General features: G+C 41.5%; 1 protein-coding gene across 21 annotated transcripts; it reads left to right on the top strand.

Annotated features, from left to right (window-relative positions):
* The first annotated feature begins 139,706 nt into the window (after positions 1 to 139,706).
* LOC125451860 (cAMP-regulated phosphoprotein 21-like) lies at positions 139,707 to 545,061 on the top strand. Of its 21 annotated transcripts, XM_059645782.1 has the most exons (25): positions 139,744 to 139,805; positions 176,711 to 176,789; positions 215,184 to 215,414; positions 255,135 to 255,256; positions 350,154 to 350,324; positions 388,592 to 388,714; positions 404,281 to 404,497; positions 406,656 to 406,697; positions 419,048 to 419,137; positions 452,622 to 452,772; positions 461,792 to 461,870; positions 471,635 to 471,694; positions 476,244 to 476,384; positions 476,688 to 476,796; positions 477,017 to 477,136; positions 480,834 to 480,871; positions 482,016 to 482,075; positions 482,168 to 482,397; positions 488,794 to 489,021; positions 493,136 to 493,287; positions 494,558 to 494,662; positions 496,314 to 496,562; positions 506,143 to 506,269; positions 538,233 to 538,384; positions 544,294 to 545,061. In XM_059645782.1, exons 7-25 carry the CDS (start codon positions 404,321 to 404,323, stop codon positions 544,549 to 544,551), a joined length of 2,568 nt encoding a protein of 855 aa, XP_059501765.1. In that variant the 5' UTR covers positions 139,744 to 139,805; positions 176,711 to 176,789; positions 215,184 to 215,414; positions 255,135 to 255,256; positions 350,154 to 350,324; positions 388,592 to 388,714; positions 404,281 to 404,320; the 3' UTR covers positions 544,552 to 545,061. The 21 variants fall into 21 exon arrangements, with proteins under 21 accessions (XP_048385483.1, XP_059501765.1, XP_059501767.1 ...); XM_048529526.1 differs by lacking the exon at positions 176,711 to 176,789 and having other exon boundaries at positions 139,707 to 139,805; XM_059645784.1 differs by lacking the exons at positions 176,711 to 176,789; positions 215,184 to 215,414 and having other exon boundaries at positions 139,788 to 139,805.
* Positions 545,062 to 576,716: the final 31,655 nt, after the last annotated feature.

The following is a 576,716-nucleotide window of genomic DNA, read 5'->3' as shown; positions in this document are numbered from 1 at the left end:
CGAGTGAAGAAATTTCTCCCCTTCTCAGTCCTGTATGGCCCACTCTGTGTCCTTAGTCTGTGGCCCCTGCGTTTAGACTTCCTGGTCATTGGGAACTTCTTTCTGCATTTACCTTGTTTAATCTTGTTCAAATTTTAAAATTTTCAATGAGATCACCTCTCATTCTTCTGAACTCTAGTGAATGTAGTCCCAACTATCCATTCTTTCCTCCTACACCAGCTTTTCCATCCTAAGTATTAGGCTGGTAAACTTTTATTGCATTCTCTCCATAGCCAGAACATCTTTCCTCAGGCAAGGAGACCAAAACAGCATTCAATACTCCAGGTATGTTCTCAGCAAGGCCCTAAAAAATTGCAGAAAGACAACTCTGATTCTGTACTCAAATCCTCTGGCAATGAAGGCCAACATGCCATATGTCCTCTTTACTACCTGTTGTATTTGCACCCTTACGTTCAGCGACTGCTGTACAAGCACATCCAGGTCTCAGTGCAGCTCCCTCTTTTTCAATCTATTGCCATTAAAAGAATAATCCACCTCCGTTTTTGCTAACTTCTCATTTATCATGTATATGCATTATTCTTCATTTGCCATGCATTTGCCCATTTGCTCAATTCGTTCAAATCACACGGAAGCATCATGAATAACTGGCACAAAGGACAATGAGTCTCATTGCCATCACTGGATTCTCACAAGCGCATGGCATTATTGACCTCACCCATGCTGGTGATCAAACAATCCAGTCAGATCCATCCACAGAAAGTGTTTCCACTCCTGCAATGTTCAACCGGTCTGCTACCACAAAAAAAACTTCCTCCATATTTACATTCACTATCAGGGCAGCTGCCATGACTTGCTCTCCCCAGCTGCTGGACTCCTTCATTTCATCAACTTAAAATCAGCAGATAGGTCCTAAGGGATAAGTCATATCTCTTCAATAGGTGGATACTAATCTTTCTATGGAAACAGCACAGAGGCACTATAATAAGACATCAGCTCACTGTGACCATCATTGAACTGACCTTTGGGGTTTTGAAGAGCATTTGGATGGCTCCCTGCAATCCTTCCTGAAAAGATCTCACTCATTGTAATGGTTCGCTACCTTCTCAATTACAAGGCTGTCCAGACAAGTGGATAGTAAGTCCATGGAAACAGACCATTCGCTAGGGACAAACAGGAGCCGGAAGTGAGAGTGGAGGAGAAAGTGAGGTAGAGAGAAATTATGGTGAACCAAGCAGTTCTCCATCTACACAAACAGACTATCAGGCATAGTTCAGGGGCATGAAGGCCTCATGAGAATGCCAAGACTTTCAGGGGTCTCCTGATTCTGCTGAGCTCTTCTGACCCAGGTTGAGGGTCCTAGCATGTAGTGTGTCTGAGAGTCCTGTGCTAACATGTACATGTCAGATACAACCTGGAACATCTAATTCCTTACTGCAATGAAGGAAGGACATCTGCCCCAGCAAGGGGTCATCATGCAAGACCCCATTCTGTCTTTCACCAACGTTCACGTCACAGCAGCAACAAAATTTCTCCCTGATATTTGTATGTTGTTACACTTCTTCTCTGTAAACTTTAAAAATAATGAGAACAGTTGACAGAGACAGTAGAAAGAGATAATAATGATCTGAATTTGTGTTCTCCAGGATGTGGTGACCTTCCAGTCTGGGTACTTCTATGTGAAGCTCAACTTGCAGGCTTGGAGGTAGTGGAGACAGCCTGATCACTCACCTCTGTTTGTGGCTGAGATGCACATTCATGGTCTTTCCCACTGGGGCAACCTCCAGAAATATTGTAGTCACATCCTCCAACACAACACCAACGCGCAGGCGGTCTGTCAGTCAGAATGACCAAAGAGGCCGAGGATGATGAGGGTGCCCTGTGAGGGTTGCCACTATCGCCCTGTGATCTTCCACTCGTTTGGTGCGTTCTGCAATTGGTAGCACACCTGGTGCTGCTGGTCTAGGCACAACCTGTTGTCCTGTGCCCCCCAACACAGCCGTCACTGTTCCCCATTCTCAAACTCTCGTGTGATGACCGCTCTGTGTCACCATATCTACGTGTGTGATGGCCCGCTGAAGTGAGGGCATTTACAATGTAAGGTGTGACAGTACTTCCTCCTTCTCCCTCTCCTTCTTGTAGCTCAGGGACCTGTGGATGCAGGAAAAAATGTGCGCACCGAGTTAGATGCCTGCATCAGTGGGAGACAGAAGAATTGATGGGAGCCAATGTGGAAAAGTGGAAGCCTCTGCTGTACTAAGGTTACCCAATGTTACTCAATGTATGACACATTGTCAGACTGGATTTAATAGTCCTACCCCTTTTAATGATCACTTTGCCCTCTGAAATCTGCAAGCATACCCAGAGCTGTGGTTTACTCAAACCCAACAATCCTGGTTATATCCAAAGCCGCTTCCACCTTCATTCCATGGGGTTTATTCATATAAAATGTACTGTCCTGAATGCCCTCTCTCACAGCATATGTGAGCTAGTCCTGTGAGGGCAAAGCAGGCCAAGATAAGGCACTGTGTCCTTCTCGTCCAATGAAAAATGCTGCTCTCTATTAGGATCTGCATGGCACAGGGCCTCAGCAGAGCTCTGCCTCTGAGCTGTTCTGAGGGGCACATACCCCTCACATCTTCATGAATGTGCATTCTGTGGGTTCTCAGTTGTTGTAGCTGCTGGATTGTTGTTAGGACTATCTGAAGGATTGAGAGGGTGGTCACTTTTCTGAAATGGGCGAGGCTGTTGAGTCCTTTGTGGATCCCAGATCTCCATGGCCCTCACTTCTGCCTCTCGATTTGGTACATTCTCCAGTTAAGCTTCCCCTTCTGGCTGTCCTCTGAGAAAGGGACCTCTCCCTCATGAGGCATAGCATGATAGTGAAGAGACATTCAAACCCTTGCTGTTAATCCCCTGGTTTTCTGGTGTCATATCACCTCCCCTTAGGTCAGTGGAAGGTTTCTCTTGTTCAGGGCAACCAACAGCTTCAGTGATGAGACTCTCAATGAGCTTCATACTTGATCTGACGCATCTCCGTTTCCAACCCACCAGCCTGTAATCAAACAGGAAACCTCTCTCCATACCTGCATATAGAAAAGGACTGAAACAGTCGGACACCCACTCCCCTGAAGGGTTTCTGACCCTGAAACAGACCCAACCTCTTTTTCCTGTGTCTATGGCAAAAACGTATGCCAATCCAGCTGTAGACATCACTGCTGACTTCTTGTGAAATCTTGTTCCTATTGAATTGTGCACAGAATGTAAAGGTTTACACAGCGAATGACACACATTTTCTTTCCTGCAGAGACCAGAATTTTCACACAAGGCCATAGACGCCCATTGCAGAGTCTGAACCTGAACCAGCAGCTTCATGCTCTGTTTATATTTAGCCCAGTCAAATTCATTGAACAGCTGTGAATTCTTCTGGTGTGGAGGTTAACAAGATCCTATGGAGAGACCCTGAGTTGTTCAGCAATTCACTAGAAATGCTTTTTAGAGAGCATCCGGGGTCATTCGCAGCCTGAAATGGGGCTAATAAAGCCAGACGCAATGATGTCTACAGCACCTGCTACTGTAGCCTTGTCCAAGGGGAACTTGAGCCAGGATGCCAGGCATGGTTGACTGAGACATGATCCTGCATAACTGTCAGTGCTCTGTACTTCCTGTCTGCGCAGCTCATCCAGACAGCGTTCAGATTTTAGATTGAGCCAAAGTGCCAGACATTGTCACTGACTTGATGGCTGGTCGGTAACTGATTTGATTTGATTTATTGTTGTCACATGTACCGAGATACAGTGAAATTTATTGTTTTGTGCACTGTCCAGGCAAATCACACCTTTCATAAGTACATGAGGGTAATAGAACAGAATGCAGAATTATAGAGTTACAGCCACAGAAACGGTGCAGAGAAAGATTAACTTTAATACATGAGAGGTCCATTCCAAAGCCTGATTACATCAGGGAAGAAGCTGTATTTGAAGCTGTTGATATATGTCTTCAAACGTTTGTATCTTCTACCTGATGGAAAAGGTAGGAGAGAGTATAACTGAGGTAGGAGGGGTCTTTGATGATGTTGGCTGCTATACCAAGGCAGTGGGAAGTATAGACAGAGTCAATGGAAGCAAGGCTGGTTTTCATGATGGACTGGGCTACGTACATGGCTCTCTGTAATTTCTCACAGTCCTGCGCAGAGCAGTTGCCATACCAAGCTGTGATGCAAGTATAAAAATTCAGTGTGGACATGCAGGATTTCCTTAGCCTCCTGAGGAATTAGAGGTGTTGGTGTGCTTTCTTGACCATAACGTCGATGTAGATGGACACGGATGGATTGTTGGTGATATTTACTTCCAGAAACTTGAAGCTCTCAACCATCTCCACCCCTGCACCACTGATACAAACAGGAGCACCCCCTTGACTGGGTACACGTAGAGGTCGGCATTCATTTGGAACGGAGGTTAGGACTCATATGCCACCAGCTTGATTACCTTTGCAATGCTGAGCTCCTCCTTCCTTTCTGGCAGGTCACTACTTGGAAGAGCTTAAAAATTGGCATGAAGCTCAGCTGAATGCAGGCAGTATAGTGCACAGTTGTGGAGGAGGGAGTAAATGTTTAAGTTGGTAGATGGGATATCAGTCCAGTATGCTGATTGGTGTTGAGCTTTTTGAATGTTGTTGAAGTTGCACTCATCCAGGCAGGTGAGGAATATTCCATCTCACTCTTGACTTGAGTCTTGCAGACATAGCTTGAGGGATCAGCAAGGTGTGATATTTGCAGTAATATTTCCAGCTTGTCAGCTACTCCTGTAGCCACAATATTTATAAGATTTGTCAAGTCCAGATTCAGCTCAATGAAAAGCCTCAAAGTGGTGGTTCAGTAATGGTAATGCCATTGGCTCCCACTGGAAAGTGCTTTGATTTTCTTTAGAAGCAGATGATCAAGAAGAAGCTAGTTGCGTTACTTGGGCATAAGATCTTACTCCATTTTACAGTTTTCATGAGACAATCTACATAGAATTTTTGAATACTTTAGCGCAAAAGCAATCCAATCACCCCCTGAAGTCAGGGCTACTTCCCTTCTAATTTTTTTATTTACTCTGTTGTCTATTTTTCAAGCAACTAACTAATTTCATAAAAGGAAAATAGACTTTGTTTCTTCAGATGGATAGAATTTGGAGTTCTTTGCTCTGCAAGAGACAATTCCAAACTTTAATCACTGTCTGTGCAAAGAATGCTTCACCTAAGGATATGATTAGAGGAACAGAGGCACGAAAATAACACCTCAGAGAAGGGTGAACAAAAGTAAGGTAATGAAGGGAGGGAAATATATGAGAAAATGGGAGAGTGAAATATGAGATAGAAGAGAAGGAGAAAGTTGGCACTTACATATTTTTAAAGCCTTCAATAAAGAAAAGAAAGTAGAATTTGCATTTATTTGACATCTTTCACATTCGTCAACATATTTGAAAATGCTACAAATGAATAAAGTACAAAATGTAGATAAACATGGCAGCCATGTTGCACAAATATCATAAAAGCAATTAGGCAAATACCTTAACTTTGTTCAGGAATCATCCACAAGTGCCTAAGAGTTTGTGTGGAATCTTAGAATCCGTACAGTACAGGAAGAGGATATTTGGCCCATCAAGTCTGCACTGACATTCTGAAGAGCATCCCGCCAAGACCCAACCCTTCTCCCATCCCCATAACCCGCAATTACCCTGGCTAATGCATCTAGCTTGCACAACTCTAGACGCTATGGACAATTTAGCCTGGCCAATCCACCAAATTTGCACATCTTTGGACTGTGGGAGGAAAATTGAGTGCTCAGAGCATAGCCACAGACATGGGGAGAACATGCAAACCATACACAGACTCAAGGCTGGAATCAAACCTGGACCCCTGGTGCTGTGCAGCACCCGTGCTAACCACTGAGCCAGAACTGGCTTAGTATTGACCAAAAGCTTAACTGAACTCATCATATCAATACATTTATGGAGGGAGTGGATGCTTGTAATTGTGGTGCCAATCAAGTGGGCTGCTTTGCCCTGGATGGTGTCAAGCCTCTTGAGTGTTTTTCAAGTTGTATTCATCCAGGCAATTGGGGAATATTCCATCACACTCCTAAGAAATCTTGAAAATGGTGGACAGGCTTTGGGAGGCAGGGGGTCAGTGGCTGCAGTATCCCTAACCTCTGATCTGCTGTTGTAGCCACTGTATGATGAGTTCAGTTGAGGTTTTGGTCAACACCCAGCTACCAGGAGGGTGGTAGTGGGGGGATTCAGCGATGGTAATGTCACTGAATGTCAAGGGCGGTGGCCAGATTGCCTCTTATTGGAGGTGAGATTGCCTGGTATTTGGAACTTTGAACTGCCTTTCCTTCACTGCCCCGGATTGAAATCCTGGAACTCACTTCTAACAGAAATCTCGATATCTCTAACAACAAAGAACAGAGTTTCAAGGAGGAAGTTCACCATCACGTTCTCCAGGGCAATTAGGAATGCACAGGAAATGTTGGCCCTGCCAGTGACGCCCACATCCCATGAGTGAATGAGAAAAAGTCCAAACCCTGTTGCGAATTACTGATTCACAAAACTGTATCATTTACTGAGTGAAATAATTTGTTTCTTTGGGCAAGATTTTAACTGAAAGGATGGAGTTCCAGTCATTGGGCTCTGAGTGGGCTTTCACAGTGATATCGCTGGCAGAAGCAATTCAAAAGCTGGCAGGTGATTAAGGACAGCACAGTTAATGTTGTAATTGGCATGATCAGAGGGTCAGTCTTGCCAGCGCTAGTGAAAGAAGTGACCAGTGCCGAGGCAGTGAAGGAACGTGAAGATTTCTCCATCTGAGGCACCCTCACATGGGTGCAGACTAAGTTTGGCATTAAGTTAGGGTGGTTGGGGACAGCTGCTACTAGCAGACATGTCCCTGTGCCCCATGCCACCCTCTCCCCCACTCAAAAGTGAAAGCTGCCTCTGCACAGCTGGCAATCTCAACATTACTATGGCATGGTGGTGGGAGAGTTAGCCAACTCTCTACTGAAATGCTGGCAACTATGGAAAACTGCTCTGAATTGAACTACCAATTGTTCGAATTGGCTGCCCTTCTTCCATCATTGGCACAGCTACCTCCTCCCCCACCTGGTTTCACCATTTGCTAAAACTTTGTTGTTTCTTTCTCAGTTGATAAGTTCTGTTTACACCCATCAGTATCCAACAATGGATGCACACTTGGAACTGAAAGGAGGCCACAACATAGAACAGAACAGGGTCATATGAGGTGAAAGGACCTTGGTTAGTTGACTAAAACAAAAACAATGGTTGTATGATAATGAAAAGAGAACATAAACAATTTATATAAGTGAACAAAGAATCCACAGGAAACTAGAAGAAAGTAAACCAACCTAATATTAGACATTTGAGCATACTATGACAAAATTGCAAAAATGAGAATGAAGTCTGACTGTAGTACAAGCCTGTGCCCTATTCTATAATGTACACTCAAATTGAATATGAACTTTAATTTGAGTTGTTTATTAAAACTTGAGTTTGGAAAGGGTACTTTATCTCCTTAATGAAGCTGTCATTCAATAATATTAAGATAACCAGCTTTGGTTGAATTTGTGCTCCTTCCAATATCATGTCATGACTTGGTTCCAAAGGCATTTCACTAAATTGGTTGGGCATTTAGTTGGTTAACACTGGAAATATTTTCCCTGTGGATGGAATTAAGGAAAATGTGTGTGTTGGGATCGACCATGGAAGGAAAGAGAGTGCGAGAAGCAGGGCAGGAGAAATAGAAGGAAAAGAAAGAGTGGCGGAAGAGGAACAGACAAGGAATGGAGAAAATCGACAAGTAAAGAAATGGGCAGAAGAAAAAGAGGAGGGCCTCTCACAAATTGCAGATATGCAATCTTTCTCCTGGATACATTTAAGTTTTGAAAGCTTTTTCTTCATCAGTTTTTCTCTTTTTGGCACATTTATTTCTTTAACCAAAACAGAAGTTTTCGGAAAGGCTCAACAGGTTGGGCAGCATCTGTGGAGCGACATCAGAGTTAATTTTTAAAGGCCCTTCCTCACTTCTGTGTTTATTTGTTGTTTACTTCTTTCTTTATTTCTCTTTCTGCATCTAATTTCACTTTAATTCAACACATTTCCTTTGCCACCATTTGATGTTTCTTTCACCGTGTTTGCATATTGTGGTCAAGGGAATGGAATTGTTCACCGGGGTCCCAAATGGCTCGCGCTATTATCAATTCACACTTTGTGATACACAGTTAATTGAGCTGAGGGTCAAAGAATAAAATCTAACTTCAGGTATTCACTGTAGGATGCCTGCTCCAGCAAATTCTGGGTCATTGGATTTGGCAACGTGCATGTTTTGTCCTTCCTGATGGACTGTAGCTCATACCAGTTATATTACATTAACTTCAAACCACCTGTTGTGCACTGGTGCATGTGCCAACAGTGGGGCACAGCATGAGGCTGTTCAGAGGGGTCACAATAAGGACAAATCTCCAAAATCCCTGACTGTAGTCAGTCAAACTCAATCCAGATCAGGACATCGCACATATAAAGCATCAAACCAGAATCCCTAAAGGAAGCAGACACAAGACATAACACTGTCATTTAATGCAAAATAGAATCTACAAACAATAAAACAACCCATCTATCATCACCTTGGTAAACCAGGCTGTGATGAATGTTTTGTAAAATTCTCTTCCAGACACGATGACATTGTGGTCCTCTCTTAGTGCCAGCTCTACCAGGGACAGGCTGCCCTCCTTCTGACCCTTTACCTAAGATGACTTCTGAGTGATTGAGTCTCTGAGAACACAGCATAGTAGGAGTGTGATGCACAGCAGCAGGAGTTTTATTATTACCACATAATTTTGAGGCATTATTGGCAATGCAGAATGGCAGGGGAGAGGCTTTCCCAACAGGAAAACCCTGAGGTGCCTCCTGAATGTGAAAACAGCTATTCACTCATCATCCTTAGATCCATTTGGCACTCCCTACTTTCTTGAGAGGTACTAGGAGCTGGTACCTTGAACCCACCTAACTTGCCCCCCAGGACCTTAGCTCAGACATAATACAATGGAATGCAACTCTGAATGCGTACCCAGATCCTATCAGGAGCTGCTGGGTTTGACCCTCTGTGATGATTGCTAGTCTCTCAAAGGATGACACTATGCATTCTGTAGAGTGGACCATGGTGCTCATGGTCTGGATGAACTCCACCATTGCTCATGTCAGATCGTGAAAAATCATCTGAAAGCTTTGCCACATCTCCATATACATTACACTTTCGACCAGCATTTGCCGGCTAATAGACAACTAAGAAGCCTGGGGCCATCTTCTCGGTTTCCTTTAAACAAGTTTATTGACGACTTGTGAATCTCTCCTTGAGTTTCCCTCAACCTGATGCCTGTATTCCTTTAGACTGATACAATAACTAACTCCCAGTTCATAGTGTGTTTGTCTCCCACCCTAAGGACTTGATTGGGTTCAGGGAACCCCTTCACAAAGCTGGTTGACCACCAGCTTGGCAGCTACTAATTGGCTGGGCAGTTCCTCATTGAATCAGTCGGGGCACCAGTGAGTGGACTGTGAAATTTCCGTTCTGCCATTCTTGACCTGCCAGAAATCACAAAATCCACATCACGAGGACCAGAAGGGTATTTTCACACCCAGGAATCCCATGAATGAACTGTTAACTGTCAACAGTTGCAACAACAGACTGAGCTGGAGCTGAGGTCAGAAGACCATCAGTTTAAGTGGCATCAAGAAACCTCCCTCTGAGAAATGTGGACATTCTGTGAGTACAGGACTGTTTTTATGTATGATTTACATGTGTGGCAAACAGTTTTCTGATATTCATTAATTCAAAAAGCTGAGCAAGTTCATAGATGAGCAAAATGCAGTTGACATACTTGGACTTCAGCACATGACCCCATGACTAATGGTATTCAGAATTGGCTGAGTGGTAGGAAGTCGAGGGAGATGGTCAAGGGGTGGTTTTATGATTGGAAGCCTACGTCCATTGGGGTTCTGCGGGGGTTAGTGTTTGGGTCTTTGCTGTTGGTGGTATATGTATTATTCAGACTTGAATGTGGGAATCTGGATCTCACTGTTTATAAAGATAGTAGAAGCAGAAACCCTCAAGGATTGAAGAAGTATTTAGATGTGCACTTGCCCTGCAAAAGCATGCGAGGCATGGGCAAAGTGCTGAAAAATAAGATTAGAATATTTAGGTGGTTGCTTTTGACAGTGCAGAACCAATGGGCTGAAGAATTCTTTTTCAGTGCCATAGACCTTAATAACTCCATGGCTCTGAGGCATCAATGTATTCTGGAAAAGCGAAAGTTGCGAAGAGAAATAGATTTGCAAATTTATCACTTTCATAATGTTGAAAATTCTCTGAAGAAGAACCTCTAGCCAGACTAATATAATAATAGCACACTAAAAGCAAAGTAATTATTATACAAAATTCGATCAAAAGACATGAGATGCACACATAGACTATAAAAGCATTTATAGATCTATAGCCTAGTGAGAATATGAGAATGCCACAGAAAGTATCAAGCAACAACCATTCTACAGCTGACCTGATATCTGAAACTACAATTTTTTATAGCTCCCAAAGCTCCAGCAGAAACCGACAATTTGGGATAGTAATCAGGACAGTTTAAATGAAGGACATTTACAGAAATTTGAAAGAAGGAGAACAATCTCCAATTTCAGAAAAACAGGTTAATGTTGTGTTGGCATGCTGATAGAGGTGCTGGCATCAGCAGTTGTCTGCCTTGATCTAACATCCCTGTATATGCATAATTGGCAGAAGTACAGAGAAACCATGCTAGTTCATCTTGCTGGCAGGAAACAATTCTCATTACTGACTGTTAACTGCAAAACATGTAGTACACTTACCTTCAAAAGAATATGAATTCATGCACTGTGTTATCTGGACAACCCAAAATACTGACCAATCAGGGTTTATTTTTTGAGCGCAGCCACTGTAGTCCTGTACTACTTATACTGAGGTCCCATGAATCAGAAAAATGGCTGGTCTGTATAAACCAGGTGTCAGGAAAACTTGCATCTCTTTAATTTGTGTTGCGGCTTCTTTCAGATTTATTTGAGGCAGCCTGGGCACTTCACCTGAAAATTAGCAATCCTCTCAGTGACACACCAAGGGGTCGGTTTAACATTTGTAATTTTCATAATGTCTTCATTTTCACACATGTAGGAAAGGAATTTCTTTGTTTGCACCCATAACAAATTTTACTCAGCAGGGTAAGATTTGAGGTAATCAGATGGCGCTGTGCCATATCCTTGAGCATCATCAGTAACAATAATTCAAGACTATAGCTATATTTATGATTAGAGAGCAAGTGTTTCACTGTTCCTCAGAGGTGGATTCATTACTTGCTCATTCACTTTCCAATTTTTCTGTGTAAAGCCTGTGCTTTTCATAGTTGCAGAACTTGGTGCTATATATGTGCATACCATAAATAGACAGATTGGGAGTTTATTTCTAATGAGAGACTGAGAGAATATAAACAAATGTTGCGTGAGGTAGAGAAAAAATTGCCCACATTATATGTTCTTGCTTGACAGCGTCATCAATAGTTGACGCTTTAACTGGATTTGTATTCATTTAAGCATGACCTAACTGAGGTGTTTAAAGTGAATAAATGAGTCGAAAGAGTAGATGTTTTGTCTGGTGGAGAGCCCAGAACAAAAGGAGCATAGCCTTAAATTTGGAACTAATTCATTTAATGATGATGTCAGAAAGTTGTTCTCTAAAAGAATTTTGAAAGTTTGCAACTATCTTTCTCAAAAAAGCTCTACGTGCTTGGTCAATTGCAAAATTTAAAAAATAGAGACTATTAGGTTCTTGTTAGGTAGAAGATGCTAAAAGGCATGGGAACAAACTGGAATTGAGGTACAGGTCTGCCATGATTTGACTGATTGTTTAACTAGGCTCAAGGGGCCATACAGCTGGAAATAGTAATAAATCTGTAGATTGGAGAGTTTTTGGATTATGACAAAGGAGGACTAAGAAACTGACAAGAAAAGGAAGAACGGAATACAATTAAACTTAAGCAAAAGAAAAATTGTTATGTGAAAGCTTATCCAGGTACATAAAAAGGAAACATTGAGCTCGCTTGAATGTGAGTCGGTTAAAAGCAAAATTAGGAGCATTTATTGTAGGTCCCCCACAGAAGATTGGTTAACAAAATTAGAGTGTAGAGAATTGGAGGTAATTTGAGAGATCAAACATAATATTTCCAAATTTATGGCTGATACAAAACTAAGCAGGGACATGTGTTATGAAAAAGATGTAAAACTGTCTCAGGAAGATATGAACAGATTCAGTGATTGGGCAAAAACGTCGGAGATGGGATATAATAAAGAATAATATGAAGATACCCAACTTGGTACAAAGAGCAGATGTGCAGAGCAATTCTTAATATTAAAAGGTTGGATAGTGTAAAAGTACAAAGGGATTGTCGCCCTTGACATGAAGTTACTGAAAGCTAACAAACAGGTGCAGCAAACTATTAGCAAGGTCAATGGAATGTTACTCTTCATCACAAGTGGGTTGGAGTACAGGACTAGTGAAGTTTTGCTTCAATTGTAAGAAGTTTAGTTAGACTGCACCAGCAGTACTGTGTGCAGTTTTGTTCTCCTTATCTCAGGAACAAAATAGAGGGAGTGCAATGGAGGCCCAACAACTTTGTTAACAATGTCACAGTTAATCTCACATTTCTTCACCTACCAGAAGTTACACAGTAAACACACTGCAACTGCAGTAAGAAAGCAGCCATGTCTCAAAATCTTAGGGGAGTAGTGCTTACTGAAGTCCATGGAAACATTCTTTCGTCAGGGGGCCCTAGCACAGTAAGTCAAGGGAATGCTCCAAAACCAGTCCAGGGATTGGCTGTGGTCAGGTGTCTGGTTAGTTTTTATAGCTCAGAGTGCCTGTTACACTGCAATCCAGGGAGCAGTCATGGTCCGAGATAATGGGAACTGCAGATGCTGGAGAATCCAAGATAACAAAGTGTGGAGCTGGATGAACACAGCAGGCCAAGCAGCATCTTAGGAGCACAAAAGCTGACGTCTCGGGCCTAGACCCTTCTTCAGAAAAGGGGGATGGGGAGAGGATTCTGAAATAAATAGGGAGAGAGGGGGAGGTGGATTGAAGGTGGATAGAGGAGAAGATAGGTGGAGAGGAGACAGACAAGTTAAAGTGGCAGGGATGGAACCTGTAGAGGTGAGTGTAGGTGGGGAGGTAGGGAGGGGATAGGTCAGTTCGGGGAGGGCAGACAGGTCAAGGGGACGGGATGATGTTAGGAGGTAGGAAATGGACGTGCGGCTTGAGGTGGGTGGAGGGGATAGGTGAGAGGAAGAACAGGTTAGGGAGGCGGGGACGAGCTGGGCTGGTTTTGGGATGCAGTGGGGGGAGGGGAGATTTTGAAGCTTGTGAAACCCACATTGACACCATTGGGCTGCAGGGTTCCCAAGCGGAATATGATTTGCCGTTCCTGCAACCTTCGGGTGGCATCGTTGTGGCACAGCAGGTGGCCCAGGGTAGACATGCTATCTGAGGAACGCGAGGGGGAGTTGAAATGGTTCGCGACTGGGGGGTGCAGTTGTTTACTGCGAACTGAGGGTAGATGTTCTGCAAAGCGGTCCCCAAGCCTCCGCTTAGTTTCCCCAATGTAGAGGAAGCCACACCGGGTACAGTGGATGCAGTATACCACATTGGCAGATGTGCAGGCAGTCATGGTCAGTTGTTTAGTTCTGGAGCAAGTCTCAGGACCTAGGACTAACACAATCAGGAGATATATGTGCACCAGTCGGGGAGCTGGGCATGTCTGAGCTATACCTTTCCATACAGAGGTAGCTAAACATTTGTGATGTTGAATGAGGATGGTGCAGTAGCACTCAGTTTGCTTCTCGAACACAGGCATCACAGTATCCACTGGGACCTTCCCAGAATCAGTGAATTCTGGAATATTTTGATAAATGCCTCCACTCTCTCTGTAGCCATGTTGTTCAGAAACCTGGACGCAGGTTATCATCCTTGCAACTTGTCTACCTTTAGACCAATTAGTGTGTCAAACACTGTGTACCCAGCACTGGAGACTGTTAGAAGACACTCCACCTGTCGAACTTCGCTTATCTGCTATCTTTGGAATTTTTATAGTGTTCCTCATCATGAAAGCAATGAGAAACATTTGTTCAGGTGATCGGCCATTCCCATTTTCCTGTTATCAGTTCCTTAGTAACATCCTCTAAGTGTCCCACACTCTCAGAGTGGCTGTGCTAACATTTGAGTTGCAAATATTAAAGAGTGTCAGGAAGTTAGCTGGAGGCTTTTTCCAGGAGGCAGTCCTACCCTTTAGGCGAGGTAGAAATGTAGAGCTGGGCCAATGTTCAGGGACAGATTGTTGTGATGCTGAGTCAGGCATGTATGGCAATCCAGCAGGTGGGAATAAGAGAGCCTCAGCCTTTTGACTTCTTCCAAAGGCTATGAGATGCTTGCTACCTGTGTGGTTGCAGGGCCATGATCAAACTGACCATGGGATTGTGCTGCATGATGCAGTTCTAGCGGGTTGGCATTGGAAGCAAGGACAAAGGAATGTAGTTACAGTATGATACAATATATTCAGTGGAATTTATACTGCTCTTTGTAGTCTCAACAAATAATGTGTTATTTGTCTCGTGCCGCAGTTAAATACAAATCCTTATGTCTGGTCGGAACCTGGAGTGGCAAGGGGAGAATTCAGTTGTTCCACTGCATGGGAAGAACTAATGAAGAAATACGTGGACAGGGAGCGTGAGGATTTAGGGACCAAACTAAAAAATGCAACTTTAAATTTAATCTTCTCTGGATTGTTACCTGCATCATGTGCCGATTGGCATTGGGTCAAGGTGGATGAATGGTGTGGGAAGAAGAGGCTTTGATTCATGGGCGTCTGGCATCAGTAATTGAGAAAGCGAGGGATGGTGTGCCAGGACAGGGTGTGCCTGAAGCTGGCTGGGACCGGTGTCCTGGGACATCATATAACAAGGTCTGTGATTAGAGTTTTAAATGACTTGGCAGAGTGAGGGCATGGGTGGGAAAACAGGGTAGTGAGCCTTTAGGTAAAGGGAGATTCGGAAATTCTAAGAGAAAATTTGAGACAATAACTTGTAGCAATGTGGTAAAAAAACAAATAGAGCAGGAGAGGAATTGTGCATCAGAGTAAAGCCCAAGCAAGGAATAGTAGTAACTAAATTAGATTAAAGGGTCTTTACCTGAAAGCTTGAAGCAATTATCTGCAACAGATAACTATTGTGACCAATAGAGTTCAATTGAATAGATTAAATCATCATGATCTCATCGCCAGACACTGGGCAGAAAACTAAGCAGAGTGGGTGAACTGCTCACAAGGTCAATTCATACTTAATTATTTGTTTGTTTATGTTGGACAGACGGCTGATTTCAGTGCTCATTCATTCTCCTTATAATGGGGTGACTGTGAATGTGGTGGGCTATTCACCTTTTCGCAGTATATAATATCCAGGCCATAGTTACACAATGGCAGAAGTTGGGAAATAAATATTCCAGGGCACATATGTCAAAAGGAGAGAAGGATGGCAAAAGAGGAAGATTAACCCTGGCAGCAAAAGTTGACAGGAGGAATTTAGCGAAGAAGGATCTCAGTTTAGCAAATAATGAAGTTGAGTCAGTAAAGGTGGAGATTAGCAATAGCAAGAGTCGGAAAACACTTCTGGCCCCAAACATTTGTCATGGAGTCAGAGATGCACAGCACGGAAACAGACCCTTTGGTCCAACTCATCCATGCCAAGCAGGAATCCTAAATAAATCTAATCCCATTTGGTCCATATCCCTTTAAATTCTTCCAATTCTTGTACTCATCCAGATGCCTTTAAAATGTTGTAATTGTGCCAGCCTCTACCACTTCCTCTGGCAGCTCATTCACACCCTAAACAGATTGAGTGAACTATTCATAAGCTCAATAGTTCCTTAATTATTTGTTTGCTTATGTTGGGCAGTCTGCTAATTTCAGTGCTCATTCATTTTCCTTATTGTGGAAGAGAGCTTGGGGTTGATTGTAATGGGGGGGGGGGCTATGTGCGAAAAAGTTCCCCCTTAGGTCTCTTTTAGATCTTTCCCCTCTCACCTTAAACCTGTGTCATCTAGTTTTGGGCTCCTTCATGTATTTATCCGATATGTGCCCCTCATGATTTTATAAACGTCTATAAGGTCACCTCTCAGCTTCTGACACTGAAGGGAAAATAACGTCAGCTACTCAGCTTCTCCCTGTAGCTCAAACCCTCTAGCCCTGGCAACATCATTGTAAATCTTCTGAACCCTTTCATGTTTTACAACATCCTTCCAATAGCAGAGAGACCCAGAATTATGCACAGTATTCCGTAATTGGCCTAACTAATGTCCTGTACAGCCACAACATGACTTCCCAACTGCTACACTCAATGTACTGACCAATACAGTCAAGCCTACCATATGCCTTCCTGACAATGCTATTTACCTGTAACTCCATTCTCAAGGAACTATGAACCTGTACTCCATGGTCTGTTTATTCAGCAAACCTCCCCAAGACCTGACCATTAAGTGTATAAGTCCTGCTCTGATTTGCTTTTCCAAAAGGCAGCACCTCACATTTATGTAAATTAAACTCCATCTGCCACTCCTCGGCCCATTGGCCCATCTAATCAGATCCCACTGCACTCTGAGGTAACTTTTCCAGCTGCTCACTACACCTCCAATTTTGTTGTCATCTGCAAACTTAATAACCATACCTCCTACGTTCACATCCAAATCACTTAGATAAAAGACGAAAAGCAGTGTACCCTGCACAGATCCTTGTGGCATACCTCTGGTTATAGGCCTCCAGATCAAAAAGCAACCCTCCATCACCATTCTCTGTCTTCTACCTTCAAGCAGTTATGCATTCAAATAGTTAAATAACTGGACAGAGAATCAAATGAGAAATTATTGGAGCATGTGATAATGGCAATGCAATAATTGTAGAGGATAATTGTGGGCGTCTTTTATTGTTATACAGACTGGATAATCAAATTTACAGGAATGCCCTAAAAATAAGCCTCACAATGTTTTTTATGACAGTTTCCTGGAGGAATACATTGTGAAACCAAATACAGATCAAACTAGTTCAGGTCTATTATAGTATAATAAGGTGAGGTTAATTAGTCATCTCATAGTAAAAGATCTGCTGGTCAGTGAGCATAATAAAATTATATTGTATGTTAAGGTTGAAAGTGACATATTCCAATCATGAACCAACATCTCAAACTTAAATAAACCCAGGTACATGGATAAGAAGGCAAATGCTGATTACATAAGTTGAATAAAATGTGTGATGGTAAAAATGAATAAGAAACACATAAATAGTTCAAAATGCTCAACACAAAATAACATTTATGTACAAATTTTGAAAATACATTGAAAAGTGAAAACTCAACGAGAAGGACCCATCCGTGGCTCACTGAGGAATTTAAATGTAGTATGATTTAAGATGAAGAGGCAAAATGAAAAGATTTATAATTTTGCAAAAAAAAACAAATCTAAGAAATCAGAATGTTTTAAAGATTATCAAAGGGTCATCAATAGGTTTATTAAGGAGGAAATAATAGAAAAAATAGGCAAACTATTTGCAGGACCATAAAAGCAGATGACTGTGAGTGATAAGTCTACCTGCAGGTCATTGGTCTGTGCTAATTGAGATGCCAATGCCTGAAGCAACCTTCTAAAAAGGAAGAAGATTCTAAAAACTTAGTTTCTTAGAACAACCCTGCAGATACAGATATCAAAATGATGGGGTAGACGCCTTGCTGCCTTAAGTCCACAGCGTCCTCAGGAGAAACGTTTCAGTATGAGAAACACCTGAGTTTCCCTATGTTGTCCCCGAGGGGCAGCAGCTGGCTGGCCTAACTCCTCTTGTTTGTTTTTGTAATCATCTTTACGCTCATCATATGAAAGTATGGGCTGGTGAACTGCACCTTCCACCGTCAGGACCCTCCCTCTGTGCAGTACCAGGTTGTAAAGGATGCAGCAATACACAACAATCAGAAAGCTCACTGCACTTCAGTCCAGGCATTGGGATCTCACTTTCAGCAGATTATGGTCTGTGGATAACACTATAACAAAATATCCATCCTTCAGACTGATGTGCTGGGGAGAAAAGCTATAGTGCCTGAGGATGTAGACATCACAATAATTCCAAGGAAAACCAGCACTGATCTGGTCACTCACAAATTTCATAATCAGGGAGTGGAACCCTGTATTCTGCTTGTAAAATTTATCCAGTAACAGAACATATTAGCCAATGGCTTGCTTAACTATTTCAGTTGGAGATTACTTGACCTCATTTTGTGAAGGCAAATTGGCTTTTGATATCAGACCTTGCTGACTTTCTGTAATATTGGAGCCTAGCGTGATGATCTTAGATTCCCAACCTGATGTCATGATGCCTGCCTTGTTTTATAATTGATCTTTGGGAGGGATATCCGTCCCAATCATTCCTGTCAAATTCAGCATTGTGAGTCTAAACAACTCAGGTGCTGAATGTCCTCAGACATTCTACACCTCTGTAACTTCACCACAAGAGCATTGGAAAGTTGATTATACAAATACATGGATCTCTGCCACACTCCCTGCAAACTCACATTAGTGCAGCAGCAGCAGTCAAATTAAAAATATTTAAACAGTAAATTTCCACGAACAGGCAATATTACAATTGCTACTTATATTTATGTAGCACCTTTAAAGAAATGAAATATATCAAGACAATTCACGAGAACATTAAAACCAAGTTAGATAGCAGATTACTTAACAGAATTTAGATCAAAATCTCGGACAACGAGGTAGGTGTCAACAAGTGTCTTAAAGGAGGAAAGCAAAATGGAAATGAGGCAGAGGAATGGCAGGGTATAAGACAACTGAGAGTACAGTTGTCAACGTTGAATTCATTAAAATTAGGAATACTCAAGGGGTCAGAATGAGAAGAGAACAGGTATTTCAGATTGTTGTGGGGCTAGAGGAGAATGCAGAGGCTGGGAGATGGAGTGGGGAGTGGTGGTGTCAAAGCAGTGGAAGGATTTGGAAACAAAGGATAGAAGTTTTAAAATCATGATGTTGCTTGGTCGAGAGCCAATGTTGGTCAGCGAGTACTGAGGTGGGAAGAGGTGTGAGCTGAGACATGGACAGCAGAGTTTTGGATAACGTCAAATTTACAGAGAGTAGAAGAAGGGAGACCAGCCAGGAGTATACTATATTCAAGAGGTAAGGAACACACAAATAGGAGTTTTGAGGGAACAGAGTTAGGGGCAGCATGGTGGCATAGTAGCTAACATTGCTGCCTCATAGCATCACGGATACATGCTTGATTCCAGCCTCAGGTGACCATCTGTGTGGAGTTTGCCTATTCTCCCCATCTTCCTGGGCTTCCATCGGGTTCTCTGGTTTCCTCCGATTGTCGAAAGATGAGCAGGTTATGCTATACTAAATTGTCCATAGTGTTCAGTGACGTAGAGCCTAGCTGGCTTAGCCATTGAAAATTCATGGTTATAGGGATGGGGTGGGTCTGGGTTGGATGCTGTTTGGAGGGTCAGAATGGACTTGGTGGGCTGAATGCTTGCTTCCACACAGTAGAGAATCTATGATTCAAAGAGGTTGGAGTGGGGGCAGTAGCTATAGTTTCTTGACAATCTTTAATTGGAAGAAATTTCTCCTCATCTAGTATTGGATGTTGGATAAACAGTTTGATAATTTAACAACAGTAGAGGTGTCAAAAGAGGTAGTTGTGAGGGAGAGCTGGGCGCAATCTTGTACATGTGCTAGATCTTTTAACTAAATTTTCAGCCAGTGAAGAATCTTTGCTTTTAAGCAGTAATACTGAAAGCATCAATACCAATACCTTGGTAACTTCAAGCTCCTTTTCTCAGTTGATGCTCTTAATAAATAAAAATAAATAGCAGACTTTCCTGATTAAGGAAAATATTCTGCCTGGAAGTCAGTGGTGAGTGGTGTTCCACAGGGCTCTGTCCTTGGGCCTCTACTGTTTGTAATTTTTATTAATGACTTGGATGAGGGGATTGAAGGATGGGTCAGCAAGTTTGCAGACGACACGAAGGTTGGAGGTGTCGTTGACAGTATAGAGGGCTGTTGTAGGCTGCAGCGGGACATTGACAGGATGCAGAGATGGGCTGAGAGGTGGCAGATGGAGTTCAACCTGGATAAATGCGAGGTGATGCATTTTGGAAGGTCGAATTTGAAAGCTGAGTACAGGATTAAGGATAGGATTCTTGACAGTGTGGAGGAACAGAGGGATCTTGGTGTGCAGATACATAGATCCCTTAAAATGGCCATCCAAGTGGACAGGGTTGTTAAGAAAGCAGATGATGTTTTGGCTTTCATTAACAGGGGGATTGAGTTTAAGAGTCGTGAGATCTTGTTGCAGCTCTATAAAGCTTTGGTTAGACCGCACTTGGAATACTGCGTCCAGTTCTGGTCACCGTATTATAGGAAAGATGTGGATGCTTTGGAGAGGGTTCAGAGGAGGTTTACCAGGATGCTGCCTGGACTGGAGGGCTTATCTTATGAAGAGAGGTTGACTGAGCTCAGACTCTTTTCATTGGAGGAAAGGAGGAGGAGAGGGGACCTAATTGAGGTATACAAGATAATGAGAGGCATAGATAGAGTTGATAGCCAGAGACTATTTCCCAGGGCAGAAAAGGCTAACACGAGGGGTCATAGTTTTAAGCTGGTTGGAGGAAAGTATAGAGGGGATGTCAGAGGCAGGTTCTTTACAGAGAGAGTTGTGAGAGCATGGAACGCGTTGCCAGCAGCAGTTGTGGAAGCAAGGTCATTGGGGTCATTTAAGAGACTGCTGGACATGCATATGGTCACAGAAATTTGAGGGTGCGTACATGAGGATCAATGGTCGGCACAACATCGTGGGCTGTAGGGCCTGTTCTGTGCTGTACTGTTCTATGTTCTATGTTCTAAAATTGAAAAGTCAGTTCGCTTGTCGAAAGACCAAAACCTTACATGTTCCCTGGCTGAGGATGTGGAGCATGAGTTTGATCACCTTTGTGATAAGTGACTTGTGATGATGGCCAGAAAGACTGGTGGAAATGTCAGAATATTCAAGAAAGCTCAGTTGCACTGTCAACTTTGTTGCTAACTAACACCATATATGCACAGGGATGGAGTGTTATAATTGTGTGGCTGGGGCTTCGGATAAATATCTTCCCTGAATGAGATATGCTTGAGAGTTGCAAAGACAACAGCCTTGATGAGACATAATATTTATATCCTCTGCAACTTTAGAAAGATATAGCTACTTTCAAGTATACTGTGACTAAAATAGCATCATAAGATACTACTGTTCTGGGGACACAAGAGTTGTTGCAGTTGTAACCCACAAATCTGCACCAAAAAGCCAGCTCAGTATGCAGTATTCCCCTATCTGGTGATCCCTGTACCACACAGAAGCTTCCGATGGAATTCTTGTAAATTCAAATACAGATTTAATCGACATTATTGCAGATACGTTGTACATGAAAGGTATGTGCTACCTCTGAAATATTTACCTTCTGTCTTTCAGACCAGTGAGACATTGACTTTTGTCACAGTTGTATCTGACCATATCCAGTGGATATGTCATCAACTGCATAAATAAATGAAGCACAGGGCAGTCTAATTTTAACCATGTCCTTCTATTAGACTAATAACTGTCACCAAAAGATGAGGTACCGATATAAATTGAGACTTTAAACAAAATGTTTTTGATAATATCAAAAGGGACAACCTCTCAGTTTGCAGCTGCAAGTGACAATGATTCTTGCATAGTCTAGCTGACACACTGCCTTTCTGGTATACTTCGCTCAAAATCGATATGGTGCATTGTAACACTGAAGTTAGTTGAAGCCACAGCGGGATTATGCAAGCTGTTCAAAATTTTATGATATACTTACTCGGAAAACCTCCCTTATTTTTTTTCACTGGAATTCTCACAATGAAAGCATAACTTTTGTACATGATGTGATCAGTTAGTTTCTGGAGATTGAAAATACGCCCCTGTAACCTGCTGCGATGTTTACTGTATCTATTTTTCATCTGTGTAGGAGACAGCAATTTGTGAATTGTAATGTTCAGGAACAGACAGTTCCAAGGAATTGTTGGGTGGCTACACTCAAATGGTTTGTGAGAAGATTTTTATTGGGCCACCCAAAACAATGTTACTGAACGGGTCACTCACAGCAGTTCACGATCTGGAGTGAGTTAGCCAGGAGCAATATGAAGAAGGTGGCCAGTCGTAAGGCACTATCATCTTATTGGTGGCAATTGGGCAAAAATAAAAGCCTAAAATTAGTGGTGACCTGTCAGTAACGTTGGGCAAAGGGATTTCTAACTTTAGGGTTGTTAAAAGGCTGGAATTGTTTCATTGACTCAGTGCTGGGGATTGACATTATGTGTCCCATAAGATATAGTTTCAGAATTCAGGCTAGGGGAACTAGGAGGCAATCATTCATTGAGATAGTCAATAATCAAGTGGTTTTTGATGGAGTTCTGGAATTAGGTTTTTGAAAAAGAAGAGAATTGGCATTCTGTGTACAGTTTGGTAAAGGAGATAGCAAGAACTGCAGATGCTGGAGTCAGAGTCAATACAGTATGGAGCTGGGGGAACACAACGGGTCAGTCAGCATCAAAGGAGCAGGAAAGTCAATGCTTTGGGTCAGGACCCTTCATCAGACCTGATGAAGGGTCCCGTTCTGAAACCTCAACTTTCTAGCTCTTCTGAGGTTGCCTGACCTGCTGTGTTCCTTCAGCTCCACTCTGTATCAACTATTGTTCAATGAAACTTGCTGACTCACAGTTTGAAAACTGTGAAATCTCGCAGCTTAATAAAATGTGAGGCTGGATGAACACAGCAGGCCAAGCAGCATCTCAGGAGCACAAAAGCTGACGTTTCGGGCCTAGACCCTTCATCAGAGAGGGGGATGGGGGGAGGGAACTGGAATAAATAGGGAGAGAGGCTCGCAGCTTTATTCGTTTTGCAAATATGTGGTGTCTCACTTTGTCGACTTTAAAAAAAAGGCCACTGGTCTAGACTCACATCATAGTGCAACTTCGGTGGTCTTATCTTGGATCGAAACAGTGTAGAAACTCTCATGATGCAGGTCCAGAAACTATCCGTAAGTAAAATCCTTCGGTAGAGTTCTTTCAGTGTTTTACACTTATTGACTTTGTCAAGCTCCAAACTCTTCAGCTTTAATGGCTTTGAATTGCTGATGCATTCAAATTATATTGTAACCCTGTTGGCATGTGAACAATAACCGTGCAATATTTAATGCAGATCTTTACTTTCTTGGAGAGTTGATTATGCAGTATGAGTCTGGAATTGAATTCAGCAGAATTGGGAGAGGTGGCTGGTTTCCCTCCCTGATGGATATTAAGGTCGCAGTTGAGTGTTTTTCGAACAATGTGGTACCTTTCATTGTCAGCTTTTGTTCCTATTCACAAATCACCAGATTTTTTAAGTTTAGATTCAGTAGCAGCGGCATGTACTATCTACAAGATGCACTGCAGAAATTCACCACAGATCCTCAGACAGCACCTTCCAAACCCACGACCACTTCCATCTAGAAGGACAAGAGCAGCAGATATATGGGAACACCAGCATCTCCAAGTTCCCCTCCAAGTCACTCACCATCCTGACTTGGAAATATATCACTGTTCCTTCACTGTCACTGGGTCAAAATCCTCGAAATTGCTACGGTTCAAGAAGGCAGCACGCCACCACCTTGTCAAGGGCAACTAGGGATGGGCAAGAAATAATGGCCAGTCAGCAATGCCCATATCCCACAAATGAATAGAAGAAAAAAAGATTCGCAGCAGCATTTGAACTTATGGGATGAATTCTTTCTAGAAGAGTTGGGGACATAGGGACTGGGAAATTGGATTAAATCCTGTCAGGACGGCTTCCCAATGTGAAACCATTGCCAGTGACAATGGGAACTGCAGATGCTGGAGAATCCAAGATAATAAAGTGTGAAGCTGGATGAACACAGCAGGCCAAGCAGCATCTCAGGAGCACAAAAGCTGATGTTTCCGGCCTAGACCCTTCATCAGAGAGGGGGATGGGGTGAGCGTTCTGGAATAAATAGGGAGAGAGGGGGAGGCGGACTGAAGATGGAGAGAAAAGAAGATAGGTGGGGAGGAGAGTATAGGTGGGGAGGTAGGGAGGGGATAGGTCAGTCCAGGGAAGATGGGCAGGTCAAGGAGGTGGGATGAGGTTAGTAGGTAGGAAATGGAGGTACGGCTTGGGGTGGGAGGAAGGGATGGGTGAGAGGAAGAACAGGTTAGGGAGGCAGAGACAGACTGGGCTGGTTTTGGGATGCAGTGGGGGGAGGGGACGAACTGGGCTGGTTTTGGGATGCGGTGAGGGAAGGGGAGATTTTGAAGCTGGTGAAGTCCACATTGATACCGTTGGGCTGCAGGGTTCCCAAGCGGAATATTAGTTTTCCCTGGACTGACCTATCCCCTCCCTACCTCCCCACCTATACTCTCCTCTCCACCTACCTTCTTTTCTCTCCATCTTCGGTCCGCCTCCCCCTCTCTCCCTATTTATTCCAGAACCCTCTCCCCATCCCCCTCTCTGATGAAGGGTCTAGGCCCGAAACGTCAGCTTTTGTGCTCCTGAGATGCTGCTTGGCCTGCTGTGTTCATCCAGCCCCACACTTTGTTAACTTGAAACCATTGCCAAGTGTGTTTGCCAAGAATTTGACAATTCAGTCAATGGAAGCACACAGGTTTGTCAATCAATAAAATTAAAACCTCAATCAGGGCCATATTTCAGGCATTTTTCCAGCATTGCATAGGATTACTCTATGCTGGAAGGTTGGTGAGGCTTCGGCAGCAGGCTCTAGGTGGGAATTCAGTGGAACACTGAAGGCTGATGGAAATAATGTTACCAAGACACTCAAAGCTCAAAGAGGATCAATCATAACTGCAAACACTCTTTACTAGGGGCTTCACCTCCATTCTGAGGCCCCCAGCAGTTCTAATCCATTTTAATGTAAATTAAGTTTGCAAGCCTTCGGAAATATCTCTATTTTGCTGTTACCTTTAGATCTCTATCTTTTTCAACAGTGCTCATCTCTCCTGGCCTAATATTCAGTAAGGTCTATGATTGGTTCTCCTATTCCTCTGTTCCTCCTGCTTTCCTAAAGTGTTTGGGGAATGGTGAGGTCACTGTGTTCTGGAATAACTACTTGGGCTAGTATGCTGCAGACTCATGTAGGGCTGAGGCCCAGAAATGGTCCCAATCCTTTACTTTCTAAAGCGCTGCAGAATCTAAGGGCAGAATCTTTCTGGTCCTGCAGATGTGGATGGGAAATAATGAAGGCTGAAGATAAGGACATTGAGTCAATGCTACAGTGTGTTTGTGTGTGTAAGCAGCTTATTTATTTCCTTTAGCTCAATATACTTCTATACTCCTACATAACAAAAATTATCAATTGTTCTATCATCCATTATACCTGGGGAGAGAAATTCCGTTTTTTCTAAACTTAATGCGAGACAGTGCTTCTTGATTTTCCTCCTAAGTAGCCAAAGGTATACGTTCAAGAATATACTCTCCCTGGATCTGGTTCTGGATTCTTCCAGCAAAGGAAATATATCCACTTTGTCAAACATACTACAATGTTTACACATTTCAATTCAATCAACTTTGTATCTTTTACTATCAAGCCTCAGCATCATTCTTGCAAATCTGATCTGCAACTTGCAATTAAATCCCCACATCTGGCATTACATTGACTTCTCGGTAAGCTACGCCTGCAAGAAGCAGTTGTTACACTTGTTATGTACAGGAGAAGCATAAATAATATCAAATGTCTTCTCTCAAGAAAGCATAAGAAAGATTTACATCCCAGCCAGCTCAAGTTTTTCTCTAAAACACTCTAATATCTAATCTAATATCTCTAATATCGACTAGTTCCAGGAGAGGGATTAGGAAAGGCTTCGGGGGAGCTAGGCCACCAGTATTTGCACTGGGAGAGATGAACATCATAAAGGGCACATTGAGGAAGGAAATAGTAAGAAAAACCTTAGGGAGGAAAACATACTTTCAGTGTTACTCTGCCAAACAATTGTTAAATTTACCAGAGATTGCAGGTTTAAACCATCCTGTTGCAGCATGTACAAAACTATAAAGAAAGAAACATCATTTGTGCAATCTGACAGATTTCTTCCTCCTCTTTCAATGAGTTGATCTTTATGTGTCCTATTGAAACATCCTACCTCCAATTAAAGACTGCAACAATACACCTCTGATACTGTACATGGAAAGCTTACCATTTGCATTTCTGTTCCAGTAATCCCTTTCTCTGTTACTCATGTCTGTAGCATGTTTAGGGATCTTTCTATTTTAGTATGAGTAAAACCCTTTCCAGCAGTCAGCTATGTAAGTATTCAGAACAATAAATAATGATTCAAAGTGCAGTCTTTCACCGAGGCATTAACATGTGAATATGTAATTAGAGATTACATCAAAAAGCCCAATTAGATCTGTACTTAGCTGTCTGATCTGCATTTCACTATTTATTGGAATACTCCTCATTTGCTTGGATGGCTTTGACTGCAACTACACACAAGATCAACACCATCCTGAGCAATGTATCTGCATGATTGTCATCACAAACACTTACCTAAACATACACCAGTGATGAATGGGACTGAATATTGTGCGATCATTTGCAACCAGTTAAATTTCTGACCTAATGATCATAGAATCACAGATCTTCGATTGATAGAATCCTTATAGTGCAGAAAGAGGCCATTCAGCCCTTCAAGAATGCACTGACCCTACAAAGAACACCCCATCCAGACCCATCCTGTAACTCTGCATTTATCATAGCTAATCCACTAACCTGTATATTCCCTGACATTAGGGGGCAAAAATGATGTTGGGGGTTAATTAATTACAGGAGTGACCACTATTGGAAAGTCCATCATTGGCTGTAAAGTGTCTTAGCACAGCTAGTGGCCACAGAAACCATTGCATTAATGCAACATTTTTAAGCATTTAGGATACTTCGCTTGTTACACACAGCTATTCCTTTCAGAATCATTAGCTGTGTTTTTTGCTACAGCAAATTGCTAATGCTCTTCAATAGCTGTCCAACATCCCAATATTTCTCCTTGTAGACCAATTCCCAATGCCCTACCAGATCAAAAATTTTGTCAGTGTATGATAGTTACTATTCTAATGATTCCCTAAATCTCCTCAACAAAATATGATCATTTTTGTTGTGACCATTTTGTCAAGTGTTTTATGAACGTAAGAACTTGCTTTCTCACTGCCTTTAAATGACTATTGTCCTAAAAATCTTTCTCATTTCCTAGGTCATCAATTTACATTTTGGGAGAGACTCAGAAACTCAAATCAAAATTTTTGACAGTGTGAAATCAAATATACTGTGTAGATTTATGCCTTCTCATTGATGTCTTCAAAGGTCTTACTACATTCTTTACTGTTCACTCCAGATGCACTAAAAGAAGCTTTTTAAATTGTTTTCCTATACTGCATACATTTTACAACCTGAGTCATGAAAAAAGGGAAAAAAAAACTCCTCATTACTCTTTTTTGACCATTTATCCAGAATTTAGTGGGCTTTATTCCATCTTCTTGCTTCTGTCCAGTAACCGGGTGAAACTGACATCCTGTTTTTGCTCTGCTTCTTGTGTTCCTTTCCCTAAGGATGGTTTTGTCTTCTGCCCTTCATCCGCTTACCCAGTGTCATGTCTTGACCTTGTAATTCTTGTATTATGCTTTCAGGAGTACATGTAGTCTTTAGAGCTGTCCTCTGTGATCAATCCATTCCAGTACAGCAATCCAACTGCTTCTATAATTCCTCCAGAACCTGTAATGCTAAGTTGAGTGTGTCAATGACTGATCTAGTCTACTGTAGGTTAGCTGTCAAGTTCAGTTATGTTTTGGTAATTGTAACCAACATGTTTCCTAACCTTACCTTGTACAATGATTTCAGGTGTTTTATCCAAACTGGAGTTGCATCTCCTTTTGTATGTTTCTTAAATAACCTTCTCGTTGGACCAGACAATTGGCCTTGACCATTTTCAAGAAGTGCAGTATTTTGTTACAGTGCTCACTATAGACGTTCCTGCTCTTTAGAAAGCACACTACAGTACTTTGAATTGACTTATATTTCAGCTCTATCATTGAACTTGTAGACCTCAAAAACCATGCACTCATTTTCCACAACTCCAAGAATATCATATTTCTTGCCAATAGTTTGGAGTTCTGGACGAGTTAATATATTCATAATGGTATTTATTTTGTGCAAACACTTAACATTTAGCTGACTTCTTGATGTAACCCTACTCAATGTCTCCAAACCTCCATATCTATCCTTTCTCATTCAACTCATTCTTAACCCACTGCAAAGAACATCCTTTTAACAGGTTCACTATGCATTGCAGTTCTAAGCTGTTTGTTTTCTGATCCTCAAGTGTTTATTTTCTTCCTATAGTGTATCACCATTTCCCCTCTCCAAAATAATGAGAATGATGGTGAGTAAGATAAGTTAATCAGACAAGAATCTAAAAATCAGATGCTCTTGTTGAAAAGCATTCTCCTGTTTAAGTACTTTTGCCTTGGGTGGTGAGATTGGAATCTTTCTATCAAGAGGCAAGAAGATTATTTCCATGTAATCATTAACCAAACTCTCTGAATTAGTATCACACATCCAATTTTCCTCCCTGCAACTGAGAAACTTGATGGTGTTTTTTATTCATTCATGGGATGAGGGTGTTGCTGGCCAGGCAGCATTTATTGCCCATCCCTAATCGCCCAGAGGGCAGTTAAGAGTCAACCACATTGTTGTGGGTCTGGAGTCGCATGTAGGCCAGACCAGGTAAGGCCAGCAGTTTCCTTCCCTAAAGGGCATTCGTGAACCAGATGGGTTTTTTCCTGACGATCAACAATGGATTCATAGTCATCATTAGATTCTTAATTCCAGATATTTTACAGAACTCAAATTCCATCAGCTGCCATGGTAGGTTTCAAACCTGGGTCCCCAGAACATTATCTGGGTCTCAGGATTAACAGTGCAGCAATAATACCACTAAGCCTTTGCCTCCCTTCACCCAAAACCTGTGCAGAAACTTGTCTGGTAAAACTGAGTGAGTAGTGGCTAACTTGTGTCTTATGTGTCCATTGTAACTTGTGCCAACCATCTGGCATCCCAAGCTTCTCCAGTGTGGTATGGTATAGTTCCACCTCAAAATCTGAGCTGCGGCATGTGCTAACATATTACATGGCAAACACACTCATGCACCTGAAGAAAGTAGAAAGGTGTGAAAGTCAAAGGGGATAGGTGCTTAATGGGATGAGAGTGGGCTCGCATCAGTCTGAGATGCTGCAACAGCCAGTCAAAGGGCTGATCAAAGTCCAGAGGTTGGACCATGATCAGGTTGATTATCTCAAAGCAAGTGAGCCCCTAGGTAACAGTGATCACAATATTGCTGAAATTTACATTCAGTTTGGGTGAGAGAGGTTTGGGCCTGAGACTATTTTTAAAAATCCAGATAAGGACAATGATGGATGCAGAGCTGATTCCAGCGAATTGGCAAATTAGGTTAGAGTGTAGCTCAATAGAGACGCAGTGATGATTGTTAGGAGCTGTTCAGTATATAGACCCTAAATACTATGCAATGAAAAAGGAAAATTCCAAGGAATCAACCTTTAACTAGCTAAAGAGAAGATTAAATTTTAACAAATAGCATGCGATCATGCAAAGACAGATGGCAGGCCACAAGATTGGAGAGAATGGAAAAAGAGAGCAGAATGATCCAGAAAACAATAAGGAAGGCAAATTTAGAAAATGGGAGGAAAGTATCCAGAAATTAGATAGTCAGAGTTTCAGTGGATATTTAATGAAGAAGAGCAAACAAAATGAGTGCTTGTTTGGCAGAAAGTGGACTGGAGAATTAACAAAGTGAAGAACTGGTAGATGACTTCAACAAACATTTTACATCAGACTTCACTATAGAGAATGCAAGTAGCATCCCAGAAGAAGTGAGAAATCAGGAAATGAAACAGATAGAGGAACTCAATAAAATCTCAATCACCAGACAGTGCGACTGAATAAATTGTTTGAGCTGTGCCCTAATAAGCGCCTGTGTCCTGATGGGCTTCATTCTTAACAGATGTGACCAGTGAGATAGTTGATTTTATTTTTCCAAAATGTCATTGTTCCAGGGACAGTCCCATTAGATTGAAATATAGAAAATGTAATCCTTTTATTCAGAAAATCCTCCTCCAGAGGTCCCCAGCATTCAATATGCTAGTCTTTAGCCAATACGATTCACTCAATGTGATATCGAGAAATTGTTGGAGGCACTGCATACTGCAAAGGCTATGGACCCTTACTGCACACTGGCAATAATACCAACAATTTGTGCTCCAGAATGTGCCACATCTCCACCCAAGCTGTGCTAGTACAGCAACAACACTTGGCATCTATCTGACAATGTGAAAAATGTTTCAGGCATGCCCTGTACTCAAAAAAGTACTCACACTTGACCACACACTCCCTCATTAATCTACTCTTGATCATCAGTGAGGTGATGGAAGGTGTCATTATCAAGCAAAACCAGCTCAGCAATAACTGCTAGTTACTGCCAAGTTTGGGTTCTGCCAGGGCCTCTCAGCTTCTGATCTCACTTGCAGCCTTGTGTTCAAACATAGACAAAAAAGCTGAATCCCAGAGGGGGAATGAGAGTGACAGCTTTGACGTTAAGTCTGTTTTTGACCAAATGTGGCATCAAAGAGTTTGAGTGAAACTGGAATCAATGTGCGTCAGTGGATAAACTCTCTGCTGGTTGGAGGCATACCTGGCATATAGGAAGATAGTCTTGGTTGTTGGAAGTCACACATTTCAGCTCCAGGACATCTTTGCAGGAGTTCTTCAGGGTAGTGCCCTAGGCTCGACCATCTACAGCTGCTTCATCAATGACGTTCCCTCCATCATAAGGTCAGAAGTGGGGATGTTTGCTGAGGATTGCACAATGTTCAGCACCATTTGCAGCACCTCAAATACTAAAATAGTCCATGTTGAAATGCTGCAAGACCTGGACAATATCCAGGTTTGGGTTGACAAGTATCAAATAACATTCACATCACATAAATGCTGGATAATTACCATCTCCAGTGAAAGACAATCTAACCACTGCCTCTTGGCATTCAATTGCATTACTATTACAGATTCCTCACTAGCAACATCCTGCGCGCTACCATTAACCAGAAACTCAACCAGATTCACCGTATAAATACAGTGACAAGAGCAGGTCAGAGGCTATGCATACTGCAGCGTATGGCTCACCTCCTGACTAACAAATCCTGTCCACTATCTATTATGAACAAGTCTGGAGTGGAATGGACTTGCCTAGATGAGTGCGGCTCCAACAACCTTCAAGAAGTTTGACATCATCCAGGACAAAATAGCCTGCTGGATTGGAACTACCTCCATAAGCATTCATTCTCTCCACCACCAATTCTCAAGAGCAGCAGTGTGAACTATCTACAAGATGCACTGCAGGAATTCACCAAAGATCTTGAAGCAGTACTTTCTAAACACACAGCCATTACCATCTAGAAGGACAAGGGCAGCAGATAAGTGGGAATACCACCCCCTACAAGTTCCGCTCCAAGCTGCTCACCATTTCCACTTGGAAATATATTGTCATTTTTTCAGTGCCATTTGTGCCAAATCCTGGAATTTCCCTCACTATCAGCATTGCAGTCTACCTAGAGCACATGGACTGCAACGGTTCAAGAAAGCACCTGATCAGTATTTTCTCAATGGCAATGGGACATAGATAATAAATGCTGGTCTGCCGGTGATGCTTATGTCCTATGGGTGACACTGAAAGCCGTAAGGAATAGCCAGCTTAACACCTATCATAGGGAAAACGTTCAAAGCTGTTGTTAAAGAAGTTATTGCAGGATACTGGGATAAGTTCAAATTAATCACACAGGATCAATTTGGTTTAGTGAAATTAAAATCATTTTTGGCAAATCTACTGAAGGTAGCACATGCCGTAGATGAAGTGGAACTGGTGGAGGAAATGGAAATAGATAGAATATAGAACATAGAACACTACAGCACTGGCCCTATAGCCCATGATGTTGTGCCAAAATTTTACCTTAATCCTAAGGTCTATATAACCGCCACCCCTACCTTGTACTTTCATCCACATGCATATCTAAGAACCACTTAAATGCCCCTAATGAGGCTGACTCCACTACCTTCTCTGGCAATGCATTCCACGCCCCTACCACTCTCTGAGTAAAGAGTCTACCTCTGACGTCACCCCTATATCTACCTCCACTCACTTTAAAACTATGTCCTCTCATAATAGTTACCTCCACCCGAGGAAAAAGTCTCTTTTTCACTCTATCTCTACCTCAGATCATTTTGTACACATCTGTCAAGTCACCTCTCATCCTTCGTCATTCTAAAGAGAAAAGCCCTAGCTCTCTCAACCTTTCCTCGTAAGACCTTCCCTCCATTCCAGGCAACATCCTGGTAAATCTCCTCTGCACCTTTTCCAACGCTTCCACATCTTTCCTGTGACGAGGTGACCAGAGCTGGATACAATACTCCAGATGTGGCTGAATCAGGCCTTTGTATAGCTGGAGCATAACTTCACAGCTCTTGAACTCAATCCCTCTATTAATGAAAGCGAACATATCATACTCCTTCTTAACAACTCTATCCACCTGGGTGGCAGCTTTCAGGGAACTGTGAACATGAATCCCAAGATCCCTCTGATCCTCCACACTGCCAAGAATCTTTCCGTTGACCTTGTATTCTGCTTTCAAGTTTGTCCTTCCAAAGTGAATCACCTCACACTTTTCAGGGTTAAACTCCATCTGCCACTTCTCCGCCCAGCTCTGCATCCTATCAATGTCCTTTGTAACCTAGAACAGCTCTCCGCACTGTCCACAATACGACCCACCTTTGTATCGTCCGTGAACTTGCTAATCCACCCTTCCACTCCTTCATCCAAATCATTTACAAAAATCATAATCAGAAGAGGACCCAGGATAGGTCCTTGTGGTACACCACTCTTAACTAAGCACCATGTTGAATATTTTCCGTCCCCTACCACTCTTTGTCTTCTAAGGGTCAGCCAATTCTGAATCCAATGGGCCACATTTCCCCCTATCTCATGCATCCTTACTTTCTGCATGAGCCTACCATGGGGAACCTTATCACATGCCTTACTTAAATCCATGTACACCACATCCACTGCTCTACCTTCATCCACCTGTTTGGTCACCTTCTCAAAGAATTCAATGCAGTTTGTGAGGCATGATCTACCCCTCAGAAATCCATGCTGACTATCACGAATCAAACCATGCCTTTCCAAGTGATCATAATTCCTATCTCTCAGAGCCCTTTCCAATAATTTGCCCACCACTGACGTAAAACTAACTGGCCTGTAATTTCTGTGGTTATCCCTATTACCTTCTTTAAACAAGGAATGATGTTTGCCTCTCTCCAATCTTCCAGCGCTATACCCGTGGACAGTGCGATTTCCAGAAAACATTTGATAAGGTGCTACATCAAAAGCAATTGTGGAAAATAAAGGCTCATTGTGAAGAGGTAGAATATAACCATCGATAGAAGGTTAGTTGTCTAAGACACCACAATTTATGCAGGTCTTTTTCAGGTTGGCAAGATGCGACAAGTGGTGTGCTATAGTATCGTTGTTGGGAGCTCAACTGTTTATATTTATATAAATAGTTACAATAAAAGGTGGCACATTTGCTGACAATACAAAGATAGTAGTAAGTTGAGAAGAGGAGACAAGATATTCATTGGGTAAGTGAATATGTCACAAATATGTGATAAACGTTGTACAATGTGTAAAAATGTAAAATTATCAACTTTGACAGGAAGGATAAAGAAGCTTACTATTAAAGTAGTGAGAGATTGCAGAGCTCCGCAATGCAATGGGACCTGGTGTTGTTACGTATTTATTGCAAACAGTTAGGGTGCAGATGCAGCAAGTAATTAGGTATCAGTTATTGAGAAGGAAATTGAATACAAAAAAAATTGGAAATTATGCTTTAATTACATAGGCCGCTGTTAAGACCATATCTGGAGTACTGTGCACAGTATTGATATCCTTATTTAAGGAAAGATATAAATGTGTTGGAGGAAATTCAGAGAACGTTTACTGGACTAATACACGGAATGAGCAGGTTGCTCATTAGGAAAAGTTGGACAGGCTTGACTTGAATGCACTGGAGTTTAGAAGAATAAGAGGCAATTGTTTGAATCACACAAATTCCCGAATCGTACTGACAGTGAAGATGTGAAGAGAATGTTTTTTATGAGACCGTTTAGAAAAATGGATCACTGTTTAGTAATCAGGTGTCAACCATTTGAAATGGAGATGCCCAGGTCCCATGAAAGAATAAATGAGGAATAAATGAGATTATGCTGTACCGGCACAGAGAAAGGGAGGTCTGCAAGGCAATGGCCAGCATGAGGACGAGAGGTTTGAAGGCGGGGGTGTATTTCATAGTGACTCATTGGCAAAAGCTGACTCCCAGTGGAGTATAGGCATTTCGGATGTCCACTGTGCACCCGGTAAAGTCGCAGGCCTCAGAGCTCCTTATCCAGATCTGAAACTGATCTACTTGGGAAACCTCTGTGCCACACGGTGTGAGGGCATAACATTCAGCTGAATTAAGAATGGATGATCAGTTACTGAAAGAAGTTGCCTTTTATAAGCAAACATCTTGTTCTCTCATGGGACTAATTGTGAAAATACAAATTGTAAATAACAAGCTGGTAGACAATAATTAGGTTTCCAGAAATGTACTTTGAATTCCACCCTGCTCCAACCTTATATCACATTCTGTGCTTCTTTTCCTTGTTCTGTAAATGTGTATAGAAATAAATTGTAGAACTATTTTGTTGTATCAGTCTGGTCCGTGGCTGCTTCTGCTTTAATCAATAGTGCCTCACAGCATCGCTTAACATGTAACTTGGAACTCAAGGACTACACAAAAGCAGCATCCACATGAATAATGAAAAAAAACAATCTTTACTATCAGTAAAGGTCAATTCAAGAACACAACTACAACACATTATTATCTTCCAATTTATTGCTGGGGAAACTGTGACTGACAGTATCTCTTAGCAGCAGTTAGCAGATTTGTGTTGCAAGTAAAGAAATACAGGTAGTGTACAAAGGATTTAGGTTGTTGCTTGATGAGAAGTCTAAAGATTTCTAGATGTGTGACTTTAACAAAATGCTTCAATCTGACAAAGGCAATCATTCCTCCACTACTCACTACTTGCATTCAGCAGACAATTAACCCAGCAACTCTACATAATGTAGAAATCTACTCAATCATGCTCATTTCAGAAGGACCAGAGATGGAAATGTGCCAAATATCCACTTGCTGGATTAACACATCAATTATCATATACTCTTCTTCCAGGAAGCAGAGACACCTTTGATGTTCGAATGGTTGGTATAATGTCATAGTCTCATTTATTATATTTAACAGCATTGAAAGCTTATGCAAATATATTATGTTGACCTTCCCTTGTGGAATTTCACTACACGTCAGGTCAATATAAAATGAAGTCTATAATAGATGCAAACACTCCAGAACTTTAGAGAAGCAGTAAATCTGTAACCTATGCATTGGCTCTATCCTCAGATTTAAAGCCAATAAAAATATAACTGAGCACAAATTCTTCAGAGCTGTTGGGCAGAACTCTATATTCCTGTCAAAGGATATATTGAATAAAATCAAGTGATTTATTTTTGGCAGAAAAAAAACACGCTGTAATGCAGACACACTGGAAAGAACTTGACTTTTAGAGTCAACAAAATAAGTAGAGCTTTCAGAGAGCAAAAACATTTGTTTGAAAAGAAATGAACATTAAATCTCATGCTGGAGTAAATGTAAATATATAATTAACAGAATTAAAAATATAAAATGGTCACATTGTCATTTGTTTTGTAGTCAAAAGAAATTGAAGCGATCAGTGGTTAACCAACCTATAAGGCAATAGAGTGATGCTTCTGAAATGTGAGACTGGATGAACACAGCAGGCCCAGCAGCATCTCAGGAGCACAAAAGCTGACGTTTCCGGCCTAGACCCGTCATCAGAGCCTCTGATGACGGGTCTAGGCCCGAAACGTCAGCTTTTGTGCTCTTGAGATGCTGCTGGGCCTGCTGTGTTCATCCAGCCTCACATTTCATTATCTTGGATTCTCCAGCATCTGCAGTTCCCATTATCACAGAGTGATGCTTCTTCTGGCTCTTGAGGATGTGATAATAAACATACACTATCTTTAGCCAGCTCCAACAATTTAACATTTCTAGAACCTAAACAAGGTTGAAAATGTTAGTTTCCCTTTATTCAAATTTGTTCATTTGGAATTGGTGGATAATTCAAGATTTTCACATGTATAAAATAATTTGAAATAGGCTACTTAAACACAGATTTGACTATTTATGCACAACCACAATTTTGTCGTGTGGATGAAATCTTGAAGTAAAGGCTGCCTGCCAATTCTGGTTGATGTAAATAATTCTTGGCACTACTTCATACCTTACAGTGAGCTGTCTTAATCTTCTGAACAGCACTCCCATCAGCCAATACATTAATCAGCCATTAATCTAATTTCTTTTGGTAGGGCTTTCTTTCACTCATACTGGCTGCCTTGTTCCTATCATATAGCAATAATAACTTCACTTCAACTTAACATCTCAAGGTGGCCTTCAATTTGTCCTCTGGCAAGCTCTTGCAGTGCCCACGCTAATATCTCTGCTCGCTCCTTTTCACATGAGTGCTACAGGTTTTACAGTGCTCCTTGATCTAATTCTGAGGCATCAGCTGATTCTTTGAGAGCAGATTCTCCTGCTCCAGTGCTCAATTTGTTTGATATAAGTGATGTGTGACTTTCAAGTGGATAACCCATAGCTACAGGCTTTGCAAGTTACTCATCGTCAGCCATCCCTATGGATGTGTTACTGGAAGTATTATCAGGCAGTCACTTTTTATAATGTGTTTCACATCGTAACAGGACCCAATCTGTGCTAGAAACATTTATTAATTATTTAAAATGAAAAAAGAAAAATCAGGAAAAAAAATACCCTAGAGGAATCCTAGTCACAGACTTGCAGGATAATGTGTAACAGTGAATTTGCATTTTTATAGCTTATTTCATTTTCTCCTAAAGTGTTCATAGTTAACGAAATACGTTTGAAGTGTAATCACTATCCACAGCTAAGGAAGTGCTGTGCAGCACGATCCCACAGATAACAATTAGATAGATGATGACAGCGACAATGCAAATACACAGTGTTTTTCTACAAGTGATGTGATGGCATCATTTAACTAATCGGGTAGACAAAAATTCCTTTCAGTCTCTGGTCTGAAAGAATGTATTTTCAACAATGTACCTTTAGCAATGCACTGTAAACTGAGATTATCTGCTCAATCTTGAAATAATGGCTGTCTAACTGAAAGTCAGGTGTGATCCCATTGAGTCCAGGCTGATTTATAAAAGTATTCTACCCCACAACTTGTTACCCCTCCTAAGAAATGAGTTGGTTCAAAGATCCTTTTTCTACCATTAAGTTGATAACTAATGCTGAACGTGAATTTAAGAGCAGGAGTGCACCATATGGCCCATTGAGCTTGCAATGTCAGTGCTGGTGCTTTTGGGACTCACCTCCACTTTTCTGCCAACTCTCCATATCCTCGGATTCCTTGAAAGCTCAAAAATGTGTCTGCCCAGCCTTAAATGTATTCAATGATGAAGCATCTACAACTCTTCTGGGCATAGGAAACTCCAAAGATTCACAATGCTTTGAATGTAGCAATTTTTCCTCATTTCAGTCCTAAATGATCAGTCCCTCACATTGAGACTGGCCTGTGTTTTAAATGCACTGGCCAGCAGAAACAATGCCTCACGTCTTTCTGTGTCTGTATTGTTGGGAAGAATCACTACTTTAACTTACATGGGATTTATCCAGGAAGTTTGATTGTCAATGAAGCAATTCCCCTGCTCTCCATGATCCTTCATGGAAGATAATCATTTTGCATTCAATTCAAAGACTGTGAATGGCTCTGATACACTTACCTGGATCATTACTCAGGAAACATTAGATAGAAAAGGCCTCGTCTAAAACCTGGGGTAATTACAGAACTGACTCCAACCCCTGAAATCCACCCCCGCCCCCCCGACAGCAATCCCTGACTACTTCCAGTTGGATGTAACTGCTTTCTGGAGAAGCTCTCTGACCCCTGAGTCATGACAATCTCTCCACAGCACCAACCATCCTCCAAACTTCATGGCTACTCTCTGACTCAACCATAGCTTGACCAAACGCTATCCCTGCCCCCAGCCCCCCACGAACCTAATATGACCCAACTATTCCTGATTTTGACAACCCCTCAGATCCAGCCCAAAACCACCACTCCATCCACCCATCTCATTGACCTGCCACCCTACCAATTCACTCAGCCATCTACTCACCTCATCATTAATGGATATTTCGAATGGTTAATGCTGTAAAGAGGGAGTGTGACATACCATTCCCCCAGTGCTCCAGAGTCACAACAGAAGGCTATTAGTTAATCTGTACGCTCTGTTTTTCCAAAGAAGCTAGACTCGAATGACTCAACTGAAGGAGCAGAGCAGAGTCAGGGCATGGAATGGCAATCTGATAATGATTGCTGCTTTGCAGAAGATCACAGCTCACCTCTCAGCATTTACCCTCTTAAGTCCCTCCAAAATCTTCACAAACATCAGTTTGGCAAGTAGACCTGGAAAGCCAGTCAAACATTTATTCCCTTAGCTTTTAAATATTTCCTGAGCCTAGAGTCAGTACTTTCAGTGTTGAATTATGCAGAAGTACTTCAATCTCCTTCCAATCTGCAGTATTTTTGCCCATTTCACTTCCTATTTGATTTAGTAAAGAAAGCTAAAGCTCATTATTGGGTGTGTGGATTGTGATCAGTACATACAGATTGTCCCTTGCAATTCCTAATGGTCTGCCGTGTCCTCCACAAACTGGCAATCATGAAAGTGCAATCTTTGTCACAAATGTTTGCCAACACTGTAGGAGGTGATGAAGGAAGAAGTGAGGAGGCATGCATAGTAACAGTGGTGCTGACAGGCTGTCTCTGAGCATCTCAGCAAACTCTGATGCCCTTGTCGAATCCCTGGATATCTGTTACTCCACACTGACTCACCTCCCCACTTCTCTGTTTCAGGCTAGCACCAAGTCCTCTTGGTCAAAATGCTGAAATAAGAAAAGCAACAATTTGATAATGACATCCCTCTTACTTTCTTTCTTCAGAGTTTGGATTGTGATCCACAATTACCCCACTCAAACACACTGTCTTTTCTTGGGATGATAATGTTTACACTCTGATCCCAACCACTCCTCTTCTGCTGTTTTTTTTATATCAGCTAGACAACTATCACTCATATCAACATGGTACACTTCAAAGCCTGGTGTTGAAGGCTCAGATTTTCTCAAGGGAATCTTGCAAGGCTAACTACAGTCTTCCACCCTGAGAGTCAGAAACCACCTTGTAGCTACCAGGACTGGCATTGTGCAGCAGCTTCAGGCCACAGAGTGACACCAATCCTTCTTACAGTGCAATAAATTACTAAACGATGGAGTTTCAACTATATTACTGAATGGATGATTATCAATCTCCCCAGGCATCCTGGTACACCAGTATTCTGGCCAACACCTTCACCATTCCCCCACCCGCAAAAAAATCCCCCTTACTTTCTTTCTTCAGAGTTTGGTCATCGTGTAAGGCCATGAACAGTGGAGTATTGCATGTATATTTGGAGATGTTATCAGATAATGTCATTATCAACTTATTGCTTTTCTAATTTCAGCATTTCACTACTTCCTTCATCACCTCCTACAGTGTTGGCAAACATTTGTGAAAAAGATTGCACTTTCACGATTGCCAGTTTGTGGAGGACACGGCAGACCATTAGGAATTACAAAGGGACAGTCTGTAAGTACTGAACTGATGCAGCGGAGCTATTGTTTCTGGACGTTGATGGTTTTGTCCATACTTTTCCCGTTCACAGCATGGCTGTCAGAGTAGGAATACTGTATGTGAGTGAGAGAGGTGAGTCAGTAACCAGAAGCACGACTCCTATCATCCCCCAGCTGAGGAAAAACCCATTGGCTCAACCTGGTAGTTTACAGATAGTAAAGTGTGGAGCTGGATGAACACAGCAGGCCAAGCAACATCTCAGGAGCACAAAAGCTGATGTTTCGGGCCTAGACCCTCCACCAGAGAGGTGATGAAGGGACTAGGCTGAAACGTCAGCTTTTGTGCTCCTGAGATGCTGCTTGGCCTGCTGTGTTCATCCAGCTCCACACTTTATTATCTTGGATCCTCCAGCATCTGCAGTTCCCATTATCACTGATTCAGTTTACAGATAGGATAAGAACATTAGAATATAAGAACTAGGAACAAATGTAGGCAATTCATCTCTATGAGTCTATTTATCCATTTAATACAATCATGGCTGGTCTCATCTTAGCATCAACCCTACCTTTCCATCCACTCCCCATAACCCCTTAATCCATTACTGATTAAAAACCTGTTTATTCCTTCTCTAAATTTATTCAGTGTCCTGCGTCCAACAGACTCTAGGACAGTGATTTCCAAATTCACGATCTTTTGAGAGAACTAATCCCTCCTCATCTCTGTTAGCCCTTGTCCAAAACTATGATCTTGCCCTTGATTGTTCCACAAGGAGGAACATCTGCTCTCCATTTACTTTGTCAGTACCTTTTAGCATTTTACATATCTCAATTACCTCTCATTCTTCTACACACTAGCAAGAACAGGCCTAAACTGCTCAATCTCTCCTCATGAGATGATCCTTTCAAATTTGGAATCTATCTTCCTCAAGTGAATGGGCCAAACTGTATGCAGTACTCCAGATGTGGTCTTACCAATGCCACGTACAATTGCAACAACACTTTTATACTCTACTTCTTGAGCAATAAATGCCAAAATTCCATTTGCCTTCCTTATTACCTGCTGTATTTGCATACTAGTTTTCTATGCTTCATGCATGAGGACACCTATATCCCTCTGCACTAAAGCATTTTGAAGTTTCTCTCTATTTAGATAACAAGTAGCTACCTGATACATGTTGAAACTATCGTGACAGCTGCCAGAGAGCAGAACCTCACCAACATTACAGTGCTGGCATTGTGACACACATAATGGAAAAGGAGTGGGAACTTCATTATCATGGTTGAAACACATACGTGTGCAATTGATGATTTTCTGCCCCATTATGGAGCCCACTACCTCAACAAAGTCATGTGCCCACTTTTCCTGTTTCTCTTTGCGTTTGGAGAAGACAAAGAAGTTTGCTTTCCTTGCGTGTTGAGCTTTAATAAACTTCCAGAGGCAGTGATGAATGGCATTGAAGATATCATCAACTCCAGCCTGGAAGGATCTGGGGTGATAGAAATTAAGAACCACAGAGACCTTGACCGAAATTGACAGAACCACCCTTGCCCTGTACTCCAACTGCAGGTCTAGTTTAAGGGGGTGTCACGGTCTGTGGCTATGCTCTGGCACAGCAGAGCCACCATAAACACTATTCCTAACTGAATTAAGAGAAGCAGTCTCTGCGAGCATTGGTGGATACAGCCTCCCGCTCAGGGCCTTCTTCCTTCATCCGACAGCTTCTCGTCTGATACCTTTGTTCTATTTGACTGTCATGCTGCAGCCCAATTATACAATAGCCTGTAACTGGGAACTTGTATTCTACTCAGAGGGATTTGAAACCAAAAATTGTACATTCCAACAATTCAGTACCTCCCCTTCCTAACTGAAAGAACCTCTGTCAACTGTTCCAAAAATATAGGACATAGTACTTACCCTGAATCTGCTAAACCAAAGAAGTGTCTCATGTGCATTTGAACATATTGTTACACCAAGATCCTGTACAAAGTTACCCAATTTATAGTGGTTCTAAATGCAAAACAACCAATAAGACCCATGTGAGGAGGGCTTAGCAGGCACCCTTTCTTTATGTACTCACCCCGTCAATCAATCGCAGTGAGTTTAATTTGAAATGGATCTCTTGGCTTGGAGACACTTTTCTCCCAGACTCAAATGAATTCATGTGTTAAAAGAAATCATTTTAACTAGGCTTTCTTGAATTAACAAAATGAGTGAGTTCATTAATTACTACACATCAGAAATACTTATGAAACACACAAGTTAAAAATAAAAGGTGAGTCCAGAAAGATAAAGTAAAAAAAACACACAAATTAGTACCTGAATTGTACTGAAGAATGGATGGTTGAGCAGTATGGCTGTTGCAGCAGAGGTTACCATTAGCAATAACATTGGTAGTTGAACAATTTGTTTCATAATTCTTATTTCTGAAATGTGACTGAGATTCTGCAGTGCTAATTCCCTTCAACTTGCGGTACAAACAGAGGGTCACTAGACTTGGAATATTAACTCTGTTTTCTCTTCACAGATGCTGCCCGACATATTGAGTTTCTTCAGCAATTTCTGTATTTGCTTGTTCCTCAGAGTACAACCCAGCTTCAAATCGGCAAATGTCAAAGAAACCATTCTGTACTTCTGTAATCCAATTCAGTGATGGTGGGTTCACATCAGCCTGTCACCATTTATATTCAATATTATTTCATTGTCATTAACCGATAACTGTGAAACGTTATTTTACAAATGCCTGCACTTGAATCAAACACCATTAGGTGTAAATTGCCTTGCTACATTTTCAGGTCATAATTTGTGTTACATCATTGTCTAGAGCTACTCTTGAAAACCTGGTTCTTACGCTTAATGGGTTAAAATTTGTGTAAACCTTCTATTAGTCCACATTCCCGATATGCATTCTCAACACGCAAAGCTTTACATCAGCAGTGTTAAAGAACAATATGTGCTTCATAGTACACACTATAAAATTAACAGCCAGATAGTAATAAAGCAGCAGCTTAATCAAGTTCCATCTTTGTAATTTATGATACCACCTGTACACCGCACAAATTAGGCTGTGACTCACTCTCAGATATCTGTAATTATTTATATAAGCGACCACAAAGCATAAATTGAATGATGGAGCGGAAGAGTATTTCAGAGTTTGATTAATGTAAGTTACATGTTGGTGGCTAACATGCATTTCAGAACTGATTGTTAAGTTGGTGTGTCCTACTTCTCTCTCCCTGAGCCTTCTACTTTCCACCATTTCTTTCATTATTAATGGCACAACAAGACATGACGAGAGGCCCAGTTCAAAAGTGATTAAAATCTGCACCAAGAACATATTTGGAGGCTTTAACTTGGTAAATTTTCTATTAGATATTCAGGAGCAGCGTACTGTTGCATTCCAGAAAGCCAGTGCCTAACGGTAGAACAAATGTTAAAAGCTTTTATTTACACTTGTTAACCTAACTCCAGTTTCAATCAGTTCCCGTGTTTCTCTTTTGAAAAGCTTATATACAACTGAGTGCCCATTTAAAAAGGAAATGCTAATCGCTATGAAAAAACAACTTTAAAAGAAACTTTACAATTCAAATTAAATTTCCACTCCTGGGATTGAAAATGCTCTCCAGCCCCCTAGTGCCCACCGGTCATGGAAGGTCTTAAACATACTGGTAAGTACCATGTTCCTTCCATCCAGGGGCGCCTGGACATTGACAGAGGAGAAACAGTCAAGTCGAGTGAGCCCTCAACCACACAATGCCGAGATGCGTTTAGGTCCGGTTCCTAATTATACAGGGGACAAGAATTCCCAGTTAATGTCCACCCTTAATACAATTAAAAGTCATTTAAGTACCATTAATACTGTTGAACAATTAGGTTGGATAGGGCTAGAATTGGACAGAGGGGAGCTGTGGGAATGGGCAGGTAACTAATGAGGTGCGATTTGTAAGTAGCATGAGGAAACTTGCCTAGCATTGAAGAAAGAAACTCTGATTGAAACTCAACAAAACTGATACTTAGCCAAATTTGTTCCATTCATGAATATTATGAAACCAACTGCAGTAGAATACGCATCAGGAAAGCTAGTATGTGAAGCATTGCTATAATTATTAGTTGCTGTTCTTTGAGGTACTTAAGTACGGAAACTTGAGTAGACATTAATCCAGCTAGAGTTTTTTAACTATTTCATTTGTCCCTAAAAATTCTCCATTTTAAAGGACTTCATCATTTTGTTTAACTCTTCCACATCAAAGTTAGCAAAGTCTATATATTTTAATATTTTAAAGCCAGGGATAATGGGAACTGCAGATGCTGGAGAATCCAAGATAACAAAGTGTGGAGCTGGATGAACACAGCAGGCCAAGCAGCATCTTAGTTGCTCCCAGGATGAGGCATTCCACTCCCGCATATCCCAAATGTCATCATGCTTCAAGGGCTGCAACAATCCCCCCCTGCAGTGGTCGAGAACGTCCTTGACCGCGTCTCCCACATTTCCCGCAACACATCCCTCACACCCCGCCCCTGCCACAACCGCCCCCAGAGGATCCCCCTTGTTCTCTCATACCACCCCACCAACCTCCGGATACAACGCATCATCCTCCGACACTTCCGCCATTTACAATCTGACCCCACCACCCAAGCCATTTTTCCATCCCCACCCTTGTCTGCCTTCCGGAGAGACCACTCTCTCTGCGACTCCCTTGTCCGCTCCACACTGGCCTCCAACCCCACCACACCCGGCACTTTCCCCTGCAACCGCAGGAAATGCTACACTTGCCCCCACACCTCCTCCCTCACCCCCAACCCAGGGCCCAAAATGACTTCCCACATCAAGCAGATTTTCACCTGCACATCTGCCAATGTGGTATACTGCATCCGCTGTACACTGTCTGGCTTCCTCTACATTGGGGAAACCAGGCAGAGGCTTGGGGACCGCTTTGCAGAACACCTACGCTTGGTTTACAGTAAACAACTGCACCTCCCAGTCGCAAACCATTTCCACTCCCCCTCCCATTCCTTAGATGACATGTCCATCCTGGGCCTCCTGCAGTGCCACAATGATGCCACCTGTAGGTTGCAGAAACAGCAACTCATATTCCGCTTGGGAACCCTGCAGCCCAATGGTATCAACGTGGACTTCACCAGCTTCAAAATCTCCCCTTCCCCCACTGCATCCCAAAACCAGCCCTGCTTGTCCCCACCTGCCTAACCTGTTTTTCCTCTCACCTATCCCCTCCTCTCATCTCAAGTCGCACCTCCATTTCCTACCTACTAACCTCATCCCGCCCCCTTGACCTGTCTATCCTCCCCGGACTGACCTATCCCATCCCTACCTCCCCACCTATACTCACCTCTTCACCTATCTTCTCCTCTATCCATCATCAGTCCGCTTCCCGCTCTCTCCCTAATTATTTCAGAATCCTCTCCCCATCCCCCTTTTTCTAATAGAAGGGTTGAGGCCCGAAACATCAGCTTTTGTGCTCCTAAGATGATGCTTGGCCTGCTGTGTTCATCCAGCCCCACACTTTGTTATTATATTTTAAACTCCACAAGCCTCTCTCCCAATTGTAAATTTTACTTTAATCCTATTATTAATAATAAATGCATCAATATGCATAAAGTAAATGCCTGAAAGTTCATTTAATGATACCGTAAGAACACATGAAATAGGAGCAGTAGATGACCATTCGGCCCATCAAAGTTGTCCTGTTATTCTATGAGATCTCAGCTTATCTGATTAACTCCACTTTCAAACCCATAACCCATTACTCCTTTGCTGATCAAAAATCTGTTTAACTCAATCTCCTCCACTGCCCGCTGTGGAGGAAAATTCCAAAGGCTCTCAACCCTCTCAAAGAAGCAATTCCTCCGCATCTCTACTTTAAATAGGCCTTTTATTTTCAAACAGTGTTATCTATTCCACACTTTCAGCATCTACCCTGTTTGAGTCTCATATATCTCGTTAGGTTCCCTCTTAATTTGTAAACTCCAATGAATACAAAGCTCAACTAGCTCAACATTGAGCAGGCAAAGATCTGGCAGATGGGATACAATGTTGATAAATGGGAAGTCATCCATTTTGGCAGGAATAAGAGTAAAAAGGACTATTATTTGTACAATAAAGAAATTGCAGCATCTTCGGGCCTTTCGTGCATGTCTCTGTTTGGCTTGTCCTAGGATGGATGTGTTTACCCAATCAAAGTGGTGTCCTTCCTCATCTGTATGTAAGGATACTAGTGATAGTGGGTCATGTCGTTTTGTGGCTAGTTGATGTTCATGTATCCTGGTGTCTAGCTTTCTGCCAGTTTGTCCAATGTAGTGTTTGTCACAGTTCTTGCAAGGTATTTTGTAGATGACGTTTGTTTTATTTGTTGTCTGTATAGGGTCTTTTAAGTTCATTAGCTGCTGTTTTAGTGTGTTGGTGGGTTTGTGGGCTACCCTGATGCCAAGAGGTCCGAAGATGGGAAACCAATGCCAAATTGCAGCATGCTGATGTGAATAGGGACCTGTCACTCCTTGTGCATGGATCACAGACGGTTGGTTTGCAGGTACAACAGGTAATTAAGAAGGTAAATGGAATTTTATCCTTCATTGCTAGAGGGATTGAGTTAAAAAACAGGGAGGTAATGTTACAGCTGTATAGGAGGCCACATCTGGAGTGCTGTGTTTAGTTTTGATCTCCTTACATGAGAAGGGATGTACCGGTACTGGAGAGGGCGCAGAGTTAATTTAGTAGGTTGATTCTGAAGTTGAGAGGGTTGGCTTATGAGGAGAGTCTGAGTAGACTGGGATTATAAGGATTGGAATTGAAAAGAATGAGGGGTTAACTTATACTAACATATAAAACTATAAAGGAAATATATAAGATAGAAACAGGGTGGTTGATTTCACAGGTGGGTGAAACTAGAACAAGGGGGCAGAGCCTCAAAATTAGGGGGAGCAGATTTAGGACTGAATTAAGGAGCAACTTCTTCACCCAAAGGGTTGTGAATCTGTGGAACTCCCGCATCAAGAAAGTCATTGAGGCTTCCTTCTTGAGTGTTTTTAAAGCTAAGATCAATAATCTTTTGACCAGTAAAGGAATTAAGGGTTGTGGTGAGAGGGTGGGTAAGTGGAGCTGAGGCCATGAAGAGATCAGGCATAGTCTTATTGAATGGTGGAGCAGGCTCAAAGGGCCGATGGCCTACTCCTGCTTCTGGCTCTTATGTTCTTATGCTCTTTCTTCACAAGATAACCCCTTCATGCCAGAAGTCAGTGAAGTAAATCTTCTGTGAATTACTTCCAGTTTAATTTGTGTGAGATTTTCCTAGATGACTACTCCAGTACCTTGTGGTTTAACCACTTCTGCCAGGATGTGGTTCTGGGTAAGGATACTGTGACTTAGTTCACTCCAATTAGCCTTCCTTTGGCCTTGGCCTACCTAGTGATTAGTAATAAAAGATACACCACCATAGAGTATCTACAGTTCTCAGATAACAAGAAGGTGTATAGCATGTTGACAATAAATACAAGTACACTTGGTAAGGTATAATTACCAGGACCTTCAGGTAAATATATATCTGTTTCCTCCAAAATATCAAGTAAAATTAGTTGTTTCCAGCCACAGGTTGTGCGTGACATCAGTACTGGGGTGGAGCCAATGTAAAATGAACCTTAACACCTTCACAACCATTTATTTATACCACCATACATGCTGCTCCAATAAAGAGGCCAAAACTGTACACTGTAGTCCAGGTGCATTCTCACCAATGCCCCCTACAGCAAAAGCAGACCTTCCCTCTTTTTAAACTGTATCCCCTTTGCAATGAAGACCAACATTTTGGGCATGCTAACTTTTATGTGATTCTTATATAAGGAAACCATTTGTCTTGTTTACTGTTATCAGCTGTTTAGAACTAAAACTTTTGTAACTAGCTCAATTAGCCTCGAAGAGCAAACCTTAACGTTTGATTTACGTGATAGATAAATGCTATCATGAGAAAGGATATTAGCACTGACAATGAGGAGTTTGTTTGGGTAGAGCTAAGAAATGCCGAGGGGCAAAAAACATTTGTGAGTATCGTATATAGACCCCCAAACTGCAGTGGTGATATTGGGAATGGCATTAAACAGGAAATTAGAGGTGCATGCAATAAGGGAATGTCAGCGATCATGGGTGATTTTAATCTGCACATAGATTGGACAAACCAAATTAGCCACAATGCCATAAAGGAGGAATTCCTGGAATGTGTATGGGATAGTTTTCTTGATCAATATGTGGAGGAACCAACTAGAGAGCAGGCCACCTTAGACTGGGAGCTATGTAATGAAAAGGGAATCATTACCAATCTCGTGTGAGATCCCTTGGTGATGAACAGCCACAACATGATAGAATTTTTTTTATCAAGATGGAGAGTGAGGTAGTTGATTCAGAGACCACTTGATAGATTAGGGAGAGCTACTTAAAGGATAACAGGTGGACAGGCAGTTACAATCATTCAAGGAACATATGGGGGATCTGCAACAACTGTTTATTCCTGTCTGGCACAGAAGCAAAATGGGTAAGAGGGCCAATCCATGGCTTGCAAAGGAAATAAGAGATAGTATCCAATCCAAGGAAGAAGCATACAGATTGGTCAAGAAAAAATAATATGTCTGAGGATTGGGAGCAATTTAAAATTCAGCTAAGTAGAACAAAAGGATTGATTAAGAAGGAGGAAATAGAGTATGGAAGTAAGCTTGCAGGGACCATAAAGACTGACACTGACAGTTTCTATAGGTATACGAAGCGAAAGGGATTGGTGAAGACAAATGTAGTTCCCTACAGACAGAAACAGGGAAATATATCATCGGGGGAAAAGAAATGGCTGAACAACTGAATACACACTTTGGTTCTGTCTTCACAAAAGAGGACACATATCAGATACCAGAAATGTTGGAGAATGCAAGATTTAGTGAGATGGAAGAAATGACAGACATCAATGTTAGTAGAGAAACAGTGTTGGGAAATTTGATGGGATTTAAGACAGATAAGTTCCCAGGTCCTGATAATCTACATCCCAGAGCTCTTAAGGATGTGGTTCGAGAAATAATGGATACACTGATGGTCACCCTCCAGGATTCTATAGACTCTGGAACAGTCCCTGCAAATTGGAAAGTGGCTAATGTCACTCCAATATTCAAAAAGGAAGGTGGAGGGAAAATAGGGAATTATAGACCAGTAAGCCTAACATTGGTAGAGAGAAAAACTCTTGAATTAAGGATTATCAAGGATTTTATAGCAGAACATTTAGAAAACAGGGGCAGAATCAGAGTCAGCATAGATTTATGAAGGGGAAATCATGCTTGACAAAACTGTTGGCGTTTTATAAAGAAGTAGTTCATAGATTTGATGGGGTGGCGGGGGATCCAGTCAATGTGGTACATTTGAACTTTCAGAAAGTGTTTGACAAAGGCCTGCAAAGGAATAAAAACAAAGTTGTTGGAAAAGCTCAGCAGGTCTGGCAGCATCTGTGGAGGAGTAAACAGAGTTAACATTTCTGGTCCAGTGACCCTACACAGGAAATTATTTTGTAAGATTAAAGGGTGTGGGATTGGGGGAAGTGGGTTGAGATGAACAGAAAATTGGTTGGCAGAGAGGAAATAAACAATAGGAATTAACGGGTCCTTTTCAAATTGGCAGGCAGTCACTTGTGGGATGCCACAGGGATCGGTGCTGGGACCCAGCTATTTACAATATATGTGAGTGATATGAGGGAACAAAAAATAACATCTGAAAGCTTGCAGACGATACTAAGTTTGGTGGGAGGGTAAACTGTGATAAGGATTCAGAGATCCTTCAGCATGATCTGGAGAGTTGGGTGAGTGGACAAATGAATGGCAAATGCAGTCAAGTCATGCACATTGGAGGCAAAAGCAAGTAGGCAGGTTACTAACTGGAGGGCTGTAACTTGGGAGAGGGGAGTGTGCAGTGGGACCTGGGTGTCCTTGTGCACCAGTTGCTGAAGGTAAGCATGCAGGTGCAGCAGGTGGTAAAGAAGGCAAATGGTATGGTGGGCTTCATAGAACATAGAACACAGAACATAGAACAATACAGCGCAGAACAGGCCCTTCGGCCCTCGATGTTGCGCTGACCTGTGAACTAATCTAAGCCGATCCCCCTACACTATCCCATCATTATCCATATGCTTATCCAAGGACTGTTTAAATGCCCCTAATGTGGCTGAGTTAACTACATTGGCAGGCAGGGCGTTCCACACCCTTACCACTCTCTGAGTAAAGAACCTGCCTCTGACATCTGTCTTAAATCTATCACCCCTCAATTTGTAGCTATGCCCCCTTGTTCAAGCTGAAGTCATCATCCTCGGAAAAAGACTCTCACTGTCCACTCTCACTATCTAATCCTCTTATCATCTTGTATGTCTCTATTAAATCCCCTCTTAGCCTCCTTCTCTCCAATGAGAACAGACCCAAGTCCCTGAGCCTTTCATCATAGGGCCTGAGCTCCAGACCAGGCAACACCCTGGTAAATCTCGTCCACATCTTTTCCAATGCTTCCACATCCTTCCTGTAATGGGACGACCAGGACTACATGCAATATTCCAAATGAGGCCGCAGTAGCGTTTTGTACAGTTGCAGCAAGACATCACGGCTCCGGAATTCAATCCCTCCACCAATAAAACCTAACACACCATAAGCCTTCTTAACAGCACCATCAACCTGAGTGGCAACTTTCAGGGATCTATGTACATGGACACCAAGATCCCTCTGCACATCCACACTACCAAGAATCTTTCCATTGACCCTGTATTCTGCCTTCCTATTATTCCTCCCAAAGTGAATCACCACACATTTATCTGTATTAAACTCCATTTTCCACCTTTCGGCCCAGTTCTGCAGTGTATCCAAGTCTCCCTGCAACCTGCAACATTCTTCCACACTGCCCACCACTCCACCGAGTTTAGTGTCATCTGCAAACTTACTAACCCATCCACCAATGCCTGCGTCCAAGTCATTTATAAAAATTACAAACAGCAGTGGTCCCAAAACAGATCCTTGAGGCACACCACTAGTGACCTGACTCCAGGCTGAATATTTTCCATCAACCACCACTCGTTGCCTTCTTACAGAAAGCCAGTTTCTAATCCAAACTGCTAAATCTCCCTCAAGCCCGTGCCTCTGTATTTTCTCCAATAGCCTACCACATGGAACCTTACCAAAGACTTTACTGAAGTCCATGTACACCACATCAACTGCCCTACCCTCATCCACATGCTTGACCACCTTCTCAAAAAACTCAATGACGTTTGTGAGACATGACCTGCCCTTGATGAATCCATGCTGACTATCTCCAATCAAATTGTTGCTTGCTAGATGATTATAACTCTTATCTCTCATAATCCTTTCCAAAACTTTTCCTACAACAGACGTAAGGCTCACAGGTCTATAATTACCTGGGTCATCCCTACTGCCCTTCTTGAACAAGGGCACAACATTTGCAATCCTCCAGTCCTGTGGTACTAAACCTGTAGACAATGAGGACTCAAAGATCAAGGCCAAAGGCTCCACCACCTCCTCCCTAGCTTCCCAGACAATCCTCGGAAAAATCCCATCTGGCCCAGGGGATTTATCTATGTTCACACCTTCTAGAATTGATAACACCTCCTCCTGACTACCCTTAATCCTTTCAATTCTAGTAGCCCGTAACTCAGTCATCTCCTCTACAATATTCTCCTGTTCCTCATAGCGAGACGTTTCCGGTACAGGAGCAGGGATGTGTTGTTGCAGTTGTACAAGGCCTTGGTGAGGCCACGCCTAAAGTACTGTGTTTAGTTTTGTTCTCCTTTCCTGAGAAAGGATGCTCTTGAGGGAGTGCAGCAAAGGTTTCCCAGGTTGATTCTGGGGATGACAGGACTGATGTGTGAGGAGAGACGGATAAGTTTAGGATTGTTTTCGCTGGAGTTCAGACAAATGAGGGGGAATCCCATAGAGACTTTTAAAATTCGAACAGGACAAGACAGGGTAGATGCAGAGAGGATTTTCCCGATGGTGGGTGTGTCTCAAACCAGGATCACAGTATGAGGTTTCAGGGTAGACTATTTAGGACAGAGATGAGGAGACATTTCTTCTTGAAAAGAGTGGTGAGCCTGTGGATTACCACAGGAACATTGAACATAAGAGGTGGCTAGATATAGCACTGGGGTGAATGAGATCAAAGGTTATGGAGAGAAAGCAGGATTAGGCTATTGAGTTGGACAATCAGCCATGATTGTGATGAATGGCAGAGCAGGATCGACGGGCTGAATGGCCTCCTTTTGCTCTTATCTTCTATGTATCTAAATGGCGGGTGTCAAAACTGAGACAGATTCTTCGTCAGCCAATTGATAGAATGGGGTTTGTCAGTATTCATCGCTCCAGGCTATAGCATGCAGATGAGAATGCATCTTGCTATGGCTGCTCAGATTCCTTTGGGAGGATGGGGGAGAGCAGGGGAATGGTTGTCTCCATTGGCTAGTGTGGAGAAGACTGGCGCCAATAGACTGAACCATTCTGCCTGGGGTAGATTCAGGGCGTCCCACTTTGCCTCACCTGCCCTGTCCATAGTGAAGGCACAGCGCAGTCTGGCAGAGAAGAAATGTTACTTTAACATACTGTAGTGAACTCTGTCTCTCTCTCAGAACTATACAATGATCCAGTGTTTGCCAAATTTTGGCCTTCAGACTTGAGTGTCTCCCTGCATACAATACATGGAAAATACAGAAAAAACTGAACTAATTGCAGATTAGGAGGGCTAAAACACAGAACCAAAGCCAATTTGGCATTTTGTCCATAATTGATAGGGTCTATAACCATTAATTATCTGAAATGAATTCTTTGCAAAAACTACCAATGTTAAGGTGGATGTCTCCTTGCAGCCTAGTTACTTAACTAAAATTTTACTCACTATTTCATCAATATACATTGTTCCTGTCACACAATCCATTGCTTAAAAGACTCTCTGCAATGGTATTCGTGACCATGAGACAACAAGTTGTAGAGCTGGCTGAACACAGCAGGCCAAGCAGCATCAGAGGGGCAGGAAGGCTGACATTTCGCGCCTAGATCCTTCCTCAGAAGAACAGACGATGCTGTTTATGTTTTCACATATCTTTGAATTAATCAGTTATCAGTCAGAAAGTTCACAGGTACCAATCTCTACTCATTTCTCAATCTAATCTAGAGAAACCCTTTTGTATTTCCGAGGTATTAGTGTGGAAAGATTTAATGGTCACCATGTCTTGAACATGTCTTTGCTCCGTACATTTAGTTTCATGGCAGCTACTTAGTTAAAGTCACATGCTCATGGCTCGGTATAGTATGTGACACCATCCTTCAATACTTTATTGTTGTAGATTTTACACTTTTCCCTCATCTTTTCTGTTAGCCCCATAGTCTCTTTTAATAGATACATCTGCATCTTTCAATAAGATTTTTAAACTTTTTGTCGGCAGAGTGAGTAAATTACTTGTATACCTTTCAAACTTCCAGATGATTTGTTTTCTATTCCTCTGATTTATCACCTGGTGCCATTAAGACATGTTTACCGCTTAGATGCACATTATCAGGTTTTGTGAGAGCAAGCAATAATGTTTTGACCAGGTGGACTGCAGATCAACTGACTTCATAAAGTATTCCATGTCAGTTTTCACTTGTATCTTGTTCATAGGTCATAGATACAGAAATATCTCACCAGACAGTGCACCTGCACTTTGACATTGGCATATTGCATCTACTTTAAATGGAAGTACAAATCAGTTTGGTGATAACAAAGTGTTGCTTTCAACAAACCAAAAAACAAGCACCTTTTTATATTTCTTAATCTTATGTTGCTCTTCACTACTTAGTGAATTCAAGATAAGGTTTTAATCTATATAAAAATCAAAAGAACTGCAATTGCTGTAAATCAGAAACAGAAACAGAAATTCCTGAGAAAACTCAGCAGGTCTGCCAGAATGTGCGGAGAGAAATGTAAGTTAATGTTTCGGGTCTGAGGAAGGGTCACTCCACCCGAGATACTAACTCTGATTTCTCCCTACAGATGCTACCAGTCCTGCTGAGCGTTTCCAGCAATTTCTGTTTTGTTTTAAATTCATTAACAGGATAAGGGCATTGCTGGCCAGGCAGCATTTATTGCCCATCTCTAATTGCCCAGAGGGCAGTTCAGCATCAACCACATTGCTGTGGGTCTGAAGTCACATGTAGGCCAGACCAGGTGAGCATGGCAGTTTCCTTCCCTAAAGGACATTTTTGTTAAAGTTTTAATTTGCTTTACCAAATGTTTATGCATATGAACCGTCTGGTATTGCAGGTTTAAAAGAATCTACAATATGACAGGACTAAAAATTCTTGTGGCCAATGAAATTTCTTCAGATTTATATTGTCTTTATCCTGTTCCTCAGAATTTTCTTTGCAATTTGTTAATCTGAAGAACTTGTCTTTTCCCTTTGCATAGCTCTCTGCATAATAATATTTTGGATAATATTGAAATCTCTATTAAATATTCTTTGCGCATTCATTCAATGAGTAGTTTAGTTCCAATTCTGTATTCTGCTGTAATATTCAGAAATGCTAAGAGATTTTACATCCTCATTTTGTCCGTTTTCAGTCCTTCTTTTCTATTGGTGCTGGCACCTGGTATCAGAATTATTTAAAAATATTTTATGCAGTCTGTGAAAATCATCGATGCATTCTTCCATGGAATATACATTTCTCAAATTTACCAAATTTTGACCCACCTCATAGTTACTTAACATATTATCTTTCTTGTCAATTTCATCCAAAAACTCTAACAAAAGCTTCAATTTCCCAACTAATAGGGATAAGTCTCCCAAATATTTTATTTCTGTCCTACTTCTTGTATGTAATGGGACCATACACGAGTGGTTCCAGTGAGGGAGGACACTTAGCAGGGCCCTCAAGCAGACTTTCACTGGAAGAAGATAATAAAGTGTGAAGCTGGATGAACACAGCAGGCCAAGCAGCATTTCAGGAGCACGAAAGCTGACGTTTCGGGCCTAGACCCTTCATCAGAGAGGGCGATGGGGTGACGGTTCTGGAATAAATAGGGAGAGAGGGGGAGGCGGACCGAAGATGGAGAGATTACAAGAGAGTTGCAGTGGGAGAGAGATTCCCTGAGGTTGGTCCGGAGGGAGGAGGGTAACTTCTTCAGGTTAGGCATCCCTGGAAGAGGCTTCGCAGTGAGGTTAAAATTGTATCAGTGATAATGGGAACTGCACTTTCACTGGAAGAAAACTTGTCTTTGGCAGAATGTAATCTCATGGAAAAAGTGAGTAACAGGCAAAGGATTTCCTCAACCGATGTGAACCATAGGATTACTTCCACATCAATACTATGTTTTACCCTAATTTCCCTTCATACATGTGAAGACCAGACACCAATAGAATAAGGAATCTTGATTCATGATCTTCAGCCAATGTGTTTAGATCTCATGTTTCACATAGGAAGCAACAACCTCAAGGCCATTCGTTGTTTCATCTTTGGATGCAATCCACGTTTAATATATTCTTCTACTTGTCATATGTTACAGAATCCAGAAGTATCAGAGGATAGCCAAACCCCAATAAACGCTTGTGTTCTGTCATTTTCCACAGTGACTATTACACTTCTAGCTTTCTGTCTGTTTCTTTTTTAACTTGTTTTCCAATCCTTACTTTAACCAAATATTTATGGTGGAAGATAGAACTGCAGCCTCTAAATACGAAGTTTTGTAGGTTTTTTATATTTATAATAACATACATTATCAGCTTACAAGTTACAAGTTGCAGAAAGATTAAAATAAAATGGGCCTGTATTCTCTGGAGTTTCAAAGAATTTAAATGTACAAAATACTTTCAAGGATCAATTGAATAGATACAGGAAGGATATTTCCCCTAAGAGGGAGGATACAGATCCAGGACACACAGTCTCCAAGAAAGAGGCAGATCATGTATGATTGAGGTGAGTGGAAATTCTTCACACAGATGATGCTTAATTTTTGAATTTTCAGCCGAGAGAGTAAGGAGTCTGAGTATGATGAAGACTGAAGTTGACAGCTTTCTATGTATTCGAAGCATCAAGCAATGCTGGGATAGTGTAGGAAATGGTTTGAATTAGTTAATCGACAGTGATCCTATTGAGTTGTGCAATGGATTTGATGAGATGAAAGACCTCTGTTGAGTCCTATTTCTTCTGAACTTACACCTCCTGACCAAGACCCCAAAGTTTCAGTCTGGCACTATTTATAGAATTACATGTAAATTCCCAGCTGATGGCCACTAATTACATAGAATTAAAGAGAGTAAGTATACAATTAACACAGAGGCTGCTAAGCAGCATGCAAAGAACAAAGCATTTTGTTAAAAAGACATTGCTCTTAAAATAAATAAAACTAGTGCCTTCTGTAGCTTGCAGTTTAAAAATGTTGAGAGATTAAAAATGCCTATTTTGTGTCCACCTGGTTTTCTAATTCAAGTGCACCAAAAATTCCTCTCAGGCACAGTTAAAGATCAAATTGCCATCCAGTTGTATCTTAAAAAGTTAACAAGGCTGCTTGAGTTTTCAAATTTAGTTGTCTTCATATTGCAAATACCATTCAAACAAAGCATAAATTCACGCTTCCACGGAAAAGGGCAAACGTCAAAGACAATTCAGTAAGTACTGCAGAAGGTATAAAATAAATATTACCTTAAGTATATAACTGAGTGCATGACTATGAACTTGCAGTGCTGTTGAAAATCACAATCACAGAAGGACCTGTAGTGTCGCAGTTATTAAACAAAGCAAAATTCAAATAGGGTGAATAATTAGTACAGATATGAGGGGATTTTATTCCTTTTTCGAACTATAAATTGGTCAGAATGTAAAATGTAGTTTAATCTTAAACCAAACACAATTGATCTAAAATTTTTTCAGAGAGAGTAGGAGCTGCAGATGCTGGAGAATCTGGGATAACAAGGTGTAGAGCTGGATGAACACAGCAGGCCAAGCAGCATCAGAGGAGCAGGAAAGCTGATGTTTTGGGCCTACACCCTTCTTCAGAAATGGGGGAGGGCAAGGGGATTCTGAAATAAATGGGGAGAGAGGGGGAGGCGGATGGAAGATGGATCGAGGAGAAGATAGGTGGAGAGAAGACATACAGGTTAAAGAGGTAGGGATGGAGCCAGTGAAGGTGAGTGTAGATGAGGAGTGAGAGAGGAGATAGATCAGTCCAGGGAGGATAGACAGGTCAAGGGGGCAGGATGAGTTTAGGAGATGGGGGTGGGGCTTGAGGTGGGAGGAGGGGATAGGTGAGAGGAAGAACAGGTTAGGGAGGCAGGGACGAATTGGGCTGCTTTTGGAATGTGATGGGGGGAGGGGAGATTTTGGAGCTTGTGAAGTCCACATTGATACCATATGGCTGCAGGGTTCCCAGGCGGAATATGAGTTGCTGTTCCTGCAATCTTCAGGAGGTATCGTTGTGGCACTGCAGGAGGCCCATGATGGACATGTCATCTGAGGAATGGGAGGGGGAGTTAAAATGGTTCGCAACTGGGAGGTGCAGTTGTTTATTGCGAACCGGGCGGAGGTGTTCTGCAAAGTGGTCCCCAAGCCTCTGCTTGGTTTCCCCAACGTAAAGGAGGCCACACCGGGTACAGCGGATGCAGTATACCACATTGGCGGATGCGTAGGTGGACATCTGCTTGATGCGGAAATTCATCTTGGGACCTGGGATGGGGGTGAGGGAGGTGGTGTGGGGACAAGTGTAGCACTTCCTGGGGTTGCAGGGGAAAGTGCTGGGTGTCGTGGGGCTGGAGGGGAGTGTGGATCGGATAAGGGATTCCTGGAGAGAGTGGTCCCTCTGGAAAGCAGATAAGAATGGGGAGGGAAATATGTCTTTGGTAGTGGGGTTGGAGATATCAGAGGATGATGTGTTGGATCCGTAGGTTAGTGCACGGGAACGTGAGGATGACGGGGATTCTGTTTTGGTTGTTATTGCGGGGACGGGGAGTGAGGGATGTGTTGCGGGAAATGCAGGAGACATGGTCGAGGGTGTTCTCAACCACTGAGAGGGGGGAAGTTGCGGTCCTTGAAGAACGAGGACATTTGAGATGTACGGGAACGGAATGCCACATCCTGGGAGCAGATCTGGTGGTGGCAAAGGAATTGGGAATAGGGGGTGGTATTTTTTCAGGAAGGTGGACAGGAGGAGGTGTATTCTAGGTAGCTGTGGGAGTCGGTGGGCTTGAAATGGATATCGGTTTCTAGGCGGTTGTAGGAGAGAGAAACAGAGAGGCCCAGGAAGGAGAGAGAGGTATTAGAGGTGGTCCTGGTGAACTAAAGGTTGGGGTGGGACGTGTTGGTGAAGTGGATGAACTGTTCGAGCTCCTCGTGGGAGCATGAGGCAGCACCAATACAGTTATCAATGTAACGGAGGAAGAGGTGGGGGTTGGGGCCAGTGTAGGTACGGAAGAGGGACTGTTCCACGTACCTACAAAGAGGCAGGCATAGCTTGGGCCCATGCGGGTACCCATGGCCACCCCCTTTGTCTGTAGGAAGTGGGAGGAATTGAAAGAGAAGTTGTTGAGGGTGAGGACGAGTTTGGCTAGGTGGATGAAGGTGTTGGTGGAGGGGACAGGTCGGGTCTGCGGGACAGGGAGAAGTGGGGGGTCTTTAGGGCATCTGCGTGGGGAATGCAGAACACTTTGCAGAACATGTACCCTCAGTTCGCACTAAACAACTGCACCTGCCAGTAGCGAGCCATTTCAACTCCCCTTCCCATTCCTCAGACAACATGTCCATCCTGGGCCTCCTGCAGTGCCACAACAATGCCGAATGTTGCAGGAACAGCACCTCATAATCCACTTGCGGAACCTACAGCCCAATGGTATCAATGTGGATTTCACAAGCATCAAAATCTCCCCTTCCCCCACAGCATCCCAAAACCAGCCCAGATCTTCCCCGCCTCCCTAACCTGTTCTTCCTCCTACCTATCCCTTCCTCCAACCTCAAGCCCCACCCCTATCTCCTACCAACTAGCCTCATCCTGCCCCCTTGACCTGTTTGTCCTCCCTGGGCTAACCTATCTCCTCCCTACCTCCCCACCTACACTCACCTTCACTGGCTCCATCCCCACCTCTTTAACCTGTATGTCTCCTCTCCACCTATCTTCTCCTCTATCCATCTTCTATCCGCCTCCGCCTCTCTCCCTATTTATTTCAGAACCCCCTTCCCCTCCTCCATTCCTGAAGAAGGGTGTAGGCCCGAAACATCAGCTTTCCTGCTCCTCTGATGGTGCTTGGCCCACTGTGTTCATCCAGCTCTGCACCTTGTGATCTATACCTTACCCAGTTTTGGTCTTACAAACAGTGGAGTGGTGGGTCTGGTCAATTAACAGCTCCCAGAAGACATGTCCATCAGCTAAAAATTACTGCTACCTCACATTTCAACTCCATTATAAATGTAATCCTAAGTGGCAAGTCTCCTGGGCCTTAGGAAAGCTGGCGGATAAAGTCAGGCAAAGGCAACTTCTTTTCTCCCATGAGGAGCAGCAATATTTCCTCCCAGCTACCTACATTTTTCCCCATTATTAGACATTCTCATGATTGAACTCTTCCCTGTCCCATCACCTCAACTCCTTCCAAGATCAGTCTACCATGGGATAACTGGTACATTTTCTCCAATCACTAAGCCACTCCGAATGATCACCAGTCCCTCTTGAAACCCCATAAACACTCCCAGAACACTCTGCACTTAACTTCACCAGCCCATGACTCTATGTAGCAGAAAACCTACCTTTTGTGGCCGTTGCCTTCTCTCTAACATTCCCTGCTGAAGAGGATTGCAGCATATCAACAATGCGTGGGATTTGAGCTAGGATGCCGTAGACAGTAAAACACACTTGCTATCGAGTTCAGACTCCATGGCTGTGATTTTCTAATTGCCAATCAGGGCTGCTGCCACCTTGCTCAGATATAAAATCCAATGTGATGACATTGGGCCCTGAACCGGATATGACAGGCCAATTTTCTATAATATTGTAAGTGGATGGATGCCAAAATTCACAAAAAATTTGCACAAGTAGTTCAGCTTAATAACAAGTCAATTGACCTTGGTACTGCCCTGCCCAGTCTATAATGTGGGCTGGGTGGGCAGTCAGGAGAGAATGGGGAGTCTATTTTACCATCTTCTGAGGAAAAAAGAAAGGGAGGAAGGGAGAATACATCCTTTTTGGAGGTGATATCTCTTGTACATGGGGTCTTCTGTCCAAAAATAATATCTCCAACTTTGTGCCTCTTTACATTGCCTCCAAATATCTGATTTCCCAACTACCTTCTACACTTTGCCTGTAGAATTCCTCAAAATTCTCACCTCTGTCTGTAATCCATGCTCCCTTCATCATCGGGTAGCTCATAGTTTCAACAGTACCCATTACTACAACATTCTGTTGTTGAGGGGACAGAGAGATAGCACCCAATCTGATTGGGCAGCGGGTTACCATGGCAGGATCTCCTCCCACTGAGAAACAAGGGTCCCACACTTGCCGTTCTTTGGCCACCCATAGTCACATATTGCTGGGGGGGTTGTCACCTTTTTTAAATCAATCAGTTCTAATGGTTGTGGTTGGGTGGATGTGACAAATGTTAGCTTAGCCCATCTGCTCTGTAATATTCAGCCCTGTCAATCATAGTATTCCTCCAACCTGCTTAGAAATTCCACTCAGTAACATTCGGGGCAATGTTTGATTCAAGTCATAACACCTCGTAGTTTGACAAATAGTCAGAAATCACACAGTCACAACAGAAATACTTGTAGAGGAAGACACACTGTGTAAAGTCATGTAATTGCCAATAGGCTGGTTGATATTTTGAATGGAGAATAATATTACATTGCATCCAATTAATAAAACTGAAATAGCTAATTCAGCATTTTAGTAATTAAAGAGCTAATTTTGTATTAATTATAAATGGATTCCTTTAATAATTCACAATCTTAATTTCTAATATTACTCATGAGAGCACCAGGAGAATCTTGAACTCAGTGGGAAGGTGAAAGATTAATTTCCACATGGCTCCTCCATTTTTTTTATCTCAGAAAGTTATGAAACTTTGGAATTCTCTACCACAGAAGGCTGTGGAAGTCCAGTGTTTCAGGTAACAATTTATAGATTTATATTACCAATGCCAAGCAGTGTTATGGGATGGGGTTGATAAAAGGCATTGAAGTGTTTGAACATCCATGATTGCACTGAATTGCAGGAGAAAATGGATGTGCTGAATGGTCTACTCCTGGTGCTATGTTTGGTATCCCCGTGTGGCTTCAGCAAAAGAATCCTCGAATTCAAGGAAAACAATGCAAGAAGTACTATTGGGAAACAATGTGTGTGAAGATTGACACAATATACAAATTTGTTAACTATTCATTTTAAGAGAGCAATGTTGGTATTACAATATTTCTTGTTTTCTCAGTAGCATTGCTACAAGTGGAGTAATAAAGGATTTTGCAGAATCTCAAGCACAAAATGAAACTTTAAAACACCATCAGCATGGAAGTTCTTACATGTACGATAGTTTAAAATTTCAATTATTTAACAAAGCCCTATCCTGTCTTTGAAAGGCTCTGGTTTTATCACTAAATTTTGCATTATAAAATAACTAGTTCAAAAAATTTCCCTGTGGTATAAAGTTAAAACATTGGCCATGTTTTATATGGTATTCGTGAGTAGAGAGCATTCATTTCTTTTTGACTGTATCTAAGGGGCTGTTTGATTAGATTAGATTCCCTACAGTGTGGAAACAGGCCCTTTGGCCCAACAAGTCCACACAACTCCTTGCAGCATCCCACCTAGACCCATCCCCCTATAACCCACACACCCCTGAACACTACGGGCAATTTAACATTGACAATCCACCTAGCCTGCACATCTTTGGACCATGGGAGGAAACCCACGCAGACACTGGGAGCATGCGCAAACGCCACACAGACTGTCGCCCAAGGTTGGAATTGAACCCGGGTACCTGGCACTGTGAGGCTGCAGTGCTAACCATTGACCCACTGTGCCGCTTGGTTTACAGTGGCTGAGGAACAGCCACTAATGAGTCTAAGCACACAGAGGCTTATGTCTTAACAAGATGTAGTTTATTGCATAATAGCATTTAGCTCATTAGATATTGTTATCAAGACTGTTAGAAGACAAAGATAACCTGTCTCTCCCCTTCAAGATCCAGAGCTATTTACATAATTTTCCCACCCAGTGCATTATGACAATATCTGTTTCCATGGAGATTAATGCCGTCTCCAAGAATCGGTGATTCTTCCTGAATTCTGTTTCCAGCGTAATCTGTTTGTCTTCTCGAAAGTCAAATCTTCTTTGTACTGTCATAAATAAAGCAAAGGCACTTCGATAAGAGATAGTAGGAACTGCTGATGCTGGAGTCAGAGATAACACAGTGTGGAGGTGGATGAACACAGCAGGCATGGCAGCATCAGAGGAGGAAGAAAGGTGACGTTTTGGGTCGGGACCATTCTTCAGAAATAGGGAAGGGGAAAGGAGCTCTGAAATAAATAGAGAGGAGGGGTGGGGCTGGGGAAGGTAGGTGGAATGGCGGTAGCTGAGTGCTGGTAGGGAGTGGTGGGGATTGGTTAGTGAGGTGGGAGGGACAGATAGGTAGGAGAGAAGATGGGCAGGTTGTGTCAGGTCAAGGAGGCAGGGATGAGAGTGAGGTTTAGTCATGTAATAAGGCTGGGGGTGGGGATATTTTGGTAAAGTCCACATTTAGGCCATTGGGCTGTAGGCTCCTGAGGCAGAATATGAAGTGCTGCTCCTCCAGTTTCTGGGTGGCATCATTGTGATACTGAAGGAGACCCAGGATGGCCATGTCACCCAGTGAGTGGGAGAGGAGCTAAAATGGTTCGCAACTGGAAGGTGTTGCTGTTTGTCGCAAACAGAGCACAGGTGATCGACAAAGTGGTCTCCAGGCCTCTGCTGGTGTAGAAGAGGCCACGTCGGGAGCAGCAGGTACAATAGACCACACTGACGGATGTGCAGGTGAACCTCTGTCTGATGTGAAAGGTTTATTTGGTGCCTTGAATGGCGGTGAGGAGGGAGGTGTGGGGGCAGGTGTAGCACTTCCTCCATTGCAGGGACAGGTGTCGGGAGTGGTGGAACTTCGATAGTGTGGTTACCATCACTGGGGTAGCACACTGGAAATCAAGCCCTGCTATTCTCAATGTCATCACAAGGTACTTTCTGAAAAACAAAAAGCAAGATCCTCCGTTTGCCTGTCTGATAAACTCAAATTAACAGAAAATATGGACAATGTTTCTTCACATTGACTTAACTAAAACTGCTATTTATTATAAATGAATAGATTCCAACCATATGTAAACAATGCTGAGCTGTCAATATATAAATGTATTATTTAAAACTTGGACCCCATTCTGAAACTCCCCTACACATATATGCAGACACAGACAAGAAAAAAGGTGTTACATGCAGAACGAAGAAATACTGAGGAAACAGTTTAAAAGCACCAGTTCTCAGGATTTCATTGGATTTTCCATTTATTTATCACAGCCTTCAAATCTCTAATTTATCCTTCAGATGTATTCATTTCTTTAAAGAAACACAGAGTGACAGGTTTATAAATCATAAAGTCTCTCATGTATTGATTGAAAGCAACAACACACAATAACTGGACGAAGAAAACAATGTATTTCTTAAGCACCAGCTATTTTCACTGCAAAGAGAAAGGGATACCACCTTCTCTTTCAAAAGTCTGCAAGCTTCTCACTTTACCATCCACAGGCTGTTCAGCTGTGAAGGCTCCAATTGTCATGAGGCTGATGGCCTTTGGGATCTATGATTGGCCACAACTGCACAAACCAGTCACCTACTTGTTGTCAGCCAAACTTTACTCTTCCCATCTACAAACAGCTTCTCCCTCCTCTTGAACAGATCAACAGTGTAAAGGCCACATATAATGAGTTTCAATAACTTGATTTTAAAAGTGCAACAATTCCTTCCAAAGTCTGTTGTTTGAAAACAGTCAGTTTTCCATTTCACTCCACAATCAAAAATATAGAGTATAAGATGATATAGTCTTTACAAGTCAAACAACAATTTTGCCTCGTATGAATTTTGATTTTAAAGCTGAGCTGTCACGGATTGTGATTAATCTATAAACATCCTTACTGATAATATCAGTAGACTCCCATGGATACTAAACTCTTGTGATAAATCTTGCTCTTTTAAGAATCTCATTTGTTTTAAGAGCAAAATAATTTCCAAGAGTTCATGGAACTTCTTGTGCTTTATTGATGATTTATTATCTCATCAGTCGTAGGTCTGATTGAACACAATATATACATTTATTTGTTCAGCTTGTAATTTAGCTGAAGCAATTCTGTAATTTAAGAACTATTTTCTCCAAATTATTTATTCTGTGTTCTATTTAGTCCATCTCCCATATTAAATGTTGCAGGTAGTATATTTTCATCTGCCATTTTTCCTGAGATGATTTTACATTCTAACTACTTTACAATTTTAAATTTTGAAATAATCCCTTACTGTTGAAGATCTTTACTTTTGTAAATAGCAATTTTAGTTCTCTTTTCATAAAACTTTTACTTTGTCCAAGATAACTCTGCTGTGTTTTTTTCTTTAATGTTTTTAATTCTTCTAACCACAGAACTGTATAACTATGCTTCTTTCAGAAGATTTTCTCATATTTTTGATGCCAAATTAGAGCAAAATATAGTTTTAATTGTTGACTTCCCACCTTTCCTACCTAAATACACAAAGTATGCCTTTTCTCACGTGTTCTCGAAATAAAGCCTTTTTCTGGTATGCTTAGTACATTCTTCCCATGTAAACCGATGCTTAAATAATAGATCTCACTCTCCTATTGTGGTCTCAAAAGTCTTCTGATGATCTTCTTCCGTTATACTCTGTCTCCTATAGCTTTTAAATTTTCTTTATTTTCACCTTAATTCTGCTTCTCAATTCTTCCGATGCTATGGCCTCAGTAAAATTTATTCCTGTGGCTGTTGATTACTTTCACATACTGTGTCTCATGGTGTAGTACGCTTGTTATGTTGGTGGCTGTCTTTGTGAATTGCAAGTAGTCCTTTTGTTTCAGTTCTAACCTTCTCAGCCTAATTTTGAGCCAATTATTTATGGTTTTGTTTTATCCCCTTGCACAACTGGAATTTTCAACTCCGCACATAACGCTTGCAAACCTTGACCTGGGATGCTCCTACACATTCTTGTTTCCTAATAACCACCAGGTATGACTAGTGCTTAACCGCTTGCCAGCCCACACCACTTTCTCTGTCCTCTTTACCATGTCTAAAGTAAAGCTTTAGCCTGCACTGGTGCTCCTTGCTTGTTGGCCTTTCCATGATTTCTCTCTGACTGTATGTTCAAGCAGTTGTGTGGGTGACTGTATGTGTGAGTAACTCTTAAAGTGGTAAAGACTTTAAAGCTGTGAACTGAATTTCTCGGATTTTTTTTCCTGTTTCGGATGTCGTTTTTTTTACATTTGGGTATTAAGCAAGGATGCCTAGCACTGATCACCATGTGGTATTTGAGGGTGGAAGCCTGTTTTCTTTGTTTGGCTGGGTCTGAGGGCTTGATTATCTTTAGTGCAAGATCACGAATGAGCCTTAGCAAGAAGAGGCTCTTAAATTAGCAACATAGAGCTAATTGCATGATGGCAACCAGATACAAAAAGCATCAACCAGTTAGGATCCTGTGATGCAGTGTCCCTGCCTCTGGGCCAGAGGTTTAAATTCAGGTCCCACCTGCCTGGACATATGCCATAGAATGTCTGAACAGTCGGTTTAAATGAGTACATTAGCTCGCCATATTGTTACGAAGACAATTGGGAGGCACAGATGACATAGTTGTCCACTTCAGGATCCAGAGCTATTTCCAGATTTCCCTCACCAAGGCTGAATGACATCATCTGGCTGGAGGGGCGGGGGGGGGCTTAATGTAGTCTTCAACACTAACTCTTTCAGATCCATTACCTTATACAACGTTTGTCATCAAAGCAAATTGTTCTATGATTACCAAACTGCTGTTTGCAGGAGCCCGCTGTGCGCAAATCACTAGCTACATTTCCTACATGCCAACAGTAACTATAATTGAGAAGTACACAATTAATTTATATTGCTTGAGGTGACTTGAAGGGAATCATATAAATGCAAATTATTATTTTTCCTTTCATTTCAATGGACCAATGGAACAGATGGAAGTCATCAATAGTGATAAGAAAAACAAACTCCACAAGTTGACTCACCTGCAGATTTTGGAAAAGTGCGGACATAGTAGGGTTGTTGTAATGGGTGACTTTAACTTTCCCAATATTGATTGGAACCTCCTTCGAGCAGAAGATTTGAATGGAGCTGTTTTTGTAAGGTGTGTTCAGGAGGGTTTCCTAACTCAGTACGTTGACAGGCCAACGAGGGGTGAGGCCATTCTAGACTTGGTGCTCGGAAATGAGCCGGGGCAGGTATCAGATCTTGTGGTGGGGGAGCATTTTGGTGATAGTGACCATAACTGCCTCACATTCTACATAGCTATGGAGAAGGAGAGGATTAGGCAAAAGGGGAGGATATTTAATTGGGGAAGAGGAAACTATGATGCGATTAGACATGAGTTAGGAAGCATGGACTGGGAGCAATTGTTCCATGGTAAAGGCACTATAGACATGTGGAGACTGTTTAAGGAACAGTTGTTGCGAGTGATGAATAAATATGTGATCTTATGCCAAAGCTCCAATAGTAGTCTCTGAGGCAGGCAAGAAGGGGTAAGATAAAGGAACCTTGGATGACGAGAGCGGTGGAGCTTCTCGTCAAAAAGAAGAAGGTAGCTTACATAAGCTCTAGAGGATTACAGGCAGGCGAGGAAAGAGCTCAAAAATGGTCTGAGGAGAGCCAGGAGGGGGCACGAGAAAGGCTTGGCAGAACGGATTATGGAGAACACAAAGGCATTTTACACTTATGTGAGGAATAAGAGAATGGTCAAAGAAAGAGTAGGGCCGATCAGGGATAGCATAGGGAACTTGTGTGTGGAGTCTGAGGAGGTAGGGGAAGCCCTAAATGAGTTTTTTCCTTCTGTCTTTAGGAAAGAAATGAACTTGGTAGTGAATGAAACCTTAGAAGAACAGGTGTGCATGCTGGAATGGATAGAGATAGAGGAAGCTGATGTGCTGAAAATTTTGTCAAACATTAAGATTGACAAGTCGCCAGGCCCGGACCACATTTGTCCTCGGCTGCTTTGGGAAACGAGAAATGCAATTGGTTCGCCACTCGCGAAGATCTTTGCATCCTCACTCTCCACTGGAGTCATACCTGAGGACTGGAGAGAGGCAAATGTAATTCCTCTCTTCAAGAAAGGAAATAGGGAAATCCCCGGCAATTACAGACCAATATGTCTCACGTCTGTCATCTGCAAGGTGTTAGAAAGGATTCTGAGGGTTAGGATTTATGACCATCTGGAAGAGCATGGCTTGATCAAATGCAGTCAACACGGCTTTGTGAGGGGCAGGTCATGCCTCACAAACCTTATTGAGTTCATTGAGGATGTGACTAGAAACGTTGATGAGGGTCGAGCTGTGGATGTGGTGCATATGGACTTCAGCAAGGCATTTGATAAGGTTCCCCATGGTAGGCTCATTCGGAAGGTCAGGAGGAACGGGATACAGGGGAACTTAGCTGTCTGGATACAGAATTGGCTGGCTAACAGAAGACAGCGAGTGGTAGTAGAAGGAAAATATTCTGCCTGGAAGTCAGTGGTGAGTGGTGTTCCACAGGGCTCTGTCCTTGGGCTCTACTGTTTGTAATTTTTATTAATGACTTGGATGAGGGGATTGAAGGATGGGTCAGCAAGCTTGCAGACGACACGAAGGTTGGAGGTGTCGTTGACAGTATAGAGGGCTGTTGTAGGCTGCAGCGGGACATTGACAGGATGCAGAGATGGGCTGAGACGTGGCAGATGGAGTTCAACCTGGATAAATGTGAGGTGATGCATTTTGGAAGGTCGAATTTGAAAGCTGAGTACAGGATTAAGGATAGGATTCTTGGCAGTGTGGAGGAACAGAGGGAACTTGGTGTGCAGATACATAGATCCCTTAAAATGGCCACCCAAGTGGACAAGGTTGTTAAGAAAGCATATGGTGTTTTGGCTTTCATTAACAGGGGGATTGAGTTTAAGAGTCGTGAGATCTTGTTACAGCTCTATAAAACTTTGGTTAGACCGCACTTGGAATACTGCGTCCAGTTCTGGTCACCGTATTATAGGAAAGATGTGGATGCTTTGGAGAGGGTTCAGAGGAGGTTTACCAGGATGCTGCCTGGACTGGAGGGCTTATCTTATGAAGAGAGGTTGACTGAGCTCAGACTCTTTTCATTGGAGAAAAGGAGGAGGGGAGGGGACCTAATTGAGGTATACAAGATAATGAGAGGCAAAGATAGAGTTGATAGCCAGAGATTATTTCCCAGGGCAGAAAAGGCTAACACGAGGGGTCATAGTTTTAAGCTGGTTGGAGGAAAGTAGAGAGGGGATGTCAGAGGCGGGTTCTTTACACAGAGAGTTGTGAGAGCATGGAATGCGTTGCCAGCAGCAGTTGTGGAAGCAAGGTCATTGGGGTCATTTAAGAGACTGCTGGACATGCATATGGTCGCAGAAATTTGAGGGTGCATACATGAGGGTCAATGGTCGGCACAACATCGTGGGCTGAAGGGCCTGTTTTGTGCTGTACTGTTCTATGTTCTATGTTCTAAATTACAGCTTCACAGAAAATCCGAGCAGAATTCGGAGGATAAGTAGATGCATATAAACTCCATGCAGTTCTCCTGGGTCAATAACTGACCTATGTGGATGTAAACAATTTTATATGTTTTAAAATTTGTATACTTTCCAGGCCTGATGTGTTTATTATATAAGGGCAAGTAATAAATTTCTAGAAAATTAACATTGATTATTGATAGATTCACGAATGCTAAGCTATGAGGTTTTGGCCTCAAGTACATTTTCTTCGACTGGATATCAGCTGTGACAGGACAGCCTGATTATCCATGCTTTATGTGATATAATTGAAACTTCATGCATTACTAAGGACTCTACAGGTAAAAGCTAATCCATTACAATTGCAGTCCTCATCTGTCAGCTGACTGCTGCCATTCTTTGTTAGACCATACAGTGACATGGCTGTCACCGACAATTGTTGCTAAGATTTGTGCACAACAGCTAAGAGGCCTAAAACTGGAAACCCCTAATTTTTGTATGAGTCAGCTCAGGGAGCAATTCTATCTGAATCATATGAATAAAATTATTTGTTTTTATTAAAAACTGTAAGAAAGCTGCCTTGATGATAAGTTCTCTGTAAAATTCATTAGATCTGTATACAATGCCTTGGGCAAAAAAATGCACCAATAATATAAGAAGGTTTTGCATCAAATGTCCACTATCAGACCTCAAAGTATCATTCTTGGGGGTGTACAACACACACACAACTGATTGGCTGAAATATTATTACACCAATAATATGGTTTTTCTGTTGGTCTAATTTTTGCGTGGTAGCCCTTTCTTAATTTCAATAGAAAAAGTTCCTGTATTTCCTGCAAGGTTGTCCCAATCTACTATTGGAGCTTTGCATAAGATCACCTAAATCCCTGGAAAGAATCTCATTCTTTACTCTTAAATTAAAGCGAGGTTATTGGCCCATTGCTAGAACAGCCATGAGTATCTTACTCACATGTCACTCTTTGTGTCTGAGTATAGAGCTTTCCTTGAATGTAACACTCTGCATGAAACCTCCAGTTTCAAGAATTTGATTTACTGCCTTCCCTAAATTTGCCTTCCTTAATTTACAGCTTGTCCGAAACTCTACCACATTCATCTTTGTGTGAAATCTTTTTCACTCATTATTCTTCTTTGACCTACATATGATCTACACTGGAAGTCACACAGGCCCAAAATCTTACGGTGAAAATCTTCATCTCTGGAAAAAAATTCCCCCTTAACTCATACTCCTGCCACAATTTCCTTTGGCTCTAAAAATATTCTCACTGACTTCCATCTTTTGTGAATCTTGTTCTCTTTTGGATTTACTGTGCATTATTGGCAGAAATTCAATCAGTCTCAGCTCTATTTCTAGGAGCTGGTTTTTCTAAACTGATCTGTCTCTCTTTGCCCTTTCTCGACTTTCAGAACCCAAATCTCTAACAATCGACACGTAGTCATCTCTCTTCACTTCTTGATTTTTGTTTTAGTTTTTATTTCCTGATATACTGATACCTGGAAGAATTCCATCTTTCCATCTCCTGCTCTAGACCTCAGAGTCTCCCTAAAAGTTGCTGCTTTGATCAATCTTTATTCACCCTTTCAAATATGTCCATCTTTAAGTCTGTATCAGTTGTGATTGGATTAGACTTTTATGAGGCACCCTGCGATGTCTTTCTGTGTTAAAGGCTCTATGCAAGTGCCTATCTTCATTCTACTGGACATTACAGCCTCACATTGTCTAACAGGGGAGATGATGGTCAATTTGTAATGTTGCTGGATCAGTCATCAGAGCCAAGCTAATGTTCTGGTGCTAGCGTTCAAATCCCTTCATAGCAGATGGTGGAATTTAATTTCAATTAACAAATCTATAATGCTAAGCTATTTTCAGCCACAGCATGAACTTAGAATTGTTTCTCTTGTCAAAACCAGGTTGTTGCCTGGTCTGGCTTTCAAGTGGCTCCAGTTGCAATGTTGTTGACTCTTAAGTGTCCTCTGAAAAGGCCTAGCAAGCCATTCAGTTCAAAAGGCAATAACAGTGGAGAAACAGATTCTGGCTTTGTCTGTGATACCTCGATTCCACAAAGGAAAAAAAAGCTTATCGGTGCTATTTCTTGCTCTCCATCTGCACTGGAACATTTCATCAACACTGTTTGCATTTTCCATCCTCATTCACCCTTGTTTGGTCTAACTCTAACTCTTGCTTTTCCATCTTTATCTGTTCTATCCCTGTTTGTGGAGATAGGTTATCACTAATGTTCATTATAACCCCATTGATTCCCATATCTACCTATGTAGAGTAAAGGGAATTATATCTTTACTCTAAGTATAAATTCCCTTTCCTATAAGTAAGCCTGTCTGAATAAACTATGTCATCAGATCACTTGAAACTAGAGACTGGGTCTGGAGAGCTCCAAGAAAGATGTCCACTCTTACCATCCTTTGTATGTAGTCCAGTTCAATAAACTCTGTTACTGTTCATTTGTAAGTGTGTAGATATCACTACTACATGATGACAAAGGTGGCCAGATCCTTGGGCTGGAAAAAAGTGGTAAGAGCTTAAAGTGAACTTTCCGTATAATCACCAAAAGAACTGCGGATGCTGTAAATCAGGAAGAAAAACAAAGTTGCTGGAAAAGCTCAGCAGGCCTGGCAGCATCTGTGAAGGGAAAAACAGAGTTAATGTTTCGGGTCTGATGATCCTTCCTCAGAACTAAACTCAGTTCTGAGGAAGGGTCACGGGACCCAAGACAGTAACTGTGTTTTCTCCTCCACAGATGCTGCCAGACCTGCTGAGCTTTTCCAGCAACTTTGTTTTTGTTCCTATATAGTCACGTTCAGGATCTCTTCATTTTCCTCAACTGAGAATTCTCTACTACCCCACAAAACCATGATTAACAAGGCAGGTAATGATGTATATTCCATGTCTTGTACTTCTGCTATCACCTTTTCCACCTCCCAGACCATGATAGAGTTTCCCTTGTCCTCATCTTCCATCCCACCTACCACGTTATTAAATAGATAAACTACTGCCATTTCCGTCACTTCCAGAGAAATGCTACCGGCTTCCCCTCTATTCCCCTTTAACCATCCCAAAGTAACCATTTCCCTTACAATAGCTTGTGATCCACTCCACAATCGCTCTCAACATTTATTTCCTTTCCGAAAGCATCTTTCTTTGGATGTACAAGATATTTATAACTTGCCTTTTTAAAATCTCCTCTCTTCTCATCATTTAATATCCCAAATACTTTTTACAAGTGAATCAACGATTTGCTTGCGCTTATTTCAATTTGGTATACTATATTTGCTGTTCACAATGTATTTTGCTTTATATTAGGAAACCAAATGCAGCCTGGGTGACCCTTGTGGAACAGCTCTGACCAGCCCACAAGTTTCCTTACTCTCTAGATAAACTTCATTGCAAATACTCATTCTCTCTGGCAATGACCTTAATTTGTGCTTATCTTTGATGGGGCACTTGACACAAAGCTATTTCTTAAGCGACTTCGTATTGGAATTCATAAACATGCTACCCATGATTTTCTGTCCATTGCAGGGGAGGAGTCTACCTCTGATTACCCGAAATGCACTTCCACTGGACAGCTGTTGCTTTGGGGTGCATGCTGATTGCAACAAGGAGATACTTAACTCATTGCACACTTTAAAGTGTCTCCTTAGCAAAATGGGCTGTGTCTTATTTCCAGTGGGGAAAGCCAATGATTGTCCAGTCGCCCTAAAGGCATCTTTTCTGTTTGGATAGCAAATTGCAATGAGCCAAACACTTGTCCCGGTTCAGCTTGATGCCTAGGGATTGGATTAGTGTCACTAACAGCTATATAAATTGCAAGGTTTGGATCCAAACTAACGGTTCCAAATTGCACTGGACAAAATGATTTCAAAATATTTAGCTAATCTGATCGGTCCTAATGGCCATGGAGCTAGGCAGCCTTTTATTATACTGGCCTGAAAAACAAGCATGACCCTATTTACACACTAAGCCTCAATTTCTACATTAACAGGGGCCTACTGGCCATTACAGTCTGACACTTTGGACAATTGACAGTAGATTCTTTTCAAAAAGCAGTCAGGCACATCACTAATGTTAACAGGGTGCTGATTTGTGATCATTACTTTTCCACTGACGTTAGGTAAGGACACTTTCTATTGACCACATTGAATATTATACACATAGTTTTAATGCATCGCATTAGGATCATATTAAACATTCAGAGAGAGTCAAATAGAAATAAGAGCCAAAATGCATTTGCAAGGTACAGCATAGATTGTACATCTTAATAAAAGGGTTATACCATCAAACTTAGTTTCCATGGAGATGGAGCTCAAAACACACAACCATAGTAACACAATTAAATTAAGTCAGTTGGTTATGCTAATAAATGCTGAGATTTACCCTCAAGAGCAAGATAGTTTTTGTTGTTTACAGCTCAAAGGAAAATTGATTTCTACATATGGTTGGGTTGATCATTTTATGATGAATTACATCCATTCAGCCATTAATACAAATACATTAGACACACTTACTCTGATATATAAATCTTCCAGTGATCATTAAAGATATCAGCTATATAGTTATAGTGTTGCTTTATTTTTCTCATTTGCAGAAGCTGAATTCTGATAAGCAGATGACTGATTTACTAATTAATTTGGAAATAGAATTTGACTACCTCCTCCAATTTCAGTATTGCAACCTTAAGAAACAGTGCAGCAACAAATAGGATCGGCATGATGAGCTGTTCCATTTTAAATGTAAAGCTCTCACAGACCTGCCTCGCCACAATGTTGGCTTCTTAAAATAATGATGTACTTTGGCACAGTTTGTGGCTGAACACTCGTAGCCTGAGCAAATTCCAATGGATTTGTCTTGAAATTTGTCAGCAAGAAATTGAGAAATACTTTCATAAATTTTAATGTCTTTTGATCGATGTAAGTTCAGAGTCAGTTTTGGACTGGAATTTCGTTAGAACTGCATCGCAATAACTTTGGTGGAAAATATGCAAAGAAACTGAGTTTCTGTCTCACCTCTGGTAAAGTTAGAGCAACAGGACTGCTGGAAAATTTCTAACAAGCTGTTCAGATTTGTTAAAGACAGAAGTCATTCAACATCAGGTGATAGTCCAACAGCTCACTTCACCTGACAAAGGGGCTTTGCTCCGAAAGCTTGTGATTTCAAATAAACCTGTTGTCACGTGACTTTAAACTTTTGACCACCCCAGTCCAACACTTACACCACCATGTCACAGATAATGCACATCTGGACCTAGACTTGAACTCAGACTTTCTGGATGAGAGGTAGGGACCTAACACAACACCAGAATACTAACCAGGCCTGAGCCCGCTTTAGCTTCTGAGATTGAGTGCTTTCAGCCTAGAGTGGTTTGGGCCAGGACAGTTTCATTTTGCCCTGAAAGACTCTGAAACTGTGGATACCGAGGAGTGCCATAAGCAACACCACTATGATGATGTCATTGTGACTGGTGGGCAGCACAGCATAAGATCTTGGAGAAGGCAGACCTCTTAACAATGCCGATCATATTAGTGTCATCTACAAATAGTTGCTAACATGCAATGAACTGCTTCTTGTTCAATATGACAGACTGTTCTAGTTAGGCCAATAGGTTTTCCTCCACCATATTGGGCCAAGTGCCGAAAGGCGACATTGATAACAACCTACTTCATAGCTAGGTGCATAAGTTCATAAGGTATAAGGGCACAATTAGGCCATTTGGCCCATCAAAGTCTGCTCTGCCATTCAATCATAGCTGATAGGCTCTTCATCCCTATTTTCTTGCTTTCTCCCCATAACCTTCCAAACCATTACCAATTAAAAAGCTGTCTAAATCCTCCTTAAATTGAGTCACTGTGCCAGCATCCATCATGCTTTGGGGTAGCGAATTCCATAGATTCACAACACTTTTGGAGAAGTGTTTCCTCTCAACTCTGTTTTAAATTTGCTATCCCGTATCCTAAGAATATGATCCCTTGTCCTGGAATGCCGCACAAGAGGTTGCATCCACTTCATGTCTATTTTATCAATACTTTTTTTATCATCTTGAATATTTCAATTTGCTCTCCCTTCATTCTTCTAAATTCTAGTGAGTTTAGGCCTATACTTTCCAATCTCTCTTCATACGACAAACCGCTTATCTCTGGGATCAATCCAGTGAACTCCCTCTGAACTGCCTCCAATGCCATGACATCTTTCTTCAAATAAGGGGACCAAAACTGTGCACAACATTCCAGGTGCAGTCACACCAATGCCTTGTATAGTTGCAACAATACTTCTTTAACTTTATATTCAGTCCTTTAGCTATAAACACCAACATTTCATTCAGAGATAATGGGAACTGCAGATGCTGGAGATTCCAAGATAATAAAATGTGAGGCTGGATGAACACAGCAGGCCAAGCAGCATCTCAGGAGCACAAAAGCTGACGTTTCAGGCCTAGACCCTTCATCAGAGAGGGGGATGGGGGGAGGGAACTGGAATAAATAGGGAGAGAGGGGGAGGCGGACCGAAGATGGAGAGTAAAGAAGATAGGTGGAGAGGGTGTAGGTGGGGAGGTAGGGAGGGGATAGGTCAGAGCATTTCATTCACTTTCTTTGTTGTCTGCTGAACCTGCATGCTAGTTTTCTGTGACGCATGACAAGGACACCCAGATTCCTCTGCACCGGAGCACCCTGAAGTCTCTCCTCATTTCGATAATAAGTTGTCTTCCCATTTTTCCAACCAAAATGTATGATCATGCACTTATCCATGTTAAATTCCATCTGCTACATTTTGGCCCGCTCTCCTAAATTATGTATGTCCATTTGTAGGTTCTTATTTCCTCATTGCAATTTACCTTTGCCACTATTTTTGCGATGTGCACAAATTTGGCTACAGAGTCTTCTATCCCCGCATCTAAGTCATTAATTTAGATTATAAATAGGGCTGAAGCCAATGGCACCACACTAGTTACTACTTGCTATCTAGAAAAGAGAATTATCCTGACTCTCTGTCTTCTGTCACCCATCCAAGACAATAAATTACCCCATATCCCATATGATCCAACCTTGCAAATTAACCTTTTGTGCGGCACTTTATCAAACACCTTCCAGAAGTCCAGGTATATTATATCTACAGGATTCCCATTATCTACTTTGCTTGTTACACTTTGGTTTAACTGTACACACAACAATAACTGCAAATTGATTCAAGACCTGCAATGTAGTAATGCGATGTGATGTGATTTATTGTTGTCACATGTACCTAAGAACAGTGAAAATCTTCATTTTGCGAGCGGTACAGACACACCATAACATATAAGGACATACGGGTCATAGGGTGTTTCGACAGAATGAGGCATACAGGGCTATAGCTGCACAGGAGGTGCACAAAAGCAAAGTAAACATCAAATTTGAAATTGGAGAGGTCCATTCAGCAGTTTAAATACAGGGGGGTAAAAGCTGTTCTTCAACCTGTTGGTATGTGTGTTTATGATTCTGTATGTCCTGCCTGATGCAAGAGGTTGGAATAGAGTATTACCAGGGTGGGAGAGATCTTTAATGATGTTGGCAGCCTTTCCATGGCAGCAAGAAGGGTAGATGGAGTTTGTGGATGGGAGGTTGGCTTTTGGGATGGTCTGGGCTGTGTACACAACTTTCCCTGGTTTCATACAGTCTTGGACAAAGCAGTTGTTGCATCAAGATATTATATACCCGATGCAATCACATCCCTCCTATAATGTGTTTCCAGAACTGCACAAAATCCTCTAGTTGTGGCCGAACCAACATTTTATGCCGTTCCAGCATAACCTCCTTGCTCTTTAATTCTTGGCTGCAGCTAATAAGGGCAAGTATCTCATATGCCTTCTTAATGCCTTTAACTACTTATCACGCTATCTTAAGGGAATGGTGGACATGTACACACAGGTCTTTCAGATCCTTGGTGTTCCCCAGAGCCCTACCGTTCATCATGTATTCTGTTGCCTTGTTTGTCCTGCTCGCATGTCTCTGGATTGAATTCCATTTGCCACTAACCAGCCCATCTGACCAGCCTCCTCCTGTAACCAAAGGCTATCCTCCTCACTATTTAGCACACTACCAATTTTTGTATCATCCCCAAATTTATTAATCAACCCACCTACGTTCTGGTCTAGTCATTTATATATGTCACAATCAGCACAAGCCCCAACGATGGTCCTTCGGGGACCCCAATGGACACAGTCTCCTCATTACATAAACACCCAGTGACCATCACCTCCTGCTTTCTGCCACTTTTAGATCCATGGATAGCTGCATGCTCACCAAAACCATGCCATGCCTTACAATGTCAATTAGTACTGTCACACGGCCATGCGGTTTGCCTTGTTGGTCAGCAGTCGTTGACTGAGGGAGCCGCACATCGTACTGTGAGGTACCACACTATGTCAATCTCACCTGTATCATGCACCAGCAGCTTACTCAGCAATAACACTGTATGTGCAGCGAGCAAGCAGCCATGCCTTGAAGTTGGAGGGGAGTGGCCGTCAGCAGTACATAGAGGCACCCATCCTGGCACAGAAAGTCAGTGGCAGCCTGCCATACCAGCCCAGGTGATTGGTTACGGTCAGGCACCTGCCCCCGGTGTTCCCAGTCAGTAGGCCCGTCCTTCTGCAATGGGGAGTGGGTCATGGGCTTCCAAGTGGAAAGTTCATGGAATAGAGTTAACAGAGTCAGGGAGATTTACAGCCACCACTCAGGCATCTGGGAAATTATTGTCTGGGTTTGTCAGTGAGCATACTCAAGCTGGCCGTCCACTAGATCAGTCACAGGGGATAGGAGATAGGCAGGGGCTCGGGTGCAACCACTGTCACAGGGATGAGACTCAGCAACTTAGTCTTCAGGAAAGAGGGCTGTGGGCTGGAGGGACAGGGGTGACAACAGTTGTGGAGAGGGGATTAACAGTATTTGGGACAGAGGTGTACAGTAAAGTGTGGATGGGAAGGGAGTAATGTGGGAGAGGGTTTGTCATGGGAGGGGCAGTGAAAGTTACCTCATATTCCAGGAGCTTGTGGTGAAAGGTAGGCAGGTGTGGGCACCCATCAAGAGGTTGGGTGGGGATCTGAGGAGGTGTGAACATCCACTTTTTGGAAGTGCTACAAGAAAGGGGAATTGATGTGATTGCTTGGGGTCTCACCAACATGTCTAGCTTCATTGCTCAGACTTTGTGCATAGGATTTGGGATGTTATGTTGCTGTTGTACAGGACGTTGGTGATGCCTCTTCTGGAGTGCTATGTCTAGTTCTAGTCACTCTGTTACAGGCAGGAGAGGGTTCAGATGAAATTTACCAGGATGCTGTTGGAAATAGAGAACTTGAGTTATAAGGAAAGGCTGGATAGCCTGTGACTTTCATCTCTGGAGTGTAGGAAGTTGAGTGGTGAACTTATCAACGTTTATAAAATCATGAGGAGCATAGATAAGGTGAATGGCAGTCGCCTTTTCCCTGGGGTCGAGGATTTCAAGACTAAGGATCATATTTTTAAGGTGAGAGGAGAAAGGTTAAAAAAAAACATGAAGAGCAATTTTTTTTACACGGAGTGGTTCCTATGTGGAATGAACTTCCAGAGGAAGTGGTGGATGCAAATACAGCAACAATTTTTAAAAAAACATTTAGGTAAGTATATGAATAAGAATGTTTGGAGAGATATTGGGGGAACGGAGCAAACACTGGCAGGATGAGATTATATATGGCTTAGATTAGTTGGACCAAAGGACACGTTTCTGTGCTGGATGGCTTTATAACTCTTAGTCAGTTACACACTTTTATATAGATTTGCAGCATGGTTAAAAATGGTAGAATCCTAGTCTTACCTTGTTAACATTCCAATTCATTGACTCCTTGTCATTGTTGCTTTGGCAACATATCTGCAGCAAAATATCCTTCAGAAATGTTAACTCAGGCTACATTCTCTTTTCCATGATGCCTCTTAAAACAACGATTTTCTTCTATTGTATATTAGTCATTTTAAATCTTTTAGGCTTAACCTTTAGTGAAAATGTTGGGCTTGGTGGCTTCCCTCTTTTTCGATATTACAAATGCCATGTGATTTCCAAAGCGTTGTCAGGTCCACAGGGTAGAATGTCGGTAAAATGTTTCCTCTGGCTGGCGAGTCTGGAGCCATTGAAAACAGTTTAATAGTCAGGAAATGCCACTTAGAATTGAGTTGAAGGGAAATGATTTTACTTTGAGAGTGGTGAGTCTTTGGAATCCTCTATCTCAGAGAGGGCTGTGGAAGCTGAGACTTTACATATATTTAAAATAGAAGTTGGTAATTTCTTGACTGCCAATGGCATAAAGGGTTGTGGAAATAGTGTGAGTAAAAGGCATTGAAATGTTCGATCAGCCATGATTGTCTTAAATGGCAGAACAGACTCGATGGGTTGAACGGCCAACTCTTGCTCCTAACCAGAGTAAACACAGGAAGTACTGTACGACTCACAGACACTGTCTGGGTTAAGGAACATTATCATGTACCAAGGATATGCAAGGCAATAAGTCCATGCGCAGAAACAAAAATAAAAATTGCTGGAAAATGTCAGCAGGCCTGGCAGCATCTTCGAAGAGAAAGCAAGGTGAACATTGCAGGCCAAGTGACCCTTCTTCAGAACACAGGGGTTGCTCACTGGGAGCTGAAATGCACAAACACAGAATTTGCTGGCGAAACTCAACAGATCTAGCAGCATCTGTGGAGAGAGAGACAAAGTTGACTTTCCATGTCCAGTGACCCTCTTTGTTTTATTCCAGTCCATGAGATCACTTTACTTGCAAAGCTGATCGACGGTAGATTTCTAGGACTGCATTTGCTCAGACTTCAAACCGATTTCAATGAACTGTCCCCTGGGCAGACTGACCAGATGCCTCAGCAGGCCAGGCAGCATTAGAGGAGCAGGAAGGTTGACGTAGTGTGTCGGGACCCTTCTTCAGAAATGGGGGAGGAGGAAGGGAGCTCCGAAATAGATAGAGAGAGGAGGGGTGGGAGGAGTGGATATGTGGGAGAGAAGACGGACTGTTTGTCTCAGGTCAAGGAGGCGGGGATGAGAGGGAAGGTTGGACATGGGGTGAAGCTGAGTAGTGTGGGAAATGCAAGAGATATGTTTAGTGGTATTTTTGAACACCGGAGGGCAGAGGTTACGGTCCTTGAAATAAGAGGACATTTGGGATGTGCGGGAATGGACCCCCCCCATCTTGGTGCCAGATGCAGTGAAGGTGGAGGAATTGAGAGTAGGAGATCACATTCTTGCAGGGAAGCAGGTGACAGGAAGTGTAGCACCTGGACTACATCCCCTCACCCCAACAAAAATAAAGACAGAATCCCCCTTGTCCTCACATATCACTCCACCAACCTTCACTTCCAATGTATCATTCTCCGCTACCCACAAACGGACCCCATAATCAAAGAGATATTTCCCTCCCCATCCCTATCTGCCTCTTGTAAGGACCACTCTTTCTGTGAATCATTCGTCCGGCCCACACTCCCTACTAGCTCCACCATCCATGACACCCTTCCCTACACCCACAGGAAGTGCTACACCTGCCCCTATAACTCCCCCCTTACCGCCATTCAAGGGCCAAAACAAAACGTCCATATCTGACAGGGATCTTCCACACCTGCACATCCATGAACATGGCCTACTGCTTCCGTTGTTCCCGATGTGGCCTCCTCTATGTTGGTGAGACCAAGTGTAGACTTGGAGGCCATTTTGTAGAGTATCTGTGCTCTGTACGCAACAAAGCTTCAGGTCCCCAACCATTTTAATTCCTCCTTCCACTCTCTGGGTGACATGTCCAATGTGGGCCTCCTCCAGTGCCACAATGAGAACACCTGCAAACTGAAGGAGCAGCACCTCATATTCCGTCTTGGGACTACAGTCCGATGGTCTAAACATGGATTTCACCAGTTTTAAAATCTCCTCACTCCTGACTTCATCACATGGCCAACCTTCCCTCTCATCCCCACCTCCTTGACCTGACACAACCTGTCCATCTTCTCTCCCACCTACCGGCCCCGCCGCCTCACTGACCAATCCCCACCACTCCCTTCCTGCACTCACCTATTACCATCCCATCTACCTTCCCCAGCCTCATCCCTATTCATTTCGGCACTCCCTACCCCCTCCCTATTTCTGAAGAAGGGTCCCGACCCATTACGTCAGCTTTCCTGCTCCTCTGATGCTGCTTGGGCTGCTGTGTTCATCCAGCTCAACATCTTGTTATCTCAGATTCTCCAGCATCTGCAGTTCCTGTTATCTCTGACCAGAAACCTAATTGCTATGTTTGCAGCTCCCCACCTGCCTCACTGTGTATCATGCAAACTCATGAAAGGGTCTGTGTTTGATGCTGAATAATGTCCAGTCTATCTCAGATTACCCTGAAAAGGGAAGGTATCTAAAAGATTTGAGCAACAGGATGAGCTAGCTGTCTTGCTCGCTTATTTTGCAGTAAACTTGCAAGTGGATTTTTCTATTAACAGGATGCTGCTGGCGAGGAAGAATATTTTACCTTCCATATAGATGAGCAATATGCTAATGCGTTTCATTGCTGGTGTCATGCCTGTTATGTAGGCCATACATCTCAATGACTGGCAGACCATATCACACAACACATCCCTTTGAACATTCACAATGAGCCAGATATGCTTAACCAGCCCATCTAAAACAGCAATTTATATGCCTCCAGCTTGTGTAATATGCCTAAAAAGGAATACAAACAAATTTGCAGAGTCTCCTAGTTTTTGCTTTATGCTTCCTCAGATCCTGACTACAAGCACTAGATCTGCTTGATGTTGGCAACAATATGGGAAAATGAGTCATGAGGTGTGCTGATGGCATTCATGCCGAATCCCATATTGTGGGGAAAAATACTCTGCCTTTAGTTGGAGAAGTGTTCATGAAGCATGAATCCCGAGGTCAAAAGTTTATTTTCCTGGGTTTTGAACTTGCAAAATGACCATGCCTGCATGGCACCTTACTGTATAAAAATTGATTGCTGCATTTTCTTCTTACCAGCAGTAACTTCGCTTCACAAAGTAATTCATTGTTTATGAAGCACTTTGGGATTTCCTGTGGTTGAGAAAAGTACTAAATGAATGACTTCCTTTTTCTTCATTTCCAACTACCTCAGGCTCTCAACAAAGGAACACCAACTCCGCAAAACATTTCAGCCAAAAAAAATCGTGTGTTTTTATGTCACATTAAATCAGTATCTAAAATTTATGTAACAGCGTGAAACAGCTCAGTCAACACCTGTGAGGTGCAGGATATTAATGTCACTTAAAAATTACAATAAATAACATATGTTTGTCCCTTCCTCTCCTGTTAAATGTACTCATACAAATGATATGCAATTTATAAATTCCATTGAGATGATTTTTATGTTTAACTCATAGAAAATTTATAAGTAATATTTGCTTACAATTTTCTGCATGGCCTCAGAGTCCAATAATGTAAGCAACTGAAATGTATTCAAAATATAATGAACAATTCAACTGGAGACTTGTCAACAATGCTTATTTCTTTAGATTCTGCTTCCTCATTGAGGGAAAATTCTGAATGTATTCCTTTTTCTGTAATGCACAGGAGAAATCTATTTTCCTTCCATCTCTGTTCTTCCATTACAACCGACAATGTATGATAACTACTATCATCTTTTAGAGATGGCTTAGAAAAGTTAATAATAATTATACAATTGATGAATTTTACTGCTCTGAATCACACTATGGAATCATCGAGCTATACAAATGCACAGAAAGATGCCAGTTAGCCTATCAGGTTTGCACTGGTTAAATAAACTAATCGCCCATTCTAATCTCACTAGTACGTGACCTGTAGCATTGCAGGTTACGATACTTCATGTGCAGATACAGGCTTCTTTTAAATGAATTGGGGATTTTTGCCTCAACCATCAAAAGCGGCAGTGAAATGGACAGACCCCCAACATCTACTTTGTCTTGATCTCTTCAATGGAATAAACATGTCTTTCTAGTCCGCTCTATCCAATTATCATTAATTTGTACATCTCAATCATAACTCCCTTCAGTCTCCTCTCTACTAAAGAATGTAATCCCAGCCTATTCAATCTTTCCTTGTACCTGGAATTCTTGTAAATCTCCTCTGTATACTGATTGAATCAAGTTATGCCCTTCCTGTCCATTTGTGCCCTAACCAGTCCTTTACACAGTCCCAGCATTACATCCTTATTCAATGTTCAATTCCTTGCTCAATGAAGGTAAACACCTCACATGCCTTCCACACCACCTTATCCACAGTCGCACACCTTCAAGGACCTGTGGACGTGCATTCCAAAGTTTCCAATTTCCTCTACCTGTTCACTACCCTTCTGTTTATAGTGCATTTTTCTGCATTTTTGCCCTCCCCCAGTGTGTATGTTCACATCCTCCAGAATGAATTCTATTTGCCACTCTTCCAGTCACTCAGCCAAAACATTGGTATCTTCCTGCAGCATGTGGCCACCCTCTTCTTCGTTAACCGGCCAACTTTTGTGTCTTCTGAAAATTTTTAAATTATGCCACCCAACTTTTTAAGTCTGAATCACTAATTTGTAATACAATAGCCAGGGACCTAAAACGAAGCCCTGTATGTCACTGCTGTAAACCACATCTCATTCACAAAATGTGCTGCACCCATTGCTCTATGTTTCCTGTTGCTGAGCCGGATTTCGATTTGACTTGTTACATTCACCTACATACCACGAACTTTGACTTTTATGAACTGTCTGCCACGTGGGATCTTGTCAAATGCCTTACCAAAAATCATGCAAGCAGAATCCACTGCACTGCCTTCAATAATTCTCCTAGTTATGTCCTCAAAAGTTTCAATTATGTTAGTAAGAATTAACAGGGTGTATATTACTGTCCAAAGTGGGAAACCCATTAATTTTGGTAGTGATTATTACTGCAAAGCCAAGTGAGTTTTTACATTGCATCTCACCAAATTTATCATATTAATTAGTGCTTAAGACCTCAAGTTGAGTATTATGTCCAATTTTTAACCCATCTTACTCTGCCCCATTCCTGGAGCAACTCACTACCCACAAATCCTGGAACTGACTGGCATCTCTGGTGCCAGCACCATATAGAACATAGAACAGCACAGTAGAGGCCCTCTGGCCTATGATGTTGTGCTGACGTATTATCCCACTAAGATCAATCTACCCTGCATACCCTCCATTTTACCAAGCTCCATGAGCCTATCCAAGAGTCCCTTAAAAGTCTCGAAAGCATCTGACTCCACAACCACCGATGGCAGCACATTCCGCACACCCACCACTCTCTGTGTAGCCACTGGGCACTTGGGCAAACCCTGTTCTTCTGGAGATGTCCTGCATGATTCCTGAAATTTGCCTTGGAGTTGGCGGATGAGAGAAATTGGGGTGGCCGTGCTACATGCTCCTGCTGGATGGGAGAAATTGGGATGTTCGTACTTCATGCTCCTACTGGATGGGAGAAATTGAGCTGGTAGTGCTACATGCTCCTACTGGATGGGAGAAATTGAGATGGTAGTGCTACATGCTCCTGCTGGATGGGAGAAATTGAGATGGTAGTGCTACATGCTCCTACTGGATGGGAGAAATTGAGATGGTAGTGCTACATGCTCCTGCTGGATGGGAGAAATTGAGATGGTAGTGCTACATGCTCCTGCTGGATGGGAGAAATTGAGATGGCCGTGCTACATGCTCCTGCTGGGTGGGAGAAATTGGGATGGTCGTGCTACATGCTCCTGCTGGGTGGGAGAAATTGGGATGGCCCTGCTACATGCTCCTACTGGATGGGGTGATGCATAGGTAGGACTCCCTCTTCCCCTAGTATCAGCAATGGAGACTACAACACCAGACCAGACTGGCATGGTCTGTCATTGCCACCAGTTTAAAGTTATCTCAGTCAACTGGAAGACTGCCCAATACTGTGGGAAGTATTTCAATGTGCTTCCACATTCTGCCAGTGTAAGTGCCACTATTTCTTCTGATACTTTATACTCACTCTATCTCTGCTACTTTATGAACTTCCCACGAAGGCTCATGCTCTACCGCATCTTCTCCATGTCCCCTCACTCACCTCAAACTGTGGCACTGCCACTAGTGTGTTTGTCCTTTGTGCTGCCCTCTCACTCCTCAGCAAACCTCCTCACCTGCAATAACAGTAACATCTGTGGCCCCCTCTTTCATCTTTAATACGTGACCTTTCTCATTCCAGAAGCAAAACAGGCCGTTTTTAGGCAGAAAGAATCAAGGTTGTGAGACACTGCCTGCCATTCAGTTCCTCACCCCTTTGAGCAGAGGACCTCGACTCACAAGCGTGAATGGCATCAGAGGTTGCCCTAGAGTTACTGTGCCGGAGTGACGGCTATCCCTCTTGACCATACTGAGGCCTGCTGACAACCACTGTAAGCTTTGTGTCTTTGCTAAATGTATGAGCCTGGTAACTCCGACTGAGGCAGCAATGTGCAAAAGGCTAGGTAAAGCAATGCAGGGCAGGTATGCTGCTACATCCTGGCAAACTCGGTGTGAGTGTTGATCTATGACAGGGAGCTTAGCCCAATCTGTGTGCTAGGTGCATGTTCCTGAGCACAGTGTCCTTACCGCGGCAGTGCAGTACTAGTCATCAGAGTTGCAGCATTGAAGTTCAGAAGTGTGGCTTGTAGATATTCCATGAGGATTCTTTAATGCTGATATATCCTAATATCAGATGGCAATACCTGTGGATGTGGAGTGGTTGTGCCGTGGGCCATGAAGCATTCCAAGAGAGTCTTGTCTGCTATTCAACGTTGAAATCTTTACCAGCAAATGATGGGTTGAATTAATCAAGAACCTGCTCTGGTTTCCATGTCGAGTTTTCTTTGTAGCTTGTTTGTACGACGAGCTTGGTAAGATCACAACAGTTTGCTGTTAGCAAGGAATTTAATGAGCAATGAGGAGTGCCAATTGGAAACTCGCTGTTGCTGAGAGAGAATCGCCACAGCGGTTGGGAAACACAAACGGGGTGTAGCATGATGATCTTGACATCAAGATGAACCTTGCAGAGCATTTCAACTGATACTTCCACCCATTTCATCATACGCCACATGGCTCAGAGCCTGGTAAAATCTGGCACATGACCTTTCCTTCACAAAATTTTAGCAAGGCATTTCATAAGGTTCCCCATTGTAGGCTCATTCAGAAAGTAAGGAAGCACAGGATTTGGGGTAATTTGGCTGACTGGATACAGAATTGGCTGTCCAAAAGAAGACAGAGGGTGGTAGTAGATGGAAAGTATTCAGCCTGGAGCTTGGTGATCAGTGGTGTTCTGTAGGAATCTGTTGTGGGACTTCTGCTCTTTGTGATCTTTAGAAATGACATGGATGAGGAAGTGGAAGGGTGGGTTAGTAAGTTTGCCGATTTAACGAAGGTTGGTGGATTTGTGGACAGCGTGGAAGGCTGTTGCAGGTTTCAGCAGTACATCGACATGGTGCAGAGCTGGACAAAGAAGTGGCAGATGGAATTCAACCCAGAAAAGTGTGAAGTATTTCATTTTGGAAGGTCGAATTTGAATGCAGAATACAGGGTTAATGGCAGGATTTTCGGCAGTATAGAGGAACAGAGGGATCTTGGGTCGATGTCCATAGATCCCATAAAGTTGTTACCAAATTGATAGGATAATAAAGTGTGGAGCTGGATGAACACAGCAGGCCAAGCAGCATCTCAGGAGCACAGAAGCTGACGTTTCAGGCCCAGACTCTATCCCATTATCTCTCACCAAATTGATAGGGTTTTACAGAAGGTTTATGGTGTGTTGGCTTCATTGGCAGGGGAATTGAGTTTAAGAGCCATGAGGTTATGCTGCAGCTCTATAAAACTCTGGTTAGACCACACTTGGAATATTGTGTTCAGCTCTGGTTACCTTATTATAGGAAAGATATGGAAGCTTTAGAGGGGGTGCAAAGGAGATTTGCCAGGATGTTGCTTGGACTGGAGGGCAGTTCTTATGAAGAAAGCTTGAGGGAGCTAGGGCTTTTCTCTTTGGAGTGAAGAAGGATGAGATGTGACTTGATAGAGGTGTACAAGATGATGAGAGGCTTAGATAGAGTGGATAGTCAGAGACTTTTTCCCAGGGCGGAAATGACTATTATAAGGAGGCATAATTTTAAGGTGATTGGAGAAAGGTATAGGGGAGATGACAGAGGTAGGTTCTTCACACAGAGTAGTGGGAGTGTTGAATGCGCTGCTGGCAGTGGTAGTGGAGTCAGATACTTTAGAGATTTTGAAGCGACTTTTGGAAAGGCACATAGAGGATAGTAAAATGTAGGTATGCAGGGTAGATTGATCTTAGTGGGTCGACACAACATTGTGGACTGAAGGGCCTGTACTTGGCTGTACTATTCTATGTTCTACGTTCTAAAACCATGCTGATTCTCCATGATTAATCTGTACTTCTCCAAATAACAGTTAACCCTTTTTCTCAATATTGATTCCAGCAATTTGCCTATTACTGAGGTCAGACTTGCCAATCTTTTTGAAAAATGGTACAATGTTTGTAGACCTCCAATCGTCTGGGGTCTTTCACTTGTACCTATTAAGGATTATAAAATAACCCTTAGAGCATTCTGGAGAAGAGTAATCAGGCCAGAAATGTTAACTCTGATTTTTCTTTACAGATGCTGCTAAACTTGCTGAGCTTTTCCAACAATTTCTATTTTTGTTCCTTGGAGCATTCGTTATTTTCTCCCTGGCCTGATTTAAAAGACGAGGATGCAATTCCTCCAGTCCTAATGAATTACCCACCTTAAAGGAGGTCAATCACTCCAGTACCACCCTTTTCAGTTTGCTTATTTCGTTCAATTATTTCACTCTTCTCTTCAACTAGAATGCCTGCATCAATCCTCTCCTTTGAGAAGGCAGAGACAAAATGCTCATTTAAGAACTTCGCCCATATCTTCTGTGTTCATGCACAAGTGACCAAGCACATCTCTGACAGGCCCAACCCATTCAGTAGTCATCCTTTTGCTCTTAATGCATTGACAAAATGCCTTTTGACTTCCATTGTTTATATCAGCCTAACCCTTTTCTCATGCCACCCCATATATTTTCCATAGTTCCTTAACTTTCACAAAGTATTAATTTTTGTATGATTGTCATAAACCCTATGTTTCTATTTGAAATGACTCTGTATGATGATAGATAACCAGGGGACCCTACATTTGGCAGTACTTCCTTTATTCTTTCTGCGAACATGTTCACAAATTATACGTTGTGCTTTTAGAACTTTGTTTTTGAATGCCTCCCACTGATTTGTCACTAGCTGTAAACACTTCAGTTTTGCAAGATCATCTCTTAGCTACTTGAAGTTAGCCATACCCAAACTTAAGACATTAACTCCAGAGATAATGGGAACTGCAGATGCTGGAGGATCCGAGATAACAAAGTGTGGAGCTGAACAAACACAGCAGGTCAAGGAGCATCTTAGGAGCACAAAAGCTGACGTTTCGGGCTTAGACCCTTCATCAGAAAAGGGAGATGGGGAGAGGATTCCGAAATAAATAGGGAGAGAGGGGGAGGCGGACTGAAGATGAATAGAGGGGAAGATAGGTGGAGAGGAGAGTATAGGTGGGGAGGTGGGGAGGGGATAGATCAGTCCAGGGAGGACAGACATGTCAAGGGGGTGGGATGAGGTTAGTAGGTAGAAAATGGGGGTGCGGCTTGAGGTGGGAGGAGGGGATAGGTGAGAGGAAGAACAGGTTAGGGAGATGGGGACAAGCTGGGCTGGTTTTGGGTTGCAGTGCGGGGGCGGGGGGGGGGGGGGCGGGGTGGAGGTGGGCGGTGTATTTTGAAGCTTGTGAAATCCACATTGATACCATTGGGCTGCAGGGTTCCCAAGTGGAATATGAGTTGCTGTTCCTGCAATCTTCGGGTGGCATCATTATGGCACTGCAGAAGGCCAGGACGGACATATTGTCTAAGGAACGGGAGGGGGAGTTGAAATGGTTCGTGACTGGGAGGTGCAGCTGTTTGTTGCAAACTGAGCGTAGGTGTTCTGCAAAGTGGTCCCCAAGCCTCCGCTTGGTTTCCCCAATGTAGAGGAAGCCACAATGGGTACAACGGATGCTGTATGCCACATTGGCAGATGTGCAGGTGAACATCTGCTTGATGTGGAAAGTCATCTTGGGGCCTGGGATGTGGGTGAGGGAGGAGGTGTGGGGGCAAGTGTAGCACTTCCTGCAGTTGCAGGGGAAAGTGCCGGATGTGGTGGGGTTGGAGGGGAGTGTGGAGCGGACAAGATAGAATTGGTTCTCAATTAACAACTGCACCTCCCAGTCGCGAACCATTTCAACTCCCCCTCCCATTCCTTAGACGACATGTCCATCCTGGGCCTCCTGCAGTTCCACAATGATGCCACCCGAAGGTTGCAGGAACAGCAACTCATATTCTGCTTGGGAACCCTGCAGCCCAATGGTATCAATGTGGATTTCACCAGCTTCAAAATCTCCCCTTCCCCCACTGCATCCCAAAACCAGCCCAGCTCGTCCCCGCCTCCCTAACCTGTTCTTCCTCTCACCTATCCCCTCCTCCCACCTCAAGCCGCACCTCCATTTCCGACCTACTAACCTCATCCCGCCCCCTTGACCTGTCCATCCTCCCAGACTGACCTATCCCCTCCCCACCTCCCCACCCATACTCTCCTCTCCACCGATCTTCCCCTCTATCCGTCTTCAGTCCACCTCTCCCTCTCTCCCTATTTATTTCAAAATCCTCTACCCACCCCCCTTTTCTGATGAAGAGTCTAGGCCCAAAACGTCAACTGTGTGCTCCTAAGATACTGCTTGGCCTGCTGTGCTCATCCAGCTCCACACTTTGTTATCTTAAGACATTAACTCCAGTTCTATTTTGTCCTTTTCCACAATTATGCTAAATGGAGCTGTATAATTATCACTACCTCCAAAGTGGTCACCACAGCTACTTCATCCACCTACCCAGTCTCGTTTCTAAGACAAAATCTAGATTGTGACCTTTCTCATTGGACTTTTCCCCTGCTAGCTGAAATAGACTATTCAGCCTATCATATGAGTGCTAACCCTTTGAAAGTTCTATGTCCTTCCAAGCCATTTGCAAAAGATTCCACAGGTACACAAAGAGAAAATGATTTCTGAAGACAAACACAGGTTTACTCCTAATCAGAAACAGGAAAAGGTATAATGGGGATTAAAGAGATGGCAGAACAAATAAATATATAATTTGTTCTGTCTTCACAATGAAGGACACAAACAATGTTCCAAAAACGTTTGGAAATGCAAGATCTAGTGACATGGTGGAACTGAAGGAAATCAGTATTACAAGGGAAATAGTGAAGGGGCAATTAATGGGACTATAGGTCAATATATCTCTTGGGCCTGTTAATTTACCTCCCAGGGTACTTAAGGAAGAAGCTCTAGAAATAGTAAATGCATTTGGTGGTCATGATTCTGTCGACTCTGGGACAGTTCCTATGTTTTGGAGGGTGACTAATGTAACCCCATTATTTAAAAAAAAGAGGTCAAGAGAAAACAGGGAATTGCGGATTGGTTAGCTTGACATCAACCTTAGAGAAATTGCTCAAGTCCATTGTGAAAGATTTAACAGCACAGCACTTGGAATACAGTGACATGGCTGGCAGAGCGAGCATAAAGTTAGAAAACGGATATCATGCGTGACAAATCTACTATAATTTTTTGAGGACATAACGAGTGAGTTGATAAGAGAGAGACAGGGATGACGTTTACTTGAACATTCAGAAAGCTTTTGATAAGGTTCTTTATAAAAAAATACAATTAGCATGTAAAATTAAAGTACATTTCGGTGGTGTATGGACATGGGCAGAAAACCAAATGCAGGCAGGAAACAAAAAGCACGAATAAACAGAGGTAACGTGGTGTGGAGCTGGATGTACACAGCAGGCCAAGCAGCATCAGAGGAGCAGGAACGTTTGATGTTTCGGGCCTAGACCCTTCTTGAGAAATTTCTTCACACCATGTTATCTCAGATTCTCAGCATCGGCAGTTCCTACCATCTCAGTAGGAATAAGCAAGTCTTTTTCAAAGTGGTGGTCAGTGACTACTGGGATACTGCAGGGATCAGTGATTGGATTTCAGTTATTCTCAATTAACACAAATGATTTAGATAAGGAACTAAATGCAATATATTTAAGTTTATAGACAGGATGGTTAAAAAGATATTTGGCCTGCTTGCCTTCATTACTCAGTCCTTTGAGCACATAAGTTGGGAAACCATGTTGGAGTTGTGCAGAACATTTGTGAGGCCTCTTCTGGAATATGTGACCAGTTGTAGGAAGGATATTATCAAACTGGAGAAGGTTCAGAAGAGATTTACCAGGACGTTGCTGAGTGTTGAAGGTTTCAGCCATAAAGAAAGGCTGGATAGGCTGGGACTGTTTTCACTATGTAGGAGATGAGAGATGACCTGATAGAAGTTTGCAAAATAATGAGAGGTACAGATAGGGTTACTGGTAATTTATCTTTTCCCTAAGATCGGGCATTTCGCGACAAGGGGACACATTCTTAAAGTGAAAGGAGATACATTTAAAAAAGATATGAGAGGCAATTCTTTTACATGGAGGATGTTCCTGTGTGGAATGAGCTTCCCGAGGAAGTGGTGGGTGTGGGTACAATTGGGTAGATACATGATTAGGAAAGATTTGGAGGGATATGGGCCAGGAGCAGGCAGGTGGGACTAGTTTAGTCTGGGACAATGTTTGGCAATAGACTGGTTGGACCAAAAGGTCTGTTTCCATGCTGTATGACTCGATGACCCCATAACAAAATGCTGGGTGCGTGGACACAGAGATGTTTCAGTGTTATTTGGACCACTTGAATCATATTGAATGGTGGAGTAGTCTCAAAGGGCCGAATGGTTTACTCCTGTTTTATTTGTTTTGAAATCTTACTAAATTCAGAGCCAATACCCCTGCATTTGGTTGTTACCCATAGCTCACCTTAACCTCTCAGCCCCAGTTCCCCTCACATTAAGCTGAGAACTTACAATCCTGTGTACAGTTTCTAGTGAGAATGTAGCTCCAGGAGCTAGCCCAACTGTTTCTCTACATAATAGTGTTTATCTTGTTGTGAAAACTTCCCAATTCCAGTCCTGTTAATTGTGTCAGTTCTAATGTAATGGTGGAATGTCTGAGATGAACAACACCCCTTCCACTCATTCTGCACACTTACAATATAAACTGTCTCCATATGTTCTGGCTCAAAGGGGTTCCCACCTTCCTGGGGAGCGTGGTGGGGGAGGGGGGACACATGGTGTCTCAGTGGTTAGCACTGCTGCCTCACAGCACCAGGGTACTTGGGTTCAATTCCACCCTTGGGTGACTGCCTGGGGAGTTTGCATGTTCTCCCTGTGTCTGCATGGGTTTCCTCCCACATTGCAAAGGTATGCAGATTAGATGGATTGGCCATGCTAAATTGCCCACAGTGCCCAGTGATGTTTAGGTTAATGGGTTAAATAGGGGAGTGGGTCTTGGTGAGATGCTCTTCAAATGGTCTGTTTCCACACTAGAGATTCTATGATGTTTGCATTGAGGCCTAGTTTTCACTTACAGCATTTGTGTCCAGGGTGTGGTGCTCTACCATCATAAAATGCAGATAAAGTCTAGTTGGAAGGGATTTTGATCACATAGAAGTCGCATTGTATAGTTACATTTCTCTCATTTGCTTGTGTGTCTCCAAAATTGCATAAAGGGGCTTGTGCTGAGGACCTAGTTGTGAAGATTGGCTGTGCAGAACATTCAAAACTGCTCAGCAAACTCACTGTGATTGCTCAAAGCCTGCCATTCAAAGGATAGGTTGTGTCACAAGAAACATGTTACCTTCCCGTGTCGTCCATTCATTGATCCAAAGGACATATGCTTAGGAAGGTTGCTCAATGTGCATGCCAAGGTATGGATGCAGTATGAGGTTTGAACGGGTTGTTGAGAGATGAGGCATTGATGGTTTGAAGCGGCTCTAGCACTTATGCCAATCAGCTGAAGTATGAGAGAGTGGTGCTTATGAGGAGCTGAAGCCTTGAAACGGGTGATCAGTGAAGGTTTCCAATTATGACTGTCACTGTCACATTCAGTTGAATATCAACATGATGTGTATGTGGTGACTTTCCCAGTCAGGTTCGTGGCACTCTGCTGCAGAGTATAAGGGGAAAACACTGAGCTGTGCAGCAGAGCCTCGTGGAGATGCAACAAATTTGGTTAATAGATTGCTCCTGGTTTTGGCCTTTGCTGCTCTTTTCTTTATGATATTGATCCCTCGAGCCTACTTCACCATTCAACTAGATTTTGGCTCACCTTGTACTTCAGCACCATTCCCCTGAACTATTCTCATATCCCTTTATATCTTTAATATCTAGAAATCTATTTGCCTTGAATGTACTCAATGATTGAACTGCCACAGCCCTCTGGAATTGAAAAATTCAAACAGTCACCATTCTCTGAATGAAGAAATCCCTCATTGTTTTAGTCCTAAATGGTTTGCATGTTAGAGGCGGCCTCTGTAGTTGTAGACCACTGCAGCCAGGAAACATTCTTCCTGTAGTCTGTCAGAGAGATTTTCACCATTGAGAATATTTAGCTCCTGCTTATAGACTCTGAAAAGTAGAAGCGTTCACTGAAGAAAGGATTTGAGAGTTATACAAATCCATTGTCAACCATGGAACATCATGTTTATCCCAAAAACAAAGTTAATATTTTTAAGGAAAAATTAATTTGAGTTTCAGATAAGTCCCAGCTGTAGTGCTTGAGCCTTTCCCTGGATCGCCGGAGGCTGAGGGGTGACCATTACAGAATCATGAGGGACATGGAAAGGGTAAATAGTCAAAGTCTTTCCCCCAGAATGGGGGAGTGCAAAACTAGAGGAGCACGATCTAAAAGAAACCTAAGGGGCAATTTGTTCACGTAGAGGGTGGTGCATGTATGGAATGAGCTGCCAGAGGAAGTGGTGCTGCCAGGTACAATTTCAACATTTGAAATGCACCTGGATGGATGAGAGGGATATGGGCCAAATGCTGGCAAATGGGATTGGTTTAATTTCAGATAGCTAGTTGGCATAGATGAGTTAGGCTGAAGGGCCTGTTTCTATGTTGTATATCTCTTTGACTCTATGACTCTATAACCCAAGAGAATATGTACCATGTTTCTCTTAAGATGTGAAGAGGATTAAACTTGATGGAAATTAGTACATGACTGCTTAAGAAACATGGCAAGATGAACAGCACAGTAGCACTCAAAATTCACCTCAAAAATGTTAAACAGAGAAGATAAAATACCTGTGTGATCCATGGTCTCCCTGGTAGGTGACAATAGAGTACAGTGTGGAAAGGGCTGGCATGAGGTACTTACCTACAATGTGCTAATCAATTAAGAAGGCAAATAGCAAGGAGACTGGTATAAAAGGATAAGGAATTTTTGCTACAATTGTGTAGGGTTTTGGTGCAACCACAGCTGGGGTACTGTCCACAGAATGCACCCTTTTATCTAAGGAAGGATATGTTTGCATTCAGACGATACTGTGAAAGTTCACTAGATCTTTCTCTCATTATGAGATGCTGGCAAGTTGGACCTATTCTCTGTTAAGTTTAGAAATAATGGGATGTGAAACTTCTAAGATTCAGAAAGGATTAATAGAATGAAAACTGGGAAAATGTTTTCCCCGGGTGGGGAATCAGAAACATGGGTGACCAGCCCAAGGATATGGGAGAGGTCACGTGGGACAAAGATGTGGAGAAATGTCTTCAGTTAGAGGATTATGAATTTTTGGAACCCTCTAATCAGGACTATCGTGGGTAGTTCATCATTGAAAATATTTAAGACTGAGACGGGCAGTCTTTGGTTCCCAGGGAATTCAGGGATATTGGGAGCAAACGGGAAAATGGTTATAAGGGTAAAGATCAGCAATGATTGCATTGAGTTTGGGAGCAGGCTCAGTGGACCATGTGGTCTGCTCCCTTTCCTAATATCTATCTTTGTTCATATAAAAGTATGTTCTGTTCCTGTGTTTAAATCAATTTGTGATTACAATCAGCAATTTAATAAGTTTGCTGGTTGAGTATGAAACTAACATTTAATACTTTGAGTAAGTTGTAACTATAATATTATAATAATGCGTTTGAATACAATCAGCAATACTTTTGATCTCACTCAATGAATGTTAAGAATCAGTATGTATAATAAATTGGCTGTTGTCATGAGTTTTATTTTGTGAAGCAATTTCTATGAAGGAGAAGAAACCCTTTTTTACAGTTCCATCTGATTAATACATAGTAGTTGTGAATAACCTTGTTCTTGACACTGTAATATAAAAGTGGATCAATTATTGTGAAGCACCATTGTTGCACTGGTGTGCACTTAGAAATGAGATTTTCTGATTACATTTTGCCCATTTGTGCAGGGATATGTGATAACAGGTAACCAACATTAGATGTTAGGGTATAGTTTTAAACTTTACAAAGAAAGCATTTCTCAGGTTGCTTTCACTACTGCTAGAATAAATGGTGACATAATGTTTTAGTGACATTTAGGACATTTTGCTAGTAAGATTATGACAGTTACATTCATTATTTTTATGTTATCCGGATAGATAATTGTTTTGAGTGTACATGATGTTTTCCAACCAGGCTTATAAAATCTGGTGAATATTGCACAGAAAACAATTTATTGTGCTGACAAAACGATGTTCGAAAAATGACATTGGATGTGAATGTTTATCTAGAATGCCTATTCTTTTATTAATGGAGACATTGAGGTTTTCAGAAAAGCAAGATTTTTGTCTGTATCTCTTTTCTAAAAGTAGTGCTTTAACAATTATAATTATGATTGTTTATATATTTCATATAAACCAAGTAGTATCTTAACCCACTTCAATAATTGATTCACAGTGTGGTCCAGGAGAGGTGTATCTCAAATTGTCCATTGCAAACCGTGGCTGCAGTTCTCCTATTGTACTCCAAGTGTAGGAGTGGGTATTCAGTGGCATCTGACTCAGCATCACCCACCAATGAGGAGCTCTGTGAATCAAGCTCCAATCAGTTGAAGACCTTCTTGGCCAATTACAGGCCTCAACAGTAGAACCCTCGTTCATCAAAGCTACTGACCAATTAAAGGCTGCCAGCTTCTAGATCCTAAAGACAGGCAATTGTTGAACTGGGGCAAATTGAGCACCGTAACCCCCTTCTAACCTCTCGTCGCCTCCCCGACGGACAAGTTATCTTGGATTCCTAGTCAGGAAACTTTTCTAGCCTGCTACAAGGGCAGGTAACCAGATTAATGATGACTTGAGGCTCTTTGGTGCCTGAAAATTAACCACTAGCAAATTGAGAAAGATCCCAATAGTCTAGCACTTAATAGTGAGGAAGGGTCAAGTATAATCCAGGGCCCGTTCGTCTAATTATTGGCCCATCTTTCCAATTTACTTTCTATCTCCAGGGAGGGGAAAATTATACCTGTCAAAAAAACTGGTTAGATTCTCCTTCTAGGTTAAAGCCCATTTGAAGGCAAAATAGTGGTTTTGCTACAGTGGCAATGCAAAATTGCAAGAGGTAGGGCTTTAAGCAAAAATGATAAACATGAGTCTACAGCCTCTATCTTACTCCATCATAATGTTGCATACTCATCTTATAGCCAGAACAAATTGGTCAACAGTGTTAGATGTCTCTCTTGGTCCCATGACGGTAAATTTGAAAAGTATGGATTGATATGGGTTTGGCAAGCAAAAATGTTGACACTGCATTGTTAAGGTGAAAAATACATATTGAATGAGATTTTATTAGTTTTTCCCTCCATTGAAGCGCACAGCTGGATTACACAACATGGTGGTAACAGTGAGACAGTGCTAAACCATAGAAAGCAGCAGGTACCAGCACTATTTCTGAATGATGCCAACCAAGAGAAAATAGTACGTACGACAAAAAAGAGAAAAATTCATTTTAATAGCCCAGAAGACTTCAAGGCAAACAGACCCTGCTGAATGCTGATAGCAGCCACCTCCACAAACTGTAGACTTGAAGGAACCTACATACAAGTAGTAGAGCTGGATGAACATACAAGTAAACCAAGTGTGAAGCTGGATGAACACAGAAGGCCAAGCAGCATCTCAGGAGCACAAAAGCTGACGTTTCAGGCCTAGACCCTTCATTAAAAAAGGGGGATGGGGAGAGGATTCTGCAATAAATAGGGAGAGAGGGGGAGGCAGACTGAAGATGGATAGAGGAGAAGATAGGTGGAGAGGAGAGTATGGGTGGGGAGGTAGGCAGGGGATAGGTCAGTTTGGGGAGGATGGACAGGTCAAGGGGGTGGGATGAGGTTAGTAGGTAGGAAATGGAGGTGGGAGGAGGGGATAGGTGAGAGGAAGAACAGGTTAGGGAGACGGGGACGAGCTGGGCTGGTTTTGGGATGCAGTGGGGGAAGGGAGATTTTGAAGCTGGTGAAATCCACATTGATGCATTGGGCTGCAGAATTCCCAAGCGGAATATGAGTTGCTGTTCCTGCAACCTTCGGGTGGCATCATTATGGCACTAGAGAAGGCCCAGGATGGACATATCATCAAAGGAATGGGAAGGGGAGTTGAAATGGTTCGCGACTGGGAGGTGCAGCTGTTTACTGCAAACCGAGCATAGGTATTCTGTATCTTGTTTGTACCTGAATAGAAGTGAGTTCATTTGGCATAGATTTGAGTATTGTTAGCATTTTGACATGAATGAATTTTATTGTAAAACTGCCTTTACATTGAACAAATCATCTTCTGTTTTGATGTGCTCTGAAAAATCAATTCTTCACTGACTGACGTTACCACTTAAAGACCTGTCTTCTTACCACTCCTCTTGGCTGAGGTGTGGCGACCCTCATAGAGTCATAGAGTTGTCAAGCATAGAAGCAAACCTTTTGGTCCAACTCATCCATGCCAACCAGATATCCTAATTTAATCTAAACCCATTTGTCAGTATTTGACCTATATCTCTCTAAACCCTTCCTATTCATTTACTCATCCAGATGCCTTTTAACTGTTGTAATTGTCCCAGGCACCACTGTTTCCTCTAGCAGTTCATTCCATACCCATACCACCCTCTGCCTGAAAAAGTTGCCCCTTAGATCCCTTTTAAATATTTTTCCTGCCACCTTAAACCTATGCTGGCTAGTTTTGAACTCCCCTATCCTGGGGCAAAAAACCTTATCCATCCACCCTATGCCCTTCATGATTTTACAAACCTCTATAAGTTCACCTCTCAGCCTCTGATATTCCAGGGGAAAAATCCCAAGCCTATTCAGCCTCTTTCTATAGCTCACCCTCTCTGACCCTGGCAACATCCTTGTAAAGAGATAATGGGAACTGCAGATGCTGGAGAATCCAAGATAACAAAATGTGAGGCTGGATGAACACAGCAGGCCAAGCAGCATCTCTTTTTTTTGAACCCTTTCAAGTTTATTAACATCTATCCTAAACCAGGGAGACCTGAACTGAATGCAATATTCCAAAAGTTGCCAAACCAATGTTCTGTACAGCTGCAACATGACCTCCCAACTCCTATACTCAATGCACTGACCAATAAAGGCGAGCATACCAAATGTTTAGACAGTAGGAACTGCCAATGCTGGAGAATCTGAGATAACAAGGTGTAGACCTGGATGAACACATTTTCTGAAGAAGGGTCTCGACCCAAAATGTCAGATTTCCTGCTCCTCTGATGCTGCTTGGCCTGCTGTATTCATTTAGCTCTACACTTTGATATCTCATACCAAATGCGTATCTACCTGCGACTCTACTTTCAAGGAATAATGAAGCTGCAATCCAAGATCTTTCTTTCTCTCTCTCTCTCTCTCTAATGAGAGTGGCCTTATGGTAAAATGAAGCAAAGAACTGCAGGAGATCTAAAACAGAGATAACTCCAGGAGCTCAGCAGGTCTGGAAGTATCTACTGAGAGAAAGCAAGGTTAATGTTTCAAGTGCAGTGACCCTTCTTCAGAACAGATAACTCTGCTTTCTCTCCACAGATGCTGCCAGAAGTGCTGAGCTTCTCCAGTAATTTCTGATATGTTGCAACGCTATGGTAATTGTTTCCTTATGCTATCTATTGACTATTTTTGCATGACGGGAGGCATGAATGTCAAAAAAGGGTGATTGAAATTTACATTTGAACAAAAAGGATTTTCAGGTTGTCTTATTAAAGATTCTCGAACAGCCACAGAAAATGTCTCTACCATTTGCTATTGCATAATTCAAACAAAAACCCTGTGACTTCAGCTAGCAATACAGTATTAGAGTTCAACTAGGGGTTTCATTTGTTACTTTATTAGTGATGCAGCTCCATAACAATGTATACATTCCAATTAATTACAAGTAAATCAGAACTTTTTTTTTGCAATGATTGTATTTTAAATGTTAATGACAGAGAAAGCGTATTAGGAATAATTCCACAGTTTAGAACCCTTGATAATTAACTGCAGTGGAAATAAAGGTCACAAACTGCAGTTAATTATCACTTAACTCATGCACTAATTGATGTGTTAAAGTAATCCTGTTGGCGAGAAAAAAACTACAAGATTCTAACATTGACAGTATTTATTTGACATGTTTTCACTCATCTGAAAAGTTAGTTCTTTTAAAGCATCTTTTCTAAAACTGTGAAAGAACATACCTAAGATAACAAAGTGTGAAACTGGATGAACACAGCAGGCCAAGCAGCATCTTAGGAGCACAAACAAAAGGAGTACAAAAGGAGCACTGGCCTAAGGCCTGAAACGTCAGCTTTTGTGCTCCTGAGATGCTGCTTGGCCTGCTGTGTTCATCCAGCCCCACACTTTGTTATCTTGGATTCTCCAGCATCTGCAGTTCCCGTTATCAAAGAGCATACCGAACCCTGTCACCAGTGCAGAGTCCCGTTTTGGTTATGTTCAATTACCGCGATCTGGAGGATGACACTTTTCCTTCAATGGGAACATAGTTATGCAATTTTGTATGAAGAATAGAAATTTAGGCTGAGAATTTCTGCTGAGGTAAGACTTCTCATTAATGCTTAATTTTCCTTTCTATTCATTCAAGGGCCTTCTTTGCATTGGCAGAACGTATTGTTCTTACCTAGTAAAGCAGCATTGTGCTATCTTCTTGAACGACCGCAGTCCTTTAGGTTGTTATGGTGTCCGCTAGGATAATCCTTGGAATGGAGGGATTGAGCAAAGGTTAAACAGGTTGGGATTATTCTCACTGGAGTTTGGAAGAATGAGAGGTGATATCATTGAAATGTACAGGATAATAATGGGACTTGACAGGGTAAGTGCTGAGAGGATGTTTCCCCTGATGGGAGATTCTGGGACCAGAGGCTACAGTTTCAGAATAAAGGTGTGCGAATGTAAGACTGAGATAAGGAGGAATTTCTTTTCTCAGTGAGTTGTGAGTCTTTGGAACTCCTTGTGGGGGCGTGGGCCTTGTGTATGTTTAAGGCTGAGATGGATAGATTCTTGTTCTGTGGGGAGAATCAAGGGTTACTGGGAAAAGGCAGGAATGTGGATGTGAAGAATGTTGGTTGGCCATGATCCTATTGAATGGCGAAGCAGGCTTGAGGGGCTGAATGGCCTACTCCTGTTCCTATTTCTTGTGGTCTTATAGGGAAGGGGCAGGGTGCTATGATTTCAACCCAGCGATACTGATATATGTCAAATATGTATTCTTTTCTTTCTTCATTAACGGGATGAGGGTGTCACTGGCCAGGCAGCATTTATTGCCCATCCTTAATTGCCCAGAGGGCAGTTCAGAATCAACCACATTGTTGTGGGTCTGGAGTCACATGTAGGCCAGACTGAAGGGCATTAGTGAACCAGATGAGTTTTTCCAACAATCCACAATGGATTCATGGTCATCATTAGATCTTAATTCCAGATATTTATTGAATTCAAATTCCACCATGTGCACTAATGGGATTCAAACCCAGGTCCCCAGAATATTATCTGGGCCTCTGGATTAACAGTCCAGTGGTAATATCACAAGGCCTTCACCTCCCCTTATGTCACTATTTGTCCAAGGCAAATATGGCAGGGGAATTTAAGAGAGTTGAATCAAGGGCAGGCAGAAGGGATTAGTTTAATTTGGTATAACAAAGTGTGGAGCTGGATGAACACAGCAGGCCAAGCAGCACCCTAGGAGCACAAAAGCTGACGTTTCGGGCCTAGACCCTTCATCAGATGGGCCTAGGCCCGAAACGTCAGCTTTTGTGCTCCTGAGATGCTGCATGGCCTGCTGTGTTCATCCAGCTCCACACTTTGTTATCTCGGATTCTCCAGCATCTGCAATTCCCATTATCTCTGAGTTTAATTTGGTGTCATGTTCGGCACAACATCGTGGGCTGAAGGGCTCATTCCTGTGCTGTACAGTTCTGTGTTCTACGTTCTCGTAGTGAGTGGCCTGGAAGGGAACTTGCAGATGATGGTGTTCACATGTATCAGCTGCCCTCATCCGTCTAGATGGTAATGGTTGTGGGTTTAGAAGGTGCAATCCGTGGAATTGGTGGATTTATTAGTAAAATTATGCTGACCACAGAACTTTTATTTATATGACGTCTAATCATGTCTCCATGTGATAAATTGCTTCAAAATATTGAATTACGTTTAAAGAAAGCAGCAAGACCCTATAAGAAGAAAATTGAATAAATTATTAAGTGCTAAGCTTTGGTTGTGTTGTTCGGTAATTGAAAGTTAGCCAGTTGCCAGGCAACTTCCAACATTTCTTTGGATAATGTGGCTGGCAGACAGGAAGCAAAGAGCAGTAATAAATGGGAATTTTTCCAAGTAGAAGTCGGTGACTATTGGGGTACCACAGGAATCAGTGCTTGGCTATTCACAATAAATATGGATACGGGAACTAAGTGTAATATCTCCAAGTTTGCAGATGACAAAACGGTGGGTGGGAGGATGACCTGTTAGGAGAACGCAATCATGTTTTAGAGTGATTTGGACAGCTTGAGTGAGTTGGAAAATACACAGCAGAGGAAGTATAAATGTGAGATTATAAACTTTGGCAGCAAAAATAGGAAGGTAGACATCTGGAGTATTATGTGAAGCTTTGGCCTCCTTATCTGCGGAAGGATGTTCTGGCTGTGGAGGGAATGCAACAAAGGTTTATGAGGCCGATTTATGGTAAAGAATGGCTGAAGGCTGGGCTGCTGTATGAAGAAGAACTAGATTGGTTCGGGCTACATTTTAAGTGTTTAGGTGAATAAGAGGGGAATTCCATAGAAACTTATAATATTCTAACGGGACCAGACAGAGTAAATGAAGAATAGATGCTACTGATGATTAGGGGGCCTAGAATCAGAGGTCATGGCCAAAACTTATGGGAAAGGCCATTTAGGACTGAGATGAGGAGAATTTCTTCACGCAGAAAATGGTGAGACTGTTGAAATCTCTATCACAGAAAGCAGTTAAGGCCATCAAGTCTCTAATTCTTTCTGTCTCTTTGCAGCTATTTTATCTGTCTGTACTTTTTTCAGACATTATTACAGTTAAAACTGTCCAGTGAAATAGAATGGGATTGCTAGCTAATAAAATGTGAGGCTGGATGAACACAGCAGGCCAAGCAGCATCTCAGGAGCACAAAAGCTGACGTTTCGGGCCTAGACCCTTCATCAGAGAGGGGGATGGGGGGAGGGAACTGGAATAAATAGGGAGAGAGGGGGAGGCGGACTGAAGATGGAGAGTAAAGAAGATAGGTGGAGAGAGTATAGGTGGGGAGGTAGGGAGGGGATAGGTCAGTCCAGGGAAGACGGACAGGTCAAGGAGGTGGGATGAGGTTAGTAGGTAGCTGGGGGTGCGGCTTGGGGTGGGAGGAAGGGATGGGTGAGAGGAAGAACCGGTTAGGGAGGCAGAGACAGGTTGGACTGGTTTTGGGATGCAGTGGGTGGGGGGGAAGAGCTGGGCTGGTTGTGTGGTGCAGTGGGGGGAGGGGATGCACTGGGCTGGTTTGGGGATGCAGTAGGGGAAGGGGAGATTTTGAAACTGGTGAAGTCCACATTGATACCATATGGCTGCAGGGTTCCCAGGCGGAATATGAGTTGCTGTTCCTGCAACCTTCGGGTGGCATCATTGTGGCAGTGCAGGAGGCCCATGATGGACATGTCATCAAGAGAATGGGAGGGGGAGTGGAAATGGTTTGCGACTGGGAGGTGCAGTTGTTTGTTGCGAACTGAGCGGAGGTGTTCTGCAAAGCGGTCCCCAAGCCTCCGCTTGGTTTCCCCAATGTAGAGGAAGCCGCACCGGGTATACTGCATCCACTGTACCCGGTGCGGCTTCCTCTACATTGGGGAAACCAAGCGGAGGCTTGGGGACCGCTTTGCAGAACACCTCCGCTCAGTTCGCAACAAACAACTGCACCTCCCAGTCGCAAACCATTTCCACTCCCCCTCCCATTCTCTTGATGACATGTCCATCATGGGCCTCCTGCACTGCCACAATGATGCCACCCGAAGGTTGCAGGAACAGCAACTCATATTCCGCTTGGGAACCCTGCAGCCATATGGTATCAATGTGGACTTCACCAGTTTCAAAATCTCCCCTTCCCCTACTGCATCCCCAAACCAGCCCAGTGCATCCCCTCCCCCCACTGCACCACACAACCAGCCCAGCTCTTCCCCCCCACCCACTGCATCCCAAAACCAGTCCAACCTGTCTCTGCCTCCCTAACCGGTTCTTCCTCTCACCCATCCCTTCCTCCCACCCCAAGCCGCACCCCCAGCTACCTACTAACCTCATCCCACCTCCTTGATCTGTCCGTCTTCCCTGGACTGACCTATCCCCTCCCTACCTCCCCACCTACACCCTCTCCACCTATCTTCTTTACTCTCCATCTTCGGTCCCCCTCCCCCTCTCTCCCTATTTATTCCAGTTCCCTCCCCCCATCCCCCTCTCTGATGAAGGGTCTAGGCCCGAAACGTCAGCTTTTGTGCTCCTGAGATGCTGCTTGGCCTGCTGTGTTCATCCAGCCTCACATTTTATTATCTTGGAATCTCCAGCATCTGCAGTTCCCATTATCTCTGGGATTGCTAGCTGCTGGTTCTCCAATATTTTGGAATTATGAAAGGACTAGCCCCAGGAAAGATTGCATGATAGCAAGGTCAGCTGATGGAGTGGTAGGTTAGTATGTGATTGCAGGCCTTTTTTTAGCAGAACTAGTTGAACTGAGCTTCGCCTGGTTGGAATGGTACTGAGAAACTGAACAGGCAGTGCTGTACAAGCATGGGTGGGTTTTAGTTTTCCTTTCTAACCGATAAATGTGCTCAGGTTTCATCTGGAGACAGAATTTGCTTTTACATTTCCCTGCAATATTCCTTTGCTGGGATTAAGAAAAATGTGTTTCAAGGAGGATTTCCAACTCGTAAAAAAATGATTTATTAGGCTGAACACGTGGCTCATAGTTTAAGAAATGTATTTCACACAATGGACCATCATCCACTCCTGACTACCTAGGAGCAATTTTTTTGTTGTGTACTTCAGTTGAATGTTGAAATCTTGAAGCGGCATTGGGAACAAAAAGTATGTTTTCCATTCTCATAGAAGTCTCATAACTGCTTATGGGTGAATATATTTCATTTAGGCACTCCTTTTGGCTGGTATTTTCCATTTTGTAGTGCATGAAATAGCACTGGTGAATGCTGTACCTTTGCCTGGCCGAGTTATGTCATTATCATTGCTTTTCACAAGTGAGATGTGCTTCACCTCATAGTGAGGTATATGTGAGAATCAAATGGGGCCACTGGACAGAAAGCTCTTGACCTTCATGGGACCTCCTGGGGTTGAGAGTTCTGGCACCATATTGAAAGGCCAGTTAGAGGGACTCCTCACTCGGATGGGTCATCGCATGTTAAGTCAAGGGCCGGCTGAACTGTCATTCCTGGAGCTCAGACATGGTTATTTTACCACTAGTGGTGATCAGGGTCAGGGTCATATCTACATTGGGGGTGAGGCGCTGAATGTCAGGCAACCCACTACCTACCTTGGGTCTTTCAATCATTAAGTGGGCTGATTTCTCCTGCAGTTGGACAAAGGGAGGGTACTGAGTGAGATGAAAGAGGGTGGCACAGGTATGAACACTGGCAGGAGTGGGGGAAAGATGGTAGCGAGTGGGCAGCACAGTGAGCATGCAGGGTTAGTGGTGTGAAGGAATTGGATCAGTAAGAGCAAGTGAGGGAAGATGGTGCATGCACGGGTGAGAGCGTTAGAGCAGGCGTTTTGGTGGGAGGTGGGTGCAGAGACAGAGAAAGAGTGAATGTGAGAAAGCAGAGAGAAGATGGCACTCATACTGGTGGAGTGGAGAAGGTCATTGACTTTCCTTCTGCACTGCTGGGTGCTCTCCCAGACAGTTGAGGCTGCACTGACCTCTCAAACTCGGATCAGCTTGGCAGGGTCTGATTTTCTCTGCCTGTCAAATGGCAAGATTCTAACTCTTGTCTGAAACCGCACTATCCAGCATGTCTTCCAGGTAACTGCCCACAAGGTGGAGTGTTAATTTCCTCTCACCTGGGGCAGATGCCACAAAATATGCAGGGCAGCACCAGGCTGACAATTTTGACTGGAAGCACAATGGCTATTTAAACATGGTTGTGGGAAAAGGAATGCAACGACATCCTGGCAGAGGTGAGTACTTCCAGCTATGGCGAATAGGAAAACTGGGCTAGTGTCAATCGAGATGGGTGTGGCAGGTAGTTATTTAAGGCAAGTATATAATATTGTCTGGACAAGCTCATAGACAGAAACCTGCCATGAAAATTTACAAGAATACAGTGAGTTTCGATCCAATGTGTTTGCCACATACTTTGCAACTACATGCAGAAATGGTCAAGGTGACACGGCACTATACGTCTCAGCCACAAGTAACTCCCTTTATTCATCAATCTTTATAACTGTTCTCCACAGGCACAAGCTGCTGTGTAACCTTCTGGGCTAAAATGGCCCCTCCGAACAGCTACAAGCTGCTGCATGTGGGTTCAGTGTGGCCCCCGGAAAACATCTTAGCTTGACTGCAATTGTAGAGTTGACAGCAAAAAAAATGAAAGCAAGCACCATGTGCAGCATTTTAAAACAAAGGGTTCACTAGGAAGACAAATAGCAAGAACTGGAGTGTGAAGACCAAATCAATATGTTCCCATCTGTTACAGCCAAGGACCAGAAGGATTGATTTAGTTGAGCAGAAGCTAGTTGCAAAGGTTGAGTTATTTCTAGCGAGTTATGCAATGAGATGAAATGCACAAAAATAAGGCTTTTGATACCTAATGGTAGGAAGGTGAACTTTTCTCTGGGCAAAGAAGAACTTAATCCCTCAAATATATCTCAATGGCAAGAATCTGATTCTTGGACTTTTTCCTAATCAGGTTTTCTGATTCATCTTCTTCTCACTTCCTCTGGGAATGGAAAAGCATGACCAATGGAGTGGAATTCAGAACTCCTCATGAGAAATGGGTTTGGGGGCTATATACTGGAAAGTGGAGACTGGGAGATACACAGCCCATCATCTATCCAACATTCCCATTAAATCCAGGGCAGAAAAGATCAAGAACAGCCTTCCTGCCAAAAGGATAATTGAGGCTTGAATGTGACATCTTTATGGCAAATTAAGAGATTATTCATGATTTCACTGGCATTGGACTGGTGGCAATGCAGACAAACTGATGGGTAAATTCTCATGGAGGGATCTCTCTTTCTTGGCCAGCCTGTATGTAACAGATGAAGGAGATAAGGGAGGGACCCGCAAGAAGACACCCCCAGGTTCTTCATACTGACCCTCTGTCCTCTGCCACTAATGTCTTGCTGACTGGCTCTACCATTGCTCCTAGAAAATAATTGGTTTCTGACTGGCATTTGCACCCAAAGATGGGACATCTGGACCACAGGAGAAATCCATGTGGAAAAGCTCCCTGTACAAGATCTGGGACTCCATCAACAGTCAGCAGACTGCCAGATTGAGATTTAATTTCAATGGACCACCCAGAAATGGCCACAATGAGATTGCATGGGTTCTTTACCGGTGGACACCCACACCTGCGACCACTGAATTCCACGTTCTAAATGTCAAATCAACCACCTGGATTGGTCCAGACAATTGTTTTACGTTTTTAGACTCATGCTGCTTTTAATTCTATGAAAAGTTGCACAATTTATATATATTTTTCCCTTTTTTATCCTGCCTACCAATGTAGGCTCAGCACCTAGTCTTTTAATTAAGCTGAAGCACTGGGGACAGATTTTATGAAATTGGTATAAGATACAATCTGTTCTCACTATATAAATGTACTAACTACAAGAGCAGGCCAGAAGTTAGGAATACTGCGGCAACAATCTCATCGCCTGACTCCCAAAGCTTGTCCATTATTTACAAGGGTCAAATCAGGATTGTGATGGAATACTCCCTACCTGTTGAGGTTGGTTGGCTCACTGAGCTGGTTTGTTGTTCTGCAGACATTTCATTACCGTGCTTGGTAACATCCTTAGCATAGCCTCTGATGAAGGGTCGGTGTGTTTTCCCACCTGGTTTTTAAGCTCTGGGGTCCGTTGCAATGGATTTGCTTGAATGAGTGCAAATCCAAAAACACTCAAAAAGCTTGACACTGTCTGGAACAAAGCAGCCAATCCAATTTACACCACGTCCACAAGCATCCAATCCCTCAACCAGAAACTCTTAGTAGTAGCAATGTTTACCATCTACAAATGCACTGCAGAAATTCAACAAGGCCCCTTAGACAACACGACAACATCTCTACTTCCTCAGGATGCTAAGGAAATTTGGCATCGTAGTGTGGTATGACAATTGCTCTTCTCAAGTCTTTAAGAAACTACAGTTGGTCATGAAAACAGACCAGTCCATCACGCAAACCATCCCTCCAGTCCAATGACTCCATCTACACTTCTCACTGCCTTGAGAAAGCAACCACCGTAATTCAATACCCCTCTCACACTGGCTATACTCTCTTCCACCTTCTTCCATTGGATGGAAGATATAAAAGTTTGAATACGCGTACTAATAGATTCAAGAACAATTTCTTCCCTGCTGTTATCAGGCTTTTGAACAGACATCTCAAAAGGTAATTTTGATCTTTCTCTCTCTGCACCTTCCCTGCAGCTGTACCACTGGTATTCCGCACACTGTTTTGCTACTGTAAAGCACTCTGTATAGCAGAATCTGACTGTATAGCACACAAAACAACACTTTCATTGTATCTCGTTACATATGACAGCAATAAATCAAACTCAAACTTTCAAGCCCCTGACTGCTCCCAGCAAACAAGGCCAGTCGGTACATGGGAACACTATCCCCTGCAAGCTCGCCTCCAAACCACTCACCATCCTGAGTTGGAAATATATTGCTGCTCCTTCACCGTTGTTGGGACAAAATCCTGGAATTCTATCCCTAAGGTCATCGTGGGTTTACCTACAACACATGGACTGTTGTAGTTCCAGAGGGCAGGTCACCTCCACTTTCTAAGGATGGGCAATAATTGCTGGCCAACCAGCAAAGCCTACATCCCAGCAGTAGGGGAGGCGATGGCCTAGTGGTATTGTCACCAGACTATTAATCCAGAGACCCAGATAATGTTCTAGCGATCCAGGCTTGAATCCTGCCATGGCAGACGGTGGAATTTGAATTCAATAAAATATCAGAATTAAGAATCTAATGGTGACCATGAATCCATTGTCAATCGTCGGGAAAAACCCATCTGGTTCACTAATGCCCTTTAGGGAAGGAAACTGCCGTCCTTACCTGGTCTGGCCTACAGACCCATAGCAATGTGGTTGACTCCTAACTGCCATCCAGGCAATGCATGCTGGCTCAGCCAGCGATGCCCTATCCCGTGAATAAAGAATAAAAGGTAAAGTCTATTGTGTTTTACACAAGTATTATCCTCCATTTCCTAAAAGTGGCTGTGCTTTCTATTCCCTTCTTCAATAATCTTTTGGAATTCTTCCAGTCACTTCCCTATAGCTTGATGGTGTCACTTACCAATTACAAAATAGGAAGATGATATTTTTTAGCTTATATTTTCCACGTCAACGCTCCAGATATGCAAACAGATAGGAAAACCAAATCAGACTTTCCACGTCTGTATTCACAACACTGTAAAATTAAATCAGCCCAAAAGTCACTCCAATGATTCTGAACTGTACTCTTGATTAACCATTCCCAAACTTTGCAAATAATTCGTTTCCAGATAAAATCCAAAGAACTGCAGATGCTGTAAGTTCAAAACAAAAAATGAAATTGCTGGAAAAGCTCATCAGGTCTGGCAGCACCCGTGGATGGAAATCAGAATTAACATTTTGGGTCTGCGGGAGGGTCACTCAATCCAAAACATTAATTCTGATTTCTCTTCACAAATGCTGCCAGATCTGCTGATTTTTTCCCATCAATTTCTATTTTTGTTTGTAATTAATTCCCAGACACAAGTTTTGCATCTTAAACAAAAGACTTAACTCTTTATTAAATACACAATAACATCAGCAGAAAGAAAATTAAACAACATGATAAGCTGATTAATGTCAAGGCTTTAAACCTCAAACATTTGTTTTAAGACCTTATTCACATAAAAGATAGGCAAACAAACAGAATTAGGGGATGGATAAAAGAAAAGAAAGAAAACTGGGCAGATTGTCTAAATGGCTTTCACTTTGTTTCATGGGCAGTAATGTGGGCTCCCCATTTCTGAGGAAGGGTCCCAACCTGAAATGTCATTTTCCTGCTCCTCTTATGCTGCCCGGCCTGCTGTGTTCCTTCAGCTCCACACAGTGTTATCTCTGACTCCAGCATTGGCAGTTCTTACTATCTCCATATGGGCTCCTTCATGCTTTATTGAAATGTTATTATGGGCCACCTCCTCAGTTCACCCAGGCAAAGGTAGCAGTAAATTTTACCTTTGCTTTCTACTCGTTGGGTTTCCAGAAACTGGTGTATCAGGTCAGGCAGGGAGCTTTTAAATCTTCATGCTGTGTTAGCAGCAGCCCAGAACCATCTCTCAGAAAACATAGATAACAAAGTGTAGAGCTGGATGAACACAGCAGGCCAAGCAGCACCTTAGGAGCACAAAAGCTGATGTTTCGGGCTCCTAAGATGCTGCTTGGCCTGCTGTGTTCATCCAGCTCTACACTTTGTTATCTCGTACTCTCTAGCATCTGCAGTTCCCATCATCTTTGATCTCAGAAAACATAGTTCAAAAAACAACTTCAATTCTGGTTCCGCTCTGATACACAGATCAAATTTTCTTGAGGCTGCCATCTGCTTGAACATAGTTTCTCTTCTAGCCTTGTTGGGCTAAATTCTGACCTTGTTAATAGCCAATGCCTGCTGTCTGTTTACTCATTATGTTCTTCCCTAAGTTGCTGCATCAATTAGAACTTTTGTCATCAAGAATCAGCTTGCTAATAGCCTCGTAACTTGGCCTCACAAACTAACAAAGCTTGTTTGGTCTGTTCTTTTCCTTTGACCACGGGATGTTCCAAAGGTGACATGTCATTTCCAGCCCACAATTCAAAATTGATAAAGAAGTAAAAATAACAAAAAACTAGCAAGAGTTGTAACAAAATGCCGTCCCTCAGACTTGCCACATTCAGCATAGCAGAAATATTACTTTTTCTCTTCCTTCATCAAGAGACGTTATCACCATTTCCCGTAATCTTTTATTTTATTCAAATTTGTTGTTTATTGAAGTACAAAATGCAATAAAATTAAAGATCCCACTAAAATAACGGTGCTGTGATTAAAACATTTGCGTGAAAATTTTGAGCTTGTTCTTTCTTAGACAAAAGTAAATTTGCAGGTTTTACAAGACTGATTTCCAGCTTTCAATTTATTTGTTTATATTTAGAAGAAAATCAGGCAATTAGCTCACTTAGGTGCAATAGCTGGTGAGTGATGCCAATGGTTTGAATTCAATTCCTTTATTGGTTGAGGTTATCTTGAAAGACTCTCCTTTTCAACATTATCTCTCCAATTAGGTGTAGTGATCATCAAGGTAAATCACCATCAGGTTTATGACAAATTAACACTTGTATTTAAAGACAGAAAAACTCTGTTTGTAATGGTCATTTAAAAAAAAAGTTCTTTCAGGGGTTTTGGGAATCACTGACAATCAGCATTTGTTGCCCATCCCTAACCGCTCTTGAACTGATGGATTTGCTGGACCAATTAAGAATTAACTACATTGCTGTGGATCTGGAGCCACATAAAGTTCAGGGCAGATATGGGTGGCAGTGATAATGGGAACTGCAGATGCTGGAGAATCCAAGACAACAAAATGTGAGGCTGGATGAACACAGCAGGCCAAGCAGTATCTCAGGAGCTTTGTTATCTTGGATATGGGTGGCAGATTCATTTCCCTAAAGGACTCTAATGTACTTAATGGGCTGTACAACAATCAGTGAAAGTTTGATGGTCACTTAGTCTGATATCAGCATTCAAAATCTATTGCAGCATCCTCCACCCAATACACCAGGCCTCTGGCTTACGTCCACAGTGCCATGACCACTACTCTACTGACATATCGAATATGTGTGTATGTATAAATCACCTTATTACTTTTTAAAAGGCCTACAAGATGTTGCAGCAACTAATCTAAATTTATTTTACATTTTAATAGATCATGAAATGTTTAATTCTTTTACAACCACTGTTTAAAGCTTAAGGTTAGAGTTTGGTATAAAAGTTATAAACTTATACTGAGTTCACTTAAAGCGTTTTCACAAGATTATCATCTTTCATTGAATTCCAAAGTATCAGACAAATATATTTGCGAAGAGAGATAAAATACCAGCAAATATAGCTCAGAATATTCTGAGCATGATATGCGAACAATTTAATGATGCAGCAACTATGTAAACTAAAATTATCCTTCGACCTGTCATGAGCTTTTGGCTTCAGCAGCTTTCTCTTCACAGACTTTTTCTTTTGCAGAAACCTAAGGCTTGCATCACGTTTTGTTCTGAGAAACACACATGATGTGATTTGCTCCCTGTAACCACATTCTCCCTCAGTCTCCTTCTGTATACTGCATGTGAATGCCTTCCAACCGTCCATAAACATGCAAGGAAATCAGAGCAGATGATGCTTCGGAGGTATACAGTTTATATTATTTTGTAAGCAACAGAAGAAGAGGTGTTTAGGTATATTTCAAGAAAGATCACTACTGCCATTTTTCAACTCCTGGGACGTTTAGTCAAGGATTTTTATGTCACTCATAGCCGAGCCTATGAATTTGAAAAATGTTGCAGTATGCCACAACTTTTCTGTTTGGTAATCAAGAGTTGCAACTGGAGCGACATCAAAAGGGTGAAAAAAATTACAGATTTTTTTCACAAAGGATAAGTTACATTTGGACGTTCATGATACATATTTACATTTTGTTTCTTTCAGTTATAGTTAGGCACAATAGGATTGTACAAATCAAAACTGTTCAGTACTTTTTAAGAGTTGATGTGACTGACATGGAAATTAAGAATGGTAGAGAGCTAGGATAAGTTATGAGATGAAAGTGGTTATACTTTTGAGAATAGATCAGAATAGTGTTTGGAACTGCTGACTCCAGAGTCACAGCAATGCGGTTGACTCTCGAATGCCCTCTGAAATGGCCTGGCAAGCCATTCAGTTGCACCAAATGCTACAAAGTCTCAAAGAAACGAAACCGGACAGATCACCTAGCATCAAACTAGGCACTGGAAAAGACAATGGCAGAAACAGCCCTGTTGATCCTGCAAAGTCCTCCTCACTAACATTTGAGGATTAGTGCCAACATTGGGAGGAGCTGCCTCACAGGCTAGTCAAGCTACAGCCTGACATAGCCGTACTCACAGAATCATACTTAACAGACAATGTCCCAGACACTACCATCGCCATCCCTGGATAGGTCCTGTCTCACCAGGAGGACAGACACGGCGGAGGAGGCGGCACAGTGGTACACAGTCTGGAGGGTGTTGCTCTCGGCATCCTCAACATTGACTCAGGCCCCATGAAGTCTCATGGGTTCAAGTTAAACATGGGCAAGGAAACCTCCTGCTGATTACCACATATCTTCCTCCCTCAGCTGATGATTCTTCAATGTTGAATGACACTTAGAGGAAGCACTGAGGATGGTAAGGGCACAAACTGTACTCTGGGTTGCGGATTTCAATGTCCACCACCAAGAGTGGCTCAGCAGCAGTACTACTGATCAAGCTGGTCAGGTCCTAAAGGACATAGCAGCTAGACTGGGTCTGTGGCAGGGTGTGAGGGAACCAGCAAGAGGGAGAAACATACCTGACCTCATTCTCACTAATCTGCCAGCTGCAGTTCCACCTGTCCATGACAGTATCAGTAAGAGTGACCATTGCACAGTCCTTGTGGAGACAAAGTCCTGCCTTCACATTGAGAACAACCTCCATCGTGTTGTGTGGCACTATCACCGTGCTAAATGGGACAGACTTCGCACACATCCAGCAACTCAAGACTGGGCATCCATGAGGCACTGTGGGCCATCAACAGGAGCAGAACTGTACTCCGGCACATGAAACAGCGAAAGCAGCAAGTGATAGATCTAAGCGATCCCATAACCAACAGATCAGATCAAACCTCCGTAGTCCTGCCACATCCAGTCATGAATGGTGGTGGGCAATTAAATGACTCACTAGAGGAGGGGGCTGCACAATTATCCCCATCCTCAATGGTGGAAGAGCCCAGAACATCAGTGCAAAATATAAGGCTGAAGTATTTGCAGCAGTCTTCAGCCAGAAGTGCCGAGTGGATGATCCATCTTGGCCTCCTCCAGTGGTCCCCAACATTACAGATACCTATCTGCAGCCAATTCAATTCAATCCATGTGATATCAAGAAACAGTTGGAGACACTGGATACTGCAAAGGCTACAGGCCCTAACATCATTCTGGCAACAGTACAGAAGACTTGTGCTGCAGAACTTGCCGCTCCTCTAGCCAAGCTGTTCCAGTGCAGTTACAACACTGGTGTCTACCTGACAATGTGGAAAGTTGCCCAAGTATGTCCTGTACACAAAAAGCAGGACAAATCCAACCTGACCAATCACCACTCTGTTCGGCTCCTCTCAAACATCAGTAAAGTGAGGGAAGGTGTCAGTAGCAGTGCTATCGAGCAACACCTGCTCAGTGATGTCCAGTTTGGGTTCCGCCAGGGCCACTCAGCTCCTGATATCATTACAGCTTTGGTTCAAACATGGACAAAAGAGCTGAATTCCAGAGGGGAGGTGAGAGTGACAGCCCTTGATATCAAGGATGCATTCGATTGAGTGTGGCTCAAGGAGCCGCGGCCAAGCTGGAATCAATGGGTATCAGGGGGAAAACGCTCCAGTGGTTGGAGTCATACTTGACTCACAGGACGATGGTTGTGATTGTGGGAGATCAATCATGTCAGCTCGAGGATATCTCTGCAGAAGTTCCTCAGGGTAGTGTCCTCAGCCCAGTGATCGTCAACTGCTTCATCAATGACCCTCCCTCATCATAAAGGTCAGAAGTGGGGATATTCACCGATGATTACACAATGTTCAGCACCATTCGTTACTCCTCAGATACTGAAGCAGTCCATGTTCACATGCAATAAGATCTGGACAATATCCAGGCTTGGGCTGACAAGTGAAATTCGTGCTACACAAATGCCAGGCTATGACCATCACCAATAAGAGATAATCTATCCAGCGGCCCTTGACATTCAATGGTGTTACCATCACTGAATCCCCCACTATCAACATCCTGGGACTTACCATTGATCAAAAACTCAACTGGACTTACCACATTAACACAGTGGCTACAAGAGCAGGCCAGAAGCTGGGAATACTGCAGCTAATAACTCACCTCCTGACTCCTCAAAGCCTGTACGCCATCTACAAGGCATAAGTCAGGAGTGTGATGGAATACTCCCCACTTGCCTGGATGAGTGCAGCCCCAACAACACATAAGAAGCTTGACACCATCCAGGGCAAAACAGCCAGCTTGATTGGCACTACATCTACAAGCATTCCCTCCCTCCACCACGGATTCTCAGTAGCAGCAGTGTGTACTACCTACAAGATTCACTGCAGAAATTCACCACAGATCCTCAGATAGCACCTTCCAAACCCATGACCAATGCCATCTAGAAGGACAAGGGCAGCAGATACACGGGAACACCACCCCCTGCAAGTCCCCCACCAAGCCACTCACATCCTAACTTGAAAATATATCGCCGTTCCTTCACTGTCGCTGGGTCAAAATCCTGGAATTCCCTCCCTAATAGCATTGTGGGTCAACCCCCAGCAGGAGGAGTGCAGCGGTTCAAAAAGGCAGCTCACCACCACCTTGTCAAGGGCAACTAGGGGATAGGCCAGAAATGCCGGACAGCCAGCGACACCCATGTCCCACATCCCACAAATGAATGAATTTAAAAAAATTCAAGAATGGTACTGAAAGACATAATGTTAACTCCATCCAATCTGATGATGTCACACCATAACCTATAGATGGGGTCAGCGGAGCGATGTTGCTCTCCCTGGAAATGATGAGAGAAATGGTGAGAGGGGAAAATAATTAAGAAAATTTGTCCTGGAGAAAAATTTACACTCTCCTCGCTACCTCTGCAATGAAATTCTGGACAAGAAAGCCGTTGAGTAACTTTCATGCCTGTTACATTACCCACACCTAATAACCTTCTTTTCATGTCAAATATGCAAATATAATCAGACAAAGGCACTTAAAAACAGCACTAGAGCTTTCTGCTTCACAAACATATTCCCTAATCAGCATTAAAAGACAATATATTTCACTTACTGCTTTTGCCCATTGAACTGTAAGTATGCAAGGACCTGGTCCACGATGTGGAAGGTTGCCTTTTATTGTTGGGCAAGCTATCACCTTGGTTTACCAGCAAAATTCTACACACTGCATGCCCCCCACCCCTGGATCCAGCTAAGTGCAACAAGAAAACCTCGGCTTCCTTTGGATGAGGTGACACACTTCTGAGCTGTTTACATACACATGACATTTACTTCCTTGGGAAGCTGCCATGCCACGCTTTGTGAGGGCATAATATGAAGCCTCATTGCAATTGAAGTGGGGGTTCAGGAGTTTCATCAGTGAAATAGTGTTATTTTCTGATATTTCCCCATAGATTATCTGCTCATTCATGTGATAGTGGAGATCGCACGGCTGGAGTCCTTGTGGACTTGCTTCCAATCTGAAGACAACATTGAACGAAACAACAGTTACAACATTGTTGGCAAGTCCATCAGGGCAGAGGCCTCCAGTGGCTGCCCCACAGCCTTCATAGGAAAAGTTGCAGGTGAAGATCCCTGATTCACAGGTCTCCCTGCCATTTTCTTCCACTCCCTGAAACACAGGTACAGGAACTAACTTAAGATAATAAAGTGTAGAGCTGGATGAACACCACAGGCCCAGCAACATCAGAAATTTCTGAAGAAGGGTCCAGATCCAAAATGTCAGAATTCCAGAATCCTCTGATGCTGCTTGGCCTCCTGTGTTCATCCAGCTCTACACCTTGTTATCTCCGACTCCAGCATCGGTAGTTCCTACTGACTCACAGGAACTAATTTAGATGTCCTGCTCTGTCATGTTGATCAGTTATCTGTGGATTGTAAGTGCCTGGAGTGTGCTGCCCGGAGAAGATGTTGGAGCCGGATAGAATAACAAAAAGCATCTTAAATGGATATATCAATAGGCAGGGAATAGAGGGACTGTGTAGAGGCAAAATGTTTTTAGTTTAGAAAGGCTTCATATCTCAACACAGCCTTGGGTGGCTGAAGGGTCCATTCCTGTGCTGTACTGTTCTTTCTTCTCTGTTCTTAGTTTTCTATTCTTTGTTCTTTGTGGACCAATGGAAGTGGACATAAGACCAGTTAGTGGTGATGCAAGAGAAGGAGAGATGGTGAGGCATTCACAGTGAGTGAGTTGCAAGTGCAGAGGGTAGGCAGGGTTAGTAGGTATTAGTGGATGAACTCTATAGTGCTGACATGTTGTATAGAATACTGAGAGTTGGAGTACGTGAGCCTTGGTGCATGTGTGTGCATCTTGTACAGTTCAAGTGTTGGTGGCTCTGGGATGTATCAGAGAGAAGATGGTGGCACTCGCAAGTGAAAAAGCCCAGGCGGTCAGAAAGCATCTGAGGAGCAGGAAAGTCAATGTTTCAGGCCAAAACCCTTCTTCAGGTCTGGAGAGAGGGAGGGGAGCCCAGAAAAAAATAGGAGGGGAAGAGGCTTTGGGGAGGGTAGATGAGATGGAGATCCATCTCACCTACCCTCCCCCAGCCCCACCATCTTCCCTCTATTTATTTCTGGGCTCTCCCTGTGCACCAGCCCTGACAAAGGATTTTGGCCCAAAACATTGACTTTCCTGCTCCTTGGATGCTTTCTGTCTCGCTGCGTTTTTCCAGTTCCATGTTTATTAATTCTAGCTCCCATCATCTGCTGTCCTTCCTGTCTCTGTGGTGGTAATTACACCCTTGTGTAAATACACCCTTCGTTTTGAACTGCTGATATCTCAATTCATCCGTGACACCGCGCTGACCCAGGCTGAATTTTGGATCTTGACTTGACCTGGTGTCATAGCATCCTTTGTTAATCTAATCAAACAAAACATAAACGTTCTGTCTATCATCCAGTACAGCTCCCAATCCCTGCTTACAATAGGATGAGTGAACTTTCCTTTTCCTCTATACCATGACAAGTGAGCACCACAGTGTGAGGGTTAATGGCTGAATTGGTGTGTAGGTGGGGTTTAAATACAATGCAAGTAGGGTGAAACTAGAAAAGCCCAGTACTGGCAAACACGTCCACCTCTCCTGCTATGTGATTCTCCAGTAAGAACATCCAAGAGCCTTTTTCCATAATTAATGAGGTGAAGTGTAGGAGATTGAATGAGAACAATCACTTTGAGCTATGGTGCACCAGACACCATAAATCTCACTTGAAATATTATTTTACCTGACAATTGGAAAATTCTGGGCTATATATTGAAAAAAAGTTTGCATTTCTTTGGGAGGAACTTGTTATTGAACTTTCTGCAATAGTCAGTTCAGGAGTTTGCTGAATCACCAAGCTGGTTAATTCAATGATGAGCCAGTGAAATTGAGTGAAGTAATATTTCCTCAACGTAGAATTTGCTGCAGTGATCACTTTACCTGATCCAGTGTTAGCTTTCTGAAAGACCTGTGGTGAGGAGTTATGCTGTTATGACAGTGTTTTCATTATTCATATTTTTTGAGGACTTACGTACAAAAGATTATGAAAAATCGCTCATTTGAAACACTGTGGCATTGCCTATGTTTTTATTTAAAGTAAATTTTGATGGAAGATCACTTTGGACATTTTTTCATCAACATTTACTGGAAGAGACAATTAAGTAAAGAGCCTTACAGATTGTGAAACTGACTTATTTACAGAGAAGTCACATGCCTGGGTCTATGCTGTCAGGAGTTTTGTGATGTATGGATAATGCTGGGAAAAGCCATTTGCAGCATAAGTCACCAAGAAACAAACCTCATAGCCCTTTCTTGAGAATTTTTTTTTCAGGGCCCAGCGTGAGAGCTGAATTAATTGATGCAGCCATTCTCCTGAGAAGCATCTGGAAGACTTCTTCTCAAAATCTGCCAAAAGAACTGCTCCCAGGAAGATCTCCGTAACATCCTCATGTAATTAGTGGCTTGTCAATGTGTGCTTGGATACCAGACCAGATGCCACCTGGAACAATTTATATTTAATCATTTTCTTTGGAGAATTAGCAATTATTTGGCTTTTTTTAATCAACGTTGATCTCTCCAGATCCATTCTTTATTCTTTCTTTAAACCATGTGCATATGCATGTATGATACTTTATTGAGAAGGTTAATATTTATACATTCACATTACAAACTGTGTTAACCAGCTTTCCATCTTTGTTGAATGAATCTTATGCTTAAAACGAATCAATAATTTTATTAAATAAAAATGAAAAGAACTGCAGATGCTGTGAATCAGGAACAAAAACAAAGTTTCTGGGAAAGCTCAGCAGGTCTGGCAGCATCTGTGAAGGAGAAAACAGAATTAACATTTCGAATCTGGTGACCCTTCCTCAATATGATATAAACTTATATGATATAAACTGATGTTTCCCCAGCCACCATCAGTTCTGAGGAAGGCTCACCGGACCCGAAATGTTAACTCTGTTTTCTCCTTCACAGATGCTGCCAGACCTGCTGGGCTTGTCAATAATTTTATTGTTTATGAAATATATCTGGTTGACAGGTATTTCAGGTTCTCTGAAGCTAACATAGATAAAGTGGATAATTGGCAAGATTGTTAATTTATCAAACATTTAGATTTAATGTTCTGACTATTATATTAATGGAAGTAAAAAAAGACAATGCATTTCCTTGTTTGCAGTTGTAATAATGGTACCAGAGACAAAAATCTTACCCTACCAAGTTCTATTAGGAAACTCAAGCAATTTGCTTCACTAAAAGTTACGAAAATTTATTGGTGGAGTTTTTGCAGCCTTTAAACAACAAGTGCATTGAGGAGGCAGTTAGAAAAATATAGTGAGAATAAAAAGAATGAAGTTCTCAATATCGATGAAACAAATTCCAATTTTCAGTTTAATGTTCCAACAGCTAGATGACGATGTTGCTAGTCAGTGGTGAGGAGCCAATTTGCATAAACAAACATCATGTAGCTCCTTAATCTCACCATATTAACACACAGGTTGCTATTTTCCAAGGCAGTGGAAAAGAGATTTGATGGCATCAGTTCTGATATGAAAGTCAGAGCGGTAACCTAGTGACTACAACTCACCAATATCACCACAGAGAGAAACCCTCTATATAAACCCTCTACAGACTCCTATGGAACTCCAATAGCCACTAGATGCCATCCTGAAAAAGGACTTTTTGTTCCCATTCTCTGCCTTCTGCCAGTTAGCCAATCCTCCACCCATGCCAGTACCTTGGCCCTAAAAGCATAGGCTCTTTTCTTATTTAGCAATCTCCTGTGCAACATTTTGTCAAAGACCTGCTCAGAATCTAAATTGAGCACGTCCACTAGCTCATTACCTCCTCAATGAATTCTAACAGATTTGTCAAGCAAGTCCTCCCCTTGACGAAGATGTGCTGGCTCAGCCCTATTTCACCATACCTCAGTACTCTGCAATCTTGTCTTTAATGATGAATTCTAAAATCTTATCAATGGCCAAAGTCAGGGTAACCAGCCTATAGTTTCCCATCTTCTTTCTCCTGCCCCTCTTAAACAATGGTGTTACGTTTGCCATTTTTTCCCATCTTCTGGGACTGATTCTGACTCCAGTGATTCCTGAAAGATCACGACCAATGCCACTACAACCTCCTCAGCTTTCTCCTTCAGAACGCTGGGGTCCATCTGGTTTTGGTGATTTATCCACCTTCAGACCTTTCAGCTTTTCCACTACCTTCTCCTTAGTGATCGCCATTCACCTCTGGTCCCTGACTCTCTTGAAGTTCTGGTGCGTGAATGGTGTCTCCCACTGATGCAATGTAGGTATTTATATCCTCTGCCATTTCTTTGTTCCCCATTACTACTTCTCCAGTCTCATTTTCCAGCTGTCCAATGTCCCCTCTTACCACTCTGTTATTACTTTTTGTGCATCTAAAAAAAAGTCTTGCATTCTTCTTTTATATTACTAGTTAGAACTTCTTGCAGTCCTCTTTAATATTGATATCATTTACAAATATGGAATTTGTATTTTTGATTCCTATATGAAAAACAATTGATGTACATTATGAGCAATAGTTCCCTTTTAAATATAGGTAAATTCTTCTGGCACAAACCTTTTTCTCACAAATTCTGCAAAATGTACGGTAAATGCCCTTGCTATGTTTTCCCCAGATTCTTTTGGAATGCATGGCTGTAATCACACGGGCCAGGGGATTTATCTTCTTTCAAGTCTGATTTTTTTAAAATTTCATATACGATCTCTTTATCTTAAATGTATTAATCTCATTTCTAATTTTATTATCCGATGTCAACTGATGTGAAACCATTCCATTTCTCCAGTAAATACTGAAGCTAGATAATTAATTAATACTTCTCTCATGTCTTCATTATTGCCTCTGATGGTGTCATTTAAAATCAAATTCCCAGTGCAGCTTACTTTTTTCATTAAAATAACAAGGTGAGGAGCTGGATGAACCCAGCAGACCAGGCAGCATCACAGGAGCAGGAAAGCTGACGATTTGGGTCGGGACACTTCTTCAAAACATTTTTTATTCTTATAGCTTAAAATATTTTCATATTTTGTTTTATGTTTCTTGATAATTTAGTTTCATATTTGACTGTTTGTAATTTCTTTTTTAATTTTTATTTAGTTTTATTTATCTACTCACTTGTCATTATTTCCTTTGCTGTTATAATATGTTTCCTTCCCTGTTTAAAAATTCATCCTTGGCCACTCATTAGTACTTCGCTTGTCATCATCTTTTAACAGAACATATTTTTCCAAAATAGAATATGTGGTCTTCTGTATCAACAGATATATGGAAGATACCATGATGTACCATTTGATCGTCATGTCATAGCTTCCGTCAAAGGTCACAGAGTTTCTTGGAAGTTCAGACTGCTGCTAATATAGTGTTTGATGGTTTTGGTAGAAAGAGGTTTCCAGGGGTCACAGCATTTGTCCATCTATCTGTTCCACCACAAACAAGTGGGATTGCTGAGTCTTCACCCCCAAGAGAATGGCTCTAGTTCTAAGGAACACTGAGCTGCTCTCCTCAATCAGGATGACAGCATTACTAATCCCATCCCTGCCACCTTGCCAATGCTCTTGTTGTTGCTTGCCAACCAACCACCAGAAAGTGCTGCATTGCAGGACCAAATGTGTGCCAGGATTTTTAGGTCAAGAGTTCCTCAAGGTCAACCTTCTATTTTTGCAGCTTCTTGTAGGACTGCAACTCTTCCCCATCCATCTCCTGTCAACACTTACTGTATAATTTTCTGTTCAGCCCCCAACCCCTTTCATCTCATCAATGGCGAACATATCTTCAGTTATTAAGCTCATCTCTAGAGTTCTCTCCCAAAACATGCCTCCTATCCATCTCCCTTTCCTCTTTTAATATGCGTATTAAAACTTACTTCCTTAATAAAGGTTTGATCACTTCTCTATATTTTCTATAATCATTTCACCTTTAGGTGTTTGGAGAAACATTTTCTTTATTAAAAATGCTGCATGAATGCAAATGAAGCTCAAATGATTGTATTTTTCTGTGAGTTCTCCTTTCGTTGTAAGCATCTAGCTCAGAATTCATCATGTTTTGTTTAGATTTTATTTGCTCTTGAGGAGGTGGGCATGTTACTATTATTATCTTTTATATTTGAGTAAGATTAAACATTATAAATGGTTTCCATAGAAACTGTAGCACATGCTTGAGGGCTTTTAAAATTCTTTGCATGAGAACCATTCTTTAAAGGTGTGCATCTAGCAATGAAAAAGATCATTAAAGTACTAACTGTACTCCTTTCAATTTAACCCGCCATTTAAAACTCAGATTTTAGCCCTGTCACAGTTTGTGACTATAGTCGTTATTTGCTGACTCATGACACTGCTTATATATGTCAATTTCTGCTGTGATAATAAGGTTGGTCCCAAAAAGCAACTTGAGTATTGCTTTTAGAAACTGCAACTGTTTCTAGGCATAAAACTTGATGCCTGAGATTGGAAACATGGTAAGACTGCAGAATCCTTGCCTGAATCCTCACGTCATCCATGTAGACTACAAAATAAGAGCCTGTTGGCGAAAACGTATAGTTCAAGGTGAAGGAAATCAGCTCCATGGCTTTGTATAGCCTTTGAGACCTTGCCTTGTCTTTGTGAATTGCAGTCCCCAGGTAACACATTTAATATTACCTGTGATTATATTGCTTCACAGGGATGACTTTGAGAATTTGTAATGAAGTTGCCCGTGACCAGTTGTTGTACCCATAGAGCTGGCCAATGCGTGTGTTTCACATGCGGAGGCCTATGACTACAGATGTCTCCAACCCGCATTGTGTAAGTGCTGATGAATGCAATTGCCCCTTGAAAGGCCTTACATTGATCACAAGTAGAGCTATGATCTCAGGCAAAAAAAATCAAAATATTTACTCTGTCCACTCTGGGTTTGGTTATGTCTATTTTATCTTTTGATTCCACATTTATGATTTGGCTGAGAATGGAAAGCAACGTTGATCCTGCTTAGCAGATAGAGTTATAGGCTCAGCCGAGTCTCTGCCAAACTTCCATGTTTCCTCCTTGCACTCTCAGATCTGACTCCACACATTCCCATCCAATTTTTAAATTTACATCCTTATTTCTCAGCCCTGTTTTACTCTCTAACTTTACCAGTCATTGTGTTACATTGTCCCATCATTGAAGCCAGGATGGTGGTGACTGTTGATGACTCCCTCCCGAGGTAACCTTAAATGTCGATTGTTTCCCTTTTCAATTCTTGTTCCCTCTGCATCCCAGGTGCTCCCTCCAATCCCTGTGAACAATGTCCCCTCCATGACAAGGGTGGCATATGATAATCCCTTTTCACTTGCAGTGAGCAGATCTCCATGCTGATTGGAGTGCGCCCTGAGACACTGCTGGTCAAGATGTGAGCAGTGGAGCAGTGTGGTTGACTCATAATTGCCCTCTGGGCAATTAGGGATGGCCAACAAATGCTGCCTAGCCAGCGACGCCCTCACCCTGTGAATGAATAAAGGAAAATAAAATATCAATATGTGCAAGGATGAGATTTAATTTTTTTCTGCTGTTGGATTCTTGACTCGCTGGTCAAACCTTGGGTGGAAATTTGGTCTTCTTTACCTCAACGTCAAGAATCTCATCTTTCTGATCTTGCCATACTTTCCCAACTGACTCTCTATTGCTCACATCATTCTTTGGCTGAAAATTTCAACCCTTAACACCAGATAAGGTGGTCACAAATATTGTGGAACAGTCCTATATGCACATTGGTTGTCACATCTTCTGACATTACAGCAGGCACTGCACTGGAGAAGTACTCCAGAGTGAGCCAACTGTCTTCAGGTCATTGAAATGCTTTGAAAATGCAAGTTGTTCCTTCCTAAAAGAAGCATTGATCCATGTGGTGGCATTGTAGTGGAACCCAACCCTCTTCTCATGCTTTCAGCAAGTTCAGCAAGTTCACATCAGTCCAGAATTTGTTGCTGGGATTTCTTATTGAAGCATGCATGATCCTGAGAGATCATGATAGCGTGGATACTGGGAGGACGTTCCCCTTGTGGGAAAGACCAGAAGCAGAGGACGGTTCAAGAATAAGAGGGTCTTCCTTCTAAGATAAAAACGAGGAGTTTCTATTCATCAGCTCGTCATTATTCTGTGGAATTAAGCTCCCTCAGAAAACAGTGGAGGCTAGACCATTGAACTTGCTCTAGGCCAGCAGCACGGTGGCTCAGTGGTTAGCACTGCAGCCTCACAGCACCAGGGACCCGGGTTCGATTTCACCCTTGGGCGACTGTCGGTGTGGAGTTTGCATGTTCTCCTCGTATCTGCATGGGTTTCCTCTGGGTACTTTGGTTTCCTGCCACAGTCCAAAGATATGCAGGTTAGGTGGATTGGCCGTGCTAAATTGCCCAAGGTGTTCATGGATGTGTAATTTAGGTGATTAGCTGTGGGAAATATAGGGATAGAGTCTGGGTGTGGTGCTCTTTGCACAGTTGGTGTGGGCTTGTTCGAATGGCCTGTTTCCACACTGTAGGGATTCTATGAAATGAGATAATATGTAATAGGAAAGGGTAGATAGAAAAGAGGGGTTGAGACTGTAACCAAATTAGCCATGATCATATTGAACAATAGAGCAGCTTGAAAGGACTAAATTCGCCACTTCCTGCTCTACAAACCTGTGTTGCTAATGTCATATGCTTCATTCCAACAATATATTTTACTAACTGTGCTGTCCTTCCACTTGTCTACTTTTGAATGGTTTAGGTGACTTACTGTAATTTGTTATTTTTCTGTATTTCAGTGAAAGCTTCAGTCATCATAACCATTGTTTAAAAAAATTGCAAGGTTACTGTGGTTACATCAAAATATTTACCACAGGCTTTGAGCGAGAGTAAAGGTTCCAATCCAAGATGTAACACTGGAATATTCCCCTTCTTGAGGAATTGTTGTAAAAGATTAACAATTCTCTGGATTAAAATTTCTGAGTTATAAGTTTGAAGGACTGTTGATGCTGTGACATTTACCAGGCATCTGGTTGAAATGTACCAGCTTGGTATAATAAGCTCTTGTCTAGTTGTCTGTTGTTCTGTTAAAATGTATTTTTATCTGTTTTATTTAAATAGCAATATTAGGCCATTGTTCTTTAGTAGTGACTGAAACAATCTTAGTGCTGTTTCAGCAGGTAAAATAAAATGAAAATAACTTTGGGACAAATAGCTTTCTTTCAATTTTTGTGATGATAAAGCAGTCAGCTGATGTTTTAAATTATTTCAAATATTTGTATCATGATTTTCTGGAGAAAAATAGGAAAATTTCACAAATGAAGTGACATACAATTAATAGCAATTACATGCATCAATAGTGTATGATTATAGGGATGTACTTGAAATCCAGAGTTCTAATTCCACTGTGACAAATTATAATATTCAATAAATCCAGTTACCCATGATGTGGTAAGTTATAATTAAAACCCAAATAGTTGTCTTGGTCCTTCAGGGAACCTATCAGCTCTGCTTTGGTCTTCAAGTGTCTCTCATGGACTTTATTTGTTCTGAGACAGTAACCCAGTTGTACACCCAATCACTTACAGAAAATTATTGGCTACTCAGGACCTCTAGAGATAGGCATTAAGTTCAGTTTTATAAGAGATAGTAAGGGCTGCCGATGCTGGAGTCAGAGATAACAAAGTGTAGAGCTGGAGGAACACAATGGGCCAGGCAGCGTCAGAGGAGCAGGAAAACTGACATTTCGTGTCGGGACCCTTTTTCAGAAAAAATGACATAGGCCATTTTTTTCTGAGTTTCAGTGAAAGCATCAGCTACTGTAACCACATTAAAAAAAGATTGCAAAGTTACTGTGGTTATTTTAGAATATTTAACAAGTGGCTTTGAATGGGCCCCATCCCAAAATTTTGGAAAATGGAATGAGATGGCCAGTCAGGAGCTTTTCAATGTTGAGATCAAAAACAACTATTTTCCAGATAAGTGTTAAACATCTTGAAGTCATCCTCTCTACTGAATGGTGAAAGGCCTATTAGCATGTGTTAGCATCTCATTATTACTGCAACTCACCTCACTAATGTGCAGTTTCCTATTTTCCCACCGAACTGATCAAATCTGGACTGTGACAATTCCCAAGATGAGAAAGCCAGAGGAGGTATTGTCCACTCCACCATCTGCTTCTCCAGACCATCATCGTGGACATCAGGAGCAAGCATCTAAGGGCAACTACTCCATGGGCAGTGACTGCAAACACCCCTCTTCATGAACCTTTGGCATTGGTCCTGTACCAGCCTCATCACACCCTCATGGCACATTTCTGACCCACTTTCAATGCTGCGCTTTGGAACACATTGGCACATCTCATTGAATCGCTGCTGCAAGGGCACTTTGCGTATGGGGGCGGACACCCTGACTTCAGCCAGGGTGCATCTAAACATTGAATCCCTTAATGCTCACTCACCTTGTGCAAACTCAAACACTTACTGGACAAGAGTTTACAAGAGTAAAATGCAAGGGCGGAGGTATATGGCCGATGCTGTATAAAGCTCTGGTCAGACAGTATTTAGTATATTGTGAGCAATTTTGGGCCCATATCAAAGGAAAGATGTGTTCGCTTTGGAGGGTGTCCAGAGGGTCCAGGGCATTGCTGCCTTGCTATTTTGAGCTTTGCCCCCCTCAGCCAGGCCTTAAGGTTTACAATAGTTGTATTTTGCCTCACTCTTCTGTACAGACACAAAGCCAGGCAGCTTGTCTTTGCTGCCAGCAGGGATCAGTTGAAGGGGTGGGTATGTTACAACACTGTGCTACATCAGTATCAGTCCTGCACCATGTACCAGCCTGTGCTTTGAGCAACCGTCCATGTCCTCAAGTTTATAGGGAGTCAAGTCACAGAAGACACATTATAACCGAGGAGCCCTGGCACAATAGGTAAATGGCAACCTCCAATCAGTTCAGCGCCTTGGGCTCAGTTCATAACATCTCAGGTGGTCAGTGTCAGGTGCTGGTAGTTCTACAGTCCAGTGAAAGTAGCCCAGGCTTTCCCCTGGCGTTGGTTGTCTGGTGTCAAATTGTACAAGTGACATACCCTAGAACAAAACAAAGTTGCTGGAAAAGCTCAGCAGGTCTTGCAGCATTTGTAAAGGGTAAAACAGAATTAATGTTTTGGTTCTGATGACCCTTCCTTAGAACTGATGGTGTCTGGGAAAATGTCAGTTTATATGCAGCAAATAGGGAAGTGGGTGGGGTGGGGTGTAAATAATATGATAGAGTTCAAAGAGAGAGCAAGACAGTTGGGCAGACAAAGGAATTGCTAATGATCAGGCTGGGAGGGAGAATAGTTGTTAATGGGGACTGTTAGTGACTAACAACAGGGAGTGTGGAATTGCAGGCTATGTGGTAACAAAGCCTGATGTGTGGGGTAGGGAGCTGGGACATGGGGGAGTTTAGGCCCTAAAATTATTGAACGCAAATTGAACCCAGAGGGCTTTAGCGTCCCCAAGTGGAAAATGATGTGTTGTTCCTTCAGTTTGCATTGGGCTTCGCTGGAACACTGAGGAAACGGAGGGGGGGTGCTGTAGGATATGCTAGGAGAGTTGGCAAAGAAGTGGCAGATGGAATGCAATGTGGAAAAGTGTGAAATTATATACTTTGATGAGAGGAATAGATGTATAGACTATTTTCTAAATGGGAAAGACTTCAGAAATCTGAAGCACAAAGGGACTGAGGAGTCCTCGTACACGACTTTCTTAAGATAAACATGTAGGTTCAATGGCAGTTAGAAGCTAAATGTAATGTTGGTATTCATTTAACATTATAAAGCATAGCAACAGAAATTAGGCCATTCCATACATCGAGTCTGTTCTGCCATTCAATCGTGACCGATGACATCCTCAACCCCATTCTCCAACTTTCTCCACATAACCCTTGATTCCCTTGATAATCAAGAGCCTATCTACCTCGGTCTTAAATGTACTCAATGTCCTGGCCTTCACAGCCTTCTGATTTCAAGAGTAAAATGCAAGGGCAGAGGTATATGGCTGATGCTGTATAAAGCTCTGGTCAGACAGTATTTAGTATATTGTGAGCAATTTTGGGCCCATATCAAAGGAAAGATGTGTTCGCTTTGGAGGGGGCCCAGAGGTTACAGGAATGATCCCAGGGATGAAGGGCTTTTCATTATAAAAAGTAGTTGAGGACACTAGGCCTATACTCAGTGGAGCTTAGCAGGATGGTGGGGAATTTCATTGAAATTTACAGAATACTGAGAAGCCTGGACAGAATGGACTTGAACAAGATGTTTCCACAAGCAGGAAAACTCAGAGTGAAGGGACAATCCTTTCGAACTGAAATGGGAGGAATTTCTTCAGCCAGAGGGTGGGGCATTTGTGAAACTTACTGCCACAAAACCCCTTTTGCTTTCTCTAGGATAAGGAAGACAACTCCAGTCTATGTAGTTGCTCCTCACAGCTGAGTCATTGCATCCCAGGCAACATTCTGGTGAATCTCTTCTGCAACGTCTCGAATGCAATCACATCCTTTCTATAGAGTGGAAACCAGAACTGCACAAAGTATTCTATCTGTGGCCTCAGTAACATTATAGCAGCTCCATCACAACCTCCTTGCTCTTATATTCTGTCAATAAAAAAATAAAGAGCTGCAGATGCTGTAAATCAGAAACAAAAATAGAAATTGTTGATAAAGCTCAGCAGATCTAGCAACATCTGTGGAGAGGAATCAGAATTAACATTTCGGGTCGAGTGACCTTTCCTCAGAACCAGTTCGTACGAACCTGCTGAGCTTTTCAAGCAATTTCTATTTTTGTTCTTGTATTCAGTCCTTTGATTCATGAAGGTAAATATCCCATTTGACTTCTTAACCAATTAATCTACCTGTCTTTCAGTTCGCAACAAACAACTGCACCTCCCAGTCGCAAACCATTTCCACTCCCCCTCCCATTCTCTTGATGACATGTCCATCATGGGCCTCCTGCACTGCCACAATGATGCCACCCGAAGGTTGCAGGAACAGCAACTCATATTCCGCCTGGGAACCCTGCAGCCATATGGTATCAATGTGGACTTCACCAGTTTCAAAATCTCCCCTTCCCCCACTGCATCCCTAAACCAGCCCAGTTCATCCCCTCCCCCCACTGCACCACACAACCAGCCCAGCTCTTCCCCCCCACCCACTGCATCCCAAAACCAGTCCAACCTGTCTCTGCCTCCCTAACCGGTTCTTCCTCTCACCCATCCCTTCCTCCCACCCCCAGCCGCACCCCCAGCTACCTACTAACCTCATCCCACCTCCTTGACCTGTCCGTCTTCCCTGGACTGACCTATCCCCTCCCTACCTCCCCACCTACACCCTCTCCACCTATCTTCTTTGCTCTCCATCTTCGGTCCGCCTCCCCCTCTCTCCCTATTTATTCCAGTTCCCTCCCCCCATCCCCCTCTCTGATGAAGGGTCTAGGCCCGAAACGTCAGCTTTTGTGCTCCTGAGATGCTGCTTGGCCTGCTGTGTTCATCCAGCCTCACATTTTATTATCTTGGAATCTCCAGCATCTGCAGTTCCCATTATCTCCAATCTACCTGTCCTGTTGCCTTCGAACATCTATAGACATTTTTACTAAAATCTCTTGAATCCTCTGTACATGTAATGTCCAACCATTCAACGTGGGGCCCTTTTCTGGTTAGCCCTCCTAATTTTCTGAGGATCAAGCTGAGGATGAGGACTGGGACATTGACCAGGGGACCAGGAGGACTGTCCAAGAGAACATGACTGAGCAATGCATCATCAAGGCTGAGGAGTCAGAGATAATCTTATAAAAAACTTGGTTTCAGGATGAATGCGCTGGACATTGTTGAATTTTTTTAATATTCTTTTGTTAATCTGGCAAGCAGCCTTTGTTTGTTGCAAAGGAACTGTGGACGAGGTTATTTTTCTCAAACGATCTTTTTGTTGTTGAATAAATATCTTATTTTGCACATGATTTTACACTTGATATCTTCAGCTGATCTGACTGTCAAGTGTGTACACATTATTACATGCCCTGCTGACCAATGGGGGAAAGTCGTAGTCAATAGGACTGTGCACTGACATTACATGCTACTGAGGTTGGGTAACTCTTCAGGTTTCTGTCTGTGCATCATACCTGATTATTGTGCACTGAAGTTTCTCACGACAGCCAACTGGCCAGGGTTTATTTATTCCCTTTATGCATTCCATTCGGAAGTCATAACTTTCTGTTCTACAGTATAATATCAGCCTAGTAATTTATCTATGAGGCTATTTTGTTCAAGTAAGCGATGCTTGATAAGTCTGTTTGAATTTAAGGGTGGAGGTAGTTGGTATGGTCGATAGTACAGACTGTCATGGTAGAGCTCAGTCTATTCGTTTCCAGATACTTCAATATTTTATCATGCTTCCCTTCTTTTAACCTTGCAATGCTGTGCTCAATCAAAATTCTCCACAGCATAGCCGAAGAAATCAAACTCAAGGATTTTAAATTATTAATTCTCATTTCTAATAGTTATGGAACTTTGGCTTTATCAATAAAATAAATTAGAAATTTGAAAAATTGTATTAATATTTTCCCAAATTGGAAGCAGTTTTACTACTTACTTTAAAACGTTTGCCTGATGTTAAGTGTATGATTATTGTAGTAGTTTGATCACATCCTTCACACTAGTGTAACAAAGTGGATGAAGTTCATGTATAGTTTTGAAAACCCGTTGCAAGCCTGGTTCTGTGGCTATTTAAGTAAATTATGGCAAAATGGAATTTCATGGAAACACTATTGCTTAATTTCTTCTTTCTCATCTTTCTCAATTTATTCTATGATTTGAATTTTTATTTCTTTTAGTGGAGTTAAGCTCCAAACACAGGAACTGAAAATAAAAAAAACAGAGTTGAAATCTCCCTCTAAAGCAAAGTTGGAGAAGAAGTACTGAACTATAAGCCGAGAAGGTCCAAGACCAATCCTTATTCTGTGCTTTTTTGGCTAATTTCACTCGTGGCTTGGGTCACATACACTACTGTCCATTGTATGGAAGTTTAGACAATGATTGTTGTAAAGCTTTTTGATTGGCATCAGAACCAAGCCTGGTCCTCTTGATCACAATATCATTAGGCTTATGGGAAAATCATGAGACATTTCTTTAGAGATTGGCTCATTGGTTATGAGCCAATTTCCTGTTTTGCAGTCATTTTGAGACTCTATTCCATTTTGTTTTGACAATATGAATGTTACCATAAAATAGTTTTTAACTTACATTGGCTTTAATTGAATATAGATTTATTAATGTTCACCACATTTCCCATCCACAAGATGAAATGTTGTATTGCTGAATAATAGCCTTTTATTTTGTCCTTTTCATGGGTAAATTTTTATCATAAAAATAATTTGAAAGTGCCATTGTAAAGTTTTCAGAACGCTTCATAATTTACTTCCTTTCAAATGGCTTTTTGTAGAAACATTACATGAACATATTTATCATCTGAATTTTCAACTTCATTGTTCAGTCTGTTCCCCATATCCCTCCATTTCCAGACAGGCTGAACACTTTGCCTTCGCCTTACAACAACTTGTATTTTAAAACGAATGTATAATGTAGAAAAGACATCATATCAGTGAGGTCATACAAAATTTAGCACCAAGGCAAGTGAGATTTAAGGAACATCCTTAAGAAGGATTGAGAGGTAACAAGACAGAAAAGATCAGGGAGAGAAATGCCTGACTTGGGGCTACAAATTGGAACACACATCCCTCAGTGGAATGTTAATATCATTTTTTTCTCCTTTGAAATCCGCCTTAAAAATCATCCCTTTCACCTGTGCTAATATCTCTTTACTTGACTCTGCTAAATAGTGTTTTATTGACTTCAATGCTGTGACTTGTTTTGATTTGTTGCACTAAAATAGGGGTACTACGTAAATGTAAGCTGTTGTTGGGGGTACAAGCAAATAGGCAACAAAGTTTATTGAAGGATTTGAAGACAAACTTGATCATTTTAAATCTGAACCATTACTGACAAACTATGTAGGTCAATGAGTGCACTAGTGATGGGTGAACAGGACAATATTAATCAGAATACAGGCAGCTGGATATAGAAGTAGTGAAGGAGAAGGAAGCAGCTGAGGAATTTTTAAATAGTCGAGTGCGAAGGTAAAACAAATGATGGGTGTGGGTTTCAATATGTGATGAGCTGATACAAGGGTGACGATAAGCAATGTTATGGAGTTGGAAATAACAGAGCCTGGTCATCGATCAGAAACTCAGTTTAGGGTTCATTTAGGGCATCAAAGGATTTCATTTAGTCCCAAATCATGACCACGGTGTGGTATTATAGTATGGATTGGGAATTATCTAATTTCCCAATTTATTTATCTCCTCTCTGCTGAAGGATTCTATGATCAATTTCATTTAAAGACATACACAAAGCTCTTTCTTCCACTCCATAGCCAAAGTAACTATTTTAAAAGCATCTATTTCCGACAAAGTTTGACTGCCACAGGTTTTCCCCCTTGTTACTTATGTATTCTTTGTGCTGGAAGCCAAACTCTTGCTTCAAAAATACTATTTATGATTATATCCACTTAAACAAAGAACAAAGAAAATTACAGCACAGGAACAGGACCTTTGGCCCTCCAAGCCTGCACCAATCAGGGGTCCTCTATCTAAACCCGTCACGCCTATTTTCCAAGAATCTGTATCCCTCTGCTCCCTGCCCATCCATGTACCTGTCTAAATACATCTTACATGACGCTATTGTGCCTGCCTCTACCACCTCCACTGGCAACACGTTCCAGGCACCCTCCACCCTCTGCGTAAAGAACTTTCCACACATATTTCACTTAAACCTTTCGCCTCTCACCTTGAAATCGTGACCCCTAGTAATTGAATCCCCCACTCTGGGAAAAAGCTTCTTGCTATCCACCCTGCCTAGACCTCTCATGATTTTGTAGACCTCAATCAGGTTCCCCCCTCAACCTCCGTCTTTCTAATGAAAGTAATCCAAATCTGTTCAACCTCTCTTCATAGCTAGCACCCTCCATACTAGGCAACTTCCTGGTGAACCTCCTCTGCACCCTCTCCAAAGCATCCACATCCTTTTGGTAATGTGGCAACCAGAACTGTATGCAGCATTCCAAATGTGGTTGAACCAATGTCCTATACAACTGCAACATGACCTGCCAACTCTTGCACTCAACACCCCGTCCGATCAATGAAAGCATGCTGTATAACTTCTTGACCACTCTATTGACCTGCGTTGCCACCTTCAGGGTATAATGGACCTGAACACCCAGATCTCTCGGCGCATCAATTTTCCCCAGGGCTTTTCCACTTACCACTTAAAAAAGATTTTTTTAAAATGGACATGTTAATACTTACATATTTGAAAAGCAATTTTCTCATAATGAGAATACAAAAATATTACTAGTTTTTCAAAGATAGTAGGAACTGCTGATGCTGGAAAATCTGAGATAACAAGATGTGGAGCTGGGTGAACATGAAGCTTCAAATATATTGTGTGTTTAGAATTAAACTTGGTGGGCATGTATGGGCAAGAGTATAGAACAGTGGAGACAGTTGTCAATTTGCTGCAGAGATGTTGCATGTAAACATCTTGAAAAACTAGTTGTAGAGGTGGATGAACACAGCAGGTCAAGCAGCATCAGAGGAGCAGGAAAACTGATGTTTTGGGTCTCGACCCTTCTTCAGAAATTCTTCAGCCATTTCTGAAGAAGGATCCAGACTCGAAATGTCAGCTTTCCTGCTCCTCTGATGCTGCTTGGCCTGCTGTGTTTATGCAGCTCTACACCTTGTTATCTCAGATTCTCTAGCATTAGCAGTTCTTACTATCTTTGAAAAGCTGTAATATTTTTGTATTCTCATTATAAGGAAATTGCTTTTCAAATATTTGAGTATTAATATGTCCTTCCTGAAAGTACTCTTTTATATGTATTACAACTCGATAAAACCTTTTGCTGGATAAATAACATGTATGTTATGCATTGGGAATATATCTTTCTAAACTGTGTACTGACTATTAGAAAACATTTCTATCATTTAAACCTGTCTAGTATTTCAATTTCTATTTTGTTTTTAAAGTCTCTGAGATGTGACCACGTTTGACTAAGCCCCCAGAAGTGAAAAGAAAGATTAACATTTATTTAGCATTTTTCAAGACTGCTGGGCATCTCAAAGCATTTTACATATAACTAAGTACTTTTAAGGTTTAATTGTTGCTTTAATGTAGGAAAAGTGGCAAACAATATTTGTAAGGCAAACCCCATAAAGGGCAACATGATAATGATCAGATAATCGAATTTTGTGATGTTGGCTAACAAATTAACATTGGCCAGAACATCTCCCACTTTTCTTTGAAAGAGTGTCATGGGACATCCTGGCCTGATGTCTAGGCCCAAGCTTAAATTAACCCAGAGCCTAAGAAGTCAAGCATGACAGACAATTGGCCAAACTAAATTAGACAATAGCCAGCAGCTATCAATCACAAAGAACAGTGGAAACCAAGATCAAAGATTAGGGGAAACAAGTTATTAACCAGCCTGAGGGTTTGGACACCTTATCTTCCTGCCAGTGCCCAAGGACATGCACATTACATGCTCCTGGCAACAGTGACCGGTGTTGGCATGACTCCATTGGATGTGTTGAACCCCTCTTATGAACCCATAGGCCAAAAGCCACATCATATTAGGGAAAGTCTGGGGCAAGGTGTTGGGGGGATAAAAAGCATACACCGAGAAGCCACTCCCTCAGCAAAGACTCACAGCAAGACGTGTGGCAGAAAACCATGCAGTGACCCAAGAAGACCCAGGAGAAGGTCTGCCTTGACGCACGAGATCCACCTTTGTGGAAGAGAGCCAGCCCTACTTCAGAGAGGACAGAAGTTTCAATGGTTCAGCTCAGACAAATGAATAGCTGTGTGTTGAGCTAAACAGAGAGTGAATATTATGGGAACTTTGGTGGTTTTATTGAGGAATATTTTGTTAATAAAATTGAGTTGAACTACAAATTGAAGTCAGTGTCCCTTTCTCGTACTCACCGACAACAGCACTTGGGTAAAATGGTTTTTATCCATAAACTGGCAGAGTTGTCCAGAGCACGGACAACATGCAAATGTGACCTGAATCTAGACTTGAGCCTCAATCTGACAGTGGAACAATGGGGAACCCACTCTGGAGCAAGGCTGGGCCTTTAATCTACTTTTACACCAAGATATATTTTGTGAAAGTTTGCAGTGAATATCATATTGCACCACGCAGACATTAAACTTGTATCATAAATGCACTTGTTTAAATCATTATCATAGATATTTCCTAACATTTTAAGCTGTCCAAATTCTTTGTTTATGTTATACTTTGCAAAAGAAAGTTGAGTGTCCTTGGATTGAGGATTTCACTTCGCATCTATCAGTGTGGGAAGGAAGCGTGAAAGCATCTGGTTAAGGGTCTAATAGGGTTAGTATCTTAGTAAGCTAGGAATCAGAATAAGAGTATACTTCCACATTCCAATCAGAACCTTAGTACTTACCTGCCATGGTGCATAGACCCATAGCTTCTCTCACTCATCCCCAGATCTCCCTCATCTGAAGACGTTTCCACATTGACAATGTTAGTTTCTATTTGGCCGCTGGACAGTTGGTGGAAGTTACAACATGGCAAGTACATTGCTTAAGAGGTTTAGTTCTGAAGAAAAATGATAAGGCTGAAATGGTTAACTTCTTTCCCAGCACAGATGCTGTCAGACCTGTTGATTCTCTCCAGCAATTTCTGTTTGTGTCTGTTTCAGCTTTTCAGCATCTGCAGCTCTTTGATTTATATTTATTTAAGAGGTAGTTATACCTCCCAATCACAGCACTGTCATGACATATTTTAATGAACACAAATTTACCTCATGCTGCATGACTTAATGATGTGCAGCTAAGGGAACAAAACTATTTCACTTACCTTTCAAACTCTTTCTAGACACCCCCTTCAAAATGAAAAACTGACCTGGCATGAGCTCTCAAGCTGTCAACTGCCTCATTAACGGAAGGGGAAGACACAAGATGCTTGTACCAGTGTCCATACCCTCCCTGCCCATAGGAGAATGGCCAGAGGCAGATCTCTGGCTGTCCTTCTTGACAGCCAACTTTATCTGTTTGCATTTGGGACCATGAAAATAAATGCTTTGTCACATTCCTATGTTGTGAATGATATGGGCATAACATTGGCAGTGGTATTTTAGATATCACAGTGTGTGATAAAGCTTTTCACTGCATCGGTAAGAGTTTAATTCAGAGCACAGGAAGCTAGAATAATGTGGCACCCTCCGTCTCGGGGCACACTCCAGCAGTTGGCATAGTGTCCTGGGACATCCTCAGCCAACGCTGCACCTTTCTTTTCTGGAAGAAATGGCGTAGATGGCAGTAGGTAGTGGTCCTCTTATACCTGCTGGATGTCCTGAAGGCCCCTTCAGTTGATGGGCTTCTTTTGTGCTTTGCTGGAGGTTGCTGTTGACTCTGGGCTTGCTGGCGCATCTGCTCCTTCCCATTACTCTGCACCTATATTGCACTGCACCAACAGTGCCTTTAACCCCTGTCATGGCTGGATCCAACAGTCATGCTTGCAATGAAATGAAAACAGAAAGTGCTGGAGAAACTCAGCAGGTTTGGCAGCATCTGTGGAGTGGGAAAAACAAGAATTAATGTTTCCAGATCAAAATCACTCTTCTTTAGAACTGTGTTCTCTCTCCACGTTCAGGCTTAGTTTGAGAATGTGACTTTTTAATCTTAGCATCAAAAGGGCCCTGCTGGACATCTCATTTGACTTAACAACATTTATCACCGTAACCCACATCCTTCTGAGTCTGGGTATATTCTGCCCAATGAATTTGGGCTGGCTGATTTGCTTATGATTGGTGTATAGAGCAGAGGAGCATTACTTGGGAAATTCATAAGCTTTTAGCATTCAAATGTACCTGTAATTAAAATCCTTGCAAATAACATAGCCCCCCAACCCCCCCCCCCCCCCCAAAAGGTGCTATTTGCCTGTATTTTGCTTTTGATGCTATCAACAAATCTTTCATCAGTCAAGGCTGGAACGACTTCCACCATAATTTCACCAGAAAATCAATGTTTATTTTGCAAAATTCAATGATGTTGTTTAATGACGTACAACAATTTTATTAACTTCTGTAACACATGTAACTGAGGTCAAAGTAATTACGTTATCAAAATGCATGAATAAATAAAGAACGTGCATTTATGTAGCACCTCTGAACTGCCTGAAATGCTTTACAGCAAATGTATTGAATTGCTGCCACTGTGGGAGAGGGATTATGTGGCCAATTTGTCGAGATCAATGTCTTAAACAGAAGATGCTAGTTTTATTTTTCTATCCAATTATGCTTTCGGGGAAACAGTAAGAGGAAGTAATAGCAAAGTGGTAATTAGTAGTTTAAGAAGACCGTGCTCCAGGCTAGTGTTCTGTAGACATGGTTCAAATTCCACCACAGTAGGCAGAGAAATGTAAGGTTAGTGTCTAATTGAATTTTTCTTCAGAAAAAGGAGAAACCACTTAACCATTCATTAAAAAAAACATGGTTTCCATTAAGAGAAAGAAGTCTGCTGTCCCGATTTTGTACATCTTCTGCCTCTACACACTCTAAAGCAAGAACTAGATGGAGCACCCATCATCGGCTTAGACAATGGAAATGGTAACAACAGGTCCATTCCTGTCAAAAGTCCTCACAAAGTTATACTCACAGAAACATATAGAATAATAGAATCCCTAAGTGTGGAAGCAGGCCCTTCAGCCCAACAAGTCCATACTGGCACTTGGAGCATCCTACCCAGACCCATCCCTCAATAACCTACCTCATCTATACATGCCTAAACACTACGGGCAATTTCCCATGGCCGATCCACCTAGCCTGCACATTTTTGGACTGCAGGAGGAAACTGGAGCACCCAGAGGAAACACACGCAGACACAGGGAGAATGTGCAAACTCCACCTGGACAGTTGCCTGAGGGTGGAATTGAACCCGGGTCCTTGGTGTTGTGAGGCAACAGTGCTAACCGCTGAGAACTGACAGTCTGACAGATAATGTGCCACACACCACCAGCAACATCCATGAGTGTGTCCTTTCCCATCGACAAGGACAGATCCATCAAAAGCACAATGGTATAAAATGGAGTGGGGATTGCCTTGGGAATTGTTAACTGAGACTTCATGAGGTCCCATGGCACCAGGTCAAACTTGGGCAAGGAAAGCTCTTGCTGATTATCACTTATCACTTACCCCTCAGCTTTTGAATCAGTCCTCCTTCTTATTTAACAACACTTGCAAGAAGTACTGAGTGTGGCAAGGCAGTAGGGGATTTCAATGTTCATCACCAAATATGGCTCAGTAGCCCTGACTGTCTGGTCCTAAAGAACATAATTGCTAGACAAAATCTGAAGCCTGTGATAACAGAACCAAAAAGAGGGAAGAACATTTTTGATCATATTATCACTAATCTACTAGTTATAGTCCACATTGATGTACAGCAGTCCACAGCTGTGTTGCTCACAGAGATCAACACAAACACATTGCAGATACCAAATCCTGTCTTCACAAGGGCAATACATTATACTGTGTTGTGTGGATCTACCACTGGCATAAATGGGACAGATTTTGATTTGATCAAGCAATTCTAAACTAGGCATCCATGCGGCACTGTGGGCTATCAACAGTAGACAAATTGCATTCAATAGCAATCTGCAAACTTATGCCCTTACGTATCTCGCACTCTACCATCACCATTAAGCCTGGTTTAATGAAGAATCCAGGAAGCCATGGCAGGGAAACAGGTATTAACCTGATGAAGCCATAATGCAACATAATAAATAATAGGGCTATCTGCTTCCAAAAGGTGGAAGGGGCATGCAATACAAAAGACTACGCCATCCCACAAGCAATTGATCAAATCTAAGCTCTTGGCACATGCCCAGTGTTTGGAAACACACCCAAACCTGGATCACACACCCAAGCCTGATTTCATACCCCAAACTGAGTTACACACCCAAGCTCCTGTCAGGAGCCGTAACCCACAACTTTCTGATTCTGAGGTAAGAACACTAGAGTATCCTGTTTTATCTTTTCACTATTCTAAATTTACCAGTTGAATTAGGCAAATAAGGATGTGTAAACAATACTCTAAATGTTTAGACAAGCTTGCTATTCCATTCAAGATTAAAAGTAAAATCTGAATCTGAAACATTTCTATGTAGCATTTCTGTAAATTCGTCAAAAATTACATATTCTACCTGAAATGTAACCTTTCCCGGTTATCTATTTCTTTTGTTTTCTGTGCCACTATTATTCTGATGTTTTTACTTTGTTCTTCAAGCATATACTGTAATGATATGCCAGCTCCATATGGCATGGATAGGACTTTGTTACCTGTGTGAATCGATTCGCCTAAGCAAATAAAAGAGTATTTTTAGACAAGGCACTCTAGCTGTTGCCTTGAAGCATCTGTGCAGCACCTTAAAGAGCACAAGGTCGGGTGGTCTGTGACAGAACAGAAATGATCATATCATAAAAAAAGCACGTAGTAAGGTATGTTTATGTTTGTTCCATTCAAACAGTGTTTTTAAGATAAATTTTTGTCATTAAACTAAAGCTATGCTGTCTGATTGATTTGAATTTTTCTTATACAATTCGCTTCTGTGAATATACCATTCAATTGTGATACGTTGATCTAGAATTGTCACAGCTTAATCATAATCAACACTGGTGAGCCTGGCCAGATTATTTTGCCATCCCAACGATAAAATTGGCACGTCATTTCTTTTTCAGGTTGTTATGTACTCCAGTCAATAATTTCCTTGCAAATTCTCTTCCTATTCTTTGAATCCGAGAAAATATGAGCTGGAGTCACATTGAAATTTTACTTTAATGAAGACCTGTCACATTTCACTGAAAAAAGCAGGTTTCCTCTCACAAGGACTTCCTCATACACAAATTAACAACACATTTACTACAGTTGGAATGCAATTTCTGGGCATAACCAGATTCTAGGTAACCTTGTCAGTATTTTCAGGGGAGCACCTTGCCCTCATCCTTGTTCCTTCATAATTCAATTACTTACTGAATAATGCCATTATTTCTCTGATACTGTTTCAAGTCTGGAACACAATTCAATCAAAATGTAATTCTGTTCTAACTTTACCTGAAATGTTGGCTCAAGGTAGATATACCTTCAGTATTTCCATTCAGTACTTCCTTAATGCAGAGAGATGTTTGCGGGTGTTGGCTTTGGGATAGAAAACTTTATTGTCTAACAGAAAAGACTATTTGCTTATCAAACGTCTGGATTGAAAAGCTGATCTGTGTTTTGGTATTACTGTTGTTCTACCTCTTTGGCTCTTCAAGACAGTTATGTAAGCTGAATAGAAATATGGTTTTATTGTCAGCTTAAAATAACTTGAAGTCCAACAGAAGATTTTAAAATTGCATTGAATTGACTCATTGTTACTTAGCCTCAGATCCATTTACTGATATGTACAGACCGCCTGATGACTACTGAGTGAGTATATGATTATTTGTGCATCTCAGTGATATGATTCTAGAACCTTTCAAATTACTTAATATTATTCTGTCAGGACATTCCCTGGAACATCTAAATTGAAAGTTAATTTTTAAAAAAAACATTTATTAATGGGATGTGAGTCTTGAAGTAAGCAAGACCAGCATTTACTGCCAATTTGTAACTGCCCATGAGAAAATGGTGGTGAACCATGTTGTTGGAAAGTTTCAAATGGCTCAGGGACAGCTGTAGTGCTGCTAGGAAGGGAGTTCCAGTATTTTGACACAGTGCCATAGATGGGACAGCAACAAAATTCCAAATGTGGATGGCAAATGTCTTGGAGGAGAACTGGCAGATAGTGGTACTCCGAAGCACCTACTGCCCGAGTTCTTCAAACTGGTAGAGGTTACAGGTTTGGAAGGCACCTTAGTGAGTTGCTGCAGAGCACCTTATAAATGGTACACACTGATGCCACTGTGAGTGATGGATGGAGTGAATATTTAAGGTTTGCAGATGGAGTTCAGGTTCTTGAGTTTTGTTGGAGTTGCACTGATCCAGAGTGAGTAGGACATCACAGTTATGAGTTAGTAGGAACTGCCAATGCTGGAGAATCTGAAATAACACGGTGGTTGAACCATATATAGGCCAAGCAGCAGCAGTGGAGCAGGAAAGCTGACGTTCCAGGTCAGGACCCATTTCTGAAGAAGGGTCCAGACCCGAAATGTCAGCTTTCCCGCTCCCCTGATGCTGCTTGGCCTGCTGTGTTCATCCAGCCCTGCACCTTGATACATCACAATTATGACATGTGCCTTGAGCATCGTTGACAGAGGAGTTGAGAGGTTAAGTTATTTGCCACAGAATTGGCTGTCTTTGTCCTGCTCTTGCTGCCACAGAACATGGGTTGCCTCTGTTACTTTATTATCCTATCAATTGTAAATCCCAGGATGGTAATGTTATGGGTTTCAGTGATGGTAATATTATTGAAAGTAAAATGGACATTTGTTCCAAATGTTGGTTGCCTGCCAACTGTGTGACACAAACGTCGTTAATATTAGTTTGGACCTGTTCAGGTCCTGCTGGGCATAGCACAGGCTACTCCAGTAAATGAGGGTTTGTGAATGATATACTGAATAATCAGCAGTAAAACAGAATCCCTTCTGATTTAATGATGGAGGATGGTAATTGGTGAAGTAGCTGAAGGTAGTTTGGATTAAAAACCCTGAAGACCATTCTGAGACTGAGATAATCGATATCGAATAAACAATGTCCTCTGTACACTCCAGCAGTGTACAGTTTCGAGTTCTGAGGATGGGTCACTGAATCTGAAACGTTAACTCAGATTTTTTTCTTTATAGATGCTGCCATACCTGCTGAGCTTTTCCAGCAACTTCTGTTTTTGTTACAGTTTCCTTTGATTCCAATTGAATTTTGTTTGAAATCTGATTCCACACTTTGTCAAATATTGCCTTGAGACCAATCTCACTCTACTCGTGGAATTCGAAACTTTTGTCCATGTTTGGATCAAATTTGTGATAAAGTTCTGGGAGATCGAGCAAAAATCCCCAATATTAAAACATATGGACAAAACCCTGGATTTTGGGCAGTGCCTTGGACTTTCAAAACTTTTAAAAATAAAAGGGCAGCTGGACTGAGCCTGTGGCAAGTACACAACACAACAAGCAGGCATGGGAGATTGTTGTCTGGGAAAATTATTCAGCCTGGAATTTCAATTTACACCCCGTCTCCAAAGAACAATAAACTGAAACAAAAAAGACGATAGCCCAAGACAACTTTTACACCTCAGCTGCACAGTATGGGGCCTACACAGTTACGTGACATTCAACCTCGATCACAACCCATTCACATATACTCTAATCATTGGAAAGCCAATTAAAGTCAGAAGAGAGCATCAAGATCACAATGAAACTACAGATCTGCAGTGGAGATAACAGAGCCCACAGTCAGAGCCCTCTCTGATGAAGGGTCTAGGCCCGAAACGTCAGCTTTTGTGCTCCTGAGATGCTGCTTGGCCTGCTGTGTTCATCCAGCCTCACATTTTATTACCACAGTCAATATAACAGCCAGCCCCAATTTCACCTCTGGAGGAATCTGAACAAGGAGATTCTGAACATGAGAGATGGTAAGAACTGCTGATACTAGAATCAGAGGCAACACAGCATGGGTCTTGAGGAGCAAAGTTGACGTTTTGGGACGGGACTCTTCTTCAGAAATCATTTCTATAGAAGGGTCCCAACCCAAAAAGTCAGCTCCTCTGATGCTGCCTGGCCTACTATGCTCCTCAAGGCCGACGCTGTGTTATCTCTAAACATGAGAGCCTTTTCGACAGCAAACTTCTGCATGAGCAGCTTTCCCAAAGGCTTCCCCTACAAGCCGCTTCAGAACCAAGCAGGAAAAAGGCCAAATTGAGATGTGAGAACATAAATCTGAACTAGGAGACTCTGAGCACAGGCATTTCTGAACTGGGAACCCTGACGGCAAGAACCTCAATGACTGAGCATGACTGTCTGAACAAGACACCCACAAACCCAATCAATCACCAAAGCCTGCAAAGCTGCAAGACCTCAGATACAATCTGAGGTGAAAACCTGCTTGCAAAACGCATCAAAAGTCAAAATAATCAGGTACTCAATAGATAAATCCAAAATGCACTTTACTGCATCAACTGCCTCAACCCAAACTGAAGAAGCTACGTGCTCTGAAGTCTTCATCCAAGCTCTGGATACGGCAAGTCAGAATGACCATTGGGACTTCAAAACCATATTCTGGTTGGTGAGCAGCACTCATGAGAGCCCAAAGTTCCAACCTAGCTAGCAGGGAGAGGAAGGCAGCTGGTCCAGTGCTTTGGGATCCTACTGGTAGGAATTCTGGTTAAGATTGAAAGTTTAAATACTGCTTGTTTTCTGTACATCAGTAAATATTGTTCAATAATGGTAATCTCCTTTCACTGTGTCATTTAAAGTGCTCGTGTGTTCCTGTGGATTCATTGTATTAACTTTTTAGAATTTACTGAGTAAATTTCTTTTATTATAATTACCCATTGTACCTAATAAGTAGAGATCCTTTTGCCCTTAATCACCTGTCTACTGTCTCTTCATTCACATCCCCATAAATAAGCCCAGAACCAGGGGGCCGAGGAGTAATTCAAACCATTTTAAGATCAGGAAAGTAACAGATTGCCAACTAGAACTGTACAGTTCAGTGGCAAAACCCAACGCGAACACTGGTGAGCTATTATTGCTCAGTGCTACTCCATACTAATACCACTGACACTCCTTTCATGGTAAACTAGTGAGAGCAGTCTAATGGTATAGTGGTTAGATACAAAAAAAACTGCAGATGCTGGAATCCAAGATAGACAAACAGGAGGCTGGAAGAACACAGCAAACCAGGCAGAGTCTGGAGGAAAGGAGCATTCACCGTTTTGGGTATTACCCTTCCAGAGGATTGCTCCTTTCCTCCAGATGCCACCTGGCTTTCTGTGTTCTTCCAGCCTCCTGTTTGTCTAATGGAACAGTGATTGGCTAGATTTTATTTGTCCAGCTTTTTGGGGACAGGACACACCTGGGCAACTTTCCACATTATTGGGCAGATGCCAGAGTTGGCACAGCTTCGCTGTATGTAGCTGGTTTACAATCTCAAGCCTTCATGATTATGGCTGCGGTGTTGCCAGGATCTATAGCCTTTTTTGGATCCATTGAATTTAGCCAGTTCCTGATATTACATGGAGAAAATGAGATTGAATGAGATTGACATGGTGGTGGAGGCCTCAGGACGAGGCTGAAATGGACATTCCAGGTGACCATTCTATGAACGTGATTGTTCAGCCTTGATTTTTGCATTGACATTGCTGAGGATGGGAATAGTTATGGAATTTCCTCCTGTGGTTCGTTCACCACCATTCATGACTAGATGTGGCAATGCTTTGCGTGTTTTGATTTGATCCATTGCTTGTGACTTTCTGTAGCTCTGTCTATTACATGATGCATCTACTGTTCAGCTGTCTGTGTTTTAATTTCACCAGGTAGGAATCTGACTTATATGTGCCTTTCATTGCTCCCAAAATGTTCTCCCTCACTCTTTACTGAACCATGAATGGTTAGACTGGGTTAGTATAGTCAATCAATTTTACAAAGTGCTAATAGTGAGACAGAGTTTCTTTCATCAACCCAATGGTTTCATGGTCTGAGAGTGGCCTTTTATTCTGGAGTTATTAACTAATTGAATTTAAATTCTGTCAGGTACCATGTGGGATATCTACTCAATCTCCATAGCATTAATCTAGGTTTCTGAATCACTAGTCCAATATCATTCCCAATAAACTTTGTCCCTTTAACCACAAAGATGGGGATCTAGGAATGATAAAGTAGTGATATTGAAGAAAATATTATCCTATTTCTAATTTCAAATTTAACCTGCCCTTTTTAAAGAAGTAAGGATGCTGCAGGTGTAAACATTTCCCTCACAGTTTACCTTCTTCAGTGAATAATGAGTTTGAGAGATTATAGTTCCTCTTCGAAGTTTTTTCAGTGCTGGAGAGTCTGAGTTTTAACCTTTCCTCATTTCTTTAATATGTAAATTAACTCTCACTACCTCCTGTGCTCAAATCCCTCCACTGCCCATTAACAAACATAAATATATAAAATGTAGCATGAGCAGAGCAGTATGCAGCTGTAGACCAAGTAATGCAGTTAGTATTATTTGTTTTGTCTATTGTTAATCCACATTGACTGGACAAAATTAATCTTTCCATCACTTATAGAATCTCAACATCATGGATTAATATTCCTTTCCAACATTTTTTCCCAATGTGTTCGGCCACAGTCTTCTTAATTCAAGGGTTCCAAGTTGTCCTTTTAATATTCTTTCCCAGGTCCTCCAATGGAGATGTGACCCCTTTCCCACTCCCTGGGCTTGAGTATCAATTACCAAATGACATGCCTGTCCTCCAACGTTCTTCAGAGTGCAGTGCTACCTTCAAAACAAGGGATGAGCTGCCCAGCTCCAACACAGGGAGTCACTAATCTGATGTGTCTGCCATAGTAAAATTGTTCAGAGAAAAAGGGTTATTCATCAGACTAGCTCTTATGTTGGCCTTATGATCGCCTATCTGCTCTGGTGTGAAAAGCTACAGCAGCTTCAGTGAAAGTAGCTGCTGCCCTGTTAGCATTTGCACTCTGGAGTTGGCTCCCGTCGCATAGAGGATGCCCAGTTCCGTGACTTGGAGGTGATTTTAATCAACTTGTTCAGACAGTCTATGAAGCATGTATGGAGCAAGTGGGACTCAAACCCAGGCTTTCTGACTCAGAGTTAAACATATCACCACCCACATTGCTCTACACCATGAATTGGATGCCAAGCTAGTTCCCATCCATTTAGGGTATCTGCATTTTAAAATAACATTGTGTCAATAATAGTCTTGAGAGCTGGAAGATTCCCAGCCTTAGTCCTTAATTGCAGCATGTAAATACTTTATTGGTGTGTCGAAATAAAGTCGTTTTTAAAGGTAGATGGGAATTATGAAATCACAAAGGGGTTGTCTTTGTTCCAAGTGAACAGATGGTAATAAAATATCAGAGGCTATAATTCATTCCAGACATTTACTGTAAATACTTAACAGCATTCATTTTTAGGAATGTGGTTTGTATCACCTAAAAACACCTGTATAATAAAAATGATCTTCGTATATGCCAGTCTTTATGAATTAACACTAATTGATCTAGCACTTGAGTGAACCACTTTATTATGAGATTCAAGTTGGAAGCCAGGCTGAACTACAGCACAACAAGTCTAAAATCATGTTGAGGTCCCACCCAGGATAGTGAAATGGAAAGTGGCAGCCACAAAGGGGTTTGACCCATTTCACGCTGGGATTGGCAAATCAAACATAGTTTCTCTTTTCTTGAAGGTATATCATAGGTTTGCTCAGCAGAAAGATTCACTATAAACCTGTGATCAGCAACTACAGCTCCACAGTTGCTCACAGCTCGCGCTACAAACTATTGTACGTTGGCTGGTGGTCACATGTTCTACATCCTGGTCACTTGCCTATTAGCATATTCCCTCAATTAAAATCAATGCAGAAAGCCAGGGAATGACATTTCCTTGGATAAAGTGGTGGTCAGGGCCACTGCCTATATGGACAAATATCTGCAGCAGCTATTATATGGGAGCTTGTGCTTGCTGTGAGCAAGAAAAAAGGAACATGAAGCCTAGATATTGATGTAGTGATGGAAAGATCATTAGATCTGCAGCTTTTTTAATGCCCACAAGGGAGCCTTCTGTAAAGAGGAAGAAATCAGGCAGCTCAGGCCTTTCCATGCAAGCATAGAGGCACAGATACAGAAGACAAAAAACATGCAAAGCTCTTACCTGGATGACAGAAAGCATTCAATTTACTGAAGCTTTCAGAGATCTACCTGCAAACATATTTTTCCAGGTTATATGCCTGGTTTTCCAAGAATTATTGTATCTGCATCATTTTTACATCAGCTATGCATTCAATACTATTTTGCTGAATGTATAGCAGGGAGATTTGTTTAAAATTTAACAAGGAAAACATTTATAGATTCCAAGTTATAAGATGTAATTATATATTTCTGTGTGTGCAGTATTTGGTAACCATCTTGTACATCTAAAGGAGAAAACCCTATAAAGGTTAAATACACAAAAATAGTGATGATATCATAACCTAATAACGGGGTTAAGTGAGAATATATAAGGAAGCCCTGAAAACCAAAGAAAATTGAAAAATTGAGAGGTTACCCCTGAATATGTTTCACAAATAGCAAACAAAAATAAAAGCTGTTTGGCTCCTGATGGGCAGGACTGCAAGCCATGGACCACAGAGCATTGAAGAAAGCTATCATTAAAGCAAGCGGTGCATTGGCAGCTCCTGCAGTCCTGCTCCCTGGGAATTGCCAGTATTTGTGTAGCACCAGAAATAAAACAGAATAAGTTAGAAAGAATAATGCAGAGGACATTGCATTTTCATGGCTCAGGTACAGGTAAGTTTTAGGACCATAGTTTTACCATTAATTCCGGATCAATTTGTTTGTGATAGCACCAGATCAAGTGCTATAGTTTGAAGAAAGGTTCTGGCCTGAAACGTCAGCTTTCCTGCTCCTCTGGTGCTGCCTGGCCTGCTGTGTTGCTCCAGCTCCACACTGTTATCTCTGACTCCAGCATCTGCAGTTCTTACTGACACTATTTTAAATGCTCTGATTAACATTGAAACCTCTTGATACAATTCATTTATGCCATGATTATGAAAACTCTGCCTTAACTTTACAATGTTCTAAAACTTATTTTATAGAACATAGAACATTACAGCACAGTAGTTGTGGCGACCTGTCATTCTGAAGCCCATCTAACCTACACTATTCCATGTATGTCCATATGCTTGTCCAATGATGACTTAAATGTACCTAAAGTTGGCGAATCTACTACTGTTGCAGGCAAAGCATTCCATTCCCTTACTACGCTCTGAGTAAAGAAACTACCTCTGACATCTGTCCTATATCTTTCACCCCTCAATTTAAAGCTATGCCCCCTCGTGCTCGCCGTCACCATCCTAGGAAAAAGGCTCTCCCTATCCACCCTATCTAACCTTCTGATTCTTTTATTTGTTTCAATTAAGTCACCTCTCAACCTTTTTCTCTCTAATGAAAACAGCCTCAAGTCCCTCAGCCTTTCCTCATAAGACCTTCCCTCCATACCAGGCAACATCCTGGTAAATCTCCTCTGCACCCTTTCCAAAGCTTCCACAACCTTCTTATAATGCGGTGACCAGAACTGTACGCAATACTCCAAGTGCGGCCGCACCAGAGTTTTGTACAGCTGCAGCATAACCTCTTGCTTCTGGAACTCGATCCTTCTATTAATAAAAGCTAAAACACTGTATGCCTTCTTAACAGCCCTGTCAACCTGGATGGCAACTTTCAAGGATCTGTGTACATGGACACCGAGATCTCTCTGCTCAACTACGCTACCAAGAATCTTACCATTAGCCCAGTACTTTGCATTCCGGTTACTCCTACCAAAGTGCATCACCTCACACTTGTCCGCATTAAACTCCATTTGTCACCTCTCAGCCCAGCTCTGCAGCTTATCTATGTCTCTCTGCAACCTACAGCATCCTTCATCACTATCCACAACTCCACCGACCTTAGTGTCATCTGCAAATTTACTAACCCATCCTTCTACGCCCTCATCCAGGTCATTGATAAAAATGACAAACAGCAGTGGACCCAACACCGACCCTTGCGGTACACCACTAGTAACTAGTCTCCAGGATGAACATTTCCCATCAATTACCACCCTCTGTCTCCTTTCAGCAAGCCAATTTCCGATCCAAACTGCTATATCTCCCACAATTCCATTCCTCCGCATTTTGTACAATAGCCTACTGTGGGGAACCTTGTCGAATGCCTTGCTGAAATCCATATACACCACATCAACCAGTTTACTCTCATCTACCTGTTTGGTCACCTTCTCAAAGAACTCAATAAGGTTTGTGAGGCACAACCTACCCTTCACAAAACCATGCTGACTATCCCTAATCAATTTATTCTTTTCTAGATGATTATAAATCCTATCCCTTATAACCTTTTCCAACACTTTACCAACAACTGAGGTAAGGCTCACTGGTCTATAATTACCAGGGTTGTCTCTACTCCCCTTCTTGAACAGGGGAACCACATTTGCTATCCTCCAGTCGTCTGGCACTATTCCTGTAGACAGCGACGAGTTAAAGATCAATGCCAAAGGCTCGGCAATCTCCTCCCTGGCTTCCCAGAGGATCCTAGGATAAATCCCATCCGGCCCAGGGGATTTATCTATTTTCACACTCTATAGGATTTCTAATACCTCTTCCGTGTGTACCTCAATCTCACCTAGTCTAGTAGCCTGTATCTCAGTATTCCCCTCGACAACATTGTTGTTTTCTAGAGTGAATACTGTTGAAAAGTATTCATTTAGTGCTTCCCCCTATCTCATCTGACTCCACACACAAGTTACCACTACTATCCTTGATTGGCCCGAATCTTACTTTCGTCATTCTTTTTTTCCTTAAATACTTATTTTAGTTTGGATTTTACTTTGTTGCTACTTCTGCTTTTGCCAACATTGCTTTTTTTGTGGCTGCAATAACGAACTGCAAATTCTGCTTGTATTCTTCTTCTTCTGATTTAATTTACTGATTTATAAATCATTGGCAAGCCTTCATTGCAGAATTGTGGATTATTCTGGGTATTACGCTTCAGGAAAGATGTAATGGATTTGGAAAGGATGCAGAAAGTGGTTACCAGGATGTTACCGGGGCATAAGGATTTCAGTTGTAAGTAAAAGTTGGAATTGCCTTCAACAATGAAAACAGAAATTGCTGTTCCTTCCACTTTTAACACACCGCTGTGTTCCCTGGCCAACATCTATATTTCAGATTTGCTGCAATGCTCCAGCAAAATTTAGTGCAAGTTGGGAGTACAGTATTTCATTTTCCGTTCGGGAACCCTGCAGTCTCCAGGTCTTCAACCGCGCTCAATAATTTTAGGGTCTAAGCACCTTCTACCATGTCCTTACCCTAATACCCATGCACCAGGCCTTTTCATCATATAAGCTACTCCTACAAACAACCCATTGTCAGCTACTAATAGTCCCCATTCGCAGCAGTTCTGAGGAGCGGTTACCAGACCTAAAACGTTAACTCTGTTTTTCCATTCACAGATGCTGCCAGACCTGCTGAGCTTCTCCAGCAACTTTGTTTTTGTTCCTGATTTATAACATCCGCAGCTCTTCTGGTTCCCATTAGCAGCTATTCATTCTCCCAGGGTGGCCTTTACCCATTTCTTTGTCTGCCTAAAGGCTGCTTTCTCTCTCTCTATCAATTACTCCTTCCCCTGTTCCACTCTAGCTTCAGCATATTTACCAACCTTATCCTTGGTGTAATCAGTTCTAAAGAAGGGTCACTGGATCTGAAATGTTAACTCTCCTTTGTGTCCACAGATGCAGCCAGAACTGCTGAGTTTTTCTGTCAATTTCTGTTTTGTTTCTGAGTTCCAACATCTGTAGTCCTCTTTTTTTTGTTTATTGTTATCTTTATCGTTCTTCCATTTTACTTGGGACCACCACGAATTTCGTTATTCACCTTTCCTGTCAGACTGGCTATTTGACCTTGGTTATCTTTGGCCACTTCCTCTTTTGGACATCCTTCTTTAGCCATGCTTGTCCACTGGGTGGTAACATTTGCCAGTCCTCACAGGGCTTAGGTGGAACCCTGCATGCGAGCTGCAGAGTTCTCCCTCACAACAGCACCAATTCCATTCATGTCAACTAACATTTGGATTTGGTGGGTTATTTTTACGGCCAATATCCTGCCTGCTATATAGGCAGAATATAGGATGTAGAACATAGAATTGTAGAGCACAGGAATGGGCCCTTCGGCCCAAAATGTTGTTCCGAACATGACACCAAATGAAACTAATCCCTCTTACCTGCCCTTTGTCCATATCCCTCCATTGCTTCACTTATCTAAAAGTCCCTTAAATGTCCCTATCATATCTTTCACCACGTCAACCCTGGCAGTATGTTCCTAATTCCTACCACTCTGCCTAAAATACTTGTCCCTTGCATCACCTTTGAACTTTCCCCCATTCACCTTCAATGCATGCTCCCCAATTTTAAACGTTTCAACTCTGGGAAAAATAATCTGACCATCAACTCTATCCATGCTTCCCATAATTTTGCAGGTTTTCAAGATGATTAAAAACTTTGATGGAGTTGATTATTCTGTCTGGTGTGTGGGTCAATGATTAGAGATTGCAAATTTAAAATAATTGACAAAGAGTCCAGACAGAGAACTTCTTTTCACTCAGGCATTTGTTTGCATTGATAACACTCTACCTGAAAAAGTGATTGAAATTATTTCATAACTAAATTTAAGGGAATTTGAATGGTACTTGAGGATGCAGAATCTTCAGTTTTAAATACTGGAGGCGAACATATGGGACTAATCTGTACTATCAAAGAACCAAAACAGGTGCAATGGAATGAATGGTTTTCTTCTGCACTGTCAGCTTCTATGATAACATCTAACAGGGAACATTTGCCTATTGCTTTTGTACATAAATGCATTGAGTGCTTCTACAGAAAACAAAACAAGAGCTCCTAAAATAATCACTTATTACAGAAATGGTTGAAATTGAGGTAATTTCCAGGCTGAGCATTATTTAAAATTTGTAGTTCTATGAAATGAATCATCATTCTCTTACTGTACCTGCAATTAAGTAGGGATTGGTATGATAGCAATCAGGTTTAGACTGTTAAACTGCTTTATGAGAGGAGAGCATTCACAGTTCAGTGATTTAATCCTTAAAATACTGATAAATCTTGCCAAGTGGAACCTTGGAATGACAGTGTCAAAGGAACTTGTAGCAAGGCAAGTGCATCGAAGCTAATCACCATTTCAGGTTATATATGAATGCCCCCAGTGTGAATGCTATTATCTGGATTGTAAGGTGTTTAAGTCCTGGTGTGATATTTCTTGTGGCTCCAGTGTTCCTGTTCTGCCTGTCATTCTTTTCACTTACTTACAGTTACTCAGTTGAAAGGCTACAACTGACCCCCTAATATTTAGTCCAATGTCAATAGGAGCGAAAATTTTGTCCAGAAAATGTTACGTTTGGGAAAAGCATCCATTATCCTATGGATGTACAGAAGTGAATACAATGTAAGACAAAGTGTACGAAAGGGATAGTCAGGGACATCTGATGCAGTTATATATGTGTCCCCACTCTGATCAGGAGATCTGAGTATAGCTTGTGAGCCAAGCGTCAGCGCAGAGCGGGAAACTGAACTCCTGGTGAGGCGATGAGGTACAACCAGATCTGTACCTATTAGTGGAGGGGGGAGCTGACTTCCTGTTCCAGGTGCACATCAGTAACATCAGTATCACCAACTTCCTGTGACGGTAAAAGATAATCTGGTTCCAATAATAGTTTCTTTTGAATATCTGTAGGTACTCGCACAAAACAATTAAGTTGCATGTTTTATCATTTCCATAGACCTTAATAGATATAATCCTTATACCACATAGTTGCTGATCACCCTCTTTATCCTAAAGTGATTGAAAAAGTATTTTTTTTTTATGTTGACAACATCGGGCCATCCCATATTGGCCTTAGCGATGGATAATGAGCTAGACTTAATAAAAAATCAGCACAGTGGCTCAGTGGTTAGCACTGCTGCCTGCCTGTGTGGAATTTGCACATTCTCCCCGTGTCTGTGTGGGTTTCCTTCGGGTGCTCCGGTTTCCTCCCACAGTCCAAAGATGTGCAGGTTAGGTGGTTTTGGCCATGGGAGATTGCCCAGTAGTGTTCAGGGATGTAGAGATTAGGTGAATAAGTCTGGGTGGGATTCTCTGAGAGTTGGTGTGAACTTGTTCCATGGCATAGGGATTCTATGAAAAGTCTAAGAGTGGGTGAACATCTATCAAATAGTGATTGTCATCTGAAGAAGCTCAATATAATATTTGAAAAGAAGAAACATGAAACAGCTTCTGTGATTCCAGGTTTTGGTTGATTTCAATGTAATGATACAGGGATGCAGGCAAGTAAGCTCATAGATAAGATGATAGAAGGTCAGCAGAAGATGGCTTCCTGAGACTATATCAAACAGATATACTGTTTTGGGTATTGTTGAGGTGGAAAGTCTCCCAGAGGAAAGTAGAACTGGCAGCGAGATCAGGGACACAGACAGAAGATTCTGTAGCTATGAGTGAGAATTCAGGGTGGTGTGTTTCCTTGGTGCAAGGGTCAAATAGATTTCAAATTGGCTGCAGCATATTGTTAAAGGGCAGAGTGAGAAACTGGAAGTTGTTGTACACATTGGTAAGAAGGACAAGATTAAGGGAAAGGTTAAGGCTTTGCAGAGTGAATATAGGAAGGTAGGTAGAAGGTTAAAAAGCAGAGCCTTAAGGATAGTAATCTCTGGATTGCTCCCAGGGCCACATGGAACAAGAAGATAGTGCCCATAAATCAATGGCTGATGAGATGGTGCAAGGAGTTCTGATTTTTGAATCATTGGGATCTCCCCTGGGCCAGAAAAGACATGTTCAAAATGGAAGGATTTCACCTAAACTGGAACAGGACCAATATCCTAGCAAGGAGATTTATTAGTTCCATATGGGAGACTTTAAACAAGTGGGGGGACATCTGGGATGTAGTCTGGATAATAGATAGACAGATAAGGATGATTCTGAACCAAAAAAAATCAAGTAAATTCGAAAAGGCAGGCAAGAGCAAGTCGGAGAATGAGGTAACTGCTGAATTAAACTGCATTTATTTCAATGCAATGAGGCTTACAAGTGAGGTAGATGAACCAAGGTCATGTATGAGAATATGGGACTGGGACATCATAGCAATTACAGAAACTTGCCTGAGGGAGGGACAGGACTGGTAGCACAATGTTCCAGAGTTTAAATGCTGCAGGAAGTTCAGAAAGGGAGGAAAGAGAGGGGGGGAGTGGTGTTTTTGATTGAGGAAAACACTACTGCTGTGCTTAAGAGAAGAAATTTCTGAGGGATTGTCCAGTGAGGCTATATGGTTGGAACGTGCAGTAAGAAGGGAATGATCACCTTGATGGGATTGTACTATAGACCCCCCACTAACAGTTTGAAATTGAGGAACAACTGTGTTGAAAGATGTGAAACAGTGTGTGTGAGAGAGTGTGTGTGTGAGTGTAATAAGTAATTCAAAACTGTACCAATTAATTAAAGTAGAGAGATCATGACAATTTATCAAGGTGAGCTGTCAAAACAGGAAAGTAAGGAAGATTTTACAGATACAGAACAATGTGGTGGGGTCACCTGGAATGCAACATGAACACAAAATCATGTAGTCTATATATAGGTATGGACCTTGGCTATCAGCCTCTGATCAGCAATTCTGCACTGTTGTGTATATTGGAGTCCACCTTGTAGGACACTTATCCAAAGATCCAAGGCTTACTGCCTTTGACCACTGAAGTGTCCCTGCACTGGGAGGGAACATTCCCGTCTGGCAATTGCTGTGCTGTGCCCATTCATCTATTGTCGTAGCATTTGCATGGTTTCACCAATATCCCATGCCTTGGAGCCTCCCTGCCTGCAGTGCAAAAGATGGACAACATTGGCCGAGTCACATGAGCATCTGTTGTGTGTAGGCAGTGAGAGGTGTTCCCCCCTGCGATGGTAGTGTCCATGTCGATGATCTGATGTTTCTTGCAGAGGTTGCCATGAGAGGGTTGTGTGGTGTTGTGGTCGATGTTGTCCTGAAGGCTGCGTAGTTTGCTGTAAACAATAGCCTGTTTAAGGTTTGGTAGTTGTTTGAAGGCGAGAAGTGGAAGTGTAGGGATGATCTTGGTGAGGTGCTCCTTGTCATCAATGACATATTGAAGGCTGCAAAGAACATGGCATAGTTTCTCCACTCCAGGGAAGTACCAGATGACTTATCCTATGTCTGGCTTCTGAGGACATTGTTATGGTTTTTTGCTGTGGCATGTTGGAACTGGTGACACACACACACATACACACACAGTCTCTGAAAGCTTGTGTGATTTCAAATAAGCCTGTTGGACTATAACCTAATGTCGTGTGACTTCTGACTTTGCCCATCCCAGTCCAGTACCAGCACCTCTACATCCTAACTGCATTGAGTGTGCGTTCTACACCAAATCCTAAAACACCCTCCTAACTGCATTGAGTGTGCGTTCTACACCAAATCCTGGAACTCCCTCCTAACTGCACTGAGTGTGCGTTCTACACCAAATCCTGGAACTCCCTCCTAACTGCATTGAGTGTGCGTTCTACACCAAATCCTGGAACTCCCTCCTAACTGCATTGAGTGTGCGTTCTACACCAAATCCTGGAACTCCCTCCTAGCTGCAGTGAGTGTGCGTTCTACACCAAATCCTGGAACTCCCTCCTAGCTGCAGTGAGTGTGCATACCTACTACAGCAAGATAGCAACTCAGCACAGCTTTCTCAAGGGAAGCTAAGGGTGGGCCCAAACAGTGATGTCCAGATCTTGTGAATGGAAGTTTAAAAAAAAGACAGCTTCCCTCAGGTTATGGCATTTATTCTCTCTTAATGTTTACTTTGTAGGTTTAACACTGCTGCTCGACTGTCAAGCATCAATTGCCTAGTGAGCCTCTCATTGCTGTCAGAATTTCAATGAATTCAATATTGGTTTTATCTGTGAAAATGTGACAGTTGCTTCGACTAGATTAGGCTACAATCATTTGTGCAATGGAATGGATGATTCTGCATAGTAATGCTATTGTGCTTTACATAATGCTTCTCTGAAAGATTGCATTTATTGAGTTTACTTTTGACAGATGCATGGAATTAATTTCATCGAGTAAAGGTTGTACACTGATGATAAGACCTAAAATATACACAAGCGCAGTACCATGAATGCCCTTAACTGTGATTGGATAACAAATTACTTCAGTTGCATGTAGACCTTTTCACGCAAATGATACAACTTGAATTTATGCAGAAAAGGGACTGAAAACACATTCGTTTATATTCGACACTTTAGATTGACATTAACTTCTTTGCTTCCATTAAAGGAAAGGATATAAATATTTGATTGCAGTTAAAAAATAATAAGGCAAAAATTTGCAGTGAACTGAGCAATATTGGTAAAAAGGGTTGAATAATTTGTTGAGTTCCACAAAATGCTTTTTAAGAAAAATGATCTTAGTATTTCAGTAAGTGACTCATGCTATGCAAAGGATAATGTGATTAAAATATATATAAAATGGAACAATTATTACATTCAAATGCATGCTTGATATCATTTTGAAATAAAAATGAAGTAAATTCTTAAGAGGAAATAGTTATTTAAATGGCACCATTTCATGCTTATGTTGACACCCCAAGTAGTTAAACTTGAGAGAGTGCAGTAAAGATTTACAAGGATATTGCCAGCGCTGGAGGGTTTGAGTTGGTGGAATAGGCTGGGGCTTCTCTTCTCTAGAGTGTTGGAGGCTGAAGTATGAACATTTGTGGTTATAAAATCATGAGGGGCATGGATAGAGAGAACAGGCAAGGTCTTTTTCCTAGGGTGGGGAGTTCAAAACTAGACAGCATAGTTTTAAGGCGAGAAGGGTAGGATTTAAAAGGAACCCGAAGGGTAACTTTGATAACAAAGTGTGAAGTTGGATGAACACAGCAGGCCCAACAGCATCTCAGGAGCACAAAAGCTGATGTTTCGGGCCTACACCCTTCATCAGAGAGGGGGATGGGGTGAGGGTTCTGGAATAAATAGGGAGAGAGGGGGAGGCGGACCGAAGATGGAGAGAAAAGAAGATAGGTGGAGAGGAGAGTATAGGTGGGGAGGTAGGGAGGGGATAGGTCAGTCCAGGGAAGACGGACGGGTCAAGGAGGTGGGATGAGGTTAGTAGGTCGGAGATGGAGGTGCGGCTTGGGGTGGGAGGAAGGGATGGGTGAGAGGAAGAACAGGTTAGGGAGGCAGAGACAGGTTGAACTGGTTTTGGGATGCAGTGGGTGGAGGGGAAGCGCTGGGCTGGATGTGTGGTGCAGTGGGGGGAGGGGATGAACTGGGCTGGTTTTGGGATGCAGTGGGGGAAGGGGAAATTTTGAAGCTGGCGAAGTCCACATTGATACCATTGGGCTGCAGGGTTCCCAAGCGGAATATGAGTTGCTGTTCCTGCAACCTTCAGGTGGCATCATTGTGGCACTGCAGGAGGCCCATGATGGACATGTCATCTAAAGAATGGAAGGGGGAGTGGAAATGGTTTGCGACTCGGAGGTGCAGTTGTTTATTGCGAACCGAGCGGAGGTGTTCTGCAAAGCGGTCCCCAAGTCCTCTACATTGGGGAAACCAAGCAGAGGCTTGGTGACCGCTTTGCAGAACACCTCCGCTCGGTTCGCAATAAACAACTGCACCTCCCAGTCGCAAACCATTTCCACTCCCCCTCCCATTCTTTAGATGACATGTCCATCATGGGCCTCCTGCAGTGCCACAATGATGCCACCCGAAGGTTGCAGGAACAGCAACTCATATTCCGCTTGGGAACCCTGCAGCCCAATGGTATCAATGTGGACTTCACCATCTTCAAAATCTCCCCTTCCCCCACGGCATCTCAAAACCAGCCCAGCTCGTCCCCTCCCCCCACTGCACCACACAACCAGCCCAGCTCTTCCCCTCCACCCACTGCATCCGAAAACCAGTCCAACCTGTCTCTGCCTCCCTAACCGGTTCTTCCTCTCACCCATCCCTTCCTCCCACCCCAAGCTGCACCTCCATCTCCGACCTACTAACCTCATCCCACCTCCTTGACCCGTCCGTCTTCCCTGGACTGACCTATCCCCTCCCTACCTCCCCACCTATACTCTCCTCTCCACCTATCTTCTTTTCTCTCCATCTTTGGTCCGCCTCCCCCTCTCTCCCTATTTATTCCAGAACCCTCACCCCATCCCCCTCTCTGATGAAGGGTGTAGGCCCGAAACATCAGCTTTTGTGCTCCTGAGATGCTGCTGGGCCTGCTGTGTTCATCTAGCTCCACACTTTGTTATCTTGGATTCTCCAGCATCTGCAGTTCCCATTATGTCTGAAGGGTAGCTTTTTCATGCAGAGAATGGGCATGTATGGAACGAGCTGCCAGAGGAAGTGGTGAAAGCTGATACAAGTACAACATTTAAAAGTGATCTTAATGGGTGTACGTATGAGTGACGATTTGAATGATGATTTATTGTTACTTGAACTCGACAATGAATAATGCAGTAGCATACAATGAAAATTTTCAACTGTTACCACAACCTGGTGCTGTTTTGAATAGTTTAACAATAAAATGAATAAGTATACAGCTGAAAGAGAATCCATCTTCCTTGTGTCACCTCTGCCATGAGTCCTGAGCCCTACAATGCCACCCATTCACTGCCTGGACTGGACCCAATAACATTGGGGCCAACATTCTTCAGATGCCATATCTATGTTGCTGGGCCCAACTTGCCATTGGGTCTTGTGCTGGGCCCAAACCTGCCTTGCAACCAGGAGCCCCTGGCTCCACGGCTGCTGCCCCGCCACCCCAATGATGCCTGAGGTCCCTGCTCTGGGTGCACCACAATTAGTCACCCTTGGCTCGGCTACAGCCAAATAGGAAGTGTTCACAAGGATATGGGCCAAATGCTAGCAAACGGGACTAGGTTCAGGTTGGGATGTCTGCTCAGTGTGGGCATTTTGGGACAAAGGGTCTGTTTTCATACTGCATGACTGACTCCAGGACCAACAGCAATATAGGTTACACGCCATTTGTACTTAAGACTTCATGCAATATGTGTACAGCACCTTGAGATGAGGAGATTTTCCTCTGAAATTTTGTTTCAGCAGGTTTTGTATTTTGAGGGATATGTTGTTTTCCTTTATTGAGGCTGGTTGTATGACATTTGTTTTCCTTTACTCTGTAATTTGTAAAGTACAGTAATGTTGCAGTAGCATTATTTTCTCCATGGTCAAGTTCTTTTAGTCTAATTGCCAACTGTGAAGATTGCTGTGCCACCATGCTCGTGTTTTCTTCTCATCAGCTAATGCAGTGATTCATTTGTTAAAATTTGAAGACTCAGATTGTGTTATTGAGAGACAAGCGCCAGATATTTACACTTCTGGTCAATGACTGCAGCTGTTTCTAGGTCCACAATGAGAAGGCCGACAAAGGCATAATTCGTTTCAAATTGCAAACAGTTGCTCTGGAGCATGTCCCTTTGTTTCTAAAATGAAAGACCATTGTGATCATAGACAGCTGATTAGCATTGTGTCCAAGTGTAAATGCTAATGTGTTTCCCATTGAGATGGAGGAGGAATTTTGAGATTACATCACAAGAGTCTCTATAAACCTGAGCCCGAAACATCAGCCTTCCTGCTCCTCTGATGCTGCCAGGCCTGCTGTGTTCATCCAGCTCTACACCTGGTTATCTCATGTAACAGACAGCAGTTTTTAAGACTGGGGGATAGCAGGAACTGCCGATGCTGGAGTCTGAGATACAAGGTGTGGAGCTGGATGAACACAGCAGGCCAAGCAGCATCAGAGGAGCAGGAAGGCTGACATTTCGGGCCTGGACTCTTCTTCAGAAATGGGGGAGGCGAAGGAGGCGCTGAAATAAATAGAGAGATGGAGAGGCGATGATAGAAGGTGGATGAGGAGCAGATAGATGGAGAGAAGATGGACAGGTCAAGGAGGCAGGAATGAAGCCAGTAAGGGTGAGTGTATGTAGGGAATTGAGATGGGGGTGGTCAATGGGGAGTGAGGAGCGGGTAGTTGGGAGGGAAGACGAACAGGTCAAGGGGGTGGGGATGAGGCTAGTAGGTAGGAAGTGTGGGTGATCAGTGAGATGGGAGGAGCGGATAGGTAGGAGAAAAGATGGACAGGTCTTGGGTGAGGTTGGGGGTGGGGAGATTTTGAAGCTCGTAAAGACCACATTAATACCATTGGGCTGCAGGGTTCCCAAGCGGGATATGAGGTACTGTTTCTCCAGTCTTCAGGAGGCATCATTGTGGCACTGCAGGAGGCCCAGGATGGACATGTCGTCTGAGGAGTAGGAGGGGGAGTTGAAATGGTTCATGACTGGGAGGTGCAGTCGTTTGTTGCGAACCGAGCGGAGGTGTTCCACAAAATGATCTCTGTTTGGTTTCACCGATGTAGTGGAGGCCACATCGGGAACAGCGGATACAATAGACCGCATTAGCTGATGTGCAGGTGAACATCTCTTTAATGTGGAAGGTTTTCTTGGGGCCTGGGATGGGGGTGAGTTTGGTGGTATCGGGACAGGTGTAGCACTTCCTGCGGTTGCAGGGAAAAGTGCCAGTGATGGTGGGGCAGGTGGGGAGTGTGCATCAGGCGGGAAAGTCACAGAGAGAGCAGTCCCTCTGGAAGGCAGATAAGGGTGGGAAGGGAAATATATTTAAGATTGACAGTTTTGCCCTGGTGTGGCCTGTGTCCAACTGGGCAGACTACAGCACCAGAAACAATCAGGACAGATAGGAACAAATTACTGCAGATCCTGGAATCTGTACTGAAGACAAAAATTGCTGGAAATTACTGGTTCAGGCAGCATGCATGGAGAGAGAGAAAGTTAACATTTTTTGTCTAAATGACTTTTCATCAGAGGTGATGTGAAGTGTGGAGGAGGTGGAATTTATGCAATGGTAGGGTGGTGGAGTGCAGGGGGAGAAAGGATGTTGATAGTGTAGGTTAAGTGAGCAGAATGTGAGAATGGCAGAACAATGGTGTTTCGAACTGCAGAAATGGAAATATCAGATGGTCCCACTGGAGTCGGGGCAGGGGAGAGAGGACATGGTGATAACAAGTAAAGCTAAAAGAAAGGCAAGGAATGGGAGTCAGTTCACAATCTGAAGGTGTTAAACTCAGTATTAAATCCTGAAGGTAGTAAAGTGCCTAGTCTGAAGATGAGATCTTGTTCCTCCAGTTGGCACTGTGATTCACTGGAGCACTGCAGCATGCTGAGGACAGGCAAGTGGGCATGCGAGCAGAATGCTGTGTTAACTTGGCCAGCTATGGGAGTGTCAGGGTCATGCTTGGGTGTGGGATGTGATGCGGCTAGCCATTCTGGAGTTCATAAGTTCTGTCCTGGATGGCCTGGACTTCAAGGATTCTCTGAAAGCACAAGATTGAGGTCTATATTTACAGACCAGCGTTGCAATTGTAGTGTGACTCAGTGACTTATATGTGATACGCATGACTTTTGTGTTTTGTGATGCTGGGAAGCAATGTCCTTCATGTGAACTGATGTCTAAGAACTGATCCTGACTGTAAAGCCTGCTGGGTTCCTACTTCTCTCAAGACTTCTTTTTTCAGTTGAGGGTTCGAAGGCTTTGAGAAATTTATCAGTTAACCAAAGGGGTCCCAGGGTTTCAACTGAATCCTGACTGAGTTCAACTGAGGTTCCACCTTTCAGAATTCATATTAGACTGAGGCCCAGTGCTTTCAAATGGTCAAATGAAGATCCCATCCAAAGAAGACTTAAGGAAATTCACTCTGCATCCTGGCGCATTTATCATTTGAAAAAAAATGAGAATGCTGAACATTTGATATTATCTCATAGATGTTTGAGAGACATTTGCTAGTCTTCAAAAATACTTGATTAAAAACTTACATATTAAAATCATGATAAATGCTAAATTTAAAACAAAAGCATTGTTTTGAAGGGTATATGTCATGGAGAAATTTAGAAAATTCTGTTTGTTCATAAATTGTTAAGTCATTCCTTGAAAATAGAGTCCTAGGTGGACAGGATAGTGAAGAAGGTGTTTGGTATGCTTACCTTTACTGATCAGTGTTTTGAGTATGGAGCTAGGAGGTCATGTTGTGGCTGTACAGGACATTGGTTAAGCCACTTTTGGAATATTACATGCAATTCTGTTCTCCCTGTTATAGGAAGAATGTTGTGAAAATTGAACAGGTTCAGAAAAGATTTATAAGGATGTTTCCAGGGTTGGAGGGTTTGAGCTACAGGAAGGGACTGAATGGGCTGGAACTATTTTCCCTGGAGCATCAGAGGATGAGAGGTGACTTTATAGAGGTTTATAAAATTATGAGAGGCACGGCTAGGGTGAATAGGTCTTTTCCTGGCGTTGGAGAGCTCAAAGCTAGAGAGCCTTGGTTTAAAGTGAGAGGGAAAAGGTATAAAAGGGACCTAAGGGCAATGTTTTCACACAGTGAGTGGTGCATGTTTAGAACGAGCTGCCAGAGGAAGTGATGGAAGCTGGTACAATCACAACATTTAAAAGGCATCTGGATGGCTGTATTAGTAGAAAGGGTTTAGAGGAATATGGGCCAAAAGGTGGCAAATGGGACTAGATTAATTTAGTATCTAGTTGGCATGGACAAGTTGGACTGAAGGGAATGTTTCCATCCTGTATAGCTCTATGACTCCATGAGAAAGATATTCATTTTCTTGATGAATTCTTCAATTCAGTGGACTACAATGCTACTTGATTCAAAGATTTGTTTGTGGGAGTTTGACAACCCACACTTGGGATATTTAGCAAATTGATGCTGATTCAGTATATGCCAAATTAAAATGCTAGACTTGAGCATGATTCAGAAATGATGAGATTGCTTGAAAGCCAGTAAACTCGTGTAATTATAATTCAGAACAAGATTTAGTTGTTCAAAGTTATATGACTTCAAATTTTTATGTAATAATAGTTCAATGGGTTTTAAACTAGATCCCACCATGAGTGCTGGTAAAATTTGGATTCAGTAAAAAAAATCTCAGATTAAAAGATGGGATGATGGTGACTGTTGAATGTCAATTGTTGTCAAAACCCATCTGGTTCACTCATATTCTTCAGGGAATGAAATCTGCTGTCCTTATCTGGTTTGACCTATATATGACTCTAGGCCCACAGCTAGATGATTGATTCTCAACTGCTTTCTGAAATGGCCTAGAAAGCCTGTCAGTTCAAGGGTAACTAGGGATAGGCAACAAAAGCCAGCCTTTTCAATGATGGCAATATTCGACACTGGAATTAAAAAGACCAGGATTGACATATTATACTCTCACGATGCTTTTGTCATGCCCAGGATATGCTATGTTTATACCTTTGTAAAATACAAGCAGGGCTCTGATGGCTGCACAAGATGGCCATGAAGAATCCTTCATCTTGGCTTGTGAATTCAAAAACTGTCTAGAAGGGACAAAAAGACACATTCCACTGTAGAGTTGCTGTCACATATTCTCCAAATTCTCATAAAAGGTACTTTCTGACTTAAATGGGCCAAAGTGAAACCAAAGTGACAATTGTCTCCGATCTGCAAGCTATATGTCTATCTCCTGACCGCACTTCAGGATGGAAGTTGTTTGGGCCCACAATGTTTACTTGCACAATGAACAGATCACATGAATTTCTAACTGTTGCTTTGGTTTTATTTGTAGAGGAGCACTTTTTAAAACTGCATTTTGTGTGGGTCTATGTCTGAGTGTGTGATGTAGCTTAAGGCTTTCACAATGAATGCATGAATAGATAACCCTCTTCATCTGAGCCACCAAGGCACTTGCTGCTGGCTTTTCACATTGTCCACACAATCATGGAATTGGAGGATGGCGCTAATCAACATACACTTCTTTGTCAAAGAGATTCCCTTTAACTGATAGTGTGAAAGGGATCAAAGGCTTCAGTTAAAACACAGTGTGGAGCTGAAGGAATGCAGCAGGCCAGGCAGCATCAGTGGAGCAGGAAAGCTGACGTTTCGGGTTTGGACCCTTCTTTAGAAATGGGTTGGGCTTGGTGGTGGTGGGGAAGGGAGCTCTGAAGTAAATAGAGAGCCGAGAGGTGGGGCTAGGGATGGTGGGTGGGATGGTGATGGGTGAGAGCAGGTAAGGGAGCGGTGGGCATTGATCAGGGAGGTGGGAGAAGCAGATAGGTGGGTGAGAAGTCGCACAGGTCAAGGAGGTAGGGTTGAGAGGGAGGGTTGGTCATGGGATGAGGCCGGGGGTGGGGAGATTTTGAAGCAAGTAAAGTCCACATTGAGACCATCAGGTTATAGGGTCCCAAGGCAGAATATGAGGCGCTGCTCCTCCAGCTTCTGGGTGGCATCATTGTGACACTGGAGGAGGCCCATGATGGGCATGTCTCTCAGGGAGTGGGAGGGGGAGTTGAAGTGGTTCGCAACTGGAAGGTGTTGTCGTTTGTCAGGAACCGAGCGTTGATGCTCCACAAAGGGTTTCAGTAGTGTGCTCTCAGCCAATCCATAATCACTTTGATATAATTTCCTATCTTTTATCACAGCATAAAATCTACATTATTATTTATATTCGCTTAAAATGTCATGGAATTCTTCATTTATAATTCACTGTGCATTGACACTTCAATCTCTCAAAATCAGAGATATTTCTGGGACAAGAGGAGGCCATGCTTCAAGTCATGTCTGCACTTGTTCTTGGAATGAACTGTCATTCTTAATCTCTTATCTATGCTTTTCATTGGTAACCCTGTCAGTTCCTTATCCTCAAGACCAGCACTTTTACTCATAGATAACAAAGTGTGGAGCTGGATAAACACGGCAGGCCAAGCAGCATAGAATCGGCTTTCATCATCTTTTCAGGCTGATACTGTAAATCTTCCCTGACACTGACAACTTAACTACTTACCTAATGTTTTGGTCATTGCCTACATTGTATACTGAATTATAATAATTCATATCCTTGGAATGAATGAATGAAGTCAATAATATAAAGTCTATTACTATTATTGGCCTCAAATCAAGAACTATTTTGAAGCAGCAGTGAGGGTTGAATATTTTAACCGTTAATACTTTAATCTGTTTAAAACCTATTGAGCTACTATCAGATACTTCTGGATGAAATATTATTTGTGGCATTTTGCTCATTTACTCCTCTCCCAATGGTGGTTCAGAATTCAGAATAACCCATTAGTCCAAAGCAATTAATGACTACTGCTTTCCTAATTGAAGTATTTCAGTTACCACATAACTTGATTCAAGAATTTATTAAAAATGTACATCAAGCATTACTGTATTCCTTTTTATAGTGTACCCCTGGTATCATTTCCCTTATAAGCACAACAGTTAACTCATGAATATTCTTTCGAAGTAATGATAATATAAATGGCTTGAAACCTGTTATATCTTAATTACAATATCATTCTAGACTATTAACAGGAAGAGCTGTACTTTAGTCTTCACTCATTTTGTACATGAATTAATTTCACTCATTATATGGAAAAGGAGTTGCAATTGGTTGTTTAGAAATTCTAAACATCAGCTTAGTTCAATTGGTAATCCTACATCTTAGAGTCAGTGGATTGTGGACCAAAACTGACTTGAGCATCTAACCCAGGCAATCACTCTGGTGGAGTGCAGAGATAATGTTGCACTGACGGAAGTATTGTCCTTCAAATGAGATGGTAAAACCGAGGTCAAGCCTATCTGATTGTCTAAGTAAAAACACCAACACCATGATAATAATCGGCCATTTGATTAATTGGTTATTCACCTTGTTTGGATGATCTTCCTGTTAGAAATATTCAATTGGCCTTTGAATCCTTCCACTCATTCATGGTATTTTCAATTGATAGAGACCAAAGACATAAAGCCTTTTAAATCCACCAATGAAGATAGATAGAGATTCAGTTCAACCTCTTGGTAGAAATCTGGATACTCTGATACCCTGAAGTATCTAGGCCCGAAACATCAGCTTTTATGTTCACAAGATGCTGCTTGGCCTGATGTGTTCATCCAGCTCCACACTTTGTTGTCTTGGGTTCTCCAGCAGTTCCCATTATCTCTTACCTTAGAATATGTGCTTAGGTTGGTGAAGTGGGAACCTGTGAACATTCTGATTTCAGACAGGAATTAAACCACTGAGCTAGCACGTGAGCTAGGCAGTAAAATACTTACTTAATCATTACATTATTGAGCTAATGTAAAATATGGTACATTTTCAGTTGATGTTAATGTATAAGAGAAAGTAAGCCTAACTGGAATCAATGGTAGATGGATATTATTTATGCCTGTCTTTCATACGATAAGCATTTTTAAAAAAAAGTTGTTCTAACTTGCTAGCTGGACTCAGCTTCACATTCTGCATTGGTGACAGTTATCAAATCAAGATTAATTATATCATGATGTTCAAATTCAAATTCATTTTCAAATTAACAGTTGCTTGACTTGGCAAGCTATCTTAATTATCTCCAATACCTCACTTTAAAAAAAATGGAGGGGACAATGGAGTGGTAATAATTAGAATAAAAATTATAAGATGTTGTGTTGTAAATCTCAGAAAATTAGCCTCATGTGCTTTTCTGTGGAACAAACATGCATGTATTCTTGTTTTCAACTGCAACTGCAACAAATTGTATATCCCCATTGTGCTCAATAACAAAGATTTTCATGTTTGCCGATTTAAATCCAATCTCAGATCTTTAGTGGTCTTGACTTGGTTTTCTTAAAAATGTGCTGGTTTTTAGTTTACAATGATCCCTAATTTGGCTTAGAAGGCAGTAAGATTTTAAAAATGTGGACTGACAAGCATAAACCTTAAACCCTTATAAATAATGGAAATATTAACTATAGCAAATACCTTGGGTACAGCTGTTTAAGTAAGCACATTACAAGCCCGATGTTGAGAATGAAGGCTTATTTTAACAAATGTAATATTTTTACATAGTAAGCATTTTATCTCTCACAGTCATGTTCTTCCTTGGCATATTCACTGTGGCAGTATTTCAGCTGCTGTGAATAATTGTACTTTAGATGCACTTGCTCTGGAAAATAGCACATTACTTCAGTGTGGATTTTCATCTAGGCTGTAACTTGTGAAAGTGGATCAGGTAAAAATGGTTCATTCTTGCAAGTAGGATGACAATGAATATAACTCTGGATTCTCCAGAGGAAACATATAGAGTTTACATTAACTTGAGGAAGTATTTTCAGTGTAATGATTGATACTTAAATCTTGAGCTATAAATTGTGGCTGGCATATCTACTCATAATGAAATATGTGCACTCTCTAAGTGACAGTGGAAAGTTCCATGTAATAACTATTTTAGGATGAAAAAACATATTAGTTAACCACGGAAGATCAAATTGAGATCTGTGTAATTGCAACATTTGCTGCTGTATTTGTTCTTTATGATTTTCCTCCCCTTCAGCAGGATTCATTATTGGTAAATATGCATTTTTTAAAAAATCCTAGTTATTTGCATTTGCTTTTTAACTGCTTTATTTAAAGGAACACATGAGATTTATATAATATATTTCATGACCTCAAGTTGTGCACATCATTATTCTACAATTAACAGCATGATAACAACTAGATAACCAATTTATTTTTATTTTGTTTGAGAGATGAATTTTGGCCAGGACATTAGGGAGAATACCTTCTTTAAAGTAGTAATGGGAAGCTTTAACACCATCTCAGTGTGAAAGTGAGACCTTACTCATAACATGGTACTCTGACAGTGCAGCACTTCCTTAGTAGTGTGCTGAAGTATCAAACGAGATTACGTGCTCCTACTTGCAGAATGGGACTTGAAGCCACAACTTTCTGATCTAGAGACTGTCACTGAGATTTTGCTGATACTAGAAAATACTGGGCACACTCAACTAGTCGAGCAGCAGTCTAAAGTTTCCCCCAACAATTTCGTTTTGCTATTTGTTTCTGCTCTGCAGGATTTCCGCTGACTTGGCATAGATTGGGAATCTAACCCTAAACTCATTGTATCAGCTTCAATTATGTGTTACTTTGAGGTTGACTTTAAGCTTGAGGTTAAATCTGCTGGGTTAGGTATAGAGGAGTAGCTTAATATAAAACCTAGCTGACCTGCTGATGCATGGCATTCATAAAAACATAAATAGAGCAGGAGTATAGCTCTTTGACTTTGCGCCACTTTTCAATAAAATCATTGCCGATCTGACCATTGTGTTGACTACGTTTTATGCCTACCTCTACCACCGCACCCCCCCCCCCCCGCACCCCAAACAACCCTTAACTCTCTTGTAGAACCAAACTTTGACCAATTCAGCATTCAAAATATCCTATGACATAGCCTCTGGTTGCCTCTGTGGTAGGGAATATCAAAGACTATTTTTTCTTTGGACCAGCATTGTTCAGGTAAAGATTGCCTCAATAGTGCAGCTCTCTCTTTTCTCAGTATTGGTGCCAGTGTCCGATGGCCCGAAGCTGAGTTCTCCCACACCTGCTCTCAAACCACACATTCAACTTGCTGATATTTTTCGACTTCCACTAATCAGTTAGTAATCCTGAGATTTTACTTTTCTGTTCTGCCTTTTAATTTAGCCCCGACCTGCTCTTATTCCTCAGCAGAGCATCTTCCTTAGTCCTACATATGGTGCTGGTACTCATGTGGTTCAAAGCAAATGGAGTTTTCCCTTCCTCCTTCAAGCTCCTTTCCAGCTTTGGAGTGATGTCCATTTCACTGGCAGGAATAGTTACAAAATACTGCTGTGTTCTTATGATGACTGTAATATGCACTGTTGCTTGCTGTCACATTTTATGGAGTTTGTTAACTCACTTGTTAACTTGTTAACTCGATTATAATGAAACTCACCTGGAGGGTGCTAATAATTACAAGTGTTGTATGTAAATTTGAGCTTGAAAATAACCTATTTGCAATTTGTGCTCCTACTGAAGCCATGCCTCTTTTTAAGGTTACAAGATAATTATAGGTAAAAAAAAGCCATTCAATCCAAATTAGTTTAACCATGCTGAAACACCCCACACTCTGTCTCTCCCTCACTGCTATAGCAAATTGCTTTTTCTGCCCTATCAGAAATCGAATTTAAGTTGATCACTTTTCATGAATGAGATGCTGTTCATATAAATCCTAAAGCTACCTTGTCATAGCTTAAAGTTATTTCTGCCCCTCCTTCTCCATTTTCTCTTGTCAAAGGGTCAGTTGAGAAGGAATGTCTTGAAGAAGGAAGCAGATCCAGCTCGAAGTATTAGAAGGTTTAAGGGGAGAGCTGTAATTTGAGCAGAATTCTCCTGATTTCCTCCCACAGGTTTGGTGAAAATCCTGGGGTTCCATTGATATCCGATAGGAGGGGATTAGGAGAATCCTTGGAGCAATTCCAGGTGAATGTTTATGTCCCAAAATGCCTCCACAGTAGGTTTGACTTGAATTTGGGCCTTTTGGCCCAAAAGAAGGGGCATCATCACTGCATCTGGTATTCACAACTAGTCTCCTAACCAAGTCCAAACCATGCCTGAGATAACAAAGTGTGGAGCTGGATGAACATAGCAAGCCAAGCAGCATCTTAGGGGCACAAAAGCCTTTGTGCTCCTGAGATGCTGCTTGGCCTGTTGTGTTCATCCAGCTCCACACTTTGTTATCTCCGACTCTCCAGCATCTGCAGTTCCCATTATCACTGATACAATCCAAACCAGGCCTGAGTCTGCTTAGCTTCAGCAAACAAACTAGCATGGTTGTATTCATATGGTTCTCATAGGTATTACAAGAAGAATGCAGAAGTTCACCGCTGAAATTCAAACCCAGCATTGTTTATTGGGCAGGTGCTTTACTCCCTTAGCTACATTCAGCCTAAGGTCTCACCTAATAATCAGTATTAGAAGATAAAACGTTGTAAGTTTTAGCAAGTAGAGACATTCAACTTGACCCATTCTCTCCATTACAGTTTGTTAAATCATCACACAAATACAGTAAAATTTATAGAGCTTAAGTCCTCAATAGTCTCAGTGATTATCTTTTCTCAACGTGGCTGGGATGATAACGCTGGGTGATTGAATAGCTTGGAGCAACTTCAAAGCCTCGATAGAAAGCCAGAGTGACTGAATTGAAAGGAACATGCAGACAATGTCCACTTAGGCCTTGCTTACAACATTTAAATTGGCAGGAAATGCACTCAGCTGACATTTGGGAAAGATACAAAGAGGAATTTTAGAACCATGGAAGAGGCAGCACCCTAAAATGTCACCTTAATTCCCAGCATGCAATCCCACCTACTCTGTCAAGGTAAATGTTTTAGTTGACACGCAGCACCTCCACTTCCACTCCTATTGGAAGAAATTCACAGTATAAGCAAATTTAATAAGGCATTAAAACAGCTTATGGACCTAACATAAGGTCCCATTGTGCAGGTGAGTGCCTCATTGGGCCAAATCAGATGGATGAAATCGGCAGAGTCATAAGTAACTTTTTTCACTTTCCCTCATGTCCAACACCCAACAGGAAACAGGAGTTAGGATCCAATGAAGGGTCTAGACCCAAAACATCAACAGCTTTTGTGCTCCCAAGATGCTGCTTGGCCTGCTGTGTTCATCCAGCTCCACACTTTGTTATCTAGGAGTTAGCATCTTCTCCCCACTCGATTATGTCCGTGGAAAGAATGCACTTGGTCAGCCAAATTCATCTTTTCTTGCTTTGTACTTTTTTTAAACTTCCTGTAAGAGAAAATTCCACTCTATGAAAAAAAATTTGCATCAAATATTCAGCTGCTAATTGATGTTATTGCTCAAGTAGTCAGGGGAAAGTATGAGAGCTTTGATAAATCATTTGAACAACTTCAGTGTAAGGCATCTGTATATAGTTGTTGTTTTGCAATAATATGTTAGGCCCAAATGAATTGCTGAGTACCATTAGAACTTAATTAATTTTGTACAAAAAACCTTTAATTGGGCTAGTCTGATTGCTAAAATATAATGTCAGCTTTTTGATAAAAGAATAGATTAAATATTCATCTAAGGATGTATTTTAATTGTGATTTGCCCAGGCTACATTGCAAACTGTTCAAAGAAATTTGGTACTTTTGGAGTTGATCCAATTTAGGTCACAATTATATAGGGCAGCTTTGAAACGCACTTTAAATACCATACTTCTGTTGCACACTAATACATCATAAACTGCTAATTACAATGCAGATCAATGTAACATTAATGATTTAATAGTCTTTAGTGAGACAGTTTGTTCTAGCCAACTATCCTAAGGCTTTGCGTGATTTCTAAACAGTGTTGATACTTTTAAAATGGAGGTTACTGCAAGTAGTTAGTTTTAAATTTCCTAAGTGTGCAAATTTTGATTCTTGCTTTGTTATCATTTTTTGGTATATTTTGTTGCTGGTAAGGCCAATATTTATCGAGTGACATAGACTGCTTTGGGTAGAACGGAAAGCAAACATTGTTGGAAGTCACAGTGGGCCAGGCAGCGTGCATGGAGAGAGAGAAAGCTAACATTTTGAATCTAGATGACTCTTCATCAGAACTGACGTGAAATGTGGAGTGGGCAGCATTGAAACAGTAATTGGGGGGTTGTGGTAGTGCTGGGAGAAGAAAAGGTTTTGATGGAGCAGATTAAGTGATTGGAATGTGAGAATGGCCGAACCATAGTGCGTGAACAATGCGGGTGAGAAAGGACGTGGTGACAGAGAATGGAATAAGTAAAACTAAAAATGCTCTAAGTTGCGAACCATTTTAACTCCCCCTCCCATTCCTCAGATGACATTTCCATCCTGGGCCTACTGCAGGGCCACAATGCTGCCACCTGAAGGTGGCAGGAGCAGCAACTCATATTCCACTTGGGAACCCTGCAGCCCAATGGTATCAACGTGGATTTCACAAGCTTCAAAATCTCCCCTCCCCCAACTGCATCCCAAAACCGACCCAGCTTGTCCCCCCCCAACCTGTTTTCCTCCACCTATCCCCTCCTCCCACTTCAAGCCCCACCTCCATCTCCTACCTACTAGCCTTATCCCACCCCCTTGACCTGTCCGTCCTCCCTGGACCAAACTATCCCATTCTCTAACTCCCCACCTACGCTCACCTTCACTGGCTCCATCTCCGCCTCTGTGATCTGTCCATCTTCTCTCCACCTATCTTCTCCTTTACCCATCTTCTATCCGCCTCCCCGTCTCTCCCTATTTATTTCAGATCCCCATTCCCTTCCCCCTCTCTGATGACGGGTGTAGGCCCGAAACATCAGCTTTCCTGCTCCTCTGATGCTGCTTGGCCTGCTGTGTTCATCCAGCTCTACACCTTGTTATCTCAGTAAAGGAATAGGAATAGGTTCACAATCTGAAGGTGGTGAACTCAATATTAAGTCCAGAAGGTTGTAAACTGTCTAGATTGAAGATGAGATAACATGGACACAGCATCAGAGGAGCAGGAAGGCTGATATTTTGGGCCTAGACTCTTCTTCAGGAAGAAGATGAAATGTCATTCCCTCAATTTTTGTGGTGATACACTGGAGCAGTGCAGCATGCCAAGGACAGACATATGGGAATGTGAGCAGGGTGCTGTGTTACAATGACCAGCTTTAGGTCAGGGTCATGCTTGCACACAGACTGGAGGTGTCTACAAACAGTCTCCCAGTCTGCCTTTGGTTTCTCCAGTGTAGAGTAGGCCACATTGGGTGCAGTGAATATAATACACAAGATTGAAGGAGATAGGCCCTTGGATAGTGAGCAGGGAGGAGGTGATGGGGTGGGTGTTGTGCCTTCTGCAGGTTCATGGGAAAGTGCCTTGGGAAGGGGACGTGGTGTCCGTGAGCAGAGCATTCCCACTGCTGCTAGTTGTTTGTGAGGGAGTTGAATATGTGTGTAGCAGCTAAGGATATAGGATCAAGGAGGCAAGATTGATGGTTAGAGGTAGATGCCAACTGGAACAGCAGCATTTGAATGCTGGAAAGCTAAGAGGTACTCGAGCTGGAAGGAGAAGCTGGCTATATTGACAAGTAAATGAATTCTTTGGAGGCCAATTTTGGGACAGGTCTTTCCAAATTGCAAAGGATACCTGCAGGTTCAGGGGATTCAGATCTGAGCACAGGAATTAGCAGTGGTCTTGTGGATTTAATCCCGATTCTTCCAGGGAGAGGGAGACTGGTGAGAGACAAGAGGGAGTGCATCTACAATACCCAGAGGAGCACAGTATCATGAGGCTAGTAGGAAAAGCAGATAGAGAAGACAGAAGGTACCACAGTTGGAGATTTGTGGTTACAGAAGCACTACCCTACTGAAGGGGTTTACTGGCAAAGATACTGGTACATGGAGGTGCCCTCAATTTTCACAAAAATCTATGGCTACCTTGGTAGCTGGGATTAGAGCAGGTCATCATGCTGGATGAGGTGTTCAGACCCCTGGCCTTTACATAGCTACGTCTCTATTCAAAATATCTTGTTTGTCATTGAGGGCTGAAGAACAGAGAAGTAGCTATGTAAAGTGATCAAAAAACCTGATAAGGCAGATTCATTCTATCCCATAGTTGTCCAATTGTTATGCCTTGAGCAGGAGGTTGACCTACTTGGACAACAACAGAAATTGCTTGAGAAACTCAGCAGGTCTGGCAGCGTCCATTGAGAGAAAGCAAAGTTAATGTTTCAATTCCAGTTCATGTCAGAAGAAAGATCACTTAATTCAAAACAATAATTGTGCTGGTTCTCAACGGACGCTGCCAGACCTTCTGAGTTTCTCCAGCAATTTCTGTATCTGTTTCAGAGCTTCAGCACCCACAGTTCTGTTGTTTTATTGACCTACCTGTCACCGAATGTGTGGTAGCAAGCTCTAGGCTAGGTATAAGAATCTGCTGCCCAACAGATGACCCAGCTATCTCAGGAAAATGACTTGGTCAGAACTAATCGCTCCCTCCATTCCAACTCCTGGAGAAGCTCAGGCAGCCTTGCACTTTGATGCGTGGGTTTCTGTGGTAATGGGTAAATGTTTCTGTTTGAATGCCGAATAAATGGTTAGTGTGCAAACAATAACTTAGGAGTCTTGGGCTTATTGACTCTCAGGGTAAACCTCAAAACAAAAAAAAATGGGACAGTAACTTACAAAAGGAGTTACATTTGTAGGTTACATAACTTTATGAAAACTGTGCAAAGACCAGAAAAAGAAAATAAGGTCATGTAAAACAAAATGTTTTAGCTCTCACAATAAACATTACCGCTGACATTTGGCTCTATCATGCTCAGCTGTGAGGAACAGTGAGAAGGACCAGAAAAGTAGTTTAGGCTGGATCTACAGAATGGGGAAGGTTTCATAATTTACTGAACATGAAAATGAGCAAATTTAAAAACATCTAGAATCTATCAGAAGAAAAATCAAGGCAAGTTAAAAACTTAAATGAACTGGAACTTTGTAATTAAACCACAATATTGGCAGGAAGATTTATAAAGGTCACAGTCAGGGACTTTTATTTAAAGATTTAGTCCTCCTCGGACTGACCTATCCCCTCCCTACCTCCCCACCTACACTCACCTCTACTGGCTCCATTCCCGCCCCTTTGACTTGTCTGTCTCCTCTCCACCTTTCTTCTCTGCTATCCACCTTCGATGCGCCTCCCCCTCTCTCCCTATTTATTTCAGAACCATCTCCCCATCCCGCTTTTCTGATGAAGGGTCAAGGCCCGAAACGTCAGCTTTTGTGCTCCTCTGATGCTGCTTGGCCTGCTGTGTTCATCCAGCTCCACACTTTGTTATCTCGGATTCTCCAGCATCTGCAGTTCCCATTATCACTGTTACATTAATCTTAACTACTTGGCTTCAAAGCAACCAGTCCATACGGTATGTTCATAACAAATGTGATAACTTCAAATTTATCAGTGTAATGTTTAATATTACTTAGAGAAACATCTTGCAGGAACAAAAACAAAATTGCTGGAACAACTCAGCAGGCCTGGCAGCATCTGTGAAGGAAAAAAAAAGAGTTATCGTTTCGTGTCCGGTGACCCTTCCTCAGAACTGACAACTTGCAGGGTTTTATTTGTTTGTTTCCTTTTAGACCAGCATAGTTACACCATATTGATCATGTTGCAGGCTTGGAATCAAGATAGCCAGACCTTAGGAATTACAAAGCACTTTAATTACTGCAAACAAACCTCATGCCCATCTTTAAATGGTAAAAGGATCAGTTGAACACCAAATTACAGATTCAGCACTTTCCATCCTCCACCCCCATCTTCAGATGCATGTTTATTTGTTTCAGTTACTAGTTATTTAAATACATCAGTTCCTACCTCACCAGATGTTTTCTCTTTTTCAACAGTAATGGGAAAAATGGAGTGGGGGCTCATTTACACAAATCCACCCTTTAATCTCTTTTAATAAGAACTTAAGATCTAGGAGCACAATTAGGTCATTCAGTCCATTGGCCCTGCTCTGTCATTCGGTCATGGCTGATATGTTTCTCAATCCTATTTTCTAGCCTTCTCTTGATCTTTTACTAATCAAGGGCCTATCTACCTCTATCTTAAATATACTCAATAACTTGGCCTCCACAGCATTCTGCAGCAATGAGTTCAACAAGTTAACTATCATCCACCTGAAGAAATTCCTCCTCATCTTGGTTCTAAAGGGCTGTGCCTTCACTCTGAGGCTCTGCCCTTGGGACATTATCTTGCCTACATATTGTCCACATCCACTATATCCAGGCCTTTCAGTATTCTCCAAGTTTCAGTCAGATCTCTCTCATCCTTTGAAAATCTATCACGTACAGACCCAGTGTCCTCAACCAATCCTCATATGACAAGCCCTACATCCTCAAGATCATTCTTGTAAACCTTCTCCGGACTCCATGAATGCCAGCACATCTTTCTTAGATATGGGGCCCAAAACCGCACGAAATATTCCAGATGTAGTCTGACTAGACCCATATCCAGCTCCTGCTGAATATTTCTGCTCTTCTATTCTAACCCTTTTGAAATAAATGCCAGCATTGCATTTCCCTTCCTAACTGATAACTGGACTTGCATGTTAACCTTCAGAAAATCCTGAACTAGCATTTCCAAGTCCCTTTGTTCTGCCACTTCTTTGCCCATTCTCTTAGCCTGTCTAAATCCTTGTGCAGCCTCCCCAAATCCTAGCACTACCTGTTCCTCCATCTATCCTTGTGACATCTGCAAACTTAGAAAGAATGCACTTAATTCCCCAGTCTAGATCATTCCTATATAATGTGCATTATTGTGGCCAGAGCACTGGCCCCAGGGGAACTGGACTAGTGACAGGCTGCCGTCCTGAATAACAGCCTTTTATCCTTATTCTTTGCCTTCTACCAGTCAGCGAATCTTCTGTCCATGACCTTTGACCCTTTTTGCTTTGGGATATCCAATTTTATCTCCTGCTGCCTTCCATTAGACCTCAAAGAGCTTCTATCACTAAGGTCTCTCTATTTTCGAGGTCCAGCTGACTCTGTTTTCCAAGCCTACACTCATGTCCAATACTTCTTGCCATCTTCTGAATGAATGATGTTTTGCCTTTGGAATGCTGAGCTTGCCTTTTACTGATTCCACGTTTGCTACTCCCCTGTTTGCTGGTAATTGCCTTTCAGCTGTTGACTGAATGTCTTTGTCCTTTTCAAGGGTTAATGCTCTTAAAGTGGTAAACATGCTTCCTTGATTTTTATTTCAGTTGACTCGGGGCCTTTTGGATTTCATCTCCCTGTGATATGTGTCAAATCTACTGTTGCACACATTTGGGATTCTTGAAGGTAACCACTACTGAGCTTGATATTCGTTCACTTTACCAGTATGTCGTGCTGGGTAAGTGTGGCTATGATTAATTTGCTGCCATTATCCTCCCTTGTCCGTCTAGGGAATAGTCGTAGAGAATACACCACTGTTGTTACTTGAGTATGTTGATCTCATTAAAGTTGTGAAGGCAGCATGCCACTCTCAATCTGAAGTGTTAAGGAAATAATCCCTGGTTTCAATTTCTTCTGATACCATTTTTCTTCGGGCTGCTCCCTATAAGGACTGCCTGACCTTGAGTACCCTGTTGATATCCCCCACTCCCAGGAGCTGGTAAGCTACACAGTGTCAATCACACAGCTAAATCCTTCTCACCAATGGATATGACACAACTGCTCACAACCACAGATTCACCACTTGTTGTCTTCAGAAGGGTAATTTCTATTTTTTGACTAAACACAGCTTGAATCACAGCATATATAGTGATCAGGGATAATGGGAATTGCAGATGCTGGAGAATCCAAGATAACAAAGTGTGGAGCTGGATGAACACAGCAGGCCAAGCAGCATCTCAGGAGCACAAAAGCTGACGTTTCAGGCCTAGGGTCTAGGCTCGAAACATCAGCTTTTGTGCTCCTCAGGTGCTGCTTGGCCTGCTGTGTTCATCCAGCTTCACACTTTGTTATCATGAATCACAGCATGATGTGACATCAGTATCATAGATGACGTCAACGTACGATGTTCATTAACTGTTTCACAGCCATTCCCTGGTATAAGAAAGCGTTTCACTAGTCCTCTGATGGGTGGTACAGTTGTCACTGTTGTTGGGGTGTATTTTTCCACTTTGATGCTATTCTGATCAGCTGATATCGTCCTTTCTAAGCACTTGCAAACTGCTGCCAAAGTTTGGGTATATTGCGCTGGGGTGGATATGCTAGAGTGATGACGGCATTTCTTCAGACTGAGACTTTCCTGAGCTTTCAAATGGATTCTGTGATATTGTTGTTGTCTCCTCTGTTGCCTGATATTTGGGAGGGATATTATAGTCCCAAGTATATTGCAATTTGTTCTGCCAGCCCTATATCTGGAACTCACTGTATTCAGCACAAGCCACAGTTGGTATGCCACAATGTTCAATGGGTGGCTTCATGAAGCAACTCCCTCTCGATACCTGCCTCTCCCTCACTAACAGGACGTCTTGTTAATAATTCTCCTGGTTCCATCCTCTTCCTCCATCACCCATACAGCAGCTGTTGACAATCTTCCTATTGTTCATCTTTGCCTGGAATTGTGAGATTGCTTCTCCCGCAAACACGGTCACGCATTGTCACTGGTCTCTCAGCCCAGCAATAATTTGTCTTTCTGTGCCAGCTTTGTGCCACTGGAAGGCCTGTTGCTTAGAATCAGTTGGTATTGACAAAGCAGAGATCAATGCAGCTGGAGTGATGCTACTATGTGTCTCAGTGTGAATGCTGAAGCCTGGTCCTGCCCAGTGATTGGGTGGTTGACCCGTCTGGTTTCACCTGATGGTTTTTAGGACACCCTAGACTGTGAGCTTTGGTATCATGAGGTCCATTCAAATAATTGCTTGCTCATATGAAACTTAAAACATTGCTGTAAAGAAACATAAAGCTGATGTGTTTTAAACTCATCAGGACTAGGATGGAAGGTATCAAACTTAGAAGGAGAACAAAAGCAAAAGTTGCTGGGGAATCTCAGCAGGTCTGGCAGCATCTGAGAAGAAAAGATCAGAGTTGACGTTTGGGGTCTGGTTACCCTTCCGCAGAACCTTCTGGACCCGAAGCATGAACTCTGACTTATTTTCTTTGCAGATGCTGCCAGACCAGCTGAGCTTTTCCAGCAACTTCTGTTTTTGTTCCTGATTTATGGCATCCGCAGTTCTTTCAGTTTTTATTTAGAAGGGGAACATGAATTGATGCAGCATGGGGAAGAAGAAAGGTGCTGACTGTCCACTCTAGCTTTCAACAGGTTATTGAGTTGCTGGTGACACTTTAATCATGTTTACAGCCTCTAGCTGTGGCTTTTTCATAAGGCTTACAGGCCTTTTTCTCCCACCAGCATTGGGAAAGGCAATCCCTGCTGTTCTCTTACTGACTGGCACCCCTCCAGGGTGCCATTAATTGGTGTTTTATTACCTCTTTTGACAAAAAAGACATTTTAGCTGTTGGGACTTACTTCTGTTTACCATTCACAATTGGCTGCCTCTTTCTGTGCAGCAACAGCAAAGTTTATTTCCCACCTCCCACTCAAGTTGCCACGTCACCAGGTCTAAAGCCTTCTGTTGGGATTTTCCATTCTCTGGATTATTGTTGCCAATCTCTTGAATTACCAGTTCAGTAGCATCAACATTATTGCTGTTTCCTGCCAGGGCAATTCGCTCCAGTTCACACTAAACTATTATTCTAAACGTGAACAACAGAGCCGAAATCTAGAGCTGATATACAAAGAACAAAGAAAATATCAGCATAGGAACAGGCCCTTCGGCCCTCCAAGCCTGCACTGATTGAAATCCTCTGTCTAAACCTGTCATCTATTTTCTAAGGGTCTGTATCCATTTGCTCCCTGCCCATCCATGTACCTGTCCAAATATATCTTAAAAGACGCTAACGTGTCTGCATCTACCACCTCCGCTGGCAACGTGTTCCAGGCACCCACCACCCTCTGCGTAAAGAACTTTCCACGCATATCGCCCTTAAACTTTCCTCCTCTCACTTTGAACTCATGACCCCTAGTAATTGAGTCCCCCACTCTGGGAAAAAACTTCTTGCTATCCACCCTGTCTATACCCCTCATGATTTTGTAGACATCAATCAGGTCCCCCCTCAATCTCCGTCTTTCTAATGAAAAGAATTCTAATCTACTCAACCTCTCTTCATAGCTAGCACCCTCCGTACCAGGCAACATCCTGGTGAACCTCCTCTGCATCGTCTCCAAAGCATCCACATCCTTTTGGTAATGTGGCGACCAGAACTGTACACAGTACTCCAAATGTGGCCGAACCAAAGTAATATACAACTGCAACATGACCTGCCTACTCTTGTACTCAATACCCCGTCCGATGAAGGAAAGCATGCCATATGCCTTCTTGACACTCTGTTGACCTGCATTGTCACCTTCAGGCAACAATGGACCTGAACACCTAGATCTCTCTGTTCATCAATTTTCCCGAGGACTTTTCCATTTACTGTATAGTTCGCCCTTGACTTTGATCGTCCAAAATGCATCACCTCGCATTTGCCCGGATTGAACTCCATCTGCCATTTATCTGCCCAACTCACCTGCGATAGGATTAGGGTTCGGGTTAAGGTTAGGGTTAGGGTTAGGGTGAGGGTTAACCCTAATCTATCTGTATTCTGCTGTAATGTCTGACAGTCCCCTTCACGATCTGCTATTCCACCAATCTTTGTGTCATCAGCAAACTTGTTAATCAGACCACCTACACCTTCCTCCAAATCATTTATGTACATCACAAACAACAGTGGTCCCAGCACAGATCCCTGTGGAACACCACTGGTCACAGGTCTCCAATTTGAGAAACTCCCTTCTACTACTACCCTCTGTCTCCTGTTGCCGAGCCAGCTTTTTATCCATCTAGCTAGCACACCCTGGACCCCATGCAACTTCACTTTCTCCATCAGCCTGCCATGGGGAACCTTATCAAATGCCTTACTGAAGTCCATGTATGTGACATCTACAGCCTTTCCCTCATCAACTTTGTCACATCCTCAAAGAATTCTATTAAATTGGTAAGACATGACCTTCCCTGCACAAAACCATGTTGCCTATCACTAATAAGTCCATTTTCTTCCAAGTGGGAATAGATCCTATCCCTCAGTATCTTCTCCAGCAGCTTCCCTACCACTGACATCAGGCTCACCGGTCGATAATTACCTGGATTATCCTTGCTACCCTTCTTAATCAAGGGGACAACATTAGCAAGTCTCCAATCCTCCGGGACCTCACTTGTGTTGAAGGATGCTGCAAAGATATCTGTTAAGGCCCTGGCTATTTCCTCTCTCGCTTCTCTCAGGAACCTGGGATAGATCCCATCCGGACCTGGGGACTTGTCCACCTTAATGCCTTTTAGGATACCCAACACTTCCTCCCTCCCTATGCTGACTTGACCTAGAGTAAGCAAACATCTATCCCTAACTTCAACATCTGTCATGTCCCTCTCCTTGGTGAATACCGATGCAAAGTACTCGTTAAGAATGTCACCCATTTTCTCTGACTCAGCGCATAACTTTCCTTCTTTGTCCTTAAGTGGGCCAATCCTTTCTCTTGTTACTCTCTTGCTCTTTATATACGAATAAAAGGCTTTGGGATTTTCCTTAACCATGTTTGCTAACAATACCTCTTAGCCCTCTTAATTCCTTGTTTCAGATTCACCCGACATTCCCGATATTCTTCCAACGCTTTGTCTGTCTTCAGTCGCCTAGATATAATAGAACATAGATCATAGAACAGTACAGTACAGAACAGGCCCTTCAGCCCACGATGTTGAGCTGAGCATTGATCCTCATGTATGCACCCTCAAATTTCTGTGACCATATGCATGTCCAGCAGTCTCTTAAATGACCCCAATGACCTTGCTACCACAACTGCTGCTGGCAACGCATTCCATGCTCTCACAACTCTCTGTGTAAAGAACCCGCCTCTGACATCCCCTCTATACTTTCCTCCAACCAGCTTAAAACTATGACCCCTCGTGTTAGCCTTTTCTGCCCTGGGAAATAGTCTCTGGCTATCAACTCTATCTATGCCTCTCATTATCTTGTATACCTCAATTAGGTCCCCTCTCCTCCTCCTTTTCTCCAATGAAAAGAGACCGAGCTCAGTCAACCTCTCTTCATAAGATAAGCCCTCCAGTCCAGGCAGCATCCTGGTAAACCTCTTCTGAACTCTCTCCAAAACATCCACATCTTTCCTATAATAGGGCGCCCAGAACTGGACGCAGTATTCCAAGTGCGGTCTAACCAAAGTTTTATAGAGCTGCAACAAGATCTCACGACTCTTAAACTCAATCCCCCTGTTAATGAAAGCCAAAACACCATATGCTTTCTTAACAACCCTGTCCACTTGGGTGGCCATTTTAAGAGATCTATGTATCTGCACACCAAGATCCCTCTGTTCCTCCACGCTGCCAAGAATCCTATCCTTAATCCTGTACTCAGCTTTCAAATTCGACCTTCCAAAATGCATCACCTCGCATTTATCCAGGTTGAACTCCACCTGCCACCTCTCAGCCCATCTCTGCATCCTGTCAATGTCCCGCTGCAGCCTACAACAGCCCTCTATACTGTCAACAACACCTCCAACCTTTGTGTCGTCTGCAAACTTGCTGACCCATCCTTCAATCCCCTCATCCAAGTCATTGAAAAAAATTACAAACAGTAGAGGCCCAAGGACAGAGCCCTGTGGAACCCCACTCACCACTGACTCCCAGGCAGAATATTTTCCTTCTACTACCACTCGCTGTCTTCTGTTGGCCAGCCAATTCTGTATCCAGACAGCTAAGTTCCCCTGTATCCCATTCCTCCTGACCTTCTGAATGAGCCTACCATGGGGAACATTATCAAATGCCTTCCTGAAGTCCATATACACCACATCCACAGCTCGACCCTCATCAACTTTTCTAGTCACATCCTCAAAGAACTCGATAAGGTTTGTGAGGCATGACCTGCCCCTCACAAAGCCGTGTTGACTGCATTTAATCAAGCCATGCTCTTCCAGACGGTCATAAATCCTATCCCTCAGAATCCTTTCTAACACCTTGCAGATGACAGACGTGAGACTTACTGGTCTGTAATTGCCGGGGATTTCCCTCTTTCCTTTCTTGAAGAGAGGAATTACTTTTGCCTCTCTCCAGTCCTCAGGTACGACTCCAGTGGAGAGCGAGGATGCAAAGATCTTTGCGAGTGGCGAAGCAATTGCATTTCTCATTTCCCAAAGCAGCCGAGGCCAAATCTGGTCCGGGCCTAGCGACTTGTCAATCTCAATGTTTGACAAAATTTTCAGCACATCCGCTTCCTCTATCTCTATCCATTCCAGCATGCACACCTGGTCTTCTAAGGTTTCATTCACTACAAAGTTTGTTTCTTTCCTAAAGACAGAAGGAAAAAACTCATTTAGGGCTTCCCCTACCTCCTCAGACTCCACACACAAGTTCCCTATGCTATCCCTGGTCGGGCCTACTTTTTCTTTGACCATTCTCTTATTCCTCACATAAGTGTAAAATGCCTTTGTGTTCTCCCTAATCCGTTCTGCCAAGCCTTTCTCGTGCCCCCTCCTGGCTCTCCTCAGACCATTTTTGAGTTCTTTCCTCGCCTGTCTGTAATCCTCTAGAGCTGAGCTTGACCCTAGCTTCCTCCACCTTATGTAAGCTACCTTCTTCCTTTTGACGAGAAGCTCCACCGCTCTCGTCATCCAAGGTTCCTTTATCTAACCCTACTTGCCTGTCTCAGAGGGACATATTTATTCATCACTCGCAACAACTGTTCCTTAAACAGCCTCCACTCAAGATTATGGCAATGTTTAACTGTATGTAATATCAAAGAGGTCTGCGCAAAAGTCACAGGGAAACTGGGAGGGGAAACTATTGGTTTGAATACAAAAAGGGCTTTAGCTGGTGGCTGTTGAATTGCAATCATCTCTCCTGCAGGCAGGAGATCCCCAGGATCGCACCCTGGGCCCAGCCATTTTTAGTTGCACCAACAATGACCTTCGCTCCTCCAAAAGGTTGAACTTAAGCATGTTTGGTGATGATTGCAAAGTGTTAATTTCTAGTTGCAATCCTCAGATTATGAAGCTGTTTGTGACCTCATACAACAATACTTGGACGATACGAAGACTTTGGTTGATGCTTTTGCCTTCTTGGCTCTGTCACCTGAAGGCAGTTTCTATCTGTGGTGCTGCAATTTCCACTACAGATACAGCATGAAGGCAGGCCGTGTATTCACCCAAACAGAGCCGGCAAGTCATACCCCCTGCAGTTGGTATTGATCTGATCCAGACTGGCCCTCTGGCCATTTGAGGCATCTGTCTCCCACACGGAGTTCAAGTTGCTGTGCCATCATGCAATTTTATATACATGTCATAGTCCAGGCCAATTGCTGCTTGTCATTGGTCTAGGGTAGGAGGATTTGCTGCTTGATACTCAGTCTGTTTGACAGCATTATGACTGCACCTTCTTTTGCCATCCAATCCTAGAATGGGATTGAATACAGAGTTTCCTGCTCAGAAGCAGGGATGGTATCTACTGTTTCACTAGGCCTGCTCCCGAGCTGATACGTTGGCTGAATTCTTTATGGCACTTAAATACCAGGTAAGTATTATTCCCAACAAGAGAATCCCACCTCCTCCCCTGAACATTCAAGAGTGTTGTTGTTGCTAAAAAAGAAAGACCGCATGCATCCTGGCATCAGCATTGACCAGAAATGTAACTGAATCAATCAAATGAGTCCCGGGGCTAAAAGAGTTGGTTAGAAGCCAGGAACTCTGCAAACAGTAATTTATCAATTGTCTTCCTGAATTCTGTCCTTCATATACAATACCCAAGTTGGAGCGTGGTGGAATATTCTCTGTGGAATGGATGAATGCAGCTCCAAAACACGCAGGACATTTGACAGGATTTAAGACAAAGAAGCCCACTGAGTGTGTTAGAATACTGAAAATAAGCATCTTGTATTCACTTGAACATTTGATCTTAAATGAATCTTAATTCCATGCAGTTTTAGATATTAGATATTAGTTATTTTATGTTCTTGAAAAGCTTTTGCTTTAATGGCAGGTTTTCACTAAGTCCTTATCAGTGGCAGCTACACATCGTGTGTACTGACAATTGAGGAAATCTTCCCCAGGGCAGGTCTAACGCACGGTCCTTCTGTTGACTCATTGGAGACATCTGGTAAGCCTTGGTGAGACCATCTGTAACTAAAACATAGGAGCCAATCTGGCGATTGCTCAGGGAATGTGTTATACTGAGGGACTTTCTTGAATATTTAAAATCAGTTGGACTACTTTCTCTGTTGGCAATAAAATCATAAATCCTTCCTCATTGTGGCCGAAGCTGCTTCTTCCAGTTTGCCAGGCTCTCCATGAATCTGTTTTGTTGCTCAAAGATTGTTTCAAGTCCTTCCCAGAAACAAGGTCATGGTAAATATCACAGAAACTATGATATTCATTCATTGTAAGATATATGGTTTATTTTAAAATGAGTAATTGAAATATTGGCATCTGTATGCACATGATTAATTGCCCAACACTCTTAGATGACACACTTTATTTACACAATGGAAAATACAAATCACAAAGTGCCATATCTTTAAAAGGTACAAAATATATGAGTTGCACTATTTATGTTAGTTGTGGCTTTCCAGGAAACCAAATTCTCCAATCACCATGCTTCTGGTCTGTTCCGAATTGGTTTTAATTGTCAACTGAACCAAATAGGTCTAAAATTTTGTTTTGGTATTGAGCTCATTTTCTTCTTCCTCGCCTGATCTGTATAGTTTCAAACCTTCTGAGGACGGTCACAGAGAATCTATTTCCACTTTGTAAAATACGCTTTGAAAACTGGTTAAATTGATCCATTGAATTTTCTCTTATGCCTTTTCATACCTTCAGGTTTTTGTCTGAAGGTCACTGAATCATCCATCGAACCTGAGTTTGAGTATGAGATAGTTGCCCATTGCAGTTTTCCCAGGGAGGGAGAATATATTTCTAGTTAGTTTTCAAAACCATCGGTTAAAGACTACTGAATTATATAATTCGTTTTGACAGTTGGGAAAGACAGTCACTAAACTCTCGTGAGAAAATGGGTTTGATTTGCTTATAAATCCAAAAGTCTGTGGAAATTGTAAGGGTTGGCGAGGAGTGTGGAAATTGTTTGAGAATGAGGAGGAATGAGGAGGTGTGTGAAAGAGAGTGAATAACAGATTGAGTTTGAGGTGAGTGACAGTGGAGTAATAAATGGAAAAAATGAAAGGATTAAGTGAGCAGTTTAGAGGAAAACAAGGTGAGGATGGGAGTTCAGCAGGTGATAGGAAGGAGGAAGGCAGTAGGGAATTGAAAGGTAGGACATGCCATAGGTGTGAGAAAATGAAGAGAGGCATCAATGATAGTAGAGGAGATGGGAATGGGGCCACAAGAGGGTCACAATTTCCTTAAGGCACAATCCGAAAGGCATCCTCAAGCTGTGGATTGATCCTTTCTGCTCCAGTTTGCACATTCACAATTCTCACCATGCCAGCCATCAGCTTCATCAAAAGGCAACAATAAAATAATGCAAGATAAAGAGAAAGGCAGGGTTTAAGGAGAGTGAAAGTGAGAATAAGGCGAGAGAAGAAGCAAGGCTGAGAGAAACAGACAAAGGCAACAAAGGCCAACAAAATTGACGGATTTGCATGAATTCTATCAGACCCCACCCTCAGGGAACAGGCTGACAGGTGGGTCTGCTCAAATAATAGACAGGGGAAGGTCGGGTATAGAGTGCTATCCACATGTTGCCAGCATTAGGGACAGCCCTCCTGCCCGAGGTCCTGTGGAACGATTCGTGGCCAACTAAGGGACTATTTCCACTGTCAGTTCCATTGAATCAGCGGCAGGTGGGCCCACCCTGCCATGTGAGGAGAGTGCCAGTTAACCCTGGTGGCTGGGGAAAAAGGCTGGAGGAGGCATGTCCTTATAAATTGGTGGTTGTCTTTACAGAGGAACAGTGGTGACCCACAGTGGCGACACAATGGCATTGACATCTCCTGCCCTGATCAAAGTCATTCTCTCCCGCACCACCGCCCACCCTATCAGAGCATGCCTGACTGGCCCTGGCACCCTAGGCCCGGTGAGGAGAATGGCGTCCATCTATAGCCTGCTTGTCTTCCAGATATAGTGGCCATCACTTGGTAGAGGTGCTGAGCTGTTACTGTTCATTGGGATAGCAACCACCTTGTTTGCCTGGCCGTTGTAAAGTATCAGCTCTGCAGAAGATGAAGAGGGTTTACTCTTGCCTTTCCGCCCTGTAATCATCAGAAATCCCACTGCAAGAACAACTTTCTGATCATTATGTACCTCTTCCTTCCAGATAGCCTGACCCTGGTCTGCTCTGATTCCTTGCCTTTGTTTTACATCTTTGTCTTGGTGCTTCTCATTTCACAATCCATTTGGTCTTGGATGCTAAACTTGCCAAGTTGGTACGCACGTCCGAGTCATTGTCAATCTTTTATTGCTTTTCTGCTGTATTTTTGGATGTAGCAGCTCTCAAATAAGGACTTAAGTCTCAGTGCCACGCTTGACCATCTATCTGCTGAGAAAGAAGCACTTCTCTTCTTGCCCCTCACTTAGTTGTGCTGTCTTCTGTGCTCATGCAACCCAAGTACTTTTATAGCCATCTGTTTAACAAACTGCCAAGATTGCTTTCTGTCTCAGCTGCTGTGAATTTATCAGAGTTTACCTGCCCCCTAATTATAAAAGTTTTAGCTGTCCCTTCTCTGTGGTTCATTTTTGTCCCAACTGGATCTGACCTGCTCATCCTGTTTGCTTATTTCCTTCCTTATTCCAAATGAAATTCAAAAAAATGACCTCCACCTACAAGGAGCAATACAAGTAATTACAAACCTCTTGTCTTTTACTTTTAATTAAATTGTGTGATGTGAGTGTCCGACCTGTACTGTCCCTGTTCATGCAGACAGTTTATCACTATCTTTCTCAAGGCCAATTTGGGGTGGACAATGGTCTGGCCTATAATCTTGTCCAACAGATGAAAAACATTGTAAACTCTTCAAAGAATTACTGCAATGATTCATGAAAAAAAACTATCATATCTAGAACATAAATGGCCAGGAAAATGCAGTTCATTTTCATATATGTTTGCAAAAAATGTCACAAAATGTGTAATGACAGCAAATAGTAATCCACAGAGAATTGAAGTTCTTCGGCAGATACCGAGACATATTCCGGTGACACCCGGAGATTTGTACACTGAGTACGATGCAAAGTTTAGAAGATTTCTTGAAAACCAGGAGAAAAACATGAATGACTTATTTATAGGATCCTAAATAGATCCCAGATTTAATGACTAGAAGAATTCTGATGGAAGAACACAGCTGGCATTATGGGGGCAGGGAGCATGAAACAAGAGTGAGAAATTAGAAACCATGTCAGACAGCAGGCTCCAACTAGAAGGTACTGTGAGATGCCAGTGCAAGGCAAGTCTTCATGATAAGGATTCCATCATTTGCTGTGTGTTGAAGGGACTGAAGTAAGAGTAATTGTGTATTCTCTGTTGGTTTAGGAGACTAATAATATTGAGTGATGTGGCCTGCACAAAAGCAGCTGAAAACATTGCTCCTTATCTGTTTTATACTGAAGGGCAATGACCCAGGCAATTGGCTGTCCTCAAAAATTACGGCTATATGGTGCTGAGGTGAAAAGAACAATGTATTTAATGATAACTAGGCTATTGCTTGGGACATGTTGGATTAGTGACCTGCTGAGTGGAATGGCAGAGTTCAGGCGGTTTGTGACTTGTGCAAATAGAGTAGAAATTCCGGATATAAAATTGGGATTTCTGTTTATACAGGTGCAATAACCCCCTCAGCTGAATCTGGCTAGGCTGAGTTAGGGCATTTGCGTGTTTTAACTTGTGGCTCATGTGAACTGGAAGTCAACAAGATAAAGACATGAATACAAAAGGTGAAATACTCTGCTTTCAATTTAAAGTGCAAGGGGAAAATGTTGGAAACACGCTGTAGATGGAAGCATCATGTGGTAAGAAACAGAATGAATGTTTTGGGGCTGTGATGTTTGGACAGAAAGAAATTGACCTGTCTGCATAGACTTTACTATCGAGCTCCTGCTTGTAGCAATTTAACGAATCACTGAAGTCTGCAAAACCAATCAGAGGGGAATGATAAACATATTAACAATGTAGCTATTAATGACACCAAGGGTCCTTTAAAAAGGAATTGTTCCTAAAATTAATTCACACACATTTGTTGGTCAGAAGCAATACAATGCTGATGTACGTTATTTCCTCACTGTCGTCAAAAGCATCAGATTATGTACACCGTGCATGGAATGAGATGGTGGATTTAATTGATTTGAGGGAACGACTGCGATTGGAAGATTGGCAAGAGCTACAGAGAGTGATGTTGAGCATTAAAACAAATAACCAGCACAGACAGGGGAAAGGCATGATATTGCTCAAAAGATAGGATCTAAGCAGCGGTGAAATTTAAAGTTGGAGTGCGAGGAGGGCTGAGTCAGTTTAGTAAGGGAGAGGTGAATGAGCTTTATTGTCACATGTACTCAACGAGTACAGTGAAAAGTTTATATGTTGCTACTGTCAGTGCCATTTTAGGTACAAAGATGTCGAGGAGCAGCATCTTTAGTTGAAAGTTCTCAGCAAATAGGAAAGTAAAACGTCCAGCGTTGCGGAAATAAAAGTTCAGAACAGTGGTCTGCCAACCCATAACAGGCTGGTATCTCGCTTCCAGTGCTCCCTGGGCGCTGGTGACAGACTGTGTTGGGTTTCACCTCGAGGAAAATTAAGATAGGACATTGCTCCAGACTGCCATGCCAGGCCGAGACAATGCCAGGCCAGGGGGCTGCCCTGGGAGGCCTCTACACCACACCGGGAGTCCACCTATATCACACCAGGAGGCACCTACACCACACCGGGAGGCCCCTTCACCACACTGGGAGGCCCCCTACACCACACCGGGAGGCCCCGTACACCACACTGGGAGGCCCCGTACACCACACCGGGAGGCTCACCCTACACCTCACCGGGAGGCACCTACACCACACCGGGAGGCCCCTTCACCACACCGGGAGGCACCTACTACACACCAGGAGGCCCCTTCACCACACCGGGAGGCTCTCCCTACACCTCACCAGGAGGCAGCGACACCACATCGGGAGTCTTCCCCCTACACCACATCGGGAGGCCCAGAACCACACCGGGAGGCCCCCCACTACGCCACACCGGGAGGCCCCTACACCACACCGGGAGGCCCCGAACCACACCAGGAGACTCCCCACTACACCACACCGGGAGGCCCAGAACCACACCGGGAGGCCCCCTACACCACACCGGGAGGCCCTTACACCACACTGGGAGGGCACCTACACCACACCGGCAGGAACCCCCACACCACACCAGGAGGCTCCTACACCACACCTGGAGGCTCCCCCCTACACCACACTGGGAGGCCCTTACACCACACCGCGAGGCCCCACTACACCACACCGTGAGGCCCCCTACACCACACCGGGAGGCCCTTACACCACACTGGGAGGGCACCTACACCAGACCGGCAGGACCCCCCCACACCACACCAGGAGGCTCCTACACCACACCGGGAGGCCCAGAACCACACCGGGAGGTCCCCTACACCACACTGGGAGGCCCTTACACCACACCGCGAGGCCCCACTACACCACACCGCGAGGCCCCCTACACCACACCGGGAGGCTCGCCCCTACACCACACCGGGAGGCCCAGAACCACACCGGGAGGTCCCCTACACCACACCGGGAGGCCCCCTACACCACACCAGGAGGCCCTTACACCACACTGGGAGGGCACCTACACCACACCGGGAGGACACCCCCTACACCACACCAGGAGGTACCCCCCACCAACACCACACCGGGAGGCTCCCCCCTACACCACACCGGGAGGACCCTACACCACACCGTGAGGCTGCTACACCAGACCGGGAGGCCACTACACCACAGCGGGATGCTCCTATACCACACCGGAAGGCTGCTACAACACACCGAGAGACACCTAAACCACACTGGGAGGCCCTTACACCACACCGCGAGGCCCCACTACACCACACCGCGAGGCCCCCTACACCACACCGGGAGGCTCGCCCCTACACCACACCGGGAGGCCCAGAACCACACCGGGAGGTCCCCTACACCACACCGGGAGGCCCCCTACACCACACCGCGAGGCCCCCTACACCACACCGGGAGGCTCGCCCCTACACCACACCGGGAGGCCCAGAACCACACCGGGAGGTCCCCTACACCACACCGGGAGGCCCCCTACACCACACCAGGAGGCCCTTACACCACACTGGGAGGGCACCTACACCACACCGGGAGGACACCCCCTACACCACACCAGGAGGTACCCCCCACCAACACCACACCGGGAGGCTCCCCCCTACACCACACCGGGAGGACCCTACACCACACCGTGAGGCTGCTACACCAGACCGGGAGGCCACTACACCACAGCGGGATGCTCCTATACCACACCGGAAGGCTGCTACAACACACCGAGAGACACCTAAACCACACCGGGAGGCCCCTACACCACACCGGGAGGCCACTACACCACACCATGAGGCCCCTACTCCACACCGGGAGGCTCCCCCCTACACCACACCGGGAGGCCCACTACACCACACCGGGAGGCACCTACACCACACCGGGAGGCACCTACACCACACCAGGAGGACCCTACACCACACCGCGAGGCTCCCCCCTACACCACACCAGGAGGCCCCCCTCACACCACACCGGGAGGCTGCTACACCACACCGGGAGGACCCTACACCACACTGGGAGGCCCCTACATCACACTGGGAGGCCCCTACACCACACCGGGAGGCCCCTACACCACCCCGGGAGGCTCCCCCCTACACCACACCAGGAGGCTCCCCCCTACACCACACTGGGAGGCTCCCCCCTACACCTCACCGGGAGGCTCCCACCTACACCACACCGGGATGCTCCCCCCTACACCACACCAGGAGGTTCCACCCTACACCACACCAGGAGGCTCCCACCTACACCACACCAGGAGGCTCCCCCCATACCACTTCGGGAGGCTCCCCCCTACACCACACCAGGAGGCCCCCTACACCACACTGGGAGGCTCCCCCCTACACCACACCGGGAGGCTCCCCCCTGCACTACACCAGGAGCCCAATATCATTGAGAATTCAATGTTTATCCTGAAGGTTGGGTTTGATGTTTGTGTTGTGCATCTCCAAGGTAAATAACTGAACACAGAAGATGCATGGAAGCAGTGAATCCAGAAAACTGCAACAATTAATTTATGGAAGATGTAAAGAAAGTTCCTTTAGTTCCATCAGGAACATGAAGAATGAGTGAAATCATGAAAGCTCACAAATTGGAGGAGCAATGTAAGCAGGTCAAATAAATTTGTATGAGATGACAGCCACCAAATGTATCACTATTTTGAGACCATGTTTCAAGTGAAATGTAGTGAGAATTCACTGGTAATCCAACAGAAAATAGAAATTTCAAGGATAACATGACTTGAAGTGTTACAATGCCTGCATGAAGGTCATTTTGGTGTTACTAAATGATATTGGGTCTCACAGACAGGTCTTTCAAAGTCATTCGAAGAAGTGATAATTCAGAAACATCACCTTTGCAATTCAAAGACAGGAATCAGAAGAACCACTGATGTCATTGTCTTTTCCGACAAAGCCATGTGAGTGTGTAAGAAATGGATTCATTTGAGCACAAAGCGAAGTTGTTTTATAATGACACTAATTTACTGTTCAGGTGAAATGAAACCGCTGTATGGTTTGATATCAGAAGGAGTGATCTCAGAAGTAATGTCATTGAACAAAGTGCTTGTAGTCATTGCAATTTCAAATATTATGACATCAGATAATGGTCCCCAATTCATGAACACGGCGTTTCAAGGGCTTACAAAGCCTTGCGATTGCCTCTATGACAACTTCATTGAGAAGATTAGTTCAGTAAGGGGGTTACTGAAAAAGAATGATTATTTTCAACTAGCATTCTTGAGTTGTGAGTGCAATAATTGATGCTTGAATAATTCATGGGTTGCAAGTTGTGAATACATTCTTCCCTTCCACATACATTGATGTCCCAGGTCAAAGATACACACTTGGAAAAATGACATATAAGACAGTGAACTCACCAAAGCAAACAGATGAAACAGCGGATAGTCGCCACAGAGCAAGAGTATTCTAATTCATTCATCAGGGAGAACAGGTTGTGATCAGAGATCAGTTGAGAATTGTAGAAGTAGTGAAGAAATCACTCGACCCATGATCTCATACTACTTCGATTGAACAAAGCACAGTCAGAAGGAACAAAAGGAAAAGAAGAATTGCCAGTAAGCAAAAGAGCAAAAATCCAAGACCTGAGAATTCACCATCAACATTAACGGGAGAAAGGACTGACATAGGTCATAGAATCATGGAGTTATACAACATGGAAAAAGACCCTTCCATTCAACTTGTCCATGCTGACCAGATGTCCGAGATAAATCTAGCCCCATTTGCCAGCATTTGGCCCATATCCCTCTAAACACTTCCAATTCAAGTACCCATCCAGATGCTTTTTAAATGCTATCATTGTACCAACCTCCACCACTTTCTCTGGCAGTTCAATTCATTCACACAAAACCCTCTGCATGAAAAAGATTTCCCCTTGGGTCCCTTTTATATCTTTACCCTCTCACCCTAAACCTATGCCCTGTAGTTTTGGACTCCCCTACCCTGGGAAAAAAGACCTTGGCTATTCACCCTATCCACCATGCCCCTCATGATTCTATAAAGTTCTATAAGGCTACCTCTCAAAATCCAACGCCCCAGGGAAAATATACTGGTTTGAATTCCTTCGTTCAAACTGGAAAAAATCACTGGACCTTACACAGCGAAGGTTCTGGTAATTTTTTTTAAAAACAAAATTTAAAAAATTCCCATTAGGCATTCATCTCCTACTAACATGTTCATGGGCACTAATTGCTATTTTAGGCTGACGCCTGATCAAAATGTCATTAGTCATGTTTGAATGTCGTTTGATTATGACCGGTCACTGTAATTTCAAGTTAACTGATGCTCCTTATTACCAAGCTGCGCCTCCTCAAGAGGGAATGCATTTTGCGTGGAAGCGATGAAGGATGCCTGTTTGTTGTGGTGAAAATACAGGAATGGAATAAATGAAAAAGATTGGGTTAGGTTTGTGAATGCAGGGACTGGGGTTGTTGGTGGAGCATATAATGTGAGTGTTGAGCTTCTTTAGCCGTGGGGTACAAAGAGGCCGTACAGACAAACTCTGGGATATCAGTGGGAATGAATAGTACTTTCTTCCACCAGGCACGCCATTTTAGTGATGCAGCCAGGAAGCACAAGGTCAGATAAAGGCACAGGGAAGATGAGTATAGAGAGAATTCATAAGCATGGCTATTGACTATTGTATAGAGTATTGGATGGATTGTTTGATGATGTGGTTGGAAAGTTTTGTTCAATGGAGACTTTAATTTCAGAACTGGGGCGTAACAAAGGGAAGCAAAGAAGTTATACCATTGAAGGAAGGGAAATTGGACTAGTGTTCAGTCATAGTGAGGTGAGGTGACCACGGACAGACTGGCTGGAACTGTGATTTGTAGGCTGTCTCCTCCTTTCCTCCTTGAGCAAGAACTATGCCCTCATGAGAGCATGATTGTGGCAGAATGCAGCAGACCACAAGACATTGTGACATGGGAACTGAAAACAATTGCAGACATCGTCCAGATGAGAAGGAGCCTGATATTAAGAAGATGATGGCCATGGTTGTGTTCATGGACCTGAAGGAGATGTGCAGGTGCTGAAGGCCTGCATGCAATTGGTAGCAAATTTCTGTGAACACTCGAGTGAAATGGAAGTATCTAAGACAATGTCCTTTGCTGAGTCTTGCGTAGCAGAATTGCTCCCAGAAGGCCTGGGATGTTATGGTTTTCTGCAGAGAGCCCTACTTCTCTTTGCCTCCTTCAAACAACTTGCCTTCCTCTTTGTCATCTCTACTGATCGCCCCTGTCAAACTGCAGGTAACATAGGATGGAAACTAACGCACTCAGAATGGGAGCAAATGATCTGAGCAATAGTTATCACCCTGTGCCATGCAAAGCCTTTTGGGGTTCACTCACTTTAATTGAGAGCACAAACCACCAAACACTTGTTTGTACACATCAGCAAACAGTTACTCTAAACACATGACTAAAATGTAAGGCCAAAATGAGTGCTGCTGGATGATCCTTCACTGCTGCATGTATGCTCAGCTGTGTGTGTTGAAGAGAAGGATTTAACTGGAGCATTGAGATCCAAGTAGCAGAGTTAGTATCATCTCTGTGTTGCGTGCTCACCAAGGAGCTCCCGCCTATCTGCTCCTCCCACCTCACTGTACATTTAGAACTGAGATGAAAAGAAATTTCTCCACGTAGAGAGTGATAAGTTAGTGGAATTCACTACCACAGAAAACAGTTGAGGCCAAAATATTGCATGATATCAAAAATGAGTTAGAAATGTCACTTGGGGTTACAGGGATTGAAGGATATGGGGGAAGAGTAGTAAGAGGCTATTGAGGTAGATGATCAACTGTGATCATAGCAAACGACAGAGCAGACTTGAAGGGGTAATTGATGAACTCCTACTCCCGCTTCCTATGTTTCTAAACATTTGAGGTACATACGCAATCCTAGTTCTTCATTTAGTTTGGGAATTATTACCAACTGTCAGTACCAAAGTGCCATTAAGTTACTGTGATTTGACCCTACTCTTTATCATTCCAGGACAATAATATTTCAGCTTTTCCTAATTGTGAATGACACATTTTCCATAGACTCCAGGCAAATGGGCTTTGTCACTTCTTGTAGAATAATATAGCACTCTTTGTCTAATCCACTTAATAACTTTGGAACTTCTAGACCGAATTCTCATCCATTCTCTTGTTGGGGAATTGTAATGCCTGTATCTTACAGACCTAGCCAACTGCATATATTTCTGCTTAAAAATAATGTTTTGATTCCTCAGGACAGAGCGTACCACTAACATCATGTCACGTGACTGAGTATTATGATGTATTAACGAGACAAATGAAGATCTATGCCCCTTTAGTCTTTGCAGTTTTTGCTCAGCAAATTAAACTCAAGGAATGCATCCTAGAAGTTTGATTGTTGTGATTAAATTACTTATTCACATCACCACCTGTAACCTTAGCAAGGTCTTTCCACTCAGTCTGCTTTTTTATGTGATTAAACACATCCCTGTTGAAAATAGACTGTGTCATTTGTACCAAAGCTCTTCTCCATCTTCTTTGACGCGGCACTCCAACCCACCTTCATGAAACTTTTCACTGGAGTGGGGCTAATCTACAGAACAAGTGCAAAAAATATTCAATGTGCATCGCCACCAGCCCAGAACTAACACCACCTCAACTTCTGTCAGTGAGCTATAACATTCAGATAATCTTTGGATGTACACACAGTTGAAGGCCAATCTCCAAATTATTGTCAATGTATTCACGGACGCATATGGCAGAATGAGTCTTGAACGAAAGAAGATAAAAGTTCTCCGGCAGCCTGCTCCCATCACGCTATAATGCGTCTTCCTACCCCCAAGCTATTAAGGATTGGCAAGCTACTGGATAATGTGGATAATGCCTTGGGAACACACACACACAGGCAAGCCAGGAGAACTTTTAAATCCCTTAAACTCATTTCCATTCCTTATTGTTCAATGAATCTCAATAATGTTTTAACCAATCCATTCCACACTTTGGGCATACATCCACTGTTCAACACGTGGCGACTACCTGAAATTGTGAATAAAACATTAATTACTGGATTGAAATTTCTTGTAACTAGTATGGTTCTCTGCTTAATATCACTATCTTCTTCTTCTAAACTTTCCACATTGTGCATTATTTTGAAAACCTTGTAATTCCATTGAGGCCAATTCATTGCCCAATGGTATTTTGTGTTAGAACCAAATCAACCACATTCTGAGCATTCTTGAGGTTCATTCTTCAAGTTATTGTGCCCCAATTCCTGCTATTTGATATGATTGATGGAAGTATTTTTATCCTCCATCCTATTATACTGACATTTTAGACCTATATCTGGGTTGTCATGTATTGTCACTATCATGGAATTCTCCCTCTTTTGTGAGACTGCCGAGTGCCCCATCGAGCCAGGAAAGCACTGGGAATTATTTTTTTTCCATTGAAATGGTTTTTAAGACTTCTGGCCTCTTTCTCAGAAGTGTGTCCCTTTCTGAAAATCTAACTCCAGTTAATATTTCGTTTCTGCCCATGTTTGATGCCTCAGTGCAATTCAACAATGTAAAGGCAACCTCTGAGCTTAGAATCTCTGGTAGAATTCTTTTCAACCTTGTATATAGTCTGTTAAAATGTGCTATATATTCTTCTTTGATTCTCTAAACTTACTAAATCGTCACAATGCCTTGTATGTATTTGCAATCATTCCTTCTCTCTTATGCACGTTCTTTCCCTGATCTGTAGTTCTGGTAACTTTGTTTCTTCAAAGTTTATAACGTGGTTATCTCTTTGCTGCTCTTGTGCCTTTGTGGAAATGTGAGATTTTGACATCATCTCCAATAGAGTTGCTTTCTCATACCTCCTGCCCAATCAGTAACTCTACAGTGATAATTCATTCTGTTGTGATGAGGAGCTGCACAATTTAACAGTGCTAGATTCAAATGCTCTTTGCTTGGATTCTCCATTTGCTTGGTCATAGTTTGGTTAACTGCATACACAAGTGAAATTTAATTCATGCATGAATCTTTTAAACTTAGAACCTGTGGAGTATTGTTTGCTTCTACAGTGTCTGTGATCCCGTGAATTGAATAAATTCTCCTGAGTGACTGCATTACTGTATCTGCTGTGATATTTTGCAGAATATTGCCTTGAGCACTAGCCTATGGCTACGTAAACACAAGTAGGGGAAGATTTAAAATAAATAACTGAGCAACATGATGACAGATGATTAATGTGAGAATTTTTTGGGAGTCAGAACATTCCCACCTGAATATCAGTGCATGGAGAGTCACTGAGACTGGATATTAATATGCATAGACTTCCAATGACACAATGCATTGTGTTCTCCCACCTCTTGGGAATTCCTCAAGATTGAGGATGAATTTTTTTGCACATCAGTTTGATGAATTCTGAGACGTCAAAGTCCAACATGTTATTTGCAGAATTTGCCATCTGCATGAAGTGATGGTGCCTTAAGGATTAGATATATGGTTTGTTTGAAGATTTGCATGTTCCTTCTCATTCCTCAATTTTGCCTCTGCATATTCCCAACAAAACCTATTGATGTGCCCAGTGCCTTCCCAGGTGGACCTTCTCCATCTCTTTTGGTCAGTTACAAGCCAAAAGTCCCATGAAAAGCGAGGGTTCTTTGACCTTTCTAGAGGTGCTTTGAGGACATCCCCAAAACCTTTTGACTGTCCCCTTTGGGAGTCTTCTGCTGGCCTGAGTCCCAATGTACCTATACTTCTATTCTATAATAGCCAGCTGTATGCTCACTGCGTATGTTAAAATCTGTGGCAGAAATCCACCCTTCAAACCTGATGGCCACAGGTCAACATGTCAAGTCCTGTTAGGGACTGTTTGTTGTATTGTATCCAGATCCTCAGGCAGATCTGTGACTGTGATAATCCAGAATTAATCACCTGTACCTACGGTTAATTAATGTCGGATCCTGCTGTGTTTTTCCTGCTGCTGCTGTAATTAATTTGAATTCAGTTTAATTTGGACTGATTTCAGCCAATTGCAGCATAACCAGATGTACCTGTAAGGCTTCAATTGGTTGCTGGTCACAGCCTTTAGTACTGAGGGCCGATCAAAGCTTTCATTGGAAGCTAATTAAGGAACCACATTCATGGGATCACCGAAGCTCACAGCACAGAGGAAGACCATTCATGCCATCATTGCAGTGTTGGCTGTTTGAGAGAATGGATGTGCTTAGTTACACAATCTATTTCTTCCTTAACCTGTTAATTCCACATTCATGAGCATTAGTTCAAGTGGCGGCTCAAATAATTTCTGGATGCCACCTTTCAATTTAACGAGTTGAAGAATTGATTATCTCCTTTTTTGTCTTTTGCATGTGATGTCAGAGGGGCTGTGGCTTAATGTAAATTTCTCTGCGTCACTACGGCTTCCCTACCTTTGTCAGTGAATCCACACTGCAGCAGGGTCAGCAAATGCCTGGAGATGCTAGCGCGTTTTGAGAAGATTTGTAGCTCAGGTTGATGTTCTGGATGTGAGTTTGCTCGCTGAGCTGAAAGGTTCGTTTTCAGAAATTTCGTCACCATACTAGGTAACATCATCAGTGAGCCTCCGACGAAGCTTCAACGAGGCTCTCTGATGATGTTACCTAGTATGGTGATGAAATGTCTGAAAACGAACCTTCCAGCTCACCGAGCAAACTCACATCCAGAATGCCTGAAGGCTTCAGAAGGGCATTTCTAGGAGTTGCACCAGGAAGACCTAGCAATGAAATGTCAAACTGGTGAACCTACAACACTAGGCTACTTGTGTGTCAAACAACAGAAGCAGCATGTGATAAGCAGGACTAAGTGATGCCACACCCAACGAATCAAATGAAAGCCACAAAGAACAGCCAGGCCCAGTCTTGAATAATAGTGAATAATTAAACAAGTAACTGGAGGTTGATCTTTCATTAATATCCTGTCCTTTACATCAGGGGAGGCCAGGGGATAAGTGCAAGATACAAGGCTGTATCACTTACATCAAACTTTAGCCTGAAGAGGCAAGTGGGTGGTCCATGTAGGGCTCCTTCTGAGGTCTCCATAGATCGTCGCCTTTGGCCAATTTGATTCAATTCACATGGTGGTAAGAAACAGCTGAAAACATTGGATACTGCAAAAGCTATGGGCCCTGATAATACTCCAGCAGAACTAGCTGTTCGCTAGATTTCCCCTTCCCCCCTGCATCTCAAAACCAGCCCAGTTCTTCACCTCCCCCCACTGCATCGCAAAACCAGCCCAGCCTGTCTCTGCCTCCCTAAGCTGTTCTTCCTCTCACCCATCCCTTCCTCCCACCTCAAGCCGCACCTCCATTTCCTACCTACCACCTCATCCCGCCTCCTTGACCTGTTCGTCTTCCCTGGACTGACCTATCCCCTCCCTACCTCCTCACCTATACTCTCCTCTCCACCTATCTTTTTTTCTCTCCATCTTCAGTCCACCTTCCCCTCTCTCCCTATTTATTCCAGTTCCCTCTCCCCATCCCCCTCTCTGATGAAGGGTCTAGGCCCGAAATATCAGCTCTTTGCTCCTGAGATGCTGCTTGGCCTGCTGTGTTCATCCAGCTCCACACCTTGTTATCTTGGATTCTCCAGCATCTGCAGTTCCCATTATCACCAGTACATCCTGTAACACTGACATCTACCCAAAAATGTGAAAAATTGCCCATGTATGTCCTGTCCACAAAGATCAGGACAGATCCAACCTGGCAATTACAGATCAACCAATTTATGCTCAATCATCAACAGTCAGGGAAGGTGGTGTTGATTGTCATCAACTTTTACAACCTTTGTCCAAGCATGAATGATAAAGCTGAACTCCAGAGGTGAGATGAAGCTGATTGTGCTTAAAGGCTGTAATGACTAAGTATGGCATCATGGAAAAATACAAATTGAGACGAAAACCAGGCCATCCTGCCTTTCAATAAAATCATGGCATGATTCCTGCACATCCTTAGTAACATCTCCACTCCTTTGCTCATCAAGCATGTAGCTGCTTCTGTCTTGAAAGTATTCAAAAAATATATTTCAACCATCTTTTGAGGATGAAGGGTCCCACGATTTGGAATGTTCTGAGAGAAATAAGATTGACTTATCTCTGTCTTAAGTGGATGGCTCCCCATATTGAAACAGCGACCTTTAGTTCTATAATTCTTCCAAAAGTGGAAGCATCATTTCCACGTTGACCCTCAGGATCTTAGGTTTCAATCAAGTGCACCTTTCTCTTCTAAACTCCATCAGATATAAGCCCAACCTAACTGAACTGTCCACAAAAGATAACCTGCCCATTTCAGGTATTAATCAATTAAAACTCCTCTGAACTGCTTCCAACATATTTACATCCTTAGGTAAGGAGACTAATATTGTACAGACAACTCCAAATGTGGTCTCATCAACTCCCTGCATAACGAAAAGATAAACTCCACATTTCGGAAAATAAGAGCATGAAGCATTGGCAAAACTCAGCAAGTCTGGCAGCAGCTGTGGAAAGAGAAACAAACTTTTGAGTCCAATAACTCTTCTTTGGAACTTTTCCCTACTTTACAGTTCAATTCCACTTGTAATAACTAATATTATTCTATTCATGTAAGCCCATCAAAATTGGTCTCAAACAATATTAGGGGGAAGCTCGTCAATGGTTGGAGTTATACCTAACACAAAGGAAGATGGTTGTGGGTATTGGAGGCTGGAATTCATTGGCAAGTAACTCACTCTCTGTTCTACAAAGCCTGCCCATTGTCTACAAGGCACAAATTAGGGGCGTGAAAGAATTAGGAGCGTGAAGCAACTTATCACCACAATCTTGACTGTTAAGAGATGGACATTAAATTTTGGCCTAGCCAGCAATGCTCACATACCACAAATTAGTTGAAACAAAAATTCTGTTGCTTTCTGTTTGGCTTCCAAACCTGCTGAAATTGCTTCTATTTTTCATCAGCATCTACTTTTTGTTCGTGCATTGTGCAGTAGCAGCTGTTTTTGCTTCCAAACCTCATCTCCAGTTTGTGGACTTAGGTTGGGACGCCCTTCTTATCAGTAGCTTATATATTATGCCGACTCACTCAGTATCTGGTACAGTACTTTAGGGTTTTATTTTTATTGTTGCATGAATTAGGCCAATGTAAATATTCACAGCAATTCTGTAACAGATCTTGTATTCTTTATTGGTAACCTGGTCTAAGCATGATCGAGAGGTTGGGTAAGCTCAGTACTTTCCAGTAATCTGCACACAAGAATAATCAAGTCTCATAATGTATTACCATATCATTACAGAAGTGTAATCTACCCAAGGCATACTGGCACAGTATCAAATCTTTTAAAATTCTCACTGAAATATTTATTATTTCAATTACTCGGAAAGAGTGAAACATTAAAGGAATTTTCTAGATGTAACGGGTACAAATTAAATAGGTTACAAATTAAATTTAACAAATTATAGGTATATAATTTCTAATTAAAAGAATAATTACTTTCAATGACTGAAGAAATACTATGTAAGCCTTAAAACAATAATGCATCTCGATGGACATAATCTACCTGACTGGGCACTGTTCACTGGATGCCCATTCTATAAAACAAAGCCTGTATTGAGGACGATCTCTCAGGAGTCTCAGAATCGAGAGATGAACAGCATCTACAACACTGCTTTCTTTTTTGGGGATTCAAAAATTAGAGCTTTGACTGCAGCAAACAGTTCATGGAAGTTGGTAGTTTACTGGATGGGTTTGCCAAAGGGGTGTTTGATTACAGTCTGTGGATAGGTTTCCAAAGGAAGTTACTTACTGATGGCCTGAACAATAAAATGTATCATAACAACAAAATTCAACACAGGAGAATTTGCACATGTACTTTCTCTTTCAGTGTGCCTTGGGTGAATTACATTTCCTTAATGATATGGAAGCAGATTTTTCTCTTATGTCGAGTAGGTCAGTTCTAGTGAGTACGAGTGAGATTAGAATTGATGCAGCATCATTGCTATTTTATCCGTCAATGTGAAGGCAGTAAGAAGCAAATTCTACTTCACTTGCTTTAAGATAAATCTATTGTTTAAATGATTCTCTAATTAGATAATTTACAAAAACTTTAGAAAATAAAACAAGAGTACACAATGGATAAACCTACAGTTGTAATCAAGAGTGATATTGAATTGATATATCAAGATTGTTGTGTGCTACATTAGAGGATTTCAGCACCAAGGTACCAAGGCACAATTCAATGAGACAAACAATTCCACGGCACACCCACTAATTCAGCTGAATTGGTTGCTCATAAATGTCACAATTACTTGCATTGACTATAGTTATGGCTTTACTCGAGGGGTTTGCAACATAGAACGTACAACAAGCAGAGGAAGGGTCAAGAGCATTAAAGCTTTATATCCACCAGCAAAAATACACCACCTTCGGCTGCAAGCACAGACACATTTTCAAACTCTGCTCAACTCAACAATTTCAAAATATGCATGGATAATGGATCACTGCAAAATGCAAGACCTAGTAAATTACAATTTACTGGGTTAGTGGGAAACCTGGTCCTGCTGGTGCGTACAGAACCTTTTGATCTGAATACTTGATCCTGCACATTCACAAGCAGGTTGCAGAACTGAGCAGATTTCCCATCTCTAGGGTATGCGTGCTGATGAATGTCAGCAGATCCTGCCATCAATAATAGACACCCAGGCTCCAGAGGAGATCAAAAACATGGACATGGCCTTGATACTTGGGAAAATCATCACTGCTCCCTGAAAATTTTCTGATATACTTCTCAACTTGTCACAGTAAACTTGTTGAAAACCACTGGCTTTGTGGCCAGCTTTGTTTGTTTACGTAAAAACAACCCCACTAAATTTTGCAATAGAGTTCTGCTAATACCCTGGCTAACATTAAATCTCGAATGAGAGTCACCATAAAGGATTAATTGGATTGGAATCTCTTAACTCTTTCTCTGCAAGAGGTAAATTGGCTGTTTTATCTACCTCCATAAGAGAATCGAAAGCACTTTTAAAGAGGACTGTTAGTTGTTAAGAATTTGGAATGTCTTGGAAGACACCATGTCAATATGGGATTAGTAGCTAGACTGCATTTTCGATGATGCCAGATTATACAGAACAGGAATTTTAGTGTGGAAGATTCCAGAGATGTCTTGCTTAGTTCTCTTTGTAAATAGTTAATAATTGTGACTGCCTGGTGTGTATTGAAAGGCTAGATTTGAAAGAGATCATTTAGTGATCAACTTATCAGTAAATACCTATGTTCATGTTTTTAAACATTAGTGTTAGAGCATACCCTAATGTTGCTGTAGGCATAATAAATCTTACAAAATGACTTAACATTGAAGGACATTATTGGGTCCATTATTCTCACAATTTTATATCTCTTATTTTAATTCATTCGTGAGCTCATTCTTTAAAATGTTTGCATAATTCATTTTTCCTGATAGTCAATCAATGGCAAAACAATGCCTCAAAATACTTCACGGAGGTTCAATCAAAACAAAGTAACTCAAATCAGGCACTCACAGAAACTCAACAGGAAAACTGGGCATTTGCCTGTGAATTAGATATCGTGTCTGTTTATACACATTCACGACAAATGAATCACTGTCTCATCCAGGAAACAGGAACCTGCAGTATCACCAAATAAGCCATTAGCAATTTGGAGCTTGGAGAGGGTAGGGATGGATGACTCTGAGAACAAAGCAACCATTTGTCACTATATGTCATGTCATTTTCTGTGCTCTGCCTTGTGTGTATTTTAATTTGGTCTCAGAATGATCAGCGGCTGTATGTGTATTTGTATGTTGCCAGCACTAATGGTGTGATTATCTCTGTGTTAGCCTGCAGTCCAGGGAAGACTTTGCTTGATATTAATTTAGGGAATTTCATACCAAAGTTGAGGCCATTCGATCCTATCCATAATGCTATTGCTGTTCTTTTGCACTTTGCCCATAACATTGTACATTGTTTACTGTTAACAATTAGCACTTCTTAATTACAAGCTATGACGAAGGCTGTCCTTTTCAACCTTTCCATTCACAGGAGGTGTGCTGATCCTCAGGTTAGGCTCAGTTGTTCTCTCTCTTTTTCTCTCCCGAATGAGAGGGAGCCTCAATGGTCTTCCGAGACTATGGCAACTTTACCATTACCTTTATTATAGATTCTGTTTCCAGGTATTCTCTGTCCTAATAGACACCCGACTTAAAGTTTAGGTTTGAACGTCCCCCTTGGTTCTGCTAATTCTTTAGACAGGATTTTCATTTTATTTGCTTGCTTTGCCTTCATTATTTTTAGTTTCACTTCTATACTTCATCAGGTAGTGGTCAGGTTTAGTTGGAACAGCACAAACCAGGGGGTTAGCTGTCCCCTGAAAGCAGCCTGAACCTGCATTTGGAAAGAGAAAGAAATGGTGTGACATTTCAGGGAAGTGAGCAATTGTTTGGTGAATGAGCATTACAGCTTGGGGAAAGTGACCCAACAGCTGGCAAGTTAACCAGGAAAGTGAAATATTAGGAGTATGGAACAAATGAAGAGCTGGGTGCTGAATGGGCTCTGCTTTTGACTCCATTTCGTCAATCAATTTAAATGCTAGTCTGAACACAATGCAGAAAAATAGAAAATGGCAAGTACAGGAAACAGTCACATGCTGTATCTTTAAAATTATGAATGCACACATGTATGGATTACATTCATAAGTATGAGTCTTTGTAAATCTGACATCCACAAATCTGGGACCTCTGCGATGTAGGGTTTCAGTAAGTTAAGAATACACAGGAAGAGAGGGAATGACTGACTGCCTGGCCGGCAACAGGAATAAGTAGGAATCCACAAAGTGCATCTCACTCTCCAATGATTATTCAGTTCTGAATATTGATTAGGCTGATGATTCATCTCGGCACTGCAGACACAACCAAATCCATGCCACCACATCTCAGATGAATATTGTCTTTCTTGTACCCAATGCTGATAGGTGATTCGATGGCGAAGATGGACATTTCTGTGACATGGACATAAATCTAAGGTAACACAGTGTGGAGCTGGAGGAACATAACAGGCCAGTCCGCAACAGAGGAGCAGGAAAGATGATGTTTCGGGTCGGGACCCTTCTTCAGAAAAATCTAGGATGATGTGTTTCCTCCCTAATTCCAGGCTCAAGAATACCACTAAGCCTTACAGAGCACACTGAGGCAGGGTACCAAGGGGGAGTGGGGTGTTGGGGTAATTATGGCTATCAGCCAGAGGTTGTGATCCACATTGCAATTAACAGCATGGGTAGAAAATGGGATGAGGCCACTTTTTTAGGAGGGTTGCAAATTGTTGGGACATTTTGATCAGCTCTTGGTGATCTGGGTTTAGGCCTGAGCAGAATGAGACTGTGTTCCTGGTGCGGTGTTTTGCTAGGGCTATTGGGAAGGGTCTAATCCAAGACTGCTGGGGGCCAGGAGGGGGAATGGAGGGACAGGAGACAATATCAGAGAGGAATAACAAGATGTACAGAACCAGGGGAGAGAGAGAAAGCAGTGCGTTTGTGGATAGTGCGTTAATAAGTTGGGTCAGAGCACCAGAGAAAAGTGCAATGAAATCTAAATCTGGGTTAATGTGCATGTTTGTGGGTAACTAGAGTTATCGGTCCAAGATGAAATGTGATACTGTTACTGCCACTGATTTCTAGTTCAAGGAAGTCCAGGACTGGATGTCAAACATTCTTGGTTACAATGTGTTAAGGGAAGATTGGTAAAACAGAAAGGGGCAAGTATTGTGGTATGGAGTGGGAGAGCGTTGCCGTCCTGGAGAAAGTAAATGCCCCAGAGGGGTCAGTGTTTGAGTTAGTTTGGTCAGGAAGGAGTGTATTGCTTAGTGTAGTCAATTGGCCACTAATGAGTGGGAAGAATATATAGGAAAATCTTTGCATGGACATTACAGAGAAGCACAAAACTCACAGTCTAGGGAAAAAGGGACATGGTTTGGGGCTCACTGGATTCAGGCTGGTGGGGGGGGGGTGTTTTCTGTGATGACAAAGTGTGGAGCTGGATAAACACAGCAGGCTAAGCAGCATCTTAGGAGCACAAAAGCTGATGTTTCAGGCCTAGGTGCTTCACCAGAAAAACGGTGTTTTCTGTACTTGGCTTGTGAGTGGGGCAGTTCAGGGACTGGGGTAACGCTCACTGTAGTCAGCCTGGTAGTGGGGTCACTGAGCTAAGGCTGGGTACAGTGTTTCTGTGCTTGGAGCAGGAGCTCTGGCCCTGAGCCAGTAACAACACTTTGACTCGTGATTCCTGTCTGTCCTGCTCATAATGATCAATGGATCATCAGGCTTAGAGCGAGTATGGGCGGAAAAACATCAACAACCCAGAATATGTATAATTAATTCGGGTAAAGCAACTTCAATGGGGTAAGAATGGGATTTGGATGGACTAAATTAGACTCCAATGCTAGGATAATCAATTGCTAAACAATGGGCTTTCTTCGAAGGAGAGATGGTCCATGTTCTCAGTAGGTTAGCTAAGTTGGCTGGACTACTGGTTTGCAGTGCAAAGGGCTGCCAGGAGTATGAGTTTGATTCCTACACTGCCTGAAGTTATCATAATGTTACCTCTCCCCTTGTCTGCCATTGATGACCCTCAGGTTAAACCACCACCAATTGTCTCGCTCAAATGAGAAGGCAGTCCTATGGTCTGGTAAGACTATGGAAACATTACCTTTACATCTATTCTCTTAAAAGACAAAAATAACAAAAACATATTCAGTGCTCCCTGGCTGACAAGAGAGGTAGAAATTGTGATTAAAAAGAAAAAGTGTCCTTGTGAGAGGTGTCAGGTAGAAAATACAATTAAGAACAAGCAGAATACAGAGGTTGTAAGGAAAGGTGAAAATTAAAAGAAGAGAGGTTGGGAGTGGGTATTAAAAAGGATTTACTATGAACATTAGTAGGAGTCCTAAAATACTTCACAGGTGTATTAAAAGTTGTGCAGGGAATACAGGGCCAATTAGGGATTAAAAGAGGGATTTATGCATGAGGGCGAAGGGCACAGGTGAAGTATTAAACAAGTACTTTGCATCGGTCATTGTCAAGGAAGATGATGCGGTCACTGGGAAAATGTTAGGAACAGTTATTAATGATCTTATAATAGGACACTTGGATAAATTCCAGGAAATCAGGTAGAACCAAAATGGTTTTGTCAAAGGGAAATCATGTTTACTAATTTACTGAAGTTCCTTGAGACAGTAAAGAGTGCTGTGGTGAAAGGGGAGCCAGCAAATGTATTGTACTTGGATTTCCAAAAGGCATTAAACAAGGTGCCCAAATACTAATATATCTACTGGCTCCCCCCCATCTATTATTGCGGAGTCTTCTTCATACAATCTCTGACAAATCAGGCAGACATGATTTCCCTGAGGAAGAGTCACTGGGCCTGAAAAGTTAACTCTGATTCCTCTCCGCAGATGCTGCCAGACCTGCTGATCTTTTCCAGCAATTTCATGTTTATCTTGCTACAGGTATTGTCAATTTGAATAAAAATGTGTTCCAGCAGCTCCCACATCATGCAGTTACAACACATCATCTCGCCCTGCTTCTCTAATTCAGTTAGTTAGCTCTTATCTTGTTGTTTTTATTTTTTAATATCTTCTGGTTTTTAAGTTTGTAATCTGTAAATATTTCTCCTATTTGCCTTCATTCTGACATTACCCTATTATAAATAGTCAAATTAGCAGCTGATGCCAGTGAATGAATCTACGGTTTTCCTATGATGCTGCTTTGTGCTCAGCCCCAGGTCATGGATTTCAAATTATTCTGTTTAAAAAGACCTTATGGACAATGAAACGAAAAAGCAAGCAAAAAGCACCTCTTCCCCTCTGTATCGAATTCCTATGTTGCCTCTGAAATCCAATGTGATCTCTCCTTCCTGACCTTACTGAGGTTTACAAGAATGATTCTAGGGATGAAGAAATAAATAATGAAGAAAGATTGGGGAAATTTGAACTATTTTTCTTGTAGGAGGAAAGTCAGAGAGAAGATCAGATTCAAATACATGTAATCACGAAAGGTTTAGACAGAGGCTATAGGGTGAAAACATTCCCACTCATGAAAGGATGAAGAACAAGGAGGCATTGAATACAAGTAAATAGCATAAGAAGGAACAGTGACATTAAGAAAAGCTGATTCCCACAGTGAGTGGTGGGTTGTAGAATGCATTGCCACTAAGTGTGGTGGAGGCAAGTTCAGTTGAGGCATTCAAAAGGGAGTCTGATGGCTAATGAAAAGGAATAATGTGCAAGGTTGCAGGAAGAAGGTAGGAGCATAGCATTTGGTGAGGTGCTCCTTTCGATAACTGGTACAGGCATGATGGGCCGAATGGCATCTTCTGATTGATAACAATACTTTGAATCTGTAAAGTTCACTTTTGATTCGATACTATCAGCTCAACATTGAGTTCAGCACTTCTCTTTTGGAGACCGGTGTTGGGTTTTGTCTTTTTTACACGAATTCAGATGAAGCTGAAGGCAGGTGCGGAGATTGAACATTGATCCATAGTGGAGGCTTCTTACTGTGACAACTACTTACTGTACCATGTGACTTTGTATCATTGTATGTGCTAATGTAGCTATTTTCTCATCTAAATATACAGTTATGTATACTTAATGTATTAGCAAGCGTTCTATATCAATAACTCTCATGTGCTATTTCTACTTTCTCAAGAGCCATTTAATCTCTGCTTCCATTTCCCTGACTCAATTTTTGCTTAAAATCAGTTAAATCTTGAACAGTTTGCTATTCTGGTGAAAAACTATCAAATTGAAATGTCCTGCAGGACTTCAGTGTTTCGGTTCTGAAGCTGAATGTCAGGTACAAATGGGAGTTAGAACCTTGCACCGGGGAAGGTGGAGGGAGGGGGGTGGGGATAGGCACTCGGAAGTGGATTTTGTCCAAAAAAGGCTAGATCATGGCCAGACAGTACCGGGGCAATCTCTTGGTGCCAACAACAACAAAGTTGCTGGAAAAGCTCAGCTGGTCTGGCAGCATCTGTGAAGGAAAGAACAAAGTTAATGTTTCGGGACCAGTGGCCCTGTTCTGAGGAAGGTTCTGCAGTTCTTTCGGTTTTTAATCTCTTGAAGCCATTGGGCCAAGAGAAGAATTTCCAGCTTGGAAGGAGTAACAATGTTGAGTAAAGTTAAGTGAGAGCACTTTATGATTTCTTAAACTTTAACACAGAAAGAGAAAGCCGTCAGCAACTGAGGAGGATAACTCCTTTTGTAAAGCCAGAGTTGTCGCCAGGAACAAAGGGAGAGCTTCAAAGCCTTCGTCGACAATTGCCCCTACACCCTCACTCTGAATTTGAGGATCTGTTGTCAATTGGCACCTCCAGGCAGCTAGCCGAGACCTTATTTTGTCTGTTGGAGGTAAGCAGGCCAACTGGATGCTTCCAGTCTCCCTGTGTGAGTCAAAGCTGCTCATGTCTTTTGAAGTGGTTGAATGGTGATGGGGAAATGGCATACTCATTGGTGGAATTAAATTTCACAACTGCCTGCTTCAAGACATGCTTTTTCACATGTCGAGCCCTCTACTGACTGAGCTATCTGGGGTCCCCAGCCTGGCGCAATACCTTCTGCCATAGCCTATTGACCATGTTTATTACTGCACAGATGCTGCGTGATCTGGATGTTCTCAGCATGTTCAGTTTTTTTGTCAGATCTCCAGCATCTACAATATTTTGTTTTAGACATCTGCTCTCTAGAAGGAACACAAAAATAACAAATTAATATTTATTCCCCTTGTTTATTCTTCCTTTCACTGAAATGGTTGATCTGTAAACTAATTTGATATACCTGCCTTAAGGCTATTAAGTGAATAGAGCTATCAAAATCTAACAATCTCAGCACTAAAATTAACAGCTGGTTTAGCTTTAACTGGACTTGTGGAAAAAAAATTCCAACTTCTACTACACTTTGCATGTAGTAATATTCCTGCATTTCACTCCTGAAAAGTTTAGCTCTAATTTTTCAACTATGTCCCTTAATCCTAGGCTTCCCAATCAGTGCAAACAAATTCTCTCTTTTTTTTGCCTTACTTCTTCTTTAATATTTTAAAAACTTCAATAAAATTACCCTCTAACCTCCTTACTTCCAGGAAATGCTCTAACTTTTGGCATAGCTCCTCAGAATTTAGCCCTTGAATTCATTCTGGGACATCTGTGCTGTGCTCCGTCCACGGCTAACATATCTTTGCTAAGATTTGATGCCCAAAAATGCTCGGTTATGAATCATAGTTTCGTGTGGCTAGAGCATGACCTCAGCTGTTGTTTAATCTAGTTCCAAAAGGGGGGAGTTCCATTATTCAGTTTGATTATTTTCTGATCTATTCATGACCTTTTCTTGTTAGCTCATTGGGATGGGTGGCTCGTTTTGTGATACACAGTGGCATCAACAGCAATAGTTCAATTCTCATACTGGCTGAGGTCACCATGAAAGCCCATCTTCTTAACCTCACCTTGCCTTGCTCTCTCTCCCTAACCCCATCAGCTGAGGTGTTGTGACCCTGAGGTTAAATTTACCCTCAGTCAACTCTCTGTAATGAGAGTTTCTCTTTCACTTAATGATCTATCGCTTGAGTCTCTGCAGATGTTCGCTGTTTCTAGCTTTATACTATTTATTTGTTCTACAATTCAAAGATCTACAATGTAAAAAATTACTTTTGTGTGCATTGAAGTCACTTTGCAACATTTGTTTCATTTTCTGAATCTTAATGTCATTTTTGTTTTAATGATTACTATTCCACCCTATCTTTGTGCCATCAGTAAATTAGATTGCTGACCTTCCATCAGATCATCTGAGGCATATGCTTGTTTCCACCTCAGTTTCTTTGTTCGCTTGGGAATAATCAGTGCTGTAAATGAGTACAATGATGCATTCTTCTTCTGTGCTGATATTTACAGTTTGGCTGTTCTTTGGAGGGTTAAGAAAAAGATTTTGGCCAATCTTTTTCTGGTGGTTTAGGGTCTGCTGATACCTCTTTCAATATGGTGAATGATTGGGGGCACAGCCTGGATTGTTGTGGGGCAGCTGGACACCAGTGGTTGCATCCCACTAATAAGAATGCCCAACCATTATCACTACTCTTGGTTTTATGTAGCAAGACAATTTTCCTAAGCTGGAGAATCATTCACCTGCAATTAGTTGCTGATCAGCATTTTTCTACAGGGTCTCGTGAGAGTTTTCATCAACACCTTCCAGATGTTGATGTAAATAATTTCTGTAGACATTCCCCTCTCTAGTACTTTGCCACCTCTTCAAAAATCAGATTCATCAGACATCTGATCATGTGAACATTTTAAAGTCACTTTGCCCTGAGGTATAAACTCTTACTTGTTTCCTGACAATAGAAGTCAGGCTAACTCTCTACAATTCCCAGGGCTCCCTTTCTCACCTTTTGTAAATAATGAAATGTTGTACTCTGGGCTATAATTTGAAGAATAGTCCCCAAGCCAAGATTTCTTTGAAAGATTCTAGCCAGGGTACAGTTCGCCTCAAGATCCATGCTGAACATGGCTCTAAACAATAATTCCCAAGGCTTTCATGGCTCTTATATCTGCATGAGTTGCACTGTGTGCAACTGTGTAATAAATATTCACTACCTTTACTCTTGCTTAAGTATTAGGTCTCCTTTTCTGACAGCCACAATAGTTTCCAAACTTTCATCTTTTGTTAGATCTTGTTTGCTTAGACTTCTAAAGAGCCCCTTTATTCTGGCTTTGTGACATTCCTGCGTCTGCAACCTCATCTTAAATTGCTTCCACGGATCTTGATTTCATTTATTTTAGCGCTGTTGCATGATGCGTGCTCGCTATGGTGGTGATGTCTGATCTGAGCTGTAAGCTCCACAAGCCTGTAAACTGTATTCTTGATAAAACAATTCGCCTTGCTCACGATCAATTTTATATTTATTCACAGAGTCCCAGAGTCTATTCATTCTCTCAGCTGAATCTTCACTTGGGAATGCTGCTACAGTTCGCCAGTACTGCATGCAATCGGTATCTTTCTTGGTTGTGAGTAGTCATTCACTTCCAGGAGCTGCTTATCTCACTCCTTCCACTGAGTAAGACTTGTTTCTAAGTCTGAAATGTTGTTTTTCATCATTATCTATAGATTCTGCCTTGTTCAATCTTGCCACAATGTTCTTCGGTGTGTACTGTTCATCAATGTTTAACTCTTCCACCTGTTGAATGAGTGCATGAACAACCTTCCTAAATGGAATCCACACTGCTTGCCCAATGCTGTATGATTAACCCTCACCACTGATCACCATGTTTTAGGATCTTTCGGGTCAATTTGCTGCTTTTTCCTGGTGGGGATGTACAGGCCTTTCTTGGTTTTAGTGTGGCCGAGGAAACTCACTTGGTAGTCTAATAAGAAGAGGCTTCTTTCTTAAATAAGATGTAGTTTATTGCATGGTAGCAATCAGGTACAAGTTAATATGACAGACACTGTTGCAGGTGCTATATGAGAGAGACCCCAAAGGGAAATTTTATTCTTTCAAGATCTTAAGCTGTTCAGTCTTAAGTCTATGTAACATAATCATAGTAAATGAAGCCACTTTTTGATTTTGGCTATTTCAGACCCATCTAACAAAAAGGCCTCCCATTGATCATGGGTGTTTGTAGCCATTCAAAGGTTTGTCCAGTTTGGTGCAATCTGTTTCACTTCTCTCAATTTATTATCCTAGTAGCCATTCTAACTGCCTCCATTTCAAACATTATGTGGAACTTGATCCATTTTATGTTCACTATTCATTCATTGACCATTCAACATTGTTTACTTTCATTGATTTGATCATGACTATTCATAATATCGAACATCTCTATTAGATATCCTCTCGAACTCCTTTCCTCTTAGAAAAAGAGCCCTAATTTACATAGAGTTTCCTCACTAATTAAAACCCTGGTATTACCTGAGTGAATGGTTTGCAAACAATCTTCATCAGCATTTTCATATTTTAGGATTACCGTCTGTTCTTATCCGTAGATTGTAGTGGAGGCCTTCAAGGCAGAGATCGACAAATTCTTGATCTCAACAGGAATCAAGTGCTACGGGGAGAGTGCAGGGAAGTGGTGTTGAAATGCCCATCAGCCATGATTTAAATGGCGGAGTGGACTTGATGGGCCGAATGGCCTTACTTCCACTACTATGTGTTATGGTCTTATGGTCTTAACAGTTATGCCAGTTTCCATGGGGTAGGTAGAAAGGTCTAGACTCAATACAGCTGTCACTTTTAAAAGGCCTGCCATATAGAAATTCCATGTTTTGCCCATCACTTCAGGATGCAGTTCAGCCACACCCATAGAAAAGGGTGAATGCTGAGGCATGTTGTTTACAAGGCCTGTCTAAGTTATCTGATCTGGTTGTACTAAAGGCTGTTAGACACCAGCTGTCCTGACACCTTGCTGCACTATGCATTCCCCCAGACTTCACATGGACCTGTCATTCTCCATAATGTCTTCCATCTCCCTATGTCCCCTCCATCCACATCCCCACGTTTCCCCTGTTTATTCTTCATGGCCCTGAGAGCCACTCATCCAGTATTCACAATGAACAGACCTCCTGAGTCATGTGGAGATGAAAGAAGATTAAACATCTCATAATTTCATGGCATTTTCATCCAAACAGACTTAATACTTGGGTGGGGTGGGGGAGGGGAAGGGCAAATGTGTTATAATTCATGAAAGGCATTTCAAAAATGTAAATTTCCTTCAATGCTCAATTTAATGTAAAAGCAAAGACATATTTCATGAACCACATCAAAGCCAACTAATTCTTTGGTAACTTCTTAAAACTACCCATCAAAACAATCGTGCACTTCCCTGCTTTGATAAGTGTTTATGAACCTTACGAAACTTAACCAAATATTTACATAGGTTCAGCTATAATGACAAACCTTTGGAAATCGAGGCAATACAGTCTGTTGGAATTGCCCAACATTTTAAAAGTCTCGGTGCATCATCAGTAAATTTAGGCGATGGTAAGAACTGCCAATGCTGGAGTCAGAGATAACAGCTTGGAGCTGGAGGAACACAGCAGGTCAGGCAGCATCAGAGGAGCAGGAAAGCTGACGTTTGGATTGGGGCACTTCTTCAGAAATGGCCAGGGGGAAATGGGAGGGTCCCGACCTGAAACGTCAACTTTCCTGCATCAGAGGAGCAGGAAAGCTGACGTTTGGATTGGGGCACTTCTTCAGAAATGGCCAGGGGGAAATGGGAGGGTCCCGACCTGAAACGTCAACTTTCCTGCTCCTCTGATGCTGCCTGACCTGTTGTGTTCCTCCAGCTCCACACTGTGTTATATCAGCAAATTTAGGAGCCTGATTGTAAGATTGGTTAAAGCTGAAAATTTAGAATTTGTATATTGACATTCCATAATAATACTAACAGTGCTGTGATTTGGCTTTAGAAGGGAAATAGGATGCTTCAAGATTATCTAATGTCATTCTAAGATGTACCCTGTGATCTGTTAGTCATCATGTCAATAAGAAATGTTAAAATTTCCAAATGGTGCTCCTTCTGTTTCAAACATGGCATATAACGGACAATTTATTATCCCCTTGTGATAACAGGCTTTGAAGGTACACCATTAAGCCCAAAATGTGAAGTTTATGAAACAGCTATGTTCGTAATGCATAATAAATGATATTTTTAAGAACTATTTTGCTTGAGCACTTCTCATTGCCCTTTCAAATCATACATTTAACAAGTTATGACAGGAGAAAAGTGTAGCAGAATTGCTACATTGACATTTTGATAAACTTTAACTGAGATGTAATTTTACTTTCAGTTGCATTGCGTAATGAAGTGAAGGGAAAATCACCAGAGAATCAGGGGCCGGCAAAACCCAGCGATCAACATGCCTTAAGAGGTGAGGTGGCGATGACAGACTGATGTCAGTTAGCACAGGAATTGAAACAATGTTGGTGGCATCACTCTGCATCACTAACCAGCCGTATGGTCAACCACACTGAGTAGTTAGTGTGATTTTACTGATGGAAGACATTATTTTCTACTGCAAGTGAGTTTGTTTTTTTCTGTGAGATTGGGAATTTAGTGGGATTAATTCAAATGAGTTATTCCTCTTAATTTGCAATTAAGTCTAACAGAATGTATCAAGCGCTATTGTAATCACTAAGCATTTGAAAGTTAATGGCAAATAGGTTTAAATCATTTCCATAGGATGCAAAGATCTGTTAAAACTTATGGGGGTCCAATAAAGCTGTAAAAACAGCAGTCTCGGGGGTAGGAGAAATGCCCGGAGTTGATATGTTGATTGCGCAGAATCAAGTAGACCAAGATACAAAAATAATCAACTTGATTTCTGGATCTGTCCTAGCTCTGGATCCATTTGCTGAGGGGTTTTATTGGCAAATTGAGCATTGTTGAAATGTGCAACAATTCTTTATTAAAATTTTGGGGCCATAAATAGATTGTTGGATTCCAATAGTATAAATAATGCCTGTTAGTAATCTCAGCCATTTCTGAAAGGAATGAAACTAACATGGCAGCAAGTGGCATGATTAACAGGAATACATATTTTACCACTGCTATGTCTATCCATCAACTTGGACTCGACCTGGGGGATATTTAACCAGGACCCAGAATGAGTATTTATGATAACCAATGTTGTGTTCATCCTACAAGGGAGAGGATATAATTGTTCCTTTAATTTTACCTAATACGTTTTAAACAAATGTTATATTTTGAGAAATGCAATCTTTTATCCTCCGTCTGAACATTTCATAGTCCAAGATGCTCAAATGCTTCTGCCCTGTTTCTTATTATCAGATAGCAGATATTTGTTAATTCATTAAAAATTAGTTAAAAAGATTTGAGTCTTTATTTGGAAAATTTGCAGATTATTGGGAAATAAAAATGCAAAATTTAACACAATTTGAGATCAACCCATTTGCAATGAACTATGGTATAATGCAACTATGGGAGCACTTAATTTGGACCAATATTTCTTAAACAACATTAAATGAGATTGTTACCTTAGTGTGTTACACTTCGTTCTGTAAATTGCAGAATCTGCTGCTAATCCATAGGGTGCAAACTTTTCTAGAACACAAAATCAACCCATTAGAGTTTTGTTGAAATACACAGCAAGACAGCTTAGAGATAGCCAGGACTGTTCCACTTCAGTTCTTCAACGTGATTGGTTAACAGTAGTCAAATGGTTGATTGTCAGAGTATGTTTTAGAACAGGTGCTGGTGCTGCATTGCACTTGGTATCTGGCATAACCTCGCGTCGCCAGTTTGGCATGATCCACACTATTATATCAGGAAGGATCTGTATCTCTGTTAGTTTCTGAACTTCTATGTATTTGTCTATGAGGTGAGTGGTGTTTGCTATTATCTGAGTTTATATTTAATTAGGAGCAGAGTAACCGGACAGGGAGTCATATTTATTGAGATTAAAGCAAATGGTTTTAAAGAAGCTTAATCCTTAATAGAGCCCCATGTTGTCATCTTGGAAGTCTGATCTCTAGAAATGTTCAGTAACAGTATCCAAGATCAGTGGCTTGGAAAGAGCAGATGTGGACATCTACGTGCTAGCAAGATCACTGCCAGTAACGTGTAGACTGTTTCATATCTTTGTACCGCAGTTGGTCTGTCAAACAAGTTGAAAGATTCAATGATAAATATAGTCCAAAAATGAAACACAATGTCTAAGTTCACTAAGTGTGTTTTGATTAGTTCTTGTCAAATAATTAGAGGGATCTGTTACTCAGTTTTGTTGAACGTTGTAATTTATTCAAACTTGGTTCTCAGAAATGGTGTGTCAGGGTTATGTAAATTACGTCAACCCTTTCCCCAACTTCTTTTAAATGAGTGATACATATAAACACTGATATCTGCAAACAGATGTCAGTGAAATCAGTGGGCGATTTTGCTTGGAAGTACTGTGGATTACCATTATTCCCCGAGACGTCTTCATCTTAGTGGTGTAGTACTTCATGTGTATTTTGTTCAGAAAGTTATTGGCTTGGTAGCACTGACCTTGTTATATAAGTATACTCCTGAATTTTAGCGTCATACTGCATGTCAGCATTCAGTTCATTCCTGTGCTGCATACCATTCTTTCAGTGCTTGGATTCTAGTGTATACATACTGTGATTTTGAAGTGTTGCCCTGCTTTGATTTAGATTTAGAATTCTTTTGGTGATCGGTTGTTTGATGTATTCTAGTTGCATTTGCAGTCCAAAAATATAAGATGTACTAACTGTACTAATTTATTTCCACTTCAGTTTCTTTGTTCAGTTGAGTGTGTTCAGTGCTCAAAATAAATGCAGTGAGGCATTCTTACTTTGTACTTGTATATACGGGTTGGTTCTTCTCTGAAGGGTTAAGAAAAAGTTTTTTTCTGAGCAATTTTCCATGGTTTGGGGTCTGCTGACACCTCAATATTAATATATACAAATTGTATGTGTGAAGTTTCACAGATAAACTTGAAACAAATGTATTTTTGCTGATTGCAGTGCAGAAACAAGTTTTCAGACCAATACATTTACATTTAAAAGCGATCCTGTGAAAATCTAATTAGCACAGACATTGTTGATTCTGACACTTAACACAAACAAAAATACCCTTTTTTTAAAATGACTTTAGTTTCTTGAGCAGAAACACTGAATGCAATGAGCTGATGTCCTCTTTCTGTGCTGTAATAAGTCTATGGCCCTGTAAGAAAACATTTTTCCACTTTGAAAACAAAGTCATTATTTAGGGTAGCAGAATGGCTCAGTGATCAGCACTGCTGCCTCACAGTGGCAGGGATTTGGGTTCAATCCCAACCTGAGGTGACTGTCTGTGCGGAGTTTGCATGTTCTCCCAGTGTCTGTATGGGTTCTCTCTGGGTGCTCTGATTTCCTCTCACAGTCTAAAGATGAGCAGGTTAGGTGGATTGGCCATGCTAAATTGCCCACAGTGCTCAGGGATGTATAGGTTAGGTGCATTAACCATGGGAAATGCAGGGTTACAGGGATAGTGTAGGGGGAAGATTCTGAGTGGGATGGTCTTCAAAGGGCCAGTGTGGACTTGCTGGGCCAAATGACTTGTTTTCACAATGTGGGGATTCTGTGATTTGCACACAATATCGAATCATGCTGGTTATGCAATGAAAGCTTATATTGAAATACCGCATTTATCATAAGAAGAAGTCCGAAGATGTTTCACATAAGCATTGTGAAGCAATTGGAGATAATAAGGCAAATATCCAGATTCTTGGTCAAAGACGTAGGTACTAAGCAGCATCTTAAAGGAGGAAAGAGAAGGAAATGATTGGATGGGATTTGGGATGGAATTCCCAAGTTTGGTGGAGAGATTAAAATCCAGTCATGTAGGGATGAATTACAGCAGCTCAGATATCTGGAAGAGATTGTAGAGGTAGGAAGGGGAAAAATGATCTCACTTGTCAACTCTTCTCACTTCCAATTCTTCTCTCCTCCACTGGGGAAACTAGATGCTGGCAAATTCTAGAACTGTAAACCAGGGTGGGTGCCTGGTAGCTGCAGTTTGCTGAGTGCTTGTTTGTCCTGGCCACCATGCAACTGCTGCTTCATAGAGACACCCTGCAGACTCCTTGACGTCTCTGCTCTGCAAGCCCTTTGTTAGTGCAAGTCAGCACCAGCAAACCACAGACCCACCACATCATCTTGCCTGCTCTCAGACCAACCTTTGTGCACTGGGTCAGGTGTGCTTCTGGTGCATCTACTTAGGATGGTTTTGTGCTCACAGGGACATATTGTGGCGGTTAGTTTGCTCACTCACTTCAGCGCTTAGCTGGACACTTCCAGCTTTTGAGTATTTCACATTGCATTTTTAATGCACTCTCAAGGAGTCTGTGTTGACTTGTGGGCAGATAGCCTCTGGTTGGCTTGCATTGATTTCTCAGCACATCAGGGTTTTCAGGCTACCAGCTTCTATCATTTTTTAGTGGAAAGGGCAAAAGGCAAACACCCTGTAACTGTGGGCCCCACTCAACTTTCAGCCTACCAGTCAGGTAGGCATGGTGCTGTATAGCATCCTGTTATGTTACTATTACACCAATAGTCAGTGCCAACACTGTCCCCAGTAAACACATCACATGTGCTTCGAGCAAACACCCATGTGTGAAAGGCAAATATAGCAGTCCTGCGTGGTCTAAAGAGGTATAACAGTCAATTAAACATTACAGCTGCAGCCATTCATGCTGCCCATCCCATTCTATTTCAAGGGGTTGGCCGTGGTCATTCAGGCAGCCAGTCCTACCAAACTCTAGGGATCCATATCCTCGCAGAATGGAGCCTGGCCCAGGCTGCCATGGGAAACGAGGGAGAAAATTGCAGGAGCTCTGACACAGATTTTTAGTTCCTCCCTGGCGATGGGGCAAGTTCCAGAGTACTGGACGATGGTGAATGTTGTACCACTTTTCAAGAACGGTGGTGGAGATGAACCAGGAAATTATAGACCGGTGAGAGTCATACTAATGGTAGGGAAACAGTTGGCAAAGGAAGAATTAATATCTACTTTGAAAAGCATGTGTTAATTAGGGACGATCAGCACGGCTTTGTTGGAGAGAGGTCATGCCTCATAAATTTGTTAGAATGTTTTGAAAATGTGATCAAGTACATAGATGATGGAAATTCAGTTGTTATGTGGACTTCAACAAAGCTTTTGACAAGGTGGCACATGGAAGACTGATTGACAAGGTTCAACGACATGGATTTCAGGGAAACTTGGAGATATCAGAAACTAGCTTAAGTAATCGGACATAAAGGGTTGTGGTAGAAGATTATTTCTGTGACTGGAGTCTAGTGTCCAGCAGTGTAACACAACGACCCTTATTGTTTGTTATATGCATAAATGATACAGATGAAAATGTGGGGGAAATGTTAAGCAAGCTTGTGAATAACACCAAGATTAGTAGGGTAGTTAATTGTGAAGAAGATTGTGTGTTGAAAGATTTAAGGTATTGACAGGTTGGTGAGATGGGCTGAAAAGTGACAGATGATATTTAACTCAGATAAGTAAGAGGTTTTGGAAGAAGAAGAAACAAAATGAGGGAGTAATTAATGAATGGCAGGACCCTGGGTAGCTCAGTGGGCCTGTGGGATCTTGGGGTAATTATTCACAGATGCCTAAATTCAGTAAATACAATAGTTAATAAGGCACATGAGACACTTGCTTTCATCAGTTGTGATGTGGATTATAAAAGCAAGGATGTAATGTTGGAGTTGTACGAAGTGTTGGTTAGGCCACAGTTGGAGTACCATGTACAGTTCTGGTCACCTTGCTATAGGAAGGATGTGATATCACTAGAGCGGTGTACAGAGGAGGTTCATCAAGGTGTTGCCTGCGATGGAGTAGTTGAGCTAGAAGGAAAGACGAGATAGGCTTGGATTGTTTTCTTTAGAGGAGAGAAGACTGAGGGGAAACATGATTGAGGTGTATAAGATTATGAGGGGAATGGATAGGGTCAGTAGGGAGCAGCTGTGCCCCTTTTTTGGTGAACCAAGGCATAAAGATAGCCAGCTTTATCATCTAAGTCTCACATTGCTAAGAACAAACTTTTGTCAAGATTAGCTTTTCCATTAAAGCCATTAAAACCAAGCTGCTATACTTTCAGTATTTTATGTTTTTATTTAAGATATGTGCGGTAGTTTGATTTTGTCTTGAAGAAAACCATTATCTTGCTTTCTCCATTAGCCAATCCAAATGTTGCTGTACAACTTTATTACATTTCAAAATCAGAATTCATTTTCCTGTAAATATATTCAAATGATGTTTTGATGCTAAAATTTTTAATTGTCAACTTATTATGCAACAGGGAATGTCAAAGAAAACAAATTACCAGGGTGATATTGTTTTTTCATTATTATTCATTGTTGTATGTGAAGTTAGGTTGTCAGTATTATCAATAACTAGACATTTGTTGCATTGGCGACGTGCTTCTTCCTTCCATCTACAGTGAGCCCTATGTGCATCTGCATATTTTCCACAAAAATGAATCAGGCATATTCTGGCTGCGGACATCTGAAATATAGCTCTACAATTACCAAAAGAACTTATGAGAATTGGATTGGGGAGAATGTAATCCAGGGCATTACCACTGTAACTGGGAGATATGGAAAAAGGAGAGTGGAGCTACCTGAAGCATTGATCAGCTGCAAGTAATGCCAATAATACGCATACAAATGGTCCAAACTAAAATTAAGACATAAGAACAGAATTAGGCCATTTGGCCCATTATGTCTGCTGTGCCATTCAATTATCTGATATGTTTCTCAACCCCATTCTCCTGCATTCCCCCATAACCCTTCATCCCCTTACTAATCAAGAGGCTATCTATCTCTGTCATAAACACACTCAATGGCTTGACCTCCACAGCCTTCTGTGGCAGTGAGTTCCACAGATTATCCACCCTCTTGCTGTACAAATTCCACCTCATTTCAGTTGTAAAGAATTGTCCTTTCCTTCTGAGGCTGTGCCCTCAGGTCCTAGTCTCTCCTCCTAATGGAATAACCTTCTCCATGTCCACTCCATTCAATCCTCAGTATTCTGTGAGTTTCAATCAGATCCATCTAAACTCCATCAAGTACAGGCCCAGAGTTGTCAACTGCTCCTCAAAAAGCAAGCCTTTCATCCCTGGGATCATTCTTGTAAACCTCCTCTGGACCCCTCCAATGCCAGCAGATCCTCTGTTAGATATTGGGCGCAAAACTGCTCATCAGTATCTCCCACTATTCCCTATGTTTGGCAGCAGCAGCAGCACATGGGGAGATAAAAGGACAATTCTGAGAAACTCCCAGGCACTTGGAGGGTTGCTTTCACTCATAGGAAACCTAAATTTGAAACCGATGAGGTGGCAGGTCATTGGATTAATTGATCATAGGGATCCTATGTTTGATATTAACTCCATGGCCGATGGGTGGGTTAAGTGACTGCAAAAGCTGTAAAATGTGACTCCACCTGGTGCTTTTGCATCTAGCACTCGTTTTATGGTATCAGGTAATGTGCCACGCAAGTGTTCCTAATTTGCAGAGATGGGCTACTTTATTTACATAATTGCCTGTGGGCACCTGGTTTAAGTTGAATTGCTACCTTACATCCGTCCCAGACCCATCAACAAGCATATATCATATGTGGGTTTGAATGTTTGTGAGGCTTTCTGACTCATCCCCAAACCCAACACTTACCATTTTCACTGAGTGGGTGTGAGGTTGGTTCTACTTTGCATTTTTGTGTTTCATGGAGGTAACTGCAACTGTTAAAGTGCAGCAATACTCAACCAGGTTCAATTATCACTTGTAGGATGTCCAAATCATAACTTGTTCACGTTACACTTTTTTTCAAAGAATACTTGACACTGAGTTATTTAGAGAGGTAGAGTGTCCCTTTTACAGAAGTGGTGTACTCTTTTGAGTAGGTCCAAGGACACCTTTGGGAGAGGTCAGTGCCTTTTGGCATTGTTAGGAGAAACACAAATATGCATTAGAAAGTGACTAACGTCTTTGGAATTGTCCAGCTTTTCATAGAACAGTCAGGCAGTTAAGGGATCCCTCTGCAATATAAAAAGAAAATCCATGCTTGTAATTTTAGTGAAATAAAGCAAAGAGCTGCAGATACAGGAAATACGAAACAAAAACAGGAATTGCTGAATAAATTAAACAGGTCTACCAGCCTCTATGAAAAGAAAGCAGTTACCCTTTCAAGTCAGGGGTCTTTCTTCAGAATCCTTCTAAAGAAGAGTCACTGGATTCAAAATGTTATCTCTGTTTTCTCTTCACGAATGCTGCTAGACAAGTTGAGATTTTTCAGCAATTATTGTTTTTGCTTACGATTTTACTATCTGTTGACTTAAGACTCAAGACTGTCTTTCAAGACTGCATATAATATTTGTGCTGCATGACTACTTTCACAACCCATCGTTATCTCAGTGGGGTGCCTGTCAATTTATAGCAATTGTCTGTTCCAGCTGCTTGTAAAATTTTCAAAGTGGGACTATGAATATAAATACTTGCTTTTGTATGAAATTAAGTATTTGCGGGAAGTTAAATGTAGTGAATGAATTTTGCAGAATTTTTAAATTAATTAACTTGTTATTAGTCACTTAATTAATTTTATTTAATCTCAGCACAGGTTCTGAGGTGTGCCCATTGGTGGATGCCTGCTGGGTGAGCTGACATGGAGGGTGTGATGGATGGAATGCATGGATGGCATGAGTTAGTATTAGGTTGGCACATGGGCTAGAAAGGGTATGAGGGAGGGCTAGAAGGGTAAAGGTTGACATAGAAAACTTGCAATGTCATGGAAGACCATAGGTTGGTTTGCAGTTCAATATGGTGGTAACAACATGCAGTGGGGGGTGGGTAAGGATATGAAGGGCCATAGGTTAGCATAGATAGGTGTTGGTATGTTGGGGATGAAGATGCGTGAGAAGTATGGGTTACAGGAATGTTTTCTGCTTTATTGTTTATTTTTTAATTAGCTGTAACGAAAACCCACACCATTGAGTTTGGTATTTCCCACAGTTAATTTCCACAATGGCAGTCCTGCGGATGCTTTTGAGCACTTTCCAGGGTTGCTTATTCTCACTCCAGTTCATACTCACTCAAACAAGATCAGACCTTCCACCACCATTTCCTACCTACTAACCTCATCCTGCCCCCTTGACCTGTCCATCCTGCCCGGACTGACTTATCCCCTCCCCACCTCCCTACCTATACTCTCCTCTCCACCTATCTTCTCCTCTATCCATCTTTGGTCTGCCTCCCCCTCTCTCCCTGTTTATTTCAGAATCATCTCCCCATCCCCCTTTTCTGATGAAAGGTTTAGGCCCGAAACGTCAGCTTTTGTGCTCCTAAGATGTTGCTTGGCCTGCTGTGCTCATCCAGCTCCATACTTTGTTATCTTGAACATTCCAAGATACTCACTTCTGAGTTTGCATTGCAAAGGTAGGAATTTTCCCAACCCTGCACTTTCAACTCAGGATCGAAAATGCAGTGATACGAGGAACTGCCAATGCTGGAGTCAGAGATAACAATGTGGAGCTGGAGCCCTTTTTAACAGTTTTTTTCATCCAGGACATCTCAGCCTTGTTTTAAAGATAACACATTTTCCTTTGACTCAACAGGTTGTGTCTTCAAATCGTACTCCAGAGACTTGATTTAACTTATTATTGTTACATGTACTGAGATACAGTGAAAATTATTGTTTGTGTTGCTATTCAGGCAAAGCATACCATACATAAGTACATCAGGGTAGCAGAACAGAATGCAGAATATAGTGTTACAGCTGCAGAGAAGGTGCAGAGAAAGATCAACTCTAATACATGAGAGGTCTGATTAAAAGTTGTGTACTGGAAGGTTGCTGTACTGTTGCAGATTCTATGAATTTTGGAGAATGTTAAATTGAATGTCTGGTCCCTCAGATGACTGTAACAGATTACTTCATCGAGAGGAAGGGAGATCTCCCTATTTCCCCGGATGAAATGTACCCCTCAATTAAAAGCGTTAGAAAGAGCACATTATCTGATCACTTTGAAAAGACTTTTTCTTTTAATTTTTCTGTATTGTGGACTGAAATGGAAAAAGGACTTTTTCAAAACCAAGGATTATGGACGGGATTGTTGCATGTTATAAAGGAAGTTACCCCACTCGTTGTAAGAGTTTGTTTACTCTGTTACTTGTTCAACCAGTGCGGCATAAATTGCATAAGGTGTGTGTTCAAAATGAGATTTGTCTAATAACAAGTAGTTGATTAATCTGTGGATAATGAAATGTGAGGCTGGATGAACACAGCAGGTCCAGCAGCATCTCAGGAGCACAAAAGCTGACGTTTCGGGCCTAGACCCTTCATCAGAGAGGGGGATGGAGAGAGGATTCTGAAATAAATAGGGAGAGAGGGGGAGGCGGACTGAAGATTGGTAAAGGAGAAGATAGATGGAGAGGAGAGTATAGGTAGGGAGGTGGGGAGGGTATAGGTCAGTCCGGGGACGACAGACAGGTCAAGGAGGTGGGATGAGGTTAGTAGGTGGGAAATGGAGGTGCGGCTTGAGGTGGGAGGAGGGGATAAGTGAGAGGAAGAACAGGTTAGGGAGGCGGGGACGAGCTGGGCTGGTTTTGGGATGCAGTGGGGGGAGGGGACAAGCTGGGCTGGTTTAGGGATACAGTGGCAGGAGGGGACGAGCTGGGCTGGTTTTGGAATACAGTGGGGTGAGGGGAGATTTTGAAGCTTGTGAAGTCCACATTGATACCATTGGGCTGCAGGGTTCCCAAGCGGAATATGAGTTGCTGTTCCTGCAACCTTCGGGTGCCATCATTGTGGCACAGCAGGAGGCCCATGATGGACATGTCGTCTAAGGAATGGGAGGGAGAGTTAAAATGGTTCGCGACCGGGAGGTGCAGTTGTTTATTGCGAACCGAGCGGAGGTGTTCTGCAAAGCAGTCCCCAAGCCTCCGCTTGGTTTCCCCAATGTAGAGGGAGCCACACCGGGTACAGTGGATACAGTATACTACATTGGCAGATGTGCAGGTGAACATCTGCTTAATATGGAAAGTCATCTTGGGGCCTGGGATGGGGGTGAGGGAGGAGGTGTGGGGGCAAGTGTAGCACTTCCTGCAGTTGCAGGGGAAGGTTCCGGGTGTAGTGGGGTTAAAGGGGAGTGTGGAGCGGACAAGGGAGCCACGGAGAGCATCACAGAACCAGCCCAGCTCATCCCCACCTCCCTAACCTGTTCTTTCTCTCACCTATCCCCTCCTCCCACCTCAAGCTGCGCCTCCATTTCCTACCTACTAACCTCATCCCACCTCCTTGACCTGTCCGTCTTCCCTGGACTGACCTATCCCCTCCCTACCTCTCCACCTGTACTCTCCTCTCCACCTATCTTCTTTTCTCTCCATCTTCGGCCTGCCTCCCCCTCTCTCCTTATTTATTTCAGAACCCTCTCCCCATCCCCCTCTCTGATGAAGGGTCTAGGCCTGAAACATCAGCTTTTGCGCTCCTGAGATGCTGCTTGGCCTGCTGTGTTCATCCAGCTTCACACTTTGTTATCTTGGATTCTCCAGCATCTGCAGTTCCCATTATCTCTGTTTTTTTTCTAAAATGGGTTGCAATTTTAGCTAACAATAGAACCTGGTCTGTGCTTTCTGTTAATCCACATCTAAACAGACAGCTTAACTGGGGAATTTTGCATTCTTTTATGTAAAGTTTTATGACAGCGTCACAAATTGACGACTGTGATTTAACAAAGTGTGGAGCTGGATGAACACAGCAGGCCAAGCAGCATCTTAGGAGCATATCCAGCTCCACACTTTGTTAGCTTTTGTGGTCCTAAGATGCTGCTTGGGCTGCTGTGTTCATCCAGCCCCACACTTTGTTATCTCGGATTCTCCAGCATCTGCAGTTCCCATTATCTCTGGCTACTGTGATTTCCTTACTTTATAGCTAACTACACTTTTTAAAGTATTTAACTGAGTTTAGAATGCCTTGCATCACTAATTGCATAGAGTAGACGCAAGTTCTTTCTGTTGCATTAGTTTTCCCATTGGAATGATCAATGTTTTATGTACCTTCCCTTCAGTTTGTGAACTGTGGTGGATTTTGGTTTAACCGGCTAAATGTGATCTGAAACATTTGCTTCCTTTGAAGAAATTCAACCACCTGATGACAAGATGCTTTCATTCAGCATCCCTGCTTTCATAATATTATTTTGTTTAGAGTCATTTCCTTTTCTATTTGTCTGTTCCACCTTTAGTTAACATAATTATTACCTACAATATTGGTTTTTGGATTAATTAAAATTCTTGGGTGATCTATACACCCACACTTGGCTATCGTAGAATGTCTAATCTTACACATAGCCATGTAATTTTCTGATTTATTTTTACACTTACCATTTTGGTTTTATTAATGCATGATACATATGAAGTAAATTGTCCAAGAATTGATGATAAACAACCCTACAAAATACATGTTTTTAATAATAAAAAATGGCAAACATGTTCATAAAACTAATCAAGTCATACCAATTCATGAATCACAATAAGTTAGGCATTGCAGGGAATTAAGCAGACATATGATATGACATATGATACTCCTGAGATTCTGCTTGGCCTGCTGTGTTCATCCAGCTTCACACTTTGCTATCTTGGATTCTCCAGCATCTACAGTTCCCATTATCATATGATACATTAGTTTTCGTTGCAAAAGGATTGGAATATAGCACTAAAACATTCTGAGACAGACTGGGCCAAGTTAATCCTCTGGGGACATGGGTCTAATTCCTACACGTAATTTAATGACAATTTTGGGATTGAAAGCTAATCTCAGACCATACCTTAAAAAAAACTTTAAAAACCCATCTGGCTCACTAAGGTCTTTTATTGAAGGAAATCTTCTGTCCTTTTGGGTCTGACCTCTATGTAACTCCAATTCCATAGCAACAGAATCATCAATCCCCTACAGTGCAGAAACAGGCCAATTGGCCCAACAAGCCCACACTGCCCCTCCAAATAGCATCCCACACAGACGCATCCCCCTACCCCTTCCCTGCAATCCCCGTGACTAATCCATCTAGCTCACATACCCCTGGTTATTACGGACAATTTAGCATGGGCAATCCATCGAGCCTGCACATCTTTGGACTGTGGGAGGACACTGGAGAACCAGAAGGATGAAGGATCTAGGCCCGAAATGTCAGCTTTTGTGCTCCTGAGATGCTCCTTGGCCTGTTGTGTTCATCCAGCTCCACACTTTGTTCCCTTGGATTCTTCAGCATCTGCAGTTCCCATTATCACGGAAACCCACACAGACGGTTGCCCGAGGGTGGAATTGAACCGGGGTCCCTGCCGGGCAGCAGTGCTAACCACTGAACCACTGTGCTGCCCCACGTTGTTGGCTTTTAACTGCCCAGAAATCCATTCAGTTCAAGGATGATTGAAGAATGGGAAATTGCCCATTATAAAAGAATGCAAAGTGCTCACAAGGTGTCAGTGAAGTCACCCCTGAAGTATTATGCATAGTTGTCGCTTCCTTAGCTAAATATTGACATACTTTCCCTGATATGAGTGTAGTGAAGGTTCATTAGTCTCACTTTGTGGGTGAGGAAATTGACCTGTGAGCAGATATTGAATAATCTGGGCCATGTTCCTTGTCATTTTTAAGAATGAGTGCTGATATACCACAATTAACGCACATAGCAGAGTTTGTGAGTAAGTGTTTCCTTTGGCTGGAGGATGAAGAACACTGGATCACAGTCTCAGAATAAGGAGTCAACCATATGATGAGGAATTTCTTCAATGAAGAGGTTGCAAGTAATTCTCTACCTGAAGAGCAGTGGATGCTCAGTCATCGAGTATATTCAAGGCAGAGGTCAATAGCTTTTGGATAATGACGGAATTATGAGGATGTAGACAGAATGCAGGAAAGTAGATTTATGTGGGTCACCCAGAGTTCTGTAAAATGACAGAAAAGGTCCAAAAGACCGCATGGGGTTCTCCTGTTCATATTTCTTGTGTTCTGTTGATTGGCTATAGAAAGCTCTGCCTTGTGTAATCAGATTTGTGTTTGCTTAGATATTAATGCAGTTTGCACAGAATACAGTTGTTGAGGAAAGATAAATTTCTAATGTATTCATATCTTGTGCAGAAAGCAAAAGCTAGAAATAATCAAAAGGATTATTTCAAGTTTGAAAGCAAATTAGTTTCCGCTTCAAGATTGCTTTAATCTCTAATAAGAGCCACTTGAAACAGATTTTTTTGCTTGTCTGGTTTAGACCTCAGGAACTAGCTATTACTGCTATGCTTAATTGTTTTCTCTCTGCAATCTGCAAACAGGTTTCTAGAGATAATGGGAACTGCAGATGCTGGAGATTCCAAGATAATAAAATGTGAGGCTGGATGAACACAGCAGGCCAAGCAGCATCTCAGGAGCACAAAAGCTGACGTTTCGGGCCTAGACCCTTCATCAGAGAGGGGGATGGGGGGAGGGAACTGGAATAAATAGGGAGAGAGGGGGAGGCGGACCGAAGATGGAGAGTAAAGAAGATAGGTGGAGAGGGTGTAGGTGGGGAGGTAGGGAGGGGATAGGTCAGTCCAGGGAAGACGGACAGGTCAAGGAGGTGGGATGAGGTTAGTAGGTAGCTGGGGGTGCGGCTTGGGGTGGGAGGAAGGGATGGGTGAGAGGAAGAACCGGTTAGGGAGGCAGAGACAGGTTGGACTGGTTTTGGGATGCAGTGGGTGGGGGGGAAGAGCTGGGCTGGTGAATCTGGTTTTACCTCAGGATATGGAAAAAGAACATGCCTGGATCTATTCATCTGTTGTTGGGATACAGAAATTGATTTTTTCCAGTCCAATTACAGAAATATTGGTCAAAGATACTGGAATCACTTGATGCAAATAAAAAACCCAACATTAAAGTCAGTTTGAAATGGTTATCTTGAATATTTTATGAATATTTTCATCAGAAATTCTTGAGTTCTACCATTCTACACTTCTTTTTAACTGTCCCCATGCATAGGAAGATAAGCAGAAGAAGCAGGAAGAATTATTTTGGAAAAGGGTCAAATTGTGCCAAATGGGTTTTGGCACCAAATTTCTCTCTTAAATTATTGATTGCCATAATTTGAACTTGACTGGAGCTGCTAAAACAAACACATGTAGGTTTATCTCTCCAGCACAGATTGAGGCAATTTTCTGTTGCTGCTTATGTAGGCTTTTTTGCACTAAATTTAACTGAAGGTATGCAGAATGCTGACCGACACACAATGGCAAGTCAGAGGATAGATCAGGAACACATGGTTGGGCTGCACAAGTTGTCTGATGTTCTACCAGAGCAGATGGCAGAGAAGGTGTAGTACAGGAGTGATGTCCTGTAGCAGCAGTCTGGAAGAGGTCCCTGTCACTGTCTGCTATAGCAGCTACTTCCTGGCTTTTTGTTTTCTGGAGACCAAACATTCCCTGAGCAAGACGCCCATAAACAACATTGCCTTGCTTTTCCATTAAAATAGCACAGCATTAATCTTTTTCTCCTTTTTTTCTGGCCACAACATCGGAATATTTTGGATAGATGTTGAATTATAGTTGAGCCTTAAAAAATGTCCCCAAAAGTGTCTCAAAAAAATAGTAGAACATAGTAGAGTCAGGGAATTATCTCTAGTAGAATGGCCAACATTTACCTCTCACTGACCGTAACAAAAAACTCAGATTATCCCATCAGCTTCACATTGTTCTTGATGAATGTTTGTAATGCTATTACTTCCTTGTATTGCAACAGTGACAACTCTATATAAGTATTTCATTGGCTGGAAAATAGATGTCGGGGGGGCCGGGGAGGCAATAGGGTTATGAAAAACATGAAGCAAATAAGTTAACTTTTCTTGCAATTGGATTACAGTGATATTTCAGGTCAATACACCATTTGGGTCACGGGCTCGAAAGTTTTTCAAGCCGCCCGATTGACTCATGTATATGAGTGCATCATATATTGAGAGGACTTTAACATACTCCCAGATGCAGATACTTTTTCTTGTGCCAACTTTTTTTTAAACCTAACCCCAACTCCTGGATTCTTTCAAAGATGTATTCTTCATAACCTTCTATTTCACACTGAAATGGTGCAGCTGGATGGCTTTATCAAAATGACGTATAGTTTCACACGTTCAAAGATGACACAAAGCACTTGTGATATTTCTACTGCCTCTGATTTGTCAAGCCGCAGTGGCAACGATTTCATTCAAATAAATACTACAATGACAAAAGTTTGCTCCCAGCACAAATTCTGTTTCCTGGTCACCGGATCCACCCTTCTCCCTGCAACCAATCCACTGGCCTTGCCATCTGTTTGGCATTGAAATGAGCTTTTGACCACGTAACCACTCTGTCATCTGGACTGCACGTTTGTACATTACATTTTCTGGCTCCAACCTTGCAGCTATGCTTTCAAGTTGTCTTAGTTTTAACCTCTGAAATTCTGCCGGGAAACATCACCATCTTTCCTAACACATCTTTATCTCAAACGTTCCTCTAAGCCTAACACTTTTAGTCATCTCACCTGTCTCACTCATGGAATTTGAACATTTTTTATTGACCTTCTCTCACCTTCCTTGGGAAAATGCTCGTGAATCACCTGATGTTGAGTGGGCAGTTCCAAGATAGTGGCCAAGCAATGATAAGCAAAGGTAGTGGACGAACCTCGGAATGATTTGCGTTGTAAAAGGCATTATATCAATGCAGTTGGTTGCTAATGTGTCCTGAGAATGTGAATGAATTGCTTGAATCAGAATTATACAGTTCACTGCAGAACTGTAGCTGTGCTATTACCAGTAAATTTGCAAACTGACCTTCTCTTGTAATTTATGTGGGAACCCTGGAAAAACAAGGCTCAATAGCTGCTCATGCCATTTCTCCAGATTTTGTGGGGGAATTATTTTCTTTTAAGAACATTTGTGCAAGCCTAATTATGTTTGCACACTTAGATAATTAGTTTCACTTTTCCAAGATGAGTAAACTTTCCTAGCATCAATGTTTTAAAGCTGACAATGAATATGTGTATTCATGTATTGCTGGAATAGCAGTATAGCTTAATGTTTATTTCAGTTGTCTAATGACTATTCCATTTTCACTAGCTTTCAGCAGGGATTTGTACAAGTCAATGAATTCTGATTCTGTTGATTTTCTTAAAATATTATGTGATAAAAATATTATGTTGTTTGTAAACAAGATGTCTGATTGTGTTTGTTGTGGAACTTAATGTTTTGGGAATTCTAAATGCTGTGGCTGTAATGCACCATTGTAATAAAAGTTTACCATTTCATTCAACACTGTGTAGTACAATGACTTACATTCAAGCCACTTATGTATTGTAGCTATTGTAGCCCTGGTTCATTGATTCTTCACGTTTGGTATTGGTTCAAGGAGAATTATGGATGGGAGCAGAATTTGTAGTTTCAAGTGATTCAAAATAGTCACTCCAATGAGTAAATGAGACATTTGGACAATGAAAACAGTGGACAAGAAACTTCAGATGTGTGTAGGTGCTGCTTCCTCACAGGAAGATTCACTAGTGCTGTTGAGGGTAGAGATGGAAAACTGATAGAACTTAGATTTGAGGGAAGCAAAATTGGCAAAAGGAAGTTGGAAGCAAAAGTAGAACACGAGCAAGTATTAAATCGGACCAGAATAGGGAATAGTATTTAAGAATTAGGCATTATATACACTCTATCTGAATGCATATATCATGTGCAAAACTTGAGGTAAATGGATATTTCATTGTCATTACAGAGATGCAGCCACAGGATGACCAAGACTCAAAACTGAATATTTAAGTATTTTTCAATATTTAGGAGGGATAAGCCCAAAGGAATTGGTGGTGCTATAGGACTCTTAACAAGGAAATAGATTTGTACATGAGTAAGAGAGGATCTCAGATGGAAGAATTAAGATTTGGAGTCTGTTTGGTTGGAGCAAAGAAAAAGGAGAAGAAAGCATCAGTGGGACATAACACAATGTAGAGCTGGAGAAACACAGCAGGCCAGGCAGCATCAGAAGAACAGGAAAGATGATGTTTTGGGTTTGGAGCCTTCTTCAGAAAATCTGAACCATCAGCTTCCCTGCTCCTCTGATGCTGCCTGGCCTGCTGTGTTCCTCCAGCTCCATGCTGTGTTATCTCTGACTCCAGCATCGGCAGTACCTACCAGCATAGGGCATCAGCGGGAATATTTTTTAATGTAAGTTACCAAACCGTAGTGGCACTGTTAGGCACAGTCTAAGTCAAGGAGTCAAAAATACATATAATGGTTGTCACAATAAGAGTGGGTGACCTCAACTTACACACGGACCTATACCGTCAAAGTAACATTAATACTGTAGAGGAGGAATTTCTGGAATGTGTACTAAATGGATTACTAGAACAGTACATTGATGAACTAACTAGGGATTGGGCCAACTTGAATTTAGAGCTATGTAATGAGGAGAAGCTAGTTAACAATCTTGACGTAAAGGACCCTTGTGGAAAAACAAAAAGTGACCAATAAAGATAGACTCTTACATTATGTTTGAATGCAATGTAATTCATTCTGAAAGTGTACCCTTAAATCTGCAGAAAGAAAGGTATAATGGGCAAGTTAGCTATAGTGGTCTGGGAAACTACACAAAAAGAATTGACAGAATACAGGCAACAGTTAATATTTAAATAAGTATTGCATGGCCTATGGCAGATATACATTCCTCTGAGGCAAAAATATTCTAAAGGAAAGGTACATCAATCATAGTAGATGGAAGAAATTAAGGATAGCTTTAGATCAAAGGAAGTGCTTATAGAGACTCCAAAAGAATTGGGACTAATTTTGAACAACGGAGGACCAAGAAACTCACTGACTGAGAAGGGGAAAACAGAAAATGATTTCAGACTGATGAGGATCGTAAAGGCAGACTATTAAGCTTCTTTATCTATTGTAAAAAAGGAAACAATTAGCTCACAATAACGTGGCCCATTTAAGTGGACACAAGTGAATTTATAAAATAAAACAGGAAAACAGTGGAGAAATTAAAATTTGTGCTTGTCTGAGTGGAAGAAATTACAGAAAATCGCCCAGTAATAGGTGAACAACAGTCTCACAAAACTGAGGAGTTAAAAGAAATTAGTATTCATAAGGAGATAGTACTTGAAAAGTTAACTAGATTAAAGGCTGATAAATCTCCTTGACCAAATGAATTTCAGCTCAGCGTTAAAAGAGGTGGCTAGAGAGATAATAAATGCATTGGTGCTTGTCTTTCAACACTCTTTGATTCTGGAAAAGTTCCTGTGAGCTGGACAACAAATGTATCCTCACTATTTAAGAAGATAAGAAGCGGGAGAATTGTAGGTCTGTTAATCTGATGTTAGTAGGAGAGAAAATGTTAGAATCTATGATAAAAGGGTGCGATAATGGGACCTTCAGAGAAGAATGGTAAAATTGGGAACAGCCAAGATGGATTTATGAAAGGGAAATTGTGTTTGAGAAGCTTTAGATAATACTTGTTGCATTGTCAAAGGAGAATTAGTGGATATGGTGTGTTGAATTTTCAGAAGCTTTTTGGTAGAATCCCACACAGGAGGTTTGTAAGTAAAATTAGAACACATGGAAATGGCAGAAATATATTAGTACAGAAATGAAAATTGGTTAAAGCAGAGCGTAAGAATAAACAGATCATTCTTTGGCTCACAGGCGGTTACTGGTGGGATATTGAAATGGCCTGTACTAGGTCTATAACTGTTCACAATCTATGGCTGAAGATTGGTGTCGATGATGCTGGGAATCTCTGGATGAAGCAGAGATAGGTGATCCACTTGACAATTCTGGCTGAAGATTGTTAAGCAAACTTTAGCCTTGTCTTTTACACTGTTATGCTGGCCACCCCCAAAATTGACAATGGGGATACTTAGAGCCTGCTCCTTTAGTGGGCTGTTTAATTGTCCACCACCATTCACAATGGAATGTAGCAGAACTGCAGACCTTAGGTTTGATCCATTGGTTGTGAAATCACTCAGTTCTGTCTATCATTTGCTGCTTATGCTGTTTGGCACAGAAATGGTGTTGTAGCTTCACCAGGTTGATACCTCATTTTACATATATCTGATGCTGCTCATGACATGTCCTCCTTCAATCTTCAGTGAACTAGAGGTGATCTCCTGACTCGATGGCAATGTTAGATGGAGGATATGCAGTGTCATGAGGTTGCAGATCATGTTGGAGTATGATTCTGCACTTACTGATGGCCAGCAGTGTTTCCCGAATGTCCCGTCTTGATTTGCTGAATTTGCTCAAAGTCTGCCTCATATTATGGTAGGGCCATACTGCACAATGTAAAGTATTCTTAGTGGGACTTGGTCGCCACAGGGGACTGTGTGCTGACACAGTCATGAACAGATGCTTTACAGCTGGCAGATTGGTGAGGATGAGGGTAATATGTTTTATCCTGTTGTTGGTTGTCTCAGTATCTGCTGCAGCCCCAGTTCTGCAGCTTTTAGGATTCGATAAGCTCGATCAGCAGTGCTGCTGCCAAGCTGTTTTTGTTGGACTTTGAAATGCTGCATCAGGAGTATATTCTGTGCCCTCACCTGTGAGACAGTTCTTCAAATTCTGGAACTAGCCCCCTGATGTTGGTAAGGAGAACTTTGCAGGGTCAACAGAGCTGCCTTTGCTACTGTTGTTTTTGGTGCCTAGGTCGATGCCAGGTTGTCCAGCTGGTTTCTTTATTTTTTTGAGACTTTGTAATGATCGATACAACTTTGTGTCTTGCTAGGCCATTTCAGTAGGTCGTAAGGAGTCAATCATAGTACTGTGGCCTCGGAGCCACACATAGGCCAGATCAAGTAAGATCGATACTTCCTTTCTGTAAAGGAAATAAAGATGGGTTTTATTGACAATCAGTTATGGTTCCATAGTCATCATTAGATTATTCATAGATAATGGGAGCTGCAGATGCTGGAGAATCAGAAATAACAAAGTGTGAAGCTGGATGAACACAGCAGGCCAAGCAGCATCTCAGGAGCACAAAAGCTGACGTTTTGGGCCTAGACCCTTCATCAGAAAAGGGGGATGAGGAGAGGGAACTGGAATAATAGGGAGAGAAGGGGAGGCGGATCGAAGATGGATAGAGGAGAAGATAGGTGGAGAGGCGACAAACAAGTTAAAGGGCCGGGGATGGAGCCTGTAGAGTTGAGTATAGGTGGGGAGGTGGGGAGGTAGAGAGGGGATAGATCAGTTCGGGGAGGACGGACAGGTCAAGGGGACAGGATGAGGTTAATAGGTAGGAAATGGAGGTGCAGCTTGAGGTGGGAGGAGGGGATAGGTGAGAGGAAGAACAGGTTAGGACGGCGGGGACGAGCTGGGCTGGTTTTGGGATGCAGTGGGGGGAGGGGAGATTTTGAAGCTTGTGAAATCCACATTGATACCATTGGGCTGCAGAGTTCCCAAGCAGAATATGAGTTGCTGTTCCTGCAGCCTTCTGATGGCATCATTGTGGCACTGCAGGAGGCCCATGATGGACATGTTGTCTGATTAGTTTAGATGATTCATTCCAGATTTTTATATTGAATTCAAATTTCAACCTGGATCCCCAGAACATTACCTGCGTCTCTGGATTGCTAATTTAATGATAATACCATTACACTTTCTTCACTCATGTCTCTTAATTCCCCAAAGCTTCAAAGCATAAGGGGTGACTTTACTGTAACTTAAGGATTCTTGCAGGGCATGACAGGATGAATCCAGATGCGCAGGAATACTATTTTAAGACTCAGATGAGAAGCAAGTTGTGAACTTCTGAGATTCTCTACCTCAGAGAACTGTGGAGCTTAATATTTCGGCCTGTTCGAGATAGAAATCACTAGACTAATATCAGGGGATACAGTGTGGAAAGTGACATTGAGTTAGACAATTGACAATGATCTGATTGAATGGCAAGTTTGATGGACTGAATGGCCTATTCCTGTTCATACATTCTTACGATGTCAGGGGATTGGCCACTTTGAATCAGTGGTGCATTCCTGGATATTTAAGCTCAAATCATGAAAGATTAGAGGGATTATTCAAGATTTTCATTTCCTAGAATGGTAAGACATGAAAAAGTAATATAATTTAGTTGATGAAGAATAAATGATTCTTAAACTTCTTCATTGTGTACCTCAGCTTAATTAAAACAAAACTGATGGGCTTATAATAAATGCATTGATTCAGATATGGATTTCAGATATTTGTATTTTTAGAATGGAATCTGAGTCTTAAAGTCATGCCATAGCATTTAAAATTTATAGGCCACATTACCATTTAGTAGAGGTTTTATTTCAATATTGCATTAGATTGCAATTGATGCCAACAGTTTACATTAACAATGTCCAAACTGTAAACTCATATCACTCAAGTTTTGGCATTGCAACACTCATAGCTCGGAGTAATGGCAATGTTTTAAGAGGTGAACACGTGAATCTCTTCATTAATACAGCACTGAACTATACAGTTGGATACTTTGTTTTATCACAGAGGACATGACAGAAAATATTGAGCTCTCCAGCGATACCATGGACTATAGGGCAGGACAAGCAATCTGTTTTGTTCGCACTCTATCTATATCCTTGAACATTCACTCCCTGCATTATCACTGGCAGAAGTCAGAAGTCACACGACACCAGGTCACAGTCCCAACAAGTTTATTTGGAACCTCACAAACTTTTGGAGTGCAGCAGTGTGTACCATCTACAAGATGCACTGGAGTAACTCACCAATTCCCTTTGACAGCATCATTAAACACATGACCCCTACTATCTACAAGGACGATGGCAACAGATGAATGGGAGCACTATCACCTGTGAGTACTCCTCGAAGCCACATGCCATCCTGACATGGAACTATATCACTGTTCCTTCACTCTTGTTGGCTCTATATCCTGGGAGTCCTTTCCTATTGGCAATGTGGGTACCCCTACCCGAACATGGTTTGTAGCTCAAGAAGTTGGCTCACTAGCCCTTTGCCAAAGGCAGTAGGGATGGGCGATATCTGCTGAACCAGCCGGAGGTGTTCATATCCCATGAAAAAGTAAAGATCTCACCTAATTTACAAGGTCGGATGTTATGTAGCTCAATCAGACAGTATTGCTTTCAGTGTTGAATGGAAAGAACTTTGAAATGAATTAGTTAATTTACACAATTTCAGTGGGGTTAATTGAATTGCTGTGGTAGACAGCTATCACATTTGTGGTGGATTATTAGCATTTGTGACTCTGTGATAATCGCTGGTGAATTTTGGATAATAGACCATTGCACAATGCAATGATTTACATGCAGCCAGATTCTATTTATTTTCTGTAGGCATTCTTAGTCATGTAATTGTTTCTTCTGTGTACATTACGGTTCAGAAAGGGCTTTATTTTATTTTAACCCTCCTAACTGAATGATAGATCTTGGTGTTTTAATTTAGGATTTATCTGTTGGTGTTAGCTGCTTGAGATATTTGAAAATTAATAGACTTAACCATAATTTACACCATAAAGATTAAGGTTTGAACATCCCTGTTGCATATCTTTTTCAAATCAAAAAGTTATAGCATTTCAACAGCTATTGATTATGACCTTAGCACTGTATGCTTATTGAAAAACAAAGAATTACAGATGAGTAAGAATTTGCATTTTTCAATTATAAAACATTACTGTAGCTACAGTTCTAAATGTCTACCTATGTTTTTTTTCAAAAAAAGACGGGATATATTTTTAAAAGTTCCATTGCAAGACTGTTCACATCATAGTGCAGTGGTATGGTTAGTTGAAAGTGGCATTGAAAGCTTAAATATTTCTTTAATGGGCTTCAGTAATATCTGTGGACATTCAAATTTTGGTGCTCTGTTGAGAGTCTAAAGGGAAGCGTTAGAAACTTGTTCATCATAGTGCTATGATGGAAATATCAGCTGCATGAAGTATATGAATAACACAGATGTTGGCAAATGGTCTTAAGAAGGCCTGAATTAAAGTGCCACTGATCTGTGGCCTGGATTTAGCTATTTTTAGACAGAAGCAGCATTACTGATTCCTGACAGTGGGCCTAATTTCTGCCACTAGATGTTGCTGCAATGTTTGCGGTGACACAGGCCCAATGGCAGAATTTATGTACAGCAGCAAAATGGTAGAACAAAATTGAAGCTGCTGGAAAAGCTCGGCAAGTCTTGCAGCATCTGTGAAATGAAATCAGAGTTAATATTTCAGGTCTGGTGACCCTTCCTCGGAGCTGTTGTGAGGAAGGGTCTCCAGGCACGAAACTTTAACTCTGATTTCTTTTCACGGATGCTGCTAGATCTGCTGAGCTTTTCCAGCAACTTCTATTTTTGTTTCTGATTTTTACAAAAATGGTGGAACCTGTTAATTGCAAAAGGGGTATTTGCTAGGAAGAGGAAATATTGTAAGTTTCCACATGCAGTGGCCCATGAACGAATGGAGTAAAGTGACAATGCGATGACTGTGTTTTGTTGGATTTGAAACGCATAGTTGAGTTGATGCAAATGTAAGAGATATGGTAGCAGTTGCTTCAAACCTTTAACCAGCTTTGGATAGACCGGAAGTAATAGTTAGCAAAACTGTTAATAGACAACCAACACCATGTTGTCCTTTCTGCAAACAGTAAAATGTAAACTGCTTCAAATGACTGTGAACATCTTTCTGCATCTAGGTGGTCTCTTTCCTCTTGTCTTGAGATTTATAAGGACAATGACTTGCACCTTAGCTGTGACTTAGATGGTTCTTCTGGACATAGTGATGAGGCACCTCATCCTGACTTGTGATAGGTATTAATGATTTATACTGAAATGTGCAAGTCAGGATCAAGAAGCTTGTGAATGACACATGGTAGTATGGGAGCAAGTAGAAAGGATAGCTATAAATTGCAGGTGGAAGTTAACAATGATCAGGTGGCCAGAACAGTGGCAAATGGAATTCAATGTGGAAAATTGTGAGGTAGTGTACTGGGGGGGAAGGGTGCACTAATACAGCAAAGAATAACACTATAAACGGTAAGACCCTAGTAGGTACTGAGGATCAGTGGGATCTTGGTATCCACATTCAGACACCTCTGAAGGTAGAATGGTAGGAAGATATGGTGGTTAAAAAGATGGGATGCTTGCTATTGTTACTCGAGGCATAGAATACAAGAGTGGAAACGTTATGCTGAAACTACAAAATGCTGGTTAGGCCACAGCTAGAGGATTGTGTGCAGTTCTTGGTCACCATATTATAGGAAGAATGTGATGGCTGTACACAGGGTGCAGAGATGATTTACTGAGAAGATCTGAAAAATGAGGAAAGATTGGATGGTCAGGTATTGTTTTCCTTTATGGAGAAGGGACTTGATGCGATAGTAAGATTATGAGAGACATAGACAGGGTGGATAGAAATCACTTTTTTTCTACTTATAAGAGGGTCAACACCAGCAGCCATCGATGTTTGCAAAAAGGTAGAATGCTAAGAGAAGTGATACAAAGAATGCTTTTTTTCTTACTGACGGCAGTGGGAGTCTGGAACACATTGCCTGCAAAAATGGTTAAGTCAGGAACTCTTGTCACATTTAAGCAGTATTTGAATATTCACTTACATTGCTATAGACCCCGGATTTATGAGTCAAATGCTGTAAAATGGGATTAGTGTGGTCAGACCTTTGTTGACTGATGTGGACACAATGGAGCGATGGCCTCCCTCCCTGTTTAATGTCTGAGGGACTCACGGCAATGCATTGATTCTTAATTATGCAAAGGGAATGCACCTTCCAGATGATACAGGCTGGGAGACTGTGTGTTAATTTTCTTTTGTCTTCTGATCTTATTGAAGCTTGGTTCAGTGGGCTGCCTTATAATCTTATGAACTTAGATTGCAGTGTGTGCCAGAAAGACTTGGCTGCATACAGGTAGAAAGTAATGCACTTATTTTATGAAGTTTGGTCCCCTGCATTGAGTATCTTCCATCATGATCATAATTGGGAGCTTAGAGATGACCCCGTTTTCCTGTCAAAATATTCTAAAAATGCACCTGAATTTCTTTGGTAAAACCAATGGGGAATGTTTCCAAGCTGGATGTGATATTGTAGAATTAACACCTTTTATAAAATCACGTTAATTTTCCAAAGGGATCTCTCTGTGCTCCTCTGTAAATTGAAGAGCTTATATCTTCATGATATATTCAAGATGCTGGAGGTGATATAATCTATACAGTCCATTTATTTGAAAAATATTGTCAGTGTAGCAAGTGAATTGAATTCAAGGCACAAAGGCAAAATCTTATCTGATGGGTCTAGGCCCAAAACATCAGCTTTTGTACTCCTAGATGCTGCTTGGCCTGCTGTGTTCATCCAGCTCCACACTTTGTTATTTAAAATCTTGTAGACCCAGATTTGTCGTTTTGAGCTCCCTATTGCTAAGCTCACAGTGGAATGAATCATAATATAAATGTTGGTCCCACTGATCTGTGACACCACATTTTACTACACAAGCCTACTCGTTTTCTGTTACGCAATGCTTCCAAATTTAGCTCTGAACTAAAACGCGTCCTTAATCTAATCCATACTTAAACTTTGAGAATTGTTTTTCTTCCTTCAATGTAGATGTTTAATGTAGTCCATCTGAGATTTAATGGATTTAAGAAAAGTTAACACAGGAACGAGGTGAAAGATTCAGGAATATGTGAGGAAGCAATAATAGAATGTTAACATCCTCCTTGTATTTTAATATAATAAAGTGGGACAAATTGTTGGTCTGTTCTATATTTGGTTTATGCATTTTTGTGCCAGACCCTGCTATTTTTTGGTAAGACTTATTTATTGTTCTTTTGAGATGGTTTTAATGTACCCATAGAATATTTGGTTACAACAGCTCTAAAAGCGATGCTGTTGATGAGTGAATATGAAATGTTATGCCTCAAGCCTTTATTTCCCTTTTGTGATTGCACTAGTGATTTTATATGTTATAATGTAATGTTCGTTATCACATGGGTTACTGTTACTTGTGTGAGCGTCATTGATGCTGCGTTTGAAGCATAGTTAGCAGCCTGAAAGCTACACTGGGGACTGCAAGTGTTATTATTAACAAGCAGGAGAGAATTCTGTGCTTGGCTGTGTTTATGTGGTTGCTGAGTTCCACTCCCCAGCCAATAAATCTCTCAATGTTTTGGAAACACATGATCTACTTTTATTAAACACTATGAAACTTCTGCTTAGATTTATGATGCACCAGGAGGGCCAATGTTTCCAACTGACCATGGAGCCACATAGTGTAAAGTCAAAGCAATGCACTGGCAAATCAGATTGTAGTTTTACAATACAGAGGTTGTAGCATAACTGCTTCTTAACCAGTGACACTTATAATCTAGGAATGCAGTTTCCTATAATCATTGAGCCACATCTTACTGACTTTTTGGTCATTTGTAAAGTACGCATGAGAATGACAGCTCATTCTCCAAAATTCACTGACTTGTAATTTTACTACTTAAATCAAGGGCTGAATTTTCTCTTCCAACAAATGTTTGTGGTCCTTTTTCCAGAGAGAATTGCAGCTTTCTGTGTAATGACATGATAGCCTTGCAAGCTTTATTCCTTCATTATCAATGCAATTTTGGGCTTTTCCAGACCAGCAAGCATTAAAGAATAGAAATGGAGTAGTTATATTTCCTTTAAATAAAAGACAAGCGTGTTTTTAAAAGAATTTAAAACTTATCTCTATATTTAACTTTGAATTTCATTACTTGTATTTTTAATTAGGCTTTTAAAATTATTTTTAACATTACCACAAGACTTGTCAGTGTTTTAAATTTTCTAGATCAAGATTTTGAGAAAATCAATTGTACAGTTCATGGGTTTTTTTTAAGGAGACACAATGTAAATTTTATTGGATTGAGAGTGGGATACTGTTACCAGAAATCTCGACTTTAGCTGCCATCAATATTGTGCTTTGTCTTTTTGGCAGACAGTCAAATTTAAAAAATTGCAGCTATAAATGAGATCCACTTGTTCATGTCACTGCCGAAACAAGATTTCAAAAAATACTGCCCTTCGTTATTTCAACTGGCCTAAAGGCTAGTCACTTAAAAGTAATTAGGTGAGTTGCTACTTTCGATCCTCTGAGTATTGAACCAATCTTTAAATACTATCCTGCAAAACAGCAAGCAAGCAATTAAATACAGTGACTGTTTCTTTAATTAAAAAGCATTTTATTTTCTTTTAAGAAATGGGGAAATGTACCGTTCAAGCTCCAATAAAAGATTGGGCAACACTAAAGAACACACTGGGGAGGCGAAAAAAAATAGGTCATATAAACATTAGGTGGTAAACATGATGGGCTAAATACTTAGCCATGCTGCTTTCTGGACTGCGGGGGTTATGATTCGCAATCTGGCCCCAGCAAGTGAGGCAAATGTTAGCTGCACACAAAATACACCTCCTTGGCTCACCCCAATCAGGGCCTAAAAATTCACCTTTTAAACATTGGTATGGCACACACCAGTCAAAAGAACCACTTAAGTGTGTAATTGGTATTATTAAACATGGACCACTTTACAAGGATTATTCTCATGAAGATTGGTACCAATATTTTGGTACATTTTTGAGGAATATCGTGATCTACGTCCCACAAGCTAGCTGAATATGTTGTACACGAAACTGAGATTGACTAGAATTTCAGCCTTATACTTCTCGTCATTTGCTTTGAACTTTCTCATCTGTACTCTGTGCCTGAATTTACAATATATTTTGTTGAAGAAATTCAGTTTTGTAAAATAGTTGAGTTCCTGATGGGTTGAAATGATTTGAATAATCTGAGTATTTTTGTAATAGTGCATGTTCAGAAGTAAATCCAATTAAAAAATGGTTTCCAAGTCCTTCCATTTCCACACAATGTTACTAATAAGTTTCTCATTGATGAAAAATGACAAGATACTAAGCTATTGTGAGGAGAAACTTTAACAAATTGTCTAGTGACAATTAATGGAATAACAAGATGGGCAGTGGTTGTATTGAGAATCACGTTAAAAATACAATTGCGAGATAACAGGATTAGTACAATCAGTGATTTGAAGTATTTATTAATGCTGTAGAGAATAGCAGTATAATGGCCATGTTACTAGACTAGTAATAGAATAAGTTATGCTTGAGAGACAAGTTCATCCCAGAATGGCAGCTGGTGGAATGCAAATTCAATTAATTGATAAATCTTGGTGACAATCAAGTTACTAGATTGTAACAAAAAAAAGACACCATTTTAATTTCTTTGCCCAGCCTGGTCTGATTGTGACTCCAGCATCACAGCAGTGCGGTTCACTCTAACTGCCCTTTGAAATAACATGGTAAGCCAGACAGTAGTATCATATGATTCCAGAAAGATGGAACATAAGGCATTCATTTAGACACAACAAGGACAAAGGCACACTGTATGTTGGCAATCCTGTAAATCCCTCATTAACTGAGGTCTTTTGCCAAAATTGGGAGAGCTGTCCCACAGATTAGTCAGGCCACAGCTTGACAGTCATCATCAGTGAATCCATCCACAGTATGGCTTCCTGATTCTTGCTGATCAGCCCCTTCAATTCCCACTGGCCATTGCTTCCAATTCCATGTAACCCCATTGCCCTTCATTTTCCCAAGTTGTTTCACAACCTCTTTCAACCCATACATCCATGCCCACTATATCCCACCTCTGTGCCCCATAACACCCCATGTCTCACAAGCATCCTTTAGATCCCATCACTAAGTATCCACTACAAACGTTACACATGAGCCCTATATTTACACTGGGAAGTCTTTAAGATGCCTTTGAAACTGTCAAAATAGACAAGTAGTCCTTCAAACTTCAATCCATAAAATCTTTAATCCTATTAATTGACCATAAATGTCTCAAAATAGCCTTCGGTGTCCTTGACCATCGTGTCACCTACACAGCTGAGTAAGCATTTCAGTGGATGGAGGTGGATCTTTTAACATGCTCAGTTTGGCATCCACTGCAATTGTTTCCAGCTCGGGCCCACTATGGGCCTTAATGTCCCCGATTCTAGCCCGTCTTTGCCATTGTGAAAATAGCATGGATGGGCATTGCTGAGAAGGAGGTGCCATCATCACATCAAGTGATCCCCTCACTTCAACTTCTACCTCAAAGGAAAAATCTGACCCTTATTCAATCAAATACTTACAGCTTCAAAAGAGTGTCACAAACAACAATCTGTCAATTTGGGCTAAACTTGTTAAAAAGAATTAAGAACAATTTTTTTATGGTGCTATTCAAAACCCAAAATCTACCAATATGTTATTATACAGGATATTCACTATAAAGTTGTACTTAGCTTTCCAAAATATCCAAAATTTAGGTCATTTTTGTTTTGCTGAATTCATTAATTAGCTTAGAGCTCAGCTCAATATACATTTCATTGCACAACTGTTATAGCAAAACCTCCAGAATTGAATCCGTTAGAGTACTTGAAATAATTCAAACAGTTCAGAGATATATTCCATTGCTTCAAAACTGCTGCAGCTGTCAATCAATGAATAGATTAAAACACAGTTACAACTGACACAGACAAATTTAAATTTCAATAATTCCAATAATTGTTCAATAATTTGCAGGTCCTTCATGGAATAATGTATTCTAATGCAGCTGAATGCTTTTCACAATACTGGTCAATTTTAATGCTTATTTAGCCTTGAAAAACAATTCCTTAATTCAATCACAACATTAAAAACATAACTGTCCTTTCATATGGTATCTCATTTTGACATGTAAATTGGCAACACTATTTGAATCTAACTTGTCAAGAAAAAGGGCCCTGACTTTAGGACAGAGCTTCCCAATGATTCCTGGCATCTGTGAGCTGGCGAGCCTGAGTCTCGAGTGTTCTATGTCTGGCCCAGCTCAGTGCATGTTGTGATGGGTCTGAATCATTCCCCACTGCAGTGAAGCCAGCAATGTTGGGATTGCTACATGCTGGCTCAAGACTCCTGTATTTTTGCATTGTGCACTTTAAAATATCAGAAAATTGAGATTGCAATATATTTCAAGTGATTTGGATGCCACTGGCTCAGTGAGCATACATTATCCAAAACTAATTGTCTTGGAGAAAGGGGTGAGCCGCTTTCTTGAACAGCTGCAGTTCATTGCATTTAAGGAGATCCACATGGCTGTTAGCAAAGGTATTCCAGGTTTGGATTCAGTGCTAGTGAAGGCCATTACAATATTTCCAGACAGGATGGTATATGATTTGAAAAGAAACTTTGCTTATGGTATTCTAATCCATCTGCAGATCTGGTCATTCTAGTTAGTAGAGGTCATGGGTTTGGAAGGTGTTGGCTAAGAAACCTTGGTTATTTACTACAATGCATCGTCTAGTAGGTGCCACTGTCTGCTGGTATTGATGGGAATCAGGGTTCAAGGCAGTGGATGGGGTGTCATTGAAGTGAGTAGCTTTGACCTGGATGGTGTTAGGGCAAAGCAGCTCATTTGATTGGCATCCACCACCTTCAAAATTCGCTCCCTTCATCACCAACACAATTGGCTGCAGTATGTACCATCTGCACTATACACTTACAGCAACGCCTCATGCCTCCTGCAACAGCACATCCCAAACCTACAATGCTCATTGTCGGGAGGAATACAGACATTAGATGCTCAATAGCACCACCAAGCTTTGCTTTCTGGGTCATGTCCTCATGATAATGCTGGAGCTCCACAGTATGAGTAGCAGTTTCTGGCTTGCAGCATTTAAAGTGGTGTGCAGCTGAGCTTTAAATGTGGCACCAGTGGTGTGAACAGCGGGAGGTCTTGGCAATGGCCTTACTGGCCTAATACTTGCACAACGAGGGCATCGAAGAAACTGGTTGCATTATTAATGAGATGAAGAGAAGCAGGTTGTGTTTTTGAAAAAAAAGCCTTTGTGAAACTTGGCAGACTGGTCATGAAACTCATGCAAAAAGAACGCTTTAATTTAACATGGGAAATTTCAATCCATTGCTTGGATACTTTGAGTTCGAGTAGCATCTGGTATGTGAAGTATTTTATTTACACATGAAAGGATGATGAAAACTTTAAAAACATACGAAATGAGGAAGGGATAGTTGATCCTTGGTAACAAGGCCATTCAATAAGTTCATGGCTGATAGTCTTCTTAACTGCACTTCCCTGTACTCACTGCTTAACCATTAATTTACTTTGAAACCAGTTGATTCTTGAATACCATCTTGACTGCACTCAGTTATTCTTTGGGGCATGGGAATCCAATGATTCACAAACTTTTGGGTTGTTATGGTGCTGGTAGTTGCCGCCTGCCAATCCTAAAATGTCCATTGATACTGACCCTTGATGTTTTGCTTTTTAACCAATCCTTGATCTAAATTAATATATTACCTCTAATCCCATGGATTTTGTGTAACCACAGCTTGTGCTGCACCTTATCCAAACGCATTTTAGAAATCCAAATATACAACATTTACAGGTTCTCTCTCGTCTGTTCCACTGGTCACATATATAAAAATCTTAGTTTCTAGAACTTGAAGCTGAGTCAGAAGGAAGTACACTAATTACAGAACTTGAATGAAATAGGGAAAAACAGCAAAGATTGTGAAAATGACAAGAAATTGTTAGATAGGGTGAAATAGAAATTGCTGGTTAGATGAGTGCTATTCTCTGTTGCAGCGATTTTTGGAAGAGCAGAAGTTTACTGGCACTGTGGCAATGGGATCAGAGACTTTGCAGGAGGAGGGATACTGGAGGCTGACAAAATAACATGGATTTCTCTTGGGATGGCACTTTGCCATTCCATCACCAAGCAAGCGTACAAGATGTAGATCATATTATAAATCAACGGTGAACAGATTATTTAATTAAAGTTATTAAACTACCAATTTTCTGGATTTTTGTGAGAAGATTACAAGAAAGTGTCATTCCTGCAATATCTCCACCCCCGCTATGTTTAACAACCCTCGACGCAAACTTTCCAGATGAGTCAATCTATCAAATTTAAGTAAAGCTAGCTTTGCAATGTATTGAATCTATCAATATTTGACCCATCCATAAACTATACCGTCTCCACTTCTATCAATATTTTATCAACACCCTCTTTGTAAACAGCAATACATTGTACTGATGAAGAAATGCACCACAGGGAATACATTACCTTCCTTGTCCCCATCCAGCCACTTACAGTTGTAGATGATGTTTAGATCCCCTTCCCTTTTTATTCATTGCTATTCTAATCTCATTCACTCTTTAAAGGTCTTATTTTCCCTGTCACTCCCCCTCTCAACCTATTGTACCTGGCCTGGCTCTCACCAGAAGAACTCACCCAACTTGCAAATGAACATTCCTTTGTTGTTTAAAAACCGAAAGAACTGCGGATGCTGTAAATCAGGAACAAAAACAAAGTTGCCAGAAAAGCTCAGCTGGTCTGGCAGCATCTGTGAAGGAAATAAGAGAGTTAATGTGCAGGAGGTTCTCCTGGACTTTAGAAATTCATCTTTCTCCTTTCCCTTTACTCCTGTATTATTGCAATTAATAAAAGTTCCCTTAATATTACAAGCCCGAAATTTGTGACACATCTAATTTCTCACCACCTAACTTCTCTAGTTCTCTCTTCCTCCCTCTCACTATTTGGACATCTCGTGAATACCTCCAGTAGATTGATCAGAACTTTTTGCTTCTCAGCTCTAATTAAATGAATTCTATTTTTGTCCCTTCAAGGACATTTCATGCCAACACCAAGCACTTTCCCTGTTGGCACTGCCAACCATCCCCCTTCTCTCCTTCCCTATCTTTTTTCAGAAATTTACATTCATGTGTAAGTGCCCAGTCTTCATTTTTAAGCCATGCTTCTGTTATTGTTATAACAACATATTCTCACATGTGCTTGTGGCTCAATAATACTATTCACCGCACGTTTACAGTCATAGAGTCATACAGCACAAAAACAGATCTTTTGAACTAATTCGGTAATGCTGCCCAACTTTTCCAAACTAAACTTGTTTCAATTACTTGCATTTGGCCCATACCCTTCTAAATATTCCCTATTCTGTAACTGTCTAAATATCTTTCAAACATCATAACTGTACCTGCATCTAACATTTCCTCTGGCAGTTCATTCCAAAACACCAACTACCCTCTGTGTGAAAAAGTTACTCCTCAGGTCCCTTATAAGTCTTTCTCTTTTTACTATTTATCTCTTCCAGTTTTGAACTCCCCCACCCTTGGGCAAATACCTTTGGTCATTCTAAACTTATCTTTGCCTTCCTTGTACTTCTTGGCACGTTCCTAACTAGTATGGCATTTATTCCTTTGCTAGTGCTATCTAAGTCTCTTTATGATTTTTTTTCCATTTTTTTCTCCCTGTTTGCTGCTGCCTACCCCAATGCCAGTTAGTTCAAATTTTCCCCAACTGTAGTTGCCAATATCCCAGCGACAGCTTAGTGATGTTGAGGTGCAAACTATCCCCTTGGAATAGGCTCCTCCCAGTTCACTGTGCCCAGTCTCCCAAAGATCAGAAGGCTTTGCTCTGCACAATGCTTCAATCATCTCTATTTACCTACTTTTACTTATGCTCGCTCTTAACACGTGGAAGAATCCAAAGTTTCTAATCTTGAGAATCTACTTTTTGAATTCCTCCCTCAGTCTTGACAATCTGGTCGCAGGTTTTTGATGTATGGTCTCTTTCTCTTTATGCCTACTGACATGCACCACTTTATTCTCTTCCCCTTGCCAGTGGTAGAGCCATACAGCACAGAAGGGACCCTTTACTTCATCGAGTCTGTGCTGATTTATTTACATTAATCTCACTTTCCAGCAATTGGCTCATGCCTTGATGTTATGACATTTCAAGTGTTCAATAGTTGTGATGTTTTCCACCATAGCTATCCTCCCAGGCAGTGCATTCCAGATTGCCGACACCCTCTGGGTAAACAAATGTTTCCCTAAATCCTCTCTAAACTTCTTCCATTCAGCTCTAAAATTATGTCCCCTTTATTGTCGCCCTACACTTAAAGGGAGCAGCTACTTTCTATCCACCCTGCCCATGTTGCGTATACAATACTGTTAGGTGTCTCTTTACTCTAAAGTGAAACAACCTGAGCTTATCCAAGATAACAAAGTGTGAAGCTGGATGAACACAGCAGGCCAAGCAGCATCTCAGGAGCACAAAAGCTGACGTTTCGGGCCTAGACCCTTCATCAGAGGTCTAGGCCCGAAACGTCAACTTTTGTGCTCCTAAGATGCTGCTTGGCCTGCTGTGTTCATCCAGCTTCACACTTTGTTACCTTGGATTCTCCAGCATCTGCAGTTCCCATTATCACTGAGCTTATCCAACATCTCTTCATAGTCAAACTGTTCCTATCCGGGCAATATCCAAGCGTCAAGGCCTGAAACATCAGCTTTCCTGCACTTCTGATGCTGCTTGGCCTGCTGTGTTCATCCAGCTCTACACCTCGTTACCCAACATTTCTTTTGCACTCCGTCCAGTGCAAGTACATCCTTCCAATGAGTCGCAACCAAGCATGCACACAGCACTGTAAGTGTGACCTAACCAAAATTTTGCACAACTCCAATATAACCTCCATTCCCTTATAATCTATGCCACGTCTGATAAAGGCAAGTGGCCCATATACCTTCTTAACTACCCTTAACTACCCCACGGACATGTCCTGCCACCTCAACCACCCCAAAATCCCTCTGTTCCTCTGAACTTTCTAATGTCCTGCCATTCCTTGAGACAAGACTGCCTTGACTTGTTACTTCTTACAAAATGTATCACCTTACACTTTTCAGGGTTAAATTCCATCCATCGCTGACTTGCCCACCTGACCAACCAGTCTTTATCTCCTTGTAATCTAAGAATGTCTTTCTCACCACTAACCAACAGGCCAACCTTTGTGCCATCCGCCATTGTACTTCCAGCCCCAAATTGTCTTCTATGTTGTTTCAATATATTATTAACAATAACAGACCGAGCTGTGATCCCTGTGGCATACAAATGGACACTGACCTCCAGTCTTCCACCATTCCCCCATTCTCTGTTTCCTCCCACTAAGCCAATCTTGGGTCCAACTTGCCAGGTTACTCTGGATCCCATGTGCATTTATGTTCTTTATCAATGTCACATGTGGGACCTTGTTTAAGGCCTTGCTGAAACCCAGGTTAACTGTACAACACTCACCTACGGACCTGATCACCTCCACTGAAAAAATACTATCAAATATGTTAGGCATGACCTTTATGCTGGCTAGTCCTGATTAAACCTTGCCTCTCCAAGTGGAGATTAATTCTCTCCTTCAGAATTTTCTCCAGTTGTTTCCATATCACTTATTTGAGACTCTCTGGTCTGTAATTCCCTGCTTTATGCTTACCGCCTTTCCTGGAAAATTGAATCATATTAGCTGTCCTCTAGTCCTGTAGCAACTGCCTTGTGGCCAGAGAGTACCCTTCCTGTTGCTGTGCAGCGATTAAGCTGCACCTGAAGATTGGAAATTCTGAATTCAGGAGGAGAACAGCAGGAGACAATTCCTTCTTAAGTGTTCCCCCAAGACACTTGTCCTGAAGTTTTCACATGTCACAGGATTGGCAAGCAACAGGTCTCAATTGCCCTAAGAAATCTCTAGTCCTGCCTTAATATCTAGCTCTAGACCTACTGTCTGCTGGTCCTCTTACGACTAAGCCCCTCATAGTAATACTTGTTTCACCTGAGTTATTAGTACTTTTTGACCCTGCTGTGCCTGATGGTCATATTCACTCTGTCCTGCACCTGCTTCTGAATTGATTTGGCTAGACGATCCCTACCTCCAAACTCTCTGAAAAACTTGTCACTGACCCCTCTCCTGTGACATATTTTGTTCACTCATTTTCTATTGGTCTGTTCTAACAGCACTCTATTTGACCCCAGCTGATTTGACCCTTTTATCTGTAGAACATGTTATGACTCCGGACGAACCAACAGCGTTTTTTAAAAAGAAATTCATACTTCAAATTAATGCCTGAAAGAACAATGCAGCAAGATTTCACATTTTAAGATTTTTATTGTAACAGAAGACTCAAAACATTGATGACTACATATTAACTTTGAAGGCAACTTTTACCTTAAATCACAAAACCATAGAACATTCGTCTTTTTCTTTTAAAACAATCAAGCATACATTTCATGGGCACACTTCAAACGCTGCTTTACATGGGTATTTAGATAACTCAGAACCATTCCGAGGTGACTTTTGCATCTCAATTACATAGTTCTATTCTTTTCCTTTCAAAGCATGGAAACTTGTGTTAATGTTGGAAAATGTATTAAACTCCATCTAATCCAATGATGTCTTTCAAGCTGAGGTGTGGACATGTCCGAATATCTTTGGATCTCATAGAGTGCAAAGCTACCTCCACAAGTCGTGTCACAGTATTAGCAACAATGCCTCGATGATCTAATGTAACTTTGTACCTGATTGCTATCAGGCATTAACTTACATCTTACTCAGACAAGAACCTCTTCTCAATCCTCACGAGTGGATTTTCCTCCATTACTGTAAACCAAATCAACCCTTAGGCCTCATCAAGGAAAGATGAGTGATGGTAATCTCCCTCTCCTTACAAACAACACACATTTCATCTCACAGCTGTATTTCACAGGGGCCCTAGCATAAACTAGGTGAGTCTTTCTGTCTCATTTTAGCTCCTCAAGATTTCAGTTCTGTCAATCTTAGTGCGAGTTCCCATCCCCTATCCATCAGTAGTGAACCACAACAGTCATCTCTTTTGTGGATTTTCACAGATTAACCTTCACTGGCAGTTTCAGAGATGATTTAGACCTTTGTCTTCCCAAAGCCCATTGCCATGGTAACAGGAATCACCTTGTAATTTTGGGCGTTGTGATGTAAATGCTGTTTAATTATCCTTGAGACCCTAACTCTCTTTTATTTTGGAAGTAAATGACTGCAGTAAATCATAAATCATAAGTGCTTACAACCAACTAGTTTCCAGCACTTTTTTGGGATTTCAAAGATCCATACTTTGCACACAGGTTATTGGCATTATCTCCAAATGTAAATACCTTCTTCCCAGTAAACCAATTTGGAACCCCTATAACCTCATAACAATGAAATCCCATACTGAACAAGCTGAAAGATGCACTTTACTTCAAAGATATATTCCAAAATATATCAATCATTAAAGCAACAATGTTTCCCTTAAGGCCTGACCTCTCTGACCTGCTAACTATCTGATATCTTTTTAATATGTTAGTCCATCTGATCATGGGTTCATCTTGAGAGTCTGCACCTAACTATGCCACTTGTGAGTTATGAAAGTTGTTTCATAGTTTTTATGGAGTACAAAACCTGCTTTGAAAAGCATTGTTGCTGTGTTGGAAGAGTTCTTTAGAAGAACTGGTGGCTCTCAAAGAGCTGATTCTAATGGGATCTGTGTGATGTGGACTATGCTGGGATCTGTGATGGAATCAGATAAGACATCTGGCGGGGCCCACCTTGACATGAGGAACATCTGACAGCAAAGCAAGGTCCTCATTAGACAGCTGTGAGTTACCGGTTATTGATCAAGAAGCATATCACTCATTAATATCATCTCATTAATATTCTGTGTCCTATTTTACCAAACATGCTGGACAAGCTCGATGCCAAGATGAGTCAACATCGACATTAGAACAGGTACCATCTGTTTGTGCTAAACGAGCCTCCATGGTAGATGCCATGAATTAGCATGTCATGACATGATCCTCGGGCACCAACCTCAGACATGACACATCCCCAAACATTGGCATCAAATATGTGCCAACATCTAAGCACCCTTATGGCACTTTACTTATAGTATGCCCCTGCACATCATGGGTTGCACTGGCAGCTATAATTGCAATGTTGCAGCAAAGACATGTACCCATCTTATGCTAGACATGGACTCATTGCTCACTGTCATAGCGCTTACTGACTCTGATGCTAACAGCCTTGCATTTCTGTACTTTGTTCCCTCAGCCAGAGATACAGGGCTCATGTCACTTCTAGCTTGCCTTAGAGTTTAGCACATGCAAAAATGAAGGAAGCTTGTCCTGGATGTGTGTAGTTAGCAGTTAGTTCAAGGTGGATAGCCTTTAGTCACATGATCCCAGCAAAGTAAGTCAAGAACATCCTTTGATAACACGTCCATGTGTTTGGAAATAGTCAGTCAGTCACTCTCGGTGTTCAGAGTGAGCATAGTCCTCAGATAATGAGTGAAGAGCTGAACGTTGGGCTACCCAACACCAGTATTGAGTCTTCCTGCTGTATTGTGGGCTGCCTTCCTCAGTATCAAGGGAGATGAAAGTGGATGGCAGGAGTGTTATTTTTCGTACAGGTGGGGAGATATCCCTGCCCACATAGTATAGTATTCATTTCACCACCTGCCAAGGAAACATGCAGGGTGTTTCAGGACTGACAGTGCTTGCCCAGGTGTGCAACAACCTTTTAAAGATGACATGAGTTCAAGGTATGGTAGTAAATTCTAGGATATTTGCTGAATGGCACAATGTTCTGGAAACAGTGGGCTGGATTCAGACATGAGGGACCCCACAGGGGTGAGGTGGATAGTTCATAATGTGAGCTTGGTAAGATACAGTGAGAAACCTTACTAGGTCTTGCAGCAAAACTTCCTTCAAAAAACTGAACACACTTGGATTCAGCCAAAAAAAAACATAAGATTTAACCTAAGGCACACTCTGCTCATCTGGAGGAGTGACTAGAATGTGTACAAGTGCAGTTATACACTGTGGAGGGTTATGGGTGGAATCTGACTTCTGATTGTTCAGGCTTTTAGTTTTGTAATCAATCAGTATATGTTGACATTCTTGCTGTTAATTGGTGGTCAGTGCAGAATAAATGATAACATGTTTCTTCAGTAACGGTAACCAGGTAACAGCTGCTCCTTTCAGAGTAAACTTTATGTGGAAAGTTGTAAAATTGTTGTCATCAATATTGCAATTGTGTACATTTTAATTATACATCCAGTGTGTAAATATGCTGAAAAAAAACGCTTTCAAACTTTGATCAAATATAAAGTTTTTTTTAGATGTTCTTAAGATATTTCAAAAACAAGAACCATTTTGTTAGACGATCTATTTGAAAGACCTGAATGTGTTTCTTTTTGTATTTAATATGGTCCTGCCTGTTATAAAATGTATATTTGTAATGTTGTGAGCTTTGATTTTTATTTAGCTTTAACATGGTAGTACTACTAGTTCTATCACTTGATCCCATGTACCTACAGGTCTTACATCATAACATTCGTAATATCCTTTTCTCCAACATCATATGGGACAAGTTTCATCTTCAAAAGAGATAGGAAAACATCCACATCAAACGAAAGGAATTCTGGACTACTCTACAATGGTAAGAAAAACAAAGGAAATTCAGTATGTTTTAATTCCAGACAGCTCTTATTTGCCCCTTGAATTTGCTTTGTGCTTGGAATCTAGGTAACTATTGTAACCAATGAACATTTGTAAGCAGAGATAGTAGGAACTGCTGATGCCGGAGAATCTGAGGTAACATGATGTGAAGCTGGATGAACACAGCAGGCCAAGCAGCATCAGAGGAGCAGGAAAGTTGACGTTTAGAGTCTCGACCCAAAACATTACCTTTCCTACTCCTTTGATGCTGCTTGGCCTGCTGTCTTCGTCCAGCTTCACACCATGTAATCTCACATTTGTAAGCAATTTATTTTACATTAAAGTCATAGGATTCATTCTGTAGGGAATGGAGAACAAACGCTGTTCAGAACAAACTGCAATTTGTTATGTGGTGTGTAAAAAGAATACTTCAATATTATGAATTTGTTCTTTTAATTTTGTATCATGCTCAGCATTTAAGGAAATTGGTTGCAAGGATATTTTCCAGGTTTCTTATTGAAGTTCCAGCAACATAATGATTTTATTTTGGAGGAATGGCCATCTTTTTCTTCCTCCACACATCGTTTCTGATTTTGTTCTAATCCATGCACATCCTGTAGCCAGAGATAATGGGAACTGCAGATGCTGGAGAACCCGAGATAAAGTGTGAAGCTGGATGAACACAACAGGCCAAGCAGCATCTTAGGAGCGCAAAAGCTGACGTTTCGGGCCTAGACCCTTCATCAGAAAAGGGGGAGGGGGAGAGAGATCTGAAATAAATAGGGAGAGAGGGGGAGATGGATTTAAGATGGATAGAGGAGAAGATAGGTGGAGAGGAGAGTATAAGTGGGGAGGTAGGGAGGGGGTAGGTCAGTCTGGAGAGGACAGACAGGTCAAGGGGGCAGGATGAGGTTAGTAGGTAGGAAATGGGGGTGCAGCTTGAGGTGGGAGGAGGGGATAGGTGAGAGGAAGAACAGGTTAGGGAGGCATGGACAAGCTGGGCTGGTTTTGGGATGCAGTGGGGAGAGGGGAGATTTTGAAGCTTGTGAAGTCCACATTGATACCATTGGGCTGCAGAGTTCCCAAGTTGCACCTTCCCAAGTTGAACCTCACTCTGACTTGCTACAGTATCACCACTATGAATGACATGAAATTTGTGTTGACAGATGGGATTCCAAGATGTCAAACTATGTGTGAAGCAACATTTAAATTTGTGGTGTGACTAAGGTTAAAGAAAATGATGAACTTTCTAGATCTTTGAAACAAGGTATCGAGACAAATTATTTGAATTGAATTTGTATTTAGCGTCAAGTTATTGAATAATCTGGGAAATGTAGAGAACTGAGAGCCAACGCATCAGAAACCAGAGTAACATCAACCCTCTGTAAGTGAGTTCAGCAAGAGGGCCAGTGGAAGCCTGCAATAAAAAGAAGGAAAGTTGCAGGAAGGACCAGTGAAACACTAAGAGATAACACAGAAGATTGGGTACTGAGGTAAACTGGGCAGTGGCAGTAACCCAGAGACAAAATGACAGTGGATCGATACCAAGTCTAGTGTGGAACTGTGCTATCGCGTAGAGAGTTTGGAAAGTAGATTACCAAGCAATGCTAATGGAAGAAAACCAAAGGTCCTATATCTCAAAGACAGCAATGCCAAGCTAGGGCAAAGATTAGACCAGATTAGGCTAAGATTTGTATTTTTATTGCATGTTAAACAAAATGGATACTTTAGGGCAAGTAAGAGCACTTGGAGCATCATGAAGTGTTTTGAAATATTTTTCGATAAACATCTCAAGTGCTGAATGTTGCACTTCAGGATTATCTGCCCCCCCCCCTTCCCATGCCAAGTTGTTCCACATATAAAATGGACACCTACCTGACAAAGTTAAAATCTTCCAAGTGTATTCTGGCCACAAAAATATAAAAATCCAATTGGCCAAATACCACACTCACTCTACTCTTCTTCATCAGCATAATGATGGAAGTTGTGTGTTAACAGCCCTACAAAGTACCACTTAGCTACACAGAGATCAGTTTGGGTCACTTTTGCAGCATTTCTCTCCAGGTGTCATTGCATTCATTGCAAGGAAACCTAAACAGATAAATAGAAAGCAGGACATAACACCAGCGCTTCATTAGAGGCTCACTGATGATGTTACCTAGAATGGTGACGAAACGTCTGAAAACTAACCTTCCAGCTCAGCGAGCAAACTCACATCCAGAACCTCAAACTGAGCTACAAATCTTCTTAAAAATTGCACTCATCGTCCAAACATCGGAAAAAGAGTTGAAATTTAGAGCTGTGGTGAGAATTACTGAATTTACCATTAAAGTAACATATGCCTTAGTGTGGAATGGAGGAACCCAAGGAAACTAACATCAGTGAGGGTCCTGGGAAAACTCTCTACTGATTAGAGTCATACTGCAACCAAAGAAAGGAGGAGGTTGTCGTTACTGAAAGTTCACCATCTCAGTCCCGGGAGATCACTGTAGATGATCCTCAAGGTTAATGTTTTTAGACCAAGCATCTTGAACTGCTTCACCAATGGTCCTTCCCCCATTATAAGGCCAGAAGTGGGGATGCTTGCTGCTGATATTTAGTTATGTAATATTCAGCTTCTTCAGATAATGCATGTTTGCTTTAATGCAAGGAGTATCAGGAATAAAAGTGATGAACTTAGAGCATGGATCAGTACCTGGTGCTATGATGTTGTGGCCATAACAGAGACATGGGTTTCTCAGGGGCAGGAATGGTTGCTGGATGTTCCAGGGTTTAGAGCATTTAAAAAGAATAGGAAGGGGGGAAAAAGAGGAGGGGGTGTAGCACTACTAATCAGAGAGGGTATCACAGCTACAGAAGCTTCCATTGTCGAGGAAGATCTGCCTACTGAGTCAGTATGGGTGGGAATTAGGAACAGCAAGGGAGTAGTCACCTCGTTAGGGGTTTACTACAGGCCCCCCAATAGCAGCAGGGAGATGGAAGAAAGCATAGGTCGGCAGATTTTGGAAAAGTGTGCACGCAGTAGGATTGTTGTAATGGGTGACTTTAACTTTCCCAATATTGATTGGAACCTCCTTCGAGCAGAGGATTTGAATGGAGCTGTTTTTGTAAGGTGTGTTCAGGAGGGTTTCCTAACGCAGTACGTTGACAGGCCGACGAGGGGAGAGGCCATTCCAGACTTGGTGCTCGGAAACGAGCCGGGGCAGGTATCAGATCTTGTGGTGGGAGAGCATTTTGGTGATAGTGACCATAACTGCCTCACATTCTACATAGCTATGGAGAAGGAGAGGATTAGGCAAAATGGGAGGATATTTAATTGGGGAAGAGGAAACTATGATGCGATTAGACATGAGTTAGGAAGCATGGACTGGGAGCAGTTGTTCCATGGTAAGGGAACTATAGACATGTGGAGACTGTTTAAGGAACAGTTGTTGGGAGTGATGAGTAAATATGTCCCTCTGAGACAGGCAAGAAGGGGTAAGATAAAGGAACCTTGGATGACGAGAGCGGTGGAGCTTCTTGTGAAAAGGAAGAAGGTAGCTTACATAAGGTGGAGGAAGCTAGGGTCAAGTTCAGCTAGATAGGATTACATGCAGGCAAGGAAGGAGCTCAAAAATGGTCTGAGGAGAGCCAGGAGGGGGCACGAGAAAGGCTTGGCAGAAGGAATCCTGGAAAACACAAAGGCATTTTACACTCACGTGAGGAATAAGAGAATGATCAAAGAAAGAGTAGGGCCGATCAGAGATAGCATAGGGAATTTGTGTGTGGAGCCTGAGGAGGTAGGGGAAGCCCTAAATGAGTTTTTTGCTTCTGTCTTTACGAAAGAAACGAACTTTGTAGTGAATGAAACCTTTGAAGAGCAGGTGTGCATGCTGGAATGGATAGAGATAGAGGAAGCTGATGTGCTGAAAATTTTGTCAAACATTAAGATTGACAAGTCGCCAGGCCCGGACCAGATTTGTCCTCGGCTGCTTTGGGAAGTGAGAAATGCAATTGCTTCGCCACTTGCGAAGATCTTTGCATCCTCGCTCTCCACTGGAGTCGTACCTGAGGACTGGAGAGAGGCAAATGTAATTCCTCTCTTCAAGAAAGGAAATAGGGAAATCCCCGGCAATTATAGACCAGTAAGTCTCAAGTCTGTCGTCTGCAAGGTGTTAGAAAGGATTCTGAGGGATAAGGTTTATGACCATCTGGAAGAGCATGGCTTGATCAAATACAGTCAACACGGCTTTGTGAGGGGTAGGTCATGCCTTACAAACCTTATCGAGTTTTTTGAGGATGTGACTAGAAAAGTTGATGAGGGTCGAGCTGTGGATGTGGTGTATATGGACTTCAGTAAGGCATTTGATAAGGTTCCCCATGGTAGGCTCATTCAGAACGTCAGGAGGAATGGGATACAGGGGAACTTAGCTGCTTGGATACAGAATTGGCTGGCCAACAGAAGACAGTGAGTGGTAGTAGAAGGAAAATATTCTGCCTGGAAGTCAGTGGTGAGTGGGGTTCCACAGGGCTCTGTCCTTGGGCCTTTACTGTTTGTAATTTTTATTAATGACTTGGATGAGGGGATTGAAAGATGGGTCAGCAAGTTTGCAGACGACACAAAGGTCGGAGGTGTCGTTGACAGTGTAGAGGGCTGTTGTAGGCTGCAGCGGGACATTGACAGGATGCAGAGATGGGCTGAGAGGTGGCAGATGGAGTTCAACCTGGATAAATGTGAGGTGATGCATTTTGGAAGGTCGAATTTGAAAGCTGAGTACAGGATTAAGGATAGGATTCTTGGCAGCGTGGAGGAACAGAGGGATCTTGGTGTGCAGATACATAGGTCCCTTAAAATGGCCACCCAAGTGGACAGGGTTGTTAAGAAAGCATATGGTGTTTTGGCTTTCATTAACAGGGGGATTGAGTTTAAGAGTCGTGAGATCTTGTTGCAGCTCTATAAAACTTTGGTTAGACCACACTTGGAATACTGCGTCCAGTTCTGGTCGCCCTATTATAGGAAAGATGTGGATGCTTTGGAGAGGGTTCAGAGGAGGTTTACCAGGATGCTGCCTGGACTGGAGGGCTTATCTTATGAAGAGAGGTTGACTGAGCTCGGTCTCTTTTCATTGGAGAAAAGGAGGAGGAGAGGAGACCTAATTGAGGTATACAAGATAATGAGAGGCATAGATAGAGTTGATAGCCAGAGACTATTTCCCAGGGCAGAAATGGCTAGCACGAGGGGTCATAGTTTTAAGCTGGTTGGTGGAAAGTATAGAGGGGATGTCAGAGGCAGGTTCTTTATGCAGAGAGTTGTGAGAGCATGGAATGCGTTGCCAGCAGCAGTTGTGGAAGCAAGGTCATTGGGGTCATTTAAGAGACTGCTGGACATGTATATGGTCACAGAAATTTGAGGGTGCATACATGAGGATCAATGGTCGGCACAACATTGTGGGCTGAAGGGCCTGTTCTGTGCTGTACTGTTCTATGTTCTATGTTCTAAAACCTGGCTAATTTCCAGGCTTGGGCTGATAAGTGTCAATTAATAATCATACCACACAAGTGCCAGGATATGATAACCTCCAACAGAAGCAACCTCATCATCTCCCCGATTCAATTATGTCACATCGGTCTCATGCTCCAACACGAAGATCCTGAGTGAAAAACCATTGGTCAGAACTGAACTGGATATAAATATAGTGACTGTAAGAGCAGGTCAGAGGCTAGAAATTTATCAGTGATTATTCACCAGCTGACTTCGCAAAGCCTGTTCACCATCAAGTCAGGAGTTTGATGGAATACTCTTCATTTGGCTAAGTGAAGGAAGTTCTAACAACACTTGAAGCTCGACAGCACCCAGTATAAAATAGTCAGTTTAATCAGCACCTAATCCACCATTTTAAACATTCAGCTTCACCAGTGCATTAAGATTGGAGAGTGTACTATATAGAAGAGACACTCTGGCAAGTTACCAAATGTTGTCAATAGCTCCTAAACGTGTGTCCTCTGTGACAAGGCCAATGGACACAGGAAAAGGCATGACCTTATAGTTTTCCTTCAAATCACACATCCCCCTGACCTGGAACTAATTCACCTGTTTCTTCTTCATTCTTGGATAAATTCCAGGACATCCATACCTGACAGCATGGCTCTCTGATGAAGGGTCTAGGCCTGAAACGTCAGCTTTTGTGCTCCCGAGATGCTGCTCGGCCTGCTGTGTTCATCCAGCTCCACACTATGTTATCTTGGATTCTCCAGCCTCTGCAGTTCCCATTATCCCTGAGCATGGTGAGTGTGCCTGTCGCACATGAACTACAATGGTTTAAGAGGTTCCTCACCAACACTATCTGAAGGGCAATTGAGGATAAGCAGTAAATTTTAGCAGTTCCAACGATTGCCATGTTCTGAAAATTATTTTAAAAATCTATGGACATAGACAACTATTGTGCGTATTGTTATTATTTTATACAGTTATACTGTGTTGCTATTTTACCATTTTTTTTGCAAAATCTGAAGAATCTTAGTAGTTTTTACTAATGTTCACATCATAGAATGGTGGAATCTTTTCACAGTAATGGCCATAAGATGAATAAATCAGCGCTAATTAGTATCATGACAACGTATGTGAGCTAAAGAAGAAACATATCAAATGAATAATGGATTACCCAAAATAAATTAACAAGCAAAGTTTTGCTGAGGAAACATGGAACGCTTTAAAATCTATGCTGTTGACTATTCAGAATAAATATACACTGAAGAAAAATGAGCGTTAGTTAAATAAGCTGTCTCCAAACTGGATGAATTGTGCAATTAAAATGGGCCTAAGAAAATGAAATATTGACCGAACAAATCCGAGGGACATAAATGGAAGAGCCGTTTGTAGTGTATATGAAACTGCTAAAATGAGGCTCAAAGTGGATGTTGAGGCCAATGGCAGCCATAGTAATTTGGAGACAAAGATGTTAGACACAATATTTTAAAAATTCAATCATGAAGCCGAAAAGAAATAATGGAATTAGAATTCAAATCACAGTGGAATTGAAGATAATGCAAAAATAATCAAAATATTGAATCATGAGTGTGACATTTTATTTTTCTATTCACTCTTAGGAGTTGGACATTACCAACAAAGCCAGCATTTATTCCTTAACTCTAGTTGCCCTTGAGTATAAAATTGTGAGCTACTTTTTGAACCATTAGAGTACACACAGTATATTTCTACCCAGTATTGTTATAGATGTGTGGATTGTAATTCTAATTTATGCATGATGAACAGAAGCCCAGAGGAAAGATAGGAAGCTAATTCTTTTTCGTTTTTCTTCCAATGCACAACAGTAAAGTGGCATTTATTGCTCATCCCCAGTTGCTGTAATTCGGTGCTGATGGGTCATCTTATGGAAGTCCGCTGTGGTTCATGTGCTGATTGTTGTCATACAATGGTGTTCAGACACTCTAGTATATTGAGCCACTGATGGTGGTGAATCATTGATATATCTTAGTCAGGATGATGGGAAACCTAGAGGTAGTGGTTTTCCCAAGACATTGATACTTTTGTCCTTCTCAATGAGAAAGATTATAGATGAGTATGATGTAAGTAACCTTGCTGAATTGATGAATATTCAACTTGGCTTGAACTTAGAGAAAAAAGTGTAACTGCTTTGGAATTTTCTTTCGAACTTGCTAGTGGGAAAGATGAGCAGTGTGAATATGTGTAAACTGCAATTAACTTGACTACTCCAAAAGTTATATTTCATGGGTGGTTTTGCTGCAAAATATCACATATCATTATTAGTAAAAAGGAAGACTATTTCTTCTGCTGAAGCAATGTGATTGTACTGTAATTCAGTGACTTTGTTAATTTAGTGTATGAGAATTTCACATTTTTGTCGTGTTTGAAACCAGTAAAGCTACAGACTATTATTTGATTGAAGTATGTAAACACATTGATCAAAGTGGATACAGTGATGATAATTTCTCCCATCAAAATCGAACAGTCATGTGAGTAATGATTTAATGCATACTCCTGTTTCCCTGCACGGTGCCAAAATGGTATGTCCGCGTGCACTTTGTCATGTAAATGGAAAACTACAGTTGTGTAACAATTTGTCAATCCTTCAAATAAAATTAACAACAAATTAGAATTCAGGAACACATAGAAATTAAAAATAAAACCATTGAGTAGAAATTGATCAATTTGGTAGAGAAATACTATCAATGTGTTTTGAGCAAATGATGTTCTTCACCTCTACTTGGTACCTACTACATTCCTATTCCTAACCGGAATGCCAACTTCTTAGATCCTAACTCATGAGACTATATTTTGTCTACCTCTACCCAATTCTTCCAACCTTCACCATCTTGTTCCCAGAGTGCTCACACAGCAGAAAACATTTCTGAATCTCTGTGTAACCTGACTGCTTATTTGTGTGAAACTGGAATTTAGAGTCTTAATGGTACATAAAACTACGCTGTATCAGCATTTACTAAACAGCTTTGTATATGTTTTGAGGTTCTTCACCACATAGGCCAGACAATTATGTTTTTTTTTCAAGGACTCAGACTAGGAAGGTTCCTAGTATAAGTAAGTTTTTGATAATGAATTTTAATGTACCTGTACTTTCCTTACAGGAGAGTACGTTGTGGTAGATTTGTTTGAATGACTACAAGTATTGTCTGTTTAAGGTTCAGATCTTATGGTTGCTGAGGTTCAGTTGATTTCTTGGAACATTGGCCTTGCAAAAACCATCAGCATAGATTTGATTTATTTCAATAGATATATTTTGCTGCATTGCAACACAGCAGTTTTTGAGAAAATGGTATTTGTGGCCTTGAAGAATAAAAGGCTTATAAACAGATGACAGAAACTTAAAGAATTTGGGATGAAGAAGTCCAATGATGTGATTTGAATGGTGTCTACAGACATTAATTAAAATCTGGAAGGATGTTGCTGGCCTTGGATCTTGGACAAGGAAGCAATTGGTCTTGGAAAAGAAACCAAGGACAAAATCTTCCCAGCCATTGAATAATGAGCAGTGATGAGAAAGTTAGGAGAATCATGTGAAATTGACAGTAAGGCAATTCCTGACATCAAGACCAAAAACAAGATAATAAAATGTGAGGCTGGATGAACACAGCAGGCCAAGCAGCATCTCAGGAGCACAAAAGCTGACGTTTCGGGCCTAGAGCCTTCATCAGAGAGGGGGATGGGGAGAGGGAACTGGAATAAATAGGGAGAGAAGGGGAGGCGGACCGAAGATGGAGAGTAAAGAAGATAGGTGGAGAGGAGAGTATAGGTGGGGAGGTAGGGAGGGGATAGGTCAGTCCAGGGAAGACGGACAGGTCAAGGAGGTGGGATGAGGTTAGTAGGTAGATGGGGGTGCGGCTTGGGGTGGGAGGAAGGGATGGGTGAGAGGAAGAACCGGTTAGGGAGGCAGAGACAGGTTGGACTGGTTTTGGGATGCAGTGGGTGGGGGGCAAGAGCTGGGCTGGTTGTGTGGTGCAGTGGGGGGAGGGTACGAACTGGGCTGGTTTAGGGATGCAGTTGGGGAAGGGGAGATTTTGAAACTGGTGAAGTCCACATTGATACCATTAGGCTGCAGGGTTCCCAGGCGGAATATGAGTTGCTGTTCCTGCAACCTTCGGGTGGCATCATTGTGGCACTGCAGGAGGCCCATGATGGACATGTCATCTAAAGAATGGGAGGGGGAGTGGAAATGGTTTGCGACTGGGAGGTGCAGTTGTTTGTTGCGAACTGAGCGGAGGTGTTCTGCAAAGTGGTCTCCAAGCCTCCGCTTGGTTTCCCCAATGTAGAGGAAGCCACACCGGGTACAGTGGATGCAGTATACCACATTGGCAGATGTGCAGGTGAACCTCTGCTTAATGTGGAATGTCATCTTGGGGCCTGGGATAGGGGTGAGGGAGGAGGTGTGGGGACAAGTGTAGCATTTCCTGCGGTTGCAGGGTTCCGCCCCCGCCACAACCGCCCAAAGAGGATCCCCCTCGTTCTCACACACCACCCTACCAACTTCGGGATACAACGCATCATCCTCCGACACTTCTGCCATTTACAATCCGACCCCACCACCCAAGACATTTTTCCATCCCCACCCCTGTCTGCTTTCCGGAGAGACCACTCTCTCCGTGACTCCCTTGTTCGCTCCACACTGCCCTCCAACCCCACCACACCCGGCACCTTCCCCTGCAACTGCAAAGGAATGAGCTGCAAACAGATAGATCATCTCCTGTTCCATCCATTCATCTCCTTCACGTGCAGGATATCCAGGTCCCCATGAACAAAGCAAGGTGCCTGTTTCCCTCTGTCTAATGAGTCTGCAGCAATTTCTAACGCAGGGCAGCTTTAGACTGCCAAGGCTTTGATGGCTGCACTACTTACATTTCTAAGGTGATGCCAGTGATCCTGGCAGATGCCAGCAGGAGCCGTTAGCGCTTTCTGTGGTCAGTGGGAGAATCTGACAATCAGGGTGCAATCAGCAGGTAAGGTGACATGTATGAGAAGAGCACACAAGAGAAAGACACTAGGTCTTATGGAGAGATATCCTCCAGGAAATGTGAAACATAGCAGATTTCTGGTAGGATCCAGCCCTAAATGATTGTAATTGTGAAACTTGAGGGAAAGAAAGCTAGTTGATCAGGGTATTAGAGTTCTTTACTGTTTATTGTATCAAGCCAAGCGTTCAGGTTGGCTCTTTTTAAAAGAGATTTACTTAAAGAGCAGTGATAACAAGGTGGAGAGCTGGATGAACGCAGCAGGCCAAGCAGCATCAGAGGAAAATAATTTTTATGAAGAAGAGCCTAGGCCGGAAACCTCAGCCTTCCTGCTCCTCTCATGCTGCTCGGCCTGCTGTGTTCATCCAGCTCTACACCTTGTTATCTCAGATTCCCCAGCATCTGCAGCTCCTACTATCTCTTACTTAAAGGGTAGCTCTCATTATAGCAATGAATGTAGTTTTCTAAATATTGTTAATTTTATGAACCCGAGTCAACACAGTGAACTTGTAGTGACTGCGGACATCAATGTAGCCAAACCAAACTCTGCAGATTCAGGATACAGTCAAGATAAAATGAGCGGGCTCAGAATTCCAGCAAATTGTCAAAAAGAAACTGAAAACCAAAAGATCCTACCAAAAAGAAACTACCTGTTTCCATGGAGCTACCATGTGCTACAATGGACATTCATCTGATGAAAGGTTCCGCAGATGATATAATGGGACACTTACATGAGCTAACAGGAAAGAGTTCCTGAGTAAAGGGAATTTGGGAGAGAAAGTGTTCCCTCAGACAAAGGAATGTGCCAATGACTGCTTTTTGCAGAAATGACACCTATCTTGAGGAGTGTTGAAAAGAAAAACAAATTCTAAAATGGTGAACCGAGAGTAGTGTGAATCTTGCAACTGCTGCTGAGATTCAGGCTTACTTCTCGTTTTAGTTCTAGATTTTTTACAGCCATTATATTTCAGTAGTATAAGATTTTTGTTTTGATTCATTTTTAGTTTTATACTCAAAATCAACAATTAGATAAGTACATGAATAAGAAATGTTTGGAGGGATATGTGCCAAGCACAGGCAGGTGGGACTAGTTTAGTTTGGGATTATGGTCGGTGTGGATTGGTTTACAAAACGGTCTGGCTCCATGACTCTATTACTCTATCAATAGAAACCAGTCTACAAGGTCTAGTGTGATCAGAGATAATGAAAACTGCAGATGGATGAAGGGTCTAGGCCCGAAACGTCAGCTTTTGTGCTCCTGAGATGCTGCTTGGCCTGCTGTGTTCATCCAGCTCCACACTTTGTTATCTTACAAGCTCAAGTGTGGCATTATTTATTATCTGTGTTAGGTTTGCTGGAACACTGTAGAAACTGAGATTTAATTGGATACACTGATCACGTTAAATGTGATATGATTTAAATATTCAATGATGGCAGTAGAATGGTGAGTGTAGTAGGCCTGGTGGCTATATTGTTCAGCTTGAGAGACAGGGCCTAACCAAGCGTTTGGTCACCTTATTTGCAGAAGGCTTTATATCTTTCCTGAAACACTGCAGAGTGTTGAACCCACGTTCCCCCTACCCCACCCCCTGCAATTTTTCCCTAGTTTGAGCTCATTTAATGTCAATGAAAATGGGAAAAGTTTTGAATAAGTGAAACATGTTCCTTGTGCACAAGATGAGGAAATAAACCTGTCATAAACCTGTGCATGTAGAGCAATTTGTTGTATGCTGCACAAAGAAAACGTCCCTCCATAGTGCTATTTACTTATGCTTTTGATTGAACTACTTGTTCACCTTTTGCCTATTATACAGAAAAGAAAATAGCCATGAAATGTACAAAAGATGAGTGACACTAAAGTAGTTGCAACACAGTTATCAAATGTGGATTTAACGTTACCTGAACATAGAGATCAAACAGTTCATACAATTCTGCACATTGGAAGAAAGCTCTTGACTATAATTCATCTCCAAGCAACTGTGAAGTTCTTTCCCCATTTGTGCAATTTAACCTCTCAATTTGTAATCGTTTCTCCCAATTGAGTGAATACTCATTTGGAAATAGCAAGTCCACAAACCCTGATTTTCCAACACGATTATATTGCTCAGTGTAAAAATCAGAATCCAAGTTTTCAATTTTCGATCTGTGATTCTAACTGTTTCACAACGAGTACACAATTGAAGCATCAGCCCTGTCATTCCACAGGTACCTCAACCAAATAAGATTTTAGATTCTTAGAAGACTATTCATCAAGGAAGACAAGATAGCTAATTCCAATCACATCGTTACTAAATATCCAAACCTACAAACCTTATACTGATAGCAATTACTGTGTTTTCCCCTGTGTAATATGGCCTTTAATGCTTGGCATCATTTTTCATGATTATTAAGGTAATCACTGAAGGTGATCAAGTTCTGCTTACCAGCTAATGATCGTAAACAGATACTGTCATTGTACCTGATGCAATTTTACTTGATAAACATCATCCAAACCATTTGTTTCTTCAAATGAGTTGCTTCAACAGGGAGATGGTTCAGTTACAGTCATGATGCAGACTCATGAGGAGAATTGGTTGTGTGACCAAACCCAGAGCTCTCTGGATTAAAAAAGAGACAGAGTAAGATGAAGCCAAAAAAAAGTGGTGAATTGCAAATATCAGGATGATAATGCAAATAAGAACCAGGTTGCAAAGAGTTCAGAGAGAATGTGAAAAGAGCAATAATGAGAAGAAATTGGCAATTAACATAAAATGGAATTTGAAATTCTTTCATTGGCGCATATCTTAGTGAAATACTATTCCAAGGAGGAGTGGTGTGACTTAGGGACTTAAAAAAGGTTATTCATGGAAGCAGACAGAGAATGACAAAGGTACTAAATGATTACTTTGCACCTGCCATTACCAAGTAAGAAGATAATGCTGAAGAATTTGGTTAAAAAGGAAGCAGCTGAGATGCTGAATAGGTTATAAGTTAGAAAGACCCCTGTGCAAACTTCAAACTAATAATCTGGAGTGAATGTTACAGTCACTTGTAAGTGTATGGATTATTAAGGAAATCCAGTATGGATTTGGTAAAGGAACACTAAAACACTTAAAATAACTTGATTTCAGTTTTTGGATAAGGGAACAGTGTGGATTAATAAGGGTTATATGGCTGATGGGGAATACATTTGGCGCCTTGGATACCCACAGTGCTCCTTCCCAGTATGTTCAACATGGAAGAGGACTGATTTACCAGCTGGAGGAAGGTAGAGGGGGGAATTGGCTGGAGGTTTACTTTCTCCTTTTTAGCCCTGTGGCCGGGGACTTCATGATGGCCACAGTCACTGTATAGAACTTCCAGGACAACTCACTTCTGCCTCTAGTGTGCCAGTGGGACTGAACACAAGCAGTGTTGATGTTGGAGGAGTCTGAGACTTTGCACGTTATGACATAGTGAGTGTGACAATGTCACGCTAGTTTGTGGGAAAGTTCTCATAACTGTGACACAAGCCCCAAATTTTAATTTGGAAGATCTTTCAGTGTCAAAAGGGCAGGGTGTGCTTTTGCAGATTCTGATACCAAATGGCTTTTCCAGTTTTATTTCTTTTGCACTTTTCTGTAGCACTTTAGTACAACTGAGCATCTTCAGATTGCAGCTAAGAGTCAACTACATTGCTTGTCTCGCAACTGTTCTCCTACTAAGCAGATGGCTGAAATTGTGATTCCACACCAGGTCAAACATACACGGCTCACCTCCTTCAGGCAATACTTTCTGCCCTTGGCTGCAAGTCTCAAGAGGTACCAAGTGGGAGGGCATGAGTCCACATTCAGCGAGGGGAAGAATGTGAAAGGGATTTTCAGTAGCAGGGGAGGAACATGCGCACTTGGGGATGAAGAGCAGAAGCCAGCCACTTCGCCCTTCAAACCTTCTCTACCATTCAATTAGATCAGTGCAGATCTGTTTGTTCTGAATGCCCACCTACCCTTCATAACCCAATACTTCACAATCCTCACATAAAGGATAGCATTCCATGAGCTGCCTTAAATGCTTGCTGGACCACTTGCTAAAATATACCAGAGTCCCTGGGTCCTGCTGGGCATTGGGTTTCTGTGTATGTCCCCTGTTTAAGTAATATTCTACCTTTTTATTCCATTTGCCAAAGTGAACAACTTAACATTTCCCACATTATGCACCTTTCTGGGTGCCACAGTGGCCGAGTGGTTAGCAATGCTGCCTTTGGAATCAGAGGCCTGGGTTCCAACATTTTGTGTTTTCTGTTACTTCCTGTTCCCAACTTTTGCAAAAGTTTGCATCAGTGAAACCTGAAGCTATTTTCCATGATTTTGTGGGCAAACCCAACTTTCAATGTAATGTAGTAATACTGTGCTTATTACAATTCACTAAGATAGGTAGTGATAGTTAAAGTGACAATCTAGCAGAATGTAGATAGCATGGACCCGGCAATTTCCTGATGTTAAAATTTGCCATTCTTGTTCACAGATCATTCATTGATCTGGACACTTCTGCCCTTTATCTTCCTCTGATTCTGGAACTTTCCAAGGTGTTTGCACTTTTCAGTGTTGGCCCTTGTGTATCTCAGCTTTCATTACCAGTCATTGATGGTGTGATCAGCTTCCCACATGTTCAGCTTTGTCCCTGAACCTTGTGTCATGGACCAGACCAAACCCCCTTTGTGATTGGAAAGATTTTCTGCTTTGAGCACAATTACATAATTGCACCTAAAATGTGTTTAAATTTGTGCTGGTTATGGTGTAGTTCAAGTTTTCAACAACATCTGTGTGCCTACTCACAAAGATAATATCTTCACTGAAGCAAATAAAATCCAACAGCACTTTACAATATAATTGTTCTAGTGATATTCTACGCAATGGGCATATTCATTGATGTGCTTAAGTGTGGTAGTTTATTGAAGTTTGTTGAACCACTTATTCGTTTCATTGGCATATATTTTATAATAAATTCCATTTTTAGACATGATAAAAACTTCAAAACTATTTGGCATATTTTTTCTTCATTCACAGGATGTAGATGCCATTCCCAAAGCTGATATGTACGGCTGTTGATAGAGTGGCAGTGAGTTTCCTTCTCTCGGCCATTTCATGGAGCAGTTAAGAGTCAACCAATGTAGTTCTGGAGTAGCATGTAACCCATAAAGATCTAACAGTTGCTGCGCCGTGGATCTTCTCTTCTCTAGTGCCAGTTTGAATTTGTTGCTTAACCAAGGGCATCTGCAGGTCCCTTATAACAGTGAAATGATCAAACAGGATATCGCGTTGACATATTCACACAGATAGAACATCAGGAAATAAATGCCACTGATTTCCTTTGCTTTTAATTTCAGTTTTAGGGATTGAAATGTTGAGATTGGGAAATGGAAACAGAATTAAAGGAGAAAATAAAATGCTATCAACAAACTTATAAGGTGAAATTTGTGGCACTTGTAATGGAGACATTTGGTTTTCACCAAATACAGCTTTACATTATTGGGCCAGTGAAGTTGTTCGATAGTAATTGTGAACTAAGTTCTTTCAATTAGAAAAAAGTGACACCTCTTTTCAAAAGGAGTAACATTTCCAAGCTTTTTCACAACAAGGCTAAGAACATAGAAGTAGATGTTCTTGTTCGTTCAATTATTTCCAATTAATTTGATCTTGTATTACAGCAGTAACCATACTTCAAAAGTACTTTATCAGTTGTGAAATGTTTTAGGACATCCTGTACTAGAGTTCCTGGATCCTGCTGGGCATTGGGTTTCTGCGTATGTTCTCTGTTTAAGTAATGTTCTACTTTTTTATTCCATTTGCCAAAGTGAGCAACTTAATATTTCCCACATTATGCACTTTCCTGGGTGACACAGTGGCGTAATGGTTAGCACTGCTGCCTTCAGCATCAGACACCCGGGTTCAATTCCACCCTTAGGCAACTGTCCATGTGGTGTTTGCGCATTCTCCCCGTGTCTGTGTGGGTTTTCTCCGGGTTCTCCAGTTTCCACCCACAGTCCAAAGACGTGCAGGTATGGTGGATTAGCCATGTTAAAAGTGTCCAAGGATGTGTAGGTTAAGTAGATTAGCCATGGGATATGCTCGTTTACATTGATGGGGTAGCGGGTTTTGGTCTGGGTGGGATGGTCAGTGTGGACTTGATGGGCCAAATGGCCTCATCCCAATCTGAAGTGATTCTATGATTGCCTCTGCACGTCCACATGGGGTTTCCATAAAAGAAGGAATAGCTATGAGTTCTGGGACAACACAGTGAGGAGCTAGAGGAACACAGAAGGCCAGGCAGCGTCAGAGGAGCAGGAAAGTAGATGTTTTGGGTTGAGACCCTTCTTCATAGCTATGTGTTGTGGAGTTTGGAGTGAAGATTTGCAGCATTATGGACTGCCTTTGGATGAAGAAGTCCTGGCAGTCACCTGGAAAACAAGTTTAGACTAGGAAGAGGCTTTGTTATTATGGTTGTTGATCAGTTGGATGTTGAGAATATAGAAGTCATTTCTGTGGATGGGTTTCAGTAGTTGGCCACCTTTGGCTATGTGGGTGAAATCAATCATGCCGTCCACTCGCAGGAATCTAGGAATCTAGCAACCATTTCAACGCTCACACCCCTCTTTTGCTGCAAAGTCTCAGATGTTGCAAAATTATTTTATTGTCCCTGGCATAGAGGTTATCACTGACTTGTGAGCTGCACTTATATACAGTCATTAGTGAGATACCATCAAGGTTCACAGTTAGTTTTGGAAGGAGTCAGAAGCAGAGGATTTCTAGGCTACAGTAACCTTGACCGCTGTGGGCATCATGATCATTCCTGTGAAGGCCTTCAGCGACGAGGTCAAAAAAGTCATGATATCCATATTCCTGGAGCCTCCCGGTGTCATCAGTCACTGCATATGAGTCACATCCTGTTAAGATTTAACAGTGATGGAGCTGAGTTGAAGGAATGGCTTCCATTTGTTATGCTGTCCATTCTTCCTCTCTCATACCCTGCTGATGCCCAATGTCCCATCATTCTTGTGGAAGAGTTGTCTCTAATTGGCACTGTGCCCAAAGTCTGACAAGTCATTCCCTCAGTGTTAACTGCTATCTTCCTTTCTATTATGGGACTTCCTGTTGTGTTTGATAGACTGCATCTTCACTCTACTGCCTCTGCCATGCCAGAGAAATGGCAAACACATTCTATGCCTGAGCATTGTGTGTCATATCTGCGCCCCTCTCCGACAACATCTGCACAGTACCAAGGACACCTTTATCGACTATAAAGGCTTCCTTTGACAAGCTGACCCTTATCTTGCTGGCTAGTGTCTTAGGGCATCCATGACTGACTCTCACTTGTACCTGGCTCCATTTAGCTGATCTTCAATGGGGACTCCCGAAACCTATGTTCCTCTTCAAAATTTCAAAAGAGCCAGGAGGTTCTCACTGAGGTTTTCAAATATTTTAATGGCCTTACAGGGAAGGAAAACAGGATCTCTCTCCCAATCTCTGACAATGGGAATGGCCTCCTCTATCTTACATGCGGATCAGGGTCATTTCGGCCCACCCACCTGAGTTTCCGATTTGTGCAAATGGAGAATGGTGGAGCAGATGAGGTGAAAATTTAGCCTGTTGAGATTAAAGAAATGTTTAGTGGAGAACATGTCATGGGTCCGAGATAATGGGAACTGCAGATGCTGGAGAATCCAAGATAACAAAGTGTGAAGCTGGATGAACACAGCAGGCCAAGCATCATCTCAGGAGTACAAAAGCTGACGTTTCAGGCCTAGACCCTTTATCAGAGAGGCGGGTGGGGAAGAACCCTCTCCCCATCCCCCTCTCTGATGAAGGGTCTAGGCCCGAAATATCAGCTTTTGTGCTCCTGAGATGCTGCTTGACCTGCTGTGTTCTTCCAGCTGCGCACTATGTCATGGGTCCAACTCGGAGAACAGTCTAATGCCTGGTTTCTTGTGAATCTTATGAAAAATTATTTTCTGCAACATTGAAATAATAAGTTGGCATAGGCTGCATCATATCCATTTCAGCAAGAATAGTGGATACAAACTGGAGAACTGCTACAGAATTTTTTTTTAAACATCTCCGCCTTCCCCTAGATTTCCTATCTTTAATGATCTTGCAAAATACCTTCTCAACATGGCAACTTTTCCAAACTCCACTTGCTACTCTTCCACTTTATGAAGTGCCTTGGGATGTTTTGGACATTAAAAATGCAGGTAGTATTAATTATACTGAATCTATATTGGAATTTAACAGCCTTGCATTTATAATATATGTCACACTTTTTAAATCTGAATATTATGCCTCAATTATTGTGGTAACCACCATCTGTTCACATAATAATGTGGATTTACTTGAATATTTAATTGTTACTAAAAGTCTAGACGTGTAGGGCAAATTATTTCTCCTAATCACAAATGAGGAAGCTGCACAATAAACCAGTAATGTCATTAAATCGGTTTCTGAAGCCAGAAATGTGTACGGACTGAATTACTTATTGTTTGAATTGTTCAAAAACAACTTAACATTGCTTTTTCTTGCACAGTACTGCATTCGCCTAACAGTTGTAACTATAATATGCAGAAAGCAAGTCACAGAAGTTATCCACAAACTAACCCATCGCAAGTTTATAGCTGCCATTTGGCCAGTATGGCTATTGCAGTATGTTTCTCCTTTTAAAAATCTCTCCGAATTGCACTCTCTGGCTCCCTTGAATACTCCCTTTTGACAAGCAGTTTTTGAATGTTATGTTTTGAATATTTATTGATTCTTCTGGAAGTGCTGAAATTCAGATGCTGGCACCATTTGAAACTTGCATTCTGATGGTCAAAAGCTCTGAAACAAAGCCACAGTAATTGTAATGAGGTCAACCAAATGTGCCTAATAGAATATGAGTTCCCTGAATGGGGATGTCAACCCGGTCCAGTCAGGGAGCCCTGGCTGGCAGATATAAACAGGAGTGTCAGAGGTTCTAAGATAATAAAGTGTGAAGCTGGATGAACACAGCAGGCCAAGCAACATCTCAGGAGCACAAAAGCTGACGTTTTGGGCCTAGACCCTTCATCAGAGAGGGGGATGGGGTGAGGGTTCTGGAATAAATAGGGAGAGAGGGGGAGGCAGACCGAAGATGGAGAGAAAAGAAGATAGGTGGTTCTCTCAGTTTGAAAGCTGGCTCTGAGAAAGCTGGATCAGTGTCAAGCACTTCCCATATGTAATAAAGGATGACTTGGTGACAGGATCCTGGCCTCTGTAGAGCTATTTCCAAAACATCTGTCAAAGATACCAATGTTCTTAGCTCCCCGTTACTGTGAAAAGGGTGATGGATACACCAGGCTTCCAGATTTTGTCTTGAGGCAAATACAGTGGCCTATGTCTTCCGACTCTAACATCAGTGTGAGGGTGAATGCAAATCTGAGAGGTTCAGGTAGGACAAGCTGAATTGCCACTGCATTTCCTGGTATTTCCTCTGACTGAATGTTGATTGAGGACTCCCAGGTCCTGGGACACACAGTTCCCAGACTGCAGAGTGTATGCTGAATATTTTCAGCAGCCAGCTACATTCCCCATTGTGTTTAATCTTCTTATTATATGCTTTTAGCTTTATACACTCAATGCATACAGCCAAAACTTGACACCCTGGTCTAATTTCTATATCCTCCCTCTGGCCAGTCCATTGCCATACTGCGAACATTTCCTTTGGTGTCACTTGACTGCTGGAGCCCCGCACCCCTACCACTGCCCCCCAGTTGAGTCACCAACTCTCAACCCCTGTATGGTATCCATTCCTTTCCATCTTTTCCCATTACCTCGAAACAGATAGTAAACTCTACATGAAATTTGTGCACTGCCAGGAGACCTTTAAATTTCCCTCGTTGCTTCACTGGGACACAGTGCATCACAGCCCAATAAGTAGGATTGTTGCTCAAAGCACTGTCCCAGACAGTTTCTTTCTGGTGACCTCTAGGTGGCTGCTGCCTTTACTGCCTCCCTGGGTAATATTCTTGCAGAGGGTGGCATGGTGGCAAAGTGGCTAATCCTCACTTCATCACAGCACCAGGGGCTCGTGTTTGATTCCGCCCTCACCAATAGTCTGTGTGGAGTTCGCCCCGTGTCTGCGTGCGTTTCCTTCGGGTGCTCCGGTTTCCTCCCACAGTCCAAAGATGTGCAGGTCAGGTGGATTGTATATGGTAAATAGCCCATAGTTCCCAGGGATGTGTAGGCTAGACGGATTCGACATGGGAAATGTAAGGCAACAGGAGTATGATGGGATACTTCTCAGACAGTCAGTGCAGGCTTTATGGACTGAATGATCTCTTTCCACACTCTATGGTTTCTATTACTCTAAGCCTTTAAAGGTGTCAGTGGCAAGATGTGTTCGGTCAGAGTTGAACAGAATGTTCAATATGAATAGCACTCATGGGGTGTTGAATGCACATGTTATCCTTTACCCTTAGATTTGAACATGGGCCAATCATGATGAGTGCGCCAATGGTGGCTCAGTGGTTAGTGCTGCTACGTTACAGCGCCAGGGACCGGGGTGTGATTCCACCCTCGGGCGACTGTCTGTGCGGAGTTTGCATGTTCTCCCCACGTCTGCCTGGTTTTCCTCTGGGTGCTCTGGTTTCCTCCCACAGTCCAAAGATGTGCAGGTTAGGTGGATTGGCCATGCTAAATTGCCCGTAATGTTCAGGGGTGTTTAAGTTATGTGGGTTAAACATGGGAAATACAGGGGTAGGGAAATGGGTCAGGGTGGGATGCTCTTCGGAACGATGGTGTGGACTTGTTGGGCAGAATGGCCAGTTTCCATACTGTAGGAATTCTATGACAAGGCCAAGCATACCATAGAATTTGAAGCAATGCCAGTGATAAGTGAATCCCTCAAGTTTACAATATGTCACGTCAAAGGACATTTATTTTTATTCATTGATGGTGTATAGATATCATTGGCTGGGCTAACATTTATTGTCCGTACTTTAATTGCCCATGGAACACATGTATTCAAGTGCTGTTGTTTATAGTTTATGATGCTAATAAACTGACCTATCACATGCAGCATCTTTTACTGTGCGTTACTTCAAAATTGGAGGATTCTTTTTACATGATTCTATATCAGAGAAACCTTGAGATAAAATGTGACTGATACATGGTCAAAGGTCATACCAGAGATGTTTATTTAAAAAGAATGGTGTGTGAGTGGAGCACACTGATAATGCTCTGCACATAGGCCAGAAAAATATGGCTGATTTGTGTTGTCTGCTATACTAAAATGGCATTTACCTTTAAATTTTCTTATTTTGTGAAGTTGCTGTATTTGCATATTAATAGTTCATTTAAACTCCTTACAGATACCTCGGTTTAATTATTGACAGAAGGTAAAGTTACCATAGTGCGGAGAGACCATAGGGCTGCTCCCTGACAAGAGAGACGATTCATAGTTGTTCACCCTGAGAGTCACCACATCTCAGTCAAGGGGACAGGCTGAGAAGGACAGTCCATGATGGTAACCTCAGCCAGTGTGCATTTCAACCTCTGCTATTGGAATCACTTGGAATTGCAAACCCACCATCCAACTAATTAACCTTGACAGAATAAGTAATCTGTGCTAACTGTTTGTGATTGTTAATCAACCTCTTTAGTTCAGAAAGTGAACAATTAAAAGTGTCATTCTTTAAGGTCATCAGTCATTGTTGGCGATCTTTAAAATGTCAAATATCACATTCACTCTTTCTTCCCCTGCCCATTCTCGATCCAGTCATTATTCCCTCTTATTTCTTCTTTTCCTCTGTTTGTATATTTAATACTGAACTGACCAATTCTAATTCATTTTCTCTGGCTTATGAATTTATTTAGTGTGCTTTGCATTGTCACATTTTTGCTTGCTAATACCATTGGGAAGATGAGCAGAGCCTTAGCTGACTTGATATTTCCTGCTTCTTTGTTACCTGCTAATGTTCCTTGTCACTGATCTTTAAAAGATATTTATATCAACCTTTTAGATACAATGTCTGCGGTTGCTTTTACAGGTGGCTTGTGCTGTCTGCACCGGACATCCCTTCCTAAAACTCTGAATGTTTGAGCCTCCTTGCAAGTGACAGTCGTATTCTGTACCTGATATAATTATTCAGATTTGCATAGTTGGACTTGTGCTTTATCCAAAACCATATAGAGTTTCCATATTACCCAAAACCATATGGGGTTCCATATTGTCTGCCTTTGGTGATGCTAATTATCAGCTCTTGGTGGCCTTATATCTAACATGCAGATCATGACTTGAAGAGAAAGCTTTTGCAGGGTGACAGGGATAAGTAGGAAGGAGGAGAGTAAAGGTAAGACATGATCTTATTGAATAGTGGAGGAAGATCAAGGGACCAAATGCCTGTTCATGCTCTTATCATGTCCGAATGGTACTAGCTGAGTTTTTGTTTCTGAAAGCCAGCATGGATACATGAACCAGTGCTCTCCTCCTGTGCTGTAACCATGCAATGTGATTCTATGTCTGCCTTCGCCAATCCACATTGGAAGAGGTAAAAAGTAAAATGAAAACAGAAAATGTTGGAATCAGTGGGAAAATAAAGCACAAATCTGAGTTTCAAGTCGATAGCCATCTATTTGGATAACTGAGCATTTCCAGCGTGTTGTGTTTTATGTTATTCCCTATTTTTACTTTTGCAAAAATTTGCATCGGTGAAGCCTGAAGCTACTTTCCATGATTTTGTGGGCAAACCCAACTTTCAATTTAATGTAGTAATACTGTGCTTATTACAATTCACTAAGATAGGTAGTGATAGTTAAAGTGACAATCTAGCAGAATGTAGATAGCATGGACCCGGCAATTTCCTGATGTTAAAATTTGCCATTCTTGTTCACAGATCATTCATTGATCTGGACACTTCTGCCCTTTATCTTCCTCTGATTCTGGAACTTTCCAAGGTGTTTGCACTTTTCAGTGTTGGCCCTTGTGTATCTCAGCTTTCATTACCAGTCATTGATGGTGTGATCAGCTTCCCACATGTTCAGCTTTGTCCCTGAACCTTGTGTCATGGACCAGACCAAACCCCCTTTGTGATTGGAAAGATTTTCTGCTTTGAGCACAATTACATAATTGCACCTAAAATGTGTTTAAATTTGTGCTGGTTATGGTGTAGTTCAAGTTTTCAGCAACATCTGTGTGCCTACTCACAAGGATAATATCTTCACTGAAGCAAATAAAATCCAACAGCACTTTACAATATAATTGTTCTAGTGATACTCTACGCAATGGGAATATTCATTGATGTGCTTAAGTGTGGTAGTTTATTGAAGTTTTAGTAATTTAGCTGAAGATGGGTTTATCAACAAATATAATATTGTTAATAAGTGTTCATTCCTCCAACTGTGAATCTTGAGATTGTGAATTATTAAACATGAATTTAAAAAGTAAACTACTGAACAACTTAATAGCTTCATTGGCATATATTTTCCAATAAATTCCATCTTTTAGACATGCTATAAACTTCAAAACTATTTGGCATATTTTTTCTTCATTCACAGGATGTAGATGCCATTCCCAAAGCTGATATGTACAGCTGTTGATAGAGTGGCAGTGAGTTTCCTTCTCTCGGCCATTTCATGGAGCAGTTAAGAGTCAACCAATGTAGTTCTGGAGTAGCATGTAACCCATAAAGATCTAACAGTTGCTGCGCCGTGGATCTTCTCTTCTCTAGTGCCAGTTTGAATTTGTTGCTTAACCAAGGGCATCTGCAGGTCCCTTATAACAGTGAAATGATCAAACAGGATATCGCGTTGACATATTCACACAGATAGAACATCAGGAAATAAATGCCACTGACTTCCTTTGCTTTTAATTTCAGTTTTAGGGATTGAAATGTTGAGATTGGGAAATGGAAACAGAATTAAAGGAGAAAATAAAATGCCGTCAGCAAACTTAAAAAGTGAAATTTGTGGAGATTGTAATGGAAGAAATTTGATTGTCAACAAATACAGCTTTACATTATTGGGCCAGTGAAGTTGTCAAATAGCAATTGTGAACCTAGTTCTTTCAATTAGAAAAAAAATAACACCTTTTTTTCAAAAAGAGTAACATTTTCAAGCCTTTTTACAACAAGGCGAAGAACGTGGAAGTAGGTGTTCTTGTTTGTTCAATGATTTCCAATTAATTTGATCTTGTATTACAGCAGTAATCACACTTCAAAAGTATTTAATCAGTTATAAAGTGTGTTAGGACATCCTGTAGTCATGCTACGTAACTGCCAGGTTTTATTTTCATGCAGTGTGGGAGAACTTCAACTGTACTATCTCGTGTTGAGATTGTATTAGTGACCACAATCTGTTAACTTTATGTTTTAACTGATCTTTTGTAGACTCCCTAAATTGCTGCTATTTTCTGAAGATGGCAAAGTCTACTGTTTTCCTCTTATTACGATTGATAAATAATTCAAGATATTAAAAATGATGAGTCTGCATTTGCAGGCAAAACCATTCAGATAGCACAACACAACTATACGATAATCTAAGATTGTTTCTATTCCACAATCTAAGACTAATTAACACAATTAAATCTCCATAATTCTTTGTCAAAGCAATAATTAAACTGACTTACAATTGGTTATGTTTTGGGCATTTTAAAAGCAAGTCTGAAAGATAGTGGTAACAATCTATATTTATGCTGCAAAATTACACATGGTCATGAAATTCATACACTGTAACATTGCTAAATTGTATGTAGTTTTCCATGGGCAGGCTGTACCACTGGTCATTACAACATAACCAGCTTTCTATTGAGGAAACACATTAAATCACTGTGATCCTGATACCACCTAAAATGAATGGCTATTATAAACCCACAATTTCAAATATGCAGCTGTCATCAACATTGAGCACTGGGCTTGCTTGAAAGAGGATTTTGATATTAAAATCTTTGTCATAAAGTCACCTTTGTGCAGGAAGAGGCAATTCAACCCAGAATGATCATCAACAAATAGAGACATGAATGAAAGTGGGTCACGAAGAGAAATACTAAGTTCTTTTGAGGAGAAGGAGCAGTCTCTCTTCAGAAGAGATTTTTTTTTGTTTGGCAGCAAAGAAAATAGGAAATCTTGGAGGTAAAGAGCCAACTGGCCAGAAAGGTCTACAACCTACAAAACCCAATGTCAGTAAGAAGCTGGGTTTTCCAACAACTTGCCAAACTATGCCATTTGGTGTTATTCATTGTTTGAAAAGGAACTCTGGATGTTCAGAATTCAATTGTTTGGCTGAGGAGCTTTGCAGATTCAGACAGTGGTGGATATTTTGGACAGACTGAAGCACCAGGATTTGCATTGTACTGTGAGTGTCTCTGGCAACATTTGTTTCTGGATATAATTATTCACGAGATGATTGGGGTAAGCTGCCTTCTTGAATGGTTGCAATCTGTTTGCTTTAGGTACACCCACAGTGCTGATGGGAAGGGAGAACCATTACAAGGACTACAACATTTCAAGAAGTCTCATTGCCATTGCTCTGAGCAGCTTGGACTAGATAATAAATAGTTCAGATGAAATGTTAAGGAGTCTGTGTGATGTGGACAATGGTGAAGGATGAAATGTTAAGGGGTCTGCGCGCTATGGACAATGGTGAAGGATGAAATGTAAAGGGTTCTTTGTGATGTGGGCAATGGCGAAGGATGAAATGTTAAGGGGTCTGAGCGATGTGGACTATGGTGAAGGATGAAATGTGAAGGGGTCAGTGCGCTGTGGATGATGGCGAAGGATGAAATGTTAAGGGGTCTGTGCGCTGTGGACAATGGCGACGGACGAAATGTTAAGGGGTCTGTGCGATGTGGACTATGGTGAAGGATGAAATGTTAAGGGCTGTGTGCGCTGTGGACAATGGTGAAGGATGAAATGTTAAAGGGTCTGTGCGATGATGGCAATGGCGAAGGATGAAATGTAAAGGGGTCTGTGTGATGTGGACAATGGCGAAGGATGAAATGTTAAGGGGCCTGTGTGATGTGGACTATGGTGAAGGATGAAATGTTAAGGGGTCTGTGTGATGTGGACAATGGCGAAGGATGAAATGTTAAGGGGCCTGCGTGCTGTGGACAATGGCGAAGGATGAAATGTTAAGGGGTCTGTCTGATGTGGACTATGGTGAAGGATGAAATGTTAAGGGGTCTGTGTGATGTGGACAATGGCGAAGGATGAAATGTTAAGGGGCCTGTGTGATGTGGACTATGGTGAAGGATGAAATGTTAAGGGGTCTGTGTGATGTGGACAATGGCGAAGGATGAAATGTTAAGGGGTCTGTGTGATGTGGGCAATGGTGAAGGATGAAATGTTAAGGGGTCTATGTGATGTGGACAATGGCGAAGGATGAAGTGTTAAGGGGCCTGTGTGATGTGGACTATGGTGAAGGATGAAATGTTAAGGGGTCAGTGTGATGTGGGCAATGGTGAAGGATGAAATGTTAAGGGGTCTGTGCGATGTGGACTATGGCGAAGGATGAAATGTAAAGGGGTCTGTGCGATGTGGACTATGGCGAAGGATGAAATGTTAAGGGGTCTGTGTGATGTGGACGATGGCGAAGGATGAAATGTTAAGGGGTCTGCGCGATGTGGGCAATGGCAAAGGATGAAATGCTAAGGGGTCTGTGATGTGGGCTACAGCGAAGTGTGTAGCTGAAACAGATCAGAAGCCTGCCAAGGTCTGCTTCAACAACAGGAGCATGTAGCTGCATCACTTATGCTTTTGTTTTGTGGTGAGGTGGGTTTCTTGCCAGGCAGCAGGGAGCTGCCAACTAAGGGAAAGTTATAGCTTGATAAGTGCCATATTAAAGCTACAACTCACTCATTATTATGCAGTGACCTATTGCAATGTTCCCAAGAAGCTGGATGTCAGGAATTCTTGACATGGAGGTCAGGGTGGGTACCTGGTGACATCAGCTCACTGGTGGCTGCGAACCAGATCCACATGAACCAGCAAACGGCAACACATCAGGACAAGCACCATAGGCACTGGCCGTGTGTACTCCACAGATGTGGACATTTAATGTTTGTCAGACTCTGAAACACATCTCAAATCAATTTACAGGACAATTCTGCATTTCAGTGTTTCACCTTGAGCTGCAGCACTTAGGGTCATGCACCCAGCTCTCTGACCTGTTTATCTACTGCCATAGTGCCCACTCAGTCTGAGTCTGTTCACGGCATCGCTGCCTTACATTGCCTTGCCATGCAGTTTAGCACAAACATAAAGCCAGAAACCTTATTATGGTTGTCACTAGTCTTTAATCTAGGTCAGTGGTACCGGCACAGAAAGTCAGGTGCAGACTCTGATATTATTCCAGGACCTGTTCTGGTTTGGTCAGAGTGAGGGTCCTTTCCTCTGTGTTATATTTAGGGCAAAGATTGTTCCCTGGCTTTTTACTGAATTAGCCATTATTCCTGTGTGAATTTTGAATGTGAGAGATATCTGAGAATGTCATAGCTCTAACCTAAATCAATAATCATATTATGTACCCATCAGTTCAATTTAACTGTGATGAAGATTATTGTATTAATTTTGCACCTACACAAGGATGATAATATTCATTGTAGCGGTGCCTAGTTAAATAGAAAATTCAGCCACAGAGAGAATCAGCTGCTTGTTGACTAAACTCAGCAAACTATTGCAGGCGTATGATAAGCTTTCTAAAAATCAATGTGTATTTTTTCCCATCAAATTTGATTATTTCAACTTCACCTTTGACAATTCCTCTTGATATTTTTTCTTTCCCACCTAAAGAGGGTGGTATGTTAATTTCTCACTTTTGTTCACTTACACCTCACCTTCTCTGCAGTGTAAAATTGTTGTCAGGTAATAGCATCTCAATTGTTATCAGCATCTGGAATCATGGGTCAGTCAGAATCATCATCTCAGTTTTCCATGTTATTGTGTACAATGCAGACTTGTACCATTGGGACCTCAACACTACAGGTTTTTTTTTTCCTTTTTCAGCTTTTTGAGCATATCCAGGCTGTAAATAAGGCCATAACATGTAGGAGCAGAAGTCGCATAATTAGAGAAGTATGTAAAAACGCATGCATACCAGAGAGAATTTGATGTCTTTGGTAATGATATACAGCACATATGCAAATGGAAGTTCTTTCTTTTGAAGCTAAATTCTGTTCAGCAATTTAGCACACTCATTACAAGCACCATGTTCCATATATTTTGCAAAGATTACTAACCACATGTGAATACTGAGGTACTAGAGAAGATGCAGGGATGATTTAAAAACATAATACCAGGATTGCATGGAAAACATATCAGGAAAGGTTTAACATGCTGAATCTCTGCTTTTGAAAAAAATATGATGGCTGAGTAGTTACCTGATAGGTGGCTTTAGAATTCTGAAAGGTAAAAATAGAGTGAATACAAAGTGAATGATCTGGTGAGAAATGTAACAGAATTGCACAAGAAATCCAATGTGACATTGGGAGCAGCTCACTGTATCTTTTAACCTAGTTCCAGACATTGAGGTGAGATTCTTGCTAAGTAATGGTGAGTTATTTAGTAAGAGGGATTATTGTTTGTTATGATTTAATTGCACCTTTCCTTGATTAACAGACACCTTCTTATCTAACCAACCTTATAGTGAGTAAGGCAAAATAATGAGAGGCATAGATAGAGTGGATAGTCAGAGACTTTTCTCTAGGGCGGAAATAACTATTACAAGGAGGCATAACTTTAAGGTGATTGAAGGAAGATATAGGGGAGATGTCAGAGGTAGGTTCTTCACACAGAGAGTGGTGGGCATGTGGAGTGCGTTGCCAGCAGTGGTAGTGGGCTCAGATACTTTAGAGTCTTTTAAGTGATACTTGGATAGACACATGGAGGATAGTAAAATAGAGGGTATGCAGGGTAGATTGATCTTAGTAGGATGAAAGGTCGGCCCAACGTCGTGGACCGAAGGGCCAGTACTGTGCTGTACTGTTCTATGTTCTATAATTGTGAGAGTGATGGAGCAAGAGTCTTGGTGGGAGGTGAGTTCAATAGCAGAGCTAATGGGTGTGCAGCATTAGAGAGAGGGTGGTGGCATTTCCACTGGCAGTGTAGAGAAGTTATTTGAATATTTGTTCAAGCGAACAGAATACCAACATTTATCAAATGGAACATAATGTGGCAATGTTCTTACCCACTCACTCACCTTGCCCATATCCTGCATCTTCTTTGCATCCTCCTCTTCATTTTTAACTTCCTATCATCTTTGGATTGGATAGGTTTCACTCTGTTTCCTTGTCTATCATATTAAAATTGATTGTAAACGGTTGAGGCCAAAATGATCGATCTGACAGATTTTCAGTTCAAGCCTTCCAACATAAAAATGCCTTAGTTACTCTTAATCTCTGATTTCTGTCCAATAACCATTCCTCAAACCATATCACCCCCAATCATATGAATCCTAACTTTGCTTAGTAATTTCTTTTATGTCATCTTTTAAAATCTAAGCACACTCCATTTCTGGATCCCCCTATTTGTTACTTTGTCAAAATACTCAGATTTGTCAAGCATGATTTCCTGTCCATGAATCCAAGTTGACTTTGGTTAGTCATATTATATTTTTCTAAAAGTCTGCTTCAGCATTCCTAATAAGACTTTGCTGACAACCAATGTTTGGGTAACTTGTTTATATTTCCATGTTTTATCTCTTCCTCTTTTTCTGAGATTACATTTGCTACTTTCCAATCTTTGGGATCTGTTTGATAATCTGAGAGCTTCTGCAAGATGTAAACAAATGCTGGTTCTAGCTCTGCAGTTGTCTGTTTTAAAACTGTCCGTCACAGATTGCCAAGTCCAAAGGATTCATCACTATTTTATCCATTATTTGTACAGCACTGTTTCTTTACTTACACTGATTTGCTTTAAGACTCTCATTCTTGATAGACTCTTCATATCTCATTATTTTTGGCATTTTCGGCCTTCTACTGTGAAGAGAGATACAAAGCACTTGATTAATGTTTCAGCCATATCCTTACTCTCCAGTATAATTTCACTGATCTTTGCTTCTAATGAGCCCACATTTCCTTTCACTAGTCTCTTTCTATGTGCATACCGAAGGAAACATTTTCCTCATTTTCTTTTCTTTCTCCTTATCAATTTATTGTACTACCTCAGCTGAATTTTAAAATGAATCTAGCACTAAGGCTTTTTGTTAGTTGCATATAAGCCTTGTTTTTATATGATCATTAGCTCATATGTTGGCTAAAATTGGACCACTTTTCCTGTAGGAGTTTGATTCCTTAATGTATTCTAGTTTTGTTTCAAAATTAAATGTTTAAATGCTAGCTATTTCTTGTCTACTGCAATAACATTTAATCTAGTTTCCCAATATGGCCACTCTTCTCTCATCCTGTATAATTTGCCTTAAATTTAAGATCCTAGTTTTGGACACAACCAGGTGGCTTTCAAAGTCAAAACTCCATCATATTGCCATCCTTCTTCTCCAGAGGTCCCTATATTACATGGTTGCTAAATAACCCTTTCTCGTTGCACAATATTGTGTACAAAATAGCTTGTTCTGAGAAGGTTCATTGACAACACTAGCCTAGAAAACAATCTTGTGAACTTCTCCTCCACAATATTACTGTATATTTGGTTTGTCCAGCTGTATGAAGATATAAGTTCCCCAAGACTATGTATTACTCTCATTGCATGTGACTCCGATTTCCTGCTTTATGTTCTCCCTATGGTAAAACTACAGTTTGTGGGGTTTTACAGAACTCCAGTTAACATCTTGTCTCCCTTGCTGTTTACTTTTAGTTTCATCTGAGCAGATAAGGTGCATTGTGGCACAGTGGTAGTGTCTCATCAACTGCCCCCCCCCCCCCCCCCCGCCCCGGGACTGAGGGTCCATGTTCCAGCCCCACCTACTCTAATGGTGTGTGATAAACATCTGCTTCATGGTGTTCAGAGCAACGGTCCTTTCCCTCTGTTTTCTTCATTCTGTCTTTCATTTTCAGGATTTCAGCTCCTGCTTTCTCATTTAGCCTATCTGTTCTCAAAGTAAATGTCCTCAAATATATGGTTCCCAGCACTGGTCACTGTGAAACCATAAGGGTCTAGGTCCAAAACATCAGCTTTTGTGCTCCTAAGATGCTGCTGGGCCTGCTGTGTTCATCCAGCTCCACACTTTGTTATCTCGGATTCTCCAGCATCTGCAGTTCCCATCATCTCTCTTCCTACTGTAAGGGCTGTTAGTTCCAACAAAATTACTTTTATTTGTGCTGATCGTGCATCTATATTGTTATGAATACCTCACACGTTGAAACAGAATCTTTCATCAGATTTTTCCTGATGTCACCCTCGTAACTAGCATTCATGAACTTTGTTACTGTCACACTCCCTTCTTGAGATCCCTGAGATATTTTTACACAAGATGATACTCAAAGTTAGAGCTTTGAGTTTATCTTTGCCTGAATACTCTCAGCAGTCCCCTACCTTTCTCAGTTTGACTGCTGCCCTAGTTAGTTGATTCATCAGGATGCTGGCCCCAATATGGTTTAAGTGTTACCTTTCTCTCTCCTTAGTGTTGGCGCCAGTGCTGATGCATTGAAGCCATGCCTTCCATTGCATTATAATCTGAAAGGATAGGAACAAGGAAATGACTGCAATGTGTTGTCATAACAACAAGTATGGCATACAATAATGTTTTAAGCAGGGAAATGTTAAACTGCATACATAAAGTCTGAGAGAAAAAAAAACGCAATGATGTGCAGTGTTTATGTGAGCAATACTCCTAGATTGGGCCAAGAAATGGATCACTTTTCAACGTCGAAATGAACGCGTGTGTATCTGTATTCGGCAATGTTTCACTGTCATCTTACACCACTATATTTTGACTTGCCAGTTCTTAACTACCTTTGCAATTCCCCAGGGGTTCTGCCTTTATAGCCACAAGATCAATTTTATATAAGCCCGTCTATTTCGAAAGCAAATCTTGTATTTTCTCTCGACTTGGGAAGCACTGCAATCTTTTTTTCTTAAATGAGAGGACGATGGACTCTGTTTCAATTTTTGTGTTCACAGCGCCGAAACTCTGTCCTTTCCCTGCCATTCAGAGTGCGACGCATTCATTTTTCATGTTATGTCTGTCAGGAACCTGAGATCAGGAACCAAGCATCGTCTGAGAGCTCTCCATTTGTTTTGTTCATTGATTTATGACAAGTGGCAATTTCAGGGATCAGACCAAATAATCTTTGCAGGATCTTCCCTCAATTTAACTGCCTCACGTCAGCATGGGGCATCAGTTCACCACAGGCAGTGCTGACTGTACTCAGTAAGAATTTCAACAAATGGTTATGAAGTGCTCTTGCCTGAATTGGGTTTATAATCTTAACTTTCATTACATAACAAAACTTTATTTGCTAATGTTTGATGATGGACTATACAGTGCTAATTGACAAAAGAGGGGAAATCAGGCTTATTTCATGCCACATGAGATAGAACCAATATTTGTGACAAGCCTGGCTGGTGCAGTATCACTTGTGATGGAAACCAGGTTTTTGACTGGAGTGTCTTTTTTTCCCCAAGGACATTCTTTTTGGATTCACCAGAGATCCCTCACCCCATGTTCTCTCTTTAAGAGGCAAAAGAGTGGGAAGATCCTCTCGAGTCACAATGTCCTTAAAAACCATGCACTCAAAAAAAAATCAGCTGGGTTATGTCAGAGGTAACACAGTGTGGAGCTGGATGAACACAGCAGGCCAGGCAGCATCAGAGGAGTGATAAGGCTGATGTTTCAGGTCAGGATTCTTCAGTCAGGCTGATGGAATCATCAAACTGAAGTGAGACGCATTGGCAGTCCTCCAGGTCCCTCTGTATTTGCTGAAAGATATTTTTGGGAAAAGATTCCACTTGCCTTGGTGTTGTGGAACTACCATGTAACTTGTTACAGATTGCTGTTAGTGTTTTGTTTCTTTTGTTTTTATAGTCTTTGAAATAAAGAGTCAGCATCAACAGGCTTTGCTTCTTCAATTACTGTCTGTTGATTTGTTATACTTTGCAAGGAGATAGTAAATGTGAAATGTCTCTTCAGTGTGGGTGGTACCATTCCCTGCTGGTTTAGAAACTAAATAAACATTGAACCTCCAAAATAGCCTTCAGCTCATCAGCTTTCCTTATCTGAAGCATTAAGCAGAGTGTTGTGTAATTTTATAGTCTCCTTTTTAACTTGTCGATATACTTTGGTGACATCTGAGGCAAATGTTCTGACCTTTTTCAATTGTGAACAGGAATTCACCTTCTCTGCACCCCAGTGCCCCCAGAAAAATCTAGAACCAGGGGTCACTGCTTCCAATTAAGATGTTACAAATTTACGTCAGAGATATAAAGTATTGTTTTGTCACAGGGGATTGTAATTCATCCAAATTCTCCTCTTCACCAGGCAGTGGAAGCAGAGTCTTTGAATAATTTTAAGGGAGCGATGGGAAGATTCTTCATGAGCAATGAGGTGGAAAGTTTGCATGGTCAGATGGGACAGTGGAGTGATCAGATCAGCCATAATCTTATTAAATGGCAGGACAGGTCTGAGGGACATGGAGGCCTACCCCATACTATTTTATATGTTTGTGTGTTACTGATTAGGCCTCACCTGGAATAGTACTTTCAGTTGTGCGTGCTGCAGTTCAGTACGGATGTGAAAGAGCATGTGGAGTAGATTTATGAGAACAGTTTCAGGTTTGAGGAACTTTGGTTATGAAGCTCGAATTGAAGTTCAAAGTTCCGTCGGAGAAAAGACATCTGAGGGGGATTCAGTGGCGATATACCAAATCATGCAGAGTCTGGTCAGTATAGATAGGAAGAAATGAATGAGAGAATTGAGGGGAACACGGTTTAGATTTAAAACAATGAAAAGGATTAGAAGTGATGTGAGAAAGAAACATTTTTATCACACTGCAAGTGGATAAGGCCTTCAATGCGCTGTGTGTAGTGGAGCCTGGTCCACTTGAAGTATTGAATGGGGATTAGACTTATTAGCTGAAGAAGAAGAATATTTTGGGTTAAGTGAGGAGGATAGGGAGTGGCACCATGTGAATTGCTCAATCAGGGAGCCAAAGCAACTCAATGGGACTGGTGCCTGCTTCTTGCTGTAAAGATTCCGTGATTTCATAACCTTGATGGACAGCTAAAAGGGGTAATGGATTGTGACATGCTCAGAGAGTGACAAAGGAAAGAGTGAACTTGAAGGTAAGAATCAATGAGCTTGGTAGGGAAATGCTTGGAATGTGTAATTAGGTGGGGAAAAGTGCAAAGAATCTCTGTTGATAGGTTTATGATGTTGGAAGGGGTTAGGCAAGTACTAGTCGCACTCCGTAACATGTTCCTTTTGTGAAGTAAGGATATTATAGCTCTACCTCACATCTGTACTCATCCCATCGACTGTAGCAGCAGTGTCAGATATATTTTGTGAGCAATAATATGGATTTTAATCATGTTTGTTGCTAATTCGAAGTGTGCAAGCAGTCTTCTTGGAGGTTGTACACAGCAGGATGCCAGAAGAGTTAATGAAATGTTCTGATAAGTTGGTTCTCAGCATGGATATTGGCACTGTCATGATGCCACAAGGGAGATGTTTCATTCCCATGTGTAACAGAATCACTTGTTTATCTCTGGATTAATGTGCTGAGCTTTTAATCCTCTGTCTGACTGATGCTGAGGTGTGCCAAATTGTAAAACAGCAGAAACCACTGGAGGCACTGTTCTCAACTGCGCAGAAGGTTAAAAAAGACTTATTGCATTCACAATTTATGCAGATACTTGTCTTTTGTGCAAATTGCTGAAATGGCATTCAGAAAGTTGTCAAAACTCATGATTTACGAACCAATCAAATCGATCTTTGCAATTAGTTATGTAATTGATGAAAGAAGTGTGGGATAGAATTGAATTGTTCGCTAAGAATATAGTAGATGAGGTTCCTGCATCTGGCTCCAGGACGAGTGGATTTTAAGCTGACAAAAGACACTCGGGCTGTGCATATCTCAGGTATGTTATTAAGCACCTGAACAAGTGAGACCTGATCCCAGACCTTTTGGCTTCCAGGTAGGGACACTGCCACTGAACCACAAACGGCAGAATATTAGCTTAAGGTTCTGGATAATAAATCTAGTCACATTACCACAATGCCACTGCCTCTCCTGCTTTCTCTAATTATACCCTTGTCATATAGAGAAGCCCAACTGAGCTTCTGTTGAAGATTTCTTCACGTTTATGTGTGAATGCAATTACTGTCATTGTAATAATTTTAGCTCAAAAGGTACAAATTCCTAATTTTTGGCAGGTCCCTCTTGAAGGACATTGATGAGTCAGTTGACTTCTTTCCAATAATCCAACAGTTTTCTTTATTTTTTTTCCAGTGCAAGCTCAGATATTATCCATTTTATTGAAATCAACTTCAAAATTGCTGTGGTGAGAGTAATACTCATGGCAGCCATGGGTGATCAGAAAGACCAGTCCAAATGCCAGCTGTGTTCCTCTAGGTAGACTGAATGGAGCGATGGTTGTTAGCAACAAATTGATTTAATTTGAAAACAAGTGTCTGCTTCCAACAACTCTATGTTGGGGTAAATGTTTATTGTAAATTTAACTTTTGGGTGGCTGCATCTTGTGGTCTGGTTAAGATGTGAATATTGAATACCTGAAAAAATGGAATGCCACTTACAAAGTGTACACTGTGATCATTTACATTTGAATTTTGTGAAGTATGTTAAAACAAGAAGTAATACCTGATTTGCATAAATTGGATCACTCTAGATGAGCCCTACTCAAGACTTTATTTATTCATAGGATGTGGCTGTTGTGAGCAAGGCCAGTATTTATTGCTTATTTTTAATTGCTCTTGAGAAAGTGTTGATGAGCTTCTTGAGTGTCATTGAAGCTGCACCCATTCAGGCAAGTGGAGAGCATTCCATCCCTTCTGCCTGGTAGATAGTGGAAAGGTGTCTAGGAATCAGTGGAACTTTTCATGAACATCCAGTCTCTGACCTGGTGATTTAGTCGCAGAATTTATAGAACATAGAACATAGAAAAGTACAGCATGGTACAGGCCCTTCGGCCCACGATGTTGTGCCGTGGAATAATCCTAATCCAAAAATAAAATAACCTAACCTACATTCACCTCAATTCACTGCTGTCCATGTGCATGTCCAGCAGTCACTTAAATGTCACTAATGACTCTGCTTCCACGACTACCACTGGTAAACTATTCCATGCGCACACCAACTCTTATGTGGATGATGCAATTATATTTCTGGTAATGGTGATCCACAGGCTGTTAATGGTTGGGAATTAGTTGATGGTCACGCCAAGGAACGTCAAAAGGAGGTACTTAGACCCATAGCAGAGTATTTTCCTTGCATTCCTGTGTACTGAAGATTGTTTATTAACTATCACCCCAAGTCTGAATGTTGTCTTGCTTCATGTGGGTATGGAGTGTACCAACTATTTGAGGAGCTGCAAGTGGATCTAAATACTTTACAATCATCAAGAAAGATCCGTATCTCTGACGTCAACGTGGAGTTCAAAAGGAAAAATGGAGTAAAATTTGCAAATGACACAACTGTTCTGACTTACATACTTCAACATGGAGTTCCAGTGTAATCAGTACGTTTATTTCCAAGTGCTACAGTTTTATTTTATTTATTTTTCCTCCTATTGTTTTTCTCCCTCTGTGTGTGAAAGCCAAAGATGAAGCAGTTGAAGATTGTTGGCCCTTAGAAATACCTTGGGAAGCTCAGGAAATAACACCCAATGTCTCAAATGACTGGTCCCAACAACAATCCTCTGTGTGGTATTTGACTCTTGGTAATGGTGATTCTTCCCTGGTGTTTACAGACTTCAATTTTACAAAGTGGCCTTGATGCCACACTTGGTGAGTTGTTGCCTTGATGTTATGGACAGTCACTTTCATTTCACTTCAGGAGTTCAGACTTTTTGGCCACATTTAGACCATAGCTATAACGAGTTCTGGAGCTGATTTGTACTGGTGGAACTGAGATTGAACATCATTGAGGAGCATAAGCCATTCGATTGCACTATCAGTGACTTCTCCTTACTTTGCTGATGGAAAGTAGGTTGATTGGGCAATAATTGGCCAGCTCAAAATGTGCTCTGCTTTTTATGCACAGAATGAGACGAGGTAATTTATATTTGCTCATGCGAATGTCAGTGTTGTTGCTATACAAGTGATGAGTAGAACTAATTCTAGCGAGTTTTGAGAAGATTTGTAGCTCAGGTTGAGGTTCTGGATGTGAGTTTGCTCGCTGAGCTGGAAGGTTAGTTTTCAGACGTTTCATCACCATTCTAGGTAACATCATCAGTGAGCCTCCGACGAAGCGCTGGTGTTATGTCCCGCTTTCTATTTATCTGGTTAGGTTTCCTTGGGTTGGTGATGTCATTTCCTGCGTTGGTGATGCCATTTCCTGTTCTTTTTCTCAGGAGATGATAGATTGGCTCCAAATCAATGTGTTTGTTGATGGAGTTCCGGTTGGAATGCCATGCTTCTAGGAATTCTCGTGCATGTCTCTGTTTGGCTTGTCCTAGGATGGATGTGTTGTCCCAGTCAAAGGGGTGTCCTTCCTTATCTGTATGTAAGGATACGAGTGATAGTGGGTCATGTCGTTTTGTGGCTAGTTGATGTTCATGTATCCTGTTGGCTAGCTTTCTGCCTGTTTGTCCAATGTAGTGTTTGTCACAGTTCTTGCAAGGTATTTTGTAGATGACGTTTGATTTGTTTGTTGTCTGTATAGGGTCTTTTAAGTTCATTAGCTGCTGTTTTAGTGTGTTGGTGGGTTTGTGAGCTACCCTGATGCCAAGAGGTCTGAGTAGTCTGGCAGTCATTTTGGAAATGTCTTTGATGTAGGGGAGAGTGGTTATGGTTTCTGGGCCCGTTTTGTCTGTTTGTTTGGGTTTGTTGCTGAGTAAATCGGTGAACTGTGTTCATAGGGTACCCGTTCTTTTTGAATACGCTGTATACGTGATTTTCTTCTGCTCTGCGTAGTTCCTCTGTGCTGCAGTGTGTGGTGGCTCGTTGGAATAATGTTCTCATGTAGCCTCGTTTGTGGGTGTTGGGATGGTTGCTCCTGTAGTTCAGTATTTGGTCCGTATGTGTTGTTTTCCTGTAGATGCTGGTTTGAAGTTCCCCATTGGCTGTTCGCTCTACTGTGACATCTAGGAATGGCAGTTTGCTGTTGTTTTCCTCCTCTTCTGTGAATGTTATGCCAGTAAGGGTATTATTGATGGTCTTGAAGGTTTCCTCTAATTTGTTTTGTTTCGTGATGACAAAGGTGTCATCCACGTAGCGGACCCAAAGTTTGGGTTGGATGATTGGCAGAGCTGTTTGTTCGAGTCTCTGCATTACTGCCTCTGCTAAGAACCCTGATATCGGAGATCCCATGGGTGTACCGTTGGTTTGTCTGTAGGTTTTGTTATTGAAAGTGAAGTGGGTGGTGAGGCATAGGTCCACTAGCTTGATGATGTTGTCCTTGCTGATGAGATTGGTGGTGTCTGGTGTATGTGTCTTTGGTTCTTCCAATAGCGTAGTCAGTGTTTCTTTGGCCAGGTTGATGTTGATGGATGTGAACAGGGCTGTTACGTCAAAGGAGACCATTATTTCATCCTCTTCTATCTTGGTGTCTTTGATGGTGTTCAGGAATTCTTGGGTGGAGCGGATGGAGTGGCGGGAGTCTTCTTCTAGGTGTTTTAGTCTTTGGTGTAGTTCCTTGGCCAATCTGTAGGTTGGTGTTCCAGGTAGCGACACTATGGGCCTGAGGGGGTCTCCTGGTTTGTGAATTTTTGGTAGTCAGTAGAAGCGTGGTGTGTTGGATCCATCTGGTTTCATTTTTTGGAAGTCTGTCTTGTTTAATTCTCCAGATTTTTGAAGTTTTTTGAGTAAGGCTGTGATTCGGTTCTCTAGTTGTGGGGTCGGGTCTATCGCCACCTGTTGGTAAGTGTTGGTATCTGCAAGCAGTGCTAATTCTGGAGCACAGGTCTTCGTCATAACTGCCAAAATTTCATTAGAGCATAAATTCCCTGCTGAATCAGATGTGCTGAATCTTTTCTCGCTATCACTTGGTATGAATTGAGTTGGCTGGAACCTGTGATTTGAGATGATGTGAACATCAGGAGAGTCCGAGAGGGATCACCCCCTCAGCACAGCTGGCTGAAAATGGTTGCAAATGCTTTGTCTTTTTCATTGAATACGACCATGGGGTGAATGTGCACAATATCACCCAAAAATGCTTATTTTTTGTCAGTCTCTTTACAATGGTTCTAGTTAGTTAGTTAATGACTATAAGCACAGTGAAAATCTGAGTTAATTGTGTGTTCAACATTTTAGTGTTTGTGGAACAATACACTGGAATCCTGATTTGCAACTGGTGCTATAAACATTGCACTCAATGAAGTGGCCATGAACCATTTTTAGTTTAAACAACCATCTTCCGAGAAGAAATGTATGAAGAATTGCCACAAGTAATTACTGTTTCAAAACTTCGAGCTTTTGCGATTCCAATGGAGTCCCACCCTACCTATTGGGTGTTACATAACCCATGTGGACCTAAAGAAATGATATTTAAACAAAGGTTAATTCATCAATATACAGCAATACCTAAATAGAGCAACTGGAGAAGATAATCAAGCTCAAATTGTGCTTTTAATCATTGGTACTTGCCTCAGGATGGCCAGTACTTTTGTCACTCTGTTGCATTCATGACACTATTTCAAGCTAGTCTGCTCAATTATCCCGATGTAGTCTTATTGTTCAATTCACTAGCTGTACTGCACGTCCCCAGGTCTTATTACAGAATGGTTGAATCTTGTCTCTTTATTCTTGCAGCCCACCCCCAATCTGAAAATTTTGGTTGATTTGCACGTCTTGCAGTTTGAATAATCAGGGATACTTTTGGCAATTTGGAGAACTGACCCTGTTAGTATCCACTCCCCATGATCCTAATGTCTGATAAATTTGGCAATGGATTAAAACATTTTCACGCTAAGGATTAACAGCTGAGGGTTGAAAGACAATTGAAAAAGGGAATCAGCTCCAATGATGTTACTTTATTGCAATATTTTGCTTAATAATCATGTTAGTTTGCGTGCTGAAATCTTGTGTCTGCTGTATAGCTTTTTTATATACGAAAAGCTACTTCAAAGATGCTTATGCATACATTTGAGTGGGGACATCCATATGGCATGCATTTGTTTCCATGGTTTCTGTTGCAACTAGTTTTGGTAATATGACATTCCTCTCTGCAGCTTAATATGAAAGTATGGATTTTAAGAGAAAGGCTTAAATTGCGAGCTGGTTATTTGAGTATTAGTAATTGGAGTTCAGTAATATGAACTCATGCCAGCAGTACAACAGTTCAAGCTGGGGCCATTACACAGATATTCCAACTTCAAAAGAATCTGTTTAAATGATGACTTGAGTAAATAAGCTGTTGTAAAGGTCATATTGAGGCTGTATAGAGAAAAGTGAGTCAGTCTTCACACTGGTGAACAGGAACAGTATTAACGAGATGCACTAAATAGAGAGTTAGGTAGGAGAAAGCAATCCTAGAGTAATCCTAGAGCCCCAGTTCCACATGTGCCTGGACATCAGGCATCACTAACGATGGATCCCATTCATTACATCGTAGGACATTACCGCTATTCTACAACTGCCTTCCAAGTTTTTTATTCAATCCCTATAAATCATTACCATTTATCATGAAATTTTCCTTTACTTGTAAGTCACCACATTTTACATAACATTTAACTCCTGACTATGGTTTTACACTGATATTTAACTACTCCCATTCCCCTTCCCACCGCCAATTTTTTTTTAGCTCTGTTCTCAGCACATCTTGGAGAAGATGGGGCTTCAATAGTTCACATTCTGCTGGTAGAAAGAAAGAACCTGAGCAGGCTGGAACAGACATGACTGCTTGCCCCTGGGGTATATTGATCGTGATGAGTGGACATTGAAGAGAAGCCAATGAAGAATGGACTCAAGAGACAAGCCATCAGCACCTGGAAGAAGGGAAGACAGAAATGTTTATTGGAGGTGGCTGCACATGAAATCCTTTCATATGCTGCTTTTGTAGGTTGGTGAGGGTTAAAGGGGACTTCAGCACCTGCTTTGGGAAATGGAAGATTTGCTGGCTGCTAGGCAATGTGAGGTCAGGGTTAGTTGACTTGCTCGCCGAGCAGGCTTGTTTTTGTTCAGATGTTTCATCGCCACGCTAGGTGACACCATCACTGGAGCCTTCGATGAAATGATGTCATTCTACTCTGCTTGGAATTTTATACAAATAGATCAATGTTACACCAACAGGGTCACCCTTCTCAGGACTCATTGCAGAAGCAGTCATACAAGGACTACAACACACCACCCTCTTCCACATTCAAACTCACTGTGGATCCGGTACAAAGGCAACATATTTGTCATTATTAAATGCAACAATTTAGAAGAGACCCACCACCTCATTAACAGTGTATTCTCAGGGATTAAATTCACAAGGGAAGAAGAAACTAACAATCAACTTCAGTTTCTGGATGTTGAGTGTATGACAAATGGGGAGTTTCAAACCTCAGTGTACAGAAAAGCAACTCACACTGATCAAATCCTCAGCTTTCACAGCAACCGACCCAATGTCCCCCAACAAAGCTGCATTAGGACACTATCTAACTGGGCAGCAACACACTGCAACAGTCTGGAACTATGCCAGGAAGAGGAAGAACACTTATACAAGATCCTCACTATGAACGGATATCCTCACAACTTCATCCACAGGTGCCTACATAACAGACAGCAACAAGAAGACACAGTACGCCCTAAAACACTGACCATGCTGCCCTACAACAAGAACATATCAGAACGGACCATAAGATTCCGAAGACCAGTAGGAATCATGATAACACACAAGCCTACAGCCACTCTACAATCAACACTCACAGGAATTAAAGACCCCATTCCCACAACATGCAGAACGAATGTAGATTACAAAATACCATGCAATGACTACCTCAAACATTACATCAGACAGACAGGAAGGAAACTAGCCATCAGAATACATGAACATCAGCTAGCAGCAAAACAGCTATATCAGTACACTTGGACAATAAAGACCATCGGTTTAACTGGGACAAAATAGCCATTGTAGCCCAAGCCAAACATCGACATACATGGGAATTCCGAGAGGCATGGTTTTGCACCCATACTTCAATCAACAGTCATGTGGAATTGGACGCCCTACATAAACCCATACAGATCAGAACCAGAAATGACATTGCTCACCATAACGGACTGGGCAGTATAAATTCCAAGTGGAGTAAATAACATTGCTTCATCGGAGGTGCCACCAATGATGTTACCTAACATGGTGACAAAACATCTGAACAAAAACAAGCCAGCTTGATGAGCAAGTCAACAACCTCGTCCACAACCCGAGCTGCAGATCTCTGCCAATACTTTAAATATGAAGTCTGCTATACACCCATGAAGGTTAGGCTGAACCTTGAAAGGTGACAATGGTCCTAGACTATAAAGTGTTAGAGACTTTGGCAAATCCTCGTAATTCACTTCCTGTGGGATACTGTTGTGAAAATCTGTAGAAGTTGGGCCTTCTGTAGGCTTCCCAGCAGAAATATGATCTATATAGGCCGCTTGTCGATTACCATGAACTATAGATTGAGGAATAAGTAATGAGGGCAGAGGAGCAGCAACACAAAGGCATTTCAGCTAGGCGTTCTTGAATTCACAGGAAATCTAGGAACACTGGAAATGAAGAACTTCATAACCTACTGGTTGATTGAAGACCCAATGAGGAAACGCAGCATCATAACGGCACAAAAAGACTCTTTAGTAGATGGGCCTGCTTGAAGATGAAGAAGTTTTCAAACTAAAAAGGACTTGCAGCTGTCCTTGCTGTAGGATCAAATTATTTATCAATAATTAATTATTTCGAATTGATTAAGCAAATATAGAATTAAATTATATTTTGTTTAATCATGGTTAATTGTTAAGCAGTTTTATTTAGGAAAGGAAGACATATGACCCAAATCAAAAGTAAGGTGATTGGTTTCTGGTCTTATTGGTATTTTAGAACTCGAAATACTGTAAACTGAGGATAACACGTGAATATACTTTGAAAGGGACTCAGAGTTTACTCAAAGATAGAAAAATGGTTTAAAATGGTAAATTACAGTATGGAAGAGTCCTGTGTGTATTAGTTTGTGTGGTTATTTTGAATTGCATTTGATTTAGGCAACAGAAGTTACTGTGGAGTGGCTGGTTCTTGTAGTTAAAAAATATTAATGGAATTTGAAGCCTTCTCAGATGTGATAATTAGGACATTTTATATAATGGTCAATTACTGAAAACTGACACTAAATACTTGAGACAGACACATCAATTGTTCACTGGTGCCACTTTATCTTGGTAAAATCAATGTAATTAGTAAGCTAAGAGGGATAATCTGTTATATAAAGAATAATCTTATAAAGCGATTGGCATGTTAAAGAAAGTATGAGGAGAGAGTGGGTAATGACATCAATCATATGATCACTATGTGTAAAGAAACCAATCAGGAATTGAGCAAATACTAACAAATGGATACAAGATTGTCCTTACTCTGTACATGTGCAAAATAGCCAATTAAAGTTCAGGGCTTACCTGATCATGGATGGGTAAATGGCTAGCAGGGGTTCATTAGGCCTGGGTTTTAGTATTGAAAAAGAAGCCCTTCTTGCACAAGAAGGAAGACCAAAGTCAGAAACACGTAGCCATTACAGCAGCACAAGAGACCACAAACTTAAACATCTTAAACTGGATCAGCTGTAAAACCACTGCCTTACTAAGTATCAGATTTTTGCACTTGCTTTGATAACATAATAAATTCTGCAAAACCTATGGAGAAATGATATTTGTTCAAAGGCTGGGACTTATAACTAATCTGGACAAGTAAATTTTAAACAGAACCTGAAATTGCTGGAGAAATTCAGCATCTGTGGAGAGAGAGCACGTTCTGGAAAGTTTTCGGAATCAAGCCTAGCTAGGAAAAGGTAGCGCATTCACTGAAGATACGGTGGAGGGAGGTGAAGAAGCGAACGATAGTGGGAGATGGAGCCTCAAGATAGAACAGCAGTCAGGCAAAGAAATCAATAATGGCGAGCCAGGGAGAAAGAAATGCTGCTAATGGAGACCATTGGGGAGTGAAACTGAGTGGCTGGTGCTGAAAACAGCCTGTGTGATGACAAGGCCTGGGATTTGGGAGTGGGTAAAGGATATGGAAGAAAGTGCACTGGCCCTAAAATTATTGAACTCGATAGTGAGTCCTGAAAGCTGCAGAATTTTCAAGCGGAAAATGAGGTGCAGTACTTCCAGCTTGCGCTGAGGTTCACTTGAGCCAGAGACAGAGACGTGGACCAAGGAACACGGTGGTGTGCTGAAGTGGCAGGCAACTGGAAGCTCCGGGTCATTTTTGCGGACAGAACGCATCTGTTCTGCGAAGTGATTACCCAGTCTGCGTTTCATTTCCCCAGTGTGAAGGAGATCACATTATGAGCAGCGAATACATGAGACTAGATTGATTGAAATGCAGGTAAATCGCTGCTTCACCTAGAAGATGTGTCTGGGGCCCTGGATGGAGAGGAGGGAGGAAGTAAATGGGCAGATGTTACACATTCTGCAATTGCATGGGAAAGTGCTGTGGAGAATAAGGGGAGGTGTTGGGAGTGGAGGAGGAGTGGACCAGGGTGTCCCAGAGGGAACAGTCCCACAGAAAGCTGACGAGGAAAGTATCCTCCTGGAGGTGGCGGAAATGGAAGCTGACGATCCTTTGTTTGTGGACACTGGTGGAATGGTACGTGAGGAACAGGGGCCCCTTTCACTGTCGCAGAAAGGGAAGGAAGGAGTCAGAGATGGACCAGGTGAAGATGTGATTGAGGTGGGAATTGGAAGTGAAAATGATACTGTTTTTTCAAATTCCAGATGAGAGAGGGAAGCAACATTGATGTCATTGAATTGCTGGGAAAAGATTTGTGGGGAGGGGCCCGAATAGGACTAGATCAAGGAATGTTCCAGATATGCCACAAAGAGACAGGCATGCCTGGAGCTATGTGGGCATCCATGGGTACCCCCGACCTGAAGAAAGTGAGAGAAGTTAAAGAGGAAGTTGTTCAGGGTGAGGGTAAATTTGGCCAGGCCAAGCAAGGTGGTGGTGTACAGGGTCAGTCCAGGCCTATTTTTTTACCACGAAGAAGTTGAGAATCCTGAAACCATCCTAATGGAGGACGGGACACGTGAAGAAATTCCATGTTTATGATGAAGAGGAGGTGCCTGTTGCCTGCAAACTGGAAATTGTGAAACTAATGTAAAGCATTAGACCAATGGTAGAAGTAAGTGGGAAGGGACTGCACAAGGGAAGAAAACATCAAGTCGAGGTGGGAGGAGATGGGTTCTGTGGGGCAGGGGCAGGAAGAAACAATGGGTCTGCCTGAACAGTCCTTTCATGGATATTTTGTAAATTTTAGACAGACTGAGTTTTGAAACAAAGCCAGTGATAGTAATTGCCTTGGGCTTTGTAATTAAGAATGAAGTGGGCCTCAAAATCATACACTGTGGCTTAGGTGCACCCACATGCTGTTTTGGGGGGAATTCCAGGGTTTCAGTTTAGTGACAGTGAAGGCACAATGATATACAACAAGCCAGTAAAGTGTGTGACTTGGAGGGGAAATTGTGGTGTCCCCATGCATCTTCTATCTTTATCTTTCTAAGAGGTAGAGGTGATAGGTTTGGAAGATAGTTCTGAAGGAGATTGCATGAATTATATACGTCTTGTACATGGAACACTTTGCTGCCACTTCGTGTCAGCTGGCATGGGAATGAATGCTGAAGGTGATGATTTATTTGCCAATCAAGCTGTGACTGTTTTGTCCTGGATGGTATTGAGCTTCTAAAGTGTTGTTGGAGCTGCACCAATTCTAAAGATTACATTCTATATGTAGGTACCTGGCAGACGAGCGTGGTGGGAATGGTAGCCACCATGCCATCTGTGCTTTAGCAAGAATGAATGCTTGTGCAGGAGTCACTGTGGCAGTAGGAAGGATGTCCTAGACAGACATCTCTGGAGACAAATGGAATAGGACATCCAACCACAGCAAGTGTACTTAAGTGCTCAGAGAGACCATGAGACAAAGGCATAGCTGTTTTGTTTGCAAAAGAGAGCAGGCATGCTCAAAAGATGCCTGACAGCTATGGATCTCTGTGTTGTGCTAATAGATTATGCCCAGAGCAGGACCTCTTCCACCATCAACTCATCAGTAATGGTGATATCGTCCTTGTCAGGAACTCTGCTGTCAATGGACAATTGCAAGTCTAACATGACATCCTGCAGTTTATTGCCTTTCTGTACAGTTTGTTCATATTCCACTCCATGTGGTCTGTCCTGAAAGAACAATGGAAGATCCAAAACTTTCACTTGTGGTCCGAAAGATGAACTATCTTCGCAGAAGGGTAGGTCAAAATCATCTGTTAGCATTGAATAGAGAGGACTCAGAGTAAAACAAGATTTTTGCTTCAGAAAAGACTACCATTGATTAGAAAGGACTTCCAGAATGTCCATTAGGGCAAATTGTGACATGGAGCTTTCCTTTGGATTCAATTGAAATCCCTCTTCGACCTTACTTTCAGACATTAGATAGCTCAAGAACGTGAGGATAAGCCATGCTACAGTATCAGAAAAAACTGGCATTGGTCTCTAACCTAAAATTAATTTTCTCTTATGTTAACAAAAATATCTGATTACCGGACGTTGCCTCTGATTTTTACAACTTCGTCCAGAAAAAAAAGCATTCTGGCCTTTATTTGAATCTATCTTCCATAGTAGAATAGGTTGTTGAAATGGATGTTTTTTCTCCTGCTGGGACTGTTCTGCCTCTGAAGATAATTGCCTGAAATGACAATGTCTGGTGCAGGCATGGCATGGCATAGCATCCATAGCTGGGCTGTTTTTGTACCACTTCAAAAAGAAAGAACAACAAGAACAGCCTTGCATTCCTCTCATTGTTTCAATTTTGACATGGCTAGGTGACTTGTTGTTAGCAAACTGGGTCGGCTATGGGCTCCCTGGCAAATTCCCTATTTCCCTGATGTTCAGTTTATGGGATTTGGCTTGCTGGGTTATGTAGTCAGCCTTAAATGATGTGACATCAAGTCAGGGTCAAAATACAGACTTTAAGACACTAAAGCATTCTTGCAATGATGTCACAGATATGTTCCCACAGGGTATAATTAACACAGTATGGATAGGGATAATTAGATTAGCAGAGAAAAGCACGTACTGAGAATAAAGTGTAAGCCCGAACTCAGTTCTTGACTATGCCTTTACCTTGACCATTTTTTTGAAAGCAAAATCCCAGACACTAAGCTGCATGCATAAAAATGAAGATATTAGATGGAAACTTGTCCAGGATACTAGTCTCAATATGACCTTGCTTCAGTCTTCATAGTAGAAGACACCAGCAGGGTGCCAGAACTTCATGGAGTCAGGGGTTAGAGGTGATTGTAATGGCCATCACTGAGGAGAAGGTGCTGAGAAAACTGAAAGGCCTGAAGTGAATGGATCACCAAGACTGGATGATCTACATCTCAGGGAGATCAAGCAGATGGCTGAGGAGATTGTGGAGGTATTGGGGGTGATCTTCCAGGAATTATTGGCGTGAGGGAGGGTCCTAGAGGATTGGAAAATGGCTAATGTAACACCCCTCTCTAAGAAGGAAGGGAGACAGAAGAGACAGGAAATTATCGGCTGGTTAGTCATTGGTAAGATTTTAGAGTCCATTGTTAAGGATGAAATTGCAGATTATCTGGAAGCAAATAGTTAAATAGGTTGAGTCATCATGCTTCATCAGGGGAAGGTAATGCCTGACAAATATGTTAGAATTCTTTGAAGAGGTAACAAGCAAGTTAGACAAAGGAGAGCCAGTGAATGTGAACTATTTGGATTCCTAGATGGCCTTCAACAGAGTGACACATAGGAGGCTGCTAAATAAGACAAAATGGTGTTCGAGGCAAAGTACTGGCATGGATAGAGCATTGGCTGACTGGCTGATGGCAGAGAGGAGGGATTAAGGGATCTTATCAGGATGGCAACTGGTGACTGGTAGAGTTTCTCAGGTGTCTGTGTTGGCACCACAACTATCCACAATCTACATTAACAATCTGGGCAAAGGAACTAAGGGCATTGTTGCTAAGTTTGCAGGCGACATAAAGATAGGTAGAGGGATAGTTAGTGTTGCAGAAGCAGTGAAGCTGCAGGAAGACTTAAACAGGCTAGGAGAATGGGCAAAGAAATGGCACATGGAGTACAATGTGGGAGACTTTGAGGCTATGTGATTCTATGAAGAGTTGAGGCACAGATTATTTTCTAAATGGGAAAGACATTGGAAATTAGAAGCACAAAGGAACTTAGAAGTCATATAGGATTCTTCTCAATGTTAACATTCAGGAACGGTTGTCAATTAGGAAGGCAAATACAGTATTGATTTTCATTTCAAGATGACTAGATTACAAGAGCAGAGATGTTCTAAAACTGTATAAGGCTCTGGTCAGATCGTTTTTGGAATATTTTTAGCAGTTTTGGGCCTCATATCTAAGAACGGATGCGCTGACATTGCAGAGGGTCCAGAGGAGGTTCACAAGAATGTTTCTGGGGATCAAGGGCTTGTCATATGAGGAGCCGCTGAAGTGTGATGTTTCATGCTGAGGTAACTCGGAAGAGACAAGTTTAAGTAGATATTTTAACTTCCTTACATCTTGAAAGAATCATCACTAACAGTGACGCAGATGATGCCAAACCAGAAACAGACATCAAAAAGCAGAGCAGAGGAAGTGAACATATTGGTTTCACCAACATTGTAATTGCTGAGATCAAAATAACGGATCCAAAGTAATCGACAAGTCGAAGCAAGGAGTCTGCAAAGTCAGCACGGCTCCAAAGGTAGACTGAGAAGAAAAAGATGCTCACGTAAAATAGAGGCATTTTGTATATAAATCAATGGAAATCATCAGTAAGAAAGAATGACCAATATCCAAACATTCAGTTCACCGCAAAGAGCAAATTATCTGATTCAGCGGAGCAACCACTCTCCACAAAGCAAATCCATGAGATTAAAAATCCTCCAGATGTTGTAAAGAAAAGCAATTACCTATTTCATTAGGGAATGTATCTTCTATGTTGAATAACTAAGAGATTTAAAGATAGGCCTGTTTAAAGAAAGGCTCAGACCTTTAAAGATCTCATCTTCTTAATTTGTTTACTTTTGAAGATACTGTTTTAAACAAGGAGATTGTATCAGGAAATGGTTCAGGAGGCATAATACTTAAGATTAAACTGCTATGAGCAACTGGTTGATGTAAATGATACCAAATCATAGGAAACTTATGCAGAGCAAGGTGAGGTTTGAGGTTGATCGCCTTCCAATGACAGAAAAGAGTTAAATTGGGCAAGTACAACATACAGCTGGCTCAGGAGCAGCCAATCATTGAACAAATGACAAGGAGCAGGACATGAAAGAATAGCCACATATGGTTCAACTAGTCAATGGGACAAAAACAAAGTTGCTGGAAAAGCTCAGCTGGCCTGGCAGCATCTGTGAAGGAGAAAACAGAGTTGCCGTTTTGGATCTGGTGACCGAAGGATCTGAGGAAGTGTCACCGGACCCAAAACGGTAACTCTGTTTTCTCCTTCACAGGTGCTGGCAGACCTGCTGAGCTTTTCCAGCAATTTTGTTTTTGTTTCTGATTTACAGCATCTGCAGTTCTAAAGGGACAACTGGTAGTGGGTTTCGAGGGCTTTTAGACTTTTTAGTTTACTATTTACTGAGTACTGAGAGATGTATACAATATCATTTTCCCTCGAATCAAGAGAGCAATTTAAGAAGGGACAAAGTTTAAGGTATTGCTTTATGAGTTAGCAATGTATATTTCTTAATTGCCACTGTAAGAAACAACAATTTGATCACAATAAACAGCTATTTTCTTAAGGACAGAAATTTGGTCAGTGTTTCATTTTAACCTAAGCCCAGTAGTCAGGTATGCTGTGGACTGTGGATATTTTGACTAAATCTTCTTGCATTTGTGAAAACTCCACTTACAGTAATGCTTGATTTCAAGTGTACGACTCCAGTGAGTGGTACACAGACTTGTAAGGAAAAGAATCAGGCTCAACAGATTTTAACCCAAGGAACTATCACTCTTCCAAGTCTGAAGATGACATGTTTTGGGAGAAATGAGAAGGGCAGAGAGAGAGTATAAGAAAAGAACAATAGCCAACATAAAACAGAACTCTAAAGTTTTCTACTGGCATAAAACAATGAGTTGTGGTAAAAGGATTTGTAAATGTAAGTAAAGGGAAATAGCTGAGATGATAAATGAGTGCTTTGGATCTGCCTTTATTATGTCTGAAGATACTACAATGTCAAAGTGGAAATAAATGTGATTGAGATACTCCCATAACCTTCTAATTCTCCTTTAATATAAGGGTGGTGCAAGAGGACTGGGACATTGCAGATATCAGGACATTGTTCAAAATAGAATGCGATAATAAACCCAGCAACTAAAGGCCATCCAGTTCAGCCACAGGAGTGGGAACACATTTAGTTGGCTGGTATTTAGTAGAGGCACAGGGATGTTCCCCATTAACAGGTAAGCTGATGAGACTTCTGTTTCATATCTGTTTAGGAAAACGCTGTCAAATTAAGTCTCAAATGAACATTAAACCAGGCAATAGTGGCCCTCTACCAGGACCAAAGACCTGAAAGATAGGGTGAAGGGGTGGGAGAAAAGATCCTGCCTACTGAGAGCCACATTCTCTACTGAACAGTGGGCAGTACCACCAAGAAATCAGTGGTTGCTGAGGGTAAAACTTTCACATAAGATGAAGGATTATCACTAGATCCCAGGTTTTTTGGTGAGTGATGTTGGAGCTTTATTGTGAGAAGTTTTGGGCCCCATCTCTAAGGAAGGATATACTGGGATTAGAAGGGATTGAGAGGAGGTTCACAAGAATGATTTGGGAATGGGAGTCATGTCATGTGAGGAGTGGTTTAAGACTCTGGATCTGTACTTGATGGGGTTTAGAAGGATAAGAGTAGATCTGATTGAAACTTACGAAATACCAAGAGACCTGGATCGAGTGGATGTGATGATATTTCCACTAGTAGGGAACAAGGGCACAGTCTCAGAGTGAAGGGATGACCCTTTAGAACTGAGACGAGGAAGGATTTCTTCAGCCAGAGGGTGGTGAGCCTGTGGAATTCATTTCCATAGTGGCATTAGAGCTAAGTCATTAAGAGTATTTAAGACAGAAATAGATTGATGTTGTCGGGAGAAGGCAGGGGCATGAGGTTCAGAAGCATTCCAGTTTTGACTGAAACATTCCAGTTTTGACTCAATAGTCTGAGTGGCCTCATTCTGCAACTATATCTTATGGTCTTGTAGCTTGTGCATAAATTAATGCTGGCTGGTGGCTCTCAGCAGATCTCTTCTTCTGCACCTTGCTCCATTGATCAGACACTGAATGCTTTTTGGAGAGAGATCTGCTGAAATCTGCAAGCAAAACTGTGTGGGTTTGCTTGCTGATCTCTAGCATGAGAACTCCCACCCACCTCCATCCAAATACTGTCCAGTTGATACCGATCCTCTGTCACTTTCCCACTATCTAAGGAAGTTTGCAAGATTACAGCAAGTCCTTCTGCTTCTCCAACCTCATGTCCCTGAGCAAACTGGAATGCAAGTAACTTATCTAACCTCAGTATGGCCAGCATTTCCATTGCTTCCTATTAATGTTGATCTTACTGTGACTTCTACCATCTATGTTTCTACCAATATTTAGTCAGCATTCTCCTCCTTAGTAAACAGCAACAAATTCCTCAATAAACATTCTGGCATGTCCTCTGCTTGAAACTGTATCTTTGTCTCATCATGGCGCTGATCCACCCCTTGTACCTACGTACTTTGTACATATTTGTTTAGATGTCTGGCTGCCATTCTCGTCTCCTATTTTCCATCTGCCAGTTTTTTTCTTTCTCATCTTCCCTCTCAGCTAATTAGGCTTGCTTCCTGCTTCCAGCTTTGGCTGGCTTGCACCACACACACACCCTTTTGTTGTTCTAGAGGGCTTTCAGCTTCAAGTGCCTCCTCAACCTCCTTGGCTGAGCTTGTTGAGACTGGGACTGCATGAGCCCAGAGTTGGGGAAAATATCGGGAACTTCCTCCTGCAGCTCTTCAGTCTACCTTACCTCAATGGGCTTGTCAGAGTCCACTGGGAATGCCTCTCAGTCTGTTATACTACTACAGGTTCGCTCACCTCATCCTCAGGAAAAAATGGACACGGATCATGCAAATATAAAAGCCTGGTAATGTTCAGGGATTTATTTAACCTTATCCACACTCGGGAGTGCTTTTCCAGGGATTCATAGTTGCAGTCAGAGGCATTGCTGTTCTGACTCCCAGTCTCTGCGCGGCCTGCCTGTATCCCAAGAAATCCCATTGATGCTTGCTGTAGCCTCTGAGAGTTGACATGGACATTAACTACCTTTCAACAGTTAAGGCACACAAGCATCTTGGCCTCACCTTTCATCCTGAGCAGGTCTCCCAGGGTTCCACCTTCTCCTATCAGGGCTGTGGTTTTTTTAAATCACTTTTGCCACCTCTCTGCTCCCCGTTTGGGAGGGTTTCTGTTGAACCAGAAGATCAGCCCGTAATCATCCACTGCCTGGATCCAGTCACACTCTGTGATGACATTTTATTGGGGGAGGGAGTGGAGTTTTAAAACTCCTTGAGGAGAATTATGCCGGAGTGTTTTGTAACTTCTGAGTTCAGTGCCTGTGCCCGTTGGTTCGAAGTAAGCTGGTTGACATGTTCAAATTGCAGGCACATCTTGTCAAGCTGGACCCTGAGGTTATGGAATTTTTGAAGGTACACCTCAGGCATAGACGATCCACACTTTTCCCAACGACAAATGCCGCGGTAAGAAGGACTGACGTTGTATGGGACACATTAATTGTTGTGCCACCCGCTTGAAATTCCTCGAAAGGAATTAAATGAGCAAACAGAGCTGTCTCCACCGCAAGTCCATTAGTGTGTGCATGGCTTGCAGTAGTGATCCTTCTTCTCATCTTGAGCTGTCTCAGTTCAAACTCCGCTTCTTCTGGCTTTGTCTCAACCATACATTTCTATCTTTGCTCTTTCTACTTTTTCTCACCTCCCAGTGGTTCCCATTCCTTCTCTTTTTATTGAAATTCTAATTTCTCTTCCTTTGATTTTTACCTCTCAACTGTTAATCTGTTTTATTGCCCTCAGTTTCCACCCATTGGGTGCCCCTTTTGGAATTTTGTGTTGTCTGATTTTCCGGCAAAAATCTTTTTAACCGTTTGAAGAACAGAGCATTTGAACCTGCAAAAGGTTCAGTTAGGAATGTTCTGGCATCATTTCCACTTGAAGGACTGTAGATGCTGTAAATCAGGAACAGAATGGTAAAGATCAGCAGGTCTGGCAGCATCTGTGAAGAAAAATTAGAGTTAACATTTTGGATTCAGTGACCCTTCCTCAGAACTGTTCCGAGGAAGGGTCACCACACCTGAAATGTTAACTCTGAATTTTCTTTCCAGCGACTCTGTTTTTGTTGCAGATATTTCTATGCCGTTGTAGCATTTTCCCTTAAACTGGTTTCAAAGTGACAATTTAGTCACTTTAATTCTTGAGTTTTACCTGTGTGTTCAAAACACAGCAATAGTTCTCATTTTGATACATCAAGAACCTGCCAATGTCTTCATTTCCTTACAGTTCCAGATGGAATACTGCAAACATTTACACTTCCAGGTGAGAAGAGATGAGCATGCTCCCATTTTTTATTGACCAGTATCCTCAGTTGATTACAACATGTTTAATTTTTTTAAAAATTCTTTCCTTGTGCACGCCTGTTATTTTTCGCCAATCTTAAATGGGAAATTTAGTCAATTTAGCCAGGATTTCCTGAGTTTGCAAAGAATGAGTTTATTAATTACTAAATGCAAGAAAGAATAGTAATGTAACAAGCATATCATACATGCGTATTAGAAATAAGAGGTGAGTTCAAAAGGATTAAAGATTTTGGGTTAAATAAGAGAAACACAACAGTCTCTAATCTGTTTTCAGAGATCCAATAGATGAGCACTTCAGCTGTTGGAGTGAAGGTTGTTGGTAGCATTGAAATTGTCGTTGAACAACTATTTTCACAATCTTCAGATTCACTGAGATTGTACAATTCTGATTTCTTTCAACCCATGATCAAATTCCAACACTCAGTGACAGTGTTCTTTAGTCGCCCTGTTTTCCTTACGCCTGCCTGCTAGATAGCTGACTTCCAGCACTCAGAGAGCGAGAGAGACACAGAGAGAGAAAGTGTGAAAGGGTACCCCTTTACCTGCAACATATGAGTAACTAAGGGATAAAAGCAAAATACTGCAGATGTTAGACTTCTGAACTGAAATCAGAAAATGCTAAAGAAATTCAGAGGGTCTGGTAGTATCTGTGGAGAGAGAAATAGAGTTAAGGTTTTTAGTCTAGTATGGCTATTTTAGAACCAAAAAGAGATGGAAAATTATAGCTTTTAATGCTAGTGACAGGGTGGGAAGAGGAGCAACAAGTAGATAGTGAGTGTGCCCAGACCAAAAGACAAATGCTGTGATAATGGTGGCCAAGGAAAGATTGATCTGTAAAATAGGTATAAACATTAGCCGTCAAAAGGAGAAAGTAGGATAGTGAAAACTGCAGATCATAGAATCATAGAATCCCTACAGTATGGAAACAGGCCATTCGGCCCCACAAGTCCACACTGCCCCTCTGAAGAGCATTCCACCCAGACCCATTCCCCCATCCCTGTACTTCCCATGTCTCACCCACCTAACTTAAACATCCCTAGGCACTACGGGCAATTTAGCACGGCTGATCCACCTAACCTGCACATCTTTGGACAGTGGGAGGAAACCGGAGCACCCGGAGGAAACCCATGCTGGAGTCAGAGTCAATACAATTTGGAGCTGGAGGAACACAGTGAGTCAGGCAGTATTGGAGGAGCAGGAAAGCCCTGATGAAGGGTCCTGACCCAAAACACCGACCTTAATGCTCCTCTGACACTGCCTGATCTGCTGTATTCCTCAAGCTCCTTTTTAAGCCTACATTTATATATTTGTCAAAGGGAAGAATGTAAAATGTGCAGGCAGTTTGGTTCATAATCTGAGTGGAGGTGGTGGGGGTACTTGCTGTTGAGCATTATCTTTACTGTCAAGGGGTCACAGACCAGTCTGTCTGAAGTTTGTTTGACACCTTCGGTGTTACATCCCATTGGTCCTACATAGAGTTTTACACAGGCATTTTTTTTGTGCAGCAAAAACATTTTGAAATTAAGGACTACAAATCATCATATTATTTCAGTGTTCCAACCTCTCCATCATAACAGTGCATATGGTAGAGGGCAGGGGCTGATTGTACTGTGCGTGACAGAGGATGAGGCTTATTAGAGAATGTAAGTGTGACTGTCTGTGCATGTGTGTGTGATAGGGGAAAGGTCTGATTGCAGTGTGTTTGAATGAGTGTGTGTACTTGTACAGAAGGGATGGGCTCATTAGTGTGTGCATGTCGGAAATATGGCAATATGGGACCCGGCTGATTACACTGTGTGTGGTAGGGTGTAGGGGCTGAGGTGTGTGTGTGTGTGTGTGTGTGTGTTTGTGCGTGTGTGTGTGTGTTTGTGCGTGTGTGTGTGTTTGTGTGTGTGTGTGTGTGTGTGTGTGTGGGGAAATGGGCTAATTAGCTGTATCTTATGTCACTGGGGAGCATGAAGAACCTGGCTGAAACCTCAGTGGCCAGGAACTATCACACTGTCTCACCTTATGTTGTATGCTCATTCAGAAGCAGTCCATTTTTCTCAAAGCTCAGCACTGGGTTCAATTCTTCATTCAGATAAATTACCCATCTTGTGAATAAAATCCATTTTGTTTTAACGTTATATAAGGTACATCCAAAACCAAAGTGAAATTGCAGCCTCTTTGAGCATAAATATTACTTGGTGTCATTTGAAATCCTCAATGGATTATTAAAAAATGATTCGTCTTGTCTCATGTTAAAATCTATGTTGGCAAAAATCACCCTTGGGGAACCTTTTTTAATTTGTTCATGGGATGTGGGTGTCGCTGGCTAGGTCAACATTTATTGTTCATCTATAATTGCCCACAGGGCAATTAAGACCCTCCGAAATTGCTGAAGGGCCTGGAGTCACATGTGCGCCAGACGAGGTAAAGATGGTAGTTTTCTATTCTTAAAGGAAAGATGTAATGTTACTATAGGCAAGTTAATGCTGAATGCTAGTGAGAACAATGGTGAAAACAAATGCCTGGCACTAGCATGATGAGGGTTGCTGCAGTCAGCCAGTCCTGGAATTTTGTTTCACATTGGTAGAAAATAAATTGAAAGAAACTGAACTTGAAAGGCAAGATAGCAGTAATTAATTCAGGGTAGCCCTCACAAAAGAAGATGCAATACAATCAATTACAATAGTAGAACAATTAATGGGAGTAGGCTTACTACGGGGGCTGGAGGAGTTGGTAGCGGAGAGGGTAGGATGGAGAGTGGCAACCAATGTTTTACACAGTGTAGAAAGGGCATGTTTTGTGGGTTTTCTCCAGAAGTGTGTTCTGAATCATGCATCTTTATGGTGGGTAGGTGAGTAACTCTCAATGTTGTAACAGGGTTGCTAGAAAATTAATTAGGTGTAAAGATCGTACCTTTTTATTCTGGCAGATCTGTGCTCCATGTGTTGAAGAAACCAAAAAAGCACTATTATTCCTGGAATTATCAGAAAAGTTAAAGATTTATACAATTTACACTGAATTCCATAATTTACCTGTCTTTTGGACCCAGGCAGGCAGAAAGCATGGGCCAGGTTTCTGTAATTAACAGTAATTACCATTACAAATAAACAGATTCTAGCTACAGGCAAACAATTGCGCACTGTCAACATTTAACTGCGAGTTAAAACTCTAAGCCACTTATCAAACTTCATGTATCCAGATGGATACAGTCAAACACCAAAAAAAGGGTGTTAAAGGTAGAGGGAAAGCAGTTCATTGGTCCCTGTTCACAGAGTCACTGAGATAATCCCTTTCCGTTTGTTCCTTGGCCATCCTCCGTTCGCTTGTTTACAGGAGGCACGTGGCAGGTGATAACAAGATATAACATCTCAGACTTAACAGCTATGCAACAACTCCGAAGAACTGATGAGCGTAATAAATAGGCTTTCCTTGGGGCTTACAGAGAAAGGACAGTTTCTTCCTTTTCAGTGGTCTGATGGCTTTCACACCAACAGCTGTTCATCTGCCTGGGAACCAATCCCATAATTTTTGGCAGGCAGAAGATCATTATCATTGACAACTGGTCACCATTCCCCAGACCATTCAGTTTCTTGTTGCTGCATGAATTTTTCCATTCGTACACCTCCCCCCGTCCTTGGATCCAGCTCATTTGCAACTAGACATCCCCTGCTGCTAGAACAAACAGCAGTTTAAACAGCACTTTTAGTGAATGTCAGGTAAATTGCTTTTAAAAAATATAAGTGCTGCTTATACTGCTGTTTGTTACCCTTTACACAACCCTTGGTTTTTAAAATAGTTCTGCTTATCTTTTTATTTTTCTGTATTATTGATTGTGAATTAAAATAGGAAAAAAGGTACGATCTTTACAGCTAATTAACTTTCTAGCAACCCTGTTACAATATAAAGACATTGAGAGTTACTCACCTACCCACCATAAAGATGCATGATTCAGAACACACTTCTGGAGAGAACCCACAAAACATGCCCTTTCTACACTGTGTAAAACATTGGTTGCCACTCTCCATCCTACCCTCTCCGCTACCAACTCCTCCAGCCCCCGTAGTAAGCCTACTCCCATTAATTGTTCTACTATTGTAATTGATCGTATTACATCTTCTTTTGTGAGGGCTACTCTGAATTAATTACTGCTATCTTGCCTTTCAAGTTCAGTTTCTTTCAATTTATTTTCTACCAATGTGAAACAAAATTCCAGGACTGGCTGACTGCAGCAACCCTCATCCTGCTGGAGCCAGGCATTTGTTTCAAATCTATTCTTCATTTTGTTCTGATTCTGTATCATCTCCAGATTCTTCAGGAAAAGGTTGAAACTTAAACAGCCATTTTTCATCAAACCTGAAACATAATTTAAAATGTTGGCATTGCCAAGTAATATTTAGGAGAACAAATCAAATTATTTGCACTTTGGAAATATAAGGGTAGGCATGAATAAGGATACAGTTCTTTAGCATCATACTATGCCGTCAGCAGAGTCCCAGCTATCAAGATAAGGCCAAGAGAATTTCAAGAACTGTAAAATCACAGGCGACATCAAATAATAAACATGCTGTTTATTAATGCAACATACATGCCAACTCAGAGCCAACAGAAACTACTCAGCAACTAGCACGAGCTGCCCACTAGCTTTGAAAAGCTGGTATAATCTCCAAAATGTTAATGTTCAAAGAAAAGTACCAAAGGATGGAGGGTAGGCTGTCGAGGCAGTTGACATGTGCTTGCCAAGAGTTTGCAGGTGTTAATTTGTAATGTACAAAGTACAGCTAGCATTAATGCTGAGTAGGAAATGGCTGAAGGAGGATATATGTGCAGAATGCTCAAGGTTTCTGTTGTGTGAGGGACAGAGGTCCATCAGCAAACACATTGACTTCGGGGATGAAGAAGTAGTGAACAAATTTCAAAAGGAGCGAACAATTCGCAATCGCTCATTTGGCATTTTTTGGTCTCATAAAGGGCATCAGATGCTTGGGACCACTTTTACTTTCAAGTTCCTTTTAAGCTGCACACCATCCTGACGTGAAAATATATCACGGCTCCTCCAGTGTCACTGGGCCAAGATCCTGGAGCTCTCGCTCTCTCTCTCTCTCTCTGACGGCATTGTGAGAATGGACTGCAGCAGTTCAAGAAGGCAGCTCAACACCACCTTCTGGAGGGCACTTAGGAATGGCCAGTAAATGCTAGCTTAATCAGGGTTACCCACATTCCATGAATACATCAAATACTCCTACTTCAGAAACCTTGTATGGTGCAGTTTTAATTTTCAGAATTACAGAAAGGGACAAGCAAGAAACAGACTATTTGATGTTTCTGATTCATAATGTTACCCAGATTCAACCGAAATCTCTTCTTTATCCTTTACTATCAGGAGCTTTCCATTTGTTTTTCTCTTGGTTTTATCTCGATTCTCTTTTAATACTTCTGTGATTTCATTTTAACTGCTCCACAAGTTCTGCATTCGAACCAGCCTTTTACACCCCTATTCCCAGCAGCCTGGGAGACCCCTATTCCCAGCAGCCTGTGAGACCCACCCCCCCCCCACCACATCCAGCAACCTGTGACTGCCCCTAGTCCCCAGAGTCTGTGAGTTCCCTGCACTCAGCAACCTGTGATCCTATCCATCACTCTGGAAGTCAAGAGCCTGAGACCACCTCCTATAATTGGCAGCTTACTCCTTCATTCAGCAGACAGCAAGCAACCATTCCCTTCCCCATTCCACAGGTAGGTAACAGCTTGAGGCCCACCTACAACAGCTGCATGCATTCCTATCCCCTTTATAATATGCTACCAGCTCCCTTCACCCCCTAAACCACATGCAGCTTATCATCTACCACTCATCAAATTGCGCCCTGACATGATGATGTTGGGGGGGGCATGACCCCGTGAAATATACACCTCCATCATCTTCCACTTCTGCATTGTAAAATCCCAAACAATTATTGTGAAATTAAGCCAGTCAATGCCAGAGAACATCCATCTTATCTCACAAAGGCAGCTGTGCACAGTACAAGTATTAAGGAACATAAGCTTTTTATATAAGGCAACAGATTTTTCATTCTGTTATTTAAAAATGGGAAGTGATTTCATGAATATGGGTCATGCAGAGGTCAGTGCTCTGTTTATCCACTGTTTGGAGCCAAAATCAAACCCAATCCAAACCAATAAAAATGAGGATAATTCCTGTTGTCTATAAGATCGTAGTGGGAAGAGTTTAGCTTGCTTCAATCTTGCACCTAATCAATAGTCAAAACTGTCTCAAATTTTCATGAAATTTTCATGCCACAAGAATTCTTTGAGGGAAATTAAACTTTTTCAGCAACTGCATCTTTGAATATTATTATTTACAAGTGTCCACTTGCATTTAAAATCACATGTTCTCCATGGGAAACAGTTTCCCCCTCTGTGGGGTAGCTTCACCCCATCCTGTGCAAGAACGCCCATGCTTGATCCTCTCGATCTGCCATCAGTTAAGGCAGTTATTGGCCACGGAAGTGTGGGGAGGAAAGGTCACTTGTTAGCCTGCTGGGAAAGCAGCTACCTTTGATAGCCAAGATAATAAAGTATGAAGCTGGATGGACACAGCAGGCCAAGCAGCATCTCAGGAGCACAACTGAGATGCTGCTTGGCCTGCTGTGTTCATCCAGCCTCACACTTTGTTATCTTGGATTCTCCAACATCTGCAGTTCCCATTATCACTGATACCTTTGATAGCCCCTCTTTCTGCGAGCCCTGCTCATGAGAAGAATGTAAACAGCAGATAAATTCTCGCTGATGGATCCCCTGAGGATCATTCTCTGACCAATGGAGATGCTGTACATGCTGACTTTTGATTTATTGGCAGTTTCTATTCGCCCATGATACCACTGCCATGGCCTGTGATTCACTGAGAAACTTGTCTACAGTCACCTGTCAGTTCTTGAGGAGTTGACAGTGAGGATGAAAGTGAGCAGCACGGTGGCTCAAAGGTTACCATTGCTGCCTTACAGTACCAGGGACCCGAGTTGAATACCAGCATTGAGTGTCTTCCTATGTGGAGTTTGCACATTTTCCCTGTGTTTCCTTGGGTGTGCTCCAGTTATCGCCCACAGTCTGAAAGTGTGCAGGTTAGGTGGGTTGGCCGTGCTAAGTTGCAGCAAGTTGTCTAGGAGTGTGCAGGTTAGGAATGCATAGCCATAGTTTCAGGGATAATTGGGGGGCTGGGTCTGGATGAGATTCTTTCATTGGGTCAGTGCAGACATGATGGGCCGAATGGCCTCTTTCTGCACTGTGGGGATACTGTGACATAATAGTTACTACGTTTCTTGGTCATCCCTGTACCAAAGACAGGAAAAATTCCATCCTGCACATTCCCCACAAATTCTTCTGTGAAATTAAATGCCTTCATCAGGCTATTCTTTATCCTTGACTGTTAAAGAGAAAAAGGCCCAAGACTCAAGGTTATAGATCCTTGGAGAGATGACAAACTTTTTAAAAATAGTGAGCGGACCCCACATCCAGATGTCTCTCCCCATTTCAGGCAGATCCCACTTAATGCAGATGAGAGCAAGTGACAGGGCAGGAGTTACAAATTTTTAGATGATCTTGAAGGAGGAATAAGATCTGCAAGAACTTAAAAATTATTTAAATCCCAAACCTTTATAAATAAAAAAAACTGTGCTTATGTCAATGAAAGTTGAAGAAACTTCCAATTGTGACGCTATTGAAATCCCTAACTCTTAAAATTTTTTGTGGATTAGTGAGAGTTTAAAAAATATTTTAACAGTTGTAATAGTTTGCTGACATCATTCCAATGGTTATCATAATATTGTAAGGACCACATCTTTTTGATTGTGAACTGGAATGGGAGAGTAACTACTTTAAAAATCCAAGCGTATGGAAGGGCTGGCTGGGCCTCTTAAAAGCAATTTACCAAAACTCATTATAAGTGATGTTTACGCTGTTGCGCAGCCAATGCAGGAGGCTAGTTGCAGATAGACTGGCACCAATCGAATGTGTGCAAAGTGAGATTTGGTTGGCCATATGCAGCTGATTGGTATGTTGGGTCATAACCAGCTGTTGATATCAAAGACATCTGGCTGCTACCAACTATGTGTTTGCTTCCTGAGCAGCTGAACAACTTATGTGCATAAACGATGTTACCAGAAACATTTGGACTTTCAAAAGGGTAGGTGAGGTGTCCTTCCAGTTGCTGTACATTGTTGTTTTTAAGCGAATAAGTCAGAAACTATATAATTTATGAGCCAGTCACTCTATGCTTCTTGGAAAGAAGAGAAGGGGATTGAGGAGTAGCAAGCCCTGGCAAGGGGGAGGTAGTAATGTTCATGGCCTCCTTAAATGGGCAATGTTCATACACCACCCCATCCCATGGAGAATATTCATCACTCCATCTACCCTGCCAGAAAGGGCCTTCCCATTGCCACTCCTACCTCGAGAGTTGCCTCCACTGAACAGTTTCCTTTCCTCGCCAAACAACGCTCACCGTGTACCCACGCCACAGACAGTGCTCAGTACACCCCTCCCCCTCCACTGGACATTGCCTATTCCCTCCATCCCGTCCTGAACTGTCTTTACCCCTTCTACTTCTGCTCACTTCTTACCCCCGCTGAACATTGGTCACCCTCATCCCACCTCCATATATAGATAGTACTCATCCACTCCATTCCCTCCCTGACAGTAAAAACCCTTTTTCTAACTTTCACTGGGCAGTGCTCCCCCCCACCCTTCCCCATTCAGACCCTGATACTGTGCACAAAACAACTGCAGATGCTGTAAATTAGGAACAAAAACAATGTTGCTGGAAACGCTCAGCAGGTCTGGCAGCTGTGAAGCAGAAAACGTTCAAGGCCCAGTGACCCTTCCTCAGAACTGATAGTGGCTGGGAAAACGTCAGTTTATACACAAGAAATTGGCAGATGGATGGGGTTGGGAGTAAATGGTAGGATAGAGCCCAAAGGGAGAGCATTCTGATGCTGCTCATTCTCCATCAGCCTACCACCACACACCCTCCTCCCTGTCTCATTTTCCCTGAGTCCTGTTCAGCAGCTGACAGACCAGTGATTGTTGATGGATGCAGGTATCAATTGGACCTATTGAATCTTAATGTGTTGAAATAAGGTAAACACAGTCAGGATGAAAAAGAGAGCTGGGATTAAACACTGTCAAGGGATGAGAAGGAGGAATAGCATTGTCAGGGGGTGAGGCTGTGCTGTCTTGAAATTGCCAGCTTCATTTAAAATAGAGCAAACTGATGACAGATCTGCATAGAATCCGTACAGTGTGGAAGCAGGTCATTCAGCCCACGGAATCCACACTGATCCTCTAAGAGAAACCCACTGAAATTTACCCCTCCCGATCCCTGTAGCCCTGCATTTCCTGTGGCTAATTCACCAAGCTGCACGTCTCTGGGGAATTTAGCAAGGCCAGTCCATCTAACCTGCACACCATTGGGCTGTGGAAGGAAACTCATGCATGGAAGATGTTCACATTCCAGATAGAGAACCTCTCGTGGCTGGTATCAAACCCAAGTCCCTGACACTCTGAGGCTGCAGTATGAGCTACTGAGCCATCGTGGCACCCTAATCAGTGTGTGTTGAGTTCATGATAAGGAAAGATAGCTTGTTTGTCCCCTGTTCTGGAAATACTCTGAACAGTATGCTTCCTGGTGATATTTTCTCCCGTTTTGTAGCTGGGGCCAGCATCACTGGTAGAAAGACTCTAGCTCAAAATGGCATTTGGACAAATTAAATCATGGTGATGCATCTTCTCTGCTGACTGGAAGATCTGGGTGTATAAATTTTCTGGGGCTATATTCTGTATATTGTTTCAGGGGTGGTAGGGTTGAACATGTGGGAGGTATCTAATTTTGCGTGCAGGGAGTAAATGTAGGGAAAGGAACGAAGGGAAAGTGTGTCAGTTTCCTTTTCAGGCAATCTCTCCAATTCTGCCGATGCTATGATATACCTTCTGCCTGCCTGATTCAGTGGACCCAGGAACCTCTCTTTAATTGTTTGACTGCAAGAGACATGATTTAGCGTAAGTGCTTTAACCTGTAGTTGCTGCTTATTGCCTGGTGCTCATCTAATGCAGACAAACTAGGTATCTGTATGGTGTTTTTCTGGGTTTGAATATTGATACACACAGAATGGATGAATTAGTCATTGTTGTCGCTCATTTCTTGTAAAGCTGCAAACTGAATATTTGTTCTGAGCTGGTTTACGGCACTAATTTTTTTGCTGTTACCGTGGTTACAGGTTTTTTAAATAAGGGTTGTGCTGCATTTAGAAAATAAGCTCTTATGATTACATCGGGGCTTTTTATTGTACTTGATAGAGTACATGGGAAGAAAAAAACAAAATTATCAGTCATTTGGAAATAAGTTTAAGCTGCTTTAAGCTACATGGGCTTCTGTTTTGATGCAACCTTGTGAATGAACAGCAGGGCTAGTTGTAGGTGAAACAGTTTTTAAAGATCCAGCAACCAATGAATATACCAGATAATCATCTGCCCCTGAAGCGTCATGACCAAAACTGGTTGTGAGCAGGAGGATGGTTATCACATAGCTACAGTAGACTTAGCAGCCCTGTGTGTGGGTGGAGTGAGCTCTCATTCTTGAGAGCAGCAGGGGAGAAGGAAAAAAAATCATGTCTTCCAGGAAGGCAGATACATAGCAGCATTGAACTGTGAGTTTGTGAAAAAAAACTTGGCTTCTGAAATTTAGCTGAGGTAAGAAATGGTGTTCATTTTTCTGAGTGTTTGTTGGCTTTCAGTGGACTAGTTTTGAGATATTGCATGTTAATAATGCTTCAGGACCAGCCTTCAAAAACCGAAATAATACATTTTAAATGCTGGCCATAAGTTGCATGCAGCATGTAATAATTCCTTCTCCAGATTTAATGTTATATTAGCTTTGGAAAGCTGGTAGAGCTGTACAATGCGAGCACAATCTGTGTGCAGAAAAGAACTGTTGAGAGAACAGAAAAGCCTTTTCCTTTATTTGCTGCATTTTGCTGCCTTGTATTCTGCAATCCAACCTAAAGTGCCCAGTACTGTTCCACACTGAAAGCTGAAACACAATAATAAGCTCAGCTGTGCATTGCCAAGCTACTGTAACAGTCAAAGTTACAGGATCTCTACTGTCTGAGATAAATATGCTCAGTCAATATTTATTGAAAATTGAGAATAGAACAGCATATAAAAGTTGCTTATGGCACTACTACCTTTATTAATTTCAGGGTCTCAGCTAGTAATTGTTTGGACTTTATTATTCAAGTTTTTTTGCCATGAAGACTTACAACGAAGAGAAAAATCTTGTATTTAATGTCATACTTTGGGCTTACTGATGTTCGAAATTAATTTGTTTACAACAGAAAGATAGAAGTTAAAGTGATAGAAATAGATATTGTGAAATTGATAAGTGTGGTGCAAATCATTTTGCTTCAAGCAAGTGGTTTAATTTAATAATTGAAGGGTCAGGTATGGTAACAGTATTGTGTAGGAAAGAGCTACATGGCTTATGATAGTAGATTTGCTTTGTATTTGAATTATCTTGTGTGTTAAGAGTTGTGTTTCCTAGACAACCATGACATCTTCATCATTGGAGCAAGTGGTACTTCAGCATTTACCATAGTGCAAATTTTTGTGTAATTTAAATAATCTAAGATCATGTTGTACACAGGTTGCAAGTATGAATATAAGAGAGAGATAATAAATGTATCTAAGCTATGGGAAAGATGCAAATAAGATTTGAATAAAACAACACTCGCGACAGCGATCAATCACCAACGTAACTTTGACACTGAAGAGCTGTTGTCAAGTGTGCAATAATAGGACATTAACCTTAAAACTTTATTAAGTTGGACTTGACACTGAAGCAATACTGTTATGGAAAATTGTAGATACCTTGCAGAGTATTATGCAGAGAGTGCTTAGGTATATTGCTTGTTCACTTTTCTCTTTCAAAAATATCCCACAAGGAAATGTTTCTATTAACATAAGAAAGTGACAGTTGATGAAAAATGCAAGTTCTACTTTAAAAAAAAACATTTATTCCTCATTTCTCTGTGAAAAACTTTATAACTATGTATGGGAAAAGAAAAATGCTCGGTATACTTTATTCCTATTTTACAAACATTTGTGAATTGCTTGTAGTTTGTTGCATTTTTAAGAGCTTAAATGTAAGTTTTTAATGAACTGTAGCTGAAACATCAATTTTGTTTAAATCATTGTGATCTCTTTCCTTTCATTTTGTGACATGTTTGTTTCATTCCCATATTCTGTTGAAGATAGCCCTGATATTTTGTAATGTCAATGACCAACTCCCTGACAGTGATCTTGGTAAAAAAAAATAAGTTGATAATAAAAGAAATTATTGTAGTGTGGGTTCCTGTGCTCCCTTGCATTCATGAGAAATGTTTTTTGACTTATGGGTCATGCAAGATGAATACACAACAGTATCATCGCCTTTTCACATTTGTGGTGTGTTTTTTTTAATTTTGCTGACTGCAGTTTTAAGAAGAGTTTTAAGTTCTAAATACGAGTTTGAGTTGTGCCTAATTGCAAACAATTTCAGCAATTTAATTAAAATATGTACTTCTTTAGCCTAGGCTAAACACAGCTCAACATTGTCCCGGAATCCTCAGTAACAAATAGAAGTTTGATAATAATGTGTCCATCTCACCCAAATGGAATTAGTACCTTTTTCTCAAGATCAAACAATTAAGTCTTTGCACTTTGCACCAAAATGCACAAAAGTCTTGAGAACACCAGGTTCAACTGGCAACTAACCTGAGTATATGCTGGCTTGGCAATTCTTCAAAAATGGAGGAAATGCTGGTAAATAAAGAGAACATTTTATTACGAGGAGGTGGATTTTTATTATCATTTAAAATGTCATTATTTAGTCTGTTTGTTTATGTGATGCAATATCATAAGTAGCTGTGAGTCACAGAGTCTAGCAATATATGCTAAAATTGACGCTTTGGTTTCTGTCAGGAACAAGGATAAATCTCAATGGTACAAAAGAAAACAAAAATAGTTCCTCTTTTGGAGGTAGTCATACTATTTGCTGAGTAAGCGTGTCAGCAACTTCCTACAGGTGATTGAAGATTCCATTTCACTGGCAGCTCCTTTAACAGAATGATTTTGTAAATTTTGAGAGAAAAAAGAATCACCATTGATTTTATTTATTTTTAATGAATCACCATTCAGAGTTTATTGTCATTGTTGGCATTGCTTTAAAAACAAGGACCAAAAAATATCAACTGCTTGTAGAATCTCATGTTTAACTCATTAAAGCGCTGTAAAATCTAATGTATGAGTTCCACCCTCAGGCAGGCTTTATTGTCATGTAATTACAGCTTGTACACAGATAAACTTTATAGTTACTTTTGTGAAGGAAAGTTGATAAACTACATTTTCGGGCATTTGTTGCATTGATTATACTCTCAATGCTGTGTTAATGCATAGGTTTTCAAAATAGTAACCCCAAACCCAATGGTTTCTGCAATTCAGGAGCCCCTCAGGTGAGCAGATATTTTATCCTTTTGCAGATTGGTCTACAAGCAACATATCGTACTGAGAGTTCTACATTCTGTGTTTTTTAAAAATATTTGTTGGCTTTTATTAAAATGTGAACTTTTTTTTCCCGCTACACCAGTGTTATTTTCTCCTAGCTACTGGGCACTGTCTGTTGAAATTAACATAGGTGATCTCTGGGAGGATGTCCATAGGAATGCAATCATGTTTGCAGAAGCCCACCCCGTCACCTTCGCAAATCCAGAGAGCTCCTAAACTACTAATTCAGGCACATTTGGATTGCAATGGTGAAATGCTGACATGCCTTCTAATTTATTGGCAATGTTGCAGTTTTGAATGATGCTCTCAGTTACTGCTAATCCTGCTTTTTATTGTGCCTGAACTCTTTTTTGATCAATTTGATTTTCACCAGTTGCTATTCTGCTGGCAAATATGTAATTTGCAAATCCACTTCCAAGAGTCAGCTGCCACTCAGTTGGATGCATTCTCCTTCCTGGGTTGGAAGGTTATGATCTTAAGCCCCAGCCAGGAATGAGTATAAAGATCCAGATGCTGAGGGAATGCTGTCCGATTAGAGATGTTGGCTTCGAGATGAGGTGTTATATTGTTTGCCATCTGCTTTCTCAGGTGGGTGAATAAGATTCTGTGGCACCATTTTGAAGAAAAACAGGAAAGTTATTCTTGGTATTGTGTACAAAGTCCACATATTAATACAGAATTTGTGTGGACAGCTATAACATGTTTGTTCTAGTTAGTGCCCTAAAGGTTTAATGTGAGTTGGCACGCTGCTTTTAAAAGTTTCCCCTTTTAAAGCACCTTCAGCTTTCTTGGTGTCTAAATGATCCTGTGTTCATGACCTTGTTCACTATCAACTTTGTTCACATCTGTTCTTTACAGGAAACCACATTATTGAGAGAAGTATCCTTTGCTTTAAACAGCACATCAGTATATCAGCTTCACAACTGGAGTTCGGCTGGTCACGTAGTTCACTTGCCAAAGCCAGTTATCCGTGGAAAGGTTGAGACTGGGTTGTCTGTCATGGCAGTCAAACAATGCACCATATGGATACTATAAAGGCTGAGGGACTTAGGAACAGGAATAGGTCATTTTGGCCAACAAGCCTTCTCTACCATTTAAACAGTCTTGGTCGATTTAACATTGCAATGCCATTTACCCGCACTATCCTGAAATTGTGCTTTTGTGCTCCTAAGATGCTGCTGGGCCTGCTGTGTTCATCCAGCCTCACATTTTATTATCTTGGAATTCTCCAGCATCTGCAGTTCCCATTATCTCAAATCAATTTTGTACTCCTTTTACTTTTTTTCCTTAACTATGACTCATAACTATAAGTTATGAATTTAGCTAACTTGCAAAATTAGAAGGTTTTGATAGAGAGTTTCTCAATTACTTTAAAACCAATTCTTAATCAATCTGACAAAAGTATTTGCTAGTGGGATAACAAGGTGTGGAGCTGGATGAGCACAGCAGGCCAAGCAACATCAGAGGAGCAGGAAAGCTGACATTTCAGGTCCCGGCCCTTCTTCCTGGGTTTTGGAAAGTGTGATCCCAGTTTGTAGTAATATACAGTAATACAGTTAAATTGTTTACAGCTATGCTGCGAAGTATACAGGCAGGTTTTTTCTTGCAATTCTGTGAACATTTCTGCTGACAAAGCCATGTCCTTGCACCAAGTCTCTTTGGAATATTTGTGAAGCATTGAATATGTGGATCGGAAATAACCTAATTGCAGGTGAGCACATTGGGAGTATCTGTGAGTATGACAGCAGAGATAATATTTTAGGCCCAGCAACCTTCCTTCAGAACACTTTATCACTTGAGTTCCAAAGAAGGGTCATCAGACCTGAAACATTAACTATACTTTTTCTCCACAGATGCTGCCAGACCTGCTGAGTCTCTCCAGCAATTTCTATTTTTGTTTCAGATTGCCAGCATTCTTTTTTTTTTAAATTTATTTTTGGATGTAATAGTCTCCATTTACTTGAACGAACACATATTTGACAAAACTCAAGAAACTTGACACCAACCAACACAAAGCAACCTGTTTGAGTCACACTACTTCCACTGCCTTAACCATTCATTCCCTTCAGTGGTGACAGACTGAGGCCACAGTGTGTTCCACTTACAAGATGCACTGTAGCAATTCATCAAAACTTCTTCGACAGCACCTCGCAGCCCTGCAGTAACCACCATTTAGAAAGACAACGACAGGATGACACCATCTCCAAACTCCCCTCTGCAACATACTGTCTTCATTACCATTGCCAGTTCCAATAGCACTGTGGAAGTACCCCAGTATAAACCCGGGTCTCTAAAACATTACCCTAGAACATTAACAATCCAGTGATAATAATACTAGGCCATCACCTCCTGTATTGTGCATAATACTCCAGCTAAGATCAGATTGGCACTGTATATAAGTTCATCACAGTTTCCCTGTTCTTAAAATCAATACCTGTATTAATGAAGGCTAGAACACTGAATGCTTTGCTAACACAACTTCCTTTCTGTCTAGCCGCATTATTGACTTATATATATAAGTACCTGGATTTCTCTGATCCCCAGTATCTGTAGAATTGTACCCTTTATTTTGCACTGTCTGTCCTTGTTCTTTATACTGAGATGCATCACCTTGTATTTCTCTGTATTGAAACTCATCAGACACCTCCCACCCACTCCACCAACCAGTCGATGTCTTTTCAAAGTTCTGCACTGTCCTCCTCTCAGTTTACAATTCTCTCAACTTTTGTGTCACTCACAAACTTTGGAACTGTCCCATGCACAACAGGATTTAGATCATTAATATGTATCAGGAAAAGTAACAGTCCCGAAACCGAATTCTGGGGAACTTCAGTAATAGTGTTCTTCCAGCCTGGAAAATACCCATTGACCATTACTCTCTGCTTCACATCACTCAGATAATTTTGTTTCCATATCACTGATATCCCTCTTATTCTATGACCTATAACTTCCCTGATGGGTCTGTTATGTGGTGCTACATCAAATGTCTTTTACGATGTTTATGCGCAACCTATCAACAGCCTTGCCCTTATCAACCCTCCCTATTACCTCTTCAAAAAAATTGAGTTAATTAGACTTGACTTTCCCTTTACATATTCATGCTGACTCTTCTTCAACGATTGAATCTTTTTTCATGTATCTTTTAATTCTATCCTGAATAATTATTTCCTGAAGTTTTCCCACCATAGAAATTAAATTGATTGATTGATTATTGCTGAGACTGTCTTCAGAGCTTTTTTTTAATCAAGGGTGTTATGTTTGCAATTCTCCAATCCTTCTGCTACACCTTCAAATGCAAATAAGATTGAAAGGGTATTGCATCTCCTCTGTCCCACTCAATATCCTTGGATGCATCTTATCTAATCGAGGTGTTTTAACAATTCTAAGTACCAAAATCTTATCCAATACCTCCTGCTAATCAAACTGGAATCTCTTTTTTATTGGCTTGTCATGGACATTGCTGGCTGGTCAGCATTTTTATTGCCCATCCTAGTGGCCCTTGAGTATTTAAAAGGGACCTGAGGGGCAACGTTTTCATGCAGACGGTAGTGCTTGTAGCTGCCAGTGGAGGTGGTGAAAGCGGGTGCAATTACAACATTTAGAAGGCATCTGGAAGAGTATATGAATAGGAGGTGTTTAGCGGGATATGGACCAAATACTGGCAAGTAGGACTGGGTCCGTTTTGGATATCTGGTTGACATGACCGAGTTGGGCTGATGTTTCCAAGTTGTGTAATTTTACGGCTCTACTTAGGGGCTAGTGATTTTTGTATCATAAGATTTATGATAACAGTGAAAAATTGCATAGGTCAATCTAGAGTGATTGTTGGTGAATCCTTCTAATGACTGAGTTCCCTGCTCTGCTACAATGGCTGGGGCCATATTTATCTTGTAGGTAAAGACCCATGTAAAGTATTCATTTAATATTTCAGCCATTCCTTTTGCCTTGATGTATAAACCGCTTCTTTGGTTCTTAATCACCACCACATCTTTTTGCTAAACAATTATGTTTGAGTGCTTATAAATTACATTGGGATTCCCTTTCTATTAGTTGGCATTCTTCTTTTCATAACCCCTCTTTGCTTTTCATTTTTACACCTTCTGTTTGAACATTCAGTTCTCCATTGCATTTACTATCTGGCACCTGTCATCAGCATATCCTTTTGCCAATTTTTATTCCCTTTGTCAGCCAGGAATATCTGGATTTCTTGACCTGGCTTTCTCTTTTGAGGGAACATACCTTGACTGTACCTGGACTATCAACTTTTACAATGTGGTCCATTGTTCAGTTACTGTTTTTCTGGCCAACCTTTGGCTCCAGTCTATCTGGTCCAGCCCTGTTCATGCCATATTGAAGTCAGCTCACCTCCAATTGATTATTCTTACTCTAGTTTGCCATATGCAATTTTTCACTATCATCATAAATCTTATGGTATAATGATCACTATTCCCTAAGTAGAGCCGTAGAATTATACAGCATGGAAACATCAGTCTAACTCATTCATTCCAATCAGATATCCAAAACTGATCCAGTCCAATTGGCCCATATCCCTCTGAACCCTTCCTATTTACATACCCTTCCAGACTCCTTTGAGATGTTGTAATTATATCAGCCTCCACCACTTCCATTGGCAGTTCATTCCATACACGCACCACCCTCTGTGTGAAAATGTTGCCCTTCAGGTCTCTTTTAAATCTTTCCTCTCTCACTTTAAACCCATGCCGTTTAGTTTTAGACTCCCTTACCCTGGGAAAAAGCCCTTGGCTATTCACTCTATGATTTTCTCAACCTCAATAAGATCACCTCTCAGCCTTTGACGTTCCAGGGGAAAAAGAGTCCCAGCCTATTAGCCTCTCCTTATTGCTCAAACTCTCCAATCCTGGTGATTGTAAATCTTTTCTGAACGCTTTTAAGTTTAACAACATCTTTCCTGCAGCAGAGAGACCAGAATCAAATGAAATATTTGAAGAGTGGCCTAACCAATGTCCTGTAGAGCTGTGACATGACATCCCAACTCCTGTGCTCAATGCACTGACCAATGAAGACACTTATGTCTGTCATCTCACTGTCACTTAATCTAGTTATCCCATTTCTAGGAGTCATGTCTAGCAATACCTCTTATCTTGTTGATCTGGACACATATATATCCAGAAATTTTGCTGAAAACAATCTAGAAGCTCTTGGTTCTTGCTGCCCCTCTTATTATGTCTATCCCAGATGAACTAGAGGTAAATTAATTTCCTCATTGTAACAACTCTATTGTACATACATCTGTCTGTAATTACTGGTTTTGATCCTCTATATCTCCCTCACTATTTGGCCTATATATTACACAGAGCAGTTTAATGCACTCTTTTTATCTAAATCAATTTTGTCCTTGAATTCTGTGAAGTAACTTTTTTCTCCAATACTGCAAAGCTCTGCTTAACTAAAAAGACCATCTTCTTTTTGCCTTTCCTATCCTTTCTGAACACCTTGGAGGCAGAAACAAGTAACACTGAGATCTGGTCTTCCTTAAACCAGATCTTGTTTATCACCGCAACGTGATAGTCTCATGATGGCAGCCTTGGAAGCTGGCGGGACCAGGAGAAGAGCCTGGAATCCATTGGGATGGCTACCTGATCCATTGGCAATCCCAGAGTAGTCTCCTGGGTTAGGCCAGGATGCGGAACTGCTATCTGCTGAATGGAGGTGGAGAACTAATTTAAATAATTAAGACCTGACTAAGATGCAATTTAGAGAGCTGCCTGCGTTTTCCTGACAGTGGAGCAGCCTCCTGCCTCCAGGGCAGAGGCTATTTTAATGAACACAACCTCCCACGTACTGATAGGGGAACAATCATAGTCTGAGGCTCCTTCCAATAAAGAGGGCAGCCATTGGTAGCAATAAAAAACAGACAGAGGAGTTTCTGCTGTGAGGGATCTGCCTGCGTAATTACCCTGGCAAATTTATTATTGAAATGTAAGCCTTCATTTTGAGGTGCTGTTCTAGTCTCCTATCTGTATGAGCTGTGCTCTGTTCTCCCAATAAATCTGTTAAAGATTTGACCTGCAAGACTTGCATTTTGGACACACTGGGATGTGCCCATCATCTTTAATTGAATGGCACGTGCAGAGGCTTCCTCCAGGAAAATAGAGGCTCCAACAAGTGCAGTTTCAGGATCTGTATATGGTTTCCATATCAAAATCACCCAGCCAATCTTTCAACTCAGAGATCTTTCATCAGAAAGGTCTGATCAAAGACCATCAGTCTCAAATGTTAACTTTGTTTTTCTCCACACAGATGCTGCTTGAAGTGCTGAACATTTTTAGCCTTTTCTTTTTGTATTATATTAATCTGTTTTACATTGCTACAAGCAACTGAGATATAATCACAGCCGAGAGTAGTTTGGGCATCATACATAAAGGGAGGATCTTTGAAACTCATCAGCAAGAAAAGCCAAATCAGTGGGATGGCAGCAGCCAGCAAATGACCCAAACAATTTTTTTAAGCAAGCTTCACTATGAAAAGTGGACTTGCAGAAGATAAATATTATTCAACGAATCAGTCTTTTTATGGAAAGCCTAACTCTTTTGTACTTAGTTCGTGATCTTGATTCCAGCGCCAAGAAGCAGATTTGAATTGAGCAGAATTTACCGCTGCCAACAAGAAGGAAACAAATTATTCAACAAGTCAATACTGTGTATCTCAAGGCAAATGATTACACCTTTTGGTTATAACTTAGTAAGATATTACTCTCAACAATCAAGTGTGAAATTGACAAACTTAATGTTGGAAAATAGAAAAATCAACTAACTCTCTTCTTGCAAGATTGGCCTTTATACTATCCACTTTCAAGTTGGATGTTTATGACAGTGTTCAAGTGATAAAGACTGAAAAAATAATATGTTTTGAGGTACTCTTCTTCAGATGGAAAAACAATCTGGTATTATGCCCACAGGCAAGGTTCATAGTTCTTATTGGGAAAGCTGTTTACATTTCATTTCGTGTCTCACCAGACTACAAGACAATTTTTGTTTTCAGTTTTGCTCCATGAACATCTAATATCAATTCGTTCCTTGCTCATTCCAGTTTTGACATAAGACAACATCTTATTAGGATAGTGTTGCTATGGTACAACATATGCTCTGTTCCCTGGGTTCAGGCTTCAGTGAGCATTCATTTGTTGAACCAGTTGTGTCCATCATAGTCCTATGCCAATTAGCAGCTGCATATGCTTGTAATGTATCTCTCATCAGCTATTGCACCACATGTCAAAGCCATTAAAATAGTATCAAAATGGAAATGCATTATTAAGTTAAACTGATCCATCGGACTGTAAATGGGATAAATGAAATATATCTCCTCACTTCAAACTATATTTATCACTCACGTTGATTGTGCTTTCAAAACTGAGGGGATGTCAATAACTCTCAGATTTTGAAATATCATAGTTTTTATTTACTCTCCTTCAGTTTACCAAGAAAAAAATACAACCTCCAAAATGCTTGATAATAAGTAATATAAATGTGTGTAAGAATTAAATCATCTGCTAGAAAAACTGGATGAAGCTACTAAATTTAACATGTAAAATGTTTGTGTTTTATATTTACATAACTTAAGTTGTATTTTTTGTCTTATCCCTTAAGTTTGAAATGATTCTTTACAAGCCCACTTAATTGAGCTCTGACCATCTATGTAATATTAACAGATGATAAAGAGCCAATTGGTTTACAAAGACCTGTACAACACCGGAACAGGCCCTTCAGCCCACCAAGACTGCATTGACGCATAATGCCCTTCCAAACTAAAAACCTGTTGTCCCTGTGCAAATTGTCTCCCTCTATTCCCTATTCATATATCTGTCAAGATGCCTCTTAAATGTTGCTGTTCTATCCACTTCCACCACCTGCTCTGGCATTCCAGGCATGTACCACCCTTTTTGTAAAAGGACTCTCACATCTCCTCTGAACTTCCCCCCTTTCACCTCAAACTAATGCCCGCTAGTAATTGACATTTACACCTTGGGAAAGACAACAGCTATCCATTTTATACATACCTTCATACTCCTGTAAATTCCTATCAGGTCACCTTTTGACATTCAAGTGAAAACAAACCAAGTTTGTCCAATCTCTCCTCATAGTTAATACCTTCCAAATCATGTAACATCCTGGTAAACTGTTTCTATACCCTCTCTAAAGTCTCTGCATCCTTCTGGTAGTTTGGCAACCAGAACTGTACATAATATTCCAATGTGGCCTAACTAAAGTTCTATAAAGCTGCAACATGACTTGCCAATTTTTACACTCTGTGCCCTGACTAATGAAGGCAAGCATGCCAATCGCCTTGTGACCACCTTATCCACTTATGTTGCCAGTTACAGGAAATTGTGGGCGTTTAGTTGATGGAATCTATCTCCTATCAACATTCTAGCCTTACTATTGAAGGGAACTTGAAAAACCTGAACTGGATTAGCCACGTAAGCGCGGAGGCAACTGGATCAGATTGGAGGCTAGAAATCCAACAGCGAGTAACCGCATGACTCCCAAAAATATATCAACAATCTATAACGCACAAGTCAGGAATATGAGCAAATCCTCCTCATTTACAGAGTTGAGTGTAACTCCAACAAAACTCCAGAAACTTGATTGAATTGATGATGAAGTCGTCAACTTGATTGGCACCAAATCCATAAATATTCACTTTGTCTACTATTGACACTCAGTAGCAGCCCTGTGTACCATCTACAAAATGAACTGTAGAAACTCACCAAGATAATAAAGTGAGAAGCTGGATGAACACAGCAGGCCAAGCAGCAGCTCAGGAGCACAAAAGCTGACGTTTCGGGCCTAGACCGGGTCTAGGCCCGAAACGTCAGCTTTTGTGCTCCTGAGCTGCTGCTTGGCCTGCTGTGTTCATCCAGCTTCACACTTTATTATCTTGGATTCTCCAGCATCTGCAGTTCCCATTATCTCTGCAGAAACTCACCAGGCTAATTCAACAGCATCTTCCAAACACATGACCACTCTCACCTTGAAGGACAGGAGCAGTAGATACACAGGAATTCACCACCCACAAGTTGGCATCCCGGGCACTCACTGTCCTGACCTGGAAATATATCGTCGTTCTTCCAGGACTCACCATGTCAAAATCCTGGAAATCCTACCATAACAACATTGTGAGTGTATCCACAACAAATGGGCTGCAGTGGTTCAAGAAAGCAACTCACTACTCCCACCTCAAGGACACTTGGAGATGCGCAATAAATGCGGAACCAGCCAACAAAGCCCACATCTGTGATTGAGCTGGGAAAAAAGTGACATATTTTAGGTTTGAATCCAATTCATAATGCAAGTTATCATTCCAATTCACTATTGCAATACTATATTGGTGCAAGAGCTAATTATCCAATCTTTTGGATTCAGAGAGCTTTGGGCACAAATTGAAAGAGATCAGATAACACATGCGGTGCTCCCCTTTGTGAATGCTACCTTAACAAACTTGATGATAGAATTCAGTGCTGTTTGGGAGAAAAACACTGCAGTATTTGTCACTGCACTTGGGAGATATTTGATGTGCACTTGGACAGGGTCACTTACAGTTGGAACAAGCATGAGCATTTTCAACTGATACTTCCTCATCAAAACCACAGCACTTGACTTTCAAAAGCTATTGCGAAATGAAGGTGACCGAAAAATACTGTCACAACCATTGTCCATCTGAGGTTTGTCCAGCACTGAGTTTTGAGCAGGGCTCAAAATGTGAAGCTCAAAATACTTTACAAGTGGAAAGTTTAGCAAGTGTCAATATGAAACTGAAATTCATGTCTGAATGTAATCTGTATAGGGCCAGAAATATGCCGGTTGATCAAAAGGGCCACATAATCCATGTAAAAATGCACACCAAGTAATGGAAATGTAACACAGTGTCTATGTACATCACTGTTATTTGCAGCAGAAATCACTTAATAATGAATGCAACTTCGCCTTAAACAAAAGTTATCGGCAGTGAACCTTCTCACTTGCACACTCAACGTTCTGCTCAGATGTTGTGATAGATTACGGGATTTGAGGAGAAATTGACCCAAAATTGAATCAGTTGTTGATATTTCATGTAGCCATTCAACTGAATCACAAATATATTTACATTGATGTGAATAAATGTGAAAAACTCTAAAATTATGACACCAGGTAGTAGTCCAACAGATATATTTGAAATGACAAGCCTTCAGAGCGCTGTTCCTTCGTCAGGTAAAGGAGCAGCACTCTGAAAGCTTGTGTCATTTCAAATAAACTGGTTGGACTAAATCCTGATGTTGTGTGATTTCTGACTTTGTCCACCCCAGTCCAACACTGGCATCTCCGCATAATAAATAAACTCTAATAATTGGACAGAATAATGGAGTAAACTTTGCAGCATTTGATGTATATAATTTTTGCCAGTTTATTGAGTGGGCCAGTTCATAAGTTGCCAGTTAAAACAAAGTTTGCTGTTAAGCAAGTATTTGTGATCTGTCTGTATAATACAATGCTTTATGCCTCTGATGAGCCTGCTACGTTGAAGGCTATATTATCATTCCTAAACTTCACTACCCAAAACCAAACACAATGCACTAGGTGATAATGGGAACTGCAGATGCTGTAGAATCCAAGATAACAAAGTGTGGAGCTCGATGAACACAGCAGGCCAAGCAGCATCTCAGGAGCACAAAAGCTGACGTTTCGGGACTAGACCCTTCATCAGAGAGGGGGATGGGGAGAGGGAACTGGAATAAATAGGGAGAGAAGGGGAGGCGGACCGAAGATGAAGAGAAAAGAAGATAGGTGGAGAGGAGAGTATAGGTGGGGAGGTAGGGAGGGGATAGGTCAGTCCAGGGAAGACAGACAGGTCAAGGAGGCTGGATGAGGTGAAAGGTAGGAAATGGAGGTGCGGCTTGAGGTGGGAGGAGGGGACAGTGAGAGGAAGAACAGGTCAGGGAAGCGGAGACAGGCTGGACTGGTTTTGGGAGGCAGTGGGGGGAGGGGAAGAACTGGGCTGGCTTTGGGATGCAGTGGGGGAAGGGGAGATTTTGAAGCTTGTGAAGTCCACATTGATACCATTGGGCTGCAGGGTTCCCAAGTGGAATATGAGTTGCTGTTCCTACAACCTTCGGGTGGCATCATTGTGACCCTGCAGGAGGCCCATGATGGACATGTCGTCTGAAGAATGGGAGGGGGTGTTAAAATGGTTCGCGACTGGGAGGTGCAGTTGTTTGCTGCGAACCGAGCGGAGGTGTTCTGCAAAGCGGTCACCAAGCCTCCACTTGGTTTCCCCAATGTAGAGGAAGCCACGCACTGGGTACAATGGATACAGTATACCACATTGGCAGATGTGCAGGTGAACATCTGCTTGATATGGAAAATCATCTTGGGACCTGGGATAGGGGTGAGGGAGGAGGTGTGGGGGCTAGTGTAGCACTTCCTGCGGTTGCAGGGGAAGGTGCTGGGTGTGGTGGGGTTGGAGGGCAGTGTGGAGCAGACAAGGGAGTCGCGGAGAGAGTGGTCTCTCCGGAAAGCAGACAAGGGTGGATGGAAAAATGTCTTGGGTGGTGGGGTCGGATTGTAGATGGCGGAAGTGTCGGAGGATGATGCGTTGTATCCGGAGGTTGTCCGGATACATATCTGGTTCTATATGTTTGAGGTTGGAGTATTGTTCTTCATATAGTCACAAAAACCTTAAGGTCTGCTCCTGTTGTTCAACCAGAATAACACACACCCCTTTAACCCCAAAAATCCCCTCAACTCCCAACCTGTCCTTCACTGCTGATTTCAGCTCAGCTCCATAGAAAAACCCTTTATACCCAACTTTGCACACTACAGCACATTGTATGGGATCTTATAGCGTCAGAGTGATGTGATCTGTATGAGATCTGTGGCAGAATTCCAATTAGTCTGGCCTCAACATTGGGAGTATCTTGTGGCGTTATTTTTGCTTTTGAAAACTGATGTGGTGAGTTTCTCACGAGGCAGCAGCAGGTTGCCAGTAAAGGAGGATTATTCGTTGTTAGGCAACTTGTTAATAGCTCAATTTGGCACATTGATCATCAGCTTTTTGTAACCAAAGAAGCTGGATATCAGGGAAACTTGACATGAAAACCAAAGCAAGTAACTGGTGAATTCAGTTTATTGCTTGCTCTGAATGACTTCTAGGTTGAACACTCCCCACCAATACTCAGGGCATGCTCATCCAGCACTGACTAAACGTACATCACATCCACAGATATTGTGTTTGAGAATCTTCATGGCACATTTTCCATACAGTTGCAGCTACTGCACTTCAGTGCTGCATCGCACACTGTACTGGCAAGATCATTGTAATGCTGTGGCTCAGGGATGTGCACCCAGCTTGTGGATGGGATCAGGCTGCATCTCTGGGCTGTTCGCTCACTGTCACTGTGCTCAGTTCCTTTGACCACACCTGGATGTTTAACTTGCCTTTTTGTACTTTGACCCCTTCAGTAGGCATTATAAGGCTCATATTATTTCTGTCTTGTCTTGCTGGTTATTGCAGACATAACAGAAGGAAGCTTGTCATGGTTGTCAGCAGCTTCCAGTTAGTCAGGGGGTCCGGACGCAGAGAGCCAAGGACTTGGAAATGGTCACTCAGTCTCTCCGGGCAGTCAGAGTCGGGATGCTCTCCAGATAAAGGGTGAGGGTGTAGGTGTAGAGTGTACCAAGCAAGGGAGTAGGCACTGCAGAAGGCATGCAGGCTTAGTGGTGTTAGTGGTTTAGTGAGCAGTGAAGATGTTGCAGACAGCAGTGAGAGAGGAAGAGTTGCCTTGGTGGGAGGTGAGTACACTAGCAGAGGTGGAGTGAATGTGACGTATCTGAAAGAAGATGTTGACACTTAAGCTAGTGAAACAGAAGAAGTTGCTGACCTTCTTCCTACATGGCTGAGAATTCCAACAGAAGGTTGAGACTACTTTAACCTCGGCAGTGACCTCAGATCAGGCTAGCGTGGACTGGTGTCACGGCTTTGGCTACAGGTCCTAGGGGACAAGGAAGCCCCACCTCTGCACTATGTCATCCAGCAGGACTTCCAGGTCCCTGCCAGTACAGCGAGGTGTTTATTGCCTCCTGTCTACGATATGCACGGCAAATGTCAGGAACCACACATGGCTGCTCCAGACTGACAGTGCTTGAGAACTGTCTTTTAAAGATGGCCCAGGAACATGGGATGCCAATTAATTCCAGGATATCCACTGAGTTGCGAGTTTTTCTGTGAGGCTATAGCATGTGGTAAAATGGGGCTGGAAACGCACATGATATATGAATAGGTCATGATAGTTAATGAGGTGAATTTGGAAAGATTCAGCAAGTAAGCTCATTTGGTTACATGGTGGAAATCCCTGCCAAAATATCCCCACTTTGTTTGAAATTGTAATAGTCAGCCCATTGTGCGAACACTCTGAGCACCAGAGGTCGTCTGAAATACCTAGTTGAGGAGCAATCAATAAAAAAATTCCTTTTATCTTGGTGGAACCATCAAGCAGATGGCATGAGCACTCATAGAACATAGAACATAGAACAATACAGCGCAGAACAGGCCATTCGGACCTCAAATGTTGCACCGACCTGTGAACTAATCTAAGCCCCTCCCCCTACACTATCCCGTCATCATCCACCCCACCTCATAAGTATCCATAAGTTGAAAATTATTCCCTTCTGTCTTATCTTCACTAAGAATTTATCACCTATGCAGAAAAACCTCTAAAATGTGATCTACTATTAAAATGAATTCATACAGAAGCAAAGCCATTTGCAATACTTTTGAGAAGAAGGCTCTCAAAGCTGCAGATTTGGTTAACAAATTATGTTTGTAAGTTTGTTTCATCGTGATATTGACTACACTGGGAGGCTTGGTCTATACAGATATTGACTACACTGCAAAGCTTGGTCTATACAGATATGAATTTTTTATTCCAAATTTATAGATAGTTATTAACCTGTGAGGAACATTCAATTTGATGCAAGTTGCCCTTGTATGCCACTTGCTTTGTTTTATTTAAGAACATCATGTTGTAAATAAATACTCTGCATGATCTCAAGACATGTCAAACAACCTGACAGTTAACCAAATATTTTGAAGCTGAATTATTGCTTAAAATGTGGAGAAACAGCGATGGCACACAAACAGCAATGAGATTATAACTATAATCTGTTTTTTGGTCAAATATGTTGAGGGATAAATGTTGAATGGGACATCAGAAGAACTCCGCTATTCATCTTCATAGACTGGAATAGGATCTTTCATATCCTCCTTAGAGAGTATAGAGGACCTCACGCCCGTGATTTATCTGAATGACTGCAGTGCCTGCCATAAAAACAAGTGGCTGTGGTGCGCTAAATTAGAACAACACGTAGAAATGTAGAAAATAGGAACAGGATTAGGCTATTCGGCCTTTTGAGTCTATTCCACTATTCAATATGATCGTAGCTGTTCATCTTTTACTGCCTTACATCATTTACTGCTATCTTAAACATTAAATTATTGCAGCAAAAGTATTGCAGATTTCTTTTAGTTGGAAGTGGAAGCCAAACTACTCCTTTTTACCTCTCCTTGTGGTTGTGAATCATCCTTCAAAAATAGATGAGATGAGCCACAGATGTATTAATGATTAGTTTATGAACTTCCACAATTTCATGCATAGATGGCCACGCATTGCACCTCACAGTTGAAAATGATGAAGATTCAAATTCAGTCCTAAACAAGTTCTTGTTTCGTGAATTCAAAATTCTATCGAACTTTGCTTTGAAAGTGCAGATGATTTAAGTGGATGGCCCCTTTAATTTTATTTTTGCATAGCCACATGCACTCTGTAACTTAAAGGCACCAAATTGCATGCGCCTTGTTAGGGGCATTCAGATTGCTGCATATACACCTTCAAGGGAACTTTAATTGAAGTAATTTGAAAGTTCTATATTTAGTTCAAATCATAATTACCACTTCATCCCACAATCTTTATTCCATACAGCTTATATCAATCATCTATGACATTATTTTGGCGTATATCTGAAACAATACATAGATTGCCAGTATCATTGGATCAGAGAGGGACTATGACAGTTTCTAAATGTGAAATGTGCAGTTAAACTTTAAAAACAGTGGGTGTCAAATTTCAATATCTTTTTGGTCTACTCCCTGTGGAAATTAGGAGATAGAAGTCAGCACAAGTCCAGGATAGATTAATACTGTCTGTATTGTGGACCTTTGTCAAGGGAAGAATCCCATTATTTCTTATAATGGCACACAGGTCAGAGAGGTTGAGAATTCCCTGCACTGGGTTCATCCACCTCCTTGGTCTCTTTGGACTCAGCTTAACTTTGAAGTCCTGCCTGATGATCAGAGTCTTAGCTCAAAAGAAAGTGGTTATGGTTGTTGGAAGTCAGTCATCTCAGCACCAGGACATCTCTGCAGGAGTTCCACATGAGAGTACCTTCAGCTGCTTCATCAATGGCCTACCCTCCGTCATAATTTCAGAAGTGGGGATGTTTGCCAGTGATTACACAATGTTCAGCACCATTCATGGCTTCTCAGAGATTGAAGCAGTCCAAGTTCAAATATATCAAGACCTGGGTAGTATCCAGGCTTGGGCTGAAAAGTGACATGTCACATTTTTACCACATAAGCACTAGCCAAATATGAAATCTAATTTGCAAGCATTGGACTGCTGATCCCTTTCACATTTGATGAGATTATCATTGCTGAATTCCTCATTGTCATGTCCTGGAGTTACCATTCATCAGAAGTTGAACTGGACTAATCATATAATATATATAGCTACTAGAGCAAATCAAGGGCTACTAATCCTGGAGTGAGTACTAACTTCATGGTACCCCAAAGCCCATCAGCATCTATAAGGAACAAGTCAGGAGTGTGATGGAATACTCCCTACTTCTCTAGTTGAGTGCAGCCCCAACAACACTCAAGAAGCATGACACCATCCAGGACAAAGCAATCCACTTGATTGACTCAGTGTCATCAAACATTCACTTCCTCCATGTCTGATACTCAGCAGCAGCGGTCCTGGACAGGTTTGTCTCACTGAGGCAAGGAAGGGATGGCAAGATGAAGGAAATTTGGACGACAAGACATGTTGAACATCTAGTCAAGAGAAAGAAGGAAATTTACTTAAGGTTGAGGAAGCGAGGATCGGACAGGGCTCTAGAGGGCTACAAGGTAGCCAGGAATGAACTGAAGAATGGACTAAGGAGAGCTAGAAGGGGGTATGGAAAAGCCTTTGCGGGTAGGATCAAGGAAAACCCCACGGCTTTCTATACTTATGTGAGGAACAAGAGGATGGCTGGAGTGAGGGTAGGGCCAGTCAGGGATAGTGGAGGGAACTTGTGCGCGGAGTCAGAGGGGATGGGGGTGGACCTTAATGAATACTTTGCTTCAGTATTCACCAGTGAGAGGGACCTTATCGTTTGTGAAGACAACATGAAATAGGCAGATATGCTCGAACAGGTTGATGTTTGGAAGGACGATGTGCTAGAAAGTTTGCAAAACAGATAACTCCTCTGGGCCAGACGGGATATACACAAGGTTACTACGGGAAATGAGGGAAGAGATTGCTGCCCTTTTGGCCACTGGAGTAGTGCCAGAAGATTGGAGGGTGGCAAATGTCATTCCCTTGTTCAAGAAAAGACATAGGGATAATCCTGGGAATTACAGACCAGTCAGTCTTTCCTCTGTGGTGGGCAAATTATTGGGGAGGATTCTGAGAGATGGTATTTATGATTATTTGGGAAAGAGCAGCTTGATTAGAAATAGTCAGCATGTCTTTCTGAGGGACAGGTCATGCCTCACAAACCTGAGTGAATTCTTTGACAATGTGACAAAACATATTGATGAAAGTAGAGCTTTGGATGTGGTGGATATGGATTTTAACAAAGCATTCGATAAGGTTCCCCATTGTAAGTTCATTCAGAAAGTAAGGAATCACGGGATTCAGGGAAATTCGGCTGTATGGATACAGAATTGGCTGTCCAATAGACGATGAAGGGTGGTAGTAGATGGAAAGCATTCAGCCTGGAGCTTGGTGATCAGTGGTGTTCCGCAGGGATATTTTCTGGGACCTCTGCTCTTTGTGATCATTATAAATGACTTGGATGTGGAAGTGGAAAGGTGGGTTAGTAAGTTTGCCGATGACACAAAGGTTGGTGGAATTATGGACAGCGTGGAGAGCTGTTGTTGGTTGCAATGGGACATTGACAGGATACAGAGCAGGACAAAGAAGTGGCAGATGGAATTCAACCCAGAAAAGTGTGAAGTGATTCATTTTGGAAGGTCAAATTTAAATGCAGAATACAGGGTTTAATGGCAGGATTCTCGGCAGTGTGGAGGAACAGAGGGATCTTGTGGTCCACGTCCATAGATCCCTCAAAGTTGCCACCCAAGTTGACAGGGTTGTACAGAAGGCATATGGTGTGTTGGCTTTCATTGGCAGGGGGATTGAGTTTAAGAGCCGCGAGGTTATGCTGCAGTTCTATAAAACTCTGGTTAGACCACACTTGGAATATTGTGTTCAGTTCTGGTCGCCTCATTATAGGAAAGATAAGGAAGCTTTAGAGAGGGTGCAGGGGAGATTTACTAGGATGCTGCCTGAACCGGAGGGCAGGTCTTGTGAGGAAAGCTTGAGGGAGCTAGGGCTCTTTTCATTGGAGAGAAGAAGGATGAGAGGTGACTTGACAGAAGTGTACACGATAATGCGAGGCATAAATAGAGTGGATAGTCAGAGACTTTTTCACAGGGTGGAAATGACTGCTACAAGGGGACATAATTTTAAGGTGACTGGAGGAAGGTATGGGGAGATGTCAGAGGTAGGTTCTTCCCACAGAGAGTGGTGGGTGCATGGAATGCACTGCCAGCAGTGGTAATAGTATCAGATAAATTAGGGACATGTAGCAACTCTTGGATATGCACATGGATGATAGTATAATGTAGGGTTTGCAGGTTAGTTGATCTTAGTAGGATAATAGGTTGGCACAAAATTATGGGGCAAAGGGCCTGTACTGTGCTGTACTGTTCTATATTTTTGCACCTACAAGATGCGCTGCTGAAATTTGTCAACAGGATGATATTGGAACACCTACCAAACCCATGTCCATTTTTGCTGAGAAGCTCTCTGCCCATTTTAGCAAGGACTAAATTTCCTCCTTGCTTCTCATAAACAAGATACATTGGGGGAGAGCACACATTCCTCATGTCTGCCTTGTACCCATCCAAGTCCCTCCCCTCCCCTCCTTATTCTAAGCTAATACATAGTAGCATTTTTAACATTGGAGGACAGTGGTAAGAACAATTCATATTGGTGACACAGCTAGTCCATGTTTGTCCAATCTGTGCTGTGACATTTTTGTTTGAGAGAAATGTTTGCCAGTATTTTGGGAACGGGAGTAGGTGATGAAACCTAACGTAATACATCCATGTCACATTGTGCCATCTCATGTACCTCTGAGCAAGCACCCTGCATGCACTCTGTTCCAACTTACACCTCTCTGCCCAATCCCATCGTCCATATTCCTTCCACAAGGAAATCCTCCTCTGCCCCGCCATTGCCTTTAAAGCCCAAATGCCAACATTGTCCCAACATGTGACCCCACCTATTACCCCTTATATCCTCGATACCACTCACTCAGTATATACCATGGGCAGACTCCACCAGCTGTAAAATAAAATAAAGTTGTAAGTGCCTATTGATGAGTTCATGATTTGAAGAAAAGCTCACATTGATTAAAAAAAGCCCATTCAATACACTTAAATTCCATAAAGTGCTTAATCCCTTTCAGAAACAAACATTTATTTCAAGCACTTAATCTCTTAGAACCATTTATATTCATAGCCCCACATAAAGACTTGGAGCCATGAAACGCTCAACATATGAGCACCACAACACTAAGAGTCATAGGTTGTGGAACTGGTGATACAGCATTGATTCTATAATGATATTCTCAGGCTTCAGTCAACAAACAGTTTAGTGAAATTAAAAGCTTTTTCTTCAACTGCAATATTTTTGCTTGACTGCTTGGTAGTTCCCACTAACACTATTTACGCACATTGTGTCTAATTATAAGGATCCCAAAGGGTAGCTGACCTCTCCCAAAAGGGACACAGGATTTGTCCAAAAATATATATTAACATTTTAGAAGGGCACAGTGAAACTTCCTACCAATCATCTGCCATCGATTAGCCCCACTTGCCTGGTAACCTATTCTCCCCACATTCATCTGATATCTGTAACCTACATCCAGTTGGTACCCGTTCTCTCCAAGCATCTGCAGCTCTCACTCATATGGCAGCTGTTGCTGCCATCCACCTGCCAACCTATCCCCATGTTTTGTTCATGTGCCTAATGACTTTAAGTCATGTTTTGCACATCCCACTGACAAAATTTGCATCTGTTTGCATGGGTGTATTAGCTACAACCAGCACACCCATTCTCCTCTGCTGGGTTTGAGGGAGTTACAGCCAGAATCTGGATGCTAGCACCATTCTGGCTAAACTGGGAGCTCCCTTTGTGCTCACAGAAGTCCAGGCTATGTTGTTTACAAATTTGATTTTCTAATGGAGATGAAAAATTCAAATTCTCTCACAGGTTTTTGTTGAATATCCATAGCGCGCAAAATGTTGTTTAAAATTGGTAAAATTAAAATAGCATGAGATGTTTAAGCGAATATACTTTTATATTACTCAGAATTACATTGGCATGACTCCTCACCATGGCCACAGTTTGAAAAAAAAATACAGCACAAGACTTGGTTCAACAAATAGTCACCAAGAACGGGCCTTTGTTTAGAAAAATCAGAAACAAAAAAGAAAATCCTTCATGGAATTTCAGATACTTTTATTTTCAGTGCCTGTACATCTGCTTGTAAGTAACAGCTATTGTTGAATGGATTTAATAACACAAGAGATCTGGGGTACATTGTTTTGTTGCAGCATTCACAAACTCTCCCATCATGAACTCATTTATAATTTGCCCAGGAGTAATATTTTTAGCTATACTGTCGCTTGGCATGCCATGCCACACATTTATTACTGAGTAGAAATATGATCCCAAATTTAGTTTTCACCAATTTTCAATTGAAATTCATGATAACATTTTTAAAATTGTGACCAAATCTTCAAAATGGAGAAGATCACCTGAAGTTTCCCCAGATTTTTTAAAATGGTTCTGCTTACCTATTTTGTTGCATAATTGTCATTCAGAAAACATTGTAAGAATACCTTGAGATGCAGACCTGTTGTCAGCAATGTTCTATTGTGGAGGAGAACATGTATGTAGGATCTAAGGGAAAGGGGCAAATTGGATTCAAAAATGGCTTAGAGGCTGGAAACAAAGGGTTAAGGCCAGCAAGTATTTTGTAACTAGAATACTATTTATAGCAAGGTCTCTTAAGGCTTAGTGCTTGGTGTGAAATGTAAGATTGCATCCAAGTCAGACACTATCCTGGCTTGGAGTGATAGTGTTCCTCCTTCACTATCAATGGGCTCTGAAACTACCACCCAGTTCCCACCATCACCAATCATACAGAGGGTGTACCCACATCACTTCGAAATAGGAGAGACCCCACCATCGCCATTTAGCGAGGGGCAATAATTACTGACTTTACCAACAATCGTGAGAACAAATCAAAAACAGGCCAATGAAATACCACATTATCCACACTGTTCTTTCAGTGAGTTTATCACCATTTCTAAGCTATTCAGAACTGACAGAAATAAGTGAAAAATCAGTCCCTTGGTGTCTGAGACTACCTTGATTATTTTGAAGTAGTTTATAGTTTATTAACATTCTGGAACTACTACATGCATGTTGAAGCTTTTGAGATTGTTTAAATTTGCGAGGTAAGGATTTGCATTTTTTTCTCCCATTTGAGTTTTTTTGTGAATTCTTTTGTGATCTGTTCTTCAGTGCCGACATCCCAAATTTTAAAATCTTCCATGACCAAACCTCCCTCTCATCCCTGCCTCCTTGACCTGACACAATCTATCCATCTTCTCTCCCACCTATCAAGTCCAAGGCATTTATAAGAAACAAACAATTCCTGATTTGAATACTGGTCCCTGGGGGACCCCAGTAGATGCTTTCCTCCAATCTGGATAAAATTTCACTCTTGCTATGTCTACCTATAAACCAGTTGATTTTGTATTCAAGTTACTATCATCTATTTAATGTCAATTTTTTTTAAAGGAACCTAGTATGTGGTACTTTAGCAAATATCAGTGGAAAGCTCAAATATGCATTTAATACGACACCTTTGTGAATCCTCTCTGTTACAATAAGCAGAATCTAAATCTACTTTTAAAGCGATAAAAATTCCAAGACTAGAGATAGTAGGAACTGCCAATGCTGGAGTCAGAGACAATACAGCACGAGCTGGATGAACACAGCAGCCCAGGCAGCGTCAGAGGAGCAGGAAAGTTGACGTTTCCGATCAGGACCCTTCTTCAGAACTGGAGAGGGGGAAGGTAGCGCAGAAATAAATAGAGAAAGGAAGGGTGAGGTTGGGGAAGGTAGTTGGCTTGGTAATAGGTGAATGCAGGTGCGAAATGGTGGGGATTGGTCAGTGGGGTGGACGGGGTGGACAGGTAGGAGAGAAGATGGACAGGTTGTGTCAGGTCAAGAAGGCAGGGATGAGAGGGAAGGTTGTTCATGGGGGATTTTAAAACTGGTGAATTCCAAGTTTAGGCAATCAGGCTGTAGCTCCCAAATTGGAATATGAGGTTTTGCTCCTCCAGTATGTCATTGAGACACTGGAGGAGGCCCAGGATGGACATGTCACCCAGGGAGAGGGAGGGGGAATTAAAACGGTTCACAACCGGGAATTTGTTGCATACAAAGCCTAGATGCTCCATGAAGCGGTGCCTGAGTCTGCATTTGGTCTCACCGATGTAGAGGAGGCCACAACAGGTACAGTAGACCAGGTTGGAGGATGTACAGGTGAACCCGTCTGAGGTGAAAGGTTTGTTTGGTGCTTTGAATGGGGGTGAGGGGAGGCGGTATCGGGGCAGGTGTAGCACTTCCTGCTGTTGCAGGGAAAGGTGTCGGGGGCTGGTGGGGTTAGTGAGGAGTGTGGAGTGGATGATGGAGTCGCGGAGTGAGCGGCCCCTATAAAATGCAGGTAGGGGTGGTGAGGAAAATATCTCTTTGACCTTGGGGTCAGACTGTAGGAGGCGGAATTGGCGGAGAGTAATATGCTGGATGGGATGTGGAGACTGGTAGGTGACAGGTGAGGACCAGAGGATTCTGTCTTTATTTATGTTGGTGGGGCAGGAGGTTTGAGGGTTAAGGTGTGGGAAACGCAAGAAATACGGTTTTTGATCATCAGAGGGGAAAGTTTGCGGTTCTTGAAATAGGAGGACATCTGGGCTTTTTACATAAACATTATGAAACAATATATGACACAAAGTCTCACAAGGCACATTTAAGAATGTATTTGAGGAAGAAATTGAGGTAGGGAGTTGTAGGAAGGGGTTCCTAGAGCTTCGGGTCTTGGCTACAGAAGACTCTGCCATTAATGGTTGTGTCATTAAAAGCAGCAATGACGTAAGATAATCAGTGTGCTTGTAACATGGCTCATTTGTGCTTGCTAAAAGTGGCATACATTCAAATGAGGTATCTGTTCCCTGCAGCCTAAAGGGATATGTTCAAACGTTGGACATTTTTTGACATAACTAGGAGCATGGGGAGCCATTGCATTTTCCATAGCAACAATGCACCCAATTTGAGTAAACTTGCCAATAAACTAGTACCCTTTTTACTTGAAGCATAAATTACTGTGATCATTTGAAATTTGGCAATCTTGCATTTGCCGTGATGAGCACAAGATGAATGCTTCAGCAACGTGCGTCTCTTTTCAGAAATAAATTTGTGCTATAGAAGTACTCAGCACAAGTTACACTCGTCACAAGCCTTCTGTATGATTACGTAGCTGATGCAGACTTTATTTCCCAGTCTGTTTCCGTGACAATGGTAGAATGTGCTCGCAGCCCACCTTGCAGCTGTCTCTGCATTTTTGACAGATGGCTGCCTTTATCCATTTTGACAGAAACAAAACCTGATTATTTCTAAGTACCTCGAAATTAGCAACAGCTTCATAACTGTTTTCTCAATTGTTTGCTGTTCCAATGTAAGTGTTACTTCAGGATGTGCTCAGTGAAATATCTCTCATACTGTATTCTCCACTGGGTGAATGCTGTCAGGTCGTGAAGTGAAATAATTAATTAGCATATCTCCAAACTTGAATCAGATTGAACTATGCAGTTCTTCTTGAAACCCCTTGGATTTTTAATCTCGACTGGAAGGAAATTTACCATATGCCAAAGTATTTTTAAACAGTATATTTATAAGAGGTGGATTTGATGTTAGAAAGGTCTTGGTGGATTCACAGTCTCATTTGGGTTTCATTTCTTTCTGATTTATTTCTGCTGTGATTGCATTCCATAGTTTGTGGTAAACTGATCTGTCAACGTTGCTTATGGCAGACAGGTGTGAAGGTTGAGCCTACCGGAAGTAATTTAAGCTCCAACAGTGAGCTTGTCATACCCATGGCTTATGATTTATAAAATGTAGCTGGCATGCATTTCTAATTTGTAATGTTGTTTTACTTTCATGTAGCAATGCCTGTTTCCAGAAAGATGTGACGTTGTTGTAAATGATTTCTCCATTAGCATTAATGTATTTCAAATTTCTATAAGTTTTCCTGATTAATTTCGCAATATGCTGCTATAAAATTGTGTAATTCCATCATAATGAGCCAGCATTTGTAGCTTTTTCTTTCGATTACATCATGTTTTGACATAAATTGATTAAAAACTGTACAGTGTTTAATATACTTTTAATTGCTTTGCGTTACTTCTAGAATGGCAAGGCTTTCTTACATGTTTAATTTAACAGAATGCAAACTTTTTGTGTGACTCCCACAAATGGGTTTTATTGTACATCGTAATTGAGATGAAATGTTTTAACCAAAAGCGATACCAAAAAGAGGCAACATGGTCACAGAGACAAGATATCCTTTTTGTACTCAATTTGGAATTGGTAATTTTCTTCAAAACTGTCAGTATATATTTCACCGTTTATTAGAAATTCCACAAACTCATTGAAGGGTTTACAGGGATGTGGGCCAAAGGCTGGCAAATGGGACTAGATTAATTTAGGATATCTGGTCGGCATGGATGAGTTGGACCAGAGGGTCTGTTTCAGTCCTGTGCATCTCTATGACTCCATGCTGTTGGTAAAATTGGTTCACCCATTCTCTAAAATGAATATCAGGTTATCTCAGTGGATGTGACTTATGTACAGGTCAGAAGGCTGTAAGCTTAAACTGACTGCAGAATCTGATGTACAGAGTTAAGGCTTGCTGTTCAATTTTGAGGGACTGCTGCATCATTACAGCTGCTTTCTTTCAAATGCCATGTTGAATGTAGACTCAATTTGCTATTAAATCAATAGAAAACAGGGAGCTTTTTCCATGTCTGAGGTGTTATATAAATGCAAATTGAATTCCACGGTCCAATTTCGAATTGTGCAAGAACTGGAACAAGATGTTTAGTCTGGTTTTTTTTTTAAATTAAAACATCTGAAGGCAATTATGCATCTCTTGCCAAAATATCTCAACAGATTTATATGTTTCAGTAGCTTCAAAAATAACGTTTATATTTTTGTGGCAAATTTCAGAACCTGATCAAACATTTTTTTCTGAGATAAGCAACATCAATAACTTATATTTACATAATGCCTACAATGCCACAAAATCTCCAAAGACAACCTGCAGGAACAGAGTAAAGCAATGATTGATGGCAAGCCCCTAAGTATTAGGTCAGGTGATCAAAAGCTTGGTCAATGAGAGAGGTTTTAAGGAATGCTTTATAATCATTAATGTTACAGCACAGAAAGAGACCAAATGGCCCATTCTGCGTGTGCTGGCTCTTTCAGAGTGCTATCTAATTAGGTCCATTCCCCTGCTCTTTTTCCATAAACCTGAGTGATGCTACATGCTGAATAAAAATACATGAATAAAGTGTCTGTTGGACCCCATCCCAGAAATTGCGCAAGTCTTTAAAAAATTTATATTGAGCCAACTATCCTTTCTGAAGCAGCACTTAAAATAAAGATGAGCTTTCACATACGTGAGTGAACTGTATGCAAATAGAAAATATGCCGTAGATCTATGATCAGAGTAATGCCACTAAATTTAGCCATAAACTGACACAAATTTAAGTTAGCATGACTTGAAAATAATGGGCTAAATATTTTTGATTGGTGAGTCATCCCTCTAGGACTGAAAGCTGTCCGTGACCCCATACCGTGGCTTAACGGAGCTGTGGAATAGTATTTTCTTGGTGGTGTCAAATAAACAAATTACTTCTAGGGCCACTGTCCAATTGGGTATAGGAACCAATCAGAAAGCTGGATGTTCGCAACTTCATCAGCCCACCAGTAGAGGGCAGCCACCTCTGAAGCTGCAAGAAGAAGGAGAGAATGTCAACTTAGTCATACTTGTAGAGGATGATAATAAGTTTCTTGGTTAGGCTTGCAGACTCATCTGGCCGGCTTGACCTTGAAACTTCTTTGTGCTATTAGAAATTCATGCTTAAGGAACAAAAGTGAGATGGAGAGTTGTAGGGAAGAAATTCCAGAAATTCCACAGCTTGAGGCTAAGTGAACTGAAGGCATGGGCACTAATCCAGAGCAATTATAATTGGGAATGCTCAAAAAGCGTAAATGCTCTTAAGAAGCGTAACCAGAAGGTTTAAGGTCAGACAATATTACAGGGGTAGGCAAAAGTGAGAACATATAGGGATTTGAAAATGGGGATGTGAATTTTAAACTGTGACGTTGCTTGTTCAGGAACTAATGTAGGTCAGCGAGCCCAAGAATGATATGGGAATGGGATTTGCTTTGATCTAAGATGTGGGTGGCAGAGTTTTGAATGATATGAAGTTTACAGAGAACAGAATGGGGAGATCAATGATGAAAGCATTGGAATAGTTGAGTCTAGAGGTAGCAAAGGCATGAATGAGTATTTCAGTAGCAAAATGGCTGAGACAATGTAAATCTTTGATGTTTTGCATGAGCAGAAAATTGCTGGTGATGGTTTTTGGCTGTAAGTAAAATGTTTGTTCTGACTTATCTGTATCAATATTGCTGTATAATATACAAAAGTAATAATAATGAACGCCACAAAAATGGTAATTAAGGGCCTGTGATTCATTCATACTTCATTAGGGGTATATATGACATACCTAAAATGGAAAGCACTGTTGGTTATGTTAAATGTGTACAGAAATTATTGTGAATGATTACATAAACACTGATTTACTGTATTCAGGTGCAACAGACCAATAACATAGGCAATATAATTCATAGAATCAAGAATTATATAATTTTTTTAACTTGATCTCCAAATGCTGGTCAGTAGATTTCATTCAGTTCAATTTGCTCCCCAGTCCTGTGCCTTTATTCTACATGTTGCTACTTTAAAACTCAATAGATATCAACAAACTTTCTAACCAATAGTCATCTATAGTCATTATTTAACATATGACCACTAATGTGGCAAAGAATAGTACAGAATCTTTTATACTTGATTGGGAAAATAGTTATAGGACCTCGAGCAATTCCTGTTCTGTTCACTTTAACAGTATAGATTGCCTGAATGAAAGCAGAACACAACGAGAAATGCGTAATCGTCAAGTGTAAAATGATTGTTAATTTTAGCTCTTTGCGTAGGAGCTGTTATGATTGAACAGCCGTTTCTTGCCTTTATTAGAGAAGCAGCAAGCGGTTTGAGACAGGTGAAGCTAATTCAAACTGTGAAGCAGATTTGCTTCAATAGGTCATTAGTGCAGGAAATCTGCCTCTACTCAAGACTTGCCTTAACCCTTCTGCCGTTTTCATCGTTTCTTTCAGGTTAATGATGGTCCATCAAATCCTCTTTGGGAACAGCATGGAGGTTGTCATTTTGGACTATTGATAAGGACATGGGACTCACTTTGTCATTGATCTATTGTGTTGATTTCAACAGTGAACAGCATCAGACAGAAAACATCAACACACCAACGCAGAAACCGTTCACAGAAGGTAATTCTCATTTCCAAATTGTGAATGTAAAACCTTACTAAGTTTACTGGAATGTAGAATGAGTTAACTTTTAGGTTAATTTTGTGAAAGGAAGCAGAGAGATTTGAAGGCAGTTTGAATTTAGGTTATTAAATAATGCCTTACTTCATTTTTCTATCAATTTCATCAATGTAAAGTCACATATTGTGGATAATGCTTAGCCGATTTGCTGACCTATATATAGCAAAAATGATTTGCAGAACCTGGAATTTTCAAAAAAGTCAGTGATCTCTGGAAAAGTATGCAATAAATTTAGTCTGGTGTTAATGATTTGACCTTTATTCTGATACTTATGTAAATAGTGATTTTCATGATTACAGCTTCTCATCTGTATAAAATAAGCTTTTAAGGTAATGGTAGGGTGGATATACGAGCATACTATGTATTTAGCTCTATTAAATTTTACCACCCAGCAAATCTTTGTAGTTTTTGCTGTCTGTTTGGCCAGAAATGGTGTAGAGAAAAAAATGTTAAATTGTTAAAGTAGTATGCATAATTCTATGTCGAAAAGTAAGTCGTATGTAGCAGAAACAGTGACACAAAATAAATCCATTTGCTTGCATTTATGTTTTGAGAGCTTTGTTTGTACAGTAACTCCACAGTATGGATACATTACTGTCATGAGCTTTTATTTTAATCTGATATGCCATACGCATAATATAGATGATTTTTTTTCCGTTGAAAGCTGTATATGTTGGTAGGAATGTGCATGGGTCAATGGCCAACATTGTTGCAGGCTGATAATCAAAACACTTTTACCAGTTAAATTCAAAACCCACTCCTTGACAACCAAAAGCTCAAAAGATGTATCGTTTTCTACGTTGAATTACCATGTTTTCCTTATTAAGTGTTCTTAAAACAAAATCAATTATCCTTTGTGAATTCTTGTAAAATATAGGATATAAAATAAATTGGTTGGTTTTGTAGTATTTCATGACTTATTCAGAATCCTTCTGTTTTAGCTGCCATTGAAGTTGCATCATCATTCTAAAAAATGTGGATTTGAACTTCTGACTGCAGTTTTTATTTCTATGTAGCATTCAATATGAAATTAACACTGATATTTAGAATTTTAATTTATATTGGATCAAGAGAACTAAATGTTCTCACTATCTAATTTGTCTTGTTAAAGTTGATCATAGAACATGTATAGTTTTACATACATAATCCAACCTAATGTACATTTGAAAGATTCTCAAGATGGTAGCTTTTCCTGGCTGAAAGGGGGCAAGAACCAGCTCCTTTTGCCTAACAGTGATAGCTTTCTTTTCCATCAATCCCACGTTGAGACTGTGCCAATTATTTATACCAAGTCCTTGCTTGGTTTAAGTCTTCATCACTCACATTTTGAAGTTTTTATTTTGTTTTTCAAAGGATTATGTTCTGCAGTGGAACTCATTAAATTCTTTGTTTATTAATATTTCAATCATATTGTTTGCACAAATTGCAGGCATATAGCCAGAAGGAAGCCATTCAGGGCATTGTTCCTGTGCTGGCTGTTGCCCATAACTCTACAAGTCATTCTGCATATGTTTGAGGAGAAGAACATGTGGCTGCCAATGTGCTCTACTACTATTTATTTCTGAAATTAAATATTGTCACATAATTCATCCATTAAGAAAATCACAAGTAACAATGACGTTTGGACAGAATTGACAGAGAAAAATTCATTTTCTCTGTGAGTCTCTCAAGAATTAGATGCCATAAATTTGGCCATCGTTGTTGAAAAAGCTAGAAGAATTTTATTAATTTGCAGGTGTTAAATCTTGAAGCCTGCACCTGTAAATGACATGAAAGTTGATTTTGTGAATTATTTTGAAGATCCATTATACAGGTATTTAAGGATGAGGACCTTTAGCATTGTGAACAAAATGTAGGGATGTGAAAATAAGGATGACTGCTGTTTTAACAATCCAGAACAAGCTCACCAAGGCCAAGGGGTACTATATGCTCCTATGAAGTTGTGAAATGTAGCTGTCACCTTAGCATTAACAGGTCCCTTCCTGAGTTCTACAAACAACACAATGCATCTTGCTGTGATACCTGCACCGAATGAGATTCAGGTGCACCATCCTGTTTTTCACAGTCAGCCACTCCCAACATACTTCATTGTATGCTTCCCATTGAGATTACAATGCCCGAAAATTGCTGTTCAGCTAGGACCCCATCGAATAATTAGGGTGACCTGACGTTGTTCTTGGTGTTGGGGCCACCCACTGTGGTGAATGGCCCTGATTTCCTGCCTGTCTTTTTGAATTTGCGTGGGTTGGGAGAGCAATGGGAGTACAGTTGAGAATGGATCGGGCAAAACATGTACAAATGTGGAGTTAAACAACCTAAAGCTGAACCTGTGACCTTAATGCACAGAACCGCCAACCTGCAGGAACCCAGCAGAAGCTCAACCCACCTAACTCTGTAAATATCAGAATGAGAGATCAACTTGTAGTATACAAACATTGAGTAAAAAACAGGATTTCTCTGTGGCAGGATTGACCAATTTCAGATAATTCACACATCGAATAGCCATTAATGCCCAAATCAGCTTGGGACTGCTAAAGCTAGTTTTATGGTCCCTGGGCTAAGAAAGGGAGGGAGAGGGATCATCCCTAACCTGTTGTAAAGTTCTGATATGCTTGTCCATATGTATGTTTATCTTTGATGCCCGTCCCTCACGCTTGAAGAGCCTGATGGTGGCCTTTGTGTGGCCTCATCAACAAATAATTCCCAATTAGGCAACCATTAGCTCAATGCGAGCCACTGCTTTCAGAATGGAAAGAAGAATTAAAGCAAAAAGACAACATAACTGTAAATAGCCAGTGTTGCATATTACTTGAGGCGGATCCTGACAATATTGATTCCAAAAGGGTGAGTAGGCCCTGACACGGTGGGAACAGTGGTTGGGGAAGTAGCAGTTCTGTGATTACCAAAAGTAAGTTCAGCAGGTCGGTCAGTGTATTTTAGTTTTAATTCAGTCACTGCATTGCCTATTTCCAGGTTTCTCGACTCATTAGTATGAAGGTAACCCACATTTTAACTTTGTTAGTGAGAGGGACATGCCAAGCTTTTAGCTTTTAGAACAAAACAAACTGACAATGCATTCCACAAGTTGACCAGTTGTGCCTCCATTTCTGGATGAGATTCTGGGGTACTCTTTTCTCCTGGGGAGGAGTGATTTGCTGGTGAAACAGGTGGCCAGAAGAGGTCCATAAAGCCAGCAGTAGGGGTATAGTGTCATGCTTATGGATTCAATGTTGAAAGTGATTTTCCTACTAATTAGGAGAGGAAAGTTAATATGTTCACCAATATTCTGATATATATTTAGATGCCCCGGTCTGAATTTTCACTGTTCAAGCTTTCAGGTGCAAACAGCTTTCAGTCCATGACATCATTTGTGACTCCTCAGATACTGAAGCTACACATAGAATGGCTCCAAGAACAGATCAGAAGCTGGGGATACTGCAGCAAACAACTCACCTCCTGACTCCCCAAAGCCTCTTCACTATCTACAAGGCAGGCCTCAGGAGTGTGACACAATTCCAACAGTACTCAAGAAGCTTGACACCATCCAGAACAGAAGACTGCACCACATCCACAAGCATCTACTCGCTCCACCACCGATGCTCAGTAGCAGCAGTGTGTACTATCTACAAGATTCACTGCAGAACTTTGCCAATGATCCTTAGACAACACCTTCCAAACCCACAACCACTTTCATTTACAAAGACAAAGGCAACATACCTGACACATAGGAAGATGGCTGTGTTTGTGGGAGGTCAATCATCTCAGTTCCAGGACATCTCTACAGGAGTTCTTCAGGGTAGTGTCCTAGGTCCAACCATCTTCAGCTGCTTCATCAATGACCTTCCCTCCATCATAAGGTCAGAAATGGGAACGTTTGCCAATGATTGCAATGTTCAGCACCACTTGCAACTCCTCAGATGCTGAAGCAGTCCATGTCCAAATGCAGTGAGATCTGGACAATATCCAAGCTTGGGCTGACAATTGACAAGTGACACTTGTGCCACACAAATGCCACCAATAAGATACAATCTAACCACTGCCCCTTGACATTCAGTGGTGTTCCCATCACTGAATCCCCCACTATCAACATCCTGGAGGGGGTTACCATTGACCAGAAACTCAGCTAGACTCACCACATTAACACAGTGGCCACAAGAGCAGGCCAGAAGCTGGGAATACTGTGGTGAGTAACTCACCTCCTGATCCCTCAAAGCCTGTCCACCATCTACAAGGCACAAGTCAGGAGTGTGATGGAATACTCCCCACTTGCCTGGAGTGCAGCTCCAACAACACTCAAGAAGCTTGGCACCATCCAAGATAAAGCAGCCACTTGATTGGCACTCCATCTACAAACATTCCCTCCCTCCACCACAGATGCTCAGTTGCAGCAGTGTGTACTATCTACAATATGTGCTGCAGAAATTCACCAAAGATCCTGAGACAGCACCTTCCAAACCCATGACCACTTCCACCTAGAAGGACAAGGGCAGCAGATATATGGGGACATCATCCACCTCTAAGTTCCCCTCCAAGCCACTCACATCCTGACTTGGAAATATATCACCGTTCCTTCACTGTCACTAGGTCAAAATCCTGGCATTTCCTCTCAAAAGACATTGTGGGTCAAACTACAGCACATAGATTGCTGTGGTTCAAGAAGGCAGCTGATCAACACCTTCTCAATAGCAACCAGGTATGGGCAATAAATGCTGGCCAGCCAGCGATGCCCAAGTCCCACGAGTGAGTTAAATAAAATAGTGTTAGTCTCAGTAATGATGACTATGAAGCTACCTGATTGTCACCAAGATCCATCTGGTCTATAACTTTTAGGGAAGGAAATCTGCCACTCTTATCCGGTCTGACCCGCATGTGACTCCAGGTTTACAGCAGAGTGGTTGATTCCTAACTACCCTCTGAAATGGCTGAGCAGGCTGTGTTGATGTTTGTGTCATACCACGGTAGAAAAACCAAATTAGAATAAAATAGGATGGACCTCTTGGCATCAATATTAGCATTAAATATAATAAAAACACACCCCTGTTGAGTTGACCGTGCAAAGGTTTCTCAGTAACATTTGTGTGCTGAGCCAAAGGCAAAGTAGGGTAATGTTGCTGAGGTGAAAATATGCAGTCTTAGTGATTTATTGATGCAGAAATATGTATTTGGATGCTCACCTCATGGTCAAAAATGATAATAAGATTATGAACAGACTGATTTAATCTCTGACTGTTGTCAGTGAGAGAGTTGGAAATGGTGGCCAGGGAATAATGTAAGGATAGGGGACCAAAAGCAATGGCTTCAGTCTTCCCGATATCAAAGTGAGAGAAACCTGTGCTCACCCAGTACGCGTTTTCAAATAAGCAACCTGATAATGTAGACAAAGTGGAGAAGTTAGGAAAGGTGACAATATAATAGAGCGGTGTGTCCTAGTTTTTCAAAAAAAAATTTGTTACGGTGTGAATATCAGAGTCCAGGCCATTATTTGTCCAGGCCCATCCCCGACTGCCCCCAAGAACATTCTCACACCTCCGCAATCCATGGTGATGTTTGGTGGGGAGTTTCAAATGGTGTGCAGCTTGAAAGGGCATTTACTGGGTGTTGTGCTCCTATGCATCTGCTGCTTTTGTCCTTCATTTTGGCACAGGTCATGGCTTTGCTGTGTGCTTTTGGTGCAGTCTTATCAAGCTGCTGCAGCACGTTGCTGGTCAGAATGAGTGGTTAAATTAGCGCCGGGGTGTCAGTAAAGCTTCATCCTGATTACTCTTGGGTGTTGGAGTTGGACTCATGCAGGTAGGTGAACGGTTTCCATCACACTTCTGACTTTGTGCCTTGTACTTGATGGACCGGCTTTAGGATGTCAGGAGGTGAGTTGCTCACTGCACATATGAGAAAACTAATGCCATGCTTTCAATTAATGTTGCACGGAGGCATTACAAAGATGGGAAATAATTGGGGAAAGGGCAGGTCCTAGGTAGACATTGGAGGTGATGGTTTTGAAGCAGGAAGAAAAGCCATTGTGATTGGTCCTTTGAGTAAAGCAGGGAGAAAGGAATGGAACCAGAAGGGAACAGTTCCATTCGACTGCATGACAGTGGAGTGGCATTGGAGGAACTGAGAATAACCACGTGAAAAGCTGCGGTCAGGTCAAGAGTGAGGAAGAGTAAAAAAATAGTCATTTTGACTTTAATAAAAGGCTTTTCAGTCCTGCAACAGGGCCGGAAATATGATTGAATGGATTCCAATGGAATTTTGAGAAAGTTGGGCACAGATTTGGGAGGTGACAACATTTAGAGAAGAGTGATATTAGAGATAGGGGAGCAATTTTCAAGGACTGTGGAGATGAAGACTATTTTTCTGAGGAAAGGGATGATGATGCAGAAAAAGAAACCATCTGAAAACGTTTACTGTATTAATTAGCATGATTCTGAAGAGGGAAATTTGAAAAGTTAGCATTTAGTGAGAAAAGAGTCAAAGGAAGAAAATGTGAGTCAGGTTGGCAAGAGGAGCTCAAAAATGGCAAGAGGAGAGATGAGACAGAAATTAGAGTAAAATATGAGTCCATTGGTGGTTGGGAAAGCAGAAGAATGGTGATCTTGATCTGACTGCCAAAGGGTTCCGTGAGGTCCTTGCACTGGAGGAGTTGTGTGGAGCTGGAAGTGAAGGAGACAGAAGTAAGGAGTTTAAGAATATGGTCTTCAACGGAGAAAATGAAGACTTGGGTTATCTTTGCATCCTAGGATGATCCTGCAATGGTGAACAATTTTAGAAGCTAATAACAGGGTCCAACCATCTTCAACATGGCCCAGCCAGAATTCCTGAGATAATAAATGAATAAGGGTATGCAGCAAGACTGAACAAAATACAGGGATAGGCTGATAACTGGTAAGAAATGTTCACATCAATCATAACAATTCTGTACAAGCAGCATGGTGTCATACAGCATAGAAACAGACCCTTTGGCCCATAGCCCACACTGACCATGTTCCCAGACTAAACTAATTCCACTTGCCTGCATTTGGCCCATATCCTTCTAAACCTTTCCAATTCATGTACTTATCTAATTGTCTTTTAAATATTGTAACTGCACCCACATTGATCACTTCCTTTGACAGTTCACTTCACCCATGAACCACTCTCTTCATGTTCAACAACATTATAATCACTGAATCCCTCACCATAAACATCCCGAGAGTACCATTGACCAAGAACTTAAATGGGTCAGCCATATAAGTGCTGTGATAATGGGGAGGAGGCTGAAGTTGGAAATACTGCAGCAAGTAGCTCACCACCTGATTCCCTAAAATCCATCCAGCAAGGCATGAGTCCTGAGTAAGAAATAATATTCCTCATTCTTCAAAAGATACACTACCAGATTTTACCAAAGCTTCTTCAAATAGCATCTTCCAAACCATAATATCTAATGTCTAGGAGAAAAGGAGCAAAGGGCCATCATCACCTGCAGGTTCCCTCAAATCTACACATTATCTTGTCTTGGATTCATACCTCTGTACCCTCGTCACCGGGTCAAAATTATTCTCAATTTCCCTGTTGGGGGTACTTGCTGCAAATAGATCATGGCAGTCATAAATGCTATTCACCACCTCCTTCCCACCTTCTCAAGGGCAATTAGGGATGGTCATTAAGGATGGGGCTGACAAGCGACAGCCCCAAATCATCAGCCAGTGTAGTAAAGAGCAGCACCCTTGCTGAGCTGATGAATCAGTGTTCTAAAATACAGATCTGGTTTGCAAGGATCTTTTAAGTTGTCAAGGTGACCTCCAAAGTTACCTTGGTAACATCTGAAACATTTTAAGTAATGTCTGAGCAGATGTACAGTGAACAAAACCTTACCATCAAGCAGCCAAGGAAGTGTCTGCAATGCTTGCGTACTCACTGAAATATTTTGTTTTCATGCCTTTGATGACATTTCCCGTCTGTAATTGGTGAGTTTGAAGAACAGGAAGCCCGTAAACCGACGACTAAATTACAAAAGCTACATTAATGTTGCTGAATTGAACAATTAACACATTGAAATTGAGAACCTGCCTCCCCTGAGATAGTGGCTTACATGCAGTCTAATGCACGGCAATTAAACACAGAAGTTGGTGGTTTGGAACCAGTTTCCTGATGCACTGTCAATTTCCTCAGTTTTAATTCCTCAACTAATGACAAAACCCGCACGCACCTGCAAATTAAATTTCAGCCGCGTGGCTCACTCTCGAAATGTTTATCTTCCATCACACATGTACAACCTTTCAGCTGCTTGAACTCATGAAACCATTAATGATTTCAAACATGCACGCAATTGTGTTCTAGACCTCGTTGGATAATTTGAATAGTCCTAAAGTTGAGTGGCAAGGATCATCCAGGTATTGATTGCTAATTGATTTTTATAAAGACAAAATCCTGTTACTTAGCGAATGTACAATGATTTTGAACATGTGAAAGGGGAGTAATTGGCAAAAGTGTTTAGTATAGTTCTGTACACAGTGATTAACAATGACAAAGTTTGTTTTTAATCTTCCATGAAATAGTCCAGCATCTAGCTCTGTGCTACTATAATTAACTGTACACCTCCACTCTCGCCCCTACTGTAACCGTCACTCTCCCATATGCCTGACATGGCTTTAATGCTACTCCCTTAAGTCTAAGGGCTGTAGATTTTAGCAGATGTGACATACGACTGGCTTAGTCATTCACTGTCAGTAAGAAGCATGGCCAGTGTGAAGGAGAGTGTGATGAAGGCCGAGCGAGTGAACTGGAAGTTTGGTTTGGGTGGGAAGATGGTATAAAGACGGGCAGAGGTGCTTTAGCTAAGGTTTCCTCTAAGAAACAAGCACGTCAGAAAGTGAAGTGAGTGGGAAAGGACAAAGGATAAGCATCAAGAAGTCGACCTGCAGCAAGTCCAACAGCGGAGTGACATCACAAGCCATTAGCATGACATGAATACAGGGAAAGCAGCTGATAGGTGAGTAGATTGGTAAATATTTCATTAAAGTGAAAGCAATGCCCTCAATTCATGTTTAGGTCTCTAATGTTTATCTTTTTTCTTCAAAAGCATTTGGTTAATTATAAGATTGATGCCTCTTTTAAATTAAAACAATCATTACAATAAAATGTAAAGAGCAGGGAATCTAGTGTAATTAATTTCTAAATTAAATCAGTACAATAGCAGTGGTAGGACAGATGATGTATTGCTGCTGGACACCAAAGTGATCTGAAGACTTCACATCTGTAGTAGATAGTAGGAACGGCTGATGCCGGAATCTGAGATAACAAAGTTCAGAGCTGGATGAACACAGCGGGCCGGGCAGCATCAGAGGAGCAGGAAAGCTGGCATTTCGAGTCGGGACCCTTCTTCAGAAAATCTGTAGTTAAAATGTTTGCAGCTCAAGTGATTTCAGATCTGAGTTGAGGAGCTGTAGCCCAAACTCCAAGCATTGTGCTACATCAAAAAAGGGAAACGTCACCTGGACAGTTTCCTCCAGAGGACATTCACATCTCTCAGGCTGCATAATTTACATTTGCTCTGTGCTCGGGGACAGGAGACTGTGACAGCAGACATGGCACAGGAATGGGCATTTAATGAGTTATGTTTCAGGAAACTCAGCCCTTGCAATTGCCCATCAGTTGCAAAGTTCTTACAAGCTGTGTGGGCAGATGTGAGGATTTTAGATAGGATCAGTGAACTGACCATGGTGTTTTTCTATGAGATCCATTCAAATGGAGGCAAGAAATAAGAATATAGTTTAGGTAGAGGGCATTATCGATAGTGGAGTAGATACTGTTCTCTGCGATCATGAACCCTGAAGGCTGTGTTACCTGACTGGTGCCAAGGTTAAGAACATCTCCTTGGAGTGGGAAGAGAGGATCCAGGTGTCATCATCCTTATGGGTACGAGTGATCCTGATTTTAAACAGTGATGAGCTAAATTAGAAAGCACAATCTTCGACCTCTGGATTACTGCTTGAGTTATGGATGAGCTAGCACATGGATAATAAAGTGAAAGAATTAAATGCGCGGCTCAAGGATTGATGTGGGTAGAAGGTGTTTCAGTTCAGACGGCACTCCTACCAGTAATGATCGGAGCTGTTTTGATGGCACGGTTACGCCATGCTAGATCAGGTGTCCTGATGAATTGAATAAATAGGGCTGTAGAGAGTGCATTAAACAAATTGGGGGGAGGGGTGATGGTTGGGAGAGGGGAAATGTAGACTTAATAATTAAATGGATATGGCAACATTAAAGGCAGCTATTTGGATAACAATATCCAGAGTCGTACTGCAAATGGCAGAGTGTAGTGAGATAGAAAAGCAGCAGTAAATAGGATCAAAGTTGGTGGAGGGAGGTGGGTAAGATGGCAAATGCACATAGAATTCAGAGCAAAATAAATTAATTGCCAGCACAAGTAGAGGCTAATGGGTGTAATTTTACAGCTATTAGATTAGATTCAATTCTCTACAGTGTGGAAACAGGCCCTTTGGCCCAACAAGCCCACACTGCCCAAGGCAGCATCCCACCCAGACCCGTCCCCCTATAACTCACACACCCCTGAACACTATGGGCAATTTAGTATGGCCCACCCACCTAGCCTGCACATCTTTGGACTGTGGGAGGAAACCGGAGGAAACCCACGCAGACAGGGGGAGAATGTGCAAACTCCACACAGACAGTTGCCCAAGGCTGGAATCGAACCCGGGTCCCTGGAGCTGTGAGGCTGCAGTGCTAACCACTGAGCCACCATGCCGCCCTAAAGAGGCCCGGATACAGAGAGATCAGAGCTGGGAACTTCATCATCAGGGTTATGTAACTTTTTTGAAAGGTCAGACAGGAAGGATTGGATGGTGGGGTAGCTTTGTTAGTATGGGATGGAATAAGTTTGATAGCTTGAAATTATCTCAGATCAGAAGGTGTAGAATCCACGTTGGTGGAGGTAGGAAATAACAAGGGGAGTAAGGCAGTGGTAGGATTAGTCTGTAAGCCCTGAACAGCGGTTATGCATCAGGAGGATCCATTAGGAAACAATGAGCACATCTAAAAAAATGTAGGTTAATCATGGATGCGGCTGTCCTGAGGAAGAATACATTGAGTATATTTGAGATAGTTTCCGCTTAGGTTATTTTGAATGAAGTAGATTTAATAAATCATCTCAGAGTATAAGATCCCCCTTGAAAACAGTGACCATATCACGGTAGAATTTAGCATTCCATTTGAGAGGTTTGAAACAACTACGCTAAACTTAAATAAGTATAATTACAAAGGAATGAGGGCAGAGCTGGCTGGGGTAGACTGGAAAAGGAGTTTATATCAAAGAGGGTCAACGAACATCGCAGATATGAAAATAGTTCATAACTCAACAACGAAATGTCCCACTTAGAAAGGAAGCAAGGAAGTTAAGGATAGTTTTAAGTTGAAAGAAAAAAATACAATGTGGAAAAGGTTTCATTGTCAGCCAAAGGATGAGGAAAGTTTTAAAAACCGAAAAAGGATAACAAAAAATATGGAGGGAGAAAATAACTTTTGGGGGTAAATTTCCAAATCATATTAAAATGGACATCAAGAACTTATTTAAATACATCATACACCAGCCTGGAGTAATGCTGATTGTGAGAATCATAATTTGCCTCCCTCATCTTATCTTGAGCTCTTAGTGTTGATAAAGCTACTCCTGGTTCCTAACCCTACTATTCTTAAACTACTGACCACCTAAAGTCCTTGCTGCTTACCAAGACAATTAATGCTGTTCAGGGTCCTCTCTCTTTAAGTACTGTCCCATCCCAGACAAGCAGTTGCTTGTCTGACACCAGCAGCAAACGACCCATGAGATGGCCACATGGAAAAGGACAGTCCAAAATGATTATCGATTGGAGGTACAGTGTTAAAAGCAGCATTAGTCAACTCCTTGCAGTTTGATTTTGCTCTGCGCTGACCCCAACAGCTGTGTGTTCAGATGAACCAGACTACTCAGCTTCATCTGGGAAAAAGATTCAAAATTCCAGACCGATCCATTAACAAGTCACTCCACCTTGCAGGGCCTTTAAAAATAAATAGCAAACTGTCCTGGAGGGAGCAGGATGCTGTGCTGGCATAAAAAATTCAACATTCATGTTCACATCCATGTGTTTGCATTCCATCAGCAAGTGAAAAATATGGTGATATCAGCCTTTACTATCTTCACTGATAGAGTTACCACAACCTGCTGTGATAGAAAGTTTCAAATCTTCACAACTCTTTGAGTAAAGTAATTTCCTCTTAGCTCTGTCTTAAATGACTGACCCCTCATTCCTGAGACAATGCGACTGTGTTCTAGATTCCCCAGCCTTGGAAAACAAGGTCATGATGTCTGCTCTGTCCAGCCCCATTAGAATTTTGTAAATTATAATAAAACCCCATTGTTTTAAATGACAGAGAGTATAAGTCTAATTTACTCAGCATCTCATCATAGCATAACCTTATCATCACAGAAACTAATCTTGTGAACCTTTGTTCAACCACATGTAAGGTATGTATGTCCTTCTTTGAATATAGAGACCAAAACTGCAATGCTATTGCAATTGTCATTTCATCATGCCCTCTCCAATTGTTGAAACACTTCCTTTCTCTTGTACTCTAATCACTTTGCAATAAAGAAACAATATGCTATTTGCCTTCATCCAGCTTTTCTAGTCTCACTACAAAGTGAATAACATCACATCAACTCATTTTATTGTTCACTTATTTGGCCTATCTCTATCAATTGGCAGCTGTTCTGGGACCTCCTCACAGCTTGCATTCCCATCTAGCTCCCATCAGCAACAAACTTTGCTGCATTATCTCCCATATTTCCATCTACGCCATTAACATAGACTGTAAATAGCTGTGGGCCCGGCACTAATTCTTGTGACACTCCATTATTCACAGTCTGTTAACTTGAAAATGTCACATGATCATAAATCTTTGCTTTCTGTTCATTATCCACTCTTCCATCTATATTAATATATTCTCCCAACTCCATCAGTTCTTGTGTTGCAAATTAACATTGTGAGTGGCACAGTAGTGTTGTAAAGTGAAAGAAGGGTAAATGTGCCCTGACTAACTTCGACCAGTTTGCAGTCATACATTTTAATTCAGGTGCATTATGCGGCGCGATAGACAAAGGGGACAAGTCAGAGGAAGCTCCAACACAATTTTATTGAACACTTTATCAAGGAAAACCAATGTTTATTACACACTGTTATTGCAGTTTAATTAAATTGTATTTAACCCTACCAATCTCTTCACAGGACACTTCAGTAAACAATCTTGAATCTCCAAGTAAAAAGTCTCAAATCAACACTAACTACCTACTCCTGACGTGCACTTCCGAGTATTCACCCCGTCCACAGGTCACTCCCTCTGTATTTGAACTGTTTGTTTGAAAGGTCTGGTAACACCCATTCAATAAGGCTGGGTCAGGCTATTCCTCAGTCTTTGAGGGTTGGCTGATGGTTCAGGATCTGCAGTTGTCGAATTCAGCTTCCCCTCTTGTTTAGGACTGGCCCTGGTCCTTGGGTCATCTCACTGAGGTGGTCTCTCTGGGTCTGTTCAGTCTGATGATGCTCACCACATGATGTAGGGTGCTGGAGCTGTCCAGCTCAGCTGCCAGTGGAAGGTGCTCTTGGGACATGTCATTGAAGAGGGTGCAAAAAATGCAGGAAGATCTGGGCTCTCTTTTGTCCCTTTTATCCTCCGTTTTGTGCAGTTCTCAAAGATTTTGCGGCCTGTCTCCAGGGCTAGCATTGGGCAGGGGCAGGAAGGTCTAATGGATGGCTACTTTCCATGAGATTGCAGAACACAGTTTGGAAACCAGCTGTCAAGTGCTGTTCTTCACACACTCTACCTCAGTCCTCCTAATGAGCTGGGTACCAGCAAGTCTGTGTAGCATTCTTCTAAGTAAGCAGAAGGGGTAAACACAGGTTCATTCTGAAATAGCATGGCTTTTACTACTTGGCTGCCTGGTTTCAGTGGGAATTTGATTGTCTCAGGCCTAGCTGATGAATACTGGCCATTCCAGCTCTGCAGTTTGCAAATTGCAGAGTGTGGCTAGGTTTAAACTAGGCTTCACTGGTTTGAGTTTTTAATCCTTGCTCATGAAAAAAAATGTCAATATTTCTGTGACAAGCCTGTTTGGCAAGCATGAAGCAGGTTGGATCCCAGCACTGTCCAAGCCATTTCTTACAAAACTACCAGGTTCCCAGGTGAAGGTTCCAAACACCTGATGCTAACCTGTACTAACTTATGGTAATACTATTAATAAAGTAGACATTTGGAAGGTACATGGATAGGAAAGATTTAAAGGGATACTGGCCAAACACAGGCAAATAGGACTAGATAACAAAGTGTGGAGCTGGATGAACACAGCAGGCAAAGCAGCATCTTAGGGGCACAAAAGCTGACGTTTTGGGCCTAGACCCTTCATCTTTTTCTGATGAAGAGTCCAGGGCCAAAACGTCAGCTTTTGTGCCCCTAAGATGCTGTTTGTGTTCATCCAGCTCCACGCTTTGTTATCTTGGATTATCCAGCATCTGCAGTTCCCATTGTCTCTGATCACAAATAGGACCAGTTCAGTTTAGGAAACTTGGTTGACATGGGAAAGTTAGGCTGAAGGGTCTGCTTCTATGCTGTGTAACTCTATGACTCCAGAAACAAAGTAAACTGGAAAACATCTATTGGTTCATTCTTAAATATTGTGCAAATAACTATATACATGGTAAAGTAGAGTCTGTGCTGCAGTGGTGAACAAATTATTTACAAGTTGTATTACAAATTATTTACATTATATACTTAATGTTGGCTGAGCAGGGCTCACAGTACATCTCTGTTCGACGTCATTACTACATTTGAGTTTCTGTTTGCACTTAAAAACTTTATCCGCTATGATGGCTTTATACATTAAAGCAAATAGGATGAGCAATACTGTGAGGTGAGACAGGACATGAATGCAAGGTTGGATTTGCATTTCCCGATTCCAAGAGTCATTCCCCCGATGTGTGACTTCAATTTCTTTAATATCTTCGCGTACTTGCTCTGTCTTGTTGAACTACAGCAGTGAACATTTTGTGTGCATTAGCCAATTGTGTCTGTACCTTTTGTAATATTTCCCGTAGGAGTTTAATACTAGTGTCATTCTTTTCCAAATCATCTCCAAAAGTCTGCGTCAGAGTTCACCGTTAACATTAACAAAGAGATCACTTTTCCTGTGTACGTCTATGAGTTCAGTTAGGCCTACCCTGACTGATATGTGGGGCCTAGTGCAGAGAGTGATGTTGTGAATGCCACAGGTGAAGGTTCTGTGTTGACAATGTTTTAGGGAGACTGTGATGCAGTATTGTCCCTCCCTCTCTGTATGCTACTTGGCTGATGTCAGTTTCCAGACTCCATTTCCCTACTGTACAGTTTAAATTGATGTTTGTCTGTCTGGAAACCACCCAAGGCATGTTTGTTTGAACACACAGGATAGGGACACATAATTATTTCTTTGGTTTGCTGACATTCATCCAGAATGGTATCTACAAGTCTTCCCTCTTTTTCAACAGCACGTGGTAGGGTGCCATCATAAGCTAACCACCTTTCCTCTCACATAATGTTGATATTTTCAACCTCAAAGACTTTTAATCCATTTTAGTTTGGCATTCTGTTTCAGATCCCTCGAACTGTGCCTCGGGCCTTTCGTGGTGCTCCTTCACAGTCATTGTCAGATAGGGCTTGGTTATTTGCCTAACTGGCGATTTGAAATGATGCGGTATTTCTTCCCGTGGAAGTGTTTTATCTGCTTCTCACTGATCCAGGATACAAACTTGTATTTGGCCAGTCTGCTCAAGGCGGTCCCTCAACCATTGTTTCATCCACTGCTCAAAGTCACTGCACAGGGCTCCATTCTGCTGCATGATATTGTTTAAATTGATGTTTGTCTGTCTGGAAACCACCCAAGGCATGTTTGTTTGAACACACAGGATAGGGACACATAATTATTTCTTTGGTTTGCTGACATTCATCCAGAATGGTATCTACAAGTCTTCCCTCTTTTTCAACAGCACGTGGTAGGGTGCCATCATAAGCTAACCACCTTTCCTCTCACATAATGTTGATATTTTCAACCTCAAAGACTTTTAATCCATTTTAGTTTGGCATTCTGTTTCAGATCCCTCGAACTGTGCCTCGGGCCTTTCGTGGTGCTCCTTCACAGTCATTGTCAGATAGGGCTTGGTTATTTGCCTAACTGGCGATTTGAAATGATGCGGTATTTCTTCCCGTGGAAGTGTTTTATCTGCTTCTCACTGATCCAGGATACAAACTTGTATTTGGCCAGTCTGCTCAAGGCGGTCCCTCAACCATTGTTTCATCCACTGCTCAAAGTCACTGCACAGGGCTCCATTCTGCTGCATGATATTGTCACCCGTTTCTCCTTGGGAGACTTTATTTATCAATGGTGCCCTTCTGGAGCCATTACCAAGTATTGGCTAACTCCTTTAATTCACATTCAGTCATCTTGCTGATTGTCTTAACTGATTTTATCCAAGACCTGTTTAACTTGTTTCATGAAAATCCTGAGTTTATTGTCAAGTTAGCCAAATCAAGAGAATTGACAGTGGACAACCCTGCTGTATAAGCTATTGACAAATTGTGCTCCGCTGGTATAGGTCTTACCTGGTACAGTCCCTGCTTTCCTTCCCAATAATCTACGTGTTCAATGTGGGCACAGATTCTGAAGTTGGTGAGTACACTACTCTTGTAGCTGAATTCTGGATATGTCTAACACCACAAGGATCAATTTGTGGTGGGTGTTGTCATACAGCATTTTGTCTGTGGATTTTAACACCAACCCATTTTGCAGTCCTGAGGTTGTCTTAGACAAGCATGGAGGGGTACACATACATACGGTTGGTCCGTTCCTTATTTCATTTTGTCTTTTTTTCGCTCCAATCCGGTCTCCAGACTAATGGCCAAATGTCCCAATTCAGTGTACCTTGTGGTGGTGAATTCCCAACAAAGCTCTGGACTTGTGTTTACTCTACCACACACAGCTCGCCTACAGGTACATCCAGAGATTACAGTGTGGTCCGGATGGACCCAGACAATGCCACCAGCACATGGGGCTGCTGTAGCAAGAGGGAACCATGGAGCCTGACCAGTTCTCTCCTAATTCAACAGGTCTCCCAGACACCAAGATAGGTGGTCTGCTGCAAACTGGATGTACTGGATATATTCCACGTACTGGATAAGGATCAGGAACAGTGAGTGGGACTTTTCCAGGATTGGACCAGGAACAGTGAGTGGGACTAGTCCAGGATAAGGATCGGGAACAGTGAGTGGGACTTATCCAGGATAGGATCAAGAACAGTGAGTAGAACATGTCCAGGATAAGGATTGGGAACAGTGAGTCAGTCTGGCACTGTAACAGGATTTGGAACACCATCTAGGACTGACACTGGATCAGCAGGAACCACAGGATTAGGGCTAGGGTCTGCTTCTTCCAATCCCTCTAAAAACTGGTGTTGCGGTGGGCTCTATATGCCTTTAATTTGTTCAGGTGATATCACCCAGACGTCAGTCTGTAAGAGGAGCATGTTTCCGTATTGTATTCCCGTTGAGAAAATGCTTCCACTCCTTTCGTCAATCTCTGATCAAAGATAGAGGGGGAGTGGTGGAAACCCTGATACAACCGGTTCATGTATGCTGCAGGTCCTGGGTTGCAAAAGCAAACTTACGGTGGCATTGCCAGTGAAGTGCTATAGGTCAAATTCCATTGCTGGAATAAACTAATCTACTTGTGGGCCTGGTTACTACTCTTGGTGCCACAATAGGTTGTGGTTATTGAATTCTGTAGTCAACAGTGAGTCATCAAGAGCTACCAAATTGGTGAATTGTTAGTGGTCGCTATGGGACGCAGGACTCCCTGTTACATTAAGCTGATGGTGACCATGTACAGGGTGGGGGTGGGGTCACAGGGTGGTGAGTCTCGGAGGGTTGGGTTGGAACTTATTGGGCCAAATGGCCTGTTTCCACACTGTAGGGATTCTATGAATGTTATGGACTGTCCCCTCTGCTTACTTCAGAAAGACATACTGTCTTTGTGGTTTTGGCCCAGTCGGTCAGTTGGTATCTTGTTGATCATGTGTGTTTATGACATATGCTTCCATTTTTCCCTGTTCCTAAATTCATAAGTTTATAAGATATAGGGACAGAATTACACCTTTCGGCCCATTGAAGTCTGCTCTGCCATTCAATCATAGCTGGTAGGTTCCTCACCCCTATCTTCCTACCTTCTTCCCATAACCCTTCAACCCATTACCAACTAAAACATTGTCTAAATCCTCCTTAACTTTACTCACTGTCCCAGCATCCGTCATGCTTTGGGGTAGCGAATTCCACTGATTCACAACTCTTTAGGAAAAGTGTTTCTCCTCAACCCTGTTTTAAATTTGCTGTGCCTTGTCCTAGAATGCCCCACAAGAGGAAGCATCCGCTCCACGTCTATTTTATCTGTTCCTTTTATCATCGTGAATACCTCAATGTAATCTCACCACATTCTTCTAAATTCCAGCGAGTATAGACCTTAACTGTTAAATCTCTTCAGACCACAGACCCCCTCATGTCTGGGATCAATCTAGTGAATATCCTCTGAATTCCATCTTTCCTCAAATAAGGGGACCAAAACTGTGCACAATGCTCCAGGTGCGGTTTCAACAATGCCTTGTATAGTTGCAACAACACTTGCTTACCTTTATATTCAGTCCTTTAGCTATAAAAACCAACATTCCATTCACTTTCCTTACTGCCTGCAGTACCTGCATGCTAGTTTTCTGTGACTCATGAGCAAGGACACCCAGATCCTTCTGCATTGGAGCACCCTGAAATCTCTCCCCATTTGGATAGTAGGTCACCTTGCCATTTTCTGACCAAAATGCATGACCTCACGCTTATCCACATTAAATTCCACCTGCCACATTTTGGCCCTCTCTCCTAACCTACCTATATCCATTTGTAGGTTCTTATTTCCTCATTGCAATTTACTGCCATGCCTTCTTGTGTGTTTTCTGCAAGTTTGGCTATAAACCCTTCTATCCCTGTATCCAATTCACTCATTTAGATTATAAATAGCTAGAATTCAAGGACTGAACCCGATGGTACACTATTGGATACTTCTTGTCATCCAGAAAAGAAAACCCATTCATCTCAACTCTCTGTCTTCTGTCCAGCAACCAGTCACCTATCCAAGCTAATTAAGTTACCCCCATATCCCATTTGATCCAACCTTCTGAAGTAACATTTTGTGCAGCACCTTATCAAATGCCTTCCGAAAGCCCAGATATATGACATCTACAGGATCCCCTTGTGGTTGTGATCTTGCTGCTCTCTCACTGTGGGTCGGGTGTATAAGGGTGGATAATTCCTGTAGTAGCCTCCCTTATTTCTGTTGCTGTCTTCATTGTGCCACCTCAGACTTGGGTGTTGGCCGAGGGAGTTAGGGTCAATGAGGTTAGTGTGTGGGGTGTACAGGTTTGTGCTGTGTGCACTCTGGTGCTACATTTCCCTCATTCCCCTGATTTATCTTGCTCCCCTTCCTCTAACTCCTGGATCTCCTTCTTACCAGGCCAGGGTCATCCAGCTAAGTACCCAAGCTTCACTGCAGGGCACCATTGACTCGGTTGAAATTTTCACACACCTTTTTAGATTAAATTAGATTAGAATCCCTACAGTGTGGAAACAGGCCCTTCGGCCCAACAAGTTCACACCGCCCCTTGGAGCATCCCACCCAGACCCACCCCCTACAGCCCACACATGCCTGGACACTATGGGCAATTTAGCATGGCCGATCCACCTAAACTGCACATCTTTGGACTGTGGGAGGAAACCCACACAGGTAGTTGCCCGAGGGTGGAATCAAACCCGGGTCCTTGATGCTGTGAGGCTGCAGTGCTAACCACTGAGCCACTGTGCTGTGTCACCAGCCTGTGAAACAAAGGTTTAGGTCCAGTTGGCCCTTAGCCTAGCCATTAGTGCAGCTCTTGTCCATGTTATCAAACACTCCTGTGAACAGGTGCCTGGAAAATGCAGTTGAGTCTCCTGCCCTCTGCATGCATTTATTCAATCATAGAATCCCTGTAGTGTGCAAACAGTCCCTTTGGCCCAACAAGTCCACATCAACCCACAGAGCATCCCACCCAGACCCAACCACCTATAACCCACCTGATCTACACGTCCCTGAACTCGATGGGAAATTTAGCATGGTCAATCCACCCAGCCTGCACACCTTTGGACTGTGGGAGGAAACCGGAGCACCCGGAGAAAACCCATGCAGACACGGGGAGAATGTGCAAACTCCACACAGACAGTTGCCCAAGGTTTGCATTGAACCCGGGTCCCTGATGCTGTGATGCTGCAGTGCTAACCACTGAGCCACCGTGCTGTCCCTTTATTTTTCCTTTAATTTTTGAAAAGGGGATAATCCTTCCATAGGGTCCACCAAAGTGCTAATCCCCTGCATTCTGGGGACTGGATAAAGCTGAATAAACAGCTGGATTAAGTCATTGTAAAATAAATTACAGCCCTTCAGCATTGTCCAGCAGGACCCAATAATGATACATGTGATCGAAGAGCACCTTGAATATAGGGAATTCCTTAGCAATCTCTAGAAGCTGGGTGACAGAGAAAGGGGTGCTGTACATGAAGTGGTAGCCAATGTTCTGACCATCCTGGCAGCTGGTGGTCGGAGGGATCATCGGGGATGGGGTAGGAGCAGGAAGAGGAGGCTGTTGAAGTATAAGATATGGGGTGTTCAGGTTGTTTTGGGACAGGAAGCTGCACTGGGATGGGAGCACGTGGTGGAGGTGCAGTGTACAGGTGTCTAGAGGGTGCGGTCTGTTCAAGCTGTTCCGAAAAAAGAGGTAGGGGTCTGCATACACTCTTCAGAGCAGCATACCTGCATGCTTCCTCCTGTATATCCCCCCAGTCTACATAGTGGGTGCTATCTCCCAGGGCTGCCACAGAGTCGAAGTTGCACATCATACCCTTCTGTACTGAGAGTAACAATTTAGATTTCTCTCTGTAGTGTTGTACCTAAAAATGACATCTTCAAACCAGACTAAGTGTTAATCATTAAGGGTTAATTGGACATCGAGTTATAGAGATGCACAGCACAGAAACAGACCCTTTGGTCCAACTCATCCATGCTGACCAGACATCCTAAATTAATCTAGTCCCATTTGCCAGCATTTGGCCCACATCCCTCCAAACCCTTTCTATTCATATACCCATCCAGATGCCTTCTAAATGTTGTGATTGTACCAACCTCCACCACTTCCTCTGGCAGCTCATTCCACACATGCACCACCCTCTGTGTGAAAATGGTGCCCCTTAGACATATATCTTGTCCCTCAACTGAAGCAAAGTGGAAAACTGCATGAAAAACAGGCCTACTGCCCCAAATCAGCTTGGTTTGCCTGGGTGGGGGCGTGCAAAACTGCCTAAGTGGTTTACATGGGGCCACCTGGACTTGATATGCAGCTATTTTTGAGGACTGGAAAATTACAGAAGTTATTATGAAATGGGGATTCAGAACGTAACTTTAATGTCAGGGACCTTGGCCCACTCTTTGGACTTTTCACCGTCAGACTGGGATTCATGAGTCTGGTGCCATGGAATCTGAGATCGAGCTCTTGGGCCACATTAAGTGCCCAGATAGCACAAACTCTGGTTATAGTCTTATACAGAGAGGAGAAAATTCAGTTCTTGAAACTTCACAAATTATTTTATTCATGTGTTAGACAAGACATGTGTTGCTTTACTGTTTTTATCAGAAAACTAGACCTTATTTATTTTCCCACAAACTGAACTAGAGCCTACTTAAACACTCACCAGGATCCTCTGGCACTCCCCAGGTAGTCACAGAATATAAAAGCTAATATGCGATCAGGATAGCAGCTGCTGATGGGGGCTGACGCTTATGGGGGGCTGATGCTGATGGGGGGCTGACGGGGGGCTGATACTGACGGGGGGCTGATGCTGACGGGGGGGCTGATGCTGATGGGGGCTGATGCTGATGGGGGGTTGATGCTGATGGCGGCTGATGCTGATGGGGGCTGATGCTGACGGGGGGCTGATGCTGACGGGGGCGCTGATGCTGACGGGGGCTGATGCTGACGGGGGCTGATGCTGATGTGGGCAAATGGGGGCTGATGCTGACAGGGTCTGATGCTCATGGGGTCTGATGCTGATGGGGGCTGATGCTGACAGGGGGGCTAATGCTGACAGGGGGGCTGATGCTGACAGGGGGGGCTGATGCTGATGGGGGTGCTGATGCTGACGGGGGCTGATGGTGACGGGGGCTGATGCTGATGTGGGCAAATGGGGGCTGATGCTGACGGGGGTCTGATGCTGACGGGGGCTGACGCCGATGGGGGCTGATGCTGATGGGGGCTGATGCTGATGGGGGGCTGACTGGGGTTGATGCTGATGGGGGCTGATGCTGATGGGGGGCTGACTGGGGTTGATGCTGATGGGGGCTGATGCTGATGGGGGGCTGACTGGGGTTGATGCTGATGGGGGCTGATGCTGATGAGGGCTGATGCTGATGGGGACTGAAGCTGATAGGCGGCTGATAGTGATGGGGGGGCTGATGCTGACTGGGGCTGATGCTGACGGGGGCTGATGCTGACGGGGGTCTGATGCTGACGGGGGCTGATGCTGACGGGGGCTGATGCTGATGGGGTCTGATACTGACGGGGGCTGATGCTGACGGGGGCTGATGCTGATGGGGGGCTGATGCTGACGGGGGCTGATGCTGATGGGGTCTGATACTGACGGGGGCTGATGCTGATGGGGTCTGATACTGACGGGGGCTGATGCTGACGGGGGCTGATAGTGATGGGGGGCTGATGCTAACGGAGGCTGATGCTGACGGGGGCTGATGCTGATGGGGGCTGACGGGGTCTGATGGGGTTTTTGCTGGCTCCTGGAGTTTTTGTTGGCTTCATGCCTGAGAGTCGTCTTTTTATTCTTTCTCTTATCTCCCTTGAGTCATGTTGTCTCTTTCCCGTTGGTTCAGGCTAATTCATTGATCTCATGTCTTTACCCTGTCCGCCCTGGCCCAGAGACTTAGGTAGCATTACCTCATTATTTCTCATCCAAATAAGGCTTTTGCATTACCTCATCTTTATTTTTTGCAGAATTTAGTTAATTCAAACCGCTTTAAATTGGCCTGGACTACTACCTGGCACAGGCCATTTTTAGTTCACAAGCCGCTCCTTTCTTCACATCATCACCTTTGAATTCAGTATCTCATGTTAGCGACATCAGCAACTGGTCCCCCACCCCCATCCCTCTCTCTCTGCAGCCTTTGGCTAACACCACCAACGCCAAAGTCCCCTGCAGATAAAAAGCAGTGTGAGACTCATTTGTTTGTGTGTGAATGTATATATAAAATATATGTTTGTGTATTATGTATTTGTAACTAATAGATTCACTCAGTTTGCATCTGCTCTCCAATGTTAATAAATTTGCTTCATATCGAAGTGCACATGGCTTCTTGTATTAAATTTGATCAACCTTAAATGACCTGCTAACAGGGTATTTTCACTCTAACAATGCACACAGGTATTATGAATGACCAGCAGAGCAGATCTTTATGATGTTGTGCCAGCTCAGTTGTATTTCTCCAGGCAGCATCATAATCCCTGATTACCCACTGATCCTGCTGATGCATCTTCTCAAACTGAGCCTGAAACTCTCCATGTGCACAAAGTTTGATTGGTGGCAGTGCTCCTGTTCCTGGAGTTTTAAATTCATTCCTTTTAATTCTAACGTTGCTCGCTATAACTTCTCATTGAAGCCTGAGGATATCTCCCTCTCTCTCTCTTTCCCTCTCTGTCTCTCACCCCTTCTCTCTCTCTCTTCCCAACACTTCGCCTCCTTCGTTCTCATCTGGCGCTAAAAATGTCTTCTCTCTCACTCTCTCTATGCTGCTTGAAATATAGGATCTCTGCTTCTTAACCGTGGAGCTGATTCAGGTAACTAGCTACGGCTATGGCTTTAACTATTCTGGAAACGTGCTTCCCTAAACAATGATGCACTTCCTCCCGGCAATTCAGGTCCATAATCTCAGACACAAAATTTCAGCCACTTCTGATTTAAGTATTTCATTACCGTTCCTCCTAATTCATCCTGTTGGCCATATTATATACTTTATATTCCTCCCCCAGAGCTTTATTTTGAAATTGATAGTTTGTCATCTCATGATATGAGCATCTGGTTCTGCCCAGATCCTGGTTGTATACCTTTCATTTTTGGTGAGGTACATTTTACCCGAGTGTCCCTTTGAGACCTTCTTACCAGGCCCACCCAGAAAGGCTGTTGTTGTAAAGTGAAACTTTGGGTAAATGCACCCTTAACCAGTTTGCAACAACAACGAGATACATTGCCCTATGAGATAGATAAAGGGAATAAGAGCCAGGAAAAGGTCTAACACATCTTTACTAAACACTTTATCAAAGAAAAACAATATTTATCAAACTCTACTATTAAACTATATCAAACCAAGTCAATCTCTTCACAGGACACTTCAGTAAACAATCTTAAATCTCAAAGTAAACAGTTTCAAATCTACACCAAATACCTACTTCTGTCATGCTGTTCTGAAAATTCACCCCATCCATAAGTCACTCCCTTTGTAATGAACTGTTTGTTTGAAAGGTCTGGTCACACCCACTCATTAAGGCTGGGCCAGGCTATTCCTCAGTCTTTGAGGGTTGGCTGATGGTTCAGGATCCACAATTGTGAAATTGGACTTCTCCTCTTGTTTAGGACTGGTCTTCGGGTCATCTCACTGAGGTGGTCTCTCTGGGTCTGCTCAGTCTGATGATGCTCACCACGAAGTACGATGGACTGGACATGCTGTGCAGCTCATCTGTCAATCAGAGGTGAATCTCTGGAGATGGCTTTGAAGAGGGTGCATAAGGCATAGAGAGGTCCAGGTTGGCCCTTTTATCCCCTGTTTCATGCCCTTCTCGAAGATTCTATGGCCTATGTTAATCACTAGTATCAGGTACGGACAGGAAAGTCCATTGAGATGACTACTTTCCATCAGATTGCAGAACACAGTTTGGAGCCTTAGCTCTCAAGTGCTGTTCTTCATACACTCTGCTTCTGTCCTCCTACTGAGTTGGGTAGCACCAAGTCTGTGTAGCATTCTTCTAACTAAGCAGGAGGGCTAAACACAGGTTCATTCTGAAATAGCATGGCTTTTAGTACCTGGTCAGGCAGTTCCAAACCTGCCTTGTGCTCCTGAGATGCTGCTGGGCCTGCTGTGTTCATCGAGGCTAACATTTTATTATCTTGGTTTCAATGGGAATTTGATTGTCTAAGGCCTGGCTGCATGAATACTGTATGTTTCACCACTGCAGTTTGTAAATTGCAATGTGTGGCTAGGTTTAAACTCAGCTTCCTAGTTTTCACCTTTTATTCACACTCATGAAAAATTGCCAATATTTCTCCAAAAGTCCTTGAGGTCATGGATGTCAAAACTATGTACTAAACTCTGGTGTGGCTGCACTTGGAGTATTGTGTACAGTTCTGGTCACGGCATTATCGGGAGGATGTGGAAGCATTGGAAAGGGTGCAGAGGAGATTTAATAGGATGTTGACTGGTCTGGAGGGAAGGTCTTATGAGGAAAGGCTGAGGGACTTGAGGCTGCTTTCATTAGAGAGAAGAAGGTTAAGAGGTGACCTAATAGAGACCTACAAGATGATCAGAGGATTAGATAGGGTGGAAAGTGAGACCCTTTTTCCTCAGATGGTGATGGCTAGCAAGAGGGGACATAATTTTAAATTGAGGGGTGATAGATATAGGACAGATGTCAGAGGTAGGTTCTTTACTCAGAGAGTGGTAAGGGCGGGGAATGCCCTGTCTGCAACAGTAGTAGACTCACCAAGTAGAAGGGCATTTCAATGATCATTGGATAAACATATGGATGATAATGGAATAGTGCAAGTTAGATGGGCTTCAGTTTGGTTTCACAGGTCGGTGCACCATCGTGGGCCGAAGGGCCTGTACTGCACTGTAGTGTTCTATGTTCTATGGGTCCTGGCCACGTTATGGAATTCCTTTTGTGAATCAGTCCACTAAATCTGCTGAGGGCTCATGTGGAACAGGAGTAATGTCCCTGTCTCTGAGTCAGAAAGTTCAGGGTGGAGTCCCATTTGCCAAGTTATTAGATTAGATTCCCTACAGTGTGGAAACAGGCCCTTCAGCCCAACAAGTCCACACTGCCCCTTGAAGTATCCCACCCAGACCCATCCCCCTATAACGCACACACCCCTGAACACTACGGGCAATTTAGCATGACAAATCCACCTAGTCTGCAGATCTTTGGACTGTGGGAGGAAACTGAAGCACCCGTAGGAAACCCACACAGACACAGGGAGAATGTGCAAACTCCACACAGACAGTAGCCCGAGGCTGGAATTGAACCCAGGTCCCTGCCGCTGTGAGGCTGCAGTGCTAACCATGAGCCACCGTGCCACCCAGTTGTGTGGCTTAACACATCCAAACAGGTTGATAAAAACAATCTACTTGATCTGCTGGATTCCATTTATCTACACGTTGCCCCCAAAATTTTCAGAAACTGTCGATATTGTCCAATTGTACCGTGACTATCTAAATGCATTGTTCAGACTTGCTCAATAATAGATTCCCAAATGACAACTGATGTGAGATAAATGGACTGAAGTTCTTGTTATTCTCCTTCTGTCCTTTCTTGAATAGCTGTGATATATTTGCTACCTTCTGATCTGCTGCGACTATTTGAGAATCGAGAGAATTTGAGAAAATCAAAGCCAGCCTACCTGTGCAGCTCCCTCATTTAAAACTGCAGGGTATATGCCGTTAGATCCTGGGTGGTGGCGGGTGGCAGGGGTGAGTTGTCAGGTTTTGGCCCTTAGTTTCTTTAGCACTTTTTCACTGCTGGTTTTAAATATCTTAATGTTGTCACTCTTGTTCGCCCCTTATTTCTGTTTCTCAGCTCTTAGCTTCTGTTGTGAAGACAGGCACAAAATGTTTATTCAATGCCTGTGTGATTCCCTCTTTCCCATGATAATTTCTCCTTTCTCAGATTCTAAGAGACAAAGATTTACTTTAATGATGCTCCCTTTAATAGACCTACAAAATCTCCTCCAATCATTCCATAAACTCTTCCAGACCATCTTTGTCAATTTGTTTTGTCCAGTCCAAACGAAGATTAAAATGCCTTGCAATATGTACATTGCCTTTGTGACAAATTCCAATTAGGTCTTACTTAATGCTCTGTTCAATCGTTAAACTGCAGTTAGAGGGGCTATAAACTTTGCCTACCAGGACACTCTGAACATTATATCAAGTTCAATGCAATGTTTAGTAGCAAGAAAGATAAAACAGCTGCTAGGATTGCAGATGACAAGGTTTAGAGCTGATGAACACAACAGGCCAAGCAGCATCATAGGAGCAGGAAAGCTGACGTTTCAAGCCTAGACCTCTAATGAAGGGTCTTGGCCCGAAACGTCAGCCTTCCTGCTCCTATGATGCTGCTTGGCCTCCTGTGTCCATCCAGCTCTACGCCTTGTTAGATTGGATTCTCCAGCATCTGCAGTTCCTACTATCCCTGTTAGCATTGCTGACTTGTGTGAGATTAATTTCAATGTGATCGGCCAGTGATTGTCCTGGAGTAAGCTGGACATATCTATTAATAATCAAAATGAAAGATCACTTGGAAGTGTTGGAAAAAAAAATGTGGGCTAAGATTCTGCTCTTAAAATAACGCCTTATGTTTGCCAGAAACAATCATGGATTGAGAGTCATGAGACACTAATAACCAAAATGAAAATGCATGCAAATATCCAAAACAACACACAGATCCTGACAAATAGGAAAAATACAAACAACAATAAAGGATGACTAAATAGATAATAAGCGTTACAAGAAAGGGAGAATCTAATGGAATTTCTTAAGGTTGTCAAAATTTACAGAAAAACTTTTGCATAGTACCAGGAAAGAAAGAATGATCAGAAGCAACACGTGGACCCTTTGAAAACTGGTAATAGTGACATAGTCACTAAACTAAAGAAACAATGAATATTTTGTCTAATTAATTTGCTTTAGTACTTGTAGTCGAGGAAAAGATCAAAATGCCCAACACCTCAAGGAAATGAATATTAAATAGCTGGGACATAAAACTCACCAAAATTAATGTAAGCAACTCAAAGTAATGAACAATATAATGGCACTAGAGGCGTGATTAATTCCTAAGGCAGAATAGTTTCCTGCCCAGGATATTGTAGTTGTCCAGGTTATAATCTCCCAAAGTGCTCATGGTGTGCTAATTGCATTATTAAGATTAAGCATATACAAGTGGAGATCATTGATTGAATAAATACCATGCACATTTATAAAGAGAGGCCTGAGGGACACGGGTTGTGGATTTAGGAGGAGGCAGACAGTCGGTAGATAATTATCTTATTCAGTAGCACAGTGGCATCAAATTTCTTACTTCGTCAATTGCCTTTAGAGTATACTATCCTGGTGGAAGAGGATGGTTACCGAAATGTACAAATTGGAACAAAACTATTTTTTCATGCAGAAGATTGTAATCTGAGCCACTTCTGTGAAGATTGGCTGAGAACCAACTGTGATTTGCTAGGGTATGACTACCTACTAATACATGACAAATCCTAATATCATAAGCAATGGAAAATGACATTAATGTGTGAACACAAGTTATCTCCTTAATGAAAAGAAAATACCAAGTGTGGACATGGTATTGTCACTCTTAACAAAAGTAAACTTGGAATGAAAGTATTTTGTGAACTTCATGTTCATCAGTTGAATAATGATACAGTTGGGTCTTTTATTATACTTGGAGAAAATTTACCAAAATTATGACCAATTAAATGCCTGGAATGCATGACCATATTTTGCTCATAGAGTCATAAAGTCATACAGCAGGGAAACAGACCCTTCAGTCCAACCAGTCCATGCAAAATAATATCCCAAAGTAGTCCCACTTGTCTGTTCCTGGCCCTCATCTCTCCAAACCTGTCCAATTCATGACATCTGTCAGGCATTTCTCCATGGATCTCAACGAACAGTATTATAGATTTCAGAATCCATTTTGGAGGATTCTTATTCAGTGTTTACCTTTAGAGTCATAGAGATGTACAGCATGGGAACGGACCTTTCATTCCAACTTCTCTGTGCTGACCAGATATCCTAAGTTAAAATATAGTCCCATTTGCCAGCATTTAGCCCATATCCCTCCAAAGTCTTCCTATTCATATACCCATCTAAACGCAGATTGGGTCTTCCATTGAGCTGAGAGAAATTTACAAAAATTATGATCTATTAAATGCCTGGAAGGCATTTTAAATGTTATAATTGAACCAGCCTCCACAACTTCCACTGGTAGCTCATTCATACACACACCACCTGCTGCATGAAAAAGTTGCCCTTTAGGCCCCTTTTAGATCTTCCCCTCTCACCTCAAACCTGTACCATTTAGTTTTGGACTCCCCTACTCTGGGGAAAAGACCTTGACTACTCACCCTACCTATGCCCCTCATGATGTTATAAACCTCTATAAGGTCACCCCCTCCGCCCCCGATGCTCCAGGGAAAATAGCCCCAGCCTATTCAGCCTCTCCCTGTAGCTCAAACCCTCCAACACTGGCACCATCCTTGTAAATCGTTCCTGAGTCCTTTCAAGTTTAACGACATCCTCCCTGTAGCGGGGAGACTGGAATTAAAACGCAGTACTCCAAAAGTGGCCTAACTAATGACCTGTACAGCTGCAACATGGCCTTCCAACTCGTTTACTCAATGCATTGAACAAAAGAGGCAAGCATACCATATGCCTACTAAATTGTTTGATTGTGGTAAGGCTTCGCATGTGGATAAGCTTCTGGTCTTAAATGCCATTTGATTGGAACAAAAGCACACTTCTTTGGATCAAATGTCTGCAGATTTTAAAAAATATATAACCTAAGGAAGCAAACATTTTCAACAGTGTTGCTGATGCAAATAGAGCATTCTGCAGTGTCAAAAGAGATGGTAGACTCAATGACTGCTACCTTTCAAGGCTATTCAGGTGTGGGCCACAGGTGTCAATACAACAGAAGAGGTATGGAAAAAGGGAATAAGGATTTTAATAGGATTGGAACAACAATAACAGGTGAGTGAGCTGCAGGAATGTTCAGGGAACAGGTAACATGTGCTTCAGGTGTGACTCAAATAATATTGCACCGTGGACTGCCCAAAGTGCGACAAGGTTTTCAAAGCAATGCATTAGCACAGTGAACTGAGAAAGTGGAGTTGATGATGACAGTCATTCTGCGGGAATTGCAACTTATCACCAGAAGTTTTAATTCAGTAATAAGTGTGTTAATTCTGAATTTATTAGTTATTTTACGCAGTGGTTGCACCTGGATGCAGTGTGAGCAGAACAGATTAGTTGAAACATTATTTAGATTCATGCAGTACTAAAAATTAAAGTAAGGTCAGGAAGTATGAAAGTTCTACTTGTTTCTAGTTTAGAGGACCTGAAGGACATTAAATTAGTCCTTTTTAATTGCATTTCATAGAATCCCTACCGCGTTGAACCAGGCCCTTCAGCCCAACAAGTCCACACTGACCCTTGGAGCATCCCTCCCAGACTCATCCCCTACAACCCACCTAAGCTACATATCCCTTAGCACTACACATAATTCAACATGGCCAATCCACCTAGCCCATACATCTTTGGACTGTGGGAGGAAACCCATGCAGACATGGGGAGAATGTGCAAACTCCACACAGACAGTTGCCTGAGGGTGGTATTGAACCCAGGTCCCTGGTGCTGTGAGGCAGAAGTGTTAACCACTGAGCCACCATGCCACCCCACCACCTCAAAGAAGGATCCACCTAGACTTGAACTCGAATCACAGAGTTCAGAAACCAGCATGCTCACCATCATACCATGGCAACCGCAGCCAAAACACCCAGCATCCATTCCCAATTTGGAAACACAATTTCAATTTACAAGAGTAGAAAAGCAGTCAGCTGCGCTCGAGCCAGGAAGGACTTGAACCGACAGTCATCTGATCTGAAGTCAGATGCATTATCCATTATGCTACTGGCTCAACACATTTCTTGTGTTAATCATTTATAGTTGATTTTAGGATAGTTTGGGGTGCGTGATGTAACATGAGGTGAGGAATTAGTTACTTAGGAGTTAGACAATGCATTTATAGTCTAGTTTTTCCTGATAACAGGACAGACAGTTTGAGGACATTGATTAATTAAGTAGCTGCAGTACATGTATGGAGAGAGTGCCCATGATCAGTGAGTAAATGAGGGCTGAAATGCATTTCTTCTTCCTAAAACAAAACCTTAAATTTCATTCATGTTGAGACTTCGATTTTTGTTACAGTTTCCCTTTAAACATCTGTCAACTTTTATTTGCTGATGTTCAGTTGATTTGGTTTAGTTTAATCTCGTTTTCAAAAGAGTGCCAAGAGAAACTGCTAGGGCATCTTGTTAGCTAAGGAGGAGGTGGATGTTTGTAATATACCAGTCTGGAAATAAGCATACTAATAACTAAAGATTGACTTCAGTTTCCTACTTCACCGCTGGCTTTAGAATGAACCAGCAAAAATGTTCTCAATTTGTTGCGGTTGCTTTAGATTGGTGAATTGTATATATCATTCTGCTATTTAAAGATAAGTAAGATGAAAACTAAGTAATTGAGGATAGTTTAGCTTAAAATTTGCTTTCAGTCAATTCCTGCAGTCAATAAGTGGGGAAAAGGTGACTGTGCACCTTGAAAATTTCCAGCTTATCTGAGAAAGCTAGGAAGGAGTAGGAACTGGTGGGCCATGCCTTGTAAAACATGATTGAATTTTATGAAGCAGTGACTAAAGAACTGGACAGAAGAACATCTATGGATTTAACTGGCAAGGACTTCCAGAAGGCATTTGATTAGATTCCTCATAAAACCATCAGCTAAAATTGAAGCAATTGGCTGAGCTGTCAAGAGAATGGTGAATAAAGGAAGAATCTGATGAGACGCATGTTTGATGGAGCCTCTCAACTGTGCATCATTTTTATTAATTATCTAGATGATAGGATAGCAAGTTACATACCCACAAAGATATGCAATATTGTAAAGAGTATGGATGGAAGGGTAACTTTATTGATGTTCTTGCTTGCATTAGGAGCGTATGAGCAAGTGCAGGCCGTTCAACACATTGTGACAGCTATTTAATACAATCATGGCTGATCAAATGCTTCGAGATAGTAAGAACTGCAGATGTTGGAGTCAGAGATAGCACAATGTGGAGCTGGAGGAACACAGCAGCCCAGGCAGCATCATAAGAGTGGGAAAGTTGATGTTTCTGTTTGGGAGCCTTCTTCAGAAATCTGTGTTATTTCTTGATCAAGTGTTTCAATGCCTTTTACCCACAATATCCTCATAATGCTTTACTCCATTGATGACATAGTGTTTTTGATAGGTTAACTAAGTGGGCAAAAATTTGGCAAATGGAGTATAATATGGGAAATATGAAGTCGTTCATTTTGGAAGGGAGAGCAAAAGAACAGTGTTATTTCAATGCAGTTAAAAACTGCAGAATGCCATGACACAAAGAGATTTTGGGCTCCTTGCACATGAAACATAGAATGCTAACACACAGGCGTTACAGGATGCCTTAGAGAATGTTGTCCCTTGTTTCAAGGAGGTTGGAGTATAAGAGTAGGGAAGTCTTAGTGCAAGTGTGCAAACGTGAGACCACATCTGGAGTGCTGTGAGGTGCCCTAATTTTAAGAAGAGGTATGATTTCATTGGAGACATTTCAAAGAAAGTATACTAGGATGATCCCTGGTATGAAGGTACTGTCTTATTGGCAAAGGTCGCTCATTGGAATTTAAAAGAACAAGAGGTGATCTCATTGAAACATATAGGATACTTAAGGGGCTTGACAGGATAAATGCTGAGCAGGTATTTCCCCTCATGGAATTGTCTAGGAATCTAGAGTTGTCAAGCGGGAATTGCCTTAGAATTAATTGAGACTGAGATGAGGAAGAATTTCTTCTCTTAGATGGCTAAGAGTCTTTGGAGCTCCTTGCCATAGAGAACTGTGGGGCAGAGTCCTTGTATATATTGTAAGGCTGAAGTAGATTCTTGATCAATAGGGGAATCAGGATTATGGGAAATGACAAGAATGTTGGCATGAGTAGTGTCAGATCAGCCATGATCCTATTGAATAGCAGTGCAGGCTCGACAGGCTGAATGGCCTATGCATGTTCCTATTTCTTATGGCCTTGTGGTCCTGATCAGAAATCTGCCAACCTCTACTTTAAACACACTCAAAGACTGAGTTTTCATAGCTCCCTACAATGCAGAGTTGCAAACATTTCCTAAGATTTCACCGACGAAAAGTTTTGGTCCTAAAATGGGCCCCACTTATATCAAGAAAGTGCCTCCAGTTCTAGACTCCACAGCCAAAGAAAAGAAGCTTACCTGCACCTCCCCTGTCTACCTCTTTACATATTTTGTCGGTCTCATTGAATTCATGAATCATTCTTTGAAACTAGAGAAGACACACCCTGTTTGCCCAATCTCTCTTCACAGGACAGTGGCACCATCCCGGGACCTGGTCTTCATTCCACTTCATTCCATTTATTCTGTCTGTGAACTTATTGATAACTTTCAAGCTTTACTAATGTTTGTTATAGTCTGGTCTGGCTTGGATCAGTTACTTTGTTTTAATTTCTTAAACAAGCAACAGAAAAAAACCAAACTTCATTGAAGCTCTTTGTTTTAATAGCCTGTTATGTACAAAAGGCAGAATAAAAATAGAACTGATACGATGCATTTGGTTGTATTCGTCTTTCTGAGATTTAATGAGATGTTATCACTTAGCTGACATATGATGGAGAGATAGTAAGAACAACCGATGCTAGGGTCAGAGATAACACAGTGTGGAGCTGGAGGAACACAGCAGGCCAGGCAGCATCAGAGGAGGAGGAAAGTTAATGTTTCGGGTCCGGACCCTTCTTCTGAAACGTCAGCTTTCCTGCTTCTCTGACGCTGCCCAGCCCGCTGACATACGATGTAACTTTGAATATTACCAAAACCCTGTAGGTTTTTTCAAAACTGCTTGGGTTGCCACCTTGTATTCTGCAGTTGATTGCTGCATTGAGGAGAATTTAAATGAACAGACCTGCTGGCACCACGAGGTGTGGCATTGGGTCAGGAACCTGTTTCTTTCAGTGGTGGACTTTGCTTCGTTTAAATCAGCCAGGCCATTAACATCCAACTCTGTGTTCCCTGAACAACCACAGCATACATGTGATGGCAATCCACATCTGTCAATAAAAGACTTTCTATTAGAAGGGACCCTGGCAGGTTTCAGAAGGACTGCATGCGGCTTTACTAGACAAGCCTGGAGTAAGGAGAAGAATGGAGGGAGGACCTGCTTATTTAGTTCTCTGGCAATTCCCTGAAAGTGGTAATGACCCAACCAGACATGCTGTTTCCTGTGGACAAGATGAAGAGGCCACCCATACATACTAAACAGGTATTGACTGTTGTTTCAGAGGCTGCGAGCTGCAAGAATGTAACTCCTAGGATGTGTGTAGTGGTCAACAGTTTCATTAGGTTAGGAAAGGTGTGTGGCATATCACTCTCAGGTGCTAAACACAACTGCCTGACTTCATCAGCCTTCTCCTGTTTACCACTCACCAAAACAACAGACTGCGCAGCTCCACTCATTCGCTCAAATCTCCATCTGAGCAGTCACCAGTGATGCTCAGTGGAGGGCATCCCACATGAGTCGCTGTCAATCACCTTCCACAAGCGTTGCCATTCACTTATCTGCACACATTGCACTTTTCGCTGTCATTGCTTTCTGCTTTTTCTCATCGCAGGATAATAAAATGCACAATATCGAGGCAGAGTACTGAGAGTGGCTGTAGAGCGATAGATACACCAATCAGGGCATAGCAGAATGCCTTGAAGATTGGCAGGATATTGCAGATAATGAGGAAACGGGATCGCTCACAAACCTGGTGACAGAACTAAATAATTCATGTCTGACAAATTGATTCAAGTCCTCCGAAAATATAAGACCATAGCGCCATAAGAAATAGGAACAGCAGTAAGCCATTCAGCCCTTCAAACCTGCTTCACCATTCAATAGCATCATGACACACACCCCCTTAACCCTTGATTCCCCTGTATGTTTCAATAAGATCATTTCTTGTTCTTCTAAACTCCACTGAATAGAGTCCCAACCTATTTATCCTTTGCTCATAAGGCAATCCTCCCCATACCACGGATCATCGTAGTCAATCTTCTTTGAACTATCTCCAGTAAAACAATAACTTTCCCGAAATAAGGGGGCCAAAACTGTCCAAAGTACTTCAGATATGGTCTCACCAACACCTTATAAGGTACACCTTGGGAAAGGAGAACCAGTAGATGTAGTGCATGAAAAGTTCCCGTGCAGTATATTTATGTATCATATTAACATGAAAAGAGAGGATTGGTTGACTTACGGGAAACAAAGCCCAGATAAATGGGTTATTTTAAGGTTGTCAAACTATAACCAGTGAGGTGATACAGTGGTCATTCTTGGGACCTCAAATATTTACTATGCATATGAATGGCTTGATGAATGGAGCGAGTGCAGTGCATTAAATTTGTTAACAATACAAAAGGAGGTGAGCAAACAGCTGTGAGGAGGACACAGGGTCCAGAAAAGGATATAGACAGATTGAGTGAATTGGAAAAGGTTTATAGAAAGAGTACATTGTGGAAAAAATGTGAGATTATAGACGTTTGTGCAATGAATAGAGAAACAAAGTATTGTTTAAATGCACATATACGCTTAATGCTAAAGGAAAGGAAATATAGACTGTTAGCATGCAGTACTGCAATTAATTAGGAAGTGAAATTCTCTGCTAGCTTTTGTTACATTGTGTGTTGAATACCAAAGTAAGAGATATGTTACTATAGCTCTTCGGAGCATTGGTAAGATCACTGCAGGGTAAATGCATGCAATTTTGGTTTCCTTGTTGAAATAGAATATCCTTGCATTTAAGGCAGTTCAGAGAAGTACCATACTTACTTAGGAGAGGGGATTCTTGGTTTGAAGGCTGAAGAAGGGTCTAGGCCCGAAACGACAGCCTTCCTGCTCCTCTGATGCTGCTTGGCCTGCTGTGTTCATCCAGCTCTACACCTGGTTATCTTGGTTTGAAGGCATTTTCTTGCAAGGGTACATTGAGCATGTTGGGTCAATGCCTAATGAGGTGTCATCATTTTGAAGCACGCAAGGTTCAAATGGGGAGTAGGAGTAAATTGCTGCAGATGATGGAAACTGCTGAAAACAGCAAAAACTGGAGATCACAGCAGGGCAGGTAGCACCCAAGGGGATTGAGCAAGCTCACATTTCAAATCTAGATGACTCTTCATCAGAGCTGAAGTGAAGTGTGGAGGGGACAGTATTTATGCTACAAATGGGAAAGGGGTGGGTTGTCGGGATGGTGGGTGTAAGATGCTGATGGAGAAAATATTAAGCAATTGGAATGTGAGGATGGCAAACCAGTGGTGTGTCTAACTGCCAGACTGGAAAGGACAGACAGACCCCAACCCCTCCCCACCGGGGTCGGGGGATACTGGCGTGGTGACTGAGAATGTGATAAGTAAAGCTGAAAGAAGGTTCACTACATGAAGGTGTTGAATTCAGTGATGCACTGGAGCATTGCAGTTAACCGAGGACAGACATAGATCATACAATCCCTACAGTGTGGAAACAGGCCCTTTGGCCCAACAGGTCCACACTGACCCTCAGAGCATCCCACCCAGACCGATTCCCCATAACCCACCTAATCTCCACATCCCTGAACACTTCAGGTAATATTTAGCACGGCTAATCCACCTAGCCTGCGCATCTTTGGGCTGTGGGAGGAAACCGGAGCACCCGAAGGAAACCCACACAGACACAGGGAGACTGTGCAAACTTGACACAGACAGTCGCCCGAGGCTGCAATTGAACCCGAGTCCTTAGCGCTGTGAAGCAACAGTGCTACCCAATGAGCCACTGTGACACCCCATATGGGCATGAATAGGGCGCTGTGTTAAAATGACTGGCTACGGGAAGGCTGGGCTCATGGTCACACACAGACCGGACGTGTCCTGCAAGACAGTCGCCCAGCCTGTGTTTGAATCACAGTGCAAACTGGAGAAACAGCATCTCATCTTCAGACTAGGCACTTTACAGCCTTCTCGAATTAATATTGAGTTCAGCGCTTTCAATTTGTGAACCAACTCCTGTCCTTCCCTTTCTTTTAGCTTTATTTGTCATATTCCTGGTCACCATGTCCTCTCTCCCTTCCCACCTCAATAGGACTGTCTGTCTTTTCCAGTCTGGCAGTTAGACATATGACTGTTCTGCTGTTCTCACATTCCAATCACGAAATCTGCACTATCAACATCTTTTCTCCACCAGCACCCTACACCTCACCAGCCCCAACAGCCCACCCCCTCCCCAACTATAGCATAAATGCTGCTCCTCCCCCCCACATTTCTCTTCAGCTCTGATGAAGAGTTGTCTAAGCTCGAACCGTTAGCTTGCTCTCTCCCCAAGGATGCTGCCCGACCCGCTGTGATCTCCAGTGTTTGTTGTTTTCAGTTCAGCTGGGGAGTGTTGGAGTAGTTGCCGAAAGGATGTTGCTCCTCTTGAGGGAATCTAGAATAAGGAAACAATGTTAGAAGGAGGGATCGGTGATTTAACATAGAATGCAAGAGGGATTTCATCTCAGACTACTGTGGGTCTTTGGAACTCTTTGAGACAAGTTACAGCGAAATGAAGTGATTAAGTAGATTCAAGTTTGATATAGACAGATGCTTGAACTATAAGGGATAATTGCATCTGGCAAAAAAGAAATGGGGTTGAGGCCATGATCAGATCCTGCATGTTCTTATTGAGTGGTGACATAGAGCTGACGGACCTGATGGCCTATTGCCATTCCTAGGTTTGATGTTGTTCTATTGTGCTGCCACTTTGCACACAGTATTCATTGACTTTAAATTGTTGTCATCACTGACAGAAATATCAAGAAATGCAAAATGTATACGTTGAACCTTTTCCTATTTTTCAGTTCTAATCAACAGTCTTTGTTTTCTGTAGGTTCTTGAAGGGCAATAGAGAGTTATAAAAGGAAGCTAAGGAGTACTCAGGAGGGTGAATGGCCGAATGAAGCACCATCACGTGACTATTACGCACCCTCCATCATCACAGATGCACACTTCGGTGGGTATTACAGTACAGATAGGTAGGTTGTCACATGGAGGGACGCAAGTCACGTGAGCAGGAACAAGTGCAAGAGATGGAGACAACTTTAGCAAGTTTCTGTCAGAAGGTGAAACCCATTCAGTTCAGCTGGACCTGGGTGTACTGGAGCAGCAAAGGAAAATGTCTGTGCTTCTCTCTGTATTTCCAGAAGAAGTGTGTACTGTTGGTGAACAACTGAAGTGGTCCATCTCTGGCATACGTGCCCTGATGTATTAGCCACTTGCGCTGAGTTGCACGCACTTGAGAAGAGTGGCCTCCTGAATGATGAATTAGATGTTGCAGGCATGTGGACATAGCTGACACTAAATCAACTACTTTCCACAGGATGGAAGAAAACATTGCCCTGCTTAAACGTAGCCTAGTGCTGTCCAGTCTTCAGCCAGTAGGAAGGTGGACCATAAAAGTGATAAAGGGCTCAGGGCAACCGGACTTATCTCCATACATTCCGACTTCTTATCCTTTCCCCCACTGTCTCAGATAAGGTTCCACATGATGGCTCTTTCCCTTATGATCAAGTCTGGCCCTGGACGCAGGTGGGGCAATATTTGGCAAAGCCCTCATGGGCTCCAAATTTAAAGGATGCATTTTTGGCATGTTCATTTTAATGAAGAACAAATGTACTTGAACTCTTCATTCTGCTACTGTGGGCATCTTGTTTGTCAGAGCAGAGGAACTAACAGCCTGTTTCTTAATCTCCAAAATCACAAGTTTTGCACCATGAAGAAGTTAAAGAAAATGAATGAGAAAGATTTAACAGTCATGCATAAGGAGAGTCATGGAATTTGTATTTTAATGAATCAAGCATTTTATTTGATCTCTTCATCCAATTTTTAATTTGTTGCCTTCCGAATTCTAAATGATCAGTGGACTTCAGGTGGATGGTATATCAGAAGACTAGGATAGGTCTGAATCTTATGGTTGGGTTTTTGACTTTTGGAAAGATTTATCTCGGTGAGTATGGTGCAGCCAAAGAGCTGATGAATGCATCGCAATGTGACCACACACAGCCAGATTAGCAGGAATGTGCTGGCATAAAGCTATTCTACGCTTCTCTTGGAGTCAAACAAGTTGCTGCTGGCACTCTGGACAATATCTGTCTCCTCTTTCCTTTACTTCCTCCTCAGAAAATGCAGAGTGAAAGAATATTCCTCATTCTGCAGCTTCATTCCTCCCTGCAATGCAATATTGTGCAAATTACAGGTGATCACAGCCATCCTAGAGACACTTAGCAGTACACATTGAAGGCAGTCTATGTATTTTGATCAACCCAGTGACTCATTCAGAGATGCCCTTTAGAGGTCCCCTTGAGCCTGTCATTAATATTAATGATCGAACTCTTCACGGGAGTCATTAGTTCCTCAGGGTGGCTCTTTTCTCCAATGAGCCCCTTGCTCTCATTGTGTTGAGATGTGTCTGTTGTGGAAGGAAAAGAGCACTTCGGCTCACGGTATATCTCGCACAGTCGCCCATCATGACCTTCCAGTGGTTACACGCAAGCCGAGCATTCACAAAGCGACATCCCGTTTGATTGATAAATTGGCTGATCTGAGGACCCCCTTCGTGGCCACACGTGTCTAATCAATGACTCACTATTCTTTTGGGAATCCAGCCACTTGAGCAGTCCTGAGAACCATCTGCCTCTGTCTGGCCTCACCAGTGTCAATATGAACATAAGTGGTTGCCAAGAAAACATGGCACCAGCCACCAGAGAGATACACTTGTGAGAAATAAGTAGTGGAACCTTGCAAATGCAGTGGAACACACTGTAGCTGCCAAGAAGGAAATTGTTACTGTTCCTGCCGCTCCAGCTTTTGCTGTTGGTCCTCTGTTGCTGGCGGTTCCTCACCAGGCTATAGCTGCATAAGCTGCTCCAAGGCTGCATGAAGGCGAGCAGCAAGGAATTTTAGAAGTGATGTGTGAAGGCAAAGTTCAGTAGCATGCCCTCTAAAAGTTGAATGTCACGGGTAAACAGGGACATCTGCTCTCAGAGCAAGTGCAGTGAGCACGAGAGGCAAACCAGCAAATACAAAATGCCATTGTTTAAAATTTACTGATTGATTTTTTTTATTGATCAATGACTCTGCACAGCACTCTCACTTTTAAAGGAACAAAAACAGAAGTTGCTGGAGGAGCTCAGTAGGTCTGGCATCATCTGTGAAGAAAACAAAATCAGAGTTAACGTTTCATGCCTTGGGACTGTCTGAGGAAGGGTCACCTGACTTGAAACGTTAACTCTGTTTTTGTCCTTCACCGATGCTGTCAGATCTGCTGAGTTTTTCCAGCAACTTCCATTTTCGTTCCTGATTTACAGCATCCGCCATTCTTCCGGCTCTCACTGTTTACCCTGGTGAGCTTCACAAAACACGGGAAAACCTGACAGCTATTTAAAGTCATAATTAAGGTTAAAAACTGAAATTATCTGATCATTTAAATATTTGAGTCACTGACTCAGCAACTCCATAGGGTTTTCCTGCTCACCTCCAAAGACAACCTGGCAAGTCTGAAGGATCATATTGGGTTTCAGGCCTGGACTGCGCAGTGCCTGCCCCCAGCCCTGAAAGTTAAAATCCAGCCTATGCTCTGAGCTGTATAGCAACCAATGTATTCTGAGGAACATTTGCATTGTGCCTTTCACAAACTTCTAAGATCTTAGAACCGGTGAACTCTGTGCCATTGAAATGGAGACTGGAATTTTTCTAACCAAGAGGAGGTGTGAGCAGAGTGTGAACCTGAGTGTGTTACAGTCGCAATGTGATTCCGCCACTTTCAGCTTTCTCTTGGACCCTACAACTCGATAGCAGCTGAGCTATTCAAAAAGGTGATGAGGAGCCTTTTCAACACTTGATATGTTCTTTTCTACCTAATCCTGAGTTCCACACTGTGTTCGTTCCTTACCTATTTAGGGAGGGAAGTGCACAGCAGGAGGTCACTGTTAAGGGAAACTGACTTGACAGCAAATGTGGAATAGCTTAAGTTCATAAAGCCTGTGGTCAAACACAGTGAAACCAGCACTGAAAGGGAATTTTCTTTCTGTTTAAATACACTAACTCCTTTGTGATCAGAAACTTTGTCCAACTAATAATAAATGCCTTCCATTGAAGACAATCTCGACTCTTGCCAATGAGCCTTCTTGTGAAGTTGGGTGGGGCTACATGTTCTGACGTTTGTTCAGAATCACAGGTGTACAGCTGGCTGTTTAACTGACTAGAGCTCTCAATTTCTGCAAGAACGCAACCTTCCACGGGTTAATAACATCTGTAGGATCTTGCAGTCTGGCTCCCGTAATTGTATAACTCTGGGCACTGATGACTTGTATGCAAAGGCTTCCAGCTATAAGCACCTGAGGCCAGTCAAACGCGGACGGCTAAAATAAGACAGCAAACTGTGATGCTGGAGATCTGAAATACAAAGATAGAAATTGCTGGAGAAACTCAGCAGGTCTGTCAGCACCTGTGGAGAGAAAAAAAAACAGAGTTTACGTTTTGAGTCCAGTGATGTTTCTTCAGAACTTGGGGTTTTGTTAGGCTTGCTTCCCTTGTGGGATTTCCACAGGTTCAAGAGGACAACGCCCAAGTGGCAGTGTTGGTATCATTATTTCAGTCTGGTTAATCAGTTCTTCTCAACTGCTGCCGGGACAATGATAGAGCAAACTGTTGGCCGGCTGAGAGTTAGATTCTGCCACTCGAAATAACAGGAGGTGCCTTTCAGTTTGCCTCTGCAATTGTGCCTCCAGGATTGTTGTGGTTTGCTGTGCTTTTCACAAGATTGGTGCTGATCTGCCTTCCAGGGAAGCCTTTGACCTGTCTCATTCAGTGCGTTTTCACTTGGAACGTGAGCTCACAACTGTTACAAACTTGCCGTTGAGCTCCTTTGTGAGGTTTCAAGCCTCGCCAACCCCCGGCCCTCAGTGCCAAAACCCTGGCCTTTGGTCACCGGGACCACCATTGTATTCACAACCTTTCCTTCCTCATTAAGGTGGCACATTCCATTCACCAGAATGATGCTGACCCGAGGTTGTTGGGGATCCAACTAAATCTTGACCATGACAAATGGTAGTTTGCCTCAACTCACTTTACATTCAAATAAAGGGCATCGATAGAACAATTACAGCCAGGTGAAGCATTTAGTCAATATCATTGTACCCAAGACCTTTTCCTCAAACACTTTCTAGTGCTTCTGTATGTTACCACCTTTGTGGCTTTAGTAGAACCAGGGTTAGGCTGATCATTCCACTGTACTGTCACACAAGATGCTCATTGGGATATTCTTTTGGTTTTGGAGCAGGTGAGGGCTCCAAAATGGATGACCACACCTGAAGCTGTCAAGGGGCAGATTCTGTCATAGGGCAGGATGGTGTATGAGCACGGCTTTTTCTGAGGGGGGAGGAACGCAGACCTGAAACAAGGGCACCTTGAAGAGACACCCCATCGCATAAGCCTATTCTCCACCTTCCTTTCCAGTGCCCACCTGAATTTCCCTGTTAAATCCAAAAGGGATGACCACTTCGCTGCAGGTCAGTGAGCATTCAGTTACCAAGCCAAGATATTTAGCAATTTGCTGTACATCTATCAGCCAGACTGTGTAAAGGATTGGTGGTGTTCAGCATGTACTCAGTGGCATCTGCTTCTCCATGAGGCTGGTCAGTCTTTCAGTGGGGGTGGCCATCGGTGAAAATGCCTGGCATGTCATGGCGTACATGCTGTGGCTGGACCCCTGCACTTTCTGTAAAGGGTGTGTATTGATTCTGGAAATTTACATTTCCACTGTTGATCCACAAGTACTATTTCAGTGCATGAACCTGGGAGTCACCCTGTGTCCAGCTGTACATATCCTGACATATATTTGATGGTCCATAGCAAAATCTCCACTCTGCCCTTTCTCCAGAACCTGTTGCTGCTCATGCATGATGTAGCCTTCAACATGTGCCACCCTGTCCATCTCAGGTACTGGACTTGTCGATGTGTTTGTATCTGCATCGGTGGAGGGTGCTCAGGTAGCGTGTGGTAGTGTATTATCACAGCACAGTTCAAACTCTGAGAACTCCTCGGGCTCCTCCCTCTTTTCTTTGGCAAAGTCAATGCACCTATAGGAGATTAAAGACATGGGTTTGTGCTGAGCCTGGGGGATGTAGGGTTCTAAATTAGCAAACAGCAGACCATGACATTTCATGAAGAGGTTACTTCAATTTAGTATGAGCAACAGTGTAGTATCCAAGGCCAGGATTTCATGGAATGTTGGGTAGTGTCCAGGGAGATAGTGGGGATGGGGCAAGGGCACTAGAAATGAGGTGAGCTGGTGTTGAGTGATGTGCCCATCACCCTCCTGCTATTGCTGGCATTCTGCCAATAGCAGAGAAGGTGACAGGCATCCAACCTAACCTACTCTGAGGCAATTTTAAGGCCCTTCAGTAACCAGTTAAGGTCCTCTTCCCCCCATGACTAGCATTTCCCCAGTGTTAGGTTTATTCCTTTGCCACATGAGTGTTTGCCAGATACATTTGTGAACATAAATTTCATGCGTTGTTTCCATGTTCTGAATTGGAATGTTATTTACCTTGCTTATAATACATTTTTCTGGGCACATTTTTCAATTTGAAGCGTAAACCAGTAGCCTAATCCATATTATTTCTGGATCTCGTCACTCTGTCTTTTTCCTTGTTTGTCCTTATCTCCTATTACCCTTTCTGCGTGCCATCACTTCTCAGGGGCTTCTCTCTTAATTTGTTTTTCCCCCTATCTCTAATTTTATCTCTCCCAATGCCCCACCTGTCTTCCTGCTCTTCTTATTGCCTCACAGAACTCTGATTGTACCCTTTCCAGCTCTCTAATTTTTTTTCCATCCATCTCTCTCTATCTTCTTTCATCCTTCTCTCCCCTCTACCTCCTATCAAATTTAGACGGTGAGCCTAAATGCAATCACATCATCAGTGCACACGCAAGTATAATCTGACCTGTCTGAAGGGTTGCTCATTGCCTTGGACATACTGTCCATTTCACAAAAGGCCCATCAGTGGAATATACAATCAGGCATTGTGTAATGCAAAGAGGGAGGTGATGGCCTAGTGGTATCATCACTGGACTATTAATCCAGAGACCTGGATAATGTTCTGGGGACCTGGGTTTGAATCCCACCATGGCACATGATGGAATTTGAATTCAATAACTATCTCCAATTAAGAATCTAATGATGACCATGAATCCATTGTCAATTGTCAAGGAAAACCCACCTAGTTCACTAATGTCCTTTAAGGAAGGAAACTGCCATCCTTACCTGGTCTGGCCTACATGTGACTCCAGATCCTCAGCAATGTGGTTGACTCTTAACTGCCCTCTGAGCAATTAGGGATGGGCAATAAATGCTGCCCAGCCAGTGATGCCCTCATCCTATGAATGAATAAAGGAAATGGCCGATCTAGCAAAGATCATTTCCTAATGGGCGAGTTTAGTTGAAATGGTCCTGTTAGTCTATATTCTGATGATATTGTGGTGCCAGACCAAGAAGAGTTGTTCTTTTTCAGGTCAGTAGTATATTTCCAAAGACAGTGTCTCAAAACTAGCAACCTTGGGATTCTGGACCTTGCCTGCTTAAAGAAGAAGAAAAAAATCTGGGCCTTAATTAATCAGTGACACATGAAATCAAGTGAAGAAGTTTATTTGTAATAAGAACAACAAGGGATGACATAATGTTGTAGAAATAATGGGTGAAGAAACTGAGTAATAAGATAACTGAGGCTGACTTTGAGAAAAAAGGATTCTAGAAAGTGGATAAGCTGACAACTGTTAACCAGGGAAGTTATGGATAGTAAAATGTGAGGCTGGATGAACACAGCAGGCCCAGCAGCATCTTAGGAGCACAAAAGCTGACGTTTTGGGCCTAGACCCTTCATCCTGAGATGCTGCTGGGCCTGCTGTGTTCATCCAGCCTCACATTTTATTATCTTGGAATTCTCCAGCATCTGCAGTTCCCATTATCTTTGAAGTTATGGATAGTGGCAACTTGTTAAAAAAATATACACAATGTGGTAAAGATTAGTGGTAAGCCAGAGAATTGAGAAAGTTCTAAAAACCAGCAAAAAATGACCAAATAATAATAATAAGGGAGAAGGTAAACTTTGAGGATAAACTCACAAGTAATATCAAGATGGATAAGAAGGACTTCTTTAAATAAATAAAAAGGGAAAAAAGATGTCAAAGATGACATCGGTCTCTTAGAGGTCTCTTGGTGAAATAAAAACGGAGGAGAGGAAATGGCAGAGGAATTGAATCAATGGGTTCTCATTAGTTTTCATAATAGAAGACACCAATAGCTTCCCCAAATTACTAATTCATCAAGGGGCAAATGGAGGAGAGGAAATGAAACAAATAATTATCAATACAAAGGATAGCATGCAAAATCATGGGGCTAAAGACGGATAAGTCCCCTGGACCTGATCTTAAAAGAAGCAGCCGTAGAGATAATGGAAGCACTTGTGGTAATCATTCAAGAATACTTTAAGTCTGGAGAAATCCTAAAGGAAATGGAAACCTGCCAATGTAACTATAGACCAGTTAGTTTAACACCTGCTATTGGGAAATTATTGGAGTCTATTATAAAGGATGTATTAACAGAGCATTTAGAAATACATAATATTATCAAGCAGAGTCAGCATGGCTTTATGAAGTGGCGTCCTTAGAATTCTTTGTGGAGGTAACAAGCAGGGTAAAGAAGAAGCAGTACATGTGATATATTTGGATATTCAGAAGCAGTTTTATCAGGTGCCATACCTTAGGTTACTTAATAACAGTCTATGGTGTTGGAGGTATATTGTTATATATTCACATGGATAGAGGATTGGCTAACTCGTAGAGGACAGAAAGTTTGGATGAGGAGGGCATTTTCAGGATGGTAACCTGTAACTCGTAGAGTATCATCGGGATCATTGCTGTACCCACAACTACTTAGAATGTATATTAAAGACCGAGATGAGAAAGGTGAATATATAATAACCAGGTTTCTGGATGACACAAAAATTGATAGGAAGTCAAATAGTGAGGATGACAGAAAGAGTGTGCAGAGGGTTATATACTGGTCAAGGGAGTGGGCAAAAACTTGGCAAGTGGAGTATATTGTGGAAAAAATTAAGCTTATGCACTTTTTCAGGGAGAATAATGAAGCTGAACATTATAATTGAGAAGGACAGCAGAAAGCTACAGATGGAAGGATTGAGAGTCATTGAGCATAAATTAAAAAATAGAAAGGTATTTGTAAAATTATACAAGGCACTAGTAAAACCACAGCTGGCATATAGTTTTAGTACCCTTATCTCAGGAAAGCACTGGAAGCAGTCTAGAGATGGTTCATTAGGTTGATCCTGGGTACGGAGGGACTCATATGAGTAGAGATTGAATAGGTTGGGCTTGTATTCATTGAAGTTTAGAAGAATGAGAGGCGACCTTATTGAAACGTATGCGATTCTTCAGGGAACTTACTGGATAGATGCAAAATGATTTTTTACCCTTGTCACCAGAGAGTATAATCTCCAAGTAAGCGGCCATTCATTTGAGACCGAGATGAGGAGGAATTTCCTCTCTCAGAGCATAGTGAATTTGTGAAATTCTTCAATGCAGAAGGCTTCGAGGTTGGATAATTAAGTATATTTCTCATATATTGACGCCTGAGATTGACAGACTTATAACTGGTCAAAAGCAGCACCAAGCACAATTGTTCCAGCATGTTATTTTATTATTAATCCATTAAGTAATTAAAATTCTTGCATAGCAACTCACAAACTGTCCAGTTTGAAAGATTACTCTGCTTTTCAGATAGTTGAATTTGAGACACTGCATCTGCAATATCTATGCATAATGACAGTTTTAATTTTTCAAATTAATTCTGAGAAAAATAAATGCTATGACTTTATCATGCATTATATTTATTAATGTAGAATGAGGTCATTTAATACAGTCAGCTCATTATTAAACAAGTTGATCATTATTGTTTTGGGGCTCTCCAACAGTTTATGTATCTGGTTTGTAATTAGTATAAAGCTTTGATCTTCTGATTTGATGCCTTACGGGTCATAGGTCAGTGAGCAGAATGCTTTTTTTTGAGACAGTGCAGGTGGTTGAAAAGCAGAAGGAAAGGCAGCCTTTCTTGTAAGTTGCATTCTTCTCAGCTCACTACATATTTACTTGTGGGTACAACACCAGATTTTGTGCTGTCCCTGATTCTAGGTGCCAACTTCTGGGTGCAAATTTAACTTGGACAATATTCCATTCTCTGCAACTCGGGAACATCATTCTGCTCATCACCTCCACCAACCCATGGAGGTATCAAACACCAGTTAAAAATTAGCGCCGTGGTTCAGCAACACTTTGATGGAGGTTCTTCTGAATGTTATATAGAAAAGAGAGGAAGCACTTTTTGTTAGGAATGGCAACAAGAGGCCATCCCAACTGACGAAGGGGGATACCTGGACAGAGGCGGACACAGAGATCACCACTCATTGGCATCTCCCAGTAACCTTTCTCCATGCCACAAGAAGATCACTGATTCGTTGTGCTCTGCCAGGGTAGGCACCACAATGCACTCTATGCTTCATGCCCATCTGAGTCTGAGTTAGCATTGTAATCTTGCCAATTCACAGGACTATCAGACATGAAGTTAAGAGCCAGGTGTTTCCATTTGCAGTCAATAGCTGTCACTTCATTGCAGCTACTGATGCATTATTTATGCGCCACAGTTCTACTGACTCTAACACATCTACCAGAGTTCATACTTAAAACATAAAAGAAGCTTCAACAATCAACAGCTCATACACCACCAGCTGAATGACCTTAGATCACAACTCCCTATTCTTATACTCATTGTCTTGAAGGAGCAGGACCTGAAATGACAGGAGAACAATGGACCTGTGCCTGTGCCAAAGGGGAAATCAGGTATCTACACCATTTAGTACAAAAGCTTCCAATCTGCTACATCCATCTGCACATTAAGTACTAGTGTCTTTAGTAAAAACAGGGTAGGGAGGTATGGTTCACAACACTAACAAATCTTTGCTTCTCTATGCAGCCTCTGAATCCCACTCCCAAACTAGGAGAAAAGAAAGAAGATCTTAGTCTTGTTATTATCTTTACATCAAGCAACGCACCTCTAAGAAGGAGCACGGGGAGACCTTAGAGGATGTGTCACCAAGGTCTTCCTCTCCATCTTCCACACCACCATAGCACAAATGCATTTACTTTGCTGGGTAGGCTAACTACAGCAGATTCACTGCCACACTCTGGTGAACACGGCACTTGGCTGGCAGTTCGAAGAAGAAGAAAGAGCCAAGCTCTCTGTCATGTAGAGGCCTGCTGAAGAACAGGTGTATGTTGAGTCCAGTTCAGATGATAAACGTCTGGACTCGGCCATGAATCAACTTAGGAGATGCATGGGCAAGCAGGGATACAAATGATCATATGCAAACTGGATTGAGGGATAGGGGAGTCTCCCAAATTTATATAAAATGCTGTGGCATTTCCATAGCCTGCTGCTGCCTTGGAGAGCCAGGTCCAGATAAATAATCAGTACTTGCTAGACACGTTGGTATATTAACTCCATCGCTCAAGCAACTCATTCATTGGCTGGATAAATGGAGGCCAATGGACCTTGATCTCCCTCCAGTTGCTCCATCTCCTCAGTTGCTCCTTGAGCTTCCAAGAGGGAAGGGGAGCATCAGCCAGGCACTCAGGATTTGTCATTTCAAGATGCTCCTGACATGCCCTGCTGCATCACTTCCCTTCTCCCTGGGACACAAATTCTTCCAACAGGTCAGGCTGAGGAGATCCCAGTAGCTAGAGCGCACTGTGCCCCTGAACACTAGTGTACGCCAGCCAAAATCATCTGATCCAAGGCTAAAAAGCATTCTGCATGCGTCTTCAAGCTCAGCTGTGGCTGTGCGGTTACATCCATATCTAACGGTAGGAAAAGAAAGATGAAAGAACATTGAAGTCACTTTGCATGCTGGGCTGTCAACTTGCTGTCCAGCACTTCACTTAACACAAATGTAGCACTTTGTATGACAATGTTGTGGCCTCTTTCTATACTGAGTTAAGATTTCTGACAACTTATATTTCCCCTGTAGACTAACTTGAGGATCATCAGAGACGTTCACGTGAGCTGTATGTCAGCAATTCAAGGAGCACTGAGTCTCTCATTCATTGCTGTCCTCTAGTTGGAACATTACCTTTGCATGGACAATCCACCTACAAGGTTCAGATCATTTAACTTGCTGGGCGGAACTGAAATGGATGGGCCTCCCACCCAGTTCCTCACTGACCCTTCTAAACAATCTGGGCAGGCCCAAATGTTTCTATCTAGTAACTAGAATAGCTCGGTCAGTTCTTCTCTCAACTTTGTCTTGTCAAAGGAGAATAACCGTAAATAATGTCTTCAATCTGTCCATATAATCGATATCCCTCATCACTGGAAGCATTATAGTAAATCTTTTCTACACCTTTTCCATTGGATTTCACACTGTTTCAATAGTCTGGTGCCATGAATTGCTGTAATTACTGGCTTAGAATTCTATCCTTTATTTCAATCATTTAGTAATTACCAATCTGGTTGAAACAAGAATTCCCTAATAGTCATGTGACTAGTCACGTGAAGTAGTAAATTTCACTTGACAGGCACTCAATGCGTGATTAAATGTGTGGATGTTTCGGAATAGGAAGGATATTAGGAGGACATTTCTGGTTTTTTTGTGAAAACAAGAACTAGGGCACACAGTCTGAAAATAAGTTGTCTCCCTTTTCAGATAGAGATGAGGATTTCTTTCTCTCAGAAGGTTTTAATTTTGTAGAATTGTCCATAAAACAGTAGAGGCTGGGTCAATGAATTTATTCATGGTTGTATTGGATAGGTTTTTGCTAAACAAAGGTGATGAGGCAGACAGCAAAGTGGAGTCGAGGCAACATCAGATCAGTAATGCTCATAATAAATGGGAAGTGGGCTCAAAACGGGCCTACTCCTCTCCAGAAAGCAACTGTATACCTGCCTCGAGTTTGAAAAACAACATTTCTCCCCATCTTCCTGTACTTCAGCCATTTTGTATTTATGCTGTTACTGCCATCTTTATTTCATAAAGTTCAGTTTTGCTGACAAACCTGTTATGGGGCACTTTATCATTTGCCATTTACATATCCACACGCATGACACCAGTCACTTTACCCTCACCGTCCCTGTCTATTGCATCATTAAAATGTTCAATAATGTAAGTTAAGCACAGTTTACCTTCAACAAGCCCATTCTGGCTTTTCTTAATTCACCTTCACTAGTCCAAGCAACTGCTAATTGTGTCCAAGATTATTATTTCTCAACATTTTCCCACCACTGATTTAAATTGACCAGCCTGTAGTTCCTAGGTTTATTCTTACACTCTTTTTTTGAACGGTTAACACAATATTTGTAATTCTCCAATCCACTGCCACATTTATGGTCAGTGCCTCTGTAATTTCCACAGTCACTTTTCTCAGCCTGCTATAAGGGCATCCTATCCAAAACCATGATAACATTTCTACTTTAAACGTGTCTAGCCTTTTAAATCCTTCAGCTTAACATTTTTTAACTAATGCCATCTCTTAAATACCAATTCATTTCACACAGACACGGGGAGAATGTGCAAACTCCACACAGACAGTCGCCCGAGGGTGGAATTGAACCCAGGTCCTTGGCGCTGTGGGGTTATTCTGACAAATGCCATATGCACTCTCCCCCAACCCCTTGTTGACTTTGTCTAACTCCCCATCTCTGCTATCGCTGCAGGGGATCTTTGGTTTTGGTTACCTCACCTTTCCCTTTGTTGAGATTGTATGTACTCTCTGCCCAAACGCTTCCTTCTTTAAAGGTAACTCATTGTATAATTACAATTCAAGCTGCCAGTTTTGGTTCCACTTTACCCAGACCAGATCCATTCTCAACACCCTGACATTGCCCCTCTTTTATCTAAGTATTTTTGCATTAGATTGGTCCTCATGTTTTTCCATTGATAATTTCAACTTTATGATTCAATGATTGCAACTCTCGAACTGACCCTGTACGTGTTTGTTCTGCTTGACTCCATTCCTCAAATGACATCCAGCAATTTATCTTTCCTCGTTGAGCTGGAAATATATTGATCCAGAAGGTTCTTGCTTTGTTAGTGCTTTACCCTATTACTATTCCAGTTTCAATCAGTGGAAATTCATTATCACTACTCTCTGTACCTTGCTTATAGATTCGCTCCTCCAAGGCCGTCTTGATAGTTGATGACTTATAGAATACATTCAAACTAGAATGACATCTCCTTGGTTTTGTCTTGTTCCTACATTACTATATTCTCTTTAAACACCACAAACGATTTTCATTCGTTATATTTCTTTCCTGGGCACTATACATTCAGGAATATTTAGTTCTTCAAATCTCTCTTCTTTGGAGCTAAGTGCATAGCATCATTTCCCCCATGGCTAATTGTGCCTGGAGCTCATCAAACTTATTTTCTGCAAATGTTCCTGTGTTCTGATTTTGTCAGATCTTTCCCAACATCTAAGCTTAATCCTATCAGTCTGTCCCAATCCCTTGTACATCATGGTTCACCTTTCTAATCCCACTTCCCTGGAACAATTCCCTTAAATTAGTTTAGCAACTCTCCTGTGTTTGCTAGTGTGTGGCACCAGCGGTATTCATAAAAAATTGTAAACTTTGAAGATCTGTTTACTAATCTCTTACCTAGATCTTTAAAGTCTGCCTGAAGGATGGCATCCATTATTCATTAGTCACTAGTACCGATATCTCATTCAGTCTCCCCGTTCTTACTCCACAACCCACCAGTCCTCAGAATATTTGATGTGACAACCAGGATCATGGCAGCACGAAGTTAGTGCATCATTCTAAAATAAAATCTTCAGCAGCAGGTATGTTTGTCTGTTCCCCAACCAATTGGAGCCCCAGAAATGTTATATTTCTATCTGTTTCTGACGCGAAAAGTGTTACAGCAGAATGCGGTCAACTTAATTTGAATGATCTGATTTTTTTTGACAGTGTAACTGTCATGCATTGATTGCTCTGATGAAGGGTCTAGGCCCGAAACGTCAGCTTTTGTGCTCCTGAGATGCTGCTTGGCCTGCTGTGTTCATCCAGCCTCACATTTTATTATCTTGGAATCTCCAGCATCTGCAGTTCCCATTATCTCTGCATTGATTAAAGTCAGATTCCTTCTAACAGGTAGATTTCACAGATTGTTTGCATATGCCCTTGGGAAATGGAAGCTGTGCCTTCACTACAGGCATTTGCCAGCAATATTTATTAAACTTATTTCCAACAATGTTGTACTATTTTCAAATTTCAAAGCAGTGCAACAAATATAACTGGAAAATAACCACTCACAAATTGAGGAATAAAGATGCGATGGCTCAAAACGTTGACCACTACTTCACCAAATTTAGCTTTTCTATTTGTTTGAACAACTTGGGATTGCACAGTGATCTGTTGAATTTAAAAAGAATGTTGAACGTGGACAACATGAGGCAGAAATTTACAATCTCCCACTGGCATTTTGAAGGTGAGGCTCTTGTGAAATGCAGAGCAAACACTATCCACTTCCTACCCACCTGCTCCCCAATCTCTCTCCTAATTTACAGGGACCAGTGCAGGTGCTGGGTAGACCATCCAGTTTGGGGCCCTTTAGTTGTCAAATGATAGAGTTAATTAAAAATTGAAAGAACTGCAGATGCTGTAAATCAGGAACAAAAACAATGGAGTTAATTAAGAGATAACAAGGTGTAGAGCTGGATGAGCACAGCACGCCAAGCAGTATCAGACAAGCAGAAAGGCTGAGGTTTCGGGCCTAGACCCTTCTTCAATTAATTAGGTGTCTCATCATGCCCCCATGACTATTTTACCCATAACAGAGGAGAGACCTATACCAAACAGGCAACCCAGCAACTCCCACCACATGAGCTCGTGCCTAGCAAGTGGGGCGTACCCGCTTTGGGCGCCCCCTGTTTCTATTAGAAGCGCCCACCCAAGGTCACACACCCTCTCCCTCTGGCCTCTCAAACCTGTTGCCCCTCACCCCAATCCCGAAACCTCCCACAACCCTCACTGGAGCCTTGCTACAATCAAGACCCCTCTGCCACACTGGATTCACCCTAAGTATGGCCTCCAATGGCTGTGCCTCTTCAGGAATTAACTGCCTGCTGCCCTGGCAGTGCTTCAGCCTGGTGCTGCTGGGATTATAGCGCTGCCAGCCATTTGGTCAGCCACCAATTACAGAAATCTTAGCCACTTAACGCTCCTCGAAATGTAGATGGCTGCAGGGCGGATATTATTGGCGGGGATGTGCCTCCTACCTACTCTTCAGCATGCAGGGTGGGAAACCTCACCGTTTCAGAAATCCAGTCCCTGGATTTGGGTTGAGACGGAAAACTGTGATAGTAATATCCATTTGACTAAATTTTGAAAGGAAATGGGGCCACGCTTTCCGAGAATAAAATGGTCTGTTTTATGATGTTTTGACCCAGTAGGCCACCACATCTTCTACTTGTGTAATTCTTTACTGTGAGGATGTCTGAGAAAGACACAGTGAGCCAAGAGACTGCGGAGGAGGTTGGGATTGAGCAAGATGTTGACATTTCTCCACCCTCCCCAGAGACGTGCATCATTAGAACTGCAAGCTCAGAAGTAGAGGAGAAAGAGAAGGACAAAGATGATAAAGCAAATGACACAAAGGCTGACCATCAGGTGAGATGACCCATAAGATAATACTGTCTGTATTCCCAACTGCTTCTTCTATTAATTGTTGATTTTTATGCACATAGAACAGTACAGTTCAGGAACAGGTCCTTTGGCCTCCCATGTTTGTACCAATCACGACACCATTCTAAATTAATCCTGTCTGACTACACATAGCCCGTATCTCTCTGTTCTCTGGCTATTCATTTTCAATACCTCTTAAATTAAATAAGAGAAACGCACAGGGAACAAAGGGCAGCAGAGGAAAGCCTTCCACCACCTCCCCTGACAGTATGTTCCAGGCCCCTAACAACTTCTGTGTGAAAATCTTGCCTCACACACCTCTTTGAAACTTCCCCCTCTCACCTTAAACCAATACCCCCTTGACATTTGACATTCTCACCCTGAGAAAAGGTCTCTAACTATCCACCATGTCTACGTGTCTCATAATTTAGTATAATATGATCAGGTCTACCCTTTAGCTTTCAATGCTCCAGGAAAACAATCCAAGATTGTCCAGTCTCTCCTTATAGCTAGTACACTACAATCCAGGCAACATCCTGGTAAACCTCTTTTGGAAACTTTCAAAAGTTTCCACAACCTTCCCATTATGTGGAAACCAGAATATAAACAGGACTCAAAGGTGTGAGAAGATTTACAGATCGGGTTGTGGATGATCTGGTTGGTTGAGTTCCAAGCTGGTTCATTGTTTTTCTGCAGACATTTCACTGCCCTGCTGGGTAACATCATCAGTGCAGCCTCTGATGAAGCACCGATATGTTTTCCCACTGGTATTTAAACTCTGGAGTCTGTTGAGCTGGATTACCTCATTTCTGGTTTCTCCTTTGCACTGGAGTGTATACAGGCCCAGGTCTATGAGTACATAACCCAATATATATTCATAGTGCTGGACCCTATGTGCACTGCACTAGGGAAAAACCAAAGTGAGGTGCCCCAGCTGAACGGACTCCGGAGTTTAAATACCAGTGGGAAAACACATCGGTGCTTCATCAGAGGCTGCACTGATGATGTTACCCAGCAGGGTAATGAAATGTCTGTGGAACCAGCTCAGCAAACCAACCAACCACGGGACATAGTATTCCAAATGTGGCCTAACTAAAGTTTTATATAGCAGCAATATGATTTGTCAACTTTATACTCAATGCCTTGACTGATGAAGATAAAATATCTTCTTCACCACCTTATCCACATGTGTTGCCTTTTTCAAGGAGCTGTACACTTACACCCCAGCATCTCTCTGTGCATCAGTGCTCTTCAGGGTTTTCCCATTCACTGTATACTTTCCTCTTGCATTTGACTGTCTAAATGCATCACTTCACACTTATCTCAATTAAACTCTATCTGCCATTCTGTCTACGTCCTGCTGTACCTTTTGACACTATCCACAACTCCACCAGTTTTCATGTTGTCTGCAAATTTACTAATCAGATCAACTACATTTTCATTCAAATTACAAACAACAGACATCCCAGCACTGACTCTTGTGGAATTCTACTGGTCACAGACCTTAAGTCACAAAAGAAAAACACCCTTCCACAACTACCCTTTGTTTTGTAAGACCAACCCAATTTTGTATTCAACTTACAAACTCACCATAGATCCCAAATCTTCTGGAGCAGCCTATCATGAGGAACTTCGTTAAATGCATTAGTAAAGTCCATTATAGACAACATCTACTGTTCTACATGCATCAATCAAAATACAGGATCATTTCATTATCCCCTTGTATATACTTCACTTATTTTGCAAAGCTATCAATGGGGCTTTCTATTATAAGTTTTGCACAAGCTTTGGTTTCTACAAATATTGTTTGTTTTGCATTGCTAGTGCTTCCATTGCAAAGTACAAACATTGCTTGGAATTGTGGTTGGAGGTACAGTCTGTAAAAGCTCCCTGTTTAAGGCTACTGTGTGGAGATAAGAAAATTCTACACTTATCCTCAAATTGTTTCTTAAATCATAAATGTACACACATGTCTGTGTGTATTGGCCTCACAGTGGAATGAGCTGTCAATCTCTTCATAATCAAAGGAATTGTAGTGCAATACATAATTGAAAGAAAAATCATACCATTAACACCATAAGATTTCTAATTTTTCTGTCTGTTTTGATCAGTAAGTAACACTTGTTTGTAATTTGCTGCACAGAAACGCACAGGAAACCAAGGGCAGCCGAGGAAAAGAGCAAAGGTAGAGTCGATCTTTAATGCATGTCAAGGCATAAATGGTTTAATAAATTAATATCCATCCAATTGTTCTTAGACATAGCTGTGATATGATGCCAATCTTTCTAGTGCGCAAATTATTCAATTACAACATATGTATCTTGGTGCTGTACAGCCTTGGGCTTAACATTGCTGCACTTGCTCTGATTCACCTTGTGTTGGTGATGATTTTAATTTGTCGTCAGACTAAAAGGATATGTTTAATTTAAATCTGAATTCATGATGCTCTAACCCACCCCCCCAACATATTTACGTTTCACAATAAACGCACAGTTTCAAAAGTGATCACTGTTAAACACTGCGACATGTTTATAAAAGCAAAATATTGCAGATGTTGGTATCATAAAACAAAAAAAACCCAGAAAATACAGGAAATTTTCAGCAGGTCAGCCAGCATCCATGGAGAGAAAAATAAAGACAAAGGATTGAATGTTTCAGAAGACGGCTTCTGAGTAGGACCAAGTGGAGTTTTGGAATAGTAACATTGAGTCAAAATGGAGGCCTCCTCATGTTCCCTCCTGTGAAAGAGGTAAAAGCCATAACTTGAAGCCCCCGATTGCATCGCTGCTTTTAGGAATATCTCTCAAATGGGCAAATTGACAGAATAATGTTGGGACATAGAAATGTTACTGATTCGGGTTTATTGCCTAAAGGCAGAAGATTCCATGCTGTGTTTCAGGTCAATGAACTATACCTATAAAAGATCATCAACCTTAAACATGAACTCTAATGCTGCCTCCATAAATGTTGCTTGGTCTGCTGCGTATTTCCAATTTTTTCTGGTTTTATTCGAGTTGAAAGTATTTTAATTTGTTTAAAAAAAGGGATAGAATCTTGGATAGCATGCTTTTTATTTTTCTATGTAATTTGCAAACTGTAATGTAAGTCAAAGCAAAAGTGCTGGATGTACAACTTATATCCATCTGCAACAGTAAAGAGAAAAATTGGTTCTGACCCGCTTTTGTCACAACTGCAAACAAATTGAGGGTTATTCAATTGGTACCAGACAACAACTCCATCATGTCAATGCTTGAGGGAATGTCTATGCTGCGCAGATTTACAAAACACTATTCTTTTAATACCACAGCATTGAATCAGACCCAATAATGCGAGCACTTCCGGAGTGCATTGGCACTCGAACATTAGCCACTGCTCCCGACCCAAGCCCATCAATTTACTTCTCCTTTTGCTGACATTATTTTTAGTCTTTTTCAGTATTCCTCCTATATCCTTGCCATGTATTGTGGTGCACACGTTATTTCTCCATTCTCATGTACTGTAGTCTCCTATTTCCATTCCTCAACACTTCAGTTCTCTTTAAACATGCTGCCATCCCAGATATGGCTACTTTCTTGTTAGACAAGACTATTGCTCCTCCTGTGTCTCATTTGGCATACCACAAGGAATTTATAAAGGGACTTAACACAGGCCCATCAATAGCAGCAACCCCAATCCACCTCATCCCATTTTTGTATTGACTTTTCACGTGCCCAGTTGAAGTAAATCAGACTAAATGTCTCCCTCTGTCCCCTAACTGCTAAGTCTAATGATTCAGTCATCAGATCCAGCTGGGCTACTTGAAGCATTATTGGGAATTGCTGCTATCTGCTAAAATTACTTCCAATTCCAGGTCCCTTTCCTTATTACAATTCCTCTTCTGACAAACTCTACTCCCATATGGCCTACCCTAATCCTAACCTTGAATAATAAGCAGCAGAAGATGATTAATAAGCCACTAGCCAGCAGAAGTAACCGACAGAGAGAGAGAAAAAAGAGGAAGAGAAACCAGGTTGAGACCACTGATTAGCTGCCCCCGCCACATTCCACAAGCCCATTTGGACAAGTTATCTCTAATCCTCTCTACTGGCCTAGCTTGGAGCTTATATCTTTCTCTAATTTCACTCCCATCTTCCCTTATGGTCTTTCTGAGCCCATCCCACCCCTGAGACCCAGCCCAAACCCAATCATAACTATTCTAATACCTTCCCCACCAAACATTTTGCCCCCTTTATTCTTTCAATGCAAATATCCAACATTTTTTGCCCATCCTTGGTTACCCTTGACCTGGGTGGCTTGTTTTGGCCATTTCAGAGTTAAGGGAGCCTGGAATCACAAAGAGAGCCAGTCAGGTAGCACTGGCTGATTACTTACCCTAAAGGACATGAGTGAACCAGATAGGTTTAATGCCATTCAGCAAAGCTTCTGTGGTCACAGTTAGACCAGCTTCCCACACGTAATAGAGATGTTGGGGGCCTATACAGCTGGAGAGACGCTATTAGTTCTGTGTCACCTTCTTTTGGAAAGGCCTGCTAAATTAAGAGCTAGCTAGGCACTTAGCCATGTGCAGTTATGGTCTTTTCCAAAGAAAAAGGACTTTGGGACAGGAAGATTGATCACTGAGAGCTATCAGCCAATCCGATACTATTGGCTGTCCACTCCTCTGTATTTTCACAGGGAGTGATAGCTACTGTCAGAAATGGACCACCCGAAGTACAAGCTCATTGAGAGATACAGACATGGGTGACGAAGGGAGTAGTGAGCTAGAAAGGAGAGTCAGCAGCAGGAGCATGATAATGGTTCTAAGTGGACCTGCCCACCCTTCCTGATGCTGTGACTGTTACTCATCTGAGTGCCTTTGAGTAAGCCCCTACCCCAGTACATCTCTGTAAACATACAAACAGCCCTGATAATGTCTACTTTTTGAGCTTTCTGCATAGTGAGTTCTGCTGCCCCCTCCTGGTTGAATAGCTGTGGTTGGGGTTGGGAAGTGGTATGGAAAGTGGGATAATGAGGCCCTTCACTCAGCATTAATTGCTCCCACTGGGCCTCAATTGACAGAGGGGAGGTCATGCTGTCCATGAGTCTTTCTGCCTCAGCATGACTTGGATCCCTGGCATTTGTTATCTAGCTATTCAAATGTTCTCACTTCCAGTCCAACTTTCACTGTTATTTCAAGGCAACTGTATGCTCAGTATGTTGGTCCTTTTGTATTAGCATCAGTTTTTCCATGCCCATTATGATCTATATTGGGGAGGCAATGGCCTAGTGGTATTATTGCTGGACTGTTAACCCAGAAACCCCAGCGATGTCCTGGGAATCCGGGTTTGAATCCCGCCACAGCAGATGGTAGAGTCTGAATTAAAAAATAACCTGGAAGTAAGAGTCTAACGATGACCATGAATACATTGCCATTTGTTGGAAAACCCACCTGGTTCACTCATGTCCTTTAGAGAAAGAAACTGCCATCCTTCCCTGGTCTGGCCACATGTGACTGCTGACCCACAGCATTGTGATTGACTCACATTGCAATTGCTTCTAGGCAATTGGGGATGGCAATAAATGCTGACATAGCCAGCCACGCGCACATTCCATAAATGAATAATAAAAAAAAACAAATGTCATTGTAACTCAAGAGGATGGCAAAGAGGATACCCACTCTATGCAGCAAGATGCTCATTAACCATTATCATTGCTCCCATTTCCAACCCCTCACCCACCATCCCCCAAGCATAAGCATACTCACATTTAACGTCACAACATAATTCTCCGAATTAGTTAAAGTATGTTGGAGGGAAGCTGTAGATGGGCTGGCAGAAACTGCTTCATGAAGGTTTGGTGGAATATTGTTATCCTGGTAAATATTGTTTCTTGAGTCTGTAACTGATATCTTCCTTCTTTATTACTGGAGAACGTGGTGCATTATGAGTAAATAAGCTTGAGTAGCCATTTGGACACTGTAATCTCATTATATCCTGCACTATGCACCTGATTACAATTATTATGTATGCTATGGTTGTTTGTATGCATGTATAGATAAAGACATTATTTGAATCAATTATATGAATTGTGTGCAACATAGCATAAGTTCTGCACTCTCCTCCAACCTGCACTGAGATCATACCTTCAGTAGTTCTCTATCCAGACTTTGTACACTTTATTGCACCCTCTTCCTATATGTGAATTCTGTAGATATTTTAATCAATATGTCCAGACATGTAATGACACAGGTGGAGTAGGTAGAACTTAAACCTGGCTCTCCTGGCCCAGAGGTAATGATGCTCCCACTCAGCACTAGAGTTTTCTATATGAATTTAGCAGGTATTTTCTATTCAGTCTGTTCAGAGATGATACGAAATACCGCTAGTCTGCGGCATCACAGTCGGAAACCAGGCAAGTAGCAACTGACCATGTACTGTTTCCAAGGAGTCTATGTAACATTGTTTTAGAGCACCGCTATACAAAAACAAAGCCCTTTATTTCTTATTGCTTAACTCAGAAATTTGACACAGCATGGTATATTTAGCTATAGAAAGAGGTTAAGAGACAGCAAACAATGGGGGACATCAAGGATTTATTGAGGTTGCTCTAAGAAAGAGCCGGCATTTGACAAATGAGCTGAATAACATCTCTCCATGGTGTAAACATTTATTGTTCTGTCGAGTCGAATTCACAACAGAATAGATGCAGCAAATGAATCCTTTTCTTTTACTGCAGTCGAGCACTAATTTCATTCATCATTTCTGTCTGTATAACAGCACAAATTGGTGCCAAATGGAAAATGTTTTATAATGAAAGCAAAACCAAATAGTGCACCTTGATTATAAGGTAGGAATAAAATTATGTTGATTAGCAGCAAATGATTAGGTTTGACACATGAGAATACAATTGACCCAGACTTTATTTACATCTTTTATGGAAACATGTTAATTACCATATCTTTCATGGGATCAAATGGCCATGAAAGAAGGAAATGACATTTTTGTGCATGCTTTAGTGAAATATAAATACAAATACATGGGAACTGCCCAATCATTATGAAGCTATAGCAATGTTTCACTTGCATTTCTCTTGTTTCTAAATTGCGTGCAACTGATGTAAAGCTCATTCGTCCAACTGTGGAGTGCAGATTCCCATACCTCCACTTTGGTGAAAATGATTCTTAGCCAGAAGTATAATTGAAGATCTTTGCATCTTCGATAAAAAGGTCCTGTAAAATCAGTGTTTTTGATGTGAATGTTAGACTAAGCAGCTTGAATCACCAGGTTCTTGCTTCCTGGCTTTAATGAATATTCCAGTCATTAGGCATTACGCCAGAATTCATAGCTGTAAAATCTATCAACTGGGCCATGATTTCTTTGTGGATATGTGGACTTATACACAAATTCTAAGTAAGATTGCTACAGCCAGATGATGAAAAACTCTTTTTTGAATCTGCATTGTATTTCTCAATCATTCATCGAAAATCTTTACCATTTGTATACCCACTTGTGGTCTGAAACAGAGATAATAGGAACTGCAGATGCTGGACAATCCGAGATAACAAGGTGTACAGCTGAATAAACACAGCAGACCAAGCAGCATCTTAGGAGCACAAAGGCTGATGTTTCGGGCCTAGCTTATGAAATCCACATTGATACCATTGGGGTACACTTGATTCGCCATAAACAACGGTACCTCCCAGTTGCGAACAATTTCAACTCCCCCTCCCATTCCTCAGATGACATGTCCATCATGGGTCTCCTGCAGTGCCACAATGATGCCACCCGAAGCTTGCAGGAACAGCAACTCATATTCCACTTAGGAACCCTGCAGCCCAATGGTATCAATGTAAATTTCACAAGCTTCAAAATCTCCCCTCCCCCAACCACATCCCAAAACCAGCCCAGCTCATCCCTGCCTCCCTAACCTGTCCTTCCTCCCACCTATCTCCTCCTCCCACCTCAATCTGCACCCCCATTTCCTACCTACTAACCTCATCCCGCCCCCTTGACCTGTCCGTGCTCCCTGGACTGACCTATCTTCTCCCTACCTCCCCACCTACACTCACTTTTACTGGCTCCATCCCCGCCTCTTTGACTTGTCTGTCTCCTCTCCACCTATCGTCTCCTCTATCCATCTTCAATCCGTCTCCCCCGCTCTCCCTATCTATTTCAGAACCCCCTTCCCCTCCCCCATTTCTGATTAAGGGTCTAGGCCCAAAACATCAGCTTTCCTAATCCTAAAATGCTGCTTGGCCTGCTGTGTTCATCCAGCTCTATACCTTGTTATCTGTGGTCTGAAGTATTGACTTAGCATGGCTAGAACATTTACTTAAATCCCAATTCTAACAAATTACTTTGTATTTGGGGGTTTTACATTTAAACCTATATGATATGGATGTAAATAATTTGACTTTTGCAAAACTCTAAAATACTTCAAATAGCATAATTTATGTGTTGTTTTGGCTTAGCCAGGCAAAATGCTTTCCACTTAAAACAAATTTCAGGGGACTGTTTGTTCCTTCAGAAACATCTATCATTTCCACACAAGAACACAAGAAATAAGGAAGAAAATTTAGGGAAGAGGTGCAGGAAAAAATTTTGACACAGAGGGTGGTGAGTGCTGGAATGCTGTGGCAGTAAAGGTGGTGGAAGCAGGCATGTTAGCAACATTTAAAGCATATCTTGATAGGCACATGAATTGAAATTGAACAGAGGGATAGAAACTGCACATGGGCAGTAAGCAGCAGGTCTAAATAAGGCCCAGGAATTAATGTAGGCTTGGTTCCTGTGCTGTATTGTAGTGTACTATAAACGTTGGTATCAGGAGTCCTATGTCATCTGAAAAGTGCAACTCAATAAGGACCATCTAGCCTTTGTAGTTAACTTTGTATCATTCAGATATTAATTTAGAAAGGCTGCCAATTGGATGAGCAAATAAAAATAGCACGTTTTATTGCAGAGCCATCAATGGTGTGTCACACATTTGAAATTACACTATTCAATATCATACCCACTGAGGAGACATCAAAAATAATTATTTTCTCAGAAAGCCTGGAAACTGCTGTTCACGTTCTGTTTATTTGAATTGTAGAATTGACAAAAAAAATCTGCCGATATAAAGAGCTTCTTTAATCTGGAGTGTCAAAGCTTGCTTTTGAATTGTACAAGTGGTTTTGTTTTGCTGCTATCTCTAACTTCCGGCTTGCAAACCTATTTCCATGTTGATTCAGGGAAAGGGGAGCCATTCAGTATTAATAAAATGTTCAGCAGAACTCAGTTCAAAGAATCTGGATGGATCTACCAAGATTTTGAATTATTGTTTTCTTTCATAGCAGCATAAATGTTCGTGACATTCTGTTCTGTCAGTTATTGTCTATACTCATTTGCTTTTGCATAATTATACTCTTGTACATAACCCTAGCTATTAGCTTCAGCTCGAACAATATGATTTGACAGCATGACATTTTCCCTCTCAGAATAGAGAGGAGAGCATGGGACAAGCTGCACAATTTCTAATGCAAATTGCAGAGTTTATGGGTAATGGTTAACGCTGAAATCTCATTCATGTTTGATGTAAAACAGCAAGTTTTTTTTCACAGCAGATGTTTGTCTACTTGTGGGAATTGCTAATTTGTCACAAACTCAAGTTAAAGTATCAGGAGAAAAGCCAAATTTCACTACATGCATTTTTAGAAAATGAGTTCAAATTATGTAGGTTGTTGTTGTGTTATAATATAATTATTTTGTTTTTCTTCATCTGGTATATATGTGACTGTTCAATTGATATTTCAACATTTGAAACATCTGCTGATCAGCTAATGCTAAAGTTTTTTAAAATAGGTTTGATAATACAGAACATAAAATTTATAAGAAAAAGACATGCTGTCAAATCTGCCCAAGCATGCAGAAAATTGTTACATGTGATTCCATGTTTAAACATCACTTACTGAATAATCCCAAGTGTGTTAAGAAAATGCATCATACATGAATTTAAAATGTTCAGCTGGGCTCACAGTGTGGGTCGCTTACACTTCTACGAGCTACATTCATTTATTTAAAAGGCCTTTTAATCTGCAATGGGGAAGATGTATCTAAGCATTACCACTTTTTCAATTTACTTTTCAAAGCTTGGAGACAACTATTTTCTGATGCGTTCCTCATTGTAACGTCAGATTCGACCTGCCTTTTTGGAATTTAAACAGAAGAATGGGTTTTAAACGTTACATCATGTATTCTTCATGGCAACACATCAAACAATCAAAGTTGATTTATCAACCCAACAATACCTTTTTTTCTCACATGGTACAAGTTTATTGTTCACTTTGAAATTTGATACTACTACATCTGTTTTGCAGAGTACAAGGTGAAAGGCTTCACAAGCAAATCTCTTTTTCTCCATTGCTATCTTTTTAAATTATATTCCTCAGTCCCATTTCCACCTCTCTTTCTAAACAGTTCTAAAGAATTAACTTGCATTTTGTCACTTGAACAATGCTGACTCTGATCTCATCAAGACCTAGCAAAATGTTTAATGCAGGTTATTTAACTCATTGCATCCATGCTTACCCTTTGCTAAAGATGCTGTAAACTAAAATCAAAACTGTTCCATTTCAGCCCATAATCCTGTCCTCTGCTGCAAACATTTTCTTAAAAATACAGTGGTGTCTTTCTTACCTAACATTTGTGGTTAGTCTTCTAATCTCTCTCGACGATAAACTTAAAATGATTTTTGCAAATACCCCAACCAGAGGAAATGATCTTTCTCTACTCAAATTTTAGGAAAGGCACAAATGGATGAAATCTTAATTATTTCTTCCAACCAGTTTTGATAATAGAACATAGAACATAGAACAGTACAGCGCAGAACAGGCCCTTCAGCCCACAATGTTGTGCCGACCATTGATCCTCATGTATGCACCCTCAAATTTCTGTGACCATATACATGTCCAGCAGTCTCTTAACTGACCCCAATGACCTTGCTTCCACAACTGCTGCTGGCAACGCATTCCATGCTCTCACAACTCTCTGCGTAAAGAACCTGCCTCTGACACCCCCTCTATACTTTCCACCAACCAGCTTAAAACTATGACCCCTCGTGCTAGCCATTTCTGCCCTGGGAAATAGCCTCTGGCTATCAACTCTATCTATGCCTCTCATTATCTTGTATACCTCAATTAGGTCCCCTCTCCTCCTCCTTTTCTCCAATGAAAAGAGACCGAGCTCAGTCAACCTCTCTTCATAAGATAAGCCCTCCAGTCCAGGCAGCATCCTGGTAAACCTCCTCTGAACCCTCTCCAAAGCATCCACATCTTTCCTATAATAGGGCGCCCAGAACTGGACACAGTATTCCACGTGCGGTCTAACCAAAGTTTTATAGAGCTGCAACAAGATCTCACGACTCTTAAACTCAATCCCCCTGTTAATGAAAGCCAAAACACCATATGCTTTCTTAACAACCCTGTCCACTTGGGTGGCCATTTTAAGGGATCTATGTATCTGCACACCAAGATCCCTCTGTTCCTCCACGCTGCCAAGAATCCTATCCTTAATTCTGTACTCAGCTTTCAAATTCAACCTTCCAAAATGCATCACCTCGCATTTATCCAGGTTGAACTCCATCTGCCACCTCTCAGCCCATCTCTGCATCCTGTCAATGTCCCGCTGCAGCCTACAACAGCCCTCTACACTGTCAACGACACCTCCGACCTTTGTGTCGTCTGCAAACTTGCTGACCCATCCTTCAATCCCCTCATCCAAGTCATTAATAAAAATTACAAACAGTAGAGGCCCAAGGACAGAGCCCTGTGGAACCCCACTCACCACTGACTTCCAGGCAGAATATTTTCCTTCTACTACCACTCGCTGTCTTCTGTTGGCCAGCCAATTCTGTATCCAAGCAGCTAAGTTCCCCTGTATCCCATTCCTCCTGGCCTTCTGAATGAGCCTACCATGGGGAACCTTATCAAATGTCTTACTGAAGTCCATATACACCACATCCACAGCTCGACCCTCATCAACTTTTCTAGTCACATCCTCAAAAAACTCGATAAGGTTTGTAAGGCATGACCTACCCCTCACAAAGCCGTGTTGACTGTATTTGATCAAGCCATGCTCTTCCAGATGGTCATAAATCTTATCCCTCAGAATCCTTTCTAACACCTTGCAGACGACAGACGTGAGACTTACTGGTCTATAATTGCCAGGGATTTCCCTATTTCCTTTCTTGAAGAAAGGAATTACATTTGCCTCTCTCCAGTCCTCAGGTACGACTCCAGTGGAGAGCAAGGATGCAAAGATCTTCGCAAGTGGCGAAGCAATTGCATTTCTCGCTTCCCAAAGCAGCCGGGGACAAATCTGGTCCGGGCCTGGCGACTTGTCAATCTTAATGTTTGACAAAATTTTCAGCACATCAGCTTCCTCTATCTCTATCCATTCCAGCATGCACACCTGCTCTTCAAAGGTTATCTGCTTTCAGGATAAACTCTTAACCATTTACTATTGGAGTGTCAATTTGAAAAGGGTTAGGTAGTTGTGAATTTACATTCTCTTTTCTCATAAACATTTGAAACAAAATTTATTGTTCGTCTCTTAACACACATCTTGGGGGTCTGTCACTTTCTTTATATTCATGTTCATGTTTATATATGTTGAAATTTTGGTGATCTAAATAACAGACCTGTGTATCATAAACTTTCTGTGCAAGATTAGAGCCCAGATTATTTTGTCAGGTATTTCATCATTTTCCTTTTATTTAAAAATAAAACCTTTACATTTGCATTATTTGGTTCTTTTACTGAGCAGAAATATAATGAGGTAACCTTGCTTTATTGGAGACACATGACATACCATTAGTTTGTTGCGATATGCTCAGAGCTTTGGTGATATTTTATTCCGGAAATGTTAGATACAGGTTAAAAAAAGAACTTCATATCATGGCAAATCTCTGTCAGGCACATAGGAATCAGAATAGCCAATTCAGTTCATCAAGCCTGTCTGAGCATTCATTTCAATCTTGGATGATCTAGCACTTCAATATCCGTTATACATTCCTTCTTTGTAACGCAGTACACCACTGGTAATCAGAAATTTTCCAATCTCTACCTCAAAGACTAGGCCTCCACAACTTTTTGATGCAGAGAAAGATTCACAACAATCTGAGTCAAATGAATTCTTCTAATCTCAGATATAAGTGGGATTCCCCTTATTTTTAAATTGTGCTCCTTGGTTTCAAACTCCTCAACCAAGGAAAACCTCTAACCTACATCTACTCTGTCCATTTTTTGAAGCTCAAGAGACCATTGATTCAGTTTGCCCAATCACCCTTCACAGGACAGCCCCACCATTCCAGCATAAGTCTGCTGAACCTTAATGAAACTCTCTTTATGCAATATCTTATGAAATACCTAAACGAAAAATTGTATACACTATGCAGATAGGGTCTAAACAAGCTTCCCTATGAGTGAAGCAAGACTTTACTACTCCTCTACTCAAGTTCTCTTGAAATAAAGGCTAACATTGCGCTATCCTTCCTAACAGCATGCTCCACCTGCCTGTTAATCCTCAGTAATTTATCAGCAAGGACACCCAAGTCACTTTGCACATCTATAGTTTCCAAGCACTTACCATTTAAAATATAATCTGCACATCTATTTCTCCTACCAAAGTGAATAACCTCATTTTTCCACATTATATTCCAGCTGTCATGCCTTTGACCATTCAGTAAGCCTGACCCAATCCTGCTGAAGCTGGTATACATTCTCTTCACAGCAGACATTCCTAATTAGCTTTGTATAATCTGTGAATTTGCAAATAGTGCATTCAGTACTCAGCTCCAAATCATTGATAAATATTGTGAACAGCTGGGGCTGAAGTATTGATCCTTGTGGGGCTGCACTAATCTCACCCTGCCAATGTGATCTATATCTGCCTATTCTGTGTTCTCTGCTTGCTAGCCAATCATTAATCCATGCCAGGACACTACCTCCAATCCCACATGGTTCCATCTTTCCAACCAGTATCCTGTGGAGACTTTATCAAAAGTAGTCAGAAATCCTAAGTATATGACTTCCTTTGGCTCTCCTTTATCAATTTTGTAACATCTTCAAAACACTCCAACGAGTTTGTTAAACATGATTTTACACTCCAAGTTCATTCCTCCCAATCAAGATCATTATCAATCATGTGTCTATTTATCTCATCCTTTGCAGCAGATTCTAAGCATTTTCCCTATACTGATGTCCTGCTAACAGGTCTATAGTTCCCTGGATAACAAGGTGTGGAGCAGGATGAACACAGCAGGCCAAGCAGGATCAGAGGAGCAGGAAGGCTGACATTTCAGGCCTAGACCCTTCAGTCACTTCTTACATAACGGGATGACAATCTGAAGGAATCTTTCTAGAAACTGTAGAATTTTGCAAGCTATCAACTGTCTCTGTTACTACATCCTGTTCCACATGCATTTTAAATCGCTGTTAAATAATTGATGCTGATGTCCCTCAACTGTTTCTTACCACCATGAGATAACTTTTTTCTTTTTTTATTCTGTGCCTTCCAGTCAGGAGCCAAAGGTAAATTGGTGAGGAGTCTTGCCGTTTGTGAGGAGTCTAATCTGCCTCTACCAACAGAAGCCACTCCAGAGGATCAGGTATGGCTTCGATGACATTACAGCAAGTTCAGTTCTCATTCTAATGCATTTGTTCATTGAACTCTGTGTTGTTGGTTTTTAACTGTCTCACTTGACACCCAAGAGTGTTGTTTCTCTATATTTGTTATTCTTGTAATTTTCAAGTGAGTTTTTATTTTACTTTTCCTTATTCCTTTCCTTGATCAATAATGTAGAATGATTTTTTTCAAATACTGATCACTATTACCCAAGGCCCCTCAGTTTTTCTTGATACACAGTCTGCAAATTCTTGTTCAGCTCCTAGCTGTTATGGAAAGAGGCTTCAGTGTCTGACTTGTATGAAAACAAAAGCAAATTGGGAACATATAATAAATCTGCTTAAGGTAGAAGAAAGATCAAGGAGAAAGAGGCACTTCAATGCAATATTATATTCAAACTGACTGCAGAACAGTTATAGTCAACGAATGTTTTCCTGGAGCAGTGGTCAAATTGACATTTTGAGTTTAGGAAGGTTGAGAAGTATAGCTTTTTTTGTCACGGGCTTTGAAGGAGAGCAGTGAGACCATTGTCAGTATGCTTTACAACTGCTGTAGCTGAACAGGTCATTGGCAAACTGAAGCTCAAGTATTAGGTTAGATTTTTGATCCTCAAAAGAGATGGAGCCAGGCTCTGAGCAGGGTGCAAAGCCAGAAAAAGGTATGGTGGATGAACTCTCCAGAGCAACCCCATACCACATTGACCTGTGAACAGGTATCAGGGCTTATATTGTTTGTAAATTCACTAATCCTGGCGCCTTAGCACACGGGAACCCAATTGAAGCAATTTGCAACCACTTAAAGTACAGTTTGTGATTTCTTTTGTCAGGCCTGAACACCAGGAAGAGTTGTGATTCTAATCCCAAATAAGAGGCTGCAGTTCAGTGGAGCAGCCATTCATGGAAGCGCATGAAACTAGGACCACTGAATTAAAGGGGAATAGGTCAGGCAGGGGCACATAGTGGTCAGTAAGTATGCAAAGGTACCGAGGTAACTTAGTAGGAAATTTAGCACTGTTGGCGAGGAAGGGTGAATTTTTGTATTAGTGCCAACATCCTTCTTAATGCAAGCAGGCCAAAGTCCAAATATCTGACTGAAAATGTCAGTCTGGTCATTGGAAAGTACGTATTAAAATCAATTTTGTGTTAAGTATTCTGTTTGATAAATCTTAGCATTCTTTGGATCATCCTTCTCCTCTGTTTCTTTTTCTGTCCTCTTAATTACTGTGGCAGGAGAGTTTGTGTAAATATTTCATTTCCATTATTGGTTGCAGAGCTGGTTAACAGCTGCATTTTAAATTGCTGCAGTTTGATTCCGTAAAAAGTTGTGATATTCAGTAAGGTGTGCTAGACAGAATAAGATTGATCTACAGTTATTTCTATTTAGCTTTGAGATTTGGACATAATAGGACAGTCTGATGTGAAAAGCCAAGCACCCTTCAAAAGCAGCCTCAATCAACAGCTATCCTACATCACAGGATTAATCTCTGTTGTTCTCCCATCTAAATTGCCCACACATGGACTGGGGTCGTATATCTTTATCATATTCCGTAGTTTAGTGGATTGAAGATTTTCTCAAAGAGCTAAAGAGAAAAGTAGGAAAGAGCCAGAGATCTGAATAGAAAATGGACTTCCTAATGCAACATATTTTACCCTGGTATGTGCTCTCTGAAATGCAATCCCTTTTGAAAGGTACAAATCAAAGGGGTAAAGTATATAGTTGTAAATGACATTAACTGAACAATTCTATAATTTTTCAGTCTTTTATTTTTCTAATGTGTGAATCTTATTTACTGACTGTCCTAGAAATAATGAATGTTTAAAGTCATGAAAATTAGTCAACAAACAGAGATTTTGGAAAGCAATGTGGCTAAGGTTAGGCAACACATTAAGTCGTGACTGCTAGAAGCCCAATGGGCTAATATCACATAGATGTGGAGAAGCACTCACCAAAATTAAGGATTACAATGAAAGGTTTTGGTCCTTGGGTTTCAAATTGAATTCCTAGATGCATTCCAAAGATAAGAATTGGGAATGTGGCAATAATACCAAACTTTTCTCTTAAAATCCATGGAGGAAGCCAAAGGGAGATTCTTTTTATTGTAGATTTCACTTACTTTACATGAGAATTGGGGAGTCACCATAGCTCAGAAGTTGAATTCATAGGTTGTTCCTGTTGAGAAACTCTTTTGGAATGAGACATCGCTCGTTGATATTGACAGAACAGCCATTCGTACTGAAAGCAACAATACCAGTGACAATTCTGCCCTGGCCTCTTGGGGATGAAGAAGAACTGATGAGTTTACCAATACAGTAGGATGGTTAATCTTAGGAGACGGGGTTTATACATGGGAACTACAACAAGTCGCAGCCCAAAGTGCCAAATTGTAGCCCGATTGCTTTCCAATACTTACATTTGTTGGCTGACTTTGCTGAAATTGTATGTATTTTCTTGGACTTGCCTCATTTCCAGAATAGTTAGTAAATGAGTAAACCAAAAATCCAAGGGAAAATATGATTGTAAGTGCATATCACTTGCAATTGTACACATTTTTCCATCTGATTTCTTTTTCTTTCATAGCAACATGTAAAGAGTTGGAGTATTAGAGAGTTTATCTTCGCAACTCAATTGTAAAGGCAGATGTTTAGTGTATTTTAATGACAAATCGAGAGGATCAGTTAAGGAACCAAAATGAAATACACGTTGTTTTATGCATACAGTAGTGGGGAAATTAGTCCTTTTTCTTATTACTGAATTACATCTTTTTGATAAATTTTTACTTACTTTTGAACATTTAAAAATAGTTAGTTGTATTTACTACAGAGCTTGAGTTTTGCTGAAAGAAACACTTCTTATCAAAACTTGCTGTCTTGTACTCATCTGGACAATTTGCAAGAATGCCTATTCAAAAACAAAACAGGCATTTTAGCTATAAAAGAGGAAAAAACTGATTGGTTCGCATGTTGACTCTGTTAGGTAGAGCCATTGCTGTGAACAATGCACCAGTTAGTAATGAATGGTAGTTTACTGCCCCTAGGTTTTTTTTGGCAATATGGAAATAGTTAATGAGAAACTATTGGGAAATCTTGAGAAACTGAATATGCAGAGCTCCAGGTATTAATATTTTGTAAGCGAAAGCTCTCTGTGCTGTGGCTTTATCCTTCTGTATGGTTTCTTGTAATCATATTACAAATCAGATCCCTCATTAATCATTCTACTTTCTTTTTAAAAAAAATGTGAGAGATATTGATGCATTCCATTTGTGCATCTGTGAGTTGTGATACCGTTTTGTAATATAAATTGTTGTATTTCGCTAGAACTTATTTTCGGATTCATCTGATCAATTTGTTTTGGTTACTTATCAAAACTGGGAAACTGCAGTAATTGTGTCTGTGAAGTTATCATTTTATTGATGTTCAATGTTTTAGTTTCACCTTTAGTGAAAGACAGGCACTCTATAAATATGACATCTTGGAGGCTAGAGGAATGTTTGCTCAATAGTTGAAATGTTCTCAGGTTTTCAAGTTTGACAATTGGCTTTCTCTTGAGAGATGTTGTATTGTTGCTGAAGACATAAGAATGAGGATGACATTATTTGCTTTTAAAGAATGGGATCTTAAAAATTGCTGATCCTTTGTATTATCAACAAAAATAAAGCAAACAACATTGGAAACAATACTACATCAGTGTTCAAAGTTATCTTCAACATAATTCTATTTTTCCTTCTGTAAAATCTTTGATCCAATTCTGGTAGGAGAATTCAGACTCAGCCCATAGCTAGCTTGCTTCAAGGGATGGGTTACCTTACTTAACAGCAAATCTCCATTCCTATAACTCAAAGTTCAGTTCTTCCTAAGCCTATTTATGGGCTTTTTCATATGCTGGAAAATGAGTTTTAGCATTTTTATGACCAGAAAATTAGGTCCAAAAACTTTTCACCAACTATGCATTTTCTGAGCATAGCATCCAAACAATTCCCTTTGCAATTACAACCTCTTGAATCTTTTAATCACTCACTTCTCCCTTCCCCACCTTCACACACACACACACACACACACACACACACACACACACACACACACACACACACAGCTGTAAATAACCATGTTATCCTTTCTTAATGTAACGACTGCTTCTGATGCTGCTTTTTTTAAATTCTGCAATTTTATCATAAGTTAAATGAGAGTTCTCCAGGTTCACATTCTCCCTTGGCTATGACTACTCAATGACATCGTGGCCCAGGAAAATTGAGTTTCTTCACCGCTGATACATTAAACCAAACCTTTGTGTTGAGCCTTAGAATTTGAAAATGGTCATCACACCTCCTTTGGAGTGAGTTACTTTCCAATCGTGAACGTTTTTGAGGTAATGTGGCAAAAATGGCAATTAGTCCTGAAACAAGATGTCAACATTTATATCAGTTTTGAGTGCCACTTACCCTTGTTTTGTATGCATTCGATAATATAATCCACAAAAGATCTTCAGTTGAATTGCCCTCACACAGTTGTAAAATCTCTTACATCAATATTTGGGGACTAAAAATGTATTTAGCTACATTTTACATCAAATTACATCTGCCCTGAAATGGTTCTGCCAAATTTGCACTGTTTCCTGCAGAATATCTTTTGAACTTTAGCTGAATATCTTTTGAATGTTACCAAATGAGCCGACACAAGTTTCTGCAATCAAGATAAGTCTCAGTTGTAACAGCCTGCAGCCTTGTTTGTAAGGATCTGCTGAATGCAGCCTATTGCAGTGCTTTGAGAAGACTTTTTAAACAATCATTTCTTATTATTTAAAAAGAGTGTGTAAAAACTTGTTTCAGGTTTGGACCCGTCACTTTCCTGCTCCTCTGATGCTGTCTGGCCTGCTGTGTTCCTCCAGCTCCACACTTTGTTATCCCTGACATCAGCACGTGCAGTTCTTGCTGTCTCTGTGTAAAGCCCTGTGTTGTTTTATCATCATCCTAATGTTCCTTGGTGATATTGGAGTATACTTTGATATATGTCTGGGAAAACATGGCAAAAATTTGCAATTTTTTTAAATAAAGATTGCCTGGGAGATGTTCAAAATGTTTGCACACTTCTGTTAAATGTACCAGTTTTAGTTTTGCTTTGTGTTGTTCAGTTTTCAATGTTCAGCCACTTAATGCTTTAAACGTTGGCAAAAACAGACCGTATATAAATCTTTGATGTACTTAATCAGAATTTCAGTGAAAGCTATGCTTTGTGGTTGAAGAGAGATAATGGGAACTGCAGATGCTGGAGAATCCGAGATAACAAAGTGTGAAGCTGGATGAACACAGCAGGCCCAGCAGCATCTCAGGAGCAAGGAGGCTGACGTTTCGGGCCAAGACCCTTCATCAGAGAGGGGTTGGGGAGAGGGTTCTGCAATAAATAGGGAGAGAGGGGGAGGCGGACCGAAGACGGACGGAGGAGAAGATAGGTGGAGAGGAGACAGACCGCTCAAAGAAGCGGAGCCAGTAGAGGTGATTGTAGGTGGGGACGTACAGCGGGATTAGGTCAGTCCAGGGAGGAGGGACAGGTCAAGGGCGCGGGATGAAGTTAGTAGGAAGGAAATGGAGGTGTGGCTTGAGGTGGGATGAGGGGATAGGTGAGAGGAAGAACAGGTTAGGGAGATGGGAACGAGCTGGGCTGGTTTAGGGATGCAGTGGGGGAAGTGAGATTTTGAAGCTTGTGAAATCCACATTGATACCATTGGGCTGCAGGGTTCCCAAGCGGAATATGAGTTGCTGTTCCTGCAAGCTTCGGGTGGCATCAATGTGGCACTGCAGGAGACCCAGGACGGCTATGTTCTCTAAGGAATGGGAAGGGGAGTTGAAATGGTTCACGACTGAGAGGTGCAGTTGTTTATTGCGAACTGAGCATAGGTGTTCTGTAAAGTGGCCCCCAAGCCTCCGCTTGGTTTCCCCAATGTAAAGGAGGCCACAACGGGTACAGTGGATGCAGTATACCACATTGGCAGATCTGCTTGATATGGAAAGCCTTCTTGCGGCCTGGGATGGGGATGATGGAGGAGGTGTGGGGGCAAGTGTAGCACTTCCTGCGGTTGCAGAGTGGGTGCGGTGGGGCTGGAGGGGAGTGTGGAGCAGACAAGGGACTCTTGGAGAGACTGGTCCCTCCAGAAAGCAGACAAGGGTGGAGATGGAAAAATGTCTTGGGTGGTGGGATCGGATTGCAGATGGCGGAAGTGTCGGAGGATGATGCGTTGTATCCGGAGGTTGGTGGGGTTGCATGTGACGACGAGGGGGGTTCTCTTTTGGCAGTTATTGCGGGGACGGGGTGTCAGGGATGAGTTGTGGGAAATGCGCGAGACACGTTCGAGGGCGTTCTCGGCCACTTGGGGAGGGGGAAGGTGCAGTCCTAGACAAAAAGTAAGGTTTGCTTAGGTTTATTCACTGATGTCAGCTTCACAGGAGGTGAAATTCAACTTCAGGAGTAGTGTGAAACAACAAATAGCAGATCAACTGCAGAATTTACAACCTACAAGATTTCCTTTGCCACGACAGCTCCTTCCATTTTGTGCTAGGATTGAAGGCAAGGCGTACCCGATAATCTCAGAAAGATGGGCTACTTTAGCTGCCTGACAGCAGTATCTGCTTATCCCTCTGGCTGAGCACACCATTTTCCTCCAATGCCTCTCCAGTGTTGTCCAGCTGGGTACAACTGGTCTCAAGTAGTTCCATTCATATTGAATTAATCATAACTAGGGAATCAGGTGCAAAGTCTTCTCCTCCTGCCCCAGCAATATTACCTCTTTTGTCAGCCAAGTACTTACTGCTGGGATCTGCAATTTCTCATTATCATGCTGTCCCTTGGCAACACCATGCAATGGTTCAGCATTGGTCTTCCTATCTATGCTCATGGTTACCAGCTCTACCTCACCATCAGCTCTCTCGGCCCCTCCACTAATGTTAAATTATCAGGCAGCTAATCTGACATTCAACAGCGAATGAGGAGAAGTTTCTTCAATTAAATAGCATGGAAGATTAAAGTTGGTCCCTACCCCAAATTCCGTTCCCTAGATTAGTTTAGATTCCCTACAGTGTGGAAATAGGCTCTTTAGCCCAACAAGTCCACACCACCCTTGAAGCATCCCACCCAGACCCATCCCCCTATACCCACATACCCCTGAATACTACGGGCAATTTAGCACGGACAATCCACCTAGCCTGCATATCTTTGGACTGTGGGAGGAAACCAGAGCACCAGGAGGAAACCCACGCAGACATGGGGAGAATGTGCAAACTCCACACAGACAGCTGCCCATGGGTGGAATCGAACCCTGGTGCCTGGCGCTGTGATGCTGCAGTGCTAACCACTGAGCCACCGTGACGCCTAGCTACTGATTCCATTCCCTTTTCCTAGTAGCAGTTTAATATTCAGTCTGTTCACAATGTTCCTGTCACATTTGCTCGAGACAAGCTTCTCGCTTCAAATTCATGCTACCATTAAAACTGTTTACTTCCACTTTCATAGCATCATCACGGGCCTCCCATTTCTCAGCTCGTCTGCTGCTGAAACTGATTCCCCCCCTCAACACTACCAACACCACATCCATTCTTTCTTTTCCTCTAAACATACTGTTTCAACAAACTCTTGGCAGGTCTATAAAGTCCTATTTCTCTCTAAACTTGATGTCAGCCAAACTTAGGTAGTCTGTGTCGTAACTTACAGTAAGTCTCATTTTCCCATCACCCCAGATTTGCATTGGTAACCAGTCAACCAACAGTTAGATTTTTAATCTCTTGTCTTTGTTTTTGTATCCCCTCCGTGACCCTCCCCTTCCATCTCCCCTTTGTACTTCTGTCATCAACTTCAGCCCCACACTGATTGAAATGTCTACATTCCCCTAATTCAGGCTTTTTTTAGTATTTCCAGTTTGTTTCATCATTGGCTGCTGTGTCCTTACTTAGCCAGGCTGCAAGCTTGTGAATTTCTTTCTGGCATCTCCCCACCTCTTTTCCTCCCTTTTCTACTTTACATCACTTCTTAAAAACATACCTACTGAATTAGACTTTTGGTCATTTGACCTAATATTGCATTTTATGGATTGGTGTCATCCTTTGTTTTCTAATGCTCCTCTGAAGTGCCTTAAAGTGCCTTATTACATCAGAAGCTGTCTACACATATCAGTTACAGTGGCTGCTTCCTGCTCAGCTTTGTGATGACTCCATGGACTTATGCTTCAAAACCTCAACAAATGATGATTTAAGGCTTGCATTACTAGCCACAGTCTTTACAGATGTAAATGAGAAAATCAAACAATAATTATTTATATCCGTATACTGAAGATGGAACAGTGATAATAGGGGGATAAGTAAGAGAGGGAAGAATGTAATGCGGAGTGTCCTTGGTGTTTTACGCCACTCCTACTTTATAATACTGTTATCCCTTAGTGTTAGAACTTGGAGCTCTCTCTGCAAGTCTCTGATGCCTTTGCTTATTAACGGCACATTTTTCAATCTTATTTCTGAACTATACAATCCTTCCGTAGTCTGTCTTTTTATTCAGGGGATGTGAAGTTTGCTGACTGGGCCAACACTTTTTAACCATCCCTAATTGCCTTTGACAAGCTGGTGGTGAGCTGCTTCCCTAAAAACTTCAGATGATGGTATTTCCACTCATCTGTTGCCCTTGTCCTTCTAGATGGTGGTAGTCCTGGATTTGGAAGATGCTGTCTTGGTATCCTTAGTGAATTTCTGCATTGCCTCCTATAGACTACACACTGCTGTTACTGGGTGATGGCCATGGAGGCAGTAAGTATTTGTGGATGTGATGTGAATCACATGTGATTCGTTCTGGATGGTTTCAAGCTGCTTGAGTGTTGTTGAAGCTGCCCCCATCCAAGCAACTGCAGAGTATTACATTACACTCCTGACTTGTGCCTTGCATATAGTGGACAAGATTTTGGGAATGAGTAACCCCTGCAGGCTTCCAAACCTTTGGCAAACGCTTGTTGGTACAGTATTTATATGGCTAGTTTGGTTCAGAATCTGGCAAATATTAAGCCCCCAGAATGTTGAAGGGGGGTTGTAGTAATGTTAATACCATTGAATATCAAAGCACGATGATTAGATCTTTTTCTTGTTGGAGGTGGTCAATATCTGGCACTCGTGTGTCACAAATGTTGCCTTCAGTTCTCTGGCTCTGTATGAATTGAGGATATGCTATGCAAGACCTCAGCTTTTACTTTTAAAACTCAGAGGGGTCTAGGATTCTTCCTGTAGACTGACCAAAGACCCAACTGATACCAGGATTAAAGAGGTTGATAAGTCAGAGCCAGGCTATTAGACCCCCATTACTTTGAGTTTGGGAGGCTGCTTGGATAAATCACTAGAGGTGAGTCATAGAATCATTATGGCATAGAAAGAGGCCACTTGACCCATGCAGCCAGTGTCTGTTCTCGAGAAAGCAATCCAGTCAGTGATATTCCCTGCTTCTTCCGGGTAGGATTGTAAGTTTATCTTCCTCATGTCCCCCATCCAATTTTCTTTTGAGGTGATTTATCTTCTGCACTTCTACCAGCCTTCCCAGCATCCCTTGCACAAAACAATAAAACTCTGCCCGTAGACCTTCTGCCATCAGCTAATAGCCACAGCTTTTGTTTTGTGTTTACCTGGTCTGAACCTCATAGTTTTATACATCTCTATCTAATTCCTCCTTAATCTTCAGGAGAACTCCTTTGGAAACTCCTTTGTTAGTTAAAGTTATATCTATCTCTGTCTTAAGACTATTCAGTGACTCTGTATCAGAAAGAGAGTATTAAAGACTCATAACTCTCTCTGAGAAAAAAAATTATCTTCGGCTCCACCGTAAGTGGAAGAGCTTTTTTTAAAAATCTGTCTACCCTTTCAGCGTCCACCTTATCAAGTCCCCTCCGAATCTTTTATATTCCTTCAAAACTCCAATTGAAGCACATTGCAAGTTAAGCCTGGCTAATCTTTCCCTTAAGATAACCCCACATGCCTCCATTCCCCAGCACCACCACCCGGTGCTTATTAGTTGGTTAAACATTCCCTAATTTGCTTCTAATGCACATGTATCCTGTTTTAAGTGATGAGACCAATGCTATATATAATCCTACAGATATGGTTTCTCTAGTAACCTGCACAACTGTTGCAGACCATTTGTTTTCCATCCCCCATGCAATAAACAGCAATGTTCCCATTTGCTTACAAATCATTTGCTGAGCTTGCATAGGAATTTTATATACCTCATGTACCGGGATGCTAGGATTCCTCTGAGCCTCAAATTTTTCTAATCTCTCTCCATTTAAACAATATGCTATTTTTCCTAATAAAGTGGACAATTTCATATTTTCCTGCATTATACTTCATCACCTATTCCCTTTGCAGATTCCTTCTGTCGTCTTGACAACTTACTTGTTTAGATATCTTTGAGTCATTAACAAATTTAACAACCATATATTTGATTCCTTCAGCCAATTCATTGATATAAATGATAAGCAGCTGAGGTGTGAATCACTAGTTCAGTTGGCTGGATTGTTGGTTTACAAAGATGTCCTAACAGCGTGGATTCAATTCCTGCACCTAGGTTATTATGAAAGACTCTCCTTTCTCACTCTGTCCCCTGGCCTGAAGCACAATGACCCTCAGGTTAAACCACTGCCAGTCATTCTCTCTCTAATGAGAGCACGCCCAATACCCTAAGTCTATAAATAGTTGAAGCCCGAGCTCTGATCCCTGTGGCATTCCATTAACTGAAAATGTTTCATTAATGCTCGGTCCCTACTTCCAGCTGGCTAATCGATCCTCTATCCACACTATTATGTTACCACCTACACCTTTGATGTAGCATCTTGCCAAGGGCTTTCTGCAAATCTGAATACAGCTTATCCACAGATTCCACTTTGTCCATGTTTCATCTTCTTCAAAAAACTCCAATAATTAATCACAAAACCATACTGATTCTGCCTGACTAAATTGAGGTTTTCAAAGTGCCTGCTATACCTTTCTTAACAAAAGGTTCCAGCATTTTCCATATGACAGGTGTTGTGCTAACTGCCCTATAGCTTCCTGCTTTCTATTACCTCACTCCTGTCCCTGTCCCCAAAACACAAGCTTCCTTAAATGAAGAGTCATATTCACCACTTTCCAATCTAATGGTATCTTTCCAGAATCTAGCTGATGTTTGGAAATATTGAGGAAAATAATTAAAACCAGTGTGGCTACTTTTTCAGCAGCCATTATTTTGGCCCTAAAATGAAGCCCCTCAGAACATGGATATCTGTCAGTTTCCACTTCTAATAATTCCTCGTACCCTTTCCCTCAACTTACTATTTCCTGTTCTTAAGCCAATATTTCTTTTTCGAAGCTAACACTGACCCTCCTGTTTCATGAAGTGAATTGTTAACCATAATTTCTATGTTGTTTTGTGAATCCAAGAAGAGTCGTCCACTTAATCAATATTTTCTTGACAGGCTTCATCAAAGAATGCAATTAGATAAGTCAAGCAAAATCTGCCTTTTTGAAGTTTGTGCTGATTCTATTTAATTAACTCAATTTTCCTCCAAGTGCCCAGATGCCAAGTTCTTGAATAAGGTGTTTTTTTTTCCCCACTCTCTGATCCTCTGTGATCTCATCCATGGCTAGGGAATATTGGAAAATTATGGCAAGCGCTTCGATTATCTCCACTCCCCCATTCCTTGGCAAACTGGACCATACAATTACCCACGAGGTACAGCCAATCTTTTCAGTAAATACCTCAAAGTAATTTTCACCCCATCCATTACCTGTACCATTTCCACTTCTACCGATATTTTCTCAGCAGATTGTTTTTCGGTAAAGATTGTTAAAGTATTTATTAAGTATTCTAGGCATATTCTGTGCCTCTAAACATATATCATTGGCTTTGTCCCTGGTAAGGCTCTCACCACTTCTTGCTACCCATTTACAATATATCAGACAATAAAAGATTTTTGCGTTCCCCTTTGTGTTAATTACATATACTCTATTTGACAATCTTATTTTCATCCAAAATTCCTTTCCCAACAAATATTTGGCCTGGTTCTTCTTTAATTAATTTACTTGACATGTATTATCCTACCTTTTTCATTCCATCATATTCTTTAACTTTCAGCATCCGAGAAATCCAATCATTGGTTCCTACACTTCTCAAACTTGTTAGAATGTGCTTAGCTTGCACCTGAAGCACCTCCTTCAAAGAAAACCCAATTATAATATTTTATTAGAATTATTTTTCTGTCTGCCTTTGGTTCCATTTTACACCAGCCTTGCCCTGTCTCATCTCATTGAAGATAGCCCTTGTCCAATTTAGAAATTCTACTTTAGACTGTTCCTCATTCTTGCCGTTTACTATTCTAAACGTAAAATACAAAGATATCTCTAACCTTAAGTGTTCCCACAGCCATGTAATCCAGCTCAATTCCAGGTAACAGATCCAGCAGTATGCCTTTCCTCCTTAGACCAATAGTACACTGTTGAAGAAGATTCTCTTGAACATATTTCTGAACTTCCTATCCCTCCTTACCTTTTACATTATCCCAATTGAAATTTGGGCAATTGAATTCCCCCAATATCACTACAATAGGGGTAAGATCTTATTGGGTTGGCAACATTCCTGTGCCAGTCTAGAAAGCTGAGAATATTGGCTGCTTAGGGGAGCCTGCATAAATCCTGTGACAATCAGGCTGCTAATGATCTGCCAGCAGAGCCCCCTTCTCTTAAAACAATGAGATTCTGTCTGCAAGAGCTGCTGGTCCTTTGATTTACTGATATTGCCAACGGGAGCAGTGAACTGGACCCAGCCTAATCAAGCAAAATGGACAAGCCCTTGGAACAACAGAAGTAGCGTCAGGAAGACTGGGGCCCATCAGGAAGGCCCTAGTGGGTTGGTGAGGATTGGGGGTGAGGAGTTGTCAAGGTGATAGTCGTTATTCGTTGGGGCATTACTTAGTGGGGATGATGCTACATAGAGCGCAGGCTACCCAGTTAGCAAGGCCCTGCACTCCAAACCCAAAGGGAGGCCATGAGCATTCACCTAGCTGCCTCCCCATTGAGCAAAATGTGATGGGCCAGATGTGGTTGGGAAAGATCCTTAATGGATCACTTAAGTTGCAGAAGTGGTCTTTGGGTAAAGGACCCACCCTCACCTTCCCTGCGAAAGACAGAATACCATTGTGCCAGTCAAAGAGCAAGTGCACTTCCCTTGCAATTTATCTGAGGACACCAACACCCCCTCGATTATCACATCACCTCTCGACTGGTCTGTCTCCCATCCTGCTTCTGCAGGCCTCATAAAATTCAACCCTATAATTCATGCTCATTGATGTGATTTTTGAGGGGGACTAGGTCCCCTATCTTGATCCATCAATTTTCAGGCCCATAGGATACCTCTTGTAGCGTGAACATACCCAATCTTCTTGAGGCACCACATGACTGCTTTGATTGTTGCTTCCTGCCTTAGAATTGGGCCCAATGCCCTAAAGCTCTGAAACTTTCCCTCCTGCACCATGTGTTAAGCCAATTTCCTTCTCTTCTTATTTCTGCTGTTACTAGTGTGTGACATTGGGAATACAGCACATGTTGCTACCTTATGGGTTCACTTTCAACCTTCATCCCTGGCTTTTGAAAGCCTGACTGTAAAATGTATCTATCAACATGTTACCCTCCGATGTCACTCCTTAATTATGCAAGAATCACACCACCTTCTCGTACTCTGAGTTATCGGACAACACTGCTGTTACCAACTGACATCTGAGAAATGACTGGAATACAGAACCCGAACAAAGAAAATCCTGTTTTACACTCTAGTTGAACTTTTTGAGGAAGTTTTAACATCGAATCATTTTGGAGACCCAGGCAACATTATGAATCAACAGTTTCAATTAGCTTTTGGCAAAGTGCTGCATAAAAGTTTATCAAACGAGATGGGATTTGTCATATTATCAGGCAGGATAAGGTGTTTGAAGATAATAACTTATTCTAGATGCTCTGTGACTGATCATTAATGGAGTCCCATAAGCATCAGTGTTAGAACTGTTGCTCTTCCTTTACGAAAGCATTGATAATATTATCCAAGTTTAAAGGCAACAAAAGTTTGAGCAGGAGGAGAGGACCATAGATTATAAAATACAGACTGAAAGCAAATTGATAAAGTGTTGTGTCTGTATCTGACAGGTTGCCTTTAATGGAGTTAAATGTAGGTGATGCAAATGGAAATAGGAAAAATCATGTTTCTGAATGCTGTAGAGAATTGCATGCTGAAGATTGTTGAACAGAAAAAGAACCTTTCTTTAAAATCTGTGAATGGATGTGGACATTACTGCAAAGGTCACTAAGCATCTTAATTATTATGATCTATGTTCTGAAATACAATTGAGGGCTTGCTGGTTCAAAGGGGAGTTAAAAATCAACCATTTTTCTCCAAGTCTGGAGTCACACATAATCTGGGAGGAGATGGCAGATTTTTGTTTTTTGCAAAGAATGCCAGCGAACCAACTGTATTTTAAAAATAATCAAATACTTTCCTGGCCAACATTACTAATTCTGGCTTTCTCTTCCACATTTATTTAATTGAAGTGAAATTCTCATTTATTCAGAAATACAACAATTGTGTTATCATGGTTATATTATTAATGCTACAAGACAGTTGTAAGAGTTAGTAGTGCATTAGAATGTTACATCATAAAGTCATCAGAAGTTGGAGCTAGATTTGCCATTCAGCCCACTGAGCCTGCTCCATCATTTAATAGATCATGGCTGATCTTATTATGGCCTCAACACAATTTTGGTCTGCCCCTAGACTCCCCGTGTTGATTCTGTACCATCAAGTCTTTTGAATGGCTCTGACACTAGTGCTCCACCTTGCACACCATCAATTACACCCACAGGATAAAGAAGGAAGCCTCTGTTTTTTGCGTAAGCAGCAATCTCCTCCACCAATGGATTCATAGTGCATTGAATGCAATGGCTTCACCATTGGGAACAGAAAAGCTTTCCCCCTTGACCCCAGCACACTCTGATCCACCTAAGCAACCCCTAACTGAAGTGGTTTAACAACCTGATCCAATATATTTATCGTCATTGTTCATGTTAGATCCCCCAATGATGAGACACTTTGATACAGAGATTTAACCCAATTTGCTATCTCTATTCCACAATTGCAAAGGTAATTCAACATAAAATAAAGAAGCAGTAGTCTTTCTCTGTAAGCTGCCTCCATTAGCTGACTTGGAGAATACCATGCCTAGCTTTGAGGCTTTCACATGCTGAGTATTTAGAAACATCTAGCTTAAGAGTCTTTAAGCAGAATCTTTTTTGCAAATTAATTGTGTAGGCATGCCTAAAAGTGGGAGGCTGTTCATCTTGGGAGCAGATTGAGTTTTCTCATATGATTACATTCCATTTTGTTTGTTATACATATGCACGTGTGGGTGGAACAGCAACATCTATGGGCAAATGGATGGAGTTCGACCTTCTGGATACCAGCCATATTTTAAAGACACCATCAGTAGTTCACTCCGCAACCAGGAACATAATTTCGCCTCAGTTCATCACCCACAAGCACCACAGATATCAAAGACCAGGCAAAAAACAACACCATGATTCAGCAGTGGTTCCCTCGAGGTCCTCCTGACAGCTGACCAGTGAGAGAGAGGAGGTGCTTCCCCTCAGGGATGGTAACAAGAAGTTATTCCAACTGATGAAGCTGGCCTTGGCAGAGATAGCTGAGGAACTCACTGTCAATGTGTAATTCAAAGTAACCCAGCTGTAATGCCTCAAAAGGACAAATGATCTGTGCTTTGTCAGAGTAGGCACCATGATCATTTCAATGCTTCCTGCCCCTATCTTGGCAGTATACAAGATTGGGTTCTGGTCATCTCCATCAGATGCCCTCCTGTGCAATTAATGTCTATCACTTCATCATAGCTATCTATAAAGCACTCCATACACCATAGTGCTACTGCCTCTCACACATCTCCCATGATTCACACTTAAAACATGCAAGGAACTACAACACTCAGCAGCTGACAGAGCACCAACTCACTGACCTTGCTTGAAAAGGACGTGTACATCTGATGCCTTTTTAACCAAGGTTTTGCATGGTGCAAGGACATGAGCACAAAAAAATGGCTTTATTTAAAGCCGCATAGGTATATTGGGCACACATATCTTGCATTGATTTGTTGATTTGCATCAACACTACCTCTTTATTGGCACTAAACTATTTTTCAAACAAAGCCACTTAACTCTTAAACACTCCCAGACCACATTCCTCTCACTTGTAGTGGGTGAGAAATCCACTGAGGTCTTTTGGTGGAGGACACCGCCAGTGGGCTGCAGTGGGAGCGAGAGGTGGAGGAGATCAGAAGTGGGTTGCATTAGGCGAGAGAAGCTCAGAAAGAGGGGGCTTTCCAGATGTAAAGCTCCGCAACCCTTCGAGGAGTCGGGTGCTGAGCTGGAAAATGAACAAGAAGTGTGTGCCTGTGCTCACTTGGAGATTTCATATCTACAGCCATCAAGTGAGAGAGGCTCACAGCAGATACTTCCAGCTGCAAACCAAGCACTGGGTCTTCATAAAATCTTTCACAGCAGCTCATGATTCAATCAAATCTTTCCATTTTTCTGTGCAGCCCTCTGTGGACCCCAATCTCAGGCCACATCCATTTGGAGTAGCGGCAGGTCATTTCTGGTGAGCACAGCAGTGACACAGGCACCAGATCTAGAAGAGGAAGAAACATCCCATTTTTTGACATTCAGAGGAATGTTGGGTAATAGGCCCTTCCTCAGCCTGGACCAGGCTACTAATGAGTTGATGGAGATGCATAGGCAAGCAACATATCGAGCAGCAGAGATGCCAAAGTTCACGCACGGACTCAAACAAAGGGCAGAGGACTCTGTCCAAATTCTATGTGATGTCATGGCTCTGGCATACAAACTGGACCAAGTGGCAGCTGCTATGTAGAGCTGGGCCCAGCAGAACAATCAGTGTGTGATGGATATTTGCTCGGACTTTCATTCTATCGCTCTAGAAAAGGAGTAGGCACCAAGGGATTTTGTCATACTCTAGGTGCCACATTCCCTCCAGGGCTGAAGGAGTAGTCATGGCACATCGCAAGGAAGGAGGAGTGACAGATTGGCAAACTGGGCATGTCACCCCAGGACACTGCAGAGGGGGCTGTCTCACCACCTCCCTTCAGATCAGGCTGAGGAGGTTGAATCTGCAGGAAGGCCTGAACAGGTTTAGCCCTTGAGCGTCCAACAGAAAACCGCGGCAAAATCGGCTGAGGCACGGTAAAGCATTCTTTGGTTTCCCTTTAGCTGAGTTGTGGCACCAAGATGTATTAGAGGGAAAAGAATTATTGCAGGCATTTTGGTTGCAAAGGTGTCAACCTTCTGTAGAGCATTATACTTGAAACAAATACAGCATGCTGTACGACAGCTCTGTTATCTTCTTCAATATGTTAAGATTTTTATCTATGTATATTTTCCTTGTAGACCACCCTGAGGGGCAGGGATCACCCTGGATACTCACATCTGCATCATATGTGCAGCAGTGCCCAGGGAGCTGGATTTCTCATTCGCTGCTGTCCTTTGGAACCTGATTAAATGATGGGCCACAAACTCTGAGTACCACACGTGTGAGGTCAAAGACACCTTGTACCTGAGCGAACCCTGTGAAAGCTGTAAATCTGATGGCGATGGCCATGGTGAACTGGAAAGAGTGTATGGCTTTCCTGAAAAAGACATGAGTGAGCTCAAACATGCACTTGTGGGCTGCCAATTGGGAGCTGTCTCCAGTAGTGTTTTGAAAGGAGCTAGGAATCAGGAAGTTGACTGCGGCTGTGACCTTCAGCATCACAGGCCTTTTGCTCCATCTCATGCTTCACAGCTGTAGGAGGCAGCATTCATCATCCTGCAAAGTCATCACACACAGTATCTTTCACTCACTTGCAGGTATGCCTTTGGTACATAATCTCTGCTGTTTGACTGCACTGAAAACCCTGGCCCCTTCTTTCTACAGACCTGCTCACACACAGCTGCATCTCCCAAAGCCTTACGCCTGTGATTCTGTTGTGGCTGTTCACTTCTTCTCTTCCTCCTCCTCCTTAATCTTAGTAAAACTCCAGGGTTTAGTTAGTCAAAAGTCCGTCATAGATACACTGACCCATGAAGAAATCTAAGGAATGAGATACCTGTTTTGCATTTAAGATTCTTAATATAGTCGAGAAACCCTTTGGGCCTCTTTGAAGTCTCTCAATCTTTGTAGAATGCCTGCACTAAGCACCTCTATGTGGTGGAGGGTATCATCCATGACCTGTTTCCCCTTTCCAATGCCACCATGAGCAAAGCCTTTGTGGTCGTAATCTTTATATTGCTTTCCATCCACCAAGCAATTACTTCAATCAGACTTGCCTTCATTATCCCTTGCAATACAGGAGTTTGGAACCACGTTGGAATCTACAGCCTGCGCAATTGTTTCATCCTCACGTCCTTAACTTAGGTTCACTGGTCAGTGAATGTTCCTTCATTACTGAATTTGGAATAACACCACCAACAACACCACCACTAATGAACTTTCTTGACATTGGTTAATGAATATTAGGACTTGGTTGAGATGTTGATGTTTATTTCCCTTTGCAGTGAGTGTTTACCTTCTGCGCAAAGCTGTTAACTGACTGCTCTAATAATAATATTTTTCAGTTTCTGTTTCATTTCCTTTCATTTCTTGTGTTTGCAGGAACATATGCAAGCAGATCTTGGAATCCTCCAATATATACTGAGCATTCCCTGAGACTATTACTTGAAACATGATTTAGAGAAAGATAATGGATATAATATTATTTCCTTTTTTTCATCTTCTACTGCCTAACTTCAGAGTACAGTTTTCCTCTGTGAGTGTAGACAGCCTTCTGCCTTCTGGTATCCCCTCAAACCCTTCTTCAATTTCCCTTGATATTTCTGCTCTTCCCATGATTCAACCCCCCCTCCAGATCCCCATATTCAACACAACAAAGTGTGGAGCTGGATGAACACAAGAGGCCAAGCAGCATCTCAGGAGCACAAAAGCTGATGTTTCGGGCCTAGACCCTTCATCAGAGAGGGGGATGGGGAGATGGTTCTGAAATAAATAGGGAGGGGGGGAGGCAAACCAAAGATGGATAGAGGAGAAGATAGTTGGAGAGGAGAGTATGGATGGGGAGGTAGGGAGGGGATTGGTCAGTCCGGAGAGGACGGACTGGTCAATGGGGCGGGATGAGGTTAGTAGGTAGGAAATGGAGGTGCGGCTTGAGGTGGGACGAGGGGATAGGTGAGAGGAAGAACAGGTTAGGGAGGGGGGGACGAGCTGGGCTGGTTTTGGGATGCAGTGGGGGCAGGGGAGATTTTGAAGCTTGTGAAATCCACATTGATACCATTGGGCTGCAGCGTTCCCAAGCGGAATATGAGTTGCTGTTCCTGCAACCTTCGGGTGGCATCATTGTGGCACTGCAGGAGGCCCAGGATGGACATGTTATCTAAGGAATGGAAGGGGTAGATGAAATGGTTCGCGACTGGAAGGTGCAGTTGTTTATTGCGAACCAAGCGGAGGTGTTCTGCAAAGCGGTCCCCAAGACTCCGCTTGGTTTCCCCAATGTACAGGAAGCCACACTGGGTACAATGGATACAGTATACCACATTGGCAGATGTGCAGGTGAACCTCTGCTTAATGTGGAAAGTCATATTGGGGCCTGGGATAGGGGTGAGGGATGAGGTGTGGGGGCAAGTGTAGCATTTCTTGCGGTTGCAGGGGAAAGTGCTGGGTGTGGTGGGGTTGGAGGGGAGTGTGGAGCAGCAACTCATATTCCGCTTGGGAACCCTGCGGCCCACTGATATCAATGTGGATTTCACAAGCTTCAAAATCTCCCCTTCCCCCACTGCATCCCAAAACCAGCCCAGCTCGTTCCACCTCCCTAACCTGTTCTTCTGAGATAACAAAATGTGAAACTGGATGAACACAGCAGGCCAAGCAGTGTCTCAGGAGCACAAAAGCTGACATTTCGGCCCTAGACCCTTCATCAGAGAGGGGGAATGGAGAGAGGGTTCTGGAATAAATAGGGAGAGAGGGGGAGGCGGACCGAAGATGGAGAGAAAAGAAGATAGGTGGAGAGGAGAGTATAGGTGGGGAGGTAGGGAGGGGATAGGTCAGTCCAGGGAAGACAGACAGGTCAAGGAGGTGGGATGAGGTGGTAGGTAGGAAATGGAGGTGCGGCTTGAGGTGGGAGGAAGGGATGGGTGAGAGGAAGAACAGGTTAGGGAAGCGGAGACAGGCTGGGCTAGTTTTGGGAAGCAGTGGGGGGAGGGGATGAGCTGGGCTGGTTCCAGCCTGTCTCCGCTTTTGAACCCCTAAGATGCTGCTTGGCCTGCTGTGTTCATCCAGCTCCACAGTTTGTTATCTCAGATTCTGCAGCATTTGCAGTTCCCATTATCTCTGTTCACAATTTTAACCCCATGTTCAATCTCACATTTACATCTCCTTCCCCTTAAACAGTTGATGTGCTTGGTCTGTCTTTCCAGACAGAATTAGCGCACTTTATTCCCCACCGTGAATATCCAGCTCTTGCCCTTTACTGCTCCACTTGGTCCTGTCATCATGACATTTCCTCTTTGTTCTAGTTTGCTACCTCCATTTCCCAGTGCCTCAAACTTTAAATTCCATTCCATAACATCCTTTTCTGCCCAGCCCACCTTCCTGTTTGAGCCCAATATGTTTGGAAAGGCTGGGCAACCTACAAATGTTGGAAAGCCAACAACAGCAATTGATGCCATGTGGTGCTTTTAATGTGTAAATTCCCAACCTTTGAATCAGGTGAAAATTTGAAAAGAGAACTTGGTGAGTCCTTTAGAGTGATAAACATTTATATACAGAAGGAAGATACCTAATTAGGAGCAGTCACCCAATCTCTTACAGCTTGCTGTTGAATTTGGAGAAGAATCTTTGCAGAGTTAGTAGGTAGGAAATGGAGGTGCGGCTTGAGATGGGAGGAAGGGATGGGTGAGGGGAAGAAGAGGTTAGGGAGGCAGAGGCAGGCTGGGCTGGTTTTGGGATGCAGTGGGGGGAGGGGATGAGCTGGGCTGGTTGTGTGATGCAGTGGGGGGAGGGGACGAACAAGCCGCACCTCCATTTCCTTCCTACCTACTAACCTCATCCCACCTCCTTGACCTGTCCGTCTTCCCTGGATTGACCTATCCCCTCCCTACCTCCCCACCTATACTCTCCTCTCCACCTATCTTCTTTTCTCTCCATCTTCGGTCCGCCTCCCCCTCTCTCCCTATTTATTCCAGAACCCTCTCCCCATCCCCCTCTCTGATGAAGGGTCTAGGCCTGAAACGTCAGCTTTTGTGCTCCTGAGATGCTGTGTGGCCTGCTGTGTTCATCCAGCTCCACACTTTGTAATCTTGGATTCTCCAGCATCTGCAGTTCCCATTATTTCTGATACAATCTTTGCAGAGTCTTTCTTCATGAATTGGCCTGGACAAGAATAGGTTGGTGGTTTGATGGGTTAATTTGTTTAATAAGATTTTCCCATCGAGCTGTGTCAATTCTATTTATTTTTGCTTCTTCTCCAGTGGTTTCGCTGACATGAAAAATGTGGCTGTCCATTTGCTACACTGCAAAGTAAGCTAAAAATGGAAAGCCAGTAATTTGTTCCCTTTCTCACTCCTTCTCCCAGTGCCACATGCTGCTTAACCTCCCTGTCTTCAGAATTCTGTAATGCAGCAAGATCAATTGGCAAAAAGAAAATGTAAATCTTTGTTAGAATTTGTCAGATAAGTAATCAGAAACGCAGCAGATTTTCCTGATGTAGTAGATACCTGAGTATGCCTCAGGTTGGAAGAGGGGTGTGTAATCATTAGCAATAAATAGTAGTGTGAATCATATAATTTACAAACTACTTTTTATATTGTTTATTTCTAAAGTGCAGTTACCGATGATGACAGCTAATTAGATCCCACAAACAGCATCGAGATAAATTAGCCAGATCACAATGGTAATTGTGGGCCAGTGTTGATTGGGACAATGGAGAATTGCCTTACATCTGTTTCACCTGTGCCAAGGATGTTTCACATTCACCTGTACATGTCGGCAAGACCTTGATTTTTCATCTCATCTGATGGAAAATCTTCTCATCGGCAAAAGGTCTTTCAGTGTTATCTCCCTAGATTACATACTCAAATCTAGAAATGAGGCTTATTCATGGCTTTCTGACATGGAGCCAAGAATGTTCCTGCTCAGCCAAGCTAACATATTTGCATCATTGCTAACTGCCCTAGAATATAAAATAACGTGCAAATCAGGATGATAAATGCAATGGCGAAATGGGTACACTTAGTAAAAGAATGGCATTCAGTATACCTACATAGTTGTACTGAATACGTAATGTATTAAATCAAATTTAAATCAACCTAAGCCTATTCCATTGATTTTGTTAACAAACTCTAATATATAAAAACAATCAGATCATATAGCGCACTTTGGAAGATTTGATTAACTGGAAAAGGTTGTTTGATTAGATTAGAATCCCTACGGGGTGGAAACAGGTCCTTTGGCCCAACAAGTCCACACCGCCCCTTGAAGCATCTCACTCAAACCCATCCCCATATAACCCACACACCCCTGAACACTATCGGCAATTTAGCATGGCCAATCCACCTAGCCTGCACATCTTTGGACTGTGGGAGGAAACCGGAGCACCCGGAGGAAACGCACGCAGACACGGGGAGAATGTGCAAACTCCACACAGACAGTCACCCAAGGCAGAGAAGACCGTTCAGCTTTTTGCATCTTTTCTACTGTTTAATGAGATTGTATGTGATCTTTGGCCTAACTCCATGTACCTGCCTTTTGCCCATATCCCTCAACACCTTTGATTTTAACATATAACCTGATTAGTAAGTAGTGAAGAACTTTGCAAACTTAACAAACACTCTGCACCCAATAACCTGATGCCATATACTGTACAGAACACATTGAGGCCCTCTTAAAAGTTGTGGATGGAATTGGCCCCTTCCTGTTTTGGTAAAAGTAGAAGGCAATATGGTGTAAAATTTTGGCACACAGAAAGCTTATTCAGGTTTCCCTTAAAACCTCATGGAAACTTCAAAGTCTTCCTCTTGAGTGGTTCCTCTCTTATATATATCTCATTGAATTCGCAGCTCGCCCAATTTACATCCCATTTCCAATTCTCCTCTCATCTCCTGAGAAATTAAATGGTACAAATTGCTGAATGGTGAAACAGAGCGGGAGCCTGGTGGCTGCAGTTTCCTAAAGCCTGTCCCAGCCTGTCTTGCAACTGCTGCTTCTGCACAATGTCACTGCATGCTCCACCGTGACCACTCTCCTTGGACCTTCACACTGACAACGGGCAAACTATCAGCCTTACCACATCATGAGGCCTGCTCTTGGGCCAACTCAATCACCACTTCAGGCCTTCATTTTGGAGCCAATGAATATATGTGATCGGCAGGCTGTGCCTAATCACTTTGTACACAAGGACACACATACACCTCGTGCATCTGCACAGCATGCTTTTGTTTCAATTTGGACAGATGTGTCTTCTTGGCTTTTAGCTTGGTTTCATCGCACTCACTCACTTTAGCATTGAGTTATAGCCTGTCAGCCTCTGAGTGGGTCACATCTCAGCATGTAAGCTCAGCTACAAGCTTCGATCCTCTGTGGCTTAGCATGCCATTTTGTGCAGAAGGGCATCTTGTGACAATGGCAATCTGTGAATAGACTATTAATCAGTCAGAGAGTGAAGAGAACTTGTCACCGTAGGGTACCATGCTACATCAACATCTGAAATTCTGCAGCTCACAAGGCGAACACACTGCATGTGCTTTGAACAAGTGACAAAATAGGGTGCAGTCCTTAGAGGGGTGAAGAGGGACTACAGTCAATCATATAGTTTGTTCAACGGCCCTTCAAGGAGTTCATCATGGTTAGCCCTGCAGATCAGATACAAGGTTTACGGGTATGTCAGTTGGGGCTATTTTGAGGTAGTAGACCGGGTGGAGGTGGGAGGGGGGTAACCCTGGTTATTTTTCTTCAACAGGTGGGTGGATTTAGTATGAAACAAATAGTAGAAATTGCTGGAGAAACTCAGCTGGTCTGGCAGCATCTGTGCAGAGAAAGCAGAGTTAATGCTTTGAGCCTCATGACCCTTCTTCTGAACTTTCAGGATTTAGTGTGATGTGTGTGGGTGGAAGAGTAGTTAGTTGTCATACTGTATCAGGAGGCATGGTGAGGTATCCCCTCTGAGTGCGTACGTAGCATAAGACAGGAAGGGTTAGTAATTTGGGAGGATGAAATGGATGTGAGCCCTTGAGTTGACATAATACACACATAAGTGAGGATTGTAATCCATGAACCTTGGTGAGATGAACATACAGTGGCAGATTTAGACTGAGTGCTGGCCCTGTGAGTGTGAAGTAGCAGAGCGAACCTAATGGCATATAGCCTTGTAGAGCACAGAAGATCATTGACTTGTGGCATTTCTGGGCATCCGCTTTGACTTGGGAATGTAGCTGTGACTCATGCTGTAGTACTGTTCAGACTGGCTGGGAATGATAGTATTGCCTCCTTTGGTGATCAGCAGGAAAAGGGACTGTCCTCTCCTCCACTATCCCATCCCCCTCTTCTTCAGCCTGCCTGCACTTCACTACTGGGATCCCATGTCCACGTTGATGGTTGCTGTGACCTTTTTTATGGTTTCAACCAGTTTCAGCCTCTTCAAAGATTTGGTTTCCAAACTACTTTTGGCCTTAGTTTCCTGGGAAATTGGGATGGGGCACTTTCTGTGATCAGTTCCTCTTTTCAATTCAGGGATCAGTCACAATCTCCGAAACCATGGTTTCCATGTTAATCTGCACAATGCCGCTAATACTAACAGCTGGCTCCCCAGTACTGGCCACCATCAGATGAGCTTCCTGGGAGTGGGCTAGCCCAGGAATAGGCACCATGTTCCTCAGAGGCAGAGAGAAGGGTCCAGGCCCGAAACGTCAGCTTTTGTGCTCCTACGATCCTGCTTGGCCTGCTGTGTTCATCCAGCTTCACACTTTGTTATCTTAAACAATTAAACCAATCTAGTTCCCACATAGAGGCTATTTTCAGGACCCACTAGCAATTTTCCAGTATTAGGTCAGCCCAGAGGGCACCAGAAACTGAAAGGTACCATCCCAACAGGAAGCTGAAGGACAAGTAATTCTCCCTGTCATTACTGAATGAATTACAAGAGTTAAAAGCCCAGCAAAAATCCTTCGTGTTGTGGTGTTTCCCCTTCCACGCTGTTGGCCTGACATAACAGTGAGGCCTTTTGAATTCCAAATTATCAAAAGCCCTCTTGCAGTACTTTCTTCTTGAGCTGCCTATGTGCCTCTCAATTGTCTGTCTCCTGTGCAGCTGCCAAATGCCCAGAGCTACAGTCCTTGTAATCGGACTTCATTCTCATAAGAAATCAGAGCTAACGTTTCGGGTCCAGTGACCCTTCCTCAGAACTGATGGTAGCTGGGACACTATTGGTTTATATGCAGAAGATAGAGTGGGGGAACAGGATCAGGAGTAAAATGGGGGGGATAGAGCCAAAGTGAGAGAAGAACAGTCGGACAGACAAAGGAGTGGAGAACGATCTGGCTGGGAGGGAGAATAGCTGTTAACCCCACACACCAATCCTTGTAGTCACATTGTCTGCCATTACATGCTGCCTATCATTACCCACTAACAGTCCCCATTAACAGTTATTCGCCCTCCCAGAAAAATCATTATACACTTCCTTTTCTGTCCAACTTCTTCTCTTGTTTTGGGCTCTAGCCCCAACTATCGTTAGCTCCTTACCCCCTTTGCCAACCCTATGTTCTGCATATAACCCAACAGTTTCCCAGCTACCATCATTTCTGAGGAAGGGTCACCGGACCTGAAACATTAACTGATTTTCTCTTCGCAGACGCTGCCACACCTGCTGAGCTTTTCCAGCAATTTCTTTTTTTGTTTCTGATTTACAGCATCCACAGTTTTTTTTTTCAGCTTCCATGCTCATAAGTCTGCCTGCCATGTTTAATTGGATAGCAAATGCAGAGGCAGACGATTATCAATCCGACTCATGTAGAGTTGTCCTGGCAGACATCTTTAAAACAAATACCGATGGAGATCCGCACTAAGTCCTGATACTGAGCTCCCTACCCCTGCAGTGATATCCAGCTCAGTGGATACACCCCTAAATTTAATTTGATCTTCAACCCCTCCCTCAACATAAATAATGGATAGCAATGTGGTACCTGAATCAGAAATCTAAGCAAATGTCTTAAACCTGTAAAAATAAATTAGCATTAAATCATGTTAATCAAACTGCTATGTCTACCAATGTCACCAGAATTAGGAGCAAGAATAATTCATACGGCTTATTGACCCCCACCTTTTTATTCAATAAATAGTGTTTGATCTGATTTTAACCTTAACTTCACTTTGCGCCTGTTCCCCATAACACTTGACTTCCTAGTTATACAAAAATTTGTCTAACTCAACCGTGATTATATTCAATGATGAGTCTCAAAAACTCCCTGTAAAAGAGAATTCCAAAGAATAATGACCCTGTAAGAGAATTTCTCATTATATGTCAATTTCTTTCCCCACTCTTTAACCTATCTTTATCCCTTTGTAGGCTCTTTGTGTCCTCAATTCTCAGAACTTCTGATCTCCTACCTATAGTTGTATCAGCAACAAATTTGGCTGCAGCATAGCTGCTCCATTCAGTCAAGAAATTAATGCAGCTTTTAAATAGTTGGAGTTCTAGAACTGATCCCTGCGGCACTTCATGAGTTACATTTTGCCAGCTGGAAGATTATTTATTGATCCTGAATGCCTGCTTCCTGTTAGTTGTTCAATCTTCTAACCTCAGTATTGCACCTCTGATACATTAGCTTCTTGTGCAGTTAGTTTTTATGTGGCATCTTACTGAATATCTTTTGGAAAGCCAAGCACTCTACATCTACTGATTTCCTCTACCCACCCTATTTGATACATGCTGAAGAAATTCTCATAAATTTGCCAAGCGTGATTTTCCATTTACAAAATCATCTTGAAAAACCAAAATATAATCTCCTTAATAACAAGGTGTAGAACTGGATGAACACAGGAGGCCAAGCTTGGGTCTATGCCCAAAATGCCAGCTTTCCTGCTCCTCTGATGCTGCTTTGGCCTGCTGTGTTCATCCAGCTCCACACCTTGTTATCTCAGATTCTCCAGCATCTGCAGTTCCTACTATCTCTGATATAATCTCCTTAATATGGATTCTAGTATTTTTTCATTGACAGATTTTAGAGTAACTGGGTTACAGTTATCTGCTTTCTAGCTCCCTCCTTTTTTTGGATAGTGGTGTTACATCAGCCATTTTCCTAATCTGTTAGGATGTGTCCAAAAACAAGAATGTTTTGGAAGATGACAACCGTTTCGCCCATTTTCTTTGCAATTACTTTCTTTAAGTTCCTATAACACAGGCTATCAGATCTAAAGGAATTGTTAATGTTTCGACTCCTTTATTTTCCCCATTGTTTTCTTTCCCCCAGTCATAGTGATCGCTTTCAGTTACTCTTTCACTTTGAATCCTGCTTTATACCATTTTTGGGATAACTTTTGTATACTCGATTGTGACCTTAATTCTGTTTTTAAAACATTTTTCCTACTCTTTCATTATTTTTTGGTTTAGTTCTACATTTGTATACTTGATTCTGTTCCATTAAATTCTGTAATGCGATGTTGTCCTGCGCGATAAGCATTTTCTTTCTCCTTCACTTTCTAAACTTGCCCCCTCACATGCAACATCTTCCCTATCTGTTTAACTTCGAGCCCTTTCTACAGCACCTGATTATCCAAATCACCAGTACGCCAGTTCCAGCACAGTTCAAGTGTAGGTTGTTCAACAAGTACAGTGCACATCTCCCTAAAAACTGGTACCAGTGCCCCATGAAGTGAAACCCATTTTCCTGATATCAATCTTTAAGGTATGGATTCAACTTTTTGATATTGATTACACAATACTGGTTTGCTCATGGCTCACAAAAATATCTAGAAATTATTAGCTTTGTTGTTCTATTTTTAAATGTTATCCCTAGCTGCTCAAGGTCAGCAGAACATCTTAATTCATCCCACCTATGTCACTGGTCCCTGCATGGAACAAAACCGCTGGACCCCCTCCCCTCAAAGCCTGAAAAATTTACATTAATCCTTGCACTGGACAGGCAAGACAGTGCTCAGTGGTATTAGTTACAGAGAACAGGTTCTATGGCCCTAAATTGCCCCCTATGATAACAACATTTTTCCTGTTTTCCCTCAACTTGAATGGCCCCCCATGTACCTTGGTGCTGTGGTGAATTTGCCCAATGCGAGGGTTGAGGCTCTTCCATGGTTACCCTCTGGATCCCATAACTGCCTTATGGCCACATCCTCCTGTCCCTAACTATAAACCAGATCTGAAGCAGTCAGCCTATGGGTATGAATTGCTTTCTGGAACTGTGCCCAGGTAACTTCCTCCCTCCCTGATGCATTGTAATGTCTGAGGTTCGGACTTCAGCCGGTGAGCTCTAAACCAAAGTTCTTTGTGCTGCAGACACTCCTGTAGAATATGATTGATATGCTGATGTCCAATAACTGCCACAGTCTACAACATATCACCTGGCCTGTCATTTTTATTTTGTATTTTTTTAAATAGTTTGAAGTTTAAACTATCAATTATTGATTAACTGTTGTCATATTATACAGTTTACGGAGTTTTGCTATAAAATCAATTATATTCATATCAACCCATGGCTGCTTTAAAGTACTACCCAAATTAGAAGGCAAACATTTAATGTTCATGTATTACTTACCTGCACATGTATTTAATACCTCCCAGCCACCGCGCTTGAGTCTCACTGTCTCCAGTTTCTTCTATGGGAAAACTTTATTTGTTAAAACAAACAGCACTTATCCCTCGCTGCATCGAATTCTGTCAGTCCCAGCTCTCAATCTCCAGTGCCCATCTTCCTACAGCTCATTTCATGCTCACATGGCCTTATGTCATTTGAAAACTCTCATTCATTTTTGCAGGCAACAGTGTTCACAGCAATTATAGTAAATTAACTGTACAAGCTTATGCTTTTACATTAAATGTATGTAGGTACACTCTGCTGTTTGGGACCATTCTAGAAATTGGCATTTCATATTCTTTCAGACTTGAGTGGGCTGGTTATGTTTTGGAAGACTTCCTCAATGAGTTCTGCAAGTTGAGGCATTAACCACGGCTTAAAAGCAGGCAGCGTGTAAAGCTGAGTAACAATAATGTTGTCTCCTTTACTTTTCAACTTGAACTACTGTCACCCAAATTTAATTTGTTAGAGTGATTGATGATAGCATCTAAGTGGAAAGGTAAGTGATCATTGAATAATATGTGAACTAGATTGTTACTTCTGGCAACTAGGAAAGGGTCCAAAAGAGGAACAATATAGTAAAATTGAAAAGTTTTCAGGTGCATTGACATATATTATCCTCTGGATAAAGTGCCTTTCTGCATTGCAATATATTGAAAACTTTTCCCAACATGAGCACAACAGCTAATTTTTCAAACCCTTTCTCTGGCTGTCATTCATTCTTCGGAGAAGAGCTGTGCTGTATGTTTGGCTGTTTAAAAGCCGCAACAAATTTAAGAATGCATGACTGCCTTCAGGAGCTTGTTTTGGGCAGCTGTCCAGGGAAATGCGACGAGGTGGTTTGGCTGCCGGGTTTGTTTACAAAAGTGATAGGAAGAAAGTAAGTTTTCATGGGTTTTAACAGATTTATGAACTTCTGAAGAAGATAATGTTTTTTAAGCACCTATTCAAGTGATGCTTGTTTTGATTGATAGAATTGTATTTCGAAGTGGATAATTTTTAAATTCAATGCTTCTAACTAAAGTTTGTTTATTTTGTGAGATTTCTATCTTTTCACAAACATCCAAATGTTATTATAGAACTTATGAGTTCTGAATTTGAGATGAATAATGTGTGAGGGTATAGGTGGTACTTGGGAATAGAGGATGAGTGGACTAGGTGGTTGAAGTGGGTAGAGGCTGGGGTGGGGACAAAGCTGATGGGAAAGGTGAAAGAAGCAGAGAATAGGAACATAGTGAAGTTAAGAAATGAGGGTGAAGGCAAATTTGCATTGATCTAATGAAGTAGGCCAGTGCTTTTGTGAATGGAGCCGGCTTCTTAAACAGACTGCTTCAGCTTTGACCTTTTGACCTTTGGTCTCGTCAGAAGACCTGACTTGAGGCAACCCACCCTCCAGTCCGCACCTGCTGGTTGTGCCAAGGTAGAGGCAGGATGGTAATATCAGGAAAATTTCTGAACTTGATTCTTGCTTCCAAGATGAGCTCCAGCTGAAGCTGTATTTTTTTTTGTTGTAATCAGTTAAATTCTATGTCAGTTCTTCATAGCCATTGCTTGTTTCCCATGACAGTATCTTCAACATGAATATGGCAGTCTTTAACTCCACTGTGTGTGGATGTCTATATACAAGAAGTTATTTTATTTACTGGTGGCAGCCAATGTTACCATCTGATTACCATAACAAGTTACAGATCTGGGAGAAACTGCATTGATGCACATGCACTTGTAAATATCTAATGACCACTTGTTAAAATTTTAACATAATGTTAGAAATGTGCTTACAATTTGGGAGATGTTTTCCTTCTATGAAATCATTCAGAAACCCAGGCTGATTAGAACAGCTGGCAATACTGGAACTGCAGGGCTCTCCTGATTTTTGTGAAGTTGGGGATATTGGATCAGTTATCTATTCCAGGGCTCTCCTGATTTTTGCTTTTCATGAGACCAATGGAAAGAAGAATTGGAAGATATTTTTTATGGGTGACTGATCAAATGTTATCCATTTCAAATTTGTTGTCCAGAGATTTAGGTGACCTTCTTTGCTCCATTATGTGAAAGCCTTTGTTGATTTCAATGCTGGTATGATAACATTTAGCAGTGGAACAGTACTCAATAATCTGAAAGAAGAAAATGCAATTATTCCAAAAACTAAAGGTGATATTTTTTACTCACAACCTCAGCGACTTGTTATGCTAAGCTCTAAAATGCTCAGCACAAATCTAGTGTTGAATCTTTTGGTAGACAAGCAACTACCTTGTCACATTAAGTTCATTATAATAAGTAAAATTGTGTAGTTATTTTATTTTTCCTTCAATTTAACCTCGCATTACATTACTCATTAAACATATATGTTATATATAAAACTTGTTTTAGGGCTATTATTTCAGTTTCACTTGTTAATCTTAGGTTTCTGCAAGAAGAAGAGCCTACCTGTCCTGCATGTTTCCTGCATTTCATTAGTGCTGCACTTGATTCAAAATTATTTTTATAGCTTTCTATGGGGACAGAGGATGCATGTCACTTTATATTTCCCTAAGGGCAAGATCTATCAAGAGGTCCATTGGAAGTCTCATACATTAGGGGTATTAAGGCACAGTATGCCTCAAAACATTTTTACTGTTCACCGGCATTAAAACTTCTTTATATTGGAATTTTATGCCATTATGAGTTTATTTGTCAGAAGTTTGATTTAATTAATTAATTTAGTTCTAAACCCAGAATGCACAAAGAATACAATGTATTATTAACATACTGAAATTTGGCAAACTGAGTTTGTGCTGTTGCATTATTTGCTATTATATATCAAACATGTGTCCTCTGTTGCTATGCAACCAAGCAGCTGTAATTTTCTGCATGTTCAACTCACTTTCACACTGTACTATTTTATCAAACATGCTGCAAAGCTGTAAGGGAGGAGGCTGCCTAGCAAAAGGAAGGATTGCTAATGACGTTGCTGCTTTTCTCGGCAAGATTTTCTTCACCTCAGTCCTCAAAAGAGGGAATTAGTAATGATGAAACAATTGCAGGCTGAGATTAACCCCAGTTCAGAAGCACTCCTGCTATATGACGAAGACTTTCGATAATTAAGAGGAGTACTGAACAAAAAGGCAACTATGCATCCTATAATTCATAGACTTATGATACTAAATAAACTGTCTTAGTATCAGCAGAGCTTTAACTATTCTGTAATGCATGTGCTTTCCAGATGTCGTTATCACATCAAATGTAAGCATTTGAGGACATAAACTTAAGACTGCCATGGGCTGAACATTGTTTCTGAAATCTATATGGACCAAGGATTCTGGAACGAGAAGTCAAGCAATCTTAATTGTGAAACCTGTTTTGGGGACAGGAGAAGGGAAAGGAGGGACGAAATGCAACATTCTAGTTCTGTTATTTTTAAGAAGCTGGATACATTGACTTGGTGGAGTGCATATTTATTCACTGTTCAAGGACTGGACATTTACATTAAAACCACAACTGTACTGGCCTTTACACCCGGGAAAATTGCCACTGTTGTTACCAAAGTTTAGGTGGATTGAGGTGCATGGTTAAAGGAAGAGGAGGACTTATCTGTACATCACAATATCTGCTAGGAGCAGAGCCAGGAGTGACTCTGATGTAATCAAAACCATGAAACCCTCCTGGGGGAGGGAGGGGAACAGGGCGAAACAATGGGGAACATTTTTGTCTCAAAATTGAAGAACAAGGCTGAAAAATAAAATTCACCATTTGCATGATATTTTATCAGTCAATTGCAATGTGCTACAACCAGCTTTTAATCACAGGACATATTTCATTGAACTGTAGAGTTAACATTTCAATCCTACAGAAATCCAGTGTCCACTCATTATGTTGTAAGGTTAACATTTGTAACAATGAGGATTATTGGTGGCATTTTCAATCGAGGTCTCCATTATATCAGTAATGAATTTGCAATTGTTTGGATTATTGTACATGAAAAAATTTTGAAGGAAATTTGTGCTCAGTTTATGATATCAGTGTTTTGAGATAAAATGTGTTTTGTTGTTCCAAAGACCAAGAATTTTAGAATATTTTGCTAGCTTTTATTGTGAACACTTGTACAACTTCTGTGATTCTTGACTTGATATTGATTGATATGTGAAATAATTTTCTTTGTACTGGCCATCAATCTCAGTAAATATAAGAACTAAGGGAGTATATTGTCAACACTGCGTCTCCCGTTCATTCCCATTTCTGTTGGTGAGATGATGTAATTTGATTATTATTTGTAACAAGCAGATATTGCAAGTGTTATGATCAAACACTTGCTTCTATGAAAGATAATCTTGTGTTATAAAATTTACTTTGAATCGCAATTTCATTTGTCATGATTATTCTTTACTGAGGAGGTGCTTAATACTCTTCAAAAGCGGCTATAATTATCATTCTTGCAAGATGATAAAGTGGACAATTTGTAGATTGATGAGTGATTGTAAGTGATAGCAACATAACCAGTCATTTTACAAATGAAAGGAATTATTATTTCTTAGTAATTTTTGTGTTGCAGGATTCAATTCAGCTGCAGCTTACCAGTTCTCCAAGTTTTCAAGATGATGATAAAACTAATAAAGAGGAATTGGAGAGAGAAAAGGACAAGGATAAAAACAGAGAGAAAGAAAAAACTAGTGAAAAACCTAAAATAAGAATGTTGTCAAAAGGTACGCATTTGAAATCAACCCCCTTTATTACTAAAAAAGAAGTAGTGGGTGCAGTTCTTATACCTACACTGCTCTCTTGCCAATCTATGATGTGAGCAAAATGACTTAAAATGGTTGTATTCAAGTAATGGTTAAGACTGACAAACGCTAATGCAATAATTGGTAAAAGTTGGTTTTAAGTAAATGTGAAGGTTGATGCACTTTATTAGACTTTAATTCATACAGGACCTGTGACATAACAATGTTAGATTTTAAACAGAAAACAGGATTATGGAGAAAAATATTTCTGTTGGTACTCCTTAGGAATTGTTCTTGGAAACATGCACTTGAAGTTCACATCATACTTTCCTGAGATTGTCATGATTTACTGTAGCAGTTTATTCCATTGATTCATATCAGTACACTAGTCACATCTATACTCCTAAGTGCAGGTAAATCTATGTTTTCACATTTCAAGTCATTAAATTGACATTTGAAACGCAAAACAGATTTTAACAGATTAACCTATCCATAACTTGGAATATTGGAAGATTTAATATTAGGGTGAATGGACAAGTCTCCATAAACAGGAATTCCAGTAATAAATATGCAAATAAATCATAACTTTATTTCTATTTCACTGCACTTACACACTTTCTACTTGACAATTGTGGAAAAAATACAGGTAGGCATGTTGAGTCACCGTCAATAGTAGACAGTTAAAGAACAGTAATTCTAAGACTGGTACAATATCGGAACAATGTTTGAAATCACAAAACTGTTCAAAAAACAGTTGCTGTCGCATGCCATGCAGTAGATTGTGTAAGTCATATTGCAATCCAATGAACATAACATACAAAGGTTGTTTATTATAGAAGAAACAAAGAAACTTTAAGACATTAAATGGAAGCCATCCATATCAAGTTACAAGACAAAATGAAGGTCATAATCACTAATACAAAAGACTCATGAATCCATTTCTTGCTTGATCAAATCAACTCATAAAAATAAGCCATCATAACATGGACATCAAAATGACACCGAATGAATGGGGCAAGATTAGAAAAATAATAGCCATAGCTGTTTATGAACTCATGAGTAGGAAGTGTAATGTCAAAATGTGTGGATGTCACTAAGCCAGGAGAATGCAGTTACCGCTAAGAAGAACCACGACAAACATTAACAAACTTGCAGAATGGGCATGTAGATGGAAAATTATTTGAATCTCAATGTGAGGTGCATTTTGATAGGATGTCAACCGCGCATAAAAACAGTAGCACCATGAAATGCAGTTACAGCTCTCCCATATGTTTGTCACTACAAAGTGGTGCTATGTTGCCAACATGGTATCTAGCTGTGAATGCACACTGATGCTTAGGGGTCGGTCAGCTCAGTTGGCTGGTTTGTGGCGTAGTTTGATACCAAAAGCATGGTTTCAAATCTCACGCTTCCTGAAGTTAACTGAAGGATTCTCCTTCCCAACCTCTCCCCTTGCCTGTGGTTTGGTGACCCTGAGGTTAAATCACCATCAGTTGTCTCTCTCTCTCTCTCTCTGTCCAATGTGAAAACAAGCCCTATGATCTGGTAAGACTATGGTGAATTGATGTTGACATTTACACTCATGCTTCAGGCCAGGAGCCATTTTGGGTAGGCCATTAGTGGGGGCAAACATGCCAGAGACATGCAGAGTTGGCAGATCATGTCAGCGCATAACGCTGGTTTGATACCAAGTGACCATGTTCAGCCTGAATACACTAGCTAACACTTATGTTCATGCAACAACAAGAGGAATTTTGCATACTCATCCTTGGCCTTTTGTCCTGTGCTATTTAAAAGGATCATCAGTTACTTTCAGGTTAATTTTTTGACTGATTTCTACATGTTAAGTTCATCAAAGTGTTTGGTGGTTATAGTGCTGTGTAAAGTTGCTGAAGTCCTCTAGAGAGTGCTACAACACATTTTGTTTCTCACTTCGAAAGGTCTGCTCAGATCACTTGCTCCCGGGCATGAGTGTTTTGGTTTCTATTTCGCTTGGCCTAAGGTGTAATTGGGAGGTTTAACAGAAGTGGTACAGAGGAGAAAAGTGGCCAAAAAAGGGAGGAAGAAAGATGGATCACATTCACCTCCGTGTCTTCAGGGAATACTTCTTGTACATGACCTTCAGTGAGGAACAGTGGGTGGAACATCTTCACTTAGTGAAGGAGATGCTTATTGAAATCTGCCATCTGCTGCAGGTAACTCTGTAGTGCCAGAGCAGGGAGAGGACGACATTGTCAGTGGCTATTTTCTCTTGCCAGGGGAAGCATGTGGAGCAGGAATGCAAATTCTCCAGACAAGCAGATGCTGCAGGAAGCTATTGGCTATCAAAAGCCTGCTTTGAAAATGCTACATGTAAGATTTGAGAATTTCCACATCCAGGAAGAGTTCTGATCCCTCAGCCGGTGTGGACCCAACTGGAGCACATTATCCAGGTGACTGCTTGGTATTCTTGCAGCAGTAATAAAACCTTTGTTCTGAATCAATCCACTTTTCCATTAACATTGGAACAACCAGAAGAAAACAGAGCATGGCTGCTGAATTGCAAAATGTATCCACTCACCACCGGGCACATGACTCCAGAATGCAACTCACTCTTCCGTCAATTAATGATCTCTTCATTACATCCTCACATCTGGTTTTACACCTGCCTTTTCTCCTTCTTCCCACACTCTCCTTCCATTTCCACCAGTCATTCACCGCATCTTCTCTCTCTCACGGTAAATTATAAAGATGGTCTTTTAATCTTTCCCTGATTACTTTATTTCAACATCCGCAGTCTTCAATGGCCAACTTACTACTTCCTAATCTCACCCTTCCTCACTCTGTATATCCATCTTGGCATCCAATTCTCTTTTGTGTTCAGTTATTGTTCCTCTCTTCTTGATGTTGCTCACTACCTAACAAGGTTAGTTTCACAACAAGGTTAGTCTTGTTGATTTTTCCTTGCAGTTTCAGCAGTACTTTCCAACATTCAACAACTCACTACATGTCTTCCAACTACTCCAACTAGCATTAATCTGCTGTTTAGTTTTCATTCACCTCTTTCATCTTCACCTACAACCGATACCAGATACTTGAAGCAACTCATTTCTCTTCATCCATCATTTCTCACAACTCTTGTTCATCTATCTTATTGCATTTTTTTTTTGTTCTTCTTTAGTATGAAGACTTTCGAATATTCCTTCCACGGTCAGAAATCTTCCTCTTGCAATCACTTTCTTTGCATTCCTTTTTGTCTTTTTGTACTGGTCTTCTTTTTTGAGATCTAACTGTTTCCACTTCTTTAATAAGTTCCTTCTTTAGTTTTACTGCACTTTCTGTCATTTTGTTACACGACAGAGTTTATTTAGCAGCCCTTTTCTTGTCTGATGATCTCCTTTCACACTTCTGCACTCCGTTTTTTCATCACATCTGCCACTGAGTTCTACTAGTCTTCCACAGAGCCTATATGACTTCACTCTATTTCTCTTAGCTGTCTCTCCATCTGCTGTCTTAATTTTTCTTCGACTTGCAATTTTTTGAAATGCCACCACCAGATATTCTGTCTGCCTCTTGACTTCTGCTGATTTGTTTACTTTGCACAGAACTCTGCTACCAGCTGTCTATTTTGAGCAGTCCTACTTGCAAAGACTTTGCAGTTTCTTTCGCATGTTCTGTACTAACCATGCCGTAGTTCAGCTGTCTTTCACTATCACCTCTGTTGTAGTTTTGGAGGCATCTTCTGCATTTTTTTTAACATTACCAGTTAGCACGACAACAAATTCCAGGATCTTGGCTGTTTCTTTCATTTGCTCCATCAAATTGTATCCATCATGAATAACCTCATAGCTTTCATTGTGCACAAGCACAATTGTTGTAAAACGTTTTGTACACTTTCCACTTTAAATAGATCACCCATTCACCCTGGCCTGTTACTGCCTATGGTTTGAACTGTGTCATTCATCTGATGCCAGATTTCTTCTTTCTCCTCCAGTCTGTAATTACTCTGTGATGTACAACAACTGATCATATCCTGTGTTTCAGCTGTAATTGATAACTTGGATTATTTTGTCACTGATTCTGCTCACTGTGTTTGCTTCTGCTTTTGTTGTATCACCTTTATATTATGTATTCTGGAAACATTTTTATGGATACAACTAACCAAACCAGGATGGCTTGCTAAGATGACCTGATAATGTTAAATGGGAAGAATCTAACAATGAGTCTTGAAGATTCAGTACTGGGGCTGTAGTTATTCCTATTGGTAACCTGTTCCAGGGATTTTTCTTGTAAATAAAAATTATTGATTCAGTGCCTTGGAAACAACTGAATTTTATAGCTTGTGTGGATGACTACTTTGCTTTTGACATTTCCAGAGGACACTACATATTGATATCTGTCAATTCCCAGTCTGTTCCATTTCTTAAAGAACATGTAGGTCCATTTTTCCCCCTCATTTGCCATGGTGATCCCTTCACCAAATCTTTAATCATGGATTTGACACTGATGTATTTCCCGAACTGAGAATTGTGCAGCATGGTTTTAGATCGCTTCAGTTTTATTATTATTTCTCAAAGGAGCCTACATACAACCTGCATCCTCCAGGATTGGACAGTCGTTTGTTTGGTAAGCTATAGCATTGATATTTTCATTGCAATACCCAAGGATCCTTCCTCTGAAATCCAAGAATCCTGTTTGCCTTGGATTTTTTTTGCTGAATGTGGAATCCTCATCAAAGATTATTTTTAAGGTAAACCCCCCAGGGATTGTCGTGCATGTGCCTTTTGGAGAATTAGATTACAGAACTTAGTTATCTGTAATTGGGCCCTTTTCATGAGCAATGTGTATGACATAGTTTTTTTTTAGCATTGTGTGCCATCTCCTATTCATCCTGGCATTTTTTTTCAATTCCGGAAAATGATCTTACAACGAGTTGATCTGATTTTGAGTTTTATTCCTTTTGCATATTCCATCTAGTCATCTGAAAACACACTGTTTCTAACTTGTTGTGTAGGTCCTTTATGTGTTTCAAGAAGACTAAAAGTCCCAACACAATGGTAAGGGGCACTCCAGAGAGGACATCTCTAGGTGAGGATGATTCCCCATCGTATACCACTCTTTCTCTTCTGTTGGTGAGGAAATAGAGGATCCAATTTAATAATGTCCCCTCAGTTCCGTAGGAGTTTGGACAGGAACTTGTCATGAGGAATTTTGTGAAAGGCTTTTGAGAAATCTGGTATTGCCATGTCAGTAGTTTAATCTCTTTTGAGACTTGAAGTTTGATTATCGACAGCCTGTAAAAGCTATTTCAATAGTTTACTTCACCTAAAAAAAACCATACTGTCAACCTTACACTAATAAACTTCAATAAACTTTATAACATGAGAATGAACATTATGTTCATTTCTTCACCTAATATTAGGCCAACACCGTTTCTTCTCTCATTCTGTTCGCTATCGATTTATCTTACTTCATTGCCTTTCAGCTTTGTTTTGCAGAGACTGGTGATTTGTATTCCTTTTCTTACCATGAGAACTATTACCTCACTGCTGATTCCTGTCAGGCTACCAGTAATTCATTTTGCTGTTTTGAGTGTGGTCAACTTTTTAGTCTTTGATTTTCTTCTGGATTGAGTCTTGCACCGATTACCTTCAGACTGAGTGGCAAGAGTGTCACTACACAATGAGACCAGATTAGCACTTTAATGAAATTGAAAATTAAATGTGAAATGAATATGAGATGAAATATTTATGCTCAAATACTAGTAAATGTCAAGTGAGTAAATAGAGATGTAAACATTGGGTGTTTTCAAAGTATCAGTTGATCCAAAGAACAAAAGAAAGGTTAGTTTCATTGAATTTTAGGTCCATTGCTCTTTTATTCTCATTTTCTCTGACATGCAATTTTTATCATTGACACAGACTTCATTGTATTGACACAGCAGTCTGGAATTAGGTTTTCTTTTGCTTTGAGTAACTAAAATATCTTCAAACTATTTATTTGAAAAACAAAATGCCAGTCTATTACTCTGGGATTGAAACTTGTTACAACTGTTGTAAGCCTATGTACAATGAGTTTATGTTTTCTTTAAACCTTTAAATTGCATGTTCTTTTCTCAACTACACAGGCCCTCTGCAATTTGTTACAGACATTATGATCGGTTCCTTTCATTTTCACCAGATGGAAAGTGCAACTGGGTGATGATGACAAAGTTCTCAAAATTAAGCCTCATTGTAATACAGGATTAAATGTGGTCTGGAAGAAGTCAGAAGTCAATATCATGCAATGGATTAATTATTTCATGTGATTCTCCTGATCAAAATATTCTTAGTTTTCATTCCACAGTTCAAAGTTGGTGTTGGTTACTAACAGTTGGCATCGCCAGTTGGGGCATACGTGGAATGGCTAGTGGGGAAATACAAATGTTTAGTTAAGATAGGTAATAGTTAAGTAATGAATTGACATCATCATGAAAAATTGACTACATTAACATTCACAGATATGATTCTAAAATTACCTCTGAGTATCGTTTGCATTGATCTTTTGTCTTGTTATTTTCAGTAAAATATTTCTAGAACAAAATATCCCCTTGGCCAACCTCCAATGAATGACTGTTACAAATCTCATAATCCTTTCTGCTGTCAATAGACAATGACTTTGTCGCATTGGTCATGAATAAAGAAATATCCTTATTAGTTTTTACTCTATCAAAGGTTGGTTTGCTTCAATGGTTAAAAAAAATGAATATGAAATTCTAGCAATTTGCACCTATAAACCCTAAGAGTTAGAAACAATCAATTGTATTGGTCCAGCCTCTGACATGACATTTAAACAAACTGAATAAAAAGCATCAGACTTAACCAATTTTCAGTACGTTAATGCCACAATTTCTTTTTTATTGATTCATTCCTGGAATGAGAACATCACTGGCAAGAACAACATCTTTTGCTTATTTCTTGAGACGATAGTGAAGCGTTGCCTTCTTACTTCAGGCACATGCACTGGACAGTTAGGTAGTGGACTCCAGAGCCTTGATCTGGTGAGGGATATATATTAGCTGTTCTTTCCTTAGATTGCTACCCTGTTACTTCAAAACCAGTTATGAGCAGCACCTAACAAAGTGAAGTTCCTAGATATTTAGTGTTCTATGAATCCATTGCACAAACATCTAATGATAAAGAGTAATCGATATTTTTGACTCTCAGCATATTCCCTGCTATTTTTAGACTATTTGAGTTTTCCTATGCAACAGTGTGTCTTTTCTGAAAAATGTGGTAAAATTCGTGAATTATTGTACTCACACAGAGATTCACACTTCATGATTGCATTTTAGAAATTCTGACACTGAAGTCAACTTGATTTTCAGGCTAGGCAGTCAAATCATGTAGAGTATGCTGACTTTACACCTATATTATTGATATGAGATCGTACAAAGTTCTGTACCACAGCACTGGAATTCTTAAACGGTTGAATTGTAACGGAATTAGACTCTTGTTTAATGTGTGCTTATAATTCAAAGCATTTCTTGAGATTTGTTTGCTCTTGGTATTTTTGGAGCGGTACATATACTATATAATAGTTTACCTGAACTTTGTAAGATATATTGATTCATTGCTTATTTTGCAACGTTTCTAAATCATTATATTTTAAATTATTTAAAAATACTGAAAATGTTTGTTGTTATGTCCCATCATTTAAGATACTTTTTATTACAATCCCTCTTTAGAAGTATCATTTGCCATTTCTTCGCCTGAGGCTAATAATGTTCTTGACAAAGGGTGTACTTTGAATTATATTATGAAATCAGCCACGATAAACTGGATGGGTGTGGCCCTAATGACCCTTCATGCTCTCAGTAGTGCTTCCTCACTGCAGAAAAGTATCACATCTTCATACCATTTCTCTCCAGAGCGTTGGGGAAAACATCAGTCACTTGGCATGTCGAGGATCCAGAGTGTGAATCTATATTATGTATTTCCTATAAGATCTCACAGGTTCTGCTCTGTATGGCTCAACAAAACCACTTCATACATGTCATTCATCATCTTAAATTGTGATTTATAATTTCTGAAACCCAAAAATTTTGTAAATTATTACTGTGCTTATCAGGTTTCTTTGTCTTTTGTGAAAGAGAACCTAATAACATCTTTCCCATGTAAGCCCATCAAGAAACAAAACCATTTTTGTAATGTGAAGGAACATATACAGGAAAGCTTATTAATTGAATTTACCTAAATAATGACCACTCTTAAACAATGTTAGGATTGAAGTAATTTTATGTTCTCCAACACGTATGAGCAGAGCATCAGTTCAGTAGGATTGTCTTATGTTAATTAAGTTTCAGGAAAAGCAATAACAAGTGAAATTATCTCACAATATGGAGATGTTTGGCCAAAGATTACAGGAAAAATAATGAGGAGCTCATGGCGCTGCAATTAGTGCTTTTATAAAATGTGGATTGCAGCAAAGAAAAGGCATGTGAGTTTCAATTCGTTATGTGTGGTGTGACAATTTCCATCACCCAGCTGAAAGCCTGGCAAGAATGGATGTATACCCTTCACTTCTTTATTGATATTCACTGGCCATAAACTGCTGAATTTGCTTGTATGTGCAAATTAAATTCACTGCAGTCTTTTAAAGCTAATGTCTCTGTCAAATGTGGAAAAGGTATAACACACCAGCAATTTTGAGTCATTGTGTTTCCAATCGGAATGAAGACATGTATATGCTGCTCCATTTAGTTAGCCTTTTGTTTCAAGGCCCTCACCTCCTCTTAGGCTGGCAGTCATACCAATCTGAATTGCATGGGATTGTTTTAGGTATATTAGACCTGATTTACATTAACACATGCTGCTTCAGAGTCCAGTCAGAGTAATAATGTTTCATCTATGTTTACCGATTTAGCTGTGAAGGTCACTATCTCAATTTAATGGTCCACACCAATTAATATTTATTTTGTAATTTGGGAAATTAGATTAAAAACATAATGAATGTCTGTTAAAAGTATGTTCTTCTGTTGCAGATTGCAGTCAAGAGTACACAGATTCTACAGGGATAGATTTGCATGAATTTCTTATTAATACATTAAAGAATAATCCCAGGTTAGTACCTCCATATTTAAAGGGATAACCTGGTAAACATTTATTTCAATTTTATTTTTAGACTATTCTATATCCGAATAATTTGCCAATTCAAAATGTGTTATATTTACCAAAATATACCAGCAGGTTTAACTAATGTTTGGGTATGTCATGGAACTGGAATAATGGGCTAGAATTTAACCACACCACCCCACCTCCCAAAGAAAGTTGGGTTTTGTTTGGGGCGGCACGGTGGCTCAGTGTTTAGCACTGTGGCTTCACAGCGCCAGGGACCCGGGTTCGATTCCAGCCTCGGGTAACTGTCTGTGTGGAGTTTGCACATTTTCCCTGTGTCTGCGTGGGTTTCCTCCGGGTGCTCCAGTTTCCTCCCACAGTCCAAAGATGTGCAGGCTAGGTGGATTGGCCATGCTAAATTGCCCGTAGTGTTCAGGGGTGCGTGGGTTATAGGGGGATGGGTCTGGGTGGGATGCTCTAAGGGGTGGTGTGGGTTTGTTGGGCTGAAGGGCCTGTTTCCACACAGGAATATAAAAAAAATGTTAAAAGTACCCAACCCTAGCAGAAACTACTCACTGTGGTTTTCAGGAGGACAGTCAATGAAAGGTAAATTGATGTGCCTTCACAATTGCAGCTGGTGCTGGAGAACATTTTAAGAATGCTACTTGCTTCCATTTTTACAGGCACTCTATTTTCAATCCATGGTCCATGTTACGCAAGCCTCAGGAAATCTGGTAAGGGGAGGTAGAGAAGTCTCAGATCAGTCAGATAAATGCAACTTACAGCATTGCTTATGGGCCAGGACAAACAGGGCAGTTTCCCACAGCCCCACAATCAAACCCTAAAACAATAACAACTCGCCTCCGTGATCACCTGTCTGCTATCTTTCTCACTGTAGGAAGTAGGGGCAGGTAGTAAGAGAAGCGGTGAGAAGGGAAATAATTCCATGAGTTGGCACAAGTGATATACTCCCTTCCTATCACATTACCAGTTAAATTTTGGATGAGAATCCGTGGCAACTTGTCATCCATTAAATTTCTCCACCTGCCACAAATTAAGGCTTAAATAATCAATTATTGTCTATCTAAAGACCTCAACCTGCCTTGTCCGTTATCAGAGATAGAAAGAACTGCCGATGCTAAAGTCAGAATTAACACAGTGTGGAGCTGATGAACACAGCAGGCCGGGCAGCATCAGAGGAACAGGAAAGTTGATGTTTTGAGTCAGGACCCTTCTTTTCGAAACTTCAGTTTTCCTGTTCCTCTGATGCTGCCTGGCCTGCTGTGTTCCTTCAGCTCCTCACTGTGTTGTCCATTATCATCTGCCTGCCCAGGAGGTGAGAAAGAATTACCGACAGGTTAAGAGTTGGTGGGTGAGGTGCCTCCAATTTCTATAACCAGAGGCTCAGGTGAGGGGCAAGAGGGGGAATCTCTGACCATCTTGACACTCCTCTCCCTATGACCCCAAGCCTGTCACAAGAAGATTAAAAGTGCTTACCTTATTGCTGCTGGAGTAGGTCTATACCAGCAGCCTTTAGGATCCAGAAGCTGCCAATCTTTTTTGGAAATCTAAAATGTCAATGCGAAGCCCTCTGATAGGCTGAGAAATGGGTCCCTGCTCTGCCTATTGGTTGACTGTATGTGATTAGCTGTGATGTATGCATATCATCAGAAAACACTCTTGTTTTCAAAAAGAAATCAAAGTGATTCCTAAAGTGTGTGTTTAGCATTGAAAATATTGAAACAAAATCCTGTGACATTAGTGACTGGGAAAAATTGGATTGTTTGTGGGTTTGATGTAGCATCTGTTGCACCAAAAATTTAATTCCAGCAAACGAAATTATTGTCAGAATACAAAATGTTGGCACCACTTAGCAGGTTCATTAGTGAGCAGAAAACAAACATTAGTGTCCATCTTTTGGCAGAGAAGAAGAAGTAAAATACTTAAAGCTGAGTAGACAGCGATAACCCAGGAGAGAAAAAGCTAAAACAATTTTAAGAAAGAAAACTTAAATTGGGTGTAATATTTGTTGACAGACCAAATGAATTGGACAATGTTATCCTTTTGAATGTTCAATTTTCTGTGATATCATTGATTCTGGTGCTGCAAGTTATATAATTTTACATGATTATGACATCAGTGATAATATTTAAATACCACATGTAAATATACACTTTTATTGAAAGGAAATAACTGCACAATTACAGCAGTTTTCTATTATTTGTTTGTGGGATGAGGGGGTCGCTGGCCAGGCAGCATTTACTGCCCAATCTCAATTACCCAGAGGGCAGTTAAGAGTCAACCACCTTGCTGTGGGTCTGGAGTCACATGTAGGCCAGACCAGGTAACAATGGCAGTTTCCTTCCCTAAAGGGCATCAATGAACCTGGTGGACTTTTCTAACAACCAACAATGGTTTCATGGTTCTCATTAGACTTTAACTCCATACTTCTTTTCAATTGAATTCAATCTGTTATGGTAGAATTTGAACCTGAGTTCCCAGAATTTACCAGTGCCTCTGGATTAACAGTCTCGTGCTAATACCACTTGGCCATCACCTTCCCCACTGATCTTAGAAGAACTAGTGTCATCATCAATGACTAGTTCACCTGACTCTGAAAGCATCTCAGATAAAACAAGTAAGATTGTTTTCAAGTATAGATTCTCAATGGAACTCAAAATAAATGATATATTATTATTTCAGGCGGCTCCACATTAAAATTCGAATGTGTGGTCAATAAGTCGTATCGAACATTTTCTGTATGACTGTCATTCAAATGATGCGCCAGTTTTTGTGCAGTTGTTGCTGAATGCCATGCATAAGCAAATGATATGCTTGTGGTAACAAAATGTGGAGCTGGATGAACACAGCAGGTCAAGCAGCATCTCAGGACCACAAAAACTGACGTTTCAGGCCTAGACCCTTCATCAGAGAAGCTCTTCTCCAGCACCTGCAGCTCCCATTATCTCTGATATGCTTGTGGATTTGGGGAGAGTCCAACAAACACAGACATTAATGTCAGCGATCATGGGAACTGCAGATGCTGGAGAATCCAAGATAATAAAATGTGATGCTGGATGAACACAGCAGGCCAAGCAGCATCTCAGGAGCACAAAAGCTGACGTTTCGGGCCTCTCTGATGAAGGGTCTAGGCCCGAAACGTCAGCTTTTGTGCTCCTGAGATGCTCCTTGGCCTGCTGTGTTCATCCAGCCTCACAGACATTAATGTCCATGGTAAACAACTGGTCTTGCCATCTTCACCGCATTATACAGAACCAATAAAGCATTGTCAGATTCTGGTGCTCTCCATTACTGACTATCTTTCCTGTCTCTTCTGCTCTTACCTCCAAAAACCATCAGGATAACCTTCTAGTGCCTCAGCTGCTTCTTTCTCTCAGCACATTGGGCAACATTTCTCCAAAGGTTTCCCCTGTCCTACACCTGTAATCCTACCTTTTTCTTGTTTGTTTCCTATCTATCATCATGTACTCTTCAAATGCATCTTCTCTCTTCTAGCTTGAACCTAACCAGAAGTTTACTTACAATTCAACTACTCTTCCTAGCCCACATGTTAACTAATGTTGTTAATGATTCCCTCTCTGCAGGAATACTACCCATGATCCTCTGTTCTTGCAAATTATGGTCCTGTCCTGAACCTCCCATGTCTCTCCAAAAGTTAAAATTTTATAGCTTACTGTGAGACCATCCCTCATTCTGTGAAACATCAGTCAACATAGCCCTGACAGATCCAGTCTCTCTTTGTATATTAGTCCTGCCATCCTAGGAATCAACCTAGAAAACCTTTGTTCCATTCTCTCCATCGCTAGACCAAGCTGAACACATTACCCCAGGACTGGTCTCACCAAGGCCTTGTACAATTGCAACAAGATATTCCTGATGCTGTACTTGAAGTCTCTCACGACAAAAGCCAACATGCCTTCTTCACCACTTGGTACACTGCATACTTACATTCAGCAAATGCTGTACAAGGACTCCCTGGTTTCACTGCACCTCCTGCTTTCCTAAACTATTACTATTCAGGTAATAATCCACCTTTCTGCTTTTGCTAACCTGACATTTATCCCCATTATATTTCATCCATCGTGCATTTGCCCACTCACTGAACTTGCCCAAATTACTCTGAAGCATCTGTGCATCCTCATTACAGCTTATCCTTCCACTCAGCTTTATGTCATCAGCAAACTTAGAGACATTACATTTAGTTCCCTCATCTGAATCTTTACTATATGTTGTGAAGAGCTAAGGCCCAAGCACTGAATGCTGCAGTATCCCACTAGTCGCCACCTGCCATTTGGAAAAAGAAGCTTATTCCTACTCTTCATTTCTGGATTACCAACCATTTCTCTTTCATGTCAGTACACTGCCTCCAGCCTGATGTGCTTTAATTTTACATGCTGTGAGGCTTTATTAATACCTTTCTAAAAATTCAAATAAACCACATTCAGTGGTACCCCTGAGCAATTCTAATAGTTCCACCCTTGAAAAATTCTATTACAGTCGATGTGTTTGCTTTTCCTTCTGTAAATCCATGCTGACCCCGTCTAATTCTGTTTTCCAAGTGGTCAGCTGTTAAATTTTTCAGCACGGAGTCTGGAATATTCCCCATGACCGACTTTAGGCTAGCCAGCCTATTGTTCCCTGCTTTCTCTCCACCTCTTACCTGATCTGGCCCACATGCAACTTCACACCCACAGCAATGTGGTTGACTCGTAATTACCGTCTGGGCAATTAGGAATGGGCAATAAATGCTGCCTAGCCAGCATCACCCTCATCCCATGAATGAATAAAGTCTCCTTTTTTTACTGGCGTTACATTAGCTACCCACCAATCCATTATAGGAGCTGTTCCAGAGTCTATAGAATCTTGAAACATGACCACCAATGCATTCACTTTTTGTAGAATCATTTCCTTATGTACTCCGTTAAGTAGATTATTGAACCCTGGGGATGACTTGACCTTAACTAATTTCATCAATATCATTTCCCTACTAATATTGCATTTCTTCAATTCTTCCTTCTGACTCAATCCTGTGTTCCCTAGCATTTTTAGGATGTTATTTGTCTTCCTTTCTGAAGATAGAGCCAAAGCTTATGTCTCATTTGTCCCTTAGTTCCCAATGATAACTTTCCCTGTTTCTGACTGCCAGGGATGTATATGTTGAGCTGCCTTCTTGAATGGCTGCAGACCATTTGGTGTAGGTAGACCCACAGTGCTATTAAGGAGGGATGTCCTGGTTTATGACCCAGTGACACTGAATGAATAGTGATATATTTCAAGTCTGGATGGTGAGTTGCAGATGGTGCTGTTTCTTCTGCCCTTGTCCCCCTAGATGATAGTAGTCATGGGTTTGGGAGATGCTGTCTGAGGATCCTGAGTGAATTTCTTCACTGATCTTTTTCTCTTTATAAAACTGTAGGCTTCTCTTCACATGTCTGTCGATGTTTATGATTATATCCCAAATGATAGCGACCATAGTGAGCTAATCTTTCACGTACTTCTCAGTCTGTCATCAGCCCTCAAACAGATGACTATACTATCCCGTCTTCAGTGCCTTTCTCTGTTTTGAACTGGATGTTGGACATTTTCCTGGTTCCATTCTTATCTACCTGGCAGTAACTTGCTTACCACCTGCAACGACTTGCTCCTCGTCACCAGCACTTCTGGACCTCTCAAGCGTATAGTTCTGATTTACAAGATATTTCTTGGCATCTTCATTCAAAAACTCTTCGAGTTCCATGAATATGCTGCCAATGTTTAGATTTACTTCATCACTACCTTTTCCAAATCCACTGGCTCTGATTTGCCACAATACTTAATCGACAAAAAACACCAGAGGAACAGAAATCTGCCTCGACGGCATGTTGAGCCATTCTCCGTTGTCACTATTTTTTTACTAAATATTAATTGTGTCTCTCTGCTCAGGTATAGCCTGAGCTGACCCAGATGGCATTTAACCTTGGTGTCATATTTGAAAATTTAATGTAAGTTAGAACCATCTTATTACTTCATCTTCAAAACTTCTTAGTTTCATCTTTGTAGCACTCCGGCTCAGTTCATTAGCTGCTGAAATTCTGATATATTCCTTTGTTAAGATCTTGTCATTTCAATGGTCTCCTGGTCAGCACCTCATTGTTCACCCTACAGAAGCGATGGTTCATTCCAGTGATCTACTTACATCTTAACTTGCACAATTGCCTTTGTACTCAAACCCCAATGTTCAATGACCTATGTTGGCTGCTGATCCTGCAGAGGCTCTATATAAAATTCCTAATCATGTTTTCCAACTTTTCCATGTCAGAGTAACTTCTATCTCTGTAGCGTTTATGAGCCTGACCAGCCTTTAAAAACTGTATGCTCCTCTATTTTGTTTTTGTCCCCTATCCAAACATGATTTTCATCACTTTGGATCGGTTTTCATGCTTTCAGCTTTCTAGACGTAGATATCCATAATTCCTAAATTTGTGGAGGTCTGTCTCACCCTTAAGCTCTCCTTAAAAGCTGTTACTTTTATACAGATTTGGCCATGTGACCACAAGTCTTTCAGTTGCCTTGTGTCAGTTTTGTTTAATTAAAGTCCTGTGAAGCCCTTTGAGACATTTTGCCATGTCTAAGGTTCCAAATCAATGAAATCTGAAGAGGGGAAGAATTTACAAGACTAACGTGACCCTACAATGTAAGTGCAGAATATTGAAAATGACCCTGCGTAGCCCCATTTTGCACAGCTGATGGGTAATTCCATGTGTGTGGTGGAAAATGAGAAGACAATTGGTTCAAAAAGTGAATTTAAGAAGTAATTTTATAAAAGCTCATACCTAAATACAATTATGATGAAAAATATTAATTTAATCTTCAGTTTTTTATAATTCATTCATTGGACGTGGGTGTCATTGGTTGGGCCTGTACTTATTGTCCATTCCTTTTTGCCCTTGGTCAGGTGACATTGAGCTGCCATCTTGAACAGCTACAGATCGTTTGTGTAGGTAGGCGCACAATGCTGTTAAAGAGAGAATCCTGAGGTTTTTGAAAACTCTGAGTCTGGAAAGATGCCACTGAAATGCCTTTACTTAAGAGGAGAGAGAAAACAAAAAGGTCACAATAGGCCAGTTAGCTTCACATCAGTTGTTGAGAAAATGTTAGCATCTACAATAAAGGATGTAATAACAGAGCATTTGGAAACGCATAATATGATCGAGCAGAGTCAGGATGATTTCATTAAGGAGAAATTATACCTGACAAATTTAGTAGAACTCTTTGAGGAGGTAGCAAGTAGGATAGAAGGAGAATCAGTAGATGTGATCTATTGAATTCCAAAAGGTGTTCAATAAGGTACCACACATAAGACTATGTAGTAAGTGACTACACAGTAGGGAGCAGTATATTTGCATGAATAGAGTATTAGCAAACTATGATGGGAGTGAAGGTACTATCACCAAGTTTGCAGATGGCCTAAAAACAAAATTAAACAAGGATTGAAGATGCTATGAAGAATCTACAGGGGGTTATACACAGGTAAGTGAATTGGTAAGGTAACTTCTCAGGTGGGATATAATCTGGGAAAATTTGAGGTTATGCGCTTTGGCAGGAAGCACAGTAGAGCTGAATATTATTTAAATGGAGAAAGACAACTAAAAGTTGCAAAGCAGAAGGATTTTGATGCACACAGTGGACAACAGGGAGAGCAAATGAAGTGGTGTCGTTTTTTCCCTAAAGGAATGGAATACAAAAGTTGGTGGGGGGGAGCGGGGATGGGGGAGGTTGCTAAAACTGTACAAGGCACTAATTAGTTCACAGCTGGAAAACTGTGAACAGTTTTGGTCCCCTTATCTAAGCAGAGGTATGCTGGGGCATTGGAGACAGGCCCATTCAAGGATCACCAGCTTGATCCTGGGCATGGTAGAATTTTTCTCTGGGGAGTGCTTGAGTAAATTGGATCAGTACTCTTTAGAGTTTAGTAGAATGAAAAATGAGCTTATTAAAATATATAAGATTCTTAAGGGATTTGGCAGGGTCAATGAGGGAGATGTTTTGCTTTGACAGAGAGACTAGGCGTAATTTCAGCGTGAGGGGTTACCCGTTTAAAACAGAGATCAGGTTGTCAGAGACTAGTGAATCTGTGGAATTCCTTATGACAGAGGCTGAGCCATTAAGTATATTAATTGCTGAAATGGATAGACTATAAATCAGTAAGAGAACTGAGAGTTATATGGATAAAGCGAAAAAACTGAGTTGTAGATTCTGTGATCACCATGATCTCATTGACCATGATCTCATACAACGCATCATCCTCCAGCACTTCCACCATCTGCAATCCAACCCCACCACTAAAGACATTTTTCCAACCCCACCCTTCTCTGCCTTCCAGAGAGACCACTGTCTCTGCGACTCCCTTGTCCGTTCCACAATCCCCTCCAACCCCACCACGCCTGGCGCCTTCCCCTGCAACCGCACGAAGTGCTACACCTGCCCCCACACCTCCTCCCTCACCCTCATCCCAGGTCCCAAGATGACATTCCATATCAAGCAGATGTTCACCTGCACATCTGCCAATGTGGTATACTGTATCCACTGTACCCAGTCTGGCTTCCATTACATTGGGGAAACCAAGCGGAGGCTTGGGGACCGCTTTGCAGAACACCTCCGCTCGGTTTGCAATAAACAACTGCACCTTCCAGTCGCGAATCATTTCAACTTCCCCTCCCATTCCACAGACGACATGTCCATCCTGGGCCTCCTGCAGTGCCACAATGATGCCCCCGTAGGTTGCAGGAACAACAACTCATATTCCGCTTGGGAACCCTGCAGTCCAATGGTATCAATGTGGATTTCACCAGCCTCAAAATCTCCCCTCCCCACTCTGCATCCCAAAACCAGCCCAGCTTGTTCCCTCCCCCTACTGCATCCCAAAACCAGCCCAGCTCATCCCCGCCTCCCTAACCTGTTCTTCCTCTCACCTATCCCCTCCTCCCACTTCAAGCCGCACCTCCATTTCCTACCTACTAACTTCATCCCGCCTCCTTGACCTGTCCGTCCTCCCCAGACTGACCTATCCCCTCCCTACCTCACCACCCATACTGTCCTCTCCGCCTATCTTCTCCTCTATCCATCTTCAGTCCGCCTCCCCCTCACTCACTATTCATTTCAGAACCCTCTCCCCATCCCCCTCTCTGATGAAGGGTCTAGGCCTGAAACATCAGCTTTTGTGCTCCTGAGATGCTGCTTGGCCTGCTGTGTTCATCCAGCTCCACACTTTGTTATCTATGCTCTCATTGAATGTTGGAGCAGACTCGATCGGCCAAATGGCTGACTTGCGCTACTCCTATGGTCTTAATACCGTCTCTTATCGGCACTAGACTTGTTGAGCAAAATGGGGACAGTTTCAAGAATCCACAAATCAGGTATGAAAAATTTGTGTTAAAATGCATTCAGTGACAGTAGCCTGAGGTGGTGCAGCTGATCGTTCTGTGTTAGGAGATAAACACTCACTCTAAATCTTTTGATGTTTTTTCCATGCATTAGTTCCATAGTAACTGTGAAAGGTGGCAACAATCTGAGGATGAGTCACACTTGCAGCAGCTAATTTAAGAATGTTATTGACCAAATGCTGAAAGTAAATGATTTTCTTATTTTTTGGTTGGGAAAGGATGTGATTGACTAAACAGAGTAAGTGAGATCAAAGTAGAAGAATTGATTTATTTGATGTTTGTCTTAATCTTAATATTGATAATGATTTAATGGTTATCATTTTACAGGGACAGAATGATGCTTTTAAAAATGGAACAGGAACTAATAGATTTTATCAATGATAACAGGTAAGTGGCTATATTGACATTTGTTACTTTCAAGAGAAGCATTTTAAATTAGGTTTATTTTACTTTAGATGTTATTTTTATTCACTATTCATACAAAATCATGCAATTTACTTCTTTTTTCAGATAATGCTTAAATGGTTGAAGTTTTTAAGTGAATTTTGTACTTGAAATCATCAATTTCAGGCACTTATCGGTATCAGATTTCAGTAACAATGAGTATTAGAGGAGACAAGTGGAAGAGGGAAAAACAAAATACCATGGTTTTGTTCTGATAGAACACATTTTATCCAAAATGAAATTCCTCATTATGCTGAAGTCATTTATACTCCTGCTCAATTGTTCACTTTGAGTTTTGTATTATCTGTAACTTTGAAATTACGCCCTAAATATCAAAGTGTAGTTTAAAAGAATAGCAAACCCTACAAATATAATGCCATCCACTCTAAAGAACAAGTGTTTAGACTACTTTCTGCTTTCTGACTTTAGCCATTCACACTGTCAATGTCCAATTAAGCCCACAAACATTTCTTCTGCAAACAAGTTTGTTATTAGCACTCTATGAAATGTCTTTTCAAAGCCCATATAGACATTACTTACAGTGAATTCACCAAAACTCTCCATTACTTTATCAACAATAGTCACATGCAAACTGCTGTGAATAAATCCATGCTGACCTGTCATTGATTCATCTATATTTTCCAAATAACAATGAACTTGGTCTTGGATAATTGTACCAAACTCCTCTTCTACCATTTTCATAAGGTTAACTGCCTTGTATTTGCCAGATTCAATGCACACATGCATGCACACAGAGACCCACGTACACACAGATATATATACACACACATGTACACGAGCATTCACGTACAGGCACACAGAAACACACACAAACATATAGTAAATGCATTCAACATATTTAGTTTTTAGTCTTTTTTACACAGGCCTGGGGATTCAATGGCCATTAACCTCCCACTGCCAGTGAGGAAATCCAACAGAACAAATGTGGCATAGTGGCTCAGTAGTTAACACTGCTGCCTCATAGCACCAGGGACTCGGGTTTGATTCCAACCTCAGGCGACAGTCTGCCTAGAGTTTGCATGTTCTCCCTGTGTCTGGGTGGGTTTCCTCTGGGTGGTCCGGTTTCCTCCCACAGTCCAAAAATGTGCAGATTAGATGGATTGGCCAGACTAAATTGCCTATAGTGTGCAGGAATGGGTAGGTTAGGTGGGTTATAGAGGGATGGGATGTTCTGAGGGTCAATGTGAACTTGTTGGGCCAAAGGGTCTGATTCAGTAAAATGCTCTTGATTGCTGTCGGTATATTTCTCTGCCTGTACAGCGTCTCATTACTGAAGGTGCAGTCTGCCTGTAGCTGTTAGCCAATCATAGAGTGTGTGTTGGGGGAGGAAAGTGTCAGAGGTCAGAGACAAAAGGACTGATCAAGGGGCCTGTCCCTGATCCGTGCATCCAGTTTCCCCAGATAAGGGAAAAATGGATGCCCTCCATTCCCTTAACCTGCTGAGCAGATCACCTTGGCTTGCCTGTGGGGAAGGCAACTGTGTTTCCTGCTGCCGTGAAGGCACATGGGCTCAGGTCCTTAACTGATTGTTCATTAACCACCCAAAACCTGATTGCTGGTATGACAGGAAATACAGTGGCAACTCCAGTGCAAAATGCCCCATTATTTGCCATTCTCAACACTAAATAAAGTTACAGAGAAGATAGTAAGATTATTAATCAGTGATGGGATAAATGGTTATGGGGAACAGGCAGGAAAGCAGTTTTGAGGCTGAGATGAGATCAGCTACAATCATATTAAATGGCTTAGCAGGTTCGAGAGACTGAATTTCCTACTCCTGCTTCTAGTTTCTCTGTTCTTGACTTATTGTGGCAGAAACCATGGAAAAATAGCACATGGAAGCTAGTTATCACGTCTCTTTTGAGGCCGTCAGAACCACTTCAGAGATTCCACATATGGGCTGAACTAGGTAGGAGGGGCATGACCAAAGGCAGAAATCAGAAAGGTGTATTAGTTGGCCACTCCATTGGGCACCATCCCTCTTAAAGAGGGCAGCTGGCATCCGAGGGGTCTATCCAAACAACTAAAGGGCTGGCAGCCTCAATAGCACCACTGCCAGCAGAAGCCATTTTGTGAGCTTGTATCTACTTGGTGAGGGCCATGTGAAAAGTCATAAGCCCATGAGGAGTAGTAAGCAATGTCTGGAGAAGCCAGGGTCAGATAGGCAGACCATAGTGAATACACATGGCATGAGGTGGTCACTAAAGGCAGAGGGTGGAGGTCCCCTCTGTAGGTCACAGAATGCCCTCATAGGAGCCACCCCAGAATGTGCTGGAAGGCCTTTGATTTTCACTGGGTGGTCTCTATAGGTGATGGCTGGTTCCACCAATCAGACAAATGCTAGGAGGCCACTTGATTGACTCAGTTGGATTATTGATAGCTAGCACAGCTACTAGTTTCCCCATCATTGGGTAAATGACATAGAGCAGCAGAAAGATGTCAGAAATCCCCTCTGATATATTACTGTGCCATTCTGTTAGCCTTCTCGCCTAGCAAGGTAAAATTCTGAACTGGGCTGGGACACCAAACTTCTTTCTCTGCCTTCAATGGCCAACGCTGCTAACTGTAAGGGCTGCAGCAGAGAGATTGTTAATCTTCTCCTTTGGTTACCTGGCTCTTCCCTGTGTCCCCGAGTGAATCCCTTTCAAGACACATTTCTGTACTCCTGTCCTCTCACTTCTCATGGGACAGAACCTGCCCAGGGATGATAAAAAATAACTTCAGAATATTGACCGATGATTCTGCTACTGTGAAGATGACTGTAGAACCTCACAGATCTGTTGGACTTCCTTTCATTTCAGTGTTGGACCCCACATATTAAAAATCTTTGCTCCTGTTTATGTGATTGTGATTCCCTGAGTCTTTTCTGCTGTTGCACGTGGAGCTTTGGTCATAGGTCCACTAATACTTTGTTTGATAGCAATTTATTTATAGCAGATTGGACGTTATGTAGTTATTAAGTGTAAACAGCAAAGTGTGAGTTGAAGTCCAGGTCAAATCAAATGGTGATAGCAGAGCTCTCTTACTCAAGGCCGTTATTCAACATGTATGGATTTACAACGATCCAGTTGCTTCAGAATTTTGTCTGGAATTCTAGTTGACAAGTGCATTATTGAGTTTCCTTACATAGTTTGTGCTGTGTGTCTGAGCTCTCAGATTCTGGGCTCCAATGGCATAGCCACATAGTGCAATTAATGCTTCCTGCCAGAGATCGAATTCTAGATGCCTGGGATTGGAGCTCATGGACTTTCCCAGAGTATATGTTATTCAATCTATCCTGAAGCAAGAAACTTAAATAATTGGCTGGCTCAAATCTGCCAAATCTACCAGAATCATTCTGCACGGGAACTCCCTCAGAGTTCACTGAATACCACCATACTTATTATCCAGAATATATGCATTCGATGACTTTTTTTAAAAAACCTTTAACAGAGAGTCCATAGAAGCTGCAAGGTTTTACTGATAAATCTCATTCCTGTGTTAATTCTTATTCTCCTCCTAGTCATAACAGTCTAACTGTATTAAACCAGACAAACTCATTGTCTAGAGACCCACAAATATTTTTATGAAGCAAACTATGAATATTTGTGCTATATCTAAAATGCCTATTACAGTTAATAAAATAGCAGGAGTGAATTTCTGCTGAGCTTTTCCTGCTTGTCCTCAATTACGTTGTTGAGGGAATTGTTTTACAAAGGCTGGTGCAGCCCCTTAGCAGGAGGTTGAAGGTCGTATGAAGAATGTCACCTTCTGTTTTGGTCCAATGGATCTAGTTAATATTACACTGTTCAGCCAGCTGCTTTGCTTCTTCACCTATGACCGATAAGACTACCTGATATAGGAGCAGTATTAGGCCATTTGGCCCATTGTGTCTGCTCCACCATTTTATCATGACTGATGTTTCCCAGGCCCATTTTGCTCAGTGTAATGAAAAGCCAATGTGTTTCTGTCTTAAATGCACTCAATGACTTGCCTCCAGAGCCTTCTGTGCAGCAAGTTTACAGAACCACTGCTGTGTGGCTGAAGAAGTTCCTCACCTCATTTCTAAAGGGCATGCCTTACTCTGAGGCTGTGCCCTGAGGTCTTAGTCTCTTTTTCTCATGGTCACATCTTCCCCACATCCACTCTATCCAGGCTTCTCAGTATTCTGTAAGCTTCACAGAGATCCCCCCCACATCCTGCTAAACTCCATCACGCACAGATCTAGCAGCCTCAACTGCTCCTCATGTGACAAGCCCTTCATCCCAGGGCTCATTCTTGTAAACCTCCTCTGGACCCCCTCCAAGGCCGGCATGTCCTTTCGTAGATATGGGACCCAAAACTACATCCATTTTCCAACCTGAAAGGCTTGTTTGAACCCAGCCTTTGCATTGACATTTATTATTTTCAAGTAAGTTTATGTGTAGTATTACAACAGGAAGGATTACATTCATGGGGAATGTATTGACTTTATTTGGTTTCCAATTTCTAGCAACCACTATAAGAAATTCCCTCCAATGTCATCATATCATCGAATGTTGGTGCACAGAGTAGCAGCTTACTTTGGAATGGATCACAACGTCGATCAAACTGGAAAGTCTGTTATAATCAATAAAACTAGCAATACTAGAATGTAAGTATTGTGTGTCCTTAATGTTGATTGTCTTTCAGAAAAGATTTTCTGCAATGAGTAAAACACTTTCATTGTTTATTTGAATGTGTAAATGTACCACATCTAGTCCAGCACAATAGTCTATGTAAAGCTGACAGTTTGTCCCTTCCTGCTGCAGGCAGTGCACTCGAGTCACAGGCTCAATGCCCATTACAGCTTTGCAAGTCCCAGTACAGATCAGTAATTGTGGACAGTAAAATGACTTGAATCACTTTTCAGAAAACTGGTTTGATTGTATTTTTTTGTGTTTATATATGTCAACAGACCAGAGCAAAGGTTCTGCGAACACATAAAAGATGAGAAAAATGATGAGTCCCAGAAAAGGTTTATTTTAAAAAGAGATAATTCTAGTATGGATAAAGATGACAATCAGGTACGTAGCACTGTGTGAAGCTTGAGAATAAAACTTTTCCTGATAATATGCAGCAGCAAAAGCTGTTCAATTTTTAATCCACTCAGCCAGTTAACCTACTATACATACATATGACAGCAGTAATGTGTATACTTTAACTAATCTACTCAAACCTCAATTCAGTTGGATGGGATTTTAAATAGGTTTATGTGTAAACGAACAGTATTTCATATCCTTTCAGGAAATGTTTATCTTGCAGCAAAATAGGATTCATCCATTTAGAGATGATAGAAGAAGTAAATCAATTGAGGAGAGAGAAGAGGAATATCAACGAGTAAGAGAGAGAATTTTTGCACAAGATGTAAGTAATTTCTCTGCTAGCCTCGTACCCCATTTACACGGGGATATCAAATTGAGTTCGGATGCATTTATCTGAACTGAATTTGGCCTCCCTAGCACTTGCACCAATGTCTACCCTGAACCAATACATGTGTCTGAACAGGATTAAACTAAATTACCTGTCTGAGGGATGTGCTGTTAATTGGGCAGAACAAAACTTCAGCAGAGATTTGAATCAGACTGTTCATACCAGACTTATTCAGATCCTCTGTTTGTGGATGAATTTTAAACCAGTGTTGGAGGGTGAGAGATTTCATATCAGGGTAGATAAATCAGTGTCATTCAATTGTCGAGCCAAAACAGCTGTAAATTCAAAATGATTTCACATTTACAGCTGTAGTGTAAACGGGGCTGTAGAATGGCTAAAGTCATAATTAGGTAACATAGTTAAGGTCAATATCCTAAATAAATAGGTCATAAATACATACTGTTGTATGAAATGTCACGTTTCTGTGTTATAAAATTCAAAATTCTTAACATATTATGAAAAGAGTATTTACTAAGTAGTTGGGATTAGAAGCTATATTGTAGTATTCAACTTTAACTAAGTTTTAAATTAGTGCTATTCTAATGTGGAGAACAGAAATAAATTGCACTGCACTGTCACAATTAAAAAATATCACCTACGATGTAAAAATGTTTTTAACCATGTGTAAACACCATGCATCTTTTTCAGCTAATATGTTTTAACATATGGAACGATTAACAAACATTAAATAGATGGAAAATAAGTCAACGCAGAAAATTTATTTAACCATAAATCGGTGCAGCACTTTGAATGGGAACATTAGCCAAAGAGCTACTATTAAAAAAAAATCATCAGAAAAATGGAGCTTATTTGAATAGCATATTCCCTACCTTTCTGTCTCATACTATGTGCCTTAACTTTCAATTGCAAAAGTAGCAAGTATACACACTTAAGTTGGTCATAAAATTAAGGAGTAATGAAGATGGAAGATTTGCTCGTAAAGATAAAAGAAAGATAAATACCTTAAGCTCAAACCATTCAATGTTGCAAAGAATCTCAATCTTAAACCAGTCGCCAGCCTTTCCCATTTTCAGATGGTCATAACCTTGCAATGATTTCTGGAATTTTTCAGATCAATTAAGCTTTTCCTTTCTTATTTCTGTTGGTTACTTGGCAACCAAAATGGGCGGTTCAGTATCTTGGAGATGAAAGATAACCGATCTATTTATTAAAGTGATTTTTGCATCAGCCTCTTCTCATTGTACTGGTTTCTCCTGGGGTAAGATTGCAGAGTACATTGCTCAAGTCGTAGTTCATCATGTGAGATTGATAGGAAGTGTTGGCAGGACACTGGACCATGAGGAACATCATCATATCCAAATAAAAGTAAAGTACGGTAGTTGCTACAAACTTGAAATAAAAACATAATGTTCTGGAGAATCTCAGCAGCTCTGGCTGCATTTCTAGAAAGGCAAATAGAAGTAATGTTTCGAGTCCTATATGACTTTTCTTCGAAAGACAGATGCATATTGGACTTGAAACATTACATCTGTTTCTCTCTCCACAGATGCACCTGTTGAGTTTCTCTAGCACTTCCTGTTTTTATCAAGCTGTCCGAGTTTGATTCTGCCCTCCATGCAGGTATCTTATAGCGAGGGTCTAACCAGGGGTAGGAATTCTGGCTGATTTCCTCCCCCCTAATCAAGGCTACTGAGACTAATCGTAGTGCTTTTTCTGTCGTTAATGAATGATGGCTGACTGAACACAGATCAGAAATCAAACCAGAAGTTCTGGCCTGTACGGTTTAGTCATTCAGTACCTTTATTGATTCAGTATTGGACACATTTGACCATGCACCTCGAACATTAACAATTATGCCTATAACCCCAAGAACTAAACTGTGTTGTACGAATAATATGTAGAAATAGTGCATTGCAGTTAAAATTCAATAACTACATAGCTAGGTAAATAATGTTTATGATGTGAATCTTAATTTCTTTATTTCAGTTAGATTGCTGCATTATTTTGGTTTATATTGTTGCAGAGATTAGCTTTATGATGTTCCCACTGCATTTGTTCTGCTTCTTCCCTTTACACCTATTACTCTTACTTTATCATGGTTGTAATCTGTTGTCACTAGATGCAGAAAAGCTTTTCTGCAGCATACTTCTGGACTGCCTCAATGATTTATGCAAGTTGTAGACATCACCATGTGTAGTCAGATATCTGTTTGTTCCTGTTTAAGGATGGCACCATGAATTTATTGAAGAAGTGTAGTTAAATTGAAATATATTTTGGTCTGCCTTATGAACTCCTTTGGCATGGCTTTTATATTGTAACAGTAAATTTTGCCTGGCAAGTCTCCCGATAGAGAGGTGTGATGCAGAGATGAATGTATTCTTCACTGTTTTTCTTGGCATTCATTTTATTGACTGAGAAATTGGGAGTACAAGCTATCAGGCATACTGACTCCCGATCCTAATTCTCTGATCTCCACTCCCATTGTGTGAGGTACTATGTCAGGAGTAGAGCCTTGCAAAATTTACCTTTCTGAATCAGTGTAACGTTTCATTTTATTGAAAGCAAAATAGTGCAGGACCTGAAAATCTGAACTAGCAGGAGAAAATGTTGGATTATCAACAGCTCAAGTAACATCGATGGAGAGAAAGAGTTAATGTTTCAGATTGATAGCCAATACCATCATTAACTCTGTTTCTCTCTCCACAAACGCTGCTTAAAATTAGCACAAATTTCCAACAATTTCTCTTTTTTAATTTAGCCTTGATTTAATCCAGCAGTTTGTATTGTTGCAATTTTTATGACTTAATTGTTACCATTGCCACTTATTTCAAAATTTATGATTGTCAAAATCCCTATGATCAACAGATTTCAACATATTTTTGTTTAAAATGAGAGGTGATGAAATTATGATGAATACCCACTGTGAAGAGATTTTGAACTCAGCTACATGGCTTAAATAAATCTTGATAAATGTCATCATTACACTGTGTGCTTTGCAGTCAACTATAAATGTCTGTTACGCATCATGACCTCAAAAGCCAGCTTTTTATTGCAGCCATGTGCATTATCTGATTTTAAAAAATAGTTCAGATAACAAGGAGAAAAAAGCTTTTCTTTTCCTCTAAGGTTTGTTTAGAAAGGTTTTTGTAATGAATCTTTCCTTTTGTGTTGTGTTCTTCCGTATATGAAAAGGCAAGTTATTCTGGACTAGATAACTCACAAATGCCTACTATCTATTTGTCCATTTGTCCAGTCTGTTGATGAGATAAGGTATGATTTACCATAAAATAATGCAAACAAATTAATAGTTAAGAATTTGAATCCATGTGGTTTATAAATTCGAATTCTATGAACGGTTCACTCATTGTGCTGAATGGTGGGAGTGTGATGCAGCATAGCTCCAACCCCATGCTGGCTAAGGTAGTTCACAGAGGCCTACCTCCTGAGCTTGTTATTGATGTGCAGTGATGGCCCTCAGGTTATGTAGCTAATTGTCTCTCTTTAGCAGAGAGAGGTAACCTATGGCCTTTTGTGCACTGCAGTTAACTACCATACTTAACTTAGATCACTAGAGTTACCAGATTCCAAGGACTACAAAATGCAACTGAGCTTCTTTCTGAAATGCAATAATATATAGCAATATGTTGAAATGTACCATTTTTCTTTACAGTCCACATGCTCCCAGGACAGCCTATATGTGGAAAACAGGTAAGTAATGATTTGAATATGTTTGGATAGTGAACATTAAGGCATAGGTTGGTTATTAAAGACTTGATGGAATTCTACCCTCTCTGATGTGGCATGGACAATGGTGAGAAAGTTGGGAAAATGTAAAGAGATTGAAAAAAATCTGAATGTCAACATTGACAGAAACTATTTTTCTGATTTTCCCAAAGCTTTCAGTGGCAACTTCATACTCAGATTCATAGTCAGCAGATTTCCTGACTCAGGCTGCTTTGGTAGCAAAAATCACTGGACTTCAAGACTCTGAAATCAATTGAAACGTACTACAATACTAATGCTGTTCCCCTGCTCTCTTAGTTTCCGTTTTATTCTTCTTGTCCATCTATCCACAATCATTCACACTTTGCTTTCAAAGAATGCCGCAGACATATAGAACAGGATGCTGAGTACATGCAACACTTGAAATCCACTGCCAAGACTGAGGCGTGAAAATATGCTTTTTTAAAGTTAATTCGATTCAATCAGTTGTGAAGTTTACAAAGACAAAAACAATGTTTTCATCAGTTTGCATCTTTTATTCTTTTGCCCGCACTACATGCCATTATATAAAAGCAGTCTCCACATTCTTTCCTTTTCAATTTAAATTGTAAATTTAATATGCCCAGTCCTTGTCCATATGTTACTCTATTCAACTAATGTTGTAATTAATAAGTTGATTCCCAATCCTGCTCGGTCGGCACTCCTCTGCCTTGGAATGGAGTAGTGACACAATAATCCACTTTACGAGGTTAGGATTGAGTTCAGACTGCAAGGGAAAGACATATTCTTATTTGTACTGCCTCCTTAAATGTATTTCTTGTCATTCCATATTTCCCAGTCAATCACACAGCAGTTATCATTCTGTTTTGGATAACTTTATGTTAATACTACCCAAATTCTTCACCTATGTACAAAGTGCCACATGAGAACATCTGGATTGATCTGCACGCTGATACCTATTGGGGAAAATCTCGGATGTTTCTTGCCCAGCTGTGACCAAGTGTCATGTTTTACAAAGATCATGGCTACACATAGAAACTTGTTTTGTGGATTGTTTAATGACAATTAAACAATGAAAGAGGTATATTGTGCTTGATTAAGATTTTTTCTTTATGTTTTGTTTTCCCAGCTACATTCTAGAGGATATCAGTACTTTCAGTGACACGCAGAAAAAGAGGCAGCTATTTAGGTTTGTTATGATGCAAATAAAAATGAGATTTCAACCAATTCAGCAGGAAGACTGGTGTCAATGGTGCCTTTTGTCCAATTTTTTTGTTTCAGGAGTAATAGAGATGGAACAGGAAAGACCTCAAGTAGTCGGCAGAGCAGTACAGAGTTGGATGTGAAGTGGACAGACCAGCGACCGTGGAGCAGCACTGATTCAGACAGCTCAAATCGAAACTTGAAACCCCCTGTGACGAAGACAGCAAGTATTGGTGGCATCACTGTGTTAACACGCGGTGACAGTACAAACAGTAACAGGAGCACAGGCAAACTCTCTAAAACAGGTAGCTGGTACTCGATAGGTCCGTTAGCGGAGTCTTGCTTCACTGCATTTCATTACAGCGATTGAGAAATAACCATCACAACCTAACATAGCTAATTCAATGCTTCAGCAGGAATGATGTTGTGGTGGCATTAAAGCTTTTGTGTGTTAGCGGTAATGCTGCTGACCCTCTAACAAAGCATTGTCAAAGAAAACTAAAAGCAAAAAAAATGCAGAAGTGGAAATCTGACATGAACATTGAAAATACTGGAAAAACTCAGCAATTGTTCTGAAGAGTCAGAACAGACTCGGAATGTTAACTCTGTTTCTCACGCCACAGATACTGCAAAGCCTGCTGAGCTTCTCCAGCATTTATTGTGCTTGTATCTTCAGAACAGATCTTGATAAAAGTGAGGGATATCTTTTTATATCTCCCTGTTGTAATTTTAGATTTGATTCTCCCCACTATGCATTTCCTCATTGCTGGAGCATATAATCATGATTTTGGGGCAGTTCTGCCTGGTGCCTGATGTAGGACTGGCACAACAGTGTATGCATGAATTGTGTATTCTTCCAATTTTTTTTCTTGCTCCCTATTTTTGCAGTTTTCCAAAGGCATGGTTGATACCAACTTGCGCTGGCCCCATTTCAGCCAAAATTGCGAGTCACTTAAGTTCTTGTCATGTTTTTGTTTAAATTTGCTACTCTGGATGTTTCTAGACTGGGTGGCATATATCATCTGGCAATCGGCTCTTCCAATCTCAAACTTCAATTAAGATAATAAGAAAATATGTTCATTGTATCTCTTGTTAAAATAGCAAATAAGTTTCACACTTACAGTACTTGTGTTTCTTGAACAACTGGTGCGTTTTTAACAGAGGTACCAAATAGAATTGTTGTACAAGGTTTGCCAAATGTAACAATGAATGGTTCATATCACCTCGTGACACCTCCTGCAATTGGAGATCAATGCTATAATATTGTTCACTATTTTAAAACAGTTAAGATGTCTTTACTGTCTATTAAAGAATACAGAACATACAGCAAAGCCATCTAAATGACAGTATTGACAGAATATGTTTGTATTTCTAAGAGGCAAAATTCTTTGTGCCTTCTTCCAATCCGCAAAACTTGGATGGAGACCCTAAATGAAAAAATAAACAATGTTTCCACGACTGCGTCCTAACTGGAGCAGAAATCCCAGGAAGGAAGGGAGTGAAATTGTGCTTTAAGCACTGCAGTTAAAGGGAAAACTGAAAAAAAAAATGAAACAGTTATTATCTGGAAAGAGAATGTTGAGAAAATGAATAAAATATGAAAGTGGACCTTAGGTTATGGTATGTGGCTCAAGTCAGTGTGTAAATGTATGGGTAATGATGAGATAGGTGCAGATTGAAACTTATCTCAGCATGACACAATTGTCATCACCGACACAAGGTGGTCAGGAGCCACATGTACTAGGTTATAAAGTGTACAAGGAAGAGAGAGAAATCAAAGTGGATTGACATGATTTTAGTGCTTCGTGATACATAAAAGACAATTTGAGAGGATATAATGAGGTATGCAAGCAATTGCAACTTTCTGGATAGATATAAGAAATAGGAAATAAGACTACAATGGGACAAACCTATAAGTACCTAGGTAGCAGCTCAGAAGTGGTAGGTTTTATAAATGCTGATATAGATAACTGCGTAGTAAAGATAAATGAGGTTAATGGGAGTATTTAACTTTCATAAGGAGTCAAACACAAATTTTAACCTATTTTACAAAGGTAGAGAATTTATTGAGTACGTTAGAATAGTTTTTTTTTCCTGACAATACATATTACCTCACAGTTATCTATGTTAATTTTCATTATTTCAGTTATTTCCCCATCCTTTAAGTTTATTAACGTCTTGGGATTTTATAGCACTATAAAAACCACAAAAAACAGTGATTATGAACATGATGAGCACCACAAATTCCAAGATGTTAATAAACTTGCAAAATGGGGAAATAACTGAAATAAATAAAAATCCAACATGGGTAAATGCGAAGTTGCACATATCGTTAGTTAAGATAGGAAGGTCACTTAATATTTGAAGGATTTGGAAATCTAGGGCAAGTCGAGGAGCAAAGAGATCGCCAAGTGTAAGTACTGCAAATGCTAAAAGCAGCCCAGGTTAGCAAGCCCACAAAAACTAAAACAAACCAAGCAGTGAGTTTTAATTTTAAAGGGACAGGATTGAAAGTAACTTGTGCTAAACCTATGACAAACCTTTGGACACTCTTAGCCTTCTACAAACTGTTATGGTCACCGTAGTACAGAAAGTATATAGAGGCAGTGGGGAGGATCTAGAAAAGATTTGCAAGAATCATACCAAAAAAGCATGGGGATACATATCAAGAAAGGATTGACAGGCTACTTCTCTTTTCTCTTGAAGAAAAGAAGCTTGGGGATTGATTTAATAGATGTCTGTAAAAATGATGGAACTTTGTGGTGGAGGGATAACAAAAAGGACATCTTGTTAATTAGAGAAGAGCTTAACCAGAGATGTTCAAAATAAGCTAGCAATCTAGAAATCCAGTAGGGAATTCGGAGGAAACTTCTTCACCCAAAGCAAATAATGTAGATGCATGAAAGAGAAAACTAAATTGATGTAGGAGGGACACTGGAATAGTTGGTTATGACGGAAGATTTAAGTGGAAAAAGATGGAAAGAAGCTCAAGTGGAGTATAAATACTAACATGCATTGTTTGGATGCATTGATTTGTCTTTTAGCAATGATTCCTATATAATTATATATTATGTGCATTGTACAGAAGGGAATAGCATGAAACAGCTACCCAGATTCTAGATTTAGGCAAGGCTTCAGTGCAGTGAAACTGAGACTGTTCAAAGCTAACTGAGTAAACGTGTTAATAGGTAAGATGATAGATCAGTGGGAGGGATTCAAAAACTAAATTACGTGATCCAGAATCAATTTAAACTCCCACATTTCTGGAACTTTACTTAAAAAAAAATCAGCTATGGATGACTAAGTGCCCACATAGAACATGAAAATGAATATGAAAGCAAGGTCACATCTGGTACAGAGAAAGGTACAAAGAACAACAATAGGTTACAAAATGGCAAGTAAAAACTATATTTAAAAAAGCACAATGAATAGTGATTTTTAAGGGATATCATAATGAACAGAAATTTTAAAAATTGTTAGTAGAAAAAACTGATGATGATGATATTGTCAATGCAAGCAAGAAAATGGCAAAGATATGAATAATTACTTCGTGTCAGTATTTCATTCAGGGAAGAGATCAGGATCCACAATGTCCCAAGAAAACAAATATTTAGTCAGGGACAGGGATGGACTGAAATTGATACAAACAAAGAAAAAAATGCTGAAAGTAGTGATAGTAAAGAGTGATTAGGCTGAAGAACCAAGATAATAAAGTGTGAAGCTGGATGAACACAGCAGGCCAAGCAGCATCTCAGGAGCACAAAAGCTGACGTTTCGGGCCTAGACCCTTCATCAGAGGAACCAAACAGTTTCTGAGCTAGGAAATTAAAAGGAGTAGCCTTGGAGTCATACAGCATGGAAACAGACTGTTTCGACCAACTAGCCCACACCAACCACATTCCTAAACTAAACTAGTCCCACCTCCCTGTGTTTGGCCCATATCCCTCCAAACCTTTCCTATTCTGTACTTATCCAAATGTACTTTAAACATGTTAAGTGTATCTGCATCCACCTGCCCATGCATTAACCACTCTCTATGTAAAGAAAGTTGCCTGTCATATCCTTTATAAATCTTTCTCCTCTCACCTTAACAATATGCCTCCTATTTTTGAACTCTCCCACCCTAGGGAAAATACCTTTGCTGTTAACTTTATGTATGTCCCTCATGATTTTATAAATCTTTATAAGGTCACCCCTCACTCAACCTATCCTTGTGATTCAAAACCTCCATTGCCAGCAATATCTTGCCAAATCTTTTCTGAACCCAAGATAACAAAGTGTGGAGCTGGATGAACACAGCAGGCCAAGCAGCATCTCAGGAGCACAAAAGCTGATGTTTCGGGCCTAGACCCTTCATCAGAGAGGGGGATGGGGAGAGGGAACTGGAATAAATAGGGAGAGAGGGGGAGGCGGACTGAAGATGGAGAGAAAACAAGATAGCTAGAGAGGAGAGTATAGGTGAGAAGGTAGGGAGGGGATAGGTCAGTCCAGGGAAGATGGACAGGTCAAGGAGGCGGGATGAGGTGGTAGGTAGGAAATGGAGGTGCGGCTTGAGGTGGGAGGAAGAGAAGAATAGGTTAGGGAAGCAGAGACAGGCTGGGCTGGTTTTGGGATGCAGTGGGGGGAGGGGACGAGCTGGGCTGGTTTTGGGATGCAGTGGGGGGAGGGGACGAGCTGGGATGGTTTTGGGATGCAGTGGGGGAAGGGGAGATTTTGAAGCTTGTGAAGTCCACATTGATACCATTGGGCTGCAGGGTTCCCAAGCGGAATATGAGTTGCTGTTCCTGCAACCTTCGGGTGGCATCATTGTGGCACTGCAGGAGGCCCATGATGGACATGTCATCTAAAGAATGGGAGGGGGAGTTGAAATGGTTCACGACTGGGAGGTGCAGTTGTTTGTTGCGAACCGAGCGGAAGTGTGAACTCTGTCCAGTTTCCTACCACAAGGCGACCCAAACCGAACACAACATTCCAGAATTAGATAAGAATATTACAGACAAAGTGCAATCGATTTGGGAACCATTTTATAGATTGAACGTTGTCCTGTCATTCCAGTATTTAAGAAACATGACAAAACAAAACCAGAAAGTTACAGCCTAATGCCTGTTGTCAGATAATGACTGTAGTTTATCATTCAATACAGGGTGATAGAACATCTTGAAAATGTCAGGTGAGAGCCCAAATGGATTTTCTCATGTAAATTGTACCTAACTCGATTGATTTCGTTTTGATGAGGTGACTGAAGTAGTGTCTGTGGATATTGTTGATATGAACATCCCAAAGACGTATGGTAGAAACTTTTATAACAGATTGTTAGCTAAAGATTAATTTCAAGGAATTCAAGGCAAATTATTGCTCTGCATAGAAAATTGGCTGAATGGAAGAATCCGTTTAGGGCTAACGGGCAGCTATGTGTTGGGGACCCAATTATTCATGCACTTCTTAAGCATTCGGAACAGAATAGAAGACTACATATCTAAATTTTCCAATGAAACAAATGGATGTCAATGGTAAGTAGTACAGATGGAAACACAGCATTTACAAAGAGATAATAGTAGATTAACAAAATATTGAAAAAAAAACTGTTGGCAAATAGTTGTCAATGTAGACAATTACGTGATCACTCACTCTGGAGTTAAAATGATGCGCAATAATGCTTTCGACATGAAAAATAGAAACAGTGAAAGTCTGAACAGAGGAAACAAGGTGTGAAGCTGGATGAACACAGCAAGCCAAGCAGCATCAGAGGAGCAGGAAAGCTGATGTTTTGGGCCTAGACCCTTAACAATTTCTGAAGAAAGGTCTAGGCCTGAAACATCAGCTTTCCTGCTCCTAAGGTGCTGCTTGGCCTGCTGTGTTCATCCAGCTCCACACCTTGTTATCTCAGATTCTCCAGCACCTTCAGTCCTTACTCTCTTTAAAGCCTGACCATCTAGGTGCATACATTGTGAAATGTCGTGAACGACGAGATATAAAAAAACAAACAGCTAATGAATGATGGCCTTTATGTCTTGAGGAATAGAATACGAGTGAGTAAAGGTCTGGCTTCCAGTGTAAAATAGACCCTAGTTGGACCATACCTGGAACAGTGAGCAGTCCTGGTAACTGTAACTGAGTAAATATATTTTGGTCTCAGCGGGAGTTTATTCTAGCTTTATGAGCTATATGAACGCCAGGATTGAATTTCGAGGAGTGATTACACATAGTAGTATTCTCTCTAATTTAGGAGGTTAATGTACCTGAATTCAAGTTTCCCAAGATGCTCAGGAAACAGATCAGATACACCGAGAGAAATTACTCTGATAATTGGGGACTCTAATTTTATGGGTCATGGTCTAAAATTTGGTGACAGGAGTAAAATTATGAAATCTTTCCACTCAAAGAATGATATAAAAGTTTGCAATTCTTGTTTACAAACAGCAGTTGTTATTTCTAAAGCTCAGATTGCTTTTTGTCATCCAAAGTTTTAAAGGCTTTGGGTCTAGAGCGAATGCAGGCAGGCCATTCATGATCTGAAAGGTTAAGTGACCTACCCCTATTCCTGTGAAGGAAAAGTTACCTGAAGCGATAGAAAATGTGCAAGAGGGAAAAGATAAATCATTCAGTTTGGGGCCATTTGTGACGTTGCTAGGAAGCAAGTAATATATGCACAGCAGGTTGTATTTCCGCCAAGTACGTTTTGACAATCGTTTTGCATTCTCCAGGTTCCGAGTCTTCCAGTAGCGCAGGCTCCTCAGGTTCATTGTCACGGAACCATCAGCCACTACAGAGTGCAACTGTTGTCCCAGCGCCAGTCAGCTCTACAGGATCAGTCTCCTACCCAGATGGTGGAATGGGTGGACAGGTGACACCTACCAACACCAGCTACATTTTGCTTCCTTTGGAAGCTACAGGTATACCACCTGGCAGTATTCTGTTAAACCCACACACAGGTTAGTGCAACTGTTACTACATATGAAGACAAATAGAAACCCAAGCAATATTTGTGACCATCCATAGTTATCCTTTTTTCATAAACATGTGAAGAAACACAATCTGCTTATTAACTGATAAACCTGTTTCATTTTTTTAAAAAATATGTTTTATGCATGTGCATATGTATGTATTAAATACAATCTCAGTGATAAAATGATAGTTATGGATGCTCCCTGATATCTGTTATATTCGAGTCAAGTTTTTTGCAGTATCTCTGACCTTCCTGTTTAATTGGGTGTGAATGGAGAGAAGGATAAAGGAAAGGGGAATGACATACTGCAGCAGAAACCCAACACCCACAGAGCTCAAAGGTTCTAACCTCCCAAACAACAATAAAATCCAAATAAGATTCTCGAACAGCACAATTAAAACTAGCCGCCATCTGGCCCATTATTCAATTAAGTTTCTCCCTTGCCGACTTAAATGTTCTTTTCAATTTGAAATCTGAAGTAATGCTGGCTGTATGCTAAGTACAGACTGAAATATATCCTGCTTCATTCTGGCCTACACTATCAAATCATAGTTACTGCTTTATTTAAATACACCCACTCAGTCATATTTGGGAGTATATGTCTCACAGAAGTGATTACCAATATAATTGCACAAGTAGGCAGAGATCAGCCAGTATTCATTACGATTCTTCCCTTTTGCTCCTTGCTTCTCAATAGCTGAAAGATGGAAAATAGAGAGGGACTCTTACCACCAAAGCCTAAAAGGAGATCTGAACTTTGAGAAAGTGTAAGAGATAACAAGGCGTAGAGCTGGATGAACACAGCAGGCCAAGCAGCATCAGAGGAGCAGGAAAGCTGACGTTTCGGGGCTAGACCCTTCTTCAGAAATGGGGACGGGGAAGGGGGTTCTGAAATAAATAGGGAGAGAGGGGGAGGCAGATAGAAGATGGATAGAGGAGAAGATCGGTGGAGAAGAGACAGACAGGTCAAAGAGGCTGGGGTGGAGCCAGCAAAGGTGAGTGTAGGTGGGGAGTTAGGGAGGGAATAGATCAGTGCATGGAGGATGGACAGGTCAAGAGGGCCGGATAAGGCTCATAAGTAGGAGATGGGGGTGGAGCTTGAGGTGGGAGCGGGGGATAGCTGGGAGGAAGGACGGGTTAGGGAGGTGGAGACAAGCTGGGCTGCTTTTGGGATGTGGCCGGGGGGAGGGGAGATTTTGAAGCTTGTGAAGTCCATTCTGATACCATTGGGCTGCAGGGTTCCCAAGCGGAATATGAGTTGCTGTTCCTGCAACCTTCGGGTGGCATCGTTATAGCACTGCTGGAGGCCCAGGATGGATGTGCCGTCTAAGGAGTGGGAGGGGGAGTTGAAATAGTTTGCGACTGGGAGGTGCAGTTGTTTGTTGCAAACCAAGTGTAGATGTTGTGCAAAGCGGTCCCCAAGCCTCCACTTGGTTTCCCCAAAGTAGAGGAGGCTACAACAGGAACATATACCACATTAGCAGATGTTCAGGTGATGCATATACCACATTAGCAGATGTTCAGGTGAACATCTGCTTGATGTGGAAGGTCTACTTAGGGCCTGGGATGGGGGTGAGGGAGGAAGTGTGGAGGGCAAGTGTAGCACTTCCTGCGGATGCAAGGAAGTGTGCTGAGTGTGGTGGGGTTGGAGGTGAGTGTGGAGCAGATAAGGGAGTCGCTGAGAGAGTGGTCCCTCCGGAAGGCAGGTAAGGGTGGGGCAGGAAAAATGTCTTTGGTGTTGGGGTCGGATTGCAGATGGCAGAGGTGTCGGAGGATGATGCGTTGTATCTGGAGGTTGGTGGGGTGGTACGTGAGGATGAGGGGGATTCTGTTTTGGTATAGCAAGGAGAGAGATATCAGAGATGATCCAGGTGAACTGAAAGTTGGGGTGGAAGGTGTTGGTGAAGTGGATGAACTGTTCAAGCTGCTCTTGGGAGCACGAGGCAGCACCGATACAGTCATCAATGTAACCCAGAAAGAGTTGGGGTTTGGGGCCTGTGTAGGTGCGGAAGAGGGACTGTTCCACATAACCTACAAAGAGGCAGGCATAGCTTGGGCCCATGCGGGTACCCATGGCCACCCCCTTTGTCTGTAGGAAGTGGGAGGAATTGAAAGGGAAGTTGTTGAGGGTGAGGACGGGTTCGGAAAGGCAGATGAGGGTGTCAGTGGAGGGGAACTGGTTGGGCCTCCGGGTCAGGAAGAAGCGGAGGGCCTTTAGGCCATCTGTGTGGGAATGCAAGTGTGTAGGGACTGGATGTCCATGGGAAAGATGAGGTGTGTCGACCGGGGAATCAGAAGTTTTGGAGGAAGTGGAGGGCGAGGGTGGTGTCACGGATATAAGTGGGGAGTTGTTGGACCAAGGGGGAGAAAATGGAGTCGAGACCTACTGTCTTTGAGAACATGTAATCCTTTTCCACTGACCTCAGAGCTGTCAGCATCAGTTCCCGAACACTCTTCAATGTTCCAGAATATATAAAAATCTTCTATTTGTGCACTTCCCTTGCCCACAAAATCTGGTCTGCTGATGTCAAATTAGAATCATTTCAGGGTCATCTATTACTGCTTCCTGTATGCATATTTATAGTAGAAGCTTCCAATGTAAACCGGTCATGTTGTGATTAGACTATCTCACCAGCAAGAGCTGGATTTACATCTTTCACCTCATCAGCCAATACTGTAGAGAACCAGCTCTACCTGCCTAATTTTCTGACGTTTTCCAATTTAGCAATACAAAAACATCAAAGTATTATGTGAAAGAAGATAGAATGCATGGGCAAGAATTTCCTTGTGGTTGTCTGAACGCTCCTTGACAGACTGAAAGACTCAAAAGCCCACAGTATACAGGAAGTGGTCAAACAAGGTGCTTTTTCCTGGGGTGGCCACATCACTGCCTGAGGGCAGGTTTGTATCCTCCTACTCTTCTAATGTTCAGTGACATTATTATGCACCTCAGGAACCTCCTGGTCAAGGGTCAGTGACATGACCACTGTGCTGTTGAAAGCCCCCCTCACTAACTGCCTAATTAAGAGCGGCTCCCTCGCTTTCTCAGGTGGAGGGTCAGTTGGGCCTTTCACTTGTAAGAAGCAGTGGCTATAGAGGCAGGTAAGTAAAGGGCAGGGGGCTTTGAGGCTGCCAGGCCCCTTCCTGTGATTGAAGTTGCGCAGTCGCAGTTGTTTTTGAAGACTACGACCCCTCCAAAATAAATGCTGTTGTTTGAAAATGTGTGCCACATGGCAGATTGAATCTTCTTGTGTCTCTCACCATATAATTTCACAATGGAAGTAACTGCTTTTCAGGCACATTTTGGTGGGGCTACAGGGCAGGAAAGGCTGTCAGCAGGATGTTGCAACACTAAAAAAAGGAGAATACAGCAGTATAGACAATCACGTCAGCACTGAAACCAACTGAGAATTGAATAAGATGGTGAACCACATATTGAATGAGTACATTACAAATGTACAGTGAAGAACTGCACTCAAAGATCAGAAATTCACTTCAAAACATGGGCAGTACCTCTGTGCCTTGCTTAACCTTCAATCATTGCTCTCTGTTAGGAGATCAGGAGCATATCTTAATATTGATTATTTGGATATTTTTTATAATTAAATTGAAATGTGTGTTCCCTTATCATGTAGTCTTCTGTCATAAACTCAGTGCCATTTAAAGTTGGCAATGTAATATGACCTGCTAACTGGACAACTGATGGTAGCCAGCTATTGTCCCTGGTTGGAAAGGTCCATCAAAATTGAATGCCCATCAGGTGCTGAACTGGTCAGCATCAGGTCTTTCCCAGAATAGAGGACCTTCAGGATATTGCCTGCTGCCAGTAATGCACCCACCGCAGACCTATGATTCACAAGAGTCTAATGAAACAGATAATGGACTGGAGGGGTCTCAGAGTCAGAGGAAGGAGAAAGGAGATTACTCTCTGTGGGACTCCCCTTCCCATGTCATGTTTTTGTCGCCAAGTACACACACACATGTAATGTTAAATCTATACTGTGCATCTAAATCTGCAAATATTTTATTGTAGGTCATTTCAAAGAAAACATTTAAATTAGATAAATTCTCTATGTTGGATTTATCGGGTCCTTTTGTAGGTCAACCCTTTGTGAACCCCGATGGCACACCTGCCATTTACAATCCTCCTGGTGGCCCACAGTCGATTAGAACTCAGCTTCCTGGGCAAGCACAGCAGCAGGGTGCATCACAGCAGCAGCAGCAGCAGATGCCCAATCATCTAGTGCCACAGGTGAGTCAGACACTGCGTATACCTACTAAACCACCCCCTTCACATTTACCACCAGCCCCCAACACAAGCTTACTTATCGTGGCAGGTGTTTCATGTCCAGAGTAACAATATGGTGAGAATCATGGGAAAATATATCAGGTTGGGCTGAAAACGTGTCAGCTTTGTGCTGCCTGCCAATTTAAACATATACAATGAAATCTGATGAGATAAGCATACGCAGCCCAATCTGACAGTTAGATAACAAAGTGTGAGCCGGATGAACACAGCAGGCCAAACAGCATCAGAGGAGCAGGAAGGCTGACGCTTCAGGTCTGGACCCTAAAGAAGGGAAAGAGCTTTCCAGCTCCTCTGATGCTGCTTGGCCTGCTGTGTTCATCCGGCTCCACACTTTGTTATCTCAGATTCTCCAGCATCTCCAGCTCCCACTGTCTCCAGCCCGACAGTGGCTGTGTTGATTCCAACTGCTTAATTTCTTCAACAAAGTTGCTGGAAAAGCTCAGCAGGTCAGGCAGCATCTGTGAAGAAAAGGATCAGTTAACGTTCCGAGGAAGGGTCACCGGCCCCGAAATGTTAACTCTGACTTTTTTCCTTCACAGTTGCTGCTAGACTTGCTGAACGTTTCCAGCAACTTCTGTTTTTGTTCCTGATTTACAGCGTCTGCAGTTCTTTCGGTTTTTGCTTAACTTCTTCCTCCTCTTCCCCTTCCTCCACCTTCTCGAGCTGCTCACCATATACCTGGTCCCCCCATGATGGGCACATTCCGCGGATAGAATTCCAGAAGGTACAGTCGGGTTCTGCAGGCCGGCCCAGGCAGCAGGCCTATTGCTTCAGCTTATTGCTACTGCCCCCGAGCTGAGTGTCTGCCTCAGATCTCATACGCACAACGGGATTACATTTAGTTAATTGTTAGCGATGGCACAGGGCCCATTTGTTTACTACAAACTCCATCTGAATCAATTTCGAAGATATTTTAATATTTGATTGCGGGCTTAGCTTATTCATTTTTCTCTCTTCATCAATCTCATTCGGCTTCATGCTTTAAATCAATCTGTAATTTTTCCCTGTCGTTAAATAGTGACCAGAATGTTTTATGATTGTTGGAATACGTGGCACATATGACAATACAGATTAATCATTTCAAAGAGCTATTTTTTTTTAAATATGCTATCACTGGCACTTACTATTCTTTTGTTTCCTTTGATTTTCTGTTCTCGTGTATCACTGAATTGTATATCCAATATCTGACACTGGTGATTAAATCTCTTCTCAGCCAGTACAAGCTATTCAGCCTTCTTCCCAGTCTGTCCAGTATCCAACAGTTTCGTACCCTCCTCAGCATCTCCTACCAGTTTCACCGACGCAGCAGTTTCCTGTGGTACTTACTACGTTTCATTCTATCCCTTTCACACAGCAATTCTAACATTTGCAATATGCATATGAACATAACTGCAGTATGTTTTTGTGTGCTTTGCTTCACTTTCAATGGTGATTGTTCACTGCATTAACTATAGTTGGCAGTTCATGGCTGACGGTAAATCTGTATTACTTGCTGAAATATTTGTACAGTGTAAGTGAGAAATGTATTTGACTCCATGTTGAGGCTGAAGCTGAAAAGTGGCATTTTACAACGCTCCCCACTGACAAGATATACACACCCATACATTTACATCTTGTTTCACAATTCCACACAGCTATTTTCAGGGAATTGTTCAACATTATACTCTTGCGATGCCAGAAAAAGGGCAGTTGCAGCATTTTAATTTTTTAGGCAACTAAATATGCAGAGAAGAACCTGCTGTTTTTCCTTGTTTGCCTATCTACGATTTGAAAAAGAACTTTAATGAAGTGGCCTTAACTTTGTGTTTAGAAATTAGATGTGTACTTCCCAAAATGCCCTAAATTTTGACTTGCTATAATAGTGTAAAAAGGGGCATTAAAAAAGAGTAACACATTTTAAATTACTTTCAATCTATACATCTAATGACTTCAATCGAAATGAAAATCAGCTGCTGATCCGCGATCACTTTTTACATAATTATACAAAGCCAAGATCCAACTTTGTAGGTTTATCCAATGCAAAGACTGTTTCAACACAGTTAAAATGTTCGCCCCATTACAGGGAGGATGTGGAAGCATTGGAAAAGGTGCAGAGGAGATTTACCAGGATGTTGCCTGGTCTGGAGCGCAGGCCCTATGAGGAAAGGCTGAGGGACTTGGGTCTGTTCTCATTGGAGAGAAAGAGGCTAAGAGGGGATTTAATAGAGACATTCAAGATGATCAGAGGAATAGATAGGGTGGACAGTGAGAGCCTTTTTCCGAGGATGATGATGTTGGCTTGTACAAGGGGGCACAGCTACAAATTGAGGGGTGATAGATTTAAGACAGATGTCAGAGGCAGGTTCTTTACTCAGAGAGTGGTAAGAGTGTGGAATGCCCTGCCTGTCAATGTAGTGAACTCAGCCACATTAGGGGCATTTAGACAGTCCTTGGATAAGCATATGGATGATGATGCGATAGTGTAGGGGGAGGGGCTTAGATTAGTTCACAGGTTGGCGCAACATTGAGGGCCGAAGGGCCTGTTCTGCGCTGTATTGTTCTATATTCTATATGTTCTATGTCTGCACTGAGCTAGTTTATTTGCAGTTGAGGCAAAGCTAAGATTTTTGCAAGTGACCTTTGTGTTCCCAGATTAAAGAACAGCAAATCAGTCCAGGCCTCTCTATTAATTTAGCCAGCAAACACTAATAGACGAGAGTGTACAAACATCAAGTCGAGGCACATTTAGACTTGGAAGATTGTTACTGAATTCAGAACTTCTTTTATTGTGATATTCTAATGTTGGTCACTAATCTTGACATGGAGCCAAACAGCCTGTGGTTTATTGAATGTGTTTTCTGTCCTGTGGTGCCTTTGTGGTGATGCTCATGTGGCATGTAATTTGTCATCAAAGTATTTCCTTCATTATTACACCCAGATATATTGCTCGGCGACCCCAGTATTCATTTGTTTTTATCCCTGCATTCTAGCGTGAAGACTTGGCTTCCCAGTTTAACCAGATAAGTTTAAGTCGACAATCATCAGGAGATGCGCCTGAGCAGCCGTCTGGCTCTGTTTATCCATCACCAATTTTACCTCAGCCACCCCAACAAACTAGCTACGTCATGGCATCACCAAGTCAACAGCTTCCCCCTGGAGGTTTTACAGGATCTGGACAGCCCATATCTCAGCAAGTGATACAGCCACCACAAGGATATGTACAACAGCCACCTGCACAGGTATGCAAATTAAAATGGGACTGGAAAAGCTTACTTTAATGATGGCAAAGGAGTGCTGAATCCCAAATGCAATTCCAAATATTTCATCTGATCCCAAACGTTAACCAAATGTAGACATAATGTAACCACCATCTCTAATATTTCCATTTGACAGTACAGAGCCTGACCAAACTCCAACGTGCGATAACTTTGTTTTATTCTCCTTTAAATAGTATTTTATCCAATTTTCTGAAAGTAGTATAACAGAAAAAAAAATGTTTTCTCAACGATTCTCAGCTTGCACTCATTCACAGAAGTAGCAGTTCAAGGGTTTTGTATCCAACCGGTACACTTGCAAAACTCAGAACCAAGTGTCCAACATTTGTGGTGAAATAGCAGTTAGACAACATTTACTGGATAATCCTGAGGGTGCGATAATCAATTTAGGAATGTAATCAAGCCTGCAGTGTGGCACTCTTGTGCGTATTGGATACTATATATAACAATACATAGGGCCCTGTTCTTTGTAGATAGAAGGCGCATACACATGTAATGCATCTGTCTCAATGCAGCAAAATGGGAGCTAGCCATTCACTTACTGATTCTCAGAGCAATGAGTTGACTAATCAGAGTTAATGCTCCCTGATTACAACTGTCTTTGTTTTAAAATTATACACGAGCAACAAAGAAGTTAGTGTAAGGTTCACCCTATCATGTGTCCTGGGGAGGAATACAAACCTTAAGGAAGAAGTAAATATGTGAGTTGAGAAATGGAATAGGAGGCAAAAATTCCCATGGATAGTTTAAGCAGAAAAGAATGAGTTACTTTTGTGTACCTCCAGGTGGATGATTTCATGTGAGCCAAATTCTTTTCGACATTCGTAACTATCACAATGTTAGTCTGTTGTTGACTCAGGTCTTGTCTGTGTTTGAATCTGATTCGATGGGAGAATCTTCATTTGTTCCCCTGTACTGGCTGTGCAAAAGTGGATCACACAAATCCAATAATGCTATGCCTCAAAGAGGTTCAGTTTTGCTTTGAAAGCTGCACACAATTTTTCCCATGCACTGTTCTTAGCTTGCTATAGAGCTCGACCCTCTGTTATCCCCTAGTCAGGAGACTTTTAAACCTTTCCTCTATCTCTTGACTTAGAGAAGTTAAGTGTAGTGTCATATTGAAAGAAAAAAGATACGGTGTGACAATGATTGGAGGTAAGCCAGGCAATTGGAGAAGTTTGAAAAACATCAGAATATGACCATCAGAATATAATGGAGAGAAAATGGACTTTGGGGGTAAATTTGCAAGTAATATCAAAATGAATAGCAAAAGCTTCTTTAAATAAATAAGAAAAAAGGGAGACATCAAAGTTAACTTAGGCTTTGTAAAGCATTAGACTGGGAAATAACTATGCTGAACAAGGAAATAGAAGAGAAGTTGATTAAACACATTACATTGTTCGCAGTTAAAAACATGAACAGCATTCCAAAATTACTAACTAATCAAGGTGAGGAATGAATATAATAACTATCACTGTAGAAAAATACTAGAGAAACTGATGGGATAAAGACAGTGATCATGAGGGGCTGCATCCTATTATATTAAAGTAAGGGGCGACAGAGAAAATGGATGCAACGATCATAATCTTTCAGGAATCCTTAGAGTCTGGAAAACTATTTTCCCAAAGCATTTGAAAAATCTAAAGTATAGCCTCATTAAGAAATGGAAGGAGTCAAAAAACAGGTTCTTATAGTCCAGTTAGCTTAACATCTAATATTAGGAGGATTTTAGCTTTTAGCATTAAGATGGAATGACAGAACATTTAGAAATACATAATATGATCAAGCAGAGTCAGCATGGCTTCAAGGAGGGGAAATCATGCCTGATAAATTTACTAGAATTCTTTGAGGAGGCAATAAGCATGATAGATGGAGGGGAAATAGTTGATGTAATGTATTTGGATTTTCAGAAACAATTTGATAAGGTATCACATGTTAGATTATATCCTTGAATTCCCTTGATCAACCTCTTCCCCTTGATTAGGCACCAAGGAATTCATTTTAAGTTAAGGAGCAGAAGGTTGAGAGGAGATAACAAGGTGTAGAGCTTCATGAACACAGCAGGCCAAGAAGCATCAGAGGAGCAGGAAAGCTGACGTTTTGCGTATGGACCCTTCTTCAGAAATGGGGGAGCGGAAGGGGGTTCTGAAATAAATGGAGGGAGGCAGATGGAAGATGGATAAAGGAGCAGATCGGTGGAAAGGAGATGGATAGGTCAGAGAGGGCAGGATGGAGCCAGTAAAGGTGTGTGTAGGTGGGGAGCTAGGGTGGGGTTTGGTCAGTCAAGGGAAGATGGACAGGTCAAGATGAGGCTGGTAGGTAGGAGGTGGGGGTGGGGTTGAGGTGGGATGAGTGGATAGATGGGAGAAAGGAAGGACAGGTTAGGGAGGTGGAGACGAGGTGGGCTGGTTTTGGGATGTGGTGGGGGGGAGGGGAGATTTTGAAGTTTGTGAAGTCGACATTGACATCATTGGGCTGCAGGGTTCCCAAGCAGAATATGAATTGCTGTTCCTGCAACCTTCGGGTGGCATCGTTGTGGCACTGCAGGATGCCCAGGATGGACGTGTCATCTGAGGAATGGGAGGGGGAAATTGAGGTTTTCCACAAAGTGGTCCCCAAGCCTCCGCTTGGGTTTCCCGATGTAGACGAGGCCACAACAGGAACAGCGGGTGCAGTATACCACATTAGCAGATGTGCAGGAGAACATCTGTTTGATGTGGAATGTCTTCTTGAGGCCTGGGATGGGGGTTGAGGTGTGTGGTGTAGGGGCAGGTGTAGCACTTCCTGCAATTGCAGGGAAAAGTGCCAGGTGTGGTGGGACTAGTGGGGAGTTTGGAGCGGACAAGGGAGTCACGGAGAGAGTGGTGCCTCCGCAAGGCAGATAAGGGTGGGGATGGAAAAATGTCTTTGGTGTGGGGCCTGATTGCAGATGACGGAAGTGGCAGAGGATGATGCGTTGGACCCAGAGGTTGGTGGGATATACATGGGGACGAGGGAGATTCTGTTTTTGTTTTTATTGCGAGGAGGGGGTGTGAGGAGTGAGTTGTGGGAAACAGTCCAGTGCGTTTTCGACCACTGTGGAGGGAAAGTTGCAGTCCTTGAAAAACAAGGCTGAGTGGAGATTTTGCAGGAAAGCTTTTCACCCAGAGGGTTGTGGATATCTGGAACTCATTGTTTACAAGATCATAGAGGCAGGAAACCTCGAGACACTTAAGAATTATTTAGATGAACACTTGAAATATAGCATGCAAGCCTATGGGCCAAGTGCTGGAAAATGTGGTTAAGATAGATTGATGTTAGATGACTGGCACAGAAATAAAGGGTCGAATGGGCTGTTTCTGAGCTGTAAAACCTCTGAGTTATCAGTCCTGGAGACATGTCATGAAATGTCCAGACAGTTTGATTGAAATAATTACCAACATCCCAGCCCCATAATTTGCACCTGAAACAAATGGGTGATCAGTCTCATGTTCAAGTAGATTTCTAAATGGTTGTGATACATTCTAATTTTTATAGTTAACAAAAAAATTGCATCAATTACACTACACTTTTGTAAAATGGAAGATGTGAAATTCCTTGCTAGTTTATTGAAATAATGATACAGCTGGCCGCTCCTGCTTGCTGTAGCCGATGCTTCATTGGAGACTTTGAACGGTGTTCAGTCTAGCTTGACAACTTGGATTTTCTTACTCTGTGGTGGCTTTATGAGCCGTTTTCACCTCCGGATGTTGTGTGAGGCCTTGTCAGTCATGTCGGTGGTTTTCGGAGGTTGTTGGTCGTCAGATTTGCTCGTTGTGGTTGGCTGTCGTTGGTTCCCCTGGTACAGAACAGCCCTGTGTCAGGAGGTTTCAGGGAGATAGCTGTGCAGATAGTTCTTGGAGAGAGTAGCTATCTGGGATCCCTTTTCTGTTAGTAGCTGCGGGGATGGCTCTCTCTCTCTCTCTCTTCCTTCTCTTCCTGTTTCACTCACTTCTTTCTCCTTCACTTGCTTCTCCTTCAGTGCTCTGCTGGGCTCGGGGTCTCCAGTTACACCCAACTGCAGGATCCCCCCTCCTTATCTCCAACCAAATAAATTGAGCTGCTGTTCTTCCTGTTGGGGCTGGATCAGCTTCCTGAGCATTCGAGTAGGTTTTTCTATTGAGGTGAATGGTTTTGATGGCTTTGAAATGTCTGACATGTACCTTGGATGGATATCCGTTTAGTTTGCATAGTCGTGTGAATGGATTTTTTACATCCAAGATGAAACAGGTTTGCATGTAGCACAATGGTGTGGAATGTTGTGCCTGAACACTGATTTGGAATTGAACGATTTTATACAACTATCGGCTCCAAAGTGTCTGAAGTTGTTTGTTTCCTACAGACTAGCTTGCATTGATTTTAGCTGGGGCATGAATGGGCGTCTTCCTTTAGATTCAGTTAGACATCCCCTGTCCCATACATCTGCCCCTGGGCTTGTATGTTTCCCAGTCTGTCCCAGCCAGCCTCTTCCTGGCTCAGCTGCAGCCCAAGGCTTCTGGAGTCCCTGTGAATTTAATCCAATATAATTTGCACAACTTTGATGGGGATTTTTGCCCTGCCTTATATTTGGGTCAGGAATTTGATGCCTAAGTGTGTGATAGAGGCAGATTGGAGTCAATAGATGGTGTGATTTTGAACTGTGTCCCCAGATATTAGCCTGCATTGCCAGCCCAGTGACATTACCACTCTGCCACCACCTCCCCTTTGAGATGCTGGGCACACACATTGTTGGACTTCATGAGGTCACTGAACCTTTTTGTGGTCCTGGACCCCAGTTTGGGTGCTGACAGCCTCAGCAGATTACAGCTCCTCCTGCTTGACAAGGTTGGCTGGCACCCTCAGGGCAGAGGCTCCTTTGTTTTCCCCACTGTTTCATTCATTCATTCATCACCCCCAAGGATGAGTCTGAACCATCTTATCTGTCGGTCTTTGCTTCTTCCCACTGGATAATATACCACAATTGCTGCTGCATTGTAACACCTCACTGGGTCTTCTGTTCCTGCAGCTCTTTCAAACTCTATCCTTTGTTTTATTTTGGCTCAGATCTTCTCGATTGTCTGTGACTGGACTCAAGCTGCACATCGCGACTTGACTAATGTCCTGATACATTGACTTCTATGAGAAGTTTCGACTTTTCAATAGGCACTACCCTTTCTCCCTGGAATGCTCCACAGATGTGTTGAGCTTCAGATGCTTCTTACCTGGACACTTACCTAGAAAATGCTACATACATCGAAACCGAGTGTAATTCCTGGATGGAGACAAAACTGACACCCTAATCACTCAGTAACCCCAAATTAAGCCCAAAAACCCTTCTTACCCTTCCTCAGCCCCTTTGACAAACCCTCCTTAATTTGCCCTTCCTGACCTGACCAGGCTAACCCCTACCCTCATGAAGCTCCCACCCTGACTCGACTTCATTACATCCCGACTTGACCCAATCTCCTGACACCTCATCCACCTTGCCCATATTCTCATTTACACTGGATATTTGAGATTGCCTTATGGCAGCTGTAGCATTGCAATTGTGCTCTTTGAGAAATGCAGCCAGGTTCAGAAGATCACGCAAGACTTTCAAAACACCTAGGCACAGAATGATTGAGTAATGGTGCAATTTGATGATGATTACCGTATTGCAGAAAATCTGAGCCATTGTCAGTCTGCATTCTTCCTACTGAGAATGAATCACTTCACATTTATCTGCATTAAATTTCATCTGCCAATTGTCTGTCAATTCCACAACCTATTTCATTTTAAAGTTCTATATCCTCCTCTTCAGTTCACAATACTGTGCAGCCAACTTTTGATCACTGCTAAGTTTGAAGCTATCCTCTCCATAGTGGTCTAGACCACTAATATATTTCAGGAACAACAGGAGCCTAACACTGACCCCTGAAAATCTATGCTATAAATCTTTCTCCAGTCCAAAAACATCCGATATCCACTACTTTGTTTTGCTGTCATTCAAACAATTTAGTATCTATGTTGGCACTGATCCATTTACTCCATGAACATTTAACTTTTGGTATATGTCTTTTGTGCAGCAATTTATCAAATGCCTTTTGGAAATCCATGTACACCACATCAACAATATTACCTTAAGAAAACTCAATCAAATTAGATAAACAAGATTTGCCGTCAACAAATCCATCATACAGGCTTTTCTTAATTAACCCACATTTGATAATTGATTATTAATTCTGTCCTGTTTAATGGTTTCTGGAAGCTCCCCATCACTGAGGTTAAAGTGTCTGATCTGTAGTTGCTGGGCGTTTTACACCTTTTGTTTGAACAAGAATGTAACACTTGCTATTTCCCAGTTCTCTGGCACCACCAGAGGCTAAGGGAGGCTGTAAAGCTATGGCCAGTATCTCTGCATGTTTGAATTTCGCTTCCCTGCATACTGGATGTTTTTATTACCCTACAAACAGCCTACTCAACATCGCCATTTTATAAATTTTAAACCTTTTTGGCATCTCAATTACTTCTTATTTTACCATGTCCTGTGCAATATTTTATTCTTTGGCAAAGACATTTGCAAAGTCTTCATACAATACCTCAGTCTTGTTCCATCCCTCCGTTTGTGGGATTGATTTTTTTTTGGTCTGAAAACAGTCTGATTCCTCTTTCATTTATGGGACTATAGCAGACTCATGGGTTTGCTATTTATGATAGCTAGCTATCTCCTTTCGTATACAACTAGTGCTTCTCTTATTTGCCTTTTAAACTCACCTTTGAACCTTCTATTTTATCTAGGTCCTTAATTATATATCAAGAGCATGTTTTTCCTTTTTCATCTTAATTCCTTTCTCTTTTGCTATCCAGGGAATTTTGACCTGAGTTTCATGACTTTTCCCAACCCTTTTCCCCTTTAAAGACATGCCACTGTTCAGTTACTGGAAGACCACAAAAGGTAGAAGCAAAAGAAGACCATTCAGTCCATCAAACCCACTCTGCTGTTCAATGAGATTATGACGGATCTAATAATCTTTAACTCTGCTTTCCTGCCTTTTCCCTGTACCCCTCGATTCCATTACTGATTAAAAACCTGTCTCGATCAGCCTTGAACATTCTTGAAGACTGAGTCTCTTCAGCCCTCTTTAGTAAAAAAAAGTCTGTAGACTCACACTTCATTTGAAATTCCACTCCATCTCTGTGTTAGCTGGGTGCTCCCATATTCTGAGAATGCACCCTCACTTCCACATTGGAAACCACCTCTCTGCATGTACACTTTTAAGCCCCTTAGGAATCCTATATGGGCTTGGAGAAAGAGAGAAGGTTACGAAGTCTAAATGAGGGTTGCTGTGCATTTTGACTGCAGCATTGGGTTCCTGTTGATTTGAGTCACATCCATCTTCACCATTTTGAAGTTGGCCATCCTCTAATGAATTAATTTCACTCTGCATTTTTTCTTGTCCTTTTCCAGAGCCAACTTAAACCTTATGATATAAAATTCACTGTCAACAAAATCTACTTGGCACATCTCATTCCCAAGAATCAAGTGTAGCAGTGCTTTTTTTTCTCATTGGATATTGCTGCAAGAAAAAAATTCCTGGACACGCTGTAGGAGCTCGCATCCCTCTCTGCCCTTTACGCCCCTACTATCCTTATTTATATTCAGATAATTGAAGCCCCCTGTTATAGCTATTCTACCAGTTTTGCATATCTGTAATTTCCTTACAAATTTGTTCTTCTGCAATTTTCTCACTCATTGGTGTCCAAAGACTATGCTAAGCAATTTAATTGCAGTTTGATTTGTTGGTTCTAACTAAATAGATGTTTCCTGGGCCCTCTGGAACATCCTCTTCCTCCAGCAACACAATGTTCTCCTTAAACAAAATTGTCAACCCTCCCCTTTCCTTTCTTGTTTGTTCTGGGGACCTAATACACAAGAATATTTAACACCCAGTTTTCCCTTTTTGAAGCAGGCCTCTGTTTATCACCAGAATGTCATAATTCCATATGGTAATCTGCACTGTAATTTACCAAACATATTTACCACACCCTAAACAGATGTGCACTGCATCTTGTTTTAGACATTATCACTTTTCTCCTTTACTCTGTACCCACCTAATCATGTATAATGCCCAGCTGCATATCTCTCTGTTAGTGCTATGTTGTATTCCCCGTCAAGTTAAACTTAAACCTTCTCCAGCAGCACTAATAAATTGCCTAGCAAGTAACTAGTCTTTTTAAGTGCAGTTCATCTGGCACGTTCAGGTCCTATTCCCGTAAACTGGTCCCATTGTGCTAGCAACATAAAACTAACTTTTCTTTTTCGAACCACATGTTCATCTGCTTTATCTTCCTAGCCTGGTGCCAAGTGCTTTTGGGGTCTTGCTTGCTCCTTTCCTACCACCTCCCTATATTCTAACTGTAGGATCACATCCCACTTTCTGCCTGTGTCGTTGGTATCACTGCGGACCATCCCCACTGGTGCGCATCCTCCCCTTCTGAATGCTTTGCAGCCATTCTGTTTAATCAGTACACTAGTTCCCAAATGGTTAATAATCCGCTTCACTACTGAAGGATATTATTAAGTAAGCAGCTACTAATTCCTTTTGCCATATCTAGGGAAGGTCCACAAGGAAGTTATAAGCTTCCATTAATCATATTTAATTGAGGTGGACATGCAGTGTCAGTGATTTTCTGCCTTTATAAAGGCTGATTGCATTCCGCACTGCCTTACTAATACTTTCCTGGAAATAAAACCTCTCACAATACTCAAAGCTGAATATTATTATTTTCTGTATATTTATCCATGTACTCTGAGCTATAAATTTTAATGCAATTACTGATTGACATGTTTTTTAAACCATTGCCAACTGTGTGAAGAATTGCCTTGTTTACTCTATAACAATTAGTTACAACTAGATCTGAGCAGAAACATTTGAAATTTCATGACCAAGCAGTCATCCTTTTTTGCCACACCACAACCAGGAAACTGAAACATCTGCCTCATTGCTACAGTTAAAAAAAAATCATTTTCTATGATCTGCATTCATTGGAGAGTATTTGTAAACTTTACATATTTCTTCATTTGATCTGCATAGAACTGACTGGAATAGACTGCTTTTCCAGATCATTAAATACAAAGAAAAACACAATCAAGACAGTGTTGTTAATCTACAAGCATCTGAATGTTATCTTATGTATGCTATGTATCTGTGCTACTAACTGTGGCTCCCTGGAGCCTGAGCTAATTGTGTTGGGAATTAGGCTGAAGTAAAACACAGCAGTTGGTATCCTGATTTACGGTTCCGCAGTGGTAATGAGGTTGATGGCAACGTACTGTATTTGAAAAGGACCAAATAATTTATGAGTAGAATAACAAAGTTGGACAAACGTATTTTTACACTGTTAAATGTTCTGCTTTTCCATGAATGCTTCTGTTTGTTTTACTGTGTTGTGAGCTCACAAAATTTGTTACAATCATACTTAAATTCTTGAATATTTTGCTAAATAATTAGAAATATATACACTAAAGGATTGAAGCTGGAGATTTTTTTCTGTGACTCTCTTTCAGTTGCCAGTGTATTACTATCCATCTGGCCAGTACCCTACCTCAACAGCCCAACAGTTCAGACCTGTTGCTTCTGTTCAATACAATGCACAGCGAAATCAGCATATACCACAGACCACTCAACAGACAGGTATGGCACTTCAGCTGTCTTGTTTCATTTCCCCAAGAGAAATTGCAAATGTACCCTTGAGTCTGTGACTAAATTTTGATTTGGAGCCAGCGGAAACAGGGATAAATGGATTTGGCCTTCGCCGCCACATGCTTGATGAAGATGTTGCGGACATATTTAAGCAAGCGTTCTTTACAGCTACACTTTGCATTGAATGATTTATCAAAATCAAGCAGTGTTTTCTTTGAGCTTCAACTCCAGTCTGCATTCCTGCCTTTTCATTTCAATTCTTTGTAATTCCGGTTAATGTGCCTGTATTACACATTTTGGTCGGTTATGCACCGTTTTGTGCTGTCGGTTTCTACAAGTGGGACTTTGCTCTTACAATTGGAAATCTGTGACATTTTTTAGGTGCAATCCTAGCAGAATACATGAACCTGGAGATTAATGATGATTGCCTTTACAGCAATAATACACAAGTAATGTAGAATTCCCAAGACATCCTTAGACTGTTTGAGCAAGTGAAAATCATAGATCAGGGATTTGACAAAATGTAATGAATAGCCAATATTTTTGAAAATGAATCAAGTTAACTTATAAAACACGGTGAATAGGGTAATTGAAATAGTAAATGCCAACAAAATGTCCTTGTGTGCTTCTTAGTAGGAGAATACTGTTTTGCACTGTGTCTGGACGTCATCAGAGTTACATCCACACATATGAACATATGGGCTTATAGAGGGAATAGGCCATTTGGTCCTTGATACTTCTTCATTTAATAAGTTCATGAATGAGCTGACTGTAACCTACATTCCATCCACATTCCTGTCCACTCCCAAATACCTTGTACTTCCTTGCTGACCAAGGATCTATCCACCCTTCCACGATTCAGCAAGAATTACAAAATCTGTATACAGACTCTGTACTTAGCCATTTAAATGTAAACAAAAGGAATATCATCAGAAGCCACTTCATTGATTTGGAAATACCTGTGGGTGACTTTCACAACTATCAGTATTATTAGGTCCATGACACCAGGTTGGACGATGATGTTCCGCAGTAATTAAACTTCCGTAAAGAATTTCTGATTCAAAATGAGGTGTCTGTGTCCAGTTTAGGATGTCATCAATTCAGTTCCTGAAAAGCACGGCCTGGCATTTAGAATTGAAAGCTTAAAATATTTGCTTAAGTAAATTTCTAAGGAGCAAAACTTAATTATGCTCTTGGATTAAAAAAAATTGCACTGGGGCTTTGAACACCAGAGATGAAAGTTGCATATTGGAATTAGATTCAAGACATGGGACAAGTCCTACTGTTATGATCCTGCTATTTTCTTGCAACTGCCAGAACCCAGAATTTTCCAGGGGAAAAGGATGCACAATCTCAAAAATGGTGCAGCCCAATTCTAGAATGAAAGATCCACACTACTTCAGGTAAACAAAGAGACTTTTCCACAATATAAAACAAAGAGCTACAGATTCTGGAGGCGTTAACTTAGTTTGCTCTCTGAGGATTGCTGAGTATCACCAGCAGTTTCTGTTTTTTTTGAAGAGATTTTCCTGTACAATTGCAAGCTCTTCTAAAATGAAGATGTAACTGGACTGCAGTCAAGAACAGATACTACTTTTTGAATAAATAAACAGATTTAAAAATTGCTATCTTGATGGATTTTTAAATTAAATACATTGTATCAATGGGAAGTGATTCAACATTTACTCATTGCTATCATTTGAAGATACCTTTTTCTGCGATATGAAATGTACTTTACCCCATTAACATCAGATTAACAACTTCTAACCTATCTGAAGACCTCCTCAGGTTTATAATTTTTTATTTGACAGCTCTAATGAACTGTCTTAGGGTTAGTTACATCTGCTAATCACCACTATTCGATAAATCACCTTAATGAACACAGTTACAACTCCTACTGCAAAATTTACTAATAATTGTCATGGAGGCAAAACTGCTTTATTTACCTTTTAAACTCTTATTGCTATTAATCAATAGCTCACACTATGTTCCCAAGCAGCTGATATAAAATGTACAAACTGTTAAGGTCCAGCTGAATCTGTGGACATTAAGAAATATACCTGCATCAGCTCCCATCTCACCTCAATACTGCCAGTTGCCTCGTTAATTAAGATAAGTCAGTGCTATGTCAGATTCTTCTGCATCCTTATGAAAATGGCCAAGGATGAAAATGGAGACATGAATCCCGACTGTCATGCTTGGTGGTGAATTTTTTTTTCCTGTCCCACCTTTATTTGGTCCTCGAGTATCAAACAGACCCCAATCAGCTGGTGAGATCACAGATACCTGTACTTCCATATTAAAGATTTATTCACAGAATGCAGCAACAAACATCTCTATCACCTGCCTGCCGAAATCCCCGTATTCTAGCAGCCCTTCTAAATATTTTCAAGATACTTAATCAATGTCCTCCACTTGCTTTTCCTTAAGTTCAGCAACACAATTAACATAATATTAACGTGCAGTACAATAAAAACAGTTTGTGCTCTAAGAATATCTTTCACACGTCCTCAAAGATTATAATAGTTCAAATGTTGCTATTTGTGGCAACATAAGTATTCAAAATCACAATTTACACTTCATTGTTCAAGGGTGTGATATTTAGTTTGATACCCAAGTTTTTTTGTAAATATATTAACACCACCTCTGCAATGTGTATGATAGAAGATGGGAGCTGATAACCATTGATCTTGAAGATGCATTTTCTTTGGAAACTGGACAAGTTTTTGGAGAGGGGGCCGTTACACTGTAAGAGAGCGAGTAGCAAGTCTCACAGTGAACCGGTCTCTTTTCTAGAAGCTACACACTCGTCAACAGAAAAATGCTTTTTTTAAATTAAAATAGTAGATTAAGCACTTGTAATTGTCTTGGTTCTGCATTTTTCAACTATTTATTATTTAAGCCTTTGCGCACATGAAGATGCAATTTAGCAATCTTAATGCTGCTCTTTTTAAATACCTTGATATGTGCCATTTCTTTAATCGTGCTCAGAAAGGAATTGGTAAAGTAAATGTTATGTAAACTAACTACAATTTTAACGCATTGTTAATTGAATGCATTAATGTTGGTTTTATTTGTGTAGGCTTGGTTAATGTATTATGAAAAATCTTCAAGAATGGACCAGTCCTTTGGCTTTGCTTTTGAAGAGGCCTAGAGAATTTTATCCTAACTTGTGTCTTTTAGATCCCACTCAAGCAATTTCCTCAAAGCCAGTCACTTGACTTCCTCTCAAACTATCACCAACCATCTGAATGAAAATCTTCAGAGATAGCAAGAACTGCAGATGCTGGAATCAGAGATAACACAGTGTGGAGCTGGAGGAACACAGCCGGCCAGGCAGCTTCAGAGTTCGGGTCCATACCCTCCCAACCTGAAATTTCGACTTCCTGCTCCTCTGATGTTGCCTGACCTGCTGTGTCCCTCCAGCTCCACACTGTGTTGGCTATTAGAAATGAAAATTTGACTAGTGCTTTTATTATTGAGTTTTCACACTGATTTTGGGATAACTTTAAGTGCATATGTATTGTAACCTAATGATTTCAATGAATGTCATAGAGTCCTACAGCACAGAGGCAGGCCCTTCAGCCTAAACCAGTCAAAAATGTCCATCCATGCCAGCCCCATTTCCCTGCAATGGCCAATATCCTCGTAAGCCATTCCTATCCATGTATTTGTTCAAATATCTTTTATATGTTGTTAAAGTACCCACCTCAACCATTGCTGCTGGCAGCTTTTTCCATATGTGTGCCACCCTCTGTATAAAAACGTTGTCCCTTTGGTTCCCATGTATTCTTTCCTCTCTTACCTTAAACTGATGCCCTCTAGCCCCTGATTCCCTAGTCCTAGCAAAAAGATTGAGTGCCTAACCATGCCTCTCATGATCTTGTAAACTTTTATTACATTCCCCTCAGTCTCCCACATTCCAAAGGAAAAAATCCTAGCTCGTCCAATCTCTTCCGATAACTCACTCCCTTCAGTGCCGGCAACATTCTTGTGAATTTCTTCTGCACTCTTTCCAGTTTAATAACATCCGCCCTCTAGCAATGTGACCCAATCTGAACACAAAACTCCAAGAGTGGCCTCACCAATGTCCTGGACAACTGCAACATAACTTCTCAACTTCTTTACTCACTGCCCTGACTGACGAAGGCCAGTGTGTCAAAAGCCTTCTTCACTGCCCTGTCTACCTGTGACTCCGCTTTCAGAAAACCATGCGCCTGAACTCCAAGGTTCCTCGGTTCCACTACACTCCTTAAGGCCCTATCATTCACCATGTAACTTGTACTTAGATTTGACTTTCCAAAATGCAACACTTCACACTTATCTACGTTAAACTCAATTTGTTATTTCTCAGCCCACTTCCCCAGCTGATCAATATCCTGCTGCAATTTCTGATAACCTTCCTCACTGTCCGTGATACCGGCTATTTTAGTGTCATCAGCAAACTTACTAATCATGCCTTGTACGTTCTCACCCACACCATTGATGTAGATAACTAACAGAAAAGGGCTCAGCACCAACCCCTGAGTCCCACCACTCGTCACAGGCCTCCAGTCCGACAAGCATCCTTCCACTATTACTCTCTGCTTCCTAACATCAAGCCAATTGTGTATCCAATTTTCCAGCTCTTCCTGGATTCCATGCAATCTAGTCTTGCAGAGCAGCTTACCGTGTGGAATCTTATCAAGGCCTTATACAAATCCATATAATCTATGTGTACTGCCCTGCCCCCATCAACCTTCCTGGTCACGTCATCAAAGAACTCTATCAAATTTGTGAGGCATGCTCTCCCACATACAAAGCCATGCTGATGACTCTTAATCAAACTCATCTTTCTGAATGCATCTATGTCTCCTCCCTCAGAATTGTCTCAAGTGACTTACCTACCACAGATGTTAAGCTCACTGGTCCATAATTCCCAGGTTTTTCTTTGCAGCCCTTCTTAGGTAATGGCACAACATTCACCCCTCCAGTCTTCTGGGACCTTACCCACGACTAACCATGATGCAAATATATTAGCCAGCGTACCGCAATTTCTTCTCTAGCCTCTTGCAAGGTTCTTGGATATATCAGATCAGGATCAGAAGGTTTATCCACCTTCCTATATTCCAATACTTCCAACACCTCCTCTACTGTGATATGGACGGTCCCCAAAATATTGCCACTAACTTCCCCAAGTTCCCAAGCTTTCATGTCTTTCTCCACAGTAAACACGGAGGAGAAATATTATTTGAGGACCTCACCCATCTCCTATGGTTCCACACATACATGTCTACTTTGGACCTTGATGGGTCCTATTCTCTCTCTAGCCATCCATTTTCTTTAATATACTTAAAGAATCTCTTTGGATTCACCCTAATCTCCTCAGCCAAGGCTATCTCATGCCCCCTTTTGCCCTCCTGACTTCCTTATTCAGTAAACTCCTGTATCCCCTACATATCTCCAGGGATTCCCTTGATCCCAGCTGTCTGTACCTGAGCTATACCTCCTTTTTTTCTGGTCAAAGCCTCAATATTTGTTGTCATCCAGTGTTCTCTACTCCTGCCAACCTTGCCCTTCACCTTCACAGGAACATGTAGACCTTGAACTCTAGCTGTCGCACTACTAAAGGTTTCCCATTTGCCAGAGGTCCCTTTGCCTACAAACAAACTATTCCAATAGTTCCTGCAAGTTCCTGTCTAATTCCATCAAAATTCGCTTTGCCCCAATTTAGAACTTGAACCTGTGGACCAGTTTTGTCCTTCTTCATAACTATTTTAAAATTAATGGAACTGGTCACTGGTCCCAAAGTGTTCCCCCACTGTCACCTCAGTCACCAGTCCTTCCCTATTTCCCAGGAGTAGGTCAAGTTCTGACCCTTCCCAAGTAGGGCCTATATCCTGCTTGAGGAAAGTTCCCTGAACACATTTAACAAATTCCACCCCATCTAAGTCCTTAACACTGTGGAGGTCCCAGTCTATGTTAGGAAAATTAAAATCCCCCACTATGACAATCCTATTTCTCCTGCAAGTCTCCGCAATCTCCTTGAATATTCGTTCCAGCAATTCCCAATGACTATTTGGGGGCCTACAGTACAACGAATAATGTCACCGTCCCCTTCATATTTCTTAGCTCCACACATAAAGCCTCACTGGATGATCCCTCAGTTATTTCATCTCTGATTACTGCTGTGATACTCTCCTTAATTAAAAAAAACCTCCCCTCCCCTCTTTCCTCCACCTCTGTCCCACTTAAAGCACCTGTACCCCCGAACATTAAGCTGCCAGTCCTACCCCTCCCTTAGCCATGTTTCTGTAATGGCTATGATATCCCAATGCCATGTACCTCTCCATGCCATGAGTTCATTGGCCCTACCTGTCAGCCCTCTTGCATTGAAGTAGATACAATTTAATCTAACAGGCATTCCTCACTCCCTGGCCTGTTCCACTCTGACCTGTCTCTTCAGTTTGCTGTTTCTGATTACTGTATCTCCTTCCAGCCTTGCACTTGCCTCCCTGCTGTTGAGGATCCCACTTCCCTGCCAATCTAATTTAAACCTTACCCTTGCAGCACAAGCAAATCTGCCCACCAGGATATTGCTCCCCCTTCAGTTCAGGTGCAACCTGTCCCTCTTGAACAGGCCAGCTCTGCCCCAGAAAAGATCCCAATGATCCAGGAATCTGAATCCCTTCCCACTGCACCAATTCTTTAACCAAGCATTCATCTGCCATATCCTCCTGGTCTTACTCTCACTAGCACATGGCACTGGAAGTAATCTGGAGATTAACACCATCAAGGTCCTGGTTTTTAACTTTTTTCCTAGCTCTCTATAATCACTCCGCAGGACCTCATTCCTATTTCTACCTGTTTCATTTGTGCCGACATGCACAATGACTTCTGGCTGCTTACCCTTTAGAACATTCTGCAGCCACTCAGAGATATCCTGGATCCTGACACCCAGGAAGCAACATGACATCCTGGATTCCCATCTGCAGCCACAGGATCTCCTGTGCCTTCCCCCTAACTATCGATTCTCCTATCACTAAGGACCTATTTACCCTTCCCCTTTCCCGCTGCGTCCCAGAGCCAGTCACAGTGTCACTGACCTGGCTACTGCTGCTTTCTCCTGAGCAGTAAACTCTATCCCACCACCACCCAAACAGTGTTCAAAATGATATACTTGTTTTTGAGGGGAATGGCCACATGGGCTTCCTGCTCTGTCTGCCTACTCCCTTTGCCTTTCCTGGTGGTCACCCAGCTACGTTCTTCCTGCACCTTAGGTACGACCACCTCACTAACGCTCTAATCCATGATGTGCTCAGCAGCTCAGATGACCCTGAGTCCCATTTAGGCCCAGCTCCAGTTCCCTAACACGGTCTCCCAGGAGCCTGCAGCTGGAAGCACTTCCTACACGTGTCATCATCAGGGACAATGGATGTCTCCCTGAGCTCCCACATACTGCAGGAGCAGCACACCACTGCCCTAACTACTATCTCAAATGCCCTAAGACTAAAGCGGAATGTTAAAAGGGTGAGCTTACCTGTACTTTTTACTGAGCCACTGCTCACTAAAGCCTCTTGAACCAACACCTTACTTCTCATTCTGCTATCAACAATGTGCTTTTTCTTCTAAAACCTTGTTTGCTTCAAACAACTATTAATGCAAACTCTTGAGTGGACTTCTTCTACACAAGCAGTGTGAAAATCTTACGAAAATCTATCTCTTTTTCTTTAAATGTCCCAAATAAAGCAGCAATGTAGAGTTCTAATTGTATTTATGTATCAACCAAGACTGGGTCCATTTAAACAATGGGAAAAGGTAGGGGAATCAAAGCTCCTTGGATGATAAAAGTGGATAGAAACCAAGATTAAATAAAAGCTAATAAAATGTGAGGCTGGATGAACACAGCAGGCCCAGCAGCATCTCAGGAGCACAAATGGTGACGTTTCGGGCCTAGACCCTTCATCAGAGCCCGAAACGTCACCTTTTGTGCTCCTGAGATGCTGCTTGGCCTGCTGTGTTCATCCAGCCTCACATTTTATTATCTTGGATTCTCCAGCATCTGCAGTTCCCATTATCACTTAACTAAAAGCTATTGTCTATGATACATTACAGATGAACACCGCAAGTGGGATCCAAGTCGAATACAATAATTAAGATGGATATTGAAGAGGAAAATAAGACTGGCAAAAAGGGAAAATGAGAATTGAATAGCTGCTAACATAAAAGGGAATCTAAAATCATCCTCAAGCACATAATTAATAAGAAGGCAGTAAGAAACTGACTGGGACCTATTAGGGTCACAGTAGGTGTATGACGACATTAGGCAGAGGCCGAGGCTGAAACAAAATAATGAGTGCTTATTAAATGAGATGAAACTGACAGACAACAGTGGGAGCAAAATTGGTAGTGATAATGGAGAGGATGAAAATTGATAGTCAGGATAGGAAAGATTAAATATGTTTAGTGTGGATTAGTCACTTACTCCCTTCAGGATAATAAGGGAGGAGGAAGGGGAATATGTGTGTCATGGGAGCTTTAGAGCATTACAAAGGGGTTTTTCTCTTTGTGACACTCTGGTCTACCTGTCTATCATCCCATGAGCACCCGTAGCACCCCCCGTGGTACCTTCCCAGCTATCAGAGATGGAGTAACACTTGCTTTTTTATCTCATCCATCTTCATTGTCCGAGGCCTTAAACACTTTTTCCAGGTGACCCAGTGAAGTAATGCTCTACTTGTACTTCTTTCAAGCTAATTTACAGTGTTCACTGCTCAAAATGTAGCTTCCTGCTTAGACCAAACACAGATTGGATGACCACTTTAAGAAAAGCACCTGCTCAGTCTGCAAGCATCAGCCAGCTTACCATTTTAACATGCTATCTTGCTCTCGTGCTCACAGTTCTGTCCTGAGTCTGTTACAGTGTTCCACAGAGGCCCAATACAAGCTGGGGGAACAACACTTCACATTCTGCTTGGGCACTTTGCAGCCTCCTGGACCCAACAAGTTCAATAACATTAGACCTTCAACCCTGCTCTCCATTTTGCAATCCAATTTTGTGCTCAAATGTGATTGGCTGGTAATCCCAGAGGTTGAGATTTCTCGCCGTTGTGGGACAAAAGCACCATCTTGTGCTAAAGTCCCTCACTGATCGAGTGTTACGGCTGCAAAGAACACTTGTTCTAGTCTCACAGTAGACTGTCTATTTCCTTTCCAGAGTTGCAAATCGTTCACACACCCCACCCCTCCAATATCTCCCTGAAAATTTCTACCTGTCACCTGCCAATCAAGGGCCAGTATCAAGGAAAGTATTGGAATTTGTTAACAAGGCGAAATTGTCAACATAGCAGTGGGTTTAATAGGACATAAATCAAGTTGGGATTTATAGAGGTTTATAAAATCATGAGGGGCATAGATATGGTGAACAGCAAAGGTCTTCTCCCAGAGGTAGGGGATTTCAAAACTAAGGGGCATATTGTTAAGGTGAGAGGAGAAAGATTTAAAAAGGACACGAGGGGCAACATTTTTACACAGCATATGTGGAATGAACTGCCAGAGCAAGTGATGGATGCAGGTACAAATTTTAAAAGATATTTGGTTAAGAACATGAATAGGAAGGGTTTGGAGGGAGATTAGCCAAACTGCAGGCGTTAGTTTAGTTTGGGAATATGGTTGGTATGGACTAATTAGACAGAACAGTTTATTTCCATGCTGTATGACTCGATGACAAAGAACTTCCTTACAAAATTTGTTCTCAGCTTTTGAACATCACTGGCAAGGCCAGTGTTTCTTGCCCATGCCTAGCTGCCCTAGAGAAGCTGATGCTGAGTTGTTTCATTAAACCATACAGTCCATGTGATGAAGTTATAGCCACAGTGCAGTATGGAGGGGAGTTCAGCATTTTAACCCAGTGTCAGTGAAAGAATGGTGATATAGTTCCAAGTCAGGATGATTGCCCCTTGCAAGGGAACTTGAAGGTGGTGCTGTTCCCGTGGTGTTTTTTTATTCACAGGCTGAGGGTGACACCAGCTCGGCCAGCATTTATTGCCCATACTAGAGAGCAGTTAAGAGTCAACTACATTGCAGTTTCCTTCTCTAAAGGGCATTAGATAAGCTTTTCCAATAGTTGACAATGGATTCATGTTCATCATCAGGCTATTAATTCCAGACTCTTATCTTAAACAGTGATTTCAAATTCAACCATTTGCCATGGCAGGATTTAAGAACATAAGAACTAGGAGCAGGAGTAGACCATCTGGCCCCTCAAGCCTGCCCCGCCATTTAATAAGATCATGGCTGATCTTTTTGAGACTCAGCTCCACTTACCCGCCCACTCACCATAAACTTTAATTCCGTTACTGCGATATTTATCTAGCCTTACCTTAAAAACATTCAGCGAGGTAGCTTCAACGGTTTCACTGGGTAGGGAATTCCACAGATTCACAACCGCTTGGGTGAAGAAGTTCCTCCTGACCTCAGTCCTACATCTGCTTCCCTTTATTTTGAGGTGATTCCCTCTAGTCCTAGTTTGATCTGCTGCCGGAAACAATCTCCCTGCCTCCACCTTATCTATTCCCTTCATGATCTTATATGTTTCTACAAGTAAGGAGACAAAAAACTGCACACAGGACTCTAGCTGTGGCCTCACCAGGACCCTCTACAGCTGCAGCATAGCCTCCCTGTTTTTAAACTCCATCCCTCAAGCAATGGCAGACAAAATTCCATTTGCCTTTTTAACTACCTGCTGCACCTGCAATCCTACTTTTAGCTATTGCGTAGATATGGTTACAAAGTGATCAAAGCTGCAAAGTGAATATTCATGAATTGGTGAATTTTTGGAAGGACAGGCAAGAAGGAAAGGGTGGTGGAGTAGCTTCTTTGGTAGGAAATGGAATAAGTGTGACAGAACAAAAATAATCTTGGATCAATGGATATTGGTGAAAGTGAGAAATGAAATAGGCAGAAGTAGCCACACGGAAGAATTCATGGAGTGTATCAGGAAGATTGTTCTAGGTCAATATGTTACAAAACCAGGCATGAGGTTATTCCGGATCTGGCAATGTGTCATGAGGCAGATTTAATAAATGATTTCAAGTAAAGAATTCCACAGATTCACTACCCTCTGGGAGATGAAATTCTGCCTCAGCTCTGTACAAAATGAGAAAAGCCTTACTCTGGGCTTATGCCCTGTAGTCCTAGACTCTCCAACAAGAGGAAACAATCCCTTAGTATCTACTGTCAAGAATCTTAAGAATGTTGTATTTTCAATAACATCGGGCCTAGACCCTTGGTCCTTCCTTAGAACATTACGTAAAAGATCCCCCAAAAAATAGTGACTATAGCATGATAGAATTTAGCATTCAGTTCAAGAGTGAGAATATTGGGTCTGAAACAACTGTGCTAAACGTAATAGGGGCTAATTACAACTGATTTAGAATGGAATTTGCTGTTTATTGGAAAAGACACTTGTTGAACAATGGCATTTTTTTGTGAAACATATGAATGGCTCACATCAAATACTTATCACAGTGAGGAAGAAGGATACGACGCAAGGGAAAAATTGACCATGGTTAACCTAGGAAGTTAAGGATAGCATCATATTGAAAAAAATACAACATTTTGTGTGGCAAAGATTTATGGTAAGACAGAGGATTGGGAACATTTTAAAAATCAACATAAGGTGATGAGAAAAGGTAAACTAGTATGAATAGTACAAATGGACAGTAAGAATTCTTTAAATATATAAAAAGAAAAAGGCCAGAGTGAACATAAGCCCCTTAGAGAATGAGGCTGGGGAAATTATAACAGGGAACCAGGGGACATAAGTAAATAATTTGCATCAGTTTTCATGGTTTGGAAGACACCGGTAGTGTCTAAAACATATTAATAATCAAGCAGCAAAATAGGAGTGTGGAAAATAAATACAATAACTAGCACTGAGATAATGGGAACTGCAGATGCTGGAGAATCCGAGATAACAAAGTGTGGAGCTGGATGAACACAGCAGGCCAAGCAGCATCTCAGGAGCACAAAAGCTGACCAAGGGTCTAGGCCCGAAATGTCATTTTGTGCTCCTAAGATGCTGCTTGGCCTGCTGTGTTCATCCAGCTCCACACTTTGTTATCTCACAATAACCAGCACTTGCACAATTAGTATCCTTAATGCGTCCTCTGTAAAGCCAGCACATCTCCTGGAGTAGATGGCATGCATCCTAGCATATTAGAAGAACTACAGAGATATTGGATGCACTGGTAGCAATTCTGTAAGATCCTAAATTCTGGATAATTCCCAGAATTTTGAAATCTTCCATTGTTGAAAGGGATGGAGACAAAAAGAGGTAAGCATAGGTCAGTTAGCGTAATGTTCTAAGGAAGGGTCACCTGGACCTGGAATGTTAACTCTGTTTATTTCCTTCACAGATGCTGCCAGACCTGCTGAGCTTTTCCAGTAATTTTGTTCTTGTTCCTGATTTACAGCATCCACAGTTCTTTCGGTTTTTGTTCAGTTAGCTTAATATCTGTCATTCGGACATGTTAGTTAATTATAAAAGATGTAATAGCAGAGCATTTAGAAAATGCAAAATATCATCAAGCAAAGTCAACACAGCCTCATGAAAGGCTATTCATGACTGACAAATGATTTACAGTTCTTTGAGGACATAAGAAACAGGATAGGTAAGGGTGAACCAATAGATTTAGTATATGTGGTTTTCAAAAGGCACTCAATAAAGAGCAGCACATAAAGCTGCTTAATAAGAGTTCATGTTGTTGTGAATAGTATATTAGCATTAATAGAGGGTTGACTAACCATAGCAAAAAAGGTTTTTTGGGATAAAGAAGGCATTTTAAGGATGGCAACATGTAACAGGGATCAATGCTAGGGACACAGTTACTTCCTATGTATACTAATGAATTGGATGGGGAAAATCAATATAATATCACCAAGTTAGCAGATGATGCAAAAAAAAGTGAGAAGACAAGTCGTGCACATTAACAATGAGTCTACAGATGTATATAGACAGGTTATGTGACTCAACAAAAACTTGGCAGATGACATATAATTTGGGAAATTGAGAGACTTATGCCTTTTGGCAGAAAGAATAGAAGAGCTGAATATTATTAAATTGGAGAAATTCTACATAAAGCTCAAGTACTGGGAGATTTTTTATAACCTTGAGCATGAATCACAAAAAGACAGTATACAAGTTAAAAAGTAATATGAAAGGGAAATGAAATGGCCTTTATTTCAAAGTGAATGGGAAAATAAAAATAGGCAACTGTTTTAAAATTGTACAAATACAATTCAATAGTTATAATACACCTAGATTGCTGTGAACAATTTTGGTCTCCTTATCTAAAGAAATATAGACTGCCACTGGAGGCTCTCCAGTCAATATTCAATAGGTTGACCCTTGATATGGAGGGAGTTATTTGTGGAAAGAGGTTGAATAGGCTGGGCCTGTGGTCACTGGAGTTTAGAACCGTGAGAGGCAATGTTATTGAAAATACAACATTCTTAAGATTCTTGATGGTGGATACTAAGAGATTGTTTCCTCTTGTTGGAGAGTCTAGGACTACAGGGCATAAACCCAGAGTAAGGCTTTTCTCATTTTGGACAGACCTGAGGCAGAATTTCATCTCTCAGAGGGTAGTGAATCTGTGGAATTCTTTACTGCAGAGAGCTGTAGATTTTATGACATTAATGTATATTCCAGGCTGAGATAGACCAGAAGTCAAGAGTTAGTAGAAACTGCAGATGCTGGAGAATCTGAGATAACAAGGTGTAGAGCTGGATGAACACAGCAGGACAGGCAGCATCAGTGGAGCAGGAAGGCTGACGTGATTTCTGAAGAAGGATCTATCCCGAATCGTCAGCTTTCCTGCTCCTCTGATGCTGCTTGACCTGCTGTGTTCATCCAGCTCTACACCTTGTAATCTCAGGAAAACAAGAGTTATGGGAATATAGCAGGCAATTGGCATTGGGTATTAACAGATCAACGATGGTGTCATTGAATGGCGGAACAGACTTGATGGGCTGAATAGCTTACTTCTATTCCTACATCATATAGTTTCATAGTCTGTATATATTAACCTAAAATGGGTTTGAGATTGTGTGGTGTTTCTAATTCTATTGGCTAGTTATTTAAAATTTAGTTTTTAGTCTAAAAGCAGTGGTCATGCATACACTTAGAATCTGGGCCTTTCTGCAAGGTTTTGATTGGTTGCCAGTGTCCTTGTGAAGTCACGGATCCCCATGTCAGCTAACGTAAATTTTTAAATTGTGGAGCAGATGGACTGAGCTGACACTCAATCCATCATTCAAGCAAAGGAGTAAATCACTAGGGTGCCATGACTGAAAATCTCAGTAATAAGCTGTTCAGAGGCTTAAAAATCTATATTTAGTCTTGGCAGTGATTAAACCAGTGGAGTTGGAGGTGGAGGAATCAGCAAACTGCAGTGGAAATATGCAGCACATTGCAAAAAGTGCTTCAATTTCAGTAATATTTGATTTCCGTTTTGAACAATCACCCAAATTGGCAAGCAACACCAAGAAATAGGAATTACTGAATGATAGTCTGATTGACACTCATTATTATCTTCAGTTAGGCAATGCTAGTCCCTTAATTGGCATTCGATGGATGAAGCAGAGATCATTTCTTTCATCAGTGCTCAGTATCATCTTGCTCTGTCGATTAATTCCTGCATATGTTATTGTCAGTTATAGGATGTATTTGAAACATTAGGTGGATGCATTTCAATTGTGGTTTAAAGCACTTGTGCAAAACTGTGGTCATGAGGTGATACAATCCTGGTTTGTGTAACTGTTTTCATTAATAGAAATATGGACAGTATGTTCTGAACTAAGCAACAACTACTTTATTTAGCAGCCTTGTCTCTTGTTCAATTTGGGTGTAAAATGACATGCTGAGATTTAACATTTTGCCAACTTTTGTTATGTTGGTTAAATAAGTAGATCTTTTTGTTACTGCCACAGAGAAAGGGGTGAGTTACAGATATGTAAGCGTTGAAATTGAACAGTGAAAAAAATGTGATTGGAATATTTTCAGGAATGTTTTGTAACATTCTGTGTTGATGGAATAACATATTCTGGGAATCCATAAAATTGCTGAGCACTCTGTTTAATAGGAAGACAAAACCAGACTCACCAAAATATCTCTCAACCGTTTTCATTAACTTCCCCCTTCGTATAACTATGTTACACATTCAGCACTGGAGAATTCTTCTGTGCTTGAACTGGCCTGAAGATTTGTATTTATTTTTCCAATTAGCTGCATTAGAGATCATCGTTATACTTTTATGACAATAGAGGCTGAAATATTGACATTGACAACTTTTGATCGCCAAATTAAGTTGAGAGAAAAATGTTACTAAAGCTTGAAAGGGCTTATCCTAGTGCGCTGATTCAGCATCACTACCTAATCAAAATTTATTTTCTTTTCTGAACGAGAGTTACAGAGTGGAAAATTAGAATAAAAGATAACAGCAACTATTCCTGTAACATTGCTATGTGGTTGATGTCAAGCTTTCATGTTAATTAAGAACCATTTGGCATTTCAAGCCTATGTAAGAGAAAAACTCAGCCACAGACCTCCATCTGCACTGGCTCACCACCATGTATCTCACATTCAATTACAAGGGTGCAAATCATCTACTCACAGGACCAGACATACATATTTGATTAAATGTAGAAGATCAATGTTGTGGTTCTATGATTCAAAGACATTTGTCTTCAGCATTTCAAAGTAGTTCAGGAAAATCCCAAGCTGAATTTTGTCAGAGAACAAATGTGAACAGTTGACTGTTGGCGTAAAATGTTGATGATTGACATTATTATTCTCCAGATTAGTATTGAAGGAATATTAAAAATAATCTTTCTCAATTCCATAGTCCTATTCCTGTTTCAAGACCTGTTTAAAGTACTTCAAATAATGACTCTCATCAAACAATCTCAACAAGTCTGTATTTCACAACAGGCTCATTTGGTTCTGATTTTTGTACAACTACCGCTTTTGTGCACAAATATGCTCTATGAATTAAACATTAAAAATGGAATGTTTCATACATTATGCAAATGATCTAATCTGATGTATGTTCACACAGTTATAACAACACAAATTAATCACTTTTCTTTGTTTAAACACAAATTTCTTTTCTAATTCTCTCCCTCCTCAACACTTAGCAAACACCAGCTGCAATATTCTCATAGGATCACAGTGCTATCAGAAAAACCCTTTGAATGTCATTGAGAGTTACAATTAGCTGCGCAGTGCACTAAAAATAAAAAAGAAAAGCAACAGGACAAAAAGTTAATAAGTTCGGCGTTTCAATATAACTTACTTCAGGATGTAATCGGCAAGGCCTCTTATGCAGGAAATTCATCTTGTGCATTTGGAATTGCTATTTGGCCTCATTTAAAAATATTTATGAAATGGTAACTCGAACTGGTCAAGGTGAATTTCCTCTGAAGGAGATCTTGCCAATTCATTTTCATGTGATGATCATCTTGATTGAGGTCTTTGAGGAAATAGCAAAGAGCATTGTTGCTTGTAGTTCAGTTATATGCATGTGGAAATTTGAAAGGTATTTTATACAGTTCAATACAACAGAATTGAGGAAAATGGAAGCTCATGAGTTTAAAGGTCAGTGGCAGTGTGCATACAAATTTGATAGGTTTGAAAATCAGGAGTAATAGTGAATGGGTTTTGTTCTGATGTGACTATTGCTGTGTTCCCCAGTGTCAGTATCAGAAAGACTACACATTTTCAAACGTTACTGACGTGGGCCTAGGTAAAGGGGCCATAAAATCAAAATTATTGGGTGACACAAAATTTTGTATTGTTGTAAGTGGGAAGGAAGATTGCAACAGACTTCACTAGGACATCAGCTATGTGAGATGGATGGACATTTTGCAGACGAAATTCAGCAAAGAAACGTGAAGTGATTCATTTTTAATGGAAAAATAATGAGAGGCAACATGTAAAAAATTGTGCAAATTTGAAAGGGGTTCAGGAGCAAATAAAACTTTGGCTGTGCATTCAAAAGCCTTAGAACAGGTTGAGAAGGCCACTAAAAGTCACACAAGGACACAGTGCAAAAACAAGGTCAATGGAGAATCTTTATAACTTATTTGTCAATCCCCAGCAGGAGTATTACATGCAATTCCGAAACGGGAGGCAAAGGCCTAGTGGTATTATCCCTGGACTGTTAATCCAGAGACCCAGATAATGTTCTGGGGACCCAGGTTTGAATCTCGCCACAGCAGATGGTGGAATTCGAATTCAATAAATATCTGCAAATAATAGTCTAATGATGGCCGTGAATCCATTGTTGATTGTCGGCGAACCCATCTGGTTCACTGATGTCCTTTCGGAAAGGAAACTGCCATCCTTACCTGGTCTGGCCTACATGTGACTCCAGACCCACAGCTATGTAGTTAACTCTGACTGGCCTCTGGGCAATTAGGGATGAGCAATAAATGCTGCCTGTCCAGTGACACCCTCATCCCGTGATTGAATAAAGAAGAAAAATTTCTGAGCATCAAGTTTTGGAAAGTACAACAAGGCCTTGGAGAGGATGTAAAGGAGATTTACAAGAAAGATATCAGGGATGAGAGACTTCAGTTATCTGATCAACACAGAGAAGCTCAGATTGCATTCCGTAGAGCTGAAAAAGTTAAGGAACAAATCAATAGTGACAGTAATAATTGACAAAATGCCAAGAGGTAAGGATGAAAATATTTTTTCTCAGTAAACCTGTATGACCTAGAATGCACAGCCTGAGCTGGTTCTGGAAATAATTTGTTACAATTTGTGGAAGAGAACCAGTTAAATGTTTAGAAGTGTCCAGGTTTGTGGGAATGTGGGACTCAATTTATTGGCAGCTTTTTCAGAGAGTGGACTTGCACAGTGGTGAAGTAGTCTGTTTTGGTACTGTCAAAACAATAAGATGCCAATGTACATTACTGAAGCAAATTTACAATATTTATTGCAGTTTTATGAATAATTTTCTGTGATACTGATTTTCAGCTTTTGACTGGTTTAATTTTGTTATTTTGTTCAAACTGAGAAAGTGATAACTCAGTCATTCTGAGATGACAGGGCTCTGATTAATGTTGCAATATCATACACAGGATTTTTCTTTTAGCTTGTAATCTGAAGATAGTGCTTAGCAAATTCAAGATGCTTCACTGCAGGGGTGCCGAGGAAATTGGAAGTCAAAATGATTCTGGTTGCACTCCTGTGCTTCCTAGCATTGAGATTCAAAATTCTGACCGTCTGGCTAGAAGGAAGGTGGTCTACTGCCACCTGAAGTACCAGCTCCTTGGTATAAATATCCTGGCAACTGATTAAATACTTTCGTTAACATTTGTGCATAAATCTCAAATAAAGCTATGTGATTTCTGACCAATCCTAGCTGTAAACAATTTGAACCCCTTTTCACTAATGTTGAACTTGCTTGAACACTTTGAAGATCTAACTGATCCAACAAATGATTGGCAGGCTACTACCAGGTGAGAAAATGATCACATTGTGATTAAAGAGGTTTTTTTTGGCTGCCAAAGTTATCTGTCAAGAATTAAAATGAGACTCAACAGGGGTCCTTGATTTGCGAACATCCGATTTATGAAAGCTGGTACTTACAATTGCAATCTCATACAGGGGTGTAATTTTAAAGGCCCGCTGTGCAAACATTATCTGACTGTTTTGCATTCCCTGCATTGTGTTCCGATTTGCATGCAAATTAACTTGAAGAATAACTCCAGAACAGAACCCATTCGCAATTCCAAGACTATATATGCTGAGCTTTCTACCTTTCTGATTGCTTGCTTTTTCTGTGTGATCTGCCTTCCTCTACCGTCGCCATGGTGCTTGAAGAACTGCTTGGTTGTGTTACAAAAAAAAGCACCTCCTCCTTTAATTCCTTCCATTAAAACGGAGAAGCCCTTTTATAATCAGTTTGACAATCTTCTATTTTGTAATGGAGAGTCTAGAAATTGGACAGTGACTAAATTGAGGTGAAATTACATGACAGCTACTTGCAGTAGATGCACACTGCCAGCTTCAAAGCAACACCAGTGAGCTGCATTGTGATTCATGATCTTCGAGGTAGCCTTTACATCACTGGGGACAAGCAGGGTTGCTAGTGAGTCCTTTGATGGTGAGAAGGAAACTACCTGGATGGTGGTGAGTGACAGTTGGCAGTGGCCTTCTGTTTGATGTGAAACCACAGCAAACCTGCGACTCCCACCTCCACAATGGATGCATTAAAAACGGCCTGAAAGGTACAGCGACACTTTGCTTGAATGTAGTACCTTTATCATAGTAAAGCAAAGCTATGCTATATTTTTAGATGAAAACAAGGTGTAGCGTGTGGATGAGAAATTGCAAGGAGCCAAGGATATATTCTTGGAATTGTCTCTGTGGTTGCAGCCTACAGCAGCACCTTTCCCATGCTGTTGAGCACCTGAGTATATTGACTGCGGCATGCACAGTACATGCCGTGTACAATCACAGCCCCATATTGGGTAAAGGTATGAAACAAACATTGTGCTAACACTGTGTATAAATGGCAGGCCTAAGATCTAAGAAATTATATTTGGTGAAATCTGGCGGGTTGGACATTTCTGATGCAGAATGAATGCGCAAAGTTTGGCTGCCTCATTAGGCAATCGTGAAGTGTGTGCAGCAAGAGTCAATTTCCAGACAGTAAACTGTATTATTTCTCAATGTTGTTCTTTCGTGAAATTTATGAAGGAAGATTTTCTTGCAGTGTTACGCACAAACATGTTAACCTATTCCCTCACCTCTGTCCTGTATTTCACACAGTATCCAGAAATCTTTGAAGAGCACTGAAATTTCCCTTAAAATTTCACAATATCAAGATCATAAAATAGCGGGAAATCGCCCACAGATGTTTCAGGATTTGGCTCCTCATGACGAAAATCTTGTCAAAATCTTTGTGTGGCCATCAAGGTTAATGTAATTGATGACATTTATTGTCAGAGAAATGTAGCCTCTTAAAATGCATTGGAATTTCTGCTAGTGATGCCATATTTGAGACAATCAAATATATCTGTTTTTGCAGAGGTGCGAAGACTTCAATAAGTAAGATGCTATTGGAGTGTTTGTTCTTGTCGCTCAACTTCACAGCACAAATAAGTGTTGGTGCTGATTCCTAATTGGACTTGCATTTTCACACAAAATGACATGCAAATGAAAGTTTGTTCATAATTTTATTCAGTAGAAATTTATTGCAACTTATTTGTGAAGAGGTTTGGGAAAACGGGTAATGAAATTTTGTGCTTAATGAGGATCAAATACAAAAAAAAATAGCCTAGAAATGGGCTGCAATGGTTTGAGTAATTGGTATTCAGATCGTGTACTACAAAAGTACTACTTTATCACAACATGGGAAGGTTGTGGGGGGTGGGGTGTGACCTTTATCCTGACAGATTTGACTGCGGACATTTAAAATTGCTGATGAGATTCAGATGCCATCTTCCTGCAAGTTCCGTTTTTAAAGCTCCTGTTCTAACTAAACAAAAGACAGACCTTATTTGATCTTTTTTTGCTGTGGGGCCTGGCAGAAAAAGTGGTGCTTCTCCAGGCATCTGAGGGACATGTAGACCTTCTCTATACTCTCTCCCCCACTGATAAGGACTTCCCAAAATACACTCTCTGGCCACTTAGAGCCGTAGAAAAATTATGGTTCAAAAGCAACCCATTGTGCCTGTAACAGCCAGAAAATATTTATCAAACCAAGTCCCATATATCAAGCTCTTTGTCCATTGTCTTGCACATTAAGGTATGTGAACGGCATATCCAATGGGGGTGATGTGACTTCCTGCTTTTCTCAGTGAGAACCTGACCTTAAAATATCCCAAGGGTAAAAAAGAATTCTCAACTCCACCTATTACTTTAAATCTATACATAATTGAATATTGGCTCACTGCTAAGAAAATGTGGATTTTCCTATTCATTTCATTTAGGCCAATCATAATGAATTATACATTTCAATCGGATCACTCCCCAGCTTCTTATTTTCTAAAGAAAATACACTCAGCCAATCCAGCTTTTCGAATGATTTAACTGCTCTGTTCCTGGTAACACAGTTATAATTTTTTTCTGTATGCTTTATCATGAGATCTCATCATGTAATCTGTGACTGGAACTGCACACAACACTCTAACAGGAGCATTTCTAATGTTTTATTCAATTTCAGTAAAAACTGTCTCCAGTCTACAGCCTTCTTCCTTATTATCAATGGCACAGTCAATTTTTGTATTGTGCAAGCTTAATTATATCCCTACATTTAGGTCATTCATTTAAAACAAAAGTCATTCGTGAAATATGGGCATAGCTCACTATGCCAGAATTTATTGCCCGGCCAAAATTGCCCTGGAGAAGGTGAATGTGAACTGCCTTCTTGAACTATTGCAGTCCTTGTGGTAGGGAGGGATTCTAGGATTCTGACCCAGTGACAGTGAAAAAAACAATCACAGTTACAAGTCAGGATGATGTGTGATTTGAATGGGAATTTGTATGTGAGGTGATCCCATGTGTCTGTTGTTCTTGAAGTTCTAGATGGTGAATGTTGCGGGTTTGGAAGGTGCAGTGGAAGGATCCTTGATCAGTTTCTGCAGAGCATTTCAAAGGAGGTATATACTGCTACCATAACACATGGGTGTTGAAGGTAGTCGGAGTGACAATCAAATGTACTGCTTTGCATTGGATGTCAAGCTTCTTGACTGTTGATGAAGCTACACTTGCCCAGGGAAGTGGAGAATGTTCCAAAATACTCCTGACTTGATCTTTATGGATAGTGAAAAACATTGAACATATAGAAAACCTCATCTGGTGCATTGTGTAGAGAACCATCATGATACTTACAGAAGAATGTTAATGCTTTGGAAAATTCACTATATTAATGAGTAGATTGAGATTGAGTAGAAACAGGAAGAACTATGGATGCTGTAAATTAGGAACAAAAACAGGAACTGCTTGAAAAGTTCTGCAGCTCTGGCAGCGTCTGAGAAGAAAAGATCAGAGTTAATGTTTCAGGTCCAGTGAGGGTTCTGAGGAAGGGTCGCTGGATTCGAAACATTAACTCTGAGTGTTTTCTTTACAGATGTTGCCAGACCTGCTGAGCTTTTCCAGAAACTTCTGTTTTTGTTGTTTGAGATCGAGTAGATTGTTTTAAAAGGAAAGGCTACGTGGTCTAGGCCTGTACCTTAGACAGTTTGAGGAAACTGGAACAAACCCATGTAAACATAGAGACAAACTCCACACAGACTATCACTTGAAGGTTGAATTGAACCCGGATCCCTAGTACTTTGAGGTAACAGTACTAACCACTGAGCCACCTTGCTGCCTTTTCTTAAGACTATAAGACCATGAGACATAGGAGCGTAAATTAGGCCATCAGCCCATCGCGTCTTCTCCGCCATTCAATCATAGCTGATACGTTCCTCAACTCCTTTCTCCCGCTTTCTCCCCGTAACTGTTGATCCCTTGGTAATCAAGAACCTATCTATCTCAGCCTTAAATGTACTCAATGACTTGGCCTCCACAGCCTTCTGTGGCGGGGAATTCCATAGATTCACCACTCTCTGGCTGAAGAAGTTGCTCCTTATCTCCATTCTAAAAGGTCTTCCCTTTACACAAAGACTGTGCCCTCGGGTCCTAGTCTCTCCTACCAATGGAAGCATCTTCCCAACATCTACTCTGTCCAAGCCATTCAATAGTCTGTACGTTTCAATTAGACCCCCCCCCCCCCCCCCGCCCTCATCCTTCTAAACTCGAATGAGTATAGTACCAGAGTTCTCATATGTTAAACTTTCCATTCCTGGGACCATTCTTGTAAACTTTCTCTGAACCTGCCCCAGGGCCAGTACATCCTTCCTGAGATATGGAACCCAAAACTGTACACAATACTCCAAATGTGGGCTGACCAGAGCCTTATAAAGCCTCAGGAGTACACCCCTGCTTTTATATTCTAAAATTATATATAGTTAATATAGAAATTATAAAAAATATATAAAAATATAGTTTTCTTCTGTGAAATGGAAGCACAGAAGTAAGCCATTCAGCCCATCGAGTTTGCTTTGCCATTCAATGAGATTATGGCTGATCTGATAACCTGCAACTCCACTTTCCTGCCTTTGCCCGTAACCCTTGATTCTCTTGCAGATTAAAAGTCCATATATCTCAGCTGTGAATATACCTAACAACCCAGCCTCGACAGCTCTCTAATGCTAATAATTCAATAGATTCAATACCATCCAAGAGAAGAAATTCTTCCTCATCTCTATCATAACAGGGCAATTGTTTACTCAGAAGTCATGGCCTCTAGCCCTCGACTCTCCCATAAGGAGAAACAACCTCTAAGAATCTAGTCTGTAAATTTCTCAAATAATTGTCCATGTTTCAAAAAGGTTACCTCTCATTCTTCTAAACTCCCATTACTCCAAGTCCAACCCATTCAACCTCTGCTCATTACAAACTCCCTCTATGCCTGGAATCAGTCCCATGAACATTCCCTGGAATGTCTCCAAATCCAGTATATCTATCCTTTAGCAAGGGGGCCAAAACTGTTCAAAACAATCTAGATTTTGACTAACGAGCGCATTGTATAGTTTTAGCAATTCATTAAATGTATTCTTTCTAAAAATACATTTTTATACTCAATTCCCTTTGCAATAAAGGCCACCATTCAAATTGCCTTCCATTTTATCTGCTGTATCTATATGATATCTTTTTGTGATTTGTCTATGAAGATTCCCAAATCTTTCTGTGCAGTCTTTCTCAATTTTAATAATGTCCAACTCCTGTACTATACCTGCCAAAATGCATGACTTCACATTTTCCCACTTTATATTCCATTTGATAAGTTTTTGCCCACCCCATTAACCTGTTTATGTCCCTCTGTCACCTTTGTCTCATCCTCATCATTTGCGTTCTCATCTATTTTTATGATATCCACAAACTTGGCTGTGTACATTAACTTATGTCATCCAAACTATTATTGCAAATAATTGTGGTCACTGATCCCTGTGGTACTTCACTAGTTACCAGTTACCATCCTGAAAATAACCCCTTTATCCCAACTCTCTGTTATCTTTTAGAAAGCCAATCCTCTATGCATCCAAATATATTGCCCCATGACACCATAGGCTGTTATTAAAGTAACCTTACAAGCTGTTCTTCTTCAAACATCTTTTACACATCCAAATATATTATATATGCTCATTTCCATTTATCTAAATGGCTCATATCTCCTCAAAGGATGATAACAACTGAGTCAGGCATGATATCATTATCATGATGCCATGTCAATTCTGCTTGATTACATTATTTTGTATGTCTAAATCATCTGCTAGTACATTCTTTATAATAGATTGTAACATTTCCCCGATAATAAATGTTATGCAAACTGACCTATAGTTACCTGTTATTTGTCTCTCTCCCTTTTGAAGAAGCTTGTTATATTGGTAGATTTCCAATCCTCTGGGACTTTGAGAATTTAAGGATTTTCAGAAGATTATTATTAGTGCATCTATTATCTAGATAGTTACTTCTTTAAACATCCTTGAGTACAATCCATCAGATCCAGGGAACATATATGGCCTTTGGTTCCAAGTTCCCTAATGCTTTTTTTTCCTCAGAAGTCACACAACACCAGGTTATAGTCCACCAGGTTTATTTGAAATCACAAGTTCTCGGAGTGTTGCTGTCTCATCTTGTGAAGTGACTTTTTTTTCATGATGTTGTACTTATTTCCTAGCCTTCCCTTTGACCCTTGTGTGTATAATATTTTTTGGGATTATTGTTAGTTATTGATGCCAAGCGTTTATTTAACTCCTCAGCCATTTCCCAGTTCCCCATTATTATTTCTTCAGTATCATTATCTAAGGACCCTATTTTCATTGTAGCTTGGAGATTCTGCTTTATAATTTAGCTCTAAACTATTTAAATTCTTCCTGCAGAACATCCTTTCTGATCCTGTCAGCAGTGTTGTTACGAACAACAGGCTAACTATAACCCTTCTCTCCCATTCCAAGTCTCTATCCATCTCTGAGGAGCTGTCCTGGCACCAGGCAGGCAACCTAGACTTCAGGAGACCCACTCACAGCTGCAGAGACCTGTATCTATCCTCCTGGTGTATTGTCTCCTGCCACAACTGTGTTCCCATTTCCTCTCCTTATTCGAACGGGTCCCTGTACCACACTGCCAATGGTAAGTCCATTCAGTCTTTTCGGTCCCCACTCTCGTCCATTCTGCTTGCCAAAACTTCTTAACTTTTGGACAATTGCAGGGCCTCAGGCTCCTTGAACAGTACCTCTTCGGTCCTTACTTCTGCCTCATCTACATCACACCATGCTGTCCCTAATCACAGACCAAATGAGAATTTGAATTACCCAGTGCATTCACAGGCATGTTGCACAGATGTGACACTGAAGTCAAACAGTGTCATGCAGCATTATATCCAAGCCCATGAACTGTTCAGAGCTCCCCAATATGATAAACCGCATGTCTCTCCCTGAGGATTAAAAGGTCATAGAAGGTAGCAGCCTGTAACTTAACACTGAAGACACTCTGAGCCAGAAAGCAATATGGTCCACAGAAAGACTAGCAGGCTTTCAGTCAGTACTGAAGCCAGTGAACAAAAAACAAACCACCACAGGTGCTGGGCATCTGAAGCAGATAAATAAATTTCTGAAGAAACTCACAGGCCTGACAGCATTTATGGAGAGAAGGCAGAGTCAATATTTCAGGTTTAGTGACCCTTCTTCAGAACTGGACGTGAAACATTAACTCTGCTTTTTCTCCACAGATGCTGCCAGACCTGCAAATTTCTCCAGCAATTTCTGCTTTTGTTTCTGAAGCTGTATGAGCTAAGAAAGCAATATGATGTAGATGGAAGCTTGCAGACTCAAAGTAAATGAAAAATGAGCGAGCTCTAACAAAGTAAGCCAAGAGTCATGAAATGCATTCTGTATGGATGCACAAGAGGGATGTGCGTCTCTGTGTGCATTCCAAGTTATTGGAAACGTGCAAGCCTAGCAGCCCCTGAGCTCCAAAGAACAGTGTTAAAGGCATGTCTGAGAACAGGTATGATCATGTGTTGAGCCTGGTGATTGGCCAATGCCTACCTATGTAGACAAAGGAGACTGGCAGCCATGGACCATTCAGGGCCATTGTGCTGAAGAAAGAGTTGGATAATGGAGGGATAGGTAACTGGTAAGTTGCAGCCACCGTGCACTCACTCTGACTTGCATGTCGGGAATTTGAACTGTCTTATTTCTCAGGGAAGAAGCGAATTAGAAGTAACAAATAAATAAGATTAATTAGGATATTAATAGGTTACAAGTACATCAAAATAAGGTAATCATGACTCAAAAGTGAAATCTAGGGGGAAATCACAAAACTTTTCCTTGACATCAAGATTATTGATTTTTCATTCTCTCCATATTTCCCCGACTTTCCTGACATTGCTGTACCAGACAGCCTCTGGTGCAATGTTATTTCAATTGGCACACAAGACTGCAGAAACTGAATCTGACCTGAGCTTAATACAATAATCTTCTGTGCTAAATTGGCTAACTTCTAGCAAGTTGTCCTGAAAGTAAAGCACAAATGAATGGAAATCTGTTATCGCAAATCCAAAAGAGAGGATGCACAAAGGTAAAAGTGTTATAAATTAAGAAAGAACCTTGACATCCTAATAATGCGCTTCAGACCGAATCCATGGTGATTTTATTGGAATATAACGTGAGATTTGAACACATCGAAGTCCGAAAGGTCATGAAAAGGATTTTTTTGTACACTGGCATCAGCTCAATGTGAACAAAAGTGATATTAAGTTTAAACATGGATAGCACAGTATTTACGTAGAGTTATTTCTGTGGTTAACATTTTACCGAGGAAGTCTGTCACCTGTCTGATACTCCTAACATAAGGCCTTCATCCCCGCCGAAGGCCCCATTCAACTGCTCCAACTGCCCTGTTCACTGCATGACCTCATCATGAGCCTCTGGAGCTCCCAGCGCAAATGCTCGACTTGAACTCCTTATTATTGCCACTTGCTGCTGGAGGTGTTATACTCTTGTGAAAGTAATTCACATTCAATGCACAATTGCAGCTTAAGGAAAACTTTGATGCTTGTTGAGCCCATGTTAAATAACTGCTAATAAATAAAGGTGCAACCTTATAGAATTAAACAAGAGAAATAAAAAGAGGAGCCATGATGCTTGCTGTACAGAATGGCCCATTAAACCATTCAAAGCATCTTCCACGTGGCTTCTCAAGAGACCTTGTGTTGGTTTTTATAGGTAATCTATATACAGTCTAATCAAAGATGAGGATATTACTTGAGCAAAAGTTTTTTGTTCCATTTTATTAGGTTGTTGTTCTCTCTTAGTATTCAATTGCAGCTGTGTTCAGACTTATCATCTGGTGTCATGAAAAGCAACTCATAATGGACTTTTTTGCAAAATGTCTTTTTAGCTCGACATATTATAATCAGTTCTGTTAGATGTGACCATTCAATAACTTTGCAAATTTGTTCAGAAATTCCACTGAGATATTTATTTTGAATGAATATATGTTGCATATTAAATGTTTCAGTTCAGCATCTTGCAAATAAACACTTTATCAGCTACTGCAGACAGTACACTACACATTGCTACTTGTAAATGAAGAAGATTGGCTTCTTTAACAAGAGAGGTGCATGCTATTCATGCACGGTATGGGGTAGTTATCCATTCCTACACTTTGTGATGAGTTGTGGCTGTGTGCAACATTGACATAATTGCATTGCTGTTGAAGTGTGCATCAGCCAACGTATGGGACTATCTTCAGAGTGCAGGCAAAATGGTGAACTGGGCCAATGTGCAGATTTCGCCCAAATTTATACAAAGCAGCACTTAATTTAATAGCAGAGGAAATAATGTTGAAGATGGACAAGATTTTGGTTGCTTTACCAACTGCCGCTTTATACATCTCACTCAAGATGGAAATTAGAGACATGGAAATATACAATGAATAAATAGTTGGATAACATTATAAAGAGCAGCCATGATAGCTACCAACACAGTACAATTTAGGTTTGATATGGACAAAGATAAAGCTGTTCTATTAAAATAAACAGTTTTGGAATAGGTGAAGGCAGATCCTCTTAAAAGAAGGCGGGATCTGGTTGAAGTAGACTGGGAACAGCAACTTGTGGGAAACTCTACAGCAGATCAGACAGGTGGGGGTGCAGGTGGAAAACTTGAAAAAGTAAGTACGGTGAGTACATGCCCAATATTGTTCCTTCAGGGCTGTAATGTAGGAGCAACAAACCCAGAGAACCCTGTCTGTCTTTGACATATTGGAGACTGATAAAGAAAGTAAATACAGGATTCAGGGTAACTTTGTAAGTTGGATCTAAAATTGGCTTAGTGATGCGAGACCGAGGGTGGTGGCAGAAGTCTGTTTGTATTATTGGATGCCACTGTTCAGTGACATACCATTGGTATCAGTGCTGGGTCCCTTACTGTGATGAGAATTTGTGGGAATTGATATGTAACACTGCAGATGACACAAAGATTTGTTCAGTGGTCATTAGTGAGAGTGTTTGGTTACAGGAAGATAGAGAAGGTTTGATCAGATGGGCAGATCATTGGCAGAAGGAATCTAATGCTGACAAGTGTGAGGTGATACATTTTGGAAGAAGTAATAAGTACTCAACAAATGACAGGAAACTAGAAAGCTCAGAGGAACGGACATCTTGGGGGTGTTGGTCCCAGATCCTTGAAGGTGAGAGGATAGGTTAATAGGATAGTTAAGAAGGCATCTTATCTTGCATTTGTCAGTCATAATAAGGATTATAAGAGAATGGAGGTTATGTTGGAGATGTATAAAACTTTGGCTAGTTCACAGCGGAGCATTGTGTATAGTTCAGCTTGCCTCACTATTGGAAGCATGTGATGCAGAGGAGCTTCATCAGGTTTTGGCTATGAAGAGAGGTAGGAAAGACTCAGGATGTTTTCCTTAGAGTAGAGAAGACTGAGGGGAACCTAATGCATATAAGAGGCATGGACAAGGTGCACAGAGGCAGTTACTTCAGGCCAATGTCAAAGGAAGCATAATTTTCAGGTGAAAGGTAGGGGAATTTGAGGAAAGGTCTGTTTAACCAGAGAATGGTGGGACTGCCGTATCTAAGGAAGCATAACTTTCAGGTGAAAGGTAGGGGAATTTGAGGAAAGGTCTGTTTAACCAGAGAATGGTGGGACTGCCATATCTAAGGAAGCATAATTTTCAGGTGAAAGGTAGGGGAATTTGAGGAAAGGTCTGTTTAACCAGAAAATGGTGGGACTGCCGTATCTAAGGAAGCATAATTTTCAGGTGAAAGGTAGGGGAATTTGAGGAAAGGTCTGTTTAACCAGAAAATGGTGGGACTGCCGTATCTAAGGAAGCATAATTTTCGGGTGAAAGGTAGGGGAATTTGAGGAAAGGTCTGTTTAACCAGAGAATGGTGGGACTGCCGTATCTAAGGAAGCATAACTTTCAGGTGAAAGGTAGGGGAATTTGAGGAAAGGTCTGTTTAACCAGAGAATGGTGGGACTGCCATATCTAAGGAAGCATAATTTTCAGGTGAAAGGTAGGGGAATTTGAGGAAAGGTCTGTTTAACCAGAAAATGGTGGGACTGCCGTATCTAAGGAAGCATAATTTTCAGGTGAAAGGTAGGGGAATTTGAGGAAAGGTCTGTTTAACCAGAAAATGGTGGGACTGCCGTATCTAAGGAAGCATAATTTTCGGGTGAAAGGTAGGGGAATTTGAGGAAAGGTCTGTTTAACCAGGGAATGGTGGGACTGCCATATCTAGGTACAGGTGAGGAACCTCACAATCTTCAAAAAGTACATGGATGAGTAGTTGATATATCATAACATTTCAGACAATGGGTTAAGTGCTAGAAATTAGTTTAGACAGGTTGGTGCAGACTCTATCTGCCCCTCTCTCTCTTTCTCAATGTTCAATAAATGTTTAAAATTGTGCATTTCCTAAGACAGATATTATGTTTGGACAGATATAAATTGTCAAGATTGTAGTAAAACTCTTCAGGAAGCTGGTAAATTAGCAACACAAGAGTGCACAATGTGGATTATCACTAGAAGAATGAAAGGGAATGTTTAAAGTCAAGCAGTCATGGTAATGAGCATAGTTTTAGTAAACAATCCATAAGATTCATAATCAGGAATGTAGCATGGAGATTTAATGGGCTGATTACCTTCTTTACCATTCATTGTGATGAGATCAGTAAGATAGGGAAATTAGCTGTTCATTCAAATTTTTAGCAGGAAATTCATATTTTACTATATTCTGTTTGTTGCTTAATGGTATTGATGTAATTATACATTTTAGAAAAATAAAGTCTTTTGATTAAAAAAAAGTCAGCACCCATCATTTCTTTCATGTTCTTGTTGTTAAAGGTTTGCGATGACATGTGTGTGCATGTACAATTCTGGAGTGTGTCATAGCAGATGGCATATTAATGAAGATGTTAGCATGTGTGTCAGACTGTATACCAGAGGTCATGCAGAGTAACCAGATTATGATGTCAGTCTGTTGGTAATACTGATGTGAAACCATGGCTGCTATTTTGGAGCACAAGACTTTGGTTAATAAATCTCTTAACGATGTATGACAGAACATGTGTCCAGCAACAGTTGGACAGCCTGTTATCTCTATGTAAAGGATCGTCAGCTGATTGAGTCCTGTAGCCAGTTGCTACTTTTGTACGAATGGTAATTTTTGAATTTGTCAAACTAACTTACATCAATAAAGAGTGGTCAGGCAGGTCCAAAAGGACTTTGTCTTGATTTCAAGGCTTCTGTATGTTAAATTAAGTGCGAGCCTTCTGAAAAAGAGGTAATGCAGAGGTCATGCTGGCATTCCAGTTGGCAACTGAGATCCCATTACTTCTGCCACACTCTACCAACCTCTATTTTCAAGAGGATTCCCATCACCTGCTCCAGCTATAATACAGATGCAGATTGGTTTTAAGTGTGATTTTAAGTGTGATGGACTATCTTTAACTCGTTCTAGTGCTTCACAATTCTCGGCTCCTTGCTGAGGTATACAATTATATTCCCCTGTGTAGTTCGCATTTGTTCCACGCATTTCACCATACTCATGAACAGCAGCACAAAATGAACTTCCTGCCTATATCATAGGCATGGAATAATCATACATCACAAACCTCAGAAGCCATTTTCGGATGCTGCCCAATTAAGCCCCTTCGAAACTATATTGTTGAGACAAAATCCTGGAACTGCCTTCCTCCACCACTGTGAGAGTGTACCTTCCACAGTGTCTCAGGATGTCAGCTCACCGCTCCCTTCTCCAGGGCAAATACTGACGAACAATACATGTTATCCTAGCCAGCCACACACACACACGACATAAAAATAAAGTAAAATGAGGTCCTAGTTTCCAAATGTATAAAGTAATCCACACCAGAGAATCTGTGACTAAATCGCTCAAGGATATTCGATCAACAAATTTAAATTTGGAATGTTCGACAAGTGGGCATTGGAAGGTCTGCCAAAGGCTTTACCACATTTAAGAGGATTATTTTAAAATGTCATTAACTTTAATCTCAATCAGGGAGGATGACTCTGCATGTGGTGTTAACGGGTTAATGAGGGGTACATATTTCAAACTATAATTGTCTTTAGCAGAGTTATTTTGAGTTCAAAGCATCTTGAATGCACCATTACTGTTTTAATTGCAGTTATCATCAGACAGTTTGATTACACTGCAGTTGCTTTTTCCATTTCTTTACACAAAAGCCTTTTAGTTGTCAGGTAAAATAATATATACATTTGATTCCAGTGCTGCAGCTTATAAAAAGTCGTGGTAGACAAGGTTGAGTTCAACGATAAGCACTGTAATCAATTTTCTCTTTCCAGGTTTTCAGGCTGTGTTGCCTAATCAGCAGCAAGGGTTCCAAGGTCTGATGGGAGTGCAGCAGTCATCACAGAGTCAGAACCTGTTGAATAACCAGCAGGGAAATCAGGTGCAGGGGCTGATGGTCCCATATCCAGCCATGTCTTCTTACCAAGTAGGTTATCACTCACAACCTTGATGCCTTTCTTTTGCTCCTCCAACTTGAGGATGTTTTCTGTTTGTTTAGAGAGTTAAAAAGCTACACAAATAAGACGTGCCATAGTGGGGCTCGTGTAATTATTAGTTGAACGAGTAATATGTAACATGTTGCATATTGTGAAGGTCCAATACTAATAGCCAAGCTTACAATGTGGGACTTCTGTCGTACAGTAGTAATGGAATAAAGAGCAGCAGTAGGTCGTTCAGCCAAAAGATCTCATCTTAGGCTGAGCTACACTGTCCTGCACGCTTCCAAAACTTCATTAATCCATTAAAGTTCATTAATCCATTTTGGTTATCAGTCTATCACCTTCTTCATCTTATCCAGTGTCCTGGATAGTGAATTCCATAGATTCACAACCCAGTCAGAAAAGATTTTGCTCCTCATCTCTGCAGAATTCCACCTGTTATAGAGAAGTAACATCTCCGAACAGGTTAATTAAAAATATTCACAAAGTAAGCTTATGTTTTGTCCTTCTGCAGAAAATAACTGTTGCCCTGTAATAATTGCTTTGTTGTGATTATTAATGCTCAATCTACTGTTAAAAAAAGCAGCTATGATAACCCCTGTTACATTCTGTTGAATGAATGCCCTAAATCTAAGCACTGCCAATTTACCTTGGTAAATGTTATTGAGGATGAATATAATGTCTAATACCGAATTAAATCTCTAAACAAGACCTATTTACTAATTCCTAAACATTGTTTTACTTTTGATTTGGTGAAAAATACTTGTCTTGGTTTCATTATTCCTATATATTTTCTATATTTTCTCTTTTGAAGACGCATGCAACCTCTAAGTTACTGACATTAAAGTAACGAGAATTTTTGGCAGTTTTTCTGGTCATTATGTAGTTGATTTCTGCATAAACATGTGTAGCATGACCTTAATGTAAGTGTTGGTATACCAAAAAGATTTATTTCCAGATAGCAAACCGCTCAAAATGGTATCTGACAAAAGTATTAAAAAAATGTGGAAGTTGATTGCCAAATGAGGTACTTTGTCAACATTAGGAATCTGCTAAGCTCTGGTTATTGCAATTTTATCAGAAACTTTGCTAATAAAACTTGGGCTTACCCCACTGCCTGTAAGGTTTTAGTCAAAAAATACATTTGCTAATCAGATTAAACCTTCTAATCCACAAATCTAACCCCTTTTGTATGCCTATGTTATGTTGCTCAGGTTTAATAATGACCTTTTAGCTTTTGGTTGAGATTTTCCCTTCCATGGAGCTGGACAGAAGGGGAAATCATTTGCCCTTAGCAGAAATTCATCCCCTTCTTGCCAGCTCACAATTTAAGTTCTGGGCAGAAAGATCTATCGGTGATAATAAAATGTGAGGCTGGATGAACACAGCAGGCCAAGCAGCATCTCAGGAGCACAAAAGCTGACGTTTTGAGCCTAGACCCTTCATCAGAGAGGAACACAGCAGGCCAAGCAGCATCTCAGGAGCACAAAAGCTGATGTTTTGAGCCTAGACCCTTCATCAGAGAGCATCTGCAGTTCCCATTATCTCAGATCTATCGGTGATCTTCCTGAACTGCCATCAATGAATGTTAGGGGTCAATAAATGGACATTTAAGACACTCAAACTCATCACATCCTGATCACCTACCTCTCCAATGGGTAATAAGTTGTTGACTTTGTTTTATGGCTGAGAAACCATAAAGACCTGGGATCAGAGGGGGCCTCTGATGGTCCCAATCTGGGGGAAACAGAGGCCTGAATGTAAGAGCAACTTGCTCTTGCCTCCAAACCCTGAACTCCTGTCTCTAAATGATCGCAGCCTGGTAAAAAGAGTATTAAAAATATACTTAACTTCTTCCTAACGGACCCCCAAGGAGTAAGCTTCTATTGACAGGCTTTAAGACCCAGAAGCTACTGGCCTCTGACTGCCTGGTGAGCTGGGTTGCTAGTCTCCACCCAGGCTCATCTATCAACATATAATGAGCTGATTGGTGGGCAATTGATGAGTTTTCATCAGTGGGGGTGGCATGTTAGTCACCACGTAATTGCTCACCCCCAAACTTGAACAAAAAAAGCAAGAGCATTCCGCACTGATCAATGTACTTACAGATCTAATAATTCATAGCAACAAGACAGAAAAATATTCATTCCAGAATCATAGCTTAAAATGATGAAGTGCTTTTGCCTAAGAAAAAAGGCCCTTTTTTTGGAAAGTTTTGTGTAAAACTGTGCAAGCAACATAACTTGTTGATGAAAGAGTCTTCTGTAGACGGTCATAATAAGCTGTTATATGTATATGATGTATACTATATCCAGAGTAATCCTCAAATTCAGATATCCATATAGAACTAGAATCTATGGGAGAATTCCCCAGATTTATAAAGTTCAAAAACTTCTAAAGACAGATATTTGAATTGCCTTGATGAAGAATATTACTTGGCATGATTATAATTAGAGATTTATATTAGTGTCTCCCTTTTTCATTAACACTTTGCCAATGCATAATTTAATTAGCACATTGAAGAAAGGTCCTCTATCCTAACTAATTTATGACATGATCAACTTGTCCAAAATCAGGGATTGATTTTCAACTTGTCACCTGGACATAAAATTGCTGGGATGGATTAGCTACCGCGCATGGAAACAAGATTGTTGTCATTTCTATTAATAATTGAGAGGTGTGTATAAAGGGATGTTAATTGCAACAGCAGTTTCATTACCAACGTCCCACCTCACCGAGGAGCTATTTGAGAGTTTCGAGTTTAGCCTTCAGTTGTTATACTTTTATTTTAGGTTTAACAATTTTAATTACTGGAGAACATAAAGCAAGAAATCCTTATTTCTCAAATGGGAAAAAAAAACTCTTTCTTGCTTCATGCCTAAACTAACAACTTTATATTCTGCTCGGCCTATGTTTCAAATTATTGCAAAATGCAATAGAGTTAGGGTTAGCGTTAGGGTTAGCTTTAGGGTTATAGTTATGGTTAGGGTGAGGGTTAGGGTTATGGGCTAGGGTGAGGGTTAGGGTTAGGGTTATGGTTAATGTTAAGGTTAGGGTTAGGGTTATGGTTAGGGTAAGTTGTGGCATGGTTAGGGTTAGGGTTAGGGTTATGGTTAGCATTAGGGTTAGGGTTAGGGTTAGCGATATGGTTAACATTAGGGTTATTGTTAGCTTTAGGGTTAGGGTTAGGGTTATGGTTAGCATTAGGGTTAGCGATAGGGTTAGGGTTAGGGTTAGCGATAGGGTTAGCAATAGGGTCAGGGTTATGGTTAGCTTTAGGGTTATGGTTAGGGTTAGGGTTATGGGTTAGGGTTAGGGTAAGTTGTGGCGTGGTTAGGGTTAGGGTTAGGGTTAGTGATATGGTTAGTGATAGGGTTCGGGTTACGGTTAGCTTTAGGGTTAGGGTTAGGGTTATGGTTAGGGTTATGGTTAACCTTAGGGTTAGGGTAAGTTGTGGTGTGGTTAGGGTTACGGTAAGTTGTGGTGTGCTGTCTGAGTTTTCCCTGGATACTGGATTTTTATCTTTGGGATGAGTAATAGGTATTCGGGAATTTCCTGGTGCAGCATTCCCACCTCGGGACCAAATGCAGGATTTTTGTTCTGGAAGAGCGGGTGAAAGCCAGAGTTAGGTAACCCATCCCCAGAAACAGTTCTTGGCATACACAGGGACTGTCAGGAACTGAGCCAATCTTATTTAAAAGATGCACCTCAACACTCAAGAATTTAATCAGTGAAACAAAGAACACAGCTATCAAACATCACACTTCCTCAAACATCCCACACACTTCCTGTGCCCTGTAACTCTCCCCATTGTCCCTCATAACGTCCATGCCAAGCCTTTTCAATGTTTCACTATAGAACCAATGAATACTTTAATAACAACAGTAAATGTGAAAAGAAGCTTTTTTTTAAATGGAAACATTAATTCCTAACATCCAACTTTTTCAAAAAATAAGCTGTTTTACTATTGGCTTGTAAAAATATCAATCATCTGGATGTTTGAAGAATCAAGAAGAGAAATGACAAGCACCCGAAACTTCTTTATCCATTTAATAAAGATTGTTCAATTGACAGAATAGATCAAACAGCAAAAGATGTGAACCAAGCAATGCTTTCACAAGCGGGCAGTCAATGCGACTGTCTAATGTGTGTCTGATCTTTCACCCAAGCCTCACGAGCATTATCAGCATTGGTTACTATAAAAGTATGAGGGGTATTGAGTGAGGGTGGAAGGGCATAGATTGGTGTGTGGGGCACAGGTAAAATTTTTGAACTTCTGTTTTCAGCAGTTCCCTCATTCAGGCAATGGATCATACACCTCTGAGGGACTAGGGACTCATGAGCAGTGAGTCCTTTAAATCCCAGGCTTGCTGCCACAAAAATTGTTGAGGGCTGGAATATTCATAATCCTGATGTGGAGCCAGTTGCGTCAGTGGTGCACAGTGTGGGCTTGCAACCCACCACACCCCACACCGTTAACCCACACTCATGAAAACTGACGATACTGGAGACAGATCCAAGAAGGCCAGAATCAAGACCCATCTTTATTTCTACACTGTCGTTAAATTCCTGATGAAAATCCAGTCAATTAGCTGTGAAGTTGTCAGTGCTGGATCACTGTAAATAGACTTCAAAAAGATTAGCATCCATATGTCTTGCAGTCCCTTCTGTAATGCTCTTAGAAGTACAAGAGACAGTTTTAACTAAACTTGTAATTTAGCAAATGGATGTGATTGTATGTAATGCCGTCTTTACAACACCCCTCCACAACCCCCCAAATTCTGGTCCCCCATGGAGTATATCCCTTGCAGGTTAAGTTAAAATTATTTTGATTATTTCTGATTTTGTATTCCTTCCTAATCACACAGTATCTTTAATTAAGTTAAAGATGACAAGACTATTAGATTATAAGGCTATTTTTCTGTACAACAAAGAATTTCTTAGAGGTAGCCACTATGAAACATGTATACGTTAACAGTCACCAGACCATTTTAGACACTGTGACAAGGTTTGAAATTAATGTTTTATTTCATATTCTTTTCTGAGGCTGTGCTAAACACTTTAATTCCCATCATCAAACTGTATGTGTTAACATCCTGTTATCATCCATAAAAATGTTTCATCTAAATTGAGTTTCAACCACAAATAATTGTCTCAGCATCAGCAGAATAATTATCTTATGGCTTCCATTTTGACACATAACAAAGCACATTTTCAGTCAAGTTTTTATTTTGGAATAACATGACATATAGAAAACATTTCTGAAGAAGGGTCTAGGCCTGAAACGTCAGCCTTCCTGCCCCTCTGATGCTGCTTGGTCTGCTGTGTTCATCCAGCTCTACACCTTGCTATATGGAAAACAATTTCTGTTTCCATCATGCAAAGGCAAAGAGGTACTCAGGACATGTCATTATAAAATGTCGTATAATGCTGAAGAATGTATTGATGCAATTATCTGCTACTTTATCACTTCAGTTTTGTTAAAACTGCTCCATCAGCAATCAGACTAATAACCGTAGTGCCAAATATCTGAATTCTTGCAGAAAGCAAGACAATCAATAATATATGGGCCTTTAACTAGAAATTTTTGAATAACCTTAATAAGAATAAGACTTTAACTTATGCCAGAGAGAGTTAAATGAATGTCTTTGAAACAGGAGCGGCAACAGCTCATGTTTTATTCCCCTGCATTGTGAGGTAATGAGACGACTTTAGTCTAGGCAAGCTGAGAATGTCAGTGAAATCCTTTGAGGAAAGTAAGATTAATGAGCCTTATATCATTCATTGTTAATTCTAGATCTATTGAAAATCAAAAACATTATTATGTGTTTAAGTGTATTGTGCATTCATATTAAATACAAGAACACTTCTGATTTATTTCATATTTTTTTGTTAGGTGCCAATGACCCAGGGTTCTCAAGGGATGTCTCAACAATCTTATCCACAAGCTATCATGCTACCCAACCAGTCAGGTCAAGGAACACTTCCAACCACTGGAATGCCTGTCTATTGTAATGTTATACCTCCTTCTCCACAAAACAACTTAAGGTTGGTAGCACCCCACTGCCCTACCAATAATGTACCAGTGATCCCTGCTAACTGCAGAACAAACTGTACTAGTATTAGCAACACTGGATGGCAGGTCAAATATTGACACTGGCTCTGTGTGAATAAAATAATGTCAAAATGCATTTTTGGACATAGTAACTATGGCCTTCACAGAAAAATGGAACATCAACTGAAGAAATAGAGTATTGTGTTCTCAGTCGATCACTGCTGGTATTCTGTTTCAAAAAAAATACAATTCTGAAAATGTTTGCTGGTTTCTGGTGCATTTTAGTCATGTCCTTGCTAGGTATGCCTTTGTAGCTTAGCTGAGTGACATGGATTATCTGAGGTCAGACCTCTCCCTACCACTGAGCACCACTGTGTAGATTGTAATACCCCAATACTGATTAGTTTTGTACTTCGTGTTGAGTTTGTGAAGCTGAAAAGTATTACAATTATTATAATAAAATACACATTGTACCAAAGCTGAAATGGAAAGAATAGCTGTATGGAAGGAATAATTTATATACACTAGAGTTTTTTTATGGATATAAACTGTATTGTAGTGTTTAATCACAATAAAACTATTTGACCTCATGGATAAAGGTCACATTTCTACCATGTGAGTTGTCTCTTCTCTTGATACTATAATTTGTTGAGTACCAGTTTAAGTATTTTTGACAGTAGCTCAAACTTTGTTCACAAAGCAACTGCTAACTCATTTTGTACTGAAACCTCAACTGTTACTGAACTAACACTGAAACTGCAAACCTGTTTACACTGCAATTACTGTACTGCAAAATTATATGTCTCATGCTTCCAGTTTTAAGTCAATTGTGCATCAAAATAAATAGTTGCAAGACTGATTAGATAGACTAATTTTCTCCACCTGTAAGACATGTTATTGAATGCAAGCTAAATTTAATGAGCCCCATACAAACAAAATATGAAAAATACTTAATGTGAATGTTGCATTAAGAAGATTGGTATTTTTTTAATATAATGAGTAAATATCTTGGAACACAATGATATTGTAATAATGCTAATGCAACTTGTGTGATGTGATTTAACTTTTCAATTGAGAGCAAAGATTATCGTGTTAGAAATTGTTGCAAATGCTTGCTGAACTTTCTATTGTTTCAGAAAGTTTTACTGTGATCCATCCAAGGGCACATTTGTTCGTCGGCAAAATCTCTTAAGCTTTCCTAATTGTTCTAAGTGATCCAATTGATTTAGCCCGAAAGTTCAAATTGTGTTATTTTGAGCTACAACTGGACAACATATTTAAACAGAGATCGTAGGAACTGCAGATGCTGGAGAATTTGAGATACCAAGGTGTAGAGCTGGATGAACACAGCAGGCCAAGCAGCATCAGAGGAGCAGGAAGGCCGACATTTCGGGCCTAGACCCTTCATTTTTGAAGAAGGTTCTAGGCCGAAGTGTCAGCTTCCCGGCTTCTCTGAAGCTGCTTGGTCTGCTGTGTTCATCCGGCTCTACACCTTGGTATAACATATTTAAACATTTGTTTTAGTTTCTAAGGAGTAAGCAAGAGGTGGTAGACAATTGCAATTTTTTGAGAAGCTTCTATAGAAATTTCAACCAGCTGGTCTCCATGTAGGGATGATTGTGTGACAGATTGAACTGCCCCAACTGAATCTATGTTAATCACAGTCTGCTTTTTGGACAGATCTCTTTGGATTTCTCAAAGCTTGTCTCCAAGGGAAAGTAACAAATGCTGTTTCACTTCAATATTTGTTTGCTAAGAATTGAAATCCAAGTTAAAATGCATAATTTAGTTTTCAACAATTGCCCCATCTTATTTTGCATACAGTTAAAATTCATAATTTGAAAACTTCTTTTTAGCCATTGTATTTTGGATCATTTATTGTGGTAGGAGGAGACACAAGGAAAAATTGGAAGAACCCATTACAATTTTGTTTTAAATGTTAAAATGTTTTTGTCTACTTCATATTACAACATTAAAATTATTTAATTTGGAATAACTGAAAATTGTAAAATTTGAATTGGAATCAAAAGTAATGTACATATTTTTTCTGTTCTAAGTTTTATGTTAGCAAATTTGAAATGAACGGAACATCAGATGTAAGCAATATATTAATGGAACATTGCATCCATACAATGGTAGGGGGTGGAGAATGATACAGGGTTACTCTATTTACCATTTATAGATAATACACATGTAAACAAGCCCAAAATGACACATTTTCCAAATATCCATGAGTGTACTGGCCACAAGCAATATCTGAATATAGACTAGGATCATAGTTTCAAACTAATTGACCTCAAACCTTTTGGATGTTGAGGTCAGTTTGAAAATCCCTTTGCTCCCATTGATACATTGACATTGATTAGACAGCAGCAAAAATCAGGAGTTAAATCTGATGATTTACAATTGTGATTTACAAAACTCACAATGGGATGAATCTATTGAAATTTTCAGAAACTGTAAACCTTATTTACCCATTTGACATCTTACAGGGACTTTAGCAATGATCCCAGTTTGACATAATGACCTGACATTTTGCTCCCAGATTAGGAATGCACAGTTGGGACATACCATGGCTCGGCAAACATGATTTAGGGGAATGTATCCTAGCAGTTGTAATTTATATTCTAGGAAGTGCTCAGGATTCTTAGGGTCATGGTGGGTAGCGCCAGAAGCAATGCAGAGATTGCCAGGTGTGAGCGCAGTCTGGGTAGGTGGAAGGACACAGAGTATCAACACTTTATCAACATTTTTTTCCACAAACCATATCATTAAAACAAAAGCCCTCCAGATCTCATACCCTATCACCCCCACCTTACATACACGTCATGCCACCCTATAACCTCATACCCTTCAAGCCAACCTCTGCTAGCCCCTGTGCCAACTTAGTACCAACTTATAAGCCCTCACCCCCACCATCCTTTGTCTTTACACCTATAATGCCAACACTTTAATAACCACCAAAGGCAGACTGGGGGCCCACACTAATATATCAAGAGAAGATTTTAAGTGCCTATTGAAAAATTCACTGTTTCAAAAAGAAACTCCCATATTGACTAAATATTTAAATTCCTTTAATCCCATATCAAAATGACCATTGGCATTCAAAAGAAAGAGCCTCCAACAGTGATCGACCAATCAAATTGAGAAAAACCACATTGTGATAAAGGAAGGTGGTGACATCAGTCATATGACAATAATCCAGCAATGATAAAATAGTAAGAATGGTTTTTATGTTGCTGATTTTTGTTTCAAGTGCTTCAAGGGAGGAGTTTTATGTAAATCTCTGGTACTACAGTATTTAATAGTTTATTAAAACATTACTTAATCTCACATGTAGCCAGATTCTAGAATTTGTCACAGCATAGATTTCAAAGAATGTACGTTTTGAAAGAGCACAATATGAGCGATTCACTGTCAAAATATTGTACTTGACAGATTGGCTTGAACCACAAATTAGAAATATTGAGTCGTAAGTTAAACGAGCAAAGAAAGAATGAAATACTAAATTTAGAGGGCATCAGAGGGGCAAACTCAGCATTAAGTGCTTGGGTGAAACGAATGACAGATCACCTGATAAAAGTAGGAATGGGCAACACGATTGCACCTGATTTACAGTTTTTGCTGTCAGGTTTCAATGCTGGTTGAAACCAAGAGAGCTACTGCTTCTCATAGCACTACTATAACCCTCTCAATGTCATCAAACTAACAAATCGAAATAGTTCCTCTCAGTAACCGGACTTTGTTGTACAAATTTGAGTTGATTTGACTAGCCTCACTGGGAATTAATAGATCTGCATTAGAAACTTTAATGTTTAAATTGTTTCCATGAAGATCACAGGCACACTTTCTTTTTAAACTGTTCAATATTACCGATATTGGACAGAGCACAAACCCCAACAACAAGTCTGGTACTGCTCGAAACTATGTTCCTTTATCACTATCTATGGCCATTAGAGACTCAGCTTCAGAAATGTGTCTTTGCCCAAATGCCAGAGTTGTCAACATTGATGCTGCCCAATCAGCATTGACTGACACTTTTGACTACCTCAAAATCTTTCCTTACATTTTGCCATGGTAATGAGTCTAGGCAGTTGGGCATTTTGAACGAATGGCATCTTCTTAAAAATGGGATCCTTCCAAAGAAGCTGGAAGGACATCAATCTTTTATGCACCAGCAAATGTCACAGGCAGAAACTCTGACCAGGGATTCTGAAGATTATCTACATCATTATATTTTTCTGAATGAATAATACTTTCTGGGTAAAAAAAATTGATGCAATAATTCTACATATGTGATCAAAGGAAAATTTATTTTGCTCAAGATATCTTGGCCCTCCAACACACTGGCTGACAACAGATTGAAATGAATATTTATCTTTCTGTGAGCTGTATTTCAATTGTTTGGGATATACATTACCTTAAATTTCTAGTTATTTCTTAATGGAGTAATTTAACACCTTCTGGTTTACTTGGATTTCCCCCTCCACATGCAACTAACATTTCATTGATTTTATTTGGAAAAGTCCACACTAGTTTACTTTGAAACTGACCAGTGTGAATATACTTCATAAAATAATTAACCACTGAAGAAATCCTTATGACTTTTCTTTGCATTTGTAAGTGATATGCAGAGCCTCTAGTGTGAAGAATGATCTGAAAAGAGAAAGGAAATTGGATACTTCAGGTAGTGGTGTGTACTTTGCAGTAACTGTTGAAATAGAAATAGCCACATAATTATCCACCAAAAGGTGCCTTAGACTAAATCCATTGTCAGGTTGTCTGAGTTCCAGTGACAGACTAGTAGCTTCATGCTGCATAACCTCAAACCTTTAATACGATCTGTTACTGTGTTTGAGATGGTACTATATTCTAGGAACCTATGTAATATATTTTGATCTCTTATTTTGCAAAATCCTTTAATGTGTTTACTTTGCGTCATTTATAATTAACTAAAGCAGCTTTAAGTGCTCACATTAGATATCAAATAATTTCCACTTGCAGCTCTTCTTACAGGTTGCTTTTGTTACCTAACATGGCAACTGTGTCTGGCACAGTTACTCTCAGGTGATTTAGTTCTTGAGAGGAGAACATTATTTAGGATAGGTCCTATCCTTTAACAGGTGTCACAGATGACAACCACACAAGTAGAGAAGATTGATGTTATATTATTACGATAATTATTTACCAGCAGCGATTCTGACATCAGAAAATCTTCCTTTATTTGCAATTAAACTCTGACATGGTTTGATTAAGATTTATTTATTAATCATCACAGCCTTCTAATTTTTCATACGCAGAAAATTCAGAGGTTATCACTTGCTTGTGTAAAGGATCACGGAAGGAGTCCACAAGATCAATCACTTTGTCAGACATCCAGAGCTCATTTTTGATCTTAATCTGGTTGTTTGTGAACTTGTACCTTGTGGCAACATGTGGCCTTAAATTTCTTATTCTGATCGCGATCACTTTCCCGGCCATCGCTAAAACATTTTGAGTCAGTGAAATGAAAACAAATTTAATACTCGCGCCGGATTATTCTTATATCTTACTTGAGATTTCTGCCTAAAATTGTCCATTCCCATTTTTCTGAAGAGTTTATGGTGCTGAAATTCTTTCTGACTACTTCAGAATGTTCCCTTGGATGTTGAACACAGATTTTGCTATGTAGATGTCTTTTTGTCATATATCACTATGAAAAAAAGTATCTGTAAATCTAAATAATTATTCATTTTATTTGGTGATAAAATGTTAGATTTCTTTATCACCAAGAGGTGTATTTCTAGATGGATAGTGGAATGTAATTTTCATTTTTTTTTTGGTTTTTATAAGCTTTTTTATTTGAAAAATAATGGCAAATGAGAAGACTTGTATGATATGACATACACAGTCATTAGTACAGCTTCAATAAACAGTGTTGTGTAAATATTTAAAATTTTGAAGGTCTTATGACTCAGTTATTTAACAGGAAATTTCATTTCCTACGAGTTTCTGATCATTACCATTACTGCTCTTTCCTGTTATGATGATTGTAGTGAATTTTTGCTCCCACAATAATGGCATCAACCAGATTCTATTCTGCATATTCAAACACATTGATAACTAAAAAAGGAGGTTACCTCTCAGCATGGTTCAAAAAAAGGTTTTAAAGATAGTCCCAGAAATTACAGACCTGTAAGTCTAATTTTGCTGGTCAGTCAGTTCAATTTTAGTGGTGGTGAGACTTCCAGAAATATTTATTCAAGATAAAAAGCAAGAACCACATGGAAAAATGTTAGTTAATTCAGAAAATTCATGGATTTGTTAAGGGAAAATTATGCCTAACTAATTTGCTGTATTTTCTGACGATTAATAAGGGTAAGGATGTTGATATGGTTTAAGACCATAACATGTAAAAATAGAAGCATGTCACTCTCTGATGAAGGGTCTAGGCCCGAAACATCAGCTTTTGTGCTCCTAAGATGCTACTTGGCCTGCTATGTTCATCCAGCTTCACATTTTGTTATCTTGGATACTCCAGCATCTGCAGTTCCCATTATCACTGATCACTCAACCCAGAAAACCTGTTTCACTATTCAATAAGATCATGGCTAACCTGATCACCCCAACTCCACTTTTTTGCTTTAACTCCGTAATCCATCATTCTCTTATGATCAGAATTTGACTCAATCTAGACTATGAGCCAATCTCTACAGGTCCTCTACAGATTCACTACTCTCGGAGGAAAAAGAAGATTCCTCATCATCTCTGTATTAAATAATTAACTCCTGACTCAGAGATTATGCCCTTCAGTTCCAGCCACTTTCCCCTAAGAGGAAACAACTACTTCACATCTGTTCCGCCAAGTTCCTAAGAATCTTGCATGTTTCAATAAGGCCGCCTCATTCTTCTAAATTCCAATGAATAGAAGTTCAACCTACTCAATCTCGTCTCACAAGACTGTCCCTTTAGACCTGGTATCAGCCTATTGAACCATCTCTGGACTACTTCCAATGCTAGTATATGTTTCCATGGGTAACAGGTTCAAAACTGTTCATAGTATTCCAGCTAACGACTGACTAATGTCTTGTCTTTTAGCAAAATCTCCCTATTTTTGTTTAGGATTCCCTTTGAAATGGAGGCCAACATTTCACTTGCCCTCCCTATTCCCTCCTAAACTTGAAACTCGAAGATCAGTGCTTGCAGTCTTAATAATTGTTTTTGACACTGAAGAAGCGTTTGTTGCCCTCGAAAAACAAAGGAAGAAATATAAGGGAAGATGTGTGATGATACTATGGCTTTAAGAAGTGTATTTTGCCCATTTTCATTAAGAGACCTTGAGACAGAGGGATTGTGCAGATTGCTTCAAGTCAACAAAGTAAATAGATTGTGAAGCCTTGTATTTTTAATTTGGAACCATAGAAGCAGCCTGGCTGGGTGGGGTCAAGCTCCAACAGAGCTAGCATTTTTAATTTAGCCTCTAGTAGCTCTAGTTGCTAGGATCTTGAAATTGAATGCGAAAGCTCTTATTCCTCTGTCTGTTGCTGCTAAAAGCTGGGATTTTCTTTCTGCTACTAGAATTGCATGTGGGACAATCTATTTTACCGAGTTTGTCTTTGCCAAGGGTGTGTTTGTGGGTTGTTACTATGTTGGAGTGGTTTATGAGTAGTTTATTATTTTGTTAAGTATTTCAATAGAGTTACAATTAAGATGATTCTTTTATTTTAATGTCTGTATTTTAATGAAAGTGTATGGATAAGGGAGGTTTTCTTCAAGTCTTATAGCTTGACCAATCAAATTTCATCTGAAATGCAATGCCTGGGATTTGCCTTTAGAATAAGATAACAGTAGGGCTTGGGCTATCTCCTTGATGTGTACTGAAGGGGTTTAATCTGGTCCATAACTGTTGCTTCTCCTAGGTTTGCACAGAATGTCACTGTAGGAAGGGCAGGGTGTTTCAGGATATTTGAGGAGTGGGCCAGTGTATGGTGGAAGGAAAGATTGCTTTGGCTGGCTGAAAGAAGGGGAGAGGGGCTGGAAACATTTTGTCTTAGCAGCAATATTTTCTCTTAGCTGCACAGCCATGCAACAGTTTTGAGATTTTTGCACAAGTGGACACAAGTTGCTTCCTTTGAATTATCACATACTTGTACCTGTACAAAGAATATTAGAGGCCCTATGCACTTAAGTGAACAGGCTTCACAGATTAAAGATAATAACCATATAGTTTCAGGTACTACATGCAAAGAATTTATCCTCCAGGTTTTAGCATTTGAAGCTGGGAAATTAATATTCCATTCCTGGAGATTCCTGGACAATCTGGGAGCATTTTGACAGCACTAACTTCACAGAACATATAATAATTATCCTCCCTCTGCTACACTGAGCAGAGAATAGGACGGCTACCATGCTCTCCCACACATTGAGCAGATAGTGCCTCATACTGAGTAAATTTCAAGGCCATGCAATTCCCACCCTCTCATGATAGAGATTGTTAGAAATAATCACTACAATCACCTTTGCTGAACACCCTTCACTTCCTGCTGTGATCAGTGATCATGGGACTTATCCTCTAGCTAACATAAAATTAATCCTTTTCCCTATATTCATTACTCTCTACCACATGTCATTCCCAATCCTTATTTCAACAATTTCTACCTCAGCCAATGATCTATGTTTAGCTTCAACAAAAATTCAATCTCAGGAGATAGATAAAACCACGAGTTGATGTCCACGCATACAGCAAGGTGGACCACCCTTGAAGACTTTGATCAGATCAACAATTAATCTTCTAAAATTGAGAGAAAGCAAGTGTAACTTGTGCTATCCCTCCTCAGAACTTAACCCCCAAACTCCCGGTATCATCATTGTCACCCACATGATACCGGGGACCGCTGGAGGACACCAAGATGGATCATCCATTTGTTACTTCTCGCTGAAAATTGTTACAGATGCTTCAGGCTTATCTTTTGCACTGAAGTCTTCGGCTCTTCCCTCATTGAGGATGGGGATATTTGAGGACCCTCTTCTTCCAATGAGTTGCTTAATTGTCCAATGCCACTAGTGATTAGATGTAGCAGGATTGCAGAGCTTAGATCTGATCTGGTCTGTATGACGTACTGCTCATGCTATTGTCGTGTAAGTATTTCTGATTGGTAACTTTACCAGGTTGACACCTCCATTTCACATACGCCTAGTGCTGATCTTGACTTGCCGTCATGCACTCTCCATTGAACCATTGTTGATCCCTGTCTTGATGGTACTGGTTTAATGGGGGATATGCCAGTCCGTAGGTTGCAGATTGTGCTGGAATACAATTTTGCTGCTCTTGATGGCTCACAACACCTCATGGATGCCCAGTCTGCTGCTTTTCCTCATTCATGTAAATGATTTGGATGTGAGCACAGGAGTTTGGCTGATAAGTTTGCAGATGGCGTCAAAATATTTGGTGTGGTGCACAATGAAGACGATTATCTCAAAGTACAACTGTGCCTTGATCCAATGGACTAATGGCCAAGGAATGGCAGGTGGAGTTTAATTTAGAGGTATTGCATCTTGGTAAGGCAAACCAGGGCAGGACTTGTACTGTAAATGGTATGGCCCTGAGAATGTTGCTGAACAAAGGGACTTTGGGGTGCAAGTGCATCGTTCATTGAAAGTGGAGTCCTAGGTGGACAGGTTTGTGAAGAAGGCATTTGGCACACTTGCCTTCATTGGTCAGAGCATTGATTTTAGGAGTTGGGATGTCATTGTTGCAGCTGTATGGGACATTGGTGAGGCTGCCTTTGGAATACTGCATACATTTCTGGTTGCCATTCTATAGGAAGGATGTTGTCAATCTTGAGAGAGTGCAGAAAAGCTTTACAAGGCTGTTGCCAGAACCGGGTGTTTGAGCTGTTGGGAGACGCTGAATGGGCTGGGTCTTTTTCGGGGACTGAGGGATGACCTTGTAGAGGTTCACAGAATCACGAGGAGCATGAATAGGGTGAATAGCCAAGGTCTTTTTCATAGGATAGGGGAGACTAAAATTAGAGGGGCATAGGTTTAAGGTGAGAGAGGAATGATTTAAAAAGGACATGAGGGATAACTTTCTAATGTAGAGGGTGGAGCATGTTTGGAATGAACTGCTAGAGCAAGTGGTGGACGTGGATACAATTACAACATTGAAAAGGCATCTGGATGTGTATGTGAACAAGAAGAGATTAGAGAGATATGGGCCACATGCTGACAAATGGGAATAAATCAGATTGGGATATCTGGTCAGTGTGGATGAGTTGGACTGAAAGGTCTGTTTCCATGCTGTATAACTCTATGTCTGTATATGGATTTCAATATTTCGAAATTAGACATTTCGTATTACTTCCAGTGGACTGCTTGTAAATAAGGATTAATCATCTACTGAGAAAGCTCCTTCTCAGATTGCAAAATGTGAGGCTGGATGAACACAGCAGGCCAAGCAGCATCTCAGGAGCACAAAAGCTGACGTTTCGGGCCTAGACCCTTCATCAGAGAGGGGGATGGGGGGAGGGAACTGGAATAAATAGGGAGAGAGGGGGAGGCGGACCGAAGATGGAGAGTAAAGAAGATAGGTGGAGAGAGTGTAGGTGGGGAGGTAGGGAGGGGATAGGTCAGTCCAGGGAAGACGGACAGGTCAAGGAGGTGGGATGAGGTTAGTAGGTAGCTGGGGGTGCGGCTTGGGGTGGGAGGAAGGGATGGGTGAGAGGAAGAACCGGTTAGGGAGGCAGAGACAGGTTGGACTGGTTTTGGGATGCAGTGGGTGGGGGGGAAGAGCTGGGCTGGTTGTGTGGTGCAGTGGGGGGAGGGGATGAACTGGGCTGGTTTAGGGATGCAGTGGGGGAAGGGGAGATTTTGAAACTGGTGAAGTCCACATTGATACCATATGGCTGCAGGGTTCCCAGGCGGAATATGAGTTGCTGTTCCTGCAACCTTCGGGTGGCATCATTGTGGCAGTGCAGGAGGCCCATGATGGACATGTCATCAAGAGAATGGGAGGGGGAGTGGAAATGGTTTGCGACTGGGAGGTGCAGTTGTTTGTTGCGAACTGAGCGGAGGTGTTCTGCAAAGCGGTCCCCAAGCCTCCGCTTGGTTTCCCCAATGTAGAGAAAGCCGCACCGGGTACAGTGGATGCAGATCCACATTTCAGCCTCCTTCTCAGATTGCTTTGCTTCATTGTCAATGTGGTATTTTCTGTGGAATGGCCCTTCTCAATGGGCTCTGGTGAGAGTCTGAATAACAAAGATTGAAACACAGCATCACACTACCCTTTGCCAAACTGTAAGTGTTAGGAATGCTGAACTAGTACTAATTAGCAGCAAGTTGGGAGCATTTTTTCTGCAGCAAGTGGACCCTCAGTAAAACCTTGTCTGAGACCTTGCAAAGTTTATTTTATTCAAGATCCATATAATTGAAGGACAGAAGGTTTCCATTCCAGTCGTCTGGCCTGAAGTCAAATCCAGGCCCCAGGTTGAAAGAGCAATATCTTAAATAAACTTTAATTAAAGGATATTTTTTCTGAAACTTGGATTTCTTTTTTGATTTTCAGTTGCAAGTTCTTTTCATAAGATTGAGAAAGAAAATGCAATCAGCATGTTACATGATCATGACAGTGGGTAGCTAATATAATGGTAACCTTACTATATAGGTGCTAGTAGAGAAAATAGTGACTTCAACCTCAATGCTTTTAGCATCATTATCCAGGATTTCCCTGTGGTCGTACTACACCAAGTTTTACATAACCTGAGGCATGGATTTTCTACACATTGCCCCAATGATTATCACACAGGCATCTATACCATTTAAACATTTTTGAACATCACTTTCTCAAACAACAATAATTCAATGTTTTTCCTTAATAAAATCAATATAATGTGGAGCATTCCACCTTATCAGAGAGAACGAGAAAACAACAAACCAGTTAATGCATTTGGAATCAATTATCTTAACAGAACATTTGGGATAATGCACCATGGCAAGTACTCCCCTAAGAATCAGCTCCCAAGAAGAGTGGCAAATCCTTAAGAGGTTCGACTTGAAGCTCAAAATGTTTTGCTGACAAAGTAGAAAAGGTGATAGCCTGGTCTGATGAGTGGGGAGATCACGGGGTCAGCCTGTTGGCTGATATGTCTGGGATTCCATGTGTTGATAATGTGGTATTCATTGCAGTAGATTTCTACCAAATCACAATCATGCCAGCATGTTTTGTACGCAGAAGAGCATGTTTGGATTTCAGAAAGTTAACTTCATGGAGTTCCATGTATATTGTGGCTGGGGAAGCCATCTGCATCTGAATCTCTTGTATAACACGAGAAAGACTTTTACTTACGTAGCATCTCTCATGACCTCAGCAAGTACAACGTGTTTTTGAAATGAAATATAGGAAACATGATACCAAACGTCACACAGCAAACTCTCAAAAATATGATTACCTACTTTTAGGATGCTGATTGAGGGATATTTATTGGCCAGGAGCTAATGAGATCTCCTTACTGCTCTTTGAGTGGTGGTATGAGATCTTTTACGAGTCATCCTAAATTGATTGGCACTGCACTTGTCAGTTGTGAGTTTTGTACCCAGGTCCTGGGTTGAGTTTTCCCTCCCAGATTGAAATACTGATGTCAGGACAGTTTCTGCATCCCTGAGTACAGGCAGTCATAGCCCACAGTTTTCATGGAAGCGAATTGCTAATTAAGGAAGGTAAGTTGGAAGGCCACTAGCAACATTGGTGTAAAATGGAGACAGGCTCTGCATGTGTGGGTCCCATTTAGAGCACAGTAGAAACCATTTTTGTGGCTGACATGAAGGAATCAGAGAGCAAAAAGAGAGAGAGAGACTTAACACAAAGGTCAAGTTTGCCAATCACTTTAATGTTTAATTTGAGGTCCTTCTGGAGGCTGTTGTTTTAGTGAGTTCAGGTCTACAACTGATTTGGTGGACATTATACTCTTTCGAAAACTTCACGATAGATTCTGAGAGAGGACAGCTCCAGAAACATAGTTCTCATTTCCATGTGGCATGGCATCACTATTACAGCTCCTTCTGCAGGCATGTGCTCAGTGGTTAATAACAGAGCAAAGGTTTCGTTAACCTTTAGTCTGCGCCTCCCCTTCAGTAGTTATCCCTATCACCCATTTAATCTGTTTCTGTATTTCTCTCACCCGACCTGCCCCATCCTGAAATCTATGTGCTTTACGGATAAATTTGTCAGATGGTTTCACCAATCTCCCTGAATTTGGACTTAATTCATTTTGAGGTTTTGGGAGGTGGGCATTTGCCAAATTGCTCTCTGAATGTCTTCAGCCCTTTGTCTCAGTCATTACTGGTTTTGTTGTGACAGTTAGGGTCAGTGTGCACATGCCATCAGGTATTTGCCTTCTGTTCTAATTAAGGCAGCCCTGTTCCTTTGAACAGTATTGTAATGTATTCAGAGTAGGCTGGAAAGGATTGGAAACACTCCTGATAAATTGTGGCCCATTATCAGAGACAGATATGTCTGGGATTCCATGTGTTGATAATGTGGTCTTCAATGAGACGATTACGATTCCTGAACTGGATCAATTGCATTTCTCAAACTTTGATTCTTTACGAGTAGCTGTTGATTAAGAATGAGAAACACAATCCCTTTAAACATGGGTGTTTCCCACAGCCTAACTAGCAAGAAGAATGTTCTTTGGGCTCTGGTCTGTAAGTAGAACAGTTGGTGCAGTTGGAGACCATACCTGTGGGGAAATAAGAGATACCAGACAATTGTACAGGGTGCTGTAGCCTGACACAGCATTTGGAAACAGCCTTTATATCTCTGGAATTTGTGGTCAGTGACCGGATAGAGAGCTCGTTTGACACCAACCTCTAACTATAGACTGAAAGGCTAATAACGATATGATGGTTTGTTCAAAATTACTGCCACAGAACAGGACAGAACAGTCCTCCCCAGACTGACCTATCCCCTCCCCACCTCCCCACCTCCCCACCTATACTCTCCTCTCCACCTATCTTCTTCTCTCTCCATCTTCGGTCTGCCTCCCCCTCTCTCCATATTTATTTCAGAACCTTCTCCCCACCCCCCCTTTTCTGATGAAGGGTCTAGGCCCGAAACGTGAGCTTTTGTGCTCCTGACACCTCCTCCCACACACCCCCGTGCAAAAATTCCATCCCCTATTCCCAATTCCTTCACCTCAGCCGCATCTGCTCCCAGGATGAGGCATTCCACTCCCGCACATCCCACATGTCCGCATTCTTCAAGGACCGCAACTTCCCCCCGCAGTGGTCGAGAACACCCTTGACCGTGTCTCCCACATTTCCCGCAACACATCCCTCACACCCCGCCCCGCAATAACCGCCCTAAGAGAATCCCCCTCTTCCTCAGATACAACGCATCATCCTCCGACACTTCTGCCATCTACAATCCGACCCCACCCAAGACATTTTTCCATCCCCACCCTTGTCTGCCTTTCGGAGAGACCACTCTCCAACCCCACCACACCCGGCACCTTCCCCTGCAACCGCAGGAAGTGTTACACTTGCCCCCACACCTCCTCCCTCACCCCCATCCCAGACCCCAAGACGAATTTCCATATTAAGCAGATGTTCACCTGCACATCAGCCAATGTGGTATACTGTATCCACTGTACCCGGTGTGGCTTCCTCTACATTGGGGAAACCAAGCGGAGGCTTGGGGACCGCTTTGCAGAACACCTCCGCTCGGTTCGCAATAAACAACTGCACCTCCCAGTCGCCATTTTAACTCCCACTCCCATTCTTTAGATGACATGTCCATCCTGGGCCTCCTGCAGTGCCACAATGATGCCACCCGAAGGTTGCAGGAACAGCAACTCATATTCCGCCTGGGAACCCTGCAGCCTAATGGTATCAATGTGGACTTCACAAGCTTCAAAATCTCCCCCTCCCCCACTGCATCCCAAAACCAGCCCAGTTCGTCCCCTCCCCCCACTGCATCGCTAAACCAGCCCAGCTCGTCCCCGCCTCCCTAACCTGTTCCTCCTCTCACCTATCCGTTCCTCCCGCCTCAAGCTGCACCTCCATTTCCCACCTACCAACTTCATCCCGCCTCCTTGAACTGTCCGTCCTCCCGGACTGACCTATCCCCTCCCCACCTCCCCACCTATACTCACCTGTCCACCTATCTTCTCCTCTATCCATCTTCGGTCCGCCTCCCCTTCTCTCCCTATTTATTTCAGAACCTTTTCCCCATCCCCCACTGTGATGAAGGGTCTGGGCCCTAAACGTCAGCTTTTGTGCTCCTGAGATGCTGCTTGGCCTGCTGTGTTCATCCAGCTTCACACTTTGTTATCTTGGATTCTCCAGCATCTGCAGTTCCCGTTATCTCAGGACACATGTTCTGTCCAGTTTTCAAGTCAGAACAAGGGAAGGCAATAGCCTAGTGGTATTATTAATAGATTATTAATCCAGAAGTTCAGCTAATGTTCTGGTGATCCCGGTTCAAATCCTGCCACAGCAGTTAAGGGAATTCGAATACAATAAAAGAAAATCTGGAATTAAGAATCCACTGATGACCATGAAATCATTGGCGATTGTCAGAAAAACCCATCTGGTTCACTAATTCAGGGAAGGAAATTTGCCATTCTACGTGTGATCCCTGACCCTCAGCAATGCGGTTGACTCCCAGTTGCTGGCCGTAATGGCCTGCCAAGCCATTCAGTTGTATTAACCACTACAAAGTCTCAAAGAAATGAAATCAGACAGACCACCTGGCATCGACCCAGGCACCAGAAAAAATAAAAGCAGAAACAGCACTGTCAACCTGCAAACACCTCCTTACTAACATTGGAGGTTTAGTGCCAAAATTGGGAGAGCCGTCTCACAGACTAGGCAAGCAACAGCCTCCTACAGATTACCACATACCGCCCTCCCTCAGCTGATGAATCAGTACTCCTCCCTGTTGAACAACGCTTGGAGGAAGCGGCTGAGGATGACAAGGGCACAGATTGTCCTCTGGTTGGGGGACTTCTTTGTCCACCACCAAGAAGCTCTGAAAGCATAGTAGACCAACAAGGTCAACCTGAAATAAGATTTCTTCCAAACACCTTGATGATGTATCCATTCCTATTACAATGGATGGTCCAGATCATAATGTGCAAGGGACTGAGATGACCTGAACATGTCTTGGATTCAATCAAATGAATGCTGTTGATTCTTATTTCAACACCACATTTCATTTCAAGTCTTGTCTGAAAGGCTCATTAACAGTGCTTTCACAAATTAAGAATTGTCCTTCCGGATGCACAATTTCTCTAAACAGTTGAAAATGTCTTATTAGGTCTGTCTTCTGCAAGTCTGCTGTAATCCCTAATGCCTGAACAGTGGCATCCGAAAAATCTAATCATCACCTTTGTGAATTCATACTTACTATTAAGCGTCAACTCAGTATCCTGTAACTTTCTCAAGACTCTCCTTACTCTGTTGTCACATTGTACTTCAGGAGATCCTTGAGTCAGAATGACACCTGTGTGACATACAACACCTTCCACACTTTCTGTAATGTTGGACATTGTCCACTGGAAAATCTTAGGTACAGATGTGATGACAAAAGCAGATATTTGAAACAGTAGCATTTGGAAGAAGGTTTGAAGGTGCTTAGAGACAGAAAAAAAGATGCTGTAATTCATGTGGAGTTTGCACATTCTCCCTGTGTTTGTGTATGTTTCCTCTGGGTGCTCCAGTTTCCTCCCACAGTCCAAAGATGTGCAGGCTGTTTTTTTTTAGGTGGGTTGGATACTCTGAATTGTCTGTAGTGTTCAGGGATGTGTAGATTAAGTGGGTTATAGCAGGGTGGGTGTGGGTGGGATGCTTTGAGGTTTGGTGTGAACTGGTTGGGCCAAAGGGCCTGTTTCCGCACTGTAGGATTCTATGATTCAATGATTCTATGAATCCAAGGTAGACAAACAGGAGGCTGGAAGAACACAGCAAGCCAGGTAGCATCTGGAGGAAAGGAGCAGTCAACATTTCTTGTTGACTTCTTCTTTAGGACTTGTGTCCTGAACAATACCCAAAACATTGACTGCTCCATTTCTCCAGATGCTGGCTGGCTTGCTGTGTTCTTTCAGCCTCCTGTTTGTCTACTTTTTGAAGGTACTTATCAGTTCGGAGCTCTCGTCGAGAGACACACTCAAGACCCAATTTCAGAGCCAGAGCCAAAGATGTTCAAGGCTACAGTGATATTAATGGCTACTTGGCAATCAGTATTGTAAGGTGTGAGGTCTTCAGTGACAAGGACATTGTGGCTATCTGCCTGCATAGACACAGTCTCTTGTGGCACTGGCTCTCTGACATGTCCTTTTTCTGCAGTGGATCCTCAGCTGAGAATGTGAACTATATTGTGTTCTAGTACTTTGTTGCTCTCCTCTGCCCTCAGCTCTGCCTCAGCTCCAAGGGATGTGGATCCTCACTGTCACTGGAGCCAGTGTCTGAGAACTGTAATCCCATCCCCAGCCTTCTTGGTTATGTCTGCTTTCAGGATAATACTGAAAGCTGAACACCTTCTCTTTAGGTACTTGTGACACCAAGAGGCTGATGACTGTCTATATTGTCCACATGCTCATGCACAAGCCTCCGAGCAATCTGTGCATGCCCATATGCTAATGACCAAATGCCCAAATATCCCCTTTAACAGCCAAAGGTAAGTACATGGATAACCCATTTCTGTCTCCCTGTTGGGAGTTGTTCCTTGATCTGGCATGCATCTTTGCACCCCTACTAAAACCCCAAACCAGTCCATGACAAGGTCTCAATGAGCTTGTTTACAGGATTAATTTTCCTGATTCTCTAGACGCTTTTCCATTGCCTACTTTCTCTCAGCCCAAGCAAAATCACCAGTGACTGAATTGACAACATAAAGCTGGCATGCCCACCCCTCATGCTATTTCCAGCACCAACCTCCTCCAATCCCATGTCCATTGGGCCCCTAAAGTCCTGCCACTGGGACAGGCCACAGAACACACTAAAAGGCAAGAATCCTACTGACTCTATTACATCAAACCGGCTGTAATTATTCTAGAAAAATGTCTGAATATATCCAATACTTCAGGTGATGACTATGAATGGAGAAACAGAATCAACAGATTGACTTTTACCCAAGCCTACACCTCCCATCCCCCTTTAATAATGACTTTGGCAGCTTTCTGTCAGCAGATTGGCTTAGTGCTGCATGAGGGGCCCAGCAGCTGGCTGGAGGTGACTGCCCAGCATGAGCATGAAGGGTCGAAGGTTCTATGCAACTGTGCCATTGAGAAACAGGGAATGCAGCCCCCAGGGCTCCAGTGATTTCCACTCCATCAGCAGGGCCTTTGATTATTTTAAATCTTGTTTTAGTTGACGTTTCTTCTGTGGTCCCCAGGCATTTGGCCTGTTTCCCCAGGGACCATCAATTCCAGTGGCACTGTTGAGGCTAGTGAGCTGCTGGTGGTCTCGTTGGACCAACAAGCTCTCCAGGGTAGAATTCTGAGCTTGGTAGCTTCAGAAAATCCTGACCAACATTCCAGGTCAATGGCCCTTCATTGTTGTTGTCTAATGTCCTGCTCTTTGTACTAACCACAACCAACACAAGGCATACATTGTACAGGATTGAAGATGTGTAACAGCAAGAAAATATGTGACTGGGGAGAAAAGAAAATGCATACAATCCATTCCTGGTCTAGTGCACAAATGTATCTTTCATAAGACTAAGTGAACTGTACATTAAAATAAAGAATATAAAAATACAAAAATGGAAAAGAAGATTTCTGTATGATTACTGACTATTCCTCCAGTCAGCATAAAGCTCTCAGTTCTGAGTTCAATCAAGTACCACAAGAATTCTCATGACATTTAGTTTAAATTGAAGCTAGTGATACAGACATTACATAGCCTGCAGTGAGGCTGCATTTAGAATATCGTGTTCAGTTTTGTGTACCTTGTTGTTAAAAAGTCATTAAAGCGCCACCAGAATTCCGTGCAGGCAGATGACGTGTTTCTGGTGGGAATTAGAGTTGATCATGATGAGAGAATTCCAGAACAGAAGTAATTTTCACAGCGGTAAAGGAGTTTGAGAGAAGATGCGATTCAGATGTTTAAAATGCTGAGATGCAAAGATAATAAAGACATGAGAAAGCCATTTATCTCAAACTGTGAAATTACAACAAGGGATTTAGTAAAAAGAATTAATAAGCCTCGAGCAAGATGGAAGATAAGATTTTTCAGGAGCTTTCAGGAAGGAGTGAGTCTTTGCAGGAGCAGATTTTGCTGTGTTGAATAACAATTCTGAAAATTGGTTGGATAGATACTTGCTGAGAAACAGAATTCGAGGTCATAATCTTAGATATACAGAAAGATGATACATTCTGTATAATTATGATCATTCCTAAGAGATTAAGGAAGGGAATTCCAGGGCTCAGGACCTAACTAGTTGAAGGCACAATTTTTAATGGTGGAACAATTTAAAATCAAGGATGCTCATCAAGCTAGAGAACTCTGAGTTTTCACAGAGAATAGTAGGGCTAAAGGAGGTTACAGAGATACCCAAAGGAAAAACTAATTTAAAAAAAATACTTAGAAATGAATGGGCTAGTTATACTGGGCTTGCATTTTGAAATATACAAAACAAGTCAGACCCAAGTTGTTTGTTCTTCAGTTTTATAGATTTTTCCTTCTGAATAGGGAAGGCAGCAATCACAACGTATTTTAAAATAACAATAACTTCAATCATTATGTAAGTAAAATGTAATGAAACATTCATGCAGGAGCATCACAAAACCAAACATGACCATGAGCTACTCTAGGAGATATTAAACTAGATGATGAAAATCTCAATCAGGGAGCTGGGATTTTATGAAATGAGAAAAAGAGGAAAACAAGGTGGAGAGAAGAAAAAAAATGTAGATAGAGAATTGCAGACCTTGAGAGCTGTGCAACTGAAGGCAGAACTAGCAGAAGTAAAGGAATAATAACAGAACTCTCAACAGGCCAGAATTAAAGAAATGCAGAATTCTTAGAAAGTTGCAGAGCCAATGGAAATTACAGAAATAAGCAGGTCAACAAGATGACAATTTTAAACCGAAATGTGCTTAACTGGGAGATCATTGAACATAGGAGTGTTTGCTGAATGAGACCTAGTCTGAGTTGTGAAATAACCAGCAGGGCTTTGGGTAATGTTGAATTTCTGGAAGGTAAAACTTGGACAACCGTCAGAAGCGCATTGGACTAAGTCACAAGTTCAGCAAATCATAGACGTGTCAAAGTTGCAAACCTGTTGAATTTTATTTCTGGCTGAATCGCTGCTAGAATGGTGAAGAGAAGGCCATTAAAAAACCTAAGGATAACAAAATAATTTACTGAGAAAGCAAAGAATTTTAACATCTAACAAGGTTGCCCTTCACCTAACTCATTAAAATCTGATTATAGTGTGTGATGAAGACCTATTTAATAGAATGATAATGAAGCAATACCTGCTGTCACGGGATTTATTTTGTTAAAGCAAATGTAAAAAAAAGACATACTTCAACACCCAAAAGTCAAAATAATCAGGAAAGAGGACGAATTATCTTGAAAAATTCTTCAGGAGCCTAGAAAAGTGTAAGGAACACTGTATCTGATGAAGCACATACTTGTTGGTAAGGGACTTTTACAGATTAACTCCTGAGATGGTATGATTGCCTTATAAAATAGATTAAGGATGCTGGGTCTGTATTCCCTAGAGGTTATAGTTTAAATGCATTGCAATATCATAGCTGAACCGTGTGCTGCAATGAAAAATAATGCAAAACAATGACATCTTTCTTAATGTCTAGAATTTCACTACGGCTTAGTATGGTTAAATATGTGATCTATCTTCATGCAGCTCATAAATCTTAATCATGACAGCAAATACCAACCAAAAATTTTCTGATGTACCTGTTAAAAGGGACGCAGGTTGGAAATAGCATTCGTCTATTTAATTAGATGAACTGCAACGGTTCAAGAAGGCACATCGCCACCACTTTCCCAGGAGCAACTTGATGGGATATTAAATGTTGGCCTGATTATATCTGCCACCATCATATTAACAGGCAGTGCTTTTCAGATCCTAACCATTTGCTGCATATAAAAGAAAAATCCTCATGTGACCATTGCTTTTGTCCCCAGTCAAATTAAATCTGTGTCCTCTGGCCCTTTACCCTTGTACAAATGGGAGTACAACAATGTCTACAGTGTTGAAATGTCTCATGATTTTGAATACCATGATCAAATCTTGAGTCAATGTTCTCTTCTCTAAAGAGATCAGTTCCAGCATCTCCAATCTGTCTACATAAATGAAGCTCCTCATTCCTGGAACAATTCTGGCAAATCCTTTCTGCAATCTGTCTAAATACCTTACCTAATTGTAGTGCGTAGAACAAGACATAATGTTTCAGCTAAGCAAAACAAGAGTTTATACAGGTTTATCATAGCTTCTTTCCTATTGTGCTCTTGCCCCTATTTACAAAACCCAAAATCCCAATGCTTTTTGGGTGGTAGACTTCTGGTTATTCAAGTATGTACAAGGTATAAGTGGCCTCAGCATGTTCCTTAGGACTAATGATGACTGAAGGGTCAAATACAAGATGAGTATGGATGTTCACAGAACTCAAAGTTGTTGGCACTTAGGGAAATATCTGCAGTACATCACCTCTGGATATCATGAGTCGTGTAGATGGTCCTCGAAACATTCTGATCCAAGGTACAGTGGTTGCCTGTATATGGACTGCAACGTTTTTCTCCGAAAGGTGTGGTTTATATTGCGGCCGTTTGTAAGGCTCTTGTCTAGGGTACCCTTGTCCTGGTTTTATTGACTATCTTAATGTTATCTGCCCTTAGACACTTCCTATAGAAGATCTGCTTGGGGATTCTTTTATCAAACATGGCACTGGTTCAGCCATCAACAGACATATACTGTGTTGCATTCGTCATAAAACTTGACGGTATCAGTCTCAAGACTATAGAAAAATTCTCAAGCCTTAGTCCAGGAATACTGCTACTGATGAAAGTATCAGTGCATGGATTCCAGAAAGCAAGTTCTGTCGACAGTTGATCCCATGATCATTTCTGGAAGCAACATGACACTGAACAGAAGATGATCATGAAAATGTACCCAGCCATTGCCGTTGTCCTCACTGTCCTGTGTATAGCACTCAATCCCGCGTTTGCTAGAGTTACCATTTCAAATCTGTAGAGAGCTTTGAAAATACCCAAGATTCACCTTAGGAATTCAATGGCAGGAGAAAAAAAAATCACGAATAACAAAGTCCTTCATTGGGCAGAACGCAAAAACATTGAAGACAATCCTCCAGAAAGAAATCATGCTGTCCTAAATGCAACTTGACTTCCTCTGTCTTTTTCATCGGTTTGTGCACATATACACTCAAATTCATCAGCTTCTGCGTCTCCTTCAGAATTGTACCATTTATTTTCTATTGCCCCTTGCTATTTGCCTGATCAATATGAATCGCTTCACACCTCTCTCCATTAAATTTACTTTCTCACTCAGAAGTCATGAGATGGAATTTTGTCAGAAGAAGTTGTGAAACTTAATTCAATGAATCTGGTCATTTTCGGTTGACATATGATTACAAAGGGTATTGGATTGTTCTATGAGCCTAATAGTGTCCGAGAGTGATGAGAACCTCCAATACTACATGGCTGATCTTAACACTTTTACAGCATCCAGGGAAGAACAATAACTACAGTCTTGTTGATGTTGATTACATCCCAATAATAATTCTTAAAAATCACTGGCTTCCTTTTTTAAAAAGTCTTCACAATTGGTTGAGGAAGAGCCTCAGTCAGGCAGTCTTTAGTAAGAGGATATTTAGATCTACTTAATGATGCTCTCTCTGGCTTCACTCACAGTTTAACTCCTTGTTAATCAGGTGCCTTTTCATGCCAAAATATTTGCTTAAAGTAAAATACTTCTCTATCTGGACTGCCACAATATGAACATGAGTTGAAGTTCCAAAATTATCTGTATGCTCATGCAGAGACAGTGTTAAATGGACTGTGCACAATTTACCAGCAGACAGGACTGCTCACAGAAGATGGCAATATCAAGCAATATTACAGTGTTGTAATAGACTGCGTGATATTACTGTGACCCAGCTTTATGTTCTGCCCTGAGCTGAATTAGCTGATAACAGTCAGGACATGCATCAGTATCTCAAATTAAGGGAAAGTAGAAATCAGCCAGGTATTTAGTTCTAGACATGCTATTGTAGAAACATCAGGGAAGCTGATAACCGTGCTCACCTATTAGACCCACAACTAGCTAATGCTTTAGTAACACTACATTTAAGTGAACCTTTATGGAATAATCTTTTGGGTGAGAAATTGGAAATTGACAGCATATTGGAGGCAGGGGCCCAGGAAGCAGAGCCACAGTGTGTCGGGCTGCAGAGGAGAAAAAAAAATGGAAAAAATGCTTAATTATTAATTAACACTTCAGTTACTCGGAAAGTCTTCACCTAGGACATTGAGGAAGCAAAGAAAATCTAAACCAATGGATAGAACAGAGTAACACCTAACTGCAAATAAAATGGCAAACACATTACTTTCACATAGTGGGGTCTAGAGACTAAATCCTGAACAAAAGTCTAAGGGTTCCAGTCACTACACATGACCCATTCACTTTAATAATAAAGGTATTCCCATGGCCATAAAACAAAGGATACCATTCAAGCTATCCATTTCTGTGTTGTTTGATTCCCAAGCTCTCCAGTCTATTCCTACATTCCTATTTCTGGTCTGCAGCATTTCGGCTGTCATGACTCAAGTCCACAGTCAAGATTTTTTGAAAACTGTGACTATCCACTGAGGCAGTAGGTATTAGACTCCACCATCCTCTCTGTGAAAACAAATTCTTAGACCTCCTCTAAACCTTCTTACAAATACAATAAATCTTTGACCTCTGGGTACCTGTATGTGCTTCATATCATTATCTATGCCTCCATAATTTGTTACATTTTAATTATCCATTATTTATCAAATTTTACGACTCACAGCATGAATGCAGTAAATCTACTACTAGAAAGTACCCACACAAATGCAGTGCACTGTAAATACTCTGAATCGGACATTGGATACTATCATTGAGTATAATCCATATGTGTTTTCCATTATTTAAGTCAAAACTAAATTCTTAAAATACTGGTCACAGGAACTGTATTACAAAATGAAGCAATCCCAATGACTTAGATGGAAGCTTCAAGAAACAATTGTACTTTTGCCATATTTAGCATTTATCATAGCGCAGCATTTTACATATATACGATATTGAATTATAATCAACCTGCTCAAAATTGTTGTTACACACTTCTGGACAGGGTGGGACTTAAACCTCATCTCTCAGCTCAGAGGTAGGGGCACTACAAGAATCCATTTGTTTTTACAGACTGCATGGGGTTGGACTGCACAGGGATGAGTAAGAGATTACTGCAGCAAACCTTTTAAAATAGATAACATTTGCCCCAGTCTGAATTAAAGGGAAAAGCTAATTACACAATTAGCTAATGTACAATACACATTTATAAGGAATCAAGGAAATTTGCAATACAGGAAGCCCATTGAGCCATATCTTTTCTCTATTCACTCATTGTACATGCGTGCCACTGTTGGGCCAGCATTCATTGCTTATCCCTATGTGCCTGTAAGAAGGTGCAGATTAGCTGCTTTCTTGAACTGCTGCAGCCCATATGTATCAAGGAATTTGGTGAATAGGTGGAAGAGTGGAGTGTGGCCTCACTTGGAATATTGCGTGCAGTTCTGGTCGCCCCATTACAGGCAGGATGTGGAAGCATTGGAAAAGGTGCAGAGGAGATTTACCAGGATGTTGCCTGGTCTGGAGCAAAGGCCCTATGAAGAAAGGCTGAGGGACTTGGGTCTGTTCTCATTGGAGAGAAGGAAGCTAAAAGGGGATTTAATAGAGACATACAAGATGATCAGAGGATTTGATAGGGTGGACAATGAGAGTCTTTTTTCCGAGGATGATGACTTCAGCTTGTACAAGGAGGCATAGCTACAAACTGAGGGGTGATAGATTTAAGACAGATGTCAGAGGCAGGTTCTTTACTCAGAGAGTGGTAAGGGCGTGGAACGCCCTGCCTGCCAATGTAGTTAACTCAGCCACTTTAGGGGCATTTAAACCGTCCTTGGATAAGCATATGGATGATGATGGGATAGTGTAGGGGGAGGGGCTTAGATTAGTTCACAGGTTGGCGCAACATTGAGGGCCAAAGGGCCTGTTCTGCGCTGTATTGTTCTATGTTCTATGTTCTATTAAGCCATGATTGTGTTGAATGGCAGAGCAGACATGAGGAGGCATATGATCCTCTGCCTCTATTTTTTATGTGCCTGTACTGGACAAAATAAAGGTGTCCAGCTCACTTTTGTTACTCTTGCTCCATAGTCCTGTAATTTTGCATATTATGCCTGTAATATATTTATATATATGATTCATATTAAATTAAATAATATAAATAATTCTGACATAACTATAATATGTTTTATATGTGTACAAGTACCTATGCGAGCATTTTAAATGTGAGATGTGTTTCTGTTTCCAGGCTGTCAGTTTTGGTTTCAGACTGCCATCCATCTCTAAACAATAAATATTACTCCTCAACTTCCACCTAATCCCTCTACTGATCAACTTTAAATCTATTGCCTCATTTACTGAGCTCTCTGCTAAGGGAATAGTGTCCCACCAAGCCACTCTATCTGTTTCAAAGGAAAGAACTTCAACTTTTCCAATCTTCTCTTATAACTGAAATCCTTTGGTTTTAGAGGAAACTAGATTTACACACCCTCCAGTGCAATCACGTTTCCCACAATGTGGTGATTGCAACTGCATATGGTACGCTAGCTGCAGCATAACTCATGCTTCATACAATTCCCAACTCTTACAGTCTTTATAATAGCAGATAAAGTATCCAACATGTTGTATAGTGCATCATGAATGCTATTCAGTAGCTTCCAGTCTTTGTGTACCATTCACATGCAATGCATTATTCCTCTGTTACAATGAAACTGCAAACTTTTAAAGCAACAAAATTTAATCTTTGTAAAATGAAGATAAGTTTACAACTTCAGTTTTATTGCTGTTTGATGAGTGCACTGCAGAAGTTAGCAAATGGCTGCTAATTTCAAATTTCAATTCAGAGGTACCCGTCATTAAAGTATATATTTTCACTTTTTTGTTAGGATCTCTTTACATCTCTAACACTTTATGCTGGAAAAGATGTTTACTTGTTTGAAGTGTATGATGTTATGCCCTGTAAGATAAAGTATAGCCGCATGTTCTTTTGAGATTAGACCATTGAATGTGCCTGAATTTGTTGAAATTAGTAGCAAATTCTCTTAATTGCAGTTGAGAAACCTGGACTGGCTCAATCGCCAAGATAATTAAATTACTAAAGGCATTTTGAAAATGTATGTATGTAGACAAAAAGGAAGTGTGGCACTTGGTAATTTCAGAATTCTTTGCATCTGTACAAAAGAAAGACAAATGCAGAATACATAATATGTACATTGGCCTAATTTTCAGAACCACCTAGTCAAGTTAATCATATTAAAAGAATTTAAAGTTTTAGCAAAGGTCTGTAGCTCATGTTGTGGGTGAGGTTGTTGACTTGCTCACCGAGCTGGCTTATTCTCATCCAGACGTTTCGTCACCAAGCTAGGTGACATCATCAGTGGAGCCTCTGATGAAGCAATGTTATTCTACTCTGCTTGGAATTTATACTGCCTGGTCCGTTATGGTGAGTAGCATTATTTCTGGTTTTGATCAAAATGACACTACTCACTATAATGGACCAGACTGCATAAATTATAAGCGGAGTAGAACATCATTGCTTCATCAGAGGCCTCACTGGTGATGTTACCTAGTATGATGATGAAACGGCTGAACGAAAACAAGCCAGCTCCGTGAGCAAGTTAACAACCTCATATTAAAAGAATGAATCACTCATGGTAGTGAAATAACATGGCCTATATATAATAAACTTGGCTCTGAGTGAGTATTGAAATTTTGATAGATAAGTATTTTTGAAAACAGACACTACAAATAGACTCTACATTTTCTCAAGAAGGATCTAGGCCCAAAATGTCAGCCTTCCTGCTCCTATGATGCTACTTGGCCTGCTGTCTTCATCCAGCTCGATACCTTGTTATCTCAACTACAAATTCAATGCAAGTTTTGAATATATTAGATTGAGAGAGCAATATATGGATAAGGGATAGCAAGGCGATTAGTTAGACTGACAGATAGAAGTAGAGGTGGAAGATAGTAATTTACAAGTGGAATGATGATCCAAGGCACAGGGAGATGATAACGAGGCAAGTAAATAAACAAGAGGTGGGCCTGGAGGAGATGTAAATGTCAATATTAGAATCATCACCAACAAATTCCCTTTAAAAATTTGGAGGAAGGGCTTATTATCTGAAATTGATGAGAAAAATATCGAATTCAGAAGTGCCCACTCTCTCCTGTTTTGTTTGCATGTTATCTCAAGTCTTTTGCTGAGTCCATCAGGCAGGATGTGAACTGCAGAAGAGTGACTAATCCAGGCAGCAGTGAATTGTAGGTCAAAGCCTCCCTGCAAATGGACAATGTGGCTGTTTTCTGCTGGGATCTGCTGTCAGTGCACAGTCTCATGAGCATCTGCAACCATTTCAACCTGGCCTCGGGAGCCCAGGCAAATCGAGTCAAGGCTGATCTTTTATCACCTTCACAGTCAGGTCAAATTATCTGGATGTTGGGAAAATGGTTTGGAGGGACTGGAACATGATCCAAAACTTGGAAGGAGCATATTGCCAAGGTGAGGCATTAACTGGGCAGATGGGAAGACTACTTCCTCTTGAGATGATGCTGTTGCTTTGAAAAGGTTATTTTGTCTTGGATTTTTTTTTGAAGAGAAGTCATAAAGGCAGAGGTGTTGAAGTGTCTATGGGAGACAGCCTAAGACAACAATTAGAAAAGGCCTTTAAGCTTTTTTAAAAACAGTTGTAACAATGGAAAGACCGTCGCCAGTTTCCACAGACCAGGATTTCTGGGTTTTTTAGCTGCAGTAGTCAGAAGCTGTTTAGGTCCCAGAAGAGTTAGAGCTTCAGTAAAATGAATGCTAGCTGCTATATTATGTAAAATCTCTCCTGATGTTTTTTTCCTCCTGGATTCAAGAATTGCCTGTAAGAATATGTACCTGAATTTACCTTTTTGCCAGGGATTTTTTTATGGGATGTTACTCTATTCGAACAATTAATTAGTAATAAATACTGTATCTATTAATTGGTTAAGTTTTCCAACAGTTAAGTTATTCAAAATTCCTCTTTCTTTTGCTTGTGTTTTAACAATAGTGTTTAAATAAGCTGTGTTTTGCTTAATGTCACATTGTTTGACCAATTGCATCCCAGCTGGAATATTCACTTCACATCTACCATTAAAACAAGGATACCTTAGGTTATCTTCTTACCATATTTTGAGGGTGTCTAGTCTGGCCCATAACACTCTGAATTGTGACTATAAACCTGGTCATGAGTTGTGAGGTACTCTCAGTACTGTTGGACATGGTGTAGATCTGGCCCATTGCTTGAGTCATCTTCCACGTACAAAGCTCTGAATGAGGGAGAGGGGAAATGAATGTTCCCAATGCTGCCTATATTCTGATGGCCATGTTTGTGTGTGGCTGCGTCAAGCTGTGCATAGATCCTCGGTACGCAAATACCCAAATGTTACCATGTACCGAAGTTCTACGTGTTCGCAGTGTTGCAAAGGGTGGGGCTGGCCTCAGCAACTTGGAAGGCACCAAGTAGTTGGACTGTTCCTTATTACCTGTCTTTTGTGGAGAAATTTGCATAGAAAAGCATCTTTGACCGCAAGCCCACCAGGAAGTGGTCAGCACGTAGCATTCTTGAGACCCTCGGGGAAAAGGAAAGGATGGATCTTGTTCCTGAGCTGACTGTCAGAGTCATTTGGCAGAATGCATCATCACCAAAACTTTCCAACAAGCACCGAGACATTGCATGGCTGGTGATGAAAGGAAGGCTACCAACCAGATCTTACATACAATTCTGGTTCTATGTGCAATGGCCTTCGAAGTGGCTGCAGGATTGAAGACATATTCCTTCTGAAATTTGTCTTTGTCAAGAAAATCTGGGGAGAGTTGCAATGGATTTTGTTAAGGTCCATGCCAAGCAATCCTGTGACACAGGACTAAGTGCTCTATGGGCTGTTCCACGGGACCCACACCCAAACAATCACTGATTGCACTTGGAAGCCCATCAGCTGGATGGAAGATGCTGTTTGATCTGATTGGTCTTTTGGTCCTCCAATGTAAAAAGCTGACTTCAATCGAGTGTTGCAGACTGGGACATGACAAGGCTCAGGGCTGTGTGCTGAAGGACACATTAAAGCATGGGGCAGATGTTGCCAAGGCACAGTGGGGAAAGGCCACCACCTAAGATCTTTCTGCCAAAGTATAATCAGGGTCCGTAACTCACTCAGCAATAGTAAGAGCTGCCAATGCTGGAGTCAGAGATAAAACAGTGTGGAGGGTCCTGACCTGAACCATCAGTTTTCCTGCTCCTCTGATGCTGCCTGGCCTGCTGTGTATCTCCACTCCACACTGTGTTACCTATAATAAGGTTCTCTTCACATGTCGGATCCTCTCACTCTGTCAATGTATGTAAATAGTGTTCCACATGAGTGAAAAATGCCTTTGGTTTTTGAAATTGCAAGTAATGTCAAATTCCGATGTTAGTGTGTCTTTATATGCAGACTGTACAGAACAGATTTAGTACTTGGAAATGTTCTTCCCTAAAGGGCGTTGGTGAACCTGGTGAGTTTTTACAGCAATTAACAGTACTTACATGGTCATCATTAAGCTAGCTAGCAGTTCATTCCAGATTCTATGGAGTTTAAATTTCTCCATCTTCAAACCTGTGTACCCAGAAAAATAGCCCAGGATTCTGGATTGTTAATAAACAGGCATTGCCATTCCATCATCAACTCCTGTATCTCTAATTATAACTAAATGTTCACTTGAGGAATTAAGAATTACTTTTTATTTTGACAAGAACTTCCTGTAACCCTCTGAAAGATAGGAGGAACTGCCGATGCTGGAGTCTGAGATAACAAGCTGTGGAGCTGGATGAACACAGCAGGCTAGGCAGCATCAGAGGAAAGATGTGATAATGGGAACTGCAGATGCTGGAGAATCCAAGATAATAAAATGTGAGGCTGGATGAACACAGCAGGCCCAGCAGCATGCCTGATGAAGGGTCTAGGCCCGAAACGTCAGCTTTTGTGCTCCTGAGATGCTGCTGGGCCTGCTGTGTTCATCCAGCCTCACATTTTATTATCAGAGGAAAGATGACGTTTTGGGTTTAGACCCTTCTTCAGAAATGGGTTTCTGAAGATTCCTGAAGAAAGGCCCAGATCTGAAGTGTCAGCTTTCCTGCTCCTCTGATGCTGCCTGATCTGCTGTGCTCATCCAGCTCCACACCTTGTTACCCTGTAACCCTCTGGTGTCTTGCTTACATTCCTTGCAATGTTTATAATCCCAGCTTCAGGCAATGCCACAGCTCAGTCTGTTGCACTGTCAGTCCCCATCCATTTCTCTGCATTGACTCTCTGTAGCCTAATAAAACTCATGAATTTACTTTGTAACTTCCAGCAATCTGAATGAAGGTGACCTTAGGACAACGAAAACACATAGCCTTTGGAAATCGCTTCCACCCTCATCACCTTCCTTTCTGGCTCAATGGCCTAGGGCATTCATAACTATCCATTTTCACCCTTAATTACTTCCATTTCTTTCACCTTCTGTCATCTCAGATTTCGAGGGGTGACAGGAAAAGTTCATGAATTTGTGGACCAACTTATAATTGTCAACCATCTCGCTGAGTGTTTTGTTACAACATTTTGGTTTTCTTTGTGAGTTATTACAAATACAAAGAGTGAGTTTTGAAAGTCTTCCAAGAGTAGTATTTTTCTAAGAGCTTCACATGTCAATTCTACCTTTAATGCCTGCATCCAACAAAGTTACTTTCCTTTATCTTTTCAAATTCTATATACATTTCCCCAGGCTGCTTTTGGATTTACCAAAATCTTTTGCCTGTAAGACTCAGGGATCAACTCGTACACACCAAGGATATCGATGTTTGCCACCTCATAGTCAGAGAAGTCTATGCAGAAAGCAAAGCTTAAATCTCATAAGTTGAGATCACCAACAGGATTTTCATGAGCCATGGGTCCAATTTTCCTTTAGTCTCACTGGCCGTCTTTTCAAAAGGAAGTGAAAAACACCTTAGTGCCCCATTCATCGAATTTTGGAGGTCTTGCACAAATTTTAAAACCTCTGCACTGGGTCTTAGATTGGACTCAAATTCTTCTACATCGGATTCCAGAGCCATAGGATGCTTGATTCCTTTTAATTCAAGTCTTTTAAGCTAGTATTCTGTCTTTCTCCCCCATTTTCTCTTTTCTGTTCCTCGAGAGAGAGCATCTTTATTTTTCTGTGCTCTGAAATGCTTCTCAACCCAACACAATATTTTTTGGTATTTATAATTTTCTTTCCTGCTTTTTCATTTCCATTTCTATTTCAAGCTGCTTCACCTGCAACTGAATTCTCACTAATTCAGTTGAATCACCATCTGGCTTTCTTTGCTATTCTTCCAATTTCAATGGCTGTGCTGTTACATCTGTTACGTCTGCCATCCCAGCCCCTATGATTAACTCTAACTCCAATTTTTCTGTCAATTCTATGAGACTAAGCTTGATTTGCTCTTTCAAGTCTTTCAGTAACAGGTCTTCCATCCCCAGAAAGATGCTTAGCAACGAACTTATAATGTAATATACAAAAAATCTGCTGTCTTTATCTTTATTGGTTACAAGTAATTGTTACCTTGCTTCCGATTAAATATTACAGGAGGCCCTGCAAGACTGACTTCTATGTTAAGGACGAGGCTGAGGAAATGCACCGTCGCTCTGGTCCCATTACTTCACGGGTCACAAATAAATAAAATAGAATATATTTCCCAGTTGTATAAATGGCCACATAAATACTTTATGTACAGTAGCTTTTTTATATAAAGATCCATCAAGCAGGCTGCTTCACTAAACCCAACTGTTGGTGTGTTATCAAAACTAAAGAAGTATAAATGCTTATCCCTCTAAATAACCCAAAGACCATACACACATAAACACTGGGAAAGGAGAAAAAAAAAATTTCTTTGTAAAGCTTCTCCAGCTT

This window comes from Stegostoma tigrinum, chromosome 5, assembly GCF_030684315.1.
Source record: "Stegostoma tigrinum isolate sSteTig4 chromosome 5, sSteTig4.hap1, whole genome shotgun sequence".
Lineage (NCBI taxonomy): Eukaryota > Metazoa > Chordata > Chondrichthyes > Orectolobiformes > Stegostomatidae > Stegostoma > Stegostoma tigrinum.
The sequence above is the reverse complement of the archived record's forward strand: the minus strand, read 5'-3'. Positions and strand labels throughout refer to the sequence as shown.

What these genes read in the sequence shown, in the direction of transcription:
- LOC125451860 (XM_048529526.1), top strand. Translation starts at nt 404,321, where the DNA reads ATGTCTGAGAAAGACACAGTGAGCCAAGAGACTGCGGAGGAGGTTGGG. An exon ending in ACATTAAAGAATAATCCCAG is followed by an intron (nt 461,871 to 471,634) that starts GTTAGTACCTCC and finishes ATCATTTTACAG; the next exon opens with GGACAGAATGATGCTTTTAA. An exon ending in TACAACAGCCACCTGCACAG is followed by an intron (nt 496,563 to 506,142) that starts GTATGCAAATTA and finishes ACTCTCTTTCAG; the next exon opens with TTGCCAGTGTATTACTATCC.